General features: G+C 45.5%; 2 long non-coding RNA genes across 2 annotated transcripts; one reads left to right on the plus strand and one right to left on the minus strand.

The window, feature by feature from the left end:
* Window positions 1-66955: 66955 nt before the first annotated feature.
* LOC144827264 (uncharacterized) lies at window positions 66956-430176 on the minus strand. The gene is made up of 3 exons (XR_013610105.1): window positions 429873-430176; window positions 118725-118814; window positions 66956-67715 (listed from the first exon to the last, which is right to left on the minus strand). It is a non-coding gene; the product is annotated as an uncharacterized LOC144827264 (long non-coding RNA).
* On the plus strand, window positions 133659-135300 carry LOC144827263 (uncharacterized). Its single transcript, XR_013610104.1, has 7 exons — window positions 133659-133763; window positions 133842-133969; window positions 134067-134165; window positions 134257-134322; window positions 134405-134471; window positions 134559-134616; window positions 134707-135300. It is a non-coding gene; the product is annotated as an uncharacterized LOC144827263 (long non-coding RNA).
* Window positions 430177-576716: the final 146540 nt, after the last annotated feature.

A 576716-nucleotide genomic window follows, 5' to 3' on the forward strand; every position in this document is an offset into this window, starting at 1 on the left:
TGCTGTACCTGCTCCGTGTGTGATGGAAGCTTGCACTGCTGCCGCCTGTGCTGTACCTGATCTATGTGTGAGGGAAGCTTGCACTGCTGCTGTCGGTGCTGTACCTGTTCCATGTGTAAGGGAAGCTTGCACTGCTGTTGCCTGTGCTGTACCTGCTCCGTGTTTGAGTGAAGCTTGCATTGCCGTTGCCTGTGCTATACCTGCTCTGTGTGTGATGGAAGCTTGCACTGCTGCTGTCGGTGCTGTACCTGTTCCATGTGTAAGGGAAGCTTGCACTGCTGCCGCCTGTGCTGTACCTGATCTATGTGTGAGGGAAGCTTGCACTGCTGCTGCCTGTGCTGTACCTGCTCTGTGTGTGAGGGAAGCTTGCACTGCTGCCGCCTGTGCTGTACCTGATCTATGTGTGAGGGAAGATTGCACTGCTGCTGTCGGTGCTGTACCTGTTCCATGTGTAAGGGAAGCTTGCACTGCTGTTGCCTGTGCTGTACCTGCTCCGTGTTTGAGTGAAGCTTGCATTGCCGTTGCCTGTGCTGTTCCTAGCTCCGTGTGTGATGGAAGATTGCGAGATGTGGCATAACAGAAGGATTGGTAGTGCGTGCACCGCTGCTTGGGGTATCTGCGAGATTTGTGTAAGTAAATGGAGAGGGGGGTGAGAGTTGGAAGAGAGAGTGAAACAGGCAGAAACGTGGAGAGTTAAAAGAAAGAGGGAATGAATCTAAGCTGCGAGATGTGGCATAACAGAAGGATTGGTAGTGCGTGCACCGCTGCTTGGGGTATCTGCGAGATTTGTGTAAGTAAATGGAGAGGGGGGTGAGAGTTGGAAGAGAGAGTGAAACAGGCAGAAACGTGGAGAGTTAAAAGAAAGAGCGAAGGAATCTAAGCAGCGAGATGTGGCATAACAGAAGGATTGGTAGTGCGGGCACAGCTGCTTGGGGTATATGCGAGATTTGTGTAAGTAAATGGAGAGGGGGGAGAGAGTTGGAAGAGAGAGTGAAAGAGGCAGAAACGTTGATAGGAAAAGAAAAGAAAGAGGGAATGAATCTAAGCTGCGAGATGTGGCATAACAGAAGGATTGGTAGTGCGTGCACCGCTGCTTGGGGTATCTGCGAGATTTGTGTAAGTAAATGGAGAGGGGGGTGAGAGTTGGAAGAGAGAGTGAAACAGGCAGAAACGTGGAGAGTTAAAAGAAAGAGGGAAGGAATCTAAGCTGCGAGATGTGGCATAACAGAAGGATTGGTAGTGCGTGCACCGCTGCTTGGGGTATCTGCGAGATTTGTGTAAGTAAATGGAGAGGGGGGTGAGAGTTGGAAGAGAGAGTGAAACAGGCAGAAACGTGGAGAGTTAAAAGAAAGAGCGAAGGAATCTAAGCTGCGAGATGTGGCATAACAGAAGGATTGGTAGTGCGGGCACAGCTGCTTGGGGTATATGCGAGATTTGTGTAAGTAAATGGAGAGGGGGGAGAGAGTTGGAAGAGAGAGTGAAAGAGGCAAAAACGTGGAGAGTAAAAGAAAGAGCGAAGGAATCTAAGCTGCGAGATGTGGCATAACAGAAGGATTGGTAGTGCGGGCACAGCTGCTCGGGGTATCTGCGAGATTTGTGTAAGTAAATGTAGAGGGGGAGAGAGTTGGAAGAGAGAGTGAAAGAGGCAGAAACGTTGATAGGAAAAGAAAAGAAAGAGGGAATGAATCTAAGCTGCGAGATGTGGCATAACAGAAGGATTGGTAGTGCGGGCACAGCTGCTTGGGGTATATGCGAGATTTGTGTAAGTAAATGGAGAGGGAGGGAGAGAGTTGGAAGAGAAAGTGAAAGAGGCAGAAACGTGGAGAGGAATAGAAAGAGAGAAGGAATGTAAGCTGCGAGATGTGGAATAACAGAAGGATTGGTAGTGCGTGCACCGCTGCTTGGGGTACGACAAACAGGAGATGGTGACTAAAGTTTCAACCATGAGGTTGGAAGGCAGTGAAGTGAAATGTGAGGAGGCACCTCTTCAAATTGTAAAACAGACGGAGGGCATTGCTGTGGGGAGGGGGTGTAGGAGAAATGCACATGGCGGGCAGGGGAGGGGGCGGAGCGGGGAGAGCGGCATGTGGGTGTGAAGAAGCCGGGGCCTTTGAAGTGAAGCTAAGCTTCACTTCAAAAGGTGTCGGAGGAATGCGGCTGAGGGAACAGACGGCGATTGCGGCTGAGGGAACTGATGTGCACGCGCTTTTAAGCTCAATGCACATGCACATTGAGCTTAAAAGTCACGGGCACTGCAAGGAATCGCCAGGATTCCTTGCTTCTTAGTTAAAGGTTGTTTAAGCCGCAATAGGCTCGCAAGCTCGATGCGCATGCGCATCGACAGGCGAGACCTAAAAACTGCATGCGATTAAGAATAGGTGAAGTTATTTTTAAATGTTCTCTTCACATTTCTATGTGTGACAATATCTATTTATTTTTGCCCAACACTCATGCAGTCAGGCTACCGCTTCAGAACCCTAACACAAATATAACAAGATCACAACTCTGCAGAATATACCTGGATGTTAAATTGCACTGAGATCCCATGACACACACTCTTTAATGCTTCACATATCAGTGTGCTTGATGTGTTGCTTGAGCACTGATACTAACTTGATGAGCTCCAGATTTAAAGGATGACAGCATAATGTCAATATATTTGTGGTTTTTATTTTGTAGATGTGACTGAATATTTACAAATGCCTGCATTATATTTTGAATTGTGCTCATGCGGTATCAAACAGTCACTTCTTTCCAGTGGGGAAAAAATGACCAGCCTATTTATTATATATAAGCATACATTATCATTGAATTATATCAAGGCATATGTAATATATACAGCAAAGTTTGTATCTTGAATGGGGAATATAATTATTCTTGTGAAAGTAAAATGTATGATATTGTTGTGACGTTACTTCTTCTGACAAAGTGACATCTTTGTGTATTGCCCATGCTAAGCGTATCCTTCCCTCCAATCATTTTAGGACATGTTCTACATTTTCTGGCTTTAAAGGAGGTCCGTTGAGGTGCCTGTAACGAGACAAAAGTAAAAAAAAAAAACTAGTGATGTAGCAGGCTGAGGTTGAGCGGCCTTTGGTCTATGCCCTTGTGCGTCAGGCATATGGGTCAGGGCACCAGCAGGAAGTGCCTCTCACCCCAAAGGAAGCACTCAGAAAACCTGGACTGCACCAATAATTTGTCGAATATGGCTCCATGTCTTCTACTTCATTCACCAATTCACAATTACTCACATATATAAGGAGGCAGATTGAAATAAGGAAGGGTTAGAGAAAAATATTATTTATTTTATTTATTTATTTTGAAAGTTTTATATAGCGCGAACAAGATCTTTGCAGATATCAGAGCGCTTTACAGACGAAAGGTACAACGTGTGAGTAAATAACAATTGGGGTGGGGAAGGTACATGTGGGAGCATAGTCAGCCAGATACATCAATAATGATACAAGTACAAATAAGTGATAGCGTAAACACTCAGGTAGGTCAATAACACGAGTCATACAAAAATGCAAAAAAAGATCAGTAGAACTGAATGGTATAGCGTCTGTAAATATCATCCTCAGCAATAATTCAAGTGTATTTAGCCATGAGGATAGCTTTTACTTCTTTCTTAAAAAGTATGGTAGAGGAGATGAGCCTGATTTCAGGGGGGAGTGAGTTCCAGATCCTGGGTGCCATTCCTGAGAAGGAGCGTTTATACGTTTTTTCCTTGCGGAATCTTTGGGGCTTTAGCAAGAGATTGTTTGTGCCTCTAGTGTTTCTGGAGCCTCCAGAAATCGTCAGCTTCTGGGCGAGGTATCCGGGTGAGCTCAGGTGGACAGCCTTGTGCGTCATGCAGGCGATTTTCAGATGTATTCTGGCTTCAAAAGGCAGCCAGTTCAGGGCTTTCAGGTCAGGGGAAATGTGTGAGTGTTTTTTTGATCCAGTGATGAGTCTCGCTGCGGCATTTAGAGAAGCTCTTATGGGTGCCGTGGTAGTTAGGGGGAGACCGCAGAGGGCGATGCTGCCGTAATCTATTCGAGGGATGACTAGAGCTTGTACCGCAGTTTGGAAATCTTTGGCTGGAAGGAAGGGTTTGAGTTTCCTTAAGGTATTGATCTGGTAGTTCGCACCCTTAGTTGCTTTGTTGATGTGTTCCTGCATGTTGAGGTTGGTGTCAAGTGTTATGCCTAGAGATTTTGCTGAGTCCACGATGGTGGGATGAACATTGAGTGCGGTTAGGTGTTTAGGCCAGATTTGAGTGGTAGTGATCTTCGCAGGAGGTGAGATCAAGAGGAACTCTGTTTTAAGAGCATTGAGTTTGAGATGATTAGCGGCCAGCCATGATTGGGTGCTTCTGATCGTTGAATTCAAGAGCATAATGTCTTTGGGTGATTGTAATTTGAGATAAAGTTGGGTGTCATCGGCGTACATGTGGAAGTGAACATTGGATGCTTGTAACAAGGTGGTGAGAGGTTCCATAACTAGGTTAAACAAAGTTGGGGATAGGGAGGATCCTTGTGGGACGCCTAGCGATACCGGTATTGGAGAAGACATCAAGTTGTTACTCTTGAATTTCTGCGATCTGTTGTGTAGAAAGGACGTGAACCACTTGAGCACAGTTCCAGATATACCCATTCTTGTGTTTAATAGATCGAGTAAGTTCTCATGTTTGACGGTGTCGAATGCAGAAGAGAGATCAAGAAGGATAAGGAGGCAGGTATCGTTTTGATCTAGGATTTGACGGGCGTCGTCAATTATGTGAGTCATAGCAGTTTCTGTACTATGGTCCGCTCTGAAGCCTGATTGATGAGGGTTGAGTAGATCAAACTGATTAATGTGTTTAGTCAATTGAGTTTATGCGCATTTTTCCAACAATTTGGCAAGAGTCGGAATATTGGTAATGGGACGGTAATTATTTAGATCAGAGGGGTCGGCTGTAGGTTTCTTTAGTAGAGGTGTGACTTGTCCAACTTTGAGGGAGTCGGGGATGGTCCCTTGTTGAAGTGAGCTGTTGATAATTTTAGTCCAGAGTGGGAGGAGCGACGGGGTAAGGTCTTTGACAGCGTTGGCAGGAAGGGGGTCCGTGAGGTGATTGGCTGGTTTCACAGTGCTGAGCAGTCTACCAATTTCTTCTTCCGAGTAGGTGACAAAGGATGACCATGTAGCATTGTTTTTTGGTTCAGTGGGTGCTGTGCAGAGGGGTTTGGAGTAGAGACTTACGTCAATGAGGAGATCGTTCTTTATGTTGTCGGTTTTTTGGATAAAGAAAGAGGCGAAGTCTTCACAGGAGGGAGCTTCGCCCAAAGTGCTGAGTGGTTGAGGTTGTTCCTTGGATTGCGTTCTGATTAGCTCAAACAGCTTTCTCGGACGATTTTTGGCTTGGTCGAGCTGACGGCTGAAGAAATCTGATTTTGAGCGTTTTATGCAAAATAAAGTAAACCTATCTGTAGCCTGTATGTAGGCAAGGCCTAAAAACAGGAAAGTAGATCAAATGATAACAAACGTTGACAAAGCCGCTCTCGCCTTTGGAACTATTGACTTGGCCAATGGTTTCTGGCGATGCTGTTCACATGGCTAAAGAGGAAACCGAAAAAGGTGCTATGACGAGGCTGTGTCATTCTGTAGGTGCCCGCACGATGCATACACATGCCTACAAAATGCGGGTTCTTTTTTCCATTTTATTTTCTGATCTAAATTGGATTGGTAAATTAAAAAAAGGCAGTGCACTAGCATTTTTTTTAAGTGGGTTTAGGAAAGCAACAAGATGAGTAGAAAAAGAAACAACATGTAGGGCGCGGGTAGGGGGAGGCATCACTGACGTCAGGTTTGGAAGCAACACGAAACGTAGCGGGAGAAGTACACAACACAGGTAGGAGAGAGCAACATGGAGCGTGGGGGACAGAAGAAGCACACAGGCGAGAGAGATTGCAACATGGCGGGAACAGGGAAGAAGCACACAAGTGAGAAAGCAATGCAGGGAGAGAAGTACTACACACAGGCGGTTCGGGATGAAACACACAGGTGGGTGCGACATGGAGACTGGTATGAGGTGAAGAGATGTACACGAGGAATCTGGAAAACACATGTACTCTCATGCTTAACCAAAAAGAAACAAGCATTAGAAATGCAATCGGGCTCGGATTTATTTGAGTTTGAGCTAATGGCATTGTAAATGCCAATGTATTGTTGCTATGTGTTATGGAGTGTGTTCATGTGGTGTGTACTGCCAGTGATCTCCTTGTGAGTGTGCGAATATTGCACCGTTACTGCCTGTGATGTCCTTCTTGTGAGTGTGAGAAGCTTGCACCTCTGCTGCCTGTGGTCTCCTTGTGAGTGTAAGAAGCTTGCACAGCTGCTGCCTGTGATGTCCTACTCACTACTCTACTCTACTCACTACTCTACTCTACTCACTACTCTACTCTACTCACTACTCTACTCTACTCACTACTCTACTCACTACTCACTACTCTACTCACTACTCTGCACTCACTACTCACTACTCTACTCACTACTCTACTCACTACTCACTACTCTACTCTCTACTCACTACTCTACTCACTACTCACTACTCTACTCACTACTCTGCACTCACTACTCACTACTCTGCACTCACTACTCTACTCACTACTATACTCTGCACTCACTACTCACTACTCTACTCTACTCACTACTCTACTCACTACTCTACTCTACTCTACTCACTACTCTACTCACTACTCTACTCTACTCTACTCACTACTCTACTCACTACTCAACTCACTACTTTCTACTCACTACTCTACTCACTACTCTACTCTACTCTACTCACTACTCTACTCACTACTCAACTCACTACTTTCTACTCACTACTCTACTCACTACTCAACTCACTACTCACTTCTCTACTCACTACTCTGCACTCACTACTCACTACTCTACTCACTACTCACTACTCTGCACTCACTACTCACTACTCTACTCACTACTCTACTCACTACTCAACTCACTACTCAACTCACTACTCACTTCTCTACTCACTACTCTGCACTCACTACTTTAGTCACCTCACTACTCTACTCACCTCACTACTCTACTCACTACTCTACTCACTACTCACTACTCTACTCACTACTCACTACTCTGCACTCACTACTCACTACTCTGCACTCACTACTCACTACTCTGCACTCACTACTCACTACTCTGCACTCACTACTCACTACTCTACTCACTACTCTACTCACTACTCACTACTCTGCACTCACTACTCACTAATCTACTCTACTCACTACTCTACTCACTACTCTGCACTCACTACTCACTACTCTGCACTCACTACTCACTACTCTGCACTCACTACTCACTACTCTGCACTCACTACTCACTACTCACTACTCTACTCACTACTCTGCACTCACTACTCTGTGTGCCTGGTGAAAGCGTGCACTGACGGCTGGTGGTGTGTGTATGCCTGGTGAAAGTGTGCACTGATGGTTAATGGTGTGTGTGTGCGCCTGGTGAAAGCTTGCAGTGACGGCTGGTGGTGTGTGTGAATACTCACATAGTGATTACCCTGCATACTCAAACACTGCTCACCCTGCACAGTCACACACTGCTTAACCTACACACGCACACACTGCTCACCCTACACACTCACACACTGCTCACCCTACACACTCACACACTGTTAACCCTGCATACTGCTCACCCTGCACGCTCACACACTGCTCACCCTGCAAAGTCACACACTGCTCACCCTGCACACTCACACACTGCTGGCGCTGGACACCAACGTACTGCTCACCCTGCATACTCACGCACTGCTGACCCTGCACACTGACACACTGCTGGCCCTGGACACCAACGTACTGCTCACCCTGCATGCTCACACACTGCTGACCCTGCACACACACACACTCCTGGCCCTGGACACCTACATACTGATCACCCTGCATACTTACATACTGATCACCCTGCATACTCACACTCTGCTCACCCTGCATACTCACACTCTGCTCACCCTGCATACTCACACTCTGCTCACCCTGCATACTCACACTCTGCTCACCCTGCATACTCGCACTCTGCTCACCCTGCATACTCGCACTCTGCTCACCCTGCATACTCGCACTCTGCTCACCCTGCATACTCGCACTCTGCTCACCCTGCATACTCGCACTCTGCTCACCCTGCATACTCGCACTCTGCTCACCCTGCATACTCGCACTCTGCTCACCCTGCATACTCGCACTCTGCTCACCCTGCATACTCACACACTGCTGACCCTGCACACTGACACACTGCTGGCCCTGGACACCCGTATACTGATCACCCTGTATACTCGTATACTGATCACCCTGCATACTCAAACACTGCTCACCCTGCATACTCACACACTGCTGACCCTGCACACTGACACACTGCCGGCCCTGGACACCAACGTACTGCTCACCCTGCATGCTCACACACTCCTGGCCCTGGACACCCACATACTGATCACCCTGCATACTTACATACTGATCACCCTGCATACTCACACTCTGCTCACCCTGCATACTCACACTCTGCTCACCCTGCATACTCACACTCTGCTCACCCTGCAAACTCACACTCTGCTCACCCTGCATACTCGCACTCTGCTCACCCTGCATACTCACACTCTGCTCGCCCTGCACACTCACACACTGCTGGCCCTGCATACTCACACTCTGCTCACCCTGCATACTCGCACTCTGCTCACCCTGCACACTCACACTCTGCTCGCCCTGCACACTCACACACTGCTGGCCCTGGACACCCACATACTGATCACCCTGTATACTCGCATACTGATCACCCTGCATACTCACACACTGCTCACCCTGCATACTCACACTCTGCTCACCCTGCATACTCACACTCTGCTCACCCTGCATACTCACACACTGCTGACCCTGCACACTGACACACTGCTAACGCGTGCCTTAACTATGCATATGCCTTAAACACGTGAATGCGTGCCTTAGGTAGTTGGTGTTCTAGCTGTCTGAGCAGATGGGCGGGGAGAGGAACCGGAATGATCGCAGCAGGGAGAAGGACCGGGACACAGCTTGGTAAGTTGGGCCGAACTTTAGGGCTCCGGGCTGGGGCGACTGGGGACGGATCTTTACTACATATGCCATTTACAAGAAAATGTGTTGCAAAGGCATGATTGGTAAAGGCATGCGTGGTAAAGACGCGGTTGCTGTAAAGACTGCGTGGTTTAGGCATGCGTGGTTTTGTTATACAACCTTTGATTGGGGAGAAAATCACCATAGATGTACAGTTATTGCTTTGTTTCTCTTTCATGATGAAACCTATGCCAAATTGAATAAAAAGTGTTCTAAAATAAAGTGACATTTGTCCACAGTGGAAAGCACTTTACAAAAAGGTTAACTGGTCATCTTTCAGCTGCTTAGTTCTATATTTGGTTGTTAAACTGGTACTAATGAGGTGAAAATCTATCCCCAGAATGTATTACCAGGTGTAAAAATTACAAAATCATGATGGTATGCTACCAAAAATGTGCTGCATTATGTCGCATAGTTAACCTTTTCTTGCCACATAATTTAGTTAACCCTGCAGTATAATTTGGTGCTCCCCGCCACATAATTCGAGTGGCCCTGCTGATAGTGTCTCCAAATTGCAAGTAACTAAAAAAGAATCCCCCTTCTCAGCCGAAGACCTGTCTGCGTCTCTCGTAATGAATATTCAATTCCTGTCAGTCTGAGGTTCAGAATTATATTTGGATAGCTGTGGATACTGGGATGTTTTTCGCCAAAGGAGTCTGAGCGGCATGAAATGGACAGGATCGAAGCTGGCATGGTCTACACTGTCACTGGATTCTGTGGATGAAAAAAAAATCACCTTTATTCGCAGTTATCCATCCACAATTTTTTGTCGGAAATCGGTTCCAGGCTGGCCTGGTCTAATATTGTGAGCAGGTGTTTCTAATTCTGGTATTTTAAAGAAAGAAAGAAACGTGGTCTGAAGGAGGAAGGCGCCGTCTCCAGAAGTGAGCATTTTTACCTCACTGCAGTAGAACCCTGCTTTGACTCCCGGGGCCGAGATGTACTTGCAGTGAATAACAGACAGTGCCATTCTCGGCCCGATAGTATCTCTATAAGCGGTGTCATCCACAAACACCTCCCATCAGTCTGAAAACACCTTTACAGCTTGTGCAATGGCCAGAGTTCCCCTCTGTTGACACAGCACTTATAAACCAGGCACTTTCAGTCCCTCTGACAACGTCCAAGCATCGTCAGTTTCCTTCGGTTGGCAAGGTTTTTCGAGCGTTTGTAATGGCAAGAGACCTCCTTTCCCACTAGGGAAATCCATCCCCTCTTGTGACCTGGAGGCAGTTTCCGCCGTGGTTGACAATACCTGCTTCACCGTGCAAACAACGGCCACTTTATGTTAGTCTGACCAGCACTCTCTGCTGAGTGCCGGGCCCTGGCATTGCCTTCCCTTCGTCGAGGCCTGCCACCTCACAGACAGCACTGACCAGTTTGACAATGTCCTTACATCCCCTGGGCGTCCCAGCCAGGAGATGTCGGTCTCACAGTGCGGATGTAGTCCTCGCATCCCTCAGACGGGTCCTGGCACCGAGGAGACATCTCAGATGTCAAGCCTCCATCCATCACAATGCGGATAGTCTTGTTCGTCTGCGCACGCACAAGGCAGACGGAAAGCAGCACACCTGCTACAGAAAGCGTTCATAACAAAAGCCTCGCGGTTCATGGCACCCGAGGGCCTCTTTCGGGGGAGGAAGCAGTGCTTTATTTGCGCCGGTGTGGCGAACCGGCACTCGTTTTAAAACACCAGGACACTTTGTGCTTGCACTTACATTTTAGTGTCGATTGTTAACACTCCAAACTATTTTTTTATTTTTTACTGCAGTATGTAGGGCCTGACGAAGGGGGGCAGGGGGAGTGTTATCTGACACTTTAAGTTTACGTTAACGCACAATACTGCGTTTAAATGGCTGCTCTGATTGCCGCACCGTTGGCCCGCCACATCCGCCTCATTCCAGTGGGTGGATGGTGGAATAGATTCGCAGGCTCAGGATGTCCTTGTACTTACTCCGTGCACAGTGGAGTATTGTTTCCTTTCCGAAAGCCACTGCCTCGGTGCCCTCCTGCACGACCCATTCACCGCCAGAACCAACGTGTGGTATTGATGCTCCCGCTCCCCAAACGAGATGCCTGGGTGAGTGCACGATCTCACAGAAGCGACCCGGCAGAGAACAGTGCTAGTGAGTCGAACATGTTCAGGAACATTACCGGTCCACCAGGCACACAACACTTGCACCAAGAAAAAGTGCAGGATTAATCAAGACGAAATGGTATGCGGTAAGATAGTTATGCATGTGTCACAACCTCTGGAATCTTTAAACAAGCAAAGAGTTGTCAAGAATTTTCAGAAGCTAGTCTTTATTACTAACCCCCCTCCCCCTTTATCTAACCCCAGGGCCAAGCAGTACGCTGGCTCGCGCCAAAGTCAGGGAGTCAAACAGCTGCCTTGATAAACTGCGCACCCGAGGAGGCCTTTCCGTATACACCGAGCACATGATCACTTTTATGATGCTTGAATTGTTATGTAACATTATGTGAGCGCTCCTCCAGTCACGGCATTCCTTCTAGTAAGCTTTGAGACTCGATGCCAAAATAACACTGGCGAGTTAATAACAAGAACTGGAGCCGTAGCCGGGGGCCGGTGACCAGAACCGTCACCGCCGCCGCCGCCACAGCCCACCACAGCCCGCCGGCAAAGGAGAGAGCGGAGTGCAGCAAGCGGTAAGCGGAGATCGTAGCATCACTCGTACCCGCCACAACCACCGCTAACTGTCCGCCGCGGCCGTTCTCCCGCCAAGCAAGCCAAGCGGTGCAACTCGGTGAGCAGTGAACGGCCCCCCACCTGTAGCTACCTGTAGCTGCCGCCAGCATCACAGAAAAGGAAGCTGCGCGCTGAGCGCTGCAGATTTGTGAACGCGCCCGGCCATCTGGATTCACTAACGGAGGCACCCTGACAGCTCCTAATTAGAATTAATGTACTTCTTTGCGCGAGCACGCACGAAATATGCCTCAAAATGGCGGAACAAAACTACATTTACCCTATCACTTCAAGCCTATTAAAAAGAAAACACAAGGAAGACGAATCACTGGCCACATGACATAAAACGCTAAGGAATGTCTGGAATTTCTCTCTCCAAGGCCCTCTTCTTCTTTTTTTTTCTCCTTTAACATTAGTTCTCTAACTCCTCCCCTTTCAGGGGATGGAGTCCGAGCCCTAAAAAGGAGTGTCTGATAAGTAAGCAGTGGAAGGACATAAGAAATGAGGCCATGCGCTAGCGAAGGGACACACAGAGGAGGAAGGAAAGCCCACAAAACCAGTCTTTAAACAGGATTGACTGCGTTGATAGGTTGCTTTACTAAAAGCATGCCACTTAATGCAATGAATACTATGAGGCCTATTAGGATGGCGGTCAGACATTTTCTGGCCGCCACCGTAGCGGTCCCGCCCATGGTGTTATGATGTGACCGCCGCACGCATGGCGGTGATTGGGTCCGTCGGCCATGCTTCCAGCGGTCCCGCCCGTTGAATTATGATGGGGCCACCACCGCAGCGGTCACATTCTGCAGTGTTAATATTGTGGCGGAGGCGGTGCTGTGTTGTGAAAACGAGCATGTTGTACATTTCACAGCACTACGAGGCAGGTTCTGCACTGTGCCTGCCACTTGGTACAGTGAAAAGTAGCCCCCCAGTGCACCCACACCCCTCCAACATGAGGGGGACCCACAACGGAACCCCAAACACAATCCCCGCCAGCCTTTCCATAGAGGAGAGACCCCCGCGGAAAAGCTGGCTTCCGCATGCATCCTAATCCGGACGGCGGAAAAAGCTAGGCACGGGCACCATTTTAGCAGTCCAGCTCCACCTGCCAGACCAGCAGGCAGATTGCTACAGGTGGAAAAGCGGAGGATGGATTTTCACACCGCCGCGGTCACCACCTCATCATAATCTGACTGGCAATTTTCAAGGTTACGATCCTGGTGCGGAGGCCACCGTCGGCCCGGCAGTGGCGATCCGCCCGCCATCGTAATAGGCCCCTATGTTTTTAATACATTTCGACTACTGCTTTATCATTTATCAGTAATTAGTTCAATGGATATTTGTGCGTTAGTGTGATAGTGTTTGAACATTTGTGCAGTTGTTACAATTTCAACTATCTGCAGGTCCGTGTGCTTCTTGCAACAAGTTACCGTGACCAAAGCATATGGTGTGATACAATACAATTCATTTCAAGGTAGCTTTAAATGAAGAGACATTTCTTCTTGTTGTGCAGATATTGTCGACTGCTATCCTGCCCCTGCCTGAAATTACTTTCTTACCTTTTTCCTGTACAACAACAATCCCAGGAGTTTACCTGTAAAGCTTTTCCAGGTTCAAGTTTACAGGAGTACTCCTGGGAAGGTCAGGTGACTTTTCCTGCAAAGGGAGGGGGATAAAATATTTCCCCCATGGAAAAGCCCCTTCCTCTGCACCGCCAGCAAATAAGGGAGTGATCTGTTCCTCCTCACACCCTGGAAAAATGTTACACCTAACCTTTGCCAGAATAATTTATGACCCATTACAGAGTAGAAAAGGGAGGGAGTGCAGTTTTGCAATAACCACCAATGAACATGTTTGTGGTCGTCCCCAAACTTCAAAGACAATTCACACCTTTGAATGCCCACTTCCCAGCCCTTGAGTGGGGATTACGTGGTGGGGATCTCCGACCTCGTAAGTGGGTTTACACCAGCCAGGAATCCCTTTGTGATCTAGTGGTAAAGTGTACAAAAGATACATTTGGTAGTAAACATGTTTATGACCAAATTTGCCTTTAAGCATAGTGCCTATGGGTCTGGGACTTCCATTTCTGGAGGAGTTCCTCTTGGAATATTAGCCACATGTCTTTACCTTTTGGAAATGTCTACCTTAATATAGATCTTGAGCAGCCTCATGCGTACTCACTTTCCACAGACTCACCTTGGACTCTGCTAGTTGCCAGCCATATTATGGATATTCAGTACACCTGCCATAGTCATGTTATGTTTTGTATTTCTTCACTAGCTTTTCTGTACAAACATAAATACTGAATACCTTTATCAACACTACTTTGTTCAGTCCATCCCCCTGCATTTGCGGTATATATCTGGAACAGCAAGCACACATGGAAATTGCATCACACTCCACCTAAATGGACCCCATGCAATCTGGAGGCAAAGGTGTTTCCACCGAATTTTAGATAATGGCCTGAGTTTCCGGTGCCTCACACAACAAAGTTATATATGCAAAAAAATCTGCACTGCTTTGAACGACTAACAAAACAAAGTGCAAGACAAGGTTTGGCAAGAGTCACTAGCTGATGACATTATCTGTTGTGATACTTTATTAGACCAGGTTTTGCCCTTAAACCTATGTACTATTTTATGCCAGACACACATTCTTTCCATAACTTAAGAGGTGGTTGATGGAAAGCTGTTTGGTGCTGCACAAGGGATGCTTAGTGCAAAATAACTTCTGTGCAAAGCAGTTGATTGTCACAGCTGTTTGCATCAGTTTGCACTGTTTTGCCAAGCTTTTAGTTAATCTGGGCCTATGGGCCGAACAGCAATTTTTCATCAATTCAGTTTTTCCCAGCCCAAATTCCTCCAGGGTGTACCTGATTAAATGTGTGCAGGGAAATGGGTGCAATACTGAGTATTGGCCCCAAAATATCAAAAATACTAAATATCAAAGTACCCGTGAATATAAAAATAGTGGTGGTAAGCACATTTTTTCCCTACATTAAAATAAAGTTTGAAATACGATTACTCGCATATGGTGGTATTTAATATCTTTTTTGTATAGTGTTTAATAAAGTCAGATTATTAGTGATCATGTAGAATATATTATTAAAATTTAACTTTTAAGTGTTTATTTTTTCAGGTTGCTGGGTTCTTTTGGGGGTATTGGGTGGGTAGTGTTTTGTGAAATGTTTCTTTACATTTTGATGTTTTAATGTATTATTTTGATTCACAAGCGAGCCCCTGGATTTTGAAGACAGTAGGCTCAGTGAAGATGTAGATGCCTTATGGGGCGTCCCTCATCTAGACCTTCAACCCATAAGGAAATGGTCTGAGGCTGCCCTTCAATTGAAGGGGCTTTGCTTGGAAAGGGGTTTGAGAGCGGTCAATGGGAGGACGCAGTCTGACAGGCAGGGTGCAAAGACATTTGATTATAATAATGGAAGAACCAGTAATCACATAGACTATATTCTTGTTAACGTAGAACTATGGCCCTTAGTTTTAGATATGGAGGTTCAGACTAGGCCGGTAAGTGATCACAACCCCTTGGTCTTGAAAATTAAGGACAGAAGCTTTTGTAGGACACTACAGAGGGAAGGAGACTTAATCCCTGAAATGGTCACTGTTACCAATGACTTAAGAAGGGTACGGTGGGCTCGGATAGCTAATAATGACAGCGAGGCTGCGCAGATTAAGGTCATGGTTCTGAGTTCTTTGTCGACTATCTCTGACTGCGAGTCCCAGGAGGCGTTAATCGCCACCCTACCGGGTGTTCATGACGAACTTTTCAAGGGTCTGAAAACGTTTTTTATCAAGGAAAGTTCCCGTAAAATGATTAGACCCTTGAAGCCAAGTTTGTGGTATAATAGCGCCTGTAGAACGGCTTACATAGCCCTTGTGGAAGCCATTAGGTCAAGAGCACAGGGTAATATCAAACAGTCTAGAGCTAATTATAAAGCCGTACAGAGACAAGCAAAGAGAGCATGGGACGAAGAAAGATGGAAGGATTTGTTACAGGCATGCAATGGGAGAAACATGACCCAGTTTTGGCACCTAGTCAAATGGGGCAATAGCCCGCAGTTACAGACCCCGAGCAATCATGTAGAACCAGAACACTGGATGATGTATTTTGAAGCACAGTTCAAGGCAGCACACAGTAGTGAGGAGTTTGTGCAGCCTATCTCTCCTAATGAACCATTAAATGTTACATCTAAAGAGGTTGAGGCTGTGTTAAAAATAGTCCCTAGTGGCAGGGCTCCAGGGCCCGACTGCATCCCTGCAGACCTGTTTAGACAACATCAAGATCTGTGGGTTCCATATATATTGCTTTTAGCAAAAGCTATAGCAAGCGGTGCCCCGATTCCGGAATCTTGGCAGGTGCTGAGATCATATCGATCTATAAGAACGGGGATCGCTCAGCACCGGCAAATTATAGACCCATCAGTCTTACTGATGCTGTACAAAAGATTGTAGCCAGACTAATACTCGGACGGATACAGGGATGGATTACCGAAACCAAGATATTAACTCCCTTACAGGCAGGGTTTCGGTCTCATACCGGTACTCTTGATCAGGCCTTTCGATTTGTGTTAATATATTGGAAGGAGTTGGTTTTAGGTGAGTGTTTGGTTTTTGCAGTGTTTGTGGATTTAAAATCCGCATTTGACCTTGTTCCTCGGGTGAAATTGTGGAAGGCACTATTGAAAATGGGGATGCCTCAAAGCCTGGTTGCTATTCTGGTCAAACTTCACGAACACACCCATGCGCAGGTACGCTGGGGCAAACCAGGTGAGACCACTGATAGGTTTGAGGTCTGTAAAGGGGTCCGACAGGGGTGTGTGCTGGCCCCCACCTTCTTTTCTTTATTTATAAATGGGGTGGTCCAGTACTTCGCAACACACCCAACTGATGCACCAATGTTAGCTGGCATGAAAGTACCACTGCTCATGTTCGCGGACGACACCTTACTTATATCCAAAATGAGACAGGGGCTGCAGATGGCACTGTCTCATTTTAAGGTGTTTGCCGCGAACATGAGCTAGTGGTCAATGTAGGGAAGACAAAGTTTATGGTGCTCCATAGGACTAAACCAGTTAAAGCATGTGTTTATATGGATGGTGCTTTACTGGAGCAAACAGACGTCTTTACCTACTTGGGTGTCACATTTAATGATAAACTAAGTTGGAAGCCCCAAATCGATATGCTAGTGTTAAAGCATGCCCAGTTGGCCGGTGCCCTGATTAAGGAGCATAGGTTGTCTCAAACCAAACCCATTGCCCCCATTTTAAAGATATACACATCTAAAATCAGCCCAGCTATTCTTTACGGTGCAGAAATTTGGGTTTTTTGTCATTTATACCAACTTTCTCTTGCCCAAAACAAGTTCATGAGAAGTATAGTAGACCTACCCCAATTGTCCCCCCTTTTACCATTGCTGCTTGACCTGGGCTGCTATGGTCTTGAAGACGTAGCACGTTACAGACCTTTGGCATTTTGGAGGCGCCTCTGGATTACTCCGGAACTCTCCTTGTATGCCAAGGCCCTACTGTAAGTGAGGGGGTTGAGCCGATCACATAAGATCCCATGGTTGACTGCAATTAGGTCCTTGTTGACTGAAATGGGGATGAGTAATCTATGGGAACACCCAGAGGCTGCAGAATTTCCATTGAAAAAGTCTTTTAGAGCAGCATACTGGGAGATGGTTAAAATTAAGAGATTCTCTTCCCACACTAATCAGCCGTTGTCGAGGGATTTCCTCGACATTAAGGACGTACCAGTCTTGGAAGATTATTGGGATCTTATCACTAAGCCTCATGATCGGAAGCTCTACCACCAGTTCAGAATAGGCACTCTACCTTTACGATGTTTTACAAGCAAATGGAATCCTGTCAGTAGTGACAAGTGTGTATTCTGTCAAGTTCATACTGAGAATATAGATCACTTCCTATTTGTATGTCCCGCATACCACCAGCCTAGGAGAATCTGGTTTAAACCGGTATGCTTGCCTATGAATTCAAGATCGGCGATGGTTGCAAGGAGAATTTTAAAATCAGACACTTCCAACCTTGTGGTAATTGGTGTAACAAAGTTCTTAAGCTGGGCTTGGGCCATACGCAATAAAAAAGGGGGGTACATAGCAGCTATATAGTGATCAAAGATGGGTCCTTTTAAGAAGGGGTTGAGAGGCATGGTAATACCTTGTTCTGGCTTAGACGATCACTCCCCCTTTGTAAAACTATTGATGTAGAATTAAGTCTTTATGCTGGTCTATATATTTAATCTCTTTTTAACTGTTTTAACATGTATATACCGTAGATAAAGGAGAGATTCCCTTGAACTGGACTAAATAACACTAAAGCTAGAAAGTCAAAAACAATAACAAGATTCACGTGTATAAAAAGAATTCTTACAGTTTATTGGTAATACAAACATTTAAAATAGTGGACAGTTAAGAGACCACTCAACACTGTTTAAAACAAGATAATGACAATAAAAGATACACTTAATATTCAATATTGACCAGCAAAATTGAAACAAAAAGACAGAAAAAAAGTAAGACATTGGATTCGTACAATACTGGGTGTATATTCGTACTCTATTTTTGACACCTAAATTATGTATTCTATAATATAGTATATCAACAAAGATGTCTGAGTTGTGAATTATACTAAATGGTGCGTCGACGCGTTTTGGTGGTTTTCCACAATATTCTCCACCTTTGTCAAGACTACATATAATATCTGTCGTCGTGTAGGGGTCAATAAAATCACCCTTAGGGTTTGCTTTTTGGAAATTGTTGGGTATCAATTGTTATCCAAATCCGAATGTGGTATATGAGAGAGATTTGCTAGCTTCATGCATCCATTTAATATCGTAAAGTCTGGCTAAGAGTAAAATCGTCCTGGTGCTTGGACATTAAGCGTTGAATATGGGCATTCCGAGATACTTAGGCCCCATAAAATAAAATTCAGGTAACCAGAGAAGAAGGCAGTATCTCGCTTCTTATCAGGGAAATATCCCCTTTTCATCGCACAAACATGATGCAAGCACCCCTGGCATTTTAACCAAACGGGCCTTACAAAACCAGAGAAGTAGGCAGTCCTCTGCGCTTGAATTGAGAACCATAAGCTCACACCGCGAGGACATGACACAGGCGCCTCTGGGTTTTAATAGATCAAGAAAAGAAGACTGAACGCTATATACCACATTCGGATTTGGATAACAATTGATACCCAAAAATTTCCAAAAAGCAAACCCTAAGGGTGATTTTATTGACCCCTACACGACGACAGATATTATAGGTGGAGAATATTGTGGAAAACCACCGAAACGCGTCGACGCACCATTTAGTATAATTCACAACTCGGACATCTTTGTTGATATACTATATTATAGAATACATAATTTAGGTGTTAAAAATAGAGTACGAATATACACCCAGTATTGTACGAATCCAATGTCTTACTTTTTTTCTGTCTTTTTGTTTCAATTTTGCTGGTCAATATTGAATATTAAGTGTATCTTTTATTGTCATTATCTTGTTTTAAACAGTGTTGAGTGGTCTCTTAACTGTCCACTATTTTAAATGTTTGTATTACCAATTAGCTGTAAGAATTCTTTTTATACACGTGAATCTTGTTATTGTTTTTGACTTTCTAGCTTTAGTGTTATTTAGTCCAGTTCAAGGGAATCTCTCCTTTATCTACGGTTGGTTAACCCTAATTCCCTTAACTTCCGTTTAAGGGGTACCTCTCATACTCATCCCTTAACATGTATATATACTTATATTTATTATTAATTTATGATGATGTGGTGTAGTATGACGTTTTATATTTTTTATATGATGATGTATTTTAAGTGAAGGAATGTTTTAATCCTGGACATCATGTCTTTGATGATGAATAATCGCAATAAAGACTTATGAAATGAAAAAATGATTCACATTTATTAACATTTCTAAATGTTGTATTAATTAATTTTTTTTTACGGAGTTGTAGGTTTTATTGAGGAATAGGGTGGGTAGAGCTTTAAAATAAACAAATATATTCATAATTCTTTATTTAAATATTTAAATGTTTTCTTAAAAATAATTGATTTCATGGTAAAATAAAGATTGTTTTTAGAAATAAAACTATTTTATATACGCTTTAAAATGATCAAACTATTTTAATTAAATGTTAGTTTTAGGTAATTTTATTTTTTAATTAAATACATTATTTATATTAATAATGTTATTTAAAAATACCTATTTGTAGATCATTCATGATATGTAATGCATTTTTAAATAAATGCGTTATATTTTCGGATTATTTTACATTTCATAAGTGAGGATTTTGAGTTTAGGAATTTGCCCCCCCCCAATTGTAGGCATTAATGACGTTGTTTGTCGGACTAAAGTTAGTATAGTAAATATGCCCCCATCAAATTATATGCAATTGCCTCAGTATTTGTTGGACTGGAGATAGAATAATAAAAGTGCCTCAGTTCCCTTAATTATATGCACTTACATTTGTTGGTTTGGCGTTTGAATGGCAAATATGCACCAACCCAAATAACATATACTTATTTCAATGTTTGTGGGAGTTAAAAGAGTACCCGTAACTACCGAAAGTAAAGCTTCTTTTTGTTAGAAATGTTTTTACAATTTTTGTGCATGATTATGTATTACATGTTGTTCTACATGCAGTTATTCCTTTAATTAATTATTTTGATAAAAAATCAATATCAATTTACCTTTTTGTTAAATTACTGTATTTGTCTATAGACATATCTTGGTTTCTTAAAAATGTAAATATGTTACAAAATATTTGTTTTTTACAAAGGTACAAATTTCTAAAAAGAAGTGATAGATACAAAATGAACTTCTATATGAATATATTAAATTATGTTTCTTTATAGTTAAACGTTTACAAAAGTTATTTGAGGTGTTGAGCTTATAAACCCCTTAAGATGGATAATAGCTCTTCACTCATCTACATAGTGCAGAGTTCTAATGGGCAGAAATAAAGACCTCACCCCTGAAATCATCAACAAATAATGGCTTGAAACAGGTTTGCCTGTTGGCTCCTCTTCTTTTCTCGATTTATTTACATGATTTGCCTGTACAATTTGCAAATACCTAAAACTGTCCACCAAGTATCACATCCTTTGATTTGCACGTACTAATGTATGGAGATTATGTCGTTTTGTTCAACCTAACCGCAATTGGCCTTCATCGCAATTTTGGTGCTTTAAATAGTTATGCAAAGAAGAATTCCTTAATTGTCAGCCTATCTAAAACTAAAGTATTGGCTTTCAATGGAAGAAAACATGGTTGCCCCTTTTCCTTTTCCTGTGAGCTAGGTGTAAACTCCCTACAAGTGGTAAAAACATAGACATATCTAGATAGAGTTTTCTCCCAGAACCTGGATAGTTAACTGCACCTCTCACATCCAGGGAATAATGCTATTACGTATGCCGGTGTTTTAAGTACATTTTGGTAGGAGACATTTTGACTATTTAATAGGAATTTACAACGTTAAAATCCCTCCAATACTCACGTATGCATGCATATCCCATTTAGTGAATGGACACCTTTAAATCTATCCAAAGGGAAGACTCTGTGAAAATTAACAACAGTAAGCCAAGTAATTACAGTTCAGGCATTGCGATTAGAACTTGCACTAATGAACTCTTTTGCTATTACAATGACAAATATAGTAAGTTGATCTTACTGTCTATTTCGTGCAACAGAAGGCACCCATAGAGCTTTATTAAAGCAGGAAATGTTTGCAGCATTCAAGAAAAGCTATGCTTTTATTGGGAATTCACATGTGCATTACAAAAATAAGACTGCAGATTGAATATTTGAAATCATGGACTCCTGGACAAATAAGACACTTCTCTTTATCCCAATACTCAGTTATTTTGAGGACAGTATTCACTGTACGAAACTTAAACTATCTAAATCCTAATTAGATACTATAAAATAGAATTGCCCACAAAAGTATTTATCTTTTACATTATATCATTGAGTTAGGAGGGAAATACAATCAAACGTCACTGGTTCAGTTTGAAAATTAATCTAGTCTATGCAATTTAGATAACGAAGGGTCTCAAGATTTAAAGAATGCATTTTTTGTATGTCCTGCAGTTGCTGTACCACATAGCCGTTATTTATCCCCCTTATATATTAAATTTAGTATAACAAGAGTTGAAAATGTTATCACTTTAATAATGTTTCCTTCTAATTAACATATTTTTATAATGTTTTTACATTGTTTAGTGCATTTCTGAAACTTTTTTAGATACTATTCTTGTCAGTGTATGGAAATGAACGAAGTATCTTTTACTGTTTTATAATTGTTGATCTCTGTAGCGGTCTAAATAAATAAACTTGAATTGAATTGAATTACAAGAGTTATTTTAGTTTTTTTTAAATAATTGTGTATGTTAAATATCTTAATTTTGTTTTTGAAGTCTAATTACATCATTCATTTTAAACATGTAAGATAACATTCTTAGAAATGTTTATTCTATTACTTTTTTTAATTAATTTCAAATAAATATATATTTTTAATTATATTAATGATAATTTGATACATTATATTTTGGATTTTAACCTTTTTTCTTTTTGTGAATTCTAATGTTAACGTGGGCCTCTACTGCTTTTGAAGTTGAAAATTACTGTGTAATTAGCTGTATTGCTATTAAGTCAGAGAAGTCATTCTAGTGGTGGTATAGCAATATTATTGTCTACAAATTTCACTTGGAAGTTTTAGGTGGGTCTTCATCGATCAGTGTATTGTATTTCCAGAGCAGATCTCAAGTTACTGCTCTATTTTTCCTTTTATTTTGGTTAATATTTATATTCTATCTGGTCGAGAAAATAACTACATGTTAAGCACATTTTTTCATTATATCAACAAGATCATGCAGAGAGGGGCTATCTTAAAGGTCCTAATAGTGGGAGATTTTAATGCTTCTAAATCTAACCATTTACTTTCTTTATTTACAAATAAAGAATGTGAGGAGGCTGTTAATATCCCAGCCTTTGTGTTTCCTACCCATTCTCAGGCTAATAAAAGAAGATTGCTTCTTCTTGAGGCAAGCAGGCAACATGATTTAATTATTCTTAATGGGAGATTGTAGGGTGATAATCCAGTGCATCCCACCCATGTTATGGTAATATCCTCTATAATAATTGATTACACTATTAGCTCATATTTGCTCTTTCCCCATCTTTTGGAATTAAAGGTAATACATAATATGTGGAATGACCGTAATATTTTAATCCTTACGATCAATGGGAAAGTTGACGATGTACAACCATGGCAGATCTCTGATAGTGATGATGTGTTATTTAATTCTGTGAATGGGAAGGTTTTATGGATCAAGAAAGATAAGCAGTCGCTTTCAGTAGAATTAAGGAAAATTGTTGAACCCCTTCCTCCTTCAGGCTGGCTACCTATTGATATATATGAGGAGCATGTGGAAAAGCGTGCAAGGTAACTCCATCTTTGGCAGGTAGCCTTTCCAGAAAAACTATAAAGCAGTCTTTTAATTTTATAGATTGTCTGTTTTTAATGTGCTTATTAATCACCTCCAAAGAAGGCAATATATCTTCTACTCCGAAGACCAAAAAAAGTGGATTTCATGGTCTAAAAGAAGAAGGTGGGTGAGAATTCAAAAAAGATCAATTTCGGATAATATCTGGGTAAGAAGCAGTGAAATGTAAAAATCATAAAGCTTCCTGGAAAATTATAGGGAATGACAGTGTTTTTTCCTACCTAAGATCAATAATAATATTACCAGCATGGAATGGCAAAAATATATAACTGCTGTGTGTGCACCAAATAATCAGAAGGGTTATGAGACTGACATGAAGTTTTCAGCTCAAAATTAGATCTAGACCTATGGGCTTCCAATTTAGTGGCACTCTTTTGTTACTGCTACAACACAGGCATGATCCGTAGCTCTTGAAAGGGTAGCGTTCTCCTCCTCTTACATAAACAAGGCCTGTTACATTTTTCTAGCAGCTATAGGCAGATAACCCTGTTGGACACCACAGGAAAGATTTTTTCTAAATGTGTATTAGTTAAGGTCTTAGAATGGGTGGGGGAAATAATATTATAACCTTGGAGCAGACAGGGTTTAGAACAGTCTACCACAAACAAGAACCCTTGACATAGAACTGTCTAAACACTGTTGTAGCGAGACAGAGGAATATCTACACAACTGTTGTAAGTGAAGACCTAGCTACAATGGGAATTCCCTTTAAAGGGACGAACTCCTTCACCTGCCAAAGGTGGCATGCTTCATTATGGGGATTCTTCTCGTACTGTGAAGCCTAGTCATGGTATGGGCTACAACCTCTTCACTGAGAAGGAGTAGCTCAGGGATGTTTTAGTGTAATGGAAAAGTATACTGAATACCACAGTTATGTACTCAGAGTGGTGAACGGCGCAGAGCAAGTGGAAGTGATGATAAAACTAGCTACACGGTATGTGATATCCCTTCATTTCCATGTCCCTGGGTTAGGATTAAAAATGGGACACTCACTGGGAAAGCATTTACCCCCAGTAAGTGTCAATAAGTGGTCGACCTGTTTCACTCATACAGAGGTGTAGCTGCTTTCTTCAGGACCTAATCATAAGTAGGTGTAAAAAGAACATACACAGGCTAGCTTGGCTCTGGAGGGGGAAATAGCTCAATTAGAGGCCAGGGTGGTGATTGAGGGAGGAGCAGTGCTGAAGCATCAGCTGAGTCTGAGGCAACCTGATCTAAGAGTTCTGATGGAACGGGATGCCCGGAAACATGCACTGGCATTGCAGCGCCGGCCGTATGACATTGAGGATAAGATGGGCAGGCTATTAGATTGGTTGGAGAAGCGAGGCAAGGAGCGTTCCTGGGTGCTGGAAGTTTGGGACAAGTCGTGCAGGGCTAGGATCACTAGTACAGACATTGCCAATGCCTTTGCAGAGTACTATGAGGAATTATGTAAATCTACCAGCTTTAGCTCCTTCACCGACTGCGCAGTGTTTTTGCGGAATCTGCCCCAGCCCAGGCTAACTACTGAACATAGAGAATCACTGGAGGCTGAACTCACGATAGAAGAACTAGTGATAAGGGAACTTCAGTCTAGGAAGGCACCTGGACCCAATGGCCTCTCAGTGTAATTGTTTAAGGGGATGGTCAAGATGGCGCCACATATGCTTGCCATGTTTAACTTAAGTTAAGGTGCTGGCAAAGATCTTAGCATCCGGGCTGTGCTTGGTGATCATAGAGTTGATACACCCGACCTGTCAGTTTTATACCCCACAGCAGCACTCAATAGAATCTGCACCATCTATTTGGGGTGTTGCATGTGACCAGAAGCCACTGCACCAATGCACCAGTGGGCATGTTGTTGGATGCCAGGATGGCTTTCGACAGCATTGAATGGAACTATCTGTATGCCATTCTATTGATGTTTGGCTTCGGACCAAAATTGTGTGGCTGGGTCTGACTCCTAAGGCAGGGACCTCTACCGCGGGTATGGGTTAACAGTGGGATTTCACAGATGTTTCCCCTACAGAAGGGCACCAGGCAGGTGTGTCCAATATCACCCATGATTTTTGCTGTATCCCTTGATCCTATTGCAGTTTGGATTAGACAAGAAACATTGACAAGGGGTGTGAGCAGCATGGACGAATGGGAGGAACGCATATCGCTGTATGAGGATTATGTAGTACTGTATTTGACTAATCCAACCTCCTCTATAGGGAGGATACTGCACATATTTGCACTTCTTGTTAGCTATTCTGGAAACAATATTAATTGGTCAAAGTCTGTGATCTTTCCACTTACCGGGGTGAGGTGAGACCCCCCCCAGGGCATGTCAGGTACCAGTATGTGAGGGCAATTTCAAATATATTGGGATCCATATAACTTGAGACCCCCAGGAAATCCTCAATGAACTCTCCGCTGCCACTGGAACGCTGGAAATGGGATGTCAAACACTGGGGTGCTCTTCCATTGTCCCTGATGGGTAACACGCCATTGTACAAAACGATGATGCTACCGCTGTTTATATACAGTATCCAGTTCCCAGGGCTTTCTTCCAACAGATTGAGGGAGAGGTGCACATGTTGCTGTGGTAAGGAGGAGCGCCATGCATAGTGCTTACTAAGCTACAGCGGGGGGGGGGGGGGTCTAAGAAGGCGGTTTGGAAATACCAGACATAACCAAATATTATTGGGTGACTCAATTGTCGATAATAAATGAATGGGTCTTTGCAGATAGATGGACGCCAGCATACAGAATGGACAGACAGGTTATGGAACGTGGGAATCACTAGGCACTCCTCTACTAAAGGAGAGAGGATAGGAGCTACTGTAGCACACACAATTAGTGATCAGGGCATGGAGGGAGGCCACAGGGTATATAGGATGGAGGGGACGCCTCACAAATATGACACCCTCGTGGAATAGTAACCGCTCTCAGAAGTGGGAGGATTGTGGGGCTATACGGGTTGGGAAATACTGGGGGATGTCTGGCGTGATCAGGCCTACATTACATTCAATCTTCTGAGCCAAGAATTTGAGTTGTGTGAAAGGAAAAGGTATAACTATCTCTGGCTGCGGCATGCACTGGCGTTTCATAGACGAGAGGGAGAGCAACTGGCAGAGGCTTCTCCCTTAGAGGATTGTTTGCTTACTGAGCACATTCCAGACAAAGCAATCTCTATGATTTATCGCAAACTGGTTAATGACTCAACGGACCTGTTGGTGGCATTGTGGAAGGCATGGGTGTGTACCTCTGGGGTCTAGAGAATGAAGACGGGCCATTCAGAGCCCACATGAGTAGCGATCCGGGCTAAGTTCCGCCTGGTTCAGCTCGGGGTCCTCCATCGCTCATAGTATTACAGGACCAGGTTAGCTAAAATAGGGCAGTCAGCCACACCTTTATGTTCGAGGAGAGGTGGCAGTGAGGGCACCTTTTTTCATATTCTCTGGGGGTGCCCAGAGATACAATAATAATGGATCGAGGTCACACGAGCAATGGTGGGGGTCCTGAATCTAAGGACCCCCATGGATGCAAATTGTCTTTTATTGATGGTCTCCGGGAAGGAGTTGTATCCTAAATATCCAAAAACCTTGCTCACATTGGCAGCCGAAGTGGCAAAAAAGACTATAGCATGGGCCTGGGGGGAGTTCCATTAACCACCCCCAGACTCCAGGATTGGGAAACTGACCTAGACTTGTGTATGAGAGCAGAAAATAGTATGCCAGAGCTGGGGCTATCCGAAGAAGTGGGAGATTTGGGGAGCACGGCAGGCATACAGGGGGTTCTGATGAGACCTAGTAGGCTTGGGACAGTCCTTCTGAGGGGTGGGAAAGGGGTCAGGTGGTGAGGTAAGATATTACAGATGGACCTTCAAAGCATCTACGCGGATCCAATAGGTTACTGCTTGGAGCTCAGCTCTCTGTCATACAAATGTCATGTATGTGCCGTATGTTTCAATATGCCATGAAGTAAATTCTTCTGTGATTAGTAAGTTTGCAATAAAAAAGAATTTAAAAAAAGAAAAAGAACTTACCCCTACAGGTCTTTAGAGATGCCTTGACGCCTTATCGTGTTCAGATGCTCAAATCTTGAAGTTAAATACAAATAAATCTAAGGTCATGAGGTTTGGGCCAAAGGAGTGTTGGACATAAAGTATAATTTCGGATGCTTAATGATTCCACCTTAGAAGTTGTAAAATCCTAACCGTACCTTGGAAGAATGTCGGCAAACTTGGTGTGATACTGAGTGTTAGACGTGGCACCATTGGCGCGGGTCTCCCTTTCATTTTTTACTGTTGCCTCCTGTGTTTTTGCTGTGTGTTGGACTCCGTTTCACTGGTCTAAATGCTTTGGGCACTTTGCCACTGCTGTTCAGAACCAAAGTGCAAGCGCTCCCTTTGTAAATTGTTGTTATGGATTAGTGATTCCATGATTGGCATATTTGATTTACTTGTCAGACCCAGTATAGTGCACTGTGTGTGCACAGGGCCTGTAAATCAAATGCCGCTAGTGGTCTGCAGCACTGAGTGTGTCACCCACAGAAGCAGCCTGTAAAATGTAATTCAGGCCTGCCATTGCAGAGCCTGTGCGCAGTCTGGGACTGCCATGTCGACGTGGCAAGTGCACACACTTGCCAGTCCCTACACCTTCCCTTTTCTACATATTAGGCAGGCCCAATGTACCCATGTGGGCAGGGTGCATTGTATATGAAAGGTACACCCACCAGGGAGTATAACTCACGTAACCCTCAGCCAAGGCTAGTCTCCTCACATTCTATCAGCCCTGCTTGACTGAGTTAGTGCCGGGACACCTCTGTTTGAGGTAGGTATCATGCTTTATAAAATGTATTATTATTATTATTATTATTATTAGGACATGCCCTGGTGTGTGGGGTATGTCCTGATAGTGAACTACTGCCAATTTCGTTTTTCACTATTGCAAGGCTTCATGTTCCCATAGGACAGAATGGGGTGTTTGTTTATAACATCTTAAAACATAACTGGCCCTGGGAACAAGGTAGAAAGATAAAGTTTAGTATGCCTGAACTCACAATGTTAAAATGCATCTTTTAGTGAGGGTGATTTTTACATTCTGTGTTTGAAAATACAATTTTTAGGGAGTAGGTATTTTCTTGCTTAATTATCCAGTGTGCCTCTGCTAGGTTTATGTATTGCATGTCTGGCTTTTGGATGACAGGGGCTGTGAGGGGCAGGGGCTCCAGAAGTCTGATGAGTCAGGGCTGGGCTGGATAGACCTGGGCTGCATTTAAAGTAGGCGGAGGAGATTTCCTTTCAGCTGAATTGGCCTGGTCTGCCTTCAACAATGCTGTCCCCACCTCCTGCCAGGAAGCTGCACCAGTGAGGACAGAACTGGGTTTGGCTGGGTACAGACACTTTCTGCCTTCAGAGAACAAAGGATTTTGGTGTATAAAAAGAGGGGCCCAGACTCCAGACGTTTAGATCACTTCTGGGAAATCAAGAGGAACCTTTGCCAAGGAGAAGAGCCGGATAAGCTGAGGAGGAATACTGCCCCTGTGCTGTTTGCTGTCTGGGGTTGACCTGCAGTAGGATTGTTGAGTACTTTTTAAGAGGGCTGGCTCCTATCTTACAGTGGTACCATTATTTATTATACGCCAAAAGAAAGTTCTTAAGGAGTATTATGGCTTCAGAATGTTAAGAAACTGGATAATTTTTAACAATACTTTAACTGCCCTACACCACTTTTTTTCTTTTGAACTAAATCAGATATTCAGTATACAAGTTATGTCCCATCTTAAAAATGAATTACAGCATACTATGAAAAATTGTTTCATAGATAAAGATATAGAGTTATGCAGAATGAAACTTTGATTTAAAAAACCTAATTCAATCCTATCAGACAGTAGTCCCTCAAATGTATCTGACTTGGAAGATAAAGTGAGAAGATATATAATGCTATGTAGATTGAATTGTTTGCTGTTACAAACTGTCACAAATGCTTGGCAGAATATAACCTGGGAGGAGAGAATATGCACCTTATGCTATACTGATGTACAGGCTATTGAACATGTTGTATTTGCCTGTCCTGCTTTGAGATATTATTAGCAGAGATTTTTAAAGCCACTTTTAAAAGATGTGAATCTCGACAAACTCCAAATGGTCCCCAAAATACAAGAGTGCAGACTTTGGGCAAGATTTAGAGTTTGGTGAACAGTGTACTCTGTCACAATGGTGACAAGAGTTCCCTGGCTGCTAAACCCTGGGTTTGCCCTAGTACATAGAGCCATTCAATAAATCAGACCTATGCTCATGGGCGTCCTCAGGGGAGGGCAAGGGGGTGCGCTTGCCCCCCTGGATCGCCGGTCCCATTCCTTTTGTTCCGTAATGTTCAAGATTACAGCAGGCTGTTCCCCTGCGAGAAGCCCCAGGAGTTTAAATGTTCTCTCACTTGGGGCCTCTCGCACTTCTCTTTGAACTCTAGAGGCTGCAGCAGCCCCTCCCCGACCTCGAGCAGACTGTGGACAGGCCCATTGTCATTCTCTCTGCTGCTGATCATCACATAAAGAATGACAATGGGCCGTCTGCATTAAACGTGCCTTGAAGGTGAGTTAGGAAGTTAAAATGTTGCCCCCCCACCCCCTGGAAGGCGAGTGATGAAGTTAACATTTTGCCCCCTCCCCGGAAACATTTCTGCGGACGCCCATGCCTGTGCTGTATTTGTTCTCGTAGGAATGCTGCCGACCAAATAAACTGTGGAAGGATAAATAACCTAGGAACAAAGTCTAGTACCATTTTAAAATAGGACCACTCTGCCTGATAGTAAGCGCCCCTGTGTTCAGCTATGGGGCTCTGCACGCAGGTTCCCTCGAACCCTCGCATGACTGCCTCCTACTACATGGTAGAAACATGAAAGGCTGCCCACAGCCTGCCCTTCCCCTGGGTACCTTTTTTTTAATATTACTTCATGACCCAAAAATGCTTGCAAACAAAATACAACAAAATCACAATAATAAAATGAAATGTAAATTGGGAAGAGGAAGAAGACATAACGCACACCGATGGGGCAAATATTAATTGCAAATAGTTGGAAACAGAAAGATTAGGTGATTTTTCTTTTATTATTGTCCCTCTTTTCATAGAGCCTCCTAAAGGTTATTCGTTGGAGCAGCTTTCTTGTAGCTGCTTGGTCTGCTGTGCTGATAGACCTTCCATGTGTCCTGAGGTGACCTTGTGTGCTAATTACAAATGCTGGCTTGCATAGCCCAGCTGAGAAATAGATTGGGATCTGGGCCAGGTTCTCACCCTGCCTAAGCTGATGCAATATGCAGAGCGATGCTCTTTTTTCCCCGCCTTTATTCTTTTCCACTCTGAGTTTGTGACCCTCAGGGATCAGAACTTTAGCCCTCTATATGTATAACTGTTTATCTGCCACTCTCCCATGCCCTGTTCGTCTCTCTTCCCCTCTCTCCTAATCTTTCCATACCCTGCCTCTTGCTCTTTCACACTGTTGCTCTCACACACTCTCTCACTAACCCCTCTTTTTCTGCCTCACACACACACACGCTCTCTCTCTTTCTCTCGCTCTTGCTCTATACCATCTCCTTCTCTCTCACACTCTTCTCAGTCTCTCTCTCCTTCTCCCAGTTCCCCTTGCTGTTCCATAGTCACGTTCTCTACCCCTCCCCCTCTTTTTCACCCTCTCTGCCTCACCTTCTCTCTCTCTACCTCATCTCGCTAGCTCTCTCTCTACAGGTTCATACATAAGTGACGCAGTAATCCTTTGCACACGTGAGTGGGTGGGTTGCTGATGTCACCAGCTGACTGGTACTTCATGCTTTTTTCTGATTTCTCTTCTTCTCCAAGAAGGGCAAAGATCTACCATAATAATAATAATAATAATCCACATTTGTAAAGCGCACAATCACCTGTAAGGGTCTCTAGGCGCTGGGGGGCCATCAGGAAGATTAACCGTGATCCCCAGATTCCGGAGTCAGTCACCCTGGCCGCGGCGCCACACCATTCATCCTTCAGCTGTGTGAAGCTGGTGATCATGTAGGAGATGTTACTATAGAAGAAGTTCAACTTTTCCTTTTATTTGTGGCAGGGCATAAGGAAAGTTATTGATTTTCAAGTCACACCTACCATACAGCACTGCTGTCTGTTTTGCTAAAAACATCTTGGGGACTCTCAGAAAGTTAACCTAGGAATGTCTTTCGCCCGTTGATTACCATTGGCTTTGTGGCTCATAACTTGCATTTTCTGGCAGTCTATTTATTGGTTTTATTTTCTTTAGGTTCTCCAGTTTCATATCATCCCTCCCATTGCCTTTAGCATGTTTACTGTATTCTTCCACAAACTCCCTTTCTGTAAACTGCCTTTTGAATCTTGTTCTTACCTTGTCACATTTGCTGTGCATTCAAAGACCAGGGTCAAGTGTCCGGCGCCGTCTTCCCTGGGTGCTTGTTTACTTTTCTTACTGTGGCTTCAAAGTGAGAGGATTTATGTGACAATCTTGCTGGATACTGGGGGTAGTAAAGAGGCTTTTTCTAGCACACAACAACATTTAAATGAACTGTGAAAGTCTTTCGGAATATATCATAATAAGGAACACAAATGAAGCAAATTGTTGGTATTTCTGAAGTGTGTTGGAAACAAATACAAGTTCAAAGTTCAAAGTTCAAAGTTTTTTATTTTTGTTTCGGTACTCTTTCGAGGACCACAAAATTATATAAAAGAAAATACATACTGCATTTATAAACATATTAATACATTTTCAGTGTTATTTTTAAAAATTTATAAATCTTATTGCAAACATACTCATTAGGAGGCATAACACATACAGAGATGAAGTCCCTTGAATTAGTGGTCCGACAGGACCGCTGTATCGGCTCTAGACATGATAACCTGGCGGTAACAACGACTTTATTCGGGCATATAAAGAGCAAATGCTCCAAGTTCTGTTTACCCCCCAAACACAGGTTGCATTGTGAACTACTCTTTACATTCCAAGAAGAGGTAAAAGATAATAATGGGAGTATGCCTAAACGTAGCATCATGATCATACGCCTTGCACAATGTGTAAGTGTATATTCCAGATAAGGCTGTTTTTGCTTATATTCTAGGGAGTCAGCATGAGATTTATACGTAGTTAATTTTGTGCAGTGTGACTGATCAATCACGAAACTCAATTTTGGTGAAAAGTTTTTTAAAAACAACTTGAGATGTGCGGGTGTCCAAGATAATAACATTTCTGCATTTATTTCTGCTAAACGGAAAGCTTCTTTCAAATTTTTAACAAATATAGAGTCAATGGTTTCCTCACTAAAGCACTCGATTTTTAGCAAATAACGAAGGGTACCCTCTTTGGAATGAAGAAGGTTATAGGCCCACCTAATGAGGCTTGCTATTGATATTGCAAATGCACTTGTAATCGCACATTCCAGTCTTAGTGCCTGTACTGGGGTTGAATTAGAAACTTTCAATAGCTTTTTTAGGATTTTCCCTTCGTTCAAGTCCATATAACTCCATTGTTTTTGGGGAATATGTTCAGAGGCGTAAGATAAAACCGGGGAGATCTTGGCTCTATAAATTTTTATTAAGGCTGAAAAGTGCCTGCTTCCGGTATTCGCATATAAGCGCGATATTGCGCCCGCATGTAACTCACATTTCCTTTTTAAATGGATAATCTGTTTACTATTGCTCATATTGTGTGAGAATATTCTTCCGAGGTAGGTATATTCCTTTGTCTGTTCCAAGGTCTCCTCTCCCAGTTTCCATTTGTACTTCACATTTTTCTTAATCTTTGTAAATGCTACCACTTTAGTTTTACTTACATTAGGGGTTAGAAAGTGATCTTTTGAAAATTTATGTAGTATGACTAGAAGATTCTGAAGACCAAAGGGTGTCAAATCGAACAAGACTATATCGTCCGCATACAGCAAACAGTGTATCCGTTGGGCTGCCATTTTCGGTGGAGTAGATTGCCCTTGTTGTAGATGGAATGGCAGATCACTCAGATATAGGGAGAATAAGAGCGGTGCCAAAAGACACCCTTGTTTTAGGCCATTGGGTGTATGTATTATTTTTGACAGGCCCTTCTCTCCCCCCATTTGGACTCGGCACCAGGTTTCACTATGTAAGTTCACAATTAGCTGTAGCAAAGTTTCTGGGATACCCATTTTTCTTAATTTCAGCCATAGCGTCGGCCTGTCGACCCTATCGAACGCTGTAGAATAATCGATGAAGGCTGCATATATTGGTTGGGATTTGCCTGTTACATATTTGTCTAATAGAAATTGGAAGGTAGCAATATTGTCAGTAACTGAATGGTTCGACCGGAACCCTGCCTGAAACATAGGGATTAATCCCTTTGAAAATGCCCAATGTTTCAGTCGGTCTAGTATTTCCGCCGCAAAGATCTTTCCGCCAGCATCCATTAAAGCAATTTGTCTATAATTGCCGGCTATACTCCTTTTTCCTTTTTTGTATACTGGAATTATTATACTTCCTTTCCACGAATTTGGAATATTTCCAGAGTCGAATATATAGTTGAATAATGGCGCTAGCATCTGACCCCACGCGTTTTTGTCAATCTGATAAACCTTAATCGGGATCTGGTCAGGACCTGATGCGCCCGTACTTCTGGCCTTTTTAATGTTCCGGGCAATTGACGTTGCCGATGCCCTGGAGAAATTTTTATCATTGGTTATCTTTTTTTGTTCGATGTCATTTCTCACTAGGGCATTCGTGTTGGGTTTATACAAGTCATTTAAGAATTTGCCCCAGTCTTCTTCTGAGACAGGAATTGCTTCAAGCTTCTTTTTTGACCCTGTCATCTTGGCTATCAAAGACCAATATTTTCGTTGATTGCATTGTCTTGCTGCAATTTGGATATCAATCCAATTACGGTCCTGCTTCAACCTTTCTTGTGTAGCCCGTTGTCTTCGAATTTGATTCTTCAATTTATTTATTTCAGCTTTATATGTTGACGATTTACTCAGATACTGAGCTCGGATCATCCTATTTAGCATTTTTACAGTTGGCTGATTACAATTTTTATACTTGCTGACACACTTTCTTTGTCTTGATCTGTCCTGTTTTGATTTACTTAGTATAGCATGTTTGAGTTCATTTAATACAAGTTCATAGTTTTTTATTGGATTTTCTGAATAAGAAGAGGTTAACAGTTGGAGTTGTGTGATGTGGTTATTTAAATAGTCTAAATTTTCAACATCCCAAAAGATCCGACGTTGGACATGATTTATCTGAATTTTGGATTTACTAAATATCGGATCATTCTTGAACGTGTTCTGTGGCATCCAGAATGTTGTTAGGCGAAGAAGAGCATGATCACTTTCCTCATTGAACTTGATAGATAGTTGAGAGATTTGTTCTTTTAACTCATTCCCGCATATTATATAATCCAGGATAGAGGGAGCTCCATTTCCTTGCCTAGTAAATGAAGCTGGCTTGTCTCCGTTGGTATTTCCGTTTAATATTGTCCCGTTTATACTTAGAAGGAACGATAATATTAAACGTCCTCTTTTATCGGCCTTAACTCCTTTCGGGAATTGCGGGAGCATTATTTCCAATGATTCCTCGTTAAGTAATGTAGACCACTTCTTTATTTCGCTGTTAGATATTTTGGCGTTTAGGTCACCCATAATAATATACGGTGGATGATGTTGATCTTCGAGGATGTTAGATATGGTCTCTAGGAGATGATCAAACAGAGGGTCATAATTTTTACTTGGTGGTGCGTAGATATTAAAAAGAAGTATTTTATTTAGAGCCGCTGCTGGATGTAGTTTGAGTTGTATTTTGATACATTGCAAGTTGTGCGAGTGGGTATCAATTAATTCTTGTGACCAAGAGTAATCTTCTTTCAGGAGGATTGCCATACCTCCTTTCGCATGACCCCTTTTAGATTTATTTGCTGTGTTTTCGTAAACGTAATAACCTTTTTGCGTGAAGGGAGTGGTACACCAAGTTTCCTGCAATACAAGAATGTCCGGTTTATCTTTTATTGCTTCATTCATTTTATTCATGGTTTTCCCGGCGATATTCCATAAAGTTAGATTCAAGCCATCGCTAAACTTGACGTTGTTGCTCGTTGTCCGTCTTTTTACTATTTAGTACTTCTGGTAACCACGACCAGGACATTATGTTACTCTCCTGTCCTTTAGGATTAGTTGTCCGGGACCAAACCGACCTTTCACCTTGTGTTACTTGAATTTTTAATGTATCGGTTCTCGTGTTGTTTGAGATGTATTCTTTCTTTTCTAAACTGTTTTTATTTTCAGTGTGCAATCGTCTAATTGCTACTGTGTTTTGTAAGTTAGTTTTGATGTCAGGAATAGAGATTACATCATATCCATGTTTTTGCAAAATTTCCTTCTCTCTTAGTATTATTCCGGGGAGAACTGGGGAGAAAAATAACACTTGTGCAAATTTCATGTTTTCTTTTTTTGGAAAACGTACTAGGTCTATTTCTTTACTAGTCAGACTCTTTAAAGAAGGTATTTCTTGAAATAGATTAACAATTCTTCCTCGATTAAGCGGAACAATATCGGTGGGAAACAGTTCCTCAATTGTTAGGTATTTTGATTGATAACCATCCCTTGGCCAAGTTTTATGGTCTTGTAGGTCTTTTGTATTATTAGTATTATACCCTGTTAATTTACTTACTGTTGGCGGGCCGTATTCTTCTGCTATTGGATTCAAAGGCTTTGCCAGCATTGTTGTTTCAATCGATGTAGTATTCACCAAATTAACAGAGGTATGTTTTTGAAATTTGAGTTTACTCCCTTTTTTCTTTTGGATTCTTCTCAGAGGTCGCCCTCGGTTTTTCTTTCCCTTATGTACCTTCACTTCTTTGTTTTTTATAGTTTTTCCCGTCTGTTTTATTTCATTTACCATGTTATTCTTTTCTGGGAGTATTTTATTTTCAGGAAATATCGCACCTTGAATTTTCTCAGTTTCTTTATTTGTAAAGATAGGATAGTGCTTTGTATTAGTTTCAGACGGATAATCCTTTTCTTCTCTGAAGAGTTTCTTCAGGGAGTAGATTATGGGAGTTTTTACCTTTGTTCGTCGTTCCTTAGGGGCAGTCCCGCTTTTTTTCACATCTGATGTTTGCGTACTTGCATTTAGCATCCTTTGGGGTCTCATGCTTTTTTTACAACCATCTACAGACTGGGCTGGGATAGCCATTTCTGGTTTATCAGATAGATCTTTAAATAATGTTTTCTTCTTTTTTTCTTCCACCAGAAATTTGAGAATACCTATTTGAACGTCCAAGGTATCATCTGAGTTGGCTAATATTTGACCTAGATGATTGAGAACTGATTCCAGGATTTCTTGAAGAGAAAATAGTGCTTTTGACAGCAGAGGTGTAGTAGCCGCCTGGGTTAAGTTAGAAAAACAAAGATCAGTAAGTTTAGTTTGGTTAATATACCGTTTAGATGATTTAGATGATTTATCTGGGGAACTGGTGAGTGGTTGGTTATGCCTTAAGGGAGTCTCTGATTTCTGAACTTCGATCTTCACGGGATTACTTACTAAGTCCTCCTTGGCTAATCCATCATCATGCAGTTTAATTGGTGTTGTTTGAGACATCTCTATGGTTGGGTGATGGTACTCTTCCACAGGGAAGATCCTAGATAGGTCAATCTCTGGATTTGATAGTACCTGATTTTGATCAATTGGATCAATTAGTTGTATTGACTGATGTTCACACTTGTTACTTGAGAGATTTTGCTTTTTTCCTTCTTCTAAGAATGACAGAAAAGTGTGGTTTTTCTCCGAGAGAGTAGAAAAATATTTGGTTATTGCCGGTGTATTGCAGATTTGTCCTGGTTTCATTGATTTATCTACACAATTTCTAATAGCTGCATCAGTTCCCATGCGCTTCATATAAATTGTTCTTGAACGCAGTTTTTTTAGAGCCATCATTTAGGAGTTTATAATCCAGGTAATCTGGTAGTCCTAATCTCTTAGATTCAGCGTTAGTGGGGTGGCCCGCCCCGTCCTCGATCGTCCTCGGACGGCCTCAGACGGTCCCGCCCTTGTCCCGGGCTTCTCCCGGCGCACTCCCGCGCGCTCCCGCGTTGCGGTACCTAATGGAGGATTTATAGCTGCGCTGAGGCGGGGGAGGAGCCAGCAGGGAGAGCGGGTCAGCTGTTGGTAATGCCGAGGGTCAGGCGCTCCTGGGACTGGTAGTCCTGCGCCGGCCCTCGCTCGCAGCCCTGCTCTCACCTCCGCCTCAGAAGCTGTATTCCAGATGACAGTAGCAGCTTTTACCTTCACAGCGCGGTGCTCTGACAACTGCGCCTTCAGGTAAAACAGAACGATGCGGGACCCGCGGAGCGGGTTCCGCGAGGAGTGGGCTATTAAGATGACAGGCAAAGCGGGTCCTTCGTGGGCTTTGCAAAGACAAGCAAAGCGGGTCCTTCGTGCTCACGGACCGATTTCCTTTCAGCAGATTAAAATTCAAACACAAGTGAGCAATCCAATTAGCTGACTGAAGTGCAGCCCTTTAGCTGCGCTGAGGCGGGGGAGGAGCCAGCAGGGAGAGCGGGTCAGCTGTTGGTAATGCCGAGGGTCAGGCGCTCCTGGGACTGGTAGTCCTGCGCCGGCCCTCGCTCGCAGCCCTGCTCTCACCTCCGCCTCAGAAGCTGTATTCCAGATGACAGTAGCAGCTTTTACCTTCACAGCGCGGTGCTCTGACAACTGCGCCTTCAGGTAAAACAGAACGATGCGGGACCCGCGGAGCGGGTTCCGCGAGGAGTGGGCTATTAAGATGACAGGCAAAGCGGGTCCTTCGTGGGCTTTGCAAAGACAAGCAAAGCGGGTCCTTCGTGCTCACGGACCGATTTCCTTTCAGCAGATTAAAATTCAAACACAATTGGAAACAAATACTTTAATATGATCAAAAAAAAACTTACAATAGGTTAGGCGATTTAAAAAAAAAATGTTTGTGCACTGTATAGTTTTGTTAGTAAAACTGTATGTCTGTGGAAATGATCATTTCGGGTCAAAATGTGTTGTCTGTAGTGACAGTGCACTACCTACCTACCATACCATGCTAACTCCGCTCTACGCCACTCAACTCTACTCTACACCACACCACTGCACTGTACTCTGCATTAATCCACTTTACACTACTCCACGACAATGCACTCTGCACCACTCCACTCTATGCAGTTGCACTTTATGGCACTTCACGCTACGCTTCTCTACTCTACCCTGTACCACTCTTCTCTATGCCAATGAACTCTTCCTCACTCTAATTTACACCCCCGCACTCTTCGCCACTGCACTCTACACCGCTTTAGTCTAGGCCACACCAATCGAGTCTTCACATCTCCACTCCACTGTACTCTGCCACTCTGAAATACTGCACTCTATGCCAATATATTCTATGCCAAGACACTCTACACCAATGCACTTTACTCTGTAACACTGAACCCTATGCTCCTGCACTCTACTCCAATCCCCTGTACGCCCCTCTAATCTACTCTGTATCACTGCACTTTATGCCACTGTACTGTGCACCAGTTTACTCTGCGCCATTACACTCTATGTCACTGTGTGCAACTCCACTCTATCCTATACCACTCCACTCTATGCCACTTCAATCTACTCTGAAACAATCTACTCTATGCCACTGCACTCTACCCTTAACCACTGCACTCTATGCCAATGCACTGTACCAACCTGCACTATCACCACACTCTACTCCACATCACTGTACTCTATGCCACTGCACGTAGCACTCTGCGACACTGCATTTTCCGCCACTGAACTCTAAACCCCCCATTCTATGCTACTCCACTCTACGCTACTCCACTCTACGCTACTCCACTCTAAGCCACTGCACTGTATGATGCCATACTCTACTCTGAACCACTAAATGCTACTCTACTCTGCACTAGGCCTGAGTTGCCCCAAGCAAACCTTCGCAAAGTGACAAAAAACTCTGCAGCGCTCCGCGGAGTTCTGCAAGCACCAAGCAGCGGAGTGTGGTATGTTTTACACTGCAGCGGCACCACGAGCAGGACAAGAGGAAGCAAATTCTCTCTGCTGCTTGAGTAGAAGTGCGACTCGAGTGGCAGTTTCCTCAAAGCAAACGGCAGGTTTCACAAAGTGAGCGGCGGTGACCCGCCGCAACCGCCTGCATTGAGAAATCTTGTTTGGGGTGATCCAGCGTTGGATTTTCCTCACTTGCACTTGCTGACTTAACATTGGTAAGCTGCAAGAGAAGAAAATCTCTGCTCCGTGCCGCTCCGCAGAGTTTTTCAAAACTTTGCAATCTACGCAGAGCAGAGTGGGAAAACTCTATGCCACTTGACAATACTGTGCCACTGCCATCTGAATCACTCAACTCTGTGCCGCTCTATTCTGCACCAATCTACGCCACTCTATTTTGCGTCACTCTACTTTGCATCACTCTACTCTGCGTCACTCTCACTGCGTCATTCTACACTGCACCACTCTAGACTGGGCAACTCTACTCTGCGCAACTCTACTCTGCCTAACTGTGCACCACTGCACTCTACTATGCATCCTTCTAATCTATGCCTCTGCATTCTACAGCACTGCACTGAATGCAGTGCTACTGCACTCTATGCCACTATATTCTGCAAACTCTCTACTCCAATGCACTCTACACCAGTCTACTCTACACCACTACAGTGTATGCCACTCTACGTGACTCCACACTATGCCACTCAAATACACAACACTCTCTGCCTCCCCACTCTACAGTACTCTACTCCACTCTCACCATTCAACTATACAACCCTCCACACGACTCTCCTCTATGCCACTAACTTTTAGCCACGCTGGTGTACAACATGGCTAAAACAATTAGCAAAATTCACATGAAACATGAGCGACCCATACGTCCTTGAGAACTGGATGTTGCTGATTTGCAAAAACAATGTTCACAAGGAACTCATTTATCTAATAGATGCAGTTTCTGCAAGAGACGGTATGGCTTGCGTGAATAAATCAAAGGCTGAAAGAACATTTAGAATTGGACCTTAACTCAATTTGGTCAAACAATATTCCATGGAATAATACGGATAGAAGCCAACATAATAATTTATCAAACTGTACTCACTTCAGCCGAAATGAGTATAATTTATTTTGCATTCATCATTTATATACAAACAAAACGAGAATTATCAAAAATATTAGATCAATTATTTACACTATGTACATTTGCATTCCAGCGTGATTTGTGAACCCCAGTGAGGTGACCATTGTTGGCTATGGTCACCTCACTGGGGTTCACAAATCAGCTGTGAATTTGGAAATGCAAATCCAATCCATACGCAGTGCACTTCATAAGTCCTCATCTACTGACAACTTGTAGTTGTCTGTTATCGAAAGACTTCTTTTGGACTGCATCAAAACTTAAAATTGACTTAGAATCAGTCCATTGCTTACCATTGGTTGGATTTCTTTGTCACTCTTGAGAGCACACTGGTACATGATTTACAATCTCTCCTCTGATGGATCTTTTTAAGTTGACGGAGACGCTAAGGGAGTTAGCAATAAAAAAAACAATTCAATCAACACGAAGCCCATTTGACCACACAATAGGGCCAGGAATCTGTGTTTAAAGTTAAGGGAGTTTATTTTCAATTAATAGTCAGTCCAATATATGTACATGCCAGGAGGATATTAAAAAGATACAAGATTAAAGCTGACAAGCTAAAATATTGCAATCTGTAGTCTCAGTAGGATAAGAAACAAAAGAATCACAGCCACAGCAATACAAAAACTAAGAATTAGAAATAGATGTTCCTTAAGGAAACTCCTATTCTCTCTCCTAAACATGAATACGTTCTAAAATCATCTAATCAAGGTCCTAAGTTTAGAATAAGGATGGGTTATAGAGTGGAGTCTCAAGGAAATTCATAAATGCAAGAAAGTGACAGCATAGTGAAGACTCCAGTAGAAGTCTTTCAGGTTTGGAATAAGTGTTTAGCATAAAGCTTCACATTTGCAAGAATAAAGGAAACAGAAAGGTCTGTACCCCTCAAAGTGTAAGAATCTGCTCAGATGTCGTACAGCATGAACATTATTTAAAACAAATGGAAGCTTCAGCAACATTCGTATCTCTTCCAACCCCACCAGGAACCAATCATTTCACTCTCGTGTGCAGTGTGAGGCTCTTGCCTCATTTTTTGTTGTAAAATTGGAGAACATTTACTCGTCCTTTACTCACACCATTATGAGTCCTGACCCTGTGCTGGGACCGCCCCCCAACTCACACATTGGCTGCATTCCCGACGGCCTCCTTGGAGGAGATATGGTTGGTATGCGCCAAGATGAAATCCGGCTCCTCTTCTGACCCCTTCAAACCTGACCACTTCATGAGATCTCTACCCGTTCTCTTGTCACCTCTGAGCCAGGTGATTAATAAATATTTTTCCAGTGCGGCTGTTCCCAACACTTGGAAGCAAGCAAGGGAGGTTCCTCTGCTTAAGAAACCTACCCTGGATGCTGCCAAACTGGAAAACTATCGCCCGATTTCTCTTCTCCCATGGATCGCTAAGATCACTGAGACCTACGTTAACTGCATCCTCACCAGATTTTTGGAAGAGAACAACTGCCTGGACATCTCTCAGAATGGCTTCTGCTCAGGCCACAGCATGGAGTCTGCTCTCCTGGCTGCCATCGAGCATCTCAGGCTCGCTCTAGATGAGGGACGTACGCCACCTCTGATTCTTTTAGGCCTCCGTGCTGCATTTGATATTATCTTTTATCATATTTCGTTACGCAGGTTGAAGCAGGCAGGTGTTGTGGGCTCTGCCTTGGCCTGGTTTGTGTCTTGTCTTTCTAACATGACCTTCCAGGTCTTAGCCCCTCTTTTCATCTCTACGTTCCATGCCAACAAACAAGGGGTTCCACAGGGCTCCGCGCTGAGCCCCGCGCTTTTTAATCTTTATGTCCAACCTTGGGCGGTCCTGGCGAAGAGTAGAGGGCTTACCATTGTATCATATGCTGATGATACACAGCTGGTGGTTGCTCTCTCAGATGACACCGGGGGGCAGCATCCAAGTTTCAGGATGATCTTACGGCTGTTGCCGAGTGGATGACTGATAACTGTCTCCAACTGAACTCCAGCAAGACAGAGGTCTTGCTGGTGGGAAAACATCAAGAGCTGTGCGGAGATCAGGGTTGTGCACCTACTCCTAAGCAGGTGGTGAAAGAGCTTGGTGTCTGGGTCGATTCAGAACTCAGCTTCCAGTTTCAAACCAAAAGAGTTAAAGGGACCTGCTCCGGCATACTTCGGGGGCTTAAACCGTTGCTTGGGTTTTTTGACCAATCCGTCAGGCAAATGATTATTCTGGCCTCCATTTATCAAGACTGGATTATGCCAATGCACTGTACTTAGGGGTAAACAAGACCGAAACCCTGAGATTACAGCAAGATCAAAATGCGGTGGCTAGAACCCTGCTGGGTCTCCCAAGAACTTATCCCACTTCCAGGGCAATTCGTCAGTTGCACTGGCTGCCTGTTGCCAACCTAGTGGAATTCAAGGTCCTTTGCACAGCATTCAAAATCTTGAAATCTTCCTCTCCGGCCATCCTTTCCAATTTGTTACCACCCTATTCCCCTACGTGCCAATGTTGTTCAACGGGACAACATCTGGTGACTGTGCCTCTTATGAGGAGGGCACGGTCGGACGGGCACTCTTTCCGTTTACTGGCTGCCAAGCTTTGGATTGCTCTGCCATTTCCCATTCGTGCCATGGATAACTACATGGCCTTTCGCAGGGCTATTAAAACTCATCTTTTCCCCACAGCCTAGTGCCTTCTTATGTTCTGCTTCAGCGCTGGGATGCCTTTTGACTGAGGCAGCTGCGCACTATACAAAACATGCTAACATAACATAACATAACATTTGCGAAATCAACTGAGTTTCCCATCACACAGAACTTGGACAGTTACTGCTACCTTGAGCATCCCCCGTTTATGATACACAAGGAATAGGAGGCTTCATCTACCCATTAGGTCTTCACACTTCTTGCCAATATTTATCTTCTCTGAGCTTGCAATCAATAAACTAACACATACAATACTCCTCCCTTCAGCTAATGAAACCTTGAGAATGCAACTGCTAAAAAAAAAAAAAAAACACGCTGACCAAGCAAAGTACATTTCAAAATCAAGGCCTTTAGTCAGGCTAACGTTAACTAAACATTTAATGTTCATTTCAAATAATAATGATAAAAATAATCTCAGGTAGCTGTTCAGGCCAAGACTCCTCAAATGTCAATGCATTAAGACCCCCCTCAGGGTGAGGATGTGCTGTCATAGGCTTTTGTCGAGTCTCAGTACTCTGTGAAGCCTCTTCTTGTGTCTCTCAGTTGTGGGTTGCTCTTCAGGGAGAGCCACATGGATTCAGTTAGGAAGACCCCCCACACTTAACAGCAGTATTCGTCAATAGGGTAACCTAGTTCGGTCCACGCCGCCTAGGCTCCAGATCTATTTTCCGAACGTGTTTCTTCACCAATACCCAATTGCCTGGACTGAGGTCATGGCACTGCTGCAGACCTGGAGAAGCGGCAACAGCTTCAACTTGGCAAAACACAGAATGGACTACGTCAGCTAGTCCCTTGGAATAGTCAAGAACCATGTCATCTGTAATGTTCACAAGTGCATTTGTTGGTACAGCAAGCAGTCTCATTGCTCTCCCCATGATATCTCATGTGGGGACAATTCTGTTTTTCGATCAGGAACACTACAAAAATTCATCAGTACAAGAGGTGCAATGCGTCTGGCCACTTTAGAGATGAATGCACACACTTCAGCCAATCGGCTTTCAACAGTCCGTTCACCTGCTCCTCAATGCCAGAAGTCTCTGGCCGATATTTAAAATGCAATCTCTGCTCCACTTTCAATGCTGAACACAACATTTTCAGGACCTCATTATTGTAATAAGTCCCTCGGTCTGACTACAGCGAAGTCAGGAAACCAAACCTATGTAGCAATTCGCTCACCAACAGCTTGGCTACTGTGAGACTGTCATTTCTCCTAGTCAGTTAGGGCTCCACCTAATGCGAAAAGATGCACAAAATCACTAAGAAATATTTCAGCCTGTTGCACACAGGCATTTCAATGAGATCCATCTGCATTCTGTTGAATGGCCTCCTGATCTTCCTATATAACTCAGTGTCACTGGAGTTCTTTTCTCTACATTCATTGGATGACATACAACACATCTGTGAGTCCTTCAATTAATTATACTAGCGCACAATAAATATAGACCAGAATCAGTGCTATATTAGTTTGTACATGTCCAGCCGGACATGGTATGATTTAATGAATATGAACAATAAGTTCTAAAATTCAAGACAGAGCGTAATAGAGTGGGACACAATCCTGCATCCTTCAAGGTTACCATTACAATTACCAAAAATATCCTGACTTCTCTCTGGATGGTTGGCGGAATAATTTTAAGAATCACCAAGACTCTTCCCCTCTCCTTTCTCAATGTGATGCCTTAGATACAAGACTTCTTTCTGGCAATACTGCAACTTACTCTGGGTACTTTATGTCCATTCTCAGCTAAGTAGGTCACAATGCAATGGGGTCTCGTTTGCAAGCTTCTTGAGAATTTGACGCCATTACCAGATTGTCAATATTCTAATTTATGACAGAGTTACAGGGCATAATTATAGCGTTAAGGTTCTTTTTGAGGATCTGAGTAAAAATTGAGGGATTCTCTGTATACCCTGTGGGATTCAGCACCATGGCAAAACACAGTTCTAAAACTGGAAGGCAGTTCATGCAAGGGAACAGAGAAAAATACCTGACACCAATTGATGACAGTGAACTACTTAGCCTCACAATGAATTTGAAACAAAATCACAGCTCGTTTTGGTACCATGGTACAACAGGGAACAACAATACTGCTAATCTTTCCCAGGTCCTACACTATATGGTTTTTACCACTAGGCTTCTGCAAACCCATAATGGGTGAATTACATGGACTCCCCATTATCTCGATCCAAATGCCTCATTGTATCTTTGACTCAATCACTGGAGTAATCCCAGCAATTGTTTCAGGGGTCAGATTATATTGTGAGGTTTTTGGGTACTTGACATTGGGATTTATTTTTATGGGAACAGGGCTCATCTACTTTTATGAGACCAATATCTTTTCTTTAAAAGTCGCAGACTTTGTATCCTTATCGTCCAATAGTAAATCCTTAGATGCCATTACGAGAAACAACCCATCCTCCTGCCCTTTACTCATCAGTTTAAAGCCTACATGTTTATCATGGGTCTGGAATTCTACTCCTTTTGGGGTACAATAGATTGTGCAGTATAATTTCCACAATAAATCCTAGTAAGCTCACAGGACTAGACTCACACACCACAAGCTGGTGATTCTCCCTAAAGGGCCCTATTTTAACGAGTACTTCTTCTGTTACGGGGTTTGTCATTTCCTTATTTGAGACTCCTACAACTTGGATTCTTTTTTCCCGCGAGGGGTAGCTTTTCTAACAGTAGAACGGGTAGCACCAGTATCACTCAAGAATGATACGGTTTGGTCATCTTCTGCAAATGGATCACTCTGTAGGATAAGATACAACATAATCACAGCCACATCAATACAATAACTAAGAATTAAAAATGTATGTTGCTTAATTAAACTCTGATTCTCTCTCCTGAACACGAATACGTTCTAAAATCATCTAAGCAAGGTTCCAAGTTTAGAATAAGGATGGTTTATAGAGCTGGGACTCAAGGAAATTTGGAAATGCATGAAGGTGTCAGCATAGTGAAAAATAGTGAAATAGTGAAAAATTGGAATACGTTTTTAGCATGAAGCTTCACACTTGCGAGAAAAAAGGAAGGAGAGAGGTCTGTACTCCTCAAAGTCTGAGAAAATCTTCTCTCACTTTTAAAAGTGAGAACATTAATTTAAACAAAGAGAAACTTCAGCAACATTCGTACCTCTTCCCACCCCACCAGGAACCAATCATTTAACTTCTTATGGTGTGCATTTGCAAAATCTGAGTTTCCCAACTCACAGACCTGGACAGTTACTGCAACTTTGAGGATCCCCTCGTTGCTGATATGCAAGAAATAGAAGACTTCATCTACACATTAGGTTTTCACATTTCTTGCCATGATTTTTCTTCTCAGACCTTACTATCAATAAACTAGTACATACAACAATACTCCTTTCTCTAGCTATTGAAACCAAAGTACGTTTCAAAATCAAGGCCTTTAGTCAGGCTAACATTAACTAAACATTTAATGTGCATTTCAAATACATAATTATACATGCATACATATAACTATCAGAATAAATGCAAATGTGAAATAAAGACAGCAAGTTTACTTATGCAAACATAACTTGAAATACATGACGTGAATAATGAATATACGTAAGCATTTTAAATTAACGTTAGTGAACCCATTATAAAGCTTCAATTTCTCAATAGTTACATTTCATGAATGCATTTAAATGTTCACATATGTTAATATTATTAAGAGACACAATAAATATAATGTCAAAATATAAATGTGAAATTGCACAATGAATAACATGTAAAGGATGGAGTCTAAGTTGCGCTACTCCACTATCCTTTCTTGCTTCTTATTGTATAGCTTCCCATTCTCTTCTTGTGTTTGCCCTCCCCTACAGTATATTTATATATTTTTTTACCATCTAGTTGTTTGGTGACTTGTACCCTTCCACAGCTCGCATTCAGGGAACTACTTTATTTCTTTTTCAACACTCCTTGCAAGTATATTTGTTTTCTTGACCTCACCCTTGTATTTTGCTTCCTCCTCAAATACCATCTACATGTGTGTCCTGTTGCTTCCCTTTCCCTCAATGCCTAGTTCGTCCATTGCTTTCCACATCCATCATTTTTTGTTTTGTACTTATTATTTGTATTCTCCCGCTGCCTCTAGTTCTGCGACTTTTCTGCCGCTAAGTCCCAATTGCTCCCCTTGTTGACTTCTGCCTTACTGGCTTTTCCAGTGCTCCTACTTTGCTCCCCTCACTCAAATTGCTGTCCTTAAATAAGCATTTTATTTTATTTACTTATTTATTTTAGAGTGGCAGCTGCCATTTGCTGCTGAGCCACTCCGCTTTCGAAAAGCTTATTTGTACACATTTAAATTCATGTTTATATAATTTCCTGTTCCAACTGGAATATGCCTTCTTAAAAATGAAAATAAAAAATAGACAAAATATTAGCTGTACCATGTCATCACGCGCATGTGTGCCTGCGCCTATGTCTTTGCGCTAGGCCACCCTAGCTTCATGATTTGGACACACCTATGCACGCATAGATGTCGTAAAATTTAAAAACTATACATATTTATACCTCTGCTCAATCAGGTGTTTGTTAAGAGTGACTACTCACCCGTAAGGCCTCCTGATATGGTCTTTCTGGCATGGGGGACCACGGCATAGGAGATCTGGGCTGATCGTAGGGTCCTTTGGGGTGCTTGGAATTTGAGTCGGCTGTTCAGATATGCTGGTCCGGTGTTGTGGAGGGCTTTGTGTGCATGGGTGAGGATCTTGAAGGTGATTCTAGTCTCGATGGGGAGCCAGTGGAGTGTGCATAGGTACTGGGAGATATGGCAGTGTCTTGGCAGGTTGAGGACCAGTCTTGCGGCGGTGTTCTGGATGTTTTGTAGCTTGTGGGTGAGGTTTTTGTTTATTCCGGCATAGAGTGCGTTGCCGTAGTCAAGTCTGCTGGTGATGATGTTAAATACTAGAGGGATTTGTTAGCATGAGCCGAAAGCCATTTTGTATTTTTGGCAGCCATCTTGTTTGCCATGTGCTGCCACGTGCTCGCCATGTCCTCTGTCTTCCCTCAGTGTTGGCTGCTCTTGTAATCTGCCTAGAAACGAACTATATTTAGCATCTTCCACCTTCGCACATGCTCAGTTGAGTTTGCAGCTATCCTTGCAACTGTTTCTAGTCTGTAAATGTCAGGATGTGTTCACCAGAATTAGCAACTGTTAGCTCCTCCCACTTTGTTGAGCAAGCAGATCTTGCATGCTTACATGAGCCAGGACTGCCCCTTGGTCTTATGCTGACTATGTAACCTAAGCATATATAAGGCCCCAGTTATCTGTACTCCTCAGACTGCCTCATTCAGTTGCTAAGACTTCTGTGTGACGTAGTCTCCCTCATTTGAGGTTAATAAAGATGATCTTTTTATATTTCAGCTTCTGTGCCAATTTCTTCTTTGCTGGTTTAAAAGGATCAAGTATCAGTGGGACCCCTGAGAAGGTTTCTATTTTCTACAATGAGGGGGTGAGTGATGGTCTTTCTCTGCTCACGGGGGATCCATTTGAAGGTCTTGCGTAGGAGGCGGATGGTGTGGAAGCAGGAGGATGCAACGGAGTTGACGGCCCATTTTGAGCTCAGAGTCCAGGATGATTCCAATATTTCGTGCGTGGTCCGTGGGGGTGGGTGGGCTTCCGAGGGTGGGGGGCTACCAAGTGTGTGTCCTTCCAGGCATTGGGGTTTGAACCCATGATGAGTACTTCTGTTTTATCGGTGTTGAGTTGTAGGCAGCTGCTTTTTATCCAATTGGTGACAGTTTCCATGCCTTCTTGAAAGTTGGGTTCATTGGATAGGGAGAGGATGATTTGGGTTTCCTCTGCGTATGAAAGAATGTTGAGTCTGTGGGTTCTGACGATGGGGGCGAGTGGATCAGTGTTGACGTTGAAGGGCGTGGGGCTGAGGAAGAAACCCTGGGGGAATACGCAGGTGGTTGGTGTAGGGTCAGAGAGGAAAGGAGGGAGTCTGACCCGCTGGGTTCTGCGGCAAAAGAAAGAGTGGATCCAGTCGAGGGTCTAGTCCCGAATCCCTGCGTCATGGAGTCTGCGTGTTAGGGTCGGCGGGAGACTTTGTGAAAAGCCACTGAGGGGTCGAGGAGGATGAGGGCTACTGTTTCTCCTTTGTCCAGTAGGGAGCGGATATCATCTGTTGCGGCGAGGAGGGAGGTTTCTGTGCTGTGTTTTTTTCTGAAGCTGGATTGGGAGGAGTCAAGGCTGTTGTGCTCTTCCATGAAGGTGGCGAGTTGGCTGTTGATGGCTTTCTCCACGACTTTCTCTGGGAACGGGAGCAGGGAGATGGGTCTGTAGTTTTTGAAGTCGGTGGGGTCCGCCGAGGGATTCGTCAGGAGGGGGTTGACCTCGGCATGTTTCCAGTTGTCGGGAAAGGACGCAGTCGCCAGGGAGAGCTTGATGGTGTGGCGAAGCATGGGTGCAATGGCGTCGGCGGCTCTGTTGAAATGTGGTGGGGGCATGGGTTAGTGGGGGCCCCAGAGTGGATTGCCTTCATCGTCTTCAGTGTGTCTTTGGTGGTGAGGGCTGTCCAGCTGCCAATCGTTGGTTTCAGGGTGTCGGGGTTGATGGTGAGGGTTCAGTGTGTTGGTCGTCTTCGTCGAAGTTGTCGGAGATGTTCTTGATTTTGTGGTGAAAGAAGGCGCTGAGTTTGTTGCAAAGGTCTTGTGAGGGAGGAATGTAAGTAGACTCGCTGGTGGGTTGGGCGAACTCCTTGATGATGCTGAAGAGTTCTTTGTTGTTGTGTGCGTGTGTGGAGATTCTGTCTTCAATTGCTGTTATTCTTGTATTTCTGAGGAGTTGGTAGTGGGCGTTGGTGGCGGTTCTGAAGTTGTTCTGGGCTTCTGTGCATTTGGGGTTCCTCCAGGCCTTTTTGAGGAGGCGCCATGTGCGTCGGGACTCTCGAAGTTCGGTTGTAAACCATCTGGCTTTCTTGGGGTGTGTGTTGTTGTTCTTCTTGAGTGGGGCTATGGTGTTGGCGCTGTCGGAGATCCATCTGTGCAGAGTTCGAGCTGCGGTGTTAGGTTCATCGTTTTCCGCAGTGGCTGGGGTCGAGTTGCTGAGTGAGGAGGTAAGCTGGTCATGAGTGATTTTGGTCCAGTTTCTTTGTGGAAGCAGGTGCTGGGGTCTGTGGATGGTGGATGTTCTGAAGGTGAAGTGGACGCATCGATGGTCTGTCCACGGGAGTTCGGTGGTGTGGCTGAAAGTGATGGAGTTTCCTAATGTGAAGAGGGGGTCAAGGGTGTGTCCTGCTGAGCGCGTGGGTTTGGTCCCGATCTGGCGGAGTTCAATGTTGTGGAGTTTGTCCAGGAGGGATGCGGTGTTCGGGTCTAGTTGGTTGTCTAGGTGGAAGTTGAGGTCTCCCAGTAGGGTGTAGTTGGTGGATGTGATGGATTGCGGGGAGATGATACACCAGTTCATGATTTACCTAAATGGGGTTTGAGGAAGCAGGAAGACCAGCAGAATTTGAAAAAGCATGAGTTGGATTAGGAAGAGCAATTGTCACATCATAAAACATAGGCACAGAACTGGTAGGTTTAGAACATGTTCTTTTATTACCATGAATGGGGTCTACATACAAAGTATACATTTGCAGAGAAGACTGACCAAACTGTCACCTGGTATTACAGATTTTCATAGACCAACAGCGCTACATAGCTCTATACAATAGCAAACTTAAACAAAAGGCAATGCTATTTTACTATATCAGAAACCCTAAAGTCTAAAATATAAGCAACTGTCATAAACACAGACCTAGCCACAAAGGGATATCCCGATTAAAGGATGAAACCCCTCACTAAATAAAGGTGGCATGCTTCATCACTGGGAATCTCCTCGTACCGTGATGCCTAGTCACAGCACAGGCTGCAACCCTCTCTCTGAGAGGGAGGAGCTCAGGGATTTTTGTTTGTAAGGGATTGTTTGCTAAATACCACAGTGATGAGCTCAAGGTACTGAGGGTAGCAGAGCAAGTGGAAGTGATAATAAAACTAGATCCTGCATTGTAGTTCCTATATTCCCAAGAGGCTCTGTGCATTGGAATAATGTATCCTATAGATTTGACGAAGGACTTATGTCGACTAGGTCTCTATCGAATATATTAGACTTAATTGTGAGTGCCAGCTAGCTCAGAGGTCACTAGAAACTTTCTCGGGTTCCCAAGAAGGGATATAGTTTCTGACAACCGCATAGACATGACAACTTTGTTTCCCCAAGATAAAACTGATCTTCAGAGTCGTGGAAACAATAGATAGATATTTTACTCAGTCATTCATGCATGCTTTGTTTCATCAGAGGTGCAGAGAAATAGAGAGACGGGTGTTTTCAATAAAAGTATTTATTGAACAGTCTTCTTTCTCAAGCAAAAGAAATGAACTGCTACAATCGTAATACTGGTTGCAAAATATAATGCATGCAGTAAAAAGAGTAGAATAATATAATATTGTAAGAGCATTGTGTGGTTCCTAGACCATAGATAAATACATACATAAATAACAAAGGCTAAAAAGTACTTAACTGGTGCTTCTAAAATACGCCTACCCTGATGTACCTAACCTAGGTCGAGTACGAGGGAAGAAGTAAGTGAGGTGTAGCATAAATTTAGTATTCTTTGCCAAGAATCTATCCAAGATTTCTCTAAGGGTCTAATCAGCTCCGTACCTTGGTTTTAGAATGAAGAAGGTCAGGCTCAGGACTCGATTTTCCAACAACCCGCAAGGGTAGCTTGGAAATACTGGAGCTGGATTTTTTCAGCAGGAGAAAAGACAGCGTCTTTCTCAGTGCGTCTGCTGGAGGGTCGGCTTCCTTCGGCACTTGCTGTAGCAGGGTGCGTCGGCCAAGTAGATAGTCGAACTGTTCCAAACCACCGTGTGTTTGCTATGGCAAGTGTGGGCATATTTATACCTTGAAGGTACCAAGATTGACGTAAAGGTGGACATAATAACGTCATCAAAGAGTCTCAGTTCTTTGAAAACTCCATGAGTTCTTGGACAAGTCAGTATTCAAGCAAGGGGAAGTCCCTAGCTGCTGAAGCCAAATTTTCCAAGAAATTGTTGTGGATTTTCGGAACTAGTGGATGTAGCCCTGCCGTATTTGGACTGCATGAGCTATGTCTAAATATGGTTATGATTTCTATGCCTATAGAAGGATATGGTGATTTATACCTATATAAGGGCATGAATCAGGAAAATTACAATAGGGTCCTAAAATGTTATACAACAATCCAAGCTATGCAATAACTCTTTATTCATGCGTCCCTGGGCCAGGATTAAAAACAGCGCAAAAAAGGAGATAGGTCCTTAACGGGGCTGAGGGAGGGCTGGACCCTATATAAATCTAACACACAAAAAATTGCCCCCTTCTCAGTTTACTTGTAATTGGGAACCAAATAAACAATTTCATTAAATCTGGTCCGGTATATTTATTTATACCTTTTAGTCATGTTATTTCATACAAAAAATTATTTGGTTAAGGTGTTGTTTTAGTTGTATAAATATTATGAAGTTATAAGCATTACATTTGGTGTATGAGGTATGGGTTTAGTTCGTGACCATAACAAGGCTCTAACTGTGTGTTTGTAAGTGTATTTCTGTTTTGTTTTTTAAATGTATAACTACAACTATGTTAAGGTCGTATAACCACAGCTAACCACAACTTCACTTTAACCTTTTTTTTGCAGTGCGTTTTGTAATCATCCACACCATGTAACAGTTACCTGTTGCCAACCCACTGCCTAAATCATATGCAGCAGGGGTTTTCTGCACTGTCTGGCATACAGACAGTCTCTGTACCTAATCTACCAAACCCACCGGTGTTGGCCACGCACAGCTGTAGTGCACAGAAATCTCTTTAACATTTTGTAGGATTCGGAAATCCCACAATAAAAATAGTTTTAATATTAATTTTAATGTCTGTGATCCCTTTGGGATCCTCTACATGGACCTGGGTGTCAGGGTAGTTATGCCCTTTTGTTTTCATTTTTCCCAACACTGTATTCAGTGCACAATGTTGGGCAATCACACCCTCAACATAATTTTTTGTGGCAATCAAAACGCAGCAGATGCTCAAATCCATAGTCAGATATGCAAATACTTAATGGGAAATGGGAGATACAGCTTTGTAGTCCAATGATGGTCCTTTATTTTTTTTATTGGATTCACAAATCATCTTTGGATTTGCACATCAATGGATGATGTGGGGATTAATGATACAGATATGTCTATAATTTAACTGCTTCATGTCCATCTCAAAACCCTTTTTAAAAATTAATTTCTCAAAAAATATTGAATGGATGTACACCCTATAGTGCTTAATTTTAGGTGGTGGTTTCCGGTGCGTGGCACCCGCACTTATTTGTCAGCACCGGCACTTATGACAGCTGCCACATGGTGGTGCTGTTTGTGTAATTTAGAGACAAACAGAAAAACATTTGTTTATTCATTCACTATGCATTAAAAACAACTAATACCTGTTGCCCACGCCATTCATTTAGCTTTGGGGGGCTCGAAAAGTCTGCATTGTCACACTTGTAGCAGTGTGATGGTTAGTAGTTGTGAACGGACTGTCATTGGCATCACTGGCAGTGGCAATGGGTGGTGCAAGCTGTGGTGGTCTCCTGACGAGGGCCTTCGTAGTTAGTTTTTACACAAATTAAGCACTGACACCACACCAATCAAAGTCACTTCCTTGAGTAAAGTTCAGCTTTCATGCCATTTGGTATAATTCCTTTTAGCTTTTTTTCTGCAGAGCAAAGAGTCCCAGAGGTAGCTAAAATGGGAAATGCCAAAACGTGCCATGCTGAACCCAAATCATCTGAATTTTTGTTTTGTTTCTTTTCTGTGGAAATCTTTGCGCAGATTACCCAAACGATGCCAAAGACATTAAGAAAATAGAAACCACTTTTCAGTGGAACCTGTGATATAATCAGAACTATACACTGGCTATCACCAGTATGTATTTAAATATATATTTCACTAACCACAACTATGCCTATATCTGTCCCCAGCTTTATGGCAATGCCCAGCTCGCTCTTATCCTTCCACACCAAAATATGTTTGCCCTTTGTCGCAAAAAAGAGTTTTCTCCCTTTAAACATAATATAGCCTTTCGAAACACCCAACATTGTCTCTACTACACTAACCATAAACTATTTATTTTAATATTTGGCCATTTTGTTGCTAACTTTTCTGAAATTACAATAACTGGAGACTCTGAATCTGCCATAACTCCTACCTCCACATCACCTATTAAAAAAGTCCACATAAGAGCACCTTTGATGTCAACAGTCCTACAGTAAGTACTTCAATGCCAACTCCCACTATTAGCTTCCGTAACCAAACTCCCTGGTCTCCAGACCTTTATGAAATTAACCATCCTTTTGCATTTACTGTACTGCCTAAAGACTGCAGGCATGTACTACTATTACAAAATTGGGCTCAAGAACCACACCTTTAGCATGAAATTCTTTACCTCCTTTTTAACTCAAGATTTGCCTCAATGGCATTCACCTGCTCCACAGCATTAACATTCTCACTCCTGAACAGAACCTTTGAAGAAGCCATGATCCACCCACCCCCTGTAACTACAGCAGTGTTTTTTTTGAGAGTGGAATTACGACAAACTAACAAACTTTTTGTGTCTTTTTTTATAGAAATTTACTATGAGTTGGTCCCAATTACACTGTCACAGCAAGAAAGTGTGTGGCTGTCACATATCCTTTTATGTAGTCATGTTTGCCTTACAGACAAGTAAGAAGAAGGTGGGCGATTCCACCATAATGCTAAATCTTTCTTGGGAATGTCTTTCCAACCTATTCTCTAACTTAATGTTTTCATCCCACCACCCAGAGTTTACAACATCAGGCATTAACTTTGGTAGATGGTTCAAATATAGCTTGTCCTTCAAAACACAACTAATTGAGCCAGAGTTGTTTATTGCACTAAGAACCAAATGTATTTCCCTCCATGGCAATCAGGTAATTTTCAAGCGATCTGTACCATTGCTTCAACTAATGTACTTGTTGCACATACTTCTGCAGAAATAAATCTGGAGCCATATTATTTTGCATAACAATAGCATTTCTAATGGTAAATGCTGGTACGTAATGACCAAACAAACGAAATAGTGAGAAGAGGCATAGTTTCTCAAATAAGCCGATGAGCAAAGAGCAACCATTGTGAAATCCCTCACCAAATGCCAGAATAAACCAGGATAAACATTTCTGTGGCACAGTGAAGCATATGTGTGGCACGCCGACCAGCAAACAGTAGGAGAGTACAATATCTCTGATATGCCAACATGCTACACACTCACCATGAAACAAAAGACTACATTTTAGCCCTGATCAGCTGCTTCTACAGCCTTGTTGATGAGGCTGGCTGCCGGTGAATGCTGCTCCTCTTGGCAGCACACCAACATAGCATCTTTGTACTTTAACATGACTATGATATCCGGGTCAGGTTAAGTTACTGGCACACATGCCTTAAAGATTAACCTAATGGCCTCTTACAGTGCACCTGACGAAAATGTGGGTTAAGAGGCTTCCTGATGTTGGTGGAACTGGTGCTGTTTCAAATTACAAGACATAACACTGCACTACATGCACTGTCTAGGTGCCGGGTCTTGGCATAACTGATGGTCGATTTCTTGGCATGCCTGGTCAAACGTCCCTACTGCTGCACCATTACTGATACTTGATTTTGAGGGCCGATGAATACTTCACATAATTCTTGCTAATTGTCCACTCCCTTTACCACCCTTCCTTATCACTACTCCTGGTGCATGAGTTGGTGAGTACTCATGTGTGATCAGTGGGAAGCATTCATACTAGTCGTCTTATAGCACTCGTGGATGAGCCCGCTGAGTCATCCCTTAAGAGCAGATTGTAATCTTAATGTGACAGCCCCGTCAGCTATTTGTACTGCTAGAGTGTGGGTTTCTATATCTCCATCCTTTGGTGTAATCAGTAAAAAAACTGACACTGGTGGTATGGACCTTTGTTTGTTGAAAAGGAGAAATAAAAAGGAGCAAACATTTACATCAATCCTATGAAACGATAAACAAATATTGACTTTTTAGACAGTCAATAAAGAGAATGTGTGTGAGTTAAAGGGTTTAATTTTCAATTATTTTTATGTTTCACATTTTATTCAGCAAGAATTAATCTTTTAAGTATCAGCTTTAAAAGTTAATGTTATCCAAAATAGAGATGAATCCCCAGCCAGTGAAAGTAAAAGAAGCTCAAGGGCAAAAAAAGCTGAAAGGAAAAGTCCTGCTCTAGGAACATACACTAATATAAACACACAATATTCTAGGTAGCAACATGTTTTCTCACGTCTTCTTCATCCTCTAATGGGATTTCACTAAACTCTTGAAAAATAAGCAAATGCCCCATTTTCTCATGTTCGTACAATTGTATATAGGTGTTAGACTTTGAAAAAATACACCCTCCACATTCTGTGGTCCAGACTGTTCTTCCCGTGATTCATCTTTGCTGTTGCCTCTTCTCCTCCCGGTGAGAACCTCACTATCGGTTGTCTATTACAAAACAGATGCCTATTCACTAACTAACAAAAAGGCTTCAGGAAAGTTATAACATCTGCAGCCAAAAAAAAAGAAAACATCTTGTGGAAAATAACAGTTCAATGTGGAAAACAGTCTTTTCAATATTAATACCTTAATTTCAGTTAACCTGGCATAGACAATTTGGACAATTTAAATCAGCACTTTTGTACTTTACTTGCAGACTTATAACATTTATGTATGATTATCTAATACAAATTTGTGTATTTGGATCATGTGCTATTTAAACTTAGGCTCTTGCACATTTATAATAAAAAAGAGTTTTTGTTTGCAAATTAAATTCGCTCTTGCCGTTTACCCACTCTGACGGTTAAAAAACCATCACAATTCTATTTTGGAAATTAATCTTTAAAGTGCACTTTCTCTCTTTGTTGTGTCATCATTCATATTTTTCAGGGTTTCAACTTCTCTCAACTTTTTATATTCTCGATTCCTGCTCTCTTCTATTTCTATTTCTTCTCTCATTTGCCTTTCTCATTCTTTATTATTTTTCCTTGTCAAATAGCATATAAATCCTTCATATAAAGGATATCAAACAAATATCTAAAATTAATACAGGTTTTATTATGATTCTGAAAAGTCCTTCCCCTACTGTTTCAAACTAATTTCTTAGTACAGAAACTCCTTTGCCTAGTGTCGCTAATACACCAGTCGTTTCTAAAGGTTCTAAGGACCATAAATGTTTTTGCAAATTCTTCTGATTTTCTACTCTTGTTGGGTATGTAGGAGCATCAATATTGAGCCTTCAACATCTTACAGACTCTGCTTTTCTCTGCTGACAAAATATCTAAAGCTAATCAAGCTTGCAAAACTATTGGACTAATGGCCATCAATTCGGTGTTAACTGCCACCAAAGCACCAGATGTATGAGTAGGCAGTTTATCTACTATTGTAGATATCTTTCTCAATGTACTGGTGGTATGATGGCCCCAAAATTGTATCCCACTAATTGTGTCCCATCACTAGTACTACAGGTGTGTCTATGGGGTGGTGTCATGGTAAAGATACTTTTCAGGGACTAATAAAGCTAATTGGCAACCACCATCCGAGTCAGCAGGCAACTGGAAATAAGCATCCTGTCTTCAAACAAACTAGACTCTGGGTATAACTGCCTCTTCCCCAGTTAAGATTGGTACAGGCCCTTACAAAAATTCAAATGTATTCTCACAGCTACTTATCCCTAAGTGCCTCTTTCTAAATTGGTTTTGTCTTTTGTAAACACATAATTTGCCTTTGTGTTGTCTATCTAATTTTAAGTTAGACTATATCATTTTCTTCTAGTACTCATCTTCAGCTTTCTTCAAAACATTCATTAAAACATCCTCCTCCTTGTTTGTATGGGTGAGGGGAACTCATTGAGTTTCACTCTGTGGAATTCCGCTGAGTTACCTAAAAACTTCGCAAGAAACGCGAGCGGTGGAATTTGGTATACTGCGCTGCTCGTGCTGAACTTGTCCCGTGCTGTAAAATCAGTGCGAATAGCACAACACGGCATGCAAGAGGGCACTGCTTCTTTCTACCTGTTGAATAGATTTTCTACTTGAGCTGCAGCTTTCTCAACACGAGCTGTAGCAACCTGCGGCGCCCATTCGCATTGAGAAATCTCACCAGGATCTTAACACTGGTGAGTCGCTTGTGAGAAAAAACTCAACCACATGGCAGTTGCCGTAGTTTTTCCTGAACTTCGCGCTCGGAGCTGAGTGGTAAAAACTCAGTGAACTCTAGCGGAGGAGCATAGTTTATCGCCTACCGCTACTTGTTTGTCTTATGACAAATGTGATGTCTCCACTCCTCTAATATTAAAATGAACTTCTTTTCTTGTAGGTCTAATTAAACAGGTTGAATTCTTTTCACATGCCTTGACAGTGTGTATAGCTGTAGGAGAGCTAAAGAAATACCATGCATTTTTTAGGTGGATGTGGATTAGTTCTTTCTGAAGGGGAACTATAGAAAGAATCATATCATAATTGGAAAAATATTATTCAAAACATTCCTGTCTTTAGAATAAAGTACAATACTAAATGAAATTGCATATGAAAGTGGGATGTGATGATAGGTCACATCTGCAGCTGAGGAGGGTAAGTGTGCGCAAACATAACAATCCTTAATACCTAAAGCTTGAGTGTATTCTTGAACTAATTTAGAACAAATATGAGTCGATAAATCTTCCTTTGAAACATCTATAAATGAAGGTTTTAATTTCTACTCCTTGTCTTTGTGTGTAGATGTAGTAGGTACTGGTGTAGATATAAGTATTTATATTTCTAGGGTAAAACTCATTCCAATTAAAATGACTATAAATGCTATCACTACAACTATTAGTGTGACAACAATCACTATTCCACACTTAGCCCTGGTAAGGACACACATTTGTCTACAGTCAGACGTTTAGTAGAATATAGCAGCAGGCAGATTCAATATTTTGTGTTGACTTCTACTTGTCCAAACAATGATTTGCATGCAGTTATTTCATTCAGCCTATGTACAAAAATCTTTGTGAGACATCCCTAGCCCTATTCCATCTTCTTTTAAATGTGTTATCCCTACTCTTCTACTACACCCTTGGCCCTAGGGATTCTCAATAATTCTTTTATTTACCTTTGGTAATTATTTGTTTTCAAATTCATTTATTAGTCTTTTATTTTTCTGCTTTAAACACGGTTCATCATTTGTCATATCAGTTCTTTCAGCTTTGAATTTCCTAAATAGTGCTTGTCAAGTTCTTGGTTGCAATATTTGTTCCAGGAATCTAATTTAATCAATGCTGTTTTAGTATTGGATATCATGGAGGTTCAAATGAGTCTGATCTCAGATCGTTAGGACGTTTTTTATGCACGTTCACTGAGTAATAAGTTCAGTCATATGGAGAATACCTGTGACAAGGTACTCTTGCTCTCTTCGATTTCCTTGGTGTCTGTTGATCTTCTTCTGTCTAGCTTATATCACTAGATTCTGTTTCTTCGATGATGGTTTGTGGTATGCGATCAACTGACACATTATATTTCAATTACCTTCTACCAATTGGTCATTCCAATCTCCATAGTGGTCTTTCTCTTCTCACATTTGTCCCTTCATCTGGATCATTTGGTTGCTTTTGTGATGATTCAACAGTTCCACTCCACAAGATTTCAGTAACTTGTACCAGTGAAAGATTTTGCTGTACTTCACCCCCTTTGGCCCTTCATGACCGACGGACACAGGAAATCTCAGACGTAGCTCAAAGATCACTTCTTCTTCATATGGACACCTCCCTCTTTGGGTGTGTGAAGCATGCACCTAATTAGGCATCCCAACACACTTGACAGCAATGTTGGTAATCAGGATAACCTGGTAGGGGCATTTCTACCTTGATTCCAGACAGGATTGACACACATGCTGTTTCACCAAAACCCAGCCACCAAGGGTAAGGTCATGGCATTGCTGCTATTGTGGACTGGCAGTAGCAGCTCAAACCTGGTGAGACACAGAACACTCCACATCAGCTTTCCTTTGCAGTAATCGAGTAATATGGCATCTGTGATGTTTACAAGCTCATTCTCAGGCACAGCAGTCAGTTGCACAGAATGTCCCATGAGGCTCTCATGTGGAGATAATCCAGTTCTCTTGTCAGTTGTAAAGCATCTGGCAATTTCCGAGAAGTAGATGCACAGACTTCATGATTTCGGAGTGTCTTTCAAAGGTTCAGCTATGCCCAAAGCTAAGCCCGGGCGGAGAACTCCGCACCGCCAGCGGAGTGTGGGGAGATTTGCCTTCTCTGCGTTCAGCAGAGAATGTGGACAAGGTAAATCTCCGCACAATCCGCGGGCGGAGCGGAGTTGGCCAGCTCCCACCTCCACCCCCACTATTACAAGTAAGTAAACATTAAGTAAAAATACATTTAAAACCACTTACCTATGTACTGCGGCATCACCGGGCTGAAGTCCTCATCTTCCTCGCCGTATGGGTAATCCCGGTGAAAACTGCCCATGCGCATTTCTTGCAAGGAGTTGATTTCTTCAGCATTGGAATGTCTACTCCAGAATTTTGATCAAGCGGAACACCTTGACCCCTACCTTCTGGAACACCAACTCCACCCTGTGCAATTTGACCTCCCAACTGAAAATCAACACCTTGCATCCCACTAAAAATTCATCCATGTGACTGATTCTGGAATCTCTTTTAAGCCTGCTTAGTCTGAGCCAACATAAATGTTTCTTTTAGACTTGTTTGTTTCATTTCTTGCTCATCACGGCATTTTGCATAATTGAGAATCTCATCTAGAGGATTCATCTGACAATAAACCATAATATTTTATAAGTGCATGCTGAACTCTGGTCTCAACCCAAGAACAAACTGTGATATAAAACTCCCCATAGCTCCCTTTTCGGGATGTCCTTGTCCGCTATGATGTTATAACAATTGTTCATAATAAGCATGCACTGATTCTTTATTTTTTTAAATTATTTTTTTTAATATATTTTAAGACCTTTATTGATCAACAGGAGTATCACACAGCGTTTCGCTTACAACCCATCTGGGCCAGCCGCATGCACATTGAGTCGTTCCGTAAGTGTTTAGTGAACACAGCCTCAAGGCCGTCAACCCTGAGGTTCGGCGGCGTAAGCGATCGATTCGAACATTATATAATTATACAGTCAGTTGGTGATGTGAAGAGGTGGGTCTGTAGAGTTTTTTCAATTTTTCGTGCGTAGTATGTGTGAACCCGTGGGTATAGGGCCATGCTAGCACTCATTGGTGTCTGCAAGTGAATTGAGGCCGGTTCGATACGCGTGTGGTATGAGGAGGAGTATCAGAGGAGCACGCCTCCTAAGGTGACGTGGGGTAGCATCAGTGAGGGATGAGGCCAGTCAGCAACCTAAGTGTGTCGGCGAGCGAACATCTATACAGTTTATCCACTCTGTTGAGGGTGTTTGGTGCTTGTACTTGTAATCAGAAAGGGTCATTTCAGCCATGGCTCGAAGGCCCCATGGTGTTGCATGTATAATATCCAGCTTGGAAAGGTCTGGTCCGAAGGGGAACGGGACTAGTGTATCAATAAACTGTAGAACAGTAACATGAAAAATATATACTAGAGGGGAAGGGAATGGAGGTAAAGAGTGCCATGGATGTAAGAAGGGAAGTGCGGCGACAATGCGCCGGTAGTGGTCTAGCGGGCGAGTAGGCAAGAGAGTATGGCGGGTGGCTCGCCTGCATGCCAAGTGTTTAAGGGGGGGGTCACTGTCTTGGGGGTGCGGTGGGCATGGTAAGACAGTATTCGTTGTGTGGCAACCGGCGGCAGAACCCCCAGTGAAGGTCGGACGTGTGGGGGCGTGGACGCGGGAGGGGCAACATACTCGCCAGTGCGGGTCAGGCAGGTACGCAGCGTGTGGCGATCAAGGCATGTTGGACATGTGAGCAGGGAGCAGTGCGGTATATGTGAAGATGCAATTGCACGCTGGCGGTGGGAGGAGGAGAAGGAAGATCATATGAGTGGTGGGTCCCGTTGGGTGTGGTAGCGTCTCATGGTGTCCATTGTGAGGAAGGGGGGGGGCAGTATGCGTCTCCTTACGTTATACCCTGTTCCACTAACTTCTGTTGAAAGGACTGGAGGATAGCATGCACTGATTCTTTAGCTTCTTAATAAGTCATATTGAGCTCTAAGCAATCAATGTCCCTTTCCTGAACCTTTCCTCTCAAAAAGGTACTCACCTCGCCATATTTTGTCATCATTACAGGTGAAGGTGCATGAGTATGCACATCTCTGGATGCTCAGTACGTGGCTGTTGCATAGCTATCTTACATTTAGCCCATAGATCACTTAGTACTACAATATCAAAGAAAGTATTCAAGTCTGTCCACAAAAGCTTCGAAATTTCTACAAATCTGTCAACCCGTGTATAACAGGGAGTGGGATTCTCACTTAGTTTAGGAAAGCTGTTTGTGAATGTCGCAAGATCACCCCTACTCCACCATTGCTGGTGCAATATTGTTTGGCGCTCTCCAATGACCTTCTCCATGGTTTTCCTCACTACCACCCTTTAACAGTGCCCCTCAAGTCTCCATAACCATTCTCTCTTATACCAGTGTAAGGTGTCAGAGCACTTTACATCACATACACATCACACTGAGTCAATTAATCATAAGTGTGTAAATCAGTGTGTAGGAAATGTTACATTAGACAGAGGACTACAAGGTGTAGGAGTCACAAGTCATCCCTACTTGTAGGCAGTATACTTATAGAGTGCTTAGTCTGGAGAAACACAAACTCAGAATTTAAAACGTAACACCATGGGTGGGGGATAGCATTGCTAATAAGAATTGATTTTTACCCAAGTGAACCCTTTATGCAACATTAGGATAATTAAAGACTGGGGGGTAATCATAACTCTCTAATCTATACCTTGCAATTTGCCTGCGCTCCTTGATGATAGTTAATAGCTCACTGTTCTATATTAGGATTCAAACTTATAAATTGCAAGCAACAGAATGGTCTCTCTGACAGAAGTGGTAATGCAGTGACCTATTTACTTTGTATACACTCTGTGATCTGCTTGGTCCACATGCTTTGCTGCAGGCATTTTAACCTCCTGGACTACTTTATGATGAGTCAAAACTGCCACTAGATAAAACTCTGATCTCTCTGCATCAGGTCCATCAATCACCAAAGTTATCTTGACATTTTTATAGTTGCCTGAAAATTGCTAAGGGCAAGGAACGCAGTAGCAGGTGCTTTTAAAACCATGTTGTACTTGGAAATGTTGCGCCCCTCCCCCCAAAGTCAGCACCCGGTACGATGGCACCGATCGCACAGCTCTAGAGCAGGCCATGTACTCCACTGTACATGAACAAAGCCTTCTTTGGTATCTCTCCAAAGCGAACATTAAAGCCTCATCTTCATCTGGGGGTACAGGTGGGGGTTTGCCATTCGCTTCTGTAGCATCTTTCCCTGTTTCTTTGATACTTGCTCTCTAACCTATCACAATCGCTCGAATTGTGGATGCACTTCAGCAACTCTGCAATGTGTAATATCTTGTTCCCGAAGACCGCATTGTCAATATACCTTCATCATCTAACTGTGTCCTGAAACTTTTCTGGAAAGCAACACTCTTAGAGAGATTTACCTTACAATTTCCTGTCAACTCAGTAAATTTTTTGTGAGTGACAACTGCTCGTTTAGTGATTTCTTTACTCAAATCTATCTATTCATATTCCTGATATTGATTCAAATGTGAAATGTTGAGACATCCCCATATAATATCTTCCAATCCCACCTTCAAGTTTTGCCCGTGGAGAGTCCTTACCCTTTTCTGGCTAGGCTATTAGATGGTCTCTCGGTTTCTCACATCCTTTTAAATTCCAGTGTTTCTTCAAACTACGGAAGAAAAAATCCCACCATCTATTGGTCCTGTCTCTCCTTGTGCAATAGGTGTACTAAAAACTATTAATCTCCCTTGTCCAAATGGTTGATCATTTTGTGGTGGGGTTCAGACAACATTTTTGTGAGTGTTTCTAATGACGAAATAAAGCCTGCTGCGACTCCTCCTCCAACAGCACCTGGAACAGTAGGGTCCTGAACAATATTTATGGTTGCAGTTCCAACAGGCACTGCCAATGTCTGAGCTGATACAACCTGTGATATTGGTTCAGGAAAAGTACAACAGAAGCAGTAATGCGAGGAGCTACTACCATAGGGGCTGCTTCAACCGGTGCCTGTTGCAATCGGAAGTACTGGAAGCAGTCTTTCAATATGAGGTACATTCTGATCAGCAAGCGCTATAGCCACTCTAACACTAGTGGTGGTAACACCCTCTGTACTTGTTGTTGGAGCCACATATGGCAGTGGACATGAGGATAGCAAGACATCTAAAATGGCATCCCCTGCATCACTAGCAGTGTCAGTTTTACTTGCAGCTTCCTCATTATCATTTCCCTGCTTTCAGTTCTTTTTAGTCTTTTCTGTTGCTATTGTTGGATACATTCTAGCTATCTCAACTATACATTTTCTCTACCTCTGCTGTCCTTCATCCCACTGAGCATCTGCGTAACTTCGCATTGCTCTCTTGGCTTTATTCTGGTACCTTTCTTTCTTTTTGGCATGAGCTTCTCGCTCCCAAGCATTTGATGCTTCATACTGTGTAGGTGTAGGAGGCGACTTCGATTCATAGACTTTTTTCCCTGAAATGTTCAATAATCTTTCATTCAAAAGTACCATATTGTAGAATTCTAAATGGTCATTAATTTTCAGTGATTTTGTACCATTGACGAAGCCACAAACCTGTATGAAGCCCTCTACGTGTCACCATATAATGACCTGGCATACCTTCCAGTGGAGCCCATTCACCCTCCCAAACTGGTACTCGTACAAAACTTCTCATCAAATCTCTAAGAGCTTTAAAACATTTCATGATTGCAAAGATTCATTAATAATTGAGCAGTGACCAATTTGCAAAGTTTCAATGTTTTTGTTCAGTTTATAATTCCGTATTCGTCACTATCTTTCTCCAATCCTGTCACAATTTTCCTTTTATTAACCAATTGCAACTTAGTACTTGTTGACTTGTGAACCAACCCCAGCATAGCACTTCACTAGTTGACCTATACCCAGCGCAGCAGCACACTGACATAATTCTTCACTACTTGAAGCAGTGCACCCTCCTTTACAATTTTCTCGTACACAAAATTCTACAAATTTAAGCAAGCTCAATAAACAAATAACTTTTGTCCGTTCTCCTAAAGGATTCATATAGATCATTCACACAATAAACAATCAGAAGCACATTTCAACACCCTCCAACTTTGTTACACATACACATACAAAAATGAAATCTCGACCATTGGGAAATCTCCCTGACTGATATAATTTTCCATGACGCAATAGGTTCTACTAACACCATTTAATATTAGTAGAATCGGAACCATTGGTTAGAGTCCCTATCTCAACTGTGCAGTTGATGGTACCTCACGCATCTGCACCACAAAACCTTAGCAGATAAATAACACCACAATTTATTATTTCTTAACTATATCCCAGAATCTTGGACTACTCTGAGTTTGATAACAACCTCAACTGCTCAACATCAAATGCTTAAACATGATAAATCTATTATTCCCTACCAAAATACCAAACACATAACTTCAGCATAATGACACACTTTTAATTAAACAATTGTCTTGCATAACCCTATTAATACTTGCACCTCCACCACTACAACCACCTTCGAAACTGCTGACTCCTTTATCCTTCAAGTTTGAGCTTTGGACTTAAGAGACATGGGCAATTCTAAACTTAGGCAAATTATTTCAGCTCCTTTTCTCCTGTGACATAAGCCATCCCCTCACTACCACTTGCTGGAGTGGTTTTTTCCTTGTCTCAATCTTCGGGTTGTAATCATTAATGTACACAGAATGTGAAATTCAGTCCCTAGAGACCTCAGATGCAACCCCTCTTTCTCCTGCTTCAAAAGGGATCTGAAACTCCATCTCCTCAACAAATACTTTACCGACCAATGTCAACTAACCCAGACTCTAATAACCTAGTTGACTCCCCTCTCACTTGACCATCAAGGATAGGTGGTTACTGAACTGTGTCAACTACCTACATTTTTTGTCTCCCTCCCCCTCACTGTTTGCCTAATTATTATGTTTTTGCTTATATCTTTTTTTTGCTTCCTTAGATCCTGCTATGTAATGCAACCTTTATCTCCTTTGTATATGTAAAGTGCTCTGATACCCACGGGTCAAGGTAGCGCTATATTAAACTTTTAAAATAAAAATAAATAAATAACTGTTGGTCATATGGACCTTTTTAATTGAAAAGGAGAAATGAGAAGGAGCAAACATCTACATTAATCCAATGTCCTGATCAGTGGCGTAGCTAGGGCTTTAGATGCCCAGGGCGAGACATCAGTTTGCCGCACTCCAGTGCCGGTAAGAGTGGGTGGGTGCTCGTGAACGACTATGCTAATGGGGGGGGTCGTTTAGTGGTGCCGAACAACGGTGAGGGAGAATAAACAAAAATAAAAACAAAACTTGCCTTCTGCTCGTGGCTTGTGTCCGCCCCCAGAAAAGTGACACCCGGGACGAACCGCCCCTGCATCCTCCCAGCTACGCCACTGGTCATGATAAATCATGAGTAACTTTTAATACAGTCAATAAAGAGAATTTGGATGAGTTAAAAAGTTTTATTTTTGATTCTTTTTAAGATTTCACCTTTTATTCAGCAAGAATGAATCTTTTAAGTATCAGCAATAAAAGTTAATGTAATCCAATAATCGATATTTCAGTATAAGAAAGAATATAATTTTAGTTAGGACAGCAGAAAAGGTTGTAATAATGGAGCAAGCATTTTCCATAAAGGAAGTTCCTTAATCTAAACTAAATTGGAATAAGATAGAATACGTTGTCAGTTCAGATACTCAATAAAGAGTTCTGATGAGAGAATCAATGTATACGCATAAAACCTTTGCATGTCAAGCTGGAAATTATTCAGAGCTATTAATCGGCAGACATCCAAGAATTTGGCTAAGCAACCTCTCATGTAGAGAGATATAAGGAACTCAGAGATGAGTTCCCAGCCAGTGTGAGTGAGAGAAGCTCCAGGAAAAAAACCTTCCTGAGTGAAAAGCTCAAAGGAAAAAGTCCTGCTTTGCTCTTGGAACACACATTAATATAAACACACAATATTGTATGTGGCAACATGTTTTCATTCGTCTTCTTCATCCTCTGAATAGGATTTCAGTAAACTCCTGTGAATGAGCAAACTCCCCATTTTCTCTTGTTCATACAATGGTCTATAGATTTTAGACCTTGAAAAGATACATCATCTACATTCTGCGGTCCAGACTGTTCTCCCCATGAATCATCCATCCTGTTGCCTTCTCTTATCCAGGTGAGAACCTCATCATCAGTTGTCTAATACAAAGCAAATAAGCAAATGCCTATTTACTAACTAACAAAAAGGCTTCTGGATAGTTACAACATCTGCAGCAAAAGAGAAGAAAACATCTTGTTGAAAATAATGGTTCAATGTAGAAAACAAACTGTTCAATGTTAATGCATTAATTTCAGTTAACATGGCATCGACAGGTAGACTAACAAAAATCAGTACTTAGTTACTTTTCTTGCAAGCTTATAACATTTAGGTATGTTTACCTACTCCAAAGTTTTGTATTTAGTATATCTGCCGTTTAAACATAGGCTTTCGCACATTTATAATAAAAATCGTTTTTGTTTACAAATGAAATTTGCTCTTGAAATACTGTTTTATAGGGGGGAAATTAAGTCCACCTTAAAAACAGATATTGACTTGAGGGTTAGTATTGAAGTGTCCCATTGTTACATGCTCTGCATTCCTCTGAGATGATAAGCTTGTCATCTCAAACAGAATAAAGGGAATCTTGCAGTGCTCCCTTGGTTGTCTGTAAGTAAATCACTAATGTTGGCTGTCACTCTGTTAAAGCGTGCATTCGCTGCTATTGGTCCCTTATAGCCCTCACTGTCCCTCACATTTCCTGGCAAGAAACATCACTTGTATTGTTTCAACAACTACTGACATCCGAAATGTAGGGAACATTTTCATTACAGCAGAACAGCAGATAACAACAACAAAAATATATATATATATATTTGCTTTATGTTATTCATTCTGTCATCCTAAGGGTTCCTAAACTGCAGGCAGAATCTGAATGGAGAACTGACTGTCTTCACCTGCAACCACTAACTTAGAACAAAAACCACTAACTTAGTGCCAGCTCATACTGCCACCTCCCCGCCCACTAACAAGCTGTTTGTGCATCCACTAGAGATGCATACTAGAGGAGTTGTCAGGTGTGCAAGGGCACAACACATGGCCGTGGTTACATGACATCTTCCCTCAATTAAACAACTTGCAGGTTTTAGTCCATCATAGTAATGACACTCACCGTGGGTCAAATGTTATGGAGGAGTGGGGATTATTCGCATTCAAATTTGGGAGAATGAGATGGAGATATAAGAAGTGAGGAAGAAGGAGATGGACAAAGCATAATCTGGACAAAGGATAATCGCTTACAGAGCTGTTCTAGAGCCAAACTTGGAGCAACATCCTGACAGTTTATCTACCAATGAACCATTATGTGGGTTGTTTTCCATTATAGGTAAATACATTCATTAAAGGTGACCAAGCCATGTCTGTCCCTCCATAAGCTAAGAATATTCCACTTCAGGTCAATGAATACTTATTGCCAAGGATTAAAAGAGTGATGATCCTTGTGAGACTGGATCACCATGTTGTCTTCTTTGCTAAGTCTTGAGTTTTTCACACTTCTCTTCTCCAGTCTGCCTATTCTTCAATCTTCCATTTGATGTAGTGTTGCATTTTCTCGCATCATGATGATCAGGGCAATGCTCAGGTGCTGTCTGAAATCAGTGTCTTGAACTTCTAATCAAGCAGTAGTTATGTCAGTGACTTCCCAGTTGTGTTGTTTGTGGCTTTGGCAATTTGCATGATTTTCTTCAGTTTGGCCTTAAGTATTCTATGAATAAATGTCCTTCAAGCAACAACAAGGTGATCTTGCAATTACGGGAATCCAGAATTTCTACAGGTTCCTCAGAGGCTTTGCTTTTAAAAGGTGGTCCATTACATTACTTGTGATGTCTAATGTGGAGAAAGTTTTGTTTAAATGACTGTATTACTACTTATGGTGTTGCGGGGATAGCCATAAAGCCTGGGAAATGTCATCCATCACAATCAGGTGATGCTGTCCATTTAAATCAAGAGCCACATCCTCCTGAAATTTTTGGATTGATCAGATTGTTACAGGGGGTTGTGTTTTTTCCAGGCTCTAGCATACATGACTTGTCCAAGGATCTTCTCCACAGGTTTATCAAGCGACAGAACCAAACTTTCTGCATCCGGATCTCCTGCCATTCTGACCTTCATGAGATAAGTCAATGCCTTGCTTTTTAAGTGCCTGAGACATCACTAAACAAGTGACTATAGGCATAAGATCTTCTTGAATCATAAACGTTTACCCTGGACATACAATATTCCCAGAAATCCTAAAGATAGCATAGATGATGCACAGCCTTCATGCTTCTAGATCTCTGCACCATTGTAGTTAAGCTCTGGCCTGTTGTGAAGCCATCACTATGTCTACTTTATCTAGAACCATGCTAGAGACTGCTTGATGAGTTGTCTGATGAGCTCAGCAATCAAGGGTTTGGTTGGTCAGATGAACGCAGGAAAGGGAATTGCCTGGGTTCTGGTCCTAGCAAGGCTTGTGAATGATTTTGAAGTGATAATCATGCAGTCTGAAACTGTTACATTTGAAATAAAACTGACGTTTACACTTGGGGCATGCCTAATATTAGCATTATGGACAAATTGGTGCCTTAAAAAGTAAAAACATCTTCACAATGGTCAGTTCCAGATGTAAAGGTGCTTAGACATATGAATAAGTGAAAAGTTTGAACAACCTCATCATTAACAAGTTATAATTCCCCGCTTCTGAGTAGGTATTCATGTGACTTCTCAAACTACTGCTGGCATAAAATGCCTGGTAAGGATAGTGCAACTGATGGACTTCGAAATACGTGCAGTCATTGTGGCTACTCATTCAGACACTGGAAGACCTGTAATGGATCCGCCAGAAAGCTTGGATGCGCATTGCTTAACTGCAGGTCCCTCAGGAAGCACCGAATGGAAGTGCGGGATTTACTTGAGGATAGTGAACTGGACATCCTGTTCACTACCGAAACTTGGCTAGATGAGGAGTCATCCCCCGAGGTGCTAGATGCACTCCCCCCAGGTTATGGCATTTGTAGGCTAGATAGACCATGTGGGAGGGCGGAGGGATTGCGATTATCCATAAGCACGGGATTGAATGCACTTTGGAGGCCATTTCAATATTAGATAGCGAGGCTGGAACCTTTTCTATATCTGTCTCTAAAAACTATATAATAAAAGGCCTTCTAGTATACAGGCCCCCTGGAGGTAGCAGTCAGTTTGCTGCCAGTCTGATACAGAATATACTATCTCCAGCTTTGCGCTATGAGAAATTTCTGCTGCTGGGTGATCTTAATCTTCATTTTAACGATGCTCTGAGCATCTCGGCCCAAGAGGTCCGTAATGATTTGCTAACTCTGCAATTAGCTCTTCAGTCGGAACTGCCCACACACCGACTAGGGCATACGTTAGACCCTATTTTCTGTAACTGGGACTCCCTCATAGTTGATCCCCCTGAACCTATGGTATGGACGGATCACTTCCTGGTACCATTTCAGATTAATCAATCCCCTGGAATCCTCCAAAGGGAAAGGGATGGTACTCTTAAGTTACAGAGGCGATGGGCTAGGTTCTCCCCCGCAGACTTTAAGACCGGTTTGGAACAAGGAGGACCACCGGAAGGTCTGGGCCTAACAATTGATGGAGCATGTGAAACACTTGATCGACGTATCCATGCTGCGCTGGACGCTACAGCACCATGGTCTAATAGAGGACCTATGAGGCGCACTAAATCCGCGGCTTGGTTCAATGAGGACCTAAAAAGGGCTAAGACCGTATGTAAGCGGTTCGAAAGAACCTGGAGACAGGATTACTCACCAGACCATGAGAGGGAATATAAGCTGAACCTTAAAAAGTACCATGCTCTGATAAGGAAAACAAGGGCAGATTATTACACTGAAAGGATTACTAAGGCCGACTGCTCCGCCAAAGAACTCTTTACAGTGTATAAGGAATTATCCTCTCTGGCCTGCCTGGAAGAAAGAGCAGCTACCTCGGTGCAATCTTGCAATCAGATAGCCGACTACTTTCATAAAAAGGTGCAGGATATATATGCCGCCTTCCCCAACACAGCTAGGGCCGGTTCTTGTGACCAAACCCTGATGGATGAGGGACCTTCAGCCACAGATAAGCTGTGTGCCTTTCTGACCCCTGATATTGCTGAACTAAAAAAGGTGGCTGGAAGTATAAAATCAGGCTCTCCTAGAGACCCGGCACCCGCCACAATTCTGAGAAGCAATATGGAGACCCTAGCGCCGTATGTCAAGCATCTCCTGACACTGTCATTTGACTCTGGCACGGTTCCAACGATATGGAAACAGGCTGTGGTAATTCCACTTAAGAAGAAACCACAGATTAACATCGCTCAAATGAGCAACTTACGGCCTATCTCACTTCTCCCTTACATCGCCAAAATAGCGGAAAAATTGGCGAATCAACAGCTTACGGCTCACATTGAAACCCAACAACTCTACCACCCCACCCAGGCTGGCTTCCGTGCTCTCCATTCCATGGAGTCTGCTCTTCTCTACTCCACGGAGATGCTCAGGAAGTATGCGGATGAAGGTCAAACTGCGGCACTGATTCTCCTAGATCTCAGTGCCGCGTTTGACACCGTGGCCCATCACACTCTGCTTCAGTGCCTGAGAGAGGAGGAGTTGTTGGCAAAGCGTGGCACTGGCTGAAGTCCTTTCTCCATGGTCGCAGCTTTTGTGTGGAGCAGGGGCCCCATAGGTCCAGAGCTATTGCCCTGAGCCAAGGAGTTCCCCAAGGCTCGAGCCTAAGTCCCACTTTATTCAACCTCTATGTTGCCCCAGTGGCATCTATTGCGGAGAAACATGGGGTTGTTGTGGTGACTTACGCGGATGATACTCAGCTGGTTGTAGCTCTCTCTCAGCCAGCTGAGCAGGCAGCCAGTCAGTTCACATCCTGCCTGCAAGACCTGGCTAATTGGATGTCAAACAATTGTCTCAGATTAAATGGAGACAAGACGGAGGTGCTGATCGTAGGCAAGTCTCCGTCTGTTTGGACGTCCGCATGGTGGCCCCAGTCCTTGGGCCCCCTACCTCAACCCAAAGAACAGGTTAAGAATCTGGGTATTTGGATGGACTCAAAACTATCTTTTGAGCATCACACTAGACGTGTAGCTGGTACTTGCTTCGGCATTCTCCGTTGTCTGAGAAAGACACTCGACCTGCTCCCAGTGTCAGAAAGAAGGGCCCTGGTCCATGCCCTGGTGACTTCCAGGCTGGACTACGGGAATGACTTATATCTGGGAGCTAACGTGAGATGTATTCAACACCTGCAAGGTATCCAAAATGCTGCTGCATGCCTAGTGTTATCATTGCCAAAAAGATCTTCCACCAAAAAGGCATTGGGGACGCTCCACTGGCTTCCAATTAAAGAGCGTGTCCAGTTTAAAATCCTGTGTATAGGCCATCGGATTGCCCATGGTAAGGGCCCAAGTTTCCTTAGGAACTTGCTAACATTGTACAACCCAACTAGGCCCCTCCGGTCGGAGGGTACTGGGCTAATGTGTATCCCGAAGACCTGCAGGGCCAGGATGGGCGGCAGATCCTTCCGTCTTCTGGCAGTACGGAGTTGGAACACTCTTCCTCTGAGACTCCGGATGGAGCCGTCCGAAAAAATATTCTGCAAGGAACTTAAAACATACATGTTCCCTAAATATTGAACTGCTTTTTCCTGGCTGTATTAGGGATCTCTTTGACCACTTTAGCGCGGGGACACACTGACTAGTGTAACCAGTCGCTTTACAAGCTCAGTTAATAATAATAATAAACAATTATGCATCAATGTTCTTCAGGATCCTCTCTGTGCCAGTGTGGCATCTGGGCAAACAGGGCATGTATGTACTTCAATTTGTTTATGCAGAACAGGATCAATGTATGCCTTGTCATCCACTTCTGTAATTTGTAGCTTGATTGCTTCAAAAGCGGATTGACAAGTCTCTGACAAGGCTGGCCTTTCTCTGAGGTCTCTCATTTGGCACTGATTGAGGCAATGTCTTGAATGTAGCTCTTGTGGGGGACTTGGCAATTCCCAGGAACAATGTGAGAACTGAAACTTTGTCAGGAATTGTTGCTAAAGGGAGGGATCAGAATGCATGCCCTCTCAAAAGAACATGTCCCCATAGAACTTGAGAATCATCACCCTGGCCTTTTCTTAGCATTGATTTCATCTTACGGAAGTACACTGCCCATCTGTACCAGAGACACATCATGTTCCATCGTGGATACGGATATCATCACTATCAGGTAAACAGTTGGGAATGCCACTGATAATTCCTCAAATCTCTTCCTGAAAACCTTAGCAGCAGACTGCACTCCAAAACGAAGGCAAAGAGCTTACAGCTGAAATGGCCCATGAATGTATTAAACAATGTATACAGCATAATGATTCTTCTAGCTCACCTTATGACAGCATTGTTGGGCTCATGTTTTTCAGAACAATTTAACACTATTCAGTTGGTGACCGATGCCCTGAATGTGCCCAAACAGAATATTATGTGGCCACAGTTTCTAAGTGTTTCCACCAATGATATGCATCAGGGAAGTCTTGACACAAACTGTTCATGTAAATTGTATGAACGCTATTGCTAATTAATGTGGGTGCTATATGTGTCAACAAAATAGAGCCCTCTTGGATTGACCTGTAAACATTGGTGAACAGAAACAGCCTAGCAGCACTTCTACCCTTCTCGTTACAGGCAGTTTTTGACACTGTGGGTCATGAAAAACCAATAGATTACAAGAAAATTTGGATTGAGTAAACCTCATTGTGTGGACATCTTTGTGTGGATCTCTTCCTGATTTATGAACAGACCAACTATTATATCCAGAGCTAAGTTTACCATTGCACCGCTCACCATGAAAGAAGGTGCACAACAAGTACTGAATCATCTCACCAGTCTTTTTAAACCTTCACATCACTCCACTCCCAGAACTCATTAAACCTTTTCACTGCACTTGCTCTATGATGATGATACACACATGACCCTTAATTTGGAAAAACCTAATTCCCTTGAATTTTCCAAACTAGATGATTGACTCAGATCCCTTGAGCAGTGGATAAAAAAAGAGAGACTAGAGCAAATAGGATCATTTGATAATCTAGCCTGAAGAAACCTAATAAATATCATAGACTCACCCCTCTGCATGAAACCTTAAGTTGACCAAGTAATAAAATCCACAGTTCAAACCAAATGGATGTTCCAATGTATTTCCCACATCTGGGATTTCATCAGAAGATGCTGTCAAACATTTCCCTAGTCATCTCTGGACTGGATTATTCCAATGCCTTGTCCGGTGACCTATCATCTTCGGTTATACGACTCCTACAAAGCATCCAGTATGCAGAAGCAGGATAAAGTAAGGGGACAAGACCACATCTCCCCTGTGATGATGGGCCTTCAACTGCCCCCCCCCCCCCAGTAGAACCTCTCATTCAAGAATAGTCTGCTTCACACTATAGGCTGTAAAAACAAAGGTAGCAGTTTTCCTGCATACAAAGTTTAAGAAATACCCTCAGAAATAGACATTGCCTGATTAGTACCGCAATTAATAATACATCCTGTCATGAAAAAAAACACAATTGGAAAGTGTGCAACGCCCATAGAGCTAAATGGGCTTCAGCCCCCCCGACCCCCGTCGTGTGTCCCAGCCTGGACTGCTGTAGCTCGAGATGCTGTGGGCTCGGCTGGGCAGTGTCTGGAGTCTTATCTCTGGCACGCCCAAGTTTTTCCCAGGTCTTTAAAGACTATTTGTATGTTTACATACCTATGTTAACAGGTTACCTTACCGAGGCTTCGTTTTTTTTCTGGTTCCTTTAACCTCTGGGCCCCCACTCTGCCTATTCCTTACATTTGTATTTTATATGTACTGCCATAGTGCGAGAATGTATTTCATGAAAAAGAAATATAAAGTAGGGTTGCCAAATGGAAAATGCCAGCCATGTGTTGTGGAAAGAGCCTGCAAAGATCTCGTCTTGACACTAAATAGGGTTATAAATAAAAGAAAGTATGTGTTCATTTGTAATGTGACTTTTCTGTCTTTGTTCCCTTTAATTATTAGTCATGGATGAATCAGGCAGCCTTACAAAATGAAAAGTGCCTGCTATTTATATTTGCTGTTTGCAGTATACACAGATAAGTGCTGAAAATAGGGTTTTAGGTGACTGCTTATTTTTGTACTGTCTGGGATATGAAAATAATGAGCTGGCAACCCTAATCATGAGACTGGAAGTTTGTTGCAGGATCAGCACATGGTTTATATCCTCCACCATTGATCCCTGATTAATGCCATAATAGCAATAGTTGAACTTATATCTGAAACCCTATGCCCCCGTCAGTAACAAACTGAGTTACTTCAACTGTCTGGGCAGGCACCCTGCATTCAGACAACTCACTCCTCGTTCTAGTCCTTCACTTTCACGCTCACCCTGCACTAGGGTTTTAAGTGGGCCGGGCCTCATCGGTGCTGAGCGCCGGCAGTTTTTCAAAGGGGGCTTCGAAACAGGTCTCTATTGGGCTCTGTTTTGGGCCATGGCAGAGGTGGTCTGGTTTTTTCCAGACTGCAGTGACAACAAACACTTCGATGTGTACGTGCTCACACTGCTCACTTCACACTAGTGGAGGAGTTACTGACGTCATGCCAGGTGAGCGTTGTGGGGGAGGGAAATCCTTTAAAGAGTCATTTTCTGTCTGGATTTCCCTTCTCTTCTTGAAACGCAAGAGCAGCAACATTGTGGTGTCACCAGGGCTTTAAGCGGAAGCTTTTTCAATATTATATGTAAAAAGCCATAGTTGCAAATTATTTATCTTATGCAACTAATAACCATTGACAAAGCCAATAGTCCTGACTTGTTGTAGGTATGATGTTACTTGTTGTATCACATATCTGAATGCAATGACAGAAACAGCAAAATACAAGTCAGGCGGTACACCATGCTAAACACAGATTTTTAGTGTAAGTGTTTTAAAGCCAAGCCCTTTTGAGAGACCCCCGTTTTTTCATCCCACTTAAAGCCCTGCAAATACTCATAATATAACACAGCGCAACAAGGGTTTTTTTTATCCTCACAGAAGGATGTTTTCCACATGGAGAAAAAAGTTAAAAAGTCCAATTAATCTGAAGGCATTTTCACAAGCACGATTTTTCCCTACATATATGTAGACAGAATTGCTTTTGCATGGGCATAATTGGGAATACACCACACTTTTCCACCAGTTCTCTTCAAAAAGTCAGTGAATTCTAAAAAAATAATAAATCTTTACCCGCAGATTAAATCTAGGGGGACCAGATGTATTATTTAAAGAAAAAGAAACAACCATGTTCATGGAAATGGTCCAAAGTCACAGGCGGCACGGATGCAGCAATGGACATCTGGATTTCGCTGGCAGTTTTGTAAAAATCGCGGCATTTTTACAAAAGTGCCGATTTCGCGGGCACTTTTGTAAAAATCGCTGCATTTTTACAAAAGTGCCTATTTCGCGGCAAACCGCGAAATTGCGAAATCCTGGAGGGTCTAACTAGCGGAGAAGTTAAAGGCATGACGTCATGCCAGGTGAGCGTTGTAGGGAAGGGAAATCCTTTAAAGAGAGTCATTTTCTCTCTGGTATTCCCTTCTGTTTTTGAAACTCAGGAGCAGCAACATTGTCGTGGTGTAACCAGGGCTTTAAGTGGAAGCTTTTTCAATATTATATAGCCATAGTTGCTGCTTATTTATCTTATGCAACTAACAACCACTGACAAAGCCAATAGTCCTGACTTATTGTAGGTTGTATCATATATCTGGATGCAATGACATAAACAGCAAAAAACCGGTCAGTCGGCACACTATTCTAACCACAGATTTTTAGTTTATGTGTTTTTAAGCCACACCCTAAATTACACTATCCACGCCCCTTTGAGAGACCCCCCAGTTTTTTCATCCCACTTAAAGCCCTGCCCTGCACTTACAGCGATCCAATGCACTCACAGTGATCATCATGCACTCACACCATTCACCCGCTCACCCTGCACTCACAGTGCTCACAATGCAAGCCCATCACTAATCATGCATTCATTCATCCCACTCAGCACTTATATCCGAACTCAAATTCACATGGTCACATGACTCACCTTGCAGTTACTACTCTTACCCTTCTCCCACGCTGTTGCATCACTCACCGTGCACTCACATGGCACTCCTCCCACCCACACAACGCAGAGTGTTAATGAGCCTGCTACAAAGAACGTGTACCATGCAGATCACAGAACAGAGTGTGAGTAAACTATGAGTAGCTCTGTAAAAAAAATTAAATGTTTGTCAGAAAGGTGCTATAGAGAGATGAGGTGCATTGCTGGTGAGTGGTAGTGAGGGAATTCATGGAGAAGGTGGAAATGGGGAAGGGGCTCGACCAGTGCTAGGGCCAGCCCTGGCTGGGAGTGTTAGCACCCCCCAGCCAACCCCCCCCCCCCCCTCCGACGTTCGGGTCTAATTGCGCCCCTGATTGACGGCATATCCTTTGAAGTATAAGAAGATACATTATGGAACTCACAGCAAGGATATGAGTGATTGGTAATCACCTAGAAATCAGGAGGATGGTGACGATCTGTCTTTTCCTCACCCGAGTGGAAACAATAGACCAGTAATTGCTCTGCTACATCATGACCAAGACAGAAACTACAGAATCCTATTCAGTACAAGGCAAATCCATACCACCCATAGCCGAGGCCAAAGGGCAGCTTCCCAGTATCAAACAGACAAGATGCAAAAGACGACAACACTGTCCATAGTAGAAAAAGTTAAATAACTCTGTTTAGGCAACAGTAGGCACTAGCAGGAAACAAAGGGGTATCCATTTGCGATCCGGAGCCCACTTCTACCTGATTTCACAAAAAATGTCTGACAGCTATTTGAGAAATTGGGAAATATTATTGCATATTTTGCATCCTGCATGACCCCAGCATGTCAGCTGAAAAATGAAGTTTTCTTTGAATATTCTAGTACTATAAAAATATGCGGGGAGTGCGGGGGGCTGGAATTCTTCCTAAATATTGTGTATTTGTGGTCCGACAAGTAAAACGCTATATTACAGCTTTAAATTCCCATACTAAAAGGCATCTTTGAATAATCTGTATCAAACTAATATTTCCAAATTCCATGGCACCAAATGGAAATAAAACGTGACCAACAACTTCCCTTTTACTCGACTAATCCCTTCCTGTGGGCGCAGAGTGAGAGGCATGCTACCTGTCCCCTAACCACTTCAGCGCCGCATAATGGCATTCACTAGGCACTATATAAATGCCCATAACACGCCATACTATGGAACCTTTTGGAATAGGACATCAGTGACCTGCACGTCTGAAAGTGAAACCAATGACGCGGTTGCACGGCGTCACCTGACTGTGGCGCTTCTTTGGAATGTTTCTATCTATCTGGGTTGAAGGTGGAGCACTGGATTTTGGGCAGGCGGGTGGGCGTTCAGGTGACAGACCACAGGGCCGTGGGGCAGGTGGTGCACGCGGCTGGTTGTACTAGGAAGTGCTGCTCTTTGTAGTTTCCAGTAAATGTGGTCTCCTTAAATTGTTTCTGCCTCCCGCTTGTTATATTTATATGCCTTAAAATGCAAAAATAACAGCCCTACGTAAAAACAAATGTTTATTCTTGAAGGGAAAAACGGCAAAAAAATAAATAAATAGCCTAAATCAAAAGCCCACATCACACACAGGAAGAACGTACTCGGTAAAGAAAAAAAAAGTCATGCAAAACAGGCAAGCAGCATGACTTAAAGGCCTAATAATTCGCCCCATTTAGAAACAGCTCGTGAAAGACGCAGTAAATGCTGGACATCTGCACCGCCTTTCATCTCGCGCCTATCTGAAGCAGATGCACGGGTCAGCACACAGTGCACTGTACATACTCCTTTCTTTTGTTTACTGTAGGGGGCCGAGCCTTTCTTGGGGGGAGGGAGAGGGAGATGTAGGGGTGGGGGAGGTTGGGGGCAGGAAGGTAGAGAAGAAAAGCGGCTAACAACTAACTTTTGTTTTCCAGGAGACTTTCAAGGGGGCCCCTGCCTCCTGCTGCCTTTACAATCTCATCTGGGACTATGGACCGATTCAAATGCAAATGCCCGGGGTCAGGGGAGGGAGTCCGGGGGCACAGATAGTGTAGGTCAGCTGAAATGTCAAACGCTCACTCAGCTTTTGGAGCATCACTGCCGGGAATATCAAGGCCTCAGCCAAGCCGGTAAAAAACGGAGGATTGCTTCTCTACAACAAAGGGAAATTAGGCGGCACACTGAAAAAAAAAAACACGCAGAGAGCAGCGTCTTCTCAACAGATTGCCAAAGCTTCCAGAGACGTTTTAAGGCATGGGCAAAGTGGCCTCTGGCCCAGAGCCCCAGCCTTTCAGGGGGCCTCCTGACTGAGCCAGCTCAGTAATACAGATTTTTTTGTTGCCCTGGTGATTTTGAATACATCTTGTACAAATTGTTTTAAATACCGTTTTACTTAAATTTATTTTCAATGTGGGTAATATGTGACAGTCTATTACAGACATTTTGCAGATAAATGTGTTCATGTTTCATGCAACATCCATAAAACAAGCATTTGCAATGCAACAGGTCTCGCATTAGGAAAGTGTGAGCTATTGGTATTGTAAATAACAATTTTTTTAAATATGTGTTGGCTTTGAAAATATATAAATTAGTAGCATTGTTAATCACAAAGCCAATAGCTTATACTTTCCTAATGCGAGTCCTATTGGCTATGGGAATGCTTGTTGGTAGCAAGCAAGGACAGTGCTGTTGTGGTGCTTAGTGATTATGTGGTTGGGCTGAGTGATGTGGTGGTGTATTAGAGTGATGTGGTGGTGTCCCAGAGTGATGTGGTGGTGTCCCAGAGTGATGTGGTGGTGTCCCCGAGTGATGTGGTGGTGTCCCTGAGTGATGTGGTGGTGTCCCCGAGTGATGTGGTGGTGTCCCCGAGTGATGTGGTGGTGTCCCGAGTGATGTGGTGGTGTTCCTGAGTGGTGTGGGGGTGTCCCTGAGTGATGTGGTGGTGTTTCTGAGTGAAATGTAAATGTCATGGTCCTTATAGAGCGCACTGTCACCAGACGGTCACCTTGCGGTGTCGCCTATTCGGCTTCCTGGCGCTGATACTCATACCGCTGTGGAACCCCTCCTGGCTTTCCCTGTGAAGTGTCCACTCCTGGGCACCCCCAGGGTGAAGCCAGGCATCCTTAGCGCTGTTGGGGCCGATGTGAAGGCTAAGCAAGCTATTGCCCAGAGTCGCAGCGTGGGGCCCGTGATTAGAATAGGCACCGAGGCGAGAATTAACAGGTCCGAGGAAATTGAGCCCGAGACCCCGCCGAGGCAGGAATCGAACCCTGGTCCCTGGCCAGAACTCTGCATCAGAGTCTGCCGCTCTAACCATTGAGCCACACTCATGTGGTGGTGTCCCAGAGTGATGTGGTGGTGTCCCAGAGTGATGTGGTGGTGTCCCCGAGTGATGTGGTGGTGTCCCTGAGTGATGTGGTGGTGTCCCCGAGTGATGTGGTGGTGTCCCCGAGCGATGTGGTGGTGTCCCTGAGTGGTGTGGTGGTGTCCCTGAGTGATGTGGTGGTGCCCCTGAGTGAAGTGGTGGGGCCCCTGAGTGATGTGGTGGTGTCCCGGAGTGATGTGGTGGTGTCCCCGAGTGATGTGGTGGTGTCCCCGAGTGATGTGGTGGTGTCCCCGAGTGATGTGGTGGTGTTCCTGAGTGGTGTGGGGGTGTCCCTGAGTGATGTGGTGGTGTTCCTGAGTGAAATGTAAATGTCATGGTACTTATAGAGCGCACTGTCACCAGACGGTCACCTTGCGGTGTCGCCTATTCAGCTTCCTGGCGCTGATACTCATACCGCTGTGGAACCCCTCCTGGCTTTCCCTGTGAAGTGTCCACTCCTGGGCACCCCCAGGGTGAAGCCAGGCATCCTTAGCGCTGTTGGGGCCAATGTGGAGGCTAAGCAAGCTATTGCCCAGAGTCGCAGCGTGGGGCCCGTGATTAGAATAGGCACCGAGGCGAGAATTAACAGGTCCGAGGAAATTGAGCCCGAGACCCCGCCGAGGCAGGAATCGAACCCTGGTCCCTGGCCAGAACTCTGCATCAGGGTCTGCCGCTCTAACCATTGAGCCACACTCATGTGGTGGTGTCCCAGAGTGATGTGGTGGTGTCCCAGAGTGATGTGGTGGTGTCCCCGAGTGATGTGGTGGTGTCCCTGAGTGATGTGGTGGTGTTCCTGAGTGATGCGGTGGTGTCCCTGAGTTGTGTTGGCTTTGAAAATATATAAATTAATAGCATTGTTATTCACAAAGCCAATAGCTTACACGTTCCTAATGCGAGTCCTATTGGGTATGGCAATGCTTGTTGGTAGCAAGCAAGGACAGTGCTGTCCCTGAGTGATGTGGCGGTGTCCCTGAGTGATGTGGTGGCGCCCCTGAGTATTGTGGTGGTGTCCCTGAGTGATGTGGTGGTGTTCTTGAGTGATGTGGCTGTGTTGTGGTGTCCCTGAGTGATGTGGTGGTGTTCCTGAGTAATGTGGTGGTGTTCCTGAGTGATGTGGTGGTGTCCCAGAGTGATGTGTTGGTGTCCCCGAGTGATGTGGTGGTGTCCCCGAGTGATGTGGTGGTGTTCCTGAGTGATGTGGTGGTGTCCCTGAGTGATGTGGTGGTGTCCCTGAGTGATGTGGTGGTGTCCCCGATTGATGTGGTGGTGTCCCTGAGTGATGTGGTGGTGTCACTGAGTGATGTGGTGGTGCTCCTGAGTGGAGTGATGTGGTGGTGTCCCTGAGTGATGTGGTGGTGCCCCTGAGTGATGTGGTGGTGTTCCTGAGTGATGTGGTGGTGTCTCCGAGTGATGTGGTGGTGTCCCCGAATGATGTGGTGGTGTCCCCGAGTGATGTGGTGGTGTCCCTGAGTGATGTGGTGGTGCCCCTGAATAGTGCCCCTGAGTGATGTAGTGGTGTCCCTGAGTGATGTGGTGGTGTTCCTGAGTGATGTGGTGGTGTCCCTGAGTGATGTGGTGGTGTCCCTGAGTGATGTGGTGGTGTCCCTGAGTGACACTAGACAGAAGCCATCAGAGCGGTTAGCGCATTTCACATATCAGGTCCAGCCCTTAACCAGTTGCTGCTTGAATTCATTTGTAAAATCGTGATTACTACATTGTATTAAATTGTTGTTTTAATTATAGCGCACCTTGCACAATTGATTGGAAAATTGTACTCTGCACAGCCTGCCTTAAAAGAAGTGCCTCTCCGTTGCACAATTGATTACAAATTGTATTTGTACCTACCAGATACCCTATCCCTGTTCCGCCGCGGGAAGTCCCGTTTGATGGGGAGGGAAAACCGGGTAATTCAAAACCTTTCAGTCCACATAGACGCCATCTTAGGACCGGTGGGACTGGTGGGGACGCGCTCTAGCAGACTCGACTTCCGGGCTAAGAGCCTACTTAGCCCTATGTTCAGCCGGACGCACAGCGGACGCGCGCAGAGGGCGCGCTGGCGGCGCGCCAAAGGTAAGCCCGTCGGCGCCCGTCCGCGCCGGACCAGTGCCCAGCGCCTTACCCCCTGTCCATTTTCCCAAAATCACCTATTCAAAAGACGAACTGGCAAAGCTAAACCCAAATACATGTTCACATGTGACAATCTCACATGACAAGGGCATACTGAAAACTCGCAGGTGTTCTTCCTGTGGGTTTATGCCACAGGGAATATCACTGCCCTCTCCCTCAAACCTGCAGCATTCGACTATAGTTGCAAGTAAGCCTAACACACAAAGCCTCGGCACGGGCAATCAATGTAATAGCAACATCAGAATTCTAAAGAACATCCTCATAAACGTCAGATCAATGCCCAAACACAAGCACGAAATAGAAGCTCTAGTTACCGATAATTCTGCAGACCTTGTCTTCTTGACAGAAACCTGGGCCTCAGAAGCATCGGGGCCCGACTGGAACACAGCAGTACCTATGGGCTACTCCGTAGCACATGCTGACAGACCAGGCTCGATGGGCGGTGGAATAGCAATTATTCACCGCTCATATCTCAAAATAGGCATCCTACCACAAGCTGGATTGGAGGCTGAAACCATATCCTTCACTGTGAAATTCAGTAACCAAATAATATTCTCAGGTCTTCTGCTCTACAGACCCCGGGGGCCCAGAGCTCCTTTTATCAATGCCCTCCTTACGTATCTGGAATTCACCTTAGATCAAGCCACATTCACAGTTCTAGGAGACTTTAATTTTCACCTAGAGGAAAATAACTCAATCGAAACGTCCACCCTAATAGAGAATTTCCAAAGTTTTGGGATGGACCAACTAGTCTTCAAACCCACCCACACAGCGGGCCATATGCTCGATGCTGTCTTTACGAATAACAAGCATTTAAAGATAACCTCGATCCTGCCTGTCCCTTGGTCTGATCACACAGCCATTCACTTCAACCTTCATACAAATCTCTCAATTACCAGGTGGAGAGATCTGGCTCTCCCAGTAAAAATCCGCCCGTGGAAGAAGCTTGAAGCTGCTAAACTCTCCACTGCTCTATCGAGGGATCCCCCTCACTCGAAACATGTGACAGTAACAATGGAGCTAGCCACTTTAACACATGGCTTAGCCAAGCAGTGAACGAGTTGGCCCCAGAGGAAATCAAAAAGCCCAGAAAATGCTCAGCCACAGCACAGTGGTATACCCTGGATGTGAAATTAATTGAACTTAAATGTCGGCGCTATGAAAGGATATGGCGATCCGACTATAGTTCACACACCAGGAAAGAATACACCACAGTCCTACATGAATACAAGGTAAAGATAGAACAAGCAAAGTCGGCCTTCTATACACAAAAAATTCTAGAGTCCTCAAACTCCTCGAAGGAACTGTTCAAAACCGTTGCGCATCTAGCCAAGAGCCCTCGGGACACTATTTTTGTCCCAGACCAGAATTTTGTGGAAAATATAGGGCAATTTTTCCAACAAAAGGTCCAGGCGGTCTATGATGACCTCCACACTTCACATATCAGAACGTTAAACACTCACAGTACTGACTTGGCACCTAACACCACCAATCTCTCCCAATTTTCACTATTAAGCGAATCTCAGGTTGCCACTCTGCTTATTCAGACCAAATCGGGATCTCCTTTGGACCCATGTCCTCCCTACATACTCCATCAAATCCCTGAAACAATCAGCCCAGTCCTAACCCGGTTGCTTAACAGAGTCATAAGCTCTGGCCTCTTCCCTCGGAGCTGGAAGAAAGCTTGTATCAGGCCTATTCTTAAAAAAGAGACATTGGATCCCATGGAATCCAAGCACTATCGGCCAATATCCTGCCTTCCTTTACCAGCCAAGATCATGGAGAGAGCCATGAACCAGGAGCTTACGAAATACATAGACCACAACCACCTCCTAGACCCTACGCAACACGGATTCAGGGCATGCCATTCCACCGAATCTGCCTTGATCATTGCAACAGAAGACATCCGCAGGACCATGGACGAGGGGGGAAGAGCTGCCTTGATCCTATTGGATCTAACGGTGGCTTTTGACACCGTTAACCATGGGGTCCTGCGGAATAGACTGAGGACGCTGGGCATCACAGATTCGGCCTTAGCTCTTCTCGAGTCCTTCCTGGACGCCCGCATACAGCAAATCCACTGGGGAGGTCTCCAGTCAGAAGAATTCTATCTCCCATGTGGTGTGCCCCAGGGGTCTGCCCTATCACCCACCCTATTTAACCTGTATGTCACTCCCCTCGCGACACTAATAAAATCTCACGGTCTGCATTTAGTGTCGTATGCCGATGACACTCAATTAGTCGTGTCACTCTCCCAGACGGTGGAAGCCACTGCTGCTAGCTTTAGGGAATGTATCTCTGATGTAAAAAATTGGATGAACGACCACTTCTTAAAGCTTAACACCGAAAAGACCGAAGTGATCAGGTTCGGCCAAATACCATCTATTTGGAGTGACCTATGGTGGCCTCCAGAGGTCGGCATATGCCCTGTCCCAGCCAAAAAGGTCAGAAATCTTGGCTTTATGATCGATAAGGACCTTACTTGCACTGCACAAATTAGTTAGGTAACCTCGGCTTGTTTCTACACAATAAAGGTGCTTCGGAAAATTCTTCCCTACATACCATTTACTCTTAGGAAAACAGTGGTGGGAGCTTTAATAATGTCTAGGGTAGACTATTGTAATGCACTATACATAGGAGCAGGGGAAAAACAGCTTGCTAGGCTCCAGTCCATTCAAAATACAGCAGCTAGACTTTTACTCAACCTCCCGAAAAGACACCCCACTTCAAAAGCCATACGGGAACTTCACTGGCACTCAGTCAGGTGCAGAATTCATTTTAAGGCCCTATGTCTGGTCCATAAATCTCTTTACGGGAGCACATCTGAGGAGCTCACCAACCTTTTCCCTCGTTATGTGCCTGCGCGAAGATCTTGCAGTCAAGATCTAATCCAACTACCCAGAATAAACAGAGCCCGATGGGGCGGAAAATCTTTCTCCTACCGAGCATCAAAGCTGTGGAACAGCATGCCCATCGTACTGCGCTCGAAAAAAAATAGAGCTGGCTTCAGGAGAGCGCTAATCACCTCTGCACTCCCTTCCGTTCTACAGCGCCAAGACGCCTCGGCACAAAAGCGCTTAAAAATAATTCAGTCAGTCAGTGATGTGGTGGTGTTCCTGAGAGATGTGGTGTGTGAGGGTGAGGGTTTGTGGGGGTGTGAGGGGTGAGGGTGAGTAAGGGTAAGAGGGTTGTGAGGGTGAGGGGTGTGAGGGTGTGAGGTTGTGAGGGTGAGTGAGGGTGTGTGAGGGTGGGTGAGGGTGTGAGGGTGAGTGATGGTGTGTGAGGGTGTGTGAGGGTGTGTGAGGGGGTGTTAGGGTGAGGGAGGGTGAGGGTCGCGGGGGTGAGGGTGATGGGGTGAGGGTGAGGGTGTGTGAGGGTGAGGAGGTGTGAAGGTGAGGGTCCGAAGTAAATGGTGGCAGGGCAGACATCATAAGACAGAGAGATGAGACTGCGTGATGACTGCGTTGGTCAGTTTCAGAATCAGGAGGGGCAGAGGCAGCACAGTCTGCAAGGGATCAATGGGTCTAAAGACAAAGCATAGCGGATGCAGCATTGCAGCTAGCAAGTCAAGTGTTTTCAAGCTGAGTGTCCCTAGAGAGATGGCAACACATCAACAGCATTTGAGGAGCAAGGCTACTGTAAACAAGCACGGTAGGCTTTCACTTTCGTCCAGAAACAAGCTCTCGGCATTGCTGTGGCGGGGGGGGGCGGAGGAGCGGCAGCCTTTGAAGTCTGATGCCGAGGCACAGACAAATGGTGATGCGCGATGTGCACCCGGGGGGGGCGGGGGAGTGGCAGCCTTTGAAGTCTGATGCCGAGGCACTGACAAATGGTGGTGTGTTATGTGGCTGGCATTATGTGTGCACGCGCATAGATCACATATCACATGAACTGTATGCGATCCACAGCCGTTTTGGTAGACTGTTCTTTTCCGCTTACTATAAACTCGCCGGAGCAATGCGCAAGCGCATTGGCTCAGGCGAGACCTAAAAACTTTCTTTGAGATGAACAGAACCTCACATATGAGAAATGGGAGGGCGTCACTGAGATTATTTGCACTAATATTAGTGAGCTGCTGCTGTGACACAATATTAAAGACACGTCACTATCCCTGAATATTAGATGCAAACACATTTAGAAATTGGACGAGTGTGCATATGCACTGTCAGCTACCTGGCCAAAGAAGGCATGAAAGAGCCGAACTTTGTTCAAAATTTCAAAGCTGTTTGCCCCCCCAAACACATTTGGCCCAGGTCCCCCCATAATCCATTAGATGTCCCTAAAACCCTCCTCTCTGGATACCCAGAAACAGCCGCCTTATATTGAATATATTTTGAGCCGGTGTCATCAGAGTTTACCTTTTGCGGCCATGTTGCACAAAATTACTAGTTGGGTCTGGGTCATATGACCTAATTTTAAATCTAAATTGTGATTAATTACAGGGAGTAAAGGAGAGCAACCGGTGGTGGCTGGTGACATTTCAAAGTAGTAGGGCGTAAAAGATAGGGCTGAGTTTTACATAGAGATTGAACGAAGCGTGCAAACCTGCCATAAGGAGAGCTCGAGGTGGAGTGGCTGTTTAACTTACTGACCTAGTATATCCTTTTCCTATTGCTATTAAAATAAATAACTAAAGAGCAGCTCCTTTTGGCATTTTAGATAGCCTTATGGCCAACTTCACAGCTTTGATGGCACATTGCGGGCCCCTGATCGGCTTTCCGCAGGAATGATTTTGCTTTCCACCATTCAGAAGTCGATAAAGAATCGTATAGACGTCTGTGTTGAGTATTAATCACTAAAGCTCTGAGACATGTTTTAGACTGTGAGCTATGCAAACGGTTGCATGTATCAAATTATTCAGTGTGTTTTGCGTAATATTAACTGAGCTGTTATTTTTTTCCTCCTGTCATATTGCAAGTTTACTATGAATACAACACTGTACAAATGAAACCTTTCAGACTTGAGAGGCACTTTGTTTATTCAAATTGAATATTGTCGCTCATCAAAGAAAAGCCATTACATGTTCCTATTTGGTGTAATGCGACCTGCCTTTTTCGCTTGGGACCAATCCTTCATCCTTCTGACAACTTTAAACCTTTTTTCTGCATTAGTCATGCACTCTGTTCCTCTCACCACCATACAATTCCATGTCATTTGGTAATATTATGACACAGGTGACAGTCAAGGTACTGAGCTGCACTCAGTCTGGAGCACTGCAGAGACAGAAAAACAAATTAAAATTGCCTAGTGAGCACTCGGAAACAATTATCATGCCTCCGCCTCACTGGCGGGATGCCACCCGGCGCCAGGGTTGAAGCCCTAAATGTAAACAAATAAAAACACGCATCTTCTCACTGGATGCCAGGCTATTGTTCCTACTGCCTGGACTAAACTACAAAAATGAGTGCGCCCCTACACTTACAGGCATACATGACTATGGTACAACGTTTTCCAAACACTGGATCGCCCATTCTCGCGATCGCTGTGTCATTATTTAAATATACAGTAAATATTATTTGTTAACAGTCGCGGCTCGCGGAGGGGATCGCGGAGGGGAGAGATCGTGGGGGGGAGATCGCTCGGGGGAGCGGGGAATTAAATAAACAGAAAACTTATCTTACAGCTGGTCTGTGCCACCTCTGCTCCCCTTGCTTGGCACCTTCACGTCGACACTGGAGTGGACTGGCAGCCTCTCTCAGCCAATCCTGGCGCTGCCAGCAGCACCAGGATCGGCTTAGGGCACGGCTACTCTTCGCCCACCGCACGCCCATTAGGAGACCGAGGGGCTCCTAATGGGCATGAGCAAACATGTGAAAACACAAGTGTGCATGACTGGGCACGGGCTAAAAATATGCCCTCCATCCCCACTCATGCTCACTTGTGCTGCTGCCTGTTGTCCCTGGTATGACAATCATGTCAGTCAACATGACGCCAGATCGCCCACCCCCTTCAGTCTCTGAAGGGGGTGGGCGGTCCGACGTCATGCTGACTGACATGATTGTCGTTTTTCCCTCGGCGTCTTTGAACTTAAGTAAACTGATTCAGTTTACTTAAGTTCAAAGACGCCGAGGGAGCTGTGGGCGGGGGGGCTATGCAGCCACGCCCCAATGGACGCACCGCGCCTGAGAGCAACAGATTTATCTATTTGTGAAATGTAAACAACACTATCAAGATTAAAATTAGACAATGCTCTTAGGTTGACATCTGGAATTATTTAATTTATCTATTTATTTGAATAGTTTTATAAAGCATGAACAAGACCCGTACGTGTATCAGCGGCTGTACAAAGGAGAGTAAGAGAAAGTAGGTAGAGGTATGAATGCAACACCATAAAGGACCTTAACAAGCACAAATACAAAAAAACAAGAGCAACAACTCATCCTGCGGGACATGTAAAGTATCAGAAGAGCAATAAATCTTATTGAGCATGTGGAGAGACAAAATTACAATGATGAACACAGGTATCAAAGAGTATCAACATGAAATAAAAGTTAGCTAAGGTGGCTTCGGGATTATTGCTGTAGATGGTCATTCAGGAGTAACCATTTAACTTGTTTTTAGGTCGAGCCTAGCATAGCGTGCATGTGTTGCTCTAGGAGAGGGCCTCTTGGAATCATTACAGACTTCCCAGAGACTTCTCCGTGTGGGTCGGACTCCTCCCACACATTCCATTGGCCTTTGCGTCTGGAATAATGAAAGCACGCAAATGGCCAAAGTCGGGTGCATGACCTGCCTTTCCTCTAAACGTTCACTCCCATGGCCTTTGGGTCTCGGGAGCAAACAGCGGCACGCAGGCTGGCAGCTGGTCGTGGATTAGGTTACTAATTTATAGCGCAGTCGCTTTCACTTTTGCGCCCGAGCTTGTTTTGTGCTTAACCATGATTATTTATGTATTTTACAGTTAAAACTACACGTGGGTGGAGGGGGATAGGGGTGTTTTCTTCCTTACATAACACACTGAATACGTCACTGCAAGCAGGCCTGAGCGCACTCTTCGATACATTCTCCCGAATTATTTATTTAGAATTTCTTAATCGGGCCGGCCTGCCTGACTTCCATCTGCCTGTGCGCTCGTTTGTTAACAACCTCTCGCACCTAGGTGGCATTCCAGGCCTGTCTGCATATTTGCACTTGCAGATTCGGCGGCCTTTGCATCTTTTAATTTCTCCCAGCCCCCTGGCTGTGCTCCGTTTGCCCTTCCATTCATGCTTTTTAAAGGCTGCCTCCCCTCCCCCGCCACCTGAGCTTCAGCTCATTAATGCTTAGGTCTCCCTCAGGTTACACCCCTGCCATCAATCAGCTGTCTGCAGGGATGCTTCCTGTCTGGTGAAGCCTCCGCCGCCCCCGCAAACTGCTGTTGACTTGGGTTTTTTTCTGCTCTGTAAATGTTTGGTGAGTGTTTGCTTAGGTTGGGATTTCCAGTGCTCGCCAGGGGCGTAGCTATTAAGTGAGCAGTATATGCAGCGGCCCTGGGTTTGAAAAAAACTTTAGCAGGGGAGTAAGGCAGGACCCTGCGCACATAAAGGCCCCAACCTTTCCGTTAGGGGCGGGGGACATGCTTTTGACTGATTAAACACCCCTATATTTGCAGGTTGTAAGAGCTAGCCTGGGTGAATTAAGGAGTGCACATCAAAAGAGGTTCGCCAAATCTGCATATTGCACACACCCCGTATTCTCTTTATGAAAGTATCTAACATGGCCCTTAGCTGGATGATGCCCCCTTTCTATTTGATAGTTGAAACTCCCCCCATGCACCTCCCCCAGTTTCATCTCGAATGGTTATGGCAAGTTTCCCTCTTTGCTCCTCTAGACTTTGCCTCTTCAAGATGGCTTCCTCTCCCATACGTCTTTCGTTATGTCATGGGTTGCAGCCTCGGTGTCTCGTTTACTGTGGTTTTTGTCAATCATGGGTGCTGGAAGCAGGGGTGCTGGAATTCAGAAGGTTTATAAGTAATAAATATGTAATTTTAATATTGTGTATATCTTGTCTCGGCTGCGTTCAAATACAAATATTAAATATCAGGCTAAGTCTTGTGATAAATGACTGCTTATTTTGAGACTGGAGTGTAATTTCTCTGACTGCAAAGTAAGAGAATTTTGTAAAAGTGACCTGGGCGACAATCCTGCTGGGATAATGGAATGGTTGTAGCACCTCGTTTTTTTCTAAAGCACAGCAACATTTAAATATTAGGAAATCAACTATACACATATTTTAAATATATCAGCACTCTACTCAATGCAGTATAAATATACTCCACAAAATACCACTCAGTACCACATAATTACACACCACGTAATTACACTCTACTCAATGCAACATAAATACACTCCACATAATACCACTCAGTACCACATAATCACACATCCCAATTACATTCTATTCAATGCTACATCAATACACTATGCATAATACCACTCAGTGCCACATAATTACACACCACATAATTACACTCTACTCAATGCAACATAAATACACTCCACATAATACCACTCAGTACCACATAATTACACGTCACATAATTACACTCTATTCCATGCAACATAAATACACTCCACATGATAACACTCAGTACCACATAATTATACTCTACTCAGTGCAACATGAAATACACTCCACATAATACCACTCAGTGTGACATAGTTACATGTCACATAATTACACTCTACTGAATGCAACATAATACACCCCACATACCACTCAGTACCACATAATTACAAGCCACATAATTACACTCTACTCAATGCAACATAAATACACTCCATATAATACCACTCAGTGCCACATAATTACACACCACTTATTTACACTCTACTCAATGCAACATAAATACACTCAACATAATACCACTCAGTACCACATAATTACATGTCACATTTATTTTTAGAGTTTTATATAGCGCTAGCTAGACCCGGAGGTATCAGAGCGCTTTACATAAGGAAACAGAGTGTTATCAGTTACAGAAATTTCACATTAATTACAGACAAATTGCAAATCCAATACAGTTATTGGCAAGTCGAGTGTCGGATTCAAAAAGAACCCTTGGATCTTGCAGGACAAAGAGGTTCAGTGACAATTGAATGCGGCAGCAGAATTGTATTTTCAGGAAAAGCAGGGGTCCATTACATCCGCCTGCACTCGAAGGGAAGCATTCAAGGCGGTCATACGGGGACAAGCCCAAGCATTAATAGGATGAAGAAGAAGGATGCTAGAGTTGAATGTGAGGTCATAGAGAAAGATATCCTTGTCTTAAGAGTCCAGAGCAGTGGCGGAGGGTGGAGCGGATTTGTACCACTGGTTACTCTGTCAACAAGACCTACAGGCCTACCCATGCATTGACGACATAGCATCGCCTATGTGACGAGGGAGACTAGGCGAACAAACTCCTGGCCTGGCTCGAAATGAGAGCTAGAGCTCGTTCCTGGGTGGTGGTTGTTCTGAACAGGGAGGGAGTCCTTCAGACCACTAGTATTGCAATAGCGGAGACCTTTGCATCTTATTATGAAGATCTATACACCCCCATGAACGCCGAAACTGGTGCCAACTGCAAAGATCTTCTACTGGACCTTCCCCTGCAGAGGATCACAGGTGATGCAAATAGAGGCTTTGGAGGCAGACCTATCAGAGGACAAACTTACCACTGCCATCTGAGACTTGCAATCTGGTAAGGCTGTGAGACCAAACAGCAGGTCCATTTAATTATTTAAGGGAATGAGTTACAAAATAGCCAAACCTATGCTAGATAGGTTTCAGATGGAGCAAGCTACTGGTTGCTTTCCCGAAGACCAGAGTACAGCCACCATCAATCAATCAACCAATCAATCAATCAATCATTTGTAAAGCGCACTACATACCCGCAAGGGTCTCAAGGCGCTGGGGGGGGGCACTACTGATCGAACAGCCAGGTCATGAGTATCCTCCTGAAGGTCAGCATGTCTTGGGTCTGTCATAGTCTCAGTGGGAAGGTGTTCCATGTCTTGGCGGCGAGGTGGGAGAAGGATCTCCCATCGATGGTTATTCTTCGGATGCGCGGGATGGTGGCGAGTGAGAGGTCGGTGGAGCGTAGCTGGCAGTTGGGATGTAGAAGGAGAGCCGTCTGTGGTTTATGTAGTGGTGATACATAAACCAGGTAAGCCTCAAGGTGACTAGCTCCCGTAGGCCTATATCCCCAATAAACGTAGAAGCGAAAGGTCGTGTAGAGGCCTTGGCAAAGTGACTTATTAAATTATTCACTACCGTAATATACATGGATCAGTCCAGTTTCATGCCTCACAGGAGTACCCGCCTCAACTTGAGACGTCCTTATGGAATATTGCACCTAATTGACCTGCCTAGTTCGAACAGTCAGTGTTTATGACTTTGGATGCCAAAAAAATGCCATTTGATAGTATAGAATGGCTATATATCTGTGCTATCTTAATTAGAATGGGTTTTGGACCAACATTTTGTGCAGGAGTAAGACTGTTATACCAAGCCTCCATGGCCATGGTGCGCGTAAATGTGGTTATGTCCCATATATTTGCACTGAGGAAGGGTACTTGTTAGGGATGCCCCCTCTCACACTTGATTTTTGCCTTAGCACTTGAACATTGGCATCTTGGATTTACCAAGACCCTTTGATATGAGGAATTAGAGCAGCTGGAGGTTGGGAGTAACATCTATGTGACCCATGACCAATGACTGTGTACAGAGGAACCTACTTCCCAATTGGAGAGGCTCCGAACTGATGTGGCACATTGGTGTACCCAGCCATTGTCCTTAATAGGCAGGGCTATGTTCTATAAATTGATGACCCTTCCACGACTCCTGTTTGTGCTACAGAACACACCTTATCTCATTCTGATGGAGTTTTTTTTTTACTAAAGTAGAACATGAACTCCGCTTATTCCTTTGTCACATAATTACACTCTATTCAATAGAACATAAATGCACTCCACATAATACCACAGTGCCACATAATTACACGCCACATAATTACACTCTACACACCACATAATTACACTTTACTAAGTGCAACATAAATACACTCCACATACCACTCAGTACGACCTAATTACACGCCACATAATTACATCCTACTCAATGCAACATAAATACATTCCACATAATAGCACTCAATGCAACATAAATACAATCCACATAAATGCACACTATGCCACATACCACCAATCAACATAAATGCACTCGACACCATGACATAATTTCACTAAGCATAATTTCACTCAACACCACAGTTTCAGGCCACACAATTCAACTCCACACATTTCCAATACACCCCACATAATTACCCACCAAACAACATATTTCACTCCACAACTCCACATTCCACAATGTACCTCCAATCCACACCATATAGTGGCACCACCTGAGCGCTAAACATCACTCACCACCACCATTTTGCATCAGCGCACCACCTAAGCATCACCTAAACATCACCTAAGCATCACGTCAGTCTGCCCTCGGAATCTGGCATCTGTTGATTCTCCCCTAGTGTCCGTCCGCTGCTCATGTTCTAATTAAATTACTGTTTTCCAACCTCCACTCCCCCATTATTTATGTCCCGCTCCCCCATAACAAAAAAAATTATAACAAACAAGCATGAGAACAGGCATGGAGAAGTTGCCAGCAGTGAAAGTACAAATAAACTAGAAGACATTTTTTATGTTAAAATCTTTTTTAATCAGGTTGTTCAGTTGTATATAATGTTGTCTTGGTTTGTATAAAGGTAACAAAAATGCTTAACACTTTTTATTATAACTATTCAACATGATGCACAGCAGCCACAATGCTCTACAACATAGCCAAAAGTTCTGGCTAAACACATAAGGTCCCAAGGGCGAGACCTATTGGGTATGCCAATGCTTGTTTGAATGAGCTGGTAGAGGGGTTAGATCTGATCTTGGGAGGAAGTGCATTCCATATTCTTCATGCAAGACCAAAGAAGACACGGTTGTAGGTTCTTTTCTTTTTGATTTTTGGAGGTTTCAACAAGAGGGTATTAGAGCTTCTTAGGGTCCGATTCAAACCAGATAGTTCAAGCTTTTTTGACAGGTAAACAGGGGTGTTGTAGTGAATCGCTTTGTGCGTCAGGCAGGCTATCTTGAAACGAATCCTTGCTTCAATAGACAGCCAGTCGAGTTGAATTAGGGATGGTGTGATGTGGTCATGTTTTCTAGGACCAGTGATGAGTCTGGCCACAGAGTTTAGAGTGGCTCTTAGAGCTTCAGGTAACCCAGCTAGGGTCACCATTCCATACTCTAAGCGTGAGATAACAGGGGTTGGACTACAGTCTGAATGTCCTCAGAAGGCAAGAAAGGCTTGATTTTTCTAAATGTGTTAAGATAAAGATTGACTCCCCTTGAAGTTGCATTGATGTGATTGTGCATGGTATTGAGGCGGATTCTGTGCCGTGACTATTGAAATTGAGAACAAAGGGTCAAAACGCAGGTAAAAATGTACATTTTTATAAACTTATCTGAAAAGGTGAAGTATTAACAGAATTAGTAATAGTAAATAGTCAGCTGACACAAGTATAATGCAAAGTAAGTTTATGTGAGTTAGTTTTTAGGGCTCGCTAGACGAAAGCAAAAGCGAAGCTTTTGCTGTCTATCCGAGACAACTTATGTAGTTACTTTTCGGGGAATGTGGACAGCAAAGTGCCACGCGCATTTTCACGCCGAGATTTGACCTCGTGAGCGCGCACGCCCAGCCCGGCGCCGTGCACATCCCCTGGCACAGATTCCCTTAACACACACATGCACACGCAGGCAGGAAGACACACACACGCGCACCCCCCATACTTCCCCGCACTCACCGGCACCCCCCGCCGCACACACACATGAGCGCACCTACACACACACACATACAGAGGCCCCCCCCCGCCCCCGCCGCATACATCGAAGCGCTCATACACCCCCCCCCACGCCGCCGTATACATAGAATCACTCTGGCCGCGCAGTAACCAAGAGCCTACCTGTTTTCTGCCAGCCACAAGCACTCACTGCTTTAGGGCCCTTGTACCAAGTCACCGCTGCAGCCTCAGCCTTAGGTTTTGCGCCACTATAGCAAGTGGCCGAATCCAGGCCCCTCACGTGACTCTGCCCCCTCAATGGCTGCAGTTCCAAGTCAGGGCAGGAGGAATTGTCACTACACCCGCTGGGGTATGCAGGCCCGTTACAGCCGGACACCGCTCGTCCCAAGGCCCAACTGCGTACTTCAATCGGCTGCAAACTGCTGTCGAACGAGATCCTGGGCACAACCACTCTGCCCCCGGTCAGAGGCACGAACCAGGGGGCCCATTCAGGGCCAGAGGAGCTCACCTCTATGGCCACCCGACCAGGCGACATGCGCAATCTGGCCAGGTCGCTCTCCCGACTTCACCCTTCAATGGCGGAGGGGGGCCGTCCGGGGCGCCCCAGCCACGTCTTTGGTGTCTCAGGCGCTGTCTGCAGGTGTCCCCGCCGCTTCTCCTCCCCACCCAACACTCGGCAGACCCCAGGCGCTGCAGCAGTCTCTCAACCGGAGTTCAACCCCAATTCCGGGCAGCTCACCGGCACTCCGTAAACCGCCCTCGTCACCATTGCTGCTGCCTCCGATACTCGCTTCTTTCCGCAGGCCGCCGCTCCCGACCTGTAGCACCGGCAGCCTCCAATCGTTGCATGGGCACGCCCCTCAACACAGGGGCCCCTACTAGGTATCCAGGAATGTGCAGGTCGGCCTCAGCTGTATGATTACCGAGGATAAATTGCGGGCTGATGCGCAGCTCTTAGCTCACGCGTCCACCATTATCCTCGACCAAGCCACGTTCCTTCCGATTCGGTATCTTGTTACTGAATCAAAAACGGAGGCACTGTCAGATCGGGAATAGCACGCGTCCGGCATATACTCAATTTAAAAAAAAAAACATGTGTGACAGAAATGTATGGTCTACGCGAGCACAGGTCCCTTCAGACGAAGGGGGACGTCATGGCCAGTTCTATATTTTGAGCAATGATGTAGACTCATTTTTCCAGGAATAGCGGTAACAAGCGTTTTAGTGAGTGTTTCAGGTTATCAGGACTTTAGCACTGTGACTCCCCTGTTCCTTTAGAACCTAGTTCCACATTTCCTGGCCGCTACTGCTATGGCAGGAAGTAAATAACATGCAGCGTGTGTGAATGGGAGCAGTCACCCGTTCTGTGAGCGATGTACACATTAGGATGTGTGCTCCGGTACACGCACCAAGCATGCTCCGTCCATAAGCAGTAAAATAATGCACAGCCCTTGTGAATAGGAGCATTTGTGCACAGCTCTGTGAGCGCCGTACCACCGCCATGTGTGCTCTGGTGCACGCACTGAGCCCACCCCGCCCATAAACAGTAAAATTACGTGCAGCCTCTATGAATGGGATAAAAACTGGGAATACCCTGACCTTTTCTTACTTCTCTTTTTCTGTACTGCCTCCTTCCTTTCTGTTTCTTTCAACAACCATATAATTCTCCCCTCACCTGTCTCTCCCCCCCCAACATTCTGTTTTTCGTGAATAGGAGCATTTGTGCACAGCTCTGTGAGCGCCGTACCACCGCCATGTGTGCTCTGGTGCACGCACTGAGCCCACCCCGCCCATAAACAGTAAAATTACGTGCAGCCTCTATGAATGGGATGAAAACTGGGAATACCCTGACCTTTTCTTACTTCTCTTTTTCTGTACTGCCTCCTTCCTTTCTGTTTCTTTCAACAACCATATAATTCTCCCCTCACCTGTCTCTCCCCCCAACATTCTGTTTTTCCTATACCCTTCTCTCCCCATACCCTTCTGTCTCCTCAATGCCCATCGTCACTTTCCTTGCCCGTCTGTTTCTTCTTAGCCTTTCTGTCTTTTTTTTTTTTTTTTTTTTTTTTTTTTTGAAAACCTTTATTGACAAAGAAAGCTCACAAATACTGGCCTACAACCCCACGGGCTGGCCAGAAACAGAATGGTCAAATAACCAGCATACAAAAAGAAGATCTGCACAGGATATAACATCAGGAGCACTGGTGAAACAAGAAGACCATCGAGCGTTCAGCAAGAGCAGGATAATAAAGGTTAAGTTTTCTAGCACGGGGAGGGGACCAAAAGAATAACGGGCCGTATACGAGAATACAAGGGAGGGACCGCGGCAAGCCGCCATTTTATAAACACAACGTAAAAAAGAAGCCATATAATCAAATCGAGCAAAGGACAAAAACAGAATCAGACCATCAAATAGCGACAGTGGCAACAATCAATCGCGCACACTCACCTCCGCCCCCACCCAAACAAAGAAGACGTGGTCAAAAAGCCCCATCACAAAGACTATGCGATACGCACCCCAACGGAAAAAGGGCACCTCCATAAAGGAGGAGGGGAAAGAGGGAAAAAAGACAACAGAAGGAACACCCGCCAGACCATGCATCCTCAGGGGGAAAAACAGGACAATAAAACCGGCATGCGATGTAACAGCAACATAATACCAGAATAGGCAGCAAACCACAATCAGCCACACACCGGAAGAAGGACAGAATACCCCCGGGGGAGATACAAGGTGACAGAGTCCCGAAAAAGTGAATACACAAGAGCCATAGAACAAAAAGGGAAAATAAGGGGGGAAAAAGACCCCCCGACACAAACAGACCCCCCCCACCCACCCCTAAGCCCACCCTGCACCCCTGCAGAAGGCTACGGCCTACCCCCCCCGCAGCGTGCCTGTCGCCCTAAGTTGAACCCGAAATTTAGTGGAACAAGAAAAGTTGGAATTAGAAGACAAAAAAGGGGGGGGGGGAAAGGGAGGGAAGGAAAGAAGGGAATAAAGACATACAAACATACACACGGGGGAGGGCCAAAGACAGGAGTAAATGCACCCATCCACCCGCCCGGGTTAAGGGTCCAAGTCCTCGGGAAGCCAAAGAGTATCAGGCCAAAGTCCAGGAGCACTAACCAGTTACACAGAACCATATCAGGACACAGAGATCATCCAAACCGTTCATGAACCACCGCATATAGGAGCCAGTTTTCATCAGCCCTGACCCTTTTTATCCAAAGCAGTAAGGGTCCGATCCAACGAGGACCCTGCCAGAAAGAACAGAAGGCAGGCAGCAGGAAAGTCCAACGGCAGTCCAAAAAAGTCACAGGAAGAAAAGCATGGAAGATCCAGGAAAGTCACAGAATGTAGCAAACGATGCAGGCACAGTTCCAAGGATATATCCATAAAAGCCGACCCATCCGGGCCGGTACAGGAGACGTCACCGGGCAGTGGTGATTGAGAGGGACCAGGAGAATCATGAAAGTCCGGCAAAACAAAATCCGGCTCCCGGGCCAAGGGCAGAGGAGGCAGCACAGGAGGAGAAGGCGCCATCAGGATGTGCGCCTCCGGGGTGGCAGCCGGGGCCGAGTCCGCCAGGAGAGTACCAGCCACACCCCGCGATATCGATGCCTCATCCGGTCGCGGGGGCCCGGGAGGCCCGTAGTGAGGAACCGTCTCGAGAGCCAGGAGTGGCGCGGCCACCGATAGCCGCCAGGATAGCAGGATGGTCAGGATCCCCTTAAGTGCAGGAAAACATTCACAGTATCCGACACCCGGGCCTTGTGGCGGGCCCCCAGTGCTCGTCTGGGCCCGGCCCAAACAAATGGGGCTGGTCGCCATCTTGAGAGCCCGAACAGGCCGCGCGGCCAACAACCTCCGCCGGGGCGGCATTAAAGCAGATGAAGTCCCGTCGACAGGTAGAAGAACACCCCGGACAGGAAGGGGGGCCACCAGAAGAAGGGGATTCGCCGGCCCTCCAATGTCGCCAGTCCCGTTCTCCGAGTCCGGGCGGCAAAGAACAAAATGGCCGGACCGGAGAACAAAGGGGGAGGAAGCCGAACACACGAGGAACCCCAATAATGAAGGGCAGCGTCACCATCCAAGGCCGCTGCCACACAGGAGTCTCTCAGCCAGGAACCTCCGGCTCACACGAACAGCGGCCCTCCAATCACCTCCAGCGCGCCCCGAAGGGCAAGCCTGCAGGCTGCATCCGGCCCAGGAGCCGGGACGAAGAACCAGGCCAGTCCGCTCTCGAGTCCCGGGAACGATCGGGGACACTGCACCGGACCCACAGCAGCCAGGACAACCGGAACAAGTGGTAAGTGCCTGCAGTGCGTCGTAGTAGTACCACACAGCAAGGAGGGCTTCCCGGGGCAGGATAAATGCAGGATAAATGTGCAAAACACAGGCGGGCGAACGGAGCCGAGCTAAAACGCGGCCATCTCGGTCGCGAGCTCCTTTCTGTCTTTAATAAGGCTCCTATTTCTCCCCTGTCCTTCTTTCACTCCACTTGCCCTTCTGCTTTTCCCCTTGCCCTTCTGTTTCTCCCCCTGCCTTCCTATCTTTACCCATGTTTCAGCTGTACCCCTGTCCTTCTGTTTCTCCCCTTGACCTGCTGTTTCTCCCTTGCCTTCCTGTCTTTCCTGTGCTTCTGTCTCTACCACTGCCACTCTGTTTCTCCCCAGCCTTTGTATCTTTACCCATGCTTCTGTTTCACCCCTGCACCTTTGTCTGTTCCCCTCCTAATCTGTTTCTATCCCTGCCTTAGTCTTTACCCATGCTTCTGTCTCCACCCCTGCTTTTATGTTGCCCCGCCCTTCTTTTGTCATGCCGAATTATCACCCTCCTGACCTCCTGTCCAGGGCACAAGTCCTAGCAAGCATTTGCAATGCAATAGGTCTTGCATTTACGCACGTTTAAGCTATTGGCATTGTAAATCACAATGCCTTTTATTTATGTTTTAAAAACTAAAACAAAAGGCATTGTCGTTTGCAATGTCAATAGCTCAAACTCACGTAAATGCGAGACCTATTGCATTGCAAATGCTTGTTATAGTGCCTAGTACTTTTGGACAGGCACACATACGTAACTGGACCTAATTGAAGACTAAAAAAAGTGAAAATATGCACACTAAGCAAAACTGGCAACCAACATAAGGGACAGTTTTAGGGCCTACTGGTACTTTCTGGTGAGAGCTCGAGCTGGCAAAGAACAGGTGTTCTATTCCTTCAAAAAGTGATTGAGCAATAAAGAGTCTTTAAATTCTGTTCTTATCTTGTCACATTTGCTGTGCATTCAAAGATAGAGGTCAAGACTAAATGATGGGATTTACTTCTCTGTCTATGACTGCAAAGTTAGAGGATTTTCTAAAGAACTGTCTGACAATGGAGTGTGAAATGAAAGGCTACAGGATGTCAGTTTTTTTCTAGCACGCATTTAAATAGCTTGGAAACAAATTGTACAAACATTTCTCAAAATGTCAGTTAGGAAAGCAATTTTGTTTGGTAATACTGAAGTATACATTATAATGCAAACAAAGATTTTAATAGGATCAAAACAATCAAAACACTTTACTTGGTTATGTGCAAATGATATTTGCTGCAACCGGATTTCCACACACTATAGTTTGTATATCATTTTATCAGTAAAAGTGTGTCATTGGGGAAAGTTCATGGCCACTTCAATGGAAAATGTGCTGTGTGTAAATGCCTGCGCCACATCATGTTTGAGCAAGTCGGCTACGGGCTAGGGTGGTCAACCTCAAATTTGGGGAACTGGGTTCAAGTCTCGGCAAGGACACTCAACATTCTGGGCAAATTATTTAATCACCCCGTGCCTAACAAAAAATAATGTGTCCTTTTGTAACGCAACTGGTGCTCATGTAAAGCGCTCCATAAAACTCAGAGGAGAAAAAAAATCTCCTGCATGATTACACTGAATGGTGGTTCCAGCAGCATTGGTCTGTTAATGAATGTGGGTTTTCAGTATATAGTTTTTAGTCCTATTACTGCTAGAGGAAGAGAAATGAAGAGTAAGTGGCTGGAGAAAATTTTAGGAAGATTGTGCAGGTGTGTTTTTGTGCATTTTGCTGATGACAATCCTGCTTCCTCCACCTGCCCAGAAAGAGCTCGAGCTCACATGGTACCTTCAAGATCTTATACTATTAGACATGACGGATCGCAGCATAAACAAGCATTGCCAGAGCCTACAGGATTGACGCTTGTACTTACCTCCAGGAGACATTGATGTTGAGAAAGGTATTGATCGCTCTCCTGAATGCCAGAGGTGAACTCAGTCCTCTAATGGAAACATGTCACAATGTAGTGAATAACAATGAGAAAGAGCAACTCAACCTTTAAGTACGCTTGAGTTGTCAATGAGGAGTATGTTTTCTGGATATCAAATTTGTGGGGGGAGCATACTGTTTTGTCTCTTTTTGTCTCTTTTTCAAGCACAGTTGGGTGTTGGACTACATATTTTTCTAGCACAAAATGAAGGTCTTAAAGGTAGCCGAACATTTTCTAGTGGTCGGCACTCACGGCCCACACTGTAACCACCCACTTCTCACTCTGGGAATGACCATGGCCTTCATGTCCAATTCCAAAAACCAGATTGCAGTAAGCGAACCCTCTCACTTCAAAGTGGATTTGGGGTGTTTTCACACTGCGAACTCGTCATGGAAATGGAGATAAACATTTTATAGGCCTTGTTTCATGTTCTAAGTAATTGCAGCATCTAAAAGGACATTATATTAGGTGCACAATAAATGGTGGTCAGTAAGGATATTTGAAACAACTATTTGTCCTATGACAGTGGCTAGCCTAACAGTATTCTGCAGTATTTATCAATAGCTCTTCCTCACCAAAAAATCTTTATTTTTTATTTTTACTTTACTGATCCAAGTGGGGTCCACCATCTTGGATCGGTAAATAAACAATTTAATAAATGTAAAATTAATTTATAAAGCGCACTAAACCTGTGGGTGTCAAAGCGCTAGGCGATCTCAACAGACAGGGTGGTAATAGAAGACAGAGCTAGGATGGAAAAAGCAGGTTATCAAGTGTTTTTTTAATGCTAAGAAGTAATCTAATTTCAAGATGTGAGTGGGCAAGGTGTTCTACAGTTTGGCAGCGCCAACCAAGATGGAGCTCCCTCCCCATCTAGCCTTCCAAAATCTGGGAAGCAGCAAGACGTCTCTTAGAGGCCTGCTGGGAGTGTACTGATGGAAGAGTGTATTCAGTTAGCAGGGCCTTTCTGGTGCAGGGCCAAGAAGACAATACCAAGAGCTTTGAAAGTAATCCACTTTCTGACAAGAAGTCAATGAAGAGAGTGGATCCCATCGCTAACCAAAAGGCATATGGGGATGTTAAGGATGAGGAGGGCAGCCGCATTCTGAGTAACCTGAAGTTTATTCAGTGAATAGCTATTGATGTTGAAGTATAGTGTGTTCCTGTAATCCAAGCGCAAGGTAGCAAAAGCTATGATGACTGATTGGAACAGTTCCAAAGGAATATATGGAAGGATCTTTTTCAAAGACCTATAATAAGGAAACAGGTGCTGGTGGTGCGACTAACCTGTGACTCAAAACTCAGGGTATTATCAATGATGACGCCAAGATTTTTGGCTGACTTAACTGGAACAGGATGGGATCCGCAAGTGTCCCCCACCAGATGTTGGACCAGATGGAGTCCTGAGTGCCAAAAATAGAACCTCAGTCTTGTCTGTAGTACATTTTAATGAGTTTTCTCTCATCCAGTCACTAATGCTGGAAATGGTGCCTGTGTTGTTCTTGAGGTGAGTGAAGCAACCATCATTGCAGCATTTTTTATTTTTTATTTTGGCAATGCTGCACAGCATTCCAGCTCTGCACAGTACCACCAGAAGCAGTTGACAAATTCAATAGGTTCCCAATACCTATTGGCTTTGCCAGTGCTTGTTTATTTCTGCTATAATGGAGGTTTAGTTGCAGACTGTTACCCTGATTCATTTTTTTTATGATTGAAGTTTTTATAGTGAGTTTTATTTACCTTCAAATCTTATGTTTAATTAACTCGTGTTCTATATATGACCCTGTTATAGAGACAGCCTTTCTAATAATTTTTTCTACATTGAAGTTTGCCTTTGCCTACCACAATGGCATCCAGTCCTAAGTAGAATGATTTCCTTTATAGAGAGCGCAGTACGGTGGGAACTGCTTCTAGGAGATGATTTGATTAGCTGCCACTAAACCTAAACAGAGGTCTGCTCATAAGCTTCTGATTGTTCACTAGGCGTGCACTTGTGGCTAGCCCAAATCACAAATCTTAGTGATAATTATAAAAGGAGGCACTCAGACCATATTATACCTTAGCATTTGTACAAACTCGATCTGTAAGCAACAATATTTTTCCTCCGGCTTGCCTTCCCTATGCGTATAAGATATGTTCTTTCTTTCATCAAGGGGTACAATTTGTTCCTTTGACAAATTTGAGCTGACCCCTAAACACAGATCTTTTTGATGCATGTCTTACAGATAAATGTAAAGCGATAAGGAACAACATCATGTTGCAGCATGACCTGTACTACAACTTCTTTCAGCTTCGTAAAATAAAAAAATAATCAGCTTGTTCAGAAATATGCAGCCAGATTGGTATACCACCAGCCAAGATACTGCAAAACTACACCCTTACTAAAGAAACTGCACTGGCTGCCAAATGTACAAAGAACCTTGCTTAAAATGGGCTGCACTATCTTTAAAATCCAGCAGAGTTAAAGCCCCACTTTTGTCTCTTCCGGATTAGGGAACTAGGGGCCAGATGTAGGTAAAATCAAATTTGCAAATCCTTAATAGCGAATTTTACCGATTCGCTATTAAAGACTCGCAAAGTTGAATGTAGGTTGGGATCGCTAAAATATTAGCGATTCCTTAATATTCCTTAATAACGAATTGCAAATTGAGATTCGCTAATAAGGAATACCTACCCATTCATTCCTATAGGCTAGCAGGCCCATAGGAATGGATGGGAAGATATTCACTATTTGAGATTCGCCATTAAAGAATCACAAATAGCGGGCGCTATTTCAAGGGTGCCAGGGTGTCGACACCCTGTTCCACCCCTGAAATGTGCATGTGTGCACATGTGGCGCACATACATGCGCTTAGGCAGGAGTTCCCAAACTGTGCGCCGCGGCACCCCAATGCGCCATCAGAACTCACCAGGGGCGCTGCGCACTTCTTGGGAACGTGGGAAAGGTTCTGCTCTAGTACTGTAACTTTAACTTGTATTGTTGATGCCGACTGCCTTGCATTTGTTTACCCAGCGAGTCTTTCTTTTCTTAATACGGCTCCGTTATAAAGACATGCACTTACATGTTTGTAATGTGCATTTGGAAGCCCCGAATACCCCATGTGAGAATGTCATGTGGGGGAGTTACAGAAGTCACACCAGTCAGCGTCTGGAATGGTTTGAACCAGCGCGTGACGTAACAATCAGGCCAGTGCTGCCGAGGAGTGTGATTGCTGCCGTCAGGCACTCTTATAATCAGAAAAAACGGGTAAACATGATCTTGTGAAGTGAAGAGGTCAAATTACGACCAGCTGAGAGTATTTCTGGAGTTTTTGGGGGGTGTTTAAGATTTCTGCCGAACTGTGCAATATGCGTTATAATCTTTCCTTCCACTGACAAAGCCATGTTCTCATTTGGCTTGCCTTATTTTCCAATGTTAAGAATCCAAACTGCTTGTGTTCCATTCTTTCAAAATGTGCACCACGCAATGCACACTGTAAAACAAAGCATTGAAATGTAGTGGACATGCATGTTTAAAACACCTACACATCTATTGAAATGGGCTTATCTGAGCACATGGATTTTTCCAAGTCATTTCAGAGTTGTTGAAAACCTATTGAATGTTGGGCTGCCACTAAATAATACTCAAATCTTGTTTATTGTAGCCTGGTGCCACTGTTAAACACATACAAGAAATGTCCTGCCAAAATTACTTCAATCGTTAAACAGGACTAATTTCTTACATAGCACAGGCACAGATTCACGGTGACATATCTACCTTCCAAGAATGAGCCTTTCCATGAAAATAACAAAGCGCAGACTTTGCACACAGTAAAATAGGAAAGTATGTTTGTTCATCATGGGCTATTGATCATGGTAGTAGTCACAGTGGGTTTACCATTTCAGTCCTTTAAGTGTTTAAATAACATGTGTGAAAAATATGCAGGGTGAGAGGGAAAGGGGGTACTCTTTAGCATCAGGTGGCACTACTTTGCTTTTAAAACCTGTATTGACAACATATCCACAAATATTGTGTAGTGCCCTAAAAGGAAATGTCAGGTTTTTTTTAACCAGTAACATTTGTATAGATTCCCTGCTGCCGGTAATGAATCAGGAGCCACAGGTTAAAATAAATAATTTGGCAAATCTGGACACCACATTCCCTTGGTTGGACAGAACGGAGCTGTCTAAACAAAAATAGATTGTCATCATGCTATTAAAAAAAAAAAAAAAAGAGTACTAGTGGTGACAGAGCCTTGAGCTGCGCAGAGACCTCAGCAGTAAAGGAAAGAGTCTCCTAATCTTGACTGGTGCACTGAAAGGTTTCCTGAAGAAAGTTGCTAGTCTCTGTTAATGTCACACAGTTATCTCAGAAAACCTACCGTGAGGTCAGCACTGCAGATGCCACCGGGCCGATTTTCTTTACTTCACTTATCTCTTCTTCCCCTGATTACACATTTGTTTACCTTACAGTTCATGTCAATGGTATGTGTTTGACCACAACGCCAGTAAGCCTCCATACCAAAAGCAGCCATTTGAAATAACATTTTCTCATTCATTACATCTCCTTCTTAATCACTGTACAATCCAGCACCTGTGGTCAGGCTTACATCACCCCTCCCTGAAAAAAATTGACATGATGGGGAGCCGCAGCCAACCACCAATTATGTCAAAGGAGCCGCGGGTCGAAAAAGTTTGGGAACCACTGCCCTAAGGGCATGAATGTGTGCCACATGGCTCTTTAAAAAAAGCAAAAACTGTTTTTTTATAGGAAACCGCTAATTACCACCAAATTGAAGTTGGTGGTAATTAGTGATCCCTTAAGGCTAAAGTGCACATTCTTTAGTGCTACTTACATTGCATTTAAGGAATCGCAATTTACGATTCCTTAAATGCAAGAGCAAAATAAGGAATCACAATTTTGCGATTCCTTATTTTGCTACTAGGTTTAAACTCACCTACATTGCTCACAGCCAAATAGCAATCGCAAACACACAAATTCTGCAAATTTCAGCGTTATCGCTCGCTATTTGGCCACCTACTTCTGGTCCTATATTCCTAGGCACAACCTCAGAACATCACATCTCAATCTCCTAGAGGTTCCCAAATTTTATAGGAAAAGACTGGGGGGGGAACCAGGTTCACTGTGTTGGCTCCGGGTGCTTGGAACTGCCTTATGGATAACCTAAGAGCAGCAACCTCTTAGGTGCAATTCAGATCTCTTCAAAAAACATAATCTGAATATTCACACTGCTGCTAGTGCTCTCAGCTCCATGAAACCTTTCGGTGAACTTGCACTTTCGAAGTTTTTTATAACATAACATTTGTATAGAGGTTACCACCCTACGTGGGACCTTGAAGTGCTTACACACACTGATAGCAAGCTGCAATATGAAGGTTGTTTTTGTTTTGAATCTATGACAGAAGTGATTTCATGTTGTGCATGGTGAGCGCCAAGGTGTAGTTGTTGTGCAATGGAATACTGTTCATTGTAGCATGGTGTGTGAGGGTATATGAATCATGCAAATTATACTTGTAAGAAGGACTGACCGGCCTAACCACTGGTGTAGTGAGATGATGTGTGCCTGTACACCAAAAAAGTAAATCCGAGAGGGCACAGGAATTCATATAGCGACATGCACCAAGCAAAGAAGCCATTGAATGAGTGAAAGGATGCCAAAAAGTGAAAGAATGGGAATTGGTGACATGAGTAGTAGCCATTTGAATCTTTAATGTATTTATCTAAAGCAAATTATACTACCTACTGCTAAATAAATACACTCCTAGAAGGAGGGAGGAAATTGAAGTGCAGTCAGGGCTGAGCAGTACACAAACTGCAAAAAGGTACATATTATACCTTTTTTACTAGGCAAAAGGAAGCCAACATTGTGATCTGGGGTTTCCAACCCTATCCCCACTTAAGCTTCAGCGTGCTCAGACGTGGGAGCCACAGGTGTGATGTTAGCACTCATTTTTATTTAGGGATATATTAAGTTGGCATTACTAGGCCGCAAAATTACATTCATGGGCTTTGGCCAACTTGCACTGACATCCATTTTAAAGCTGCTATAGAAAAACTGTTGCTGTTATTTTCCATACATAAGCTTTCACATTTTTAGCTGGTTTGTTTCCTCTTTTAGAAAATAAAAATGAGTCACGTACCAGGAGATATGCCACACAAGTAATAATTTCAAGGCCTGCTTCCCAGGCCACAACTGAGCTTCATTCATTGCGTAAATGGCCTGTTGTATTTTGTTTGCTTCAATAGTGCAATGTAATTCCATGGTTTGTAAGGTAAATTATAATTTATAATATTGTTTTTTTCTAAAAGTATTCTATTTCATGTAACACTATTTCTCAAATGTTTATTGGTTAATGTTATGTATCCTTGTTAGTACAACCCTTTGACTTTACCTTACACCATGTCGAGTGAGTGGTTATACACTGTGTGAAACCTATAAAATATGCCCTTTCTGGGATGTGTGCCAGACATTTCTTGCCTTTAAAATCAAGCAGACTTTGTCCCACTGTTATCTGACTGTATACTGTTTGTTCTCACTATCAAAGTCACAATCCATGTTCATTTGTCTATTTGATTTATACTTACAGTGTTGGCTCTTTCCCTAGAGGCAGACTTAATGTTAGTCCTGTTACTGATTTATACTTTGATATTTCTTGACACTGGCTATTTACTTGCTTTGGAAGTCAACTTTATGTTCTGATATCTCACAATTTACATTTTTGCTGAATTATTGATACTGAATTGAATCTAACTACTTTTACCTTCTGTAATGATGCTTTAATTAAATGAATACAGCGTTATTGGTTTTGACTTAAAATGTTGTCCTGTCATGTGACACTTATCTTTATTCGCACAAGAAAGTGCCTCCGTCCTTTGAGACTCATGAAGCCCCTATCCTGCGCATCAACCTTTTTAATTTATTAGCTAAAACTGTTGACAGAATTTTGGTGGAAAATGAGGGCATAAATATGTTCATATTTTGGCGCACTTAGTACGTGCACAATTTGGTGAAAAATGTATTTAAAAATGTACACCCCAAAAATTGTCAAAAGTTAGGAAACCCCTACATCGTTTGATTGTCAGAAGTTGAATTATGTAGTGTTGGGAGCTGCGAGCATCAATAGGGTCTTGATTTGTCTTAAACACTTAGAGGAAGATAAGTGTGGCAGTGATTGTACTGTCAGAACGTTGTCTTACAAAGTGTGATTTGGAGTGGTCATTTATTTTGTGCATATCGCATAGGGTGTATGTTAGTGTGTTTGGTTTTGCTTATCCATCAAACTGTTTTGCATTGTAATGTGTTGCACGAATTGCTAAAACTTTTTTAATTGTGCTTTTGATAAAGAAATATTGTGATTTTATGTAATCCATGTGAAAGGATTTTGGGTTTATGTATAAGTTTACCGATTTATCAAAATATAGGATCTCAGGATAATATTATAAAGTGGCCTGCTGAAAAGGCATGCAGCATCAAGTCTGGCTATATGTTAAAGTCCTAATAGGTTAAATTCCTATGAAACCCTTAATAGTCTAGTTGTGTATGAGAACTAATCATGGGGAGTGGTGTATATGCCTATGTTGAAAAGAATACGCAGACCGTAAGGGTAGATTGACGCTGATCGAGGTCCCTTCTTGGTGTCTTGGTGGGACAGAAAGCTCTTAAGGTGCTAACCCCTTGCTGTGGCCAGTTTGATTTTCTGTGTCTGATCCCGGTAGGCAGACAAAAGTTTTTTGTTTTGCTTACTAACATTAAGTATTGCATTTCAGGCAGTCTTGAAATAGTCTAGTGACTAATTGCATTAGTGTTACGTATATTGTGAAGGTAAGTCCCTCACAGGTAGTCTGCAATTCCTACCTGTGAGGCAGAGGTTCTGCCCCCAATTGGTACCCCCACCCATAGAATGCTCTTGGACAATGGATTATATACAACCGTGGTTTACAGAACATGGATTTGAATTATTCTTGATAATACAAAATTGCAATTTTCTGTGAATGGTATGTTAGAAATGAAAAATAATGAGAATTTGAGGCATGCCATGTTTGAGATGAAGCGCCATCCAGACCTGCACAGCTCAAAGCCCAGAATGAGTGGTTCTACACGTTAAATAGGAGAGCACATAGGAAAATGTTGAAAAGACAGATTGGTCAGACTTTTTACCATTGGATGGATGTAAGATTGCTTATAGGAAAGAAGGCATGGAGGCAGGGATTACTAGAAACTATGCATGCTTTCCTTGTGATTACTGACAGTAAAGAACTGGGCTTCTGTTGCAGTTATCCCCCCCACACACACACGTTTTGCCCCCTTTTAAGCTATTAGGTACTGGCTATCCACTCTGACAGTGCACTGAGGCCTGCTTACCAGACCTCAGTGCCTGTGCTCCTTCCCTAAAACAAGGTTTGTCTAATTGTGCTACAATTGGCAAAGGACTATATCACCCCTGCAAGTCCCTAGTAAATGGTACTCCAAGTACCTATGGCAGGGGTACTAAAGAGGGTCCCTAAGGGCTGCAGCATATCTTATGCCACCCTAAGGATCCCACATACAAATTCCACACAGACCGCCATTGCAGGCTGCGTGACATGGTGCAAACCATGAGCAAAAACTTGACATGACATACTCCTCTGCGTCATGCCAAAGTAACTACATCTAATATATGTAAGTCACCCCTACAGCGGGCCTTTGAGCCCTAAGTCAGGGTACATTATATTTTATGTGAGGACATATCTGCATGAGCAGATATGCCCCTGTGATAGGTAGTTCTATTATTAGATATTGCAAATGAGCAGGGAAGCCATCTTAAGCTATGTCCTCGGCACTGGTCAAAACGAATTCCCCAGCTACACAATGGCTTCAATGAAACATATCGCCTTTGGTATCAAACACCGTGTATTAATAAGCACACACTGATATCAATGATGGATTTATTAATACATGCACTCAGAGGACACTTTAGAGGTGCCCCCTGAAAACCTACTAACTGCTAGTGTGCTGACAGATTGGTCTTAGCCAGCCTGCCGCCACAGACGAGTTTCTGACTGCAAGGGGTGACGGCCCTTGCTCTCAGTAAGTCAGAACCAAATCTTGCTCGGTCAGAGGGTGTTTTACAACCCCTCCCACAGGATGACCTGCACATTTGCATTCTAAGGCAAGAGGCTTCTAGTAGCCTACCGCTTTTGGTATGTGAATCTGGCTTCCCTCCCAGGAGGGGTTGCCAAACCCCCTGTCCAGGGCCCATCTGGTGCCAGGACAGGCGGTAAAATTAGCTATACAGGAGGCATGTTGCACTGCCAGGCTCGGCACACCTCTAGGGTGACCAAGTCTGACATGAACCCAAATTTTGAAATTTCACCATATTGGTTGTGGTGGAATTAGGAATTCTAGGGTAGGGTGATGCCCACTCCCCAAAGGAAGTGGTAATCTAGGGGTTGTAGTGACCCCAAGGGTAAGTAGCCTATTGGCTACTATCCCTCACTCCCCTTAAAGCCTGTAAGTTGAGTGTTTAGGGGATTCGCTGATACCAAGACTTCAGATTATGTTGGACACAAAAGAAGGAGTGGAAGAAGAAGACTGCAGACCCGAGCATAGAGGCACACAACTGACTTGGCGCCAACCCTGCCAGCCTGCCTGCTGCACCTGACTCTCAGAGAGCAACTGACTCATCCTGCCTCTGTGCAGACCTCAAGAAACCCGGAGAGCTGACAGTGCATTTCAAATTGCCAATCTAGCTCCCTTGGAGCAGGGAATCTACTACCCTGCAGCTGCAGTCACCCATGACACAAGGTGAGGTCCACCGAGTTGTCGCTCCCCAGCCAGTCCAACACAGCTGCTCTCCAGGAAGAGGACTCTGTGCCCCATAACGGCAGATATGTTCTTCCACTGAGTGAGAAGACACCAGGACCAACCAGAGCCGCAGAGAACTGATACCCGAGGGTACTCGAAACCTTGCAGCAGCCAACTCTTGTTGTGCCCATTCCCGACACCAACACTGAGGATGACTGGCCTGCACATCGAGAACTTCAGGGACAGTGAGACCCTCTTCATAAGTGGCCCAGCTGTCCTGTTTGCCCTTCTTCTGCAAAACAAAGACCAAGACATGAGTCTGTGACCGATGCCTCAAAGCACCTAAGCACCCGCGGTCCAGAGCCCGAGTCCAAGGGAGGTGACAGTGCCAAAGGTGTCCCCAGACCCACGAGATTCATGCCCATGCTTAGGTTTGCCCAGACTGGACTTCCAGTGGCCACCTGCAACCTGCAACCTCTTTCTGCAGGCTTCCTCCAAAGACACCACTACACCGAGCCCCACATCCCGAGGAGAAGTGGACAAAAAGTGTCCACAATTTTGGGTTCCCCCAGAATTGTCCCCCAGTCCCTCCTTGCAACCTTTTTGCAACCGGACCATTCTCCCTTTGAAGTTAATGGGACACCTAATGCTGTGACATACTTCTGCACCCAGATGTTCCAGAGCCTCCTGAGGTGACCCGTTGGTGTGGCCTTGGACCTTGCCCCATACTCACCTTAAGTGCAGAAGAACAGTCCTGTAAGTCGTTGTCAAGTGCCCCAAGGCAATATATGGTTTTCCTCCATAGGATACTATTGCTGATCCAGAAAATGCAGTGTCCATTTTTAAAAACTGTAAAAAGTCATATCTCTAAAAGTACTTACCCAATTATGATGATCTTGATATCCATATTTATATAAACGTATGTGTTATTTTGCATGTGTGATAAATGCTTAGCACCAACCTCTGATATACCTAATTGCTTGCCCACACTACCACAAAAGAGAGCATTTGGGGTGTCACTGTGCCTCTGTAATACCTTTGGGGTTTGTCTGGACTTTCTGCATAGTGTACCACATTTTGGTGCCCTATATAGTGTGCCAGCTTCATCCTGACGAATAAGACAAATATAAAACAAAAGATGACTATCTTAAAAATACTAATCAGATGGAAAAGAATGAGAGTGAATTTGAGAGAGAATTGTTTTATAGACAGATTGTTGACTGAAGTGAGACTACTTCTGTTTAACAAGGCTCATGCGCAGGAGAGAGGAGACATAATCTAAAGTGTCTTCATGAGTGAGACAAATGTGGTGGAGATTAATACTTTATACCCCAAAGGGGATTTGAAAATTATAGCAAAAACAGGAACTCATGATGGTAGCGTCATGAAAATTAACAATGACGGAACTTTTTGGCTCCTGATGAACTCTGTAGTACTATGAATTAATAAATAGAGTGTATTGCAGTAAAGGCTGCTTTAGAATGTTAAGTTTCCAATTACATGCAGAAGAATAAAGACATATATTACTAAGCTCTCTGTGTGGCAAAGTCAGTGGCAGGTACCCCAAATGGGACAATACTACAAATGATGATGAGATAGGTGATAAGTAACCCCAAAAATTGACAGTGCTCTCTCAGAGAGTTTGCTTTGTCCAAGAAAACTGCTTGAATGTGCCACGTGTGCCGTCATCAAAGTATGGAATCAACACATAATTCATGTGGAATCAAAGTGCAGTTTCAGACACTGTTAAGCTGTCAAAAATAAAAGCATTTACAAAGAGTCTATCCATCATTGGTCGTGAACCTGTTGGTCGGGCTGTGTATAAAGCTACAGCACTACTACGCAACATAGAGTGATACCGCTGCAATTACAAGCGGTGAAACTTTTCAGACACTCACCCCCAGTCACAGATCTGGGTTGAATCCATCATCATTGTTTAGCTCACTTCACCACCTCAGTTCAGACCCAGCTATATGCAAATCAGTCTTGACCCTGTGCCTCATGGGAACAGTCCAGACCGAACTGCCAAGCCAGGTCTTCCATGAACCAGAAACAAGCATCCTGGGATCAGTTTCTGGGTAACACCCTTCGTCAGCCAGGCTAGCTTGAACCCAGTGGAAAAGTGAGCCAGGGACCCTTGTCTGGGCATACCCTGCCAACTTAGGGCAAACAAACCAAACACAAGGAGATGATGGACGGAGCGCTGAAACTTTTCGGACACTCACCCCAAGTCACAGTTCTGGGTTGAATCCATCATCATTCTTTAGCTCACTTCAAAGCTACAGCCAAGCGCACTTACACTGTTAATATAAGTGCTGTAAGGCAGAGATCAAACAGGTGTAATCAAGTACATAGAGACATCAGAGGCAAAGCCAACTAGATGCAAAATCAGTTGTCTACTTATAAGAAGTAATTAAAGAGAGTCTTCATGCTGCAGCACTGGGCACAGCAGCCCAAGGAGTCTGGAATAGTGGCAGGTTGTTGTTCTGATGGAGGCCAAGAAGAAAATAATTTTTCCAGTTATTATCAAGTATGATCCAGAGGCCAGTACATCACTGGGTATCAGAGAGAAGGAGCTAGAAGCAGTGGCTGAAAGAGTGCTGCGTCCCACCTCATTAAGTTCCATAAAGATCTAGAACCATGCCGCTTTCTTGAAATCACCTTCATCAATCAATACCTCCAAAAAGCAAAATATTGGTGACCGATGTACTTCAGGGAAAGAAACATTTGAAGATTTCATTTATGCACTTGGAGAAACTGATAACAACAATTTGTATCAAATACCTCAAATACCTTGCTCGTGGTGGCATAAAGGAAGTCATAAAGAAAATGCCACAAAATCGCATTCGGTCACATTACCAAATGTTGACTATGAAAGATATGTTTTCAGTCAAGAATGAGGGAAAGTTGGCAAAACCATCAATCGACAATCTTCTGCATGGAGGCTGAAGGTGCCCAGAATGAATCAGTCATGAGTGTGAAAAGCACGTCAAAGCAAAAGACTGAAGGACACAAGGTGATGTCTACATGTAAAAAGAAGTTATGTTTTAGATGTGGATTTTCATTTCCACACAAAGACAAATGTCTTGCATTAGACAGACTTGTGAAGGCTGTGGAAATGAGAACCAAGTGCGTCACGGTGCGAAGACAAAATGGTTGCCAGAATGTTCCAGAAGCAACATTCAACACGCACTCAGAAGGCCCAGCGGAGGCATTATGTATGGCAAATTGACACTGAACTAAGTCGATTGTCATCTGAATCATCAACAAACAGTTCATCCATATCAGTATCAAGTAAAGGAGATGGATGTGCCATATTGATGTTTTCTTCAGAAAAGCATGTGCATGTCGAACTTACCACATTTGAAGAAAAATGTTAGTCAAAGAACAGTCGACATGCCAATGTACCAAAGTCATCAGGCCCGGACTGGCCGTTGCGGGCACCGGGCAATCCCCCAGTGCGCCGCAAGGGTGGGGGACGGTTTTGGGCCCCTGGAGGCCGTTTTTGTTACAGGGCCGTTTTTGCAGTGTTGCTGCAAAAACGGCCCTGTAACAAAATCGGCCGACAAAATGGCCCTGGCAGAGAGCACGGTCGCACCCCCAACCCCCCCCCCCCTCCGGGGGTTGGGGGGGCCGGCCGAGCACTTTGCTAGAGCCGGTTTTGCTTCCCAGTCCGGCCCTGAAAGTCATTCAAACATTGCCCAAAAATGACACTGAAAGTAAATGGTTATTTGATACTTTTAACATCGACAGTGGTGCATTAATAAACATTAAGCTTGAGAAGAAATGTAATGACCTACATCCCTTACCACAACTTATGCCGTCAAAAGGCAAAGTGTATATATTAGCTGAATCGACACCCTTAAAAAGTCAAAGTTCATTTGTAGTGATGATGAAACACAATAAAACGAAGGTCAAGCACCTATCCATGTGCTTCAAGGGACAGTGTTAAGTGTCTGTCTACTCAGCTTAAGCACAGCTGCTGATGTGGGACTGATTTCTGTGAACTACAACATGAATGCCCACCATGAAATAGTAAGTCAGTTTCCTTTGTTGTTTCATGGGTTGGGAAAACTTAAGACTATCAAAGTAAAGTTGCATATTAATGAAGACGTCTGTCCTGTTGCTCAGAGACATTGGTGAATTGCTTTTCATTTACAAGATGCTGTTGTAAAAGAACTTGAACCATTATTTAAACATGATATCATTGAGCATTCTACTGGTCCAACGCCATGGGTTTCTCCCATTGTGGTAGTGCCCAAAAAGACAGTGAAGGAGCAATACACGCATCCATTCATATGTGTCGGGCAAACAAGGTAATGAAATACGAACGACATCAAGGTCCGCACATTGCTGATATGATATTACAACTAAATGGTGCAAAGGTCTTATCTTACCCTGATTTAAGTAAAGGTCATAATCAGAAATTGAATAAGATTGGAGTTATGTTACAACCTTTTCTACACATGTTGGTCTGTTCCAGTTCTAAAGACTATGTTTTGGTGTGTCATCCACTGTAGACTTCTTTCATGACATCTTTGACGTATCATACAGCCTGTCATGAATGCGTTCAATACAGTGATGACATATTGGTTTTCGGAGCTACACTTAAAAAACATGATAAAGATCTTATACGATTATGTCATTTACTTGCCGAAACAGGTTTGAAGTTGAATGCAGACAAATGTGAGTTCCATAAGACAAAGCTAAAATTCTTTGGCCATATCTTCTGTGATGGGAGTATGACTCCAGATCCTGCTAAAGTACAAACACTGTCAAATGCTGATTCCCCACAAGATGTTTCCATGGTGCGTTCATTTCTTGGCATGACCAGCTACTGTTCTACACATAAATAAGACCTTGCCACAGTTTGTGCTCTATTGAGAGAGTTGGTCACATGAATGTGAGAACAGTTTTAAGAAAATCAAACAAGCTATTGAGAATGCTACTGAAATGGCTTACTTAAATCTGAAACCTCATACAGAGGTTGTTGTTGATGCTAGCCCAGTTGGGTTAGGTGCTATCCTTACACAGCCCAGTGGAAATCTACAAATGTTTGAAGGTATATCGTGGCATATGCAAGTAGGAGTTTGTCCCAACCAGAACATGCCTTCTCACAACCTGAGAAAAAAGGTCTAGCCATAGTGTGGGCATGTGATCACTTTCATGTATTCCTGTACGGAAGCCTTTTATGCTGGTGACGGATCATCAACCTTTACTAACAATAATTGGCAATCCAAAGACCAAGATGCCTCTTTGCTTTGAAGGCTGGGGATTACGGCTACAAAAGTACAATTATAACATTGTGTATCATCCAGTAAAGGATCAGAACCCTTCTGACTACTTTTCCAAAGTGCCTATTCAAGGTCCTGGCACTCTATTAGTCCGCCAGAACTTATATCAACTTCATCGTAAAATCAAACACACCATCTGCCATTTCATTAGCTCAGGTTATCACTGCCACGGTTTTGACATGCTAAAGTTGAAAGATATAATTACCCATCAGTTGTGGAACTAGCACACTCAAACTATCACCAGTGAGAGTGACTATCAGGAATACAGAAATGTCAAAGATGAACTGTATATAACTCTAAAGGGATTTATATTGCGAGGGTTGAGAATTTTAATGCTGGAGAATCTGTGGCCGAACATTATTTAAGTGGTAACTGCAAACACAACAATGATGGACAGAATGTGGATCAATGTCACACATTCACCCCAGTCCAAAGATCTGGGCCCAAATCCATCGTTTTTCCACTCCACACCACCCTGGGTTAGACAATGGCGATATGCAAATCAGCGCAGACCCTGTGCCCCATGGGAACAGTCCAGTCCGAACTACAAAAGCCATGTCCTTCCCAGAACGGAAACAAGCATCCGAGGACCGGCCCGGTTTCGAGGTAACACCTCTCTTCAGCCCGGCTAGCTTGATTCCAGTGGTGTGGAGTGCCTGGGACTCACGTCTGAGCATCCCCAGTACACTTAGAGCGGTAACTGCAAACACAACAATGATGGACAGAATGTGGATCAATGTCACACATTCACCCCAGTCCAAAGATCTGGGCCCAAATCCATCGTTTTTCCACTCCACACCACCCTGGGTTAGACAATGGCGATATGCAAATCAGCGCTGACCCTGTGCCCCATGGGAACAGTCCAGTCCGAACATTATTTAAGTGGCCCACGAGGGACATAGGGTAATTGTTGCCACAAATTGAGCTCTGCGAGACCAATTCTGGTTTCCATATATCGACGAACAGGTTAGGGAGGAATTATAGGCCAGTCATGTATGCAACTGCCTATCTACCAAAGTTACGCAGCACCCCTAAAACATGTCAGCACTCCCAAAGCATGCCTGGGAGAGAATAGCCATTGAATTTTTCAGTCCACTCGACAATTTACATGACCTGATGGTGATTGTGGACGAATACTCATGATTACCATTAATTGAGGCTCTCTCATCCACCACTCAAGAATGAGTCATTGAGAGACTGGATGGCACCTTTGAAACCTGGGGTGTTCCAGTCATACTAAAATCTGACAATGGCCCGCCTTTTAATAGTCAGGAGTTCAAAGTCTTCTTGAAGCATCTCAGTACAAAGCAGCAAAAGAGCACTCCTCTGCGACTGCAGGCCAACGGACTGGTTGAGAGATTTATGCGCACACTAAAGAAAGCAGTGCAGCGTGCTACACTTGGAAAGCTCAATCTACAAATTGTATTAAACTCTACATTGCAAGCTTACCGTTCAACACCTCACTCGACCACCGGTGAAAGTCAGGCAACATTGATGTTCGGGAGAGCAAGGACAACCAAGATACCCCTGTGGACCAATCTGCGAGAAAGAGATGAGAAATGCCATTTGTATGAAGGACTTTGTTCAGAAACAAAACTTTGTAATACCCTGAATCTTCTGTTCAAATCTTTATTGCTTGATTAAATAAAATCATACAATGGAAATTCATCAATTAAGCAGCCATGGTAAAACAGTCCTCAATTGCAAGAACCACATAAAACCAAAAGAAACACATTACCAACTGCGGGGAAAGAAACACATAGTATTACCAAATTAAATTCCCCCATATTACAAGTCAACAACTTATATCTTATTATAAAAAAAGAGGCAAGTTACACTTAATAAAATCATAAGTTATGTGCAATTTATCCTCTGCAAGTTATTTTTTCTTTTTTTTCTATTTAGCCATTTTCTACAACCAAGTTCACTATACTTGAGTCACTGGCTTCTAGATTATTTTTTGTTAAAATAAGAAACTTTGGGCCATATGTATCAAAAAGTCATTTTGCGATTCTCAAATAGCGTTTTTTTGCGAATCGCTATTTGAGAATCGCAAAATGCTATGTATGTAGGATTAGCAAATAATTTTGCAAATCCTTAATATTCCTTAACTGCGAATCGCAAATTACGATTTGCAATTAAGGAATATCTCCCCATTCATTCCTATGGGCCTAGAGGCCCATAGAAATGAATGGGGAGATATTCGAAATTTGCTATTCTCAATTAGAGAATCGCAAATTGCGAATGCAAATTCAAGGGTGCCAGGGTGCCAAAAGGACACCCTGTTGCACCCCTGAAATGTACAAGTGTGCGCATGTGGCACACATACATGCCCTAAGGGCATGTATGTGTGCCACATGGCACTTTGAAAAATGCAAAAAAGTGAATTTTTCAAAGAAATCGCAAATTACCACCAACTTGAAGTTGTTGGTAGTTTGCGATTCCTTATGGCCAAATTGCACATTTTCTGTGCCTCTTACATTGCGTTTAAGGAATCTCAATTTGTGATTTCTTAAATGCAATCGCAAAATAGGGAATCGCTATTTTGTGATTCCTTATTTTGCGAGGCTGTTACATCCCACTTACCTGAATTGCGATCGCAAATGCGATTGCAAGCGAAATTTTGTTTCATACATATGGCCCTTTGTAAAATTTGCATTCATGATTATATCCGTTGGTTTAAAACAGACTACCAGAGCGTGTCTACATGATCTTACTCCTCGCTTATAATACATCTGTCTTTCTTCCTTAATTTCTGTACATATACAAATCAAATGAATAATGTTTCCTTTCCATTGGTTGCATAATCTGCAGGGGGTCGACTTAGATGGTCGCAGCCATGGCATTGCATGCACCAATCCTGTAAAATGGCCAACTCTCGCTTTAATAAATATATTTTTTATTTGTGCAGTCCAAGGTGTTTCTAGATAGGGCTGGACTTAAGGATCTTGTACTCATTCACAATCATCCATGCGTGTGCTCGTTTAGTAAATTGCTCTTTATCTTTCAGGAGTGACATACGTTTTATTATTCTGTTAATCATCTTTTTTAAAAGATGATGGTGTTATAGTCATTTCCCAAATCTCATGTGCTGACAGCTCTTTCAGCGCTGTTTGCAGATGTTTCCAAAATTGTGAGCTTTGGTTTAGCTGTATATCTAGCCAGAGTAAGCAATTCATTGGATTAGAAGTATTAGTTTTGATTTGTTTCCATACTTTAATATATTGACCCATCCTTGCAATTTGCTGATTTCATACTCCAAATTCTAATCTAATTTGTGCAGGTGATGCATTAACAGGTAGAAGAACCAAATACTTGAACATTTTGGTAATAGCATTATTCACGAGTACGGAGTCCTTACCACAAAGTGCTTCGCTACCATAGGTGAGACAGGGCAGCAAATTTGCTTTTATACATTTTAGTAGTGGAAGATAGGTAGGCCCACCTAAAGAATGAGTCAATGATCCAAAAGCCATAAGTAGGGAGTTACTTATTTTTGTCCGTTCTGTTTTATGTTGTAAAGTGAGCCATTGTTATCAAACAGTACTCCTAGGTATTTATAAGTTTTCACTTGTTCCAATTTTTGACTTTGCAAATACCAATTGTATCAGTGCTTTTTTATTAACTTCCATTACTTTTGTTTTTGCTTCATTTATTACCATCTTATTCTCAATTGAGAATTTTGATATTTTATTTATAATACGCTGTAAGCCTATCTTTGATTTACTTAGCAAGACAACGTCATCAGCATATCATAGATTTGAAATACATTTATCTGCCAATTTGGGTGGTTGAGCCAACTCGTTATCTAAAGTTTCCATTAAATCGGATAAAAATTAATTAAATAGGTAGGGTTCTAAAACGCACCCTTGTTTTAATCCTTGGGTTGTTTACATTTTCTTGATAGCTGAGTACCTTTACCTAATCGAACCCTGGTCCAGGTCTCAGTTTATAGTAATTGAATTGCTTTTAAAAGGCCAGGTCCATTGCTATATTTTTCCAATTTCCCCATAAGATTTGTCGATTCACACAATCAAAAGCTGATTTAAAATCTACAAAACATAAGTATAGAGGCTGTTTTCTCAATTTGTATTTTTTTATTAAAATTGCAAGTTTTAAAATGTTAGTTGCCATACCTTGTCCTTGTATAAAACCCGATTGATTTCGGGGGATTAGGTGCATTTCTGTTGCCCACTCTGTTAGTTCTCTCAGAGGGATTACTGCAAAGAGTTTAGCTTCTGTATCTTGCAACGTAATTAATCTATAATTTGTTGGCTGCGCCTACTCTCCACTTTTATAAATAGGAGAAAATATCAAACCTTTCCAAGACTCTGGTATAGTTGAAGTTTGAAGTGCTTGGTTAAAAACCCTTGTTAGATAACCTGCCCAAATTAGTGCATTCTCTTTATAGAGGAAAGCTGGAATTCTGCTCGGACCCGGGGCTCCATCAAGTCTCTGTTTCTTAATAAGCTTACACACTTGGTCTTCAGTTCTAAATAGTTCATTTTCCTCATTACCCTGAATCTCGCAACACTTCTACCTTTGCCAATGCAGAAGCTTTATGATAATTTAGATGAAAGTGATCATGATTGTATTGATGTGACTGAGTTGTGCACCACACCAAGACCGGATAGTCAAGAAGTACAAATCAAATTGGCTAGTTTGATTTAATTTTGAATGATTTTTTGTTGAGAGACCTTTGTGGAACTCTTTGAGCAACACATGCAGTTTGCTCAAAAGCCTGTATTGTGGAAGTATCATACTTCTGTAATGTAACTTCAGCACAAGTAGCAGAACTGATTGCAGAACTCGATATATTGGCCACGCAGCATGATATTGTCATTGCAACCTAAACAGATAGCCAATGGCCATATTCCCTTCCCTTAGTTCTACTGAGTATGACAGCACAGCCAATAAGACACATAACTACAGGATTGTCTCCCCACAAAGTCGTAGGTTAATGATGATTTGATTCTCGATTACTGCAAAGGATTAGTTGATTTGGTACACTTTATCTCCTACCAGGTGAATCTGCTACCTTCCACAAGTGAAGAGCCCTGCCATGACCTAGAGCCTGGTGATTGGAGTGTGGTGAAGCAACATGTTTGTAATACTGGCTGGAGCCTCGAAGGAAAAGACCCTACCAGGTGATCATGGTCATGAATACTGCTGTGAAGTGTGGGGTTTGACACATTAAAGCCACACAGGTCACACAAAAACAGTGAATACTGCAGATGAAAAAGTGGTGACACAACCCCTAATTCACAGGGTCAAGTTTGAGTTTGCTACATGGATACAGATGGGGAGAAAAAAGAGTTCAAGAAGATCAAGCAAACTAGAACAAAGAGTTCAAGAATAAGAAAAACAACAAAATCAAAAACAAGAAAATAAAAGTTCAAAAACGAAAACTCCAAGAATAACTCAAAGTGTTCCAGTTGCAAGTTGAGCAAATCAAGAAGCAGGTGAAGATACAAATGGGGCAAGTGCAACAAATCTGACTGAAGATGGAAGCGTGTTACAAGCTGATCAGTCTGAAGATGTGAGAGAAGGAAACAGAGAGATGCAAACAGTTGACAGTCTGAAGAAAAATGGGGGGAAATTAGGTAAAACATTCACAAATCTGAATGACCGAGATTTTAACATCCTCAAGCCAAAATAGGAACAAGGGTAAATGCCAAATGAAAAGTACACCGCTCCCGAATTAGCAGATTTGGCAACAATTTAGCCAGAGGAAAGAGACATTGATCTGAGAAATTATTTTATGTTTTGGGAGGAACCACAATGAATAGACATGAACTTAGAATGAAGGTGATCTACTTTGAATAATTTCCTTATGGAATAATGGAACTGAATGTTTGAAACTTTGAGAAGGGTTTTGATTTATTGATTTTCTATAGTGTGCCTGCTTAATCTTGATTAGAGTGTCAGTTAAAGATAATTTTGTACTTTAGTTATCCAGCTGAAGTTAGTTTTGTGCCTACATTTTTGAAGATTTTGTTTTAAACTTGGCACCTTATTTAGAGATTTAGGGCCAGATGTGCATGGCTTTGGGCTTGCGATTCCTTAATAGTGAATTTTTGCGATTTATGTTATGTTATGTTATGTTATGACGCTTTTGTATAGCGCACGGCTACTCGAAAAGAGTGTCCCGGCGCTTTCCACCTGCAACTCAAGATAAAAATAACACAACACAGCAAAAAATAAGAAATGATCTAAACAGAAAACGGTGAGAACAGCCTAAAGATTAAAAAGCCAAGTCTTCAGGCTCTTCCTGAACTGGAGCAAATTGGCAGTGCTGCGAAGCGTGAGAGGGAGCGAATTCCACAGCTGAGGAGCTTTGCAGCTAAAGGAGCGCCCTCCCGCGCGAGCCTCCCTCACCCGCGGGACCACCGCTTTGTAAAGGGATTCTGAACGCAATGAGCGGACTGGTCGATAGAAGGCGAGTCTCCGCCGTAGATATTCGGCCCCAGATCCATACAGGGTTTTGTGCATCAGGGTCAGGGACTTGAACTGGATCCGCTTCCGGATGGGCAGCCAGTGTAACGCCTCTAACAGCCCGGAGGCTCGGGCTCGTCTACGCAGGCCAAAAATAGCCCGGGCGGCCGAATTCTGTACCACCTGTAGGCGCTGGACTAGGTAATCAGGGAGGCCAAGAAAAAGGGCATTGGCGTAGTCAAGCCTTGAGCCAACGAGAGCCTGCACAGTAATCCGCCTGTGCTCCTCAGACAGCTCGGGCAGGAATTTGCGGAGCATTTTCAGAATTCCATAGCAGGTGCCAGCCAGACCCAGAATGTGAGTTCTCAGCGACAGCTGGTTGTCTAGCTTGACACCCAGATTTTTTGCTACCAAGGAAGACTGTGCAGGAGGGCTCATGTCAGACGGCCACCAATGCTGCCACTCCGGATCGGCTACGCAATCAAAGAATAGAACCTCAGACTTGCTTGAGTTGGCCCTTAGACTGTTCCGTTGGAACCAGTCAAAGACCAGAGCAAGGCATTCCCGAATTCTCCCTCCATCAAACTCCTGGTCTTTCTCACACGTGAAGAGGAGTTGCGTGTCGTCGGCGTAGGAGACGATCTGGGCCCCATATGCTTCCACCAAGGCCGCCAAAGGGGACATAAAGATGTTGAACAACGTGGGGCTCAACACAGAACCCTGTGGAACCCCAACTCCCAGTGGTGGCATCTCGGCAGAGCTCTGGGAAACCCAGACCGTCTGGCGGCGGCCTTCAAGGAAAGATGTGAACCACCTGAGCGCCGTCCCCCTAAGGCCGATGTCATAAAGCCTCGCTAGGAGCGCCCTATGGGGGACGGTGTCGAAGGCCGCTGATAGGTCTAACATGACCAACATGGCCCTCCCGCCGACATCCAGAGTCTCCCTGATGATCTCAGTAACTTCTAGCAGGGCCGTTTCCGTACTAAAATTAGGGCGGAAACCGGATTGAGATGGGTGGAGCAGATTGTTAGCTTCCAGAAAGCTCGACAGGACCCCGTGGACGTGTTTTTCCGTGATCTTCGCGAGGGCCGGAAGAAGTGAAATTGGCCTATAATTGGCCAGAACCTCGGCGTCGAGACCCGGTTTCTTTAGGAGGGGGATCACCATCGCTCTTTTCCAAGAGCTAGGGACCCTCCCCTCCCTCAAGGAGGCATTGAGGATGGGATTGACTAGCGGGTTCACCACCACCGCCATCCCAGCCAAAAATTTGGCGGGGCAGGGGTCAAGTGGCGAGCCAGATTTCAGATTGGCCAACAGCTGCCTAGACACCTCGCTGGATACAGCAGGGAAATCAGACAGCACCGCCGCAGGTGTATGCGGAAGTCCGCAGCCCGCCCCGGTGACGCCGCTTCCATCCTCCGGTCCTTCCACAAAGGAGGCCTGAATCGCCCTGATCTTATTAGTAAAGAAACCGGCAAGATCACATGCCCACGCATCCGAAGAGACTAACGGGGGCGATTGGGAGCTAGGGGTCGTGAACTCCTTCACAATAGTGAAGATCTCCTTACAGGAGTTCGCAGAAGCCTCGATCCTCCTAGCCAAATAGTCCCTCTTAGCTCCCAGGATGTCCCGATGGTAGGCCTTCACCACCGCCTTATAGGCGAGTTTAGCCTCCCCATCATACAGAAGGCGCCAGGCCCTCTCGGCCACCTTGCATTGGCTACGAGCCACACGAAGCCCCTCTGTAAACCACGGTGCAGATTGCCGTGCCGCCGTGGACCGGAGGGCTCCCTTGGGGGCCAGATCATCCAGCCTATCAATGAGCCATAGCTGTAAAGCCTCGGTGTCGCTTTCCAGATCGCCCGAGAGATGGCAAGGGTGATCCAGAAGCGCCTGTTCCAGCATATCAGGTGGCACTCTGTACAGCGCTCTCGAGGCTGGTCTCAACAAGACAGATGTGCTGTTATCCAGCCGCGCATTCTCCAGCACCGAAAATCTGATCAGCCTGTGATCGGTCCAGAGCACCAGCAGGGTATCAACCTCCATAAGAGGGACAGACGAAAACACCTGATCCAGGGTATGCCCCTTCTCATGTGTTGGCCCTGACACGAACGGTATAAGACCCAGCGGAGATGTAATATCCAACAATTTGGCCGCATCCGGGTCGTCCGCTACGTCAAGGTGGAAGTTGAAATCACCAGCCACGACGCAATGCTGTGAGGTCAGCACCAACTCAGAGACAGATGTCTGCAGATCTTCCAGGAAGGAACCCACAGGGCCTGGTGGTCTATAAACCAGCAGCACCTTCAGAGCCTGGCCCGGGGACAGTCTGAGCGTGAAGGCGAGCGACTCAGTGCTCCCAATGGGGTTCAGGGGAAGCACTGAGCAAGAAACGCTCTTTTTCACCACTGCCGCCACTCCCCCACCTCTTCCCTTCCCTCTATCCTGCCGAAAGATATTGTACGCCGAAGGAATGGCTGAGAAGACATCCGGGTTGGAAGCCTCTCCCAACCAGGTTTCGGTCAGTAGCAGACATAGGGGATTTTCCCTAACAAGAAGGTCGTAAATATGCAGGGTATGGCAACCTACCGACCTCGTATTCAGCAACAAGCAGAGATGCTGTACGCCAGCTGTTGCTGGATGAGGGACAGTGGCACGGGTCCAGGAAGGCGTCCAGCCACAACCCGGGCAACGTCGTTTACCCTTAAATCGCCCCGGAAAAACGGAGCGGCAGGAGCTAGAGTGGCCCCGCATATCCCGCAACATCGCAGAGGAGTAACAAATCATCGCCGCCAGAATGTCGCCGGACCGGCGTCCCCCGCCGCCCCCACGCCTCCGGGACGCTGACGGGCGCAGACGGGCAGGACTCCGGCACGACTCAGGCTAAGCGAGGGCGTCCGCCTGCGCGTCACGCTGCGCGTGAGGGAGCGACTTTAAGTAGGCTCTCCCGTCACCCTACGCGCGCGAGTCCGCTCAAAGATGGCGGCCGCCGCCGGATGAAGTGCCCCAAACCAAAATGGCGCCCGGAATAGATCCCCAGAACCCGGACCCACCAAAGTGGTGGTGCTTGGAGGCACAGAGTGCGCTTTTTTTAAATGCAGTAAGGGGCCAGAGGGCGCGCGCTAGAAGCAGCTAGAAGCAGCAAGTTAAAAGCAAGGGTAAGTGCAAATAAAAATACGAACCCAAATACAGAACTGGGAAGTTATAAAAACACAGCGCTAGTGCAGCGCGAGCTTAGCAAAGTGGTAGGTGGTCAAGATTTACTATTTGGTAATCGCAAACAGCGATGTACAAATGTGTGTGTAACACATTTAGTGATTCCCAGTGGGTCGCAATTAGACCTACCTCATTAATATCGATGAAGTAGGTCTCGGTTTGCAACTTATTGGGAATCGCAACAATCACAGGAATGGTAGCCTGCTGGGGTCAACAGACCAAAATGTCTGCGTTTGCTTTTAAATAAATCAATGTTTTTTTTTAAAAATGTAGCTGTTTACTCTAAAGGAAAACGGGATGCATTGTAAAAAAAAATTACATTTACATTTTTATTTTTTAAGAGTAGGCAGAGGTTTATAGGACTGCTGCCTGCTCTTAAGAATGTTTCAACAACATTCATAACAGGGAAGGGGTCCCCTGGGGACCCCTTCCCATTTGCAAATCGGTTACCACCATTACCACCATCTCAGGAATGGTGGTAAAATGCAAATGTTTTGCAATTACATTTTAGTCACAAAACATTCACACATACCACTGCAAGTCGCTATTAGGAAGGGACACCCAAAACACACCCTTTCTGAAACCAAATGGCAAATCCAATTTGCGACTTGGTAATAGGTCACAGAATAGCAAATTTGGCATTTCTACATAAACAAAAGTTTTTTTTTGCTGTTGCAAACGGTTAGTGACATCAAAAAAGATTCATACATCTGGCCCTTAGATTGTTCCAATATTATTTTAGAAGCAACTTTTAGAGAAGAAAAATAATTTCGCTTGTCGCTAAATAGTATTATGCGTTACATTTTACTCATTTTAATTGGTATATCCGTGAGCCTGCCTTATCTGTTTGGGCATGCTTCAAATACCAAAAATATATCACAACATAATAATATTACAAAAGATAGAAGTTAGATCACAGAGCTCATTCTAATAAATATTTCAGAGAAAATACTTATGCTGGTTTGCTAACGCAGTAGGTCTATTATGAATATTTCTAAGTGTGATATAGGCACATACTTACTATAATTTGTCTCAGTAGGTTTTAGATATACACATGTTCCTCTTTCTGATCTCCTGACATGTATTATGTATGTTCAGTATGTTGGACAGAACTTGAAGAATTGAAAGTGGATTGCAATCTTCCTTTGGATATAATGCCTGAAATAGAAAATGTGGTGTCTACTAATAAACATAATAGATCTATTATGCACTATAGCTTAAATACTAACAGTACCAATGAAAGGAGTGGGTGTAAACTGACTGATGGGGAAAGTAACTTTATTAGGGAATTTAATGTAAAAAGACAGAGAATTAGTAAGAATACAGCTGAAGCAATGTAACTTTAATTACTGGAAGAAACTGACATTGGATCCGAAAATCCTAGCCTTAGGATTGTTCAAGAGAGGAAGGGAGTTATATATATGATGCGAGAGAAACGTGATGAAGGGTGTGTTTCACTTATGGCTGGAATGAGTGAGTTTAGTTAAATAGTTGCCAGAAGTTTTATGTTAGGACCTGATTCTATATTTAGAGATATTTATGACAGCTGTGGTAAAAAAAGCTTAGTTTACGGTTTGTAAAATTGGAAAAGGAACTGAGTGCTGAGTGATTTTGATCTGTGGGTGGGGGTTTACTAAAGAAGGCGGTGAGATCCATAATAATACTTATTCCAAGTGTAATAGGTCTAATTCTAGTATTATCAGGTTTTTTTTAGAAGTTATCTGTTTTAAGGAATTGTGATTGTGGAAAGATGAAGAAGACCAGAAAATGGAAAAGAGAGATGATTGAAATGAACAACCTCAAGTGCAAAGGTGACTGAGCTCAAAACATTGGATAAGATTTTCTGACGAAACAAAGAATGATTCAAGATCTGTGGCAGTGTAGGATAGTTTAGCTGCACTTCACAGTGTGGCCATGTAAACGGAGTCATTATCATGTGACACACAGTGACACCATGCAAATTGATAGGGCAGCTGCACTGCACACAACTGCACTGCTGCCTCCCTTCAATCCCATATGAGTCCCATGAGTTGGATTAGATGAATGAGTCTGATGTGGACGTGGTGACATTGCAACCATCCCTAATATATTTTAGAAGCCAGAATAATGACACAACCAGGTAAAAACACCACAGGAGAGTTGTGATTAGGACTTCAGGACTGCCATCTGTGGGAGAATGGCAAAGAGTACCGGTCCTCATAAACGAGTGTTGATGGAACCAACCAGCAACTTCCTGAGCCTGAACTGGTAGCCGATAAAGTTAATTTTATATGGGTGTAACATGTTCCTTTCCTAGAATCTACAGGAATTTAATTTTGATGCCATAATAGCTTTTCAGCTGGCTTGATGTTGGGATTCCCACTTATATGTTTGTGGTTTAGCTTTACATTCATTTTCTGTGAATTCTGTCTTGCCTTTGCCTTTATCCAAGTTTGGGGCATCCAGGCAGCTTTGTTGATATAACACAGGTCTGGCTCCTGGTCAGCTGTGAGGTGAAACACTACATTTATGTTGTCTGCGTTATTTCTAAAATCTGAAGCATATTGAAGGAAGCAGCTGGCAAAGTGGTGGAAAATATTTATTGCGGCAGCCCTTACCCATAAGCCCTGGGTCACCAGTCACCTCTCCCTTTGAGTTGTAGGAAGGGGATAGTACCCAATGAGATGAAATCAGCCAACAAGGCAAAAATGTCAAGAAGAGCAATTTCTCTCCCCCTTTTCAGAGAGACCCAAGATTTTTATTCACTAAGTATTTTGTAAGCCACTGGAAATTTCTTACTCACCTTTCCATTCTAAAGCTTAAAATGTACATGCAGAACTCCTCTCCACCGTGCAGTACAGATGATCCTCTTGGAAAAAGAGATGTTATCCCCATAGTGGTATGGAGTATTGAAGCTGTCTTAAAAACATAATACATCTCTATAACGAGAGCAAAAGTGAGGCAATTGAGTTCTTCTGACTAGCTATCAGGTACTCTAGGATAGTGAGTGCCTGCACTCCTATATTTCCATTTCAAGCACTGGTTCGGGCAGTTTGTCGAAAGCTCTTCACATTGCTGCACAATGTGAGTCTCTGCACAACTAACCATCGGTCAGATCGTGAGAGTATGTAAGTTATATTTTATATGAGGAAGAGATGAAACTGTACAACGTTCTATATATGGTTATGTGTCAGTTGAGATGCAATTTGGTACACGCAGTACAAAACCGGTCTTAATTAATTGAATTCAGTCTTTAATTAAAACGACATACAATTTGAAGATCAATTTTCATATTTGCTATTACAGCGTTGGCACTTGTCATGTGATCAGTTGCACATAGCTCTGTTGATATATCAAGAAGGTTCAGAAGTCATGTTTGTGTTTGCCAAGGAAGCGAATAGAATTGCAGACACTATACAAGTCGCAGGTCTGGTACTGAAAATGTTGTCAATAACTTGGTAGCTAGTCTCGTAAAAAAGGATTTCTTTAACAGTCTGGCTTACTTCCCAGTCTAGTCTTTTTTCCAATTAAGAGAATCCAGTAACAGGGTAACAATTGTTGAGATCAAATGGTTACCTTAGCAGACACCATCATCTTCCGGATATCAAGGGCGGCTCCTCTGCCAGGGCGGAAGAGAGTCACCACACTGCTCTTAGAGCAGTAAAAAAGGGAAAAATAATATGCTAATAACAATGTTATTATCATTTTATTTTTTGTTGCTGCAGAGCTGGGTAAGGGTGAGGCGAGGCTTATGGCTCAGGGTAGAGGAGTGGTTTATGCACACTAAGTGTGCATGGCTGCTTGGCTGACCGTCGTGGACCAGCCAAACAGTCACACACACTTTGCATGTTCCCCACCAGAATGTAATGCACAACCTGGTGGGGAACATGCACAGGCTCCCTGTCCCCATCTGAGCACCAATCCAAATAGCTCAGCACCAATCACAATGCTGCGTTGCAGCATTGGGATTGGCTTTGGGGAGCCTGTTCGCTTCCTGCTTCTTCCAGACTGGAGTCAGGAAGAGAGGAGAAGCAGAGATGATGATCAGAGACGGCAGAAAAGTTGTGTTTTAAAAAGATATATCTTTAAACCCCATCCCCCTAACCCTGCCACCCACGTTCCCTACCAGCCGCCACAGCCTGATATGCAAGTGTTTCTTGGTCCTGGCAGGACTCATGTGCTAAAGTAATAGTAGTCATCTTCTAATGATGGCCTTGGGCACACTTTTGTCATTTAGCAGAATGTGTGGACAATCGATTCTCCGAGAATGAGCTATGCCGTCAGAGTCTCTCCTACAATTAGAATGAGCTTTACATTAAAAAAAAATTATATTTCTTAGCTTTCTGTTATACCCAGTTGGATTAAGTACTTTTGTATAAGGTGGATTGTAATGGCTTATTGTTGGAGTAGCATCATTTTGGCTCCATCGTTCTACATTTGGTTAGGCCACATAAATATTTACATTTGGCATCATGTACTTGTGTGATGCAATAATACTAATGATATGTGGTGTATCATAGGTATAGAAAGTGTATCTATTGTGTTTTTTGACATGTATGTGTGTGGATAGTAACATTCTACCTCTTCAGAAACATATGGATTGCTGATACTAATCTTCTGTAGGCTTAGATTGTAAAGTGGTGCCCTAAAATACATTTAATGCAGTTCATTCGCAAGGGATTAGTGAGAATGAATTATGTGTATTCAATGTTTTCTTTAAAAATTGTGGCCAGTTGTCGTTCTTGCTTAATAATACACGTATTTGTTTATTGTGCTACATATAAGAGTACAGTACAAAAAGCGATTGATTCCTTTATTATAGATTTCATTTATTGGATTATCTGTAGGTTGTAAGTTAATATGCATTTAAAGAAACCTTAGTCTAACAGGTAAGTTAGTGTGATTTTTAGCCTAAAATTTACAGTTGAGACATTGAATATTAAGGTGAAAGCTGTTTTTCTGCATGTTTCTCCTTTGCAGGTGCAGTACAAGGCATTTGTTACTTAGGGAAAAGCACATTGTATTTCAGTGACAGTGAGGCAAGGAAAAACTGGCAAGGTCAAATAATTGTAATTAAGAAAAAGGGAATGCTACCAGTTGGTACTATCAGTTGAAGGGAGGGACCAAGGATGCTTTGGAAGCGGAGACTAGAATACGTCAGTAGTGCTCAAGGCACCAAGTTCTTTTCTCAGAATTGGAAACATACTGTGATATGTATGGGGGCATATCGCTCGAATCTTCTGTGTGCATTTTAATTAGTGAACCCACCTTGGATTTAGTTACATTCCCTATAGACTAAGAAAGGTGCAGACCTCTCGTGACATCTTTGATTGTGTAGCTTCCTGCTGTACGTGACTCATGACATCTTTGATTGTGTTGAATAGAACTAATGACAAACGTCAATAGGCCCTTTCCGCACTACTTTCAGCAGAAATCCATCTGCTACTTGTTATCAAAATTAAACTGCATATACTTTTGTAATTTTCAACAAGTTTATTGGTTTGAATTATTCCTCAAACAATGTAATAATTGGTTTTTCTTCTTTTGTTACAAATGAAATCTTTGTTGCTTCTTTGTAGTGTGATTTACACAATTAATTGAATTGAAATGACTGACATTCATAATTTAAAAAAGAAAGAAAATTTTCCTGTCCCAATGCATTTCGGGATGCTAATCCCTTCATCTCTCTCAACACTCAATAGGCATGTTACTGTACATTACATTCTACAAATTAATGTTATTTACAACATGCTCAAAAAAATCATATGAAAAAAGGTTCAGTATAGTACTGTGTTTTGATCATTTGTGATATATAGCATCAAATGCCCGTGCGGCAAATTGTATATAGGGAAAACAGAGCGCAAGATTAAAGTAAGAATAACCGAACATAAAAGCCGAATACGCAACAAGACCCTAACTTCGAGCTTGGTATCTCACTGGACAGAAATGAAGCACACAATCCCCCAACTAAGATTTCAAGTCCTGGAGCAGATTCAACAGAAACCGGATAGGAACAATGAGAACCTGTTGTCACGTAGAGAGATATGGTGGATTGATTATTTACAAACTCAAACCCCAAAGGGACTTAACGACAAAATTGATATGTTATGCTTTTTATAAATGCTTTATATATGAACTTCTTTTTCATCCTCTTGCATCACATGGAGAACATGCTTTAGTAATGACACAGGAACGAGTCACATGCGTAATCATTTAAAGGTTGTAGCATTGGCTAATGATCATATTTATTTGAACTGATCACTCAGCTTCTCGAGCCATAAAACTCCTCATGTACACTTAAGATTGGCATCGGTAAGCACACACAGCAAGATCATAATAGTTCCACACATTTTTTACAGTGAGGGATCCTTTGGTTTCCTGTATTTATCCTTGAGGTTTGCCCCTCAACCGAAATTCATTAAACGTTTATCACAGTAACATACAATAAGTTACTTAATAAGGGTTAAAAAACATCAGCTCATTCTTTATCAGGCACTTGATTTTATTTCTCACAGAGAACAGATCACTGCATCTGTCATGCATTAATTACTAACTACTTTCACTTTTTTTAGCATATCCGCGACGCGGCAGAATTTTTTATATTATTTAGTATTATTGTTCAAGTCAACATTTTTCAGATTCTGATCACTTTCCTAGTCTGTTTTCCATTTTTTCCCAACTTTGACCGGATATTTCCGTCTTCGATTTTCATTAAGGATTCTGTTTTAAGTGAACGGACTACTTCCGCAGTCCGTCGTTTATTTTCGCACCGTTCGACATGGAGAGAGCCCGGGAAAACGCCGTTTGAGCAGAGAGCACCGACCGTGAATACAATTCAATATCAGCTTCTCAATACAGGTACTTATTGAAGGCATTTAATCGGCAGCACGCACATGGCTAGCTCGGTATTTATTTCACATTTTCCCCTTTGGGCAGTTTAATTCACAGCAGCATCGATAGAACCCGATACACCAAACATCCGGTTAAGAGAAACACTGGAATACCGCAGCACCAAGATAGAGCCCTGATCATCGAAGGAGTCTACATGCAGCTTTCCTCAACAGGTACCTAGAGACGCTATTAACATGAAACAGCACCGCGGTTCGCGCCAGTGCATTATATATAATATGCAAACTCTGAACTCATTTATTTGCTTTTTAGAAGACGCGTCAGTTTATTGACCACGGCATAGCTTGTCAATGCTTCAATCATGCCAATAGAACCGCCGCGTGAGCGATAATTTTCTCTAACGTCGGCAAGGTAAATTCCTTTGCTTAGGTTTTTGGACACCTTCGGTTATTATTGATATACAAGATACCAATCATCAATTTATATTGTTTATGTCTCACAGCACCACATAACCAAAGCGTTTACCATAGAAATGCCGGCACAGCAAGACACCGTCAGTTGCTATCAGGTACTTCAGACTTAAAACGCATAGCGTTTCATTGCTGCTCAGTTTAGCGTTTAGCTTACATTCTTTTATATCCCTTATGTAGGAACCTCGACAATAATCAGGAGCGATCATCTTTCAATACTTCTTCTGATTCATTCACAGTTTATCAGGTAATACTTATCCAACCTTCTTAACTTTGCTGCAAGTTTTTACTCACAGACTAATTAAAGTCTCATTCCAGTGTGCTCTTTTTGCAGTCTCATCGTCAAGTTTATCCAACAAAGGCTACTTGATTTCACAGTATTTTTCTTCACGGTATGACATACAGCTTCTTAGCCCTTCTTCATTTTGTCACTATACTATTGGAATAGTTCATTAATCATCAGCATGCACCTGTCTTTTCAGGCGTTATCTGGAACACCTTTTTGACCCTCCATTACTGAAAACCTTCCTAAAAATCCATACAATAGTGAGTAACTATGGTGAGTGTGTATTCTATGGTGATCTACATTTTTAATATCCAATCAGCAATCACGCAACAGACGTAAGAGCTCGGGTTTACTTTGTTTTGCATCAACAAATTCACAGCATTGTAAGCATTTTCAAATACCTTGGTCTATTTAAAACTCTATGATACGCATGACCCTGATAACCTGAGGAAGTATTAGCATATGTTTGTGTAGATGTATCAAAACACAGTACTATACTGAACCTTTTTTCATATGATTTTTTTGAGCATGTTGTAAATAACATTAATTTGTAGAATGTAATGTACAGTAACATGCCTATTGAGTGTGCCAATAGCCTAAGGCTAAACTAGTTTTTTCAAATTGTTTTACAGTGCCCCTGATGAAGGGATTAGCATCCCGAAATGCATTGGGACAGGAAAATTTTCTTTCTTTTTTAAATTATGAATGTCAGTCATTTCAATTCAATTAATTGTGTAAATCACACTACAAAGAAGCAACAAAGATTTCATTTGTAACAAAAGAAGAAAAACCAATTATTACATTGTTTGAGGAATAATTCAAACCAATAAACTTGTTGAAAATTACAAAAGTATATGCAGTTTAATTTTGATAACAAGTAGCAGATGGATTTCTGCTGAAAGTAGTGCGGAAAGGGCCTATTGACGTTTGTCATTAGTTCTATTCAATTTATTCGCTGTGGAGACTGGCCGCTCCTCCCCTTCCGGCACACCACGGATAAAACAAATTTACAACTGACAGAAAGCACAAACTAGAGCAAAAAAGGAGTGCATTTCACATCCCCAATTTACTCTACATCTTTGATTGTGTAGCATCCTGCTGTACATGACTGTCTACTTTTAAAACTTCTACAGAGGTTCTGATGCTGACATCTTTCTTGCTTCCTTGATTCAATAGGGTTAACCCTATCCCTAGTTTAGCGTGGAGTTTAGTAGAAGTTGCAAATCTTTTCCATGTATGAAGAGAAGGATCAAAACCATTCGTCTAGTCATCAAATCCTTTTTCTTATATTTTGCATAGCTACAACAGAAATCCTTATATGCACTTTGCTGTTGAGGACCAATATTGTACGCCGCTTTGGCCTTCCTTTGTAATCTTATATTTTTACATTATGTTTTCGGGCTTGATTTATATTAGTCTGGCTCTGAGTTTGTAATAAACCTTTTAACTTCAAGTTACTCACTCTGACTTTTTATTATGTGGCCCTAATGATTAAACAGTACCTTAAGATTTAAATTGTCGTTAACCCCTTTTCCTCTCAGGCTACTAAAAGGTCTATTGACTAGCGTAGAATTGGAAGGAACGGCCCAGAGTGTTCTCAGATGTTAGCAGAGGATGGTTAGTACCTGAAGTAGAGGGGTTAGAAAACTATTAGTTTTGATTAGTCCAGATCCAATCTAAATCCCTAGTGCCCATATTACGACTTGGAGATTCAGGGCAAGTGATGTTCCAGTAGTTCAAGAGAGAGTTGTAACAGTGGAGTAGTGAGTATCAATAGGGTTGTGTGTAAACGGCTGATGCTTAGCTTGCAGTGTTTATGGCAATTGAGTGGTGTCTCGCAGAGATTGTGTGCTAGGATGTGGTAATGTTTTAGATTGTGTGAATGTAGCGCTTATTGTGGAGAAGTTGTGAGATTTTCAAATAAAATATAGATTTTTTTACTGAAAATGACATTTTTTAAAGTTGTATGAGATTTGTTTAGAGGTGATGTTCAGATAGAGGGGAAGAAGCCCCTATTATTGGCTTCCCATGTCAAGAGGTGCAACGCTGTTATTGATTGATGATCCAGAATGAGATTTTCAAATAAAATATAGATTTTTGTGTTGAAACGAATACATTTTAACTGAAAAAGAAATGTTTTGAAGTTGTATGAGATTTGTTTAGAGGAGATGTTAAGATACCTCTTAGAGAGGGCGAAGAAGCCCCGCCCGAAGACACTGCAGGTCATTATATGGTGACAAATGTAGTGTTACACACTTATATTTGGCTTGAACAATGGCAGAAGTTAAATGAGAAAGAAGGTGAACTGGCATCTCCAGGTTATGGTACATTTAATCTGAGAATTATTGAAAATTTGAGGAGAATTCTATATGAGATGAAACCACAACCCAAACCCACACAATTTGAAGTGCTTAACACTTGTGAGCGTGTGGCTCAGACCAGGGGAAAAGCGATATACCAGGATGAGTGAAGATGGCAGAGCGCACTTATGCAGATGTGAGGTGGGATGCAGAGTAGAAAAGACGGAGACATGACATGATAGAAGGAGTGAAAGAAGGATAAAACAAGAGAATCTGGAGAAAAAGACAAACATAGTGATACTAGTAATAATCTTTTAGATGTATTCATGTCTGAGCGACCACCTCCGTATAATGAGATTCGAACAGAGGGAGGTGGACCTAAGGCTGCAGATGGTAATACTGGAATGAGTACTGCACCAGTAAGTACAAGCCCTGGTATGATATGAATTTCCCCTGTGCAAGAGGACCAGAGCATGATGGGAATGTTTGATTCACTATTAAAGTGAATCAAAACATGATAGAAGGAAATTCAGGTACTTGTGTTCCTGGGACATCCATTGGTTGTACAGTCCCAGGTGCACTTGCAGTTCCTGTTACCATTGGAACAGTGGTTTGTATATATAAACCTGGTTCCGGAGGAAATGGGATTGAAAACGCAGCCGACCACTCTACCCTTGGAGCACCAGCATACATTTGTGCTGTATTATTACATGTGCTCTATATTTTTGTAGAGCGCCCGGTCTCTCTGTTCTATTGCCTGGTTGCCAATCTCTTCTCTTACTCACTCACATATTTCAAAGAAAGTGAGGGATCGGTGGAGTCCCTTCAAATCCTCTGGGAGGCCTTTAAAACAGTGCTGCGGGGGGAAGCCGAGGCATTGATAGCGGAGAAAAAAAAGGAAGACTTACTGAAACATCAAACCATTGAACAAGAAATACAGTCGCTGCAGTGAGAAGTGATTGCTGGCGGAAGTACAGAGTGACGGCATAGACTAGTCACACGCCAGCAAGAGCTGCTTGCCCTAGCGGAAAATGCAGTGCAGACGTATGCACTCGCCACGCAGCGCTGACTGTACAATGTAGGGGACATGGTCTCTAGACTATTGGCCTGGCTAGAGAGAAGGAGAGATCATGGGTGGTGGGAGTCAGAGACGAAAGGGGTGTTCTCCAGACAACAACTGTGGGAATTGCTGAGTCTTTTGCCTCCTACTATGACAGTCTCTATGACCCATTCAGCAGAAGAACTAGCAGGGACTGCGAGGAGTTCCTGGTGGATGTCTCACTTCCAACAATCAGTGATGCCTTGGAGGCTGATATTGCAGAGGTGGAACTCTCCTGTGCCTTGGGAGCCTTGAGGTGCAGGAAAGCAGTGGGTCTCTATGGACTTCTGGTCGAGATCTTTAAGGGCCTAGCTTAAAAAATGACACAACCTATGCTTAGAATGATTGAGGTGGCTAAGGAGGGAGGCTTGCTGCCTGGTGATCAGCGCACAGCCACAATAGTGGTAATACATAAGACAGGTAGGCCCTCACAGAGCTGCAGCTCATATAGACCTATCTCACTGCTGAATGTGGAAGCTAAGGTGCTTTCCCAGGCCTTATCAAACAGAATAATGACGGTCCTGGCCACCATTATTCATGTAGACCAGTCTGGCTTCATGCCACATAGAAGCACCCGCCATAATCTGCGGCGGCTATACAGAGTCTTACACTTGACGGAGGCCCTTCGTCCCAACAGACAGCGCTGATGTCTTTAGATGCCTCAATGTCCTTTGATAGTTTAGAGTGGCCCTATTTATTCACCGTGCTCTCCCGATTGGGCTTTGGCACAAAATTCTGTAGCTGGGTAGGATTGCTTTACCGAGATCCATTAGTCAGAGTAAGGGTCAACAAAGCACTATCAAGAATTTTCAAGCTGCACAGAGGCACTAGACATGTCTGCCTCTTGTCGCCTCTGCTATTTGCTCTTTGCTCTGGCGTTGGAGCCATTGGCGCACTGGATCAGAGTAGACCCGATGATTTGGGGCATTGTGGAGCCAGGGGGATAGGGGAACGCATCTGGGAGGAACTCATCTTCCTGCATGCTGATGATATAATCCTATATTTATTGAGACCCTTCTTCTCCACATTTTTTAGCTCTTTGGAAGCTACTCAGGCTACCCCTTAAAGTGGTCCAAGTAAGTAATATTCCCCATGTTGGGTCCTTCCTAGAGACTCCTGGCAAGCTGTGCAGCCCAGTTAGTTATTAAAGGCTTCAAATATCTGGGCATTTATGTAATGCGCAACCAACAAACATTCCTGCAAATAAACCTCCTCCCCCAGCTGAATAGAGTTCATACTGACATAAAACATTGATGCACTCTGCCGCTGACTTTAATGGGCAGAGTGGCATTGTATAAGATGATGACCCTGCCGCACCTCTTATACACTCTGCAAAATACCGCCTACACGATTCCACCCGCCCTTTCCAAACAGATAGCCCAAGAATTATGCACACAAGGCGTGCAAGGAGGCACGCCTTGAATAGCCCTACAGAAATTGCAAAGAGGGGTCCACGGGGAGGTCTGGAGGTCCCAGACATTAAACTCTCCTACTGGGCCTCGCAACTCATGGTAATAAATGACTGGGCCTTTGTAGCTAGAGAGGAACCAGCTTATAGAGTAGATAGAGACGCAAAGCCGGGCGGGAACTATGAGCCTCTCCTATACGCTCAAAAGACAGGTCGAGATTGGACAGCACACACAGCAGTAGTATTCAAATGCTTGAATGAGGCACACAGGTACCTAGAATGGCAAGGCCGACTGATTGGCATGACGCCCTTGTGACAGGGTGACTGGTTGAGGGAGGTGGGCCGTGCTTGAGGGATTCAGGGGATGGCAGACCCTAGGCATTGAGCATCTGGGAGATGTGAGGAGAGATGGGGGGCCTCTCTCCTTCGACGACTTCCCACAAGAATATGCGCTGACCCCCCCAAAGATTTTCATATATAAGATTCATACATGCTCTACAAATCTGCATACAATGAGTCATGACTATCCCTGATCATTCACTGCTAGAAGATAGGCTATTAGCGGACCCTATTTCAGACAAAGCAATGTCCACAATATACCAGAAACTAAAGTATAGTGCCCTGGACCCGCTAACCTCCCTTAGGAGAGCATGGATTGATGACCTGGGTAACATTGATGATGAAGAATAGTCGGAGGCCCTGCAGAGCCCCAGAGATGTAGCGATCCGAGCATGCTTCAGTCTGATGCAGCTTAAAATATTACATCGCACATACTACCCCTGCACATCCTTACAGAGATAGGAGAAGGCTCAGACAGCACTATGTGCAAGAGGCTGTCAACAAGAGGGTTCCTTCTTCCATATACCATGGGACTGCCCAGTCATTAACTCATTCTGGAAGTAAGTAACAGCGTTAATGTCAAGGCTGTTGGAGATGGAGATATCGCTAGATGCCAGGTGGTTACTATTGATGATTAAAGGAGAGGGGGACTGGCCTAGACATAATGGGCTCTGGTTGGCACTTTCGGCAGGAGTGGCAAAACATAATATAGCAAGACGATGGGAAGCGTCCCTCCCCCCATCAGTGACAGAATGGGAGTCCGACTTGGATTGGTGCCAACAAGCGGAAGTAGTATATAAAAGCAGGGGATGCTTGAAGAAGTGGTAAAAGACATGGTCTCCATGGCGAAAATATAGGGAAATGTTACCATCCTTAAACAAAACCACCTATGCCTTCAAGACCCAAATGTAAGCCAGACACAGCCCATTTCATATCTATGGTAGAGCAGCCAAAGACACTACTTGATTGTTTCCAATGTAATTGCAATCTCGTGAATTCATCATGTAATAACGATACTGTCAAACTTAACCCAATGATGTGTGTGTAATCATTATCTATCTAGTGATATTTATGAGCCGGTTTAATAAAATGAATACATTAAAAAAAAAAAATTACACCCATGATTCAGAGAATGGGAGAATTCATTCCTTTGAGTCCTGGAAGGACGGGTTCAACAGATATGGCTCCCATCATCCTCTTCTTCTGCTCAGGTAGTGATCACAGGCGTTCCGCAGGTGGTTGAACGGGTTAAATTCAAATCCATGGTCATGGCCCATCGTGCTCTTCATGGGCTTGGTCCCATCTACTTACAGAAACTCTTCGCCTTCTCCACCCCAGCATGCCATCTGCGTTCTCTGTCCAAGTGCATTGCTCTGGTCCTCCGCTTCCAACTTCAGAGGCTTGGAGGCAGCTCCTTGGCGTGAAAAACTGCTGTTGCCTGGAACGCTCTCCCTCTCACCCTTCGGAATATCCAGGACTCGTTGATCTTCAAGATGAACTTGAAAACCTATCTCTTTCCCTAACTCTCTGAATTTTTATTTCAAATAAGTTTATTGCATTTTTTTTCTTTATATTATACATTCACAACACAACACTGCAAACGTTAGGTTACAGAGAATAAGATGCCTCTGTGTAAATTTGAGTGTTGACACCAAACAGTCAAAACGAACACATATCTGCAGCTCACATGGCAGTGTACATATATAAGATACCATAGGTACAAACTGTGTCCGCAGTCCGTTGTCTCTGCTGACATATCAATATATGCTCCCTGGGTGCATAACATGTATTCAGAAGGCGCCTCTGCATGGGTGCGTTAGGCAGCTGGGAGGCACCCTACAGTGTTTCCCGTACACCCCAAGGTGCAACTCGCATTTACACTTGTATGTTATGTTCGTGTAGAAGTGAATGATAATAGAGATTAGCTTATTGCGATTTTGATAAGTTTGCAAAATGTGAACTTCAACTGAAAACTAAAGAAGAGAAAAAAAAATAAAGAAAGGGGAGAAGAAACAGAGAATGGGGGAAATAACTGGTAAAGATATCGGATGCTAAATGTGACTTAAGATCGTTAGGGTGTTAGCCAAATGAATTGGATAGCTGCTGAGCTGGTTTGTTTATAGCGAGTGCTGGCTGCATTGTCTGTTCCGACCACAGTCATGAGGACGCCAGGGTGACTTATAGCTAAATGTGTACCTGTGGAATGTTACCGAGGTCCGCACGGTTGTGTTCTAGCCCTATAGGTGCAGTGCCATTCGACACTATCGCTGACATGCCGTACCCACCAGCCGAGACTTCAGATGGCGTCACCTTCCTGTTGTGGGGGTGGTGCGTGTGGTAGGGCATGAGGGTGTGTGAAGGCTTTGAAAATGTCGTCCCAGGATTGCGCTATAGGATATTTATGCAACCCTGCCGTTTCTTCCCTGTGGAGGGCAGTACTTTCCGCCTGCGCCCACACCTCTAGTGTCCTCTTCCAGCTGAGTACCTCGGATGGATCCTTATGCTTCCACCATTGTGTGATGAGCCGTTTCGCAGTTATGAGGCCTAAATCGCGAAATCTAGAGTTCACCCTGTTTGCTTTGTTGCGGGCATAAAACCCCAATATACAGACCTCCCATGTTTTGGGTATCTGGGTGTTAGTGCAGGTCGTGAGCGTCTCTATTATAACTCGCCAGTAGGGTAAGAGTAGGGGACAGGACCATAGCATATGCAGTAGGTCCGCATCAAGAAGGCGGCACCTCGAACAGCCAGAGGTTGTGATGTTGAAGTATTTGTTTATTTTGTCCTGTGAGTGGTACGCTCTGTGAAGTGTGTATGTTTGTATAAGCTTGAACCGCGAGTTACGTGGAATGTGTGTGGCGCTGGCTAAGACCCGATCCCACTCTTTGTCAGTCCAGGGTCTGCCTCTGTCCCCTGCCCAATGTGTGCGGAGGCTTTGCGGTGGTTTCAATACGTATACAAGCATGGCCTGTACCAGCCAGTGGACCACATGCGACCCTTCCCCCATGACATGCATGTACTGCATCAGCTGATGGGTTGGCGGTTCAGTTGTCAGATCCCCCCATGCCAGCGCCAGAGTCCGTATAATAGCTGCGTGAAGGAGGAACTGCCCCGCTGATATACCACTATCTGCCACCAGGGCTGCGAAGGGCATAAGAGCGTTTTCTGCATATAGGTCTCCTGTTGTTTCCACCCCAGCCTCATTCCAGGCTGCCAGCGTTACGTCTGTCACTGCGCCTCCGGCTCTGGGTATCCTGACAAGTGGCAGTATCGGGGCATAAGGGATTGTGTCTCTAGTGAGCTGCAGGCTTCTCCGGAAGCATCTGTGAGCCAGCCCAATGTGAATCTGCTTCGGGTGGGGAAGTCTCGCAAGTGGGTGAAACAGACTGTATATTTGGGACTGCGTCCATGGGGGCGACTCGGCCGCCGTGTCCGGCAGATCCCTGCCACTCAACCATCTCGCGGCCCACTGCAGCTGGGCAGCCAGGTAATAGAGCACCAAGTGGGGAAACGCCAGACCCCCTGCTCAGGCGGTGCATATAGTTTCTCTAGTGCTATTCTAGGCCTTCCCGTATTCCAGATCAGTCCGCGAATTGAGCCTTCCAACTCCCGAAACACACGCGCGGGACATACACAGGCAGGTTCGTAAAAAAATAAAACAATCTTGGTAAGACATTTTGACTAAAGTGATGCGGCTCATGACATTTAACGGGAGGGTCCTCTAGAACGGCATCTGTGCCTTCACAGATGAAATGGCGCGTATCAGGTTACCATCCAGCATATCTGCTGGGGACCTGTATATGTAGACTCCCAGATATCTGAACGTGGTCGGATACCGGTGCCATTGATATTTACGTCCGCTTCTGTCACGCCGGCTTAGAAAGAGTAGATGCCCGACTTGGCCCAGTTTACTCTAAGGCCCGATACTGTTTCAAACTCGCGAAACAGCGTGGAGATAGCCGGGGGCACGGCATGCAGATCTTTAATATATAACAGCAGGTCATCCGCATATAGGGATAATACATGGAGTCCATCCCCTAGAGGGATACCCCACTGCGTACCGCGGTCTCGGAGCAATGCCTCCAATGACTCCATGGCGAGGGAGAAGAGCAGCGGGGACAGTGGGCACCCCTGTCTGCTGCCTCTTGGAACTCGTAGTGCATCAGAGACGAGTTTATCCGTGCGAACAGGCACCGTTGGACGTTGATACAACAGTTGCACTAACTGCAAATATCCGTCTCCAAGTTCATATTTGCTCGGGACTGCCGCTAGGTAGGACCACTCCAGTGAGTCAAAGGCCTTTTCCAGGTCCAGTACCAGACAACCTGAACGTGGCCAGCATTCCGGTGCATACCTCTGAAGCCTGAACAGTCTGCGTATGTTAAAAGAAGTACTCCTGGTTGGGACAAACCCGTTTTGATCATGGTGGATTAGGGTCTTTACTAATGGGGCCAATCTCTTAGCCAGGACGGAGGCGAGTATCTTTTAATCCGTGTTTAATAAGGCCAGCGGGTGGTAGGAGCCCAGGAGGTCTGGATCTCTACCCGGTTTCAGAAAGGAGACCAACAGTGCCTTATTCAGCGAGGGTGTGAGTGTCGAGTCTTCTACTGCTTTAGAATAGACCCTCTGCAGTTCAGGTATCAATATATATTAGTACGCCTTATAAAATTCAGCCGGTAGTCCTTCCGGACCCGGAGATTTGCCGTTTGAAAGGGAATAGATACCGTCCTTTATTTCCTTCGATAGTATGGGGGAGCCTAATTCCTCCTGTTGGTTCTGCGCTAGTTGCAGTAATGCTAGTGTGGAGAGAAAATCTTGGATAGCTGCATCCGTAGCATGCAGGTAAGTCTTGTACAGTGCTGAATAGTGTTCAACAAAGGCACTATGTATGTCACGCAGTGCATGCACTGTATCGCCTCGTGTGGTCTTGATGGACGTCCCGGGCGAGGTGGCTGCCTCTTGCCTGATCAGCCATGACAGCAGCTTTCCGGGTTTGTCCCCTATATGGTGAGTGCGTGCAGAGTGCGCAGCATAGTTTAAAAGGCGGAGTCGTTCCATCAATCTAGAGTGGTCCTTGTAGGAGAGTAGGGTCTGCTTCCTATGTTCACCCCCACTTTTTGCTTTGCTTTACTGGTTTTCGACTTAGATGTGGCTGTGGGCCTGCTAATCAGACCCACAGCCCAGATGCACTCTCTCTAAATTTACACCATGTACTCTAGGTACATACACAATTGGGAATTGGTTCACCTTGTCAGCCCCTGTAGAAGTGTACCCTAGGTACTCAGGACATAGGTGTAACCAAGGCCTACCAGGGGCTGCAGCATGTATTATGCGACCCCTGGCTGGCCACTCAAATAGACACAACTGGCTGATCACTCAGCTGGGGCAAGGTCTTGTAATCACCCCTTGCTTAGGTGTAATAGTCCTATACCTACTTATATATAGACACATAGTAACCTATAAGTCACTCCTATGGCAGGCCTTAACAATCCTGGAGGCAGAGTGCTTGGTTATATGTGAGATGGTGCTCTAGCACGAGCTGAGCCTGTCTGCAGCTTTCGGAACCATGTCCTTATAGCTGTTCTATGATATTGCCATACCATATACTCTTAAGTGCATTATGAACCTCGCGGTTAAATGCTAACTTTGGTTTGGCTTTATCCAAACATGTCGTGTAAGGTGTCATACGCTTTGGAATACTACCCCCTCGCAAATTCTGGTGACCGGGGTAGCATTCCACCCTTCTAGAGGGAGAAGACATGTTGTTGCTGACTATCCCGGTTAAAGTTAACCAGAGCCCCAGCGTCACAAAATGGACGCTGCTGCCACCGACACAAGTCTGAGCTCCTGCTGCTGGGAGTCCTTCTAGTCACGGGAGTTTGGACAATAGGTTTCCTGCCTGGAGAGGTGCGAGCACCACCCCAGACAGGACTTTGTGTATTGGGACAGGGAGGGCTGAATAGAATGAGACACTGCCTGGGGCACACTAGGTGCCCCAGGCAAACCGGTTGCTAGGGCACTCCAGCGTCAGCTCTGGCGCGTAACTGGACAAAGGAAAGGGGGTGTAACCACCCCCCTTCCTGGTCCCACCCATAGGAGGGACCTAGAAAGTAATCCAGCCCCTTTTAGTTGTATAAAGGTAGGAGCTGAGTCCTGAGACTTTAGATTAATCCTGAACCGAAACTTGACACGAAACTCTGGACCTTCGACATTCTGCTGAAGCTGAAGACTGAAGAATCTCCCTTGTGGCCAAAGAGTGACCACCCTGGGCAACAGGCACCATCCAGCAAATCAACGGCTTGCTTTGTTGACGTTCCCGCCGGAACCCGAGCACAGAGCCTGACAAGACCCAGACTTCCAGACCTCGCTGAACCTCTCTTCACGACTGCAGCACAGCTGAGATCCGTGGAGGCGACGAGACACGTGGGACCAGACATCTTGGAAAGCTGCAACTTGCTAATTGTGCAGGCATCCTCGAAGCTGTGCACTGGGGACTGAGAAACCCCGAACCTGAGCTCCACCTGCACCGAAGATCAGCCCCCTACACTCCACGAGTTCTGCGTGGGGCCATTCTGCTTGTGTTCTGCTTGACGCGTTGTCCGGTTGCTGGCCCGTTGGCTAGTAGCCTCTGTGACGACAATCCTTTTGAATCACATTGCTGGTCTAGTTGCTCCAGACTGGCCCTTGCCTCCCTGCAAAGGTGAGGCACCTCAGACCTTGCTGGTCTGCACCAGAAGCCTTCTTTGAATCCTGCGTGGGTTGCTTTTGCCAAGGCTTGTTGACTCCAATCCGGAAGTCGACTCCTCCATCTGTGAGATCCTGCATGAGACAGCTCGCCTCCTGCTCCTGGTCATCCTCGATGCCTCCTGGTCCACGTGGCTGAAGAGACAAGCTTCAAGAGAGCACCTGATTGCTCCTCAACGTCGTCTGGTTCCTTCCTGGTTCCACCCGGTCACTGGCTAGTGACCCAGACTCTGTCCCCTCTGCTTTCAGGTCCTCTTCATCTTCGATCCACCCTTGGATCCACCCGGACATCTTCCTCCTGGTCGCCTGCAGCATCTTTCTTCAAAGGCTCCATAGGACTCAACGGCGAAACCCGACACACCTTCACACCTATGCACCCGCCGTCCGTGGGTGAGGTAGCGCGAGTACTTCGGTGCTCCCAAGGGTATTGACTATCCAAGTGTCTAGGTTTTTAGTTGTTTCTTCCTAGTTAAACCGGAAGTGTCCTAAATCCTTCTAAATCTAACTTCAAAGTTCCCATTGACTTTGCATTGACTCACGCGTGTGTGTAAAGACACTGCACGCGCCACCTGTGGGCCTCCTACTTCTAAACTAAGGTTCAGATAGTGTAGCCCCAGCGATTCCCTAGGCCCTAGGCCTTCCCTTTTCTCATGACGTGGTACTTATACCACTTTTTAATATATGGTTTGCTTCGCCCCAAGGGCCTAACCGTAAATTGTGCAACTTAACGTATTTTAACTAAGTGTCTTGTTATGTGCTTTGGCCTCTGATCTCATAAAGAGTTCAGAGGAGTGTGTTAGTAAATATATACATATATATTTTATATATATCCTGTGTGGTGTCCTTTCATTTGATATTCAAGGGGTTACATATGGTAAAACAGCTGGCTTTACACGCCCTCAAGAGTCTTTTAGCCGAAGACTGTTCTGTCCACGCTACCACTAGGATAGCTGGTCTATAAGGTTGACTTACAACCATCACCATAAGGGTTGTTTGGACTGGTGCAAGGTGTTCACTAGAATAGTGAACATCATATACCAGGCCAACTTCTCACATTGGTGTGCAGGAGTTGGGATTAGAGCTTGCTGTTGTTTTACCACTTGTAATCTTGAGATATCTTTTGAAAGATCACATAGGTACCAATAGGTACATATATAAACAAGTCTTAGTATACTTAAGTTCTACTGAACTTAGCTGTTGTAGAGCCTGGGCCTAGCACACCCTGACTACAACTCCTAGAAAGGTTCTGTAGGAAAACAAATAGTGTAGGTAGGTGCAACACCACACCTCACTAGAAACCATGTCTCAGACAGTGAACCCCAGTGGTTCTCTGCCTGCAGAGGTAGATCCCTTGAGGACTGCTTCAAGGTATGAAGCCTTAGCCTTCCAAGAATTGCGACAATTGTGTACTTCTAGAAGGCTAAAACAGGGTTCAAACCCTACCCTCAGATTCCTGGTTGAACTCTTAGAAGAGTATGATGCTCAACAGACACCTAACGCAGGTGCTTCAGGTAGTGCATATGAAGTCCTTCCCTCCACAGATGATACTGTGGAACCAGAAGAAGAAGAGGAGGTAGTGGAGGAAGATTCTGATCTTGAGGTAGACAGCCAGGTCCCAGTCAGAAGACTTAGCCAGGCTAACCTAAGCATACATGGGAGTCAGTATGGGCAGCCCCACACAGACCCCCAAGTGGGCTTAACCAGAGGCAGAGGAGAGGAAGATCCCACTCAAGGGAATCTCTCCAATCTCATGCTTCAAATGGCTCTCATGGCCCTGCTCAGAGAGGGATGACCTCCCCTCAGAGAAGGGAACATGAGGCCAAAATGAGAGAGGCGGCTCTGAAGATTGAGAGGCAAGAACTTGAAGTTGCCTTGGCCAAAGAGAAGCTTGCTCGTGCTAGAGAGCATAGAGAGAGTGGGTTAGAACCCACTGGTGGCAGCAATATCCCTAAGGATAAAGATAGGTCCTATGAGAATAGACACCTAAGCAAGATTGTGCCCCCTACAAAGAAGGGGATGACATCCACAAATGGATAACTGCTTTGGAGAGGGCCTGCAAAGTACAGCAGGTACCCCAAAGTCAGTGGGCAGCAATCTTATGGCTCTCCTTTTCAGAAAAAGGTAGAGATAAGCTCCTCACAGTTAGTGATGGGGATGCTAACAACTACTCTGTCCTGATGAGTGCTCTGATTGATGGGTTTGGCCTAACCACTGAACAATATAGGTTGTTGTTCAAGGATACCCAGAAGACACAGACTCAGGACTGGACTGATTTTGTTGATTGTGCCACTAAGGCTCTGGAAGGCTGGTTATTGGGAAGTCAAGTTAAGGACTGTACAGGATTGTATAATTTGATCATGAGAGAGCAAATCCTTAAAAACTGTCAAACCAGTTATTGCATCAGTACCTGATTGACTCTGATCTGACCTCTCCCCAAGAATTGGGAAAGAAGGCAGGCAAATGGATCAGAACCAGGATTAAGCAGAAAAACCAGAACCAGGGGGGTGATCAGAAAAAGGCAGACCAGAAGGGTAATGAGCAGAAACCAAAAGACCAGAAGTCTTCACCAGGCCCCCAAAAGGTCCGGGGGAGGGTGGCTCCAAAAAGAACAAACAGAAACAAGAAGGCCCAAAGAAGCCCTGATGTGGATACTGTAAATCAGTCTCTCACTGGTTTAGTGAGTGCACCAAGAAGGGCACAGCACCGACCACCATTGCCCCTAAGGCAATTGTTCCCCCTAGTTCAGCTGTTAGTGGTAGTTCTCAGCAAAAGGGTGTAGTAGGGTTAACCCCGGGAACTGAGGTGGACTCTGGCCTATTCAGAGTACCAACTCAAGCTGTTCTTGTTTGTGATGGGGATATAGCAATGTCCTCTACTGTAAGTCCCAGTAATCTGAGCAAGTACAGGCAGACGCCTTTTACTAATGATAAGATGGCTCAGGCATACAGGGACACATGTGCAAGTGTCAACATGGTGACACCTAACTTTGTGGACCCTGAACAGATCATACTAGGTGAGAAGTACCTAGTGACCAACGCTAGCAATGCCACTACCTCCCATAGTATGGCAGTTGTTAACTTCTCCTGGGAAGGGGTAACTGGCCTCAAAAGAGTTGTTGTGAGTTCAGACCTTCCAGTAGAGTGTCTGTTAGGAAATGATCTTGAAACCTCAGTTTGGTCTGAGGTGGAATATAGGACCCATGCAGAAATGCTGGGAATATCAGCACATGTCCTTGCTGTGACCAGGTCACAGGCCAAAAAGTGCTTACCTGAACCAGTGCTGGATCTTGGAACAATAGACCAGACACCACCCAAGAGAAAGAGCAAGAGGGTTAAGTCAGTGTCTTCCCCCCTGCCTCAGGTTGAGGATCAGCCCTCCCAGGAGGATTATTCTGAGATCCAAGAGGGAACTGTCCTAGAAGAGCTTGCGCCTCATCAGGTTGAGTTTCCTGGGACAGGGAGACCCTCAAGGGCAGATCTGAGGCAGGCACAATTAGACTGTTCCTCTCTTGAACCCCTCAGACAGCAGGCTTCTGCTGAGGCTGCTGGGAATGCTCAAGGTACCCATAAAGTGTATTGGGATGATGGGCTCCTTTATTCAGAGGCTAGAAACCCCAAGCCTGGTGCTTCCAGGAGGTTGGTTATACATCTGCAATTTAGGGGCTTCCTTCTTACCTTGGCCCATGATATTCCCTTAGCAGGATACCTGGGCCAGAACAAGACGTGGGACAGGCTTGTCCCTCACTTTCACTGGCCCCACATTTCAGAAGATACCAAGGAGTTTTGTCGCTCCTGTGTTACCTGCCAAGCCAGTGGCAAATCAGGTGGCACCACAAAGGCCCTCCTCATACCACTACCTGTGGTGGGAGTACCCTTTGAGAGAGTGGGGATAGACATTGTAGGACCAATGGACCCCCAAACAGCATCTGGGCGCAGATTTATACTGGTGGTAGTGGATCATGCCACCAGGTATCCAGAAGATATTCCCCTGAGGACCACAACAGCTCCTGTTGTGGCAAGGGCCCTATTTGGAGTTTTCTCCAGAGTGGGGTTTCCAAAGGAGTTTGTCTCTGACAGAGGTGCAAACTTCATGTCTGGATATCTAACTGCAATGTAGAAGGAGTGTGGTGTCACCTATAAGTTCACCACCCCCTATCACCCACAGTGCAATGGGCTTTTGGAGAGATTCAACAAGACCCTCAAAGGGATGATAAAAGGTTTACCAGAAAAGCTGAGGCGAAGATGGGACATCCTTTTACCCTGCCTTCTGTTTGCTTACAGAGAGGTCCCACAAAAGGGGGTTGGCTACAGCCCTTTTGAGCTTTTGTTTGGGCATCCTGTAAGAGGACCCCTGTGTCTTGTGAAGGAAGGATGGGAGTTACCTCTCAAAAAGCACGACATAGTGGACTATGTACTTGGTCTCCGCTCCAGGATGGCTGGCTATATGGAGATGGCTTCTAAAAACCTTGAGGCAAGCCCCAGCAGCACTCCAGGACAAATGGTCTGGGCCCCACACAATAGTTGAACAGAAGGGAGAAGTCACCTACTTGGTGGACCTTGGGACTCCCAGAAGCCCCCACCTGGTGCTTCATGTCAACAGACTCATAGCATTTGTCGACAGGGCAGACATGAGCTTGCTCATGGCTACAGATGAGGGGCAGGAGGAAGAGAGTTACCCTCTCCCACACCTGCTTACTCAGAACCCTGATGATGGTTCAGTAGATGGTGTAGTCTTTGCTGACAGCCTCTCTGAACATCAGCAACAGGACTGCAGACAAGTTCTTCAGTCCTTCAGACATCTGTTTTCCCTGACCCCAAATCAGACAAGCTGGTGCACCCATGAAGTGGACACTGGTGACAGTCTGCCTGTCAAGAGTAAAATCTACAGGCAAACTGACCATGTCAGGGACTGCATTAGGACAGAGGTCCAAAAGATGTTGGAACTGGGAGTTATTGAGCCCTCAGAGAGCCCTTGTCCTAGTCCTGTGGTCCTGGTGCCAAAACCTCACACCCAAGATGGTAAGAGAGAGATGAGGTTTTGTGTGGACTACAGAGGTCTCAATGCTGTCACTAGGACAGATGCCCATCCCATCCCCAGAGCAGATGAGCTCATTGATAGATTGGCTTCTGCCAAGTTCTCGAGCACATTTGACCTGACAGCAGGCTACTGGCAAATCAGATTAGCTGAGGATGCAAAAGCCAAGACAGCATTTTCGACCCAGGAGGACATTATTAATTTGTGGTAATGCCCTTTGGTTTGAAGAATGCACCTGCCACTTTCCAAAGGCTGGTGAATCAAGTTCTCACAGGACTGGATGACTATTGTGCAGCTTATCTAGATGATATTGCTGTCTTTAACTCCACCTGGGAAGATTACCTGGTCCACCTGGGGAATGTTTTGGAGGCCCTGCAGAAGGCAGGCCTCACTATCAAGGCCACTAAGTGCCAGATAGGGCAGAGCAAGGTTGTGTACCTGGGCCACCTGGTAGGTGGTGGTCAGGTTCAACCACTGGAGAGCAAGATCCAGATCATCTGAGACTGGACTCCTCCAATCACCCAGACACATGTCAGAGCTTTCTTGGGCCTGTCTGGGTACTACAGGACGTTTGTTAAAAACTATGGGTCTATTGTGACACCACTGAATGATTTAACTTCCAAAAAGATGCCAAAGAAAGTTCAGTGGACAGTTAGCTGTCAAAAGGCATTTGATGACCTGAAGCAGGCCATGTGTACTGCACCTATTCTGAAAAGTCCAGATTACTCCAAAGAGTTCATAGTCCAAACAGATGCTTCTGAGTTGGGTGTGGGAGCTGTACTTTCACAACTGAATATAGATGGTCAAGATCAGCCCATTGCTTTCATAAGCAGAAGGCTAACCCCTAGAGAGAACCGTTGGTCAGCTATAGAGAGGGAGGTCTTTGATGTGGTTTGGGCCCTGAAGAAGCTGAGGCCATACTTGTTTGACACTCACTTCAAGATTCAGACCGACCACAAGCCCCTCCTATGGCTAAATCAGATGAAGGGTGAAAACCCCAAACTTCTTAGGTGGTCCATTTCCCTACAGGGGATGGACTTTACAGTGGAACATAGACCTGGGACTGACCATGCAAATGCAGATGGACTCTCCAGATATTTCCACTTAGAACATGAAGACTCAACTGGTCAAGGTTAGTTTAATGTCCCTAAGTTTGGGGGGGGGGTTGTGTAGGAGAGTAGGGTCTGCTTCCTATGGTCACTCCCACTTTTTGCTTTGCTTTACTGGTTTTCGACTTAGATGTGGCTGTGGGCCTGCTAATCAGACCCACAGCCCAGATGCACTCTCTCTAAATTTACACCATGTACTTTAAGCACATACACAATTGGGAAGTGGTTCACCTTGTCAGCCCCTGTAGAAGTGTACCCTAGGTACTCAGGGCATAGGTGTAACCAAGGCCTACCAGGGGCTGCAGCATGTATTAAGCCACCCCGGGATGGCCACTCAAATAGACACAACTGGCTGATCACTCAGCTGGGGCAAGGTCGTGTATTCACCCCTTGGTTAGGTGTAGTATTCCTATACCTACTTATATATAGACACATAGTAACCTATAAGTCACTCCTATGGTAGGCCTTAACAATCCTGGAGGCAGAGTGCTTGGTTATATGTGAGATGCTGCTCTAGCACCATGTCCTTATAGCTGTTCTATGATATTGCCATACCATATACTCTTAAGTGCATTATGAACCTCGTGGTTAAATGCTATGTTTGGTTTGGCTTTATCCAAACATGTTGTGTAAGGTGTCATACGCTTTGGAATACTACCCCCTCGCCAATTCTGGCGACAGGGGTAGCATTCCACCCTTCTAGAGGGAGAAGACATGTTGTTGCTGACTATCCCGGTTAAAGTTAACCAGAGCCCCAGCGCCACAAAATGGACGCTGCTGCCACCGACACAAGTCTGACCTCCTGCTGCTGGGAGTCCTTCCAGTCACGGAGGTTTGGACAATAGGTTTCCTGCCTGGAGAGGTGCGAGCACCACCCCAGACAGGACTTTGTGTATTGGGACAGGGAGGCCTGAATAGAATGAGACACTGCCTGGGGCACACTAGGTGCTCCATGCATACCCCAGTTCAAACCGGTTGCTGGGGCACTCCAGCCCCAGCTCTGGCGCGAAACTGGACAAAGGAAAAGGGGTGTAACCACCCCCCTTCCTAGTCCCACCCATAGGAGGGACCTAGAAAGAAATCCAGCCCCTTTTAGTTGTATAAAGGTAGGAGCTGAGTCCTGAGACTTTAGATTAATCCTGAACCGAAACTTGACACGAAACTCTGGACCTTCGACATTCTGCTGAAGACTGAAGAATCTCCCTTGTGGCCAAGGAGTGACCACCCTGGGCAAACAGGCACCATCCAGCAAATCAACGGCTTGCTTTGTCGACGTTCCCGCCGGAACCCGAGCACAGAGCCTGACAAGACCCAGACTTCCAGACCTCTCTAACCCTCTCTTCACGACTGCAGCACAGCTGAGATCCGTGGAGGCGACGAGACACGTGGGACCGGACATCTTGGAAAACCTGCAACTTGCTAACTGTGCAGCTCTTGAGGCATCCTCGAAGCTGTGCACTGGGGACTGAGAAACCCCGAACCCGAGCTCCACCTGCACCGAAGATCAGCCCTCCACACTCCACGAGTTCTGCGTGAGGCCCTTCTGCTTGTGTTCTACTCGACGCGTTGTCTGGTTGCTGGCCCGTTGGCTAGTAGCCTCTGTGACGACAATCCTTTTGAATCACATCGCTGGTCTGTTTGCTCCAGACTGGCCCTTCCCTCCCTGCAAAGGTGAGGCACCTCAGACCTTGCTGGTCATCTGGTTCCTTCCTGGTTCTACCCGGTCACTGGCTAGTGACCCAGACTCTGTCCCCTCTGCTTTCAGGTCCTCTTCATCTTTGATCCACCCGTGGATCCACCCGGACATCTTCCTCCTGGTCGCCTGCAGCATCTTTCTTCAAAGGCTCCATAGGACTCAACGGCGAAACCCGACACATCTTCACACCTGTGCACCCGCTGTCCGTGGGTGAGGTAACACGAGTACTTCGGTGCTCCCAAGGGTATTGACTATCCAAGTGTCTAGGTTTTTAGTTGTTTCCTCCTAGTTAAACCGGAAGAGTCCTAAATCCTTCTAACTCTAACTTCAAAGTTCCCATTGACTTTGCATTGACTCACGCATGTGTGTAAAGACACTGCACGCGCCGCCTGTGGGCCTCCTACTTCTAAACTAAGGTTCAGATAGTGTAGCCCCAGCGATTCCCCAGGCCCTAGGCCTTCTCTTTTCTCGTGACGTGGTACTTATACCACTTTCTTAATATATGGTTTGATTCGCCCCTAGGGCCTAACCGTAAATTGTGCAACTTAACATATTTTAACTAAGTGTCTTGTTATGTGCTTTGGCCTCTGATCTCATAAAGAGTTCAGAGGAGTGTGTTAGTAAATAAATACATATATATTTTATATATATCCTGTGTGGTGTCCTTTCATTTGATATTCAAGGGGTTACATATGGTAAAACAGCTGGCTTTACACGCCCTCAAGATTCTTTTAGCCTAAGACTGTTCTGTCCACGCTATCACTAGGATAGCTGGTCTATAAGGTTGACTTACAACCATCACCATAAGGGTTGTTAGGACTGGTGCAAGGTGTTCCCTAGAATAGTGAACATCATATACCAGGCCAATTTCTCACAGTCCTCCCCATTCTGTGCCAGCGACGTAGCACTGCCCCAGATCGCCTCGCCGTCCCCTCGGAGTAGTCTGTTTTCAAGGTGCGTGAGCTCGCTCTCTAGTTGCTTCCATACACCCGCTTGTCCCGCGAACCACCACCTTGAAAGCATCCCATTCTATCAGTGGCATGGTGGCAGTGTCCAAAACAACAAATTTCCTTTTCCAAACTTTTTAGGCCGGAATCCTTAGGAGTCACTATATAATGTAGGGGCAGGTGGACTAGTGTGTAATGAGTATTTGCGCAGGTTACCAAATTTACAAAACTACTTGGATCTATTCTTATATACAAAGGTTAAGTTACACACAACCCAATGTCAAAATTCAAAATATATTATTTATTATTCACTGTTGAATTGCTGATACATTTCTAGAGTCAATTAATGTGGTTAAAAACACATGGTCACATTATTTATAAAAACATTTTTGCTAAAAATTCAAAAATCACAAAACTTATGTGCACAAATTATTACACTTAAAACACAAAATGTATTATTGAACAAATGGTTGACGCGGCGTTTCGGTGATCTACAATATCTGCACCTTCTTCAGGACATTGATGTTCAATTTAAAAACACATCTAAACAAAAAGGTGTATAATAACAATCAGTTAGACAAGGCACTGGATTGTTTTTTTCACAATTGATCTAATATCACTGTTCTTTAGGTATTTATCATCAACATCCTATTTATTCATTTCATACATTAACCGTTGTTAAATGCTTAAATGTATCCTTATTAATCCCCTATTATTTGGTAACCCGTCAAAAGCCGTTGCTCATATCCCTGCATATGCTAAGACAATTTAGCTTTTGAAACTGTAATAAGAAAATGTCTCATACCTATTGGGTCTTGAAAAGACCTCTAATAATCTGTGTGGATAAAAATCTTAGAGGGTTGCTGGTAAGTCAAGCCCTGCTGGAGGGAAAAGAAAAATCAATTAACTCTGCCCTTTACATTGTGGTTGTTAATGTTATAATCTGTTCTTAGGTTTCTCTTACCTAGGGAGTATTTACTTCCACATGGAGTTATAATGTTCTTGTGGCATATTGTTATCTTTTCTTTTATTCTATTGCTAGAGAGAAACGAATTGCCATTAGGAATTGCTTAGCCCTTCAAGTGACTCTTTCTTACATATATAGCATAGGATAAGGAAGATACCTTTCATTCAACTCTTTATGTATCTTCTTGGTTCTTGTGCCCAAAAAAGCTGTATTTTTCTGTTTAAAAAAGACATTATTTCATTATTCTTTTTTTCCCATTCTTTCTATTTCGTGCATAAGTATACCCTTAGTGTCCCTTCTCCTTACCGCGGATGGCCTTCAAGGGAACGTGGGGAGGACGTGTTTTCTTGTAGAAACCATAGACTTCCTCTTTTAAGTCTGCAAACATAATGATTTATAAGGGAGTCACAAATTCAATATTTTATCTCCCCTTTCCTTCCTGTCTCCCCTTTCCTTGCTGTTTGATTGGGTAATTACAGCCTACTTACCTTTAATTTAATCCACAATTTTATTAATTCTTCTCTGTGGGTCCCTTCATTTAATTGGGGCATTTCATTAGTTTGGAGTTGTATTTATTCCAAGCTGTAAAAGATTAAGAATTGCCAATTAATCCCTGCTCCTACTCTCTATAGCTACCTGCCTAGGTTGGGTATTTCTTCTGCAACTTCCTTGGTGGAAGAAGAATCCTAAACCGTGTCCTCCCTTCTGCCTTTTCGCTCTGCAAGTGAATTTGGAGGGAATCAGGGTTCCTATATATAGTGCTCCTAATTGTCAATTATCAATTAACTAACTCTCATTAGGGCGGTCCATGGTTGTTTGCCTCCTTTTTCCCTATTTTACGGGGGCCATCTTGTAAGGTGTTATCATTATGCCTCTCCCTATTGCAATTTCAATTTCAATTTCAAAAGTGCTTTATTCGAGTATTACTCATAAAAGCAAACAAACAAACACATAATAAAAATACAATTAAATTACAGATCGAATATGGCTTAAGCACAGTACATTTTAAAAAGACAGTTTAAAATTCATTTCATCCAGTATATATAGACCAAAAGTGCAAAGTTCATAATAAAAACAGATTAAAACAGATAAGACACCTTCGCATGGGGAACAGAGAGTAGATAATCTAGCAATCACTGTTCACTAACCAGAGAGTAGTTACTCTACTAGCAATCTCTGCCTAATTACCCACGCCCACCCTAGGAACTTTGCGGTCGCAATTACAATCCAATTTAAGGAGGTAGTTTTTATTATGCGTAGTGCTACCATGCTACTTTTAGTACCCAGATTTCTAGACATTGGAGCCAACCAAACACGTCTGGGAACAGAATATGCATAACAAGAGAACAGAAAATGACCCAACGTTTCCTTTCCTTCCCCACAGACTGGGCATACAGCTGGGCATCCATCTCTCCATTTTGCAGTTAAATTACATAGAGGTAGAGAGCCAGCCCTCATTTGAAAAAACAGTTTCCTGTCCATGGGTTTCGTTATTAGATCCCAATAGATTTCATAAGTGGGAAAAAGCTTTGCTTCTAAATAGATAACAGTCATAGACCCATGGTTGTTACTAAGGAGACTCCTGTTTTCTACCTGTTCCCAGAAAAGATTTTTTATAAATATCTTAGATGGGAAGGACGACCCAGTTGGGTCGGACCACAATTCAGTTAACCCTAATTCATCTAATGCTGCTTTTAAAGATCTAAACCATCTAATTTTATGAAATTGGTCTGCTTTGATGACATCAGCAAACCCTGCGGCATATTGCGACAACTCAGGGGTGGTCCAAATTCTACGCCAATATAATATTGGACGAAGTTTGCACATTACCGATATTTCTTTCCTACCAAGATCATATCTAAGAGGCAGAAGGGGACTACTCTGAGGGGTGCCTGTTAATTTCCGAAGGAAATTATTTTCTGAGACCTGTAGGTCCTGAAGGTTTTCTTGCCCCCATATCTCGGCCCCATACAAAGCTGACCCTATGGCCTTTGCCTCATATATGATCAGTGGTGGTTTGATTGGTTTAGTCAAAGATTTAAAATGCTCCTTGATGATGGTACCAGCCAGTTGTTTGTGTCTTAAGACTGCAATGTTTATATGTTGGTTCCATCTATTGTCATTTGAAATATGAATCCCCAGGTAGGTAAAAGAATTTACTACTTCGAGGCAACGCCCACTCATGGTTATTTTAGATTTAAAATTTCTACAAGGATTAAAAGCCATGAGTTTTGTTTTATCTGCGTTTACCTCCAAGCCATGATCGCTACAAAATTTATCAAAAATTACCAATGCCTTTTGGAGACCGCTGGGGGATTTTGATAAGATTAAGGTGTCGTCTGCAAACATTAAAATAGGAACTTTTGCACCTGCAAGGGAGGGAGCGTCCACAGACTGGGATTGCATGCGGGCAACAACTCCATTGATAAAAAGAGTAAAAAGTGTTGGTGCCATTGAGCAACCCTGTCGAACTCCTCTGGCGACTGGAAAATCAATGGTATCGTTGCCATAGCCACCCCATTGGATTTTAGCGTAAGTGCCCTCATGGAGTCTCATAATCAAAGTTAAAATAGTCATTGGGACCCCTAAAGCTGCGAGCACCTCCCATAGTTTTGCCCTCGGGACCAGGTCGAATGCAGCCCGCAAGTCAACAAACGCTGCGTACAGGCTGCAACCTCCCAGAACCACGGTCCTCCATTGTATCAATTGAAAACGGAAGACCTGGTCCACAGTGCTAGTTGCTCTACGAAACCCAGCCTGAAAAGGAGATAAAACATTCTGCTCCTCAGCCCAATCTAACAAATTGTTAATAATTACACGCCCAACAACTTTTTGAACTGTATCAATTAAGCTAATTGGGCGGTAATTACAAGGTTGGGCACGATCTCCCTTTTTATATACTGGAATAATAACAGCACCACACCATGATACCGGGATTTCAGCGCCCCTGGCAATATGATTCAGTAAAAGGCAGATGTATTTACTCCACCTGTCGGTGTCATTTAGAAATACATCCGCAGGGACTCCATCTATACCCGGGGCTCGGCCAGGATGAACTGATTTCAAGGCAGACAATACTTCACTCTGCACAAAGATGTCCTCATCTGCATACAGGTAAGTTAAGCTTGAGCTGTTAAAAAATTTGTCCCTGGAAGAATATTGCTCACTAAAAAATTTAACCCACGCATCATGGGAGACGTTGTTATTAGGAGCTTCAGGCGGCCTATCATGACCCCATTTGACAATATGCCAGAAGAGTCTAGAATGCTTACGGTCGCTTGCACACTTTAGCTTCTGCCAGTGATCCTCGTCCCATTCTCTTTTAGCCCTTGCAATACAATTTTTGTAGTGCTTCCTAGCAGAACGAATCCCATCCAAATTATTACTTTTAATTGCAGCCCCTAGGTTTAATCTTGCCATCCTACAGGCTGGATTATACCATTTTGCTGATTTGAATGGGCAGACCCTCTTATTATTCACAGGTTTCAAAAAGAAGCCTTTAACTTCCTTAAAGAGAGTCGTATGTGCATTAGTAATGTCCTCATTGCCCTGGGAACACCCGTCTGCATTCTCCAATGCCATAATGGCCTTATCTGCCGCTGCACTTATTTTTACAAGGGTCTGCTGATCTGCCTTGACACCTGCCCACCTTAACCTACGCATGTTGTTGGATGGGAGAATCATTGGGGGGACAAGTTCGTCACAAGGGTTTGAGGCAATTTCATTAAAACACCACCATTTGTGCGAAACACATAAAGGATCATGATCGCTTTCTGGCCTGGCTATTACTACCATGTCATTGACAGATGACCATAATGTCATACTGCAAATGACATAGTCGATGCGACTTTTATTACGCCCGTTATTAAAAGTCATGGCAGGAACACGGTCGGATTTAGTTCGACCATTCAGGGCTCGAAGCCCGTGCTCCAAACACATAGCGTTCAAGCCTAATATATCAGACGTCCAGCGAATTATTGGAGGAGATTCTAATGTCGGGATGTTCCAGAGCTTATCTTCCTCTGCTCCAAGAGGAGAGTCACCAGTGAAAAGGGGTTCGTATGTGCGATTTAAATCGCCTGCAATTAGAATATTTTTACCTGCAGAATGAGTCTCAAGAAAATTAAAAAGACTCAAAAGAACCTCTGATTTACCTTTACTACCACCTCTAACATAGATATTATAAATATCTATGAAGATGGATAAATCACTGGTCAATCTGATAAGCTGAATGTCTTTATGGTTTAGCTCCACGCATTTTACGATGGCTTTTAGAGACTGCCTGATCCATATAGTAAGACCCCCCATCGGCCTCCCTTTAAGGCCCTTAGTAGCAGGAACATGAAAATTTGTGTACCCCAGAGCAAAAATAGGGTCACACGCCCAGGTCTCTTGAAAGATACATAGATCATAATTGTTAATGAATCCAAACCAGTCAGCACAATCCATCCTGGAACATAGTCCAGCCACGTTCCAGGACAAGAGCTTCCCTGAGTTTGATGTCGTAGGAGAACAAGGGTTAGTGGTAATCACATGTCTCTCCCTGCCACCAGAATTCTGAACACAGTTATTTTCATTAGGGGGTACTACTGAATCCTCATCGGAATTCCCCCGGGAGCAATCTTTAGTAACAATGTCAACCCTATCAGTGATACCTCCATCACAAACAGTCAAAAACAAAGAATTACAGCTAGGTGGTTGTCAATCGCAAGCATTCAAATTCGATAAGGCAGAGAAGCGGTTTTCCATCCCCAGCCCCCAGTCCACTGAAGCAACATCCTTCCTCCCCCTCTTTGTCACAATATTCCACTTGGTTCGCAAAATACTAGGATTCGGACCACTTCCCTTTCTTGGATAAAAGAAGTCCAAAGTCAATGGGACAATTGAGGTTGATCTCCTTTGTGGTGGGAAAATGTTGGGCAAGATGTTAGGTAAAACTCCTGGGTCGGAAAAATGTAGGACAACACACTCCCCCTTAAACTTTTTCACTCTGTCCCCAATCCATTGTACCCTTCTTGCTTTAACAAGCTCATCTGAAAGTTGTTGCTTACCCCAGGGAGAAATAACCATATTATTGGTCAACCAAGATAGGGATTTATTAATTAAGGAAGATGTTGTTTCCCTCTCATCTTGGGCCAATGGTGGGACGTTGGCAAGAACAAGTACCAATGGGGAAGCTTCAACTACAAGCTCAAAAGAACCTTTTACACCGGCTTGATCATCAGTATCAGGAGCTGGGTTAAAAATATTAGGAGCATCACCAACCGGAACACTCTTGGGTACTATCTGAGGATTTGAGACAGAGGTAGATATTAAACCACTGCCATCAATTATGTCCGGTTTACTCAGGATGGCCTCAATCCTAGTAGAAACGTTTTCTGGGATTTTATCTATCTCACCCACAGTTTCTTTAAATAAACCTTCTAATCGGCTAACCTCGGATGTTAACTTATCAATTTTGCTGACCAGAGGTTTAACCGCAGCTTTAATTTTGTTATCAATCAGAGCCAGCAATCTGTTGAATTGGGCGTTAGAAAGTGTAAGAGAAGCCTCATTAGTCAAATCAAGCTCCTCTTCCTCAGAGTGTTTCCTAGGGGGGTTTGCTACTCTGTTCTTAGCTGACCTCAGACCCTCTCGTTTGCCCAAAACCAAAGCGGGAGCTGGAGGGGAGATTAAGGGTTCGCTTGTATTAGTTATCTCTGCCAGTGCTTCATCAATGCTGCGGTCTACAATTCCAGCAACAATACCACTGGGCTGAATAATACTGCTATCAGGAGCAGGATCAAGCATTTCACCGTTAGAGCAACTATTAATCTGAAAGCCAAATGGATCTTCTAAATCAATATCAGTGAGAGATGGTTGGGTGGTTAGATCTATTCCCAGGGAAGATCTCCTATCACTGTTGATTCTTTCAACAACCTGTACAAGATAATTCTCAATAGAGTTACTAGGAGTAACTATCTTTTTAGCCGGCATATTTGTATCTACGCACAACTTCTACAATATACACTTATAAGAATCACCAAATTGCAAGATAAATTGACACAGCGTTTAACAGCACCACCAATAAAGGGACCTGGCCCAACCCAACCTTGTCCAACCTCGGACGGCCTCAGACGGCCCGCCCTTTGTCCGGGCTTCGTCCGGGCGTCCCGCTCGCGTCCCGCGAAGCGGGTGTCAGCGGCGCTTTTGTGCGCCTCCTGGCGCCCTCGCGTCACTGTCAAGCGCGCCGCCGTGTAGGCTGCCGGGATTTGAAGTCCCGGAGCGGCGACGCGTGCAAGCTGTTCAGAAAATGACTCTCGGCGGTGGCGGCTACTTTCCAGGTGCCCCTGCGGCCAGAAGAAGAGGTCCGGTCTATGGCAGCGTCTGTGGCAGCGTCTGCAGGTAAGTGAATGCCTCCCCGCTCCGCCGGTGTCAGCGGCGCTTTTGTGCGCCTCCTGGCGCCCTCGCGTCACTGTCAAGCGCGCCGCCGCGTAGGCTGCCGGGATTTGAAGTCCCGGAGCGGCGACGCGTGCAAGCTGTTCAGAAAATGACTCTCGGCGGTGGCGGCTACTTTCCAGGTGCCCCTGCGGCCAGAAGAAGAGGCCCGGTCTATGGCAGCGTCTGTGGCAGCGTCTGCAGGTAAGTGAATGCCTCCCCGCTCCGCCGGTGTCAGCGGCGCTTTTGTGCACCTCCTGGCGCCCTCGCGTCACTGTCAAGCGCGCCGCCGCGTAGGCTGCCGGGATTTGAAGTCCCGGAGCGGCGACGCGTGCAAGCTGTTCAGAAAATGACTCTCGGCGGTGGCGGCTACTTTCCAGGTGCCCCTGCGGCCAGAAGAAGAGGTCCGGTCTATGGCAGCGTCTGTGGCAGCGTCTGCAGGTAAGTGAATGCCTCCCTATTGCTTTATACCATTATATGGCAGTGTCCGTATTGTGTTCAAAATATTGAGTGATAGTAGTGGCCAGTAAGTTGTGAAATGGTGCGTCCAGCAGGACATCCGGCTGCAACCACCAAGTGGGAATTGGTGCCTGTGGGTGTTCCCAGGCCACCTCCAGCACGTGTGGATTGTGATTTGAATGTGTCCTGCCTAAGTAGTAGGTCTCTTAGGCTTGCGGAAGCAGTTCCTCTGAAAGCAAATAGCGGTCCAGCCGCACATGCAGCCCATGAGCGCCCGAGTAATAAGAGTACACTCTGTCAAGGGGGTTTCGATGCCTCCAGACGTCCCGCAGGTGCCACTGCGTTGCCCAGCTAGCCAGTGTCTTCATGGGGTTATGTGTGCTCGTGACGGGAGGGGCGGAAAGGAGCGGTCCAGAGAAACATCCAACACGCAGTTGTAATCTCCTCCCAGAATCATGGGTAGATCATGCCATGGCACCAGGACCCGCGAAAGATCATAAAAAAAACAGCTTGCTCAGTGTTAGGAGCATATAATGATGCTATGACTACCTGCCAGCCCTCCAGCGTGCCTTTGACCACAACATATCTGCCCTCCTTGTCCACCAACAAGTCTGTAACTTTAAACGGCACTCCCGGTCGTACCCATAGAAGTGCACCTCGGGCGGAAACCGAGTATCCCGTAGCGTACAATTGACCACGCCAGCGATGCTGTAAATGTTGAATTTCCGTTTTAGCTAGATGTGTTTCCTGGAGAAGAGCTATTTATATGTGATGTCGCTTGATATAAGAGTATATTTGATACCTGCATGAAGTTGAGTGTAGACCTCTCACAATCCATGTGCTATTAAGATATGTATTTGTGGCGTCCCTGCAGGCATAGTTTGTGTCAGGAAACTGATGATGGTTGACTCTCCCAGCACTCCAAATCATGGCATGATGTGTTACATGATCTAGCATACAATCAGTGATATCTTAAAAAAATGGTGAAATTCCCCCCAACAGCAACAAAATCATAAACAATACCAAAAGGGCGAAAATGCAACTGGCAATCGTCCAAACTCTCATCAGAGACAACAGGCAAACAACCGGGGGGAGGTACGCTGCACACTACTGTGTGATTAACGAAGCGTGTGATCTAGATCACAGAGGCTCCCCACCTCCAGGCTTTGTTAAATGCAATGTCACTCTCCAACTTAACGTCATAAGTGGGAACACAATTATCAGAAGCAGAGCAAAAGAAATGAATAAGTAAGTGGACCTGCCCCCACCACCCAGGTCAAGTTAGCATCACCTGTCCCACATGAGTGTTGGACGTCCCGCCAGATGCTATCATTTGTGTCTGGGCTGCAGACAACATCACCCCCTCCCTACAAATAAACCACAATACCTCAGATCAGAAGACGAGGGTCGACAGAGGTCCGCAACACTTATACTATATTGTCAGCCGTTTGCGGGGTGACATCTGGTTGTCCGCTAGAGTCCTGCGAAGAAAGCAAGCCGTATTCATGGTCGTCATCACTTGTCTGCTCATGGTGGCTGGGATTGGAGGTGTCCTCGTCCCTCTCCGCCACCGCCTGAAGGGCCCTGTGCCGGCCACTGAATATTAGGTCCGAGTGTGGCCCCACAGTTGGTGAAGATGGTGTCTGCTCCCTCACTGCCCTTCTTTCTCTTCGACGTCGCGAAAGGGGAACTTCGGCTTCGGTGGCGTCGCCGTAGCTGTAGGGTTTCGAGGCCCTGCAGCTGTGAAGGTGTCCATGCAATCCTCCGCTTCCTCTGATGTGGCAAAGAAGTGCATTTTGTCATTTGCGACCACGCGCAGGCGCGCTGGGAAGAGCAGCAAGTATTTCAGATCATGTTTTCGAAGATGCCTCTTCACCGCCATGAATGAAAACCTTTGTCTCTGCACCTGTATGGTATAGTCCGGGAAGAACATAACTTTATGGTTGTCGATTTGAATATCTTGCAGCTTCCTGGTTTTGTGCAGGATGGAATCCCAGTCTCTGTAATTGAGGAGTCATATGAGCAGGGGCCTCGGATTCGAGCCTGCGGGAGGGGGTCTCACCGGGACTCTGTGAGCGCGTTCTATGACGAAGTGAGGCGAGAGGGTTCTTCCAGGCAGCAAATCTCTAAGCCAGTTCTCCATGTGGGTAGCCGGCTCCCTTCCCTCCCAGCGCTCCGGCACACCTACGATGCGTATATTATTTCGCCGTGCCCTCCCTCCGGTGTCTTCAGCCCTCTCTTCCAAGAATTCCACTCTGTTTAACAGGTCCTGCACATGTTTATCTGTTTGGGTCACTTGCGGTGTAACGTCTGCGAGAGTGGTTTCCAATGCAGCAGTACGATCCACCAATTTTCGGTGATCTGCATGTAATTGGGTGAGATCGATGGCCACATTGTCAATTTTGGATTCTAGGGAGGTGCATGTCTGGTTAATGGTTTCTTCCATCCGCTCCACCACAGCGAGCACCGCATCCAGCTTTCTCGCGGTTAGGTCCGTGAGCCCCTGTTTTGCCATCTTGTCTTGTTTTGTCTTGGTAGAAGGTAGAGGGGTTTGCGTTCCTCCCGTGCCAGTCCGTGTGCGGGTGCCACCAGACATGAGGCGCAGTATATGTGCACGAATGCTGGATCCCATTCAGGGTGGTCCCAATGCGATAACTCGGGGCTTGCCACATGTCTGTGCCAATCGAATGTGAACAGCGGGTGTTTAGCAGCTTCGGGTGTCTCCGGCACATCACCCAGGTCGCCGGCCATGCCAGAAGAGAAGGTGGGCGGAGTCCAGGTAAGCGACGGCCAAGGGTTGTAGACAGCTATCACATGGCCTGAGCGTACGCCACAATGGGGGTGTCGCGGTCACGTCGCACAAACAACTAGGCGATCCCACCACAGCCGGTAGCAACAGATACAAGGGAGGTATGGTTCCCACAATGCTCCTCAGAAATCAGCCAGGTCCATCCTGGGGGCCTCAATGGGGAAACTAGCCAGAGATGTTGGGTGGGATGCACCAGAGTCGCAGGCGCACCGCACCTGAAAGGTCGCCAGCGGTGGGGTCAATAGTGCAATTCTCGTGTTTTCCCCAGTAGCGGAGGAGCCTTCCAAAAGACAGCCTCAGTCCGAGAGCCTCAGAATCGGGGGGGGCACAAGCACCGCCGGGGGCGATCACTCACCAGCCCTCCACCGCGCCCCGCAGCCCCCACCGCAGTCCCAGCGGTCCCCCAGATGAGGCGGCAGGGCCAGAGATGTCTGACCGTCAGCAGCAGGGCGAGGCGTGTAGCAGGGGCATCTGTCACTCCAGGGGGGAGGTGGGTGGCCAGCCAAAGGCAGCAAGCACCTTCAGTGCAGGGATATGTGCTAATCACAGCCGTTGCAGGGCAGCACTAGCACACCGGCCCGGCCGCGCCCCCAGGGCAGCTCCAGTCATTGTGGTCCATATCTCCCGGCAGCAGTCATACGCGTCCCATTCAGGGGAGTACTGATAGCGGTCTGCGCCCCTGTAGTGAGTTTGGCAACAGTTTGTGGATGTCAGGCGCCCCTGGGGCAAGTGGCGGCTGAAGGGCAGCCGCAATGCGGCTCAGGTAGGCCGCAGCAGCTGCATCTTCATTCCTGGCCCTGTGGGAGGGGCCACGCCGCGGACTCTCGCGGGGCAGGCCTCCAAGGCAGCAGCAGCTTTCCGTGGGGCGTACATAGCCGGGGGGGCGCCCGGCAGCAGTCAGACAGAGGCAGCGTCTGATAATTCGCTCGCGGCAGACCGGGCCCCCCACTTGCCTCTCTGGTCACCGCTAGGGCGGGCGACGGAAGCAGGACCGGCCACCACGCTGCTCAGTCATTCAAAACAGGCCGCCTCGATGTTCACGGCCCCGTGGAAGGAGCTAAGCCACGGCCTCTCATGATCCAGCTCCCAAATGCAGCAGCGACACGCCAAGCAGCAAACAGGAGCGGCGGTCCGAGGTCAGGTGAGGCGAAATTGGCAGCGGAGTGCCAGGCTTCTATCAGGACGATATTACGCTGGGAATAAGTCCCAGTAGATGACTGCAAACGGATAAATGAGCCTGTGTAGGGGAGCCTCTGGTGGAGCTCTACCTGAGCACATCTGCTTCCATGGCAGTCGTAGCCACGCCCCTTCCCTAACTCTCTGATGGTTGCCTCTCTCTACTCTGCGCCAGGACACTTATGAGTATCTGTGCGCGATACAAATTAAAGTAACATAACATAACATAATGCAAGTACGCGTTGTGGTGCAAGTACAACCCATCTCTGCATCAGAGTGGATTTGGACCTTTGAGGTCGGTCCTGGGTTACCAGATATGAGCTCACTTACTTGGGAACCACCTTTAAATATGCATATCAGCACATCTAAAGTAAAGGCAGTATCTAAAGCTCCTAGTTTACACCCTGGTCTTAATTTCCAGGAACTAGAAGACTTCTTGAAAGTCCTTAATGCCACATCGAATGAGAGTGGGAGTACAAAAGTGAGTCAGGGAGCTCTTCAATTCACTTTGAAAGTAAACTTGGTGGATGTGGCAAAATAAAAGTTGGATTTGATGAGATGATCAGTGGTTATCTTGCACTGGATCAAACAGAAACATATCAGCAGAGTGAACTGTTATTCATGAGCACGGATGTTACTAGGTGAGCAAGACAAGCCCAAGATAAACTATCTGAATTAGCTCAGAAATATGAGGCAGATTTGGAGCAGAATAAGGCTTTTCACAACAGCCACCGACCAGCTTTTAGTGATCAGGACTTAGAACATATGAGAATACCAGTGATGAAAATGCAAATTCAGGAATTAATCCACAGCATCTAAATTTGGAGTGAATTAGAGAAATGGGAAGTTAAATGGTAAAAAAAATGACTTTCAAGGAAATGACAGGAGAGCCGGCTCCTCCCGGAGGAGGGGAGACAGGAGCTACAAGCTTCCCTTCATGGGAGGTACCGTGTGGAGGTCACATATATGCACCTTGGAGTAGGAGTGTTCTTACCTTCTTTACAAATAAAGTTCCCAAATAAAGGGAGAAGACTGTAGAGTGGTCTAAGCAAGTTGAGCAGTTTGTGAACATGTAGGTTTTGTGGACTCATTTGAATACCTTGTTTGATATTGTGGTCCCAAGTGATTTGTGAACGGTGTGAAAAATATCTATACAATGGCCTGAGAGACAGCTGACAAGAGATCCTGCGACTAGTGATACATCAGTTATAGTATGATAAAGTAAGATCAGGTGATGATCGGTTGAATTCTAAGATGCCACCCTAAGATATTGATTGGGACAAGATTGATCGGATGACCCAGGAACTAAGAGAGACAATTCATGCATACTATGAGAGATTGTTACAGGCATTCAAACAGTATAGCAGAATAGAAACACTGAAGCCTAAAGATATGGGACATTTTGTCCAGGTTTATGACAGGATTGCTGGTGGTACAAATGAAGGCTGCTCAGAGGGGAATTTAAAATCCACTGTTTGTAGGGAATGCCCCTCCAATACAGGGAGCTCCGGCAATGCAGGCTTGAGGTGGATTTCAGCCACAAGGTAGAGGCTGGGTATCACTATTGATCCGAGTACTGGAATTGATGTAGCTATATTGAAGTAGTCTAATCCATGCCACTACTGCAATAGGCTGTGGCATTGGAAGCGTAAATGTCGTCTTAATCCCTTTAATCATGGTCAAAATCGAGGATTTGTAACATCTCATAACAGTAATTCGATGCAGCAACAGAATGTACTCAGACCTAGATCTCAGGATGTTTATGTGCCACAAGCCCCAGTAATGCAGGTTCCCGAACCTCTGAGGCCACAGCAAGCTGCCAATGTTCACAGATTTTTTTCAGACCAGGTCCTGCATTTGAATTAAAATGCTTTCCAGAATATTCAACCTTACAAGCAATTTCCTATGTTCGAGACAAGTGAAAATTTTGGCATCGATCATTTTTCTTGACAGTACCTGAGGGTGGGGAAAAATTGTGTGCTTGGCGCAGTCTTTAAGGTAGACCAGAGTGGCCCATTTATTGATGCTGATGTAAATGGCTAAGACATATCATTTTTGGTTGATATTGGTGCTCCCCACTCCACTGGAAGAATTATTAAAGTTTTTGGAGTTGCTAACCATCAACTGAAGAACCCCATTACCGAGGATGTCCCTGTAAAGCAGGGGCGTAACACAGGCCCCCGCAGCCCCCGCTGTTTGGGAGGGCCTGAGCTGAAGGGGCCCCCTTCAGCACTGTTCTCAGGCCTGAGAGCTCCAGAATAAATCCAGAGTGAAGGCCCCTCTGTGCACCTTGCAGGGGGGCCCCTTCAACTTTTGTTACGCCACTGCTGTAAAGATAGGACGTTTTGAAGATAATCATCAATTTGCCATGTGATTTGAGTCCTGTGAGTTTGTTAGGAAGCAATTTGTTGTTGTGCAAAGTGAATTGCACTATATATTGTACCCTGAAGGGAATAGAGCTACAAACTCCTTATGAGGACATTGCTTTTAAGTTGGCAAATCAGAATCAAATTATTGGAATGTATCCGGTGATGATGGCGGAAGACTTGCCTTTAGATCTTAAAGATTCGGTGAGACGAGAACTTTGGGATGTTTTAGGAAAGGGCATTGGACTCATTACAGAAGTTGAGCTGGTCTGTATACAGATAATGCCAAATGAGGGACATCCCAGAACACTGCAGTATAATTTTACCCCTGAAATGATTGCTGGAATAATTCTGGTGATCAAGACAATGATTCAACAAGGTATACTGAAGGAGAACATGGGAAGTCCATGTAATTCATCCATTATGGGCTTGCAAAAGCCTAGCAGTAAGTACCCCATAGTGCAGAAGCTGCAAAAGATGCATAATATTATGGTCCATTGTTGTCCCGTTGTTAGAAAATGGATTTTTGGTTGACTAGGGCATGTGCCAAAGTCGGGCAGAAACCACCACTCTAGTCAGGATAAGGGAGTTACACTCCTAAAATAACCCCTGCTCACCCCCTTGGTAGCTTGGCACGAGCAGTCAGGCTTATCTTAAAGGCAGTGTGTAAAGCATTTGCACATAAGCAACAGTAAAGCAGTGTAAACACTACAAAAAGACATCTCACCAGTTTATAAAAATATCCAATATTTTTTATATATTTAAGACAAGACCAAAAACGATAAAAATCCACAATACAGTACTTAAATATCTTCGGTTATCAAAACATGCCTGAAAAACAGTTCATTGATGTCAAAAGCTCCATCCGGGCCTATCACGGCGTTGCGAGCAAACAAATCCAAATTGTTCTGGCTGACCGCGGGGTCGCGGGCCAGCTACCTTGTCAGGAAGACCCGCAAACAGTACCTTTTAGAAATGCAGGGCGTCGGTGACCTCTCGTTGAGCTTCCGAAAGCATGGCGTCTGCAGGCGTCAGTTCTGGAGGTCGGTGCTGGAGTCGTCGGGGCCCTCAAAGTCACACGCGTTGCAGACCGAATATCTCTCTGTTGAAGAGAGTAGAGCTGGCGTCGGCAGGCGTCGGGTGCTTCTGTGCGCAGTACAGCGCCCCTAGGTTGCTGTGCCAGATGCTGCTCTGTGGCGGCATCAGATGGTGTCGTTGGTGAGACCAGGGTCGCGGTGCGAAGTGAATGCGGTGCCCGTCGCGGTGCTGGCATGTGGCGGTGCAAGCAGCAGCGTTGTCGTTGCTGAAGCGCCGTCGTTGGCTGACGTACTGGAGTTGATGGCGCTGGAGTTGGTAGGCCAAAGCTGCGGTGCAGGATGAGGGCAGTGCGTCATGTAACTTTACGAGCAGTGTCCTCGAACCATAGTACAAGCAGCGGCGTAGATTTCGGCGTGAAGCGCCGTCGTCGGGGATATCATGGCGTCGTCCTGGAGCAAGGCGGTGCGGAGTGCAGTGCCCACAAATCGTGGTGCAAGCAGCGGCTCGGTAGCAGCGTCAGCAGGTGTCGTCCGTGTGCCCAGGGTCACGGTACGGCATTGCATCGGTGCCCTCGGCGGTGCCTTCAGGACATGGAGTCGACAGCGGCATCTTTGACATCATCAGGTTGCTTTTCTGTTGCAGCACAAAACACACAGTCCCCAGTGTTGAGGGCAGAAGAGCTTGAAGTCATTGCTGTTCCTGAGACTTCTTGAACAGGGGGCAAGCTCTACCTCAAGCCCTTGGAGACACTCACAAAATTAGACTGCAGAAAGTCCAGTCCAGTCCTTTCACTGCCCAAGACAGAAGCAGCCACTGCAGGCCAACACAGCAAAGTGGTAGTTCCTCCTCATAGCTTCTCCAGCTCTTCTTATTGGCAGTCTTCTTGGTCCAAAAGTATACTGAAGTTCAGGGGTCTGGGCCCCAGTATTTATATCACAAACTCCTTTGATCTCTTAGGCAGAGTGTGTCTGTGCCCAACCAGAACGAGTTCTGCCTTCTCTGGTGTGACTTCCTGGCAGGAGGTGGAGACGACATGGTCAGAGGCAGACATGGCCCTTTGAGGTGCAAGGAAATCTCCTCCCCCTTCCCCAATTGCAGCCCAGGTCTATTCAGCCCTTTCCTGGCCCACCTAGACTATCTGGAGCCACTCCTGATCCCCATCCTTCTGTCATCCAAATCCCAGACAGGCGATCCACATTCTAGCAGAGGCACACGGAATGACTGAGCAAGAAAATACCTACGTTCTAAAAGTGGTATTTTCAAACACAGATTGTAAAAATGACCTTCACTAAAATATGCATCTTTAGATTCTGAGTTCAGGCATACTAAACTTTATTTTCCTACCTAATTCCCTGGTCCAGTTATGTTCATAAGATGTTATAAACAAACTCCCCATTCGGTCCTATGGGGAACAGGTAGCCTTGCAATAGCGAAAAACAAAATTGGCCATACCACATACACCAGGGCATGCCACATACACCAGGGCATGTCCTACCTTTCACATATACTGCACCCGGCCCACAGGGGTACCTTGGGCCTACCTTATGGGTGGCTGACATGTAAGAAAAGGTAAGGTGAGGGACTGGCAAGGGTGTGCACTGGCCAAGTCGACATGGCAGTTACAAACTGCGCGCAGACTCCGCCATGGCGGGTCTGAATTACCATTTACGGGCTGCTCATGTGGGTGGCACAATCCCGTGCTGCAGCCCACCAACGGCATTTGATTCACAGTCCATGGTACACGCAGTGCACTTTACTAGGGACTGACACATAAATCAAACAGGCCAATCATGGAAACACCAATTCATAACACATTTTACCACAGGAGCACTTGCACTTTACCACTGATTAGCAGTGAGGAAAGTGCACAGAAACACCAAGCCAGCACAAACAGAGTCAGAACCGGGAGGTCAGAAAGCAAAAAACTCAGGGGAAACACACCAAAAGATGCCAAGTCTAACACCTGTGGTACCAAATCCTGCTGTGATTTTGTTTCAAATTCCTTGTGCTGATTGGTTTACTGTCATTGATTTGTGCCAGGCATTCTATTCTATCCCCTTGCATGAAGACATTCAGTTCCTCTTTGCATTTAGGCTCAGAAACCGTGTTTTGGCATCGTGCTGAGTTCCACAAGGGTATATAGAACCATTTTAACCTGATTCTCAAGAAGAATTGGGGTACTCTTGACATGCCTTGTAACTCAGTCTTAGTCCAATATATTGATGGCCTGCTTGTTGCGTCAACTACTCATGAAACTCACACAAATGACACTATCGCATTGCTAAACCACTTCTCTGACAATGTACATAAGGTATCCCCTAATAAGTTGCTGTACTGTTAGAGAGAAGTTCTGTACCTTGTCCATCATATTAAGAAAGGCTCGAGAAGGGTGTCACAAGAAAGAATTTCAGCAATCATGCAAATGAATCCACCAACAATACAGAAAGAAGCCCAAATATTTTTGCGGCTATTGTTGTCAGTGGATACCCAATTTTTCCTTAGTGGCAAAGCCTTTACAAAGGCTGACACAAAAGGATGTGTTGGACATTGGTTGTTTGGTTGCCATCCTACAGTAGTGGTAGAGAGATCAGGTTAGTCAAGATGTGGGGGGCACTCAGAAACTGAAATAGCACTTGATCGGTCTGAAGAGGGTTCTGGAGAGATGAATGACAAAACTGGTTAATGAGAGGCTATAATCAATGTGGGCGTAACAGAGATAGACTCAGACCCTGACGAAGGGCCTACTGCTAGAGACCCAAGAGGCGTAGCAGAAAAACATTGTCCGAGAAAGCAGGAGAGAGTGAGACTGGTCCCACAAGGAGAAAGTGATCTCCCTGGTATCCTGGAGGATATAGAGGTTTCAGGCCCTAGTGAAGCAAGAGAAGAGACAACACTCAGGAGGACAAAGTGGGCGAGAATTCCCTGCCGGAGATACTCATCCCCTGGATGGACATACTTTCTTGCAAATGACAGGGAGAATGAGTTCTGAGAATTTTGGGATCACAAAGAAAGTTCAATTGAAACTTTGGGAAGTAGGTCTCCAGTTTGATCTTACCTTTGGGCGTAGATGCATCAAAGTACACACACTAATGAGTTGTAGTATTAGTTATAGTGCTTATAGTGGTTATATTCAGCTAGAGTAGCTCGGCAGAATATAAGTCAACTATTGCCCCTACCACGCCACATTCTTCTGATAGTAACATGCAGTTGTTGGGGGTTAAGGAATTACACACAGATGTATCGAGAGGTGATTATACCTCAAAGGTTTATTTTAGATTGCTAAATGAATATAAAGACACAGTAAATGCTAGAAGTTATTACGTCTGCTTCTGATTTAGAGGGGTTTATCCACCGCCATCTCCTACTGACATATGGTATTTCTTACAGTCTTCTATTAAATATATTTTATGGAGAATGTAGTTTCAAATATAATTTTTCGAATTATGATGTAGTTCTCCCACAAGGTCCCCATATAAAATAGTTAAATGAGAATCCTTATTTTAAAGGTGTGGAGATTGCCGGCAAATATTTAGTGTCTCTTAAGCCACTAGACACTGCATATGCACATAGACATAATTTGACTTGTTTAATGTCAGACGTGGAAAATACATTTTTGAATTTGGTGGAGGATAGCTGGAGAGACCTAAAGTCTCAAACTGAAACTGATAAGGATCTTAAAAATCACAAGTGGAGTAGTGAAGAAAATCAGGAAAAAGGAAATTTACCCACCTTAGTTTTAGACTGGAAGCACAAAGGAAAGTTGTGCATACACGTTGATCAGATTTATAAAAATTTGTTGTTTCAAGGGAAGAGCGAATGTGAACATATTTTTGAAGCAAAAGGGAACAATTCTAATTTACTGGAGGAACAGGATCACTTGATTCCTGTAGTCTATTTTATTTGTGGACAAAATGCATATTTCAAGTTACCACATGGATGGCGTGGTACCTGTAATCTTGGCATAGTTTTCCCAAAAATGTATCATGTGGAACATGTTACTTATCCTGTATGGGAAGAGAAATGCAGAACTAAATGAGGCGTTAGTGCTTCAGTAGTAGGAGATATTTTTGGTAGCATAATCCTGTCTGTGGGAGTAATTCTGAATAATTTGAAAATTAGAAAGCTGTCTCCAATAGTGGTCAAAATGGCTACTAGTACTGCAAATTCCTTATTACTTGTAAATACTGAGATGATTGCAATATGGTCTATGTTCTTGCAGAACCGACTTGCGTTGGACCTTTTGCTTGCAAAAGAGGGCCGAGTGTCGAATTTTGAAAGTCCAGCAACGCTATACTTATATTTCAGATGAAAGTAAGGACCGGGAGAATTATATTAAGAAAATATCCGAGTTGACTAAAGATTTGGAAGAATTAGAAGCAACAGGTGCTTGGGAGGACTTTGGGAATGGGTTTGCTTCGGTAGTTCGATGGTTTGGAAGCTTGGGAGGTGGAATTATGGGTGCCATTTTGAAACTTTTTTTGCTAATCGCCCTTTGTTCAATATTCCTATTCCGGATCTTTAAGGGATATCAGCATGCACAAGTTAGACGGGGAGTACAGGGAGTAAAGAGAAAGAGAACAGATGTGGAGTTTGGAGAAGGTCATAGCAGATATTATGATGATATGAAGAGTCTAGAGGAGTCTAGATGTAAGATGTTCAAGACCACTAGGTTTTTTGATTGGTCTAATCTGATTATGATCTGATTGTAATCTGTGATGGCTTGATCTCCATCAGAGGGGGAATAGAGTAGCATAATTTTGTCTCCATCTTTCTACATTTGCTTAGAACATATATACATTAACATTTAATGCAGTGCATTCACCAGGGATTAGTGAGAATGAATCATATGTGTGTTCAATATTTTCTTTATCAATTGTTACCAGTTGTTGTTCTTGCTTAATAATACCTGTATTAGTTTATTGTGCTAAATATAAGAGTAGAGTAAGAAAAGAGCTAGATTCCTTTACTAAAGATGTCATTTATTGGAATATATGTAGGTTGTAGAGTTAATATGCATTTAAAGAAAACTATTAAGTTGGTGTGATTGTGAGCCTTAAGCTTACACCTAAAACATTGAATATTGACGTGGAAGTTGTTTTTCTGCATGTTTCTCCTCTCCAGGTGCAGACCAAAGGCATTCATTAGTTAGTGAAAAGCACATTGTATTTCAGAGATAGTGAGGCAAGGAAGAACTGGCAAGGTCAAATAATTTCATTGAAGAACAAAGGGAGTGCTACCAGTTGATACTATCAGATGAAGGGTGAAACTAAGGACGCTGTGGAAGTGGAGACTGGAATATGGGAATAGAGTTCAAGGCGCCAAGTTCCTTTCTGGGAACTGGAAACATACTGTGATATGTATGAGGTCATAGTTCTCGAATGTTCTTTGTACATTTTAATTTGTGAACCCACTTTAAGTTTGGTTAGATTCCCTTTAGACTAAGAGAGGTATAGAACTCTCTTGACATCTGATTGCGTGGCTTCATGCAATACATGACTCTTTACTTATAGAACCTCCACAGAAGTTCTGATACTGACACCTTTCTTGCTTCCTTGATTCAATAGGGTTCACCCAATTCCCAGTTTAGTGTAGGGTTTTTTTAGATGTTGCCAATCTTTTCCGTGTTTGGAGAGAGGAATCAATACTATTTGTCTAGTCATCAACTCTTCTTATATTTTGCATATCTGCACCAGAGATCCTTATATTCTCTTAGCTGCTGAGGACCAATATTGTACGCTGCTTCGGTCTTCACCTGATAATCGTATCTTTTTAGGTCGAGCCTGGGCAGCGCATGCGCTGCTCTGTGGCATGCTGTATTGGAGTATGGAATTAAAGCCCCGCCCACTCACCGCCCATATTTGTCATTGGCTTGTGTTATTGCCCTTCGTAAATGCTGGCTTCTTATTCGTTTGTAGGCTTGTTAGTCCCTCCTTAGTACCGCCTTGTCTTCATTTGTAACCTTCCATGAGGACTCGCCCTTATATTTCGGTTGTTATACGGTGAGTCTCTTTTTAGTCTGTAAGAACTATTTTCTTTAATCCATTTCTCCTACTGCAGGCATGACATGCTTTCCTGCAACATTCAGTACACTATGCGCGCTTTAACTTTCTGAGCAGCCCCGGACAATGTCGGCCGCTTCTTTGAATAGATCTTGCATTTACAAGAGTTTGAGCGATTGGCATTGTAAATGACAGTGCCTTTTATGTATGTGTTAATTAGCAAAACAGATAAATAAAAGGCATTGTCATTTACAATTCCAATAGCTTAAACTCTCACAAATGGGAGACCTATTGCATCTCAAATGCTTGTTACAGTATGTCTTTAAGACTGATTTATATGAGTCTGGCTTTGAGTTTGTAATAAACCTTTTAACATCAAGTTACTGACTAAGACTTTTACTGTGTGGTCCTAATGATCACACTGTACCTCAAGATGTATATGTCTTTCGCTCCTTTTCCGCTCATGCTACAGAAAAGGTCCATTGCCCAGAATTGAATGGGAAGGAACAGCCAAGGGTGTTCTCACCATATTACTTCCTTTCCTTTATGTCTCTCCTTGGGCAGGGGCGGATTGGCACTGCGGGCACTAGGTCATGGGCCGAAGGGCCGGTATCTCAGTGCACTCTGTGGCCCGTTTTTTTCCCCCTTTACCAGTCCACAGAGAGCACTGACAGGGAGAGGAAAGACAGCTTTGCTGTGCGGTCGGCCGGTCAGCTGTGATCAGCTGTGGCCTCTCCTTGACGCCCTGATGCTGATGATGGGCTGGGGAGGGGTGATTGTGTGCCACAATCGGCCTCCCAGGGGGCCAGGTGTTGCTCATGCCATTGAGCCATTTTCACCTTGGCCCCCCTGGCGCCCACGCAGCCCAGAAACAGTGCTTGCATTAGTCCTCGCCCACAGCCCTTCTCATTCAGGGCATAGAAGGCGAGGAAGAATGGGTCTCACTATGGGGGCCAGGTGATGTGGAGAACTCGCACCATCTTCACCTCAGCCTCCCCCTCACCCCCATGGAGTGCCCAGAAGCTGTGTTTTTGCTCTCCTGCCAGGCCATTGCCCTGAGGCACTGAAGGGCTGGGGAGGGCTGAGTAATTTACAAATAGCTGGGGCCTCCCTGTTTTCAGGTGCTCCTGCGCTGGAGGGCTGGGGAATATGTTTTTAAGAGAAAGGGGCCTCGCTGTTTTTCAGGTGCTCCTGTGCTGGAGGGCTGGGGAATATTTTTTTAAGAGAAAGGGGCCTCCCTGTTTTTCAGGTGCTCCTGCGCTGGAGGGCTGGGAATAATTTGGTAATAGAAAGGGACCTGGCTGTTTTTCAGGTGCTCAGCTTGTAGGACATTGTCACCTTGGCCCTGTGTCCTTCCCAAGAACAATATCCTCCCACTTACATTCCTTGTGTGTTTCATGAAAGGGCACGCCCGTGAATGTGGGCCACGCCTCGCAAATGTGGGCCACGCCGCAAATGTGGGCCACACCCCGCAAATGTGGGCCACTTTTTTCGTCAGTGCCCGGGCCAAATTGTGATCCCAATCCGACCCTGTCCTTGGTTACTCATAATCTTGTGTGCAATTTCATAGTAGTACGGTGTTTTCGTTAGCATTAAAATGTAGAGGAGTTCTTTAGGGTCTTTAATTAAAAGAGTGGCCGTGACAAGTGCTGCAGAGAAAACAAAATATGAATAAGCCCCCTGCACGGAGGGAGGTGCTCTGCACAAGCTTTTATTTTTTCTGCGATAAAGAAAACTTGCATGCACTCTCTGTAATTGGAATGTTTGCCTGACCTCTGCTAATGAAGTACCTTTCGTGTCCAGTGTTACCCTGTCTACTTGCATTAAGCATGTTCTCTCCGTCTCATTTAAGGTGCTAGGCTCGGTCGGGAAAGAAAGTGAACAGCTCTCACTCTTAATATCCCAGAAACCCCGTGACGAGCGCGGCCCCCTCCCCGCGCGCGCCTTCCGCGGCCTCGGCGAGGCGGGCGGCGCCATGCTGCTTCCCGAGGCATCGCGGCTGCGCCGCTGGAAAGTCAAGTGTGAAGGACAACGGCCTGTCAGAGCGCGCGCAGCAACACCTGGAAGTCGAGCGAGGCAGAGAAGACCGACGACAGAAACCGAACCAGATGCGGGTGGAAAATGTTTAACAAAATGGCTCTGTAATATTAATCTCAGACAGCCTGTTCACAGCGGCAGCCCGTGAATATATGCATATGTGTGCACACTGGGTGGTATCTATTTATATAGTGCTTATTATCGATGTAGATGCTTTAGTTATGTATCGATTTGCATTCCTTACAGTGGATAGATTATTAAAAGCGCTGGAGGGCATGCTATATAAAACGTGTATCTTATTATTGTTTAGTAGTTCTGGTACTGTTTGGTGCCAGTAGTGTTAAAAATATGCTACATACATCTTATATTGAAATTACCTTAATATACTTAATTTGGGTCACACATGTATAGCTTGGGTCAGTCTGGGGGGGGGGGAGAAGCTAAGTAAGGTTTCGTTTGGACGTCCATGCCCTATGTGAAGCTGTTTGGCATGCTAGTGGAGTGAGACTGTTTCTAATGCAAGAGTCTCCCCTCTAGGAAGAAAGAGCCGAGAGATGAAAGGAGGACCCACCCTTTAGGGCTCCCTTCCACCCGGGCCTGAGCCATTGGGACTGACGACGACTGTGAGTGAAGGCTACGCTTAATTTGGAAAAGGATAAGTGCTGGAGCCAATGGCCGGACTGTCAACCAAAACAAGTCCTGGCAAATGTTACCATACCAGCCACTATACTGTTGTGTGTGGGCACAACTTCAAGGAGACTTTAGAAATGCTACATTCCTGAATACATTTATGAACTTTTAGACCTTTGAAAAGACAACACAGCGTTGAAGGTAGGAGCTATGTTTATTTGGCGCAACGTCCTCCAGGACCCGGCAGCAGCTCCACCAGTGGGACACCACATTCTTGAGTGGAACCCCACAAAGCTACACGAGCTCCAGGCACAATCAAAGCAGATCCCAACAGTTTTGATTTATATCTTTTTCCCCACTCATCCATTCTTCTATCTCTAGCCACAACGTCAGCTTTGCCCTCACCTCTTCTTCATTCTGTTCCTTCTTCCCCCTTCTTCTTCCTCCTCCCACTTGCTACTCTCATTTCCTTCTCCATCTTTTACCCTCTCTCATCCTTCTACTCCCCCTTCCAGTTCCTTCAAATACAAATACGAGCCAGGGACCCAGATGTATGTTTAGCAGATGCAACCCAGCGACAGCGGCTTTACCGCTATCACCCCCTCTTACTAGATGTGGTAACTGTCTTTGGTGCTGCAAGTGGTCCAGTGTGAAAGGAGGGAAAAGTCGAGAGCCTGTGTAAAGATAACCTTCTTGGTGTACCGAAGTACACACACAAACTAAAATAATTGTTTAGCATGTGTTAATATATATGCAGTCTCATTACCACATCCAACACTGTCATTAGGAATCAGTGACACACATTATGTATCTATAACACTGCGAGTAGGTCTTAAAGTTATGTAGTTTAATGTATTCACTGCAGCCACTGCTGTGTAACCCAGAACTCAAAGTAGTAACATCCTTCCAGGTCGGTAAAAGGATTACCATAACACCACCAGGTTACAGCATGCGAGGGTGACATATAGCTAGAAATTGCAGTATGTGACTGTATTGATTATTGGAAGTGGCTAAATTTATTAAAATGGGTACCATGCAGGAAAGATGTAATCAAGGGTTTGAACTATGTGTTTTTGGACAAACACATGAAGGGTTACATTTACTCCACACTAGTGGAAGAGTATGCACAATTAGCAGCGCCCAAACCAAGATGCAGGCAGTCAGATAAATAGACAAATGAGATAATACCGGGGGTTTAGCACCTGCTGCTGCCATTTGCTTGTAACCTGCAAGTCTCCGCTATTAATTTCAGAGGGCCCATTCAACATCCACAGTGAACTGTTATTCAGCAAAATTAGCATTTACCATAGTAATTTTCAGAAAAATTTAACATGCATTGTCATTATGAATGCAAAAAACCTGATGCAAACTGGTTTGCATCAGGCTTTTTTTCAAAGAAATATAGCTTTAGCTAATGGAAGCTGCATACCTCACTCTGCCACTGCCATATATAAGAGGTGCCTCATCCATGAATATGCCTGGCACTTTAGCCCGGCACAGAGGCTTTGAAAAGGCACTGTATCTGCTTCCAGCAGCCACCAGCAGGCCTGCTTGCTGGTCAACACAGCAGCAGCTAGTCCGGACTGGCCACGAAGCATTAAAACCATCCCCATGTGCCCAGCCTCCCTGGGAAATGCCTGGTACTACCAGTCCAGCTTTGCTGGGCCCCAAAGTTTTGCTCAAAAGACCATGGCCAATGATTTTAAATGTTGGCATGCCATATACCAAGTCTTCATAGTCTTGAATCCATCTCTTGCATCTGTAATGAACCACTGGACACTCCCTGCCCCTTTACCACACTCTTGCAGATCAGTGCTTTCTCCTTTTTTCACAGTTTTTCCATCTTTCTCTTCACCATTTTTTCCCCCTAGTATGTTATTCACTCTCATGATCTGGGTCAAAGTCTGATGATAAAATATAAGTGCCGGTCCCGCAACAGGCTGTGATTGAGGTCCAAGTCTTCTCGTAAGGCAAAGTCAAAACGGAAGCACAAAATGACCAAGCGGTATTCATCCCGGTCCTGCCACTCTCAACCTGAAAAGCCACATTGTTGCAGCAAATTTGAGACCATTAGACCATGTTGTGAATTAGCTTTGGAGTGGCTGGAGTCATTCCTCCAGAATCGCAGCTTTCAGGTAGCCCAAGGACCATTCTGGTCGAAGAATACTAGGCTGAAACAGGGGGTGCCTCAGGGGTCCAGCTTGAGCCCCACCCTCTTCAATCTCTACGTAACACCAGTAGCAGAGATTACGGAAAGATTTGGGGTGCAAGTGGTATCTTACGCCGACGACACCCAACTTGTTGTGTCTCTTGCTCAATCAGATGAGACAGCAGCAAGTAACTTTTCGACATGCTTACAGGAAGTAGCTGCCTGGATGGCTAATAAAATTAAACAGAAGTAAGACGGAAGTGCTGGTTGTGGGGAAAGCACCGTCAGTGTGGACATCGGCATGGTGGCCGCAGGTGCTGGGGACTCAACCTATTCCCTGCGAACAAGTCAGGAATTTGGGTATCTGGCTAGACAGCAAAATCTCCTTTGAGTATCACACAAGGCGTGTGGCAGGACAGTGTTTTGGCTTTTTGAGGAGTATGCGGAAGACACTTGATCTACTTCCCACGACGGCCAGGAAATCCCTTGTCCAAGCCCTTATTACATCTAGGCTGGACTATGGGAATGCCCTGTACCTGGGAGCTAATATCAGGTGTATCACTCGGCTACAGCGCATACAAAATGCGGCTGCCCGTATGGTTTTGATGTTGCCCAAAAGAGCGTCATCTAAGAAAGCCCTAGAATTATGGCATTGGCTACCTATCAAAGAATGGGTGCTCTTTAAAACCCTGTTGATTAGTCATCGCATTATTCAAGGGAAAGGGCCCTCTTATCTTCTTGATCTGCTGACCCCCTATACTCCATTGCGCCAATTGAGATCCAGTGGGACAGGGCTGATTAAGGTCCCTAAGAGCAGAAGAGCCCGGATGGGTGGGCGCTCTTTCCGTGTTCAGGCAGCTCAACACTGGAATAGACTCCCACCCAGACTGCGACTGGAGACCTCTGAACGTATGTTTCGGAAACAACTGAAAACTCATCTCTTCCCCTCAGGGTAGAGTGGGAGGAGGTTCGTATGTGAGGACATGAAGAGAGGGACATGCTCGATTAACTTGCTAGCCGCACCATAGCGCGGGGACACACTGGCCTTAGTGTAACCAGGCGCTTTAGAAATTGTCTTATTATTATTATTATTTAGCGGGACCTTTCTGTCTCCCTATGGTGTTCATTTGGACCCCAAAGATCCACGGACATCTCCAATCAGGATGCTGCCAGCAGATCTACCCTCAACGCCATCTATGCCTCCAGAACCTACCTTGAATCCCACTGTGATGCTGGAGCTGATTTCCAATCAGGCACCAAGATCCATACCGGTCCATGTGCATTGGTGCCAGCATCAACACCACCAGTTCCAGAGGTCAGTTCAGTACCTATTTTCCTCTCTGACTCTGAGCTAAATCCATATCGGCCTCCACAAAAGTTGCGTCTCGATGCAGTACCAATGCACATGGCTCCAATCCACTTTGAATAAGAAAACCATGCCTTTATCTCGGAGATGCATCACAGCACAGCAACCACTTATTGTTTTAGACTTTGACCAGAGACAATCTACCTTTGCCGATGATAATAGTTATGAGAGGGAGTATTTTCCAGAAAATTATGATTTATATCTGGACTGGATGCCAGTAAGTTGGATACTTCCCTGGGCATGAGCATCTGTCCTCCAATCAGGCTACCGCTTCGGGAGAACCTCCTGTTGGAGCAGCAGGACAGGGTCCTGTACCCAAACCTGCACAATCTGGACCTACTGGACCAGTGACGGAAGAGAGTGCCTGCTCATTACCACATATAATGGCAATGAGGAGTGCGGCAGAGGTCTTTTACTTGCAGTTACCCACTGTGGAGTTTATAAACAATGTTTAATAGAGATTTTACAGCCTGGACGAACTCAATCAGAGCCTTTGCTCCCATTTAATGAGTCTCTCACGGACATCCTTATCAGCATCTAGCCTGGCCTTCCCTCCAGTGCACAGACAAGTTGCCAGATGCTGCATGCCGGTGCCCGTGACCCTGATTTCGAGGCAAGGCACCCTACACCAGAGAGTTTGGTGGTTCAAGCTTCCACCCATAGGATGAAACCTTACACTTTCCCCATGACTTCTGGTGCCAGAGAATCGAAAAGACTTGAGACCTTTGAGAAGCAAATGTTTTTCTTGGCCACCCTAGCCCTTGGGTTGGTTAATTCCGACTGCTTGCTGGTGTGATGTACCCATTCATTTGGGACATGGTTGGGAATATCTTGCCAGCAGTCTCAAGAAATTTGCAATTTGGCTCAAGCCAACCTAGAGGGTCAGAACGCAGCAAAATCCATTATCTGCTCCAGACTGGTCACTACTGACTGCTTGAATAGAGCGATTGGCACTAGTGTGGTGCTTCAGCGACATGCTTGAATATAATCCACAGGCTTCTCTGTAATGGCCATGCTGTTTGATGGGTCTCGCCTGTTAGAAGAGAAGGCCTATTCAGCTTTAAGGAAAGCCGAGCCACAGCATATTTCCTAGTCCTTTTTACCCCCATGAGACAGTATCCTCTCCAGTTTTGTCCACTTTAATGCTACTCAATGATATTAGAATACTGTCCATTCCAAGACAAACCACCCCGCAACAGGCAGCCATTTCTTTGGAATGGGGATAAGGATGGGAATTCATCAGGTAATATCCAGCATCAGGGACAGCTAACTTCCTAGCCTCCGCCCCTTCAGCATCTGCCTCCAAGCCACTTTAGTTTGCCTTTAGCAGCACACAATTATCCTGTGGGAGGCAGGTTCAAATATTTCCTCTAGGGATGTAAAAATATAACGTGCAACAAGTGGGTTCTCCACATCATCTAATGAGGCTTTGCCCTACCATTCCTTTTCGAACCACACCACTGTCCAAACCTGAACATCTGTCAAACAGCACTTGTCCACCCTGCTCCTAAAAGGGTAGGCTCTTTTGGGAAAAGAAGGCATGGAGAGGGTACCGGCCCAGGAAATACGGACTGGTTGTTACTCCTGTTACTTTCTTGTGCTGAAGAAGGATAGAGGCCTTTATCCTAATTTAGATCTACACTCTCTGAATGCCCTCTTGGGGAAGGGCAAATTTAAGATGCTAACACTGGTCCAAGTTTTGTCTATCCTGAATGCCGATGACTGGATGGTGGCGTGGGACCTGCAGGATGCCTACTTTCATGTGCCTGTCCTGCAGTCCAGTAGACAATAATTGCAGTATAAGGTGGGTCAGGAGCATTTGCAGCTTGCTGCCTCCCAGGTTCCCCTCGGGTGTTCACAAAATTAATGGCAGTGATCATTGCACACCTTCAGAGGTTGGGAATGCCAGTTTTCCCCTACCTCGATGGCTGGCTGTTGAAGGTGGGGTTGCCACAGACAGTCCTAGACGACCTGCAGGCAACAGCAAACCTCATGGCTTCTGGGTCACTTGCCATCCTGCATCCTACTAGTAACTTCTGGACATGAGCATCTGTTCTCCAATCAGGCTATCGCTTCGGAAGGACCTCCTATTGCAGCAGCAGGACAGAGTCCTGCACCCAAACCTGCAAAATCTGCAGCTCCATGCGTGAAGATTGGGCAGCAACAGTTGACAGTATTCAATCTTCCCCCGCCAAGTTGTGCATGTCCTCCTGTCTGCCAGACATTCTTCTACTAAATCTGTGTATGCGTGACTCTGGAAAAGTTTGTGTCCTGGTGTGACACCCATAGAACTGATCTATTGCAAGCAAACTGTTGGCTGTCCTATTGTGTCTCTTATCTTTGGCCCAGAATGGTTTTGCACTTGGCACTGGTCACAGTTCAAGGTTATCTGTCGGCCCTCTCGGCCTTTTTACATTTACCCGACTAAGTGTCTCTGTTCAAATCACCCTATGTGATGAGATTTATTGCAAGGTTTGACTTGTTTATTTCTCTCAAACACTTTCTCATGACACAGTGAGAGCTTAATTTGGTTTTCACTTTCCTCATGTGTACACCATTCAGACCCATGCACAGCAGCCCATTACGTCTTGTGACCTTGAATACTGTGATTCTGATCGCAGTGACCTTGGTTCATCATGTAAGTGGATTCCAGGCTCTCTCTATTCAAGCACCCTATACCACCTTCTTTTGAGACAACATGATACTCCGGAGCAGGGTGAGCTACTTGCTTCTTTGTGGCTTTGCACTTTGGACAATCTATCACTCTTCTAGTATTCTTTGCCCTTCAATCCTCAAAGGAAGAGGAGAGATTTCACTTGGTGGATCGTAAAAGAGATTTGAGTTTCTATATTGATCATAGCAAGAGACCATCAAGTAGACAATAAGCCTTTGGAAAGTTCTCTGGGGCAAAGAGGGGCAACAAAGTGTAGAAACGTACTTTGTCAAGGTGGATTGTCCTCTGCATCAAGATCTGCTGTGCACTGGCCAATAAGAAGCCTTCAGTGGAGTTGAGGGCCCATTCCACCAGACCCAAGGTTGTGGCACATGAGCTAGCAAATGAAGTGTCTGTCCTTGGCATATGTCAGTCTGTGACGTGGGAGTCAGTTCACACGTTCATGATGTACTACTGCCTTGGCAGCAAATTCTGAAGGGAAGGGTATTTCTCTCATTCGGTCCACGCAGACCTTTCTGATCTAAGCCATTCCACAGACCCACCACCTTTGGCGGTTATGCTTTAGTATATATGTTCTATGGGTGAGGAATCTGCTTTTAGAAGTATCCTTTAAAAGAACAAGTTAATTAACTTATGTAACCCTCTTTCTGGTGGAAACTCTATGTAACCGCAGATTTCTCACCACCTCCTTCCCTTTATGACGTATGACCTTCTTTCCAATCTTAAAAGGTCCCAATTTAGTAACCTGCACACTGGTATTGCTGATTATTGTTGGACCACGTGTCCGAGGGCACGGATGGAGCCAGGAAAGCAACTGACATGAGCGTGCAGGTTGGAACTTATACGGATCCGTTGGCCACTCCCAGAAAAGAACAAAGTCAGCGCAGAGCCACACTATGCCTTCTACCGGCATGCAGGAGCAATGCAGTAAAATCTTCTAGATCCTGTCTGGCACCTGGGGATGTTTTAAAAGAGGGAAATCTGCAGTTAGATTGCCTATCCACCAAAAAGCACATTACCGAAGGTAAACAACTTGGTCATTACGTGCTTGTTTATGTTGTGTGTGTCATGACATTGGTCTTGTTTGTGGAATGAAAGGATTTGAGTGTGTGAGTTAGTAACTATGCATTTGTCAGGCCCAGTGCAGGCCTCTGGTAATGTGAGCTGCTTCTTACCTTCATTCTTGAGCCAAGCCAACAGGGTTTGTGTGAGCTAAATTTTCAAATATTATTTTTGCACAATTTTTGCTGCTCACATTATGAAAGTGAGAAGTAAATTTTTCCATTCCCTGCTACACAGTGGCTAGACATCTGCAAACCATTTGACTTTGTGAAAACGTTGTGCCCGAGTAAATAAAAGGTACAATACTGTTTTTTCCATGTGCATCCTAAAACAAATTAAGCACTGTGTTGCAGATCTACAAGAAAGTGCCACAGCACGGCACTGCAAGCCCTTTGGCTGCGCCATGCTGCGGCACTTTCAGAGCACAGGAATGCAACATATCTACAATCATATGTCGCATTCCTGTGCTCTCCCCTGCGCTGGCGCAAAAACAGCTGCCATGCGCCAGCACAGGCACCCTTGCACCATGGTGCAAGGATGCCTGCGCCATGGGGAGATTGCTTTTGTGAAGGAAGGGGCCCCTTCCTGCACAAAAGCAATCACTGCAGGCATTTTCCTCTTTTAATGTGTGCTGTAGAATGCAGCACGCATTAAAAGAGGAAAAAACAAGGAGAATGTTGGACAGGCCACATGAAGGGCTCGCTCCCTCCCCGCAGGACAGGGCCCGGGCCACCGTCAACACCATTGCCCGGCCCAGCCGCCATCTTGGACACGGCACCACGCGGCCGCGCGGCCTCAGCCCGACCCCAACCCTGGGCCTGGCCAGGCCCCGACATCCCGGCACCACCCTCCACCCAGGAGGTGAACGGCCCACTTGGCAGGTCAATGGGAGTACGAAGTGTCGATGGCTCTCCCCCGCCAGGTGCCGAGCACCCCCAGCCTCCTTGGGCGCTGGCTCCGCCCCCCTGCTGGGTGTCTGGACTCCCTCATCCCAGACCTCCCGACCTCCAAGAGCGAGGGTCCGGACATCAAAGGGCGCCAGACCTATAACTGAGGCAGCCCCAGGACAGGAAGGCAGTTGTATCCTGGAGTCGAGAGACACCGCGACGAACTCATCCTTGACGGACTGTTGGCGCTGCCACAGCCCTGCCTTGTGAACTCTTGTCCTGCCTGCTGGCGCTGCCGCGGCCCTCTGCAACCTTCATCCTCGTGGGACCTGCTGGCGCTGCCGCGGCCCGTAGTAACCTTCATCCTCGTGGGACCTGCTGGCGCTGCCGCGGCCCGTTGCACCCTGCATTCTCGTGGGACCTGCTGGCGCTGCCGCGGCCCGTTGTAACCTTCATCCTCGTTGGGACCTGCTGGCGCTGCCGCGGCCCGTTGCCACCTACGACCTCTTCGGGACCTGCCGGCGCTGCCGCGGTCTGACCCATCCGAACACCGAGCTCGAGGATTGTGAGCTATCACCGTTACACACCCGTACCCGTGGGTACCAAGACTGTCCCGCTACCCCCTTCCCTTACTAGAGACTAGAATTGAGAGGATCATCGTATCCTGATCGCCTTGTATCGTACCACGCTACTACCAGAAGTGCCTATAAAAGGTGTTACCCTAATCTTTGTGTGGTGTCCATCTGTGGGGGGGGAAGTTACCTGTCTGTGCGATCACTGTGCTCGGCCGACCCTCCAGGTCCCCGTCTAACATTGGTGGCTAGCGGCGCGATCCGAACCAACGCGTACCGTACAGACAGTAACTCACCCTACGACTAAAACCACAATGACGACCAAAGAGAGCGGATCGGCGGAGAAGTTCCAGATGGAAAAGCTGGAAGAATACAACCACCGAGAGCTCAAACAATTTTGCATGGACTTAGGCATTGCTACCACCGGGCTAAGCACAAAAGAAGACTTCAAAAACGCCCTAGAGGCCTGGACAGAGACAAATACCGCAACCCCCCGGGACCCCGCAGCCCCGGAAGTCAACACCACCCGGACGGAGGAACGGAGAACAGGCCCCTCCCATGAAGAGATCCAAGAGCGGGAAAAAAATAGATTACACGAGTTAGACTTGGCACGACTCAGATTAGACGGAGAATTGAAACTGGCGGAACAAAAAATAAACTTAGAACACTTACGGCTCAGAGAAGAGCGAGAGGAAAAACAGAGACAGAGAGACCTCGAAGAAAAAAGACTGGCATACGAGCACGAGTGCAAACTAGCGGAGATAGAAATACGCAAACTGAACAAAAACCTAGGGGTGCCCGAGCAACCGCACTCCCCGGGTCCTACCGAGCAGAAGGTCCACATCCCCAAGGATGTGGTCCGAGAATATCACCGGAACGACGACATACAGCAGTGGTTCAAGGCCTATGAGATTGCCATGACCGCCCACCGGGTCGCTCGAAGTGACTGGGGAGCCGGTCTATGGGGGAGATTCGTCAACGAGGGTCGTGATGCCCTGCTGCAGCTTCCGGACCATCAAATGACGTCCTATGACCACATGAAGGCCGCCCTCCTCAGTCGATATGGACTTACACCCGAAATGTACCGCCAGAGGTTCCGCAACTGCACCCGGATCCCAGGTACGACGTGGTTGGAATATGTGAACTATTTCAGCCGAGCCTTCGAGGGGTGGATCAAGGGTAACAACGTAACCACTTACGAACAACTCTTCAATCTCATTGTGTGGGAGCACCTCTCCAACAACTGCTTTGTCGAGCTCAGGCAGCACCTCCTCGACAGTAAATTGACTGAACCCCGGCAGCTCGCCACCGAGGCTGACCGGTGGGAGAGCACCCGAGTGGCCCGGAGTGGGCCAAATGAGCAGAACAGAACCAACCAAGGTCACCATCGTCCCCGAGGAGGAGGAGGAGGCCCGGGCCGGGGCAGAGACGCCGCCCCGGCCGCACCCACTAACGCCACCCCGGCCCCAGCAGGCCGGGGAAACCCCCCGATGCGCCCGGGGTTCCGAGCTAACGTGACGTGTCATCGATGCCAGCGAGTCGGCCACTATGCCAGTGACCCGACCTGCCCGAAGAACCAGGCCCCCGGGCCCCGCCAGATGGCGGCCGCCGCCCTGGGAGAAGAACAAGTCTCCGAAGACACGGAGACCTATGAGTCGGAGCAGTTCGAGTGGGAACCCGCCGCCATGACCCTGGCATGCCTAGGAGGAAGAGACATGGTCCCGCGGACTCCCCTGCCCGCCAACACTCGGAAGTACAGCCAATGGGTGAGCATCAATGGGCGCAAGGCCGAGGCCCTGCGTGACACCGGGGCCAGTGTGACGGCCGTCCGCTGTCACCTGGTGACCCCAGAACAAATCCTACCAAACGTACTTTGCCCCGTCCGATCGGCAGATAACTCGGAGAGCCTGTGTCGGATGGCCTGCGTCCCCTTCGAATGGGGAGGAGTGTCCGGCATGCTGAAAGTAACTGTCCGTGACGATGCCCCCGTAGACTGCCTCCTGGGGAACGATCTCGAGAGCTCCCCGTGGGCCGCTGTGGAAAGAAGAGAGCATCTGGGGATGTTGGGTCTCCCGGACTGGGCGTGCGTAACCACCCGGTCCATGGCCACCCGCACCATCCCTAGACCAGAAGGACCAGAATGGGCAGCACCTCCGCCCTCGATCACTCCAGAAGAAGACTTCCTCCAGACCGACCCCCCGGACCCCACCCCAGAGGGGTCCACACAGCCCCCCGAGCTTCCCGACCTGGCTCAGTGGCGTCAAGAAGGGGGGCCCACCCAGGAACAATTCCGGCAGGAGCAAAAGACCTGCCCCTCCCTCGAGGGATTGCGACAGCAAGCGCTCGCCCAGGGCCAAGGAGACACCACCGGGGCCCACTGGGTTTATTGGGACAATGATCTCTTGTACAGCGAACAGAAAATCGCAGAACTGGGGGCCGGGCGAGTGCTGGTGGTGCCCCTCCACTTCAGAGACTTCCTGTTGAACCTAGCCCATGATGTCCCCCTGGCCGGGCACCTGGGCCAAGACAAGACCTACCACCGCCTGGTGACTCACTTTTTTTGGCCCAAAATGAGAAATGACGTATCCAACCATTGCCGGTCCTGCCCGACCTGCCAGGCCAGTGGGAAGAGCGGCCGCAAACTCAAGGCACCCCTACAACCATTCCCCGTGGTGACCACCCCGTTCGAAAGGGTGGGAATAGACATTGTGGGGCCCCTGGACCCCCGAACAGCACAGGGACATCGCTTCATCCTGGTCCTGGTGGATCACGCTACCCGCTATCCTGAGGCGGTCCCCCTTCGTACGATAACAGCCCCAGTAGTGGGTCGAGCCTTGATGGGGATCTTCTCTCGAGTGGGCTTCCCCCGGGAAGTCGTCAGCGACAGGGGTACGAACTTTATTTCAAAGTATATGAAATCCCTCTGGCAGCAGTGCGGAGTCACTTACCGATTCACCACCCCCTATCACCCCCAGGGGAACGGACTGGTCGAGCGGTTCAACCGCACCCTCAAGGGGATGATCATGGGGCTGGAAGAACCCCTACGCCGCCAGTGGGACGTGCTACTACCGTGCCTCCTCTTCGCCTACCGAGAAGTCCCCCAGAAGTCCCTCGGCTTCAGCCCCTTCGAACTCCTGTACGGACATCCCGTTCGCGGGCCTCTCAGCCTAGTGAAGGAGGAATGGGAAATGGCCCCCCTAAAGACCCCTCCGGACGTCTACAAATACCTCCTGACCCTCCGTAATCAGACCCGGAAATTCAGGGAGATCGCTAAAGCCAATCTGGAGGCCAGTCAAGAGGACATGAAGAAGTGGTACGACCAACATGTCTCCTCCATCGAGTTTGAACCGGGTCAGCAGGTATGGGTGATGTCCCCCATCGAACCGTGTGCCTTGCAGGACAAATGGACGGGGACCTTCAAGGTGATCGAGCGCAGGAGCCCCGTCACTTATCTCGTCGACCTGGAGTCCCCCCGGAACCCCCTCCGGGTCCTCCACGCCAACCGACTCAAACCCCACTTCGTACGATCAGAGCTCAGCCTGCTGATGGCTACCGACAGTGGCGCAGAAGGAGACTCCGAGCCCCTCCCTGACCTACTGAGGACCCGGGAAAGAGATGGTTTGGTGGACGGGGTCCGACTCTCCGAGGCCCTGACCCCAGAGCAGCGTCAAGATTGCCGGGCCCTCCTGCTGCCGTTCGCAAACCTGTTCTCTCTCGCACCCGGAGTCACCGCCTGGTGCCTGCACGACGTGGACACGGGGGACAGTCCTCCTGTCTGACACCGGCCGTACCGAGTACCGGATCGGGTACGTACATGCATCCAAGAAGAAGTCTCCAAGATGCTCGCCCTCGGAGTCATCGAACCTTCGGACAGTCCCTGGGCCAGCCCGGTCGTCCTGGTCCCCAAGGCCGCGGCCCCGGGCACCACCCCTGAACTCCGGTTCTGCATTGACTATCGGGGTCTGAACGCGGTCACCCGAACCGACGCTCACCCTATCCCCCGAGCAGATGAACTAGTCGACCGCATGGGGGCAGCCCGCTACCTAAGCATCTTCGACCTGACAGCGGGCTACTGGCAGATCGGCCTCACCCCCAGAGCCCAAGAACGTTCCGCTTTCTCCACCCCGGATGGGCACTACCATTTCAGAGTGATGCCCTTCGGCATGAAAAACGCTCCAGCCACTTTTCAAAGACTGGTGAACCAGGTATTGGCGGGCCTCGAAGAATTCAGCGCCGCCTACCTGGACGACATCGCGGTATACAGCCGCCCCTGGGCGGATCACCTCCACCACCTCAGAGAGGTCCTGCAGGCCCTCCAACAGGCCGGCCTCACCATAAAGGCCAGCAAGTGCCAAATCGGCCAGGGGTCCGTGACCTACATCGGACACCAAGTGGGGAGCGGTCTGGTGGCCCCCCTCCAACTCAAGGTAGCTGCCATTCAGTCCTGGCAACCCCCCGAGACACAAACCGAGGTCCGAGCCTTCCTGGGGCTCACCGGATACTACCGGCGGTTTGTAAGGGACTATGGCAGCATTGTGGGGCCCCTCACGGAGCTCACGTCTAAGAACCACCCAAAAAGAGTCAACTGGACTCCCGACTGTCAAGCAGCCTTCGAGACGCTGAAGGCCGCCATGTGCACCGCTCCTGTGCTCCAGGCCCCCGACTACAGCCGCGAGTTCATCGTGCAGACCGATGCCTCCGACCATGGTATTGGGGCCGTCCTCTCCCAACTGAACTCCGAAGGAGTGGACCAACCAGTGGCCTTCATCAGCAGACGCCTACTGCCCCGAGAACAGCGCTGGAGCACCATTGAGCGAGAGGCCTTCGCGGTGGTATGGGCCCTCAAGAAGCTCCGGCCATACCTCTTCGGAACCCATTTCCGGGTACAGACGGACCATCGGCCCCTGCAATGGCTCATGCAGATGCGGGGGGAGAACCCCAAACTATTGCGATGGTCCATCTCCCTGCAGGGGATGGACTTCACTGTGGAACATCGCCCTGGCCAAGACCACGCCAACGCGGATGGCCTGTCCCGCTTTTTCCGCCTCGACGAGGAAAGTCCCCAAGAAGATGGGTGACTCTCCCCGCCTTCAGCTGGGGGGGACGCATGTTGGACAGGCCACATGAAGGGCTCGCTCCCTCCCCGCAGGACAGGGCCCGGGCCACCGTCAACACCATTGCCCGGCCCAGCCGCCATCTTGGACACGGCACCACGCGGCCGCGCGGCCTCAGCCCGACCCCAACCCTGGGCCTGGCCAGGCCCCGACATCCCGGCACCACCCTCCACCCAGGAGGTGAACGGCCCACTTGGCAGGTCAATGGGAGTACGAAGTGTCGATGGCTCTCCCCCGCCAGGTGCCGAGCACCCCCAGCCTCCTTGGGCGCTGGCTCCGCCCCCCTGCTGGGTGTCTGGACTCCCTCATCCCAGACCTCCCGACCTCCAAGAGCGAGGGTCCGGACATCAAAGGGCGCCAGACCTATAACTGAGGCAGCCCCAGGACAGGAAGGCAGTTGTATCCTGGAGTCGAGAGACACCGCGACGAACTCATCCTTGACGGACTGTTGGCGCTGCCACAGCCCTGCCTTGTGAACTCTTGTCCTGCCTGCTGGCGCTGCCGCGGCCCTCTGCAACCTTCATCCTCGTGGGACCTGCTGGCGCTGCCGCGGCCCGTAGTAACCTTCATCCTCGTGGGACCTGCTGGCGCTGCCGCGGCCCGTTGCACCCTGCATTCTTGTGGGACCTGCTGGCGCTGCCGCGGCCCGTTGTAACCTTCATCCTCGTTGGGACCTGCTGGCGCTGCCGCGGCCCGTTGCCACCTACGACCTCTTCGGGACCTGCCGGCGCTGCCGCGGTCTGACCCATCCGAACACCGAGCTCGAGGATTGTGAGCTATCACCGTTACACACCCGTACCCGTGGGTACCAAGACTGTCCCGCTACCCCCTTCCCTTACTAGAGACTAGAATTGAGAGGATCATCGTATCCTGATCGCCTTGTATCGTACCACGCTACTACCAGAAGTGCCTATAAAAGGTGTTACCCTAATCTTTGTGTGGTGTCCATCTGTGGGGGGGGAAGTTACCTGTCTGTGCGATCACTGTGCTCGGCCGACCCTCCAGGTCCCCGTCTAACAGAGAAATGAAAACATTTCTCCTCGTTTCGCTTGGCAACGCCACCCCTATGGTGGCGCAGCAAACTGACGCATTTCCAGGTTTACGATTTCTCGTAAATCTGGAAATGCATCAGTGGACATGGGTGTTGCATGGGAACACCCACAGCAACACCCATGTCCTGCCCCTAACACACAAAGTGTTACGTGAACAGGGGCAACGTGCTGCACCGGCGGCGCATGGGGTTTGTAAATCTTCCCCTGTATTTCTATCTGGTGTAACAAATGTTGGATTTGAGCGCAAGCAGACGTCCCTTGCTTCATAAGCTTTAAAAGGTATGAAATATCCTTCCACAGAACGTTACCTGACTCTCCAAACATAATACCCAACTAATTTGTCAAGTTGTAAGCCAGCTGAATCGAGTATAGCTAAGGAAATATAATACTAGGTTAGGGATGTGTGATTAATAGTGTTTCAGGTGTAGCTTTCACCATCATTTCGTTTTTGATTGCTTGATTTGATATAAGTGTGAGATTGCACTTGTTCAAGTGACTTATACAGAAACAGATATATAATAAATTATAATAAATTATAAAATAGCATTGTTTGTGCCTTCTTGGGGTTGGGTGGAGTTCTGCTTTACTATCTACAGTTATTAAACATTCTCCGACCTGTTTGACTCGTAACACTCTCTTCAGGTACGAGTAAGGCAGTGGAAGTGATGAGCCGTACCTGACACTTTTCCTCGCCGCATAGGTTGCCATTTCCTTTTGAGTTTTAGGAAATCTCGTACGTGTGAATCCAAAAATCAGAAAGCGAGCAACATCTTGATAGGGTGTATGTATGCACTCTGAATAGGGTTTGTTTCCCTGATTTAAAAAGAGGTTGTGGTGTTTTATAATGTGGACCATGTAAATTGCATAAAGGTAGACTTCTAATGCGTTTGCAATATTAATTTAGTTATCTTGAGCCACGTGTGCATAGCCTCACGCGGTGTGCTAAAATCTCCTTTTTCTTCTACGTACAACGAACACTGGGGCATATTACCAAGCTATAGCGATAATTATCGCTAAGCTTGGTTAGCGGCCAAAATAATATCGCCGAGCTTCACATATTTTTATCGCTTAGGAGCCTTGATATTATCAAGGTTTATCTCCTAAGCGATAAAAATCGGCCGAAATGCATGAATATCGCTGAAAAGTCAGCGATATTCATGCATTACCGAGCAAATGCTCTTAGCTATGTTATCCACCTACCATTGGATAACATGGCTAAGAACTGCTCTGGGCAGGCGTTAGCTTCTGGAGATAATCGCGCTTAGCGCGATTATTTCCAAAAGTTGGTAATAGGGGATAGCGATGTTAGCGACTGTTTCCAGTCGCTAACATCTTGACACGCCCACTTTGCATGTCATTAGCGATAATTATCGCTGACATGCAAAGTGGGCCCCTAAATGCCCGCTATCGCCTATTAGCTGTCGCTAGCGACAGCTAGGTAATAGGGCGATAAAATTATCGCCGCTTTAGCGGGAAAAATTCCCGCTAAAGCGGCGATAAGGCCCTTGGTAATATGCCCCACTAGGTCCTTCCACACCAGACTGCATATTGCATGCACTGTATGTTTTTATAGCATTGACAATGATCTTGGTATCTTTGCCGATAGTCATGAGCAAATTCTTTCTCATTGCAGGCTTCCTGCAGGACGAGCCTTCTCACTGCAGGAAGTCTGTAGTTCTGTGCTTCTGCCCAGGAAGAGAGGGAACTTAGGGCCTCGTTTAGATTTTGGCGGACAAGTTTCTCTGTCTCAAACCTGACAGACATCCTGGACGCCTCATTGTAAGTGCCATAGGATATAATGCACCATCAATAAGACAGATGTGACATTTGTGGAGGAGTAACCCGCCTGCCAAACTCAAAATCAGGACCTTAAATCATGCATATTCTAGCTAGCAATCAGAAGTGACTACAATGATGAGAATTATGGGTTAAGCAAGAGCACAAATTAAAATGATGGGGAATAACAGTAGTAAGCTGGCTTCCAATTGCAGCTGTGAAATACAGGCGCCATGTTAAGCTCGCGTTGTCTTTTTCTACGAGCAAAACGGCTATTTTGGAGCATCTGTCGATAGCGACACATATTTCTTGTACACAGAGCCTTTTCAACAGTGTCACTTACATTCAATTACACTAATTATATTCATGTTTCCTATTAGCGATAAAGGATTTCTGTTACTTAACCCCTGTGGTTCCAGACATGGATTGTGTGAAGGGTTTCAACCCCACCTGTACTAAGTGGATTCAGTCATGTCATTGTCTATACACGGTGTATCTGTGCACCGTGTTTCTGTTCCATTACAGCTGGGTACCAGTTCATCCTCTTTTTAAAGGCCTCAGGGCATATTATTGGTGTCTATGACTCTGGGTGTGTTTTTGCTCCTTTGGACGTGTGTTCTTCCAAACATTAAGGTGATTTTATGTGGTGACTTTTTCTATTGAGTTGGGTTTCCAAGGCACACCAGTCCCCTTCTGTAGCTATGCTGCAGTCAATCTCTTTGCATATTTAAGAAGAAGTCTCTGAGCAGTGGCAGGTTTGAGCAGAATTGTTTCCTTTTTGTGTGAGGCTGCTAATGTAAGTACCCATGGCTTGCTGTTTCCTTTATGTTTCTGTGGTGGGGCAAAGTTTAGCAGCAAGTCACTTCCTTTCTCTTGCTTTGGAGGGAGGCAGTGTACTTATGTTTTGAGTAGCCATTGTGAGTTGACAGACCACTACATGAAACTTAGTTGATGGCAAGTCCTCAAATTAGAATGTGTTTCAGTAGTCTGCCAGATATTTGCACCCCTCTTTGGTTGAGGTGCAAGTCATCCTGTGGATATTGACTTCATTGATTTCATAACAGTGTGCAACATACATGCCTGGGATTCTGGCGCAGGTCTATGCAATCTTGGGTTGATGTTGTGTTGGTAGTGAGAGCTTTCCTCTTGCCTTGGCAGCAGGCGGGGGATAACTATCCTTGTGCTTGGAAACCAGCTAATGAGTTTGGTGACAACAGCTGCAGGGGGTTCAGATGTTAAGGGGTTGCTTGTGATTCCATGTTATTTCAGGCACATTCTCTTTGCATAGACTATTTGTAGACATTGCTGCAAATCTGATAACCAGATTTCACATGCCATCAAAGTTCACTAGAACAAGGTGGATTTTCTTGACCTGGTGCCATAGTTTCGAGAAATTCTTTCAGAAGAGAAGCATCACAAAAATGTGTTCCATTATGTCTTAAACCAATAGTTAGGATTGTGCTTTTTATTTGGTTTCCATATACGCTTGGTAACAAGAAACACATTTTCTTAAAATATGAGACGTTTCATTTGACCAAAGTCAAAGAAGGTGTGTGCAACGGTTCCAGCATTAGAGATGTTGTTTTAGGAACTCACAACTTACACACACCCTACGTTTCTAGACTGGAACACACAGTGAGAAAATGAGGGTTTAGGAGTGAAAATTCAGGTCTGTAACGCCTTCTTAAGTCTGTTGTGGCAGTTCATGTCAGAGAAAAGATACACAACAAAGAAAAGATTCTTCCATAGCTATGCAGGCTGCAAAATCACAGAATCTTGAGTTTAATCTGACAGGCAGAATGCACAGTGCGAGAAAGAAATTGGCAGACATGCGTGTTCTGGACAAGGTGACATTCAGCTCCATACACCGGTCAATGGGCCACGCGGAGAGCCTTAAACTGCATCCTCAGCGCGGCAGGCAGCAGTGCCAGGTCACCTGCAGCTCCAGTCCCGCCTGAAATCTGCATACTGCGTAAATAAACCGAGCAGCCGCTGTCTGGATATTCTGAAGGTCACCCATGAGCTATTTGGGCAGGCCTGGGTAAAGCACATTGTGGTAATCAAAGTGGGATCTTACAATAGCTGTCACGGTGGATATGAGACTTGTGGCTGAAAGGAGTGAGTCGGTAGGATCGCCTGTCGGACCTACAGCTGAAATAATCACTAAGGGGCAGTGCATAATTTGAGCCAGTAGTTTCTGGTGCCCAGCATCAGCACTTCATCATCAACACTGCGATTTTCATGAGCACGGGAAAAAGATACATTCATTTATGGTAGGCACGGGAAGAATAATTTGCCCAGAATCACAGGCTGTTAAGACAACTCCGAGACTCAAAACTGGTTCCCCAGCTACAAGGGTGGCAGGTCAGGCCATTATGCCACATCATCTCCCCTCTTTAATGTTCAATAGTTGGTTCTGTTTTAGGCTATGCTAACAGGAGAAATGGGCTGGTGCAAATTGCCTCCTGACGCAAGCCCCAACGCTTATGTTTTTTACAAATTAATCACTGCTAAGGGGAAAAATCAGCTTTCACTTAGAATCGGAATTTGCCAAGCAGAGTGAGGGTAAGTTCCAATTCTATTAAGGACAAGGAGGCGATGATTTGCTTTTCTCTCTTCGCTTTTATTACAATCCAAAAGCCAAGCAGCCAGAAAGATAAACAATACAGTATCAAACAATCAAAAAACGACAACTCCCTACAACCAGGGAGGAATGTAAGTCCATAGTCCTTCCACCATTTCCAGTATTCTCGGTACATAGTCCCATGTTTGTCTCTCCTCCTCCTCTTTCTTCACGCGAGTCACACCAACTCATCACTGGTCCTGTTTTGACCCATCATTTCCTGGAAGAACAAGGATAAAGTCAGGGTATAGAGAATCTCTAAGAACTGCAAAATACCACAAGATCGACAGTATAGAACTGAGGCTGAACACACAACATCTTAGCAAACCACCAAGAAAACCAAGAAGTGATTACTTGCTAAATACGGGTGGGTGCGCACCATCGTGCCCTGGGAGGGATAATCCTCGCATCTGTGTCCTTAATAGAATTGGAACTTACCCTCAATCTGCTTGGCAAATTCTGATTCTATGTCAGGACCGGAGGCTTCAGATTATACTAGTTCAAAGCTTACCTACTACCAATTGAGCCACATCCAGGACCAGTTTAAAATAAAACCTTTTGAACGTAGAGTCTGAAGACCAATCCGCTGCTCGCATTAAAACACAGAACACAGAACATCTTAGCAAACCACCAAGAAAACCAAGAAGTGATTACTTACTACAATACGGGTGGGTTCGCACCATCGTGCCCTGGGCGGGATAATTCTCGTCTCTGTGTCCTTAATAGAATTGGAACTTACCCTCACTCTGCTTGGCAAATTCCGATTCTATGTCAGGACCGGAGACTTCAGATTATACTAGTTCAAAGCTTACCTACTACCAACTGAGCCACATCCAGGACCGGTTTAAAATAAAACCTTTTGAACGTAGAGTCCGAAGACCAATCCGCTGCTCGCATTAAAGCCTCCAGGCGCGCCCCCAGCGCAAAAGCCTTAGGGGCCATAGCTCCTCTAGTTGAATGAGCACCAAACTGCTTTGTGTCAATGCCCGCTTCTTGCATGACCCAACGCACTCATCTAGCTATTGTAGGAGAAGACACAGCCTCGTGTGGTGTCCTGAGTGCTATCAAGAGCTGTTGTTCGCCCAGAGGGCGGAATTCCAGGGTCAAGTCTTCATATACCTGAGACAATCTACCACGCATAATTTTGGGGTATCACGAAAAGCCGGATATGACACTGTCCGGGTATGTGACTTGGTACGACGCCCTATTGTAAAAACTACCCCTTCCGGCGTAAAATGCTTGGACATCAGAAACTCTCCTGCATGAAACCAAACATAGCAGCATAGCCAACTTAGAAGACACTTCCTTTAATGAAAGATATGTATTGGGCTGCCAAGATAAAAAGAGATTCTGAACTAAGTTAATGTCCCAAAGGACCGAATATCGAGGTTCCGGAGGCAAAGACAACCGGATACCGCGCAAGAGCCTGCAGACCAAAGGGTGTTCCCCGACTGGGTTCCCATCTAGCGGGACATGACCAGCGGAAATCGCAGACCGAATCGCATTTTTTGAGCGATACGCCAGCCCGTCAGACACTAAATCTGCTAGAAAATTCAAGATATGAACGACATCCGCAACCACGGGATCCAAATCCCTTCGAAGACACCAACGAACCCATCTTGTGCAAGCGGACCTATAACGTTTCGTGGTACTATCTGCCCAAGCGTTTGACAAGAGGGTTGCAGCTGGCCTCGAAAGGCCTGGCAGCGACCAACATTGCCTGTAAGCCACCATACCATGAGGCGAAGCTGTCCCGTTGTGACTAGATGGTGCGGCATCCCATCCAGATTCCGAAACAGGTGAGGACACGGGGAGTAGGATTGGAAAATCCCAAGAAAGTTCCAGAAGAACTGTAAACCAAACTTGAGACCTCCAACAAGGTGTTACCATGATCACCTCCACCCCTTGACGGCTGATCTGGGCCGCTGTTCTCGTTATCATGGAAAACTCAGTAAATGCATACCCGCTCTCCGTGGTCTAGTCTTGAAGGAAGGCATCCGTGGCCACCGCCATCGGGTCCAGTCTCCAACTGAAGAACCGGGGAACCTGATTGTCTAGATGGGAGGCAAAGAGGTCCACCGAGAACGGACCCATAAAGACTGGACCCACTGGAAGATTTGGGGATCCAACTTCCAGAGACTGGCATCGTAAAGGTTCCTCGAGTGCCAATCCACGACTTGATTGGTCCGGTCCAGAAGGTATTCTGCTGTGACCAAAATGTGATGATCCAGACAGAAACCCCAAAAATCTTGTGCCAAATTTGCCAACACCTGGGAGCGGGAACCTCCCAATCGATTGACTTAAAGGACCGCGGAGACGTTGTCCATTTTCAGAAGAACACAGGAACGCACTCTGTCTTTGGTCGGACTGCAAAGGAGTCCGCTAAAACTTCTAGACAATTGATGTGAAGGTTCTGCTCGTCTGCAGACCACACTACTAAGGTGGAAAAGTCCCCGCACTGCGCGCCCCAGCCTGACCTGCTAGCGTTGGACTCTATGATAAGGTCTGGAACCAAGCCGAAAATCCCTCGCCCGTTCCAGGCTTCCATGTGGGACATCCACCACGTTATCCCTTCTCTGGCTTCCGCCGAGAGGGGAACTATATGGTCGTAAGATTCCCCCCTCCTCAGATAACATGCCTTGAGGTGTTGAGCGCCCGATAGTGTAGGGGCCCGGAAAGATCGCCTGAATCGACGAGGAAAGAAGGCCCACCACCCGGACTAGATGTCGTAAGGAAATGTGAGGTTTGAAAATCGTTTGGCGCAACTCGTGACGAATCTTCGCCATTTTCCGAGACGGGAGACTCGAGTTGCTTGAACGGAGTCTATCACAAACCCAAGAAATGTTACTTTTTGGGAAGGTTGAAGAATCGATTTGGCTTCGTTGATCACGAACCCCAAGCCCTGCAAAAGAGATACCGTCTGCTGGAGCTGGGAGGCCAGGGTCCGAGGGCACTGTGCCATGAGGAGCAGATCGTCCAAGTACACGATCATGCGAATGCCCTGAGCACGGAGGAACTCCACCGCTGGATGGAGCACCTTGGTGAAACACTATGGTGCTGAAGAAAGACCGAATGGAAGGGCGGTGAACTCAAACACCAAACCCTTCCAGCAGAACTGCAGAAACCGACGATGCGGCGGATGGATGGGAACCACCAGATAGGCATCCTTCAAGTCCAGCCGCACCATCCAGTCGGACGGCAGGAGGACGTCTCGGAGCAGATGGATTCCCTCCATCTTGAAATGGCGATAACCTAACCAGCGGTTGAAGTCTCTGAGATTGACAACTGGACGCCGGCCTCCGTCGGCCTTGTCGACCAAAATAATTTTGCTGAGGAAACCGTGGGGATGTAACATTGATCGGCAAATGGCTCCCTTGCAAAGCAGCTTGGAGACCTCTTCGTCGATCAACTGAGCCTCAAGGGCGCTGAAAGAAATCGGCCGAGGAGGAGCCTCCTGCCTAGGGTCCCCGTGAAACTCTATATGAAAACCTTGAATGGTCTGGAGAACCCATGCACCTGAAGTAATGTCTGCACAAGCGCCCCGAAAGGTCGCTAGTCGACCCCCAATGCGAACCTGTGATGCTGGAAGCACACTTACCATTGGAATTACCACCAGCATTGGCTTTGAAGCCCCTGCGTCCTCTGAAGCGTTGTACTCGCGTTGGATAGAAGTTGGTATAGTTTGCGGTGGTGTTCTTTTGTCTGCGACCAGAGCCTTTTCCCCTTGTGGACCCCGAGACTTTTGCCTCTTCCGCCATGTCCAGTATTTTTATCATTGGGCCGATGGCGTCAATCAATTTATCTTGACAGGATCGCCAGGACCTGTCAATGCCCTTCCTGGGATCCTTCATGTACTTCGCCAAAGTGGCCATCTTGGGATCCAGCTCTGGCGTGAAAGCAATTTTATTCTCTAACGAGGGCCTAGGGCACTCCGCTCGAAGACATCCTCGAGCCTCCTTTTCAAGGGGCTTCCGGAGCCTGCCAGCTACAAACCTGGCCACCTTATCGCCGGGGACCTAAGCCGCCGAGCGAGGGTGCATAATTTCGTCGGGATTAAGCATGACGGAATCTTCTTGAACTGTAAAGGTGGAGGTTGAAGGGGCCGCCGACGGAAGCCAAAGACGCGAAGACCCCGCCTCGTCATCGGTATCCCCCTGCGTGTCATCATTGTCTGTCGCAGGGGACGGGGGCTATAGGGGTTCCTGCGGGGTCTCCGCCGGTGGAGGTGGGTGAGCAGAAGGCACCACTGAAGCAAAAAAGCGGACTTAAGGCATGGGAAAGCGTTCACATCCACCCCTTCGGGTCAGTGCTTCTTAGATGGTGGTGGATTCTCCCCAGGCTGCTGGTTGGAATCCACAGAGGGCTCTGCATGTGCTGCCGCTAATTTCGCACACTCCTGAACTATTCTCTCAGAGAGGCGTTGCTCCATAGGACCAACCACCTCATTTACAACTTGGTAGATTGAGGTGTCAACTGCCTCGAAAAAATCATCATCCCAGGGAAGATATCCCTGGACCTCCTCCTCATAATGTTCTGTATGACCTTCCATAGCTAATGGGAATAACAACCCCAATCCAAACACCCAAGTTAGCGTTAGAAATAAGTAACTGTGTGGGGATACAGAACAGGAACCACTTCTGAATTAAAATAGGTGCTGAGCACCAAGATTCAATGTGGGGGGAAAGCCCAACAAATAAAAGGCAGGCTGAAAGGCTGCGCAAGTATGGGTAACCCAAGGGTCACAATAGGAGCAGCACTGACCCCCAAACATGCTACAGCCCTCAAGAAAACTGACCGGGCTTCCTGCCTCCCAGCGCGTATACCGCAGAATGCGTGAGGAATGAGGGGCGCGTTCGCTGTCACCAGAAGCGGGAAGCTGTGCACTACAATGCTCGTTCGAGCGTGTCAACCAAAACGGGTTAAAACCCTGAATATGGCCCCCTGCTGGGGCATAGTAATAATGGAAAATTGCGGGAAATACTACCCGTTAACACGGGCGTCACGGTGAGGCAGGCGGGAACAAGGCTAACAACTCCTCACTCCCGCCGCGCGACTCCTCTGTGAGGTGCGGCACCGCGAAGCAACGAGAGTGCCGAGTCCCTCTATTGGGCTTCAAAGGCACCGCACCAGCAGGGGTCCGGCTGCGTAAGGAGCGGAAAAAATACGCTCCTGCAGCAGAAACAGGAACCTGCAAACAAGGAAATAGAAGCTGCGCAACACATAGCGATACAATCACAATCCAGACAACTACAATTCAACATCAATCTACCATCAGTGGCATAAATTCAGGAGAAGAACAGAAAACTACTTAACTGGCTGCGATGCAGCAAAGAAAGAGGAGGAGGAGAGACCAACATGGGACTATGTACTGAGAATACTGAAATGGTGGAAGAACTATGGACTTACATTCCTCCCTGTTTGTAGGGAGTTGGAGTTTTTTTATTGTTTGATAATGTGTTGTTTATCTTTCTGGCTGCTTGGCTTTTGGATTGTAATAAAAGCGAAGAGAGAAAAGCATAATCTGAAGCCTCCGGTCCTGACATAGAATCCCACATTGTTCATCTCTTGAACACGAAAATAACAACTTTCCATATGTGAGTCATAGAAAAGGGCTCAAAAGTCACTTCCATGTTCAAGCAGGATCTCCATCTTGCCAGTATTTCATTTTGACCAGTGACTTCCCCACCAGGCCATGACCTCCATAACACACCAATTGGCCTATATTAGCAGTCCTCACCACTTCCTCCCAAAGGATTTCAATGTGATCAACACACTTCAACCAAGCACAGCTGCAGTGAATATGTCTGGCTGTAATATGCTAGAGCATTCAAACTTAAGGCAAGCACAAATGCACACAGATTTCTTGCACCATGTCTCTGCCTTCTATGTCCTATTTTAATTTCCCAAGGTTTTTGTGCTGCATGTTCAGCCTCAGTCGTTTGGGTGTCATGTTTGTAATCTCACTGTGAAGCACTCGAACGAAGGGGGTTTATAACGTTAATCAGTTTGCATTTTAGTGATTCCTACCGTGTCTGTGTTAGGGAAACTCCTACACCAGTTTTTTCTATGCTATTGAGATGGAGATGGAGGATTTTGTATCCTGAAGGTAGGAAAAATAGTGAAATGGCGAAGGAGAGGAACTGTGTTTCCATGTATGCAATAGCAGAAAGGTGACAGTTTTTGCTGAGAGCAGTTATTACAGTTGCATTAGAGACCATAGTTCTGCAGGCCAGGAGGGCAGCATTGATGTGATGCATAGGAGAGTGATTACTGGGTTCAAAGGTGATTCTTCTGAGATTTTTAGAGCAGATTGACCTTTCAGATAAAGAGAAGTACCTCTGGAGGTTGAGGTAATAGATTGTTTGTGGCATCTGTGATCATGGAGTATTCAGGGTAGTGGGGTGCCTTAGAAATGATGTGCATGGAGAAATTCCCTAAAGCATTAAGGCTGGTGTGCATGTGGGGCTATTGAGGACTAGAAGTGTTGAGGTAGGTGTGACAAGTGAGCAGGCAAAACGTTGAGAGGAGAATGCTTGTGAGAGAGATAAAGTGTAGTTTGCAGACTGGTGATGCAGCTTCAGCTTGATGTCAAGCAATTAATTGTGCAGAGTCAATAAGAGATTTGAGCGATGCTCAGTATAACGTGACTGTAATGAAGTATGAGATAAGTAATCTCAGGTTTCTTCCACATCATACATATGCGTGGTCGATAACTTCTACGGAAAGTCTGTTTTTTGGTGTAGCTTGGACTAGATCAGAAGTTTGGTTGACAAATGGGGGCTGGTTTGAGGGTTGTTGGTGGTGCCTTCCAGAGCGCTCGGGAGTTGGTACTTAACAGTATTTTTATGTGTGCATGTTTATAGTATTTCTAGAGTGCAACCCCGCCATAGGCAGCGGAGCACTGTTCAGTATCAAAGACCAGCAAAATGTCAACAAGTGATAGGAGAGGTTGCTGATGATGACGCAAATTTCTTAATTTTGCAAACAAAAACACATTTAAATATAAAAGATGTTTTTATCTTCCACTATATGTGCTGTATCTTTCTAGAAGCGTTCTGTTAGTTAGTGAACAGACATTTGTTATGTATTAGACAGCTGATAGTGAGGTTCTCATCTGGAGGAGAGGAGATGGCAGGAAGAACGGTCTGAGACGCAAGATGCGGACAAATTATCTTTTCAAGGACTTGGTTCTGTGGCTTATTGAGAAGACATGAGAAACTAGGGAGTTTACCTTCTGCCAGAGTTTGCTCAAATCCAACTGGATGCCAAGTACGTGGAATGCATCAGATGTAACCAACCATGTTTAAGCACATTTATATTAACGTGAGTTCCAACTGTAGCGTAGCACATTCTGGACTAAATTTCTTCTGCGATTTTTAGAAATACCTCTCTTCTGGAGGTATCTCCTATGAACCCTTCTCTTTTTCAGAGATGTCTGCTGATTTATAGCTGAGAATGCCTTTCAGCTTCGCAAATTTCTTTATTGCTTAAGTGCAAATGCTTCTTACTTATGCATTTTATTCTCTCAACTGAACTATTCCCAAGCTTATTGAAGAAATTGCCATTTCATGCTTAATGTAGATTAGGAAATTCCTTTATGGAACACACTTGCTTTATTATCTCTGTTTTATTTGTAATACTGACTAACTTGGTATTTTAACTTGTTTTGAAATACAGATTAAGGGCTTATCTGAATTTGTAATAATGATGCCTAAATGGTTAATATATATTGAATAAAATAATTTAACCTTATTGGATTGATGATAAAATCAATTAATTTACTCAAATTCTCTTTATTGACTACTGTAAAGCCCTAAATGATCTTCGTTGTTTATGTAGTTTAATGTACATAATTGCTCCTTTCCATTAGTCTTTTCGACAAACAAAGGTCCATATGACCATTGGTGGGGGTTAGTTAATGATTATACGCGAAGACTAAGATAGAAAAATCCCCGCACCCTCAGGTGGTAGCAGAAGATGGCTAGTGTTACAAGAGAGTAAGGAGCTGAAATTAAATTAAATTGCCCAAGTTTAAAATTGCCCATGTTTCTTAAATCAAAAGCCCAAATTTGGAGTTTGCAGTTCCGAAGGCGGTTGTAATGGTGGAGGTGTGAGTATCAATAGGGCCGTGCGCCGCAATTGTCTACGTTGAGCTTACTTTATTGTGTTGAAGTTATGTATTTTGTGTTCTGGTAAAGTTTGTGGATTAGTTGTGCTTATGTGTTTGATGTTGAGCAGTTGAAGTTGTTATCTGACTGAGTAACCCAAGGTCCTAGAGTAGATAAGATAGGCAAATAAGCAATATTGTGGTATTACTTGTCTGTTGAGGTTTTGTGATGTTGATTCATTCTCCTACCTTGCAGCGAAGACCTGGAACTCCCTGCCTCTGCTGCTCAGGCAATCCCCATCACTGCCACAATTTAGGAAGGACCTCAAGACCTGGCTCTTCAACTGAACTGCTTTATAAGATTACTGATTGAATGATTGCTTCATTCATTCATGAGAGGCCATCAACCGCACAGTTCAGATAGAGATTATAACAAATTGTTGGTGTTGTGCTAATAGTGATTGATGTTAGCAGAACTTATTGTGCAAAGGAGAAACTAGAACTGTTAGGGTGATTTCCCACTAGTCAAGATTTTGTGTGTATGTGTATGTGAGGAAGTTGGGAAGTTATTTTCAATTGTTTCTTGTATGAATGAACTACTTTTAATTTTCTAGAGGAGCAGACAAGAGATATTTGTTTATTGGGATTGCTTAAAAGTTGTGGAACTTAGTGTACAAAATACTAAAAAGGAGGGTATAGCACGGCGAGGAAGACAGATTAAGGATTACATAATATGGTACCTTTGATTGAAAGATCATTGAAAATTTAAGGGAAAAGTCAGGAGATGAAGTTGCTTCTTAGACCCACACAGTATGAAGTACTAAATGCTTGGGAACAGCTCATATCAAGGAGAAAGAAAGATATCAGAATAGAGCAAAAAGCAAAATCATAATTAGTCTGATTCTTAATGAGATGAAGAGCAACAAAGATGGAGGAAATTTATAGTTGAGGGAGCTAGGATGTATCCAGCAATAATCACAGAAAATCCTAAAAAGAATTGAAAGCAGGGAAATGAAGATGAGGTGACAGCAAGGAGAACTGACACCGATAATGATTCTAGGGATGACATTTTAGATGCTCTATTGCCCGCACGTCCACCATCGTACGTTGCTCCATCATCAGGTTCAGAAAATGCTACAACCGCTAGGGATAAAGTGGCCACAGCCCCTGTTGACCCGAATATAATTCAGATCGGGGGACCACCTTCAACACTCACGATTACCACTGCACTACTGCAATTGCTCCAAGTGTTACAGAATTTATTATGATTGTTCCTGTACCGGTGTCTTAAGTTGCATCGGCTCAGACATTAGAAATTTCTGTTGCAACTGCACCCATTAATATCGTTCTGAATCCTGTTGCCCCAGGAGCTGTAGGAAAAGTTGCTGCGACAGGGTCAATCCCAATGTTGCAAAACTCACAAATTGTTGCTTGGAACCCGCCACAGAATGTTCACACTTCAAGAGAAGGGAGGTGCATTGTTCTTACACAGGAAATATGGAAAGACCATCCACAAGTCAAGACAGAGCAAGACCCCTAGATGTACCAAAATTGAAGTGGAGTGGAAGAAATTATTAAGGGATGTTTCGATAATTAACTTTTGAGCGAATATCAGAAGATTGAGCTAATATATCTGAGTGAGGAAATTACAAGGCGTGCAGCTGCCACTCATGATAAATTGGCAAGTAAATATGAGCTAGATTTATCTTTGAGTAACCCTTTACAGAAAAGCTTCACGGTGCATTCAGATGATGAAGCCATTTTGACTATATTCAAAAGTAAATGGGAGAAGAAGCAAGGAAAGAAAAAGAAACAATCAGATACTAGAGAGGTAAATAATAAACAGCCCCCAGTGTTCCTAGATGAGAATGAGGCTTTAACATTTCCTATGAGGGAGATACCAAGTGGAGGGTATGTTATTGTACCATGGGTCCGAGGTGATCTTGCAACATTTATAAATAAATAAAGAATCTGATTTGTAAAGCACTGCTAATCACCCAAGAGGGTATCCAGGTATTGTCCATAGGTGTGGGGAGATTAAGTGATTTGCCCAAAATCACAGGATGTTGAGCCGAGACTCCCCAGCTCCAAAGTTGGCAGCTCTGGTTGTTACACCACATTCTCTCCTATGAACAATTTTCCTAAAATTGAAAGAGAAACCTGCCTCGTATTGTTGCAGGGAGTCTGCTCATACACACAACTGTGCACAGAGACCCAGGAACTCAGTGAATTGTGATGGACCAAAAAACTCACCTCAGTACCTAGAACCCCTAACCAACTAGCATCAGTATCACATTAGCTCTTCCTCCTATAGCAAAGATACCAATGATTAGACAACCCAGAACATGCGACTTAGGAATGGTGGGAATCAAGAACACTCTTTTGTCTGTTATTCTCATACCAGTCCACAACATGGGTAAAAAGAGATACGATAAAGTTTAAAATGTTTATTTTAACGACATTCTCTAAGATGCAGTATTTTTGCCAATATAAGCAGACATATGATTAGAAATAATACAAGCATCATTGTTACAATTCCATAAAACACAAAAGGAGAAATCGTATTAAAATGATAGTGGAAACAGGTCCTATAGTGCCTGGTATGCCACCCTCCCTAGCTAGAAACTATGTTTTATGAACTATAGAAGGTCTCTTAGGCTTGAATAGGGGACTCCATACCTCCAAGATCAGCAGAGATGAATCACTTCAGGATCTGCAAAAGCTCTCTAGTAACGAAATTCTTCCAAGTGTCTAAAATCATGCATGCAGTGCCATATTAAAGGTGCCAGAATTTCAGTTAGCTGTAGCTGAGTGTATGTTGTGTCTAAGCGTGAGCTGATCACCCCGAAAAACAGCTAACATTGTTATGATAACCTTGGAGGCTTTAGCACTCACTGTGCAGACTAAGGTCGCAGTGTAAGTCTAGGGATGTTGAAAACAAGCCATTCTCATGTAAAGATATCCTCGCAGTTAAACTTACAACAACAGTTATATGCAGTGTTTTGTGCAAAAGCTGCAAAAGGGCAAAATGGCGTTTAAACTTCTAATAAGCGTATGCTAACTTAACAATGTACGTAAGCAGAGGTCTGCCTTCACTACAGTATACACAAGTTGACAAGTTTGTAAAGATTTCAAAGGTATTGTGGCCAGATTTAAATACCTTTTTTGACATTGTAGAACAAGTGAGTTATGGGCTGAGTATAAGATTGCTGTGCAATGGCCATGTACGGAGCCCCCAAGAGATGCACATACCCATGCACCCTCATCTATGGTGATGACAAAGTTTAATGAGGCGATTACCATTTTGAAGGGAAAGATACCAGCAAGGGACATTAATTGATTGTCAGTATTGAGAGAAGCAAGAGCATAGTAATGAGATATCCTCTTCTAGTGATGGTCCCTCACTTTGTTGAGATTTTGTTCACTCATACTAAAACCCAATTTTTTGACAAACAACAGAAAATATGAAAATTCATTCTCGCTGTAGAGAATTTTGGGGCATATTATCAAGAACGGAGTTAAAATTATCGCTGCTTTAGCTGCAGGAAACTGCCGTTATATCGGCGAAAATGGGCTTGATAATAAGCCCTAGAGAATTCCGATAGAATCCCATGTGCAGACCAGAACATGGGCTTCTATGGGAATTCACAAGGGCATATTATCAAGCCCATTATTGCCGCGTTAGCTGCAGTTTCCTGCCGCTAAAGCGGCGATAATTTTAACACCGTTTCTTGATAATTTGCCCCTAAGTGCTTAAAAGGTGTCAAACTCTCAATCCAGCTATACTGTTACCATTACCTGAAAATGACACTGATGGGGAAAAGGTTGAGCATGACTGTCTCACTGTTACGGATTTATGTGGCAAGACAGGATCTGACATTAACGGTAAACCCCTTGATGTGCCCGGTTATGTAATATTTGTTGGTAACTCATGTTTGAGAGATAATGAGGGGACTGTTAAATCAGCTTATGCTGTTCATACTATTCAGAAAGTGGTAGAAGCCTCCTGGCTTCGGGGTGTTACCTCGGCACAGGTGGCGGAATTGACCTCCCTTACCCAAGCCTGCTGTCTTTCGGCACACTTGTCGGAGACTGTCTTTGCGGATTGTCAACAATGTTCTCTCTAATTTTTCTTTCTTATGTGCAGCAATAGAATTGTGGTGTGCACACTTTTCTTGATTGGGTGTGCAACTGAGTGATAAGATGTGCAACAAGGCAAGTCAATCAGATATCACTTAAAGGTAAATAACAAGCAATGGCACTGAGAAATAAGTCTTGCTTTAATTTAAAGTTACTTCTTAGTCACTGATTGGTTTAAGCACTGAATAAGTCATTAGACATGCACCTTGTCACTCATCTTTGCGCATCCATAAATCACTTATTCATTTTTGCATTCACCAACTTACACTACCACAATACAGCACAAATAAAAGTTCAGCCACACATGCAAGATAAATTGAAAGAATAAAAGTAGAAATAAATAAAACATGCTTTTGCCTAAAAATGGCAGATGTATGCTTGCAGTAACAAATTTAAACAAAGCAGCAAGTCGACGTCTGCTCGTTTCTTGCTGTCTGTTTGTGCCTTCTCGGCTCGTTTCTTGCTCTCTTTTTGCCTTTTCTGCTTGTTTCTTGCCCTCTGTTTCGCTTTTGTCTACTAGTCTCTTGCTGTCATCCTGCCATTTACCTCCTTCCGCAAACCAGCGCCCCTCCCTCCCCCCAGGACATCATCCCTGGCGTATTTCAGAAATAAACCCAAGAAATGGCCTTTCGACAGAGAACTTGCAGCCCGGATATCCTTAGGGGTGAAAGTGCTGGACTCTACAAATGCTGATTGATTGATTGATTCAAATAAAGATACTTTATAGAGGTTATGATTGCTTGAAAAAAGTTTGATTTGCAAAGTTTCTATTGGAATGGATGCATACAGTATTTATTTATCTCTTAATTTTTGTTCTTGACTGGTCTGAGGATATTGTAAAGGAGTGAGTGGGGGTGCAGTCGCCTAGCTGAATGCACTGTGGTGCATCTCCTTTTTTAGAAAGGACTATCTAATTCCACAGTGACCTAGCTGAAATGCCCCAGAGGTTGATGTTGGCACTTCTCTAGAATGTACTGGCAGACAGCACGCTGGGAGCTGGCTTGTTTCCTTTAATTGACTTCAGAATACCAAACATTGCGGTTAAAATACCAAGGTTGATGTGCGAGGATTGGTTCATGCCCTCTTAATTTTCACAAAAGGTATGTCTAGCTCACATTTTTAGGTTTTCCCTGCACAGCACTTGCTAAATATCTTGAAAATTAAAAGAAAATGTAAACAGACTTACAGCCCAGCCTGCCCATTACTTACTATTTGTTAATTTGCTGGTCACTCTCATTTCTTTGCTTTCTATTGGCAATTGCATGCGATTTCTTGTCCCTCTTGCCACCTGTGTTTGTGTTTTCTGTGGAGCATGGACCAAGTACCTCTTCCTCTTGAAGTCTTCATCCGCTGCTGTCCCTCGCCCTCTCCCCCTCTTCCCAGGATGCCCTTTTGTCTTCTCACACTCCTCCCATGTCAGTTGTTTTCCCACCCTCCGTCAGTGTCATGGTTATATTAAAGCTCTTCCTGTGTCATTATTGTTTAATCACCCCCCCCAGTCCCTTGTTTAATCCTTTCTCTGTTTCTCAGAACCCCTGTCCCCCTCCTCCCATCGTCTGCTTCTCACCACCCCTTCTCCTACCATCTGTTTCTACATCATCCCCCTCCCGCCATTCATTTCCCACTTACCCTGACCGGACCTGTGACTCCGGCACCCGCTTCTCACCGCTCCCACCACCATGCTCTTTATTGCACAGCAGCGTGGGTTGATGTACAACATGGCTTTGTGTGAAAAAAAGGTGCTATGACACGGTCAACACTGGCCGGTCTTAGCTCTCTTCACCCCCACTTAAAGTCAAGAGGTGTGGTAGGTAGTTGGCCATGATGACTGTATAAATAATGAGGTTGTTGTACTAAGAGCAGCACACCAGCTTGAATTCCTTCTTGAACCTGCTTTATAGTCCAGTGACATCATGCAGGGTGGTGGGTTGCTCTTGGCAACAATTTACAACAGTCCCAGTCAGGGAAAGGAGTGCATCCATTGGCTGTCCTTGAACTTTTCCCCCTCTTTTGCCAGTGATGGCAAACGAGTATACAAAACAAAAAGTTTAGAAAATATTTTTACAAATGTTTCACTTTAACCCCGTTGTGTGGTAAGTTTTATCGCTTAAGTCCTTTAGCTTATTCCTGAGGGATGTGCTTGTGTTTGGGTGAGATAAGACAGGCCATAATGAAGCATTCCTGAGTATTATCTTACTTTCTTCTCGGATGTGTGCTTGGTGGGCTGCAGAGGCCTGACATTTTTCTGGAAGAGAACATAACTCATGGCCTTGGGCATTGTTTAAATTGTAATGGACTGACAAAAGATGAGGTGCAACAATTTGGCGAGAGATATTCTATTTTCATCACTTATTAAAAAATACTCTCCTTACAAATACCAAGAGTTGTATATATATATATATATATCTCTTTTAAATTTCACCTAGGCTTGGACGGTGAGAGCCAGGCTGAAGATCCTGCCACCCCCTCATGTTGTATGACCCCCTTCTGTGCAACATGGTTTTAAGTACAAATGAAATGCTAAGATGTGATCAACGGTGGCCACAGCATATGGTTTTTGTTTTTTATACTTAAAGCCAAATTGCATAGCAGCTTGTAAAAACCATTTAACAAAGCCAGTAGATCTCACATAGGCGAAGCCTATTGGCTTTGCAATGCTTGTGAATTATGGTAACCTTAAATACATTTTTTTTCATAAGGTACTTTTATGTCATTTGAGGATAAGAAGAAAATTAAGAGATCATATATCAATCCAGAAAGGCTTCTCCTTAGTAAAAACAACAAAAATTGTCACTGGTTAATGTTGATAGGTTGGACCCCAGGGCTTGGTCTTTGTGCAAAGTTTTGATAGGGTAGCATTATTTCATCCAGACTTTCCTGATATAAATTTATTTATTAATTTATTTAAATGTTATGGCAATAATACATCATGCAAAACATATGTAGGTTATTGGTCTTGAGAAGAAGATTCTGTATGGAATAGCGGCAATTAACAGCCATGTGGTATTACGTAATACAGAGTGTAAAAAGTTGTAATAAGGTGCCTGTTAAGTATAAAAGGTGTGCAGCCAAATAAACTCGCATTTGATTGAAAGAACATTAAGGTGCAATTTCACCCATGTTGCTACATCAGTATCAAAATGGAAAATGTGTAGGAGCACAAATCAAGTTTATGTGCAAAATCCCATTTCAGTGCGAAATCAGTTTTAGATGAAAAATTGCTGTTAGCGGATACTAAGCAGAATTGTGGTTTAATTTTTGGGAGTAAAATCTTATTTGGGTGGAAAATTAATTACGCGCCACAATCCTCCTTGGTCCAATTTGAGCAGAAACATGGAAACCCTTTTAGGGGCACAAATTGTATTCAGGAGCAAAAACACATTTCAGGGGAAGTCACTCTTGTTGCAACATCAATAGGAATGTGGGAACACATGTCGGAGAAAAAATCACATTTAGATGCAAAGAAACACATTTCGGTGGAAAATCTCTATGAGGTCTTATATCACCTTTGGTGCAACATAAGTAGAAGTACAGAAACACATTTCAATGACGCAACATATTTAGGTGCAAAAACACTAAGGGCCAGATGTAGGTAATTCCCATTTACCGATTCCTAAATACCGAATTTTACCGATTCGGTATTTAAGAATCGGTAAATGGGATGTAGCTAATTATTCGGTAAATGTTACTGAATCGGTAGGATTCGGTAATTAAGAATTGGTATTTACCGATTCGGTAATTCCCATTCATTTCTATGGGCCTCCAGGCCTGAATGGGACTTACAGAATCGGTAAATACCGATTCGGTAAAATGGGGAACACATTCAAGGGTGGCAGGGTGTCACATTGACACCCTGTTGCACCCCTTAATAGTGCATGGGTGCACATGTGGCACACATACATGCACCAAGGGCATGTATGTCTGCCACATCGTACTGTTGGAAAAGCAAAAAATTGCTTTTTCAAAGGTTTTCATTATTTACCACCAACTTGTAGTTGGTGGTAAATAACGAATCCTTAACTGAGGAATGCATTCACTTGAGTGCTCTCTACATTACGGATTTGGTAATTTACCGAATCGGTATGTTAAGAATTCGGTAATTTACCGATTCGGTAAAATACCGAATCTTACAATCATGCCCCTTACGGTATGCAGACAAAATATCGAAATTTAAATATCGATATACAATAATATCGATGTTTAAATATCGAAGGGACATAATATAGAAGGTAAGTAATATCGATAGATTTTAATATCGATATTAGTAATATCGATGTTAATAATTTCGTTGTTACTAATATCGATTTTTATATTTTTTTGTATTTTATTATGTGTTTATTATGTTTTTAATTTATTTTTATGTAATTTAATTAATTTTTGTATTTTAGTACTGTAGCGGGTTGTGGGTTTATAGGGGAATAGGGTGGGAAGTAATTTAATTATACTAAATTAATTATTAATTATTAGGAAATATAAATTAATTTTAATCAATTGGTAATTAATTGTAATTATTGGTAATTAATTTTAATTAATTGATTAATTGATAATTATGTTCTCTAGCGGGTTGTGGGTTAATAGGGGAATAGGGTGGGAAGTAATTTAATTATACTAAATTAATTATTAATTAGTAGGAATTATAAATAGATTTTAATTAATTGGTAATTAATTTTAATTAATTGGTAATACATTTTTATTAATTGATTAATTGATAAATATATTCTGTAGCAGGTTGTGAGTTTATAGGAGAATAGGGTGGGAAGTAATTTAAATGTAATTAAGTAATAATGTTTTTTAATTAATTATTTTGTTAATGATATAATTGTTAATTAATTATTAATTGGTAATTAAATATTATTAAATGGTACTATTTTATAATATTTTTAGTTAATTATTTATTGCTAATCATGTTTTTAATAATTATGTATTGGTATTTGTAAATGGTTTATATTTATTTAATAGTTACGTTTTTTATTATTTTTTAAAAATGTTTTATTTATAAGTATGTTATTTTTACCTCTACGCTATCCAACACTTTCCATACTGTTGCACTCTTTGGAGTGGGAATAGTAATTTTTACCCCTATGCTATCCAACACTTTCCCTACTGTTGCACTCTCTGGAGTGGGAATAGTAATTTTTACCCCTACGATATCCAACATTTTCCCTACTGTTGCACTCTCTGGAGTTGGGAAAGTAATTTTTACCCCTACCCTATCCAACACTTTCCCTACTGTTGCACTCTCTGGAGTGGGAATAGTAATTGTTATCCCTACGCTATCCAACACTTTCCCTACTGTTGCACTCTTTGGAGTGGGAATAGTAATTTTTACCCATATGCTATCCAACACTTTCCCTACTGTTGCACTCTCTGGAGTGGGAATAGTAATTGTTACCCCTACGCTATCCAACACTTTCTCTACTGTTGCACTCTCTGGAGTTGGAATAGTAATTTTTACCCCTACGCTATCCAACACTTTCCCTACTGTTGCACTCTCTGGAGTTGGAATAGTAATTGTTACCCCTACGCTATCCAACACTTTCCCTACTGTTGCACTCTCTGGAGTTGGAATAGTAATTGGTACCCCTACGCTATCCAACACTTTCCCTACTGTTGCACTCTCTGGAGTTGGAATAGTAATTGTTACCCCTATGCTATCCAACACTTTCCCTACTGATGCACTCTCTGGAGTGGGAATAGTAATTGTTACCCCTACGCTATCCAACACTTTCCCTACTGTTGCACTCTCTGGAGTTGGAATAGTAATTTTTACACCTACGCTATCCAACACTTTCCCTACTGTTGCACTCTCTGGAGTGGGAATAGTAAGTGTTACCCCTACGCTATCCAACACTTTCCCTACTGTTGCACTCTCTGGAGTTGGAATAGTAATTGTTACCCCGACGCTATCCAATACTTTCCGTACTGTTCCACTCTCTGGAGTGGGAATAGTCATTTTTACCCTTACGCTATCCAACACTTTCCCTACTGTTGCACTCTCTTGAGTGGGAATAGTAATTGTTACCCCTACGCTATCCAACAATTTCCCTACTGTTGCACTCTCTGGAGTTGGAATAGTAATTGTTACCCCTACGCTATCCAACGCTTTCCCTACTGTTGCACTCTCTGGAGTGGGAATAGTAATTTTTACCCCTACGCTATCCAACATTTACTTACTTTTTTTAATTTGTTTTACATTTTTATTAAATTGTATTTATATTATTATTTTATGTATATAAATTTATTTGTAATTTATTATATTTTCATTTATCTATAAGTTATTTAAATAATTTTTTAGAGGTATTATATCTTTATTATTATTTGTTTTTGTTACATAATGTATTATTTTTAAATATTATAATATATATTTTAACTATGTTTATTACATTTATAAGTATTATTTTATTAATATTACATATTTTTTTATTTACAAAAACGATTTTTTTATTAAACGATATTTTTGATATCTATATTTCCCCCCGATATTTTTGTACTTACCTTGTTAGGGATAGGATGTCGATATTTTTGTAATCTATATTTTTGTTGCAATATTTTTGCATGTAGATATTATTGTATTCGATATTTTGTCATAGATTCGCCACCTACATTCCAAATGCCAAATACCGGTCGGCAACGGTTGAAATTCGGTAATTTCGTCCGTTACCGACCGGTATTGGGTGACCTACATCTGGCCCTTAGACACAAAATTACATTTAGCTGCAAAATCACCATTGTGCAACAGCAAGAGTCTGGAGAAACTTTTAGGTGCAAAGGTTAAACAAACTGAATCCAGGCTACAAAGAAGTAAAGAGGGCCAAGTCATGCTGAAAGAAAATCAAAATAAGCTCAATTCTCAAAAGATATAATTACAAAACAAGTCTGTTCACTCTTTAAAGAAGTCTATGAACAAAGTCAGCACTCCCTGGAAGGAAGCTCACAACACGTCTGGGTCCTACCTAAAAAAAAAAGGCCAGAATAAATGTGACATCAGCTTAATGCAATTCTCAACAAGTGGCACATTTTCAAGACAGCTAAACAGAAACCTAGCATGGAGAATTCCGCTTTAATTCTACTCTGATTGCACATCCGCGGAGAGAAAGCAGGAGCGAGGACACAGAAAGAAAGACGTACTAAAGCCCACCCTCACAAACTTGTAAAGAGAATTTTAAAAAGTTCAAACACTAAATCATAAACAAGTAAAACAAGTGAAGAAGGAAATACTTACTTGAAGTATTATCTAGATAAACTAAAATACGTATGTTTTATTTCCAACAGCCTTTAGCTGATTATAGTTAAAAAAATCCTGAAGACCATACCAAAAAACAAACAGTGGGCCAAAAGCTCATCCATTGCTTACCATTGGTTGGCTATATTTTCACTCTTATTTGCTTGCTTATTTAATTACTTTTTCTCTTATTAGGTTTGTCCCTCCCTTGGAGCATAGCCTATTTACCATCCTCTTGATTGGCTGAATTGTATCCTTTCTCTGCTTTTTTCCCCCATTTCATTCAGCACTCCATGAGAGTGAATGTGTTTTCTTGTGCTCTCCCTGGTGTGAGTTTTCTAGCCCCCTGCACTATTTTGCTCCCCACCCTTTCTGTAAAAGCACACAAGCAGGAATATTTTTGCGAGGCTATGACTAAAGGGCAGACATCATGGTTAGTTTTTGTTTTAGTGGAGAAGTGTGGCTCACTGGTTAGAGGAGGCAGACCTGGAAGCAGAGGTCAGCCCGGGACCAGGGTTCAATTCCCGGCTCGGCGGGGTCTTGAGTCCTAAAATGTCCATGGAATCGACAATTCTCGCTCCGGTGCCTACTCGATTCACGGGTTCACACTCTGCGACTCTGGGCAATAGCTTGCTTAATCTCCACAACGGCCCCTCGCGGCGGGATGCCTGGCTTTCACCTTGCGGATACCCTGCCGGGGTTATCTCACAGGGGAATACCAGGACGGGTTCCCTAAGCAAGCGCTTAGAAACCGCTCGGTGATTTGCGCTATATAAATTCCTGTACATTTACATTTTATCTCCGGTATTCCACATTTTGCATAAAAGTCCAGGCCTTGCCACACAACAATATTTTTGGCACTGGGAGAGGGGCTGGTCACCGCATTCAGCTGGCGTTATAGGTGGAAGATGTTACAAGCATGACTTAAAAGGAGATGTCTCAACAGCTGGATTACCATAAATCTGCTCCCTGTGCTATTGTAGAGGACAGAAGAACTGGAGAAAGTTTCAGTTCTGAGTTATGTTGACAGTAACTTAGGCTCTGGCAAGCATTTTCTTTTAAAGCACATTAGTCTATTGAAATTTGGTTCTGAGTTTACTGAGTGAAAAGTATTTGAAAAGTAAACCATGCCATTAATAACGATTGATAATATTGATGCAGTGTACAGTTTTGTAATACCTCAAATTATGTGTTTGTTTTTCATCCAGTTTTTTTACCTTTCTTTTTTTTCAAAAAATGCTTTCTAAACACACGTTGGCACTGTCATTATAAAGGTGAGACCTATTAGCATTGCCAGTGCATTTTTTTTTACAATAAAGTTGTTTTTTTGTATTTTTTGTTTAGCATTCTTTTGCACGCAAAAAATTATTTTGTTGAAAAATAACACTTGCTAAACATTCTAGTGAAATTAAATACACACATCAAACGCTAAGTAATTTTTTTAATCTGTCGGAATTTGTTGCTTTTAATTGTGCAAGTCTTCTTTTCAAGCTATTGTCTGTATTCACCAAGCTGTCCATGCCTGGTGCTGTTGCGCTTGAAAACAGTGCTCATCAGGTATTGCAAAGAAGGCACTTTCTAGGCAGAGGAATGATACCGCTAATAGCCAAAACTATGACAGTGAGGGAGAATTATTCCTATGGACTGATCCAAGAATTATGCTGCCTAAATACATTGGCTGATGAGGGCTAGCCCAAAATAACCAAAGGCTCGAGGGAACTGACCAAAGTACACTTTCTGTGTATTTGTTTAAAACAGGAGGTCGTTGCTATGCCAGATCTAAAATGAATATTGTGGGACCAGATAAGCTAAACGATAGACTTGACATAGACGTTGACATTGAGGAGGATGAAGGATGTGGAAGACACTTGGGGAATGCTATGTGTAATGAAACTGAACTCTGAGGTGGAACAATGGAAAGAAATGTAAATAAATATGTCTGTAGGGAAGCAGATGAACCAGGCAAGTGAGGCCAATGTTCTCCAGACAGCCAACTAAAATTTTGTAATCAACAATGTTATGTTTCACCAAACGTTCCAAATGGACCTCTTCAGTGATACTTTCACCATTTTCTGAAAAAGACTTCATCCTGATTGCTAACAACAGTAGACAAATCAATCAGTATTCTGTATTCCATTTTAAGAGTAAAAATTCTAAAAGACAAAACAGTAAAAAACAGAGCAGAAAGATCAGCATCAGTACAAGTTAAAATTAAGCTTACTTTAAAACTCCAGAGAAGTAACGTAAAAGAAAAAAACAAACTGTGGATGTATTTAAAAACTGTCGATACAGTAATGCAGGTCTAACTTGAGTAAACACAAGCTTTAAAAGTGGGTGTATGAACTTCAATTGCAAGTGATTATGACAATGTGTAATGTATCATTTGCTAAAACATTATCACAATTACACAAGCGCATAATCGAACCCTTGAAACAGCCATGATTTGAAGGCAATAGTCGCAGGAATAAATTAAGCCTAATGGATGTCAATAGACAAGTCCATGATTGGCACATAAAAATGAACTCAGCATCAAGGGGCAGATTTATGAAGGCCTTGCGCCGCCGGTGCGTCACTTTTTCCCATGTTAAAAATGACGCACCGGCGGCCAAGGCCTTCATAAATCTGCCCCCAAGTATCTAAGATTCCTTATCGACTGCAGTCTTCATATGAAGACACTTACATCGTCAAGAAGACTCAAGATAGCTTAACACCGTTTCTACTTTCTGTGCAGAGTAGGGAAGTCATACCTCCCTAAAGCCAATTTCAAAACAGTCTTCTAAATATTACTTCTATTCCCCCTTTCGGGAAGCAGTTGCCTGCTCTTCTGGGTACCTGCCTAGTATCCTTGATGTGCTTTTTCTATGCTGCAATATAACTGATCAAGGAACAGAAACATCTTGATTCAATTATTCGTACACTTAAGGTACTTCACAATCTCAACATTCCTGTCTGCATCACATTCAAAATTTGCTGCACAACTAACAAACCACTGTGCTATCTTATGCGGCAGACACATCCCCAATCTCCAGTGGCTAATGCAACACACTTGCTAGGATGTTAAAACAGAGACTAGATTTTCTATCATCAGCTAATACCTGCTGTCTTATTAATCTACTCAGGTTGATGAATCTTTGCCGTTGTTTCAGAGGAGATTAGGAACTGTACATCACATTAAATTATTACAATTTCTATCTATGTCAGGCAATAAAGAGAGTTGTTCTGAGTAAAAGGGTTTTATTATCCAAATATTTTAGTAAGTCATCTTTATTTCAATTCACAAGTTAAATGCCATTAGTTTTAGTTACCAATATTAATAGAAATTGATAATCATATTTAGTAATCAATAAATCATAGTAAAATGCATTAAGTGCATTCCATAAAGGAAGATATCTCTAGGCTCTGGGTGAGAAGGGAAAATGGTGTCAGGCCAGATACCCATAAAGAGTTCTGGAATCGATAGTAATCATAAAGCATAAAGCTTCAACATCAAAGTTAGCTCAATAAATCAAGAATCAAACAAAGCAGAACTCCGCATGAAGAGAGGTTCAAGAAATGCAGTAGATTCTCAAAACAGCATGGACAAAGTGTAAAGTGGTGCGGGTGGATGATGGATGGAGTGTAGTGGTGGTGTCCTAGTCTAGGACCACACACTTTTATACACAGACAAAAATATTGTTTCAATCTTCATGTTGCTTCTTCGTTATTCTGTCGACTGATCAGCTTTGGATGAGCCAGTGGAAACGCCTTCACTCCCCATCTTTCCACAGATTCTTCAGACATCAACTTCTAAACTGCAATTATGTTTTACCGTCTCTAAATTCCCCATGATTTAACCTCCCATTTAAGTCTGCATTCCCATGTGTGAATCTTCATTTCTAACCTTCTAAATAACAAGTTTATTTAAGAGTTAACAATGGTCTTTTTGGATGTTGAAACATCTATATAAACGAAAAGAAATTATTTTTGCACAACAACTATTCATCGTTAATGAAAAAAGCAAGTTGGTTTAAAGGGTAACTGTTATACCCTACTAAGTTGTATTTACATGTACTCCAGCCCTGCTGCCTCTAGCTGCTCAGCCAGAGTGAGAGATGGTAATGAAATGTAGGTGTGCCTGTGATGCGTGGAATGCCTGGGTGTCTGCGTGGATGAGTGAGGCAGTAAGAGATGGGCTGAGCAGCTTGGCAGGCTGCTCCTGGTGGGACTGGTACCAAAGTGAGTGTCATGGATTTACAACGAAAGGGACTACTTATTCTTGGTAAAATGTTCTACTGTGCAGCAGATTGTTTAAAGAAACAATGGACCTGCTTCATGTCTGTCAACCTCTGGATGTTGGTTCTGGAGGAGAGGTGCCGGATTGATGTCTGCATGTGATCCCTAGAGATCCCCACACTGGGTCTTGCTCGGGAACTGGCTAGCACAAGTTCAGCAGTGTTCATCTTTGAGTGTTCATCCACAGTGACTTCAATACTACAGTGACTTCAGGAACCAACGTGAGTGCAGCAGTCACAACACTGCGTGCAGTGCCTGCTCTTGATGTCCCACTTTGTCATGTTTGTACCTGAACCTACGTGGGTGCGCACTGATGCTACACAGGAGCAGTGTGGCTTTGCTGAGAGTAGCGTTTTTCCACCACATGAGAAGCCCTGTTGGAGGTGTTATCATTGGACTTTGCTCTAGTAGCAGCATGAAAGTGCTCTATTTACATGATGCCTGGGAGTACTTGACATGGGACTGTCCTTTTCTACATGTTGTGCGGCCGGATAAAATGCTGTGATTGGAGAACTTATGTGGTGAGCCTTATTTTTTTTGTCGTTCATTTCAGCTATTTTTAATCATCTCTGGCAGCGCTGTACTTTTGTCAGTTCAACCGCTGCTTAGTGGTTTGAAAATCTTGGCGCGCGTCGTTCTCTGTCCACGCGCAGCATTACCTCCTCTATCTGTTCTTTCATGTCTCCATGGATTCTGGGTGACCTCCCTTCTTGTTCGCGCTGTCTTGCTGTCTCCAGAAGCCGGATGCACAGTCGTGCTGAGAGTCATCCGGCAGCACGTCTGCTAATGTGCTGCCATCTTGTGTTTGGCGGCCTTCACTCAGCATTTTTGCCAACCACGCTCCTTCTGGCTGCCATTCACGCTGTTTGGGCCGTTACTAATAAAGTTTTATCATTTGTCAACGGGATTTCATGCACGGAGGTGTGCGTCTATACACAGAGTTGGAGAACCTGAAGAAGCATTCAGTGTGGTACAGTACGTTGTGGCAAGTTTTCAGGATCACATCTTCATTGGAAGCCCACTTCTATGGTTGGTTCTAGCATAGAAGAAAAGTAAAGGTACACTTTTCTGTTTCTTTTTGAGATAACTGTTCTTGGTGGCCTCATTTGTGTCCGTGGATTACAAGGAACTTTTGTGCGGACGTGACATTATACCGTCGTCTGGACATACTCAGAGTGGAATCCTCCGTTTCATGTATGTCGGAGTTGATTTCACATTGCCGTTTTGAATAAATCTATGTGCCTCATGTTTCACTACAAGCCAGGGAGCGCTTTTCTCAAGTCTTTGGTTGTGATTGTTATTATCAAATGTGGTTATAGTTTCATTACTCGTAACTATGCAAATGTTTATGTTGTTGCTGCACGTCTATTCTTATCCATTTTGTGGGGGGGGGGGGGTTTCAGGCACAACTCTGGTGAAAGGACGTTCACCGGCGTGTCCCATGTGGGCATACTACTTTCTTTAGGGGCATGTTTATATGTTTTGCTTAGAGTGTAGTGTATTTAAGCTATAGTGTCCTCATTGCTTAGAGTTTAAGATAATGAGATTATCTTCTACAGCACATTTTTTGTCGCGATGCCACAGATTTTCGCTTTGTTATGGATGTGGCGTCCATAAGTTCTTGTGGGTGGTCATCTAATTGTTCCCATACATGAGGGACGGTTGTGGGCTCAATTCCCCATCACATTTCACGTTTTGTTGCTCCTATATGAGGGTATGTAACCTCTACAAGGGGATTGGGATATGGGTTAGCTCCTATACATACACAGTACCTAGGTAAACCCTTACGCTGGGTTTGGATGTGGGCTTATACCCCTTTTACGGTTGCGCGCAGTACAATCGTACATCCCTTCACGGGCTTTTCTATGGGTGACGATCAATTTACTTTTTGTTTCCCTTACTCTTGGGATTGAGGTTGCAGGGTATTCTACCTTTTGCGCTACTCTAAGTTATGCTTTTTGGCATTTGTGTTGCGGGGTCTTTTACCCTTTGTGTTATAGTACATAACCTTACAGTTTATGATACAAAATATTACAAATTGCATTTCGCTTAATACTACGATTTGCTTACGCTTCAAAATGTTTTATAATTTCCTATGTGGGAGGATGGGGGATATTGTTGCTCTAATGTTTGTATGCTGTATCTTAACCATCCTTTCTTGTTTTAATGGTTCTCTCTCTTGTAATGGTCTGTCTTTATTGCGGCATCCTTGAGCTTCGTACCATTTTTTACTTTTCCTGTTTATAGTTCTTGCCTGTTGTTATATATTTTCATTTTTTGTTTTCTTTTGAAAAAAAAGGGATAATGTTATACCCTACTAAGTTGTATTTACATGTACTCCATCCCTGCCGCCTCTAGCTGCTCAGCTAGAGTGAGAGATGGTAATGGAATGTTTGTGTGCCTGTGATGCGTGGAATGCCTGGGTGTCTGAGTGGATGAGTGTTGGCAGTTAGAGATGGGCTGAACAGCTAGGCAGGCTGCTCCTGGTGGAGCTGGTACCACACCAGTGCTGGCTGGGCTCAAGACTGATGTAACTTGGACTGAAACTGAATAAAGAAGACTTGAATATACATCCTAGTCACCTGGTGTCTACCTTTATAGGACACAACAGTAACGATCCAGTTTGAATGCTGGATTTGCAGTTTTTAGCTCTGTTAACTTTAATAAAGCAATGTTGCAGCATATTAGGCCTAGCACGTTTAAGTATGATTGCCTTATGCAATTTTGCATTAAATTCATGTTTTAAGTTTTATTAGCTTTTCACATTTAACATTATTTTTGGATATTTTTTAAACCCTTCTCCACACTCAAAAATGACATTGCATGTCTTAGTAAAAAGTAGGGTGAAGAGGAGATGATCAGAATGCACCCCAGAATTAGAATCTGCACCTGACACGGACCCCCCAAGCTCCCAAGACTATTACCTTCTTTTCAAGAAGAAACTCTTTGAGGAACATCTCATCCACACAAAAACTGCGGCTAATATGTATGCAAACATCAACAAGACAAACTCAAAGACTCATTCATCACACAGTGAAAGTAGAGCCTATTGTGCAAACTGTCCAGTCAACAAAATACTCTGTATGAGCTTGGAGGATACAAGAAGAGAAATATGAAGACAATCTAACAGTTGGCTGGATCCAGCGATAAATGTATTCAATAGTAAATAACAATTGATTTTGGCAGCAACTTGAAGGCACAAGTCCAAACACAGCACACATATTCCAGGTTATGTGTCTTAAAATGTTTGGAAGGTGTGGATTCATTCCTCTAAAGGAAGAACACCTTTACCCACCCAAGGGTGGCATGCTGTGTCATAGCGCTCATCCTCACACTGATGCCCAGCAGAGTATCAGTGTGTGCTGCAGCCCTTGTGGAGAAAAGTTCTTGAGGTGTAACATATCTGTGAGGAGTACCTATGAGCGATGACGTGATTGTCAAGTTTAAAAAGCTGCAGAGAGGAAGCAAGTGAGCACAAGCTTTAGCGAAGGCAATAGGTTTCGCATATCTGAAATGTATTGCCATTGTTATTGCTTTTTTACATGTTGCACAGCTGTTGAGCTGGCATGCCTTCCTGCACAAAAACAATCGCAAGAGGAGTTTTCCTCTCTCTATATATGGTGCAGAATACAGCACACATAGAAAGAGGAAAAGGCTGGATTTACAACGAAAGGGACTACTTATTCTTGGTAAAATGTTCTACTGTGCAGCAGATTGTTTAAAGAAACAATGGACCTGCTTCATGTCTGTCAAACTCTGGATGTTGGTTCTGGAGGAGAGGTGCCGGATTGGTGTCTGCATGGGAGAAAGTTTACATTGGAAAGACAACACAGGAGGTGTGACAAAGGATTATACAACATCGTTCTCTAATCAACAACAAAAACCTGACAGCCCCATTGGTGTCACATTTTTTACAACACAATCACTCGGTGAATGATCTGAGATGGACCGTGTTGGCAGTGATCAAAAGCGGCAGTGGGGATCCAGAAACACGCCTATCCCAAAAGGAAGCGTATTTAATACTGAAATTTGATACAGCCATCTCTGGGCTGAACGAACTGTCTGAATCAGGCAATCTATGATTAACAACCCCTCTCTTTCAATCCTTTTTTTCAACTGTTGCTATGGACAAGTTAAGGCCTTTTCTCATTCAGCCTCATTTCAGCCGATTTCATCGGCATTGTCTGTGACTTTTTCCTGGCCTGGCCGCGTCAGCTTGCTAAAATGAGCACTACGATTACCATCGTCCTTAGCGTCACGTGGCCCCTTTCGATCTCTAACGCCGTGCCATTCAAACGCGGCCCCTTTAAATCACTCAAGTCGGCTCGCGGCGTGTACACGCCAAACGCCATATGTGCAGACGCGGAGCGGTTCACTAACCGAACGTGTAAGTAAACACGCTCTAGACAGCGCAGATTTCTCTGGTTAGATCGCGCCCGACCCTGAATCTAATGTATATTTTCATACTCTTTTCTAGCCCCAACTGAACTGAGTAATACAATAATAGATTCACCGTACCGACGAACGGCCCACGCATCTACATTTTAGACGACACTCCGCCTGAGGTCCAGGTAGGCTTGTATCCGGCGAGTCCTGCCAGTTCAAAATCGCCAGTTTAAAATCGTAACACGTCACCTGCTGTAGATACAGGATTTTAATCTTGTACATACCTGTTTTTCTGCAGAAATTCCTTCCAATGTGAGGCTTCCCTTTCTATTGAAGTGGTCACAGGTATTTTCATATACCTCTTATAGAGTCTGAGAGCCCACCTTAATGTGATTGCAACCCAATACTGACACCAAATTCCATTATGATTATTTACAGTTACGGCTTCATCCAGTCCGTGTCCTGAGGAGAACCCATAATCTGTTTGTGGTTTGAAACGCGTTGGCCCGAGCCTGTGATAAAGAAGAAGGGTGCAACTAGGGACAAAAATAATACCACGCTTTCCATCCCTAGCAGTGCAACCCCACAATCATCTAATCCCTGGCTCAGTAAGACAGACAGGCAGTATCTATGAACTCTGTTGTCCGCCTGGCTTCTGGTATATAATATGAAGGACTGGTGCCTATTTCAAAAATTGTTCTTAGGCATTGTATTAATGCCTGGGAAAGAAGAGGCTGGGTTTAAAACCACGACCATGACTATCTTTGAGGATACTACCCTAGACGATACACTATCTGATATTTTTTCTAATAGTACCTCACCTAATAGTACAGGTGTAACAGGAGAAAGGGAAGATCCATTAATATGCACCCTGACGACCTTAATCAAATCCTTACTTACTCCTCTAGAAGAAAGGCTTCATGGGATAGAAATCCAACTTAATGAATTGCAGAAAGATATAAAAGCACAGTATATTGGTCAGGCAAAAAGAGTAACACCAGCAATTTTGCCGGCTAATAAACCCCAAACATCTAAAAAAAAGTGCAGAGGGAGGGAAAAAACCAGTACCTAAAACCCCCTTATTAAAATCAATTTCTTCGGAAACAAGTAAAGCTTGTGCAACATCTACCCCGGCAATCGTAGCAACCACAGATAAACCGGCTGATCCTATTGTATCCGCTCATAATCCCGATAAAGCTCAGCAAGACAGGGCCGAAAAACGTAGAAGCATCAATTTACCACCAGAAGCATGCCCCTACGTGGTGGTCCTGACTGGGGTCCCAGAACTGGCTACCCAAACCACAGAACCCTACTGGGCACTTAGAAATAAGGTGTCACATTGGTTAAATTCCAACCACCCTCTACCACCAGCAATAACAAGTAACATCCTAATGGTTCGGAGGGTTCCCTGGGTGGGGTACAATAGAAAAAGATCTCATGGGGACTGTGTGGTTGTAACCTTTGAAGACCCTGATACGGTGGATTATATTTGTTCACGGGAATCGAGAAATTACGAATCAGCAATTGTGGCCAGACCTCTGTCCTATTTCTATATCCCAGTAGAGCAAACAGACAATAGATGGAGCTGGACTAGGGATTCAAACTATCTCAGGGGAGGGAGGGGGCATGAAATGTACAGGAATTCCAACCAAAATAGTTGGGGAGGGGGGGAGACGATGGATGGACCTTAGTACAACGAAGGGCCGGGAGAACCCTTCATTCTGGACAGCAGAATAGTGTAGAATGGATGGGTCCACAGCTTGTTCCACCTTTTATCCCTTGTTACAATCGGTTTAGTAACTTGGAGGCTGTCGACTGACGCCCAGAGTGTGAAATGATCCTCCAACGCATCCCTTCTTTATGTACTCCCCCAAACTCTATTGACAGTAGTTTCCGACAGGATGTGCCCGATATTATTGTAAGAAGTTTAAACCTGGTGAAGGAGACTAATATATGTAAAAAGGGAGCAGGTCGTAAGAGTCAGGGTGGTCAATTCCCTGTACCCACAAAAGCCCATGGTAAAAGTAACTCAGAAGAAAATGGGAAGGAAATGGGACACAATGTCACTGATTTGGCAGCAGTAAATGAGAATAAAGAAACCTGCAGCCTGATTTTTTGGAACGTCGCAGGCCTAAGACAGAAAATGACCAATCCTTCTTGGGAAACTGTTATAGTTAATTATGACGTTGTGGCCCTACAAGAAACTTGGACTGTCGATCCCATACATATGAATGGCTATAAAACTTATTGTACGCCGGCAGTGGGGGGAGCTTATGGGAGACCTAAGGGTGGTTTAATTACGTTCCTCTCAAATCGTTTGTCATATGAGAGGGTACGATTCTATTCTAAATGTAGTTTTTACCACAAAATGGTGATAGACACTAGGAGGGGAGCTAGTGTCATTATCATAAATTTTTATAATAATTTTCCAAGTAGTGCGATTCAGGACATATTGAAAATGTTAAGTAATGATTTACATTGTGAAATAGATAGCAAGGGGAAGGAAGTAATGATATTGTGGGGGGGGGGTTTAATTGTCCACTTTGTAAAAAGGGCAAAAAAGGCATTTGTGGTTTAATGTTAGAGCAAGACATTAATCTCACACATTTTGATCATACTCTAATTGGGGATCTGTTAAATGAGATATTATTTAATTATGATTTGGGATATGCAAATGAAGTGGCCCACCGACCAACACCACTTGCCCCGACTTTTATTGGTAGGGGAGCATCGACCACCATTGATTTTACTATCTGTTCAAATAGTTATGGCCATAAATTAAGTGGATATAAGATTTTGGATTCACCAATGAGCGATCATCTCCCACAAATTCTTGAGATTGATACCCCATTTGTGGTATGGCAAAAAGATCTGCCCCCTACCCATGCAGCTCAGGACATGATGGGTACACACTCAAGTGGAGTAAGGTGGTCCCGGAGGAATTTTTAGCTAAGTTGGTGAATGCCTGCACAGATAGTTTTAGAGTTTGCCTGGATGAAGATTCCATGAGTGAACATATAATAGAACATTTTTACATTATAGCCTCCACTATTAAGGAGAGTCTAAGGGTGGAGTTAAGGAATGGGCACAAGAATAACAGAAGATGGTTTAATACGGAATGTACCAAGGCCCTGACTGAGCTCAAACACGCGATTCATCGGGTGCCCCGGGACCCCTCTTTAATAAGAGACTTAAGAAAATTTTATAATTTGGCATTGACCACTAGGAAAAATGCCATAAAGAAAATGGCTTGGGAAGATTTATGTGCTGCCTCACAATCTAAAGACACATCTGCTTTTTGGAGGGCGGTAAATGCCCCCTTCCTTTTTGATAATACCAAAGCTCGCATGGAAATTGCGATAAATGAAGATGAGTGGGTTGCATATTTTTCCACTCTCTATATGTCTTTAGAGGAAACTCCCGAAATAGGATCGAACAGAGTGTACGAGAAAGGGGATGATGTACAAAATTTGGTGGTAACTCTCCCCGAAGTTTTAAGGAGTATAAAAGCCACAAAGGGTGGAAAGGCGGCGGGTCGAGACGGGATCCCAGCAGATCTGTATAAAGCGAACAGCGATATCTGGGGTCCCATCCTGGTACAGCTTTTCAACGCAGCCTTAGTAAGGGGTTTGAGCCCGTCATGGTATACATCGATCATTGTCCCTATCTACAAGAAGGGAGATAGGCAAAACTGTGCATGTTATAGGCCAATATCCCTACTTGACTCATCAATAAAGATCCTTGGCAGAGTTATTTTAGAAAAATTACAAAACTGGGCAGAGGACAATGGGGTAATAAGTGACCTCCAATTTGGGTTCCAAAAGGGTATAGGAACCATTGAGCAGGGCTTACATTTATTCGTCATTCAGCAGAAATATATAACGATAAAAAGGGAGCGTTTATATTTTACGTTTGGCGACCTTACATCGGCTTTTGATTGTGTATCCCACAATAAACTATGGGAATTGCTGCTAAGGCTGTGGGTGGAAGAACCGTTTATTCGGTTTTTGAGGGAGTTGTATTCAGGGGCAACTGCTACTGTTCGCTACGGAAAAGGGGGGGAATGTAGTAGATCATTTGGAATAGGGAGTGGTGTATGCCAGGGGTGGGCATGGCACCTTTTTTATTCCTGATCTATATAAACGGTCTAGAGGCTCATCTCCTGCAAGAGTGCAGGGATATGCCCAAGGTGGGTAGAAGATCTATCCCTGCGCTCTTGTATGCAGACGATGCTGTTTTAATGGCTCGTACCCCCATGGCCCTGCAAAAACTGTTAACTTCCTTCAATAACTTTATGCTCAGCCTGGATTTAATTATTAACTGCAGCAAAACTTTCTCTATGAATTGTGGACCACGAACAAAGAAACAAATGAAAACGATGTTTATAAATAATGCTCCCTTAGAAAATACGTCCACTTTTCCCTATTTAGGCATCCTGGTTCATGAGACTGGTTCCTGGGCAAGTGCAATAAAAGCGAGAACTCTTTTGTTCTCAAAGACAATAATGGCCTTAAAGAGTTTTATAAAAAAAAATTGGGAAAGAGACCAATAAGAGAGATTTTAACTATTTATAACGCAACGTGTCTATCTGTGGCTCTGGATGGATCAGGATTGTGGGGGTATGCCAACATAAAATCGAATCAGTTAGTGGAAAACAAGTTTATGCTGCATATTTTGTCCATACAATATTTGCCACTTGGAGCTGGGGCAGCCATATATCTCTGATATAATTAGAACACAGCCCATCCTTCTGTGGCATAGGGTATGGACTGTAAATTAGTGTGTTGTAAACCGTGCCATACTTCAGGATGTGTTAAAACTTGAACATGTGAGTGATTTTAAGTGGTTAAATTATGTTAAGACCTTCCTGACAGAAATTGACTGTTCACAATATTATGAGGACCCACTGACAATGGTACACATATCGAGAAAATTATTGAAAAAAATGTGTATGGAATACCTAAGGGAAAAAAGACTGTCAGAAGAAATAAAGAAAAAGACGGTCTGCTCACATCAGCTGATTTTAACTGGAGATAAATTACAGCCATACTTAAGCCTCCCTATGTCGAACCATGATAGATTCCTTTTAACATGTTTTAGACTTAATATACTTTTTAGGTTATTGACTTTCCCAGAAATGAACTCTTGGTCAAATGAATTGTGTATGTGTCCATGTGATGAATTGTCTCTGCAATCGGATATTCATATTTAATTTTTTTGTAAATTTTATACCTTGCCCCGTAGAAAATGTATTGTCCCTGCACTTAAAGATATGAATTTAAATAGATGCCGCCCAGCGTTTCTAGAATTACAAAGAATGGACACTGTTTTTATTGTTGCATCATTATCAGAATTTTTTAAACATGTTTTTAAACTGCGAAAATCGATATGTTTGGATGATTTTTAATTGTTTTTTTAGTAAAAAATTGTGCTTCCTCCGCCTCAGATAAAATTTGCTGTAATATTCACTGTAAATGAATTCTTAACTTGCCGCTTTTATGGTTATTGTTTCTTTTAACTGAATAAAGTACTTTTTGACTTTGACTTAACTACTACCTCCCAAACGACAACAAACTACACTGTAACCACAACCACCCTATCCTATCCATCAATACCCTACTCTAACCACCAACACACTAGTCTAACCACCACCACCCTAACCATCACCTCCCTACCCTAACCACCATGACCTTAACTACCACCACCTTTACCACCCCTGCTACTCTACTACCACCTCTGTACCACCACCGTTACCATCAGTGCCTGCACCACCTCGCTCACCTCCACCATTCTTACCACTAGCCAGCCACCAATACTCTACCACCCCCTGCCACCAATACTATACCACCACCCTCTCCACCACAACCATCCTACCACCATCCTTACACCACCACGATCACTAGCAGTCTATGATGATCAAAAGTGTCAAATGTTGCTGAAAAACCAAGCAAGAGGAGTAGGTAGGGGTAGTGTTAAATAAAAAGATGTCTCGTAGGCAGGTCGTGTAGAAACAAGTAATCGGTTTATTCGCAAGGTAACAGCTTCAGATAAAAGTAACTGGCAGATGGTAAAATCCATGTAATGCTCCACCAGGAGCAGCCTCGCTGCTGCTCAGCCTGCACAATCCAAATAACACTCCAAACCACACCAGGCGCCCATGCATTCTACGACATCATCACACATCCAACATTCCAAACATCACCAGGCACACCAGCACTCATTCTGGCTGAACAGTAGGGAAGAGGTAGTTAAAGAAAGGGAATGGCAAACAGTAGGGTATTGCAGGTAGCCCTCATCTGTTGATGGTATATATCACCAAGAACCTTAAATGCAGCAGTCTTTGTGCTGACCCCAGCTCTGAAATCTGATTGGTAGTCAGCATTGACATATTTGCCAGTATTCAATGGCTTTACCTTCCCAAAGTAAGTTAGTGTCCAGTTTGAAGTTTAAGAGGGAGCTAGTGTGTTGCTTGGTTTGGGAAAGATACAGTAAGAGATGCATTGATCAACAGACGCCAGGATTTTCTCAAAGAGACACAAGTCATATTTAATAATTGCACTGAATGGATGTCTGCCAAATAGCTTGTGAGCCTAAACTAAGTTATGTTTTAAAAATATGTTTCTGATGTGATAGGCATGAAGGTGTTCCAGGTGGCTGGTGTAAATAAATTTCGTTTCATCATTCTAGTTTTATGTTAAAATCTAAAGTAGTTCAGTGCAACTGGTGATTGATGGTGTTGAAGAAAGAAGTCTTAAGAAGTGGACACCTCCTATTGTGGATTTATTTGAGTAGGATAAGAAGTTGATATTCGCTCCTTAATATAGTTAATGCTTTTAAAATAGCATTTTACCATTCCTTTTAGTTTGATTAGGAGTATGGGAGACTTAGAGTTGTGGTATGTTTCAAAATATTGTTATTTTCTCTATACGGGATAAGTACTCTCTGGATGTCTTGAAATGAGCAACGATATTTTAGTTTGAGGGGAGCAATCGAGGCAGGGATGTTAATAATGTTTTCTGTCCTAATCCTTTAGGATTATATCAAGTTACCCAAGAGGGGCTGGGGTGATTTTTATGGTAAGAAGTCAATGAGGGTAGATTTTGTGATTCTTCTTGTCTGCTGTCACTGACTTTTTTCTGATCTTGTCTTGACCATTCGAGGATAGCTGTCTGTCATGATGATAGAAGGTAAAATGAGATACAGCTAGATTCATCAATGTGAAATCGGCTCGCAAAGGGCCGGATTCTGAGAATCTGGCCCTTTGCGAGCGCAATTTTTGCATTTGGGATTCATCATCCCAAATGCAAAAATCGCTATTATAGAATTCGCATTTTTGCGAGGAATTGCATTTAAGGAATCTCTATTTGAGATTCCTTAAATGCAGTTCATCAACCATTTTGAATTTGCGAATTCGCAATTTTTGGCCACTATTTACCACAAATTGTAACTTCGTGGTAAATAGCGAAAACTTAGAAAAATGCACTTCAGTGCATTTTTCTAAGTTGCATGTTACACACACACATGTCCTTTGGACATGTGTGTGCGCAACACATGTGTACATTTTCATTTCAGGGGTGCTACAGGGTGTCCTTTGGACACCCCTGCACCCTTGAAATCGCATCCTTATTTGCGATTAGCAAATTGCTAATCGCAAATAAGGAATAACTCCCCATTCATTCCTATGGGCCTTAGTTATTCCTTATTTGCGATTAGCAATTTGCTAATCGCAAATAAGGAAGATGTAGGAATCTCATTTCTATATGCAATTTCTACATGAATCCCGTTTTGCAAGTCCTTAATAGCGATTCCTTAATAAACGCTATTAAGGACTCGCAAAACGGGACTTTGATGAATCTAGGGGAAAGTCGGAGCTGTCAACATTGAATTGAAAGAAATAATTTACTAATGTTGGTTCTGCAAAGATGGCATTAAGAATTCAACCTTTAATATGGGTTTTCTTGGTACCCAACTCAATGGTACTCATTTTCCTGACCTCAGATGGATGAAAGGCTGAGCGGACCCGCTGGGATGCGAACCTGTGACCATGAGGTCAAACACAGGCCCCTACAGTAGACGCATTGGTCCGCTGAGTCACCAGACCCGGTCTTAAACACTGAGGGCCTGATTACGACCGCTAGACTCGCCAGGGGGCGGTGGTGGCAGTCCAGTCACCTCCACACCAGCATTCCGACTGCCCGATCACAACTTGGGCAAGTGGATCGCCATTGAACCACCGCAACCACGAGGGATCAGAGATTTCTGGCAGCGGCATGGTACTCTTGAGGCCGCAATATGCATGACGGTTCCTACTCCATGAAAACTGTGGTGGAGATTAATCAAAGGGGGCCCTCTTGTGTCTCAGGGTCATGGGGAACATGTGCCCCCCTGTAGGCATGCACCCCAGTACCTGCACGGCATGGACTGCACCAGTCCATGCAGTGCAGGTACTGTCTTTGACATTCCCATTATGGTGCCTATTTCATAGGCACTGCCGTTGGACTGCCAAAGAACTGCCCGCCAGAGACAAAAAAAGTTGCAATCTGGAGGGCGGTACGCAAACAGGTTTTGCAGTGCGGGAGAGGGCCACCGGTGCGGCAGCTCAGCTCCTGTGCCGCCAAACTTATAATCAAGTCCTAAATCACTTGCAGGTTTGGGAAAGCCTAACAGGTTTGCCAGAGAGTGCAGTGGAAATTGGACCCACACAAACACTTGACCTCACAACACATTTTCAGCTTATATCTTCACTTACATGTTAGCTTGTCACTACCAGGGTGTTAGTGGAGTGACCCCTTCAAAATAGAGCAGACTACTGGCAACTTGTCTGGTAGTTTCTGTGGTTCTCCTCTTTGGTTTAGTTCGCACCTGCTTACCTACCCTTGCACTTTTGTTGTTCTCTCCCTTTCCGGTTCTTTGCAGATATGGTTTATTTTTAGTTCCCTTCAAGGTCTATTAGTCACTGTGTTCTGCGCCTTCAGTTTCTCTGCTTGGTTTTTTGATCCTCAGCGTGCAACCTGACTGAGTTTTGGCATCCAAGTTTCCTACACGATATCTTGATATGATGGGGAGCTTGTCACAGTACTTTTCACCAGTATGAGGGTTAAGCCTCATTACATGCACCCACCCAGTCTTTCTAGTCTCCTGAATCTACCATATTTCAGACTACTAACTGTTGTGTTCTACTTACCCCACATCAAGTTCATAACCCCTCAAAGTCCTCAAGGTTATCTGGTAGAAATAGTCAAATTATACCACCAGGTGAGACCAACCCAGCTAAAGTTTGAAAACAGTCCTGTTTTTCTCTTGCCCCTTTTCCCTGTTTTCCTCTGGTTTCCACGATGGTTGTGTAAGCTACAGCTGACAACTACTGGTCAATGAACTTACAATTTAGGTCGAGCCTACCAGATATATTATGGTCTTACCAAGAACTGTCTTTCTTATCTGCTTGCTTTCGTCTCAGTGGCTTTCCTTGTTTCAAGCTGTCCATATTCTGTTTGTCCCTAATATGAAGTATAGCCTCTTTACTATCACTTTGATTGGCTGTCTTCTATGCTTTCAATGCTTGCTTTTAGGGAACTACTTTTATATTTTTGTTTAAGCACTCCATGAGGGTGCATGTGATTTCCATCTGTCTCCCTCTTGTGCTTTTCTCCCACTTACATGTTGCTCTATCTGGCCCATGTGCTTCTCTCCTCCTGCAGTTCATGTTGTTTGTTTCTTCCTCTGCCCCAGGAGCTCTTTGTCATGTTGCTTCTCTTCCTGCCTGCTATGCTGCTACTCCCCCAGGCCATGTTACTTCACCTTCGAACTCTCTCACTTACCCTCTTGTGCAACTTGTTTACCTGGTTTAGTTTCTTTGTTTTGAAAAACACGTTTGCACTAAGTTTTACACTTTATAATTCCTTTATTCCTTTTTTTAAATTTACTAATCCATCTTAATTCAGTAAATAAAAAAATCCTCTTGTAGGCACGTACATGTGTTCAAAATGATGCAACAGTCGCGTCACTGAGCCTTTGATTATTTTTTTTGTTTTTTTAGCCATGATGCTGTTCAGCATGGTTAAAAAAACAGTGACAAAGTCAATAGGATCTCATAGGCGTGATCAATTTGCTTTGCCAGTGTTTGTTAATTTAGTGTGTGCTGAAATTATAAGAATGCATGTGGTATTCGTTGGAAATATTAACTGAGTCATATGACTTACTGACATTCAAACGTTGACAAAGATCTGAAAGGAATTGTTTTACATTTTAGATTGACCTTCAAGTTGATGGTGATCCCCCTCCCCCCCAACATTGGGGACGCCTCTTTGTTTTAGCTGTCTACCTTCACCTAGAACTGTGCATACCTGAGGGACCAGTACGTCTATTATCACCTGGTTCTTTCTTCCTGATATCTTTGTCAGCCATACTACATCATGCAATCCCAACACCCAGCGCGCCTCTTCAATGCTGCACTAAAGATAATGAAACTTTAATATAGCAGTAAACAAACCACTTGCTCAAGTCGATTTGTAATACTTTGATTCTTTAATCCAAAAAACTACTGTTTCAAATCAAAATATTCAAATGAAATTGTCTTGAAAACCCATTTGTAAAAAAAATCCATGTTGGTTCAAATCATTCTTTGTGAAAAACTATTTTGGTATAATTTTTTTCTCAAAATGTTGGTACTCATTTCGTCCTTGTCCGATTCTTCACCTCCCTTTCTGCCACCCATTCTTTTACTATGAAACCATCTCTCTTCTGTTTCTATTTTTCACCTACTACTGGGTGCCACCCTGTAGCACACTGTGACACCTCGCACCCTTCTTTACTTTGTGTGATGTTGCCTATCGCACCCGACTCCCTCTTTTACCAGCCCTTTTTTTCCAACTGTTTTGTTTTCTTTTTCAATTTGGTTTTACCAATGTACCTTTCTAGAATGTCTCTGTCAAATTGTAAATTGAACTATTTGATTGAGCTACCTGTAATTCAATGCTGGATTCTTCTTGCTTATTGTAGTTTTTAACAGCAGAGTATTTTTTCTAAGTTTTTTTAATAGTATGGCATTTTATATGGTTATTTTAGTTATATTGCTTTTGTTTTCTTCTCGTGCATTATTGTGAATGATCTGAAAAAATCTAAGCAATAAACTAATCATTCACCACTTTTAATCCAGACCATATAATGTGAAGCAATCATTCTCACTGAAGTTCCATTGCTCCAATCTCTCTGCCATCCATGACATTACTTTCATATTTCACTATAAAAATTCACCACTAATCCTTATGGGTTCCGGAGTAGCGTGCTACTTGCCAAAAAAATGCTTCAATACCCCATCAGGGGTAACAAGCACTCTAAAAAGGCAAACCTTTTTCCCTTTTCTATTCCTTCTCTATCCTTTTCAATCCAAATAACTAATATTCACCACTCAAATTTCTTTCATATTTCACTGTACTAATTCAACACTAATCCTTTATGGGTTCTGGAGTAGCTTGCTACTCGCTGAAAAAGCGCTTTGACGCTTCGTCAGGGGTAGTAAGCGCTATATAAATGCAATTACAATACAATACAATATGCCAGTTGCTGGAGATCTAGTAGTATTTCAAATGGGTAAGCCAATCCTCCAAACCATTGAAGCATTTCCACTTCCAGGGTGGGGTTTTTCTCTGCCTTAGAACAGATTCAGCATTACAAAGGACCTCCATTTCTTTTGTGGCACATTGATGCATTCCTTGTATTTCGATAAATCCTGTTGAACAATCCTAGTTAAGTGTGATTGTCCAAGTCTGATCCCATGAGATTTCTACTTCTTCATATTAGTGAGAAAGGAGATTTATACTCAGCTTCCTATCAAGCACAGGTCTATTCATTGGAAGTCACTCAGGTTTGTGTCCACTAGGTGTCATTCAATGAGTTATATATGGTCTCTCTAGAGCATGGGTCTCCATCTCCTGCTGTCAACTTGTCAACAATTCTGTTTATTGTGTAGACTTTTAAAAACTCTGACCCATGTTTTTATTTAGTTTGAGTACTATGTTTAGTTTCTGTCTTTACACAGGTGTAGCTCCCTTCATTTGCACAAACATAATATTCTCAGACATATCTCATAGGCTATGTCCTATGAAACTCATTCGTTTTACAGGTTTCTTGGTGCTCATGGCCAGACACGAGTGCCCCCCATGCTGTTCTTCTAGGAATTACAACTTGGCTATAGAGAGCTATCCTATGTTTGGAAAGAAGATCAGAAAGACTGATGCCTCTGGGGAGCTTGTGCAGGCTTCCAACCTTCGGGATAGTTTCTGGGGGAGAATGTGCTTTACTTTTTGAGACATGAAATAGCTGAGGGTAAAGACTTCAGCAGACAAATTAAAGAAAAGACAACGCTTGATACCAAACTAGTGATGGCTGCTCCCAATAACCCCCGCACTCTGCCCCATTCCCACATGTATACCACCTTTTCCCATACTGTATTCCTTATCCGAACAAGAAAAAGCCAACGTACACCTTTGTCACATAGTGGTCATTTGTTGGCCGCAGTTTATTAGGAATACAAATAAACAGGTATATACTTTGCATATTTTGCATGTTATGTCCTGACAAAACTTCCTTGTTATTGTCTCTTGGCCCTTCTGGGTCGTTCTCTTTGGTAGGTTGTTTTTTTGCGCTCACTTTGCGCGGGGAGGGGGTAGCTTCTGTCCCGGAGTTAGGCCCCCTCGCTACCTTGTCCGCTCTTGTTGTGCCCTGCCTTCAGGCGGGGTCTGGGCTGCGAGCGCCGTCTCCGTTTGCTACCCCCCCCCCATCATTGGTAGGCCAACTTCCTTCCCAGCCGTGAGGCATCCCAGAGTGAGTGGTCCTACACACCTGTCCTTAGGCCAACTCACCCAGCCGTGAGGCATCTGAAGGTGAGTGGACCTATTCTGGCACACCGCCCTCCGGTGTGCCTCCGTACCAACCGATATCAGCGTAGTTCTTCGCCACGCTTTGCCTGTTCCTCAGCCCTGCGACATTGCTGTTCCTTAGGTGTGGGTGGGTGGGACAAGAATTTGCGCTTCGCCGCCGGTGCTGCTCCCCCACTCCGATAAGATAGGAGCTTGCCTGGGGGAGCAGTGCTTATATGCCTCCCCCATTCGCCTTTCAGGCCAGGTAGGCCCCCATGCCCATTGGAGAGTTCGTAGCCTGCCTAGGCATCCATTGGCCGAGGGTGTCGGCGCCTCTTCGGCGGCCCCCGCGGGGAGAGGGGCCGGGCATTTCTTTAGCTCCTGGTCGCTTTGCGCGCCCAAAAACCGGTCCCCACTAGTTTGTTTGTGTCCAGGGGCGCAGCGCTGGTTATGGCGCCGGCTCTCGAGCCCCCTACGGGAGCAGCCTCTGCATTAACCCCCGCACTCTGCCCCATTCCCACATGTATACCACCTTTTCCCATACTGTATTCCTTATCCGAACAAGAAAAAGCCAACGTACACCTTTGTCACATAGTGGTCATTTGTTGGCCGCAGTTTATTAGGAATACAAATAAACAGGTATATACTTTGCATATTTTGCATGTTATGTCCTGACAAAACTTCCTTGTTATTGTCTCTTGGCCCTTCTGGGTCGTTCTCTTTGGTAGGTTGGTTTTTTGCGCTCACTTTGCGCGGGGAGGGGGTAGCTTCTGTCCCGGAGTTAGGCCCCCTCGCTACCTTGTCCGCTCTTGTTGTGCCCTGCCTTCAGGCGGGGTCTGGGCTGCGAGCGCCGTCTCCGTTTGCTACCCCCCCCATCATTGGTAGGCCAACTTCCTTCCCAGCCGTGAGGCATCCCAGAGTGAGTGGTCCTACACACCTGTCCTTAGGCCAACTCACCCAGCCGTGAGGCATCTGAAGGTGAGTGGACCTATTCTGGCACACCGCCCTCCGGTGTGCCTCCGTACCAACCGATATCAGCGTAGTTCTTCGCCACGCCGTCTGGGAGGCTTCCATCTCCCCGCGGCTCCCCCCAACTACGTCCTGATCTTCCTTGTTTGTACCCTGCCAAGACCATCGCCCCCCATAGGTTGGCCCAACTTAGGCATCCACCCTCTCTCTTCCTTACAAGGATGTCTTCCGTTTTCTCCCTCGGTGCCCCCCTGTGAGGCTTCCCGGGGGGCCTGCCGGAGCATGGCCTCTACTTTTTCTCAAGCTGGTAGGCCGCCCTGGTCTTCTCTCCTGCCCGTCTGAGCCCGTATAATGAGCGTACTCACCTCTACTGTTGAGACCACCCCAGCTCGCACTCTTACTCTTGTCCCCGGGGGCCAGGACACTGCCAGCAAGCTGTCTGGGCCAGTTCTATTGAGGTGCCGCGATCATTCCCATTCGGTCAATGCTGTATTGGTAAATATTTGCTCAACTTTGTAGCCGCTTGCTCCATTGCACTCTTGTCCAAAGGTTTATTTATTTATTTATGTATTTATTTTACGCTTTTGAATTGCCTTTGCTTATTCTATTGTCCAATCTATGCCCTCAATCACGCCTTGCCTTGTGACCTGTTGACCTTGCCTTCCCTTTGTGGTCTGCGTTGTTCATGGTCCTTGCAGCAGGGGGGAGGGGGGGGGTCGGCAGCCTGGCTCTTAACCAAAATTATACCAAATATCTAATGCCCCGACAGCAGGTCTGCAGTGCCCTGAGGCCACCACGCATAACATCGATCAAAACTGTTAACTGCCCATGCTTTTCATCTGATGAGGCTCCCCCAGATACCTGCTGCAGGATAACAGGCTGGCGCCCTGCCTTGGGCCAGCTGGTTCTTGCCATGCTTGCTCAACTGTGTCTCCCATCATCCTCCTACCCCAGGCTTATGTGTCTGGCTATTTCCGGTCAGGGTCGCGTGCTTCAACCCCTTAGGCCCTCTTGGTGTACAGTAGAAATCCGGACTCTTACCAGAAATGTGTAGCTCCCTACCACTTGCACGCCAATGTGGGCATTCTGTGTATTCCCGTGCTCCCTGGCGACCATTTCTGGCTTTGCCCTGCTAAGGATTGTGGTATATACATCTGTTTTCAAAACATTCGCGGACACCATGAGTAGGTGTTTCGGTCCCCGTTCCACAAGTTAAGGACCACTGTTCTTGAGTGTGAGTGCTGTTTGGCCTCCTCCAACTCTGAGGGTACAGAAAAACCTGATACAGTATGCACACGTACTTTATGCCTTATAATACCAGAACAGCGAGCCAGACACAAATTGCATTGCTGGGGGTTTGGCTAGAGCAAGGAGCAGAGTAACTATATTGTAAATGCATTGTAAAATCAGGGAGTTATGCAGAAAACGAGAACATTATGGTACCATATGAATGATTGTATTCCCGTGCTCCCTGGCGACCATTTCTGGCTTTGCCCTGTTAAGGATTGTGGCCATAGGGAAGCAGCGGTTTGAATGAGACTTGGTCATCATGTAGCAGACTTTCCCACTTCTGTCGATTCTGATTGCTCTAAACAACGTAAACTAATGCCACACTATTCATGGTCCTGGGCACACTGATTTGTGGACGTCCCATTCCGACCTCTGACCCCCAGACGTATTCCTTGCCAGTGGTCGACAGTGGGGTCACGAGGCGTGTTCCCGTCATACCCTGAATTGCTTTCCGCTGGGGGACTGCCTCTATTTAACTTTCGTGGTAGCCAACGACAAGTGGCGAGTATAAGTAAAATACCAGAAACCTTTAGCTTTCTCTAGATTCCCGTCCATAGAAATTGTCTTCCCCAAGCCCTTGTAGACAATAATATTTTTCCAAATATCGTTTCTTAGTGATAGGAACCCGAAGGCCCTGCAGCTTGGTGCTTACTCCATGTTCGAGGACAGTCAATGTTTCCGCACCTGAGCTAATGTGGTGCTTAATTAAATACATACACGGTCCCTAAGGTGAGACCAGTTCCATTAGAGCTGCTTGCTTTTCTCGCCATGGCAAGTCACTGAGTAGAAATGATGTGGATTTCGACATCTACGCCTTACTATGGATCAATTTAATGCTTCGCCTAAAGATTCTCGCTCCAGGGATAGCAACGTCTGAACACTAGCATTTCTTTGCACTTTCAGCAAGCAGACCTTTTTTTTTAATTTTTTTTTTTAAGAGTGCCGAAAATCTGCCGTAGCCTGTTTTAGTTAAAAATGAAAGCATCGCAGGTTAGAGACAACACACATTCGATACTCTATATATGGCACGGGAAGCAAAGTCGCCCCAATGCAATGACTGCTCAGCCTACGCGCCATAAACACGCCATATTTTGCAAAACATTACTCTGAATCAAAAACGCTGCTTCGATGCGCGCAAATGTTTTTTTCAGTTTCAACAGTCACTGACCTGAAGGTATTGGAGTGCTTTACCCGGGCACCTTGTTTGCGTTACGCGTTCTGGCACAGTGGAGGGAAGAGGTTTGTTTGCGGGCGAAACCAGGTACAAAAAGGGGCCTGGTGATGGTGTAGCTTCCCCGGCGAGGGGGGAATTGGCCGTCTTCGGTCGGCCGTAACCCCTTACCGGGCTGCGAATTAGAAGCGGATGCATGGAATCTGCATGTGCTGCTCCCGTATCCTAGCGGTAGCAGTTATAAGCCTATCCGACCTTCGCAACCCTGAATTTACAAAGGGAATGTAACCATTCACTTAGTGCCACAGGAGCTCTTACATACTATACCATTCTCTCCCAATATGTAACAAGGTGTTTTCTATTCCTGTGTCATATGTATCCTCGATTAACAGATATAAAAGATCTGCCTTCAGCAAAAACAGAAAAAAGCCCCCTTAACCGCGGGAGAGCCAGGAAGCTAAGGTTTTTTGTTGTGCCTTCCTCCTATTTCCCCCCTCGACCTCAGCGATGCTATAAACTGATAAGAGACAGCTCAAATGCACCGGAAACTCTTACCAAACAAGAACCATGGGAGGCCATGAAGCCTTGGCTTAACGGTACGAACGCCTTCGAATGCAGACAAAATGTGGTGGCGGCTGAGTAGAACGTGGTTGAAAGGCGTCGTGCAAGGAGAGGCCCAGAAACGGGCCTTCATTCTTGTCTGCCACTTAGCCTGACTCGTCCCTTTGAATGTTAGACTTGAGCTGGCACACACCAGTAAAAACCTTTCCCTGAGGTGCCCACAATGCAGCACGCTCTTTTTGCTGAGAGAACATATGTGCCTGCTGTATCTTATGGCAACCGTCAACCCCTCTGCCTGGCGCCTTTTTGCGTTTCCAATTCTAACAAGAATAAACATAACCAGTACTGACATTTACCTTTAACTAATGATTCCCCACTTTACTCCTTAAAGGTTAGCTTTGAACAACTAATTTTTCTTTATTGTTTGCCTCGTGCACCTCATCAAATTGGTGGATTAGGCGGCTGAACTGGCCGGGTTTGTGTCTAGTGTGCTGCATGCTGACTGACCCATTACTTTGCTTAGCCATGCTACTTGATTAATCACGGTGAACGACCCTGGCCTCACACCTTAGCCAGTCGTATGTGTCTTGTTGTTTTCCTCGTAACTCCCCAAGGCCGTCCCTTTTTTTTATTTATTTTTTTTACATGCTGTGTTTCGGATCGGAGACCCTCAACTCACTCTCTGGTGGACGTTTTTACCTTGAAACCCATGGGGGATGCCCCCCTCGCCCAGTGATCCTCTTGAATGTGACATTTCACTTGACTTATTTAAACCTGGCAACCCTCTCCTTCCGTCCTACACTCGGGCAGATTTGCTAAGCTTTCCGCCGACTCCGTTGTTGAGCACTAGCTGGCCATCACCCTGCCATGCTATAAGGTGCATCTACCTAGCAACAAACTCGGACGATATTGGTGCATTTTTCGCCAGCGCCAGCTTTTCATATTGCAGGCGAATGCAGGCCATGGCAGCTGTAAGTCGCGGCTATGTTGTGCCCGCTCTGCTGAGCTCCCTTTGTTTCAGTGGCGCTGCCGCCCGCCCGGACTGGCCCAATTGTCCTCTCTGAGCCTTTTTATCCTCATACACAACCGGACAAGCAAGTGACTACACTAATCCTCTACTTATCTACTGCAGGTTTCCTTTTTTCGGTACCCCTTTCCTGCACAATCAAGAGAGCTAGCCCCTCGCTTTGACCCGAACAAAATAGTGTATGTAGTAGCCGTTTTAAGCTATGCTGCCCCCGTCTGCTGAGCTTACCTCAGTTACACTGCTTCGGGGGCACCGCCGCCCGCACCGACCTGCATCCTTTCCTGCACACTGCCGTTCATGCTGCCGGTGCTGGAAGTTGTGAATTTCTGCACGTTTCCTAGCGCCTGCCCAAGACGTCCTGCTTCTCCCAGTGGCAGCGGGCGATCCTCACTGCAGTTGCTCGCCTTCGATCCCCCTCTGAGGCATGCCGTACAGCTGCCCTGGATCGCTTCTTTGTGCGCACCGCCGTTCTGGCCTAAGATACATTCGGGTCGCCGTTCTGGCACCCTGCTCCGCCTCGGTCGCCTTCCAACAGCTGGTGGTTGATCACGAACTCCTGGATCCCGGCTCTGTCCTGCGAGTCGGAGGGGGTACCTTCGCTTCTGGCTCTTGCTCGGTCGGTTCTTGCGAGTCCTTTCCCCTTTTGAGGTTGCCTGGCGAGGTGGTGTACTTCGATGCTGTTGGGCCGTGGGGGACTTGAAATCCGTCGGTCCCAGTCCCCCCGCTCCTTGTTGGTCGTCGCACCTGGATGAACCCACCCCCGGGTGCATGGTGCTGAGGGCCTGATTACGACCGCCAGACTCGCCAGGGGGCGGTGGTGGCAGTCCAGCCACCTCCACACCAGCATTCCGACTGCCCTATCACAACTTGGGCAAGTGGATCTCCATTGCACCACCGCATCCACGAGGGATCAGAGATCTCTGGCAGTGGCATGGCACTCTTGAGGCCCCAATATGCATGACGGTTCCTACTCCATGAAAACTGTGGTGGAGATTAAACAAAGGGGGCCCTCTTGTGTCTCAGGGCCATGGGGAACATGCAGGGGGGCACATGTTGTACCCCCTGTGGGCATGCACCCCAGTACCTGCACGGCATGGACTGCACCAGTCCATGCGGTGCAGGTACTGTCTTTGACATTCCCATGTGGTGCGTATTTCATAGGCACCGCCGTTGGACTGCCAAAGAACTGCCCGCCAGAGACAAAAAAAAGTTGCAATCTGAAGGGCGGTGCGCAAACAGGTTTTGCAGTGGGGAAGCAGGCCACAGGTGCGGCGGATCAGGTCCTGTCCCGCCAAACTCATAATCAAGTCCTAAATCACTTACAGGTTTGGGAAAGCCTAACAGGTTTGCCAGAGAGTGCAGTGGAAATTGGACCCACACAAACACTTGACCTCAGAACCCATTTTAAGCTTACATCTTCACTTACATGTTAGCTTGTCACTATCAGGGTGTTAGTGGAGTGACCCCATCAAAATAGAGCAGACTACTGGCAACTTGTCTGGTAGTTTCGGTGGTTCTCCTCTTTGGTTTAGTTCGCACCTAGTTACCCACCCTTGCACTTTTGTTGTTCTCTCCCTTTCCGGTTCCTTGCAGTTATGGTTTACTTTAAGTTCCCTTCACGGTCTATTAGTCACTGTGTTCTGCACCTTCAGTTTCTCTGCTTGCTTTTTTGATCCTCAGCTTGCAACCTGACTGTGTTTTAGCATCCAAGTTTCCTACACGATATCTTGGTATGATGGGGAGCTTGTCACAGTACTTTTCACCAGTATGAGGGGTAAGCCTCATTACATGCACCCACCTAGTCTTTCTAGTCTCCTGAATCTACCATATTTCAGACTCCTAACTGTTGTGTTCTACTTACTCCACATCAGGTTCATAACCCCTCAAAGTCCTCAAGGTTATCTGGTAGAAATAGTCACATTATACCACCAGGTGAGACCAACCCAGCTAAAGTTTGAAAACAGTCCTGTTTTTTTCTCGCCCCTTTTCCCTGTTTTCTCCTGGTTTCCACGATGGGTGTGTAAGCTACAGCTGACATCTACTGGCCAATGAACTTACAATTTAGGTCGAGCCTACCAGATATATTATGGGCTTACCAAGAACTGTCTTTCTTATCTGCTTGCTTTCGTCTAAGTGGCTTTCCTTGCTTCAGGCTGTCCATATTCTGTTTGTCCCTAATATGAAGTATAGCATCTTTATTATCTCTTTGATGGGCTGTCTTCTATGCTTTCTATGCTTGCTTTTAGGGAACTACTTTTATAATTTTGTTTAAGCACTCGATGAGAGTGCATGTGATTTCCATCTGTCTCCCTCTTGTGCTTTACTCCCACTTACATGTTGCTCTATCTGGACCATGTGCTTCTCTCCTCCTGCAGTTCATGTTGTTTGCTTCTTCCTCTGCCCCAGGAGCTCTTTGTCATGTTGCTTCTCTTCCTGCCTGCCATGCTGCTACTCCCCCAGGCCATGTTACTTCACCTTCGAACTCTCTCACTTACCCTCTTGTGCAACGTGTTCACCTGGTTTAATTTCTTTGTTTTGAAAAACGCGTTTGCACTAAGTTTTACACTTTATCATTCCTTTATTCCTTTTTTTACATTTACTAATCCATCTTAGATCAGTAAATAAAAAAATCCTCTTGTAGGCAGGTACATATGTTCAAAATGATGCAACAGTCGCGTCACTGAGCCTTTGTTTATTTTTTTGTTTTTTTTAGCCATGATGCTGTTCAGCATGGTTGACAAAAACAGTGACAAAGCCAATAGGATCTCATAGGCGAGATCAATTTGCTTTGCCAGTGTTTGTTAGTTTAGTGTATGCTGAAATTATAAGAATGCATGTGGTATTGGTTGGAAATATTAACTGAGCCATATGACTTACTGACATTCAAACTTTGACAAAGATCTGAAAGGAATTGTTTTACATTTTAGATTGGCCTTGAAGTTGATGGTGATCCCCCTCCCCCCAACATTGGGGACGCCTCTTTGTTTTAGCTGTCTACCTTCACCTAGAACTGTGCATACCTGACGGACCAGTACGTCTATTATCACCTGGTTCTTTCTTCCTGATATCTTTGTCAGCCATACTACATCATGCAATCCCAACACCCAGCGCGCCTCTTCAATGCTGCAATAAAGATAATGAAACTTCAATATAGCAGTAAACAAACCACTTGCTCAAGTCGATTTGTAATACTTTGAGTCTTTAATCCAAAAAACTACTGTTTCAAATCAAAATATTCAAATGAAATTGTCTTGAAAACCCATTTGTAAAAAAAATCCATGTTGGTTCAAATCATTCTGTGTGAAAAAATATTTTGGTATAATTTTTTTCTCAAAATGTTGGTACTCATTTCGTCCTTGTCCGATTCTTCACCTCCCTTTCTGCCACCCATTCTTTTACTATGAAACCACCTCTCTTCTGTTTCTGTTTTTCACCTACTACTGGGTGCCACCCTGTAGCACACTGTGACACCTCGCATCCTTCTTTACTTTGTGTGATATTGCCTATCGCACCCGACTCCCTCTTTTACCAGCCCTTTTTTTCCAACTGTTTTGTTTTCTTTTTCAATTTGGTTTTACCAATGTACCTTTGTAGAATGTCTCTGTCAAATTGTAAATTGAACTATTTGATTGAGCTACCTGTAATTCAATGCTGGATTCTTCTTGCTTATTGTAGTTTTTAACAGCAGAGTATTTTTTCTAAGTTTTTTTAATAGTATGGCATTTTATATGGTTATTTTAGTTATATTGCTTTTGTTTTCTTCTCGTGCATTATTGTGAATGATTTGAAAAAAATCTAAGCAATAAACTAATCATTCACCACTTTTAATCCAGACCATATAATGTGAAGCAATCATTCTCACTGAAGTTCCATTGCTCCAATCTCTCTGCCATCCATGACATTACTTTCATATTTCACTATAAAAATTCACCACTAATCCTTATGGGTTCCGGAGTAGCGTGCTACTCGCCAAAAAAATGCTTCAATACCCCATCAGGGGTAACAAGCACTCTAAAAAGGCAAACCTTTTTCCCTTTTCTATTCCTTCGCTATCCTTTTCAATCCAAATAACTAATATTCACCACTCAAATTTCTTTCATATTTCACTGTACTAATTCAACACTAATCCTTTATGGGTTCTGGAGTAGCTTGCTACTCGCTGAAAAAGCGCTTTGACGCTTCGTCAGGGGTAGTAAGCGCTATATAAATGCAATTACAATACAATACAATATGCCAGTTGCTGGAGATCTAGTAGTATTTCAAATGGGTAAGCCAATCCTCCAAACCATTGAAGCATTTCCACTTCCAGGGTGGGGTTTTTCTCTGCCTTAGAACAGATTCAGCATTACAAAGGACCTCCATTTCTTTTGTGGCACATTGATGCATTCCTTGTATTTCGATAAATCCTGTTGAACAATCCTAGTTAAGTGTGATTGTCCAAGTCTGATCCCATGAGATTTCTACTTCTTCATATTAGTGAGAAAGGAGATTTATACTCAGCTTCCTATCAAGCACAGGTCTATTCATTGGAAGTCACTCAGGTTTGTGTCCACTAGGTGTCATTCAATGAGTTATATATGGTCTCTCTAGAGCATGGGTCTCCATCTCCTGCTGTCAACTTGTCAACAATTCTGTTTATTGTGTAGACTTTTAAAAACTCTGACCCATGTTTTTATTTAGTTTGAGTACTATGTTTAGTTTCTGTCTTTACACAGGTGTAGCTCCCTTCATTTGCACAAACATAATATTCTCAGACATATCTCATAGGCTATGTCCTATGAAACTCATTCGTTTTACAGGTTTCTTGGTGCTCATGGCCAGACACGAGTGCCCCCCATGCTGTTCTTCTAGGAATTACAACTTGGCTATAGAGAGCTATCCTATGTTTGGAAAGAAGATCAGAAAGACTGATGCCTCTGGGGAGCTTGTGCAGGCTTCCAACCTTCGGGATAGTTTCTGGGGGAGAATGTGCTTTACTTTTTGAGACATGAAATAGCTGAGGGTAAAGACTTCAGCAGACAAATTAAAGAAAAGACAACGCTTGATACCAAACCAGTGATGGCTGCTCCCAATAACCCCAGCACTCTGCCCCATTCCCACATGTATACCACCTTTTCCCATACTGTATTCCTTATCCGAACAAGAAAAAGCCAATGTACACCTTTGTCACATAGTGGTCATTTGTTGGCCGCAGTTTATTAGGAATACAAATAAACAGGTATATACTTTGCATATTTTGCATGTTATGTCCTGACAAAACTTCCTTGTTATTGTCTCTTGGCCCTTCTGGGTCGTTCTCTTTGGTAGGTTGTTTTTTTGCGCTCACTTTGCGCGGGGAGGGGGTAGCTTCTGTCCCGGAGTTAGGCCCCCTCGCTACCTTGTCCGCTCTTGTTGTGCCCTGCCTTCAGGCGGGGTCTGGGCTGCGAGCGCCGTCTCCGTTTGCTACCCCCCCCATCATTGGTAGGCCAACTTCCTTCCCAGCCGTGAGGCATCCCAGAGTGAGTGGTCCTACACACCTGTCCTTAGGCCAACTCACCCAGCCGTGAGGCATCTGAAGGTGAGTGGACCTATTCTGGCACACCGCCCTCCGGTGTGCCTCCGTACCAACCGATATCAGCGTAGTTCTTCGCCACGCCGTCTGGGAGGCTTCCGTCTCCCCGCGGCTCCCCCCAACTACGTCCTGATCTTCCTTGTTTGTACCCTGCCAAGACCATCGCCCCCCATAGGTTGGCCCAACTTAGGCATCCACCCTCTCTCTTCCTTACAAGGATGTCTTCCGTTTTCTCCCTCGGTGCCCCCCTGTGAGGCTTCCCGGGGGGCCTGCCGGAGCATGGCCTCTACTTTTTCTCAAGCTGGTAGGCCGCCCTGGTCTTCTCTCCTGCCCGTCTGAGCCCGTATAATGAGCGTACTCACCTCTACTGTTGAGACCACCCCAGCTCGCACTCTTACTCTTGTCCCCGGGGGCCAGGACACTGCCAGCAAGCTGTCTGGGCCAGTTCTATTGAGGTGCCGCGATCATTCCCATTCGGTCAATGCTGTATTGGTAAATATTTGCTTAACTTTGTAGCCGCTTGCTCCATTGCACTCTTGTCCAAAGGTTTATTTATTTATTTATGTATTTATTTTACGCTTTTGAATTGCCTTTGCTTATTCTATTGTCCAATCTATGCCCTCAATCACGCCTTGCCTTGTGACCTGTTGACCTTGCCTTCCCTTTGTGGTCTGCGTTGTTCATGGTCCTTGCAGCAGGGGGGGGGTCGGCAGCCTGGCTCTTAACCAAAATTATACTAGCCTCGGCGCTGAACGGCTATCTAATGCCCCGACAGCAGGTCTGCAGTGCCCTGAGGCCACCACGCAAAACATCGATTAAAACTGTTAACTGCCCATGCTTTTCATCTGATGAGGCTCCCCCAGATACCTGCTGCAGGATAACAGGCTGGCGCCCTGCCTTGGGCCAGCTGGTTCTTGCCATGCTTGCTCAACTGTGTCTCCCATCATCCTCCTACCCCAGGCTTATGTGTCTGGCTATTTCCGGTCAGGGTCGCGTGCTTCAACCCCTTCGGCCCTCTTGGTGTACAGTAGAAATCCGGACTCTTACCAGAAATGTGGAGCTCCCTACCACTTGCACGCCAATGTGGGCATTCTGTGTATTCCCGTGCTCCCTGGCGACCATTTCTGGCTTTGCCCTGCTAAGGACTGTGGTATATACATCTGTTTTCAAAACATTCGCGGACACCATGAGTAGGTGTTTCGGTCCCCGTTCCACAAGTTAAGGACCACTGTTCTTGAGTGTGAGTGCTGTTTGGCCTCCTCCAACTCTGAGGGTACAGAAAAACCTGATACAGTATGCACACGTACTTTATGCCTTATAATACCAGAACAGCGAGCCAGACACAAATTGCATTGCTGGGGGTTTGGCTAGAGCAAGGAGCAGAGTAACTATATTGTAAATGCATTGTAAAATCAGGGAGTTATGCAGAAAACGAGAACATTATGGTACCACATGAATGATTGTATTCCCGTGCTCCCTGGCGACCATTTCTGGCTTTGCCCTGTTAAGGATTGTGGCCATAGGGAAGCAGCGGTTTGAATGAGACTTGGTCATCATGTAGCAGACTTTCCCACTTCTGTCGATTCTGATTGCTCTAAACAACGTAAACTAATGCCACACTATTCATGGTCCTGGGCACACTGATTTGTGGACGTCCCATTCCGACCTCTGACCCCCAGGCGTATTCCTTGCCAGTGGTCGACAGTGGGGTCACTGAGGCGTGTTCCCGTCATACCCTGAATTGCTTTCCGCTGGGGGACTGCCTCTATTTATTTTTCGTGGTAGCCAACGACAAGTGGCGAGTATAAGTAAAATACCAGAAACCTTTAGCTTTTTCTAGATTCCCGTCCATAGAAATTGTCTTCCCCAAGCCCTTGTAGACAATAATATTTTTCCAAATATCGTTTCTTAGTGATAGGAACCCGAAGGCCCTGCAGCTTGGTGCTTACTCCATGTTCGAGGACAGTCAATGTTTCCGCACCTGAGCTAATGTGGTGCTTAATTAAATACATACACGGTCCCTAAGGTGAGACCAGTTCCATTAGAGCTGCTTGCTTTTCTCGCCATGGCAAGTCACTGAGTAGAAATGATGTGGATTTCGACATCTACGCCTTACTATGGATCAATTTAATGCTTCGCCTAAAGATTCTCGCTCCAGGGATAGCAACGTCTGAACACTAGCATTTCTTTGCACTTTCAGCAAGCAGACCTTTTTTTTTTTTTTTTTTTTAACAGTGCCGAAAATCTGCCGTAGCCTGTTTTAGTTAAAAATGAAAGCATCGCAGGTTAGAGACAACACACATTCGATACTCTACATATGGCACGGGAAGCAAAGTCGCCCCAATGCAATGACTGCTCAGCCTACGCGCCATAAACACGCCATATTTTGCAAAACATTACTCTGAATCAAAAACGCTGCTTCGATGCGCGCAAATGTTTTTTTCAGTTTCAACAGTCACTGACCTGAAGGTATTGGAGTGCTTTACCCGGGCACCTTGTTTGCGTTACGCGTTCTGGCACAGTGGAGGGAAGAGGTTTGTTTGCGGGCGAAACCAGGTACAAAAAGGGGCCTGGTGATGGTGTAGCTCCCCCGGCGAGGGGGGAATTGGCCGTCTTCGGTCGGCCGTAACCCCTTACCGGGCTGCGAATTAGAAGCGGATGCATGGAATCTGCATGTGCTGCTCCCGTATCCTAGCGGTAGCAGTTATAAGCCTATCCGACCTTCGCAACCCTGAATTTACAAAGGGAATGTAACCATTCACTTAGTGCCACAGGAGCTCTTACATACTATACCATTCTCTCCCAATATGTAACAAGGTGTTTTCTATTCCTGTGTCATATGTATCCTCGATTAACAGATATAAAAGATCTGCCTTCAGCAAAAACAGAAAAAAGCCCCCTTAACCGCGGGAGAGCCAGGAAGCTAAGGTTTTTTGTTGTGCCTTCCTCCTATTTCCCCCCTCGACCTCAGCGATGCTATAAACTGATAAGAGACAGCTCAAATGCACCGGAAACTCTTACCAAACAAGAACCATGGGAGGCCATGAAGCCTTGGCTTAACGGTACGAACGCCTTCGAATGCAGACAAAATGTGGTGGCGGCTGAGTAGAACGTGGTTGAAAGGCGTCGTGGAAGGAGAGGCCCAGAAACGGGCCTTCATTCTTGTCTGCCACTTAGCCTGACTCGTCCCTTTGAATGTTAGACTTGAGCTGGCACACACCAGTAAAAACCTTTCCCTGAGGTGCCCAAAATGCAGCACGCTCTTTTTGCTGAGAGAACATATGTGCCTGCTGTATCTTATGGCAACCGTCAACCCCTCTGCCTGGAGCCTTTTTGCGTTTCCAATTCTAACAAGAATAAACATAACCAGTACTGACATTTACCTTTAACTAATGATTCCCCACTTTACTCCTTAAAGGTTAGCTTTGAACAACTAATTTTTCTTTATTGTTTGCCTCGTGCACCTCATCAAATTGGTGGATTAGGCGGCTGAACTGGCCGGGTTTGTGTCTAGTGTGCTGCATGTTGACTGACCCATTACTTTGCTTAGCCATGCTACTTGATTAATCACGGTGAACGACCCTGGCCTCACACCTTAGCCAGTCGTATGTGTCTTGTTGTTTTCCTCGTAACTCCCCAAGGCCGTCCCTTTTTTTAAATTTTTTTTTTTACATGTTGTGTTTCGGATCGGAGACCCTCAACTCACTCTCTGGTGGACGTTTTTACCTTGAAACCCATGGGGGATGCCCCCCTCGCCCAGTGATCCTCTTGAATGTGACATTTCACTTGACTTATTTAAACCTGGCAACCCTCTCCTTCCGTCCTACACTCGGGCAGATTTGCTAAGCTTTCCGCCGACTCCGTTGTTGAGCACTAGCTGGCCATCACCCTGCCATGCTATAAGGTGCATCTACCTAGCAACAAACTCGGACAATATTGGTGCATTTTTCGCCAGCGCCAGCTTTTCATATTGCAGGCGAATGCAGGCCATGGCAGCTGTAAGTCGCGGCTATGTTGTGCCCGCTCTTCTGAGCTCCCTTTGTCTCAGTGGCGCTGCCGCCCGCCCGGACTGGCCCAATTGTCCTCTCTGAGCCTTTTTATCCTCATACACAACCGGACAAGCAAGTGACTACACTAATCCTCTACTTATCTACTGCAGGTTTCCTTTTTTCGGTACCCCTTTCCTGCACAATCAAGAGAGCTAGCCCCTCGCTTTGACCCGAACAAAATAGTGTATGTAGTGGCCGTTTTAAGCTATGCTGCCCCCGTCTGCTGAGCTTACCTCAGTTACACTGCTTCGGGGGCACCGCCGCCCGCACCGACCTGCATCCTTTCCTGCACACTGCCGTTCATGCTGCCGGTGCTGGAAGTTGTGAATTTCTGCGCGTTTCCTAGCGCCTGCCCAAGACGTCCTGCTTCTCCCAGTGGCAGCGGGCGATCCTCACTGCAGTTGCTCGCCTTCGATCCCCCTCTGAGGCATGCCGTACAGCTGCCCTGGATCGCTTCTTTGTGCGCACCGCCGTTCTGGCCTAAGATACATTCGGGTCGCCGTTCTGGCACCCTGCTCCGCCTCGGTCGCCTTCCAACAGCTGGTGGTTGATCACGAACTCCTGGATCCCGGCTCTGTCCTGCGAGTCGGAGGGGGTACCTTCGCTTCTGGCTCTTGCTCGGTCGGTTCTTGCGAGTCCTTTCCCCTTTTGAGGTTGCCTGGCGAGGTGGTGTACTTCGATGCTGTTGGGCCGTGGGGGACTCGAAATCCGTCGGCCCCAGTCCCCCCGCTCCTTGTTGGTCGTCGCACCTGGATGAACCCACCCCCGGGTGCATGGTGCTGCAGAGGCTCCCGCTCACAGCTATCTTCTGGTTCTTGGATGTGTTCTGCAATGACGATCTGAACGACCGTAGTTACCAACTTTAGAGCTGGGAAAACCAAGTTTGAGCCTCGGCGTCGTCCTGCTCCTCGCTCCCGCTGGTGGGGCTGGGTGGGGAGCTCCAGGCCATCTTTCACGCTCTCGCAAATGGAACAGGTGGGACACCCCTTGTTCCTCTTCGGGCAGCAGCGGCCGGTTCGTCTGTCGTAGTGGGGCTTCGCCTTCATCACATGGAATCCTTGGATATAAATGGAACCCTTGACAAGAATTTGCGCTTCGCCGCCAGTGCTGCTCCCCCACTCCGATAAGATAGGAGCTTGCCTGGGGGAGCAGTGCTTATATGCCTCCCCCATTCGCCTTTCAGGCCAGGTAGGCCCCCATGCCCATTGGAGAGTTCGTAGCCTGCCTAGGCATCCATTGGCCGAGGGTGTCGGCGCCTCTTCGGCGGCCCCCGCGGGGAGAGGGGCCGGGCATTTCTTTAGCTCCTGGTCGCTTTGCGCGCCCAAAACCCGGTCCCCACTAGTTTGTTTGTGTCCAGGGGCGCAGCGCTGGTTATGGCGCCGGCTCTCGAGCCCCCTACGGGAGCAGCCTCTGCATGAAGCAGTAGTGAGGCACTGAGTGGGATTTTTTATTATTAAAAATCACTTACTTGGCCACCGCCTCTCTTCCTTCCGTCCACTCCGTCCTCTTCCTGGCTTCTGTACGAACAGGAAGCAGGAAGCACCCAGGTTCCCCAAAGCCAATCACAACACTGAAATGCAGCATTGTGATTGGTCTGAGAACCGTGGTTTGATGCTCAGATGGGGAATGGGAGCCTGGGCATTTCCCCAACTTGAATCAGAAATCATTATCAGGGTTGGGATCTATGCATTCATCCTTGGACTAAAAACATAAATAATTTTCCGTGTTTTGTACATATCACATGTCACGTATGTCACACCTGTATAGCACTATATCACATATCACTATTAGTCACTAAATATAAATTGTATTTAGTTTTTTCGCCGTATATGTTGCATATCGTAGACAGTCATTTCATTCATTTGCCTATATATGAAGGAAAAGTAAAGAAATTAATTGCTTATCTCTGAACAAGTTGTTGTTCTTGGTGTGATGCAAAAACGAATGATTAACACATACTTCCTTCCCTTACGTATTAAATACCACGTGCAAACTAGTTGCATACACCCGACAGAACTACCTTCTTTTTCCAATTGCATCCCTTTGAGGCACTTGACGCAGTGCCTTTTCCTACCACCTTGTGACCGCATACCAGCCAGCAGTTTACCATAACTGCTCATTGTACATGATTCTCAAGGCACATGTGTCCATGCTGTATCTTCTCTAGGTTTCATCTACTGGATTCCCCCGAGTAAGCAATTCTTTACTTTTAAAGCACATTGGGTATTGTTGCTTCCACATTTGTTTTGAGTCCTGAAGGAGATAATTAAGGTGTTTCTATATTTGTTGGTCCTGATGAGACTCAAAACCCTTAACTGGGTCGAAAATGTCGTCGACACTTAAATAACACAAACAAACCAACTTTAAAATCCCCTTAATTGGCATAAGGGCACAAATTTACCATAATTTCCTGTGGCATATTGATACTTACATGGTTGTTTGTTGTTCTAAGAATGTATACATTTATATTGCCTCTTTTCATTATATGTATATATTATTGTTTCATTTGGTTCTTCACATTAGGCTCTATGCACATCCTAATTATTATTCTTTTACAGTATACTTGTATACAGCCATTATAGCTTTGTGTTATTTTAAAATTCAGTCACTTATACGAACCATTGTTTTTCTAAAATACATTGACACAGAGACATCATTTGCTTTGGGCAGGACGAGAACTAGATTCTTTGCATATGGTAGCGATTCCCTGATCCCATTGCAAGGGTCTTCACAACCAGCGTAAAACATGAGGAAAAGATCATATAAGTGAAATTGTTCGTTCCTGCCACAGTTATCCACACTGTTCTCAACTGCAAAACAGCAGAGACGTTCAAACTAATGCCATTTGCCAGTCAGGTGAACCGCAGGGGCATTAAAAACATTGTAAGGGAGTTCCACCAACTGTTCAAAGGATTAATGTGTCTCATACAGCTGGAAGCTGGAAGACCTCGATATGAGTGAAAACGTGAGTGGGAAACATGAACCCATAACAGCACTCCTAACATCAATGACCTACTATAGGATTTGAAAGGACTGAAGGTTCTCGAAGTTTAATCTAAATGTGGGATGCCTCCAAAACCCACTGAGTGATGCAATTAGAAACTTTGCAACGTTCTCCAAGCATACTGACCTAAGGAAATATAAGAGGGTGAGTTTTTGGAGCTCCTCTGCTTCTGAGGTTTTCCTGAATTTGATCAGGGATTCACTGTCTGGACTACCTGCAGTACTCAATGTGAGTGATGAAATGTTGATATATGCCAAGACAGTTCCAGAACGCAACACAACATATGGCTCGGGCAACTGAGTGAAGACAAGCTAAGAGCGGAGGCTTGCTCTCCGCATAAAAAATAGCAGGTCTGGCCCGGACTGGCCATAGCGGGGTCCGGGCAATCCCCGGGTGCGCCGCATGGGTGGGGGCCGGTTTTGGGCCCCTGGGGGCCGTTTTTGTTACTGGGCCGTTTTTGCAGCATAGCTGCAAAATTGGCCCTGTACCAAAATCGGATGAAAACCGGCCCGGCAGAGCTCCGCGGCAACTCCAACCCCCCGAGTGGGGAGGGGGGGCCGGCCGAGCACTTTGCCAGGGCCGGTTGTGGTTCCCAGTCCGGCCCTGAGCAGGTTCCACACTGACAGAGTGCAATTCTATGTCTTCTTAGGTGTAAGCGTAGATCTTCAGAAGGCAAAGGACATTCTAGATTTGAAAGCATAGTCCTCTGTCTTGGAAGTCCGAAGTTTCATAGGAATGGTCACATGCTATGACCAGCTTATTCCCCGACCGGCCACTCTGATGGAGCAGATACAATCTCTCAGATAAACGGGGGTGCTGTGGCAGTGGGGAGGTGCCCAGGAGGCAGCATTCCAGGTGATAAAAGCTGAGTTACTCATTGACACTGCAATGAGATACTTTGATTCTTGGAAGCCCACACGCCTGGTGGTTGATGCTAGCCCGATAGGGCTGGGAGCCGTACTGCTGCAAAAAATGATTGAAGATGATTGGAGCCCTATTGTGTTTGTCAGTCGGGCTTTGGCTGAGGCTGAACAAAGCTATTTGCAAATTGAAAGGGAGGTGCTGGTCATCTGGAGGGGGTGCTAACACTTTCGCTTATATGTATAAGGGCAGAATTTTGAAATAACTGGGGACTATAAACCAATGGGGCCTCGGTTCCTCGGGACGTCTTATCTCGAATCCCCCAGAAAGGAAAAATGGATTTTACAGCTGCACCAATATTAGTATGCACTTAGGTGGCAGTCAGGTGCAACAACCCAGCATATTTGTTTTGAAATGAAATGAAATGAAAAATTGCATTTGTATAGCGCATAACTGCCCTGAGGCCTCGCAGCGCTTGAAGATTAAATGGTTTAGCGCAGGCTCAGGGCAGATCAGCAGGATTTTGCAAACAAATGCGTTTTCAAGGCCTTTCTAAAAGACAAGAGGTTGCTGTTTCCTCGGATGGTGAGGGGAAGGGCGTTCCAGAGTCTGGCCGCCGAGTGGGAAAAAGAGCGGCCACCCCACCGGGCTTTATTGATCTTAGAGGAGGTAGCCAGCTGCAGGGTGCCAGAACGAAGGGAGCGAGCTGGAACATAGGGCGTAACCAAGGGGTGCAGAATCGCTGGGCCTACACGATGGAAGGATTTGTGCAGGATGCACAAAGCCTTGAACTGCACTCTGGCAGCCATTGGGAGCCAATGGAGGTCTTTCAGAGCCTTCCTCGCCGACTGCCGACGGGGCAGATTAAACAGTAGGCGGGCCGCACTATTTTGTGTGACCTGGAGCTTCTGAAGTACCGAGGCCGGTGCTCCCAGATAGAGAGCATTCCCGTAGTCCAGGTGGGAGAGAATCAGGGCCTGGACCATGATCCTCCTCGCCTGGAGAGGGAGCAGAGGGAGCACCCGCCGGAGCATCCTCATTAGTCCAAAGCAAGTGGCAGCGGTCTTAGTGGCCTGGACCGAGAAATCAAGAGCGGTGTCGAGCCAGATCCCGAGGCTCTTTATCTGGGACCTGGGGGCGGGGGGAACGCCAAGACATGGTGGCCAGACGAGTGCAAGAACAGATGGGGAGGAATTTCCGAGGAGAATGATGTCTGTCTTCTCCCCGTTAAGTTTCAGACAGGAGGCTTGCATCCATCTGGCAACAGCCTCTAGACAGGGGCCTAAGGTGTTGGATGATCCGTCTGCGTGGTCTAGCGAGACCACCAGCTGCGTATCATCCGCGTAGGTGACAATACGCACACCAAAGGGATGGACTATCCTGTCCAGAGGTTCCATGTAGGCGTTAAAAAGGGTCGGGCTCAGGGAGGAGCCCTGAGGAACCCCGCACCTGAGAGGATGTTTGGGAGAGACTGTCTCACCCTCAAAGACCTGGAAGAAACGCTCGCTCAGAAAGGAGGCAAGCCAATCCAGGGCCGCGCCCGACACGCCCATGCCAGCCAGTCGATGTAATAGCGTGGCATGGTTCACCGTGTCGAACGCGGCGCTAAGGTCTAACAGGATGATGGCCACCTTTCCTCCCTGATCAAGAATAGCTCTTGCTTCTTCTGTAACCGCTAACATAGCGGTTTCGGTACCATGTTGAGGACGAAATCCTGTCTGGGAGGCACGCAGCAGACAGTTGGACTCCAAATAGTCTGTTAAGATGTTGTTGACGTGCCTCTCCAGCAGTTTACTCAACCAGGGGAGCAACGAAATGGGACGGTAGTTGGACAGGTTGCTCTGATCCAGGGTGGGCTTTTTGAGAAGTGCCCTCACCATGGCACATTTCCAGGAGAGTGGGACCGATTTGGACACAATGGAAGTGTTTAATGTTTCCAAGATGACAGGGCGAATAACGTCCAAGGCCTTGACAAGGATCCGGGGGGTGCCGGGTCATTGGGTGACCCGGAAGTAACTTTGGAGATTAATCTATCCAGACTACAGGCATCGAGAAGCGGAATTGTGTCCAGCTTACAGAGAGCCAGAGAGTCAGCTGGTTTGTGTGGGGCAGAGCGGGCGATGACCATAGAATTGCTAAAGGAGGAGTATATGGTCAAAATTTTCTTTGAAAAGAAGGCAGCCAGCTCATTGCAGCGATCTTGTGCACCTTCGGCAGTGGGACGCTCAGCCGGGGGTGAAATAAGGGACTTAGCTATCCTAAAGATTTCCCATGGGGCATTGGCTGCTGCATTAATTTTCCCTTCATAGAAAAAGGCTTGCGCCTTTTTAATCTCTAATTTGTAGAGCTTCATTGCAGACCTATAATCATCTTCCCTAGACGAAGAATGGTCCTTCCTCCACGCTCTCTCCAGTTTATGGCAGTCAAGTTTTAATGACCTTAGAGCAGGAGTGTACCAAGGTGCGACTTTAGGTCTTCTAATGAGTTTACAATGGCGTTTGGGAAGAACTAGGTCTAGGGTGCTGGAAATCCAGTGATCAAAATCGTTAGAGGCAGAGGCAGGAGTCGTAGCCTTCCTCGGGGGATCTTGGACGAGAGCAGTTGTCCAGTCAGTGAGAGAAAGAGAGGACCATTTCCTGCCCAGATACTTGATAGGAACATCACAAGGGGAAGAGGAGTTGGAAAGCCAGGTAAAAGGTATCAGGAAGTGATCGGTCCAGGGTAGTGGAACTGGGGACTCTACATTAAGGTTGGTGTTGCTGTATATGTGATCAAGAAGATGTCCCTTCTTGTGGGTTGCCTGATGGCCTCTCTGGCAAAGATCTAACGCTTGCATGTTGACCCGTAAGTTATTAGCTGACGTATCATGGGGGTCATCTAAATGGATGTTAAAATCCCCAAGCAAGGTGAAGTTAGATGAGGTCAAAACTGTGTTGGCAGTGAGGTCCGTGATTTGCGTAATGAAATTGTTAAGGGAACCAGGTGGGCGATAGAGTAAGATACCGGAGAAAGTGGTGGTGGGGGAAAAATCAAGCGCAAAGTGTAAGCTCTCGCAGGTCGGCGAGGAATTGGGAATGACACGACACTTAAAACTGTCCCTATATATGATGGCCAGGCCCCCGCCTCTCCCCGACTGGCGGTCGAGGAGCTTGAGGGTATAGCCTTGAGGTGTGGCCCATATTGTAGTCGGGTCATTGTCCATCTGGAGCCAAGTTTCCGTTAAAAATAGAGCGTCAGGATTGAGCTCTTCAATCATCAGATGCAGCTCTGTGAAGTGTTTAGGTAGTGACCGGCAGTTGAGGAGATACAATCTCCAAATCTCTCCCGGGGGGAGAGTGTAGCTGTATGGGCATCACGACCCAGGAGAGGCAACTCCACATAAGCTGTATGTAGCTGTATGGGCATCACGACCCAGGAGAGGCAACTCCACATAAGATGCGGAAGGGTGCATTAATTTTATCACATACTGGAGCTGCCGAAAGCCACTACCCGTCAGGACAAAGCAGCTGCATCATTAGGGGATAAGTGGCTCCAACTGGCACAGGAGCCGGTCATATCACATAAGTGGCCCCTATTCTTTGGCCAGGTGACCAGACATGGCGCAGTCAGCAGACAGGACATTCAATGTTGTGGAGGGCCCGCCATAAACTAGGTGTCAGTAATGGTGGATTAATGCTGAGGGCATGATTCACTGTTGCTCCGAGGATCCTCAGGGGATAAATTAACCAGCTGGTGCATGTTGGACATCGGGACTTTGGAAAAACCATCTCCCGACTGAAGGAGAAGCTCTGGTATACTGATATGGACCACGGATGGAGTAAATGAAAAGAACTATTATCTGACATAATATAGGAACAACAAATATCGTGCTACACAAATATCATGACAAAAATATCATCTACTTATACTTGTAATGGTAAGTACAAAAATATCTTAACAAAAATATTGCTCACACTAATATTGCTAAAAATAATACAAAAATATACATTTTAATAATATATATATATATATTTACTATTCATACAATATACAGATATTATAAAATAGTAAATCCAAACTATTTTTACATATAACATTAAAATAATGCAAAATATATAATGTTAAATAGTAATATATATATATATATATATATATATTATGTATCTTTTTAATTTATTTAAAAAATGTAAGTTATTGTTTTTATCTACTATTATGAAAGGCATAAATATATATATATATATATATAAATATATATATATATTACCTACTGGCGGTCGCCAGTAGGTATATATAGTTAGGATTTTTTCTCTATGGGATTTTTGAAAATTCTATGTCTAATAACTTTGGCGTTTGTGGACGGAATTGGCTGAAATTTTCAGGAAAATGGCACATTTTGTTTCTGAGTAGCCCTTGAAAATTTGGGGGGGGTTCGTCAAGGGGGGGTCGAGAAAAAAGGGGGGTCCCAAAACGTGTTTTTAACATTGAGTTTTCCATAGGGCGGTTGGCCTCACTTTTAGCCCGAACGGCTGAATGGATTTGCACGAAACTTGGCAAAATTGTAGGGACTGGTAGCCCGATGTGCCTTTTGTAGGTCTCAATATATGTGCTACAGTGGATTTTGAGAAATTAACGTTTAAAAAAAGATATATATCTGTAACAGCGGACCGGGCAGCGCTCCAGGACGCGTACTTTTCGCGCAACGGAGCTTTGTGAAGCGAAGCTGATTGGTTCTCCGGCGTCTGTAAACATTCCAAACAGTCCGTAGCGGCCGCCATCTTGTCTCTCGGTAGGATCGAGAGACAAGCGGAGGCCAAACCGAAGGGGCAAATGACCATAAGGGGGCATAGTAGATCCTCCCTGACCGTTTAGGTTTGATGTGGAGGTTTTAAAAGGGCCCCGCGGGGCAAAAAAAAATAAAAATAATAATAATCGAACAGCTGAATGGATTTGCACGAAACTTGGCAAAATTGTAGGGACTGGTAGCCCGATGTGCCTTTGCTAGATCTCAATATATGTGCTCCAGTGGATTTTGAGAAATTAACGTTCAAAAAAAGATATATATCTGTAACAGCGCACCGCTTCGCGTACTTTTCGCGTTACGGAGCTTTGCGAAGCGAAGCTGATTGGCTCTCCGGTGTCTGTAAACATTCCAAACAGTCCGTAGCGGCCGCCATCTTGTCTCTCGGTAGGATCGAACAGCTGAATGGATTTGTACGAAACTTGGCAAAATTGTAGGGACTGGTAGCCCGATGTGCCTTTGCTAGGTCTCAATATATGTGCTTCAGTGCATTTTGAGAAATTAACGTTCAAAAACAAGATATATATCTGTAACAGCGCTCCGCTTCGCGGAGATAAAATTATATGTGTATTACCTAGCTGTTGCTAACACCAGTTAGCGACGGCTAGTAGAAGATAGCGACCATCTTGGGCCCCACTTTGCATGTGAGTGATATTTATCACTAATGACATGCAAAGTGGGCATGCCAAGATGTTAGCGACTGGAAACAGTCGCTAACATCGCTATCTCCTATTATCAACTTTTGGAAATATTCGAGATAAGCGCGAATATCTCCAAAAGCTACCACCTGCCCTGAGCAGTTCTTAGCCATGTTATCCAATGGGAGGTGGATAACATGGCTAAGAGCATTAGCTCGGTAATGCATGAATATCGCTGAGTTTTCAGCGATATTAATGCATTGCGGTCGTTTTTTATCGTATTTGCGATAAACCTTGATAATAGCAAGGTTTATCTGCGATAATTTCTGACGGTAAAAAAATCGTTGCTAAGCATCGTTAGGGATAAATATCGCGTAACTTTGGTAATATGCCCCAACGTCTGTTAACGTTCGATTCGAAGGAAATCAGGAAGTGTTGAAAAACATTGTCTGCGCCATCTTGTCTTTTTTCAAATGCCACACTTTTGTCGTGCACGGCAGCCATTTTAGATGCCTTGACTAGACCCACTCTGTGCACGCTGTCGATCCTTAGCATGGCTCCCCACCCTCGCAAGCATCTCCCCCAGGCAGTGGTCACCCCCGCTCTCTGTCTTATGCATGGGTAATAAACCTCCCCCCATCTGCGCTGCTCTTCCCTGAGAATCACACCCTGTGCCCGCCCGACACCTCCCTTTCGCCCTATTCACTACCGCACCCTCTGACACTCCTTTTCCTCTGTGTCCGATTGTCCAGGCTGGTCCTAGGGTATCAGCTAGTCCTGCAGATGTAGTTTATGGCCACAGCTGTAAAGAATCACCCCTCTTCAAAGGAGTTATAGTAGATCAAGGCCCACACTCGATGAGATCCGTCACAACAGAAGCGTTGCTATTATCTGAAAACCATCCTGTATTGTGATTGGGGAGGGGACCGAGCCTGAAGCGGAAGATTCCAGGGATGACTCTTTGTACATCAAAGTTTTTACAATTATGTGTCACATTAAAAATATATAGCACTCCGACAAAGTAGTAAGATTATAAAACTTTAATAATTTATAAATATATACAAGAAAACAAAAATAGTAATAACATATAAACATTTTTAGGGAAAAACAACGAAGTAGCGGTCGGCTGTGCGAATAGTCCCAACGCAGCACAACGTCCAGATTTCCGGCGTGGGGCGTCGCGGGGGGTGGGTCATCAGTAGCAAACTGTTGTGCGAATAGTTCCAAGGCAGCAGAACGCGCTGAAATCTAGATGACACGAAAGTGATGTCTAGTAAGTTGCCACCCAGCAAATAACGGCATGGGGCGTCGCGGGGGGTGGGTCATCAGTAGCAAACTGTTGCGCGAATAGTTCCAAGGCAGCAGAACGATGGCACCAAGGTGATGTCCAGTAAGTTGCCGCACTGGTTTTGGTATCCTACAATGCTGCTCCGAATAACGGCGTGGGGCGCCCCGGGGGAGGCGGCGTGAACGGGCCTCTCCAGGTGGAGTGTCATCTGTTGTAGTGGGGCGCCCCTTTACCGTTTCAGTTGCCATTCCGTCCGTTTTTGGTCCACTGTGTCAAAAGCCGCAATTCAGCTGAGTTGCGCCCACTCTTGCGGTGCAGCGATAGGCGGCTGTCACAGGACTCTCAAAATGGCGGCAGGCTGTTTCCTTTTTGGGCCTGGTCCACTAAAATGGCCCTGGGACACCTTGGAAATCGGACGCTTGTCTGCTAGGTCTTGGACCCCATTCTCTAAAGCGTCCCCTCCGCCTTGAGAATTCATCAAAAGTTTTGGGGGCTCCGACTCCTGCAGGCTTCTGGTGGGGAGCGGCTGCCATGATTGCTCGCGGAATGACCACGACTGAGCTACGAGATGGTGGTGCTCTCATGCTGACGCCAGCTTCAGTCTGAAACATCCAGAAACAAGGTGGGGCTTTCATCGTTTGGGAAAAAAAAAAGTTTTCATCCAATGAAAAGTGTTGTTTTTAGGTCACATGATCAAGCCTTCCATCATTAGGAAACCAAAAGTAAAATGAACCAATGAAAAGTTTTATAAACAAGTCACATGACCTGTTATGCGGCATAGGGTATAAAATGCGGAGAAAATACGTTGGCACGTGAGGCGGCGTCAGTAGCGGACCGATGTGCGAATAGGCCGAAGGCAATACAACGCGCCAAGATCCGGATGGCACCGAGGTGGTGTCATAGTTGAGAGTTCTGAGCAGCGGTTGTAACACTGTCTGAAGCTTATTTGCAGCTGCTGCAGCTTCACTACGCGCCAAGATCCGGATGGCACCGAGGTGGTGTCTAGTAAGGTGCACTGGTGTGGCCATCCTACAATGCTGAAAGTCGGCGTGGGGCGCCCCGTTGGCCTGTGAGTTTGCGTCAGTAGCGGACCGATGTGCGAATAGGCCGAAGGCAGCACAACGCGCCAAGATCCGGATGGCACCGAGGTGGTGTCTAGTAAGTTGCCGCACTGGTGTGGCCATCCAACAATGCTGAAAGTCGGCGTGGGGCGTCCCGTTGGCCTGTGAGTTTGCGTCAGTAGCGGACCGATGTGCGAATAGGCCGAAGGCAGCACAACGCGCCAAGATCCGGATGGCACCGAGGTGGTGTCTAGAAAGTTGCCGCACTGGTGTGGCCATCCTACAATGCTGAAAGTCGGCGTGGGGCGCCCCGTTGGCCTGTGAGATGGCGTCAGTAGCGGACCGATGTGTGAATGGGGCCGAAGGCAGCGCAACAATATTTTCGGAATAGAAGACACCACTAGGCGCTGAGATGCCAAGATCCGGATGGCACCGAGGTGGTGTGTAGCAAGTTGCCGCACTGGTGTGGCTATCCTACAATGCTGAAAGTCGGCGTGGGGCGCCCCGTTGGCCTGTGAGTTTGCGTCAGTAGCGGACCGATGTGCGAATAGGCCGAAGGCAGCACAACGCGCCAAGATCCGGATGGCACCGAGGTGGTGTCTAGTAAGTTGTCGCACTTCTGTGGCCATCCTACAATGTTGAAAGTCGGCGTGGGGCACCCCGTTGGCCTGTGAGATGGCGTCAGTAGCGGACCGATGTGCGAATGGGGCCAAAGGCAGCGCAACAATATTTTCTGATTTGAAGACACCACAAGGCGCTGAGATGCCAAGATCCGGATGGCACCGAGGTGGTGTCTAGCAAGTTGTGGCACTGGTGTGGCCATCGTACAATGGTAAAAGTCGGCGTGGGGCGCCCTGTTGGCCTGTGAGATGGTGTCAGTAGCGGACTGATGTGTGAATGGGGCCAAAGGCAGCGCAACAATATTTTCTACAATATTTTCGGAGTAGAAGACACCACAAGGCGCTGAGATGCCAAGATCCGGATGGCACCGAGGTGATGTCTAAGTTGCGGACCGATGTGCGAATGGGGCCAAAGGCAGCGCAACAATATTTTCTGAAGAGAATACACCACAAGGCGCTGAGATGCCAAGATCCGGATGGCACCGAGGTGATGTCTAAGTTGCGGACCGATGTGCGAATGGGGCCAAAGGTAGCGTAACAAGATTTTCTGTATGGAAGATACCACTAGGCGTTGAGATGCCAAGATTCGGATGGCACCGAGGTGATGTCCAGCAAGTTGCTGTACTGGTGTGGTCATCCTACAATGCTGAAACTCGGCGTGGGTCGCCCCATTAGCCTGTGAGATGGCGTCAGTAGCGGACCGATGTGCGAATAGGCCGAAGGCAGCACAACGCGCCAAGATCCGGATGTCACCGTGGTGGTTTCATAGTTGAGAGGCACTTCATCTGCAGTGGGGCGCCGAGATCCGGATGGCACCGAGGTGATGTCTAGCAAGTTGCTGTACTGGTATGGTCATCCTACAATGCTGAAATGTAGTGGGGCGCCCCTTTACCGTTTCAGTTGCCATTCAGCTGAGTTTCGGCTGCTCTTGATGCTACAGCGACAGGCGGCTGCAAGAGGACTCTCAAAATGGCGGCCTGTTCTTTGGATTTGGGCCTGGTCCACTAAAATGGCCCTGGGACACCTTACAACTCGGACGCTCGATTTTTTTTTCCTTTCCTGTACATGCAAAAAAAGGTAAATGCCCGGTACGTTACACGCTTCATCTGCCACGATGAACTCTCCAGAGGAACCGAAAAAAAATATAGTTGTGGTAACTATACCATGCATCGTCATATGGAGAGGTGGCACCAATTAATTATAGTGCTGCATAAAAGAGAGATTTGGAGGAGAACCCCTGACCTGCTAGTACATTCATCAAAGAAGTGGCACTGAGAGCTTCAGAGGCAAGGGAAACGGTCCCAAATATTTAGAAGAACTTTGGAAAGATTAAAATGACATGTTTAGATTGTGGTAAATTAATTTCATGTGGACAGATGAGTGTTACTCTAATAAATACAGCATATGAACATCATCATAGTCGATGGTTGGTAGAGACATTTTGACTATATCCTGGACCTGCCCGTCCTCGCCCAAAATGGCGCCGGAATAAATGGGACTCGTAACTCCTTGTTGTGTACTGGTTGCAGAACCTTGAAATCACGAGATACGTATGCAGTTTTGAAGCACATGGCGGGCGGGGACGAGAATTGATTGAATATTTCGACATCCCTATTGATATTAAGTTCTGATGTGTTATTGATTACTGTACTGTTGAAAATTCGAATTAACGTCACCCATGGTACTTGCCCGCAAATGTATATCTAGATAATTTTATTGTAACTGGCCCTGTCGTATTTTAATTATAAAATGTACGTCCACCGATTCCGTAACTGTTAGACACCTTAGTTCTTGCAACCTAATGGCCCGCCCGTTACGTTCCTCTACAGTGTAAATGTCTATTCATCATATACGATTACAGTTTGCTCCGTGGCAGGCCCACGTGGTTATAGGCTGGTATTTGTATAATAAAATTTTCACAATAAAGGTTTTTAAAAGAAAACATGGTAGTAGTATATACATTGGTAAAGTTTTTAATAATAGTCACTGTTTTAGAATCATTAAAAGGCAAGTGAAATAAAGCAGACCAATTACATGAAGGGTAAAAGGTATAATACGAAGGAACGCAGTAAAGATAAATGGTCAAGGGCTGTTGTGTTTTCTATTCCTGCAACATAAAGTGATCGATAAGAATCTCATATTCAGGCGTATCGGCGACTAAGACAGCAGGTCGACCCTCTTTTGCTCAACGGCTCCGTCATGGGACGAAGAAACGCTCTTTTTCTCGAAAAAAGAATATATTTTACTTGCAGGACAGTTGTAAAATTTCCGGGAAAGTACATTAGCCTGGAACATTATAACATATATTTAAGAAAAAATAATGTTCGGAAGTAATTAAAAGCGTAATTTTTAGGTGATATGACCAAGCCTTTCATCATTACAATAAGAAAAGTAAAATGAACCAATGAAAAGTTTTATTAACAAGTCACATGACTTGTTATGCTTACGTTACGCGCTGCGCGCCCCGGATGACTTCCGGATGTGCTAACGCGGCGCGTCATATGACGCATTACGCGACAACGCAGGTCCAGAATATAGTCAAAATGTCTCCACCAACCAGCGGTCGAAACACAACCCCTTTCAGCAGGCTAAATAGTTCTGTTAAATGACAACAGAAGGGACAGGCAACAAGAACCATCAGTCAAAGAGGGGAGGGCTAGTTCTTCTCTACCGGGTTACATTGGGGCGCTACCGGAACTGATCGAATTGGTAGTCTACAGTGTTTCTGGATGTTTCAGACTGAAGCTGGGGTTAGCATGAGAGCAGCACCATTTCGTAGCTCCGTTGTGGCCATTCCGCAACCAATCATGGCAGCCGCTCTTTATCGTTATTTTGGGCGGGGTGGGTGGCGGAGCCGAGCTGTTTTGCAGCCATCATTGTGTGGAGTTCAGTTCATCTCACTAGTTTTGTATTTGTCATGAGGGGTTGTTCCTAATGTTTCTATTTTAGCGAGGTCAAAAAGAGATCCCATTAGTGGCCTACTGATTTTACTCGATTCCTTTTCTTTTTTTTTACACGATTTTTCGTTATCTGCAAAGACTAAACAGAGTATTGCGACTCTGTGTTTGTTTGTAAATAGAGAATGAACCAAAGAGAACTAATTCTAAAACAGTAAATACTTGGATAACAATCAATCAAATGGAGAGAGAAGCAGGCACGACGGATTACAACGGGGGCAAAGGCCTGCGTTAACTACCTTTCACTATCTGCAAAGAGAGAGTACTCCTAATAGAAATGAGGGGGGGGGGCACCATTCAAAGCAGATCAGTGTGCATAAACACGAAAATGTTTTCACTTACCACGTACTTGACATTCGACAGCTTATGATATTTGCTATTAAAAAAACATTGAAATTCACTGAAAAAACCATAGGTTATAGACCATATATAGTTAGGAATTAGCATTTACAAAACCTTGAAAATTCACTGAAAAAACCATAGGTTATAGACCATATATAGTTAGGAATTAGCATTTAAAAAACCTTATTTTACTCACACAAAACCATTGAAATTCCATATATAGTTAGTTGCACTAACTATATATCGCGCACCCGCAATCCACTGCTGATCATGTCACATATTACATCATTCATGACATGGTCAGTGACATCACTGATGACATCACTGATGACATCTCAAATGACATCACTGATGACATCACTGATGACATCTCAAATGACATCACTGATGACATCATTGATGACATCTCAAATGACATCACTGATGACATCACTGATGACATCTCATTTGACATTACTGATCACATCACTGATGACATCATTCATGTGATAATACGATGAACCTCTTCAGACTCTAATATAACCTTAGATACACTCAGTGTAAACAGACACTCACAGACTGTCACTCATCCATGGAGTTACTCACACACCTAGTCAGTCATGCAAAGAATCAATCACACCTCCATTTCCTCAACTATACAGTTATACACACCTTACTTATTCAAACATATACTAACACATATTTACTCTATTATACAATCCCTGATACAAGTTCACAGTGATCCATACAGCCACTCACACATTCACTGGCTCTTATGCACAGTTATTTATATATGTTAACTCTCACATGTACTGTGTTTTACATATGTACTTACTTTGACATGCAGCACTGAGATATCCATTCACTCACCAATACACTCATGCACACAGTCAACCGCCCATACAGCTGTTTCCACATGCACTTTTGAACCCATACATCTAGTGAATCAACTGCTCACACATCTATGCACAGAGTCATACACCTTCCAGCCACCCACACACACACTCAGTCTCCCATACAAATACTTGGGCAACCAATCAATAACCCATATAGTTACTCATATAGCTACTGATCAACACATGCAGCAGTTTACAGAACAACAGACATAATGATGCACAAATTAAGACAGTTTAGTCACTAACCCATGCACTCAGTGAGACACATTTAATCACTCACTCATACAGTCAGGCATGCACCTACTAAATCCTTCATCCAGACACTTATACATCCACTCATTCTTCAATATGTAAGACATATTTTAACTTTACAGAAACATAGTCACTGGATGTTGTCATCAGTGATGTCATCAGTGATGTCATTTGAGATGTCATCAGTGATGTCATTTGAGATGTCATCAGTGATGTCATCAGTGATGTCCCTGACCATGTCATGAATGATGTAATATGTGACATGATCAGCAGTGGATTGCGGGTGCGCGATATATAGTTAGTGCAACTAACTATATATGGAATTTCAATGGTTTTGTGTGAGTAAAATAAGGTTTTTTAAATGCTAATTCCTAACTATATATGGTCTATAACCTATGGTTTTTTCAGTGAATATATATATATATATATATATATATAAATATATATTGAAATTAAACATAACAAAATATTACAACACAAGTACAAATCGTTAAACTAAATTACTGGACTTCGAAGGGGTTCAATTTACTATGCCCACTCCACTCTATGCAATGGTAGGGAAAATATTGGACTTCTGAGACATAAAATTTACTATTCCAACTCCAGTCTGTGCAACAGTAGGGAAAGCGTTGGACTTTGGAATGGTTACATTTACTATTCCCACCCCAGTTTGTGCAACAGTAAGGAAAGTGTTGGACTTCAGAGAGGTAACATTTACCATTCTAACTCCAGTCTGTGCAACAGAAGGGAAATCGTAGGACTTTGCAGGGGTTAAATTAACTATTCCCACTCCAGTCTGTGCAACAGTCGAGAAAGCGTTGGACTTCAGAGAGGTAAAATGTACTAATCCAACTCAAGTCAACACTTTGGAATGGTTTAAGTTACTATTTCCACTCCAGTCTGTGCAACAGTAGGGATAGCGTTGGACTTCCGAGGGGTTAGCTTCCCACCCGATACCCCTACAAATTCAACAACCCTCACTTAAAATATAACTTTACAAATATAATAATTCACAATTTAAATAATTAATAATCAATTAAATAATTAATAATAACTTCATATTAATCTATTATTACTTAATTAACTTCCTACCCTATACTCCTACAAACCCAACAACCCGCACCTGAAACATTACTTAAAAAATATAATAAATACACAATTTACATAATTAATTATCAATTCAATAATTAATACTAAATTAAACATGTATTATTAATTTAATTATACTTTCCTTTATTTCAGTATCTTGGTATATCGCATGACTCACTCCTAAAGGAGTATCTCGTGTTGTGCTAATTAGGACAGGAGACCACAATCTAAAACAGCCAGGTTTTTAGCAACCTCTTAAACATTGTAAAGTCTGGGCAGGTACGAAGATGAGGCAGGAGTTTATTCCAGTGAAACGGTGCCATATATGAGAAAGATCTACCGCCGAATCTTAAAGTTAGGATCCGTGGGTCAACAAAAACACTTGATTAGAGGCTCCTAAATGGCAGCAGTAGTTAAGGCATGATGACAGATAGGCTAAGCGGGCCTTATGAAGAGCTTTATGTGTCAGACGGCAAAGTTGAAAAACAGCCAATTTCTGATGGGCAGCCAGTGTAATTTCCTAAGTGTGGGGGTAGAGGAGGAGCTTGCAGGAAGGTTACAAATCAGCCGGGAGGCTGTATTCTGCACTACTGGCAACACAGTTAAGATGGAGTCAATTATTCCTGCCAGTACAGCGTTCTCATAGTCCAGGCAACTTGTTATGAGGGCTTGGGGAAGGGCTTTTCTAGAGGCATCCGGAAGCCAAGGAAAAGCTTTTTTTAGAAGCCTCATTATAGCGAAACAGGTGCCACATGTGCCAGTGACTTGAACTTTCATGGAGAGTGACTGATCTATTTTCACACCCTGCTTAGGTGTGGGGGCAAGACCAAGTTTCACTAGCCATCAGTCTGTCAACCACAACTCATTGGCTTTGCCAAATAATTTGATCTCCGTCTTCTCACTGCTGAGCTAGAGACAGTTCTTGTTTATCCATAGAGCAATTTCCCTCATTCAGCCTGAGAATGTGTCCTTCACCATGTCTGGATCAGGGCCAAAAGAGTTGAGAAGTTGAGTCTCATCTGCCTACAACATGATCTCCACCATGCATGCTTTCACAATTCGGGCTAAAGGCCCTCCATAGATATTAAACAGAGCTAGACTCAGCCATGATCCCTGGCAGACTGTTTTGTTTAGCTCCATCAGTCCTGAGTTGAAAGGGCCAAGACAGAAGTGTTGTGTGCGGTTATCCAGGAAGTTCCTGATCCAAAGCAGCACCCTGCCATTAAGACCTGCCTCATGCAGGCTGCAAATTAAAATGGAGTGAGAGACCATGTAGAAGGCTGCAGATAAATCCAGTAACACTAACATGACCAGCGTTCCTGCATCTAAAGAGAGCTTGATGTTATCAGTCACAGCCAGAAGAGCAGTCTTGGTACTGTGTAATTCTCTGAAACTCGATTGAGAGGGGTCTAGGATTTTGTGCTCCTCAAGAAAAAAGAGCTGTATGATAACATATCTTTCGAGGGCTTTCACGAGTAGAGGCAACAGGGAAGTCAGTCAGTAGCTGGAGAGGACATCAGGGTCAGGGTTTTGAAAGAGGGGGAGATACTTGGGCACAATTCCATTCCTTGGGTAATTTGGTTGTAGCCTGTGAAAGATTGAACATATCTCTGACTGCAGGTGCCAGAAAGTGCTCTGAGCTGGCTGTTGTCCTAGAAGGACATAAATCCTGAGGGGAACCTGATTTGTCTAGAGTAAGCGTCTTCTGCTCTCGTTGAGCAACAGAGCAGTATTCAAAAAAGCACAGGCTAGCTGTGGCATATGGGTGAGGATGACTTAAATCAGGTTCCCTTTCAGATTGTTCCAGACAGACTAAGAAGTTCTCATAAATTGTGTTAACCGTAGCTTCAAAAAAGTCAGCTAAGTCATCACAAAGGTTTTGGGAAACCACAATGGTGGAGGCACAAGCAAGAGGTTTTATAAAGCTATTAAGTGCTTTATGTAACTCTTTAGTTGAGTTTCCTGCATTTGCAATTGTGGCGGTAAGATGTGCTTTCCGCGCTGCTGGATCATGTTATGATATGTGACTAGCTTAGTCTGATAATCTGCCTTATCCTCTGAGGATTTAGTAGGACGCTATCTGTTTTACAGTCATTTACAAATCGACTTATCTTGACGCAGGCTGTCAGAGTACTAGGGAGCTCAATTTGTGGAGGAGGTTTTTGGAAAGGAGCTATTTGGTCAAGGGTGATCGTAAGGGAGACATGGTAAGCAGACAAAGCCGAATCAGCATCTGCATGGGATGTAAGAGAGGGGGCCTTAAAGTTCTCTTTAAAGGAGTCAGGGGTTACCAGTTTACAGGAGCGCTGAGGTCTAGTGACCAGTTTTCCAGGTTTTTCTAGGGCACTCTTACATGGGGTAATAAACGTAATTAGGTGATGATCTGAGAAAGTAATGAGAAGAGGAGGTGCGCATGTTACTTCCAACACATTGGTAAAACTTAAATCCAGCATGTTCCCAGCCATGTACGAGGGATCTGACACTGTTTGCTTCAGCCCTAGTGTCTCCAGGTCTGCCAAAAGTTGTGTTACTCCTAGATCATTGGTGTTCTCACAGTGATAATTAAAATCACCTAAAAGTAGGAATTTATCAGAGGCTAGTATGTGCGGTGCAATAAAAGCAATTTAAGTCTGACTAAATACTTTCTATCACTGTAAAGACGAAGGGCCCCATGATACTAGTGAGAAGTACACCTAGGCAGGGAAATACATGCTGTAAAATTCCTAGGGCTACTTCATGAACAATCTAGAACATATTTATATGAATGATGGTAGTGACACTGTATATAGAAAACTACAAAATTATTTATTGCAATACAAAATCATTAGAAACTTATTTTGATCATTAACTCACAGAAAAGCCTTACAACATTCTGAATGTAATCAGTCATCCATGCACACATACTTCATCCTAAAGGTTTTTGTACAATGTCAGCATACTGAAATCATTAGATGGCTGACCAAAGACACATACATACATGATGAATAATTAACATATTGAATCTCATGGATTTCTATAACTGAAGGGTGGTTTCCAAGATGTCTCTAAAATCTTTCTATTACCAGGAGATCAGAAAATTAGGGCTTCCCTCCAGACTTCAGTAACAGAAATTATAAGTTTAAAAATACATATCTCCAACCAAACCGAGCTTAGGGGAACAATCATCGCAACCTTAAAAGAACTATGAAAGGTGATAGCAACACCAACCGCATGCATTCTGCCCTGTCTTATTTAACAAGAATATAGTGCTCTGGTATTGCTAGAGGAATGCGTGGGAAAGCTGAGACACTGAGCCAAGTATCTGTAAAGAAACGTTATCACCTTCATTACTTACTTAATTAACTTCCCGCCCTGTATCCCTACAAACTTCACAACCCTCTACAATGCATTTAATTACTATTGACAATTAAATAAAATATTATAAATAACTTAAAATTACAAATAATATTTAAAAATATTGTCAACAATTATACAAACAACATTTAACATATAAAATTAATATATGAACTAAAACACATAAAGATAGTTATAAAATGATATGTTTAACAACTATAATAATGAAAACAATATTAAAAACACAGATATTCTTAAAACGACATCACTTACCTAACAAAATCGATGTTCTATTCAATGAAATTTCTGCATCACAATATTTATGTGTCACGATATTAAAAACTCAATATTTGTATATCTCGATATTTATAATTTGATATTTTGTCCAAATACTGATAAGAACATATCTGTGGTGCCAGAATACTGCAGAATCAGAGCCGTCGGTGGCCACCGAAGAGCACTGCTCAAAACCATAGAAGATTGTGAGTGCAAACATCTGCACATTGCTGGATGGCAACCAACAGCTTGTGATGATGGACACTTACTCAAAATTCCATGATGTTGAAACAGTTGAGTCAACGGCATTTAAGAAAGTTCACACAAATTAGAAAAGGTCATTGCCAGTTTTGGTGGCCCGTAGCAGTTAAAGATGGACAACGGCCCACCTTTTTTAAGGGCTAGGAATTAAGTACATGATCACACTTTGGGTGAAACACTGCAAAATTATGCCCTGGTGGCCGCAGGCCAATGGGGAATTGAATGCTTTATGTGCACCCTGTACAAGATCATGTGAGTTGGGGTGGAGCAACAGTTAAATATAAAGTCTGTAATTCATCAGTGTTTGAGAGTGTATCTCCGGCCCCCCAAAGAACAACCCAGTACACCACAGTTGTCCTAATCTTTGGGTGACAGAAGTGAAACAGGCTGCCCTCAGATTAGTCATGGGTTCCTTACCCCTATGATGTTTCTGAAACTCAGCAGAGAAGGACAGGTAACAATTAGAAGGGCCAAGACTCCAACAGTGAAAGCGGAAGAATTGGTTTTAATCAGAGATAGAAATCTAAGGAGCAAATTCAGTATCCTTTTTGAATGCCATCTCCCTGGAGAGTTGCTATCCTTAAGGGGACGATAGGTACAATGAAGAGAGTTGACAAGCAACACGTCATGGTTCAAGAAGATACCAACGCCTGATTCAACAGGAGGTCTGAAAAGAGAAGCCCAAGGTCAGGGTGAGACAATCATGAACACTATGAACAACAAAGGTTAGCGGGACCATAGCCAATGCCAGCGCCTTCTGATAAAGCAAGGGTTTGAGAGATCGAGAAGAAGATCCAAGACCCCCGAAACTCGGGTGACATGCTGCCCAATAGATCAAGGAAGAGGTCAGTACAATCTCTGTCAGAATTCCCCATCTTAGGGAGATTATGAGACAATGGGCCCCATTAGGATGGCGGGTGGATTGCCCCCGCCGGGCCGGCGATAGTCACCGCCGGCCAGGCGGGGGCGATCTTATCGTCATCCATACAGCAAAGAACCCCCGCCATATTATGATGGTTGGAGGGTCCGCGGCAGACGGAAAAACCGTCCGCCGCTTTTCCGCCCGGTTAACAAGTCGACCGGGCGGAAAAGGGTTCAATATGGTGGCGGTGTCTGCTAGACACCGCCAGCCATATTACAATGGGGGCGGAAACATGCCTTTCCATGGTGGCATTGCCGCCAAGGAAAAGGCATGCAGAGTATTCTTGCGGGGGCCGGTAGCGGGCCCCCAGGGTCTCTGGGGGGTGCACATGGGGAGTACCTATGGTACCCCCCTGCATTTCAATGTACAACATGGCAGGCACCGCGCAGTGCCTGTCACATTGTGCATTGAAAAGCACAACTTGCTTTTGTGGCATTGCGGCGGACGGTGCTGGCACAAATGCGCGATGCACCCGCCAGTGTGGTGGGCACATCCTATTTGTGCGCGCGGAACAGCCGCAAGCATTACGGGCGGTCCCGATTCCGGGGGGTATGGCACGTGGACAATGTCCGCCCGCATACTAATGACCCCTATGTTTGGTGATGGTAGGGGCTAAACTTAGCAGAGATATCCACATTTGTTTGCAAATGTTTGTTTGGGGGGAGGTTGATAAGGAATGCAGAGCTCAAGTCTACAAGGGTGTGGCGTGATAATAACAGGCCTATGTTGACACACACTCTGGAGAATGAGGCGGAGTTGTGAAACCCAATAAATGGAACTGTTCAGGGCACGGACCAGCTGTTGTGACCCAGCACAGGTGTATGGTGTGGCAATTGCATGCCACTGCTCCTAGCCCCAGACTCGGCGCCACTACACCACACTCCTCATCTCTTTATTTACTGATTGAAGGCGACAGATGGAAGGGAGAGGAGAGCAGGGAAATGAGGCAAGCAGTACTGTGGTAGATAATGTGTCTCAAGGAAACCCAAACAACAAACTGTAAAAGGGACTTTTTCTTTCCTTATGGATACACGCGCTTACATCAGAGGACAAAGGATGGTGACAATCTGGACCCAGGTAAAAAAGTCAAAGAGGGTTCTGAGGGCTTCCCCGGAAGCTCTTGGCAAGAAAACACTTGATTCTGAAACAAACTATGGGCCAGATCCTGACTATTCCGTTGTGCAGGTCTCAAATTGCGATTATTATTTAGTCTCGCAATTTGCAACTCATGAAGCTAATATGTCTCAGACACATTTAGCGATTCCCAATAGGGTCGCAAATTACATGCCTCATCAATATTCATGACACAGGTCACAATTTGCAACCCATTGGGAATGGGCAATAACACAGGGGTTGTGGCCTGTTGGGGACAGCAGACCCCCATTTCTGTGTTTACATTTTAATGAAAGCAACTTTTTTTTCCAAATGCAGCCCGTTTTCCTAAAAGGAAAATATGCATTTAAAAGAAAAAATGAAAAGTTTCTATTTAATTTTTAAGGGCAGACAGTGGACCCTGGGGCCTCGTAACATTCTTACTGTGTCATTATGAGACAGAATGTGAAGCTAACATGAAATTCATGGTTGTGTCTATTTTATCTGTGTATTATGTATAAAATGCAACAGCGAAGGATCACTTCTCATTTGAACGTACACCTCTGTGTGTCTATGGTATGATTAAAAAATTGAAAAATACAGTTTCCCAAAAAAATTATGAGTCCAATTACATGCCTGAAGCATTGTAAAAGACAACCATTTCAAAATGTGATGTTGGCACAGTCCGAGAAATGGAAACCAAATGAAGTAAAAAAACATAATTTCCCTAAAGATTAGGCGCCGACACACCCAGTGCTTTACATAAACAGGTTCTGTCCGGTACTTAAACCACTGGGCCACCTTGTAGCTACCTCCCTGGTCCAACAGCAAAAAATAAGTTTCCCATCAACAGTTTTCGTTGTTTTTCACTTCTGCCATGTTTTAAAAATCATAGAAGTGTGAAGTTGTGTGACGAGCAGCATTGTTTAAAAACAACGTTTTGTGAAGACCTAGGCCTTGGAAGTTTTCATAACAGGCTGCTTCAGTGCCTGCGTGGCAATGGAAAGCAACGTCCGCTGTAAGGAGGAATCGCAAAAGCCAGCAGGTGGAAAAGCATCACTTAGCAGGCGAACCCCCTTCAAATCCTCCACCCTTATGCAAATGTTGGGGGCGGGACATCCTGTGGCTGGAACACAGCAGCGAAACCATGCCTGAATGCACACAAAGAGGCTTTCCCTTCGCCTGCCCCTGTTTAAAACCTCATCAGTCCATCTCATATGAAGAGGCCCTCTGAATTAGTTGTCACCATGGCAGTGGTCTGTTAAGAAATGTCCACCAGTGATTCCAGGGGTCCCGGTCACTTCTTATTTTATTCAAGGGTCTCTTTCAATTGCAGAGGCGGCAATTGACCCCCAGTTACTTGAGGCACATACAATGGGGGCATGGACAAGGGGCGAGTCCATCCATTCAGACAGAGCGGGAGAGGGGGGGGGGGACCTTGGCTTTATTGTAATGGGGGAATGAAACAGGAACGACAGGGAAAATATGGAAAGCTGCAAGGACAGCCACATGGTCAGCGACTAGCTGCCGCCCCCCCCCCGATCCGGCACCCAACACCAAGGAACGTGGACACGAGACGTGTTTACTCTTTGGAAGGCGGGCGCTAGTCGCCCGGCCGTATTTATTAAAGTATGAAATTAAAAAGGGTTTTAATTGCATAATCAACAATGAAATACAAAAATCAGCAGGACATTCAGTTATACAATCGTAATCAACAAGTTTGAGAGCCTGACCTTAACAAAACTCTAATACAAGTTTTTCCTAGCTTAACTAAACATCCTATCTTGATTTTTGTACATTTCTGGCCATATGGCAGGGTCACTACCGGTGTCAGGTCCTACAAGCGGCGCCTTCCCCTTAGAAGTGCGCATGCGCAGTGTTACCCCGGGAATTGCCCGGTCTACGCCCCAAACTCCATTTACCCACTAAAGGAGGGCCCTTACTCTGCGCCGATGGCGTCATGAGTCCACGCGCGCGGGGTGGCTACCAGCCTAAGGAAAGCGTGAACTACTCCTACCCGCGCTCCTTTGCATATTACCTTGCCCCTGGAGTACTGGGAGTGGCCCGCAGGCTCCTCCCCCTGGGCGGGAACCTCCATAGGATGATGCCCGCCCCCTCAGACCTCAAATATGTGCTCACCGATAATGACCTTACCGCATGCCCCATACCTAATAAATACGACGACCTATGGAAAAAAGTCTAAAGGACAACTACACTGGCTAATAAATAACAGTATCCACGCATAGCTAAAGGGGAAAAAAAGGCCTAACGATACATGGCATAAAATTACAATTCGGTTCACGCATGTTGCTCATAATCACCATAACTACGTATATCTACAAAGGGAAAAAAGGCCTAAAGACACATATCTTCAAATATAGTTCACTTCACACATCATTTTTCTACAAAGGGAAAAAAGTCCTGACAACAGATCACAAAATACCACAACAACCTACTCTCTCCCGCGGTCTATACCTATGAAACTTACCATTAGACCGGACATACGCTGCTTAAACTTTGTACCAAGGGATGGTGGGTGGGAAACAAAGAGGCCCCGAACGCGGGGCACAACGTTCAGCGAGGGAGCGTCCAGGGACAAGGAAGTCTCCTGGGCGCTCCCTACCTCTTATTCCCGAGGGGCCGGGTGGCCCCTCCTCACGCCCGCCCCCCCCGACCCGGAACCAGTCCATTGATTCCGGGTCAGGAGGGGCGCCGGCCAATCGGCGGTGGGCCGCGCCCCCAGGGCACGCCCCCACCGTCGAAAGACCCGAGGGGAGGGGGGTGAGGCGGTCGCCGCGCCGCCATGCGTGCGGGGGGGCCGAGGGCCCCCCCTTTTCACATGGTCAGCGACTAGCTGCCGCCCCCCCCCCGATCCGGCACCCAACACCAAGGAACGTGGACACGAGACGTGTTTACTCTTTGGAAGGCGGGCGCTAGTCGCCCGGCCGTATTTATTAAAGTATGAAATTAAAAAGGGTTTTAATTGCATAATCAACAATGAAATACAAAAATCAGCAGGACATTCAGTTATACAATCGTAATCAACAAGTTTGAGAGCCTGACCTTAACAAAACTCTAATACAAGTTTTTCCTAGCTTAACTAAACATCCTATCTTGATTTTTGTACATTTCTGGCCATATGGCAGGGTCACTACCGGTGTCAGGTCCTACAAGCGGCGCCTTCCCCTTAGAAGTGCGCATGCGCAGTGTTACCCCGGGAATTGCCCGGTCTACGCCCCAAACTCCATTTACCCACTAAAGGAGGGCCCTTACTCTGCGCCGATGGCGTCATGAGTCCACGCGCGCGGGGTGGCTACCAGCCTAAGGAAAGCGTGAACTACTCCTACCCGCGCTCCTTTGCATATTACCTTGCCCCTGGAGTACTGGGAGTGGCCCGCAGGCTCCTCCCCCTGGGCGGGAACCTCCATAGGATGATGCCCGCCCCCTCAGACCTCAAATATGTGCTCACCGATAATGACCTTACCGCCACAGGCCAGTATTGTTAACCGACGATCTGGCCTCCCCCTGTAGCCCCTATCTAAGGACACATCCTCCTACCCCAGCCCTCCAGCCAAGCCCAGATATTGTCAGCCCATAGGACATTACCCTCTTCTGTCAGATGAACCCCGTCCCTCAAGTAATACTTTTGACCCCAGATGCACCCATGAGGTATTGACTGTAACACGGGGGTTCGGAACAACCTATCCAGACGTGTGTTGATCCTCTTTACCGAGTGATTCAAAGCCCTGACTGAATCGCCCCCCCGCCACTGAAGTCGAGGTATTAGTTGTGACCATACTAGTGTGCACCCGGGGCAGGTCCTAGCTATCCAACCCGCTGTTGAGATAATCTCCTCAATCAAGGTGCGCCTGCCCAGTGTTGCCAAATCGTTCTCCCCAAGGTGAAGTATCACCACTGACGGTGGAGCCCGCTGGCGTGCCAACAGCCCTTGGAAGAATCCCCTAAACTCGTGAAGACACAACCCTCCTCTGCCAAAGAACGTGATATTCAGCCCTAGTTGTGCCGCCCTTTCCTTCTTGTCACCTGACAGGAAAACACATTCCGCTCGCTTAACATATGAATGACCAACAATCCAGACATCGTTCTTCGTTGTTTCCTGGTCGCCGCTCCGTGCCGATGAATATTGGCGGTGCCCGACGACAAATTCCTCCCCTGCGTAACAGGTCTGAGAAACTGTAAGAGAGCGGAAAAGAGACCAAGCGTGAGTGACAGGTAATCATAGCATGTCAATCCGCACATAACGTTTATAGCAGTCTGACGACCACCTCCCAATTGTCTTCACTCTGTCCACTGGGAGGCCCCCCGCCACCGCCTCAGTTGCTGCCCCAATCCTGAAAGAATGAGATCCAAAATCTCTAGGGTCAAGACCCGCTTTTGTAACCCCAATTTCGAACACTCTCCTGAATTGATACCTGGTCAAGGGGCTCCCGTCGGCGTGACAGAGCAACGCCCTACCTACTGAACCGACCAATAATCCCATGAGTGTTTCCACGTGCCTCACCGGGCAGCACGGGTTGGCGGGGGCCCGTTGCAGAACTATGGTGTGACCCCTAGCTTCTTGATCGGTCTTTGATTTCTGGATAATCACCCACATGGTGTCACCCCTTATCGTCACCCCAGCCTTCTGCAAGCCACCTAGTATGTCAGCCTTAGATCCTGCAACAAGTTCACTAATTCTCAGCGCCCCATAAAATGCCAGGGAGAATGCCGCCCTAAAAAGAAGCACTTCCCACTCTGAGTTACAAACAATCTCCAGCGTGCCCAGTAAGGCTGTTAGCCGGGCCAACCCCATGGGCTTCCTTTTGTCCTTCTGGTGTCCTTGAATACGGCGCCATCCCCTTAAAGCCTTGCGTATCATAAAGGTATTGGTGGGATCCCGAAAGCCCCTAGCTTGAGCGAAGAATGACACTGCTGCCCTATGTCTGGTTGCCGCTGCTACTGAGCGCCCCTCTTTGTGCATCCATTCTAAATAGGCTGCAAACCCATCCTCCTTTGCCCAAAGCACTTCCCACTGTGGCCCCAAAAAGGAACAATAAGACAGAAACGCCCCTTCGTAAGCCGTCTTGGTCCTGGGGGCTAGGCTAGCGACCACGAGGTCTTGTAATCTGGGGCACCAATCTGCCAAAGTACTGCTGGGAAGTGTGCTGGCGAGGGGTCTGCTGTGGGGAGATGTTCCCTGAAAACCTGCATTTTGAAGCGAGAAAGGGCGTCAGCAGCATTGTTTAAAACACCAGGGACATGTTTGGCTCTAAAATTAGCATTCAGTTTAAGGCAACGCAGAACAATTTCTTTGATCAAACGAAGTATGAAAGGACACCGCGCCCCCTGCTGATTGATACAGTCCACCACTGTCATGTTATCTGACCAAAACACCACTGATCGGTTACATAGGTGTTCTGGCCAAACCATCAGTGCCACCCATATTGGAAAAAGCTCCAGGAAGCCAATGTTGCCGAGCAAACCCCATGTGTTCCATTCTCCTGGCCATTGTTGAGCGACCCACCTATTCCCTAGGATGGCACCAAAGCCCACACTACCGGCCGCGTCGGTCCATAGTCCTAACTCCGCTGATGTAGTGAGCGGGCCGGGCCAGACCACCCTACCGTTAAAATCCTCCAGGAATGCCATCCAAATAAGCATATCCTGGCGAATTTCAGCCGATAGGCGCGTGCGGTGGTGCTTTTCCCTCAGCCCCTGCATCGCGTGCGCGATGGAGCGAGAGAAGGGGCGAGCCATTGGGATGATTCTTAGTGCGAAATTCAGTTGCCCTACCACCTCCTGTAATTGCTGCAAAGTGACCTTCTCCTTCCGGAGGCATAACTGTAGCGACGTCTTGAATTTGCGCACCTTGTCCTTAGGTAGTCTAAAACATTTCTCCATTGAGTTTATCTCGATGCCCAGAAATTCCAAGCAGGTGGTCGGGCCCACCGTCTTCCCAGGCGCAAGCGGGACCCCAAAAGCCTGCATGAGCCCGCAAAACTCCTGCAATGCCAGTGCGCACTCCTGAGAACCCGCTGTACCGAGGAAGAGGAAATCATCTAAGTAATGCATGACTCTTTGATGGCCTGTCACCTGTCTCATGGCCCATTCCAGAAATGAACTAAACATCTCAAAGTAGGCGCAAGAAATAGAACAACCCATAGGCATGCATTTGTCCATGTAGAACCTATCCCTAAAGGTGAAACCTAAAAGATGTTGGTCCGCCGGGTGGACTGGGAGGAGGCGGAAGGCGGACTCTATGTCTGATTTCGCCATCAGCGCCCCGGGTCCCGTGGCCTGCAATAAGGTCACAGCCTGATCAAAAGAGGCGTACTTAACACTACAGATCCCTTCGTCAATGGCATCATTCAGTGAGGCCCCCTTTGGCGCTGATAGGTTATGAATCAATCTGAATTGCCCCTTCTCTTTCTTGGGGACAACTCCCAGTGGGGAACACACAAAATTGTGTACTGGCACTGCAGAAAAAGGGCCAGATATCCTGCCTAAGGAAAGCTCCTTGTCAATTTTGGCGGCCACAACAGCCGGATTGTGTGTGACTGATAATTGATTCCTACAGTGCGCACTGCCTGTGTATCCCCCGGCCGGGATCCTAAAACCTTTGGAAAAACCTTCCTGGAGTAGGGTGGCTGCTTTGTGGTCAGGGTATCTGTTCAAGAATGGAATCATTGCCACCACGTCCACAGGAGTGGGGGGGCGTGACGTGTCTGACTTATAGTGGCCTTCCCCTACCCCTCTGCCCCGTGTTACCTTGCTTGGACCTACAGGTAGATTCTGGGTGAGAGGGGTGCCCACAGGAGGCACATGCATGCCTAAACTTACACGCGGCCCTTGTGCAGGTACGCTTATTAAAATCCCAGCACACCCCTTTCTTTTCTGGCCCACCTGCCCTAAATTTCCCAGGCACTTCACTCGTTTGGGGGGGCCGAAAGGGCTGCTGCGGTCTAGTGAACACCCTGCCCGCACCGAACTGGGGGGGAGGTGCAGTGTCAGAGAACTGTTTGTGCCAGGCCATGGAGTCTACCGTGTCCCATGGTAATGCTCTATTGAATTCCAACGCCTTCCTAAAATTTACATCATAACCCTTCCATGCTTCCCCAGAATACTGTTGACTCCACCCCACAATCCTGCTCGAGTAGCAAGCCAATGCAGCCTGCAGATCTGGAGGACGCTCAGCCTTAACTGCAGTGAAAACGGCCCATGCTTGCATCCAATTATTGAGATTTTCCTCAACCCTGAATCTAGTACACTGCGCCCTCCATTCACTTGGGAGCATCCACTCTTTCAGTGCTTTTGCCTGCTCCATTTCCCTATTATCCAATAATAAAGAATAAATGTACACGTATTTATCAGCCCAAATCATTTCTTTAACCGCTAAAGACACATGTTGTGCTAGATTTTCGCTCCTAGAAGGTACTACACCGTCCCCCAAGAGTGGCAATGCCACTTCCTTACCAAGTGCGGGCACCATGAGCGGCTGCCCTTGTACTCCGTCCAGCTGGGGAACACTTGGACCTGCAAGGGGAGAAGAAATTGGCACTGCAACACTGTCGGCTCTCGGTGCCGATCTGATTTTTTCCACGAACCTTGCCGCCTCTGCCGCATGGTCTGCAGAATTCGGGAAGGCTCCCCCTTTTTGGAGCCATGGCATCATGGCCGTTAACTGAGCTACCAATTCGGGCGGCATTGAGTCTACGTTACCCCCCGGGACAACAGGTACCACTGGGGTTATGCCCAATGGTCCTGGCACAGCTGGCGGGGCGGGCGCCGGGTGTGGCCCGCCTGCACCCGGGATTGTGGGCACCGGTGCAGGAGCAGACCCAGCGTCTACTGGTTGACCTGTCGGCACCGGCACCACAGGGGCAATGGGTGTAGGCACATGCGGGGGTGGGACCGCCGCGGGCGGTGCGGCGGGTAACGGATCCACTGGGCCTGGGGTGGGGACCGCCTCCTTGGGCCGTTTGGACCTAGGTTTCCCTTGCGGGGTGACAAATTCCCCTCTCGGCACTGGTGCCACCCTCTTGCGGATCGGTCTCCCGGACGGGCCCGGTGCCTCGCCCTCTCTATCCTCCAACCGAGCTTCCCGCTCCTTAATTTGTCCTAGCTGTTGCTTAATGTCGCTCATCTCCCGCATCATAGCCCGCATCATAGCCTCCATGTTGGACCCCCTTTTTCCACCCCTTGGACCTGGCATGACGCTAAACCCAAAAACACCCGCTGCCTACTTAGTTCCCAACAGGTCAGCTGTGTGTACCTTTCAGATGGAGGGTCACCAGGGGGCTTTCAGCACCATGCAACGGCGACCGCAACACTAGCGGCTTGTCCGCTTATGTAAGGGGGTGAGTAAACCTAATGTAGACCCACCCGGCGGCCACCAGGAGCGATGAATGCTAGCCCCCCGTACCCCTCTTACCGACCAGTCACTCGTCCTCGCCTGCGATAATGATCTGCGGCCCCTGCTCACACCACTTTGCGTGCTGGATGCTCTTCCGTCCTGTCCGCTAGTCCAATTTCCTGGAATTAAAACTTGTGTTATTACCGTGTATAAGCGACCTTTAAATTAACACTCCGTCCAAGGCCAGGACAAATCTGGACCCGTATCTGCACTTACTCCCCAGAAATGTAAGGATATGACAATAAATCACTTATTAATCGAAATTACAATAATACATTAGTGAAAACCTTTCAAAATTGTCACCTCGTTTTCAAGAAAATTGCACCCTCTGTGACACCTCCAGTCCCCTGAATTACAAATAAACACTGCAGTGTAGCGTGAAAATAATTACATAGATGTACTGTGCAATGACATTAATAATCAATCACTTAATAACTAACAATAACCTTGTTAGCAATGGTCCCTTGTTTCACCATGCAATTGTACACCTTGTGTCACCGGATGAACAACAAATTAGCTTAATCATCAATGTAATGCAGCCGTGGAAAACAGTTTCTTCCTACAATTATAAACTTTCACCGGGGGTCTCCCATCCAGGTGCTGCCCTGGTCGACCCTGCTTAGCTGCAAGCGAGACGCTTGTGTTCCGCTGGAACAACCTCTCCGCTCCGACTCGCCGAGGCGGGAAAACCCTTGTGTGTACCGCGTTACCTATGCGGTTTAAATTTGAGTCCCGGAGCACACCTTCGAAATACAAAATTAGCAGGGCGGCCCCTCGTGAGCTGGCCCGCTGCTTAATTGGTTACAGAATGCCCACCCCGGCTTCTTTCGCCGTTCTTCTGGGAGCGCGCCAAAATTCCTTGCTAAAACAATGGGGGCGCCTTGATAACGTATTCCTGGCCGCCCTTCGGCACGCACTCAGCCCGTCCCCCTCCGACCTGGCCAGCGAGCTACCACTGCCCCTACCCGATACCTCAATGAAACACGCTTCCTCCACCGCACGAGCGCGCCGCAGTACCGGCCCTGCGTGACGACCTCGCAGGATCCAAAAGCCCCGAGTCTCCGCAGACCACGATCGGTGAGGCGACGCACTGTGTCTCTCTCCGCGGCCTGAAGCAGTCCGTTCTATCCACAAGCGATCGGCTTTTGAACCTGAAAAAGAAACGGGGAGAAAATTATAAAACAAAGAGGCCCCGAACGCGGGGCACAACGTTCAGCGAGGGAGCGTCCAGGGACAAGGAAGTCTCCTGGGCGCTCCCTACCTGTGCCTAAAGATCGTGGGTGTTTCTGGTGAGAGCCACTTGACACTAATGTACCATGACAGCCGACTATCCTTATCCGTGGAACAAGATCACACATGGGGAGAGGTCGGGTCGGGCCGGGCGGGGTCCAGAACCACTTGAATATAAACTTCCGGTAAACTGCTCACGTCTCGATCACCCAGTGTAACCAGAGACAGGCTAAAATGATGCCAGTGTTATGTGACTAAGCATGGAAAATCATTTCTTATCAGTCACGTGTTGTCCTGCAGAACAACTAGAAAACATGTTTCCAAAGCGATGTCAGTGTTGTGTGACTTGGCATTGGGAAAGGTCTCGCTGGAGACACTCACCTGCTAAAAGCAAAACTGTGAGCAAAATAATCCATGGAGGAGAAAGGTGCTAAGAACGCAGCACATCCATTTCAGGGAAGTGTGTGATCATTTGCTATTATTAGAAAGTTAGGGACAGTCACTGATTTTAGAATGTCTGCTACCATAGAGTTTATCGTCTAAAATCGGTGTAAAAACGGGTAGTGTCAGTGCATAACTTGACACTTTTTATTAATGTTAACCAGAGACGATGAAAGGTTGAGTCAGGAGCCAACACTATATAATATTTACACCTAACTAGGCAATGTATACATTAATCATTTGAGTTACCTTATTGATTACAGTGGTGCTTCTGTGCTCAGATCCCTGAAACACCCAGAACTTTGAAGATTGTTGTTTTGGGCGATTCAACTCATTATTATTGAATGTGACGGGCAAGTGCACACATTTCTATTTCTGAAGAATAGTATAGGTGACTCTAGAAAACGACAGAGGTCTCTTTCCTCATGCTACCAAGTGTTATGTGACTAAGATGAAGGAGCATAATGTCCCAAATTTGTATATGTGATCACACAATGTAAAGAGATGTTTTGCTAGGTATTCTAGGCAGAACCCTACATAACAGCTTCATCTGTGAGATTTACAGCCTAGGGGCAATGACTGTAGCTCCTCATTAGGGATGGATGATCATGGCCTATGGATGTTTCCCCAACAGAGTAGACTGTGAGTTCAAAGGTCAGGTCATGCAAATTAAGTTTCAGACTGATGCTTTCCGCCCTCACCTCCCACAAAGCTTCATATTTACAAATAGGGGCGTGCGAGTAGGGGGGCTTGCAGGCCCTCAGGGACTTACTTTGACTTCCAGGCGATTGTACATGTGTGGGGTGGCCTGCTTAAATACATCTTAAAGGCCAGCAGCAGGTTTTGCAAGCGAGTGGCATTGTTTTTTGTCACTCCACTGTTCACAAAGCTGCGGACAGGTCGAATTGGGGATCATTTATTTAGGGTGACACCAACAATTTCATGGCATTTCTCACAGCATAGATTCACATTCACCAATTAACATCACCAATTATTTCTATTTTAACCATAAATCTACACTTACTCGCCACTCCTTTCCCGCCATGCCTTCCCTCTCTCTTCCTTTGTTTTACTTCTCCTATTCTGACTGACTCACTCTTTCATATCTACTTCCTACCTTTAACCTTTCATGTGAACTGCTCCTCTTTTATTATTTTTTCTCATTTTTTGCACTTTTTATCTCTTGAATTTTCAGTTTTGTGATTAAAATCTCCCCACTTACTTGCATCAAGCAGCAGTGGACGGGCACCCTTTCTCCCATGCTGGGCCATGTGATCAGTAGCACGTCATGCCTTCACTTGTAACATGGACTAGGATATGCCGAACAAACCCTCGTACATTTATGATTTAAGGCTCATGCACGTGAGGCAGGGAAGTGTGAGAAAACATACGTACTGCGCTGTACGACTTGCGGCACACGTCTGCTCTGTCATTGCCCACCACTATGAAGGAGCATTATAAGGGACTGGGGCTGCATAGCGACCGTGTAATAGACATGTTCGTAAAGTGTTGCCCTACCTAGCATTCAGGGTCGGACTGACTGTAGCAGGCACCAGGCGTTTCCCCGGTGGGACCCCAGGCTGGGGGCTGGTTTTAGACCCCTGGGGAGACGTTTTTGTTACCTGGGGCAGTTACGTAAAATGGCCTCCAGCAACAAATGCAGCAGAAAGCTTTAATTCCGCAAGCACCATATTCACCCCCTGGGGCCAGCTGAGCTCTTTGCCAGGGCCGGTTTCGTTTCCAAGTCCAGCCCTGGTAGCATTGCAGAAATCTGGTTGATTTCCTGTACGTTGTAGGCAGCCCTTTAAATGGAAGTGCAGGTACTTACTATTTAGAGTACCTGTTTGCTTATTAGAAGTGCCGGTACTCTCCCATTCAATGTATTAAACAAATGCTGAGATGTGCATATACTCTCAATCTCAAATTAAAGAAGTGCAGGTATGCGGTACCGGACATTACCTGCCAATTTAAAGAACTGGTTCTAAGTTGGCAAGGAAGGCGAGAAAGCAAAACCTGGGAGGGTAGCACAGACAATTCTTACTTATCTATATTGCACTATTACCCAGTGGCTACTTCCCTGTATTCTCTGTACTTCCCTAATATTATCCAGTGGCTAATTCCCTGTGGTTGTGTGTACAATAGCTGTGTATGAGACCTAGAAATAAATTGAGCTGCAGTAACATTTGCCAAAGTGCCTAAAGTCACATGTACTCCTAAGCGTGCCTGCTAAGGCATTGCGCAGCGGTGCCCCTTGGTGATGCAGTGAATGAACACATTCTTCCTGATGAAAGGAAGCTTAGTAAGAGCTGATTGAAGAGTTCTTGGTGGAAAGTACTGCTTGGGTGGTGACAGGAGTCACAGTGACATCATTCACATTTGCACATATGCATATTCCAGTTCTTAAATGGGCAGGGTGTATTGCAGTATTTTGTTCATCAGGTCTTTCCTTACCTTGAACTGTGTTTGGGAATTCAATGACTTCATGGAAGCGAGTGTTCTAGGATAGGCAAGTGGCGGCGGTTGGAGGAAGTGGAATAAAGAAGCAACATCTTTCACTCCTTGTGTGCATTCCTGTTTTAACGACTTTACAATGGCACAAGCAAAAATACAATTAATTTATCTCAGCACCCAAGGAGACTCTCAGTGCCATGCACTGGGGGAAAATTTGTGAGACCGGGAGCAGGTTACGTACGGAGTAGTGATACAGCGCAACACACAGTAGCACCATTAGCACATTGGAACGCAATGCATATGACACACAAGACAACGTCACTACACCAAACCGGTGGGCGTCAACATGCTTGTGTTCGAATTGAAAGAGGAAGTGAATTAAATGCTGCACTCTGCACACAAATTATTGAAAGGCATGAATACGGGTAACGCACAAGTACAAGTAATTGTCCAGATGCACCTTATTGTTTTGGCAGTTCAACGCAATCTAGGATAAGTGGGTAGCAGAAGGTTTGCTGCACAACGTTTCTACAAGGTTGGTTGGTAGTTAACTATACTCCTAATATTTACTACTTATTGAAAGGTTGAATGCTCCATTATGATGCTCTGAAATTTAAGAAGTCCGTTGCACTTATCTGAAAACAGTGGTGATCAATTGTGTTACACGTGTGCTAATAACTTAGAGTAAGAGTGACAAAATGGATGTTAGAGTTCTGGAGTAATGCTTCATATAATCTCTTGGAGTATCTCATGTACATCCAAACAAGAGTATTAGAAGTGTACTTAACTTTTCTTGAGGAAAAAGCACACTAAAAGGCACTGGTCTAAAGTGTTGCTTCATTGAGGTAGTTGTGAGGGTGGTTTCACAGGTCAGTCTACATTTTTTCCATAATTATCTTGATTATGTAGTCTGGAAATGATCATGCACAGTGTGGCCTCTCCATAATCTTTGCTGTTGGATCAAGGTGAACCATTATTGCAATAGGGTAAATGGAGAAAAAAGTATTTTTGACTCACTCACAGGTTTGTGCATCCAATGTTAGCACAGTAAGGAATCTAGCTCTTCTCAAGCATTGTCTTAGAGCAGAGGTGCAAGATGTGTTGGAAAATTGACCTGAACTTGAACTAGCAGAAGCCCATCGTTTGAATGAGTTTGCGATCGTTTTGAAGGCACTTGACATTTATTATCTTCGGAGAATTAGTATGATTTAGAAAAACACTGTTTCGACTGGAAAGTACAGAAATGAATACAAGGATTGATTTGCTCAAGGTATAATTTATGTTACAGAGTTGGGGGTATGTCTCGGCCCACTGAGAATCACCAAATATGAGTAAATCACGTAGTGAATAGATGTGATAATTTAGCAGGAATACATCCCAAAGGATTTAGTTCAGAATGGAGATGTTTAAAAAATATATACTCAGCAAATGAAGTTAGAAGAGGATGCTGCACTGGTAATTGCAAGGGTGACAAGGATGCCAATACGTGTCAAGAAGCAGAGAAAAGTAAATTGAACACATTTTGTGAACAAAGCATAATAGACCCGGTGGAAGCTACTGAGGGGTTGGCTCCTGTGGTTACTGAGTGGTTGGCTCCTGTGGTCATAGCCCACAAACCAAATGGAGACATCAGGTTATGCATCAAACTTAGGTGTCTCAAAAACGAAGTTGTGGCAGAAGATATACCATACCCAATTTTAAAAAAATGTTGTCTACTGTGTCAGATGCTATGTTTTTCTCAATATTAGACTTGACTTGTCCCTATCACCAGATCAAATTGCATAAATCCACCCAAGATTAAACTGCTTTCATTATCTCTGTGTATCCTTTTCTGTTTTTGAGGATGCCTTTTTGTCTGGTATCAGATTTCAGTATTCCAGAAGGTGATGCATTGCATGATGGGGGACCTTGCAGGGGACAGACGTTTCCAAGATGACATTCTAAATTATTGAAGCATATGGGAAGAACGTGTTAGATTATATTAAGTTTTACAACATCTAGAAAGTTCAGACATGACATAAAAGTAGACAAATGTAAATTTGGAAGAGAAGAAATTTCTTACTTGGGACATACCATGTTAGGAAATAGTGGAAAAAAACCTGAGAGAGAGTTGATAGATGTCATATTTAATTTGGAAATACCTGTTAGTAAAGATGAATCATTCTTTTTTGTGAATGGTTGAATCTTATAGTCGATTTATTCCCAACATTACCAGCAAGTTATGTGCCTCAAGGGGCTCATGCAAAAAAGAGATAAGAGTTTGTGTGAAGTGATCAATGCAAGAATGAACTCAATTCATTTTAAAAAGAGTTCCCTGTAGCCTAGGACCTCTAAGTGTTTATTCCTGGGAGAGAAGCTGTTGTAGCTATGGATACTAGCTGTAAGGGTTTTGGATCTATTTTGTGATAAAGAGATAGTAACAAGGAATTGTTTCTTGTGTGTCACAAAAGTTCTGGGGTGCCAAATCAAACTACTCTTATAGACCATAGCAGTCAGCTGGGCAATCAAACTTCAGAAGTATTTTTGTGGGGAGCTGCTTTTGTTGTGAAATCAGATTACAAAGCATTCAAAGAAATTTTGTCTAAGAAAAGTCTTGATTTCTTGTCAGCTCACAATTGCAAATGGGTAGCTGAATGCCGGGGAAATACCTTCAAATCAGAGTAAATGCCAGGTGTGGTCAACTGTGCAGCGGATTTTTTGTCCAGATTGATGAACAAATCAGTTGTTAATTATATTGATAAGTATGAGAATAATTATATTTGTCAGGAAGAAAGTGTATGTGTAATAACTCTTGGTGCCGTTTAGGAGGTTGAATGGCAAGAGGAAGTAAAACTAGATGTATGTCTAAAAGAACATAGTGATTTGTTAAAAGAAAATGGCTGGCCTGATGATAAAATCCTTGTTGAGAGATTGACATCCTTTTTTGAAGTCTCAGAGGAATTAGTTGAGAGAGATATTATATTTTGGGGGGTACCAGCTTAGTAGTGCCCAAGAATGTAAGGAATAGAGGGGTAGATTTAGCCGATGAAAGCCATTCGCACATTGTGAAGCACAATGAATGAGTAAGGGAAATTTTGGGTGGCCAGGGACAAATCTAGAATTAGATAAAGTTGTTTGTCTTTGTTGCGTGTGCAATGGGTGTGATACATTTTATATAAAATGTGTCCCTCCCATGGTTTGTGGAAATGTACCCAAGGTCCTTGGGAAGAGATTTCTGTTGACATCATAGGCCCACTGAAATAGGAAGGATCTACCCAATATCTGTTTGTAGTCATAGATGTATTCTCGAGACGGCCAGAACTTTCTTGTTTATTTCTTCGTGAGAGTTTTCCCAGCTCCCTCCTTGATAGCAATGGTGTTTAGCTATGCTCTAAAGAAGTGGAAGTATTTCTTGAAGAATGTGGTGCTGAACATAAGAAATGCTCTCTGTTCCATCCAAAGAGTAAGGAGTCAGGGCATCTTGATGTGCTTTAACAAAACCATCAAAAACTGTATCCAACTAGCTAGAGTCAATAGGCTTCTTTGGAAAAAAGCACTGGAATAGCGCCCATTTCCATAGAGATTATCTCTGCACTGTAGATGTGGGAAAACACCATTTAATTTTTTTCCAGGGCCAAAAACCTCACACAAAGTTGATCCCTGGATGGATGGATGGATGAATGGATGGATAGATGGATTGGAAAAAGAGATGGGGCAGTGTATCTGTGAAGGATCAATGTAGACCAGATGAGCAGAGAAATTTGTTTGCCAGGAAACAATATTATGATATTATAAAAAGGATCAAGCAGACAACAGCAAGTGCATGTGAAAGTCAAGATATAAGCTCCTGTAAGAGCCAGGAATTTTGCCATGTACTTCAAAGCAATTATTTATCCATTGTTTTTCATGTTTCACTAATGAGGAGCAGACCAAAGTCACAAGAGATGCTGCATGTTCGTCGTTCAGTAATCTCTTTGAAGCACAAGGCATACCAAAAACTTCTGTAGGAAAAATAACTAATAGAAGAATTATCCAAATGCTTATTAAGCTCTGAAGAACTTCTAGTTTGAACTGAAACATGTTGGCTACATGCATGTTCTACCATAAAGTGAATGACCAATGCAGGAACATTCACAAAATAACGTTGGACCATCATGCACTTTTGTTCTCCTCAAACACTGGAAAGAATTGCGTAAGATATGTGCAATTTGCAGTTACCATTTTGTGCATGAGAGTGGCTGAGAAGGGTGCTGAGTTAATCTGTGAAATTCATTGATATTAGCACTTGTTTAAAAAACAGCAAGTACATGTTTTCCTTTTGTCTGGTTTCACATTTAAGGACATTTTTGTTGCATACTGCGCCCAGACTTCTCTAATACATAAAACCGTATCAAATAGTTTCATCCAGGAATTGACTGGTGCCCAGACCTTGGATGTTGGTTTACAAAACCTAGAATACTAAAGATATTTCAAGTGTCCAGCTCTACTAAATGTTATAGTTGGCTGTGTGTTCAATTGTTGCTTTGCTTGTTATAAACTGATCCCTGGCCATTCTCACTTTTGGTTTGTTGTGGAACATCGGGGTATTACTTTTTGATTTCTTTTATTTCAAGCCCCATAGGTCACAGCGATTTTGTAATATGCTGAGGCTCTGTTGTACCATAAAACACAAGGTAAAGCAAGTTCTTTTTAGATTGACATCGTGCTTTTTTAATGTATGCTTGAATCCCTTCATATCATTATCGTCTTCTGGCCTATCTTCATCCATAACATTGATTTCTTCGAATGGGCTTCTACCAAAATATTCAGCTCTTAATAGCATAGTAGGGATCTTAAATCGATTTCTTTATAATGGAGTGGAGTGAAATTGTGTAGAGTAATCAGCAAGATAAAAAATTTCAAAGAGGCGGATGGTTGTAGGATATCATTATCCTCCCATCCTATAAACAGTCAACATGTTTCAGCCCATAGGGGTCAACAAGCCTTTGTCAGAACTGAGGATACCCCTATTAACTCCTTCGACGCTGATGACGGAACCGCTCCGTCATCAGCCGCGGTGGCGCTGTGCTGATGACGGAGCGGTTCCGTCATGGCCCGCCCGACGCTCCTGCGCGGCGCTGATTTCGCGCCTGCGCGGCGCGTTCTATTGAACAGGAGGGGCCATGACGGAACCGCTCCGTCATCAGCACAGCTCACCCGAGGCTGGTGACGGAGCGGTTCCGTCACCAGCGTGTGAGCGCCGCGCGGCCCCCCCGCCCACTTAGCGCTGCGGCAGAATAGCCGCCGCAGCGAAGAGGTTAAGTCCTACCTTACTATTAGGGTAATCACAAAGGTACATACATGTGCAGGTGGACAAACAAACAGAAAAAATGCAGAAGATACTCACTCATATTATTGCGGGCACAGGAATTTGCTATATAGGTAGGCATTTAACACATATAAAACTATTATATTCAACTGTAGATTTTTATGTTGGTATACCATGTAATTTGGTGATATGCTACAACTCATGAAAAAAGCACTGCATCCTGGTAAGAAGGTGGGAAGCATATACTCTCAGATACACATATATATGAACTTACCCTATACTACGATGACATGCCATTTGAGAGCAAGAGAGGGAACAGTTCTCTGTTGTCATACACTATATTGGGGAAAATTCGATCTGGCATTATTTTTGCTGTCCACAGAAAAACTCTTAATCTATGAAGGTTTCCTTGTGGACCATTTTTGATATCGGAGCAGATCAGCTGAATACAGCAGGTATCTAAACTTTGGATTTCCTAATCTATCGGCATGTGATTCACCGAAAGTGTCTTGGTTTGTACAGGTTAAATGGAGTTAGGGATCGGGCATCAACATTGTCTGACTCCTTGTACATGTTATGCTGTATATTGATTCCTTTGATTGTATCATACACATTTCTTCCACACTACTATGAATGAGTTTTAGGAGGAATTGTGTGTTTGTTTGAGTCTCCAGTTATATCTCTTATTCACTTTCCCTGTCTTTGAGATCCCTTGGTGGCCTCGATTCAGGGTTTCCACCAAAAGGTGCACTTTCCAAAGTGATCCCTAAGTGGAATGCTGAGGTCCCAACTGTGCAATACAAAAGGGGATGATGGACGGAGCGCTTGAGCAAATCAAACACTCACCCCCAGTCAACTGATCTGGGTTTAATCCACCACCATTCTTTAGCCCACTCAGCCACCCCATTTCAGACATGGCTATATGCAAATCAGTCTGACCCTGTGCCTCATGGGAACAGTCCTGCCCGAACTGCCAAGCCATGTCTTCCATGGACCGGAAACAAGCATCCTGGGACCGGTTTCGGATTCATAATCCTCATCAGCCAGGCTATCTTGAATCCAGTGGCCAAGTGAGCAAGGGGCTCACGTCTGAGCATACCCTGCCACACTTAGGGCGAACAAAGCAATACAAAAGGGGATGATGGACGGAGCGCTTGAGCAAATCAAACACTCATCCCCAGTCAACTGATCTGGGTTTAATCCACCACCATTCTTTAGCCCACTCAGCCACCCCATTTCAGACATGGCTATATGCAAATCAGTTCGACCCTGTGCCTCATGGGAACAGTCCAGCCCGAACTGCCAAGCCATGTCTTCCATGGACCGGAAACAAGCATCCTGGGACTGGTTTCGGATTCATAATCCTCATCAGCCAGGCTATCTTGAATCCAGTGGCCAAGTGAGCAAGGGACTCACGTCTGAGCATACCCTGCCACACTTAGGGCGAACAAAGCAATACAAAAGGGGATGATGGACGGAGCGCTTGAGCAAATCAAACACTCACCCCCAGTCAACTGATCTGGGTTTAATCCACCACCATTCTTTAGCCCACTCAGCCACCCCATTTCAGACATGGCTATATGCAAATCAGTCTGACCCTGTACCTCATGGGAACAGTCCAGCCCGAACTGCCAAGCCATGTCTTCCATGGACCAGAAACAAGCATCCTGGGACCGGTTTCGGATTCATAATCCTCATCAGCCAGGCTATCTTGAATCCAGTGGACAAGTGAGCAAGGGACTCACGTCTGAGCATACCCTGCCACACTTAGGGTGAACGAAGCAATACAAAAGGGGATGATGGACGGAGCGCTTGAGCAAATCAAACACTCACCCCCAGTCAACTGATCTGGGTTTAATCCACAACCATTCTTTAGCCCACTCAGCCACCCCATTTCAGACATGGCTATATGCAAATCATTCTGACCCTGTGCCTCATGGGAACAGTCCAGCCCGAACTGCCAAGCCATGTCTTCCATGGACCGGAAACAAGCATCCTGGGACCGGTTTCGGATTCATACTCCTCATCAGCCAGGCTATCTTGAATCCAGTGGCCAAGTGAGCAAGGGACTCACGTCTGAGCATACACTGCCACACTTAGGGCGAACAAAGCAATACAAAAGGGGATGATGGACGGAGCGCTTGAGCAAATCAAACACTCACCCCCAGTCAACTGATCTGGGTTTAATCCACCACCATTCTTTAGCCCACTCAGCCACCCCATTTCAGACATGGCTATATGCAAATCAGTCTGACCCTGTGCCTCATGGGATCAGTCCAGCCCGAACTGCCAAGTCATGTCTTCCATGGACCGGAAACAAGCATCCTGGGACCGGTTTCGGATTCATAATCCTCATCAGCCAGGCTATCTTGAATCCAGTGGCCAAGTGAGCAAGGGACTCACGTCTGAGCAAACCCTGCCACACTTAGGGCGAACAAAGCAATACAAAAGGGGATGATGGACAGAGCGCTTGAGCAAATCAAACACTCACCCCCAGTCAACTGACCTGGGTTTAATCCACCACCATTCTTTAGCCCACTCAGCCACCCCATTTCAGACAAGGCTATATGCAAATCAGTCTGACCCTGTGCCTCATGGGAACAGTCCAGCCCGAACTGCCAAGCCATGTCTTCCATGGACCAGAAGCAAGCATCCTGGGACCAGTTTTGGATTCATAATCCTCATCAGCCAGGCTGTCTTGAATCCAGTGGCCAAGTGAGCAAGGGACTCACGTCAGAGCATACCCTGCCACACTTAGGGCGAACAAAGCAATACAAAAGGGGATGATGGACGGAGCGCTTGAGCAAATCAAACACTCACCCCAAATCAACTGATCTGGGTTTAATCCACCACCATTCTTTAGCCCACACAGCCACCCCATTTCAGACATGGCTATATGCAACTCAGTCTGACCCTGTGCCTCATGAGAACAGTCCAGCCCGAACTGCCAAGCCATGTCTTCCATGGACCGGAAACAAGCATCCTGGGACCGGTTTCGGATTCATAATCCTCATCAGCCAGGCTATCTTGAATCCAGTGGCCAAGTGAGCAAGGGACTCAAGTCTGAGCATACCCTGCCACACTTAGGGCGAACAAAGCAATACAAAAGGGGATGATGGACGGAGCGCTTGAGCCGGTCCCAGGATGCTTGTTTCCGGTCCATGGAAGACATGGCTTGGCAGTTCGGGCTGGACTGTTCCCATGAGGCACAGGGTCAGACTGATTTGCATATAGCCATGTCTGAAATGGGGTGGCTGAGTGGGCTAAATAATGGTGATGGATTAAACCCAGATCAGTTGACTGGGGGTGAGTGTTTGATTTGCTCAAACGCTCCGTCCATCATCCCCTTTTGTATCGCTTTGTTCGCCCTAAGTGTGGCAGGGTATGCTCAGACGTGAGTCCCTTGCTCACTTGGCCACTGGATTCAAGATAGCCTGGCTGATGAGGATTATGAATCCGAAACCGGTCCCAGGATGCTTGTTTCCGGTCCATGGAAGACATGGCTTGGCAGTTCGGGCTGGACTGTTCCCATGAGGCACCGGGTCAGACTGATTTGCATATAGCCATGTCTGAAATGGGGTGGCTGAGTGGGCAAAAGAATGGTGATGGATTAAACCCAGATCAGTTGACTGGGGGTGAGTGTTTGATTTGCTCAAACGCTCCGTCCATCATCCCCTTTTGTATCGCTTTGTTCGCCCTAAGTGTGGCAGGGTATGCTCAGGCGTGAGTCCCTTGCTCACTTGGCCACTGGATTCAAGATAGCCTGGCTGATGAGGATTATGAATCCGAAACCGGTCCCAGGATGCTTGTTTCCGGTCCATGGAAGACATGGCTTGGCAGTTCGGGCTGGACTGTTCCCATGAGGCTCAGGGTGAGACTGATTTGCATATGCCATGTCTGAAATGGGTGGCTGAGTGGGCTAAAGAATGGTGATGGATTAAACCCAGATCAGTTGACTGGGGTTGAGTGTTTGATTTGCTCAAACGCTCCGTCCATCATCCCCGTTTGTATCGCTTTGTTCGCCCTAAGTGTGGCAGGGTATGCTCAGGCGTGAGTCCCTTGCGCACTTGGCCACTGGATTCAAGATAGCCTGGCTGATGAGATTTATGAATCCGAAACCGGTCCCAGGATGCTTGTTTCCGGTCCATGGAAGACATGGCTTGGCAGTTCGGGCTGGACTGTTCCCATGAGGCACAGGGTCAGACTGATTTGCATATAGCCATGTCTGAAATGGGATTGCTGAGTGGGCTAAAGAATGGTGATGGATTAAACCCAGATCAGTTGACTGGGGGTGAGTGTTTGATTTGCTCAAACGCTCCGTCCATCATCCCCTTTTGTATCGCGAGGTCCCAACTGTAGCCAATTTGAGAATACGAGAAATATAAACAAAAAATGTATTTTAGTGTGCCTGATGAATCACTGCTGAATTGGCTTTTCTCACCAACTTTAAAAAACAGTATCCTATAAAAAGGAGATTCAAGCATTTAATGTTGTAGATATATTATCTCATATTTGTGATGGTTCACGAGCTACATAATACATTCAGACAAGCATATTTGGATTTTACTGGGGTGTTTCTTGCACAAGTTACAAAACCTTCAAGATACAGTGTTCTGTTACAGAGCAGGGATGATACTAAGCATGTTTCAACCTCTCCAGCACAAATGCCTGGGGCTTTCTCAAGGTTACAGTCATGCTTGTTAAGTCCAGAGGTCCAGCTACGATCTAAAGAAGGAGTGTGAGAATCGTTTCTGTGTAGTTGTGATGCGGAGTCTGATTCTTGCTCTACTATCACTCCGGTCCGCAGGTGTTCTGGCTGTATCCAACTCTAGCGTGACTGTAGGCAAATGATTCAGCACCCACTATTATAAATACTTTTAAAAAATGAGGCCCACATTCTTAGTATTCAGCAGATGAAAACATTTTCAGATGACACTTTAATTACAAGTGAAGCCTGACGTCATTTGTCTTTGGAACAAACAAGTCAGTGTTGTTCAGATGCTGGTCCGGAATACATGGCATTTCGGTATGTCTAGAACCTTACCATGGCTGTTCCACTGCACAGAGCACACACAAGAAATATTTGGTATTTGTAGAACTGTCAAAGCTGAAGGAAATTGAACTGGATACACTATGGTGGAGAATGTTAATTTACACCACGAGAGCAAAAACCTAGTGCAAAGTTTTCAATGATAATATCTTTTTTTAATGTTATTTTCCAAATACCCAAAGGAGCATGTGTTCTTTGCCCCTCAGATATTTAGGGTCTGATGCAACAATGAATGTGTAAATTCATGAGTTACAAGCTTACTAGACCTACAATTTTCTAAAAGTTACTTATTTTTAAGGTTTCACAAAAACCCTTTCTGCGCCTGAGATTCTACAAAAATCACAGGCTATCTTTTTGAATGCAAATGTAACCTCTGCTTTCACAAACTGTAACTGCCCTATATCTGGTCGCTATTACTGCATATGCCTTTCCCGCACTTTTTTCACCATGCTTGCCAACTAGATACCTAGGCCCTCATTAAGAGTGGCTCGGTGTTTGGATAGCTATTTATTGTTGATAAATACTGTGATACTATGGAGTACAGTCTTTATTAGATGCGATAACTAGCCAGGACCAGATTTAATAACAAAATAAGCAACAAAGCGCACCAAGTAAAACTGCTGTGCCGCATTGGGTGAACAGGAGAGAGTAGAACAGCACCATTTCTACTCAAATGTGGCACTGTACAGCACTCTCCCTGTGCTTCTGCACTTTTGACTCCCATGTACGAGCGCAGACACCATCATGCCATAGTGTCTGCTTTGTGGTAAGCATAGATGTTGTACAGGAAGGGGTCACTTCCAGTACACAAACTATGCCAAAAGGTGCTTCCCCCATCATATTTGTGTTTTGGAATGCAGTACACATGCAAAGAGGGAAAAGGGAGGAGAAATTAAAATATTTCTCTGTGTTATGCCTGCCTCAAGGGAGCACATGATTTTGACATAAATCTCTGTACAATATTTTGTAGATAAAGATTTGCACCAAAACCCATGGGTGGATGCCTAAAAACTCCAGGGCCGGACTGGCTACAGGGCATTTTGGCATTCTGCAGAGCTGGGGGCTGATATCACTGCGGTGGGGGCTAATTTCGTAGATGGAGACCTGCGTGTGCTTCGAAATCAACAATGCAAAACGAATTTCGTTTGGCACACGCAGGTCCCCATCAACGAAATCAGCCCCTAGCTTGGCAGCATGACAAAACGCCCGGTAGCCAGTCCGGCCCTGAAAAACTCCCATGCACCGCCCAGGCAAAGCCCCCTTGATGCAAATTAATGCAAGCAGTGCATTCACTAGCTGTGAGTTACTTGTGACTGCAATCCAACGCAAATCGCAATTTGCATGGGTTTTAAATCTCACCACTGCACTTTGTAAAGATATTGCACTAAAAAAGTAATGCAAACCCGACACAACCTGTTTGTAAATCTGAGACTCCTTTTTATGAATTTTCCCTCCCAAATGAGACAGAACATGCGGAATTTGATGTATAGCACATCAAAAGGTGCATGTTCCTATCTTTTCAAAGACTTTTTCTCCCCTTAAATTCTGGCGTGTTTGACCTGCCAACATTGTAAAAGGGGTTAAATTCTTATTGTTTTTAGTGTGTTAAGGTTGCAATAAAGACTGCAAACCTCATAGTTCCAATGTGTGCTGTACACAAGTTACCACACATATCGGAAAGTATCAGGCCACCCGTAATGAGGGCTTAAGTGTACAAAATCATGGCATATAAAGACGTTTCATCGAAGTCACAGGTGGTGGGGAGGCGTGGGGGTGATTTGTGGGAGAGGTGGAATGGAGCCCAGGCCCAACATTCTTTCCATTGGGCAGTTCCAAGGTGGAGGACGGCTTTTAGGGCAGGGGCCGCTGCTGGAGCCTCGTTTACCTTCTCCAGTTTCCCCAGGTATTTACAGCAGGCGCAGGGGGGCTTCAGACGAGAGAGTGAGTTGGAGGGGAGCAGGGCTGGTGTGAGCATGTTTGCCAGCGCTGCTTCCGGTTCTCAGTCCGGCCGAACATAGCCTACCCCCTCCTCCGGAGCTGCCCTTGGTCTTTGCCCTTCTCTGGGAACGAGCAGGACTGGCGCGAGGTACCCGCCAGTCTGGGAGGCTGTCGTCAAGACGCTGTCCTAACTCCTCCTAGGATTCCTTCTTACCTGCAATCGTTAATCACCATGAAATGATAAATTGCTCTCATCAGTGCTCCACGCAGCAAGTCCTTTTCACGTTCCTGCTTTTTCTAAGACAAAGAATGATTTATCGCGCTCCTTTCTGAAGCAGGATTTTGTAGAAGCAGCATCAGTACCATTTTTGCAGCTTCATATTTTTAAATTTCCTTAAAGAAATGCGTGCAGGTTTGTTCTCGTGCGGCCGCGCGCCATGTTATCCGTCCCCGTCCTCGGTAAACACAATTGATGGCGGTTTCATCTTACCTGGCCGTGCGGGCGCCATATTGACAAGCCCTCTGTAGATACCGTCTCGAAGATCAGAGCCGGTCCCTGGAGTGTCTGAGGAGCTGGGACTGTCTCTGCAGACCCCTGCACTGATACGAAAGTGCCCGGGGAGAGTATCATTGCTCCGAAAGGCAGTTTCTTGGACTCCGGACCGGAGCCTGCAGATCTGCCCGCATTGTCTTGCTCATTCTCAGCATCATATCTAACAGTGAAACCGCATCATTATGAAACCTAAAGGGCCATCTAAGTGCATCTCTTTCCAGAACTAATTTAGTTATACGAGCTGAAACCTCAAAGCGGGAGGGAGGAAGCAATAGTATGTCTCTCCTACAGACAGCTTTAGCTCAAGTATTCTAAAGTAGTACAGCTTTGGGTCAGCCCCTTGCTCATAACTGGATGACTTTATTTTCGTCCATTCTTGTTTTTGCCCTCCCCTAGTGCCTTTCTTCTTCACCACTGTTTTGAATGGGTGGGCTGTATCCTGCCACTGTTGACATCAGGACCGGCTCCAGGAATTTGTATTTGGGTGGGTCACTGCGGGCTCGCTTTGTCGCATATATGTCTAGGCAGACCTGCTTCGGGCCCTCCTTTATTTCTTCTTAGTCTTACAAGGCCCAGTAAAACGCACTCTTTTCCAAATCTCTTTCTAAATATTATCACCCTCAAAAAGTGTTTTTCCATGTAATGTTCCTTTGATAGGAAGAGGAGGTTTCTGAGATGGGAGTATCAGGCAAGTGACACTTCTCGGGCTCCCTCAGTGTGAGCCTTCAGGGAGAATCCCTCTTCATTACTACCTCCACCTGACCCCGGACTCTGCAACGCACTCCCTTACAGGCTTGTTTATCCACTACTCCTCTCCAGTGCACCTTATCGCACAGCTGACCTTGGGCCCCAGCCCCATATCAGGCACCATCGGCCTCCACTTTCATTTTTCCCGGTAAAAACATTAGTAAAATCACCTTCAAACATAAAACATTGAATATAGCAGTAAATATAATTAGCACACACTTTAAAGTATGTTCCACAGTAGCCCTTATGACCCAACTGCTAATTAAATAAACAAAAACAGAAAGGCCATGACAGGACCTGCTCACCACTGATCCGAAAGTCTTTTCTGGCGCAGCACCAATAACCTCTTTTTTCCGTAAATACCTTTACTACCACCTTCCAACAGTGCCCCTCATCCCTCTATGGCCCCCCCATTGACCTCCTCCTCAGATTCCCTCACTGCCACATGCCACAAGTGCCCATCATCTCCCCATAGCCCCTCCCCCTCAGGATCTCATCCTCGGATTCTCTCTCTGTCACCCTCCACCAGTGCCCCTCATCTCTCTCTAGCCCACCCCCCTCATAACCTCCTCCTCAGACTCCCTCACTACCGCCCTCTACCAGTGCACCTTATCTCTCCCTAGCACCCTCCTCCACCCCTCCACCACATGACGTCTTCCTCGGATTCCCTTACTGCCACTCTCCAACAGTGCCCCTCATCGCTCCATAGTCCCTCCCACTAACTCCTCCTCGGATTCCCTCACTGCCACCCTCCAACAGTGCCCCTCATCTTTACGTAGCCCCTCTCTCATATGTATTTCATTTGTTGTATAGCGCTACTCATATCAGTGTAGTGTGTGTCAGTACTTTACACCATGCACACATTATACAGAGACAATCAATCATACAAGTATGGAAATCAGTCTACAGGGAACACAACCTTAGGATTTAAAGAGTACTCCAGTGCTTGGGGGTTGGCTTTACTAATAAAAATGTATATCTGCTCAAACAAACTCATTATAGCAACATTAGAATAATGAAAGACTGGGGAAGTTCTAACTATATCACAAAACAAAAAAAACAAAGTTCTAACTATACCATTCATGTTTGCATGTAGCTCTTTGATGACAGTTCATTGGTCACTGTCCTATGTTAGGATTGTAACTTCTGAACTGCAAGTAACACAAGGATCTCTGTGACAAAGACTATAACCCACTGAGTTTCCACATAAAATACAGTTCATCTGCATTTAAAAACTACTAACAGACAAATGATTTCTCTCCAGCAGGATCATTAATCACCAGCATTATCTGGGCATTTTGTATTGTCTTATTGTTGTCCTGCATCAGCTATGATAATGATAAAAACTGTTTAAATGAAGCACTCACGAAGTATGTGTCCTGCTGGGCCTGTGCAGATTTTAAAAAGAAAAACAAATAGTAACACATTCTCTTACCTACTACATTAGTCAAACTTTGTGTCCCTCTTTCTATGTGTGCTGCATAATGCAGCACACATAGAAAGATGTTTCTGCAACACACATAGAAAGAGGAAAAAACAAGGAGAAATAAAGATATTTTTCCTCGTTCCACATCTCCTGTGGAAACGTACCTTTTCGGCACATTCCCAAGTTTACCTGTTCTTGTAAATCTGGGAATACGTCAAAATGCATGGATATTGTGTGGGAACACCCACGCTGGAATTGCCTCCCTGGTGAAGAGTAATGCAATGCAGCAATTTGCACTGCGTTACGTTACTCGAGTGGCTTCATAAATCTCATTTTACATTTGTGTCACTCTTGCACCACATTGAGTGGTTCAGGAGTGACGCAAGTGGGCTCTTAAATATGCCCCTTAATGTTGAGGTGTTTCCACTTGACAAAGATGGAATATTGATATTGGTAATTGTAATGATCAGGAAAGGTTCTGCTGATGATTTTGTTTCCATTTCTTTCATTGTTTTCTAAATGAATAATTCATATGATTGATGAGAATAAAAAGGAGAAAGTAGTCACATTAGGAAATAGAGACAGTTATTGTCCAGGCAGTGGCAGGTCCTCCGCTAAGGTGGAGGATTGTCGTCCCATTCCTTCAACTGCTAATTCAATACAAAAAATAAAATGAAAAAAACCTTTCTGTTATTATAATTTTATTTTTTATTATCGACCTCGCATTTGAGGACAGGTTGTATGGGCAGGGCTGGACTCCCCGCGTTACAGGGAGGAGTGGTGGCTGCACCTTAAGTGCTCATGACGGATTGGCCGGCCATCTCGGTCAAACTGTCATGCGCATTTGCATGTTCTCCACAGGCTGTATTGGAGAACATGCCCAGCCTCCCAGCCCCTGTCTGAGTGCCGAACCACAACACTCAGACCAATCACAATGCTACTGTAAGGCAGCATCATGATTGGCTAGGGGATTCTGGGAGGCTGTGTGCTTCTTTCTGTGAAGAAGGACAGAGAGAGGCATTGGCCGGTGGTATTTCCGCCCCACCCCCTCTGATCCCCACCACCCTACCACCCCCGTTCGGTAGCAGCCGCTACTGTGTCCAGAGCTAACTACTTGAAGTGGTCATCATGGATGTAATATATTAACTTTGTGCATGAAAATATGTGATACAGAATTAGGCCCCATTCATGACACTGTTTGACACCTCAATCACTTATTATGAATAAAGCATTTCAGTGCTGACGGATTTGGATTTGAAAGACACAGTTTTAATATTGAAAAGCAAGTGTTATCTAACAATACAATAACATTTGGAAATTAGAAAGCATTTGCATAAAAATGGAGATGGTGAAACTCGCTCAACACTAATGGTGTCTCAAAATGCATATTAGGGATAATTAGATCATGACTTGCCGGGAAAAGAAGAAATCTTGTTCCCCAGAATGAATGATGCAGCGAAACAATTCAATGGTTTTTGTTAAGATCTATCCCGAATTATCCAGCTTGTAATGGTAATTTATTAGATCTTCAGTCAGTCTTACCAAACAACTGCTTGCTATCTCCCCCCAAAACCTTTAACATATTTTATTAGGAAGGAGTCTGATGTGAACCCCACCTTTCCCCAATACAAGAGCAGAGGTCGCAAGGACAAATACAACAAAGCAGGAGCATTATATGCCGCTGGATTGTCTTAAGGGAGTGTTTGAAAGCGAGTTCTACTGCTTGACCATTTCAATACAGCCTGTCTTTTTACAGGAACTCGCTTGTGGCAAACTAGTGTTACTGACTAGTGCTTTTGCTGTTCAAGTGTCTCCTTGATTGGACAGGAGTGGAACTACACCAGCACATGAATAAAAACATGCTGGTTGGCTTGAGCTCATTGGTCATCTAATACAACGAAGGAAAAGAGACACACGTAAACTATAGAGACATTTGATGCTTCTTCTCTGGACACTTTTCTATCAAGAAATGTCTCTCTAATAGCAGAGACTGTGTATTAAGTGTTTTTATTTGTGCAATTCTGGACAAACTATTTATGCATAGCTAAATTATTGTTATTAAACAGTGGGCATTATTACACTATTGTTAGCCTCAAGAAAAGAAATATTTGTAGTGTGCCCTGTGAGAAAGCGGTTTGAAAGACATCACTGATGCCTTTGTCCCAAGGGTGCAGCTGGAGTTAGTTCTGCCTATCCCCATAGGCACGAGAGGTGTGACTCCAACATTTCAGTATGGGCTTGTTGGCCATTATTATCTCTGGCCAGATTTCTATGTCATGGGCAAGTTTTAAAACAGTTACCACCATCCTGTTCATGGAAGATTATTTTCGCATATTCAGGTTCCCTCAGGGCACTTGGCCGGTGATGGGGTACAACTGAGCGCATTGAAGTTTTTTAACAACGTGCAAAATAATGTTACTTACAAAATATCGAGACCCATAAAATAATGCAACTTCTAAAATAATGTAGTCACCCATTAAATGTTATGTTATAGTATAAAAAGTGATATTCCCAATTATTCTGGGACACCTGTGGAGGGACCCTTGTTGTATTCTAGGGTACACAAATAACTGTATGTTTAAATTTCACATACTTTCGCGAGATTTCATTTGCCTACTTATTTTCGCAGTAATATCGATTTGGAGGGCCAGGTTTTTTTTTCTTCTTTCAGGTGTGCTGCCATGGCCCACGTCTATATTTTTTACTCATTCAGTGATGCATTGCTATGTCCCATGCTTGGTTATTAATGATGTGCTCATTCATTCATTCAGCATCGTTTCATGAGTTGTTATATTATTCTTGAATACAAATTCATAAACATAGCAGCTGCAGTGTTTTATTTTCTATGTTTGTGTAGTTTATTATTAGCATTGAATAATGTTTGTAACATCATATTCAACAGAGTGCCTCACAATCCATGTTTTAAACAAATCAAAGGATACACAGGATGCATTACTTTATTCCCACAGTAAATAAAGCTGTTAACAACCAACTAAACTGTCCATCTAGCAATGTTTTATGTATGTTCTAGTTTAATTATATTTTAAATCTCTTAATTTTTTTACAGCAGTACTTAATTCCAAAGTTCTTGTGAAGGGTTGGAGAGCTCAGTTATGGAAGTGTGTTTGGTAAGGTGAAAGAGGTGAGGGAGGGTTAAAAGGATGGGTGGAGGGGATGAGCGTTAGCTACATGCAGGGGTGCAGGGTGGGGGAATGGGGGTTCAGAATTGTGATTTGCTTTGTGTTTCAGTTTTTCTTTTGTTTACGCTTTTTTTCTTTGCATCAAGTGACAGTATTGTATTTTGATGCTAGTGGTGTGGGGTGAATGTCTCATACTAGTCAGGGATCAGGGATGAAAGTGTTGAGCTGGAATGTTAATGGGCTGGGCGACAAGATAAAAAGAGGGATGGTGAATCAGCTAATCAGAAGGCACTCCCCGGAGGTTGCTTTGTTACAGGAGACACATCTTGTTGGGAATCGGTGTATGGCTCTCCATAGAGGGGGATATAAATTAGTCGCACATGCTGGATTCACATCCGGGTCTAGAGATGTTGGTATCCTTCTTAAAAGCTCCTTCCCGTTCGATCTACAGCATGGGTACTCACAAACTTTCTCTCGGGGGCCTAATTTACAGTGTGGTTTGTGGCCGAGGGCCGCTCCGGTGGGGGTGGGGTCAGAGGCGGAGAGGGCGGGGCTAAAACAAAAAGAAAACTTGTGACCATGAGGTTGCACACAGATCCCTGCAGCAGATGCCTTCATCCTCTGAGCCACCAGACCCAGCATACACACATCTCTCTCTCCCTCCTGCCCTCCCTCTCCACCTCTCTCCCTCCTGCCCTCCCTCTCCCTCCTGCCCTCCCTCCGGCCCTCTCTCTCCCTCCTGCCCTCCCTCTCCCTCCTGCCCTCCCTTTCCCTCCCTCTCCCTCCTGCCCTCCTTCCTGCCCTCTCTCTCCCTCTCCCTCCTGCCCTCCCTCTCCCTCCCTCTTCATCCTGCCCTCCCTCTCCCTCCCTCTCCCTCCTGCCCTCCCTCTCCCTCCCTCCTGCCCTCTCTCTCCCTCCTGCCCTCCCCTCTCTCTCCCTCCTGCCCTCCCCTCTCTCTCCCTCCTGCCCTCCCTCCTGCCCTCCCTCCTGCCCTCTCCCTCCTGCCCTCCCTCTCCCTCCTGCCCTCTCTCTCCCTCCTGCCCTCCCTCCTGCCCACTCTCTCCCTCCCTCTCTCTCCTGCCCTCCCTCTCCCTCCCTCTCCCTCCTGCACTCCCTCTCCCTCCCTCTCTCTCCTGCCCTCCCTCTCTCTCTCCCTCCTGCCCTCCCTCTCCCTCCTGCCCTCCCTCTCCCTCCCCCTCTGTCATCTCACTGTGTGTGTGTCTGCGTCAGCCTTCAGCCCGGGCTGAGACAGCTTCCTCAGTGCGCACACACAGAAAGATCCCTATCTGGCAAGAAGTTTCTCATGACTAAAATTCAGTTTGCGCGAGCCCTTCTGATAGTTACAGGAGTGTCCACGACACCGCATCAGGTTCATTAAAGGGGGGGACAGAGTGACAGCCGTCCATCACTCGCACCAAAGCACTTAGCAGGTCTTTAAAAGACATTTACATATTATTGAGGCTTTGTTGTAGCGCCCCTGCATCTCCACTCTGACAATCACCGCTCGCCCGGCCCCACAGAGCAGAGGTTTTGTCGTATTTCACCTCTTGGCGCCCCTGCATCTCCACTCTGCTCTGTGGGGGCCGGGGGAGAAGTGATTGTCAGAGTGGAGATGCAGGGGCGCTAAGAGGTGAACTACAACAAAGCCTCCGCTCTGAGGGGGCCGGGGAGCAGTGATTATCAAAGTCTCCAAGTCAAGCACTGCTGCGGCGGTGTTTGCCAACACTAATAAATTATTTTTTTAAGCACAGGTACGATTGTCTCGAAGGTCCGCGGGCCGCCAAGGAAGGCTTGCCGGGCCGCTGGCGGCCCGCGGGCCGTACTATGAGTACCTCTGATTTACAGGCTACATGGTCGGACCATAGAGCCAGATATGTTGGTATTTCGGGGCAGTTAGGGGGTAGGACGGTCACCTTTTTATCCATATATGTGCCGCCTGGCCTTCAGTCCAACACCTTTAAAGATCTGAGTGCTATCTTTCTAACCCTGCCCCTGGGTCTTCTGGTACTGGAGGGAGATTTCAATAGCGTACTAGATGGTGGGGTGGATAGACTCCCGCCGCGTGGAGTGGTAGATAGTGGAGAGTACGTAACCCGACTCAGAGATGCTTCACTCATGTATCCGCCCCACACAATAGTATTTCTAGATTAGACTACATACTGGTTCCAGCAGCAATGGCACACACAATTAGAGAGGCAAGATACCTGGGGAAGGGTGTTTCAGACCATTCCCCGATGTGGTTGCAAGTCGATATTGGGCAGTCAGCAGTTGGTAGAATCGCCCCGATCAATGCATGGCACTTGAAAGACCCGGCCACAAAGAAAGAGGTATGCCAAATCTCGGAACATTATTTTCTGGAGAATTTGGGCACAGTCAATTCTGCACAGACCCAGTGGGAGGCATAAGAAAGTGGTACTAAGAGGTGCGGTCCACTCCTTGATTGCAGGTAAAAAGAAGGCACACCAGGCAGCTGTGGTCAGAGTAGAGGCGGAAGTCGTCGACTTGGATAAGAGAGTGGCCGATATGGCAGCTCAGGGAGACGCGCATTTGTTGAAACTGAAGCAAGACGAATACAAAGGCCTCTCTAGGGAAAGGGCAATCTCACATAATAACGACGTGCAGAGCCGGGAGTATGAACATGGGGATAAGGCCGGTAAGCTGATTGCTTAGTTGGAACGTGGAGAGCGTGCCTCTCGTCTGGTGCCTGAGCTAGAGGGGTCGGGGCCCGATAACATCACGGACCCGCAGGCGGTGGCAGACGCCTTCTCCGAGTATTATAAAGATGTATATACCTTGGCGAATAGTTTCACAGAGATCGAAAATAGTGAAATGATAAGAGATATTGCCAGAAAATAGGGAATACTTAGATTCATCTATTACAGATGATAAAATCGCGCAGGTAATTAGAAGCATAAAGTCCGGGAAGGCGACGGGTCCTAATGGATTGCCTATAGAATTATATAAACTAAATGCCCATAAAATCGCTCCACATATCCGTGCCATGTTTCTGGGTAGCAGAAACTCGGGGCAACTCCCGTATGATCAACAGGTGGCAAATATAGTAGTCATTCATAAAGCGGGCAGAGCTAAGACGTCCCCCTCCTCATACCGACCCATCTCACTTCTCAATGCGGAGCCCAAGATATTGGCGAAGTTGCTCGCCACTAGGTTGGTCAAAGTCATCACAACCCATATACACCCTAACCAATCTGGCTTCATGCCACGTCGTAATACAGCCCTGAACCTGCGGAGACTTCATGGGATTTTGGGTGGCTCCCCTAAGATACTGGAACCGGCGGTCTTGGTGTCCCTGGATGCCACCATGGCATTTGATCCGGTTGAATGGGCTTATCTATTTGCGGTCCTGACCAAAATGAGCTTTGGCTCAGAATTTATCGGATGGGTCAGATTGTTGTATGCCGCTCCCTTGGCTAGAGTGATTGTAAATAATTGTAAATCAGTTGACTTCGCCCTTGGGAGGGGCACGAGACAGGGATGTCCGCTGTCCCCACTTCTTTTCGCACTGGCACTGGAGCCGCTGGCGGCGTGGGTCCGATCTGATTGCGGTGGACATAGGAATGGAAGGATACAATTTTGCTTTATGCTGACGATATCCTGTTATATCTCACTAACCCTAGAACATCCCTGAGCAACTTCTTAGATGTAATGACAATATTTACTAGATACACTGGGTTTGCAATAAATTGGACGAAGTCGATATTGTTTGTTATATCAGGTGATCCGCCTGTGGTCCCACAGGCATGCCCTATAAAGATCGAACTGGTGGGATGTAAATATCTTGGCATATACATAACACTGGATCCCAAAGCGAGATATGCTAATAATTTGGAGCCCCCCTTGAACTGGCTTAGAAGAGATGTGGAGCGTTGGAGGGCCTTCCCTCTGTCGTTGCTTGGAAGAGCGGTGTTGTTCAAGATGATAGCCTTGCCTCGGTTCCTATACGTACTGCAAAATACTATGGACCCAGTGCCTGTTACCTATTTCAGGGAAATTGAGACACTCCAAAGGCAGCTTCTTTGGGACGGTAGGGCCCGCATAGCCTTTGTCAAGCTGACTCTTCCTTGGTATGATGGGGAAATTGGCCTCCCAGATTTGAAGAAATATTACTGGGCTGCTCATCTTGCGTCAGTGAATCATGTAATTTATGGCCCCCCGGGAGACCCTGGCTTTGCCATGGACCGTGGGCAGGCTCCGGGTGGAGATATTGTTAGAGCATTGTATGCCAAACCGGGAAGATTCACACTGTCGGGTCCAACGGCACATGCGGTACACATCTGGCATGCGGCTACCAGAGGTTTGAGATGGGAAGGGAAGCTGACGATGACAACCCCCCTGTTTAATTTGGAGAAGCTTGGGAGCCTGTGGAGGACTAATGGGTTTGACAAATGGGACCTTATTGGAATTCGCCAGATCATGGATGTATGGGGGAAGGGCTGCGTGCAGACTTTCGAGTCTCTTCAAAAACAATACAGGCTACATGATAATGAACACTTCCGCTACCGACAGATTAGACATGCCCTCCTAGCTCACATACCGCTAGGCACAGAACTACCAGAGGCCTCCCCCCTCGAGGACCGAGTGCTTGACGGTCATCTCCCAGAAAAAAACATTTCCATGATCTATAAGAAACTAATTAATAATATGGAAGATCCACTTGGGAGCATTAGGAAAGCGTGGGGAGCGGATGGATTGGAGCTGGATGATGAAAACTGTTTGGAGGCGGTCTCCGCCCCCAAGGTAGTTGCAATTCAGATGAGGCTTAGATTGGTGCAACTTAAAATCTTACATAGATCATATGTCACGGGACCTAGACTGGTACACATGGGGAGAGCGACAAGCGTAGACTGTAGGAGGGGGTGTGGTGAATTGGGCACTTTCACGCATATCCTATGGCACTGTGAGGAGATACAAACCTATTGGATGAAAATACATGATGTGATTAAAGATGTGCTGGGGGAGGTGATGCGACCGGAGTCCCGCAGATGTATATTGAACATATGGGAACCCACGGATTTGAATGGATATCAGAAACAGTGGGTGACTCTGGCGTGTATGGTGGCGAAGCGTAACATTGCTCAATTATGGGGAGCCAGCCAGTCACCCCAGCCCACCAAGTGGTCCCAGGATCTAGACTGGTTTATGTTTAGAGAGAGGGCGGTATATGTAGCTAGGGGTTGTGCGGAGAAGTGGGGGAAGATCTGGGGGGCTTGGAATACTTACAGTGGCGATTTGTGTACACCCCCGATGAGACATCTAGAAGTTGAAGTGCTGGAGTCCCCGTTATCCCGAAAATCTTTTATACTGTATTTGCGATTTTGTACGAATGACAGTTCTAACCTTGCAATGTTGTCATGATTTGCTCACCTGAGGCCTTTATATATTGATTTGTTTGTTTTATTTAATAAAAAGCTATTTTTAAAAAAAAGGATGGGTGGAGAAAATTATGTGGTCAAGTATTGTGGGATTTAGGGTGTCATTTTGGAAATTGTGGAATGCGAATGTGGGAGCGGGATCAGCCTGGATTGTCATAAACAGAAACATTATGGTCTTACAGAGTCTAAGAGCTGTCCCGAGGTGGTATGCTACATTTACACCAGAAGCACTACCTTGAGGGATGTTGGATTGTGGGTAAGTGCATCTGGAGGGTCGTTACCTCACATGTAAGTACATCAAGAGTATTTGCCTTGCATACATGGTTATTTGTTTAAACTTTAGATGCCTTTACTGTGCTGGTAAGTGCATGTACATATTACACGGTGGGAGGAAAAATTTGAAATAAAAAGTTCTTCCAACCCACTTTGGCTCCTTTATCCAAAGTTTCACTCTGATATGTCATGAGAAGGGTCCCAAAAGTGTTAATCCCCAAAGGAATATTTTTTCTCTGATACAAAAATAAAATGCTGAGCAGAATTACACTAAATTTGCCCCAAAAAATGTTTTCACTTAGAAAGTGTGCTTTTTAGGGCTCGGACTCCTCCCCCTGGGGGAGGAGTTAGAGAACTAATGTTAAAGGAGAAAAAAAAGAAGAAGAGGGCCTTGGAGAGAGAAATTCCAGACATTCCTTAGTGTTTTCTGGCATCTGGTCAGTGATTCGTCTTCCCTGTGCTGTGTATGTAGTAGCCTTGAAGTGATAGGCTGTAAGTAATGTACGCGTGCCCGATGTGGCATTTTGTGTGCGAGAGCGAGCATGGCAGAGTGATTAATCTTAATTACGAGCAGTCAGAGTGCCCGTGTAATGCAAGCCAGATGATGCGAACGCGTTCACAGCGGTGAGCGCGTTCAATGTTAAATGACGAGAGGCAGCAGGCGACGCTCACAGAAGATGACTCATACATGCTCGTCCACACTGTAGTTCTTGTTTTAAGTTGCTACGGGGTGTCTTTTTTCTGCCTCTGCGTGACAGTCTGTAAGAATAATGAGCGATGGTGTGCTGACTGTTTATTTTTAGGGTCTGGGAAGGGGAGTGTGTCCGTCCGTTGTTTGAATGTGTGTAGGTTTCAGTTCAATGATCTAGAACACGGAGGAGAGAGACGTTGTCTACGTAATCAGATTTTTAAAAACTTCACTGCCCCACAGTTTCTAGAACAGGCTGTTGACTGCAAGACTGATGCACATTCCCAGACTTCCGTAATTTCTAATGAACTTTAGGCATTTTGAACTTTCTGAACCCTGTCTGATGCAGCCACTTCACTAATACATAACAGAACAGGCACAGTTTCCCTCGCTGCTGTATAACCGCCAAATGGTTCCAAGCCCATACAGTCCATGGCCTCTCTGGAAAGGTTTCCAGGTGGATGCTAGTTCGCTGAGGGAAAAAGTTGGAAGCGCCTATTAACTGAAAGACCGGCAAGGCAACAAGGAACGGCAATGGCCGTGAGTGTGACAGTGGAGGAGGGTGAGCGGCGGACATGGTATGGGCACACAAAGTGAACTAGACGGCTAGAGTGAAGTCACCTCACATGCGTGCATAGAATATATTCTTTGAGATTTAGGAACGCGTGCTGCTTGGCGAGTTGTGCTGGTGGAAGCTGTGCACAGCGCGAACAGGGCTACCCGCCCAAGGATGTGCATAGTGTAACTCGTTTCTGCACCCGTGGCAGTGCTTGCATCCAGGGTCATAGGGTCACTTTCTATGGGTCCGTCACCTGAGCAGCCCCAGATCGTTTTCAGTCCCGCTTCTTATAGCCCCTTTAACGTGATTCCCCCCTTGCTGACATATGTTTATATTTCTTACCAGGTCTAGTTTTATTATTTATTTTAATCCCAAAGCACGTGTTTGAGGCTGCACTGTTTATGGTGGTCTTGAAAAGCCTGGCAGACTCCGAGATAAAAGGGAGTGGGGGGCTGCTTCTGCAGATGGAAACAGTGATAACTCACTGAAAGAGGCCAGGGTGGGATTTGCAAAGCAGGCGCCCTGTAATAGAATTCTCCATAATCTATTATCTCAACAGGACACCCAGAGACCTATTTCAAGAGATGCTGCCTCCTTCTGCGGCCCTTTCAGTTACCCTAATGCGTTATTAACCGAGAGGAAAGTCCAAATGCACAATTGCAATTTTACACTTCTGGGGGCCACGTATTTCCATTTTTTTGTCGCAAGCACGTGCTGCTATTTACGTTCTATTTCACCTTAAAGAAAGTACTTTGTGGGGCGGCGACAGAGTATACCCCAGCGGTGGGAATGAGAGGGAATTTGGGATCGACCCCAGCACCTCATTGCCATTCCCGCACATACTTAAAACTATAGTTCCTCGAATTGATTGTTAGCAGCACTTGAAGTGTTCCCTCTGACTCAATGTTGGTCGACTTTTGAAACTGTTTAAAGAGAACAACAGAAGCTTAAAGAGAACAGCAATGGATAGGGAGGAGCTATTGTAGTAAACACAGTGGGCAGTGCAAGAGGGGCAAGGAAGCACTATTTGACTGGGTCATCTCGTTGTAGGGGGGGGGCTGCTTTAAACCGAGCACGGGGCAGGAGAATGGGACGGGGGCACACCTTAATGCCTTTGCAGGGCCATTGTAGGATCACAGCGTGCCCTCTGCCGACACGTGTTGGGCGGTGCCCTTCTCTGGGGCGTCGCATATAATCGACTGTGCAGGTACTTTGGGAGGGGGGGGCTCTCTGGTGTTAAAAGAAACGTGTTATTCTGTAAACACACCACACACGGACACCCCAGAAAAAGAACGATTCGTGTATTTCCTTCCTTTAGTGACTGCAGAGTGAGAACCATGCACTTTAATCCCCAACTGGAAAATGGTTAAAACAATTGTCGACCTATTTATATTTTGGCATTGTATCGGGCACAAACACCACCAGCCGTCAGTGCAGGCTTCCACCAGGTACACACCACCAGACGTCAGTGCACACTTTCAACAAACACACACACACACACCACCAGCCGTCAGTGCACGCTTTCACCAAGCACACACACCATCAGCCATCTGTGCACACTTTTACCAGGCACACACACACCACCAGCCGTCACAGTGCATGCTTCCACCAGGCACACACACCTCCAGCCAGCAGTGCATGCTTCCACCAGGCACACACACCACCAGCCATCAGTGCACAATTTCTACGAACACACGCACCACCAGCCATCAGTGCACACATCAATTGTTAACGCATCCACAATTAAGTATTGTAGCAGGGTGTCCAGGGCCAGCAGTGTGTGTGTGCAGGGTGAGCAGAGTGTGAGTATGCAGAGTGAGCAGAGTGTGAGTATGCAGAGTGTGAGTATGCAGAGTGAGCAGAGTGCGAGTATGCAGGGTGAGCAGAGTGTGAGTATGCAGGGTGAGCAGAGTGTGAGTATGCAGGGTGAGCAGAGTGTGAGTATGCAGGGTGATCAGTATGCGAGTATACAGGGTGATCAGTATGTGGGTGTCCAGGGCCAGGAGTGTGTGAGTGTGCAGGGTCAGGAGTGTGTGAGTGTGCAGGGTCAGCAGTGTGTGAGCATGCAGGGTGAGCAGTACGTTGGTGTCCAGGGCCAGCAGTGTGTCAGTGTGCAGGGTCAGCAGTGTGTGAGTATGCAGGGTGAGCAGAGTGTGAGTATGCAGGGTGAGCAGAGTGTGAGTATGCAGGGTGAGCAGTGTGTGAGTATGCAGGGTGATCAGTATGCGAGTATACAGGGTGATCAGTATGTGGGTGTCCAGGGCCAGCAGTGTGTGAGTGTGCAGGGCGAGCAGAGTGTGAGTGTGCAGGGTGAGCAGAGTGCGAGTATGCAGGGTGAGCAGAGTGCGAGTATGCAGGGTGAGCAGAGTGCGAGTATGCAGGGTGAGCAGAGTGCGAGTATGCAGGGTGAGCAGAGTGCGAGTATGCAGGGTGAGCAGAGTGCGAGTATGCAGGGTGAGCAGAGTGCGAGTATGCAGGGTGAGCAGAGTGCGAGTATGCAGGGTGAGCAGAGTGCGAGTATGCAGGGTGAGCAGAGTGCGAGTATGCAGGGTGAGCAGAGTGCGAATATGCAGGGTGAGCAGAGTGCGAGTATGCAGGGTGAGCAGAGTGTGAGTATGCAGGGTGAGCAGAGTGTGAGTATGCAGGGTGAGCAGAGTGTGAGTATGCAGGGTGAGCAGAGTGTGAGTATGCAGGGTGATCAGTACGTAAGTATGCAGGGTGATCAGTATGTGGGTGTCCAGGGCCAGGAGTGTGTGAGTGTGCAGGGTCAGCAGTGTGTGAGCATGCAGGGTGAGCAGTACGTTGGTGTCCAGGGCCGGCAGTGTGTCAGTGTGCAGGGTCAGCAGTGTGTGAGTATGCAGGGTGAGCAGTGTTTGAGTATGCAGGGTGATCAGTATACGAGTATACAGGGTGATCAGTATACGGGTGTCCAGGGCCAGCAGTGTGTCAGTGTGCAGGGTCAGCAGTGTGTGAGTATGCAGGGTGAGCAGAGTGCGAGTATGCAGGGTGAGCAGAGTGCGAGTATGCAGGGTGAGCAGAGTGCGAGTATGCAGGGTGAGCAGAGTGCGAGTATGCAGGGTGAGCAGAGTGCGAGTATGCAGGGTGAGCAGAGTGCGAGTATGCAGGGTGAGCAGAGTGCGAGTATGCAGGGTGAGCAGAGTGCGAGTATGCAGGGTGAGCAGAGTGCGAGTATGCAGGGTGAGCAGAGTGTGAGTATGCAGGGTGAGCAGAGTGTGAGTATGCAGGGTGAGCAGAGTGTGAGTATGCAGGGTGAGCAGAGTGTGAGTATGCAGGGTGATCAGTATGTAAGTATGCAGGGTGATCAGTATGTGGGTGTCCAGGGCCAGGAGTGTGTGTGTGTGCAGGGTCAGCAGTGTGTGAGCATGCAGGGTGAGCAGTACGTTGGTGTCCAGGGCCAGCAGTGTGTCAGTGTGCAGGGTCAGCAGTGTGTGAGTATGCAGGGTGAGCAGTACGTTGGTGTCCAGCGCCAGCAGTGTGTGAGTGTGCAGGGTGAGCAGTGTGTGACTTTGCAGGGTGAGCAGTGTGTGAGCGTGCAGGGTGAGCAGTATGCAGGGTTAACAGTGTGTGAGTGTGTAGGGTGAGCAGTGTGTGAGTGTGTAGGGTGAGCAGTGTGTGCGTGTGTAGGTTAAGCAGTGTGTGACTGTGCAGGGTGAGCAGTGTTTGAGTATGCAGGGTAATCACTATGTGAGTATGCAGGGTAATCAGCTTTTCACCAAGCTCACACACACCACCAGCCGTCACTGCAAGCTTTCACCAGGCGCACACACACACCATTAACCATCAGTGCACACTTTCACCAGGCATACACACACCACCAGCCGTCAGTGCACGCTTTCACCAGGCACACAGAGTAGTGAGTGCAGAGTAGTGAGTAGAGTAGTGAGTAGTGAGTAGTGAGTGCAGAGTAGTGAGTAGTGAGTGCAGAGTAGTGAGTAGTGAGTGCAGAGTAGTGAGTAGTGAGTGCAGAGTAGTGAGTAGTGAGTGCAGAGTAGTGAGTAGAGTAGTGAGTAGAGTAGATTAGTGAGTAGTGAGTGCAGAGTAGTGAGTAGTGAGTAGAGTAGTGAGTAGAGTAGTGAGTAGTGAGTGCAGAGTAGTGAGTAGTGAGTGCAGAGTAGTGAGTAGTGAGTGCAGAGTAGTGAGTAGTGAGTAGAGTAGTGAGTAGTGAGTAGAGTAGTGAGTAGAGTAGTGAGGTGAGTAGAGTAGTGAGGTGACTAAAGTAGTGAGTGCAGAGTAGTGAGTAGAGAAGTGAGTAGTGAGTTGAGTAGTGAGTTGAGTAGTGAGTAGAGTAGTGAGTAGAGTAGTGAGTAGTGAGTGCAGAGTAGTGAGTAGTGAGTAGAGTAGTGAGTAGTGAGTGCAGAGTAGTGAGTAGAGAAGTGAGTAGTGAGTTGAGTAGTGAGTAGAGTAGTGAGTAGAAAGTAGTGAGTTGAGTAGTGAGTAGAGTAGTGAGTAGAGTAGAGTAGTGAGTAGAGTAGTGAGTAGAGTAGAGTAGTGAGTAGTGAGTGCAGAGTATAGTAGTGAGTAGAGTAGTGAGTGCAGAGTAGTGAGTAGTGAGTGCAGAGTAGTGAGTAGAGTAGTGAGTAGTGAGTAGAGTAGTGAGTAGAGAGTAGAGTAGTGAGTAGTGAGTAGAGTAGTGAGTAGAGTAGTGAGTAGTGAGTGCAGAGTAGTGAGTAGAGTAGTGAGTAGTGAGTAGAGTAGTGAGTAGAGTAGAGTAGTGAGTAGAGTAGAGTAGTGAGTAGAGTAGAGTAGTGAGTAGAGTAGAGTAGTGAGTAGGACATCACAGGCAGCAGCTGTGCAAGCTTCTTACACTCACAAGGAGACCACAGGCAGCAGAGGTGCAAGCTTCTCACACTCACAAGAAGGACATCACAGGCAGTAACGGTGCAATATTCGCACACTCACAAGGAGATCACTGGCAGTACACACCACATGAACACACTCCATAACACATAGCAACAATACATTGGCATTTACAATGCCATTAGCTCAAACTCAAATAAATCCGAGCCCGATTGCATTTCTAATGCTTGTTGTTATGTGCTGTAAATCCGTACAGCCATTTTTGAGAACTTAGGGGCATATTTACAAGAACTGGCACATCTGTATCAATGTGTCAAATTTCTAGCACCTGCCGCAAATACCCTACCAACGCCATGGATGCGCTGTATTTACAATACAGGATTCACAGATCCATCAGAAATTCTGATGCAACTTTTAGTGCTAAAGTGACGCATTTCTGGAGTTGGTCGTAAGACTGAAGCAACTCCCGCAATGCGCCAGAACACCCAGGCGAGTCTCATGTTAAAAGCCCTACATCAATCTTTATGCCTGTTTGAGAAGGCGTAGGGATTTTGACACAGTTAGATCATAAAGTGCAGCAGTGGAAAGGTGTAATTTCACGGAGTCAGTTCTACGTGGCTTTTAATGTGGGAAACCCTACCCTGCATACATTATATCTGGCGCGGATATAATGTGACGCAGGCATCTACAAACTAACGCATTGTCCCCAATGCGTCAGCTTGTAAATATGGAGCAGTGTGGAGTGCTGATTGCATCGCCACTGTGCCCAAAAAAATTCACCCTGCGGCGGCGCTTGCTCCTTGTAAATAAGCCCCTAAGCGTTTAAAAAGGTGACCCAGGGTAGGCATGTTGGAGTTAATGCTAGTAAAAAGTTAGAGATCTCTGAACCATTGGTGTCAAAATGCTGCTCTAATTGCCCAACTCAAAGTGGGCGAATTGGGGGATCCTGACTGGCTGCCCACAACATGAAGAATATGTTGTGCTAGTATTATAGTACTCTGGGACTTGGTCCCTGACTCCTGAAAAATAAGATCAAAGGTACATAATGGGGCATTGGTGGGCACACTCTGACCCCGAGGGCCATGTGGGGGCTGCCCCAAAGGGCACCCCCTTTAAAGTCAAAATAAAAAAATATATATTTTGGGTCACAGGTACCCTCTGTTGTACCACACTACCAATGCCTGGACAATGGTGCTGCAGTACTGAAAAAAAAATTGAAAACAGCAAAGCCACTGTGCCGTCCCAAGGCTGTTCTCATTGGGGATTGGCCACCTGCAGTGGGTTGAGCACACAGTAAATGTTGCTTAGGGTCCCAGGATGAGTTCTATACAGGGGTTATAAGAGGTTTCCAGGGCTCAGGGATGGGTTGTGTATAGGCGTAGCAATTAGTGTTTTAGGGTTTAGTGGTGGGTTGTGTATAGGGGTAGTAAGGAAATGTAAATGTATAGGTAGGGATATTTTAAAATTAATATAAATTAAGTGATGGAAAATTGGGCATTTTATAATGTAAACATTAACTAATTTAATTTAAAAGTAAAAATCAAAATTATATTTAATAGCATACAAGTAATTTTAAAAATAAAAATGTTAGTGCTGAATTTATTTGTATATGTATATAAGTACATTTATACACATTTAAAATGATATAGTATGCCTATATAAATGTGACTAAATTATTACATTATAATATTGTGATAAAAAAATATTTTGTAAGGGTTTAAAAATATTACGTACTGGCCTGCACAGTAAAGGACTAATGATGTAAAGACATGCAATTCATTATTCTATCCCTGCACTATCCTTTTCAATCAAAGAAACAGACTAACATATTCACTTCTCAAATTCCATATCCCACTATACTAACTCACAACTAATCCTTTATGGGTGTCAGAGTACCGTGCTACTCGCCAATAAAGCGTTTCAACACCCCATCAGGGTTACAAGCGCTGTATAAATGCAAACCTTTTTTCCCTTTTCTATACCTCCCCAACCCTTCTCAATCCAAATAACTGACTAACATATCCACCTCTCAAATTAATTTCATGTTTCACAATACTAATTCAACACTAATCCTTATGGGTTCCAGAGTAGCTTACTTCTCGCCATAAAAGTGCTTCAAAACCCCATCAGGTGTAGCAAGTGCTATATAAATGCAACAGGGGTGCAACAGGGTGTTGTGCAACAGGGTGTCAATGTGACACCCTGCCACCCTTGAATATGCTCCCGCTATTACCGATTCGGTATTTACCGAATGGGTAATAGTGAATGGCTTCCCATTCATTGCTATGGGCCTCCAGGCCCATAGGAATGCATGGGAAGGTATTCCTCATTACCGAATCGGTAAATACCGATTCGGTAATAAGGGATATTACCGAATCGGTAAATTTTAATGATTTATTGCCTACATCACATTTACGGATTCTTAAATACCGAATCGGTAAAATTCGGTATTTTAGAATCGGTAAATTGTGATTACCTACATCTAGCCCTTGTTGCTAAAAAGCCCTAGTTTTTAGAAAAAACAAAGGCGAAAACCATAGGTTGGAATGCTGAAGAAAATAAAGGTAGTACAAGAAAAAAGATTTGTGCATGCCTTTTCACAATCTGATACATTAGACCGTAACCGTCAAGTGATACACACTATTGCACCGCTGGTAAAAGACAAGCATATTAGGACACCGGTGAAAGTATTTTAGACATTTTAAACTGAAAATAATGCTTCCAAACGTGATTTACTAGAATGTATCTTTGAGAATGATTGCACTTCTTTACATTTGATTGGCTTGCCAGACAGAGGATTTTTCTCCCAGAAATGGTGATGGATAACACCATCAGACGATGGCTTTAGAGGGGGTCATAACAGGGGCATTTATTGACACCCGAAGTCACTTTATCAGGCAACCGATGATTTCAGTAAAGAACATGCTTTTCTGGACTAGAGCGTTCGTTCGACTTTCTCGTTTAAATATTAAAAATACGAACCCTTTGTCTCTCTGTAGAGGTTAAGCTTCTGACTGCAATATTTGTTACAATGGATGATTTCAACAGACTTGACAGCAAGATGCAAATGTGGTTGCTTGTGCACAATTTCCGTTATACCAAGAGAAGCATTAGCACAATTTACAGATTGTCTAAGCATGAAGGTTAAGAGTTATGAGGAACAGCTGCTGTGCACAGATTCTCTTCCAGTGAGTCCCCCTAGGCTGCAGCAGAGGCAAGGTGACTTCTGGCGGAAGCGGTGGTTTGAACTTCCCAGCCCTGCATCTCTGTTAGAAGTGGAAAGACTGAAGCCTTCCAAGATATCAGTGTACCTTCAATTTAAATCCTCAATAGAAACATAGATCGGAGACAGAATCGTAAAGCAGTGATAATATATGGTTATTCACCACCAGAATAAGAGTAAAGTATGTGTCATTCTCCCCCATTAGTGTTCCTTGATTTACTAATGGTCTCGTGGGACTCCCCCACAGCGTTGAACAGCTATGCTCTGCCGCCACAGGCCTGTTTTTTTAATTGTATGTAAATCAATGCAATGCTTTGTGTTCACTTTACCTCATAGGTGCACCTGTGCAAGTTGTTAGCACATGGCCCCTGCATGCCAGTGATCACCTACGGGTTGTCTTCCAAATTAAAATCACACTGCACATGGCAAACATTTTGCACAGTATCAAAATGGGTCAGTGTTTGTCTTGGTAACTGTAGGTGACCCAGCCCAAGTTAGTGGGCAGCCACTATTAGTCACTTGGCCACATCATTTGTTCAAAGAAAGGAGAATGTCCTAGCTACACCCAATGTATGCTTTCGCTTGCCCTTAATGTACAGATTGCCACCTGACCTTAATGTAGACTGTACCACCCATCCTAAATACACTATAAACTGTCCAAAATACAGACTCTACCAACTGTTCTTAATGCAGGTTTTGTCACTTGTTCCAATAATGATTGAACCACTATCACTTCTCCTAAATACAGACTTTGTCATCTAGTCTTAGCAAAGAGTGTACCACCTACGTTCGTCCTTGATGGGCCAGTGCTCTTTAGCTGTCACGCTGAAATACTTACCATTAACTGGGGTCCAGCAGGTGGGTGACCCAGGCTGCACCAGGCCCATGCAAAGACCTCTTTATTTTGAAACCAGGCCTGAAACTTTACACAATCTGGACAAATTGTGGCGTCTAAGCTCCTCTTTGAGCCCGCCCATTTACGTGAAGGCCATGAGATAGGACTATTTGATTGAGTGGTGCACAGAATCATCTTCCACATGTATAAGCCTGAGCATGTCAGATCACAGTCTTCCAAACCCTGTGCTTGGAGCAATGTGAGAATCCGTTTATCACACAGAAGGGGCACTACATCTCAAGGTTCTCGGTGTTGCCTCCACGTGAACATGTGTTATCATACATGCTACATCTGCTCATTGTTTCTGTCGCTCTCTGCACGTTCTAGGGAGTTGCACCAGCAATTCTCAACTTGGCTTGATTCACATTCCTGCTCCAGTCCACACTATCTCATCTTTCTTTCACCTCTCTGGTCTGTGTTTTGTGTCCAACTTAAAATGACTTAAAATCGTATTCTTCTTACTTTGTGTTTGTGTTTTTTTTCTGCAGCACATCAAATTCCCTGAAACGGGATGTTCCACGTGCCTCAATTTTGCTTCTGCTTTAATGTTAATGAACAAACTCGACAATCAATAACTATCAGAATCATACTTAGATTATCATGATAGTTTATTCAATATGGTGTAAGGTGGTCATTGACAAATTCTAGATTGCATTATGAGGTATTTTGGGGGCTGTAACCCCTCTAGACAATCTGGGCAAGGACTAAATCACTCCATGAGATGTACAATTCCATCCAAAAGCACCTAAAGAAGGTTAACCGTACTAATTACCAGGCAGGCTGCTATGTAAAGACAGTGGGAAAATGGGCCACATAGTGGTGCCTATTCAAAAACTGTGCGTTGTATTGCGTTTAGTAGAGCTACAGTAGTACTCCTCACATACTACAAAATGCTATTCACAAAGTTCTGTGCCGGTTGTGGAGGTATCCGCACAGGTAGGTATACATTTTATTTGTAGATGTGTGAAGAACTAGGAGAATGGCTGAAAAATGGGGCATAGTTACTACTAAGAGCCTGATTCTGATGCGGTTTGGAAAGCATTCCCAGCTAGGGCCTGATTCTGATGCGGTTAGGAAGGCCTCCTAATGGCATTTGCTCCTTCCAAATCGGATCGGGCATGTGTCTTCCCGACCCAGGGCCCAAGTATGATGCAGTTAAGAACATATGCTCTCATTGAAGTCAATGGGAGTCCAACCAAATCGTATCTGGAAACATCCGGATGCATCGTACTCCGTCAGTCAGACTCTCCCGATTCGAGGGGGTTGGAAACCATTTCCACACCAATTCAGTCGGGAAGCTTTCCAACCCACATCAGAATCAAGCCCTTAGTGGGAGGGCATCAGGGAGGGGTGAGGAAGGACTTAGGGAGGAGTACAGAGGGGTTTAGGGAAGACCTGCAGTTGCAAACACCCATGCACGAAACAGTCTGTTATTCACAAACTGCACTTCTAAAGTTACTACAGCTACACAGCATTCAAAGCAGTCATAAGTGTATGCCAGCAAAGCCTTGGAGTAAATTCAGCACCATCTACGGTAAACCAAAGGTACCGCTACACAGTCTCATAGAAAATAATGGAGGCAACGGACATAAAATAACACCTTATATGTTTCCATCTATGCCTGTACTTATAATCGCCAAGAAACCGCATGGTGTACGCTGCGCTATATAAATACTTTAAATTCAAATTCATAAGAGACTGAGGTTCTGTAATTCTCGAGCCTGACTCCTTTTTGTGTTGCCCTCACGTAGGCCTGTGAAAGAGGTCCGGCGAACAAGTGGCCTGGCCTTCTGAGTTCATGTATACATTAACTAGGTTTCTTTCGACTCTGAATGAACTGCAGAGAAACTGACCTCTTCACCTGAAACTGACCTCACAAAGCCAATTTCCCTTGGTTTGATCCTTGTCTAAGATTGCCACTTAATGTTCAGGACCTCGTTAACCTTTAGTTTCCTTGCACATGTTTTATCTTGTTCAGCATCTATTACTGTTTCCTTTATGTTCTGACATTACATGGGTTGTGCTTTTCAATTATAAATTTGTCCGGCTTGCAAAGATTGAATTTGGGACATTCCTAATAATTAACTTTTGGGTTGTGTTACTGTAAATTGGGTTTTTGTTAATGTGATACTCAGTTAGAAAATGTGCCCTATTGGTTAGAATTTTGCGCAGTGGGTTATAATGAGAATATGGTGTATAAAAGGAGATGTCTTGCCTTAGTAATTTGAACAGTCTCCTAGGAATATACATTGTGATGTATTGTTGGGCTTTCTGTTACTAGCTGCAGCTAATAAACTTGGTCTCTGACGCCACTCAGAAGTATTCCGTGTCTCTGTATACCAAGACAGGTGGAACTCGAAGATTTCAGGTGTGTCCCTGGCACCGCTGGGTTCTGACCCGGTTCTTCAACTGGCGCCCAATGTGGGGCGACTTTAGTGGTACCGGTCCAAGCCTGAAGATTGTGAGGAACCCCATTAGGAAACTCTGGAGGAGGGCCCCCACTCCATCGACCCGTGCATGTCGAAAAGTGGACCGAAGTTCTTTTTTGCGAGGCTTCCCCTTTCCGACGGCTACGTAGGACTGCTGCCCTGACTGTCGCCCTGTCTTGGACCCTCGTGTGACGATTTGTAAGGCGAGACGTTAGACGGTCTTCTGGTGGCGTGACAGACATTTTGGTTAAGTATAAGTGGGTCGCTCCCACGACTTTGTTTTGTTTCTTGGGTCTTGATTAGGCCATTGCAATAGTCGAAGTCGAGGGGTTCGTATATTTACGAGTGTATCATTTTTTGATACCCTTTGAAGTTTGAAACCAGACTAGTGAGCAAGATGCCTGGTCTTGGTAAACTTGGTAAATAGTTTGTTTGTGGTCTTAATAGGGATTCCCGATTGGAGGATTCGTGTCCGATACCTCCGGTTGGAACTCCAACTTATGAGCTTTATTCGAAACATGGCGTGGGTCCCATTACCTTTAATGAGGTTTTGGTCCGCTACACTAGGAAGGACGGTGTTTTACGATGGCCCCCACATGGTAGTTTTGAAACAGAGATTTTAGATAACTTAGAAGTTGCGCTATTTAGGAAGAAAGCCCGGCCGGCGATGTTTGACTCTTTCCGCCTTTGGCGTAAGGAAGCCAAACAGCAAGAAATTAAGCAAGCGAAAAGAGATAGGAAAGAAAGGAATATGTCAGTAATGCAAGCCGCTACGCAGTTTAAGGACGATGAAGAAGACTGTGCGATTGAAGTGTCAGATAGACAGCATTGCATGGCCATTGACAAATGTTATCCGGCTTTGCCACCTCCCCTTTCAACTGTGACTGAAGACCCTGAAAAGGATCCTTTGATGTCGCATCTACTGAGATTACCACCCCCTTATGCGCAGAGTGCTACAGCACCTCCGTTACTTTCAGTTGTTGCACCCCCTGTTGTTGTTCAACCCCCTGCTGTTGTTCAGTCATTTGTTGCTCCACAAGTTGTTCTTCCTCCTGCGGTGCAGCCCCCTCTAGGGCCGCCAGCTTTGTTACCAGCCTTGCCTCAAACTCCTTTGACTTACACTGCCTTACCTTCATCTTTTCTTACTTCTGTCCCTATGACTCCTATTCCTCAGACTACTTTGTCTCTTGTCCTTATGTCAGCTTCTTCTCCTTCTGCTTGACAAAGAATGACTGAAACTCTCACTAGTCTTTTGTCTCCTCTCTTTGGGTCACTGAATAGGACCCCTGTTTCTGAACGTAAGCAGAGACGTAGTCAGCTTCCTGGTCCCGAAGAGCGGGCAGTGTTAGATCTCCTTGCTCGTAGATGGGTTTCGAATGCTTCCAGGTACGATTTACAAGCGGTTATGGATGTTTTTCTACAGTGGGAAGCACCAAAGCAAAGGTATGTTTTTGATGTCATGTGTACCTTTCTTCGTCAGGAGTGGGAAGATAATGAGTTGGGTCCAATTCCGTTGGACTTGATTAATGTTCAGTCTGAATTTGCTAAGGGAACGATAGTGGGTTCAGATGTTGAGGTAGCGGTAGAGACAATACTTACTTTCAGGTCTAGACTTCCACCTCAGTCATTGTTCGAACCTGATCCTTCTGTTAGGAGAAAAGTGAAGCAGTATCCTATGCGAGAGGTTCCTCCAGTATGGAGAGAGGCAGTTGAGGCTGACGTTCCTAATGGTGGTTTGGCTGCACCAGCACATTTTCAGCGACTGTGGGTACATGTCCCTTGGAAGAGAGCAGAGGTTTTGGCACTTAAGCAGTCATTGCCTGACCCCCGTAAAAATCCTGCTGGTTATTACAAGGAGTTGTCTCAGACAGTTGATGCGTGTGTTATGAGTTTAGCTGACATCGATATGTTGATGGGTAATGTAGTTCCTCAACCTTTGTGGGCGAAGATCCGTCACGAGGATCATGTGCAAGAGTTAGGAGAAACATGGGTTAATATTACTGCTGCAGATGGTAGACAGGTATGAGGTGCTAAACCTGAGCCTTTAGTTGCAGAACTACCTGGTAGGATTGTTAATTGAATGAAAACTTTGATGCCTCCTTTGCGAATGAATTGGGACAAGTTAGCAGCATGCAAACAAAAGAAAGATGAGAGTGTGTCCGATTTCTTCACTAGGTTTGAAGAAACATTCATTGATCATAGTGGTCAGGACATGAGTACAGAAGGTGGTCAGAGGTTGTTCGTAGATAAATTTGTTTTTAATTTACTCCCCGAACTTTGTAATAAGTTAAAGGACTCTGAGAGTTCGTGGGCAGTTTCTTCTTCGGCCCAGATATTGGCTACTGCACAATACTATGAGAATAGAGACAAATATGAGAAGGATAAAGTAGAGAAGAAGACTAAAGAATTAAAAACGAAAGTTCTTTTGCAACAGGCTTATCCGCCTCGCCCTAATCAGCGTCAGTTTCAGCAACCCCCACAGTTTCAGAAACCATTGCAGACGCCTGAGTCTTTTGTTCCGCGATTTCCGCTAGGCCCTAATCAGTGCGCTTATTGTAAAGAGGAAGGTAATTTCAAGAGTAGTTGTCCGGTCTTGCTACAACGTGTGAATGGTATGTCTGGTCTGAGAGATCGTGGTGGTTATCAACAAGTAACTAGGGGTAGGGGACGTGGTACGTTTCCTCAGAATGAACGTTCCTTTCCCCCCCAGAATTCTGCTAATTATTTTGACCGACAGAATGTTCCGAACGTCCAGTCTGCTCAGTACTACGTTGATGATTATTATGTTGGAAGCGAGAGTGCTGGTTTTAATGATTGCTAGGACAGCCATGGACAAAGAGAGGAAGTAGTGTCCGTTCCAGTAGACCAAAGTGGGTCTTATGTTGAAGTGATTACATCAGGTGTGGCCGAACCTTTTCTTTTGGATACTGTTGCAACAAAGAGTTCTATCATGCACTCTAAACTCCCTGGCGCACCTTTGTCTGGCTTGACGAATGTTTCGGTAGGATTTTCTGGCGCCCCAGTTAGCAACCCGGTTTCTAGTCCTTTGCCCCTTTCTATTGGTCCTTGTGAATTGAAGGATCCCCTTATTCTAACGACTGGTTGTGGTGAGAATTTGTTGGGTTTGAACTTGTTGAAAAGATTGCATGCGACATTATATTGTTCTCCGTTGGGAGTACATCTTACCTTGGGTAAGAAAGTGATCTCCCCGATGTATTTGTCTAAGGATTGCCTGCCGCTGGAATTGCGTTCTCTCCCTGATACACTTTGGGCTACGGGTCCTAATGATGTTGGTCTTTTGCAGATTCCACCCTACGTTGTTACGCTTAAATCAAATGCTAAATTGCCACGCATTCCTCAGTACAAAATTTCCATTGATGGTGAAAGAGCTCTTTTAGCGATTATTTATGATTTGGTTGAGAAAGGTGTGGTTGAAGAAACGAGAGGTAATGTGTGTAACAGTCCTGTTCTGCCTATTCTTAAGCGTACTGACTCTTCTCAGCCACCTGTGTATCGATTTGTGATCGACCTTCGAGAGGTCAATAAGATTGTTGTGCCACAGTTTCCTGTTGTTCCGGACATTACTGCTTTATTGACTATGGTCCCTGCCTCAGCTGCTTGGTTTTCTGTGATTGATCTGAAGAATGCTTTCTTCAGTATTTCGATCGCTGAGGAAAGTAGGGATATTTTCGGCTTCTCTTTAGGAGGCCGCAGCTTCCGGTTTAAGCGAGCTCCTCAAGGTTATTGTGAGAGTCCCTCCATTTATAGTCAGGCTTTGAAAACTCAACTCGATACTCTTGTGTTGCCTTCTGGTGCTACTCTTATCCAGTACGTTGATGATCTGCTAGTGGCTGCTGATAATGAGGAGATTTGTAAAGAGGTTACTCTTTCTTTGCTACGACATTTGTCTGACCTTCATCATAAAGTTTCCCCTTCCAAGTTGCAGTATTGTCGACAAGAAGTGACCTACTTAGGTCATCTCTTATCGAAGGAGGGAAGACGATTGACCCCAGAGCGTATTCAAGCGATTGCCCAAATGACTGTACCATCTACACAGAGAGAAGTGCGTGCTTTCTTGGGTATCACCTCGTATTGTCGGCAGTGGATCCCGAACTTTTCTTTGCTAGCGAAACCTTTATTGGCACTTACTCTCAAAGATACACCACACCCTCTTCCTTGGTCTGATGAATGTCAGAAGAGTTTTCCTGAATTGCGTGATGAATTGTGTTCTGCTCCGGTGTTGAGTACCCCTGACTATAGTAAACCTTTTACACTTTATGTGCACGAGAGAGAAGGTTGTGCGTTGTCAGTGTTGACACAACAGTTTGGAGACAAGCAGCGCCCATATGCATATTTTTTGGCTACTTTAGATCCGGTAGCTAGGGCGTTCCCTGGTTGCCTAAGAGCTACGGCAGCAGCAGCTGTTTCTATCCGACAGTCTGCTGGTTTGGTATTGGATAATACATTGATTGTGATGATCCCACATGCAGTGGATACCTCCTTAAACAGGACGAAGACTCAGCACCTTACTAGTGCACGTCTGTCAGGTTACGAGTTGACGCTTTTGGCTAGTCATGTGCACATTAAGAGGTGCAACAAAGTGAATCCAGCTACATTGTTGCCAATTTGTGTAGAGACAGATGATCAAGAACAGAATGATTGTGTTCTTAGGACAGAGGAGGAAACAAAGGGTAGAATTGATTTGAAAGATACTCCTCTTTCAAACCCTGATGGTACCCTATGGGTAGATGGTTCATGCTTTAGGCTTCCGAATGGAGAGACGACTGCAGCATATGCTGTCACAACTTTGCACACGATTGTTGAAACAGCACGTATTGCACAAAATTCAGCTCAGGCAGCTGAATTGATACCCTTGACTAGAGCATGTGTGTTGTCAAAAGGAAAGAGGGTGAATGTTTTTACTGATATCCAGTATGCGTTTGGCGTTGCTCATAGCTTTGGACGATTGTGGAAAGAAAGAGGATTTCTTACTTCTCATGGTACGAAAATCCAGCATGGCCAATTAGTGAGTGAGCTTCTTGAATCGCTTACTTTGCCAACACAAATCACCATTGTAAAGTGCAGTGCGCATAAAAAGGTTACAGATGATGTGGGTCGAGGGAATGCGTTTGCGGATGAAGTAGCGAGAGAAACAGCGAGAGATTTGACGAGTCGAATGTATGTTGCAGGTCCTGCAAGATGGGTTGTGGAAAGAGGAATGTGTGAAGATACAATAGAAAGTGTGAAGATGATTCAGGCAGAAGCTACTGAGAAAGGATTGAGTACGTGGAGAGAGAGTACGGGAATGTTGGATTCGACAGGCTGTTGGGTTGAGTTGTCAGAGCATCGGCGATGGTTGTTGCCAGATGCGTATGTGCTTCCAGGGGTTACTATGGCTCATGGGATGGCTCACATCAGCTCAAAAGGGATATGCAAGTTGTTGGCTCCGGTATGGCAGAATAGTGGAATTCCCAAATGTGCTGAGAATTTGGTTAAACACTGCATGATTTGCTTGATGCATAATCCTGGCAAGGGAACCCCAACTCCAGCTGGTCATTTTGCTCCTCCAACGTATCCGTTCGAGGTGTTGCAGATAGACTATATTCATTTGGAAAGATGCAATAATCTGAAGTATGTCCTTGTGGTTTTTGTGCCTTTTCCAGATGGATAGAGGCCTACCCCCTGAAGGATAATACTGCCTTGTCTACAGCCAAGGTTTTGCTCAAAGAGTTTTTACCGAGGTATGGATTGCCGAGGATGGTCTGGAGTGATAACGGAAGTGAATTTGTGGGTCAGATTATGCAGAAAGTGTGTGCGGGTTTGGGAATTAGACAGAAGTTCCATGCAGCGAATCACCCCCAGTCAGCAGGCCTGGTCGAGTGCTATAACGGCACGTTAAAGCTGAAGTTGGCCAAGGTGCAAGCGAGCTCTGGTCTCACATGGCCCGATGCTCTACCATTGGCACTTTTGTCCACAAGAACGACAATACATTCTCGCCTGGGACTTAGCCCATACGAGATTGTTTTTGGACGCCCAGCGAATGTTTGGGGTGTGCCGGGGCCAAGAGAATACAGCGATATTGAGTACCCTATGCTGGTTGACTATTTACATGATTTGACTGCTAAATTGCGTGTTCTTCACCAACAGGTTCATGATACCTTACCTTCAGCTTCTGTTGACGCGGGACATGCGATCCAACCCGGCGACTGGATTCTGATCTGGACCTTTCAGAGGTCCAAGAACCTACAGCCGAGGTGGACTGGTCCTTATCAAGTGCTGCTAGCAACGAGGACCGCTGTGAAAGTCTTCGGGAAAAAGAGTTGGGTGCATGCCACCCACACGAAAAAGATACCTCTGCCCTTACCATATGATCAGTGGGTCCGGGAAGCTGTCGCCGATTCTGAGACTGAAAATGTCCCGAGATTTGTGCCTTTTAGTGATGCTCGTTTGAAATGGACTCAGTCGGAACGTGCGGGTGATGAAATTTTGCAAGAAGCTGTGCCGCCGCATTTGAGATTGGACACTATGCATCCGGAGATTCTTTTTCAGGATCAAACTGTGCCGAATAAAGAACATTATAGTTTAAGGCCGAGGTCTAAAAAAGGACAAATAAAGTAATATTTTTTTGTGTATTGTGCTCTCTCAGACAAGAGACTATTTTTCTTTTTGCTTTTTCGAACCACCATCCGGGTTCAGCTGCAGGGTCGTGGTATAAGACTTAAGGGGTGACCCGCGAATTGACGAAAGGACTGTGGTTCTAGGTTGTCTAGGACGCCTGGACGCACACTTGAGTGAAGAAGGAAAATTGCCGCGAGCAGCACGTTAGAGGATGGAGTCTTTTGTACCTGAGAGAGATGTGTAGAAAATAGACCTTGAAATGAAATTCTGTACATTGATACGTAGCAAATGTTTTATAATATCATGTTTTTAAGTATTACAATAGCTTATGTGGGATGGATTGTCTATGCTACACAACAGACGTTTGCACCCACTTCCCAACCTATGCTTTCTTACACTACTGTTTCTTTGCATCAGTTCTATACGTTGCCTGAACATGAACAGACAAGGAGGTCAGAATTTGTCAACAACTCGTTCATACAGTTGTTGCATCAGCATCAGTTAGTAGTGAATATCACTAACTGTTGGGTTTGTGGTCTTATGCCGCATACGACCGATAAGGGTATGCCATATTTGGTTTTGCCTTTTTCTTTTAATGGGTCTGTGTGGGCTTTACAGACTATGTTTATCTATGCAAATGAGATACGCCCTTCACGTTCCCTTAAGGATAACTCCAGCAATAGTGCCTTGATAAAGGGAATAGTAGATATGATCCGAGATATCGATGCATATAATGCTATCCCCAAGGATGAGATGCAGGCTTATGTTGGTTGGAATTTGACCAGATATAGTACCAGCTTGACTGAGAAGGAGAGACGAAAAAGGTCTCCCCGGATTTTGAGTGTGCCCCATCAAGGTTATGTTTGTTTGCAAGGCAATAGCTGTTGTACAAAACAATAATGTTGATAATTCTTGTCCTGATGATGATGTCACAAATGTAAAAAGGCATTGAAACGTCGTCGACTAAAAAACCCTATATGCAATATGATAATGCTATATTATTTGATGCAATGGTATGGTTATGTTTAAGAGATTGAGTCTGTAGCACTGACCACAAGTATACAGACAGATTTTCGCTTTGCCCTTTTGGCCATTTCTTTGTTGTTTTGTCTTGATTGTTGTGGGTCACGGCTGTGCCCACTTGTTATCTTTTTTGGTTCTTAAAATTCACTTTATCAACCAGAACATTTAAAATAAATTCTCTTGTCCGGCTGGACAAAAGACATACTACTTATCAGGTGTATGATTATTGCTTTTTGTATGTTATCTTGTCCACATGTAGGGACCACTGTTTTTTGTAAACTTAGTAATGTTACAGCTGAGCTTCAAGCAGACCGCCTTATGACGTTGCAGAATCGTATGGTTTTAGACGTCATACTTGCAGATCGAGGTGGAGTATGCAAATTGATCGGATCTAGTTGTTGCATTTACGTACCAGATAATGCTCCTACAGTGTACCAAGCCATCTCTAGGTTACATAAGATCTCTGAGTCTATCCATGTAGATGACGGGATGGTTTTGGGAATTGCTGTCTAAATGGGGATGGAAGATTCTGACATTCCTTGGTATGGTTTTGACCATCCTTTTCTCTTGTTGTCTTTGCATCCAGTGTGGTCCCGCCATTTGTAGTCTTTGTGCTACTATGTGCGTTAGGAGACCTGTCCCAAGAGAAGTAGAGAATAATAGGATGATGCTACAGCAACACTTAGATGACCTAATGAAGATTGATATGGACCTAGATACCGATTAACATGAGTTTAGGTTATTGCCTAAGTAATGGCAAAAGGAGGGTCTGAGGTTCTGTAATACTCGAGCCTGACTCCTTTTTGTGTTGCCCTCACGTAGGCCTGTGAAAGAGGCCCGGCGAACAAGTGGCCTTGTCTTCTGAGTTCATGTATACATTAACTAGGTTTCTTTCGACTCTGAATGAACTGCAGAGAAACTGACCTCTTCACCTGAAACTGACCTCGCAAAGCCAATTTCCCTTGGTTTGAGCCTTGTCTAAGATTGCCAATTAATGTTCAGGACCTCGTTAACCTTTAGTTTCCTTGCACATGTTTTATCTTGTTCAGCATCTATTACTGTTTCCTTTATGTTCTGACATTACATGGGTTATGCTTTTCAATTATAAATCTGTCCGGCTTGCAAAGATTGAATTTGGGACATTCCTAATAATTAACTTTTGGGTTGGGTTACTGTAAATTGGGTTTTTGTTAATGTGATACTCAGTTAGAAAATGTGCCCCATTGTTTAGAATTTTGCGCAGTGGGTGTACATTTATAATGAGAATATGGTGTATAAAAGGAGATGTCTTGCCTTAGTAATTTGAATAGTCTCCTAGGAATATGCATTGTGATGTGTTGTTGGGATTTCTTTACTAGCTGCAGCTAATAAACTTGGTCTCTGACGCCACCCAGAAGTATTCCGTGTCTCTGTATACCAAGACAGGTGGAACTCGAAGATTTCAGGTGTGTCCCTGGCACCGCTGGATTCTGACCCGGTTCTTCAAGACTATGTTGAATCAAATTAATTTGTTTGCATTTTAACCCCTTGCATGCTGATGACGGCCCCCAGCCGCCATGCACTACAGTGCTCATGTGCTGATGACGGCTGGGGGCCGTCATGACCGCACCCGCGATCGGAATGTGCCGCACAGGCGCAGAATCGCGGCAGCATGCAAGGGGTTAAATTACTAATATGTATATGTGTGTTTATGTACAAATATATATTTTTGAATTGTCATAAGTTATATTACATTAAAATAAATTAAATAAATGAATAGTTCAATGTTTGTTTAAAAATAATTAAATTAAACTTTTAATAAAAAGATGTAAGTTTAATACCTTTAATAACATTTACTAAGTAATAAGTATAAACATGATAATGAGGTTGGGATCTTTAAATTATTTTAAATGCTACATTTTACTTATTTATGTATTAATTCATTGCTAATTGTTACAATTATTGTGCTGTAACAATTGTTTTAGCTTTATGTTAATAATTATTATTTTAAGTTAATTCACATTTTTATTTTACATTAAACTTTTTATTACTATACTTTACCCTAGGTAGATCACCAGCAGAGACCTTGACTACGAGTCAAATGTTACTAATATTAACTGCACACTTGTTTATCTTGTTTTAGAAGACCCCAACCCTGTTTTGAGGGGCTGGAGAAATGTAAGTCTGCGCCAAGTGTAATATACTTAGAAATGGCGAATAGCAAAAAATGTAACATTACCACTAAGTGCAATAGTAACATTACACATGAGTAACTACAAGTGTAAATTTACCTTTGTGAATTGGACTGATTGCCTATAACCACCTGAAGCTCTATTTCGGGAGAATGCTAAACATCATGTTACCCGTTTCTTTCTTGAATATATCACAGGAAGCCAACTGATACACAGTAATTAGGAAGGGTTGCCTTTGTCTAGGATGTCCTTTCCACCCGCTGTTCACGTCGCTGTTGAGACGCTGCTTCCATCGCACCACGCGCACCTGATTTTCTTGTATTTGCTCCCCATTTGGAACTACTTTTGCATGGAGAGGCTCACACTACACACCAGGCAGTGGAGCATCGTCACCCTTGGATTAGGTATGCCTCCATGTGGCTCCCTGTTTCCTCCTCCTCCAGTTTTAGATCATTATCCTCAGGTATCACTCCTTAGGGACTATTAATTTCTGCATTACCCCAAGAGTCTTTTGCAAAGACCATTTTAATCATGGGTCTCAGACTCGGTTTTATCTAGAATCCTGATGATGACTATGTCATCTCCTTAGGGATCTAAACATCGACTGAAATTGCGGAACCTTATCTATATTGTTAATTAACCAAGAACTGGTTGTGCTATTCATGTTTTTAGAATTATTAACGAATAATAAAAATAAAAACCCTGATCTCCCTGATATTCCCCCTTTTGCACACATTGCAAAGACCAGGATCTGTGAGTAAGGGGGCATAAAAGCATGTATCCCTTGATATTCTGGTTGTGCAGCCAGTTACACTGACGTCAAAGGTTATTGTCTCTTGGTCTTTCTCTCCTATTGCATGACTGCACAGGGTTGCGGATGGCCTTTCTTGTCACACTGCTGTGCAAATGCACTTTTGGTTCTTGGTATCTTTCCCGAGCCACTCTAGCAGCAGATTCAGGCCTTAACATATATTTTTCCTTCTACCGTGCTTGGCATCTGCTGGTGGTGGGCTTGTTGTATTTCATGTCAGTTATATTTGACAAGAGCCTCAAAATGGTACATATTTGTCATAAAAGTGTCTCTTATGGCGGTATGAAAATTCTCACGATCTGAGAAATCATGTAAAGGGAAGAGGTTATTAAGGTGGTACCACTGTACAGCTGATAAAATGTTTGATCCTTCTTTTTTAGGTCGAGCAGACATAGTCTGCACGAGACCTATTGCTGCCCGTATTTGGGAATGTAGACACGAGAGGGGCACGAGCGCAGATTTCACCTCGTGGGCGCCCACGGTGCCGTGCCCCTCTCGTGCCTCATATTCCCATGCGCAAAGACACTCACACAGCCACACTCACGCATGCGCACATACACAGCCACACGCATACACAGGCACACACACACTGCATACACACACGCACCCCCCCTTAAACAGCCCCCCGCGCACACAGACAGACACACGCACAGACACACTCGAACACACACAGACACGCGCGTACACCCCCCCTCCACTCACGGGCTCTCGCGCACACATACACACGCACACAGACACACACACATATCCCCCTCCACTCACCGTGCTCTTTTGTCACGTCGCCTCGCTGTGCTCTCCAGGCTCCGCACTCCTCTGGTGTTTTCTTTGGTGCATCACCATACGCAGGGCTTCCCTCACGCTTGTTTCTTCTTCTGATCTACTACAGCGCTGACATCAGTACGCCCAGGGCGCGTGCACAGGCGCGGCCTAGGTGTTTCCTGGGGCTGACGTTGAGGTGGAAGCAGACTTGGGAGGTTGAGCTCCTAAAGAGAGCGAACACCGGCGAATCCAAAGTTGGGTCGGTGTGACGGGCAGAGAGCCCGGGCTTCATCAGGTCAAGGTGGCCTCAGGCTGGAGAGGGTTTTTGCTTTTGCAGGCTTTGCGATCTGCGTGTTTTGTGCGCGATGTTTCCCAGGTCTTCGCAGCACTTTATTCTTTCATAATGTGTTTACTTTCCGAGTTTGGAGAGAAAGGGATAAAGGTCGTGCAGATTGGAGGGTACATGCTGATGAGACGTGGGGGTTGGCGAAAGAAAGAGGGGCATGTTGGTGAGAGAGGCAGCACATACCGATGAGACAGGGAGGTAGCGTGCATTCGAGGGGTGGCGGTCGGGGGCAGTCCAGGCTCCTGTAACTTCTGCTGCCCCGTATCACTGCATTACCCAAGCCCAGCCTCGCCTCCTCCGCCAGCTTCATGACCGGCCGGTCGCAGCGCTTCACAGCACTTTATTATTTGCCAATGTTTTTACTTTCCGGGCACGGCCGGTCGCGGGGATTCACAGCACTTTATTATTTGATAATGTTTTTACGAAATGCTGTGCATCGGCAGCCTGCTGTGCCACTTCTTTTCAATCTCCTAGTACTTGGGCCGGCTCCTCAGGCGTTGCATGCTCCGGGCCCCAGCTGCACGAAAAACCTCTTGTGTGCCTGCGCAAGTAGCTGCTCTTCCTCACACTTTTCAGGTTACTGCTGCTGCACTTTAACTCCAGGGAGCACGTCAGCCCACACTGCCGGGGTCTTTAATGGTGCACCCGTGTATGCCCCCGACCGAGGCTAACCAGGGCACCTTGGCCACACCACTGCAGCGGTTCGTATTCCTCGAGGTAAATTGCAAACGTGAAGCACTCTTCAAAATTTCACCACGCAGCACGCTGTTTATTTGCAGTCTGCACCCATTATTGTGTTCCACTGTGCTTGTGCAAATTATCAAAGCAGTGCTTTCTTTTAGCTACATTCCGATTTTGAAACACAACGGGCACTTTATTTTCATGCCACATTTACGGGTGCTTTTTGTTGTACATGTTTTGTGTTTAGCGAACTATTCATTTATTTATAGCCTGTAAGATTTATTGCTCAATGTTTCTTATTTTTGTACTAGAATGAGGGGGAAATGACTTAATTGGCGTTAGTTCAACCCCGATGCGCAGCGGCAGGGCTGTTAGACCTGCCTCCCTACTGCTGCTCATTCTTCCTCATCTGTGCTTTTATGGCTGTCTCGCCAGTGTGCATCTCTGCTCCATGCACTTTCCCCACGTAACGGACCTGACATGCTGTCCTGCTCCTCTGTATTCTTTCTGCCGTGCCACACTTTTCACACACGACAGCTATTTTCTCACATGAGCACCTGCCGAGCGGTGCTTCTTTACTGTGTTAGGTTGCTTCTTTCCATAAATGAGCTCCCTGCCGAGATTCATTGCTGCCTCTGCTACTCCACCCTCCTTCAGTGGGCCATTAAACTTCACATGTAACGTTACCAGGGCCGTGTCATTAACCCAGCACACTAGCAGATCAACACTTTGTATTTAGATTACTGTGCACTTTGTATGTCTGGGTTCTAATCCTATTTCAAGAAACCTAGTTTGCATTTTTAAACATTTGAAATGTTGCTGAATATTTATTCATTAAACCTGCATGCGCCACCTAAATTATGTTTAAAAAGTTATTTCTTTTCAAAGTCATGGGCAGGGGATGGTTTAAAGTGCTGCATTCAAATTGTAATATCACCTGAAACCCTTCATTTAAGTACTCTGGCTGACAGCATCTCCAGGATCTTTGTTTATTTTTGGGAAATGTGGCGGTTTCTGTCAGGTAACTTTGCATCCAACAACTTACTAAGGCTAAAACAGGCTCTGCAAACACATATAATATTGACAGTCCTCCTGCAGCTGTTTTTACTGTTATTCATAACAGATAATAAAATACATTCAATATAGCCTTTGCACATACGTGCACATTCATGTTTGCCACCTAATTACACTCTACTAAATACCAGATAAATACATCCCACATACAACTACTATGCCACATAGCAACCATCCATACAAATACACTCTACGCCATGCCACATAATTCCCATCAGCATAATTTAACTCAAAATACCACACAGTTCCACGCCACACAATTCAGCTCCACACATTTCCATTCTGCACCATATAATTCAACAACAAACCACATCATTCAAATCAACACACTTACACAACAAATGCATCCAATCCACACCTCAAAATTCAACGTCACACAATTCAACAGCTCACCACATAATTAAATTCCACTACATACCATGGCACAAGACAACATACCAATATACATATTTACACTCCATTTCACTCAGCACCACCACATTATCACTCAGCACCACCACATTATCACTCAGCACCACCACATCACCACTCAGCACCACCACACCACCACTCAGCACCACCACAGCACCACTCAGCGCCACCACAGGACCACTCAGCACCAACACAGAACCACTCAGCGCTACCCCAGCATCACTCAGCACCACCACAGCACCACTCAGCACTACCACAGCATCACTCAGCACCACCCCAGCATCACTCAGCACCACCACAGCACCACTCAGCACCACCCCAGCATCACTCAGCGCCACCCCAGCATCACTCAGCACCACCACATTATCACTCAGCACCACCACATTATCACTCAGCACCACCACAGCACCACCACAGCACCACTCAGCACCACCACATTATCACTCAGCACCACCACATTATCACTCAGCACCACCACAGCACCACTCAGCACCACCACAGCACCACTCAGCACCACCACAGCACCACTCAGCACCACCACAGCATCACTCAGCACCACCACAGAACCACTCGGCACCACCACAGCACCACTCAGCACCACCACATCACTACTAAGCATTTCCACAGCATCACTCAGCACCACCACAGCACCACTCAGCACCACCACAGCATCACTCAGCGCAACCCCAGGTTATAGGTGTCACATTTGCGAAAGTTATAACTATTGGCATTGTAAATAACAAAGCTATTAATTGAGCTATTTTCAAAACCAACACATCAATAAAAGAATTGTCATTTACAAGACCAATAGCTCAAACTTTCCTAATGCGAGACCTATTGCATTGCAAATGCTTGTTTCTGGTAGTGACCACACTACGTGTCTTACAAAAATCATGAAGTCTTTATAGAGAAGAGAAACTAAGCTCAGGCAACCTCCCTCATTGATTGTTGTGTCAGTTATTACATTCATCAGCCATCCGTTGATTGCAATCATCGTTCACGATGTACATACTTTTGCCATTCATTGGGCCATTTAATTTATTCAGTAGTCAGTTTAGTCCACATAAGAAGAAAAGTTCCCCCCATATGAGACAACTATGATAAGGAATGGCACATGGATGTCACCCGAAATGCGCTTATGAGGTCACTAATCCTTTTTTAGGTCGAGCCATGTTGTATATCATTTGTAGGCTTACAGCACAGCCATCACTTTTAATTTGTTAATTTGAGTGTCCTTTAACAATCCTTGCTTCCAAGTGTTTAATCTTTTCAATTTGTCCCTCTTTTTCGTCAGTTGTTCACTCTCACAGAGCAGTGGCCCAATACTTGTAGACTTCCACTTGTCCCATTCTAGCATCTATTTAGCAACTACTGTCCCCTGTCTCCAAGAGCATTTCACACGAGCGCTCAATTTGTTCAGTGGCTCAGAGCTCTGAGTTCTGTAAACACGACTGTAATTCTTGTTCTCATCTGCTCACATAGAATATCAGATGCTGTTTTGAGGGGCCTCTTTAATATACTTTCACAGACTTCAAAGTGAGAGGATTTCCTCTGTCCCACAACCCCCTCCAGCTTCACTGCTTCACCCGTCACCCCCCCACTCTCCCTTTCCGTATGCGTTCATTTTTAGTCCTACAATTATGTCTATCGCCTGCAACAATTTTGTGAAAACATCTCCTAACACGGCAATGGGTGTTTCTCGACTCTTTATTTTAAATGCAATTCATACAAGATTTGAGTTGCTCCGGGTCTTAAAATGGCCTTGGTACAGCTGCTGTTTAATATAATTCCTGTTTCGGAAGCGGGCGTACTTTCATTGTCTCACTGTTCCTGCAATATGGCCGCTTTTCCACTTAGAACGATGTTATACTCTCTTAAGTGTTGCAGTGTCTACTTGTAATGCTGTTTTTGCTGGCTGTTTCTGAGGTTGTGCCGCATTTTACCTTCCTGACTACACAATTGGGTTTTCTTGGAGGACAGACAAAGGACATAGAGCGAACGAGTCTGTGCCCAAAGCTCCCCGTATCTGCCTGTTGCACTGGATACAGAAGATGCTGTCAGTCCTCGCCCAAGTGCTGTAGGGTTTAGCCCAACACCCTGAAAGAGTCTGTTTATACGCAAGGCAAGAGTTGAAAAACAAAAAATTGTATTAAAAGCTTTCACAGGACAGTCTTCCTGTGAAAGCTTTTAATACTAATTTACATCACACTAGAATGTGTGATGTTTGACATTTTTACTTTGTTTTATCTCTGACAACTATAGTGGAGTTGGCCAGTTCATATTTCTTCCTACATATGCAACAGTTTTAGCACTCTAATGTTAATTTGTTGGAGAAATATTACAGCAGCGGTATACTTTTATATTGCATGTTTACATAGCGCACAATACTTCCATTTAAGTAGCATGTCGAGAGCCTTCTTCAGATTTTTGGGTTTGGTTTCTGTATAGTAGAACACCTGCTAACATTTGCTGTGGGTGGGATCAGACGCAGTTATCCCTAGTACCAGTGTCAGTATTTAGTGTGTGTTATGCAGTTGTCATTGCTTGTTCTACTCTGTGAGGAGTTGCTTGGCACGAAGGTTAGCTGCTACACAATATCTTTTGGTGAGTGTGTTTTATTGAGCATTTGTAAATGTTCTCTATCAAACTGTATATTCACAGCAAACTATTAAAATACTCCTCATTGAACACATTTTGAACCACCACACCTTTGGCAAATGCAGCAGTAATAGGCAGTGGGGAGTTGTAATCAATCTTGATCGGCCACACATGCATCTGGAGGCCATGGCAACATGTCAGTAGAGGAATGTAATTCACTCAGGCCCACGAGATTCAGCCCAGGAATAGGAACTGGGATTCATGGCACCTGCTGCTTCATGTTAGTTCTAAATATCTGCTTTTTGCACAACTGGTACTGTGCATTATAATCTGCTCTTTAAGTTCAACACCAACTAGTTAGTTTGAAACAGTATCTCGGGTGCAGCTCCCTCTTGAATATGATGTTTTAGAGGATTATTTTATTACCAAACGTGGTGAGAATCTCTGTATCCTACAGGGATTCAAACCTGTGGTGTGTAAGTCATAGTTGGCACTTGAGCACATTGAGTTACTGTAGCAGGATAGAAAGTCAAGAATCCGACAGGAACCAAATTTGGGCTAATAGTTTTACATGGTGTAATTTAGTAGATCTGAGAAGACAGATATATATATATATACTGAACTATCTTAATGGGTGTATTTTTCATTTCTGTCTGTGTATTGTTTGGCTTTTCCCTGCATTATGGATACATCTAGTACAATAAAGCTGGTTATTTTAAGTTATGTGTAAAGTATAACACAAAGGAAATTATCATTTGGCAATGTTGGCAATGTTGTCTTTGTGCGCACATCTGCCTGTGGTGTTGTGTCGGTGATTATATGTGCCTGTCTGCATATATCTATAATGTTGGTATTTGTGCTTGCATAAGTGTTCCGTGGGTGTGCCCTGTAACAAAGTCTGACATGTAAAAATAAAATATCACCTTCAAAGTAGCCATCAAGTTATGGTCTCCGACATACAAAGCTCCACTCTAAGGCCTGGCATTGTAGATGAGAATATTTTTAATACTTTGCTCTGTGCTGAATGTTCATATTTTTTAATCAGTGTATCGTCTTTGTTTGGGTTACAACACGTGATTTCCATTGAAGTACTATGAGGCATATTTACATGAAAATGGCACAGCACGGTGCCACAAGCAATTTTGCTGAGCCGCGCTATGTCATTTTCAAAATGCAGGGATGCGCCGTATTAAAAAGAATAGGGCGCATCCCTGTCCTCGCCCCTGCGCCGGTGCTAAAAAAGCTTCCTAGTGGCAATGCAGGCACCCTTGCACCATGCAGGGATAATTGTGCTTGTGCAGGATAGGACACCTTCCTGCACAAAAACAATCATTAATGGAGTATTGCTCCTTCTATATGTGCTGCAGATTGCAGCACATATAGAAAGAGCAAAAAAACGAGGAGAAATAAAAGTATTTCTCCCGGTTGTGCCAAATTAGACTGCTCCTTTTGAAAGGTATTCGTTTTTGGCGTTGCCTCCGATTTACAGATCCTTGTAAATCTGAAGCAGTGTCGAAACGCCATGGGTGTTGCTGGGAACACCCACAGCAACACCCATTGCACGTCCCTTAACGCAGAAAACTGAGCTGTAGAGGGTCATATTTACAAGACTGTGTTAAGCCATGCAAAGTGCGGTAGTGCTATGGGTTTGTAAACATGCCCCTCTGTGTGAAAACATATACATTTGTGTCTTGTCCCAGCTTTGCTAGTTGATATGCTCATGGGCTAACAACATTTTTTGCAACAAACAAAGCATGCACCAATTTGGGTGAAACCTATAATGGGGACGGGAGGGAGTTCTGTATTTAAAAAATGATCTCCTTGTGACTGTTACCTTAACAGACAGACAGACAGACAGACAGACAGACAGACAGACAGACAGAAAGATAGCATGAGACCGGTGTTTTAAATGGTCTGGTACTGTCCACTACCAGTACTTCTCAAGAATGACGTAATACTTTTAATGGGGGAGTACCAGCACTTCTCAGAAACAAGCAGGTACTCTGGGACAGGGTACCTGCACTTCTATTTCTCCATTGCAAGCACTGCCTGGGACACATGGTACTACGTGCTTTATCAACTTTAAAAAAGTAAATAAAAGCCCATCCAATCAGCCTGGCAGTGACTGTTTTTGGAGGAGCAGAACACCATGTTGAATGGGCAGGTCAGGGTAAAAGTTTGATGCATAAGTTACATAATTTTAACATTGTAGACTATTCTGGTAGTTAGAGAAGTGCACTATGAAGCCAGGGGCCATGGGATGAACATTTAATTTGTTTTTTTATATTTCAGACTTGGACAAGTAGTCACTCTTTCTTGTCCGCCTCACAACTGACTCCAGTGTACTAAATGGAGTCACACAAGTTTAGCACAACAACTGTCACAAACCATGCAACATTCACCAATAAACATCCTGTGAGGGTTGGCATCTTTCTCCTGGTGTGCAGGTTCAGAACATCTAAGCAAACATCCGTCGGAGGCTTCAAAGTCAATTATAACTGTTACCTTCTGTTTTATCATTGTTTGCAAGCTGGATGTATTGTGATAAACACACAGAACGGATTTATTGAACACTTTGCAAACATGAATCCTCCCATCGCACCTTGCATAGTGTTTATATTCTGCTAAAAACAATCAATACCTCGTATAAGAAACAGACTTCCGAAATAACTGATTATTACGTTGCATCGCTCTAGTACATTGGCATTGGCAGCACTAAAAATTGCAGAGTATGGATGGCATTAGAACATATGGACAGAGACAAGTCACCAACATACCAACCCTGCTTCAAAGCAATGGAGATATTGCAGCGCTCAAAGAGTAATCGTGAACATCAAGTGCTTCACTTGATAAACATTGCATTGATTTCCAAACAATTGCTTGATTTAGAAACATGGATGATTGATCAACATTAAGTTTAATACATTAGCTTAGTATAAATTACAGTATAAATACAAATATTCGTATAACAAACCTTGATTGAAATGCTAACTGGCATTATCTACTGCAAAAAGTCACAATTATAGAAGTACGAACGGAATATAACACCGTTTCGCTAATAATCAAATAAAATAAAGGTTTGCTTTCACGACAAATCGTGAAGAAATGGTAAAACCCAAGTATAAAATATTTTGGACAACAGCTTAGCAACACTTCCAATATATTTTAATAATCGTAAGCTTTCATTTTTTTAGGTCGCTATCGAACGAGAAATGTTAAAAGGCTTAACTTGTGTGTCTAATGTTAGTTGCCATGTCTTGTTTACTTCTCACCTTCACACCCCTTCATTAACTGCGCATCGCGATAGAAACAGCCGCCCTAATAAATTGTGCATCTTTTTAACACTACAAACTAATGGCACAGGCTGAGAGGTGCAGTTTGAAGATGACATAGCCTGTGCAGTGACTCCACCACTGCAGACAAACATTTACGAACCCGTTCATTGCTGGGTTACGCCTCTTCCGCACCCGGCTCCTTCACTCTTCATCTGATGGGAGAAGTTAAAAACATAACTTTTATTTGAAGGTGTGTCAACTCAAATAAAAGCACTACAGATATTTCTTACATTCTCACGTTTTATAATTAGGAAAAGGGTTGGTTATGATAGTTATGGGCAGGTGTTGGTGGAGGCAGGATGTGGCGATCCGGCCAGAGCTGCTGACTGTGTAACTTGTGAATGAATGAATGAATGAAAACAAATGTATAAAGCACTACTAAGCCCAATGGGCGTCAAGGCGCCTAACCAAAAAGAAACTAGCTAAAGCAAATATGCTCTCATTGTGGGTAGGCCTTGAGAAAGCACCAAGTTTTGAGCGCTTTTTTAAAAACGGACAAAGATGGTTGGGCCTTAATCTCCAGAGGGAGAGAGTTCCACAGCCTAGGTGCAACGATGGAAAATGCTCTACTGCCCCAACGGACCTTCCTAGCACGGGGAACCACAAGCAGATTCATCTCCGATGATCTGAGGGTTCTACTAGGCATGTAGCGAGTTAACAGGGCACCTAGAGGGTCCAAAGGACCATCTGCAAGAGCTCTATAGGCCAAGCACAAGATCTTAAAAGAGATTCTCAGTTGTATAGGGAGCCAGTGTAGGCTCTTTCTGGCCATTGTGGCAGAGGATGCATGAGGAAGAGCCAAAACAAATCGAGCAGCCGCGTTCTGTACGACCTGAAGGCGTTGAATGAGTCCCTTGTTGGAGTCTGCATAAAGTGCATTACAGTAATCCAACCTGGAGCCCACTAATGCAACCACCGTCTGCCTACGTGCTAGAGGAGAAAGATAGTGAAAGATTCTTTTTAGGATTTTAATGACCCCCCAGCAAGTGGCCACTGTTCGATTGACCTGTAGAGTCATGGACAGTGAAGTGTCAAATATTACGCCGAGGTTTCTGGCTGATTGGGAAGGAGATGGACAAGTTCCCAAAGATGAAGGCCACCACTCACTAGACCAGACATCCTGGTCCTTGCCAAAGACCAGAATCTCTGTTTTATCGCCATTCAACTTTAGGGAGTTCTGGATCATCCAGTCTGAGAATGTCTGCATACAAGTCCTAAAGTTGACGGCGGAGGTGGTAACAGAGTGGGCCAGAGACACCATGATTTGAGTGTCGTCGGCGTATGACACAACCTCCATTCCCTGCGATTTTACTAACCTAGCAAGGGGGGCCACATAGATGTTAAATAGGGTCGGACTCAAGGGTTCAAGTCTCAGCTTCGGCTAAACATCTTGCGATTCTGGTCAAATCACTAAGGGGCAGATTTACAAGCCCCTTGCGCCAATTTTGCGTCATTTTTAACATGGGAAAAGTGAGGCAAAGGTGGCTCAAGGGGCATGTCAATATGGGCCCAAATCTCTCTGCGCCTACAAAAACTGAGCGTGTCCCTGTGTAATGTGACTGGTGCTCATGTAAAGTGCTTTCAATATCGTTGGGTCGAGTAAGTGCTACACAAAAATGCATTAGAAAAATAGCATTAAGAATCTGATATTTTTGTTGGCACATTCTCTGTGCCACAAACAGCTATCAGGCGCTGGCCAGAGAGCCGACGTGGCTCCCTTAGGTAATGAACAAACACACATTTCTGACACGTGATAATGATCCCAATCATGCAGCTAGCTGTGCGTCAGGAGAGGACCCGTGGATGATGCATGGCGGTAAATAACATAAACAGAATTAGTTCTCTTGTCCACTTTTGCCTTGCATGTGCCAGGTGTCGGAAACATTAAGTGAAAGCTAACTTTTCAAAATTAGCCTCAATGCTCACTGTGTGTTTCCAACTTCCACAGAGATTCCAGAGATTCTATAGAATTCACGGGGCAAACCTTGGAGGGAGGGAGAGGGGGCGAGAGCAAGCAGCACAGGGCAGAAGAGCAAGCAATGATGAGGGGGAACTGACGACTAGGGAAAACAAGGGAAATAAGCCTTGGCATAGCCAATAGGTCTCGCTTTTGTGACCTTAAAAGTGTTTAGCTATTTATTTATTTTATTTATTTTATAATTTATAAAGCGCATGAATCGCCCCACATGGGGTATCTCCGCGCTAAGGGCTATGGAGGTAAAAGATCTTCTTGCTTAGAACAGGAATGTCTTCAGTTTCTTCCTGAAACTGTAGTAGTTGTGGGTTAGGCGAAGTGTCTAAGGTAGCTGGTTCCACATTTTGGCGCAAGATGGGAAAACAACTTCCCTCCCCATTTGGTTTTCTTGAAGCGGGGGATAACTAGAAGGCCTTTGCCATCTGAGCGAAGCTTGCGCGAAGGGTTGGAGGGGAAGCTATGCACTTCCCCTCCAACCATCAAAGACCCTGAGCATCACTACGTCTAGAAATAATAATTAATTCCTCTACCTGCTACATCTGAATTATATTGACCATCTATCTATTCCACCCTCTTGCATATCACTATGTATGCCTACATACTTGTGTATTCCTTGTAAATGATGTCTATCTAGGCTAGCTTTGTAAAGCGCTCTGGTACCCTCGGGTCAAGTTTGCACTATATCAAATTTGAAAAATAAATACAAATGGATAACTTCTTATAACAAACATCCTGGATGCTACAGGGTGCAAGAGGAGGAAGGTTGGGTTTAAGGTTTTTAACATAGACAAAACAGAAGTAACTTTCATTTTGAGAAAACAGCTCCATAGGTCATGGAAAGAAGCCAATGAAGCTCTCTTGCCTCAGGTGACCACCAGGGTGAATATAGCATTTTTTTTATTTCAGTAAAGGCAGTGGTCACAATCTTTAGCAGGGTTTAACATTTTTGCAGGCCCGGGGCTAACATGCCCAAATTGGTTTGATCCCGCGGGGTTAACAACATGCTTCCTTCCATATTGCACTAAGACTTGTTTTGGGGTGTTATTTGTGTGAAGGGTGAGAAAGTTGAGTACAAGGGCAACCTAGGAAAAAAAGACACACCACACAGGCCAATTACAAAACTACACAAGTGATGTGGGGGTAAAGTGTATGTTTCCCAGGGTGCAATGAAAATTAATGAGTGGATGCATTCATACCTATTGAATGCAGTGAGTCCCAGGTACTGAATAAAATAAAGCACGGAGTGCCCTGAAGGAGAAGAGTGCGAGCGAACACAGACTAAATTTTAGGTTATTTAAGACAGAAAAAACATATACACATGGGTGGGGGGAGGGGGTTGACCTAAGTAATTAAAATGAATACAGCATTTTTAATTAAGCTAAAAAATGACCGTTTTTTCACGGAGAAGGAATGCGCCATGACTCGTACGGTTTCCCAATTAAGGGAAACAGAGTGCGGGCGCGGGCATGGCCATTTAACCAGAAAACAGATGATATACATACATCCCCTCCACCTTTTATTGGTAATTTTGTCGCACAAGCATGTTTACGGCGTGCCTACTGCATATGACGTTGCCTGCCACACAGAAAGCTGCACCAGTTCCTCTCACGCACAACAGCGAAAGGGGGGGGCGAAAGTGTAGCAATTATGTACACTACACAAAATTGCACTCTTCACTAAATGGAGGTTAACGCACTCACCGAAAATGATTACAGTGCTAGTGAGGTACCTTTAATGAAGGCTCTTAGAAGCAGTCAACATATGCCACTGTAGCCTGGTTTTAGTCCCCCTGAAACAGCCAACTGAAAAGCGCTGAACACCGCCACCAAAGTCCCGGCAAAACAAGATTGATTGCGTTTGCGCATAATAGACATAGAGCTCTTAACTTGTCACGTGGGATCTGGGTGAGGTATTTATTTTTTATATCAAGTATGCAGGGATGACATTTTTTCCTACCGGTTCACCGCATGGCTCTAAAAATAAGGTAAGTCGCTGAGGTAAGAAAAAGATATTAACAAGCCAGCTGCCATAAGGTAAATTTGAAACACGCATCCACTTTAGTTAGAACAAGCTTTATAGTGCAAAAGTTGTAGCTAATCATTAGGATTGGGGAGAAAAGGACAGAAGGCTGCGGGGCGGGAGGAGGGAGGCATGTTCGGTGGGGAGTGAAAAAAAACAAGCGTGGCTGCCTTGTGGTGTTGGCTGTAACGAAGGAAAGGAGTTTTTAAAAATGCCTGCATGGTGGTTCTGAATTTTAAATGGGCAGGATGCCGTCTCAGTCATCCCTCCAGTACAATCGGTAAGTCTTCGATCCCCAGCCCATGTTCCCTTTCCTCCACTTCCCGAGGTTTAGAGAACTACAGGTGCTTCTGGGATTGTGAATGCTTAATGATCACGATTGATGGACCTGGACGAAATTTATAATGCGCTGAAACTGACTTCTACTAGGAATGCCTCAGCCATGGATGCTGGAGCCAGCTAACCATGCCAATTCGAAGATGATCGATGAGAAAAGCCTTACAGAGATGTGGTTCGGAACGGCCCGAAAGTGAGAGCAGGGTAAGTGAATGGTATACTATTTAGAAATCACGGCAACGGGGATGTGAACAAGGGGCTGGAGCGCAGAATGCACTCCCACACATGAAGAGCAGACTGTACTCCCGCACATAAAGAGCACCATCCAGGACACAGCGAGGGAAGCCCTCAGACACCAACGCCTGGAGGGGTCGCAGGACTCAGGACCGCAGAGATCGGGGTCCTGGAACCCATTCAATACACAAGTCCCTCCAGCACGAGTGTCTCAACGGCTGATGCCGCCACCCATCACTGTGACTGGAAGGGGTTCTTCCAGCTTCACAATAGACTCCAAGTGCAAGAACATGAACCCGTCAGACACCTCAGGCTAGGCCCGAAAGAAGGCTGACGTTCAAGACGTTTTAGCACGCATTTGCATCCCAAGAACCGTTGTGCTATGCTTACACCCAAACAGGCTTTACCGCATATTCTGGCAATGCCACCGCAGCGGCTTATCCCCTCGTGCGGCACTATGCCAAAATATACAAAGAGGATGACCGGCTGCAGAGCACAACTAAATACTATCCTCATGGCCAGGCCAACTAGTTCACCGACCACAAACAAAGAACCAAATAAAATGTCTCACGCAAGGTAAACAAAAACAAGCACGCCAGCGCGGCAGCGAAAGCTTTGTAATATGACCCACAACAGATGGCATCGCGCCACTGCTCACTCCCAACAGCTGTAGGCCGTGGGAGGAAACATTTACTGGGAAAGGTGGGACATGCACCCGCATTTGGCCAATTGCGTACTTTCATTTTTGAAAGCCACACGCAATGGGCAATACAATGTGTGCCAAAAAAAAGTCACACACACAAGTTTGCTGAGAAGCTAGAGTGATTCCAAGAGGACATCTTCTACTGCAGCGCATGCGCGCTGAGCTAGGCGAGACCTAAAACGCATACAGTGAGAGCAGCAGGCAACGGCAGAGGGAGGGGGAAGAAATAGTACCTCAATTACGTAGGGAGCAGCGGACGGGTACTGATTAAGTTAAATCAATCTGTGCTTGGTCTGTGCTCCACAGCAGGCATCTGTAGTGACATTTCGACTGGACTAGCCAATTAGGGACTCTGCAAAGACAAAGAAGAGTGACGTTGCAGCGCACAAATAGTAAGGAATGGGCAGGCGCCGAGCCCTTTTTGTACACAATAGGCTCGCAAGCAAGACGCATGTGGTCGTGCATGCTCCTATAGGCTCAACCTAGCAAGCACTTACAATGCAATAGGTCTCATATTTATGAGACTTTAAGCTATTGGCATTGTAAATGTAAATGTCAATAGCTTAAATTCTCACAAATGTAAGACCCATTAAATTGCACATATTTTTTGTTTCCAAGCGCCCATGCCACGCTTGCTCATGAATAGAGGCCAAACCCCGTTATTTAGACAAGCCATGTCTAAAGAAAGGACTGCTGCCTCCATTAACTAAAAGCACGGTATGGGGCGTTTTTACCAAAAATTATTTGTTTGAAAAATAAATGCTTTTTTATAAGAGCGCCTCAAAGAGTGCTTTCATTTTTATGGCAGCGGCCCTTTCTTTAGACACAGCTCGTCTAAAGAAAGGGGCGTGGTGTATATCAAGGGCAAGCGCGGCATGGGGTGCTTGGAAACAACCCAATAAAAAATATTTGCAAAGCAAAACGTCTCGCATTTGCTAGAGTTTAAGCTATTGCTATTTAGAATGCCAATAGCTCACACTCTCCTAAATTCAAAAACAATTGCATTGCAGAGAAGCGTCTGCCATTGTCCCGGCTGCTTGGAAAGTGAAAGTGCGCATGGCGTGCTGAATGTTGCTGCAAAGCACGTTGTGACTACAGTAGGAACAAAACTCACTGAGGAAATAGTGCTTACAGACTAAATAACACAGACCGTGTAACAACTTAAGTGAAAGGGCCAGTCCTGATGAGAGGTTACAAATGATGACAAGGCGGTACTAAAGAGGGACTAACAAGTTGATTACTGAATCAGAAGCCAGACTAACAAAGGACAAAGACACAAGCCAATGAAAAATATGGGTTGAGAGTGGTTGGAGCTTCAAGTCCATACTCCAATGCATCATGCCTCGCAGAGCAGCACATGCGCTGCCCAGGCTGGACGTAAAAAGGGGTATGGAGACAGAGAGAAAGAAAGCCAGAAGAGGAGATTGAGAAAGAAAAGTTGGTGTTACCAAATGAATAGACCGAAATATAGAGTTCGAAAATCAGACCAATAGTTGCACTTGGTGATAGTAGAGGGGAAAGAGGAGAAGAGAAAAGGTGAGAGAAGAGAAGGGGTGTGTATGTGCTTCTGTAAGGGCAATGGGGCAGATATAAAAGAGATGAATTGATATGGTGCATTTGGAGTGAATTCCTGTAGCATTTCCAGATTCAAATCATGTCTCTCCCACAGTACAAAAGACATAAAGTACCAAACTGGATGTAATCCCCAAAGGCATCACTTGCAGAGAGGCTTCGGAGTGACAACTAAAAGAGAAAGTCTTGCAAAACTCTGATGTGTACCACTGTGGATGCCTGCTCCAAATTCCTATGGAGTTTGGCAGGAACCTAAGTAGGACAGCAGCTACAAAGTGTCCGAAGGTGACCAAAAGAATTAGTGGTTTAAGGGTGAGCAGGAACGTCAGGGGCATGATAGTGAAGTAATCTGAGGTTTATCGTAATTCTCCGGTGCCTCAAGTGAGCATGAGCTTCAGGGATGTATGTCCTGAGCAGTGGTCTCTGAGAGACCGGAGGGTGGCCGAGAAAACTAAGGTGAATAGGAAACGTGGGTACCTGAAGGTTACCATTAGTCCAAAGGAACTAAGAGTGAACAGAGGCCTGGGAAAAAGCAAGAATATCAGAGACATGCGATTGAACAATTGTTTCAGGAAAATAAAGGTAAACTGGTGCCTTTGGGGATCTAAACTGAGCAATATCCTTAAAGCTCCTGCTCAACCAATTGTCTTCGGTCGTATATGGGAGGGAACAGGAGCCTCAGGCTCTTAGGATGAGCAAAGCACCTGATGATTTGACCTTAGGGTAAACATAGGAATCAGAGCATCTCAGGTGAACATGGTTCTCTGTAACATTATCACAGATTTCTCCGAAAATGACTACCATGATACTAAGCCACGTTTCATGAAAAGTCGTTATTCACAAATATAGTCTACTTTTTTTCATGGAGTGCCAGGGCCTAATTTTGATCCTAGTCCGACCCTGTAGGCCACCCCTCTGCATGACCCTAAATTTGCTTCGGATACTGCATCGAAAGCAAACTGGAACTACGTGTACATGAAATAGAGATTGCCAGCAACCCAACCCCTCAGAACTTGAAGTGACCTTTTCTCCATAATACGGAAACAGCAAAGGTCTTAAGGGCCAGGTTCAGATTCTCCTTGTCCCTACATCATGGTAGAAGCTGTCCCTCGCAAGCAAAACCTGCAGTGACACCAGTAGACTTTCTCTGGTTTCCCTGACTTGAGAAGGGTTTAAAAGGGTACAACAATCAGTAGGTCCTGGTGTCGCAGAAGCTGCAGCCCACCAGAAAAGGTTTGGAGCGAAGTGTAGAAAGAGGGCAGTGTCAGTAGACCAATATAGTGATCTCCTCATATCTTGTGTGGGACCGTATGTCATGAGTTGTTCTGTGGCCAAATGGAAAAATTTGTGAAACTAGGACAGAGGCAGTGTTGCTTTATATGCTCACATAATTCTGAGGGACCTGTAGAACCCCTTTGTGTAAATTATTAATTTTAGTACATTTTCAGCCTTCACACACCGACCCCCTTTTGGTGTCATGCTTCCTATTGTAAAAAACACAATCTTTACTCACCCTTCTCGGCACTCTAAAGGAACCAGGAGTCGCCACTCATTGACCCATAGGATTGGAAAAGACTTACATAGGAGCTAAAGAGTATGTGACAGTCCAACTGGCCAAAAGTCAAAGAATGTATGGATCCCATATATAAGGCCTACAGAGAACCACAACTAGTTACTGCTTACATTTGGCAGCAAACCCAGTCTAGCAGTGTTTAATTTGTAAAATATGAAGTACAGGTGCTCAAATGTTTGTCGGAGGCCACAGCCACTTTTTCCAGCTCCACCCACTTCCTTCACTGGCTCCACCCACTTACTCTATTAGCTCCACCCACATCGGCAACTGGCACTGCTGAAAGGTAGATGTAATACCCGATCTGAATTTCAGCAAGGGGACCTTCCTCCAAGTAAGGTTTTGATAGGAGGTTCCCCTGCCCCATGATAACTTTGAAAAAGATTAAATCAAAAGCGCATTTACAGCACGATTTTAGAATAAATGAGCTAAAATGACTAATGCATTGAAAAGGGTCACGTACTGGGGTATGTCATTTTTAACTGAGTCTAATTCTGTGGACTGGGACAATTGTGGGCAAATATACACTGCGGGTTCCCAGGGTGCCCTAAGCAATATGTATCTGCTTTAGGGTTTAGAATAGTCAGCAATTCTGTAGTAGTAGATTCCCTTTAAGGGTCTAATCTTATCAGGAGCATCACACACCACAGAATGCAGTCACAAATAAGCCTTTGTTTTTTCTGATCTCTTCGAGTGTTCAGTTGTGTCTAATGTTACAGTGAAAGTTGTGATGGGTAAGTAAGGCACAGGGCCCTGATTAGGAGAGGGAAAACACCATTCATATCATTTGCAAATGCAGGACACTATTGCAGGCTTGGTACACTGCAATAAGTTGACTGGCATTGCTTATCAATGAGAATCATGGCTCATGGAAAAGAAGTAAAACCCAGACTTCAAAATATCACATGCCTAATGGTGAGGGGTTTCCTGAGGCACATTGCTCCTCATTAGTTCTCTGAAAGGATGTTGGTATTGGGGATGACTTTTCCTCTTTTGGGATTCCTGTATTGGTTTGTAGGATACCGGTTGTGTAATTGGTATAGGGGTAGAGCCAGTGACACAGTGACATATCGTGCTAACTTCTGTCCCTTCATTACCAGGCTTTCAGTGTTATCAGGTGGTTGGCAGTGATGAATATGAGTCAGGAAAGGTGCCATGATATACAATGAGTGATAGGAAATGACAAATGAAACTCTAAGAGGAGGTTGAGAATACAGAGTGATCAAAGATGAACAGTTATGGGAGTACATAGCAGTGATAGGAGAGGTGGGCAGTGATGGGAGAAGGTGACTTTGAGAGGAGAAGGATACAGAAGAGGAGAAGCGGACAGTGACGGAGGGGATGTGAATAATAGTGTAAGAGAGGTTGACTTTATTGAGAGATTAGGGTCAGTGACATGAAGAGGTGTTCAGTCACAGTAAGAGCTGCAAATAGTCACTGGAAAGGTAGATAGTGTTGGGAGAGGGACAGGTTTGGTAGATTTGGGGATGACATGGAGTGTAGCGGTTATATGCATTTATTGGTAAACCATTATCAGGAAAAACAGTCCCTTAGGCAGTTGTTGAATCTCCCCAATCAATCTCTTCATGATCTTTGCACAAGGAGACAGGCCTCAAGATTTTTTAACACTTTACTATACTAGCCCTGTTGTTGCTGTGGATATCTCTCTGTAACGCAAACCCACAGCAATGTTAAACTGACAACCTCTGTCTAAGTATCCTTATATGTATCCTTATATGACTAGTAGTAACAGAATTTAGTTAATTGTAAAAGGTATGAATGCTCTGGTATAGGATCTGTTCTTACAGCTCCCAGGGATATTTTGAAAAATGAGGAACAGTTGGCAAAACAGGAATATGCAATATTAATTAGGAACCAATATAATCCTCTGAAGACAAGTGCAGGGGTTGATCCTTATTTAAGATAAGTAAAACGCCTTAATAATGTCACGTTTTAATAAGACTAAGATTGTGTGTCATCCATCATATGGAATCGTTTCCCAATGGGTGGCAATTGCTGTCCTATTAGAAGGTTACAATGCAAACTTACATGCACTGTCTTCTTTTTAAATGTTACTTGCCCATGGATAAGTACGATAGTGTTCCTCTGTCAAGAAGTGTGAAATTTAGAAGCTGTAGTAGACATGAATTATGGTATCATTTCTAGCTCAGATGTCTACTGTTTATCTGTGGATATATGTTTGGTATCAGCAGTGACATATAGGAACTCTTCCAGACGCAGTTACATAATGTGTTTTGAGTAAATGTGGAGCATAGTGGAATATGTAGATGAGGCAATTGTGTGCAGAACAAATTAAATTTGAAAGTGAAATATGAGTTTTTCCGTTTTCCTGCAAAATTATGTTTATTTTTGCAGCAAGCTAAAATAAAAATATCAGTTGATGTTTCTGTGACTTTTTTTCATTGTGTTCACTGATATTTTCTATTGCCAACAAATAAATAGTTTTTGCAATCACTTATGAAAAAAATCATTGTGATACACTGTAATAAAGATATCATTAATATCACAATTGGTAGTTTTGTAGTTGTGCCAGCAGTGACAGTGTGATTTATTTGTATTCTGCACTTATTTTATAGATCTTATACATCAAATGTTTTCATAAGTACAAAACAGGACACAACATATTTTTTTATCTAATGTGACATCCAACATGGGTGGAAGAGCTGGAATTCCTTCTGAAATATTGGTTTGGGTTTGCTTTGTGGTTAAAAGTACTGAACATAGAAATGAATGCACTTTTACTTGCAGGATGTGATAATCTTATAAATTGGCTTGATAACATAGTGCATTACAATACTGTTTCATAGATCTTGCACTAATATTGGGTATTAGAACCCCTACTATGTGCTGGAAGTCGAGTAAACCTCCACAGGTGTCGAGCTGGCACACGGAAATGGTGCGCTGGAGCTGTGCAGAGGGTGCAGCGTTGCGCAGAGAAGAGATCAGGGGACTGCGTAAGACACCAATAGCACTAGAATGAGAGACTATGTTGGAAGAGAAGAAATCCACTGATATAGATATAGATGTTTCATTGTGTTGTACGTAAAATGGCAACATATGGTGCCCATGCCTTGACACACAGTGTAATACAGATATACAGTATGTTTCACCACATGCAATCCGGAAAATCCGGAAAACTGTTATGGTACACATGGTTCGGAAATGTGGAAATTAAAGGAAATGTGATCAGAGTTGTTCGGGTGGGGGGGTTTGAGGGGTGTTATATGGGGTTTTTCCTTTTCTTTAAGACAAATACATATTCCATGTACGACCTAACTGTGAATATATCGGCTGAACATGTAACGAGTTGACAATGCTGGAGACCTTTGAACGTTTTGTTATAGGAATGTACATGAAAGATGTTATATGGTTGTAGTGGACCAAGGCTCACTGGGATAGACATACTTCATGAAAACTGTAATGTATAGATATATGATGCAACAAAAAATAAATAAAATATGTTTAAAAAAAACACTTCTTAATGATCTTCCCATCTGCCCACTTTAACTTGCTTCTTGCCTCGCCCATCAGCTTCTAAACCTTTTAAATTGCTGAATTTATGTTTGGGCACTAACTGCTGCTATTGCTCGAATCAATATTAAATGCTGCTATTGTCTTTAAAAATTGCAGATTTTAAACAGGGAATTTTCGAGCTCTCTTACCCGCACGTCTCCAGCACGCACTTCCGGACTCCTGGGGGTGACATACTAGACCGCCATCTTGTGCACAGTGCGTTCTAGCTGTCAGGGGCTCTGGGCTACATAACATGCGTGAGGGGCGGACGTGCAGCACCTCAGGGGTGAGTGGCAGCGTTTGTTTGCTGCTCCTCAGGCTGTTCTAAATGCTTCTAAACCTTTTAAATTGCTGAATTTATTTTTGGACACTAACTGCTGCTATTGCTCGAATCAATATTAAATGCTGCTATTGTCTTTAAAAATTGCCGATTTTAAACAGGGAATTTTCGAGCTCTCTTACCCGCACATCTCCAGCACGCACTTCCGGACTCCTGGGGGTGACATACTAGACCGCCATCTTGTGCACAGCGCGTTCTAGCTGTCAGGGGCTCTGGGCTACATAACATGCGCAAGGGGCGGACGCGCGCAGTGGGCACGCCGCTGGCGCACCAAAGGCACGCGTAAGGCAAGTCCGAGCTGCCCGGTGCCAATTAGATCTGCCTAAGGCCCGGTTGGGGCTGAGTTGCACTGAAATCCTGGCACTAAGAGAACGTATGGGCAGGTGTGGCCATGACTGGTGTGTCCTGGATTGTATAACAAGAATGTGCCAGGTTTGCAATTTTTATTTTAAACTCACTCTGGGTGATACCTCCCTTCCTAAACAGGTTTTGGGTGCAAACTCAAACTCCCGGCGGATTCAGGCCGCCTTAATCAATGCTCGGTCCCTAGTAAAGCATACACAGGATATCTTTGAGCTCTTGGTAGATAGCCAGTTAGATCTGCTTTTTATAACAGAAACATGGCTCAATGACTATGCTGCTCCTGCTATTACACTAGCCATTCCCGCAGGCTATAAAATTGCTAGAATGGACCGGATAGCAGGCAGGGGGGAGGGGGGGTGTTAGTGTACAGGGATAATTGAATCTTCACGCAGGAAGAATCTTATGCCATCAAGGATGTGGAAGCATTGGACTTTGCCCTTACCATCTCACCACATTTTCTTCTTGGGGCCACTTTAATATATAGGCCTCCCGGTCCTGCGATCTCCTTTCTTAAATCTTTGGATGATGCCATTGTACCTACAGCCTTGCACTACTCTAAGTTTTTTGTTACTTGGCGATCTTAACATCCACTGGGATTGTAAAGAGATGGTCAATACGAGCGAATTGAAGGACACCTTAGATTTTGCCCATCTGACCCAATGGGTCAATTCTCCGTCCCATAGTGAGGGCCATACTCTTGATGTGATATGTTCTAATTTCTCCTTAACAGTTCAAGATCCCCTGCCGGTCACTTGGTCTGATCATTTCTTAATCCATTTTTCTTGGTTAATTACATATTCAGATCCGCCCTCGAGGCTAACTGAAAGTAGACCTCCCCCTCGCCTAAAGCCGATAGCTTTTGGCAGTGTTCTGTCAGAGTCACGTCCATTGGCTGGGGAGGGACTGTCTGAGGCAGTAGGAAGTTTTCATAAATGGATTGCAAGAGCAGTGGATCAACTGGCTATACCTCAGGATCACAAGAGAGTTAGAATGACTCCATCCAAGCCCTGGTTCTCCAAGGAACTTAAATGAAAAAAAGTGTGTAAAAAATTAGAAGGCAGCTGGCGACAAGCGTACTGCCCGCCAGCCAAATTAGCTCTTAGGAAATGTCAGAACTGTTACTATGACGCAGTTAAGAGCACCAAAGGTCAGTTTTATGCGGAGCGTATTGCTCAATCCAGGAACAACTCAAAGGAAATATTCTCGATTGTCCAGAGCTTTTTGAAGCCAGTTGCAGAAAGTAAGGCTGCCCCCACCTCCAATTCCTGGTGCGAACAACTCTCTTTATCAACAAAATACAAGCAATTCAGGCCAGTTTGGGGCCAGCTAGCTTGGGCCTGACTGAATATCCGGCCCATTCCGGTAGCGAGCCGGATCGCACACATATGACCTTGACAAGATTCACGCCCATTCCGCTGGCCGATACTTTGGCCATTCTTAAAGCACTCAAATCAGGATCCCCAGCAGACCCCTGCCTTGCCAGGCAGCTGGCAACAGTGGCAACGGTAGTTCATCCCAAAGTTAATAACATCATTAACTTGTCCCTGCAGTCTGCCACGGTGCCTGAGGAATGGAAACAGGCCAAGCTATTACCCCTGCTAAAAAAAACCTCATTGAACCCAGACACCCTGGCTAGCTATCGACCAATCTCTCTCCTTCCAACTGTGGCGAAGGTTTGCGAGAAGGCAGTCTTCAAACAGTTGTCTGCGTTTATCGAAACTTCTGTTGCTCTTCACCCGGCTCAGTCCGGCTTCAGAGCCTCATACAGCACCGAGACTGCTTTGGTCGAGATAACAGAGGCTATTAGGGACTGTTGTGATTCTTGTGGCAGAGCGGCCCTGGTTTTATTGACCTCTCTGCCGCATTTGATACGGTTCCACACCGTCAGCTGTTAGCTCGCCTGTCTAATATTGGAATTTCAGGCCAGGTGTGGGACTGGATTGAATACTTTCTGGCCAACAGATCGTAACAAGTGTGGGTCCTGCCTTTCTCATCCACACCTAGAAGCATTACTACAGGCGTCCCTCAGGGCTCTACATTGAGCCCTTTGCTTTTTAATGCATATGTGACCCCATTGATATATTTGGTAGAAGGATTGGGTGCCAAAATTATAGCTTACGCCGATGACACCCAGCTGCTTTTCACATGGAAGAAAGATGAGGCTTCTGTGGAATCAGCGAGAAACTGCCTAACTGAAGTTTTTAATTGGCTGTTCCCAGGCCCAACTTAAATGTAACGAGGAAAAATCAGAGGTCCTTCCGCCAAATTTTCAGGATGACCTGTGGCCAGCGGGCTTCCCCAAACCAAAAACCCAGGGTAATCCAGCAAATAAAACCTGGGAGTTTGGTTTAGCGAGGATCTTAGATTTCAAACTCAGATCAATAAGCTGGCAGGAGTGTGCTTTGGCACATTGAAACTTCTTGGGAAATTCCTGCCGCTCCTGCCAAAAGCGGCCAAAGAAATGGTGACTCGCACCCTTATCCTGTCGCGGCTCGATTATGCCAATTCCCTTTATATTGGCCTTCCTTGCTACCAGATAAAAAAGCTTCAGATAATTCAGAACGCGGCTGCTCGAATGCTTCTAGGCATTCCGCGTAGCCTTAGAATCAAGCAGTCTCTTCGTGACTTGCATTGGCTTCCTGTTGACCAGCGCATTTTGTTTAAGGCACTAACTATCACTCACAGTGCCCTCTACAAATCTGGACCCTGCTAACTCAGGAGGCGTTTTAACTTCTATACGCCATCCAGGCTTCTCTGGTCAACAGGTCAATGCCTTGTTGCCATCCCACACTACCACCTTGCCAGAACAGGAGGGAGTTCCCTCTCCATAAGGGCGGCTAGGGCCTGGAATAACCTGCCCTTTGAGATCAGGAATAATTATGATCTGAGGACATTTAAGAAGTAATTGAAAACCTTACTTTTTAATTAGATGGCTTAGCTCCTACTTTTACTTCCGCTAACCCCCGCATTGGTCTATCGTGCCGGGACAATCCGGGTTGCTGCGCGTGTTATAAATGTGTGGTAACATAACATAACTTCCTTTACAGAAGAGGTCTGCTCCTGCACATTGCAGCACCACATGCTGGATGTGCCTTCTTCATCAGGGCATCCAGCATGGCCCTGGATGCCATGCTGAACTGTAGGGCGGTGACTCGTGCAGTACGTGAATGGCATGGAATTTTGAAAAGCATTACGCACGCTGCCGCAGCCCCTACCCAAAAGAACTAAATCCAGCCCAATCATTTGCCCCCCCACCGGAAAGAATGAACTAATGGCAAACTGGCATGCATTTATGATCAGCTCAGCAGCAGCACTCATCACCGGGGACTCGGGAGACAGAGTGCGAAGTTTAAACAACAATACTGTTGATTATACTTACTGTGACACCCGAGATGCAATCAAATCATTAATGTGAGTTGGCAGTGGCACTTAGGTGTAGACCCGGCCCTGATAAATAAGTGCCGGTGCTAAGCACGGGGAAGAACCGGCACAAATTAAGCACTGCAGTCTAGCATACATTAAGCGACGTACACCACTGTGCGTTTCAGCATCAGTAATGCTAGAAAGGCCCTCTCAGTAATATCAGTTATACTCTTCATTCAGAAGCTGTGCTCGTGAGATCTCAAGGTCTTGCAAGATGTCTAGCCACCATCTGTCCTGGGATACTATATAAACTACTCCTGACAAGGGAACATTACATGGCTTATTGATGTTCTGACAAGAAGACTGCAGCACCGGGGTGCTCCAGTCCTTCTATCAGAGAACTTTACTCAAGTAGAGCCTCTTTCCAGAAGAAAAGAGGGCATCTTACAGCAAGGGTTGGCCGATCTACAGTAACTTTCTTTAAAAGGTCTTCAAATCTTCCTTCTTGAACACTGGAAGCACCAGAAAAAAAGGTCATGAAGAGACACTGGAGAGCCGCAGATTGCTTTTTAGACACTTGGTAAACAGGGGTAGAGGGGCTAGCTGCGTTGCTTGTGCCATGCAGGGCTTTCGAAGGATAAATGAAGACCTCCATGAAGCTGTGGTTTACTGCTAAAGTACTCAAAGGTATACGAAAGGGAGAAATTGACACAGACTTCTATAAGACCTTCTTATAGAGAACCTTTTTTATAAGTCAATGAAAGACAGACCTAATTTCAATAGGAGCATAAACACAAATATTTACCAGAGAAATTACTGTGCGGTGTAGAGCTACCTTACAATTTTCACATCTAACAACACATTGCAGCTGCAGGTGTAGCAGGTGTGGTAGACGGGTACTAATGGTTTCTCTGCCTCCCTCCTGCAAACCACAGAAGCCACCTAGACATATCCCCAACTGCATCCTCCCTAGGGCTGCTCAGCTCTTCCAGTAACTGAGGGGAGACTCTTGGGAGAGTTGTGGGTCTGCCTTCAGTTCATTCCACGCTGTTGCCATGGAAGTACCTGCAGTGCCTGACAGCCATTTTACATCCTGGTTAGCTATTTCTCTCCCACACAGTTTAAAAAGCTGGAAATTACTCATGCCCTAAGATGTGCGTGGGTAAATAATTCTGCATGTGCACAGCGTGCACTGTGCCCCACCTGTGAAGCATGCACAATTTGTGTTTTTAATGTCGAGGTATTTGGCAGGCCCATTGCATACGTGCGCACACCCCATAATCACAAAGGGATGCATTTACAGATGTGTACACTCGAGCCTTGTCCTTTAGTATACCGGGTGAAACCTGATCCAACAAAAAAGAGGCACTTTCTGACTTCTGTCAGATTTATTGCAGGTCCGTACATCAACAGTCGTGAAGAGGTGTTGCTTTTACTACACGTTTATTGGGTTGGAAATGCAAACACAGGATTCCAGAAGTAGAACTCTTTAAGGAATGTCCTGAGAAATCCGCCCAAGCACACACACGACTAGACAGCTGTGGGCATGATGACGTCAGCCCCCTGACTCCGCCCACCTGAATGTGGAGAATCCAGGAATAACTATTGGCCTCATGAACCCAAGGCCTCCTACAACACGCATTCCCTCTGTGTGAAAACAGGGGCCAGCATGGTGTGAGGGCAGGCCACCCACTGCTGTGCGCCGGCCCCGTCCAGCGTGTAACCCTCGCATTTCCTGAATTCGTCGCGACTGTTGGGAAAATAGAGCAGAGTCCGGAATTTGTGGCAGGCAAAATTGAAAACAAATGTTAGAAATACCTTTGGTACGTTTTAGCTTCTGTCTGCATATGAAGCAAGATATGATTCTGAACGGTTGCTTCAGGGCACTCTTGATATAATAAAAAAAGAGGCCCTCAAACAGCCCACCAATCATGTCAAACACAGACATACATAATTCACATTCTCACAGTGAGTCACTTTTTGCATTTGTAATACCAGGGGTTGCCGCAGTGCTTCTGCGAGTAACAGGGCTCGGAGAAAGGGAGCAGAGAGAAAATTAGGAGATACTTATCAATTAATAGGTAAACTGACTATAATAACTGCAAAATATGAAAATGGAAACAATTTAAAAAAAAACAGGCAGGCGTTTCATTTAGTGTTTCAGTAGTAGTTGTCATTGCTATGTTCTAAGGAAGAGGCATTTAACTCGTGGTAACATTTCTGACAGCAATTAGTATTGCATAATGCGATTGGTTACTTGCGCACTTTATCCCATCCATATATCATTAGTGGGAGTTTTTAATTTAGCAATAAATGCTCGTAAATTGTTTTTATACTACAGGCGCAGTTTAAATTGTTAAAATAATCTATCTAGTCATGGTGATAGGGTGATTGTTTTCCCTAAACATTCAATTTAAGGCCCCCCTTCTCCTCCCTCTATGAGAAGGAAACCCTGTACGAATTACGACCTCAGCGGGGTAAATGAGCATGGTGCACATGCCAATTGCCCCGCCACACTCAGGCGTGCAATGCCCATTGGGCTCAAAGGGCTTTAGCGCACCCCCACACCCCGTCATGTGTGTATCCCTGTCGTGTGGGGCTGAGACAGCTCCGCGAGCTGGCGACCGTCTTATTGCAGCCGCACCGAGTACTTTGCAGTTCTTTAAAAGACCATTTACTTGTTAGCGAGGCTTTGTTGTGTTTTCACCCCTTCTTAGAGCCCCTGCATATCCACTCTGCCTATTGCGACCTCCAACCGAAATTTTTACTAACTCCCCCCATATGTGGCTATAGTTGCGCCTCTGGCCACACCCCGCATCATTTCTTGGTGGCAGGAGCTGGGAGAAGGACGTGCGCACCAACGCCTGCATGGCCTGACTCCCACAGACAACAGCAGCATCTTTCAGACTCACGAGCAGGGACAAGCTAGCGTGAGTCGTCATGTGACCAGCACAACTCCTCTTGAACAGAACCAGGATGCGTATGACAGGGTCTTCCCAGCAACCCACCTTCTGCAAGTATCACTGGCAGCAAAGGCCACCACCACCCTCCGCGCCTGGACCCCGATCAGCACCGAAGACACCGTCCACACGATGAACTCCATCCACTCCGGATCTCCGACAGACCCCTGCCCTCACCACGTCTTCAACAAAGCCGACGCTGTCATCGCACCCCACCTGCGGGACATCATCAACACCTCCTTCGACACCGCGACCTTCCCGGAGAGCTGGAAGCATGCCGAACTCAGCGCTCTACTTAAGAAACCATCAGCCGACCCCACCGACCTCAAGAACTACCGCCCCATCTCGCTGCTCCCGTTTCTGGCAAAAGTCATCGAGAAGACCGTCAACAAGCAACTGGCCGCCTTCCTCGAGACGAACAGTTCCCTCGACCTCTCGCAGTCTGGCTTCCGGGCCAACCACAGCACCGAGACCACCCTGATCGCAGCTACCGATGACATCCGAGCCCTGCTCGACAACGGAGAAACAGCGGCCCTCATCCTCCTGGACCTCTCCGCGGCCTTCGACACTGTCTGCCACCGTACCCTAGTACAGCGCCTCAGCAACGTCGGAATCCAGGAGAAGGCACTGGAGTGGATCACCTCCTTCCTCGCCGGAAGAACACAGAGAGTCCGCCTCCCCCCGTTCAGATCGGAGGCCACCGAAGTCATCTGCGGCGTTCCTCAAGGCTCCTCGCTCAGTCCAACACTCTTCAACGTCTACATGAGCCCCCTCGCAGCCATCGCACGCCAGCACAACCTCAACATCATCTCCTACGCCGACGACACCCAGCTGATCCTCTCCCTCACCAACGACCCCGCCACAGCCAGAGCCAACCTGCACGAAGGGATGACAGACGTAGCCAAATGGATGTCGAACAGCCGCCTGAAACTGAACTCGGACAAGACGGAAGTCCTCATCCTGGGATCATCACCCTCCACCTGGGACGACTCCTGGTGGCCCCCCGCCCTGGGCAGCGCACCCAAACCCACAGACCACGCACGCAACCTGGGCTTCATCCTGGACTCCTCCCTGTCCATGACCAGACAGGTCAACGCCGTCTCCTCGTCGTGCTTCAACATCCTGCGCATGCTACATAAGATCTTCCGGTGGATCCCCACCGAGACCAGAAAGACGGTCACCCAGGCCCTCGTCACCAGCTGTCTGGACTACGGCAACTCCCTCTACGCCGGAACCACCGCCAAACTCCAGAAGAAACTCCAGCGGATCCAGAACACCTCAGCACGACTCATCGTGGACATCCCCCGCCGCAGCCACATCTCCGGACACCTGAGAGACCTGCACTGGCTCCCGGTCAACAAAAGAATCACCTTCCGGCTCCTCACCCACGCACACAAAGCCCTACACAACCAAGGCCCAGGATACCTCAACAGCCGCCTCAACTTCTACGCTCCCAAACGCCAACTTCGATCGACCAGCCACGCCCTCGCCGCCGTCCCCCGCATCCGAAGAGCCACCACAGGAGGAAGGTCCTTCTCTTACCTAGCCGCCAAGACTTGGAACTCCCTTCCGACCCACCTCCGCCTGACCCAGGACCACCTCGCCTTCAGGAAGCAGCTCAAGACCTGGCTGTTCGAGCAGTAGCGTACCCTCTCCCCCCCCAGCGCCTTGAGACCCTCCGGGTGAGTAGTGCGCTATATAAATGCTTTGATTGATTGATTGATTGATTGATTGATTGACCCATCAGCTTGAACTGACTCAAGGCCTGCAGGCAGGCCATAACAAACAGAATGGCGGCCAGCCATTCTGAGAAGTGTTGGTACTCTTCAATTAAAAGTATTACATCACGCTTGAGAAGTGCAGGTATTCTCGCTCTCAAAATAAAAAAGCATCTGCAATGCAAAAGGTCTCGCATTTACGCAAGTTTGAGCTATTGGCATTGTAAATGACAATTGCTTTTATTTATGTTATGATTTTTAAAACATAAATAAAAGGCATTGTTATTTACAATTCCAAGCGCTTAAACTCTCGCAAATGTGAGACCTATCGCATTCCAAATGCTTAACACTCCTGCAGTAAGAAACCCATTAAAGAAAATAGTGCCTACAGACTAAAGAAGACATATTGTGTAACTACCGAAGTAAAAGGGTCAGTCCTCATGGGAGGTTACAAAGGAAGACAAGGCAGGACTAAGGAGGGACTCACAAGGCAAATAACGAATCAGAAGCCAGTATTTACAAAGGACAATGACACAAGCCAATGACAAATGTGGGCGGAGAGTGGGCGGGGCTTCAGGTACATACTCCATTACTGCATGCCTTGAGCAGCGCATGCGCTGCCCAGGCTCGAACCTAAAATGTGCTGGTACTCAGCAACCATTAAAAGCACTGATGGCGGGGGCCTTCTTACCACATTTTCTCTACAATGTGCAGTTGGTAATACATTATGAATGTATAATACAAAGGTACACAAACACACATAGATGTGCCAACACATCACATAGTTTTTGCCAAATAGCGCTTAAAGCTACAGATGTTCCATTTTTGTAGCATGTTAGGTGTTACTCTTGTCCTCTTCAGCAGCAGCTGCCATAAACAAATGGTGGTGAGGTGGGTGGAGTCACACAGGAGGCCTCACTGGGGGGATTACAATATTTTAAAAAGCTTTATCTTTTGCTGCTGCAGCCGGTCGTCTCCAGCGTCGCATTTGCCGCCTCTCCACTTCTTGGGTCCCAGCAGCCACTGGGACCCACACTCCCATCCAATCCCCGTGCTGCAGAGCAGAGAGGGAGTGTGTCTGTGAGTCAGTGAGTGCTCATACCAGTCATTTGTAACATTTATTCTGACGTGTGACAGAGTAGGCAGGATTGTGTTTGATTTCAAGGAAAAAACATTCTTAGAATATGAATTCAGGAAACCATTTCACCTAAACATTTTAATTAACATTTTCAAGATGACTGCAATTTACCATTTGATAAAAACAAATAGATTTTTTTTAATTGCCTTTTATGGGCTTTCATAAAGGAGCAAATGCCTTTAACCTTGAAAGTGGACTCTCCGTATTGTTCTCTCTACACGGTTTGCCTTGATCTTTTCTTTGTTTCCATTTCCTTCTGTCCCCCTGTCCTGAGTCTGAGCGGGGACCTCTTTTTTTTTTGTACTCCCTCCCCGTCTTTTTAAGAGGATGGAGTGCAACCACTTTCTCATTCACCTATTTTCAATATTACTTTTATTTACTGTGCATCCTTCTGTTCTTTTTTGTCTTGGGACCACCATCCATACCCTTATTTCTCCTCTCACCCTAATCCCAACCATACCTTGCCTTTCCTCTCTTTATCAGCATTGACATTAAAATTATGATCCTTAACTGGGATTCACTAAAGGGCCCACTATTTATTTTTCTTTAAAAAAATGTTTTAACTAAATTCGTAATTTTTTTATAACCTTTCTTGGGCTTTTACTATATTATTTCAATCAAACTATAGTTCTGTTTACTTGTTTTTATGCTAAATTAGTTTTGGGATTATTTAGATACTCCGGGTTCAACACAGGAAAGTTGGATATGCCTCTTTTCAAGAGTATTGACGTGTTGTGGCATTTGCACATCCATACAGGCTGAAAACATACCCAGTGCCAAGCTGGACCCTTGAAAAAAAAAGTCAACATTATAGACTGCGGATTTAGAACCAGATGATTGCATGACAGAGAAGGAAGCAGAGAAGGAGAGAGGTAGGTTTTATGGAAGGCTGTTAAACTCAGCGGTGACTCCTCCGTTAAGGCGGAAGAGCATCGCCCCACTGCTCTCTCAGCAGTGGAAAATAAAATGATAATAAAACAGCTTATAATCATTTTAGTTTCCTTGCTGAGCCAAGTCTTGCGCGGGGAGGGCAGTGCGAAGGAGTGGTGGGCACTGTTGCAAGTGAACATGCCAGTTTGGCCAACTGTTTTAGGACGGCCAAACCGACATGCGCACTTAGATCTCCCCACCCGAGCTGTGCAGCACAGCCGGGTGGAGAACAGACATAGGCATCCCAGGCCTTGACTGGGCGTAAAACCAGACCAGTCAGACCAATCCTGGCACTTCTCTCATGCTGAGTATTACCATCATGAAAGCAGCATCTGGATTGGTGTAGGGAGTCTGGGAGCCTGTGCATGGAGTGCCGGGAGTCGAGAGGAGGAGAGGAGCAGAAGAGCATCAAAGTGGCAGCCGCCAGGTAAGTGCTATATTCTTTTTTTCTTCTTTTTTCTCCCCCACTGCCCTCCACTTTTTTCACAACAGCCACCACTGGTCAAACTACCTGATGTAATGGAAATGTTATTTTATTTATTTATTTTAATTTTTTATTTTAAAAGTTTCATATAGCGCTGGCTAGACCCAGAGGTATCAGAGCGCTTTACATGAGAAGATAACACAAAGCAAACATGGCAAAGAAGTAGATAAAAAGATAATAAAACAACATGTGAAATATACAAATCAAAATAGATAAACAGGCTCAAGAGCTATACACTTCAAGTAATTAGGTAGATGATATTCGGGAAATGGACAAATATAGTATGGTGATTGGAGATCTGGTGCAGGTCACATGTTAGGACCCCCAATAATAATTGGGCCAAACATGGTATACAAGTAGATATAAGATAATGAAAACAACATGTGAAATATACAAATCAAATAGATAAACAGGGGCAAGAGCTATACATATCAAGTAATTAGGTAGATGATGTTCAGGAAATTGACAAATATTACTGGACTAATATAACATGGTGAATTGGAGATCAAGTGCAGGTCGCAGGTTAGTATCCCCAATAATAATTGAGAAGGTGGATTTTGAGGTCTTTTTTGAAGCTGAAATAGGAGGGTTTACAGCACAGGTTTTTTAGGAGGGCATTCCAGTTGATAGGGGCATTACCAGAGAAGGAGCGTGATTTGGTGGATTTCTTTTTATGAAGTGATGGGATTAGGAGGAGGGTGTTGGTGCTTCTCAGAGGTCGTGTGGTGCCCGCAATGAGGAGTTTCTTGGAGAGATACTGCGGAGTGTTTTGGTGGAGGACTTTATGAGTATTGCAGGCAGTTTTGTAGGCAGATCTGCCTTCAAAAGGGAGCCATTTAAGAAATTTGAGAGCCGGGGAGATATGATCGAAGCATTTGCAGTCTGTGATGAGCCTGGCTGCAAGGTTGAGCACAGCTTTGATTGGAGCAAGGTGGACCTTGGGGATTCCGTTGAGGATGGCGTTACCATAATCAATACGTGAAAGAACTAGTAACTGAACAAGTTTAAAGTCATCGGTAGGTATAAAGGGTTTGATTTTCTTGAGGTGGCCGAAAGTGAAGAGGGCTCCATTAGCAAAGTTTTTGATGTGGGTGTTTAGGGTTAGGGTGTTGTTGATAGAAATACCAAGAGATTTGACGGACTTGGCAGGGAGAGTGAGCAGTTGAGTGCGCTAAGGTCAGAGATCCAGGATTGAACGGGGGGAGGGTTCTTTTTAGGATAGAAGAGAATGATTTTGGTTTTATTAAGGTTACGTTTGAGATGATTGGAATGGAACCAGGGTTGGATCTTGGTGAGGGTGTTGCTCAGGTGTAAGATGTCAGCATGAGTTTTAATCTTGTAATAGATTTGGGTGTCATTGGCATAGAGGTGGTAATTGATGCCTGCTTGTTTAAGAATGAGGGTGAGGGGTTCCATAAAGAGGTTAAAGAGGGAGAGAGAGAGAATAGGTCCTTGGGGGACCCCAAGAGAGACAGGAGTGGGGTTAGAAAGACAGTTTTGAATATTTGCTGAGATCGGTGTTGTAGGTAGGAGACAAACCATTTGTAGACAGTACCATTAAGGCCGAAAGCACATTAAGTAGGGCTGAATGGTTGACTGTATTGAACGCTGCCGAAAGATCAAGGAGGATAAGAAGGCAGGTCACATCATTATCAAGTGAGTGGTGGATGTCATCAACGACATTGAGCATTGCCGGTTTGGTGCTGCAGCCTTTCCTGAAGCCTAATTGAAAGGGGTCGAGTAGGTTGAAGTTTTCAATGTGTTTGTCTAGTTGTAGTAGGACACATGTTTCAAGGACCTTTGAGAGAAGGGGGAGGTTAGTGATGGGGCGGAGATTGTTTGGGTTATTGGGGTCAGCATTGGGGTTCCTGATTATGAGAGAGATTTGTCCAAGATGAAGGGAGGTGGGGACACAGCCAGTGGAGAGAAAGGTGTTGATGATTGTGGTCCAGTATGGGGTAATAATGTGCTTAAGTGCAGGGACAATGTTAGAGGGTAAGGGGTCCTTTGTGTGGGAGGACGGTTTAAGATTACCAATTATTTTAAGGATTTCTACCTCAGTCACAGGGAGGAAGTTAAGCAAGGAACCATTGTTCTTTAAATGTGAGTTAGGGGAGGTGGTTTCTGGAGATGTGGTAGGGGATAGGTGTGAGGAATGATTGGGGGGCTAAGGAAGTAGGTAGGTGAGGAGAGTCACTGGAGAGCGGTAGAATAGTGGGCGGAAGAGAGAAGGGGTCAACTAGTCAAGGGGATGTGGAGTAGGCATTAGAAGTGAAGACAGGTTTGCATTGGGAGTAGGAGGGGAGCTGTGTGGAAAGGAAGAATTGATCAATTTTGGCTATTTTTTCCGAGAAGAAGTGGGAAATTTCTTCACCTGTGGCAGAGGAGGCAATCAGATTTGGAGGTGCGGGGGAAGTTTGGTTTCGAATGATTTTGAAGAGTTCCCTAGGTCTGTTTTTGGCACGGTCAAGTTGGGTGCGGAAGAAGTATGCCTTTTCCTTGAAGATGTGTTTTTTGTACGTGGATCTAGCACGTCTGAGAAGTGCAAGATGGGAGGGAGAGGGATGGTGTCTCCAGGTTCTTTCCGACAGTCTGAGTGACCGTCTTTCGTTATTAAGCTCGGTATTAAACCAAGAGTTGGAAGGGGTGTTTCTTTGGTTTTTGAGTTTAGGCGGGGCCAATTGGTCAAGGATACCAGTGACAGTATTGTTACAGTGTTCAGTGAGCTCATTAGCATTTTGTGAGGGGGAATGAGAAGATGTTGAGCTTGGAGTTTAAACTCAAGAACACCCGGAGCGATACGTTTTAGATTTCTGGTCAATTTCTTAGGTCTGTTAATTTTAGAGGTGGGGAGATTTGCAGTGGTAGTAGTGGGGAACAGTATAAGGTGATGTTCAGACCATCCAATGGGGATGATATTGGTCACGGAGGTCAGATCTTCATTGGAAAGAATGGTGTCAAGGATGGCTCCTCTGGTGTGTGTCGGGGACAGGCATAGTTGTTTGAGTTCATTGATCTCAAGTAGATTAGTGAGGAGGGAGATAGTGGGATCATCTGTATCGTTCCAATGGAGGTTAAGATCTCCAAGAAAGAGATTTTTTGAGTTGGAGAATGAGGATTGTGTTAGGAGCTCAGATAAGTCCTCGATGAAGAGCTGGGGGGCTCCAGGGGGGGGTGATAGATGTTGTGTAGACGAATTGGGTGGGATTTTTGAGTTGTCAGTTCAGCTTCTTGGCATTCGCAGGAGGAGTAGCCAGAATTATGGACAAGGGATAGCTGAAGTTAATTTTTAAAGATAAATGCTAGACCATTCCCAACTCTGTCAGATCTATCTTTTCTAAGAATAGAGTAGGTCAAGTATGCTCGTTGAGTTTTCATTGAGCCAGGTTTCTGTGAGAAATGCAATGTCAATGCATTCACTCAGGATAGTTTCCGAAATTTCCGTGGCATGTTGGACTGCGGAGCGATAGTTAGCAAGCATACATGTAAGTGGTGTGGGGTTGCATATGGTGGGTGGGCAAGAGTGGATCGACGTGAGTTGGGGCGGTAGTGTGGGGGAAGCGGGGGAGGAGGGGATTCTATTAGTCCCTAGGATAACAGGGATGTGGGAGTAGGGGAGTGGAGGATTGGTGGTTTTTAAACTAGGAAGGTAAGAGTTGCATAGGTCAGAGAGGTCAGAAGGGAGAGAAGGTTCGAGGTGCGGCGAGGTCTATGTATACGGCAGCGGAGAGGAGTCGATCTGCAATGATTGTGTTTGGTGTTAGGGATTTTGGGGGGTGGGTGGGGATTTTATGGTGAGGGAGGGTTCTGGAGCTAAGGAAGATAAAAGCTTTCCTGAATTGAGAAAGTTCAGTAATCAAACTAGATAGGTCAAGTTCAATGTTGTGTAGGCTCTGGGCAATTATGGTGAAGGGAGGTACCGAGGGGGCGTGGTCTGGGTTAGTCGCATAGGGTAGACTGATGTGTGCGGGGGGTGATACGGTAGTGGGTGTGGAGTGAGGGTTGACGGAGCTGTTAGGTGTGAGGGGTTCGGTAATCAAATTGGATAGGTCAAGTTCAGTGTTGTGTAGGCTCGTGGCAATTGGGATGAAAGGGGTACATAAGGGGCGTGGGCGGGGGGTAGGGAATGGTCTGGGTTAGTTGCAGAGGACGGACTGATGTGTGAGGTGGGAGATAGGATAGTGGGAGTGGAGTAGGGGTGACAGGGTAAAATGTCCCCTGCATGGTAAACATCATGCACCCATTTAATGAATCACTCAAGTAATATGTTATTGTTACTTTTTGTGGCCCAGATTAGACGCTGATCCAGGATGCACATTGAGGCCTCGGCTTGTCCTATGACTCTGTGGCCCACAGCTTGGCTCTGAGACCGAGAGGGGTGAAACAAGTGTGCCCTCTAGCTGATGTGTGACTACTCTCCAAGTCATAGGCTCTTGACATTAAGTGGCGGTGGCATCCTACTATTTTTTCTGTATCAGAAGGAGTGTAGTGCCTATTGCTCCATTTGTGTAAAGTTCCGCTTATATAAGACAACCATAGCTTTGCACACCCATCCCGTGTACATATTACGTGTGCCTGCCACCAGGCCTCCCTGTGGATGGAAGAGTCAGATTGTAGAGACCAGCAGCATCCATTTTGGATTGCCGTTGGTTTTACATGATACAAGATGGAGATTGTGCACCTCATCCTAAGATGGTGGTGGAGTATTGGCTGCATTCCTGACCTGAAGGGAGTAACTCTGATGTGTGAGAGAATGGGGGCAGGGCTGCCTTTAGAATTTGCATGCTAATCCTTATTGTATGCTAACCCTTTTAGCAGGGAATTGCTGATTTGTCCCTTCTGAGCACTGCCATTTACATAAAGTGTAGGGGAATGAAGGTTAGTCAGCAGATCCTATTGTAGATGAAGGATACTTCTAGGCATCATCTGTCCCTTTTGTCTCTCCATGTGTTTCCCTGAGTGCTGCTTCAGAGAGGCTGATGAGGGATAGATGCAGAGGTTTCACAAGTCATTGTGCTCATGTTCTTTGTACTCTTGCCTGGAGCCAGTTTTATCACTACCTGCTGTGAGCCATAGCCTTTCATAAAAGCTGTGTCTGGGCTGCAGATAGAACATGAAACATGAAAAGGAACCACCTTAAACCAGTTCCTGCACATTGACAGTCGGATTAACATCCTCTTTCTGGGAAGCTTGTATACAAGTTTGGCCCAAACTGCACAACTTAGTTTCAATTTCTAGTTCTTCAAGACCAAGGAAAGGAGTTCTCCACAGAGCACTTGAAGAACTGCTGGAGTCCAGGGCTGATGTCAGGGGGACAGGCAGTCTCTCAGAGGTGAGGAGACATCACCTGAAGTCTGAGCGTTTTGCTGAAATATCTGTGGGTCTGCCTGTGACCTGGCTGACCTATTGAGAAGGGGAAGAAGCATGCCTAGCCCCTGCAGTCGGTGACTGCTCAAGGAAGGAAAATCCTGTTACAAAGAGTCTGTCCAGAAGAACAGACTCTTTACAGAAGAGTAAACAAATTGAACCTGAGTTTGCCTGAAGGCCCCGGTCTTACTGAGTTTTTCTTTGTTTAAACAAAGTGAGCTGAACCAGCTCCTGCCCCTCACCCCTACTCTGCCCGCTCCAGTGACTACCATTAAGAACGACAATGGACTTATGCTGACCCCCTACCTTCCGAGCACCAAGATGAGTTAATGCCCCACAGACCAGAGGACTCAAGCCACTTTGGGGGTGTTGAGACCTGCTCAGTTGGAGCTGACTAATGCAGGGCCGTTGAACATGCACCCAGCCCTCCGCGAAGACAAGAAGAAGAGTTGTTGTGAACTTATCTTCTCTTCTGTGGCCTGCACACTCATACTTAAGGCTAACCAGCCCCTAACTTATCAGGTAAAACCCTTTACTGAACTGAAAATTGGATTTGACACTTTCTACAGATTCATGTGGGATTCATGCTTTAACAGTAACCCTGCTCAAAGAGAAAGGTCCAGTAAAGGACATTTGGACTGACCAATGGGTAAGAGAAACCAGTGAAGAGGCTCATCTGCAACCATAATAAATTTGTACCTCCGCTTTATTCTTGTCTATAGATTTTTGAGTAGATAGCCCTCTAGCAAACTTAGTATGCAACCTTGCTGTGATTAACATTTTTTGTCTGTGATATCTAATTTTGGCATGATTAAAGTACTTCTCTTTTTACTAAAATAAAAGCACTGGGCTGGACAACGAATTATTGTGCCTTTAGTTTGACTGTTCTTAGTCACTGCCACCCCACACTATCTTCCCAAGAAGCCTGTGACTGCTCGCCTTCACTGCCCGGGGAGGGAAGTGTGGAAAGGGTGCACTTGGACCAGTTTGCAGAACCATAGTAGGACGGACCCCAGGGCACAACAGGCACACGGACCCAACCACGACGGTTCTGGCCCAGTTACACTGGTTGCCCTGTGGTTTCCCCTTTCCTTCTCTCCCTATTACCCCTTCACCCTCCCAAATGGGGTCTGACACCACTATACAATAAATTTATGAAACTAAGCGAAGACGGGATCATGGGTGGACCCTGCAGAAATGTTGTAGAAAACATACATTTCTCGGTTCTCCACGTATTTCTTAGCTCTAAAGATTTGGAACACTTTACACATTATCGGCTAATTTTCTACCTTCTGGAATTACCTACAGATTTTCTGTTTGTAACTAAATTACCAGCAGAGAGAAAGTGCACAGTAACATCAGAAAGGTAGAATGAATGACTGGGGCCATGGAGATAGAGTCATAGTCAGAGTGATTACCATAGACTAGAAACATGGCAGGCACTGCCTGAGGTACTGATTTATTTGAATTAGCGCTCAACTGAGTTGCAGGCTGGGCTGAGCAGTGAACACTTCCACAGTAAGGCTTTGAAGGCCATTGGCCCTGCCACTCTTTTAGTCAAAACTGCATGTATAAGCACATGTAAATATGAGGGACGGGTGTGGGTAGCATCAGAACACAAACACTTCTGAGAGATGGGTACGAGGGTTGTGATGTTGGCATCAAGATTCACAGATTGTAGTTGAAATGACAGGTGCTGGTGGGACAAAATCACTATATATTTTCCAATTTGTGTTGTCTAACATTTGTGAATGTAGAAAATAAATACATGGAGTTTCATATACTTGTCTAATTTTGGGGATGGGTCAAAGAAACATTAGTATGATTTCTCACTAACATGTCCGCAGATTTGACCTCCTCCTCTGAAAAGTTAAAAAATATCTGTAGCTTTTCACATTTTTCCCACAGTTTATGTAATGTGACAGCTTGTTATAGCTAGATTATTATTTTTCTAAGGAGTACCTCCAGGTTCATTTTCATGGGGCTTCATGAAATGGGCAGTGCAGGCGGCCCATAACCATGAAAAAACACATAGTATTATCTTGACGCTACACTGTGGTATGGTTGGCAGCGTTGACATGCCATCTTTATCGGTGATCAGATACAGTTCTTTTATTTGAGGCAATACTCAGCTATGGGTGATGCCGTTTGTGTGCACAAATATCCTGCTGGCGGTCTCCTCGTCACTTGCTTGAAGTGTAGCTTATTTATTTATTTCTTGCTGCAGGCTTGGCTTTGATGCTCTGCATCTGAAGACACATCTGACTGATGTAATGATTGCCTGTTTTGCTTTCACCTCAGGGACTCTCCATCCATTGACTGAAGTACGATGTATTTATACGGGCAGAGACATCTTAAGAGAATTGTTTTGGCATGTAAATAGGATTCTTGTATTTGTGTTTGAATGCAACTGTTGTAAAATGCATAATGGATTCACATGCCATGTGCTGAAGAAGATACAATATAGGTTTCTACAGATGGAAATCCTCACACCGGGCTCATATTTGAATAATCTTGCTGATGTTCTGTTTTTTCCAGTTGACCCTCAATATAGCTGATTTCTCTAGCCTCCTTGAGGTGCTCCACGTGCTTTTGTCTACTCCTCAACCAAACACAAGGCTCTGTTTAAGGAGCATAGACATCATTAAGGCAACAGATGCAATGACATCTGTTCAAGGGGTGTAAGGGACCCACTGCACCCAAATTACAGCTCTTATTTACTCATCATCTAGGTTGGAGGGAGCCATTTTTCCTTGTTTGCATTATGATTAGGGCTCCCAGTTTTATGGTATTTTTTTAACATTTCCATCTGTATTGATCCATATTTATTTTTATTTTATTCCTATTGGTATTTATCCATATTTATTTTGTGTTTTGCGAATATTAGGAGTCACAAATAGGTATAATTCCACACTTATTTAACTTATAAACATACACTTTGCTGCCTGTCGCATTTTAGCACATTAAGGGCCATATGTATGACTACAATTTCCCATAAACACAGAATGGGTAAAACTATTTGATACATCTGGCCCTAAGCAGCCTAATATAGCAAAACACTACACCTTCAGGTAGATATGAGAGTTATTATACAAATATATGTTACCATACACCTGCATTTATGGAAATATTTTAACTTCCCATACTGCCAAGCTGCTCAGCTGTTGACTTAGAAATCACGAACAACAGCATGGAGAGCAACCCACAAGAAGCACACTTTTTTGCATTTTTCCGCTTTTAAAAATAAATAAATACAGGAAACACTTTGTTTTCTGTCTGTAATTTTCTGTAAAAATGGAAAACCGGGAGCCTTAATTATGATCCATGGCTCCCTTGCTCCATTATTGGTCTCTTTTACTGGTGGTGCACCCAAAGTGCGCCCTCTCCCATTGAGAAGGGTACATACTGCTCTCCCACGAGGGTATGTGAGACTAAAGACCTGATTTGGATTTTGGCGGACAGGTTAATCCGTCACTACGGTGACGGAAATCCCCTCCACTGAAATATAAATTCCACAGGATATTATGGGATTTATATTTCAGAGAATGGGATATCCATCATTGTTGTGACTGAGTAACCTGTCTACCGTAATCTAAATTTGACCCTAATTTTGTTTTGCACTCAGTCTCATCTATCTGAATATGAGGGCCACAGGCCTTTTTTTTATTTAACCCACCAGTCTGCTTTTAACTGTCCAATTGCAAAAGACCTCTTGTGGACTATATACGGGACAACAGGAATTATGTAGCAGGTGAAGACCACATTATGAGGCAGGGGATGGCCAAATTGTACAGCAAGAGCAGGCAAATTATGTGAGAAAATGCAGAACATTTTTTTTATAGTATTACTTCAATATTGTGTAATTTCTACACAGGCTAACATAGTCTGGGCAAAGGGTTCACCTCAGAATTACCAGCATAAAACACAAAAACAGCAATAAGCAACAGAAATGGGGGCAATCAACCTTTCCAAAGTACCTTCTACTGCACAGCAAGACGTCTCATCATTATTTTAGTGACTTTTGTTTCGTAGAAACAATTTTGATTGTTAAAGAGTACTCAGTCATTGACAGATTATGTGCCAACTCCATATTTATGTTGAAACCCCACAGCAGCAAAATTGCGTTATTCCGGTGGCCCTGACCATGCCAAAATGTAGTTCACTTTTAGTCTACCATTACCACCACTGGTTGGCTTTATTGTCACTTTCTTTTTACTTCTTACTTGATATATTTTCTTCCTTTTCTTGTGTTTGTCCTTCCCCTGGAACATATCCTCTTTACCATACTTTTGATTAGCTGACTTGTATCCTTCCACTTCTACTCTTTTCTTTCAGCACACCACAAGAGTGTACGTTTTCTAGCTCTCACTCCGTCGAGTGATGCTTTCTCCCTCAAATACCATTCCCTTCGTTGCTGCTATACCCCTCACTGCTAATTAAACAACGTTTTTTGGTGGTTTTTTGGAGGGTGTTGTAGCTGGTATTTGCTGCCGGGCTGTCCGCATTCCAGAAAATCGGGTTTGCATGCCTCTGTGGCTCCCTCATACACATGCACTCCCTATTGCTTCTTCCCACCCGCACCCCCGTTGGTACCCTACCCCTTGCGGTCCTGATATTGCAATGCTTTAAACAATATTTGGTAGGGACCAGCAGCTGCTATTTCCTGCCAGACTACTACGCACCCTAAAAAGCTTTTGCACACATAAACTTCTTTTGCCTCTGCCAATAGAATTAAAGGAAAATGGTGCTGGTGTCATTCTGCTGGTGCGGAGACGCATGCCAGGCAGTGGAATGGCACGGCCGCCGGTAGCAGCCATGCCAACATGCCTTTTTTTCTTCTTCTTTTTTTTCCAATTTATTTTTATTTATAATGCTGCACGGCATCAGCAAAGCCAATAGTTCAACAAGGGGAGATTTAATGGCTTTGCCAATGCATGCTAATTGTGAGCATGGTTCAGGGGTACAAACTCATCGTGGATAATCGATTCAGATCTAACTTGACTGGCGCCCTTCTCTACCACCCATGTGAGAGGCTCGGGCCCTGCCCAGCCAGTCCTTTTGAATATCTTGCCATGCTAAATTCCCCGACATCAGGCAGGCCAGGGAGGTACATTTAAATTAACTATCCAGCTCAAGTTCCTTCACCTCGAATAAGTAAAGCATAAGGATAAACATCAAGATCTCCTCTATGCTGGAAAACAAACATCACCAAAGCAGCAAACCTTTACTTTCAACTGAGCATGATCTAGCTTTCTTTTCTTTGCCTTGTTTAGTTCCCACTTTTTCTGCACAGGTCCAGGGTTGTCTGCTGAAAGATAGGTGCCTGAGCACTCCTCCTAATATGTCATCTCTTCTTTCGCCCTTTTATGTCTAATATTTCCCTCCATTTCCCAGCAGGACGTTGCAGCTCTCCATCTCTAACTGTAACATGTTTCATTAAATCCGCCCTTGCATCTGCTTTTGAAAAAGGAGTAAGAAAACTGCCCCTTATGGTCACCTAACAAAACCAGAGGGTAAGATGGAGATCTGAATATGGAAAGATGTTAATACTGCCACAGTGAACAGTGAAATTAACAAATGGGGTGAACTTAATTAAGGCAGCTTGGTAAATCTCTTTTTCTTAATTGTGTATTCTTCTACTCAACACAAACGTTTTTTCCCAATAAGTTTCACTATGTACTTTCTAAAATATTTCTCATCCTCACCTTTTTTTCACTCTGTACTACTCGATTTGTCAAAAATCCTTATGGTCTTTCCATCCTCCCCTTCAGTTTTCCGCTTAGTGCTTCGAAGTGATCCATGGCCGGCATGCGCACTATTTAAAATAAAAATATGACAGTGATCCTACTGGAACTGACAATGATACAGGTGAACTAATACTGACAAAGGGACACAAGCAGTGGAACAGTGACACAGGAACGCTGACACTAACATACTGACACAGGAACAAATACAGAAGGGGAAAATCACTGGCACTAGGGAACTGACACAGAGGCAAGGACACTGAATGGAGGCATTGAGACTAGCACAGCAACATGGACTCTGACAAAAGCACACCGACACAGAGCCACAAACAATACGAATTGACACATAAACAGTAACATCTGACACACTTGCACCCAGGTACTCAGGAGGGGGCACTAATACTGAGATTGGTACAGCAAGGTAGGACACCTACAGTGGCCTAGGGAACACTGACATAAGGCCATTGGCATTGTGACACTGACATGGGGACACTTGGATACTCAATTCAATTCAATACGTCTTTATTCGTTAGATAAAATCACCATACAAGAATACAAATCCATGAAGATAAAATATATTTCATGAAATGACAATAAAAACAAGCAATACAATTAATTAGAAAACAGGGAACACATAAAATAGTGAATCAGATCTCGATTCCCTCGATTCCCTCGACGTCCAGACAGCTCGTAAAAAGGATAAAACAGTAGGAATCACCTGGGCCGTGGGTAACATCTGTAAGTACATCAATGCAGGCCTAGCTTGTTTAAAATGCAATGTTTTCAGTAACGAGATAAAAAAAATGATTCCTTGGACATCTAAAATAAGATGAACATTTTGTAAAAAGAAGCAAATTCTGTGGAGACACATTGTCGCAGCCACACGGTGCCCTTTCCTCAGGTCGTACCCACCCAAGCGGGGAAGCCAAAACATGATGCAATTGATTGTATCTAAACCTTCCCAATAAGAACCTATCATGTTGTGAGCTAACCAAGCTCATGTATGGATCCAACCCCTGTGTAGTATTTAAAAGTATATAGCCCCTAAATACTGGCTTCTGAAGTGCTAAGCTTTCTCTCTCCAAGCAGGAGCGTTCCAGAAACAATCTTTTAACACACCCCAGCTCATAGATGGAGAGATCAGTTGGATTTAAAAAATAATCAAGCCTGCCTAAGGAAAGAAAAGATGCCTTGACATGGGCAAACCATGGAATACACAGTACCAGATCTAGAAACAAACAGTCCTCAATAATCAGATGACTTAGCTTCAGTTCCTCCCTACTCCAAATCTTTATCCAGTAAAGTAAAGGACTTAGGGCGTTTAAGTCCGAGACATAATTGAGGCCTAATTCAGCAGGCACAGAAAATGCAGGGGTGGACTAGGGGACCTGGACCAGCTTGCTTAGAAATTATTCACCATAGTCTGAATTCGATCCACCTTAGTGTACCACCAAACCATGCTGTCATATTGCAACTGTGCCAGGCACTTAGCTTGATAGATTTTTAGAAGGTCCCTTGCTACCCTAAACCCAGTCCTATGCAAAACTAAAAACCGCCCCCATAGTTTTTATCAGCAAAAGACACACAGTTGATGAATGGAATGCAGAACAAATCAAAACATTCACCCCAGTCAAGAGATCTTGGTTAAATCCATCATTCTTTTGCTCACCATACCACCCCAGTTTAGACCTGGCCATATGCAAATCAGTCTTGACCCTGTCCATCAATTGTTTGTCTTTTGCTTTCTCGCCCTAAGTGCGCCTGGTATGCCCAGACGTCGGTCCCGGGCTCACTGTGCCACTGGAATCAAGATATCCTGGCTGAAGAGGGGTGAAACCCCGAAACCGGTCCTAGGATGCTTGTTTCCGGTCCAGGGAGGACCTGGCTTGGCAGTTCGGGCTGGACTGTTCCCATGAGGCACAGGGTCAAGTCTGATTTGCATATGGCCAGGTGTAAACTGGGGTGGCATGGTGAGAAAAAGAATGATGGATTTAACCCAGATCTCTTGACTGGGGGTGAATGTTTTGATTTGTTCTCCAATCCGTACATCAATTGTTTGTCTTTTGCTCCCATAGTTGGCCTCTACCAGAGTTTTCCAGCAATTTTTGGCATCAAATAAAACTCCCAGATGAGGGAAGGCATTGACTTTGGACAGAGTAAAATTAGATAGCTTAAAGCTCTTATTGAGGATAGATTTGTGGCCCACTACCATTACATAAGGCTTTCGAAAAATTGACCGAGAGGTCCAGAAGTCCCATAAAAGACACATACTGGGCCAACAATAAATCAAGCCCTTGTGCAGTCCGAGCCATCAGCACCGCATCGTCCATGTAGAGCAGAACGGGGAGAAATCTGTTCATAATTTTAGGGCAGTCGGCCGTCACCGATACGAGTGTGGACTCTAACCCGTTCACATACACAGGGAACAAAAAAGGTGGTGTACACATCTGGCGGACTCCACATTCTGTGGAAAATGAACGAGTTCATGCTGCTCTCTGAGAGATGCGCACCGAAGATGAGGTCGTTGAGTGCAAATCAGATAATAATGCCACAGTACTAGAAATCACCCCCAACTCGTTAAGTAGTGCCCACAGTTTAGCTCTGTTAACCTTGTCAAAAGCAGACGTCAAATCCATGAATGCAAGATGTAGGGATTCAGGCCGAGCCACCATATATTTATTGATAATTAGATGGAGGTTGAGGCATTGGTCTGCAGTCGACCTCCCCGCCCTGAATCCATATGAGACTTCGCTCAAGATGTTATTCTTTTCTGCCCAGTCAGACAGCCCATTTAGAACCGCCCTCCCCAGGACCTTAACCGCAGCATCCAATAATGAGATTGGGCGATAGCATTAAGGGTTCTCTTTGTCCCCCTTCTTAAATATGGGGACAATCACAGCGGTAGACCAGGAGGGTAGCAATCGCTCCCATCCAGCCGCTTTTAAGACCTGGGTTAAAATCGGGGCCCAAACATCAATATTAGCTTTGAACAGATCTGGAGGTATATTATCTGGGCCCGGGACCTTATTTCTAGACAAGGCAAGAATTTCTTGATGGATTTCATCTAGTGTAAACACCACTCGGTCAACGGTTTTAACAGATGCCCCAGGCATTGTATTTTCCATCCCCTCCCCATGATTATAATACTCTCAAAATGAGCCACCCACTGTTGCTCCAGGATATGATGACATAGAGCAAGCCATAACCTTCTGAGAAACAAGGCCTGTTTACAACACTCCAGAAAAGGCAACTAATACCAGTTTCACAGGCTTGACATAGCTCCTCCCAGGCTAACACATATCTACACTCCTTTTGAGCCAACTTGTAAGCCCGCCTGCAATTTCTAATCACTTGCCCATCCTTTAGGGACTGCTTCAGGGTTGCCTTCAAATGACTCGGAGTTTTTGAGCAATCCCTAGCAATTCATTTTGGGATTTGTGTCTCCCAAGTGCTAGTTGTTGTGGCCGTCAAGAGTTTACAAACCCCCGAGCTATGCCTTCATATGCTTCCAAAACCTCCCCCATGTCACTATCCAAACAGATATCAAATTAAAGCAAACTGGAAGTGAAAAGAGACATTTGTAGACTCTGAGAGTCCATCTGAGCCCAATTCAGCCATTTCGCTTTGTCCACAGCGAACAAACTCATAAGGGCACCACTTGACTGTGGTTTTTCACCCACTGCTATATCCAGGGTAAGGATAATGGGCTGAAAGGACTGAAAAAGATTTAAAATGAGAAATTAGGAGATATAGTGGTGCTGTAACAAATATGAAATCATGAGCGAACCACTTCCTCTCCCTTTAAATGATAGACAAATTGGGGAATTCAGGGAGGACGCCACTTTCCGCATTGTGAAGATCAGATTGTAAGTGTCTAAAAGCTCATTTAACTCCCGCCCATCCTGTGAGTTAAAAAAATGTAAGCCTTTATTCAACCAGCAGCTACCATTGGTGGCACCACCCTCTGGAGAAAAATTGCATAGATGACAATTAAAATCGCCAAAAAGGACGATTAATGGTTGACCATCGCCCGTCACTAAGATAGAACTCAAGGCGCAGTCCAGACCGGGTTACGGGGGGCTCAGATCATCTACCATTATTATTGTAACAATTAATTAAGACCATTGGGGAGTGACCAGGCAATGTAAGTCGTACCCCCTGCAGTGTATGAACTTGTCACTTAAGATCCGAGGTAAACCCGCTCAACTCAATTTTAACAAACATAATTAAACATAATTAAGCCCCCCTTGACCCTACCAGCCATTGAAGGCACTGCAGGTACAAATGAAGTAGTAAATACCTCCAGGCAAAAACTATTGTTAGTTGCCCAAGTTTCTTGACAACAAATCATGTGGAAGGGTTGGACATAAGAGACCCACCTAGGGTTGCTAAACTTGGAAACAAGACCTGCAATATTCCAGGACAACACTATGAGTGCCTCAGGTTGCTGGGGTAGGACTATCTGGGGGGGGGTTTCCAATATTCTATGTGACTGGGAAGGTCCAGTTGGATCCAGTCAATTATCGGACTCCAATCTATTCAGAGGAAGACATCTACTGACTTTAGTTATTGGAGGGGAAGCTTGGATACTAATAAATGGACAATGGAACTAAGACATTGATATAGGGGAAGAGGTATGACACTGAAGCAGCAACACTGACATGGGGCACTGCCAAGAGGCACCAAGACCAACCTGGGGATACTGACATAGGGAACAAGACATAGTTGACACTAACATAGAAATGCTGATGCTAGGATAGTGTAAGAACCAGGTTATTGTTTGCAAGGGGCGGAAGCACCACTCAGCCAATCACCACAATCTTTGTCGGCAAGAACCTCAAATGTCACTAAACTAACCTGTGCTTGACCGTCTGGTAGGTTTGCACAAAAGCAGTCAGGATTAAATTAGAGGCAATGTGTAAAGTATGTATGCAGCACACAAACAGTAATAAAGTGAAAACACAACACAATAAACATGCCAAACCAATTTAGTAAAACAATAGTACATTTTAATGAATAAAATGATACCAGAAGGAGAAAAATCAGTAGAACCGGAGATATGCAATTTCAAAGACGTAATTAAATATAGCAGGGGGGGTCAAGAGGGGCAAAATTTGATTATTATTACTTCTGTTAAAATCCAATAGCTCTAGATGAGAATTTTCTCAGAGCCACAGTTATTGCCTACTCCAAGGTCACCCTGCAAAATGTGGCTTAACATGTAGATTGTGGGACTTACTGCACCAAAATCCACATGCTCCAGTATTTTCGGGCTATTTTTCCTATGCTATATTTTGGCAAATTTGAACTCCCAAAATGCAACTTTAGTGGGTTGGTAAAGTCTGACAAACATATAATTGTGCCCCTGCACAAACAGGTGTTTGAAGAATGACTGCAATTTACTGGGCATTTAACAGTGAGGACCATCAATTCTGGCAGGTCTAACCTGGTGAAAATTATGGAGAAGAAAAAGTTACAAAACAAAATCTAAATACTCGAAACTTAGTGTGATTTCACGTGTTATACCTCATCTAAACATGGAATAGGAGGCATTTACTGTACCGGCAAATATCTCACCTGGGGGGGTGGGGGTAATAGTATTTACAGGCTGCTGTTCATAGAACACCCTACTCCCAACCTCTTGTAATCAGAGCTTGAGAATGTAGATCATTTTTATAAAGCTTGAGTGGTTTACTCAAAGTGACCTAATACAATGATGCAGCCATATTGCACAGGGATATATTGATACAGTTGTATTCATTTATTCCTGGGAGCAGTTTGATCATGTCGCTATGAGTTCAAGAAATTGTAACAGTGTAAGTTTTGCTTCGTTCTAAACCTCAAAGTTTACAATTTTGTAGTTCTTCCTAGCAAATTGTTTTCCTGTATTTACCCCACTAAATTTGTATGGGAAATATGGCCTGCTCTGTGAGGTAATGTTTCACAAGTTGCAATCCTGATATTCGTACAAATTTCCATTAGCATCTGATGCTGACTCCATTTGCGCCTGAATCGGGATAACTACCACAAACAAAATAAAGGCCCTGATTACAATGTTGTGCGGAATAGGGTTGGGCATTTGCCATACCTGATAAATGCCATGACCCTAGTGTGATGTATTTACTCGGTGAGGAATTTTCTACTGGGAAATGAAGCATGACATGCAGAATCGGCATCTTATGCAATGAAATCCAAATGTTTTGTCTTTTTTTCTGGGCATTTTATCCTGTTAAATTTCAATAGGTATGATCTGCTGGAATATATATACCTAGGAAAAACTGTGAGGAGGTGATACTTAGTATACACCTTGTAATTCTGATCTCCCTGCAAACTCCCGTTTGGAGCCCTGAATTTGTGCAGGGCTCCATATGAGTTACCCAGAGTTAGGTGAAGGCATATCCTTGCACGTAAATCCAAGGATTACAAGCGTTGTCTCTTGGCATGCAAAGTAACATATGGACCTGGGAAACCTGGTTCCAAATAATGGACCCAAATCAGCTCCCATTTCCCACCTGCTTGGTGCAGGTGGTAAATGGGGGCAGAGGTTCAGTGGAGGCCTGTTTTGTGAATGGCTCATTCAGGGGAGGGCAGAGCAGATTTGAGGAGAACTGGGGGAACGTTCCTGCCCCTTTCCTGCTGGAGAAGTGGCACAGCACACACACACAGGGATCATGGAACCGAATGATCAGATTCGGTATTTTCAAATAAGTTTAAGAAGAAGTTTATCCTTTATTGTTTGAGTAATTAAAATCTTACAATAAAACAAATTCATGCAATAATCCATTATATACAGTTTAAATAGCAACAATTCTTTTAAAATGCAATACATCTTATATGAATGAGTATTTTTGATAAAATCCTTTACAATAAGATAAGGATAAAGCAATCAATAAAAATTGTAAAGGGCAGAATATAAAGCAATTATTAATTTTATGTTTCCTGGAGTTTTAGTTTTTTCCACACTTTCGTTAAAAATGTTGCCAGAGCGGAATTCAAAGGTAAATCGTCCGGGGCAAGACATAGGATCAGTGCCTGTCTATAAGTTCTCACCCCTCTCTCATTAAATAGACTCTTTAATACAGTTACTCTTTCATTTCTCAGTTCAGAACAGAGACACAGGAGATGAATACTGTTCTCCTCACCAGATTTGCACAGCCTACATACAGTATCCTTTGCGTGCTTTTTCCAAGGGAGTAGATGGCATAGACCCGGCAGTATGTTCAAACAAGATACTTCTAGATCTAGAGATGCTGGGCAAGTTTGATTGGCACAGAGAGGTATCCCCTGGGGTACTGCTTTGGGCCACTGGTAAGAGGATATTTTTCACCTCCACTAAAATGTATTTTAAGTTTTAGTAAGGAAACAAAATGTTAAACATTGAACCTAAAGAGAATACCAAGTGACTGACAGCATCTTTATTTCCCTATGCTGCCTTTAATGCATCTCAAGGGAGGAAATAGGTGGTCTGAGGATGGACATGGCAGAAGAGGTGCTAAGAGTGAAGCAGGAGGTCAGTAACCAGCGGTGTGCTTTGGATGAAAGCATGGAGGGGCCTCCTGTGTGAGTCACTGTAGTAAATAACAGACCCTCAAGGTACCCATAAAGTAATCGTAAAGGGTGACATATACCTTACCAGAGGCGAAGAGGCCTTGAACATGGATACCTCGTTCGCCCAGAATTTCTTGGTGAGTTTGAATATATACAGGATCATCCTTTCAAAGCTCGAAAAGGTACCACAGTGAGTCGTGTTTAAGTGTGAGGATCTCACCTTCTCTGTGAAAGAGGACAGATCACTAGGATACGTCCTGCAGGTGCACTAAGCAAGGTTAGTAAACGTTCTTAGTCAGGAAGTTTGCATTGCATTGTGTGCTGCTAATGGAAGTACTTTATGCTCTGGGGGTCGCCGGATGAAAGGCTGAGAGAAAACATAATTTTAAACAGCTGGATTTAAAACATACATCGCCACCAGAAAGTATTTAGGCCCAAGTCTGTCTTCAAGCACCTTCAGTAACCCTTGCTCTAGCTCATTTGGAATACATCATTGTTTTTCTTATTAGGACGTCAACTGATGTGATAAAGATGGATAAGAGGCTAAATAAATTCTCTGTTTTAAGCCGTTTCTTTTTCTTTAGCACAAATACTATGTTTTCGCTGTTTCGTTCTGAGAAGGGAGAGGAAGGAAGTCGCACACAGGAAGCAAGCCAGCATGCCGGTGCAATCCTAAACCTGATTGGTAGGAAAACATCATAAATTATGGATCCCCTGCAGCCGCCTGCAGTCTGTCATGCGGACGGCCTGTCTCCATTGTGCGGCTATCCGGAGTGGGCGAGACTATTGTGCATTAACGCGGGGTGAGCGCCATTCGCTTAAGATCGCTGCCCGCTGCTTGAACAGGGCCCTGCCTCCCTGTACAAACACTCCATGGGAAACCAAATGTTGTGTGTAATTGATAGTGGCCGCGATAGACAGCCGAGTCCTTGTGGAAGGGGATGAAGGAGAAATGGATTTCGGCTGACCCTGCTCACTGAAGCTTGGTCCTGGCAGCAGCTCGCGCCGCTGTGACAGCAGCAGACACAGCCACTGAGCACAGGCCTGCTTTTGTTCCCTCGCGCGCTGGCTGAGGAGACAAAGGGGCAGAATGGCCTCCCTTTGAGCAGCATAGTCTGCACGCCGGTCCAGCCTCCCCGTGATATTTATTGCCAAATGCAAAGCAGCAAAAAAAAAGACAAAATCTCCGAAGGTCATTGTCTTGCCTGGAAAGTAGATAAACTGCGACCTCCGTCATTACTCTCGTGTCTGCACGTAACGCACTGGTGTGCGCATGCCAGGCCATTTTTAGTTATCAAAAGTTCATTATCACAGCTCTTGTGACGCATGGTACCGTGAGGTTGTGAAGCGGCAAGATCTCTCATCGTTAATTTGTGGGTGTTTGTGCTACTGCCAATTGATCCGAATGAGTTTATTTCTGTGTAAACTGGTAAGTTGCATAATCAGAAGCTTTTAAATAAAAAATGTCATACTATTCTGCCAAGGCAGTGGATGGTAGTTTAGGAGTGTTCATCAGGTAAGCAGACAAGTTTGACGTGCATACTGCTAAAATCACGAAAGCCATCGCTGTCCCTTCCAAGTTACTCATTTTCCTTGGCCTCTGGCAAGTGATGGCAAGTGGCAAGATGGAGGTTCTGGGACTGGACGACGAGCTACTCCTTTCTAAATGTGAAAGCTTGAATAAAACCTATCCAGTGGCTGTGTTGGCTGGCACCCAGCTCGAGACAAGGGTACAGAAGAAATGGTTCACATGTATGGCGTGGAAGAGAAATTCCCAGTCGATGGGCTCTGTTTCATTCGCTTAGCTGCTGGAGTAGTTGGAGAGTTGTTCAGCTGGATCACTGGAATGGAGATCACGTTTGTTCTTAATTGGAGGTACCTTTCCCACATAAATCCCAAGGGACTAACCCAGCAAATGATAGTCCCAAAGGAATCCCAGGCCAAAACCAGCAAGTAAACAAACGGCAACATGGGGATTATTACAGATAGGACGTGCTTTCTCTGGCCTTCCCTACAATTCCCCTGCCACTGCCTTTGCTACTCCTGGTCTCGGGTCTAATATCCATGTCAGTTTGGTATCAGTGTCCATGTCTGCAAAACTTTAGTTAACACATTGCAACTGTGTCATTAGGTCAGTTCCCATGTATGAAACTGGAGGCGGGGGCACAAGTACAAATGGGAGACACCCCAACAGAGAAGATGCCCTTAATAGTAAGTAAACATAATATTATTTAAACAGGTACTTACAGCACACAGAAATGCACTCACTCATGCATGCAGAGCAGATTTGGGGAGATGCCCCTCAATAAAATAGAAAAGTGAGCCATAAAAGTTGCAGGCCCATCCCACTGAAAGTGACATAAAAAACTATCACTCCTAAGCTCACAATACCTTGCAAGATAAAGCTAACACTAAAGAAAAAAGAATGATGAAAACCCTTTCCCTTATTTCATTTTTATTTATTTGTGTGTTTTATAGAGCGTGAACTTGACCCGTGAGGGTATCAGAGCGCTTTACACAGTATACAGTGGTGAACAAACAAAAAGTTTAAAGTTCAGAGATATACAAAATCAAACAATCAAAAGGATGGCGAGGGACCGGGGTGCTGAGAACATAGGGAAAAAAGGGGATACAGGTGTAGGGTTACAATCAAAGTTAGAGTCAGTAAAAGAAAACAAAGGTCTCATAAATTCTCGGCGGGGAAAATTGGTGATCAGGGGAAGGAGAGATAGTCTTAGATTCATCTGGCACAGTGTGGTGGTTGTGGGCAGGCATTAGACGAGGAATTTAGCCATGAGGAAGGTGTTGTCCTCCTTCTTGAAACGTGCTAGAGAAGGGATTCTTCAGATGGCAGGTGGGAAAGAGTTCTTGGTGCTGCTCCGGTGAACGCCCTATTGTAGGTTCTTTTTTTCTGAAAAAAGGTGGGTTGGAGTAAGAGGTTTCTAGCGGACCTGGAGTTCCTGCTTCCTCCCGATACCACTAGTTTCTGTGCCAGATAAGCAGGGGAGTTTGTGTATAGAGCCTTGTGTGTAATGCAGGCCAGTTTCAACTGAATTCTGGCCTCAAGAGGGAGCCAGTTTAGGGCTTTCATATGTGGGGAGATGTGGTTGAATTTCCTGGTGCCTGTGAGTAGTCTGGCGGCCGCGTTGAGGCAGGCTTTTAGAGGTGCTAAGGAGATCTTGGGTAGTCCTGTGAGGGGGGAACAACCATATTCCAGTCTAGAGATGACTAGTGCTTGCACTGCCATTTTTAGGTCAGGAGCCTTGATGAAAGGTTTTAGCTTCCATAGGTAGCTCGGGTGGAATCTGGCTGCTTTAGCCATTGAGTTAATGTGGTCTTGCATGTTCAGGTTACAGTCAAGGATTATGCCCAGGGATTTGGCTGACTCCACAATGTTCGGCGGGCAGTTCAGGGCTGTGATGGCCTTAACCACTTGGATGCTAAGGCACTGGAAGGGATTACATGCAATTTCCATTGAAATCAATGGAAACTCCATGACGAGCTGGGCTCGTCATGAGCGTCGAAGGGGTTAATCCACACCTGAATCTACGGGTTGGCTTTTGAAGGTGAGATTAGGAGAAATTCAGTTTTCTTTGCGTTAAGTTTGAGTTGATTATCGGCTAGCCATTGGACCGTCAGTTTCAGGGTTTCATTCAGGGAGAGGATCTCCTTGAGCGAAGAGATATTGACATATATTTGGGTATCGTCCGCATACATATGGTAGGAGATGTTAGCGGTACGAAGAACTTCGGTGAGTGGCTCTAAGTAAAGATTAAAGAGGGTGGGGGACAGGGTTGAACCATGGGGGACTCCGACCATGACTGGGGTAGGAGCTGATAGGTTGCCATTGATGAGGAATCTCTGAGAGCGGTTGTGGAGGAAGGATCTGAACCATTCTAGGACCACGCCATCCAGACCCATCTTGAATTTGAGGCGTTCAAGTAGTTTTTCATGGTTGACCGTATCGAAGGCGGGGGATAGATCAAGGAGGATTAGAAGGCAAGTTTTGCCTTGATCTAAGGGCTTGGAGGGCATCATCCACGATGTGGGGCATAGTAGTTCCAGTGCTGTGCCCTGGCCTGAATCCGGATTGGAAGTCATCAAGTAGTTGGAAGTTGTTGATGTGCTGACTTAGTTGCTGTTGTACACACTTCTCTAATACTTTGGCTAATAGTGGGATATTGGAGATAGGTCTGAAATTGTCAGGGGAGGCTGGATCCAGTGATGGTTTTTTTCAAAATAGGGAGGACTTGGCCGGCTTTCAAAGGGTCCGGAATCGAGCCCTGCTGAAGAGAGGAGTTGATTATTGCAGTCCAGCAAGGCACAATGGATTGGGAGGCAGCAGCTTGGCAGTTGGCGGGAAGCGGGTCATTAAAGTGGTTATTTGGGTTTAAGGTAGAGAGGATTTTGGAGATAGAGCCTTCGTTATAGTAATCAAAGTCAGTTCACGGGCTTAGTTTTTAGATGAGGCCGGGGGGGTGGTGCGGAGAGGGGGGTAGGTCAGGAAGGGGTTGAGAGTAGGTGGCGGTACTGAGTTCAGTTCCTAATGCCGTGATTTCATCAGCAAAGAAGGAGGAGAATTCCTCTGATGATATTAGAGATTTGGATGATTCTTTCGGTGTTTTAGCCAATTTATTAGATTGGTGTTTGACCAGTTCAAAGAGCTTGCGGGGTCTATTCTTGGCGTTCCCCAGTTCCGATCTGAAGTATTCTTTTTTGGAATTGAGGATGTGCTTGTTGTAGGCGTTTCTCGCCTGGCGGAGAAGTTTTAGATGCGTAGCAGAGGGGTTGTCTCCAGATTCTTTCAGATTGCCGTAAGGATCGCCTCTCCATGTTGAGGGAACCAGTGAACCAGGGGGTTCTGTCTTTGATTTGTGTTCTTTTTAGTTTTAGAGGGGCAAGGTCATCTAGAATGTTTGAAAAGGACGAAGAGTAATGTTCATTGAGGTCGCTGACCGTGGTTATGTGCGAGGGGGGGGTCAGATTGGCAGCGAGCCTCCAGTTTCATAAGGTCGAGGTTCTTAGTGTCTCTAGTCCAGCGTTTGGGAATCACGGGTTGCGGTGTCTTTGTTTTGTGGACCCGGGTAAAATGAAGGAGATGGAGTGGTGGTCAGACCAATCACATGGGTCTATGGAGATAAGTTTGACTGAGGATTCCTTGGAAATGATCCAGTCAAGGATGACCCCTTTTGAGTGGGTTGGCAGAGAGCAGGCTTGAGTCAGGGCTTGGCCAGTTAGGAGGTCTTTGATGGCCTTGACGTAGGGATCTTTATTGTCATTCCAGTGTAAGTTGAAATCACACAGGAAAATCTCTGAGGCATTGGAGGAAATCTTAGTTGTGATGATTTCCAAGAGGTGATCAGTGAAAAAATCGTTGGAACCTGAAGGGTGGTAAAAAATGTGCAAGTTGCAAAGGTGTAATGAGTTGCTGCAAATAGAGAGTGCGAGGTATTTGCATGAGTCGGGAGTCCACCAAGAGTTTTGTGACAAGAAGGGAGGATCGGTAGATGCAGGCAATGCCTCCTCCTTTCCTGTTGGAATGTCTATTCAGTCTGGCGATGTTGTAATTGGGAGGGACTAATGAGTCCAGGCAAGGGGAAGAGTATTCATTGAGCCAAGATTCTGTAAGTATAGCTCGGTGTAGGTTTTTATTCAGGATGAGGTCAGCAATATCAGTGACATGCTTGACTGCTGAATGGCAGTTGATTAAAAATCGGGATGGGGGGGATCTGGGGGAGTGTCAGGAGTCTGGACGGACAGAAACACAGGGGCGATGTTGCTTTTTACCACACTTCTGTTATGGAGGGCAGCTAGCATGTTGGGGTTGATGGTGACCGTGCTGATGGGGTGTTCAAGACTAGTATCTAGTGGATGGGGAAGGCTTGGGCAGAGTTATGGTCTTGGAGGATGGCAAGGATTTAATTTCCCGTGAGGTCTAGAGGATTAGATGTAGCGGTGGTAGCGTTGTAAGAGAGTGCAAGAGCTCGGGATTCCTCCTCTGAGAGGTGACAAGGTAGTTTGCGTGGGCGAAGATGTCCCAGAGGTAGCGGGAGTGGGTGCTTGGGAGGCTCGGTGTTCAGTGGGGGGGGGTATGAGGTGGCTTGAGGTTAGCAAGGGAGAGCTCGACAAGGTGAAGGAGATTCATAAGTTCCAGAATGGAGCTATGGATTCTCTGGGTGAGTTTAGCCGCCCTGGAGTGCAGAGTTTCAAGATCAATATAAGCTGGGGATGCTAGAAGGCAGGGGGACAGAGGTTCAATAGCAGTCCTGAGGGCATGTAAAGGTAGAAGGGGAGATAGATTGGTTAGAGCAGGATCCAGGGTCTTTGGAGGAGTACCTTGCCCGCGATATTGGTGGATGGCTGGCGGGGGGGAGAGGTCGGAGGTCTAGGGGCAGCCCTGTTAGAGGTGTCGGAGGACGAGGTATAACGGTCAGGGTGATCAGCAGTGGGAGCCATTGGAGGACCGGGGGTCATTGGGAGCGTACCCATCTCCCAGTTGGTGGGGAGAGTTGGGAGGGGGGTATAAGGGTATAGGGAGAACTACAGTGGGAGCCCTAGGAGGGGGCAATGCGGGTGTCACCAAGAGAGGCAAAATCCACTGGGTAGCCCAGATAAAGGCACAGAATAAGATGAAATGTTACTTACTGCTGGACTGTACTATTGGAAAGCAGTCTCAAATTTGTAATAGCAATAAAAACATGAAATAAACAAATGCTGACCAAATATCGTTCAGCAACAACAGTTTGGAAATAAAGAGCACTTAACATGGACAGACCTGGAAGTTGGAGTTAGGTAGGTTCTGTAAGCATTGCTACATGGAATTTTTCAAAGATGTAACCCACTCCTCATAGACTGCAGAAAATATGGAGATAAAAAGGAAGCACAGTCATTGACATTTTTCCTCCGCACACTACAGCATACACCATGGGGCTTTGGATCAACCCATTTCAGTCACTGGATAACTTCACTGTGAGTGATGGAATTCTGCTCTTTCACAATAGCACATCAATACACTAAGTAGTTCCCTTCAGTGTCACAGACCACTATAACTGTAACAATGTGTGCTTTCTGATACCCCAAAAATGGTTTGGCTTAAAGCCTATATTTTTTTACATTAGCTTGGAATGCAGAGATCCACAACATTAAAGTTTTACAAAAACCATGACAAAGCAAAAAAAAAAAAAAAACACGCACTGAGAAAAACCAGAAGGGTGGTAGCAAATACCAGACAAATTGGCTGCCCAATACTTGTTTAAAAGTGAGTGATGAAAAGATGGAATGCTCCAAAATAAAAAATGAAACAGCAGAAGAGAGCAGCAGAATGTCTGACAGCATTTAACAGAAAAAAATATTCAAATAGATACCAGCATTGGCAAAGGCAATAGGACTTGCCTATGCAAGAGCTATTGCCTTTGCCAATGTGTTTAAACCATGTTGTGCACTAGCTTGGCTGCTGTTCAGCTTGACTTGAAGTTGGTGCTGTAGAGGAGAGTGGAGTGTCGTCGAGTGGAATGGCGAAGTGTGGAGGAGAGTGTTGTGGTGCAGCGTGTTGTGGCATAGTGTTATGCATTGGAGTAGCTTAGAGTGTAGTCACATAGAGTGGCATACAGTGAAGTGGCATAAAGTAGAGTGGACTGATGTAGAGTGCATTGGCATAGAGTGGTGCAGAGTATATTGGCATAGAGTGGAGTGGCGTCGAATTTAGCAGCGTACAATGCAGCATTGTAGAATGTAGCGGCGTAGATTAGACTGTTGCATAGTAGAGTGCAGTGGTGTAGTGTATAGTGTTGCAGGGTGGAATTGTGCAGAGTAGAGTGGCATAGAGTAGAGTGGCATAGAGTGCAGTGTGGCAAAGTAGAGTGTCACAGATTGCAGTGGCGTGGAGTGGTGCACATTAGAGTGGTGCAGTGTAGAATATAGTGCCATATAGTGATGCAGACTGCAGTGGCACAGAATGGGGTGATGCAGAGTCGAGTGGCTTAGCATAGCATACAGTAGTGCAAAGTAGAGTGGCATAGAGTGCAGTTTTGCAGAGTAGAGTGTTGTAGAGTGGTGTAAAGTACAATGGCATAGAGTGCAGTAGTGCTGAGTTGAGTGATGTACAGTTCAGTGGGGGAGAGTGCAGTGTTGCAAAATAGTGTGTCACAGAGTGCAGTAATATAGAGTGCATTGGCCTGGAGTACAGTGGCGTAGAGTAGAGTGGCATAGAGAACGGTGGTGCAGAGTAGAGTACAGTGGCATTAGTGCAGTTGTGTAGAGTGCAGTAGTTTAAAGTAGAGTGGCATGGAGTGCAGTGGCACAGAGTGGAGGTCTTCAAAGTTTTGATGCAGAGACCCCGCTGTCAAACCTTTTTAGGCCTCTTCATTGACAATTATCAACTACCATAAACGCCCCCAATTCCCACAGCAAATCATTTTTATAGTGGGGAAATAATTTTAAACAGTGTTTAGCAAATCAAAGGTCAGTGAGCATAGGGGCATAGTCAAAGGTGTGGCTAAAAACAAAGGGTGTCATTTATGAGGAATTGGCGTAGGGCAGCGCCGCAATTCTTCTTGCTGTGCTGCCCTGCCCCAATGTGAAAGGCCAGGAATGCACATTATTTTTGAAATATGGTGCATTCCTGTCCTTCCCCCCTGCGTTGGTGCACAAATTGCTGCCTAGCACCAACGTAGGCAGGATTATTTATGTGCAGGAAGTGGCACCTTCCTGCACTAAAACAATCCAGAGAGGGGGTTTCCTCTTTCTATGTGTGCTGCAGAATACAACACACATGGAAAGAGGAAATAACGTGGAGAATTGAAAACATTTCTCCCCGTTACGCCTACTGTGGGGAGGGGTAAGGTTCTGCCGCAGGTTTACATGTTTTTATAAATCTGGGGCAGTGTCAAAATCTGTGGTTGCTGCATGGGAAACCCACCACAATGTCCATTGAACGCCTACTTGATATAGAGTAAGGAAACACTGTGACTTGCGCTGCTATGTCTTACTCCATATCTATGAGGCCATGCAAAGCCATGCAGGGTGACTTTGCATCGCCTCATAGATATGATTGAGACGCTTCAAAAAACGCAACGCTCGAGCGGCGCAAGAATCTCATAAATCAGCCCTAAAATATTTTGTTAGTTCTTTAGGTCTTTCACCATCAGATAGCTAAATATAAAATAATGGGTAGCTTAAATGAAAACTAATTTTAAAAAGTGGTTACTCAGTGGGAAATGCACTTTAGTACATTATGAACCCTCTATTAGTTATTGCACTGCAGAGGTCTGTGTGTAGCCAGAGAGACACAGAATTAAATCTTTTGTGGTGCAGGGGAGACTAGTGATGTGTATTTTTAGTGCTATGAGGTCACAGCCTGTGACAGAATGCAATGTGAATGTGTAAGTCTTTAATGTATGCTTGCATTACACACATTATAAGATAGACCGCTACAAACTGCAAATAGTTTTAGAATAAAATGGAGCTACCACAATTTAGATTTTAATAATACATGACCATAAGTAATACAATGAATTTTTATATTTGTTTTTGCATGACTGTCCCTTCAACACCTCCTCAGGGGTACTAAGCACTGTGTAAATACAATTATGATTAAAAGCATGCACTTCACATCCCGGTTGTTAACTCTTCTTACTGCCACTCAAAAGAACAAATCTTTGCCATCACACTGCTTGGAGTGATTAGACCAATTAAAGCCAGAACTGCTCCCAAGCACCCTTTACATTTGAAGATTAACTCATAGCGCACATTTGCATTTCATTCAGGAAAGCAGGTACCCTAGCAGAAGAACTGTTTTACCTGTCTGTCCGGCCTCTTTTACAGCACAGAACCCTCAATTAACTTCAGCTGAAGCATGTTAAGGATCAGTATGAAGTATCCCAGACGGTTGTCATTTTCCAAAAGGAAGAGCACATGTTTTGCATTCCAGGCAGAAATGAGGCCTAGAAATGTGCAACCCCCTTCCCAAGACTCCACGGCCCCCCTGGGGGTCGCACCCCACAGATTGAAGACATCTGGTGTAGAGTAAAGTGGTGTAGAGTGCAGTGGCAAAGAGTGCAGTGGTGCACAGTAGATCAGAGTGGCGTACAGTGCAGTGGCATAGAGTGCAGTGTTGCAGAGTGGCATAAAGTGGAGTTGTGTAGAGTACATTGAAGTGGTGTAGAGTGCAGTGGTGAAGAGTGCAGTGGTGTAGAGTAGAGTGGCGTAGAGTAGAGTGCATTGGCATAGAGTAGAGTGGTGCAGAGTAAAGTAGTGAGGCGTAGAGTGAAGTGGCGTAGAGTGGAGTGGTGCAGAGTGGAGTAGAGTGCATTGACGTGGAGTGATGTAAAGTGGAGTGGTGCAGAGTAGAATGTAGTGCCATGCAGTGGAGTATGCATAGTGTGGTAGCACAATGTCACTATAGACAACACATTTTCAATTATTGAAATTACCATTACATTTACACAGAAATACAGTTTTACTAATAAAACTATACAGCGCATAAACAATATTGTGTGGAAATGGCACCACCTAGTATTGATTTGTTTTGATCATATTAAAGTATTTGTTTCCAACACACTTCAGAATTAACAAATAATTTGCTTTATTTGTGCATTCTAATTCTGATCTATTCTGAAATAATTGCACAGTTCATATAAATGTTGTTGTGTACTAGAAAAAACCCTTTCCTACCCCCAGTATCTGGCAAGATTGTCATATAAATCCTCTCACTTTGAAGTCAGAGAAGGAAAAGTAAATACAAAGCTCCCTCGGAAGACAGAGCCTGACATTTGGCTTCTGCCTTTGAATGCACAGAAAATTTGACACAATAAGAACAAGATTTACAGGCCTGGTTACAGAAAGGAGCACTCATGGAAGGATACAAGGGAAGTTGCTGTGAAAGAGCTTTGCTCCTTAGGAGGGATGTACTCACCCTGGACACCCTAAAACAAATAAAGCCAGAAAATGTGAGTTACAAACCACAAAGCCAATAGTAAGCAACATGCAGAATGAATTCCTAGAATGTTTTCTAAATGTCTACAAGATCTCATTAGCAAACCAGCCAACTATGCTGTCTGTTAGGCTTCGACCTAAAAAGGGAATATATGACCAACTGCTTCCTAAATCCAGCATAGTAATCTAGTATAAAGCTCCATATAAAACTGATAACACCGAACCACATACTACCCTGATATATGGAGAGTACAATGTACAACCAAACTTTGGCAATAATATTTGAGTCATGCATAATAAAGCATAACTTTATACTGCCTTGCCCATGATTCCTTCCGGGTCACCGGAGAGGAATGTGGTCTGGGTGTCTACTAATTCAATTTGTCACTGAGCAGCTCAGGAAAGTCAGGGAACGGACAAGCAACACAGAGAGATTAGCAACTCAATAGTGATAGGTCTGAAAGCCACGGAGACCAGGAAGGAGTAGTAGCCAGGCATAAAAAGATTAGGCGGGAGACAAGGATGCAGGACAGAGGTTGCTGTGGTAGCAGAGACTAGTTTATTATTCGCAGTCTTGCTGTTATAACCAATGTATTATCTCCAGGAGCAATGCTAATGGAAAAGAAGGGATCTGTGTAGTTTCACTCAAACAAAAAATTCCCAAGAACGTGGTGCTGAAGTAGCATCTCAATCTTCAGCTACTACTATTCGTCAACAAGCAAAGCACCACTAAGGAAAAACCTCATTAACTGAGGTAAGTGTACCACTTGCAAGGAAGTAACTCATGCCAAATGCTGAGGCGAAAATAAATACATGTTGAAAATAAATAAATGTGGACCAATATACTATTACTTAAAGCAAAAGTATTAAAGACATTCACAAATACATTATTACTGTTCAAAGGTCACAATTCAGTTTAAGTACTGCAATATTCCTTGTAAATATGGGACAGAGAAATGCGCTGCCGGTGCGTCACAAAAAGTGACATACTGGCAGCACAAGGGGCTTGTAAATCTGCCCGAAGTCTTTTAAATGTGACTTTACCTTACTGCACACTTTTAACCTCTTGCAGCCTGCTTTTGGGTTGAAATCTATTTTTAAAACAAATACACATGGAAATAAGCCATATCTGCAACAGGGAAATAAGCCATATATGCAGATGTGCAATCAAACATTACATTTATTGCCATTACTTGGGGATGGAAATAGCATCATATGGTGCTTAAGGCTTCACCTCTCATGAGCCATGGTCCCCCTTACACTCAAAAATGTATTTATTATTTTTACTGTGCAATAAGTGCCAGGGGTCCAGCTACTAGGGGCAGCTTACAATTAGCAAGTAACTAAAGATATAACAATCAAAGGAGGCACATTTGGCATACCGGTGAGGTGAACATACTATACTATGAGAACATAGCAATAGGACATGTGAAACCAGGGGCGGCTCCTCAGCTATGGTGGAGAAGCGGCACCCAACTGCTTTCTCGTGCTGCGAGAAGCAGAAACATAAAATGGAAATAACTCTAAGTTATTACCATTTTATGTTTGTGTTGCAGGCGGGCGGGTGGGCGGGGTTGCTCTGCTCTCCGAACAGGGCAGGGAAGGAGTGGTGTGCCCACTCCTGAATACACAAAGACTGTTTGGTCGGCCCTCTCGGGCCACCTAAACCAGTCATGTGCACTCTGTTTTGGAGAGGTTGTTGGTAAGTTTGAGGTCCTTGGGGAGGATGTGACATCGTTTTTCTCCTACTACTTTCAGTGATCCGATTTGAAATGTGGACCTGAGTCATTCGGAATGATCAGTTTGCAGTCAGCAACAGAGCAAACAGGAGTAGTAGTTTTGTAGAGCTAGGAAAGGCTGTATAGATAGGAGCCTTTTCTGTTGCTTTCAAATTTGGACAGAAGGTTTTAAATGGTATCTGGCTGATATGGCTAACCAGGCAAGTTGGGATCTAAAGGTTGGTACGCAGTTGTTCTCTCTCAGTCTAAAGTTTATGTGGATGGCTCTATTTCAAACCTGCTGGAGTTTCTGTATCTCTTTGCTTGGCAGGTTTAAGTTAACAGGCATGCGGTATTGCAGTCAGCCGATTGCAGGGGCTTGGGCTAACATTTTACAGTGTTGGACTATAAGTACAGGACAGATTTATGATAGGACATATAGATCAAACCTAGTTGATTTTATAGAGGACTGAATCAGTGTGGTAAAAGATAACTGCAAGTTAAAGATGACTCATAGATTTCGAGCCATTTCTGCAGGGGCTGGTAGTTGGTCTGATTCTGGAGGTCAGTAGTCATTTAAAGGCATTTTATGGTCATTATTTGTTAAAAAAATCGCAGTTTGATTGGTATTTAGGCAGAGGTTACTGATGTCTGTATACTGATTGATTGCCATTGGGCAATCCTTTAGTGCTGTTTTGCTGGAGTTTTTACTTAATTCAGCTAGGAACTGGGAGGCATTTACATACATTTGGCAATGAAATCAATTTAGGTTTATCAGATCAGTTAGAGGCAACCATATAGCAGTAGGGGGCAATGATGACCCTGGTGGAACCCCACAGTTTAGTGTAGTGATTTTTGCCCTTGGATTCAGGTAGGAGGAACTCTTTTCACAGTAATTGGCACTGAAATATATATTTGCATGTTTCACAGAATCAGATGTTTTACTGATAATTAATTATTTTTACCCAGGCCTATTTCTGGTAACTATCTTCAGAGAAGTGTAACTGGAACTCTATTAATTTTTGTTTTCTTATATGTTAGTAAAGGGTCTTTAGCGAAAGGGACAGTAAACGCTAAGAAAGTTATGAAAATATACCATACTGCATTTAATTACATACGATTGTACAATAAGACGCTGGTTAGGAGAGCACAGAAAATAAATGGGAAGTATAATAAGAGGGCTTCGCCATGCTACAAAATACATAGTAATCTGCATGCATGTAGAGCTCTGTGACATCAACAAATAGTTGTGCATTAAAGGGATGGCATGCTGAGAGTGTAGGGGATCTCCACAATGTAAGTACCAGATTCAGTAGAGCAAAAGGGAGATATCAAGATAGCCCGGACCGAGGAACCCCCAATGCACAAAAAATGCACTTACTGACACAGGTACGAATTCCAAAGAGGGTGATCCCAATTGTCCCATACTTAGGGTGACAGATTCTCAAAACAAAACAAAAAACCGGGACAGTTCATAGACTTAGAAGTAGGACTATAGTGTTCATTAACCGCCAACATAAAAGTAGGACTAGTTGACAGCTGTCATAGAAAAAGGACTACAATGACAGCTATATATATATATATATATATATATATATATATATATATATCTATATATTTTGAACTCGGACATTTGGCAGATGGGGTGAGGGGACCTGAAGCAGCACCATGAATTGCGGGGTTACAGCACGCTATGCAGAAAGCCAAACCCTTAGCTATTTTCTCGGACTTTACCGAGAACGACCCGGAGCACCACTCACCTGGGAGCCACTGCTGCATCCTGGGAAACTGAGTCCTGAGATCTTCTGTGACCAGCTGAACTGAGTAAATTAGTGCAGAGGGGCGGAGCCGATATTTGGTTGGGCTTTTTAAGGACTGCAGAAACGTGAGTTTCATTTATATCCACCGCAGGCGCTGACGAAGGCCAAACCGGCCGAAATGCATTCGCCATTTATCTGTGAACAATAAACGGAGCTGCTTTTAATCCCCGCTGAGGCTTCTCCTTCTGTCACTTGAGAGGAGTTCTTGTTTTTCATTAATTTCACGCGCATTCCAGATGCGCGTTCAGCAGCCCCCTCATCGCAAGTGGCCTGGAGACTCTGGTTTATGCTACGGCATTTTGTTTTTTTCATGCTATGGAAATTCTTCAGGCTCGCCAGCATTTCCGACGAGATTTGGAGCGGTTCACCGAGGCATTGCCACGACTTGGGCGGGTTGCACTGTCTCCCTGCCTCCGCTGATTTTGAACTCGGACATTTGGCAGATGGGGTGAGGGGACCTGAAGCAGCACCATGAATTGCGGGGTTACAGCACGCTATGCAGAAAGCCAAACCCTTAGCTATTTTCTCGGACTTTACCGAGAACGACCCGGAGCACCACTCACCTGGGAGCCACTGCTGCATCCTGGGAAACTGAGTCCTGAGATCTTCTGTGACCAGCTGAACTGAGTAAATTAGTGCCGAGGGGCGGAGCCGATATTTGGTTGGGCTTTTTAAGGACTGCAGAAACGTGAGTTTCATTTATATCCACCGCAGGCGCTGACGAAGGCCAAACCGGCCGAAATGCATTCGCCATTTATCTGTGAACAATAAACGGAGCTGCTTTTAATCCCCGCTGAGGCTTCTGCTTCTGTCACTTGAGAGGAGTTCTTGTTTTTCATCAATTTCACGCGCATTCCAGATGCGCGTTCAGCAGCCCCCTCATCGCAAGTGGCCTGGAGACTCTGGTTTATGCTACGGCATTTTGTTTTTTTCATGCTATGGAAATTCTTCAGGCTCGCCAGCATTTCCGACGAGATTTGGAGCGGTTCACTGAGGCATTGCCACGACTTGGGCGGGTTGCACTGTCTCCCTGCCTCTGCTGATTTTGAACTCGGACATTTGGCAGATGGGGTGAGGGGACCTGAAGCAGCACCATGAATTGCGGGGTTACAGCACGCTATGCAGAAAGCCAAACCCTTAGCTATTTTCTCGGACTTTACCGAGAACGACCCGGAGCACCACTCACCTGGGAGCCACTGCTGCATCCTGGGAAACTGAGTCCTGAGATCTTCTGTGACCAGCTGAACTGAGTAAATTAGTGCCGAGGGGCGGAGCCGATATTTGGTTGGGCTTTTTAAGGACTGCAGAAACGTGAGTTTCATTTATATCCACCGCAGGCGCTGACGAAGGCCAAACCGGCCGAAATGCATTCGCCATTTATCTGTGAACAATAAACGGAGCTGCTTTTAATCCCCGCTGAGGCTTCTACTTCTGTCACTTGAGAGGAGTTCTTGTTTTTCATATATATATATATATATATAGATATATATATATTACCTACTGGCAGTCGCCAGTAGGTAGCTATAGTTAGGACCTACTTTCCATAGGAAATCCACAATATTCTATTTGGAATAACTTTGGCGCTGGTGGACGAATCTTCGCGAATTTCTCCAAGAAAATGGCCTGCTCCGCTAAGCTCCTTCCCTGAAAGTTTGGGGGTGATTCATCAAGTGGGGGCCAAGAAAAAAGGGGGGTCCCAAAACGTGTTTTCCCCATGCAATTTTCCATAGGGACCTTTAGCCAGGGCTACAGCCCGAACGGCTGAACGGAATTACACCAAATTTGGCAGAGAGGTAGAGTTCGGTTCGCAGATTGTGCTTTTTGTTAAATGGTGTAAATCCGTTCAGTAGTTCCTGAGAAAATCAAAAGTAAAATCATAGTGATATCTAGAGACGAAGTACGGCACGCGTACCGAAATCCGTACAATTACGAGCACGAGCTGCATGCTGATTGGATGTCAACTGTCTGTCAACACTCCAAACCTGGAAGTGTTGGCAGCCATCTTGTGCCTCGGTAGCACCGAGTCATAAGAAAACAGTAAAAGAAAGTTGAAAAATAAGGAAAGGGGGCAGGGTAGAAACATGTTGACCCTCTAGGCCCACTCAGGGGGTCCCACATGGATCTTTAGGTGCAAGTTTTTTTAAATAAAAAAAAGCGGGGCACGCGTATGGTACTCGTACGCGGTGGTAAGGAAAAAAAACTAGAAGTTCGTTTTATTCGTAATTAGCTCCCAGGGGGGGCCAAATTCTGGGGGCAATTTTTTTCTATAATGGGGGCTTGGAAGTGTCCAACAGGAACAAAAGAATGAAAAAAAAACTAATGTCGAGGACAGCGATGCTCCTGCGTCCTGTGTTTTATCAGGTCAATAGACTGTTTCCCATAACACAAAAGTTTATTGCAATAAATGCATAGAATTTTAACTTTAGCAAAATCAGGATCAATTTGTGGGTGTGGACTGCTTGTTGAAAATGCTGGTGCATCAGTTGATGTGCTTGGTGCAGCAGCATGTGGGTTGTCCTTCAACCTCTGTGTTGCAGCTTGAGCAAAGTTGTTGGGGTGTAAGTGCTTCACGTGTCGCTCCATATTTGCTGTGCCAAAGGATCCCCCCTTGAAAGAGTTTGGAAAATTTGACAGGTTACTTTTGGAGCATTAACCTTTTTTTGCCATTCTGGAAAAGTAAAAAACTGCCAAATTAGAGCTTCTTTCCTCTTCTTTGGAGGTTCTTCAGGAATGAAATATTCCTCTGAAGAATGGCTGGAAGATGAGTCCATTGCTGTTATTATGGTAAACTTCGTTCTATTTGACAAGATTCTCAGAAGAGATGCTTCTTCTTAGAAAGTCAAAGTAGAATTATTAAAATGGGACGGAAGTTTCAACAGTTGTAATAGGAAGTGTTATGAACCAATCAAATCTCTTCTTTTAAAGTCACATGGCTTTGCTTACGCTGTGATTACGGTACTCTTACGATGCGAGTACGCATGACGTTCCACCGCGATTTGTGTAATTGCTTTTAAAAGTAATATAGGATTATTGGAACTTAAAAAAATATGTTTTCATAATTATCCTAGATAATGTCTTCTGTTAGTATGTTCATTAAATACATAAATATATATTTTTAAACAATTAAAAACATTCGCGTCTTTGCGTACGGGGCGCCGTACATGACGTCACACGGTAGCTTTGATGCAACGTGTAACGTGAAAGTGTATTCGTAGCATATGCTGAGAATGATTAGCAGTACAAACTATGGTGCAATCACACCCTCACTGTCAAATCAGAGCACTGGGCGCGCTATGAGAATGGTTAGAAGTGGTCACTCATTGGAGATCCGATTCAGCTGTGTGGCTTATCCACGGTATCATAACGTTACTTTTTAGCCTGTTTAAGTTTTAGGTTTGCATGAAATACTATGCTATAGGCAGATATGGATTTATAGGCAGCGCTTATCTCCATGAAGCTTGGTTCTTATCATTTACATATAGGTGCCTGAGGGAGGGAAAAGAAGTCTATCGGAATGGCGAGGAATGCACAATAGCACCAGATCACTCCTTATGTAAACACATACAATTGCATGGCTCTTGTAATCAAGATGCGCCTAATTTGGCCTGAGTTTTGAAAGGCACTCCAACACCTGCTATCATACCAACGTTCAGTTTACTGGAAACGTGAGTTATTTAATTTGAAATAATGCAGATTGTTGTGCAATGTTAGCAGGCATCGCTTACATGATTACGGTAACTGAGCGTGTGGTTTGCTATAAAAAGTTGTGTTTACTCCTCTGCATGGGAAGCTGGATGTTTCCATCTGGCCGTCAATTCCGACCTTGAAAGAAGAGTCAACCAAATGAGCCGTATAAGAGCGCTATTGTCTCAAAAAGAGGTCGCTCTTACATCTGCTAGAGAAACATTTGTCCTTCATGTAGCAAACAGCCGCACAGAAGTGCATGATTTATTAAATACAGACGTGCCCCTGCATTTTGGGGAGTTAATTCAGAGTATCTTTAATGCGTCCTTGACTACGGGGTTACCTAATTTTGTTAAAGTTAGAAGCAGTGGCCTTGTGACTTCTTTTCAAACTATATTTAGTGTCTTCTCTGCATTTTTTCATTTCTATGTTTTCCAGCATCTTTGGTGGATTCCCCTTAATACTCGCATTAGTTGCCGGTGTACTTCTATTAATTTGTTTACTTAAATATGGATGCACATCCTGCAGCACACGAGAATATGTCCCGGCCTTTTGCTGCTCCGCAACCGAATGCTTAGTTATTACGGAGCGCTGCCTCTGAAATTTCCCCGTTACAGTTAGTTCAGCTAACTATAACTTGCTCGCCCGCAATCCACTGCTGATGACGTCACATATTACATCACTCATGACATGGTCAGTGACATCACTCATGACATCTCAAATGACATCACTGATGACAGCACTGATGACATCATCCTTGTGAAAGAGTGGCAGACCTCCTCTCACCCTAATATAACCTTTGATAAACTGATTGAAAAATAAAAAATAAAATGTTCAAAACAATGGAGATACCTATACCAGTTAGAAGAACCTATTCAGTAATTCCAAAATCTACATTCATATCTACTCATTCACCAACAGTTCTATATAGTCACTCATAATGTGTCGGTGTGTAACAGGATGTATAGGTATATGAGTACATATGATGAGTGAGTACATGTATGAGTGACTGTATAGGACTGTTGGTGAATGAGTGGATGTGTGTGTGTAGATCTTGGAATTACTGAATAGATTGTTGTGACTAGTATTGGTATGTCCATTGTTTTGAAAATGTTAATTTCTATTTTTGTGTGTGTGTATCAAATGTTATATTAGGGCGAGAGGAGGGCTGCCACTCTATCACAAGGATGATGCCATCAGTGATGTCATTTGAGATGCCAACAGTGAGTCATGAGTGATGTCACTGACCATGTCATGAGTGATGTAATATGTTACGTCATCAGCAGTGCAGTGCGGGCGCGCGAGTTATAGTTGGGGGAATTTCTATGGTTTTGTACGAGTGAAATGTCCAACTAACTATAACGTCCCTGAAACCTATGTTTTTTCAGTGAATTTCTCTGGTTTTTAAATGCTAATTTCTAACTATAACGTGCCTGAAACCTATGGTTTTTTCAGTGAATTTCAAAGGTTTTTTAAATGCTAATTTCTAACTATAAGGTGCCTGAAACCTATGTTTTTTCAGTGAATTTAAAAGGATTTTTAAATGCTAATTTCGAACTATAACGTGCCTGAAACCTATGTTTTTTTAAGTGGATTTGTAAGGTTTTTTAAATGCTAGTTTCTAACTATGCCTGCAGAGGTAGGACATGTGTAGAAAGAAGAAAAAACGCACAGGAAGAAACAAAAGAAATGCAGAAAGAAGCAACAGAAGTCCACAAAGATGAAGAAAAGTACAGGAAGAAGCAAGACCTGCAGAAAGAACAAACAGAGGAGTAGAAAGAGGACTTTTTGCAAAATCTTCCTGTGCCCCCAACTTTTTCAGACGGGTACTGGTGGTAACTGACTCTGACTAACCAGGCCTAGAGCCAGTGCTATGCTAAAAGACTCTGTAAGGCCCTAGTACATAATAGGGCAGGGGGATTAAAACTACCTCTAAGTCAGAGGTGCACCAAGGCCCCGTCGCCTCCCTTCACCACTGTGCAAACGTGCCCCGTGGCGTGTTTTAAATTGGGGGATTAAGTCCCCTTGAATCCTGAGGATCCCTGTGGTCCAACTAGCCCATCAGGTACCTCCAGTAAGCGCTACAGAGCTACGTTGCGGAGAGGTGTAAAAAGCAACGTAGCCTGGACCACCTCTCAGCAACGCAGGTCTCTGGCACTTACTGGAGGTACCTGAAATGAAATGAAATTAAAATTTATAAAGCGCGATAGCTGCCCTGAGGCATCCTAGCGCTAAGATGAGTGGTGCTTTCAGGTAAAACTGCTAACAAGAGATTTTATTCAGATTTCTTAAAAAGGAAGGTTTTTAGGTGTTTGCGGAATAGGAGTAGGTTGACTTAATCCCAGGGGCCCTCAAGATTAAAGGGGACTTAATTCCCCAATTTAAAACACGCCACAGGACGTGTTTACACATATTTTTTCACCTCAGGCCCGCCCCCTCCCTTCACCACTGTGCAAATGCGCCCCGTGGCGTGTTTTAAGTTGGGGGATTAAGTCCCCTTGAATCCTGAGGATCCCTGGGGTCCAACTAGCCCACCAGGTACCTCCAGTAAGCGCTACAGAGCTGTGTTGCGGAGAGGTGTTAAAAGCAACGTGGCCTGGACCACCTCTCAGTAACGCAGGTCTCTGGCACTTACTGGAGGTACCTGGTGGGCTAGTTGGCCCCGAGGGACCCCGAGTATTGAAAGGGAATGTATTCCCCATTGTAAAACGTGCCACAGGGCTCGTTTGCAGACTGTTGCTGTGAGGGGCGGGGCCTCCGCACGATCCCGGGGTTTTTTTTGTTCTTTTTTTTTTTTTAGAATGGGGGCTGTGTGGCCCCCTTCTTTTTACTTTTTTGGGCCCTGGGGACCCCATCCCCCAGGGCCTTACCCATATTTTTTTTTTTAAATGGACTGGATAGGGGGTCGAGTGGGCCCGCCTCCCGTGGCTAATTCCAGCCCCGTGGACCCCATACCCCGGGGCATGGCCACCTAAATGTATTTTTTTTCTTATGGAGGAGGGCTGCGTGGCCCCCCTCCTGAGGCCTCTATTGTCCCTGGGGACCCCATCCACCACTTTTTTATTTTATTTATTTTATAGCACTTTAGCACTACTTATCCCAAGGCAGGGTGTCAGAGTGCTTTACATCAGACAAACAGATTATACATTGACAATAAGTGTGTGTACATCAATATAAACGATACCTTAAATAGGACAGTGAGAGTTACAAGGTGTAGGAGCCGAAAGTCCCTCAAACCTCACTGTGTTATGTTAGAAGGATTACAAATTATGAACTGCAAGTAACAAAAGGATCTCTGTCTTAAAAGCAGTAACCCTCCTGCCCGTTTACATAAAATAAACACTTTTCATCTGAGTGTTACATGATGTGCTTTGCAGCAGACATATTGACCCTCTATGCTACTTTGATTCAAAACTAGGACTAGGTAAAACACAGATCTCTCCAGCAAATACGTTATCCTCCAGAGTTCTCTTATAATTGTTATTATTCCCTGCGATTTAGCTGCCGCACAAAGATCTCTGCAGCAGATGCCTGAACCCCATAAGATATTTTAAAATACAAACATTGCAACCAATTAAGCAGAACAGATTTACTTCTACATTTCGCCTTGTTGCCAATTTATTTGTGGCAGGCTTTACAAAAAAAACGAAGGGGCATATGTACAAGGACTGGAGAAAACTACCGCTAACGCTAGTTGACGGCAGTTTCCTTACCGCTGTGTCCCGCTGAAAACTATTGCCTTGTTAGCAACGTATGTACAAGTCGTCGCTACATGTCGATAGCTTCAAGGATGAGCGGTGAAAACTGCCGCTAACATTAGCTTGATGGCGGTAGGAATTCCGGCGTTAGCGGGTGAAAACCAACAAAAGGCCCATTAGCGGCAAAGAAACGCATGTTAGACAGCCCAATGTGAGTTTTTTTTGCCTCTATTGAAAAAAATAGCCTATCAGCCTCCAATAGAAAATAGGCAAAAAAAACAATGATATGCAGAATGGAGCAGCCAGGGCCAAGTGCAGAACAACAACCCCCTCAATCCACCCAACATCCAGGATGACCAGGTTGAGAGCCTGGATGCCTCGCAGGACCTGCGTCTGGCGCCTGGATGCCTCGTTGGACCTGCGTCTGGAGCCTGGATGCCTCGCTGGACCTGTGTCTGGAGCCTGGGTTCCTCACTGGACCTGCCCCTGGAGGCTGCATGCCTCACTGGCCTTGCGTCTGGAGCCTGAATGCCTCACTGGACCTGCGCATGGACCCTAGATGCCTCACTGGACCTGTGTCTGGAGCCTGGATGCCTCGCTGTACCTGGGTCTGGAGCCTGGATGCCTCAGTGGACCTGCACCTGGAGCCTGGATGCCTCGCTGGACCTACGTCTGAAGCCTTGATGCGTCGCTGGACCTGCATCTGGAGCCTGGATGCCTCACTGGATCTGCGTTTGAAGCCTGGAGTGGGATGTGGAGGAGCTGTGGAGTTGATGAGCCATGGCGGGAGACATTGAAGTGCAGCGATCCCCCGTATCTGGTGGTGAAGTGTGGCAGGTCGCATTGAGACACGTTGCTGACCTGTGTGAGAAGACCTCCTTGAGCCCCTTGGAGCTGTGAATGGTAGAGGCGCTTCTGCGCACCAACGTAGGGAGGTCTGCCTCACATACTACGGTCCACCATTACACCAGGGTGCACGGAGGGGATTACCAACGGTGGGCGGCACCTCTCTGCATCACTGGCCGGATGTTGTTGCGCTGGCTGGATGCTGTGAAGGTTAAGGCCCCTGAACTGCGCCAAGCATGGCGAGAGCTCTGCAACTTCATGCCTAAGAGGGTCCTTTTGCATCAACTGCATCTGGAGGTTCATCAGCAGAGTTGTCGGCGACTGCTGCCCCCAGGCTTGTGAAATCCCACCTGGCTGAGGCTCCTGCTGGCTGATTCACAGATTTGGAGAAAGTGCAGCAGATTGCGCAACGGTGTCAATAACCAGGTAAGGAGAAGGTGGGACGCATAGCGGAGGAGGCCCAAGGGTCGAGCCGCACAAGCCTAGCACCTGTAGGTGACACACTCCCAGTGGTGGCTCATCATCAACGGTGGAAGAGTGTCGACCCACTGCTTTCAAGCAGTGCAAGAAGAGGAGAAATCATCACATGATGATAACTTCAGGATGTAATCGTGCTATGTTTCCTTTGCGGGCAGGAGGGTGGGAAGGGTTGCTCCACTCACGGAGCAGGGCAGAGGCGGAGTGGCATGCCCACTCAAGTGCGCAATGACTGTTTGATTGACCCACTCAGGCCACCCAAAGCAGTCATGCGCACTGTCCTGTTCGCAAGGCAGGATGCATTACAGCCTGCATGAAGAACATGCCCTCCAAAGCCAATGAACAACCCCAATGTTGCATAGCAGCATTGTGATTGGCTTAGGGGAGGGAGCCAGGATGCCTACTTCTTGTTCCTGGAAGCAGACTCAGGAGAGCAGGAGCAACAAAGACATGGGACCCGGTCTCGAAGTAAGATTTCTCTCATTTAAATATTTACAACACCCTCTCACACACACACACACACACCGCATCCATGCCCCATCCAGTGCCCTTTCCGGCATTTCCCACCTCTCAGCTGTCCAGTCCCCCCGCAGCAGCTCAATGGCTGCCGCTGTGCGGCCATGCATAGCAGGCGTACCACTGGTGTGCAAAAGGTATATATAAAGTTATGCCGCAAACTATTACATTACATTCTGTCATACCTTGATTCCTTGTGATGCATCTTCTCCCTCGTTACCCATTCCCAGCTGCTCAGCCAGCATAAATGTGATGTGTATGTGGAATGTTGGAATGCCAGATGAGAAAGCGGAACGTTGGTGTGCCTGGTGGACTTGACAGAGTGACAGTCGGAAAGAGTGGGCGAGCAGCTCCTGGTGGGGTTCCTTTATTACCTAACTACCCACCCTTACATCCTGTAACTACTATGCTGCAACTATCCTGTAACCAGATAATAAACCTTCTACTTATGTTATACCTCATAGCTACTTCTGGACTTCTTATGATACAACCATGTATCATTGTCGACGATCTGGAGAAAAAAACCTGCATATTCATAAGGATACCTGAGGTGAAGATACTTCAACTATAAAGCTGGAAACTACTGAGAAAATTTGTGGTAAAACCTGAAGGAAAAGAACGCCCCGGCTAGCCCCACCAGTGTCCTTCATCATCTGGACAGCCTGCCAGGGCATTTCCCGTTCCTTACATGTATGGATGTTTTCATCAAAAAAAGAAAAGCGATACACAGTGTGCTTCAACGTTTGACACATACAATTGCATGGCTCTTGTAATCAAGATGCGCCTAATTTGGCCTGAGTTTTGAAAGGCACTCCAACACCTGCTATCATACCAACGTTCAGTTTACTGGAAACGTGAGTTATTTAATTTGAAATAATGCAGATTGTTGTGCAATGTTAGCAGGCATCGCTTACATGATTACGGTAACTGAGCGTGTGGTTTGCTATAAAAAGTTGTGTTTACTCCTCTGCATGGGAAGCTGGATGTTTCCATCTGGCCGTCAATTCCGACCTTGAAAGAAGAGTCAACCAAATGAGCCGTATAAGAGCGCTATTGTCTCAAAAAGAGGTCGCTCTTACATCTGCTAGAGAAACATTTGTCCTTCATGTAGCAAACAGCCGCACAGAAGTGCATGATTTATTAAATACAGACGTGCCCCTGCATTTTGGGGAGCTAATTCAGAGTATCTTTAATGCGTCCTTGACTACGGGGTTACCTTATTTTGTTAAAGTTAGAAGCAGTGGCCTTGTGACTTCTTTTCAAACTATATTTAGTGTCTTCTCTGCATTTTTTCATTTCTATGTTTTCCAGCATCTTTGGTGGATTCCCCTTAATACTCGCATTAGTTGCTGGTGTGCTTCTATTAAATTGTTTACTTAAATATGGATGCACATCCTGCAGCACACGAGAATATGTCCCGGCCTTTTGCTGCTCCGCAACCGAATGCTTAGTTATTACGGAGCGCTGCCTCTGAAATTCCCCTGTTACAGTTAGTTCAGCTAACTATAACTTGCTCGCCCGCAATCCACTGCTGATGACGTCACATATTACATCACTCATGACATGGTCAGTGACATCACTCATGACATCTCAAATGACATCACTGATGACAGCACTGATGACATCATCCTTGTGAAAGAGTGGCAGACCTCCTCTCACCCTAATATAACCTTTGATAAACTGATTGAAAAATAAAAAATAAAATGTTCAAAACAATGGAGATACCTATATCAGTTAGAAGAACCTATTCAGTAATTCCAAAATCTACATTCATATCTACTCATTCACCAACAGTTCTATATAGTCACTCATAATGTGTCGGTGTGTAACAGGATGTATAGGTATATGAGTACATATGATGAGTGAGTACATGTATGAGTGACTGTATAGGACTGTTGGTGAATGAGTGGATGTGTGTGTGTAGATCTTGGAATTACTGAATAGATTGTTGTGACTAGTATTGGTATGTCCATTGTTTTGAAAATGTTAATTTCTATTTTTGTGTGTGTGTATCAAATGTTATATTAGGGTGAGAGGAGGGCTGCCACTCTATCACAAGGATGATGCCATCAGTGATGTCATTTGAGATGCCATCAGTGAGTCATGAGTGATGTCACTGACCATGTCATGAGTGATGTAATATGTTACGTCATCAGCAGTGCAGTGCGGGGGCGCGAGTTATAGTTAGCTGAACTATCTATATTGGGGGAATTTCTATGGTTTTGTACGAGTGAAATGTCCAACTAACTATAACGTCCCTGAAACCTATGTTTTTTCAGTGAATTTCTCTGGTTTTTAAATGCTAATTTCTAACTATAACGTGCCTGAAACCTATGGTTTTTTCAGTGCATTTCAAAGGTTTTTTAAATGCTAATTTCTAACTATAAGATGCCTGAAACCTATGTTTTTTCAGTGAATTTCAAAGGTTTTTTAAATGCTAATTTCGAACTATAACGTGCCTGAAACCTATGTTTTTTTTAAGTGGATTTGTAACGTTTTTTTAAATGCTAGTTTCTAACTATGCCTGCAGAGGTAGGACATGTGTAGAAAGAAGAAAAAACGCACAGGAAGAAACAAAAGAAATGCAGAAAGAAGCAACAGAAGTCCACAAAGATGAAGAAAAGTACAGGAAGAAGCAAGACCTGCAGAAAGAACAAACAGAGGAGTAGAAAGAGGACTTGTTGCAAAATCATCCTGTGCCCCCAACTTTTTCAGACGGTGTAGGAAGGGGGAGTCTCTAGTTGGCGCAGTGCAGCACTGGCGACAAGCAGGGACTCTCTCTTCCCCGTCAGGGCTGAGGGTTACCTTCAAGACAACCTCTGCTTACCCTCTAGGTAGTGTGGCTTAAGCAGTCTTAGGCTAATCTCTGGGGCATATAGGGTTAAACATTTGCAACATTACACCATCACCACCAACCCACCACACAATGACACCAAACTGTATTTTGTAAAAATATATGTTCTTTATATAAATTTCAAGCAGGCTTGTAAATACAGTGGTCAAACTTTCAATAGCGGTTCCAGGTTACTTAGTTGGGTTGCCACAGTTCTTTCTAGCAATAGGTAATCTTAGCGTTTTCAAAACAGTTCTTTTCTTCCCCCAGTTCGATATGATCTGGGGCGGTCTTGGTTAATGTCCTCAGGAAGGCGGGGTACCTGCTGAAGCCTCAGAGCGCCTTCGGGGATCAGACTGGGCTCGACCGGCCCGGGCTCACGCTTCTAGCGGGAGCGGCGGCAGGTCAGGTCAGTTCCGCCTCTCTCTGCGAGCTGCACGGCTGTGTGCGGCTGGCGGGGGAGAGAGCGGGGGCCCTGGGAGCGCTCCACAAGCGGCTCCGAGAGCTGAGCGAGGCGGAGGGCGGTGCGAGCGAGGCTGGCAAGGGCTCGCACCGCGGGGCAGTTCAACAGTACCTTTTCTTGCTGAGCTAGTCCAGGCGCAGGTCGGCTCGGTGGTCCACGTCGCGGTGTCTTCCTCCCGGGGTTGGAGCGAGCGGCGGCTCGGCTCTGGCTCGGAGGTTGGCGTTGCGGCGCGGGCCGGGCCACAGGGACGAAGCGCCTCGAGATTTCCACAGAGGGGCACCCGCAGGGGGCGGCAATCCACAGAGCACACCACCAACAATCCAGGCGGCGTTCTTGTACCCCACGCAGCAGCTGTTTCTCGGACAGCGACGGCGCGTTCAGGGGCACAAGTCACGGAGGGGTGCAAGCAGGCACCGGGCACGACCTTTCTTTACGTTGCGAGCTGCGGCTCGGGGTCAGTCACGGTGCTCAGATCAGCTGGGCTAATCTTTGCGATGCTTCTGGGCCTGGCAAGCAGCAGTCACGGTGTTCAGAGCGGGGGCACACCCAGAGCGTTGCTGAAGAGTGCGATGGTCACAGCGCGCTCCGCTTTTCCTGGATAGGCGTGCAGAGGGAAAGCAGCGGTCCACAGTGGTTCCTCTGTCAGGGGGTAGCGCTCACTGTTCCTGGAGCGCTGATCAGGGGGCAAGTTCAACAGCAAGCCCTTGGAGATCTTTCAGCAGAGTTTGGCACAAAGTTCAAAATAAAAGTACAAAGTCTCTTGTAATCTTTTCTCTTCCTCTCCTTTGGCAGCAAGGCACCAGACACAGGCCAGAGTCAGCACACCTCCTTGTAGTCCTTCCAGGTCCTTCTCTTCGGGCAGAGTTTCTTCTGTAGCACAAACAGGATCTAATTTACAAGGAGCAGGGCTCCTTCTTTTATACCCAGTTTCTTTTGTTCTAGCAAGCCAGGGGGCCCTCTGCATAACTGCTCCAGTCTCTGAGTACTTGTTGTGGGTACTTCTGGCTTCTGCATTCAGTGTGAGGGCAGGCACATCAGCCGCTCCCCAGGGGGGCGGAGCCGGCATTGTGAAGGCAGGGGCAGCTTGAGCACCTTGTTGACAGGCTTCGGTCCTTCCTGGGCCAGGTGCAGGCTGAGTCATCAGTCGCTCCCCAGGAGGGCGGAGCCAGCATTGTGGAGGCAGGGGCACAGCCTGATGCATCATTCAGGGGAAACTCCCACCACCCACTAAGGGGTCATCCTGCTAATCACTACCTGTCAACTCCCAGCCCTGTCACTCACACACACCAGACAGTCAGGTCCACATCCAAGCAGAGGCGGGCTGAAATGGTTAGGCCAGCAAATGCTAACTTTCTAAAAGTAGCATTTGCAAACACAGGATATTAAAATAAACTTTACTAAAAGAAGTATTTTATCATTCTGAGTTCAGGCATACTAAACATTAATTTCTACCATGTTCCCTGAGCCTGCTGGGATTATAGAGTGTAATAATTCCAGCAGCCCAACTGGCCTAAAGGGAACTGGTAGCCTTACAATAGTGAAAAACGAATTTGGTAGTAATTCACTATTAGGACATGCCACACACATCAGGGCATGTCCTACCTTACACTTACAATGCACCCTGCCCTCAGGCCTACCATAGGGGTGACTAATATGAAGTTAAGGGAAGGTTTTAGGGGCTGGCAAGTGTGTGCACTTGCCCAGCCAGCGTGACAGTACCAGACTGCACGTAGGTTCTGCAATGGCAGACCCTAGACACATTTTAAGGCTGCTTCTGTGGGTGGCGCAACCAGCGCTGCAGGCCCACTAGCAGGGTTGGCCTTCACAAGCCCTTGCACTCCTGGTGCACTTTACTAGGGACTAACAGTAAATCCAATAAACCAATCATGGACATCAATCACAGGTACACTTTACAGTAGGGAGCACTTGCACTGCGGCACGGGTTGGCCGTGGCGCAGTGCCCTGAGTAGCAGACACCAGCAAAACATTTGAGGCACAACAGCAAAAAGTGGAAGGGAAACTCACGCCAAGGTGCCAGGTCTAACACGTGTCCCCTCCAGCTGAAATGTGGGGGGAACTACCCTTCCCCAGGGAGTTCCTCATCACTAAGGCAGAAAAATCTGGACAGACCATCAGCGTTGGCGTGATCTGTGCCAGGGCGGTGTTCCACCGTGAAGTCCATACCCTGTAGGGAGATGGACCACCTCAACAGTTTTGGGTTCTCACCCCTCATTTGCATCAACCATCTGAGGGGCCTGTGGTCTGTCTGAACCCGGAAGTGAGACCCAAACAAGTAGGGTCTTAGCTTCTTCAGTGCCCAGACCACAGCAAATGCTTCTCGCTCTATTGCACTCCACCTACTTTCCCGTGGAAGTAACCTCCTACTGATGAAGGCTACGGGTTGGTCCCAGCCCTCCTCAGTCATCTGTGAGAGAACAGCCCCTACACCATGCTCTGAAGCGTCTGTTTGCACTATGAATTCCTTGGAGAAATCAGGAGCCAGGAGCACGGGCGCCGTGCACATGGCAGTCTTCAGGGTGTCAAAAGCCTTCTGACAGGTGTCAGTCCAAATCACATTCCTGGGCTGCTTCTTAGAAGTCAGCTCTGTCAAGGGGGTCACAATAGTGCCATAGCCCTTGACAAACCTCCTGTAATACCCAGTGAGCCCCAGGAAGGCTCTCACTGCAGTCTGGGTCTTGGGGGGTTCCCAAGCCAGGATGGTCTCAATTTTGGGTTGCAAGGGTGCCACCTTGCCACTCCCCACTTGGTGTCCCAAGTACACCACTGAACCCTGCCCAATCTGGCACTTGCTTGCCTTGATTGTGAGGCCTGCCTTGCGCAGCGCCATCAACACTTCCCAGAGGTGTCGCAGGTGTTCTGGCCAGGTGCCACTGAACACGGCGATGTCATCCAGGTAGGCGGCACTGAACTCATCCAGCCCAACCAACACCTGGTTGACCAACCTCTGGAAGGTGGCAGGGGCATTCTTCATCCCAAATGGCATAACCCGGAACTGGAAATGCCCATCTGGTGTGGAGAATGCTGACCTCTCCTTTGCCCCATCGGTCAAGGCGATCTGCCAGTACCCAGACGTTAAATCAAACGTGCTGAGGAACCGGGCAGCCCCTAGCCGATCAATGAGCTCATCAGCTCTGGGGATAGGGTGCGCGTCAGTCTTGGTGACTGAATTGAGTCCTCTGTAGTCCACACAGAACCGGAGTTCAGGTGTGGCTCCCGGCGCAGCAGCCTTTGGGACCAAGACCACGGGGCTGGACCAAGGACTGCTGGAAGACTCAACCACCCTAAGAGCAAGCATCTTGGAGACCTCCTCCTTGATGCAGGCCCTGACCCTGTCAGTTACCCTGTAAGCCTTATGCTTCACAGGTAAGCTGTCTCCTGTGTCCACATCATGGACGCACCAATCTGTGACACTAGGAACCAGGGAGAACAGATCTGGAAACTGCCCCAGCAATTGGCGGCAGTCTTCCTGTTGCTCAGGGGTCAGGGTGGGTGAGAGGTTAACTCCATCCACTGACCCATCTTTCTCACAGGCCACTAAGAGGTCAGGAAGAGGCTCAGACTCCTCTTCCATTCCATCATCAGTGGCCAACAGCATGCCCACTTCGGACCTTTTCAAGTGGGGCTTGAGGCGGTTGACATGTAAGACCCTTAAAGGATTCCTGGGCGTCTTCATGTCCACCAAGTATGTCACTGAGCTCTTGCGCTCCACAACCTCAAATGGGCCTGTCCACTTATCCTGAAGTGCACAGGGTTCCACTGGGGCCAAGACATACACCTCTTGACCAGGCTGAAGCTCTACCAGAGTGGCATTCTGGTCGTACCACCGCTTCATCTCCTCCTGGCTAGCTTCCAGATTTGCCTCAGCAAGTTGTCTGAAGCGCCTGGTTTGGTTTCTGAAGGCCAGCATGTAGCTATATACATTCTGGGGAGGTTTCCTGGGAGATTGCTCCCAGCCTTCCTTTACCAAACTCAGTGGCCCTCTCACGGGGTGACCATACAGCAGCTCAAAGGGGCTGAACCCTAGAGACTTCTGTGGCACCTCGCGGTATGCAAAGAGCAGGCATGGTAAGAGGACGTCCCACTTACGCCTCATTGGACTTTCCAGGCCCATGATCATGCCCTTCAGGGTTCGGTTGAATCTTTCAACCAACCCATTTCCTTGGGGATGGTAAGGTGTGGTGAACTTGTAGGTTACACCACACTCTTGCCAAAGGGACTTCATATACTTGGATATAAAGTTGGTCCCCCTGTCGCTCACCACCTCTAGAGGGAATCCCACTCTGGAGAAAATTCCCATCAGTGCACGCCCCACCACGGGGGCCGTCACTGTCCTCAGAGGGATGGCTTCAGGGTACCGGGTGGCATGATCCACCAAGACCAGGATGAACCTGTTGCCCATGGCTGTCTTGGGGTCCAGAGGCCCAACAATGTCAATACCCACTCGTTGGAATGGCGTACTGACCACAGGGAAGGGTTGGAGGGGAGCCTTGTTCTTCCCTCCGCTCTTCCCACTTGCCTGGCAAGTTGGACAGGTCCTACAATGAGCATCTGAGCTCTTGTGCATTTGGGGCCAGTAGAAGTGGGTGACAAGCCTGTCATAGGTCTTGTCCATCCCCAAATGTCCTGCTAAAGGCACATCATGAGCCAGTCCCAGTAGGAAGGCTCTGAACTTCTGGGGTACCACCAGCACACTGGCTGACCCAGGTTCAGCAGCCTTAGGCTCTGAGTACAGGAGGTCATTCTCCCAGTACACATAATGTGTTTTGGCCTGAACACCATTGGCCTGGTCTGCAGCCTGCTGCCGCATACCCACGAGAGAAGGGCATTCTTTCTGCTCCCTGCAGAATTCCTCCCTGGAGGGGCCTCCTTCTTGCTGCCAATGGGTCAGCTCAGGCAGGTCCCCCAGTTCGGCAATCTGTTCCCCAGTAGGCTCCAGGGCATCCCCCTCAAGGTCTGCTTCCTCCTGGACCGTGGGAACTTCAGGGGCCAGTTTCCCGCGCACCCTGCGCCTTCTCCCTAAGGCCGGTTCCTGGGCCTCTCTCTCAGGCCCCAGGACCTCTTGATCACCCCTACTGGCTGCCATTGACCGGGTGGTCACGCACGCCCAGTCAGGTAGACCCACCATCTTCAGGTGAGTCGTTTTCTCCACCTTTTCCCAAGGGGAGTCCTCCAAGTCATTCCCTAGCAAACAGTCAACAGGCATGGCTTTCCTCACACAGACCTGCAGAGTACCAGAGACCCCCCCCCCACTCGAAGGGAACTTGAGCCATCGGACACTGACTCTCTGAATTGTCAGCGTTGACAACCCTACAGTAGGCATGGGGTACAACCTGCTCTTGAGACACCAGGTGATGCCTCACTGCAGTCACACTGGCTCCTGTGTCTCTAAGAGCCTCAGCTTTCTTACCATTGATGGTAACCACCTGCCCATATTTTTTAGTGTTAGAGGGCAGGTAGCTTGTAGGGACCATCTCACTGTCTCCTAGTGAGACTAGGGTCATCTGAACAGGATCTCCACCCCCCGGGACCATCACTTCTTCTCCTAAGTGAACACTGGTCACTTGTCGGGGCGGAGCACCAGTGGGTGCTGGTTTTCCAAACAGGCGACACTTGGGGTCACTGGCTATGTGCCCCGGGTCACCACATTTGTAACAATTGAAGGGCCCCTTTGGAACAGGTCTACCTGTCGGGGCCCCATTCTGCTTTGGGGGTGGGGGAGGCTGAGAACCTTTCTGTTGGTCCCCTTGGGGATTACTTTGGGGGCCTTTTTGGAACCCTTTCTGTTTTCCCTTGTCCCCCCCACTCTTCTGCTGGGGACCCTGCCCACCCTTGGCGGAGTCTCCCACTGGACCCTTGTGGACCCTGGTGCTGAGCCAGCGGTCCGCCTCCTCAGCAAGCTTCCTCGGGTTGGACAACTTGCTATCAATCAGGTGCTGGCGTAACTCAGGAAAACATTGTTCAGACAAGTGCTCCCATGCAATTAAATCAAAGAGACCCTGAAAATCATTCACTTTGTTACCCTTCACCCAACCATCCAGTGCTCTGCAAAAAAAAGTCACAAACTCCACATACGTATTCCCAGGCCGCTTATTACACCCCCTAAACTTCTGCCTATACATTTCAGAGGTAAGCCCATACCTGGTCATTAAAGCTTCTTTCATATGGGGATAGGATCTCTGGTCTTCAGTGGGCAAATCTAGCAGGGTGTCCCGCCCTTCGCTAAGGAACCTTCCCCATAACCCCGCTCCCCAATCCCTCTCAGGGACCCGGTGGGAAAGCATGGCTACCTCATATGCCCTAAACCACTGTCCTATGTCATCCCCCTTAAAGAACTCTTTAACTACATCTTTGGGGATGTGCACTCTTGACTCTACCTGCACCGGCATTGCGCTGCCACCAGAGGGAGGATGATCCAAGGTTTTCTCTTTTAGACTCATCTCCCTCATCTTCACATCATACTCCAACTGGAGTTTTCGCTCTTCCAGAGCCATCCTTTTGCTTTCAAGCTCCATTTGGCCCTTTAAATTCAATTCTGCCAGCTTTATCTCATGATCCCTGGTTGCCTGTCTGTCTGCCAGCTCCTCTGGCGACAGGCCTCTGCCAAAGCTAATGACGCTGTCTGGTTTTTCCAGACCCACAGGATCCACAGGTGCACCCTGATCCTCAGGTGCCTTCCTAGATTCCATCCAGGCCTTCAGGGCTTTGTAGAACTCAGGTTTGTTTTTGCACCCTGCGTGTGGAACTTTGAGTTTCCTGCAAAAAAAACTCAGTTGCTTCTTTGTGTAGTCATCCAGCTTTGATGCATCCCATTCTAGCTCCTGCGCACCAGAGGCTATGGACTCTCCTCCATCAATGCTGTTTGTGCCAGGCATGCTTGCAACACTTAGGGATCTTCTTCTTTAGCAGAATTTAAAAATCAAAAAGTCTGTGGCTAAGATACTGGACTGTAATCACTATGCAATGGTCAGTAGCTAAGGTAAAACACTGCAAATGTAAATTCGCGAATCCTCACCGCTGCGTCCAATGTAGGAAGGGGGAGTCTCTAGTTGGCGCAGTGCAGCACTGGCGACAAGCAGGGACTCTCTCTTCCCCGTCAGGGCTGAGGGTTACCTTCAAGACAACCTCTGCTTACCCTCTAGGTAGTGTGGCTTAAGCAGTCTTAGGCTAATCTCTGGGGCATATAGGGTTAAACATTTGCAACATTACACCATCACCACCAACCCACCACACAATGACACCAAACTGTATTTTGTAAAAATATATGTTCTTTATATAAATTTCAAGCAGGCTTGTAAATACAGTGGTCAAACTTTCAATAGCGGTTCCAGGTTACTTAGTTGGGTTGCCACAGTTCTTTCTAGCAATAGGTAATCTTAGCGTTTTCAAAACAGTTCTTTTCTTCCCCCAGTTCGATATGATCTGGGGCGGTCTTGGTTAATGTCCTCAGGAAGGCGGGGTACCTGCTGAAGCCTCAGAGCGCCTTCGGGGATCAGACTGGGCTCGACCGGCCCGGGCTCACGCTTCTAGCGGGAGCGGCGGCAGGTCAGGTCAGTTCCGCCTCTCTCTGCGAGCTGCACGGCTGTGTGCGGCTGGCGGGGGAGAGAGCGGGGGCCCTGGGAGCGCTCCACAAGTGGCTCCGAGAGCTGAGCGAGGCGGAGGGCGGTGCGAGCGAGGCTGGCAAGGGCTCGCACCGCGGGGCAGTTCAACAGTACCTTTTCTTGCTGAGCTAGTCCAGGCGCAGGTCGGCTCGGTGGTCCACGTCGCGGTGTCTTCCTCCCGGGGTTGGAGCGAGCGGCGGCTCGGCTCTGGCTCGGAGGTTGGCGTTGCGGCGCGGGCCGGGCCACAGGGACGAAGCGCCTCGAGATTTCCACAGAGGGGCACCCGCAGGGGGCGGCAATCCACAGAGCACACCACCAACAATCCAGGCGGCGTTCTTGTACCCCACGCAGCAGCTGTTTCTCGGACAGCGACGGCGCGTTCAGGGGCACAAGTCACGGAGGGGTGCAAGCAGGCACCGGGCACGACCTTTCTTTACGTTGCGAGCTGCGGCTCGGGGTCAGTCACGGTGCTCAGATCAGCTGGGCTAATCTTTGCGATGCTTCTGGGCCTGGCAAGCAGCAGTCACGGTGTTCAGAGCGGGGGCACACCCAGAGCGTTGCTGAAGAGCGCGATGGTCACAGCGCGCTCCGCTTTTCCTGGATAGGCGTGCAGAGGGAAAGCAGCGGTCCACAGTGGTTCCTCTGTCAGGGGGTAGCGCTCACTGTTCCTGGAGCGCTGGTCAGGGGGCAAGTTCAACAGCAAGCCCTTGGAGATCTTTCAGCAGAGTTTGGCACAAAGTTCAAAATAAAAGTACAAAGTCTCTTGTAATCTTTTCTCTTCCTCTCCTTTGGCAGCAAGGCACCAGACACAGGCCAGAGTCAGCACTCCTCCTTGTAGTCCTTCCAGGTCCTTCTCTTCGGGCAGAGTTTCTTCTGTAGCACAAACAGGATCTAATTTACAAGGAGCAGGGCTCCTTCTTTTATACCCAGTTTCTTTTGTTCTAGCAAGCCAGGGGGGCCTCTGCATAACTGCTCCAGTCTCTGAGTACTTGTTGTGGGTACTTCTGGCTTCTGCATTCAGTGTGAGGGCAGGCACATCAGCCGCTCCCCAGGGGGGCGGAGCCGGCATTGTGAAGGCAGGGGCAGCTTGAGCACCTTGTTGACAGGCTTCGGTCCTTCCTGGGCCAGGTGCAGGCTGAGTCATCAGTCGCTCCCCAGGAGGGCGGAGCCAGCATTGTGGAGGCAGGGGCACAGCCTGATGCATCATTCAGGGGAAACTCCCACCACCCACTAAGGGGTCATCCTGCTAATCACTACCTGTCAACTCCCAGCCCTGTCACTCACACACACCAGACAGTCAGGTCCACATCCAAGCAGAGGCGGGCTGAAATGGTTAGGCCAGCAAATGCTAACTTTCTAAAAGTAGCATTTGCAAACACAGGATATTAAAATAAACTTTACTAAAAGAAGTATTTTATCATTCTGAGTTCAGGCATACTAAACATTAATTTCTACCATGTTCCCTGAGCCTGCTGGGATTATAGAGTGTAATAATTCCAGCAGCCCAACTGGCCTAAAGGGAACTGGTAGCCTTACAATAGTGAAAAACGAATTTGGTAGTAATTCACTATTAGGACATGCCACACACATCAGGGCATGTCCTACCTTACACTTACAATGCACCCTGCCCTCAGGCCTACCATAGGGGTGACTAATATGAAGTTAAGGGAAGGTTTTAGGGGCTGGCAAGTGTGTGCACTTGCCCAGCCAGCGTGACAGTACCAGACTGCACGTAGGTTCTGCAATGGCAGACCCTAGACACATTTTAAGGCTGCTTCTGTGGGTGGCGCAACCAGCGCTGCAGGCCCACTAGCAGGGTTGGCCTTCACAAGCCCTTGCACTCCTGGTGCACTTTACTAGGGACTAACAGTAAATCCAATAAACCAATCATGGACATCAATCACAGGTACACTTTACAGTAGGGAGCACTTGCACTGCGGCACGGGTTGGCCGTGGCGCAGTGCCCTGAGTAGCAGACACCAGCAAAACATTTGAGGCACAACAGCAAAAAGTGGAAGGGAAACTCACGCCAAGGTGCCAGGTCTAACAGACGGGTACTGGTGGTAACTGACTCTGACTAACCAGGCCTAGAGCCAGTGCTATGCTAAAAGACTCTGTAAGGCCCTAGTACATAATAGGGCAGGAGGATTAAAACTACCTCTAAGTCAGAGGTGCACAAAGGCCCCGTCGCCTCCCTTCACCACTGTGCAAACGTGCCCCGTGGCATGTTTTAAGTTGGGGGATTAAGTCCCCTTGAATCCTGAGGATCCCTGGGGTCCAACTAGCCCATCAGGTACCTCCAGTAAGCGCTACAGAGCTACGTTGCGGAGAGGTGTAAAAAGCAACGTGGCCTGGACCACCTCTCAGCAACGCAGGTCTCTGGCACTTACTGGAGGTACCTGAAATGAAATTAAAATTTATAAAGCGCGATAGCTGCCCTGAGGCGTCCTAGCGCTAAGATGAGTGGTGCTTTCAGGTAAAACTGCTAAAAAGAGATTTTATTCAGATTTCTTTAAAAAGGAAGGTTTTTAGGTGTTTGCGGAATAGGAGTAGTTTGACTTAATCCTGGTGGGCTAGTTGGCCCCCAGGGGCCCTCAAGATTAAAGCGGACTTAATTCCCTAACTTAAAACACGCCACAGGACGTGTTTACACATATTTTTTCACCTCAGGCCCGCCCCCTCCCTTCACCACTGTACAAACGCGCCCCGTGGCGTGTTTTAAGTTGGGGGATTAAGTCCCCTTGAATCCTGAGGATCCCTGGGGTCCAACTAGCCCACCAGGTACCTCCAGTAAGCGCTACAGAGCTGCGGTGCGGAGAGGAGTTAAAAGCAACGTGGCCTGGACCACCTCTCAGCAACGCAGTTCTCTGGCACTTACTGGAGGTACCTGGTGGCCTAGTTGGCCCCGAGGGACCCCGAGTATTGAAAGGGAATGTATTCCCCATTGTAAAACGTGCCACAGGGCTCGTTTGCAGACTGTTGCTGTGAGGGGCGCGGCCTCCGCACGATCCCAGGGTTTTTTTTGTTCTTTTTTGTTTTTTTAGAAGGGGGGCTGTGTGGCCCCCTTCTTTTTACTTTTTTGGGCCCTGGGGAACCCATCCCCCAGGGCCTTACCCATATTTTTTTTTAAATGGACTGGATAGGGGGCCGGGTGGGCCCGCCTCGCGTGGCTAATTCCATCCCCGGGGACCCCATACCCCGGGGCATGGCCACCTAAATGTATTTTTTTTCTTATGGAGGAGGGCTGCGTGGCCCCCCTCCTGAAGCCTCTATTGTCCCTGGAGACCCCATCCACCACTTTTTTTATTTCATTTATTTTATAGCACTTTAGCACTACTTATCCCAAGGCAGGGTGTCAGAGTGCTTTACATCAGACAAACAGATTATACATTGACAATAAGTGTGTGTACATCAATATAAACGATACCTTACATAGGACAGTGAGAGTTACAAGGTGTAGGAACCGAAAGTCCCTCAAACCTCACTGTGTTATGTTAGAAGGATTACAAATTATGTACTGCAAGTAACAAAAGGATCTCTGTCTTAAAAGCAGTAACCCTCTTGCCCGTTTACATAAAATAAAAACTTTTCATCTGAGTGTTACATAATGTGCTTTGCAGCAGACATATTGACCCTCTATGCTACTTTGATTCAAAACTAGGACTAGGTAAAACACAGATCTCTCCAGCAAATACGTTATCCTCCAGAGTTATTATTGTTATTATTCCCTGCGATTTAGCTGCCGCACAAAGATCTCTGCAGCAGATGCCTGAACCCCATAAGATATTTTAAAATACAAACATTGCAACCAATTAAGCAGAACAGATTTACTTCTACATTTCGCCTTGTTGCCAATTTATTTGTGGCAGGCTTTACAAAAAAAAAAACGAAGGGGCATATGTACAAGGACTGGAGAAAACTACCGCTAACGCTAGTTGACGGCAGTTTCCTTACCGCTGTGTACCGCTGAAAACTATTGCCTTGTCAGCAACGTATGTACAAGTCGTCGCTACATGTCGATAGCTTCAAGAATGAGCGGTGAAAACTGCCGCTTACATTAGCTTGATGGCGGTAGGAATTCCGGCGTTAGCGGGTGAAAACCAACAAAAGGCCCATTAGCGGCAAAAAAACGCATGTTAGACAGCCCAACGTGAGTTTTTTTGCCTCTATTGAAAAAAATAGCCTATCTGCCTCCAATAGAAAATAGGCAAAAAAAACAATGATATGCAGAATGGAGCAGCCAGGGCCAAGTGCAGAACAACAACCCCCTCAATCCACCCAACATCCAGGATGACCAGGTTGAGAGCCTGGATGCCTCGCAGGACCTGTGTCTGGCGCCTGGATGCCTCGCTGGACCTGCGTCTGGAGCCTGGATGCCTCGCTGGACCTGTGTCTGGAGCCTGGATGCCTCGCTGGACCTGTGTCTGGAGCCTGGGTTCCTCACTGGACCTGCCCCTGGAGGCTGCATGCCTCACTGGCCTTGCGTCTGGAGCCTGAATGCCTCACTGGACCTGCGCATGGACCCTAGATGCCTCGCTGGACCTGTGTCTGGAGCCTGGATGCCTCGCTGTACCTGGGTCTGGAGCCTGGATGCCTCACTGGACCTGCACCTGGAGCCTGGATGCCTCGCTGGACCTACGTCTGGAGCCTTGATGCGTCACTGGACCTGCATCAGGAGCCTGGATGCCTCACTGGACCTGCGTTTGAAGCCTGGAGTGGGATGTGGAGGAGCTGTGGAGTCGATGAGCCATGGCGGTAGACATTGAAGTGCAGCGATCCCCCGTATCTGGTGGTGAAGTGTGGCAGGTCGCATTGAGACACGTTGCTGACGTGTGTGAGAAGACCTCCTTGAGCCCCTTGGAGCTGTGAATGGTAGAGGTGCTCCTGCGCACCAACGTAGGGAGGTCTGCCTCACATACTACGGTTCACCATTACACCAGGGTGCACGGAGGGGATTACCAACGGTGGGCGGCACCTCTCTGCATCACTGGCCGGATGTTGTTGCGGTGGCTGGATGCTGTGAAGGTTAAGGCCCCTGAACTGCGCCGAGCATGGCGGGAGCTCTGCAACTTCATGCCTAAGAGGGTCCTTTTGCATCAACTGCATCTGGAGGTTCATCAGCAGACTTGTCGGCGACTGCTGCCCCCAGGCTTATGAAATCCCACCTGGCTGAGGCTCCTGCTGGCTGATTCACAAATTTGGAGAAAGTGCAGCAGATTGCGCAACGGTGTCAATAACCAGGTAAGGAGAAGGTGGGACGCATAGCGGAGGAGGCCCAAGGGTCGAGCCGCACAAGCCTAGCACCCGTAGGTGACACACTCCCAGTGGTGGCTCATCATCAACGGTGGAAGAGCGTCGACCCACTGCTTTCAAGCAGTGCCAGAAGAGGAGAAATCATCACATGATGATAACTTCAGGATGTAATCGTGCTATGTTTCCTTTGCGGGCAGGAGGGTGGGAAGGGCTGCTCCACTCACGGAGCAGGGCAGAGGCGGAGTGGCATGCCCACTCAAGTGCGCAATGACTGTTTGGTTGACCCACTCAGGCCACCCAAAGCAGTCATGCACACTGTCCTGTTCGCAAGGCAGGATGCATTACAGCCTGCAAGAAGAACATGCCCTCCAAAGCCAATGAACAACCCCATTGTTGCATAGCAGCATTGTGATTGGCTTAGGGGAGGGAGCCAGGATGCCTACTTCTTGTTCCTGGAAGCAGACTCAGGAGAGCAGGAGCAACGAAGACATGGGACCCGGCCTCGAAGTAAGATTTCTCTCATTTAAATATTTACAACACCCTCTCACACACACACACACACCCGCATCCATGCCCCATCCAGTGCCCTTTCTGGCATTTCCCACCTCTCAGCTGTCCAGTCCCCCCCCGCAGCAGCTCAATGGCTGCCGCTGTGCGGCCATGCATAGCAGGCGTACCAGTGGTGTGCAAAAGATATATATAAAGTTATGCCGCATACTATTACATTACATTCTGTTATACCTTGATTCCTTGTGATGCATCTTGTCCCTCGTTACCCATTCCCAGCTGCTCAGCCAGCATAAATGTGATGTGTATGTGGAATGTTGGAATGCCAGATGAGAAAGCGGAACGTTGGTGTGCCTGGTGGACTTGACAGAGTGACAGTCAGAGAGAGTGGGCGAGCAGCTCCTGGTGGGGTTCCTTTATTACCTAACTACCCACCCTTACATCCTGTAACTACTATGCTGCAACTATCCTGTAACCAGATAATAAACCTTCTACTTATGTTATACCTCATAGCTACTTCTGGACTTCTTATGATACAACCATGTATCATTGTCGACGATCTGGAGAAAAAAACCTGCATATTCATAAGGATACCTGAGGTGAAGATACTTCAACTATAAAGCTGGAAACTACTGAGAAAATTTGTGGTAAAATCTGAAGGAAAAGAACGCCCCTGCTAGCCCCACCAGTGTCCTTCCCCATCTGGACAGCCTGCCAGGGCATTTCACGTTCCTTACATGTATGGATGTTTTCATCAAAAAAAGAAAACCGCTACACAGTGTGCTTCAACGTTTGACAGCCTTCAGAAATATGATCCAGTGGTCTGATGTCAATCTACAAACTATCCCCTCTGAAACCTGCTGCCATCCAACTGTCTTTGGGAGATATCTTTCACCTTTATTCAAGCAGTGACATGCAGCGACTGTCATGACTGGCTTTAACCCATCATTTATATTTCATTTCAAGATGTACGCACAATGACTGGTTGGGCTTGGATGTTTGCTGCTTCAACCCACCACCACCCCAGAGTCATAAAAAAATCAACACTCGTAAACTGGTACTATTATTTAATTGAGGAGCCAGTGGTGTTGTTCACGTTTGCTATGAGTACTTTCTCAATTTGTAGTATGCCTGTGTGTGTGTCTTTCCCCTGGCAGTTTAACCGCTTCCACATATTCAAAAGATGCCTCGAGCACCCACAGAGCCGTGCACACTTACCTTTCTCCTGCTGCGTTACGAGACCTTCCTCCACTCCACTGTGACATCTGGGAAATCTTCTTGGTGCTGTTAGGCGTATTTTGTGCACTGTGATGCCAGGAGCCTTCCGGCGTGGTGTCACCAGTGCCTGTTGCCATCTTGTGTTTTACGCGCTCCATCGAGTCAGATGCACCTTCCAGCATAGTACACTCCACGCCATCCACCTTTCTTTATCGTTGCATTTCTTGAACGCTGTGCTCATCTATCATCTAGACATGCTTCAGTTTCTCCGTCAAGCTTTACGGCGTTTTCTTCTAGGCCTGCATACCCCTGTGCCCTTGCGCTGTGCCCTTGTGGTGGCATTCTGGTATTGGACTGCGCTTTGCTATCAGCGTGAATTCCTGGCACTGGACGTGTGGAAGCAAGACAGCGCAGCCCTATCAACGGACCTACTGAAATGGCGCAACAATTTGTTGGGCAATCTCACAACTATTTCAATGATTGGACCATGTGGCTGTCAATTGCATATGGGTATTGGAGTGAATCATTCATTTGTTTCTGATCCAGGACTGAGAAACCGTGTAATGTTACTTTCCATCCTTGGTGATGCTTATGTTTTATTTAAATGTCCCATGTTACATCTTTCAATAAGATACTCAGTGGAATGTGTTTTACCCAAGAAGTGTGCAAAAAGTTGTGTTTTACTCAGAGTGTGCAAAGGGTCGTTGTCATGATGAATATGCATATTGCTAGTTCGTTGCTATGTTCAATAACCACTGTTGATAGTATCCTGTTGTTTGGAAGAGTGTTTTACAGAATAGTTCTTACTTACTTCTTGATGATGCACATCGTGTTTTGTGTGCAGAGGGTCGTGTACCCTATATTTTTGTTGGAAGTGTGCAAAGGGTTGTGTACCCTATACTATTGTTTGAAATGTGTGAAGGGTCATGTACCCTATATTTAGTTTGAAGTGTGCGAAGGGTCGTGTACCCTATATATGAGTTTGTAATGTGCGAAGGGCCGCCTACCCTATACTATTGTTTGAAGTGTAGTACTTCCTATACAATTGATGTGTGTGAGGGGTTGTGTACCCTATACTTTTGTCTCACCTAGGAATTTGTTCAGGGGTTGTGCACCTACTTAACCTATGGTTGAGCTTATTCATTGCTGTGTGTGCACATTGAGGTTCTGTAATTCACGAGCCTGACTCCATTTTGTGTTGCCCTCATGTAGGCCTGTGAAAGAGGTCCGGCGAACAAGTGGCCTGGCCTTCTGAGTTCATGTATACATTAACTCGGTTTCTTTCGACTCTGAAAGAACTGCAGAGAAACTGACCTCTTCACCTGAAACTGACCTCGCAAAGCCAATTTCCCTTGGTTTGATCCTTGTCTAAGATTGAAACTTAATGTTCAGGACCTCATTAACCTTTAGTTTCCTTGCGCATGTTTTATCTTGTTCAGCATCTATTACTGTTTCCTTTATGTTCTGACATTACATGGGTTGTGCTTTTCAATTATAAATTTGTCCGGCTTGCAAAGATTAAATTTGGGACATTCCTAATAATTAACTTTTGGGTTCGGTTACTGTAAATTGGGTTTTTGTTAATGTGATACTCAGTTAGAACATGTGCCCTATTGGTTAGAATTTTGTGCAGTGGGTGTACATTTATAATGAGAATATGGTGTATAAAAGGAGATGTCTTGCCTTAGTAATTTGAACAGTCTCCTAGGAATATACATTGTGATGTATTGTTGGGATTTCTGTTACTAGCTGCAGCTAATAAACTTGGTCTCTGACGCCACCCAGAAGTATTCAGTGTCTCTGTATACCAAGGCAGGTGGAACTCGAAGATTTCAGGTGTGTCCCTGGCACCGCTGGGTTCTGACCCAGTTCTTCAACATGAAATTTCTTTTCTCAGGTAAGTGTGGTGTGTAAAAGGGGGTGAGTGTGAGGGATTTACACCGCCTTGGTGTCCTCCATTCTCCCAGCCCTGCACAATATTACCATGATATTTTTCCTTGTGAAAGTGTGGTGTACAGAAGGGGGTGAGTGGTGAGGAACTGACATCTTTTTGAAGTCCTCCATTCTCCCAGTCCTGCACAGCATTACCATGTAATGTGTGTAGAAGGGGGTGAGTGGTGAGGGATTTATATCTCTTTGATAACCTCCATTCTCCCTGAACCCTAAAATTCATCTTTGAGCCCCAAAACACACCCTAAAAATCATATTTGACACAAATGCAATCCCCAATTTTCATTTTTTACCCAAATGCTCACCCGCATTTTCATGATTGACCCCAAAACACACCCCAAATTTCAAATTTTACCCCACGAGACATCCCAAATGTAATCTCTGACACCCAAAACACATGCCCAACATACAACTTACAAATACCCCATCACTGACCTCACAATGCGCTGTATTGGAATGCAATGTAATGGCACCTGCATTGTTGGAGGTGCATTGTAAAGGCATTACGATTGAATGCCTGCGGTGTATTTGACGTCTCCAGTGCCAAAGGCAAGCCTGTCTGTGTTTGTCTGCCCCTGGACCAAGCTCAGCACCAAGGAGCCTTCCTCTCAGACCCTCCACCACTATGGTGCCAGCACCCTCCTCGCCATCAACCCTGGACGCCACATCACCTGCAAGGACCAACATCTGCTCCGGACTGGACATCACCATCACTGATGTCTACTAAACCACCAGCAAGAACCACCCCAACCACCCAGGAGGAGGCATTGCCATCACCTACAGAAGCACACTTCAACTGACCACGGACTCTAATGACCCAACGGTGACCATCGAGCACCTCAACTTCCAGATTCGGACCAACCCCAACACCATCCTCTGTGGAACCCTCATCTGCAGGGCCCTGGGCCATGGACACCCATTCTCCGACACCATTGTAGACCTCATTGCACACCAGGCTATCCTATCAGCCGACTACATCCTACTTGGTGAACTCAAATTCCACCTGGACAACCCCAGTGACCAGAAAACCAACCCCTTATGGGGAAGCTCCCCAACATCCGACTCAAGCATCTAGTCACCGCAGCAAGCCACATAGCAGGACACACGGTGGAGCATGTCGCCTCCGCCAGCGGAAACTTCAAATACAGCCACACCACCGGACTCTCCTGGACCGACCATCATTGTATACATCACGACTTCACCATGCCCACCGTACCCCATCCCCATCAATGCCCCCCTCGCAGCTGGATCAAGGCCACCGAAGAACGTCTTGTCAACTCCCTCAGCACCACCACTCCGCCAACCCTTATAGACGATGAAACCACAGCGCGCAACCACCAACGATGGATATCGAACTGCGCCGACACCCTGGTATCCCTCATGAATGGACCAGGCAAAACTAGCACCATGTTGCATCGTATTTGCAAAGTGATGCATGTAGGCATATGCGTGGCCTTGTGAAGCTCTGTGCCACATCATACCTGCATCAAGTATGATGTACCCAGGGTGTGCTTTCCCACGCGACAAGGCCTCATAGGAGCGGCACAGTGAAATACCTTGGATATCACTGCAACAATTGTAGGACGGCACTGCGTCAGTACCTGACGTCTGCCTGTTGGCAAGCGTAAGGGTGACGCAGTGCCACAGGTATAGGCTGGCCCCATGTATTGCTGGAGGTGCATCATGCTTGTGACACGACTGCAGCAATGAGTGACTTTAGCGCAGGCAGATACGTCAGGATTTCAGACGTATCTGTCATTACTTGCGCCATGGAGCGCTGTCCAGTGAATACTGCACATCCGTTGTGTCGCAAGAAGGGCGTAGTGAAAAGTGTTCTAACGCTGCCTTGTCGCAGCACTGCAACACTTTTCATGACTGAGGCTCAGGAATGCGCACTTATTGATGGTGCGCATTCCTACCCTGTAGTTTTGTCGCAGGGCAGCGTTGCAACATTGCTTGCAGCGCTGTCCAGCACCAAAACCTGCTGGAAAGAGGCCCCAAGTGTTATCTTCATTTTTAAGCCCAGCTATTTTCTGGTATTAAAAAATTGCCTCTAACTGCAGTTAGAGGCAGTTTTTTTGGTTCCCCAAAGTTCAGAAATCCCCTTATAAATATCGCGGAGTGGGGTTAGTGGCGTTTTTGCACAGGAACGCCTCCCTTGCATGTCATTATCGCAAACAGAAGTGGTGATCTTTAGAATGGACATTTTTTCTGGAAAACTGCAGCTAAAAGAGGTTAGCGACAGCTTGTATATATGGCGATAACAATATCGCCGCAAAACCATCATAAAAGTGCGGCTAAGGCAGCGTTCGTCCCTTGTACATATGCCCCTAAATGTATAATAGTTAAGGCCCAGATTTTGCATCAGGTTACATCAATATTTTGGCACTACCCCAATGCAAAATGTTATTTGTTACATATTGTAATGCTCTCAAATGTACTCATGATAGACCTGCTAAACATATGTGAGATCTTAAGCTCTGATGTCACTTCCTGGGAGTTCATGGGTTGTGATGCCACTTCCTGTTATGCCACATGCAATGTTGCACACCGTGATGTCCATTCCCATGAGATGTCACTTCCTGTGATGTCACACACAGTGATGCCACTTCCTATGATGTCACGTGCAGTGATGCCACACGTGATGATGTCACGCCTGTTCTGCCTTACTCAGTGAGTCCCCCCACTTCTTTTTTTAGGATTTGAGCCCTGGCTAGAGGTGTAGAAAGAACTACAAGATTTTGCTATTACATCTCTCATATCCTCTCAGTGGTGAGTGAAGCAAAGCATATTACAAACTGGTGTAACTTGTTTATCACTTAATAGCTTCTTCAGGACCAGGTGAGTGAATTAGTGAGTGACAAAGGTGAAGTATGCCACTTGAAACCTGTGCCTTTGGTCTCAGTGAGTGTCCTGATTCAAACCTGATTCAGTCCCCCGTAGTCCCGGCTCGTGACTATGGGGGACTGAATCAGATTTAAATCGGGACACTCACCGAGATCAAATTGGGACTTCAGAAGAGCACCCCCGAGCCTCGATAATCTGCCTAATTACCCTAAACATTGTTATTTTTCGAGTGTCAGTAAGTACTCCGACACTTACACCGCATACCTTAGCGCGTGTGTAGGTACCACACAGGTTTCATGTGGCATCCAACAACTGCTTGAAAAAACAGTTAGACCACCATTGAAGAGGGAGGTATTCGTAATCAAACACTCCACATCAAGCAGATACATTAAAAACAGTATTTTGACACGATGGGAAGTTATCGAACAAGAAAATGATTTCAAAGAAGTGTTTTTTGATAAACCTATGTTTGCACACACAAGGTCGAAAAACATTAAGGAGATATTAAAACAATCTCAGACAAAAAGGACTGATGTCCGGCACAGAGGTATGGTAAAGTGCCACAACTGTGGACATTGTGGAAATGTAATGGTAGGGGATATCTTTACACATCCTCAGACAGGCAAACACATACAATTGAGGCACACGTCGGATTGCAATACAAGCATGGTAGTCTATGCTATCAAATGCCCTTGCGGGTTGGTTTATGTAGGGAAGACCACCAGAAAGGTTAAGGTTCGTGTAACAGAGCATAAGAGCTTGATAAGAACCAGCAACCCTAAATCCAATCTAGCCATGCATTGGAAAGATAGACACCATACAATCCCACAATTACGGTTTACAGTGCTAGAAAGCATTAATCAAGAGGTACATGCTGACACCAACCGCCAATTAGCACAAAGGGAGACATACTGGATTCGCCATTTGAATACGCTTGAACCCTATGGGCTTAATGACAAAATTGAATTAATTTGTTTCCTGTAAATATCGATTTGTATTGAAATCATCATCTGTTAATGTTGTGGATGTTTTTTATTCTGGCAATATTGTTAGCAACTTTGTCACAACCAGCACTTACTTAGTTTATAGGGATAGGATTTTTTAGAATATAGGAGGTTTTCGTTTTTGATTTTTCACTTTTTTAGGTTTTTTGGTTTTAGAGGAGTTTGCATACTAGACTAAATGACTAGTCTACAATGGCGCCCGCAGAGATACAGAGTTGTTTAGTCCGTTTTCGCTGTTCACGCGAACAAGTCAGGATTCATTTAATGCAGGCGGAAGGGCAGCGGCATGTAAACGCAAGACGACGAGCATAGGAGAGGAGTTCCTTATGAACAGGTACGCGGTAGAGATAGCGTTAGACACAAGGCGGGGAGGTGTTAGGTTTCAGCAGGAATTTAAACAGCGGAGGATTCATGGAGATTCTTGTGTTTCCCGCAGATATTAATAAAGCGGAGCGGGGCTACATTGCATTTCCCGAGAGAACACGCAGTGACGAAGGTAGGCGTCGGAGGGTCCCCATGTGTTGTGTTAGATTTTTTTGACTATGGTTTGGACAGGCAGTCATTTTTTTCTGTACTTGATTCATTCAGGACCATCATCTTTTTGAGAGGACAAGTCGTGCAGTGCGCAGAATGAGGTACACGTGTACAGATGATCATACTGTGCATGACCACACAACGTTTGCAGTGTTGGCATGTTTTTGTTTTGCACGTAGGTGAGGGTTGAGCTAAGCTGGTACTAGTTTTGACAAACTTGCACTACAGTTAAAATGTACACAGGGTGGAGTTTGGGGGTTCCCTAATTTCCAAGTTTGATTATCGTTATTGTATTCATTTCAATTGCAGTATTCCCCTGATGAAGGTATAGACATACCGAAATGCATTGGGAGTAAATGAACCAGAGGATGGGATGTACATGAAGAAATGTATTATCTGACTGAAGAATATAAAGGAAAATGAGAACATAAGAAAATCTCAATTAAACATTCAATGTTTCTTATTTGATTTGTCGTTACTCTTCTGTTGTATCATTTCATGGTGAATGAACCTGATATAAAGTTGTATTGAGATATGTTTTCAAACCTTTGAGTAAATATGCATCACTATGGCATATAGAGCACCCCGCGGGGGCATGTGAATAGTGCGTCGCTTTCAAACAGTATCTGTTTGTGTTCATCCTTCACCTTTGCCACTCACTAATTCACTCACCTGGTCCTGAAGAAAGCCCTTTCACTTTTTAGGTCTCGCCTTTACCATTCCGAAGGAATGGGAAATGGCGAGAATTCAAGTGCTCGAACTGATTGTGAAACCACCGCTTTTTTTCGTGCCGTTTTCTTCGAGTGCACGTGGCCACAGGCACGTGCTTTTGGCCCATACACTTTCATGGCCATCTGTTCCTCAATGTCCCTCCCACCCTTCGTTTGATCTTGCCGCGAGTTCAGGCTAATGGCCCTCCCCCCTCCCCCAGCACAGAGCGCGCATCGCGGCCGCACAGCACATCAAAGGGCTTCTCCCAGCATGTGCTGTGCGGCTTCTCCTCCCCTAATTATGTGGCCGGCCGTACTTGTGTTTCCCGGCCGCTTCCCGGCCACTCTTGTATTTAATTAGCAGCAGCAGCATTTCTCCTGCGCCAGGCCACATCAAAGGCTCTGTGCCACTTTCACCCACACAGCAACACTTACAGAAACGCAACGCCACTCACACCCACGCAAGCCCACTATCATCCACGCAACACCACACTCACCCACGCAACGCCACTCACCCAAGCAACACCACTCACACACGCAACCCCACTCATCCACGCAACCCCACTCATCCACGCAACCCCACTCATCCACGCAACCCCACTCATCCACGCAACGCCACTCATCCACGCAACGCCACTCATCCACGCAACGCCACTCACCCAAGCAACACCACTCACACACGCAACGCCACTCACACACGCAACGCCACTCACACACGCAACGCCACTCACACACCTAACGCCATTAACACACGCAACGCCACTCACACATGCAACGCCACTCACACACGCAACGCCACTCACACACGCAACGCCACTCACACACGCAACGCCACTCACACATGCAACGCCACTCACACACGCAACGCCACTCACACACGCAACGCCACTCACACACGCAACACCACTCACACACGCAACACCACTCACACACGCAACGCCACTCACACACGCAACGCCACTCACACATGCAACGCCACTCACACATGCAATGCCACTCACACATGCAACGCCACTCACACATGCAACGCCACTCACACATGCAACGCCACTCACACATGCAATGCCACTCACACACGCAACACCACTCACACACGCAACGCCACTCACACACGCAACGCCACTCACACACGCAACGCCACTCATCCACGCAACGCCACTCACACACGCAACGCCACTCACACATTGTGGGTGCAGATTGTGGGTGCAGATTGTGGGTGCAGATTGTGGGTGCAGATTCAGAGTGCAGATTCAGAGTGCAGATTCAGAGTGCAGATTCAGAGTGCAGATTCAGAGTGCAGATTGTGGGTGCAGATTGTGGGTGCAGATTGTGGGTGCAGATTGTGGGTGCAGATTGTGGGTGCAGATTCAGAGTGCAGATTCAGAGTGCAGATTCAGGGTGCAGATTCAGGGTGCAGATTCAGGGTGCAGATTCAGGGTGCAGATTGTGGGTGCAGATTGTGGGTGCAGATTCAGGGTGCAGATTGTGGGTGCAGATTGTGGGTGCAGATTGTGAGTGCAGATTGTGGGTGCAGATTGTGGGTGCAGATTCAGGGTGCAGATTCAGGGTGCAGATTCAGGGTGCAGATTGTGGGTGCAGATTGTGGGTGCAGATTGTGGGTGCAGATTGTGGGTGCAGATTCAGAGTGCAGATTCAGAGTGCAGATTCAGAGTGCAGATTCAGAGTGCAGATTCAGAGTGCAGATTCAGGGTGCAGATTGTGGGTGCAGATTGTGGGTGCAGATTGTGGGTGCAGATTCAGAGTGCAGATTCAGAGTGCAGATTCAGGGTGCAGATTCAGGGTGCAGATTCAGGGTGCAGATTCAGGGTGCAGATTGTGGGTGCAGATTGTGGGTGCAGATTCAGGGTGCAGATTGTGGGTGCAGATTGTGGGTGCAGATTGTGGGTGCAGATTCAGAGTGCAGATTCAGAGTGCAGATTGTGAGTGCAGATTCAGAGTGCAGATTCAGAGTGCAGATTCAGAGAAAACTCAGCAGCACCACCACCATTGCAATGCAATAGGTCTCGTTTTAACGCAAATTTAAGCTATAGGCCTTGTAAATGACAAAGCCTTTTATTTATGTTCCAAAAACCAGAACGCAAAAATAAAGGGCATTATCATTTACAATGCTAATAGTTCAGACTCGCGTTATTGCGAGACCTATTGCATTTCCAATGCTTGTTTATAATGGGCTGAAACAGAAACATGTAGACCGCCACACATAGTCAACTAATGGTAATAATCCCTAAATAGTTGCACTACACATATTACTTTTAACCATATCCTGAGCCACCAATATTAAAATTTAAGGCAAGGACTCTGAGAGATATTTTTAATTTTAGTAATTCACCTCACATCACATACCTGCACAACACCAGCTCCGCTGTAATCAGGCTTCGTAGCACAACCGGGGGGCACTCGGCCGCCCGGTTGGGACCCCAATGATGAAGCATGACACAACCAGGTTGGTGTGTGTGAGGGGTCTTTTAAGAACACCTAATGGGTCCATGTTCATACTACACATAGTGATTGTAGTGCATACACATAGTGGGTCCGTCCACATTGTTTAAGTCTAGCATCATTTTGGGGACAGGTACGAACCCCCTGTCCTATCCCTCACTCTCCCCTTGGTTTTTTCACTAGTCTATTGTTACCACAGACAAGCAGGGGCCAGAGCAGAGAGGTAGAAAATTGCCAACACATCTGGGAGTGGAAACCTCCCGAACATTCTCCCACTTCAAAGTGCGCACCATATGTAAATATTGGACTCTCAGACCTAACTCTTCAGTTCACCTCTGGACCTGTGGAAGACTCAGAAGGACTGCTGAGCTGCACTGACAGAAGGACTTCTACTTTCTGTGCTGCTGTCTAAGTTAGAATGACTTGACCTGCACTTTGCTACCAGGACCATCAGAGTAGCTCCAAGGGCTAGTTGGCTGGCCTCTTGATCAGAAGCCTCATGGACAGAAAAGGCTCTAACCAACCTGAACCCAGCACCATGACTCTGTCTGATATGAGTTTTGCTCCTAAGTGGTGCCACCCCAGTCCTGCAGCATTGGGAGTGGGTCTGAAGGCGTACTGCCATCCCAGCTATGGACTTGTGGGCAGAACCAATGCAGAGTGACACATCCCCTTGCAGCTCCTCTAAAGAACTGCCTCTGCGCTATGCATCCCCGATGGAGAACTTCACACCATAGCCTGCAGAAGCCGTGGTCGGTCCATGGGGGCTGAGGGGCAAAACCCCCCCAACCCTTTGCCCCTCAGGAACAGTATCTCTCAGGATGAACAGAGGCCAGCCTGACAGACACTGTTCATTTTCAGGTCAGGCATCAGAGATTGTAATTGTGGCTTGAGTAGTGCTTCAACCCCCTCAACCAGTGACCCAATTTCCAACACCCTCTATTTAATGAATTTCAATATAGTGAAGAAAGGGTTCAAGCGCACTCTCCCAGCATCCTTAGTACTTGTTAGTTTTCTGTTGAGTGAAAACAAGCCATGGGTTCTCTTTTAATTCCATTTCACTAAGTAACACACACTGTACATTACAAATTTACTCTCCCTGCAGAAAAAAATGGTTTGCATGCCCTCTTCCATCTAGCACAATGCATATTCATGTTATGTCATTTCTTGGTTAGTGATGAAATGCAATGCTGTACATTAAGTATATTTGCATAGCTCATTACTACCATCTGTGAAACCCTGGAGCACTTTCCGAATATCAGTACCTTTCATGATTTTGGAATTGTTGTTGACCACAGCCATAGGTGTCTGTTGGTATTGTATTTGGTTCTGCTTCTTACTGTTTTATTATGAGTCCTACTGGATAGTGGCATGCAGCTTTAAGTAGAATAATATACTAATTAGAAATTGATTATATAGTCTACTGCCCATCTAAATTCTGTTGGAGATCTTTGGTGAGCACTGTGTGCATGGATACATGTACGAAAGGACACTCTCTTTCATTTCATTCTACATGGGTATATATGGTTGTTGATTGCTCACCTTCGGGTGGTTGGAAAGTTTCTTGGCAACTTTTCCCATTATGAGGCTGTAATGCCATTCTGTGTGTTTGGGTATAGTAGGTTTATGTAGCTAGAGGGGGAAGGCAATGGCTGTCCTAGGAACGAAAGCCTGGAATACCTTGCCCTCCCAGTTGAGACTTGCACAATCTGAACCTATGTTAAAAAAACTGCTAAAAACCTGGATCTTTGCTGCACCAAACCACACTGTGCTATCTCTCATCTGACACATATTTCAGGTGTCAGCCTAATCTCTCCCTACCACAGATCCCATAGGTTTGTTCTGCTAGCACCAATATGCTCCTTGGAGTGAAAGCAAATATACCCATTCATTCATTCATTCATGTTAACTTCTTCAAAATGGTTGAGCTGTAGATTGATGAGAGGGTATAGATTTGTCAGTGTACCTTGAATGGAGGTACCATTCAGGGGCCAAATGCTTAGCGGACTAGATGGCCTCGAGCCATGTTGTGTACACGATGGTGCTAGGTGTTTTGTCTAATGAGTACTGACCATTCTAATGAGTACTATTATTGTAGGCCAATGTGTGAGTATAGCTTTGCCTGCATTTGCGACTAACATCCCAAATGCATAGGCAACTATATGGGTTTGAGAGATGTGCCTGTGATACCAGGAACTCAGTCAATGTGTCCTCTTGATTTAAGACAAAGCATGAGTATAAATTGATATGGCTGTACCACAGAGCTGGCCACCACTTAACCAACTATATGGCTTGGACCATGTTCTGTAGGTGATGGTATCAGAAACTGACTAATGAGTACTGTGAAGTATGAGTAAAATACGATATTGATGTGCTGCTATTGTGGCAAACGCTTTGCCAACTGTATGACTTGGAACCATGTTGCCTGCATGAGTGACTCAGGTGTTGTGTTCACTGACTACTGTAACAGAGACATTCTGCCCTTAGGATCTGTAAGATGCAGGGCAGCTTCAGTGGAGAGAAGCACCAGAAGAGACAGTGCTACTCCTATGGTCCTTGGGTTACACATATCTCATAGCAGTCATCTGGATCGGCTTAGGGCACCAATCAGCACTCAAGTAGTAAACCTCACTCATTACCCTCCTTCTCTTCTTATCAAAGTCTGACCCAACCATCTGCCTTCTGCTCAATTTTCTCTGCCTAGTCCGAGTGCATGGAAATTGATGCCATTTAGAGATTACCAGCACTGGCTAAGCAAGTACAATACCATGAAAAGTAATGAACTGCGTTTCCAATGACGGGTTGAGAGAACTGGTTTAACATGTTCAGAGCGTGTAAATCACACAAGTAGACTTACATTTGGAGATTGAATGCTCAACACTTCCATCAGTTTCTGTCTCCCTTAGGATTCCTTTAGGCATCCACATCAATAAGCTGATGACTCACAACTATACTTCAAAATGTTGTCTACTAAAAGCATCCGTAAACTTAGATGCTGCCAGGATTTCATTCAGACCTGAATATCACAGTGTATTTCCAAGTAAACCAAAAAAAAAAGATTGAGTTTGCATTCATAAGCGAAGGAGCCTTCAAGACCCTTATGAACAATGTTTCAGAAATATGAATTATATCTATCATCTGCTTAATCCTTGGGGTTTCTCATTCAGCCCTCTCTACCCTTTAAAGATCTTTTGAAAAGGAAGCATTAACACCATACTTTCAGATTACATCACGGTATACAATCAAGCACTCCCTCCCTCCTACGAGTATAGGGTCCACAATACAGGTCCTATTGTCTTGCCACACATCAGGCGAGACAACACAGTTCTCTCTACATGGTCTACTAGAGTCCTCATTGACACCAATCCAAGTTGGGTATCATGCAGCGGCTATATTAATCAGCAACCAAAGAAAGGTCAAGTATTTTTCCCCGACCCCTCAATGCCAGAATCAACCTCAGAATCCGCTGCATGATTGATAAGGTATGTCAATGAGGATTGGCAGTGGGGGCAGAACTCCTGGTGCATCTTGTGACTATGTGACGGCGAGAGCACAGCCCCACACAGTCCCGGGTTCAGAAAAATTGTTATGAACTCGTGAATTGGTTCCCTCACAGAAATTCTGGAGAGTTCCAAGGGTATGAGACATTACCTACAGACAAATAAACAAAGGTAATAAACACCCAACTAGAGTAAGGATTGAAAGTGGGGACCAACACCCTGATAAAAGCCAGCGCCACCCATGTGGGGGCCCAATATTGGCAGAAACATGTTGGTAATTCCAGTGGGGCTATAGGGATCGTTACCTTCTCTATATACCCCGATTCATAATTGTTTTACCCTTCCAGGAGTCCAAAGACAGAATAAAAATATCTATGTTGACTCCTAGGTTGTTTTAATATTCTAGTACTGCACTGTTTTGGTCCCATTTTAGAAGGGATTAGACCTCCCTTCTCTTTTCCTTTCTTTTGTTACGTCGCGTTATTGTACGTGTTATATGTGTACTATCACATTTTTTCTTTCTCTCTCTACCCTCACCACTGTTCTTCGTCTAAAAAAACTGCGCTCCATCCAGTGTGTTGGTCTGCACCTGGATGTATGATGCGGCCCAATGATGAAGCATGACACTGCAAAGTGTGTGAGGGCAGTATTAAGACATGTGTTGTCTTCCCGTCTGTTGTCCTAGGTTCAAGTAGATATGTTATTTACTGTTCCTGTATAGATGATTACATGATCTTTAGTCCTAGTCTGTTGTCTGACATTTTTACAGATGAGAGCGTATTTTGTAGCACTTCTCTGTTGTGTGAGTTTAATGCCAATGAATCAACCTTTTTCTAAACTCGGCCCAATTCACAAAGGTAAACTTAGACGTTTGGTCTAAACTTAGACCTAAGCATCTAATTTTACAATTTTGGGAATTCACAAAGGGCATTTACGTATACTATCTTTATCTCGGCACTCGGGGAATATCTCCGTCCCAATCGCGACATAAAGATAATACGCATAAATACCCTTAATGTATTCCCAAAGTTGTAAACTTAGACGTTTGGTCTAAGTTCAGTCTAAACGTATAAGCTTGTGAATCTGGCCCAATATGTCTACTATTATGAATACATTCTTATGTATATATGTGTATATATATATATGTATATATGTAAGTAAACCTCTCATACTCAGATTTGTTTTTATTATCTGTGTAAACATTTTAGTAGTTATTACATTTTTTGTTCTAATTTTGCATTTTTTGTTCCATAGTGGGATGTGGGTTTATAGGGGAATAGGGTGGGAAGTTATTTAATTGCCTCAAATTGTAAAGCGCTCTGATATCCTTCGGGATCAAGTTCGCGCTATATAAAACTTTATTAAAAAAAATAGATAGGCTGGAAAACCAAAATACTCACAAAAAAGCATGTGCCAATGCTAACAGGCTTTTTTTGCAAGCCGACCGAGACTCAGCACCATTTGCACCACAGATCTGATCCTTTGTTTCTGTAATTTAGGAAAGGTCTTAAAAACCTTCTCTTATCAACGTCCCAACATCCACGGCCAGTGGTGCTGGAATTATTTTCAGGGTGGGGGGTGCTGCCATCAGTGTTACATCACAGAAGTCCTAGGGATTGTGAAAAAATCAAAGCATTCCACAAAGAACAGGTGTAGCAAATGCGAGAGGGAAGGCTGTAGTTTGTGTCTGGTGGTGCATAGTGTCACAAATATTTCACTAAACCATGGTGTGGCAGCGCACTGTCATTTACAGACAACATATTTTCCATTGAGTTGGCCATTAAATGTGCATGGACATGCAGTTTAGTGATAAAACGATATGCACATCTGATATTGTGTGGACAACTAGTTCATTCGCGCATAAGGTAGTGTCTTGGTTTGTTTTGACCTTATTAAAATCATTGTTTCAACCACACTGCAGGATTAAAAATGCGCCTCATTTGTGCTTTCCTTGCTACTGTTACATCTTGAAATATGTGTGTTAGAAACAAAATGGCATCCTACAGCCTTTCCTTTCATGCTCACTGCACCCAAACAAGATTGTCACATATTTCCCTTTCAAAGTCCTCTTACTTAGCAGCCAAAGAAAGAAAAGTATACACCAATATCCAACTTAAAAGAATAGGCTGCAATTTGTCAAAAGACATAGCCTGATATTTGATCCCTTTCTTTGAACGCATTCCAAATTCAACAAGATATGAACCAACATTAAAGGCACCTCTATTGCTCATTCACCTTCTGAACTACGGCATAGTTATTTTAGGGGTGGTGCAGCACCTCCCGCACACGACTTCCAGCTTAAATGTCCAAGACTGTATTCCTCACCCTCACCTTACTCAAGTGTGACACTGTGTTTTGAATTCTTCTATACTTGTATACTTCTATACTTGTGCATACTTTGTATCTCCCTCCTCTGACATTTCCCTAAAGGCTCGCGACTAAGGGTGGGCGTAGTATGCGTAGTGGGGCTACGCGAAGCTACGCAAAGTGGGTGAGAAACTAAGCCCACCTACGCACTTCGCGTAGCCCCACTACGCGCCGCCTGCCCCCCTCCCCTACATACCTAATTTGTGTAAATACTAAAAGAAAAGTAAATAAAAAACACTTACCTTGTCCGCTGCGTCCCGGGGCTCCCTCTTTTCGTTCGCGCCGCCGTCTTGGATACCAATGCGCATGCACGGCCGCCCGCGCAGGCGCATTTCCCGCGAGAGTGGGCGTAGTGTTGCCTGCTATGCCTACTTTGCAAAGGGTGAAGTAGGCAACACTACGCCCACTCCGTGGGCGTAGCGAAGTCCTTCGCCCAGGGTTACTCCCGACACTCTTCGAATTGAACCTCTTTCATGTGTTTGTGCCACACACACCTAATGTGTCGATGCCTCTCCACAGTGCACATGAACTTGACACCTTTTTATTGCCCATGCAAGTTTATTTGGAAGACATAGACTCTAATTTCTTTTCAAGGGTCCTTAGACATAGAGAGTCACTACATAATGTACACAATTGTAGATGAATGTCTTCTCATGTCTAGAATAATATGAGGTAATAGGGTGTATGTCATAGGACAGCAATCAATCGGGAAATTGTCCTCCTCAGGTTATCTGGGTCACTACTTCAGTAAGTGTGGCAGGTGAGGTCCATGGTCAGTAACAACAAAGAAGGGTGGAGTAAGGGTCCCAAGGAATCAGGTTTGTAGACCTGCGAGGAGAAATTTCCCCTTAGCCATAATTAACAACACACTGTCCCCTGTGGTCTAGAAAACGTACTATACGGCCTATAAAGGGCAGAAAAGGGTGATGTATGTCTAAACTCTCTCACTAAACATGATTTTCAGTATAGCTTAAAGGAAGAAAAAATGGGGGAATTTTTCCCTTAAAGACTAGAACCCTCACTCACCTGTAGGTGACATGCTTCATCATATGGGTTCCTCCTTACCAGTAAGAAAACCTAGTCCTACTGGGAGCTACAACTTCTTCACTGTGAGGAAGGAGCTCAGAGATGTTTTTATTAGTGTATAACTATGGGGATAGGATGCTAAAATCCCATATGTGAGGCTCAAGGTGTAGCGAGGGTGCAGCGCAAAGGGAGGGAAGTGATGACAAAGTATATATATAGTGAATGGTAAAACTGCCTAGATTGATGCACAAAACTGATTTTATTAACGTGCTGCCCCTGGCAGGATTACAAAGCAGTGCAAAAAAGTAGTATGGATTTATAACTACTATTGAGAAAAGTAGAGAGGGAAAGACGGTAGTGGTGTATCCAAAAGGAAAAGACCGCACATTCACTAATGACAATTAAATGTATAATAAGTACTGGAAAGGTAACAAATCTTCAGTTACGAAGACGGAGTGCTGCACAGACCGCTATCGCCCACTACCAAGAGAGATGCAATGACAATCAGTGATTGGCAAAGTACAAATGAAGCAAGAGGGTCAAATCTAGCACGTTCCTAACATACATGTATACAAAGGCAGACTAATAGGTCTCCTGGTTGTTTCTCAATAAACAGAGGTTTTCCAATAACAGTGGTGGTTGGACATCACAAATAAACGCGAAAGTTCAGTTTCTCATGTTCTTTATTCAAAAATCCATAGGAGTAAGCTGGACAAAAAGACAGCCAACACGTGTTTCGTCAGTACTGAGGGTAAGTACTTAAGACTTTTTCAAGGCTAGGCAGGACGAAATATAACGTCGTGTGTCACATAGGGGCTTGTCCAGACATGTAGATTTAAAATATGGAACCATATACAAAAGGAATCCGGAAAATCAAGTCATGATCCAAGTAATGAAGGATATGGAATCAGAGCATCCTGGTCTAGGTGTTGTGATAAAAGCACCCGGGAAATTCTGCATACACCAAGCGCAGGGCTCCCCCACACGGAAGTCGTGACCAAGTAAGCTCAATTACGATGAAGGAGTCATGATCGATGTCTTAATAAAAGTATCCGTGTAGTAGCGGAGTCAGTGAAACCACCTTTCGCTGACTCCGCTACTACACGGATTCGACCTTTCATGTTTTTTGCTTCAGTGGGGCTTGGCTGCAGTATATTGGAACACACTTCCAGGGACGTTCATCACTTAAGCTCACATACTAACAAGTGAGCACTGGACTGTACCCCGAATAATCTCTTTATTTACAACTGGGATACTTTTATTAAGACATCGATCATGACTCCTTCATCGTAATTGAGCTTACTTGGTCACGACTTCCGTGTGGGGGAGCCCTGCGCTTGGTGTATGCAGAATTTCCCGGGTGCTTTTATCACAACACCTAGACCAGGATGCTCTGATTCCATATCCTTCAATACTTGGATCATGACTTGATTTTCCGGATTCCTTTTGTATATGGTTCCATATTTTAAATCTACATGTCTGGACAAGCCCCTATGAGACACACGACGTTATATTTCGTCCTGCCTAGCCTTGAAAAAGTCTTAAGTACTTACCCTCAGTACTGACGAAACAAGTGTCGGCTGTCTTTTTGTCAAGCTTACTCCTATGGATTTTTGAATAAAGAACATGAGAAACTGAACTTTCGCGTTTATTTGTGATGTCCAACCACCACTGTTATTGGAAAACCTCTGTTTATTGAGAAACAACCAGGAGACCTATTAGTCTGCCCTTGTATACATGTATGTTAGGAACGTGCTAGATTTGACCCTCTTGCTTCACTATTGAGAAAAGGTTGACATGTTTCAGCCATATGATCAGAATTCTGTATCGGTGGCTTTCTTCAGGACCAAAAAGTGATAGAATATTGCAATTGCTGCTGCTGATATATATAGTGTAAAAAAGGGAAAGATACAAAACCAGTATTCCTGTGACGTGATATCAGGTACTACTTGGAATATCTGAAAGGTAAATGAGAGAGAAGAGAACGAACACTCAAATCAGTTAAAGTGCTCTGCTACTGACATAATCATTATCATAAAATTGCCAATAGCCATAGATATCTACAGTAGATATAGCTTCACTTACCCTCAACAGTAGGATAATGTGCCTCACCTCAACCTGGCAGGCAGCTCAGGGAAGGAGGCCCCGCTCTGTGGGAGAATAAAACTGTAGGTCACACCTAACAATATTCTTTTTTTTTTAGGGTGATATTGCTATTTGTGCTCCTGTGTACTCACAATGCTTAGTTACCCCATTTCAAAGACAAGATTAAATATAGGGATATAGTTAACTCAAGTCTACCACAAGATCATATGAATAGTACTCCAACCTGATGTAAACAATTGTTTGCTGTGCTCAGAGATCCTATATTGATATACAGTTCAAACTAACTTCAATAGGTGTGGAGTGCAAATAAACGATGGATTTAGGCCCAGATCCTTGTACTGAGGTGCATGTATGACATTGTTCTACATTCTGTCCATCAACTGTGTTTTTTGCAATTTTCTCCCCGAGTGTGCTGGGGATGCTCAGACGTGAGTCCCAGGCTCTCCACACCACTGGAGTCAAGCTATCCAGGCTGATGAAGGCTGATAGCCAGAAACCGGTCCTTGGATGCTTGATTCCGGTCTGGGAAAGACATGGCTTGGTAGTTCGGACTGGACTGTTCCCATGAGGCACAGGGACAGAGTTGATTTGCATATAGCCAGTGTCTAACCCAGGGTGGTGTGGAGTGCAAAAAAAGCTGGATTTAGGCCCAGATCCCTGTACTGGGGTGAATGTATGACATTGTTCTACATTCTGTCCATCAACTGTGTTTTTTGCAATTTTCACCCCGAGTGTGCTGGGGATGCTCAGACGTGAGTCCCAGGCTCTCCACACCACTGGAGTCAAGCTATCCAGGCTGATGAAGGCTGATAGCCAGAAACCGGTCCTTGGATGCTTGATTCCGGTCTGGGAAAGACATGGCTTGGTAGTTCGACTGGACTGTTCCCATGAGGCACAGGGTCAGAGCTGATTTGCATATAGCCAGTGTCTAACCCAGGGTGGTGTGGAGTGCAAATAAACGATGGATTTAGGCCCAGATCCTTGTACTGGGGTGAATGTATGACATTGTTCTACATTCTGTCCATCAACTGTGTTTTTTTGCAATTTTCACCCCGAGTGTGCTGGGGATGCTCAGACGTGAGTCCCAGGCTCTCCACACCACTGGAGTCAAGCTATCCAGGCTGATGAAGGCTGATAGCCAGAAACCGGTCCTTGGATGCTTGATTCCGGTCTGGGAAAGACATGGCTTGGTAGTTCGGACTGGACTGTTCCCATGAGGCACAGGGTCAGAGCTGATTTGCATATAGCCAGTGTCTAACCCAGGGTGGTGTGGAGTGCAAAAAAACGATGGATTTAGGCCCAGATCCTTGTACTGGGGTGAATGTATGACATTGTTCTACATTCTGTCCATCAACTGTGTTTTTTGCAATTTTCACCCCGAGTGTGCTTGGGATGCTCAGACGTGAGTCCCAGGCTCTCCACACCACTGGAGTCAAGCTATCCAGGCTGATGAAGGCTGATAGCCAGAAACCGGTCCTTGGATGCTTGATTCCGGTCTGGGAAAGACATGGCTTGGTAGTTCGGACTGGACTGTTCCCATGAGGCACAGGGTCAGAGCTGATTTGCATATAGCCAGTGTCTAACCCAGGGTGGTGTGGAGTGCAAAAAACGATGGATTTAGGCCCAGATCCTTGTACTGGGGTGAATGTATGACATTGTTCTACATTCTGTCCATCAACTGTGTTTTTTGCATGTAGAGTGGACAACACAAAATTATTCTGTTCATTCAAATGAAGTGTTAGTTGCTTAAGTCCCAGTCCCTTTTGTAATTGCTGTTACTGTGCAATTGCCTTCGACCTGCTTATTTTCTCAATATGAAAAATATCTTCATTTAATGATTGTGCTATATTCTGATGGACACCCCAATTAGCAGTTATATCCCTCTATTATGCCTTTGCTCTTTCGCTTTAAACACCTGTATAGCAGCCCAGGTGCTCCAAGGTGGAAAGCTGGATAAATGAGGTCTGCAGGTGTACAGGGAGGGCACACATACCCCCACAGAGAAGGTAATTAACAGGGACTAGGGAGGATGATTTGTAGCTGTTATTGTTCCTCTAAATCTATAAACCACATCAACTGCTGATGCGTGCTTATGCGAAGCATTTGGGGTTTTGGAATAACAATTGTTTTCCTTGGCTGCCTACTTAACCTTTGGCAGACATACATATTACAGTTGTTAGGACATCTTAAGGTTAAGCATAATGTTATTCTTTTGAATGAATTCCAGCTTATTGTGTCACCAGTGAATGATGAGGCGCTTAAGGATTGTTTTTTACTTAACTGATGGGGAGTTCCCATTTTCATTATTATTATTATTTTGGAGGGATTATTTCAGATCAAATTCAGAAAAACATGGATCCTAGTAAAATTACAGCAACATCATATCGATTCCTTACTGGTCTGGAGGGTGCCTGATATTTTGTTCAGCTCATAGAAATTACAGCTCACAGCCTTGTGCTTCAAGACTGCATTTCCAGTGAAATCACTTTGCATTGCATTTAGGGACTGTATTGGCAGTGTTTCGCATTTTGGGTCTGCGTAGTATTTTTGGTCCCAAAAACGTTAATAACTTTAGATAGTAGTGACTCTCTTTTATTCTGAGGGCACATATTCTTATCACAAGTTGCCTCCTGACCTTTTTTACTGCTTCTCATAGTATTTGTGGGAAACACTACTCTGGTGTCACTGCTCACAATATAGGAGTGCACTGTCTTTTTTGGACTGAAACTGCATTGCCTTGAATCCACATATACTTGTGTTTCACAGTCATCCTACTGTAACACAGTATATTAGATTGAATAGTGAACAGAAATGAGAATTAGAGATCCCAAAAGTTCTGCATTTAAAGTGTAGGTGTCTGGGAATTATCTATTCGTGAAAATAGTAATAACTGAAACCTATAACCCCTTTCCTTTGGATGCAGTAGGTTCCAAGTGCCTTCTATGCCATGTTTGTATATCAAGAAACTGAAGGTTCATCAGTCTAGTGTTTGTCTTAGGTATAATCACCCTCATATTTTTACTCTTGTGCCAGGCACCTAATTCCAGCTTTTTGCAATGTATGCCTTCTTTAAGAGCCCTATCATTGTCTGATTCCGTTATTTAAAATATCTGGGGTCATCTTGATTGGGGGCATGCACAAATATCAAGCTGACGTCTTCTCAGAACAGTCTGCCCACCACTTATCACTACTTTGAAAAGCTTTCACAGCCTCTGCTGTGAAGGAGACATTTCAATGAACCAGGTTTGACACCATTGACTATTTTCTGACTGTTGGTCTCTATAAGCTTCCACTCCTTCTCTAGCTCACTTTGTTGCCTACTTTTCCTGGGAGGTTAGTTTTGCAGAAAGGAAATGTATGCATTGTTTGAGGGACTTGAGTATTTGTAGGACATTTGCCTTTTTTATGTGGTCATCCTAGATTTTACACATTCTGCTGTACCCTATATTTTTGTCTGCTTTGCAGCTCTGTACGTGTATCCAGAAGTAAAGTGTCTGTGCTCCCTCTTAAACCATGGTTTAATTGGATTATTCCTGATTGACACATTTAACTTGCCTGTAAGTCCCTAATATATATTATAAAAAGTGCACCTAGGGCCTGAAAGTTAAATGCCACCTGTGAACTGCAGCACCTATTATGACATTCATTACAGTGGCAATGCAAACATAACTTCAAGCTTACCATTTGTACCTGACTGTAACAATGGAAACAATTCACCGCAGCTCTTCACAAAACCCTTTTAACAGTTAAAAACCTCCTTTTTAAATATCATTAAGTCACCCCTATGTAAGCCCTGAGGCTCACAGGTCCCTACAATGACAATGCTTTTAAAGGTATTTTGACTTTGACAGGCCTAGCTGTCCTATGTAGAAAACCACAGTACAGATTAGAATACTAAAATCAGGGTTTGAACCAGCTGGAAAAATAACTGAACACCTATCTTTAATGGTTATTAAAAAATCCAATTCAATGGTGAAGATGGATTTTTAATAAATATTAAGGAATTGCAGCTTTCAGAAAGTTACCATTTCCCTGCCTGAACTGTGAGCAAGCTAATTGGCATATGCCTCTGCTAGCTGTCAGCCTGTACTCTGGCTTGAACAGGTGTGAAAAAGGTGAGAAATGTCTCCCAGGAGCAAACAATAGGCTGACTTGAATAGGCAGAGATGACTCATCTGAACTCAACAGAATATGTCTGGCAGGGCTATGGGTATCCTTCTTGACAATACAGTGTTAACTCCTGCTTGTCAGGTCTGTTAAGCTACATGTGATACTTGAGGCAAACTTGAAAGGGGAGACTAGGATGTCAAGGAAATTCTTGTGCATCCACGGTGTAGTTGCTGGAGGATCCTGCTTTTGCCCTACCAGATTTCTGTCTCTGGGTTTGTTGTGAGGACAGTGCCTGTCTCAATACAGTATTTTATCCCTTTTTCCCTACTACCGTTCTTGTTTACTTTCCATGTATTTTAAAAGGGTTTATTACAGTGCCTCTGTTATTTCTTAATATGCTGTAGTTACATCAACATTAGGCTTTAGGCAGCAGAGTTATCTTTTTAGGCTCTCCTGCCTGTGGGCCAAGTTCAGACTTTGACCTGGCTGGAATGAACAAATGAGGATTTGTGTGAGCTCCCACTTGATTCATCTCTCTCTCTCTCTCTCTCTCTCTCTCTCTCTCTCTCTCTCTCTCACACTCTCTCTCTCTCACTCTATAGTGTGGAATTCACTACTTGTAATAATTCCTTTGGTTTGATCTTGTCATACTGTTTCTAGCTCCAGAGATTTCACTTTGAACCTTCACAAATATCTCTCTTTGTGCTCCTGCAATTTTTATCTTGCCTCAAGGAGCATTTTGTGCTTATATAAAACCCTGTGCTAGCTCTTGAAAAAAGCCTTCTTCCAGCGGCGGCTCCTCTTTTATGGCGGAGTGTCGCCCAACTGCCTCAGCAACATAAAATCTTGTAAAATAAAATGATAATAAAGCAGTTTTATTATCATTTTATTTTTCATGACAGGAGCCGGAGGCAAACTGAGTCAAAGAGGTGGGGCTAAGGCAAGCATGGAGGGCAATTGCAGTGGTTGGCACTGCAAGTGCGCATGATGAATTGTCCGGCTTTCTTAGTATAGCCAAACCATCATGCGCACTTTGATGTCTCTAGACTGGTGCATGGAGTGAAGATGGCACAAAATCCCAGCCCCTCTTGGAACGTAAAATCAGCCCACTTTGTCCAATTACGACACTGCTCTCATGCTGGGTAATAGTATTACCAGCATGAGAGCAGCATCTGGATTGACGCTGGGAGTCTGTGATCAGGAGAAGAGCTGCAAGCAACAAGGCTGTGATGCGGCAGGTATGTTTTAATTTACATGTATTTATTATTGCTTCACCACTTTTCCCTCCTGGCAACCAATACTGTATTCTTCGTGTCATATTTCCATCATTCACCCTTGCTAATTGTTTGATCTTCTCTTTAATGCTTTACAAAAGCAGCAGTATTATGAAGAGACTTGGCTTTATACCAGGCGTAATTGACGTTCTGTTTCTGCAAAGTCAGTTCTGTGTTTCTACAAGGTGCTTATCATACATTGTATCATAACCCATTATCTCTACTTTGCTGGGAATGCTGAATACCATAACATTATTTCTCCTCTCGATTAATAGTCATCCAATCTCTCTATTAACATATCAGGACTGTTCGGTAGTCTCATTGGGCCAGATTTGGGTTTTGGTCATGTCCACTCAAAGTTATAAGGCCCATCTCCAGTCTTAGGGCCTGACTTAAAGTATGGCAGATAGAGTACTCTATCAAAAATGCTACGCAGTACCCTGTCCGTCAGACCATCAGTCCGCCCACCTCATTCATAGGTCGACGGGATGCCAGGTTTGCAATGACGGAGTCCCTGTTGGCTCCATTGGCAGAAACCTTCCACCGATGCCCGACAGAGTAGGAGTCATTGGAGGAAGGACATAAAGTCTGCTCTATTTAGGGTTGACTGTGTAATTGGAATGTCTTTTTCCCTGTCTCTCACTGCCCAGTTAAAAATTTAAAAAAAAACTGGCAGTGAGGATCAGGAACAAAAAAGCAATAATGACACTGATAGAAAAATCCCAGGGTGTCTAGGGTTATTATTGTTTTGTTTTTCAATCGCAAACTCCCAGATCGCAAGTTTCTATCTCATTTATGCAGCACTCTTTCTACAGTGTCTTTTGCAACCCCAACCAATTTCCCACAAGGTCGCAAGACTTCTGGTAGTGCCATTTATAATGCACCTATTTATTTATATGTTTCATTTTGTTAATTACATTTATTTATTGATTGTATTAAAGCAACCAATGGAAGCTCCAGAGAACTAGCAAGGAAGGCAAATGATGAGATAACAGTGACGTGAGTCATTCAAGACTAAGTGGGTCATTTAGAGTTTGGTGGGTGGCATATCTGCTATAAACTGGCAGATGCAAGATTACTCAAGTGCATGCTTTCCCCATTACATTCTGAGGTGGGAACGCCTGGGTTTTTTAGGGTGGAGGTTCAGCCTGCACCATTGGCAGACAGTCTTAATTTGGAAGTCCATCTACCACAGAACAGCTGAGTCATATTTGCAATCAAACAAACACCAAAAGTGGACGGGGGACCAATTAGCCTACTATAGGCACCAAACTCAGAGAGTATACCAAATATTGTTAGCAGAAAAACAATATTGTGTGCAAACTTCAAAAGTTCCCTATGTCCCAAGGTACCACCCTTATCCCTCAGGGTCGATTGAATATGTAACTTGTATCGAAATTGCACCACATTCCAATTCGTATACAGTCAACTTAAATCATAACCAGTCCATTTTCATGAGAGGGTTCAGATGTCTTCTTTATTGTTTTTATTTTCTCTCTTTTTTAGAAAAGCAACAGCTAACGCATTTCGTTCTCTAAACAGAACTTCTTCAGGGCATTTGTGAATTCCAAGATGTCTTTTAGATGGTTTTAATATCACTCCTAGGTTTATCTTTTTAGTAATGTACTCCTTGCATATTAGCCTTATTAGTTTGAAATGTCAGTCAAAGTTGATTGTAGGTTGCGATGGTGTGATATAATATTCACTCAAAGTGCTCTAGGGCACATGTGTATCAAGCCCAATGTCTTGCGTACCTTGCTAACGTGGTCCACCCGGAACTCCTCGGCATTTCACGGTTCCCACCCATCCCGATCTGGCCACAGCAGGTGGAGAAGCGGGTCCTGAGAAAGCACCAAAGTGCAACCCCTACCCGGACCCCCTCCAGGGACTCGTGGAGTTTGCTTTCCAGAATCAGAAAGTACAAACTTAGAGGAAATCCTCCTCTTACAATTAATGCACCTTAGCGAGTGCTTCACTTAGGACCACATGTACTATATATAGCTCCTTTTTAATTCACTTCTCACACACACGCCCTGAAGAAAGCCAGATTTAACACGAGGCCTGGCTGAAACTAGTTGACCACACTGGATGTGGGAGACCATAAGTCTCTCCGATCACGTCCACTAGCCTTGCTTTTAATACTGCCAAGGGCCCATGAATAAATTATCCATTGGACACTGGGACCCTTAGGACAGTTTTTATACTTCACTCTTAACACCATCACTGTACACTCACTTAACACTATCCGCTCCGCTGTAAACAGATGTCGCAGCACACCTGAGGCACACTTGGTGCCTTGGGTGGGGCGCAATGATGAAACTAGGTTGGTGGGTGAGGGCCTTCATAAAAACTAATATGTTTTTCTGACACACACTACATGAGCATCATTAGTATAGCTAGCTCTTTTTGCTTGTAAACTCTGCCATGCAGTGTAAGCGGAGTTTTTGCCAAACTCCACCCTCGAAGCTGAGTGCAGAGTGACAAAAACTCAGTGATCCCCGCTGGCATACTGGTGTTACCGCCACCCCTACTAAACAATTGCTGCAGGGATGATATAAGGAGGCTCTAATGTGCTTGATTCCTACTGATTTCAAAATTCCCCCGTCTCCCTAGACACAAATTGGGTTCCATTGTCAGTTACCAGCTGCTCTGGGTAGCCTTCTCGAACAAATACCTCTTGTAAAAACTCAATGACTGTTGTAGTATTCACTGTTTCCACAAACATCAGCTCAGGCCATTTTGGCATATGATCTATTGGGCTCAATACATACTTAGGAGTAGCACAATGAATGGCCAGTGGCCCAGCGATGTAAAATGCTAACTTGCTCCATGATATATTGCCGCTTTGCATTGGTTTGACAGGACCAGGCACAATTAATTGTGTTTTGTCTTTCAGAACACATGCATAACACTTCCCCACATGATATTCAATATCCATGTCTACACCCGGCCACCACACTCTTCACTTCTTGGCACGTATGCCTAAATGGCCTTCATAGGCAAGATGTAATGTCTTACCATGAAGACTGCAGGGTATAAATGAAAGCTGACATCTGTGCATTACTCCATTCCTTATAGACGATTCTTCGGCAACTCTCCAAAAGGGAATTAGGGCTTCATGCATTTTGTTAGTACAGGGCCATGTGCCAGACAAATACTGCCCAACTTCTTGTGTCATCTCATCATCCAAGCATGCTTTCTTCCACTCTGAAAGTGCACTATTCAATACTTCATCGACTGCACATACAAATACCATATCCTCTGAGTCCTGATTAATTTTGTGGAATTGATCTTCCAAGAGCAAACTGGATAAACAGTCAGTGGCAAAGTTTCTTACCCCACAAATATATTGCAACTTTAATTGGAACTTCTGTAATGAATATTGCCATTTGGCAATGCATGGATTTGTCCTCCCATGACATTTGATTTTGAACAAATCCTCAATTGCTTCCAGGATCTCAATTTTAAGCTAAAATCTCTCACTAAATATCTGGTGTCCCAAATTGTCTATATCTGGCTGACTAAATGTATTATGCCTGTTTACTGTAAGCCCACTTTTTCTGCAATACATAATTTAGACTTAAATCGTGTTCCTTCTAGTTTTTACCATACACCAATATGTCATCTTGGAAATACGCTACACCAAGCATACCCCTAAATAAATTCCCCATCAACCTCTGAAATACAGCTGAGGCAGAAGCTAAATTGAATGGCATGCGCACATGACGGTAAACTTCTTCAGACAATACCGAAAGATGTTAAATGTCTTGATTCCTTCCATAATTCTATTCAGTTGTAGCCTGCCGACATATCTAGGATGTAAAAACATCGACCCCTTCAAGAGTGTTTAACATTTATATTTGGAAGAAATTGCCGATCCACCCAAATATTTTTATTCAAATCACACAAATCTATGCATAGCCTCACAGACTTGTCAACCTTGCACTCTAGAACTATGGGGGAAAGCCACTTAGATGCCTCAATTGGTGCAATTTTATCTAATGTACATAGGGGCATATGTACAAGCCCCCATCGCCACCACAACGTCACTTATAATGATGTTTTGGAGGCGATAGGGGCTTAGCCTTATTTACAAGGCAGCGTTAAGCCACATAACGTGGCTTAACGCTGCCTTGTAAATAGGGCTCCCGGTTTTATGGTATTTATTTTTTTGACATTTCCATCTGCATTTATCCATATTTCTTTTTTTGCTAATTGTATCTGTATTTATCCATATTTATTTTGGGGTGTGGAAAAATGAAGCTGAAATTAGTATATTTCTTCATGTATTTAATGGTATATATGCACTCATGCTTGAATGGCTACTAGGTTTCAATGCTATAAACATCCGCAGAAGATAAATAAATGCACTTATAAGAAGATATGCACATTTCAGTATCAACATTGTCTAAATCTACTGCTGCTAAAACCTCTTCACCAAAATTATTTTCGTTTTTTAGCCCCCTTGCCAATCAATTCACACAGCTATTGGCCTGGCAGTCATGGCAGAGGATATTTTGAATTACGCAAAAAGCAACCCAACTTCCATTTTTATCCACATTTTATAATAAATATAGACAAGAAAATAAATGTTTTCTGTCTGTATTTATCTGTAAAAATCAGTAAAAATGGAAAACAGGGAGCCTTACTTGTAAATAAGGCCCCCTTTCACGCTATTCATAGCGTGAAAGGGGTAGGCAGTGGGTGTTGCAGTGGGAGTTCCACTGCAACACCCATTGATTTTGACACTGGCAACTATGTACAAGGGCAGCGTATATAGGAGGCAGCGCCAAAATTAAGACCAGGTACAACCTGGTCTTAAGTTGGCAAAACTAGGAGAAATGCATTATTTCTCCTCATTTTTGCTTTTTCCATGTGTGCTGCCTTGTGCAGCACACATGGGAAAAGAAAAATGCCTAGGATTATTTATGTACAGGAACATCCCCCTTCCTATACATAAACAATCTAAAAGAAAATGCAATTTTGTGAATTTCATGTGTGCTGCATTAAGCAGCACATATAGAAGTGACAAAATGGCATTGAAAGATTGTTTATGTACAGGAAGGGGGACCTTCCTGTACATACCAAATCGTTCCCCTGCATGCAGACACCCTTGCACTATGGTGCAAGGGTGCTCACTTTGGCGCTACACTGCTAAATGTAGCATCAGCACAGGGGGAAACGCAAAGCTGCACCATATCCTTGTTAATATGGTGCAGCCTTGCGTTTCTGAAGTGGCGGAGTGAGGGGTTAAGCCATGAGGGCTAACACCTCACTCTGCCACTTCCTCGTACATATGCCCCATAATCTCTCCAACTCTTCTTTCAATTCCTGCCTCAGAGGCACCTTATGCACTTTGTGCAATACCGGACAAGTATTCTTTTTCAGAACAATTCGATGTTGAAATCCCATCAACTTTCCTAAATCATTTGTGAACAGAATGGGATACTGATCAACTCACTCGCAACCATCAACCAATGACACACTTTGGCACTTATTTATCTCTTTTTCTTGCCTGTCCCTTAAAATAACTTGTTCGGGATGATTGATGTTAAGTAAAATATTGAGTTCCCCTTGGTCATCCCACCCTAAAAGATTTGCTCTATTTTTCATCACATATATTGTGCACTGTGTGGAGTTGTGCCCAAATTCAATATTAGCCCTGAATATAAGTAAAACGTCCACTATTTTTCCCCCATAGGCAAAAAAAAAAATCTTTGAGATATCTCAAACAGGAATAGTCTGAAATCCATTAAAGTCATCCATACATGCTAAACTATGAAGGGAACCGAGTTGATCATTATTTTAATTTTCTTACCATTCACCAATATGTCGCCTTCAGATGTTTTTTTCTTTCTCATTTACTGAGGTGTTTTTTTCTTTCTCATTTCTACAAGTGTACCTTCCGCATCTTCAGGAGTAGATAACGTCAATATGAAGTTGGGCCCATAATGTGGTGGGGAGGGGCAGCACATACCACAGACCAGCTTGTTGGTGTGTAAAAGGCCGCTTTATTGGAAACAGGTGCACCTTACAAATACATGCCCTTGGCCTGTGCTGAACAAAACTAAGCCTCACTAAATATATACCTCTTAACATACCCCGCTCCCCCACCCCTAAAATTGGATCCCCACTGCAACAATTATAAACACCAACTTGCAATTTCAAACTTTCCTACCTACCTAACTATATAACTTCTTATATCTACCCAACTGTAAACCCAGACCTCATAAACACCCCACTGCACTTTTAGGAAAAAACGCCAACACAAAGAACTACCAAAACACACCAGCACCTGCTCCAGCGACGAAAACCTCATACAATAAAAAAAAACCGATGCACCTGTTCCCAACAAGACCACCTCGCAAAAACACAATCCTGCACAATCCTACCACCCAGTACCAACCCCCCCCCCCCTTCCCAGGAAACCAAAGGGAGGGCAGGCGGAAAAACAAAGAAACCCCCCAGGACAACTACAACCAGCTGCTGGGTCATTAACACAAAAATGGTGGGTAGATCCCCAAAAAGTCTGGTTAAATATGCCACTAGCACAAATATAGCCCAAGACCAGCCCAACCAGCCCAAAAAGAGCCCACAAAGCCCAACCAGCCCAACTGAAGTGCTGGCTGCCCTCCCCCCACTCCCCCCTCCCTCCCGGGCCTAAATCCTCTGTTCCCAACAAGACCACCTCGCAAAAACACAATCCTGCACAATCCTACCACCCAGTACCAACCTCCCCCTTCCCAGGAAACCAAAGGGAGGGCAGGCGGAAAAACAAAGAAACCCCCCAGGACACCTACAACCAGCTGCTGGGTCATTAACACAAAAATGGTGGGTAGATCCCCAAAAAGTCTGGTTAAATATGCCACTAGCACAAATATAGCCCAAGACCAGCCCAACCAGCCCAAAAAGAGCCCACAAAGCCCAACCAGCCCAACTGAAGTGCTGGCTGCCCTCCCCCCGCTCCCCCCCCCCTCCCGGGCCTAAATCCCCCGGGAGGGCCAGGCCACCCGCTGGTCTGCCTCCCCTCCCAAAGCCCTATTGGGCCCATAATGGGGTGGGGAGGTGCAGCACATACCACAGACCAGCTTGTTGGTGTGTAAAAGGCCGCTTTGTTGGACACAGGTCTTATATCTACCCAACTGTAAGCCCAGACCTCATAAACTCCCCCCTGCACTTTTAGGAAAAAACGCCACTCGAAAGTCGTCCCGCTGGTCGGCCGCCCCTCCCACAGCCCTATTCTTATCAGATTCAATCTCCACATCATCCACTTCATTCACCGTTCAATTCCTTTGATTCATCCCTGACTTACATACCCAAGCATAATTGCCTTTCTTTTAAAACATGACCCCCTACGGCTGGACAATTCTTGCTGTGCCTAAACGATTCTTGCTCCCACATCAAAAGTTTGCTCGCTCCTTCCCTGAAGAAATTCATCATGCTCACCAATACTTTGGGGTGACCGATTGTCATCATTTTCTTTCTATTGTGGCTTTTCGTTCTCTCGTGGCTTTTCAGTTTGTTTCACCAATAACTTCTCTTGACGCATACTAGCATTTACACGCTTCTCTTTGACACAGTATTCAGAATGCTCATTGCTTCTGACAATTGTAAGGGTGTTCTCTAAATCTTAATCATCAGTAGATAACGATTTCTCTTGGATTTTCCTATTGTTAGTTTTCACAATAAGTTGATCACGTATAATTTCATCTTTAAACTCTCTGTAATTACCCGCTGCTGCAAGTGATCGCAATGATGCCACAAAGTTGTTGATTGGTTCACCCATAGGTTTAAATCATTGTAAAAACGTGTGCCTTTCTAAAATCATGTTTTTCTTTGGGTTAAACCTTTTTCCATGGTTTTGAGAACAGAAAGGTTTTCATCGACAACCTCATTAGCAGCCTCACCCCTGTCCCCAGCCTCTGTATGTACTCTCACAGCTTCAAAAGGGAGAGTTTTTATCACACTTTTGCCTTCAGACCCTAGGTTTTACAGTAATAAAGCCTTCTTTTTCTTTGAAGCAAAAGTGTCACCATAAATGGCCTCTAAATATGCCCTGAACACCTCCTTCCATTGTTCCCAACACAATGGAGGGGTACCTGGCACTGCTAGAAATGGTTGGGGTGCAATAATTTTGTCCATGGTTAACACAATATAACTATAGAAACCAACATGGGTGAGTTGCTTCCGCCAAGAAATTTGGTGTGCCTATTACCATTTAAGCAGGCACAAATGTAAAGTAAGAATAAGGATGCCTGTCAATGGACACATTATTTGCAAGAATGATGGTGTGCCTATCATAGTTAATGCAGGCACAACTGTAAAATAGGAATAGAAATAGCGGGCTCATATATTTTATCATATGGTAATTCATTTTCCTTAATAGATGACACTTCTTTTCTTGCTTGGAGTGCCCAATCAAAAATGGCTGACAAGTTTTTTTTCCAATTTAAAGATGACCACCCAAAATGTGATCTGTAAAGCCCAAACTAAAATGTTTGCAACAAAAATCAGGATCATTTCCAATGTTTAAATATGGCTCTTGAGTGTGACGTCTGCTGCCTAACTTTGCACATGAGTTTCTGATGCTCTAAAATTGCCGCCGAGCATGACATTTACTGCTTATTGTGTGCACGCTAGGCCTCTAAATTGGCTGCTGAGCATTCATCCTGTCACCTGTATAAATCCTGACTCTTGGTAGGCACTGAAGCTCGCCATAACCTGCCTGAATAACCTCTGGCACACTGGCACCTACACTGCATTGAGGCACCAATCTGACCCGACGTCAATGCCTGGCTGAACTGCACGGCTCAGCTTCATCTGGAATCACAATTTCGGAGGCGTCTGACCTCAGGAAGCTGTATACGACCACCAAGAAGTCCAAATATGCTGAACACTTTGTTGCTGCCGTTCGTCACCACATGAAGAGGAAGACAACTAGTAAGGTGCTGAGTACCCTTATTTAATTACCAACGACACCAGGCTTCAGACAGTAGCCATCTTGGAACCCAACACCCTATATTTAAATCCTCAATATTCCACCCACAACATCACAACTCCCAAACCCCACGGCAATAGATGAACCTAACAAAATACAATTCCAATTTCAAGTAGGATCATACACTTATTTCATTGCTTGGTGTATATACAATTGTATTTAGAAGAGCATTCCGCTAAAATATTGTATTTATTTAGAGCTCTACCATTTAATTTCCCAAATATCTTTTCTACATGCCTTAACTCTGTTGTATCTACAGTCAGCTGAACAGGAACTCCATAAAATACGGTGTGCTATGCAATATTTATGTTTAGCATATAACCAATGTGGGTGGGCTTTACCAAATCTCATTTTATATTTCTGGCTTGCAGTGGGAAGACAACTCACCAAGTTATTAATATTAAAAGCTCTTCACTTCACACTATTCTTCACTTCTTACCAGTCATATTTCTTAATGCAAAACTTTAGCATCCGGTTTCTGCCTCAAGAATGACAGATGCCTAACAACTGCAGCGCTCAGTGCAGTTGGCTGGATATCGCTAGAAAATGTAACCCCATCAAAGAACACAGTGGTTCTCTACTAACAGGTAATAATGTCTTCTCTTCAACATTGGATCTGGAGTCATGTAGGAATTGGAGAAAGACCTCACTACTGTTTGTCTTCCGGATTTACGAGTACAAGTAAATTAAGAGTTTTCCTGACTTGCAGCGCCAATACAAATTTCAGATTATCTGGGATGGTTCGGCCAAAGCTTGGAAGCAGAAAATATCACTATAATTCTTAGACATAAGAATTTGGGTTGTTCTCAGTATGATAATTGCAAAACTATTTGTTTTGTTTTGGTGTAGAATGATGCTGCCATTATTTTCTGAACAGCTTAGCAAATGTGTTACTTTGGCAGTTGGATACAAGTAGTTGGTAGCCAGTGTAACATCAACAAGGTGTGCAGAGAATTCTAGTAACTTTATGCCTACATGAAAGAACTGAAGAAGGTGATCTTACATATCATCCATAATGTAATCACAGTCCACGGACAACCAGAATGCAGTCATTGCTAGTAAATCGGTTTGTGAGACTTCTGGAGTAGTCCTGATGCAGGTGCAGCGTGTTTAACTATTGATCTTGCATTAATGACTGCTACGTTTACAGAAAGATGTGATTATTTTGGGAGTAACAGAAGCCTTTGGCAATTCATAAAGAACAAACCAACTCATTGGCTTTAGGGAACATTTCTGTACCAACGCAGGCTAGATCTCACTCCTAAAATAGCGCTTCCTCGATTGATTTACAGAGCACTGGATGGTAAAGTGTGAGTAGCACTTCATTTTCAGGGAGGCTCTGAGCTCTCACTTTCAGTTTCCATTGAAGAACTTTGCTGAGCCACTAACACGGCCATGGACGGCACAGATACAATGTAATGTGCTTAGAATAACAATTTGTTACATTATAGTCCACATTTATGACTTTTGTTGAGCGACAGATACACTGTATTTTATTTTGTATATAATACAATACAGTGTATCTGTCATTCAACGACAGTCCTAATTTGTGATTACGGTGTAACAAATTGTTATTCTGAGTACATTACATTGTATCTGTGTCGTCCCTGGCAGTGATAGTTCCTCAGCAAATGTCTTCAATGTCAACTGAAAGTGAAACCTCAGAGCAGGCCCTATGTTACCATTTAGTATACTGGTCAATCGAGGAATTAATAATCAAGAAATAATAGAGGTATAAGTTACAACCTACTATTGCCTATTATTGTAAATCACGAAAGCCCACATGGATTATGCCTACATTGAAATAATCAATTTGAATATATAAACACATATAAGAAATACAACAATACAGTGTGTCTGTTATTCAACAATAGTCCTGCTTTGTTGTTACTGTTGTGGCGTGATTTGTGTGGGCACTTGTGACCAGAGTTGGCCTAAGGCCTTGCGCGGAGGCTGGACGCGCAGCAGCAAAGCACTCACGCCGACACTGGGTCTCTGCTCGGAAGTGACGTGCTCGAGCGCAACGTCCTCCTTTTATTGACGCCGCAGGCCACGCCTGGCCTGCGGATGTGTGGATGCGTGTGCGTGTGTAAGCTAGACTGCTTACAGTCATTACATCCCTATCCAACTTAGCAAATTTGTTTTCTTTTAAATCAATGAAATTAAAGTCAGTCTTATAATACTTCACATCAAAATGCCTGGGTACTTGCGTGTCCCTTGTTGACCGATTCAGGGTCTCAGCATGCAGGCATAGTCTCTTAATTTCTGGCTCGGTGGTGGGTTGGGTCTCAAGTTGTATCTTCGGGCGCTTCCCCTGCCGCCCTCATCATTTTGATGAGTGTCTCTGTTTGCAGCCGCCGATGTTTGGGATGATGCTGCGGGTTCCTGATCGTCCACTTGGCATTCTGGGGGGTTTGTATCTTCTCGTCCTGAAGTCGCCGCCCCACTTGACTGGCTTTCTTCTTCTGCTATCTCCGATCGTTGTCTACACTCCGGCTGGAGGGCTTTGAACCACGAGGTGTTTCGTGATACCTCTTCTCCTCCCTTTTGGGCTGTGACCATGGTGCCTTTTGTTGCCGTCACGGTCCACGTGCCCGGCTCGTAGCGGGTTTGGAACTTCCCCCCCGGACGTCTGTTCCTGATGATCACTCGAGTCCCCTGGCTTAGGTCTCTTGGAGTGGCCCTCCTCTGCATGCTGATGCGCTGATTCCCTTGCCGCCTCCGTGTCTGGGCTTCTTCTGTGTCAGCCAGGGGTGGTGTCCACCCCGGGGCTGTGGGGAGGAGGTCTCTCCGGGGTCCTTGGAACATGAGGGTCCATGGGCTCCTTTGGGTTATGCAGTGGGGAGTGCCCCGATATTCTCGCAGGAACTCGTGCAATCGTTGTTCGGGATCGGCATGTTCCACTAAGGCGATTCGGAATACTTTGTTGAGGGTCCGCATAAACCTCTCCACGTCCCCGTTTGCCTGGGGCCACTGAGGTGTGATGCGGCAATGCTGAATTCCTCTTGTTGTGAGGAATGTGGCGAATTCAGCCCCCTGGAACGGTGGCCCGTTGTCGCTCCGTATTTCCACTGGGTAGCCGAACATGGAGAAAATCCTTTCCAGCGCCGGTCCTACGTGTGTGAAAGCAGTGGAGGCTACTCTCTCCACTATCGGGTACTTGGAGTATGAGTCGATGACTACTAGCGTGTGTCCTTCCCCGGGGAAGCTTCCAAAGTCTATGCTCACTTTGGTCCAGGGAGATGTACAGGCGTCTTCCGTGATTATTGGCACAGGTCTCTCCGGGTCGCTCGTCAGCTGGCAACTCATGCAGTTCCTCACGTATTCTTCTACCCTGGTTTCCAGATCCGGGAACCATACCTTCTCCCTCATGCGTGCCTTCATCCTGGTCGTACCTTTGTGCCCTCCATGGGCTAGCTGTACCGCCCGGTGTCTTAGGCTTTGTGGTATGACCAGCCGTGTTCCTCTTAGCAACACTCCGTCGTCCGTGGCACTCAGCTCGTACCGTATTCGCCAGAATTTCGTGAGCGATTCTTTATCTTCCGCAGCCCAGGAAGTGGGTGGACGCAGGTAGTCAGCCCATGAACCATCTTGGACGGCCTGAAGCGACCTCCGGTACGTATTGTCGGTGGCTGCTGCTTCCTTGATATCTTCGATGGTCATGCTGTTCGGGCATGATGTGATGGCCACCCACCGAGCATACTCCTCACAGTCGTCGTCCGCTGGTTCAGGATCTTGTTGTGAGGGATGGCGTGACAAGTAGTCTGCAGGATTTTTGGCCCCTGGGCGGTAGGTGACCTCCATCTCGTATGATTGTAATTGGATCACCCACCGTTCGATGCGAGGTGGCGGATGAGGGGCGGTTCCCTTGAAGAGGGGTACTAGTGGTTGATGGTCAGGGACCATTATGAACGGGTGACCTTGTAGGTATAAATGAAAGTGGCTGCAGGCCCACTTGATAGCGAGGGCTTCCCGCTCAATCTGGGCGTATCTCGTCTCAGTCGGGGTTAAGGCCTTACTGGCAAACGCTAATGCCGTCCACTGGCCAGGTTCATGTTCTTGGGTCAGGACCGCACTGAGCCCCACCGGGCTGGCATCGACGATCACCTCCGTGCGTTTCGTGGGGTCGAAGTATGAGAGTGTGGCTTTCTCCAGGAGTGCATCCTTGATCCCTTGGAATGCTTCGTCTTCTCGCGAGCCCCACTGCCATGGGGCGTCGGTCTTAGTCAGTGCTCGTAGCGGCTCACTCCTGGTGGCCAGGCCCGTCATGAATCGGCCACAATAAGTGGCCATACCGAGGAAGCTTCTCACTTCTGTCGGGGACTTCGGCGCTAAAGCGTCCGTGATGGCCTTCGATTTCCTCGGGTCAATTTGGATGCCCTCCTGGTTGAAGACATAACCAAAGAATTCTATCGAGGGCTGAAAGAACTGACATTTCTCTTTATGGGGGGTTGCTCCGTGGGTGCTCAGTCTCTTCAGAACATCCCTCAGGTGCTTGTAGTGTTCCGAGGCAGTGGCAGAGTGTATCAGGATGTCGTCGCTGACATTTATGACTCCCGGCAATCCCGAGAGAAGTTCTCGGATGGTGTTTTGGAACACCTCCGCCGCCGAGGAGATGCCGAAGTTCAGCAGTTTGTAGCATCGGAGCCCCATGTGGGTGCTAAAGGTGGTGATGAAGCGACTTTCCTCCGCTAGGGGCAGCTGATGGTATCCCGCATTTAGGTCTATCTTTGAAAACCACTTCGACCCGTTTACGTCAGCGACGATGTCATCCATGGTAGGAGTCAAATGTCTCTCCCTTCGGATCGTGGCATTTGGAAGCCGCATGTCGATGCATAATCTTATTGCGCCCGGCTGCTTGGGTTTCTCCACAATGACCATGGGTGACACCCATGGGGTGGGCCCTGTGACTTTCTCAATGACGCCCAGTGATTCTAATTTCTCCAGTTCCTTCTCCACCAACGGGCGTAGGTGGAAGGGTATAGGGCGGTGGCGCAATGCAGTGGGGGTGACCGATCTGTCAATGTGCAGTTTGACGGGTTCACATTTGATGCAGCCCAAGCCTTTGAATAGTTCGGGGAAGCGTGCCAATAGCTCGTCTACTTGATGTGCTCGTATGCGGTTTGCAAAAGCTATAAGTTTCAAGTCCTCTGCTGTGTGGCTGCTTATCAATGTGTCGGCCTCCCGGTTGATGATGTGGATCGTTGCCATCACTTGTGACTCATCGGCCTGGATGGGTATCGTGATTTTGCCTTTGAGGGGTAGCGGTGTGTCCGCTCCATAGGCGAAGATTCTCATCTTGGATGATATTACCTCAGGCCGTGGGCGTAGTTTGTTGAATTGTTGCAGGCCCATCACATTTACCGTGGCACCCGTATCGATTATGGCCTTGACCTCGTTTCCCGCCATCTGTACGATGCATGTGGGCTGTGGCCGTCGTCGTTGTTTAAGCTCTCGTGCAAATGAGACGATGTATGCCTCCTCATCCTCCGACTCCGAGTCGTCATACACGGTGGGTAGGAGTTTCTCTGCCCTTGCTGGTGGTGGGTCGTTTAGTGACAGTTGGCGGACAGCTTTTGTGGGCATCCGTGACTTTCTGAATGTTTTTGGCGTGTTTCTCCTGCGACACACTGATGCAAAGTGGTTCGGTATTCCACAATTTGCGCATGTTTTCCCTTGGGCCGGGCAGCCCTTGGCCGCGTGGGGTTCATGCCCACAGTATCCACATCGTGTTCGAGTTGGGTCCCTTCGGTATTCCTTTTGCGGTGGTCCACGTGGTTGGGACCGTACTGCATCCGCCCGCTCCACTTTGATATTTTCTATCTTGGTTGGTAGCTTATGTAGTGCCTGTTCCATGGCGGTGGCTCTGACGCTTGAGAGTTCGTGGGATCGAGCGAGGATTAGGATATCTTCCAGTGATATGCCCGGTTTCCGTAGAATCGCCCCTCTCAGTGTCTTGTCTCGACATCCCTGAATTATCTGCCTTCTAATGGCTTTCGGTTGGTCTTCGTCAGTAGAGCTGGCCAGCTCCCTGACACGGGCATGGAATTGGTCCATCGTCTCGCCTTCCCTTTGACGTGCTTGCCCCAACTTGAAGACCTCGAAGTCCACATTCAGTTGGGGGTCAAAATGGCCATTCAGAGCGGCGACTGCTGCGTCATAGTCGGTCGGAGGCCCCGTATTGGGCAGGTGCTTGAACAGTCTAAATATTTCATCGCCTGCGTAGTGCAGCAAGAGTGACCGCTTCACTGCATTGTCTGTCTCTCTAGTCACCACAAAGTAGTTCTATAACCTTTCAAGCCATATCTTCCATCTTGGGGAGGCTGTAGGTGGGTTGGTCGCTTCACTGAATGGCGGTGGCACCCCTGTGGCCGCATGCTGAAATGGGATGTTGATGATTGGCGCAGGCGCATCTTCGTCCCCCATGGTGGCGGCGTGTCGGGGTGGTGTCCATGGGTCCCTCCTGGCTCTGTTCCCCTCCTGCGCTGGCTCTGCGATGCTGCGTGGTCGCTATGCGGCTCACCTCTGTATCCTCGCGAGGATCGTAGACCTCAGGGACGCCACGTGGTGTTCACGCCGTAGGCCGTGTTCCCCTCTCGGCGACGTCGGTCTTCAAGCAGCGTGTGGACGCCGCGCGCTGGTCCGGAGGCTGCCCCACCCCTTGATGCAGGCAGAGGGTGCTCTGGGGTGCAGTAGGTACACCCCCCAGCGAGTTCCACAGCTCACCCACAATGCAGGAGCCTCCAGCAGGGTGAATTCCTATCTCACGCGCAATGCGTGAGCAATGGCAGGGTGCAGCGTCGTTCCGCGTCTCACGCGAGATGCGTGGGAAATGGCATGGTGTCGCCGAAGGCAGGCCGGCTTCGCGCGCTCCGGCGCCGCTGCCTCCTCAGAGCCTCGAGGGTACTGTCGTGTCCCTGGATTGAGGGCGGAGGACAGGCATGCAGGGCCCACGGTTGCAGGAAGGGCCGAACAGGATATACGCGGTAGGCACCGTGGGGTGGAGCCGGGCGCTCCGACGAGGCACAGGTGTGCAAGCGAGGGTTGGGCCCCCTCGTCGCCAATGTTGTGGCGTGATTTGTGTGGGCACTTGTGACCAGAGTTGGCCTAAGGCCTTGCGCGGAGGCTGGACGTGCAGCAGCAAAGCACTCACGCCGACACTGGGTCTCTGCTCGGAAGTGACGTGCTCGAGCGCAACGTCCTCCTTTTATTGACGCCGCAGGCCACGCCTGGCCTGCGGATGTGTGGATGCGTGTGCGTGTGTAAGCTAGACTGCTTACAGTCATTACAGTTACTATAGTGTAACAAATTGTCATTCAAAGTACATTACATTACAAGTACTTGCCACAAAAAGAAAAAAGAAGAAACAAAGAAAACATGCCAACACCTAATCACGTGCATGCTCCCTAGGACGCCGGTGAACATTGAATAGGTATAGAAACCTTTTTTTTATTTTAATGCACATTGAAGCAATATAATTCCTACTGGTGCAAAGAAAACATACTATTGGTCTTGAATATACTGTAACCTTAAAACATAATTTAAAACATAAATAAATAGGATAAAGAAAGGAAATAAAACCATTAGAAAAATAAAGTATTGGCCCACCAGCCCTAGCCTTCAAGTGCACTTCTTTTTCAGCAGTTGTGCACATGTGACACTGCAAAATGGCATAATTCACAGTGCAAGAGAGCCAATGGCTGAAATGAGCACACCATTGTCCCATGGTGTATGGTGTGGTGAAGGTAAGCTAACGTTTATTAACAGTTGGCCAAACCAATGGATGAAGAAGGCTTACTCAAATCCCCTTTTTGTACGTATGTTTTGTTTGCCTGTATTTTTTCATTTATGATTTCTTAATACTGGAAGCTGACAAGGCAGCTGAAGCTGAGTATAGGCAATACATTTCAAAATTTACTTTTTCTTCAGGACATTGGCAGACAGTAAGCCAGTTGTGTATGTGGGATTAAATTAACATTTGTGTATATTTGGGGAATATATCTGTGCAAGGTCTTAAAATATATTTTCCCTTAGACTCCCCTCTGTCTATCTTTCGTTTATACTTAATTAAATTAACATTGTCACATGTTACACATACTATTTAGGAATGTGTTTGCCTGGCTGTATATATGTGCAGGCGCTGGAAAATATAAATACAATTACAATCGCAAGCAACAAGTTTTTCTGTTACAGGACTGCCACCACCTACTACACGGCAACTGTTATTTTTAGTACTGCAGACTTTAAAAAGTTTTTTTTGCAAGTGCTCACCCTGCACCAGCCTGCCCAGAGGTGCTGTTCAAATGACTTCTGCAAAAAGGAAAAATACAAGACTGTAATGCCTTGTACCATTACTTCTCTTTGATGTTCAATCCTTTTCCCAGGCCACCTTTTGAATGTAATCTTTTCTGCATTTTTCTTTGTTTAGTGGACTAATTCTGCACTGGAAATCAGGCTTTTAAATTACAAGTACATTTGTCTCCCCACAAATTAGTGTTTTTCTCTTCCTTAACATAAATAATGATGATTTTGAAACGATTTTCACTCCCTCCATATTAAATTCAAAATGACCACTCCCATTTTTGTTAAGGTGCCCATGGAGATGCACGGAAATTCTAGTTCTCAAACTGGATTCTTTTGTTAACAGCTACACAATAAATGTTTATCCACCATACTATTCTGCTTCAAAAATATGAGTTTTCCCTCTCATTTTTTAGTTATTGATAATGTATACACCTTTAAGGGTCCAGTCCTGAGGAATACCACAGTTCAAACTTTATAGAGGTGTTGATACGATGATGGTCTTTCAGAACTGTATAGTAATTGTAGATTATACATGCATTCCGAGACTACAGTTTTCATTTTGCGACACACTCCTCTTGATATTGCACATAATCGGTGCTTAATTTGAACTGAGCAGTCATTTTTTGCTCAACAGCCTTTAATCCAGAGCAAGAGAGAGAAAAACACAGAAGGGGAAAAGACAGAGGAAGAGAAAGATGAAAAAGCATTGACAAAGGTAGAAAACAAGAATGAAAAAGAACCTTCAATGGTGGGATAAAGGGGAAATAGAGTATCTGGAAGTGAATCTAAGAAGCATGAGGTGGAATCAAGACTACACAGCCTTGGTATTCAGTGCCCCAATCCTCAATTGCACTGGACGTGGGCTTCTTCCCAAAACTTTGGGCAGTGTTACTTATTGATTTATGATTTAAACACTGCATTTTCTGCACTGTTTAACCTTTCTGTGGCCTAAATCCCTAATGGAATAACTGTAAAACATCACAGGGATTCATGTAGTAAAATACTTGTAAGCAATGCGAAGGTGGCGAGAATCATTTGTTTGATAACTAAGCACTTTGGACTGCCAAAAAAGAAAAAGACTCACTGTGAAGAACAAGAGAAATATGTTCCTGCTTTACTGCCCACAGACCCCATTGTTACATTTATTTTAAAATATTTAGATGACGGGTATCTCACTTCTCAATCAATGGAGTGATCCCACTTCTCAGTCATTTTGAATCCTTGGCATAGATAGCATCTTGGGATTGAGTATGCCTGCCCAGGGTCGGGCTGGCCTAGAGGGCAATCTGGGTGTGCCTGAAGTGCTGGTCCTACAGATCAATGTATGGGCTGTTCTTTTGGCAGTTTGTGGGCCTGTTTTATGGTCTGATGGGCCACATTTTACAGTTGATTTGTCTGCTGTTATCAAAACATGAAGTTTGTGATAATATCAGATAAATCAACAATAAATTCCAGCCCACCAGACTTCCAGCTAGCACTAATGCATGCAGTCACTCTTGGATTGTCTTTGCACGTTTAATATTGTCCTCAATTACAAACGTAGGCCACTGTATTAGCTATCTGATTCGCTAATGGAGTTCACTTTAATTTGGTGCCCAGACATATTTAATATCCGAGTCTGACCCTGCACCCGCTCGAGTTTATAAAAAGCGAAATAAGTATGCATAAATAATTGATACACTCAACATACATGTAGTTGATAACACCGGTCATAGCTTATGTGTTTGAGCATCTGGGAGATATGTTTTAACATTCTCCACCTTGTGCGATCCTGCATAAATCTCCTGCCTACCTTCTCCTTGCTTCCCATCACTGCCTGCTTGTGAACACTCAGTACAATGCGCCATTTGAAACAAAATATGATATTTCTGTTTGGAAGATCTGTGAAGCATATCAGAGTGCAATGTTGTTCAATAAAGTCTTCTTGTACACCCTGATGAAAACTATGTGAAAACACAATGTAAAACGTGGGCCTCATTTGCACAAAAAATGACGCAGCAAGCCAGTTGCTGTGCCGAGTTGCAACATTTTAAAAGTACAGGGATGCATCGTATTAACAAAAATACGACGCATCCATGTGCATTACCCTGTGCTGGTGAACAACTGACTGCCATGCAGCAGTGCAGGCACCCTTGCATCATGTTGCAAGGATGCATGCGTTGCAGGGATGATTTTTTTTTGTGCAGGAAGAAACACCTTCCTGCACAAAAACAATAATTGTTGCCATTTTCATCTTTCCATGTGTACTGCAGAAAGCAGCACTAAGAGAAAGAGGAGAAAACGAGGAGAAATAAAAGTATCTCTCCTTGTTGTGCCATTCCTACACCTTCCTGGGAGGCGTAGCATTCTGAAGCATTACCTCCTCGTCCTGTCTTCCTCGCCACAGTAGTATACATATGAGCCTCCGGCTCCACACAGAACTCCAAGTAAATTAAAAGAGCAGCGCTCTAGTCTCCCCTCCCTCCTCCAATAGGGCCCCAGAGGCTTCATCCAATCCTATAAAAGGATACAGAACAACCAGCCCAGCCTGTTCTTTTTTTCTGCACTTCTCCGAGTGCTTTGACTTCCCTGCTGGTCAGGTGAGTGGGGCTGGGTTCCTGCTTTAGCGGTTACCCTTGTCCTATGGTATCTAGTTGGGGGATGTTAGTTTGCTGTGTGATATGCATTATGTTAGTTTTTACATAGTCGCCTTCGTTTTGTTATGTTTTGTTTCCCCCTTCTATTGCCTAGCTGCCTCGTGTCCTGCTTCAGCGGACTTGCGTGGTTTAGTTTGCCGGCTGGTTTGATCTGTTTTGGGATCATCTCTTCATGAGCGGGACGCTTGTGTTCTTGAGGCCGTTTTCGTTTTTTCTATTCCTTTCCCGGCCGCGCGTCCTGCTGAGCGGACGTTGCACGGCCGGGTGCGGGATCTCAGGGAGCCGGGGGCGTCCGTGGTGATATTTGCGGTCTGCGGCCTTACCTGATGCCGGTCTCCGCGCCGGCGGGCGTTTTTTCTGCCTCTTCGTTTCCTGCTGAGCGGGAGGCGCATTTGGGGATGATTGGGCTTGGCGCGCTGCGGTCTGGGCCTCTTCCTACTGCGGCGCGCGGCTCTTCCGGATGCTTTATTGCCTTCGGCTTCGGTCCGGGTGGAGTTTGTTCCGTTGCCTAGCAACCTGGGGTCCTACTTTACCTGGCTGTTCTTCGTGATGCCTGTGTTTGTTTGCTTTCACTTGGCTGTCGGTCATGGATTCTTCTAACGTGGATGATCCTGATACTTTGGACGTGCCTTCCGGTTCGGGGGTGCATGTTCCCTCTATGGAAATTTTGCAGCAGATGATTAATACTGCTGTTTCTGCTGTTTGCAGGGTCATGTTCCTGTCCCTCCTCCTAAAAAGGCGAGGGTTGATGGCGCTACTGCTGATGCTGATTCTGATAATGAGGAGGAGGTTGATGTCAGGGGTCGCTTTGTGCAAGGTGCCGACCTGAAGGAGGTACTGGGCCACATTCGCGAAAACTTGGTGTTCCCTGCTTCTGTGATGCCTCTGGAAGACGATCTGTTCTCGCAATATCGTCGTCCCGAGCCTGATTCTTTGCCTCTCCATTCCTCTGTCTTGAAGGTCCTGGAGAATGAATGGAAGGATGTCGACAAAGGTTCCTTTCCTCGTTTCTTGAGTAAGAGGTACCCTCTTCAGGATTTTGCGGTGAAATACCCTGCCTCCGTGAAGGTTGACTCCTTGTTGGCGAGCATGTCTTCACATGGGTCCGTTGTCTCGGAGGACTCTACTCCTGCTGACCCGGTTGACCGTAAGGTGGATGGTGCTGTGAAACGCACTTTTGCGGCTGCCAATTTTTCTATCAGGGCTGCGGCCTATTCGTCTTACACTATCCAGTCCTTGCTCAAGGATTTTCAGTCTCTGTCGGAGTTGTTGGACCAGGGGGAGGATGTTTCTTCTACCCTGGCGATGATGGAGCAGCAGGTTCGTCTGCTGTCTGATGTCTCCTTTGATTCGCTGGGGGCTGCTGCTTCTGCGGCTGGATCCTCTGTGGCTGCGAGGCGTCAGTTGTGGCTCCGTTCCTGGAAGGCTGATGCTGCACAGAAAAACTTGCTCATGAAAATTCCTTTTTCTGGGGTTAAGCTTTTTGGTTCTTCTCTTGACGACATGGTGAAGAAGACGGCGGAGGACCGTAAACTGCTTGCTCCTGACCGTCCTGGCAGGTTCCGTGCCTTTGGTTCTCAGCGGTCTTTTGGTGCCAAGAAGAGGGGTCGGGCAGGTCAGCCCTTTCGTGGACGGGGGCGTGGCCGGGGTGCTCCCTCCTTTGATAAGTCCCGGTTCTCCGGAGCTTCTGCCTCCTCCGCTCCCGCTTCCAAATCATGACTGGATCGCTCCTGGTGTGGGTCCGGTTGGGGGTCGGCTCACTTGCTTCCTGGACTCTTGGCGGACGACTGTGTCGGACCAATGGGTGCTTCAGGTGATCTCGGAGGGTTTGCGCATTGGATTTGCCCGGACACCCCCAGACTGTTTCAGGGCCACCCCTTGCCCGAGAGATCCTGTGAAACGATTGGCGCTTTTGGACGGCATTGCGTCCCTGTTGGTCAAGAAGGCGATCGTTCCTGTGCCCTGCGATCAGTTGGGGCAAGGGGTGTATTCGATACTTTTCCTAGTGTCCAAGCGCACCGGGGATCTTCGGCCGGTGATGGACCTGAAGTGGGTGAATACTTTCATCCCTCACCAACGGTTCAAGATGGTTTCCCTTCCCTTGATCCTTCCTCTGATCTCTCAAGGGGATTTCCTTGCATCGCTGGACCTGAAGGATGCCTACCTTCATGTTCCTCTTCATCCAGACTTTCGGAGGTTTTTCCGGTTTTGTGTACAGGGTCTTCATTACCAATTCCAGGTATTGCCTTTTGGGCTCTGCTCTGCTCCCCGGATCTTTACTAAGGTTCTGGCTCCTCTTATTGGACATTTGCATGGGGAGGGAGTTAGTGTTTTTCCTTATCTGGACGACATTCTAATGTCTGCTTCTTCTCTTCCTAAGGCGGAGTTGCATGTCCAGATGGTGTGCCATGTCCTGGAGCATCATGGGTTCCTCGTGAATGTGCCGAAGTCCTCCCTGGTTCCAGCTCAAGAATTGACTTTCATTGGGGCTCTGTTCAAGACTCAGTTGGGGATGGTGTTCCTGCCCCCTCCCCGTGTTTTGTCCCTGATGTCTGCTGTTCGTTCCCTGTTGGTGGGGGTTTCTCATCCTGTGAGCCTGTGGTTACGAGTTCAGGGTCTGATGTCGGCTTCATTGTTGACGGTGCCGTGGGCTCGCCTCCATTTGTACCCGGTGGTGTCCCACATTTTATCGCATTGGGACCCCTGTTCCCTCGATATGGATGTTCTGGTTCCTATGTCGGAGGAGGTTCGGGTGGTCCTGGGTTGGTGGTTGGACGTGGGTCATCTGTCCAAGGGCCGCCCTTTTCTGATTGTTCCCACCCGAGTGGTCACTACCGATGCCAGCCTGCTGGGCTGGGGTGCTACTCTGGGGGTTTCGGCGACTCAAGGGATTTGGCCTCAGTCGGTTTTGTCGTGTTCCTCCAACTACAAGGAACTGAAGGCCGTCCTTCTGGGTCTGTTGGACTTCTCGGATCTTGTTCGGGGTCACCACGTGCAGATCCGGACGGACAATCAGGTTGTGATGTCTTATGTGAACCATCAAGGGGGGTGCAGGGTTCGCTCCCTCAGTTGCCTGGCTCGTCGGATTGGTTCTTGGGCGGAGGTGCATCTGGAGTCCCTGTCTGCCATCTACCTACCTGGTGCGGAGAACACTGTGGCGGATTGTCTGAGCCGGGTGTTTCCTTCCATGGGGTCCTTGTCTCTCACGAGGTGGATGTTCAGGAGGTTGCGGGTGATGTTTGGTTGTCCGATTGTGGACCTGTTTGCCTCCCGGGACAATGCCCAGACCCGTTGTTTTTGCACGATTATGCCTTGCCAGGATGCCTGGAGGGTGGACGCCCTTTCGTTCCCTTGGCCGGAGGGTCTGCTGTATGCGTTTCCCCCTGTTCCCCTGCTTCCTGCTGTGTTACAGAAGATCAAGAGGGAGGGGTCGTTGGTGCTTCTGATTGCTCCTTGTTGGCGGCGGCGCCCTTGGTTTCCCCTTCTGAGGGAATTGGCTGTGTCTCCGGGGTGGCCCTTGCCGTTCGTGCCGTACCCTCTGATGGGTCCTATTCTTCCTCTGCCTGTGTTCCGTTCCCTGGGTCTGCGGGCCTGGCTCTTGAGAGGGAGTCTCTGATACGTGAGGGTTGTTCGGTGGCTGTGGCTGGTGTCATTCAACAGTCCCGGAGGCCTTCTACGCTTAAGTCTTACGCCAAGCATTGGGATCATTTTGCTTCTTGGTGTGTTGTTCATGGGCTGACGTTGGATTCTTTGGATCCGGCTCGCGTTCTGGACTTTCTGAACGATGGGTTTGTGTTGGGTTTGGCCATTTCGACCCTTCGGGCTCAGTGGGCCGCCATTCGGGCATTTCATGTCCTGCCTTTGGTTTCCGTTTCTCCGTTGGTTGCTCGACTTTTTAAGTCTCTTTCTTTCCAGCGACCACGTCCTATCATGTGTCCTCCTCCTTGGGACCTTCCTTTAGTTTTGCGATCCTTGCAGTTGGCTCCTTTCGAGCCTTTGGAGTCTGTGGACCTGAAGTTTTTGACTCTCAAGGTGGTGTTTCTGGTGGCGATTGCCTCTGCCAGGCGTATGGGGGAGTTGGGTGCTTTCCTTCGTTCTGCCCCGTTTTTGTTGGTTTTGGCAGACCGTGTGGTCTTGCGCCCTCATCCCACTTTTGTTCCTAAAGTGGATTCTTTTTTTCACCGGTCTGCCGAGGTGGTTCTTCCGGTTCTGTGTCCTGATCCCTCCTCGGCTGAGGAGTCCCTTTTGCACCTCTTGGATGTTCGGCGTGCCTTGCTGATTTACATATCTCGCACTTCTCCCTTTTGTAAGGTTGACTGCTTGTTTGTTAATTATGGTTTGTCGCGTCAGGGTATGGAGCCCTCCCTGTCCACGATCAGTCGGTGGATTAAGGAAGCCATTCTTTTGGCTTATGCTTCGGTCTCTGTGGTTCCGTCTCTTCCTGTTCAGGGTCGTTCCACCAGGTCGGTTGCTGTATCCTGGGCTTCTTTCAAAGGGGTGTCTATGGAGGATGTTTGCAGGGCTGCTACGTGGTCTTCTCCGCATACCTTCATGTCCCATTACCGCCTCCAGATTGGGGGTGGGGGTTCTGTTTCGTTTGCCTCTTCTGTTTTGACTGCTGGGGTGCCTTGAGAGGTTGTCCATTTTTGGGTTGTTGTGCCTCTGTATATTAAAAATATGTTTCGCTGCACTGATGGTGTGGTCTGTTTTCCTTACATGAAGCTGATTGCTTTGGTATCGGCTCATATGTATACTACTGTGGCGAGGAAGACAGGACGAGGAGGTAATGCCCCGGTTACTTACCGGTAATCTTCATTACTCCGAGTCCATGTCTTCCTCGCCACAGTATAGTTTCCCTTCCCTCCCGGCCCTGGTGGTGGCTTCATGTCTGCGGCTTGGTTTTTCAGGCTGGGCTGGTTGTTCTGTATCCTTTTATAGGATTGGATGAAGCCTCTGGGGCTCTATTGGAGGAGGGAGGGGAGACTAGAGCGCTGCTCTTTTAATTTACTTGGAGTTCTGTGTGGAGCCGGAGGCTCATATGTATACTACTGTGGCGAGGAAGACATGGACTCGGAGTAATGAAGATTACCGGTAAGTAACCGGGGCATTCCCAGCTTTACAAAAAAAACGTTGTAAATCTGGGAATATGTCAGGTTCCATGGATGTTGCATGGGAACCAGGGCCGGACTGAGAACCAAAACCGGCCCTGGCAAAGTGCTCGGCCGGCCCCCTGGAGGTGCGACCGAGCTCTTTGGCGGGGCCGGTTTTCGGCCGATTTTGTTACAGGGCCGCTTTTGCAGCTATGCTGTAAAAACGGCCCTGTAACAAAACCGGCCCCCACCCTTGCGGCGCACCGGGGTATTGCCCGGTGCCGGCAACGGCCAGTCCGGGCCTGATGGGAACACCCATGAAATGCCCCTTCCAAGCAAAGTAATGCGTGACAGGGGCCCACATTTACATGGTAATGAAAAATCATGCAGGATGACTTTAAGTGGCCTTGTAAATATGGGCAGGCACACTGCGCCGGAGCATTGGCCTTGTAAATGAGGCCCCTTGTGTGCAAACTGGAGGTCACGTGTCTGAATTCCAGCAAGACTGACTCTGGCCATTATCTATCTAAAGACCAATAAAAATGCCAATATGAAGTTATTTATAAACACACAAAGATCAATCTTTTTGTAACGTAGTGTAAAATCGATAGTTGATAAACGTGAAATGGTTCTTATATTTTTGAATAACGTTTTAAAAGTAATGTCTGTCATATGACCCCGGCCCCTCAGTCCAGGGCACCTCGTTATTGTTCTCCTTGTGTTCTGGTGTTATTCTCTGGCCATGGCTGTGATGTGGTCCGGTGTGGGGGTCGGACATCTGGAGCAGTAGTTTAAGGCCCTGCCGGCACTAAAACCCATCGCCTCCAGAAGGGCAGGCGCGCACGAAGGCGCCAGGAAGTCAGTAAGGCCTCTTTGTTTCCTTCTGCTAGAGACACAATGAGCACAACACAGTCACACTGTTCAGCCCAGCGAACAGCTGCTACCTTAGCGCAGCCCAAAGTATACTGTGGGATATCAGTAACATCGTCATTTGGCAGTCCTTCTGAAAAGGTAATTGCTACTTAGGAGAGCGTGGTGGGACAGAATCCAAACCACAAATCTCTGCGCCTCACAAGCTGTATCCCCCTCCATGACAGATTACAGGCGCAGCGCTGACGGCTTCCTCCCGGCCACGGGCCGTTGTCATGGCAATCAGAGCGCGCGGAGAGCACCGGCTGCACAGAAGCCCGCGCCCTGCCGCAGTGTGACCTGGGAAGGGCAGGCCACGCCAGGGCGGAATGACACCCGAGATAGGATAACAGCGAGAGCGGCCTTTTCTTTAGAAATCCAAGAGGAATAAAACCCCTCACCCCCACCCCGCCCAACTCCTACACTTGCTATTGAAGCTAGAAACCAGGGGAACACATCAAAGCAGACCCCCGCTCCCGAGCCCCCGCAGCAGGAGAAGAAAGGCATCAAAGGCGTGCGTGCCTACGGAAGGAGCAGGCTGCAGGTCTGCGGCGGGAGCGCCAACTCGCGCACCTGCCCTCAGGAGGGTGCGTGCCCCACAAAGCCAGGCCAAACCGGAGCACAGGTGCCAACCTGTGGAGGAGCTGGGTGCACCGGAAAACATTCAGCAGCCGCCGCCTGTCTCACCAGACACGGACGCGCAACACCATTTAATCCGTCTGTTTATTTATTTGTGGGTCATTTGAAAGGCACCGCGTGCAGCCGAAAGGTCAGCCCATCAATTACGTTCGCAGGTGCACGTCCGCGCCTTATTACCACAAAGCCACTGTGCAGAACATTGAAGAGGGGGAGTAGAAATGATTATGCACCTGTACACTCAGTGCATCTGCATGATCTGTGCGCATGAACTTCATCACCTGCCCTAAATTTTGCAAGCACAGAACTACAACCATGTATCCAACTTCGACACGGGAAAGAATGCATTCAAGGAACCAACATCAATTGTACTGGAAAGAAGAAACAAGTGCAATTCCTGATTGTGAAATGCTGGGTCCAAGTTCTGTATTTAAAGATGCATTATGGAATGCTGTGGCATTGAGAATTTGAAATATGATAAGAAAAACATAGGAAAGTACTGAATGTTATTCTATTTCATTATATCATGCTAGTTGGCTTCACTTATGAAATTATGTTTTAGTGGGGAAAGAGTATATTAGCCCCGAAAAAATAGGTATGCCGTCCTCAGATGACATATGATGTGAATCTGTTGGACTTTCTTGGACCATCGAAAATAAAATATTTAGAGACTTCCTTGCCTCTCCGAATTATCTATTGCAATATTAAATTCTGTATTTATTGTACTTTTTTCTTGAAACAGAAAACAACACAAGACCTCATTTTCCATTGAGCATCTAGCTGATCACAAGTGACAGCTCCAGAGTGCGGATAGAAGAGGTTGTGCAGTTCTGATATATGTACTGTAGTCTATTAAGCGGTGTTGTTCAAGGAGCTCCGCATGCTGAATTCTGGCTTCCTGTAACTGTGCCTGCCAAGAGGAGTCAGTGATGGCCTCATTTTCTAGTTTATTCAATGAATCTTCCACCGAAATAAGGTTCTTGTGCAGTTCCCAATGAGCCCCAACAGTAGCCCCTATAGCTCTCCCCCTGATCACCGATTTAAACGCATCCCACTCAATTAAGCATGAGGATGCCAAACCAGCATTCTCTGTGAAGTAATTAGTACGGAATACCCCATCCTCAAGTGTGAGTGGCCACAATCTCCAGGTCGGGACCGGGGCAGGAGCCCTTCCCCATTCAAGTAGCACTTTGAGTGGATTGTGGTTGGATAATGTTTTTCTGAGGTACGTGGATTCTACTACTTGGGGTGACAAGAACTTTGTTCAAAAGATTCTGTCTATCTGTGTGTGTAGCTGATGTGGAGGGGAGTAGAATGAGTATTCCAGACTATCAGGATGATGTATTTGCCACACATCGCAGACCTTCCATCCCAAGTGTGTAAGAAATCTGCAGTATTGGTAGTCACTGCACCCTGGACCGGGGGGTGAGAGCAGTTCAGATGTACATCCAAGACAGAATAAAAGTCCCCGCCAATAACCAGGGATGCACTACCCAATCCATTAAAACCATGTTAAGGCTAGCGAGATAAGTATTCCGTTCATAGTTTGGGGCATACACACTACCAAGGACAATTGGAACACCGTCAAGTTCACCCCGCAGGAGGACATATCGCCCCGCCGTGCCTATCCTCTGTTCCAACAACACAAAGGGTACCCCGTTCCGGATCCAGATGAGTGACTCTCGTGCAAAGGCATAATAGGATGAATTATAGAGTTGCCCTTTCCCCTTTCTCTGCAGTTTGGCGACCTCCGAATCCGTCATATGTGTTTCTTGAAGAAGAGCTGTATGGACTTTACGCCTGTTCAGCTGGGCTTGGATTCAATGTCGCTTATGAACTGCTGATCCCATACTCCTCACGTTCCATGTTAATATTTTATATTTAGCTAAAACAGCCATGTGTCAACACCGATGAAGAGAAGGGAGCCCTAGGAAGATGCCGTGAATACAGTACAGTAAAAAGTGTAATGTGGACCATGAACCAAAAACTTTACCAAAAAATACAATCTCCAGTACTAGGGCCAGCAATCAAACTATGCTGGTCCATACATATGCTAACAGTCACTAATTCCAAACAGTTACACCATGCAGTAACTGCAGGGTGGGCGGGCCCAACACCAGGCATCTTCGTATAGCTACACACACAGCTATCCTCCCGCCAGGACTATGTAGAATTATGAATTATGCTGAACCTGGGAAGGAAAAACAAAACAAGAAATCACATTTTATACAGATATTGGCAATGCCTTACTGTCCCTCAGCAATGCAGATCAGGGCCGTAATTACGGAGAGCCACAGTGATCAGGTCACAATGTCAGCCAAATAAGTCTTTGACTATCTGCGGGGTGATCGAGGGGAACATGTCGTTACTTCCAGAGTTCAGATTGTTCCGGCGAGGAGACCTGTTTAGGGTCCCGCATGGCGGCAGCCGCCACCAACGCCGATTCCTTCTCCAGCACGGCCTGTTCCAGTGTTGGTTTCTTTTTAGTAGACAGTGGTTGCAGAGTTCTATTGAGACGGGGTCTGAGGATATTGGACTGCATCTGCATACCCCGCACCCTTTGATGGATATTGTCCAGGGACTCGGAGGGTAGAGTGTTTTCGAGCCAATCATTCGCCGCTTAAGGGCAGTCAAAAAAGTGGGGTTTCTGGTTATTAATGATTTTTAAGCGTGCAGGGAACAACAAAGCGTATTTCGAATTGAGGACTTGGAGCTTCCTCTTAAGTGGCTGGTAAGAGGCTCTCTGGCACTACACCTGCACTGTATAGTCCTGATACAAGGAGATTCTGGTGTTTTCAAACTGTATTGGGGCATTTTCCCGTGCTCTCTGTATCAGAAGATCATGAGCTCTGTAATTGAGAATACGGGCTATAAGTGGCCTGGGGGGCCTACCTGCGACTGGCCTACCCCTAGGGATACGATGTGCATGCTCTAAACAGAAGAAGGCGGAAAGTCCCTTTGGGGCCATCCGTTCAGAGCCACTGTTCAACAAATTATGTTGCATTAGTACCTTCGGATCGTTCCGGCATGCCAATAATGCGGACATTATTATGTTGTGCCCTCTCTTCCGCATCTTCCGCTCTGTCCAGCAGGGTAGTCAATTGCTCATTTAGGTGTGCCAACTGCTCAGAATGATCTTTGTGCTGAGGTACAAGATCAGTTAGAGTTCAAGTGTAGTCTTTGACAGTGTCTGAGAGTTTACCATGATTTGCAAGCAGAAGTCTGAGGCGAGTAGTAAGTGTGCCAATTTGGTGTTTTCTATCGCCAGACATGAGTCTCTGATCTCCTGCAGAATCACGTCCAGTTTGTCGGGGGAGGGGGGCAACAGGGCCGTCGGCAGAACGCAACTGATTGAAGAAGCCTGGGAGACCGTGTCAGCGTCTCTCCGAGGTGGATCATTGAAGGACGGCCCTTCAGGTTGTTTCCCCCTCGGGCGCCCCATTGTAGCGTGTGCGACGTCGAGGAAGCAATGAGGCCCCCAGGTGTCTACAGCAGCCGCTATGTCCAGTACGGAGTAGATTCCAGGCTCCGCCAGGCAAGAGGGCAGCCCGTGTGCGACAAGCCCGCAGGTCGCAAATCAGAGCTGGAACAGGAGAGGCGCTCCGGTTAGGAATAAAGGCAGGTGTTAGGGGGCACAGGCAGTACGCACATTGTCTACTTCCAGCCAGTAACGTTATGGGAAGTCCTCAATGCAGCGTTCCAAAGAAACAGGCGCAGGGCCCAAGCCTCCCGAAGGCGGCTGCTTGCGCCCAAATGGCGGCCTGGTTACATACACACGCAAATCACTGCCAGGTCACAGGGCCCAATCACCTCTCTGCCAGCCCGCACTCGTCCGACGGGGTCCCCCTGCAGCCCTAGGACGATGGGGTAACCAGCACAGCAAAGATAGTGGCACCAACCACGCAGATGCAGAAGTCCCAGTGCCGATCACAGGGCGAGTGCCTCTGCCACCTTGCCAGGCCCAGAGACGCATTTAGCGCGGTGGTGTAGTGGTGTCACACCAGGACGACCGCCAGCCCGGCTCTGGGACACGACAATCCCGGGCAGGTAGCAATCAAGAAATCCGCACCAGAGAGGTTCCGTACGTTGTTCAGAGTCGGCAGAAGCGGCCCCCATTCAAGGTTAACGTTGCGTAGCATCCCAGGAGGCCTCGTTGCATGGGCCGGGACCCCCAACTTCATAGACCCTCGTCTCAGCGCCAATCCATGCCACCTGTATCACCAGCTTGGATCCAGACGTGCACCAGGTCCGTGCCGCCCTCGGCAGGGAGCGATGGCGAGCGCCCCCCGGATGCTGTCTCCCGGTGGGCCTTCCCCCGCTGTGTCGCTGGGCCGGGGAGTACCGATAGCATTCAGGCCGGGATATTCCAGGCGCCTCAGGGTCTTGCGGCATCGTGGTTGCTGGTGATTGACCCCAGTAGGTTCACAGGCAGATGGTGATGAGTATGGGGCAGGGCAGTGCCCAGGTTCAGCAGGAAAAAAAGGACAATATGAGTCCCGGCCGGGAGTTCTGCTACAGCGTGGCCGCCATGTAAGGCGCTTAGCCACGCCCCCCACGATTTTACTGGCTGCTTATGGCACAAAGAGTTGGTTACAAAGTACTGTACCTAAAAAAATGTTTTTTCTATATACTCCCACGAAAGATCTAATGATTATCCTTAAACATAGAACTTAGTTGCTGCATTAAGGGCTAACTTGTTTAACAAGCCTCTTTTTATAGGTAAGAGCAGAGGACAATTTGCTGAAAATGCATAGTTTGCTGAAAATACACTTATTCCAATGATATGGTGTTTTTTGGCATTACACTAGGGGACTCATTTACCTATTTTTGGTGTGGGGCAGCGCCACAAGCCTTTCTTGCTGTTCGGCCCTACATCACAAGAAAAGGGCAGGAATGTTTTGTCTATGAGATACAGTGTATTCCTGTTCTCTATTACGGCGCTGGAGCACAAATGGTTGCCTAGCGCCAGCGCAGGCACCCTTGCACCATGGTGCACGGGTGCCTGCATTGAAATCAGGTTGTTGTCAAGCAGTAAGGGACACCTTCCTTCACACAAACAACTGTTACGCACCCCTAGGGAAGAGTAGGATTTTGACGCATTCCTGAGTTTACAGCATGTTGTAATTCTGGGAATGTGTCAAATGCCATGGGTGTTACATGGGAACATCCACCTTAATGCCCATGGCACGCCTCCCATCGCAGTGTGAGGCAACACAGCAACTTGCACTGCCTTGCCTCACTCCATATCGACAAGGCCATGAAAAGCTATGCAGGGTGACTTTACGTGGCCTTGTGGTTATGGCTCTGCAGTGTGTGCCCCCGAAGCATCATTAAAAGTGATGTTCTGGCGGCGCATGTAAATGAGCACCTAGATTTGTTAGCTGGGCAAATGCTGTGTACCTTAGGGTTGTGACAATTTGCACAGAGAAAATAAACATTAGTACGCACCTCAGGATTTTCAGGACGATTTGCTCATTGATCATGTTGGTAGACCATCAACATGATCTGCATCTGATTCTTTCAACAGGAAGCTCTAGATCCCTGCCCCAGTGTGTCCATGCTGACAAGTAAGAAACATTATTTCAAGTTAAGTATCTTCCATTTTATTACAAGAAGGCTGCTGCGCGGCCTTACCTGCACTCTACAAATGTTGGCATATTCTAAGTAAACAATGGACAAGAATGTTCCAGGCCCCCTGGAAATTGGACATGGTGGGGCGTCTTTCTGAGCATCACCTACCTCTTTCATAACTTACCCTGCTTCCACTGTGCCCATTATTGTGTTTTAAGGGCTGCCCACGCTGATGAGGGGTTCTTTTGAGGTGGTGTCTGTATGTGGTCCAGCTAGTATGGAGGTCAGCCTACACAGGTGTGGCAGCAATGGTGTAAGTTAGTTTTCTTCCATGGGCAAGTTATATTAGACTGTGGGGTGTATATACTTCATGGAGGTCTCTGGTAGGGTTTTGGATCTTAGAGAGCTTACTGCAGCAGGGTGGGGAAGAGCAGTAGATGCTGGCCAGTGAATCTATAACATGTTGTGCATGGCCCCAGAATACAACTAAAGGCACTATTGGCTGTGAAGGCAGGCAAACTGAAATTGTCAGGGTACACTGTTACAGCCAAAGTAACAGCATGTGTTAACCCCCACAGGACAGATCTGGAAGTATGGACCAGTGCATGTGCCATGGGACAGAAGCTTCCAGTACATGGAGATCTTGAATGGGATGGTGTGGTTTGGAGATTTGCTCAATGGGGCACTCCTGGTGACAGGTGGTCGAGACAAGGTGGGCCAGGAGGTACTGCAGTTCTCAGACGTTTGCTGGTATTTTATGAGAACATAGAGCCTAAAGAAGCATGGGTTATTGTGTTAAAGCATAGTTTCAATATTTTCACTGAAAAAGACGCATGAATTCGTTAGCACGATACAGTTCCTCACTTGGACAATTATCCCTACAATAGTACAAATACATTTTAGTGGCATGGAGAAATGGCTGCAATGCAGGTGTAAGGAGATTTAGAATGGCGCCACACCGTTGCTAAAGGTGATAGTGTGGCAGTGAGATCTGCTCAGCAGGGAGTGCCTGGTGATATCACTGCAGAGGCTACAGTGCTGGACAGGTGGTACCACTGAGCGTCTCAGTGGTACCACCTGTCTGGAGAGCAGGCTCAGAAATGACCATAAAGGGACATCAGTGAGTTAGGTGGGGGGAAGAAAAGGCCATGGGATGCAATTGACTTGATTTTTAAAGAGCAGTCCAGAAGTGATCCGGCAGGTGAATGCTCGGGATCAATTTCATTAGTGGGTCCCACAAATGTGGCGGGGAAGCATGCAAAAGGAAGTTGCTGGATGAATAGATGTGATTTACAGGACAGTGAGGCAAGGGATGTCAAGGAGAGTGGAAGGCCATTGAGTAGGTGAGGCTGGAAGGGATACAGTGCCACACTGGTGGGGTAAGTGCCGAGCTGGGACCTGGAGATGGAGGGAGAGTGCTGAGAATTCTGGAAACTGAGGTGTACAAAATGAACCTGCTTGCAGGGCCGGCCTAAGGCATGTGCAAGCTGTGCACCTGCACAGGGCCGCCAAACCCCAGGGCCCGCCACGCCAATATATATCCTTAGATACATATTTGCGTGGCGGCCCCTGGCAGGGATTTGACTGCCTCGGGCCCCCTACCTACACTCCCTGCTCAGGGCCTCCGTGAGCCTAGAGCCGGCCCTGCTGCTTGCTGACATTGAGGAAAAGGACCAGTGTGGGTAAGCAGAGTACAAGGAATGTGGTCTAGAAAGAGAAACGGTAGTGATGGTGGAGGATGAGTCATAGGTCACAGGCTATAGGGTCAGTGGAGTCTCAAAACAACATTCATGAGTAAAGAATCATCAGGTGTGCAGAGACATATTCAGCCTTATTCTATTCGGGGAGATGGGCACCCCTCCCCAGAAATGACTAAAGGATACATTGCAATACAAACTTCCCCATGCCAAAACAAAGAGAGTTTGGGTCACAGAGCGACATCCCTGACATGAATGAATGAAAGAGCTGCTGAGCGGGTGAAGTGCATAATGTATGATGGAGGATGGATGTCAAGCTCACAGTGGTGTAGGGTTGAAACATGCAGTGCTAATGCTAGTGTACAGTTTTCCCATGTTTCAAACCAGTAACTAGATGGAACTAACGAGAGTGCTAGTGATGGGACACCATTGCATATGGAATAGTATCTACTTAAGGCTCCAAAAGAAGTTAACTGATTATTTCCAAAGATTGCAAAATGAAACAGATTGTACCTCAACTTGCACAAACTAAAACAACAGGCCGAAACTGAAAGTGCTTCACTGACTCCAAGTGGAAGCACGGATCAAGCTTAATGTTATCTGCATTGCCCTCAAAGCCTATTGGGGCAAAGATCCAAAATAGCTACATACACTAGGCCCCATTATTCACCAACCAGGAAACTCTGCTTGTCTAACCTCACCGCACCGCAATTCTACAAATGGTTTAAACATGGAGTTCCATTCCTGGGAGGCCTAGGCTTAGGAAAACCTCTAACATTAATCTGAGAACTAAACTTAACTATATGCAGTTCAGCAATTTGCAGAAAACTCATCAAGAAGCCTTTCATTCATTCAGGGACCATAAATGAAGAACTTCCAACACATTTCTACCTCACAGAGTGGTATTTAATGCCCATAAGAATTGACAACATTTGACTAATACTTCCAAGACCGTGAAGTAACAGAAAGTAGACAGAGAGCTTTTAACACTCCCAAAAAGGTAATTAGATAAATAGAAGTATAGAACAGGCAGCGGAGAGGACCACTATGTTTGACGAGAGTGGTAAGGGGAATGTTTTTGAGAGGTTTGAATATGAGTAAAGGTAGAGCATGGTTAAAAGGCAGGACATTAATGAGAGGCAGGTCTTCAAGGAAAGCAAGAGAAATACTATAAGTGGTGCAAATGTGTGAGCAATGCATAGACATTAAATGCTGATGGAGAAAAGAAAAGAGCTTAAGAGGTATAGAAATTACTCTGTTGGTAGAGGAAAACAAATGATGTAGGTAGTCATGGAACTTAATTTAATGAGTTTGTTGTGCCATGTTACAAGAGCCATGGGAGGAGCAGGCATTTTGAAATTCACCAAAGAGAACACCTGGGGCAGATTTGTATTTGAATGATGGAGAGGACATGGTGATGTAGTTGGTGACCTTCACAGGTAGAGGTCTCTCACCAGTAACTAGTGTGAAAAATAAGTTGGATAACTCCTTTTATGGGAAGTGGTATTGGGATGAAGTGCCATTGACAGAGGAGATGTGGATGAGGAGTCCAGAAGGGAATGCAATGTGGGTATTGGTAGATATTGACATGCTCATTGAAGGTTTCGAGTTTGGTGTTTGATGTAGTCAGCAGAAGGGAGCAAAGGGGCTGGGTTTTGATTTCGGGCAAAGAGAGGCTGCAATGACTGAGGTTTTTAAAAAGCATTTGAAGTCAATAGGAAGATGGAGTTCAGAATGCGACACAAGTTAAGTGCATTTTCAATTGATTGTTTAGGAGGCATAATGTACCTTTTTATTGCTTCCTTCCTCCTGTGAAAATGCAGATTCAGGAGATCCAGCAAAGGACCATGCAATTTGGTTCTCTGTCTTGGATATTATTAAATGGGTGTAGAAGGCTTACTCAGTATATGGTGTACACCTATTGTTGATACACCCTGCACCAAGTCCAGGATACACTTAGTGATAGTGTAAGTGGTCCCTGATAGCCAAAGTTCTCAAGGGGTTGCTGTGGAGAGCAGCCAAGGCTTAATGGGGATGCAACTGCCACATAAGTCAGGCAGTGATGTCTAAGAACCACACCAGTGTTAGAAAAAGTGTCATATATATCACAACATCAACCACTAGACTACTTTGGTATATCACCTATCTGGAGATATAAATACACATCAGATATACTGGAGTAACAGGTAAGTAAGCACATAAAACACATGGTTCCCTAGCCATATACTAAGAAAATGGAATGTGGAAAGGGTGTCTAGTCTAAACTACCACTCAAAGATCTATAAGCCAGGTGAAGCCCGGAACCAGGGAAGTTTGATATCACCCTTACCCATGGATAACCAGAGAACATGGATTCCTACACCAGGGGGGCTGAGTGCATAAATGCAAAGTGGTTTCAGAACTCTCAGCTGGAGTCAGTGGGGGACCTCGGCTGTCCAGTGAGCCGTGGAACCTAAGCATGGATTCTGGACGAGGAGGACCTAAGGAGAGAGGAGACAGAGTCCAAGTCACACGGAGTCATACAGGAGGTGCAGGGGCACAATGCCTGCCCTTCTCAGGGGTATTTCACTGTAGGACGGAGGCCTTGAAGATGCAGCTGTGGAGTCTAGGTGATGTTGCAGGATCTCAGGAGCCATCCACAAGCAGGGACATGCCATTCGATGAATGGAAGATGGGTCAGTGGCCAGCAGGACCACCAACAAGCCATTGGCAAGCACAACAGACATGTTGCAAGATAAAATGCGGAAATGGAGACCAGCACTGTCCTTGGAACTCACCCACTACAGATAAGTTAGGGCCAGGCCTCAGCAAGCATGGGAGCCAGCAGGAATCAAAGACGTCCCTGGAGGGACCCCTAGCAGCAGGCACAGGGATTCTCAGGGTGGCCGCAGCAGCACACTGAAGATGGAGGGACATATCACTGGAGATGCAGGGAGGGTTTTGCTTTTGTAGCCATGTGATTCTTGAGGCTGGGGCTTCTTGGAACTTGAAGACCTCTGGACTGAAGAGTCAACAAGCCTGGGCAATGGCAACCAGATGCGGTGCTCAGGGTCTTAGTTCCAGCAGCTCCAACAAGGGTTTTATTTCTTCCAACTTACAGAAAAGACAAGTCTGACCACTGGAGAGCCACAGAACCACGACCTGTGTTTCAGAACCCCGGAGTGACTGTGGTACAGCAGGATCCGAAGCAAGTCCTCATAGTCGAGGGGCCGCAGATGCAGGAGATTAACTCCTTCACTCCAAGGGAGGTTCCTTCTTACTGTCCTGAATGCACACAGAGTCCTTGAGACTATGAGGAATGCATGGCCCTGGAAGTTGCAGGATCTTGGTAGAGTACGGGGACAAAGTTGCAGTAGGATCCCTCTCACAAGATGCAGTATAGTCTTGGGTCCTGGCCAGTCTAGCAGCAGTGTCCAGTGTCCAGCAGCAGAAGAGACTTGTGGAAAAGTCTTGCTGATGAATCTTAGTCCAGAAAAATCTAGGGTCCCACCCTCATGGGCGCCCTTAAGTAAACCAGGAAGGGAGATGGACAGCTTCTGCAGTGACCCAGCTATCGGGGGGGGGGGGTCAGAGATGCTACTCTGGGGGACTGACCAGTCAGATGCTCCCAGGGGCCTTTATTTATCTTATATTCAAGATGGCAGAATCAAGTAGCCACCTGGTAGAGTTCTGGGCACCTCCCTAGGGAAGGAGCTGGACCTGTCTTATTTGTGCTTGTGAGCTAGAGCAAGAGTCGAGGGCTCTTGCACTGGAGCAAACTGGTTTATGCAAGCAGGGCACCAAATGGGCCCTTCGAAGCAGTCTAGAGGGGCTCGGAAGCACCACCACCCTATCCCAGAGACACCTATTTCTAAAGGAGAGGGGACAACGCCTCTCCCCCTACAGGAAATCCTTTGTTTTGCCTTTCCCTGCCTGAGTTAGGGTCAACATCAGGAGGGCAGAACAGTGTCTGGGGTTGGCAGCAGCACTGGCTTGCATGTAGACCTTGCAAGGCTACACAAGTAGATAATGGGAGGTCCTCTAAGGAGCCCCCAAGTACACAGTATCATGCAACTAACACTGAAATTGGTCTTGGTGAATGATTCCAACATGTTTTGATACCAAACATGACTAGGTTCAGACATCTCGTGTTGACCAGTGTCCACTACATACCTTAAAATGGCTTCCCTGCACATACAAAGGCCAGCGAATGGAACCCAGAGTTTGTAGGAATGCCTCTACTCATGCACTCTCCCACTTAGGGCCATGCACCTTGTCCTTGAGCTGAAGGGCCTACCTTAGGGGTGACTTAAAGGTCAGATTGAAGTGACCAGAATATAAGGTAAACCTTATACCTGCAGTGAAAGGTGCATAGACCATATCACACAGGCTGCAATGGAAGGCCTATAGTCACAGTTTGCATGGGATCCCATGGGTGGTATAATACATGCTGCAGCCCACGAGATACCACTGGTGTACCAATGCCCTGTGTACCTTAGTAGCATCTAGCACGGACTTACAGGTGGTACACCAGTATGCCAATTGTGGGGTGTACAAAATACTTACTGTGAAGGTGAGCGGACCACAGGCTGGAAAAGCAGGCAAGGAGGCCGGATATAGTGGGCTATGCCGGTTTTTATTAATGTTAATGACAACGATATATGAGCGGGAACGTAAGAATAATGTCTTTGTTCGGGGGTCAGGGTTCTGCGTCGGATGTGGCTCCGGTTCCTGGCTGCCGGGTCTTCTGACAGGTCCGACGTCGGGGAGGAACCTCGGAGGTAAGTGAGAGAGACAAGAGACCGGTTAGTCCCACCGGGGTTCTTAGGAGAACCCTGCCACCGTCACCCGGGACGTGCGGGAGAGAAAGGAGTGACTGTGAGGAGGGGAGGAATCGGATGGGGAGGGCAAGGGGAGAGCGTGTCGGGTTAGGGGTGAAGGGGGGGAGGATACTTACAAAAGTGAGGGTGCTTTACAAATTTACAGTGCTCTTACAACTATATACGTGCCTAGAAGGGAGATATTTACACGGGATCTATCAAGAGTACCTAGCGAGCTCTGAGGGGATTACGGTTACTCACAGGGTCCGCCGTGACTCTCCGCTGAGTCACGGCCGCTCTCCAGCCACCTCCTCGGGTCTCCACCAGTCCTCTGTCCACACGTCTTCTTCAGTCTCCGCTTCTCCTTCCACGACTCCAGTTCGAGTGTCCTGCCACGATACTCCAACGACGTTCTGGTCCCAGGTCTCGGCTTTTCCCTGTTCTGACGCTGCCACGGGGGTGGTACTTCCGGGGTCAAAGGGTTGTCCTTCCTCTGGTCGCAGGTCTCTGATTGGCTCCTGCAAGAGAGAGGAGGGCGGGATTCCGTTGGTCACGGTGGTGACGCCTTCTCCAGTTGCTGACATTGGGAAGCGTCCGCGGGGATGCAGTCCCGGCGAAAAGGAAGGGGAGACAGGTGGGTGAGGGCGTTCTCTGGGCAGGGGGGTCCGGGTCGCCGCCTCACATCCCCTTCCCCTAGCTGTCTTACTTGTACGGGTTAAAGGGGTCGGAGTAAGGGGGTAGCGGGAAAGGTAATCGGCATTGCCTTGGTCCGACCCTTTTCGATGCAGTGTCTGGAAGTGGAAGGGTTGCAGGGATAGGAACCAGCGGAGGACACGGTCGTTCTGCCCTTTGTTCCGTGCCATCCACTCCAAGGGGGCGTGATCAGTATAGAGGACAAAGTCTCTGCCTTCCAGGTAGTAACGTAGGCTTTCTACAGCCCACTTTATGGCCAAGGCTTCTTTTTCCACTACAGCATAGTTCTTTTCTCTGGAGAATAGTTTGCGACTCAAATAGAGCACCGGTTTCTCGTTCCCTAGGACATCTTTCTGTGACAGCACTGCCCCCAACCCTTGGTCGGAAGCATCCGTCTGTAAAATGAAGGGTAGTGAGTAATCAGGGCTCACCAGGACCGGGCTGGAGGTCAGGGCGTGTTTTAGATCTGTGAATGCGTGCCAAAAAACGGGAGTGGGGTTTTTCAGGATCTCCTCAGCTTTGACCGTTTTCTTCAGTATGTCGGTGAGGGGTGCTGCTCTCTGTGAAAAGTTGGGCACGAATCGACGATAATACCCCAGGAGTCCTAGAAAGGCTCGAAGGTCTTTCTTAGTGTGTGGGAAGGGTAGGGATCGGATGGCCATTGTTTTACTTTCTTGTGGTCTTATCTGGCCATCCCCTAGGAGATACCCTAGGTATTGCACCGTTTTTGCTGCTAGGGTGGTTTTTGCGGGGTTGATAGCAAAGCCAAAGGACCCAAGGGTAGAGACAACGTTATAGAGATGGACCAAGTGTTGTGCCCAACTGTCACTGAAAATGACGATGTCGTCTAAATAGGCCCCGGCATACTTGGAGTGGGGCCGCAGGACATGGTTCATGGCACGCTGAAAGGTAGCCGGGGCTCCATGAAGTCCAAAGGGCATGACTTTAAATTGGTACAACCCCTCAGGAGTGGAAAAGGCGGTTTTCTTCTTGTCCTCCTCTCTGAGGGGTATCTGTCAATACCCTTTGCAGAGATCAAGGGTGGAGATGTATTTCGCTTTTCCGATCCTCTCGATCATCTCATCGACCCTGGGCAAGGGTTAGGCGTCAAAGTGGGATACTTTATTGACCTCCCGGAAGTCGATACAGAACCTGACCGACCCGTCAGGTTTCGGGACGAGGACGATAGGAGAGTTCCAGTCACTGACTGAGGGCTCGATGATCCCCATTCTTTGCATCTCCTCTATTTCCTGTTTTATGACAATCCTTCGAGCCTCAGGGACCCTATAGGGCCGTAACCGGACCACTTTCCCTGGTTCGGTTTGTATCACATGCTCAGTGACGGATGTTCTGCCCGGAGTGGAAGAGAAGACCCTTTGTACAGGTGTTAGGGCTTCTCGGAGTTCGAATGTGTGTGCGTTGTCCAGATCAGGATCAAGACAGGGGTCAAAAGGAAAAGAAGGGGGAAGACCTGTCCCTGTTAACACCGGCCGGGGTCCTTCCCACTTCTTTAAGAGGTTGACATGATAAATCTGGGACGTGCCCCGAGTGGGGTCCATCTCTACCTCGTAGGTAACCGGCGTCACCTGCTGACGGATGGTGTAGGGGCCTTGCCATTGACCTAGGAGCTTCTGGTCTGAGGAGGGCATCATGAGGAGAACCAAATCGCCTACAGCGAAGACACGGTTTTTGGTGCCCTTGTCGTACTGCCTCTTCTGGGAGGATTGGGCGCTCTCTAGGTTCTGCCGCACTATATCCCGGATCACCGACAGGTGGGTTTTCAGGTTTTCTAGGTATTCGGGGAGAGGACGGGTGTGATCTGGTTCCATTTCCCAGGCTTCCTGGGCCATGTCGAGCAAGGTACGAGGGGGTCGGCCATACAGCAATTCGTATGGGGAATACCCCAGGCTACTCTGGGTCTTACACCGAATGGCAAAAAGGGCCAGTGGTAGCATGTCTTCCCATCGCTTGGCTTCTAAACCCAAAAGTTTCTTTAACGTTTGCTTGATAGTGGCATTATACCGCTCTACCAAACCGTCGGTTTGAGGATGGTAGGCGGAAGTTCTGATTTGTTTGATCCCCAGTTGGGAACAAACGTTCTTCATGAGAGCAGAAACAAAAGGAGTGCCCTGATCGGTCAGGATTTCCCGGGGAAATCCCACCCTGACGAATATAGAAATAAGGGCTTTGGCGATGTTTTGGGTTGTGGGTTGGCGTAAAGGGACAGCTTCGGGGAAGCGAGTGGCATAATCGACTAGGACCAGCGCATAGCGGCAACCGCTTCGTGAGGGCAAGAGGGGTCCTATGATGTCCATTCCTATTCTGCTAAACGGGACGTCAATGATGGGAAGGGGTTGTAAGGGCACCCTAGGGGGGCGATAACGGCTATTCTTTTGGCAGACCGGGCATTCACGACAGTAGGTTTTAATCCTTTGATACACGCCCGGCCAATAAAACTTCTCGAGGACTGTCTGGCTAGTCTTCTCATCGCCGAAATGGCCGCCTAACAGGTGACTATGGGCCAAGAAGAGGACCTTATCCTGAAAAGGGGCGGGGACTATCAGCTGTGGGTTCTGTTGGGCCCCCCCTTTTCGGTATAGTAACCCGTTCCTCTTGAAGAAGTAGGGACCTACTTGTAAGGGATCCTCGTTCTCTAGGGCCCTTCCCCAGGCTTCTTGTAGGAGGGGGTCCTCTTGTTGGGCTGCCCTGAATTCCCGGTAAGTCTGCCAGGGGTGTTCTTCCGGGAGAACAGGATAAGCAGTCGTATACTCTTTCTTTTCTCTTCTCTTCTGGTTCTTGGACTTAGGAGGTTTCGGATCAGTATCCAGGACTGTCTCACCCTTCGCATAAGGGGCTTCTTTCCACCACTGGGTCAGGGAATCAGTGGTCTCCTGGAGGAGAGAAGGCAGCCCCGGGTAGTCACTCCCCAATATGGCTTGCTCAGAAAGAGTCGGCACAAGACCCACTGTGAGGCAGGTTCCGGGATCCTTCGGATGATGGACTCGCACCTGGGTGGTGGGGTATCGTTTGGTGTCCCCATGGACACATTGTATGGCTACGATACCCGTAGGCGTACCAAGTGGGCGGTCTAGGTCCTGAGGTCGGAGCACGCTCTGTCGGCATCCTGTATCAGCAAGTGCCATGACTCGTTGTCCCTCAATGGACACAGGGCAGTGTAAAGGGGGAGGTGAGGTCCCCGGAGTGGCACACACATAGTTCCTCGCGAAGCCGATCTCCATCGGCTCTTCCTTCTGGGGACACACGCGGGCTATGTGTCCGAAACCCCCACAGGAATAACACTGGGGTCCTGGGTTGGGGGGTCGAAACAGGACCGGTGCTGGAAAAACAGGAGGTGGTTCTGTTCTTCGGGGCAACGGAGGTCTTGGAGGACGAGGAGCCATTGCGGTGTGGGGTCGGTGTTGTTGTTCCTCCTTGCCCCTTTGATGCTCTTGGGCTTTGCTGAAGGCACAGGCGATTTCTATGGCTGTCTCCAGGGTGAGGTGGGAATGTTGCCTTACCCACCGTTGGGTTGCCGGGTATAGGGAATTCAAAAAATGTTCGAGATATATTTTCTCGAGGATGTCTTCTTTGGTAGCGGCCTCTGGTTTGAGCCATCTATTCGCAAGATCTTTGATTCGAAAGGAGAGAGCCCTGGGGTTCTCCTGGGGTCTCTCTCGTGCTTGCCTCAGTTTTACCCTATAGGTGTCATCATCGATACCAAGACGTTCCAGGATGCACTTCTTTATGTCCGCATATGGGGTGTTTCCCTGCACGTTGGCCTGTTGATAGGCGGCCTGCAGGTCGCCAGTGAGAAGAGGTCCGAGGTATTGGCCCCAACGGTCCACAGGCCAGTTGGCGGCCAGGGCCAACCTCTCGAAGTTGGTGAAGAAGTAGTCTGCATCCTCTCCAGGAACGTACTTCTGTAGGACTACTGAAGGGAGCGTGGTCACGGGCCTTTGTTGTCCCAGGGCGTCGGTCAGTTTCCCCATAGCTTGTTCATGGGCGACCCCCTGGCCTTTCAGGACGTCGTGAAGCTGTCCCCTGTCATCTTCCGCGGTCTTCAAATACTGCTCCATCAGTTTCCCAAACTGTTCTTGAGATTCCGCCATTTTTCTCACCACGGCCTCCATGCTTCCGGCTGATCCCACTTCTGACACCAGCTGTGAGGGTGAGCGGACCGCAGGCCGGAAAAGCAGGCAAGGAGGCCGGATATAGTGGGCTATGCCGGTTTTTATTAATGTTAATGACAACGATATATGAGCGGGAACGTAAGAATAATGTCTTTGTTCGGGGGTCAGGGTTCTGCGTCGGATGTGGCTCCGGTTCCTGGCTGCCGGGTCTTCTGACAGGTCCGACGTCGGGGAGGAACCTCGGAGGTAAGTGAGAGAGACAAGAGACCGGTTAGTCCCACCGGGGTTCTTAGGAGAACCCTGCCACCGTCACCCGGGACGTGCGGGAGAGAAAGGAGTGACTGTGAGGAGGGGAGGAATCGGATGGGGGAGGGCAAGGGGAGAGCGTGTCGGGTTAGGGGTGAAGGGGGGGGGAGGATACTTACAAAAGTGAGGGTGCTTTACAAATTTACAGTGCTCTTACAACTATATACGTGCCTAGAAGGGAGATATTTACACGGGATCTATCAAGGGCACCTAGCGAGCTCTGAGGGGGATTACGGTTACTCACAGGGTCCGCCGTGACTCTCCGCTGAGTCACGGCCGCTCTCCAGCCACCTCCTCGGGTCTCCACCAGTCCTCTGTCCACACGTCTTCTTCGGTCTCCGCTTCTCCTTCCACGACTCCAGTTCGAGTGTCCTGCCACGATACTCCAACGACGTTCTGGTCCCAGGTCTCGGCTTTTCCCTGTTCTGACGCTGCCACGGGGGTGGTACTTCCGGGGTCAAAGGGTTGTCCTTCCTCTGGTCGCAGGTCTCTGATTGGCTCCTGCAAGAGAGAGGAGGGCGGGATTCCGTTGGTCACGGTGGTGACGCCTTCTCCAGTTGCTGACATTGGGAAGCGTCCGCGGGGATGCAGTCCCGGCGGAAAGGAAGGGGAGACAGGTGGGTGAGGGCGTTCTCTGGGCAGGGGGGTCCGGGTCGCCGCCTCACACTTACCAATCAATTTAGAGGAGGGAGCACCAACACTGGGGTCCCCGTTAGCAGGATCCCAGTGTAATACAGTCTAAACACACTGACACCAGGCAAAAAGTGGGGACAACCATGTCAGAACGATACTGCTTCCCTACAATGGGATTGAAAGGAAGTTTAGAAGAAGGAATTTGGAAGCCTGCTTAGAAGAGGTTTTACTGATAGACCAGTGTACTGTGCAGGGGAAGAGGCATTTCCTGGGGTCAGCGTGTACCAACCTTATTTTTAGATGAAGAAAGAAAAATGGCCTACTTGTTACTACATATGTGGACGAGATTGGCATGGTGCAGAGTCCACAGACATCTGATCTGATGCATATTAAACAAGACTCACAATAAATAAAACCAAGGTGTCCACAGTCATATATTGTATGGCCAGAGCGGATAACAGAGAAAGCACGGAGTGGAGAGGTGCATGTAAGCCATTAACAAACCCTATTACTCTGAGAATTGTCAGCAGAGGAATGAGGGAAACGTGGAAACAGGGAGAGAATAATAAAGATGAAGATATCTGGTTGAGGCATTTGTTTAGAAAGTATGGGATATATTTATCATTTCAGATTGTGCTAAACAGGTTTTTGAGAGCTAGGCGAATAATAAGGGGGCAGAATAATCAAGGAGATGGACCATAACACCAGTCTGCCCAGAAAAGGTAAGATCAGATTGATAGGTGCAGGATCTAAGGGTGAGATATTCAAGCTTGTCATCTCGATAATGGGGTATGATCAGTAGATCCAAAGGTGGTAGTGACATTAGGCCTTAGTGGGTGATGAATTTAGGGGATGAGTGAAGATGGGATTCTTTAGGGATTTGTGTTAAGGGTTGCTCTGTCGTCATGGCTAATTGTAGCATTGTTCACAAGGGCAAGCCTGATGCAGTAAAACAGCTTTTTACATACTATATGTTGGTCGTGATTACACCCTCTTAGCTAAGGACCATCCAGGGAGGCAGACTCGACTCCCTACGGGATATTTGAGGGAGTTGGTGTAGTCTGTAACTAAGAAAATGAGGAACTGAAGGTTGGATGTTGGCGTTTTGAGTTTCAGGCCTTTTGCTAACTGAAGCATTACTGATTAGATCCAGTGAGGGAAACACAGAGATTGAATAATGTGGAGGGAAAGACAGAGTCCTGGAAGAGAGGCCAGAGTCCTTTTATAAAGAGGGGCCAATGGTAATAGCGATTGCATTACATGGATATTGCCAACTTGCTTATTTAAAGTAGACATCAATTATTTTTACCTGTCTTGTTTCACCCCGCTCCACTTGCTAAGAAAAATCCTTACATTATTACCCCATAGACACCATTCTGAGATTGACACAGCCTGTGCGATCTTCCCTATCTACTGTTGCAGTAGTCTTTTCTGAGTTATGCCTGAATCTTCACTTCGAAAACTGCAGCCGAATCAAATCTTTTTTGTTAGGGAGGAACAAAACAAAATGTTTGGTCATGTATCTATAGCATGGGGAAAACATCATTGGCACCTTGTGTATTTCTGAGTAAGTAAGGAGACACAGCCAGTTACTGTAAGTGAGTGACGGTGTTTAATTAGCATAGCACACCGCCACAACATGAAGGGCTTAACATGCCAGGCCAAAATGAAATGCAGAGTACAACGGCGAAATGGGTTACATCACCCATTTCGCAATACCATGTGATGGCTGACATTACTTCCTGCGCCCACGCGCAGCACTGTTGCATTCCCTGTTCACACTGTCCTCACTGGCAGTCTGTCCTGTGGCGGCGCTGTGCCGTTCGATGCGCCTCCTGGACTCTGTTATAGGGGGCTTGATGCTACTGTGGCTAGTTGCCTCTTCACTATTCCCCCCATCACCTGCACCTGTAGTGGCTACCTGGTTTGTCTGTAGCACTTCCAGTGCACTGGTCACTGTGACCAGCCCCCTTGCTACGTCACAGCTGCAGTGGGCCATCTCATCCAGCATGGCCACCGAGCACCTGCAGAGCAGAGAGGTGGCAGTGGACAGGTGGTTCACCGCCTTAGTGTAGTTGTCCAGTTTCTGCCTCTCCCTGCACCTCGCCAAACGGTCCTCATCCATTTTGCTGCACAACAGCCTCACTGCCTCGGACATGCCCTCAGCCACAGTATTGTTCATGCTAGAGATGCCCTTCTCGATTTACAGCATGTGCCCATTCATTTGTACAATCTGCCGCTGGACTGACCCTATTGCTTTGCCTTGCAGGCGCTGCACCTTGAGCATGTTCCCCTCAAGACCGGCAAATACACTCTGATCCTCGCCCTGTGAAGCTGGACTGGCTGCCCTTGCCCTGCAGCGTCTGGCACCTGTGTGGGCACGCTCGGTGGGGGACTGTGTACCTGCACCATTGGCATCCTCTGCCACCGTGGACTGTTGACCTCCCATGCTGTCCTCCTCGGACACCTCCATCTGCTGGAGGCTAGCCACTGCTTGCATCCTGGCTCTCGGTGCTGGTGGCAGTGATGGTGGTGTTGGTGATGCTGGTGATGGTGGTGATGGTGGTGGTGGTGGTGGTGTGGTGTGATCTGCAAGCAACAGGACCTCCTCCTCCTGTGTTCTCTCTCTCCTGGGTGCCTTTCCTGTGCTCCCCTCTGCAGCCCTGCGTGATGGCTCGCCTGTGGAGACAGTATGTACATTTGCTCACTTGTCTGGCAGCATTTGCGTAATAATACATTTCTTGACTGCCAATCAAACGTACTGTCCTCTGCTTTCTAATTGCTGATGTGTGTCACATGCCTTGGGGTTCAGTGGACTGACTGTTATGATATGTGTTACTTCTTACTACATCTCCCATAATGCATTGCTGGTTTTTAGTGAAACATGTACTGGAGTGGGATTCATAATGCCTCATTGGGGACTAGGGATTGGGGTTAGGGAGTGGGGGGCACAGCATGCAGTGCATGCATCTTACCTTGTCTTTTGCCAGCTCTGGCTGAGCTGTCTGCATCCCCAATCCCACTCACACTCTCCGACTGGAGGATGGACTCCACCAGGAGATCCAGGGCAGTTGATGCAGGTGCTGTGTTTCTCCCTCCACCTGTCAGGTTGGCTTGCTGTGTTCTCTCTGCCAGCCTCTCCTTTGCATGCTTCCTGAGGTCATACCAGCGTTTTTTGAGTTCCTCAATGGAACGCTGGGTTACTCCAATGGCATTAATCCTTTCCTGGATGACCAGCCATATCTGCCTCTTCTGGTATTCAGGCACGTGCCTAGAATGTTTCCCAAAAAGTTTGTCATGGTCCTTTGTGACCTCCTCAATAAGGACCTCTAGCTCCCTCTCACTGAATTTATGTTTCCTCTTGCGTTCAACTGCTTCCTTATCCCTCTCCTGGTTGTCCATACCTGCTCTTTGTTCTCAGTAAAAACTTGGAAGAGTTGCTCCTGGGTTGTTTGCTGTGCTCCCTGCCTCTCAAACAGCTTCAGGATCAGTGCAGCTGCATGGGTGTAGCCACTTCCTGGTTGTGAGGTTATGAGGAAGCACAGGATTGGCTGATTCGACAATTATCTATTTCTTGGAATGCCGAATCGCTAATTACCGAATCTGTATTAAGGAATCGGTGATACCGATTCGGTAATGGGGAGTCTGTAATTATTTTTAGCGATTAGTTCCGAATCGCTAATTATTACCGATTATTACCGATTCGGTAATTTTTACCAAATTTTTACCTACATCAGAAATACCGAGTTCTTGATAGCGAATCGGTAATATTCGCTATTAAGGACTCGGTCTTTCTGAGTTACCTACATCTGGCCCTAAATGTCTAAATTGGTAATGGAGGTGGAAACAGTGCATCAGGTTATGTCAGTTTTTCAGGCATGAATGGATGTAATCAGCAAGATGCTGGATGAGGTGCCTTTTAACTCCATATCGGGGAGCGATACATTGAGTACCTTCGATACAAGGTCACTGATATAAATGACAAGGCAAAACAATTTCTGCATTTGCTGGGTGTACCGGATGCTGCTTAAGGGGAAGACAAGATGCCCATTCTAATGGACATGATCCCACAGCTCCTTCAATTATGACTTAAGCAGCCCCTGGAAATTTAGAGAGCTTATTGAATCAGAACATGTGTGAAGACTCAAGGATAGAATCCACGTCTAATTATAGTACATGTTTTGTGCCATCAGCATGTGAGAGTCATCCTCTTAGTAGTTAAACGCCCCTTGCAAAAATGCCATGGTGGAAGCAGGAGCTACTGGTCCCACTCTTGGTGACTGATGCGGTTTACTCCTGATGTCCAGTGGCTCGACTTACTAAACAACTAGGCAAAGTACCCCTTCAGCCCTGGATTCTCAGTAGTAGCATGGGTCAAGCAGCCCTATGTGTAGTTCCTATATTCCCAATAGGCTCTTAAGCATTGGAATAATATATCCTATAGGTTTGACGTAGGACTTAGGTCGACTAGGTCTCTATCGAATATATTAGACTTAATTGTGAGTGCCAGCTAGCTCAAAGGTCACTAGAAACTTTCTCGAATTCACAAGAAGGGATTCGTTTCTGACAACCGCATAAACATGACAACTTTGCTTCCCCAAGAATAAAACTGATCTTCAGAGTCGTGGAAACAATAGATAGATATTTTACTCAGTCAATCGTGCATGCTTCGTTTCATCAGAGGTGCAGAGAAATAGAGAGACGGGCGTTTTCAATAAACAGGGTTTATTGAACAGTCTTCTTTCTCAAAAAAGTAAAGTGAACTGCTACAATCGTAATACTGGTTGCAAAGTATAATGCGTACAGTAAGAAGAGTATTATAACATAATACTGTAAAAGCATTGTATGGTTCCTAGACCATAGATAAATACATACATAAATACCAAAGCTAAAAAGTACTCAACTGTTGCTTCTAAAATACGCCTACCCCAAATGTACCTAACCTAAGTCTAGTATGAGGGAAGAAGTAAGTGAGGTGTAGCATAGGTTTAGTCTGTTTTTGCCAAGAATCTAACCAAGATTTCTCTTAGGGTCTAATCAGCTCCGTACCTTGGTTTTAGAATGAAGGAGGTCTGGTATCTCTGTCTCGGGACTCGATTTCCCAACACCCCGCGAGGGGAGCTTGGAAACACTGGAGCGGGATTCTCAGCAAGAGAAAGGACAGCTTCTCTGTCAGTGCGTCAGCTGGAGGGTCGGCTTCCTTCAGCACTTGCTGTAGAGAGCTGCGTCGGGGAAGTAGATAGTCGAGCTGCTCCGAAGCACAGTGTGTTTGCTAGGGCAAGTGTAGGCATATTTATACCTTGAAGGTGCCTTGTTTGACGTAAAGTCGGACATAATAACGTCACCAAAGAACCCCAAGGGAATGTTAGTTCTTTGAAAACGCCATGATTTCTAGGACAAATCAATGTTTAAAGTAAGGGGATGTCCCTGACTGCTGAAGCTGAGTTTTCCAAGAAATCGTTGTGGCTTTTTGGAACTAGTGGAAGTAGCCATGCCTGTATTTGGACTGGATGGGTTATGTCTAAATATGGGTATGATTTCTATGCCTATATAAGGGCAATGTGAATTATAGCTATATAAGAGCATGAATCAGTAAATTACGCTTGGATCCTAAAATGCTCCTCAACAATGCTTCTCGTGGGGAGGTAGATGGATGGGGGTGAATACAGGCTCTCAAATCAAAATACATTCAAAAGCAGCAATAAATGATTCTCCATTCAAATACTTGCTGTTATGAGAAAAAGAGAATTTATTTACAAACGCGAAGTAAAATATGGCATACACAAACAGTACACAGTGTAATGAGGTTAGGGCTCTAGTATTTGATTTGATAGAGCAAAAGAACAATGGATTAAACCCAGATCTTTGTGACCGGGGGAGAATGTTTGCATTGTTCAGCATTCCGTCCATCATTTGTTCCTTTTGCTCTTTTATTTGATAGGCAGGTCTCTGATCCCTCTCCCCACTCACTAATGGAAGTGGTTAATCTCCATTCACTATAGGTGAAATTCAGGTAAAGCCCCAGTAGTAGTCCATGTCTATGGCATCCCACTATGATTCCTCCAAAGTTAAAAGAGTTCCAGCACCCGAAGTGCTATGTATTATAACAAGATCTCCATGGCCTTCTAACTGTGCAATTAGTCTTACCCGCTCATGCAGGAGTTGCGTTACTGGAGCAGTTCACTCTCTGACAATGTGGAGGGCTGCAATGTTTGCTGACAGTGAATAGCACTTGCGGCTCTGCAGGGGCAGCAGATGGGCATCCATGGCGCTTCCTCCAGTTAGACTGTAAGTTCCTCTGATCCTTTCGAAGGTGGGGGGGGGGGGCAATTGCTCAAGATCCAATCCTTAGTCGGGCTTAGGCATGCACAAGTCAAAACAGCATCCTCCCCTCTCAACGATGGCAGAACCATGCACCACTCCTTGTTTTTCACAGTGGTCCCTCTGACTTTTAGAGTCACCAACATTACTGCGCACATGGGTGATGGCCCGATGGGCATGTCAGTAACTTCATCATCACAGCAGCCCCGTCTGGTGCACAGGGTCACTGACCTCTCTCCACATACAGGTTGCGGCCCAATCAGTATGGCAGCAATGCAATCTTCACAGCTGTCCCCTCTGGCATACCAGCTGACTGACTTCACTCCGCACACTGGCTACAGCCCAAAAGGCACGGCAGTCATGCAATTCTTAAAGTGGCCCCCTCTGGCATATGGGATTGACAATTTTACTCCGCACATGGGTGATGGTCTGATTGGTGCAACCACGGCTAACTTCACGACAGGTCCTCTGGCATACAGGGACAGCTACTTGAATCAGCACATGGTCGATAACCTGATCAGTGTAGCAGCTGTCTCCTCAAACCTCGCTACGGGGATTCACTCGTTAGCATCCACCAGCTGGACCTTGCTCCCTCCAAGCACTCTCCTCTTCCTCACAGGGCAAACTGGTCTTGGCAAACAGGCAGACACTGTTGCTTCAGGCTCCAGGTGGTCTTGGATTTCCCTGGGTGATATCCCCTTACCCAGCTGGAAGACTGGCAGACCTTAGCCCCCAGTCCGGGTCAGAGGCAGAAGTCTTGCAGAGCTTCGCCTCCTTGTAATATAGCCTAACAGGCTGCTTGTCGGTTGACAATTTTGAGGGATTTGAGCTCCCTTTTTACTGTCCATTTCCAGGCACCAAATGTCGTTTAGAGTAGGAGTCTTTTCAGTTGGTGTAAGTAGGCAGACTGCTTCCTTTTGAAGTGCCTACTGCCCTGTCCTCAGTGGTATCCTCCCGCAATGATAGACTTAAGAAAGCTATTTTTTAACTCCTTTAAGATCATCTACCCACTTAATCTCAAGAAATGCGACCACGTACCACAAGCGCAGACTACTAAAAGAATTCTGAGACACTCACCTCTCCGAAGTCTACTGCTGCGTAAAAAATAGATGCCTGAAAAATGATCAAATCGTCTTTAGTGCAGAACCTCCAAAAGGAAAGATCTGTTTTCAAGTCCCCTCTATGTGCCTAACACAACTACAATTCCTTATGGATACAAGCTCGCTCTCTCACCTTCATCCAGTTTTCAGAGCTGAAGTTTTGATATCCAAATGCTGAAATGGCAACATCCGAATCTAAGCCTTGGACAACAACCCAAAAATATTTGATCACCATTTCTTTATACTAATGAAGCTCATAATCTCAAAGTAGATCAGGCCCGACGCTCCCCAGTCTGTTGCCCACCTCTCTACCAAATCCCTGTCAACTACCATCCACAAAGCTCCACCCTCCTCCCCCGGACTACTTGTGTTTTTTAGTCACTGTTAAATCCTATCTCCGCTGCACAACTCCCCCAGGTTTGCACCCACAATCCTCTCTTCCCTCTCTGTCTTCTCCCCCTCCACACCCAGCTGACCTACCACCCCGGCCCAGGTCACTATGCCCAAATACACACACCTCCTCTATCTTGGATCACATTATTCCCCCAATCCCTTTGCCATTCACCCTACATGTTAGCTACTAGATTTCATTTCCCAAGTATAAACTACAATCACCTGAGTCCCACTTCACCAAAGTTTCTTTTAGAGAAGTCTTTGCTAGTCTACGTCACCCTACCCAGCACTCAAACATCTGATAGTTCTTACTCTCTCTCTCTCATCAAACAGTATCCCTCCAACCAAGAGCCACCCATTGACACTCACAGAGTCCTAAACTCCACTCACTCCCATTTTCCACAAATGCCCACAGGCCTCCAAATTCCAGCTTCAAATTACTCCTCCTCAGCCAGATATCTTTACCCACAAACACACCTCAGTGGCACACTAGGAACTACTCACTCCCTTTTCTCTTACTCCTCTCAACTTCTCCCTCTCTTCCTAAACATGAAGAGCACACTAAACAACATATCGAGGAAGTGAAAACTATTTTAGCCGACTTAATATCCAACAGCCTCTCCACTGCGAAAATAGTTAAGATCCTGCACTTTATCAAAAACTAGGTAAGTGTCTGCACTCTATCATTACCACTAGCCTAAGAAATACAACTTCTTGCCACCCTTGGCCCTCCATTTCCTTTAACAACAATGCCCAATGACAAAAGAGAACTCTCAACTTTCGATCATAGAAAAACATGTTTACTTTTACAATCCTATTATTTGATAATCTCAACTTACAAACACTTGAGCTTCAACATTATCCCATGAGCCGAAAAGCATATACCATGCCTACACGAGGCAAGGCCAAAAATAAAAACAACCTCATCATTGCCTCTGTAAATCTGGAATGAGCTACATTTGCTACCAAATCCAGCACAAAATGCATGCTGGACCACTGCAGATGCGGCAGTTAATTATATCACATAGCTCATATCACATGATATAAAAATCATATTCCTAACTGAAACCTGTCTGAACAGCCTCTCCACCCCATTGATCGACCTTTTTGTTCCTCCAAATGTTTCCATCAAGCACATAAACAGAAAGGGGTGCTCCAGTGGTGGTATTGCTGCTATCTATAGACTCCCTAGAATTTAAAGACCTCAAAGTTAAAAAAAAATACTCCTCCTTTGAATTTTTAGGGGTTAGGGGTGTTTGGGGGTGAATTCACAACTGCAAAATCGAAGCTGACCAAGTTCCACATTATTTACCACTTTCAGGCAAAAATAACTCTTCATCGAACGAGTGATGGATCATCCAGGCTGCCTACTAATAACATCAACTTCTACTGGAATTACTTCAGACCCTCACAGATAGCTCAACTGGGCGATTGTTTTAGCAGCAATGACTCACTCAAATCTGTGCAGGTCTGACCTGCATGAAAGACTCTACACTTAACCTCTTGATAGCAAAAGAGGGTTCCCTTTCTAAGGATTTCACGCAATTGGTGGACTGATCTGACCACCACATCATCGTTTCCTACCTCGCCCCCAAAAGGTTGGTAACAAAAGGTCACACCCTCAGGCCTAAACAATGAATAAGAGACAATAAATAAATTAACACCAGCAAGCCATCTGCAAAAATCACGTTGCACCTCCAAAGACTCGAATGATCTATGCCTGGGGATAAAAACAAGATTTCCTGCTTATAATACGATGAGGATTTTAATGAAGAGAGGGGTTGGCTCTGATTGTTTGACGGAAGCTGGAGACAAGCATTGAATCTGACTCAACTTCGGATAGAAGCTATTAGAAGAATGACATTTTCTAAGCAAAAACTTGTGAAGAAATAGGGAGCCAACACTGAAGACCTGAACATTTTCCATCCAATGACCAACATCCCTTTTGTGGAGAAACTACTAGGAAGATGCTTCCTGACTGAACTCAGGCAATTTATTGATCACTGCAACTTCCTAAACAAATTCAACGCATGCTTCAGGCCTGGCACAGAAACCGCTATCCTTCAGATCATGAATAATGCATTTTGGGCAAAGATGACCCTGCCTTCTCATACTCCATGACCTTTCTACAACAATCGACGCAGTCAATCATGACATCCTTCTCACCCACTCAAAGAATGAATGGGGATATATGGCATGGTTCTAGGCTGGTTCTCCTCTTCCCTTAACAACCGATCCCATAAGTGAAACTATATGGAACCCTTTTGAATCCGGGCTCGATATTAGCCCCTACTGTATTTAATCTCTACATGCAGCCCCTGGCTTCATTCTTGCATTACTAAAATCTTGCATACCACACCCTAATTGCAGCAGCCGAACCTGTCTCAAAAGCAAGGCGTTTTGACCATATTTCTCCTTCACTCTTCCCTCTCAAATTACTCCAGATCAAAGCCAGGTGTATCCTAAAGATTGCCTTTATTACTCAGAAAGATCTGCACTATCGCACCCCAAAATACCTGGCTCAGAAACTTATCCAATCTGGAGGAAGCTTCTCTCTGCCCAGTGCCGACTCCAGTTCTGGAACTGCCTACGCTAAAGCAAGAAAAAACTACTCCTGGTCCTTCTCTGGAAACTGTCCCAGAATATGGAAGTCATTACCGTCGGAGGTACGCACCAACCACTCCTCTGTTGCATTCAAAACAAAAGTTACAATTATTCTTATTGTAGGATACCTAATGATCTGATCCACCCTATAGTTTGTGCATTAAAAATAGATCCTGTTTTCGGATTTACAGACGGTGAGCTGCTTCCTCCCCAGTGATAACTTTGTATATAAGATCTACATGATAAATTGAAGATAGGACTGTTTCTGTTAGAATTCTTTCTCTGATTCTTAGTGTGTGGTGCAATGCGTGAGCACATAGTCCCGCTCATGCAGGTCACCTGCCCCCTTGCAGAGTACTTTGTATATAGCCTATGAATGTTCACTCTACTCTAACGTGGGTTGTTTTCTTTGTAATCTGTTGTTTTACATGTATTGTACAGTGCTTTGATATCCCTGGCTTTTGTAAACATTTTATAAAACCTCTAATGAATAAATAAACAAACAAACAAATAAAAAAAATACCATGGGGTAGAACATGTGCATGATGATCTTTCATATGCACATGCTCTTGTAAATTATTCAACCTCTGTTTTGCATGCTCAAAATGGAAGAGCATAAACAATAGATGTAGTAGAAGTGTTGAAAATGTGTGCTGTATTTGTGAAATAGCCACAGTAGGAAGTTGTGATGCGTATGCCACTGGGTGATGACAGGATTCTATGAGCTCTTAGCATCTGAGAGTTATTGGCATACTCTTGTGATGGAGCAGAGTCAGCCGTGCACAAATAGTTTGTGTCTCAACTGTGAGTATCTCAGTACCTGGTGCAAGGGATTGGTTTGTATAATAACATGGACTGATTATGTTGACCCTATCTGCTGTTGATTGTGCTCAGCTGCTACCCGATTCTTGTGGCCTATCTAATTCAAATGTTGTTTTGGCCAAATAATCAGGATGAGTGGCCCAACCTTGGATGTCGATAGATCCTGTAGTCTACTGTGGATGCACATGCTTCATTGATATTAACAAGATGGTTGATTTCAGCTGTGGGAGTGGCTACCCCTGCATGAGTGCCATTTTCGCATTCTCAAAGTGCAAATGTGCAAGACACAGTGTGTGCACAGTCATAGACAGGCAATGTGCTACATTAATGCAATATACTTTGTGTGATTTCAGAGTGGGATTGGGCTCCATGAAAAAGGTACTCTTGCCATCAGTGAATCAATAATGATGGGTTGGCTTGGTTTTGTCAGTGGAGTAAGATGTGGTTGGGCATAACTCAGCCCTTCTGTGATTGTTGCTCAACATTTTGATTGCTACCTTCATTATGTCTGATGAACAGTGCAAGAATATAAATATGTGAATGTGTGCACACTAACTTATATAAAACACCAAAAGGAACGCTACTTCAGCGTTGCCATTCAAAAATTACCCTGACTCTCATTTTAAAAACAATTAGGTAATTAACAACAAAATAAACTCGCTTGTAATCTAATTCACTCACACAGTCTGTGACTAAAGGTCTAAAATGTATGCTAAAATATTGTAATTGCATTTATAGAGTGCGTACTACCACTGAGAAGGTGCTGAAACACTTTACGGAGAGTACACGCTACTGCAGAACCCAAGGTTTGTCGTTAATGCAGTGGTTATTGTTGGTTACTGGGATTGGTCATGTGCTCTCAAGTAAAAAGATTTTCCATGCAGTCAGTGCAGTTTCTTTGCAATAGATTAAAATTAATACCAGTTAGGTTTGATCATTAGTGGAGGGCTATATGATTTCCGGCAAATGGTTGGTGCGAAAGATAAACAGGATGGAAGAGATTAGGTAGGGTTATGTTGCAGGAATAGGATTTTAAAGAAAGAGAGGTTGTGATCTATGAAATGAGGTGTAAGCTATTTACATTTACAGTAGGAGAGATTAAGGCAGACAGGCATGAGACTGAGAGGAGGCAATACCCGGAAATAGAAGGCTTGTAGAAGATGGAAGATAAGGAGAGCATCGCTCCAAAGAAAGGAAGGACAGGAATCAATCAGAAGTAACTCAGGATCAATTTTTCATGCAGGTTTTTAGGAGTATAGAGGGTTAAAGAATTCTGCGCTAGCAAGCAATTTGAAGATAAAAGTTGTAGAAAAAATAACTTTATATATAGTACCTCATGTCCTGGGAAGACAGCTTAAACATGCCAGTCCAAGTGTACAAATCATTTAAACATCATGAGCCAGAATATGCAGTGTGCCAAGCCGAAAGCAGCCCTTATAAACATAGTGTGGAGTATACCAAGCTTGGTACAGGGTCTATACACTGTACAAATGGTGTTGAATCAGGCATCTTCTTTAGTAAAAGTCTTGTTTAATGGACACCACAAGCATAATATATGCAAATCTCAGATCAGGTGTCATAAGTGACCATCTAAAACACGTTATTGTCTTTCCACTCCTCACAAAAACCACACTAAGACTCAACATCCCGGCTAATTACAGACCTATATTTAACTTTATCTGCCTCGGTAAGATCAAGGAAAACGAGGTGATGAGGCAGCTTCAAGAGTATGCGGAACTAAACCATTCCAAGAACCACAAGTCTAGGTTTAGACCCATGAGATGCACCCAAAAAAGTGAAAAAACAGCCCACTACCCAAAGGCTGAAGATAAGAAATCAGCTGTCAGACTCCATGGCCTAACAGGGAAATATGACATTGTTGACCACAGAAAAGTGATGGACAGGCTTGAAAGATTGAAAAAGTCCCAATTTTCTCTCTCCAACTACAGTTTTAAAAAATAGGAGGACCGTCATAGCTGCATTTTGCACACAACAAATATAACTGACAACTATCTTACATCAATGTACTCTCCCTGGTATAGAAGAATATCAAACAGTAACTCTCCCTGGCATACAGTATCAAACAGTAACTCTCCCTCGCATGGAATATCAAACAGTATTGTTGTAAAGTGACCCCATGTTGAGAGGTTAAACTCAGTTTTTCATTTTTTTCGGCACTCACCTGCTGTAAATCTTGAACTCTAATGCTGGGACACAGTTATCCAGTGCCCAGCGTATGTGCTCTGACCCTTAAAACATGTTAAAATCTGCTTAAAGCCTAAGGGCACATTTACTTTTTCTATATTGCCATAATATATAATGCAAATGCACACCCATGGCATGGAAAGTTAAATTCACCTGTGGACTGCAGCACTTATTGTGCCAACCACTACAAATATTCAAACCTTTTAATTATTTTTTCCTCCCCCCCCCCCCCCCCAAAACGAGAAAAGTATCTGTTCATTATGTTCCAAGACAGTAAATCCTTGTTGCTGGTTATATGGAAGGCTGGTCTCATAACATTTATGCCCATAACAAAAATAAAATGAAACAAGGTTTTCAAGACCCATCAAATCATAGTTCAGTGTCAAGAATTATCTTATTCCAAACTCTGTAACATGTCCAGACTGTGCCACTCTTTACAGTACTATGGACTCATGTTTAAATCTAGGGACATTGTAATTAATTTCGTATCTTGTGATGATGATGCTGGCTCACCTGTGGTATGTTGCTGACAAACAGAAGATAGATAATAACTAGTATGTTGTTTTGTTGCAGGTAATTAGCACTTGCAATGCACACAATCTACAATTAGTAAGGCATTGCAACGTCTTTGAGTTATGACTTTACAAACGTTTCCATCAGACCAGAGGTGCATTCTGTTTTGTGAGTGTGTACAATCACTAGAGTGAGTGTGTCAGTTTTAATGAGTTTTGGCAGAGGAAATTGGAATACCTTTCCAGATTTCTTACTTGGTTGCTCTGTTGGAACATTTACTCATTGCCCAGCAAATGTGTATGTTTGGTAAGTAGGTGGCATTATCAAGGGTTTCTGGATGCCTTTAAAATAATTATTTTGCATATTTGGGCGGTGTTCGGTTATGGTACATTTCTACCTTAATGTGTACTGCTTTAAGGTGGTGTGCGGTACTGTTGTGAGTACATTGTCATCCAACGATATGGTATGTCTTCTTGGTTGTTGGTACATAGTTCGGTCTAAACTATTCTGTATGATGTTGTGTTATTTTGTAGTGCTCTTGGTGCCCCATGGCGGCCATTTAAAACATATCTGAGCTGTGGCGAGTGTGTGTGATATGTTCTGTTCTAAATGTGCCCTTAGACTAGCCTGTGGAGAGTCCAAAGGAAAGATAGCCTTCAGTTGAATCCACTATGCACTGTTGCATGTGTTTGAAATGCTGGGCACAATTCACAATGTAAATATACATGTGTATATTTACTTGTGTGTAGATCTACTCCTACGCCTAAGTTGAACACTACATTTTTGTCTAAACCATTTCCGAGCAGAGATTTACACCTAGGTGTACACTTACTTGTATCCACTCAGCAAAGGAGGGGTTGGAGTCTCCTACAATAGAAATTATTAGCATAAAGTTACTACTAGTAATTTTTCACCTGTCAGTGTGAATCTCCACAGCAGTGGTTGAGCTCTCTCTATGGGAAAGTATAGGAAAATTTAATTAACTTTTTTTAATTTTTTTTTTTAATAAACTTATTTTATTTATAATTTCAATGTACACTAGTGTCACATAAATAACATTAACCTGGAACTTCTAGAATAACATTTTACAGAACAGTAACTCCTCAAATTAAAGGTGTATTGAATATAAAGAAAATGTAAATATATATTTATATATTACTTTAATTTACTTCCATTTATAAATATGAACAATTTCTAAAATTACCCACCTTCACAAAAAAATGTGTTAAGCATTTAGTAAACTTGGTTAAAAGCTATGTTTTTAATACATTTACATCTATTCTTTTTATAAGTCTATTTTTTATTTTTTTTATTTTTTTATTATTATTACAGTGAAAAAACAATAGTTATGTATAATTTCTGCATAAAGGTTAAACTAATTTAATTAAGTTAACATTAATTCCCTTGGAGTGTTATTATAATTCCCTGCATCCACTGTTTTGTATGGGACTGTGTTGCAATACCAGTGGTTAGCAGTGTGTAGTGGTAGACTTACTTTATTGGAGTACATTTAAATCTGTTTTGAAACCTTTTGGCAGTAATAACTTTAGAAGTTTATATTGTGAATTGGACTGATTTTACTTTTTTTGTGGATGTGTGTTTTTGCATTAACATGTGCCTCCCTAACTTCTCCTTAATTTTCCCTTAATACCACCCTTTTATGAGTAATTATTTGCCATTTTCCCACCACCCCCTCTAACATTTACTATAAAGTAATATACTTACGTTGTGTAGATCTCCGATACCGTGGTGAGATCTCCACACAGACACAATAGGAAAGGCGGAAGCGGTGGTCTTTAGCTGTAGGTTTATGCATTACATTTTGTGAGACAAGACAGGGCCACTGGAGTTGATTGACAGAGAAGGACCAAACTATGCTGCTGGGAAGGACAAAACTATTCGGCCAGACATGGCAAATATGTGGCGTAATGAGCACATTTTGTGATAGTATTGCTTTATTCATGCTGTGCACAACCCAATAAAACTGGTACTTGAAAAAGTCTGAAGATTTTGCAGCAGATGATGAATTAAGAGGCAAATGCAGCAAAATTATAAATCTGTGAAAAACACTGCAGAATTGCATAACCAGTGGCCGTGGCATGAGGATAAAAACTCTATTTTATGCAATACAAAATGCAGTCGTGCACCAGTCCCAAAATGTCTAACATGTATTGTTGGCGTGGGTATGTGTATGATTTTATAACTCTAATCACAAAGGGTATGCAGTCCCTCAAGGTGGACAAAGTGATAAAGAGGTGGGAGGAGGGGGATCCTCCTTGTCGGAACTAGGTTTTCAGCGAGACGTGGTAGGTGTATCAACATACATCCCAACGAGGATAGGACATCGTGATACTGGTGTCTAGAGCTGAACACCGAATGGAGTGACACTCTCCCTACAGTTAGGTCATCACTTGGATTGGCGGAACACTGTGCTTGCAATCGTGATGCTTGGTAGGTAGGAACTCTTTTACCAACCACTGCGTGTAGATAGTGCACACACTAGGTCCTGATGAAATGCCACGGATCACACCTGACCACTGTGCATGAATGTCGACCATGAGAGTTGAGCCTAGCTCCACTGGACCATGAAGTCAGAGAGCGGCCACTCTAATTGATTTTAAGAAGGTGGATAGCCAGCCTGAATAAAAGTTTATTTGGACTATCCAACCTTTTTAAATATCACTCACATTCACCACATCTACACTATCTAGACTCCTCACACCCACAGCACCGTACGGCAAGGAACAAAAGATCTCCACCAAAGAGCCCCTTTAAGGGTGCCCGTCAGGTATTGCAGCACCGACCCGACGAGGAACAAGTCCAAATGATTAAGCATGACACCCAGCTTGCTGGGTATGTGAGGACTCTAGTTCCGACAAGGAGGATCCCCCTCCTCCCACATCTTTATCACTTTGTCCGCCTTGAGGAACTGCATACCCTTTGTGATTAGAGTTTGACTGGGCATGTATGCTGGACTTCGTACATAAGCCCTAACAGTCCCCTCTTTTGCTTATAATTGTATGATTTTATAACAACATAACATGTAATTGTAGTGAACATTCTCCCATAGACATCTTGGTGCTGAATAACAGATGTTTATTGTTACCTAACTTAATGGTACTCATTTTATCAACCTCAGATGGATTAAACGCTGAGTGGACCCTCAAGGGTCTGAACCTGTGACCATGAAGGTCAAACACAGGCCCCTACAGTGGACGCATTAGTCCACTGAGTCACCAGACCCGGCTCTCATGGTGGCAAGTAGTTGGATTTCTCCTGTTGAGTTAATCTACAAAGCAAAAACGTTCTGGTTGTTGGCTTACCTATTTTTATCTGCTGAACTGTTTTGCCATTTTATCAACGCGGAGGGATAGCTTCCCCTTTGGGAAACTGGCAAGGGAGGCTCTCTAGAAGACAGAATCCCTTTGGGAACCTGACTGGCCCCCTTGATGTATTCCGCCAAAAATATTTAAAGCAGAATCTTACCCTTTAAGGAACGGTGGGATGTCTGTTGTCCCTTGCAGGCCTCCATCCCTACTTTTGAAGCCATTCACAGGTAGTCAAACACTGTGATCTACCTAATTAATATTAATTAGGCAACTTGTTTTGCAACCCACTCTGAATAGACAATTTGCAGTGCAACTTATTAATACAAAGGTTGCAGCAGAATTATACACCCATTTGCAAACCAGTCAGTGTTCCAAATTAATTGTACATCCATGTTTGCAAATACATCTCTGCACCCCTGTCTTTACCACTCTCAGCAGTGCCTAGATACACAGTCCCTTATGTTCCAAATGCCGGAGTTCATACAAGGTTGTAGAGAGACATGCTTCTCTTAACTTTGGTCAGTGGTTTTTGGAACCTTCTATCAGGAGTGTAGATGCATTTTCCCTTGGTGCGAACTAACTCGACTGAAACATGTGCTGTGTGTTGTTCATCTCTTGGCTGATCAGTAGACTGGACTGGTATATTTCAGTGCAGGTGCCGGGGGTGGCTGCAAGCTTGAGGGTGTCTTACATATTCTTCGCTCTTCTACTCTGGGGGACTCGCTGGAGGTTTTTGCGCAGCACACACCGTATGGATTATAGCAATTTACAAACTATAACTTCATATATTGCCTTAAATGCAAATTTATGCCACACCTATTACACGTGTAAGTATTTTGTATTTAATTTCCTTTCTTTGGGGCCGATTATGATTGCGGTGAATCTGCATGCTCCGGGCTGGCGGAAGCCACCGCCGGCCCGGAGGATGCGGATTCACCGCTGCGGTGTTTGTAAAGACCCCCCGCCAGATTAGAATGGCTGGGGGGTCATCGGCGGACGGGTTCCGCCGCGGTCGCCTTCAGACCGCGGCGGAAAAGCTCTAATATGGTGCCGGTGTCTATCAGACACCGCCAGCCATATTAGGATTAGCCTTGGGACATGCCTTTCCGCGGCGGCAATGCCGCCACGAAAAGGCATACGGTCTTTTCTTTGGGGGCCCGTTGCGGGCACCCAGGGTGAAGGGGGGTGGGGGGTGCACATGGGGGTTACCTATGGTACCCCCCTGCCTTTGCATGCACAAAGCGGCAGGCACCGCTTGGTGCCTGCCGATTTGTGCATTCAAAGGGAATACTTGCATATTTAACCTTGCGGCAGGTGCTGCTTCAAGCAGCACCCGCCGCAATGTTAAGTATATGGGATGTGACCGCCTGGGTGGCGGTCACATTCTAATTCCGAGGGAGGGAACGCCGCAGCCCCTGTGGACGGTCCCTCCACCTCGGGGGTGGCGGACGGACGCAGGTCCGTCCGCCATCCTAATTGGCCCCTTTGTTAGGGCATATTTAATACAACACCAAAAACATTTATTGTAATTTAACAATTAAATAGAATGGTTGTCAATCTTGTAGGAGAGGATGTGGCACTACGGCCAGAGCTGCCGACCAGGTTGGAGTCTCGGCGTCGGCTCAACATATTGTGATTCCGGAAAAATCTCTTAATTTCCCTGTGCCTAAAAAAATATTGTGACCTTTTGCAATGAAACTGGTGCTCATGTAAAACGTATCAACATATTCTGGCCAAGGGCGCTCTCTATAAAACTGCAAACATAAATATGAGGATGATATATTTTACTAGCGGGATCATACTTTTAAGAATGTAACAAAATGCAAATGAAAGGATTTATGAAAATAGGCAAATCGTTCTTTCCTTCGTAGATAGTGCGTTGTATTCATTTTCATGTCAAAGCGTGCGCACGCTGAATAATACCACAGAGCTCTCAGCACACTCTTAAAAGAGGATGCTGTCGCCGGTACCTCACGGGCGTTCGTTCCACGGCGAGGAAGGCGCGCCCGTCTCGAGCGTCAGCGCACGTGGGCAGCGCGCGCTCTTGTAACAGGAGCTGAACACAGTCCAATCAAAGGCAGAAACAACTCTATCGGCACTCAGCTTTTTCTGTTTACCATTCCCCGAACAGTTTATGGTTTTCTATTTCCACTTTAAATTAAGTGTTTCTAATAAGCCCTAAAGTGGCATTTAACAAGTGAGTTATTGCAAGGTAATTGCGTAACAGCGCCTTGATTAACACCATATCATCGTTCTTGCGTGCTCTGCCTCGAATCGTTGTCATGCTCGTTCTTGCCGCTGTATTTCCTGCTGCGGATTACACGGATTTGTTCAGCTTTGGCGGGTTCTCTAATTTTTGTATACATCAGCATGGCGTCAGAGGGAGCCTGTACACATGGCTTCCTGTCCGCGTGTTTTTCAGACTGCAGTGTACCACACTGATAAATTACTGTGTGAGATCCAAGCAGCTATTGACGAGATTTACCATGTTTTTCTGCTGGTGCTTAAGAAACGCAAGGAAGTGCTACATGATGCAAGGCGGTGCAAAATCAACTTTCCCGTACAAAATTTATTTAGCCTAACAGTTTATGCAGGCGTCACGTCACATTGTGCTATTCCGCGCCACGCTGCTTTGCATCATGTTGTACCGAAGGCGTATCTAAGGGCCATATGTATCAAGCTAATTAGCATTCGCAAAGGCCGAAATTCTGCGAATTTCGGCCTTTGCGAATGCTAATTAGACAAATGGTATGTATCAAACATGTTTGATGCAAAATAAGGAATAGCAAAATTTGCTAATCCTTATTTTGCGATTGCACTTAAGGAATCGCAAATTTTGCGATTCCTTAAATGCAATGTATCAAACAAAAAATATGCAAAAAATGCCATTAAGGATTCGCAAATTACCACCAACTTCTAGTTGGTGGTAATTTGCGAATTCTTTTCAAAAAGCTTTTTTCCAAAAAACAAAAGGTGCCATATGACGCCCATACATGCCCTTAGGGCATGTATGTGCGCCATATGCCCCCAAATGTCTTTTTCAGGGGTGCAGCAGGGTGTTCCTGAGACACCCCTGCACCCTTGGAAAAATTCCTAATTTGCGATTAGCAAATTGCTAATCGCAAATTGCACTTTCATTCCTATGGGCCTCCTGGCCCATGGAAATTAATGGGTAATTTGCGATTAGCAATTTGCTAATCGCAAATTAGGAATGCTAAGGATTCGCTATTGAAAAGGGATTTTGTACATACATACCGTTTTGCATTTCCTAAATAGCGATTCCTTAAAATTCGCTATTTAGGAAATGCAAAGTAGTTTGATGATACATATGGCCCTTAGTCAGTGAGATTCGGAAGCTGAGAATCTCAAATTTCCCAACTTCAAGGCGATGGATGAGCAAGGTTCCTGATGGCCAAGGCTTGAATCGAGATGGCCTGCAACAGGGTCAGTACTGATTTGCATTAGGTAGACTGCTGTCTAAAGTGGCATAGTTGGTAAAAGAAATAATGGTTTGGAATGAGAAGTGTCCAAAATTCCAGTAATTTGCTTTTGCATAATTATGAGAAATAACAGCGAAATTACACGTAATTACACCAAATGCATATTTATCGTTTTGTACTATATTTTAACGTAACATGCATGCTCACGTAAATTTTGGGTGCCACAATGCATTTAAAGAAGAGCACCGCGAACAACAGCCATTGCGCTCCGTTGTTTCGGTGGCACATTTTTGCTGGAAATTGCACCATTGGCTGGAACTTTTACTGCGAATGGGGCATAATCACGCAAAGTAGAGTAATAGCATCATTTTGGGGATTTCGTGTAACAAATGTAACACAAAATTCCCAAAATTACGCAGGTGTCATTAAATTCTCACCCTGGCCTACTTGGAATACTACCCGAAGCAATTTACAGTTGTTAGTCAATTTCCAAGCATTTGTCCCATCATCTTTTGGGCATCTGATTGTCAGTAGCATGCCTAGAAACCTGAGAACGGTGCACCTTTGCATGTGTACTACTGCAAACGTTTGTAAGTTCCATAAAGTAGTAAATTTGCATCCATTCAATGAATACTTCTATATTTGCAGATGTACTACTTTTTTGGTAAACCACTCATAATAAATATTTAACTTCCCAATCCATAAAATAAGGAAATGAAAACCACCCATTAAAATTAGAACAAGAAAAACTAACATACACATAGCAGGCCCTACTCCAGGCCCCCAGACCTAACAACCAAGTCAAGAATACAATTATTTGGGGGGGGGGTCACACCCCAAACACCCCATCTGAAATTACGCCCCTGCGTAGCACCATTCCTCTGATAATGAATGGAAATGGGGGGTAACAGGTTGGGAACAGTGCAAATATCTGTAGTATATGAGGCACACACAGTTCGACTAAAGAAGAATGACCTGGATTTGCATGGCATTAAAGTGTCAAATGAAACCTGCCGCAACCAATGGGCAGGTGCAATATTGCCTAACATTCCCAAGCCTATCATGTAATTTCGTGAAAATGTTACACAGCTGATCCTTGGACATTTGTGACTGCAGAGAAATTTGTACTGAAATGTGTACCGCTACTACAAATGTCACATAAGAGATCTCTTTTTCGCCTTTGCACTGTGGCGCAACCCTTAGCATTGGGGTAATTGGGGCCGATGACACGAACATGCAACTTGCTTCAAGTATGAATCTGCTCATTTTTTCTGCATTGAAGCAATACAGCACTACAGATTTTCATGCAATGTTACTCAATTTCTAAAACCAGGCCAATGTATTCCTCAGACACTGAAAATAGCATTTATACAGAAAGCAGTTTTTGCTGTTATTGTCAACTTGGAACTCAAATCAGTGGCTAACCAGTTACAAAGGCTAAAAAATGAAAAGGTTGGCGCACAGTCGGTTATAAAGCAGTCCTACAGTCTATGATAGGCATAAAGTTCAGGACACAAATTCCGATTTATTTTCCTTCATCACTGGTGGCCACAGGTGCAGTTGTTAAGGATGAGCAGCTAGATACATGGGGCAGCCGACACGTGTTTCATCCTTTCTGACTTTATTAATACTGGTAGAATGAATATCAAGGTAATGACCAGTAGCTAATTATTCATGTAATCTAAGGTGAAGCCCAAAGATCACTGAGACATGACACGTTTTGAGACAGTGAAAGTATGTCTGGCCTATCCAATTCTGAAAGTATAAATCCAGTAGATTACAGGAATTCAGTATAAAGCCAGGCCACGATAAGCCATCCAGAAATGAAATACTGGTGGTTCAGAAGCACACCATTTTTGTGTGTGGTCTTTATATTGGATAGCATGAATAATTAGCCATCCATGGTTACAACTTTACTTGATATTCATTCTATCAGTTCTCCTCAACCTTGATAAAGTCCAAAAGGAAGAAACACGTGTCAGCTGCCCTGACTGACCTATGTACCAACCCGTAATGAAAGAAAATAAATAGAAATTTATGGGCTGAATTTTATGCCTATCATAAAGTGTATGACTCATTTGTCACAGACCCTAATGTGCTCCAACCTTTCTTTTTTCATGCTTAGTCAGCCCCCAATTCTTGTGGAACCCACGCATGACAACTTGGGTCGCCTGGTGTTTTGGTTTGTTCAGAGCACTGCGTTGTTATCTCAGATCGACGTGTTGTTGCTATGATACCCGCCTTTCATTAAACAATGACGCGTACTTGAAAAGGGTGTGCAACTGGTATTGACACTGCTACCAGTGCAATTGCGACGACTGTATAAAGCTCTCCTACGTAAGTTCAGAAGGCAGCAGCAGATCTTCAAAGCTGTTGCACACTATTGTGGTATCACTCCAGCAGACACTGAAAACTGTGCAAAGCTGTCATTTTCAGGGCAATGGAAAACGATTTTCCACTGCTGCATCTTCTAATTGGATTTAACTTATTTTTTTCCTAAGAACATTTTTATTGATTTCCAATACAACAATTATGCCTTTCACAAAAAAAGGACATTGTAAACAGAATATCATACTAATGCCCACCTTCCCGTTCAATATCACATGTATGAAATGCACAGCGTCATCCACAACCCAGATCTGCCGGTCCCCTCCAAACCGTAAAAAAACCATCACTTGCCCCAGACCTTGCCATACTTGCGGGGACATAAGTGTGCAGTATATATAGTCTCCTCCAGTTTTGCACACTAATCCATTCCTCTCTTCCAGGCCATAATGGACGGAGCTCTGAAGGAGTTCCAATGTTAGGATGCATCCCTCTTAGCCAGAAACATGGCCAGTCCCAACAGCGTCCTGTCCCCACAAGCCCCCCATGTTTTCCAAAATACCTAACAGAGCAGTTCCAGGCCTGACCTCCACATGGGATGCGACCACTTTGGAGAGTTTTGAGAGTATACATGACCAGTACTGCAGTATAACAGGGCAGGCCCAAAGTGAGTGGAAAAAAGTTCCCCTCTCCGCATTAGGCAACGAAGGCATGCAGGCTATGGAAACACCTGGGCACTCCAGGTAAGGTGTAAGGTATGCTTGGTGAAAAAATATGAACCGGAAGAGCCTGAGCTGCACGGAGATCATCAATACACAGGGCACCACACAGGCAACACAACAGTGTTTCTCGTCTAGAGGGCCCTCCCATTCTTCCCATCAAGTTCTAAAGCGACCCATCAGTTCTGGGGAGTGTACAACCAAGGCTTTGTACATTTGTGACATCTCCCCTTTTTGCAGGGGAACCATAAGTAGTCATACCTCCAATGGGCTGTGTTACGGGACCTCCCCAAGGTCATCACGATAGTTGGAGAGAGCTAGGATGACTTTGGGGCCCCTGTTACGACGCATGGCATCTGTCATTGTGGCCAGCGGGAAGTCCTTATTGATGCAAGTAGGCCTCCGCCCTTCGGTCCCCCCTCCATGTTGCAGGCCTCCAGCTCACAGAGCAGGTGGTGGTTGTGGATGCAACCCACTTGCCCCAGAAACATAACTCTGGGGGCAGCAAGAGCAGTCAGATCCCAGTGGATGTGGCCCTGGTGTCCCCACAGGCACGCTGACCCAGGGCCTCCTTTTGTCACTCCTAGGCTGTGTATCAAAGCCCCTGGGTCTTCACCCCAGCACCCAGGGGGCCCTCACCAGCGTGTCCTCTGCACATTGTGAGGGACTCACTAGGTCTTCCAAGAGCCCCACTCTGGCCGCCAAGACCAAGCCCCAGGTGTTCCCACCAATGAGGGGTCACTGCCCCACCTAGGGGTCCCATCTTGACCCCCACAGACAAGTCCCAAACCGAGTCCCTGCAAGTTGGGGACCACACACCGTGAAAAATCTTGGAGGACCCCAGCACTGGGCCTCCTTGACTGAGAGAGTGCATCTGCCTGCTCAGCCACCCCAAGCGCCGAACTACGGCTCCATCTCTTTCCCCGTGATGGGGACCTCCGGGCAGACTACCTCTCTCACCAAACCCTCTGGCCAGCAAAACTACAGTTGGGGACTGCCACGGCCCCCACCACAGCTGCCAGGCCAGCCCAGGCAGGAACTTCACCTCCAACCTGCCATCTTGCCAAGGGTGCGGTCCGTCACTATGGCTGTGCTGGAACTGCACAGTGCCCAGGCAAACATGTTTTGAAAACTTTCACAAATTGCAATTCCAAAAACGTAATTTACTGTATTGTATGCCCGTGCAACCTGCGCTACATTGGACAAACAACACAACAGGTCAAGGCCCGAATCTCGCAACACAAAAGCAGGATCAGATGCAAAGTCCTCACAGCACCACTTGTGGAACATTTCTTGGCGCTGGGTCATTCAAAAAACGACTTCACCTGGCAGGTGATAGACAGCCTCCTACCCAACAACAGAGGAGGCAACCAACAAATCACTCTAAACCGTTTGGAGTGCAAATGGATTTTCAATTGTAGGACCATTGAAAACGGACTGAACTCCTTTGATGAGTGGAATTCATACATTTGGAAGGCTGCGGTCTAGCACTGGACCAAAAAAACCCAGTTTTTTGTAATTTCAACGTCTATTTCAACGGCACTGAAATGTGGTTTATGATATGTATTGAGTTTCGGAATGGTGCACCCCGCCATAGGACCCATCAGCACAACCCCAACAACTTTTCTTCTCCAACCCCCTTTCCAACCTACCCCTCATTTCTCTTCCTCTCCATTTCTCCCACCTTCGACCACGAATCACCATTCGGATTGTAAGGGTTACATGACTACTCCCCATACTTATACTACCATTGATGCAAGCTCTCATGGATTCTCGCCTCTCAACTAAAGGCACTAGCCAAAATCTACCAATGTACTCCGCCTTTCAACTGAAGGCACAAGCCAAACTTTACCCAGTACAACTCACTGTCCTACACTCCTCCTTGTGGGGCACTTTATTCATACACAGCGCGCAATTAATTTGACACACACCGAGCATTGCCGACACTGTCACATACAGGGACAAAGTGGTACAAAAGGGGGTGGTGATGGACCACCCCCTTTTGTACCACATACAGGGACAAGGCGCCCTCTTATGGAATAGGGCTAACTACGCGTTTCCACGCATGCCCGTAGCTGCACCACTATGTGATGGGCAGCTTATGGTTTCAGTATTTAAGCCCCACCCACCGTACTTCCGCTTCCGCCTCCATTGCAGCGACCGTGAAGAGATCAGAGCGCTCTGGATGCCCTAAATTAGTAAGTGCAACCCTCTGACCCATGCTCCTTCAAATTCATCAGGCACATTACAGCATGGCGCCTAACCTAGCCATATTTACTTCATTACAGACTTCGGAACCAGAGACCGCCAAAGAATCTGTAAGTAGAAAAATGCCCCGCCTTTAGCGCTGTTTATATACTACCTGACTCTTAAACTACATTTCGTTAAATTCACAGCACAGATCATGCATCAGTGCAATTGACTCGCCTTGCTTTTACGGCTCGCGCCGGGACTCCCACCGGCTTGTGAGTATTATGTATACAACTGCATAGTAATGTCACTCGCTCTCTCCCATTTACATTGACTTACGATTGGGGGTTGAACTAAATATTTCCTTTCCCTTCCACTTTGTGACCACTAGAGGCTCCTGTGACCTTGCAAGAATAAACCGCGCCGGTCACACACCCGAGCAAGACTAACAGTGGTATGAGGAAAAACCTCAGCTAGCTTTACTTCCGTATTCACCCACGGTCACCAACAAGCCTTGACCTACTAATATACTGCCTCTCTATCCCCCTTTAGAACCATGCTCCTCAAGGCTACAAGAATTTTATTTGTCCTTCCAGAAGTGTTCAGCTTAGACGTGAGTGGCCCTTGTCAGCCTATCTGGGTTGGTTCAAATACACCCCAAGTTATCATACATTGCAACTATGCTTCCTTGCCCACAGGTCTTTAATTGGCAGTGCAACACAGGCAACCTTCATAGACTGCCTTTCTTAAGAGGTTCTGCACTTGTTCTGGCCACGACTATTCACCACAACGCCCTGATCCGGGTCGCCCGTATTGGCCCAGGTCTGTCCTGCTGCAAAAGTTCCACCTGTGCTTTGCACCTCATACGGCTAAACATGACACTAACCTTGTTTTTCTTAAACATAAGGACTAGCTCCCATTAACTTCACCGGGGGCCTCAAACAAGACTGTCCAGACGATCCAGTTCTCAAATGTAAGAACCACTTCGTTGCCATACCCATTTTATTCCTCCTATGTGTTAACTATGCCTCTCCACCAATAAACTACTATACCGTTCACCCACAGCTAAGCGACATACAGTTGCTAATCGCGAGTGGGTTCCCTTGCACCCAGCCCCCACCACCAAGCCACCAGCTGCCCGGATACTGGCTCCAGGCGTCTCCAGTAAGACAATTACTGTTTCCCCTTAAAATTGAAGACTACGGGCGCCAGACACTATCTTGACTTTTTTAATTTCCCAACAAGCATTCAATCAGATGGCTTCCGTTTGATACCAAATTATTACCAATAATCCCCTTCCATTGGAAGTAAGTGTTGTATACCATGTTTTTAAAGGTTAAAATTACACTCGAGCGACTTGCGCTCTCCCCATCCCTTCCTTCACATCAACCCCCCCTGCCGTTATCCCCCCCCTCTAAATTGCAAATTACACTGACATAATTAGTTTCGTCATCTGAATCGTAAACTATGGGGAGCATTACTATATTCTCCTTGATTCTATCTGTAGCGACCGGATAACTAATTCTACTTACCTAATTCAGTTTCAGATTGCTCACCCCCTTGTCCTGAAGATGATCTTTACTCAGTAAAAGATCGAAATGCCGTCGACCGCCTCACAACAGGAACCCCTCCTCATTGTACATACTTATGAGGGATTCCTTTTTCTGTTGTAATTGGGATGTTTTGTTTCTTAATTCACCTTCACTTTGTCACAACACACACCTTGTCACTTATGTGAGCACCTGATAATATCTGTAGAATTCTATGTGTATTGTTTGCAAATAAATTGCATATGTCTCCCTACACTTTCGCTCCCCTTTCTTGATTACATTGTCCAGCTTAAATCGATCTTACACTGCCCCTTCCCCGGGGTTGCTATTCGGGACCTAGTAAGGCCCACCCTGAACCATTGTTTTCCTAAAACATATCATACCCCAGGTTCACTTATTGGGGTACCCTTGTTTTCCTACACTAAGCAAGGCCAATGAACTTTATCTCCCACCTGCCATCTTGTCAAGGGTGCGGTCCGTCACTATGGCCGTGCTGGAACTGCACAGTGCCCAGGCCACAAGGGAAATATTGTCCCCTTCCACTTCTGGGTCCAATGCGGACCCGGGCCACACCACCATCTCCAACTAGGCATACCAGTACCCAGCAGATCGCTGCCTCAACTGAGCCGGGCGGGAGCTCAGAAGAGCGCCTCCACCTTCTTGGCTTTTCAGGCCCTGCCCCTTGGATTTGAGTTCCTACTGCCTTTGTGACCTGGACATCACCTTTTCTGCCACCCTAATTTCTCTGAGACCCAGAAATGAACACTTGGCAAATCACCACCTGCTTAATGGCAGTAAATTCAACCATGGTACTATTGTGTACATTTCAGTCTCTTTCCCTTTTTCCATCAGTGAGACTGTGGTGTAGGCCACTTATTTTATGTTTTGTGATGAGTGAAGTAAGTGAGGGTGGCAGGGGACATTAGGGGGCTTATTTATGAGCCCCTTGCGCTGTCGGTGCATCACGTTGTGTGACGCACCGGCAGCGCAACCTCCTGCGTGAAATTTTCAAGCACACGTAAGGCCACGTGTCGAGAAGGCCGGCATCCAGGGCCTGGCGCTGACGTGGGTCAAATCCTTCTTGTCCGGGAGGTCTCAGACTCTTAGCCTGGGTACTTTCAGGTCTTCTAGGGAGTGTTCACTCTGCGGGGTCCCCCAGGGCTCTTCCTTATCCCCTCTTCTTTTCAATCTATATCTTCAACCTCTTCTCTTTTCTCTGAGGCAGTGGGACGTCACCGTATTTAATTACGCTGACGACCTGCAACTCATCTTTCCTCTTGACTCTTCTTCTGCTGTTTCTAACTTCCAGGCGGCCATGACCCATATCCTCCAGTGGATGAGCCAGAACCAGCTCAAACTCAATCCCGGGAAGACGGAACTCCTTCTTCCCGGCAAGAGCTCTATTCACTGGGGCCCGCATTTCTGGCCGGGAGATCTTGGTGCTCCTCCCTCCCCCGTGGCTTCAGTAAAGAGTCTCGGGGTCATCATTGACTCCGAGTTATCTCTCAAACCCCAAATAGGGTCGTTGGTCTCCTCCTGCATGTACCAGCTGCGCAGGATCAGAAAGGTGGCGTACCTTCTGACGCCTGATGCCTTGATTTTAGTCATCATGGCCCTTGTTCTCTCCCGCTTGGATTTCTCCAACTCCCTTTATCATGGGCTGCCTAAAGGCCTTCTCTCTAGACTCCAGATCGTCCAGAACCAAGCGGCGAGACTAGCCTGCGGGATTCCGAAATGGCAATCAGCCAAACCCTTTCTCACTAAACTTCACTGGCTTCCTATCTCCTCTAGGGCAGCCTTTAAAATCGGCTGCCTCACCTTCAAATCTCTCACTGGCACTTGCCCCGCCTTTCTGAAATCCCTCATCAGTCCCTACTGCCCCTCACGTAATCTCAGATCTTCTACCCTTCGCCTCTTGGTCGTTCCCTCCTTTAAACTCTGCAGAATGGGTGGCCGGAGATTTGCTCTCCTTGCCCCCACATTCTGGAATTCTCTCCCCTCCTCACTCAAATTCTCTAATTCACTAACCCAATTTCGTAAATCCCTAAAAACCTGGCTTTTCCCACATTCTGGTTAACTCCTTCTCCCTTTCAGTGTCAGACTAGCGCCAGGAAACCCATGGTGACAGAGCGCTTTAAAAATGCCCCTTAACATAACATAACATAACACCCTGCGTGGCTTTACGTGTGCTCGTACATATCGCCCCATTTCACGCAACACCTTGCGTGTTAGGGGCACGACATGGCTGTTGCTGTGGGTGTTCCTATGCAATACCCATGTCCACTGATGCATTTCTAGATTTACGAGCAATCGGAAACCTGGAAATGCGTCAGAATGCTACGTCACCCTCAGGGGTGGCGTAGAGAGGGGCAACGAGGAGAGATGTTTTAATTTCTCCTAATTTTTTTCTTTCAATCCGTGCTGCATTCTACAGCACGCATTGGAAGAAGAAATCCACTCAAGTGATTGTTCTAGTGCAGGAAGGTACTCCTTCCTGCACATAAACATTCTCTCCATGACACAGGCATCCTTGCACCATGGTGCAAGGGTGCCTGTGCTGATGCCTGGCCTTAGTTTGCACGCCAGTGCAAGGAAAAGCACAGAGATGCAACATGGTGCTGTAAATACGTTGCATCCCAGTGCCTCGAAACTAACGCAGCGTGGCGCAGCAAATTAACTTGCGGCACCGGGCTACGTTTGCTTCTCATAAATAAGCCCCTAGGTTTTTCGTTTTGGCATAGTGGCACTTTAACATAGAAGGGTAAACGAGCCTTGAGGCATGGGGCCTAAAACAACATTAGCTTTAACATTTTCGCCTCAGCAAAAGAGTGTGTTCATTGATGTAAATCATGCTGTTGTGCATTTTGGTATAGATACAGAAACAGGAACCTGTTTTATGCAATGAAACGCGTAACAAAAAATCAAAATCTTTCACCTTGTGTTTTATAGAATACATAATCATTGTGGACTGGTCAAATTTCTCACCTTTCTCACGCTATCCAAGCATGCAAAAGTGTACACATGAACTCTGTGTGAGAATACAAAATTATGAAGCACACCAATGAAAGTAAGCTCTTCTTCCATATGGAGCCATCCAGAAGTTCCTTCTTCTCTCAGCATCATTCATCCAGCTTGGGCTGTAGTGAGAAGAGATATATTTTTGGTCTAATGGTATGAAATTCAGTCTCTTAAATATTTCCCAGTGTTCCTGTTCTTCACTTTTCTGTTGTTGTGTAGACTCATTATTGTAACTGTGTACAGTGGACCTAAATATGTGTATGTATTTTCTGATTGATGCACGAGTGGCCCAGAACTAGCACTAGTGAGTTTTTGTGTACATGGCAGACTATGTATAAGATGTGATCATTAACAGTGAAGACGTTTATATATTTTTATTTCAAATGGAACAAAAATATTCTATACAGAAAACTGAAAGCGATATTGTTTACCGCAATAAGGGTTTTCATTTCAAAATACCTATACACAGAAACTGAGCAATGTGTCTAGCACAGCATCTGTTCCTATGAAGAGTGATGAAGGGTTTCATTCATAAATCATGCATCAGCTCAATCCCTGGTGAATCAATCCTCACAATTATTTGTTGAAATATATGTTTTCGTTTTTTCAACATAGAACAATATAGTCTATCAATTTTGATTAGGTCAACACAGTATAGTCAAATTACTGTCCACACTGATCCCCTGGCACCTTGAAACACGGCAGAGTTCCCCTCCAGGGCTCAGTACCCACAAACACTGAATTCCAGCACATCCATACTAGACAATAGTTTGCGCAGTTTCATGCTTATTCCTTATACTGCCCCTCTGTTTGGAGCTGTCCCCAATTAATCTTTCGGCCCATGGTTTATTTCATCTCTCCTTCTACCCCATATCTTATCAAATTTTTTTGGGCATTCCCTTCCCTCATACACCACTCGCTCCACTCCCATGCATATGTCCATGTCTAATAGCCACCACTGTTAGGTGGGAATATGTTTGTTACCCCATTCCCTTGTGATATTTCTCTTAGCTATTATGAACCTCAACATACACAACATCAGGTTGGCTCTGGGGAGATAAGCACTGTTAGGGCTACCCAGTATAATAAAATGGGGGCTGCATGGTAAACCCTCGCCTAGGATTGTGTCGTATTAAAAAAATAATCTATGGAGCTATACCTACCAATAGCCCCCATTTATCATCTTACCAAATAATCAGTCAGTTGGCCGTGAGGGAAAGTCAATCATTTATTAAGCAAAATACTCTATAGAGGAGCGTCTCCGACGACCACCCAGACAGTGCGTGGAACAGACTGACGATTCACACTCAATTTATGGCATATATACTTTCATTGCGTTACATGAGATCATCGTACATGGAAAAATACCAGTAGGCACAGTAGCTTAAAGGAAAGACCATATATGGCACACAAAGCTCGTTTAGAAGTCTGCTTCTGCTATTATTGGGGAGGGTCAGGAGGGGTGACTCCCTTTCGTCTCGGTGCCTGGGAGCACGGGTACGGCGCCTCCAGGAATGCGCTTATCACCTCTGAAACCAGATGCGACCTTGGGTCTCAGAACAGGAAAGAATAGTATGAATTCAGCTGTCTGTATAACTCAACTAACAGGGCTTACTCGGCTGCTGGAGGGTGGCACGTGACCACCATCCGAGTCTAATACATGTACAGACAAAATGGAGTCTGTTTAGTTCTTAATCTGCGTGCAAAGAAATATAATGCAAGAGCGGAAAGGAGTTCCTGTATTGACATAACTAATTAGTCTACACTATGATATACATTTATATATATATATATAGATACATCATGCTAACACCAAAGATTACAATAAATGTAGAAAATCGATTTTATCCCTCAGAACCACCCTTTTAGCATGATGTAGCTAATCAAAAGAATCAGTCCTCAAAAATACCCTCATCAATCTGCATAATTTCTCGTGTTTCTTGTGCTGTTCCATGAGCCAAAATTACCACAGCATTAACAAATGCATTGGGAAGCATCCACCTTTGTTTCTCACTTAAGTCAATCCAACAACCATTATCATCCAACCTCCCCACCTCATTTTCCCAACGGGACAGTTCAGCAGGGGTAGCTTCTTTCTGCATTTCTCGGACGCTTTCTATGGTGTTATCAAACATTTCAGACTCCTCAACCCATCTAGCCGAACTTACATACATGGGAGACACTTTAGATCTAGCAGTTTCCTTCGCTATTTGATCAGCAAAAGCATTCCCTTCTCCCACAGTATCCACTATTGCCTTGTGTGCACTACATTTCACAATTGCTACCTTTAGGGGCAGTGTCAAAGCAGTTAACAACCTTAAGATCAAAGGGCCATGTTGTATTCGTTGGCCATGTGAAGTGAGAAACCCCCTTTCTGCCCACAATTTTCCGAAACTATGAGCCAATCCAAAGGCGTACTGGCTATCGGTGTAAATTTTTACCCTCAATCCTTCACTTAACTCACAGGCTCGCAACAGCACTATTAACTCAGCTGTTTGCGTGGAATGATAGAGAACTCGAAAAGCCTCAACTACGGTGCGAAGGGTGGTGATTGCATACGCAGCTGTCGTTGTGCCATCTGGTAAGTTGAAACAGGAGCCATCCACATACAACTCCCCTTTGGGGTCATATAGGGGCATGTCTGTGAGGTCCCCCGTCCCTTTGTTTCTTCCTCAGTCCGAAATATACAATTTTGTATGTCATTGTTTGGCTCGTCCGAAGGGAGGGGTAGTAACGTGGCTGGATTCAGAGTGGCACACCTTTTGATAGTGATATGGGGAGCGAATAAAGTCAATTCATATCCAGTAAGACGTGAACTCGTAAGGTGCTGAGTCTTAGTTTTATTCAAGAGTGTATCCACAGCATCCGGTACCATCACTGTGAGGTCAGGATTTAAAACGAGTCCTTATGACTGTCGGATGGCCACCGCCACCGCAGCAGTAGCCCTCAAACAGCTGGTAAGTGCTCTGGCAACATAATCCAATACTGCCGAAAAATAAGCACAAGGCCTTTGCTTACCACCAAATCCTTGTGTTAACACAGAAAGCGAACAACCGTCCACCTCGTGTACATAAAGCACAAAAGGCTTTCAGTAGTCTGGAGTTCCTAGGACAGGTGCAGAACAAAGAGCAGTTTTCAAAGAATCAAAAGCCTTCTGACATTCATCAGTCCAGGGTAGAGGTTCATGCACATCCTTAGTGGTTAGGTACAAGAGAGGTTTAGTAAGAAGAGAAAAGTTAGGAATCCACTGGCGACAGTAAGAGATTATGCCAAGAAATGCACGAACATCATGTTGAGTACGAGGAACAGGCATGTTAAAAATAGTAGACACACGTTCAGGAGTTAGTTTTCTCCCCTCTTTCGACAGTAGAGTACCGAGATAGGTCACCTCCTGTCGACAATATTGAAACTTAGAAAGAGACACTTTATTACCGTTGGCTGCTAAATGCGATAATAATTTAACCGTAGCTTCCTTACAGCCTTCCCCAGTGTCTGATGCCACTAATAAATCGTCCACATATTGCAAGAGGACGTTCCCTGAGGGCAAAGTCAATTCGTCCAAGAGCACTTTCAAAGCTTGACTGTAAATACTAGGACTCTCAGTTTAGCCCTGAGGAGCGCGGCAAAATCTAAAGCTGCGCCCAGATAACGAGAAGCCGAAAATATGACGGCTATTAGGGTGTATTGGAATGCTAAAGAAAGCATTCTTCAAGTTTATAACGGAGAAAAACTTAGCTGTTGGGGAAATCATACTAAGAATTGTTGTGATGTCTGAAACCACTGGATATTGAGGTACTACTACTTTATTAATTTCGCGCAGGTCAATTACAAAACGATAAGTGTCAGCATAATCAGGGCCACTCCCTGTAGGGGCCTTTTTCAAAATTGGTAAAATAGGGCTATTACAGGTATTAGAAACCGTTTCTTCTGCTACGCCTTTGTCAATTAAATCCTGTATAATTATCAATAATGCCTTCTCACCAGCCGGTGACATTTTGTACTGCGGAATACGGAGTAGACGAGCATTTGGTTTTAAAGTGATAGAGACTGGCAGAAAATTTAAAAGGCCAACGTCCGTATCACCAGTCGCCCATAATGTAGATGGAATGACAGCAATCTCAGGAGGGAGGGGTTCATTTTTCGCAAAACTCTGCCGAGTGTGCTGACCAGGCGATTGAATAGTTAAATACACTCCATCAGGAGAACAATAAATCTTTGCATGCAATTTCTTCAGCAGGTCCACTCCCAATAAATATTCCCCAGAATGTGACGTCAACAAAAATGGGGAATCCACCGTGACTGGACCTATGGTAAGCGGGAGAGGCTTAGAAATGGGGCTTACTACCGGGATTCCAGAAAACCCGACTGAAACATTATTTTGCCCGGACAGAGCAGCCCCTGGGACCATTGAACGAGCAATCAAACTATTCATTGCACCTGTGTCTACTAGAAAATCCTCGACAGTCCCCATTAATTGCCCTTTAACATAAGGCCCTCTCTGATCGAAGGGTACTGCCACTTGGCCCCTACTCTATCCGTGGCTGCCCTACCCATAGCAATACCCATCTGGCCCGTCAGTTCCATAATCTTCATTATAGTACTGCCTCCCTTTTGAATTATCAAAATAATTTCCCCCTGCCTCACCTCGTATCACCTCTTCTCTTCTCATGTCACTCCGATCAACTCCTCCTTGTCCTCTTCCTCTGCCTCTCACAGCTCCATTTTGCGCTAAGAGGAAAGGACACTGAGCTCGCCAATGCCCTTCCTGTTTACAGTATGCACATTGGTTTGCTCCCAAAGTAACAGCTGGACCCCCTCCTCGTCCTGTTCCCACCCCTCTTGGAACAAACCCTCTTCCCACTCCGTCTCTACCCCGTCCTCTAGCTACTTGCTGTAATAACACTTGAGTCTTAAGATCCTTCGTCTTCTTGTCAGACTTATCTTTGCTCTCGTTTTCCCTATGTTCATAATATTGGGCCATACTCAAAACAACAGAAGGAGTAGAGGTGGTCCAAGTGCTTTCTGCTGCCTGGAGCCGAGCAGATATTTCGGGCAACAGATTAGTCACAAAATGATTAACGAATAATCTTATCCCACCTTCCACCGACAAATCTTGCCCACTAAAATCAATGAATACTCCCTCAAATCGAGTAAAGAAATCAGACACACTCTCATCCTTCTTCTGTTTGCAGGTGGTTAATTTATCCCAATCCACCTTCCAGGGTGGGATTAAAGAATGCATATATGTAATGATCCGACCCTGCAAAGCTAACATTTCCGGTTTAGGTTTATCTCCGGGTTTCCGATCCTTGTCCCAATCTTTAATTTGATCCCAAGTTCCTCCTAACTCATTAACGTGAGGATGATCATGCACCTGTCGCCATACATCGACAGGGACCAGTAACCCAAAAAATAATCCTATATCAGCTAAGGTCATCACGGCCGATGAAGCGGCCTCAGTGAGTTCCTTCTAATAAGCATTGAGATTTTTTGACGGTCAGGTAGCTGGGACTTCAGGGAAAGAACCTCACTTCTTTTCCAAGGGGTATACACCCATTGCTCTTGGAACCGGACTTCAACGCGAGCTTGAATGATTGGATTACTATTGTCCCTGACCTCAGGGATTTGGGGATGTTAATAGGATGAACTACCCGCATGGGATTCTGAGAGTCCCAATTCGGGCATTTAGTGAACATCCTTTCCCGATACTTCATTATAGTCACAAGATTCCCATATACATCTTCTAATCCTAATTCAAATTTATGTGCCCGGTCCACAATGTCATATAAGACCTGTGGGGCTCTCCCACCTGTGAAACATTGTTCCCATAGGGAAATTAAACGATTGGTCTTGGTTTTTAAAGCATATTGCTGCATAAATGGTTAATAATCCTTCATGGTTCCCCAGATATCTGTAATTGTATAGATGACGTTCCGTACCCATTGGGATGCTTGATCTATTACCATCTGTTTCTACCTGTAGCCTACTGTAGCACGGGCATACAACCGTCGGGCGCCCAGAGTCCCGGAGGCATGGGAGGGGGTTGAATCAATAATTGCGGGCGTCGACGTGGCTGACAAAGAAGGCCAAGCCGAAGCCGGTGAAGCTAATGTCACAGAGGACATAGAGGCAGGTGACAGGCCGCCAGTCAATATTGTAGCCGTGGCTGGTACTGGGGAAACGGGAGTGAAAGTTGGCCCCGTAAGGGTTGAGGCTGTAGTAACAGCCGGGGCCATGGCTTGTGGGGCGGACGAGGCGGGGGCCATTACAAGTGGTATCGCGGAGTATACTCGTTGCGGGGCATAAGGAGGCGGAGGACGCACATCCAATAGGTCCTCAATTTCATCTTCCGGCTCGGTTCAAACTGTGTAATTTTTATCCGCCTGTAACCTAAACTGTCTGTCTATACAGTCAACGTTTTTCTTAGTTTGTACTCTAACATATGCTACAGCCTTCTGACTTATGGTCTGACCATTTTTAACTTTGAGCAGTTTTTCTTCCCTTATGCAATGGTGTTTTGCCTCTTTCTGCCAAGTCAAGTCAAGTCAAGTCATAGGATTTATATAGCGCACTACATACCCAGAGGGTTTCAAGGCGCTTAGGAAGGGGAGGAGGATTATTTGTCAAATATCCACGTTTTAAGCTGCTTTCTGAACGCTAGGTGATTCTGGGTGAGGCGAAGGTAAGCGGGGAGTGAGTTCCATGTTTTGGCAGCCAGGTAAGAGAAGGATCTGCCTCCCATGGTGGTCTTGTTGATGCGAGGTACAGTGGCGAAGGCTTGGTTGGAGGAGCGAAGTTGGCGGGAGGGGGAGTAGAAGGACAGTCGAGAGTTGAGGCAATCTGGTCCGATGTCGTAGAGTGATTTGTGTGCGTGGGTGAGCAGTCGGAAAGTAATCCTCTTATTGACGGGTAGCCAGTGGAGATCTTTAAGGTGACCAGAGATGTGTTCGTTGCGTGGGATGTCTAATATGAGCCTGGCTGAGGCGTTTTGGATTCGTTGTAGTTTCTTCTGGAGTTTAGCGGTGGTACCTGCGTAGAGGGTGTTTCCGTAGTCCAGTCGGCTCGTGACCAGAGCGTGGGTGACTATTTTCCTTGTTTCGGTGGGGATCCAGCGAAATGTTTTTCTGAGCATGCGAAGAATGTTAAAGCAGGAAGAGGATACGGCGTTGACTTGTCTGTTCATTGATAGTGAGGAATCCAGGATGACACCAAGGTTCCGTGCGTGGTCTGTCGGGATGGGTGCATTTCCGAGGGCTTCCGGCCACCAGGAGTTGTCCCAAGCAGAGGGGGATTTACCTAAGATGAGGATTTCTGTTTTGTCTGAATTCAGTTTCAGTCGGCTTTGTTTCATCCATTCGGCGACTTCTTTCATTCCTTCGTGAAGGTTAGTTTTGGCGGTGCTGGGGTCCTTGGTGAGAGATAGGATCAGTTGAGTGTCATCCGCGTAAGAGATGATGTTGAGGTTGTGTTGGCGGGCGATGGCCGCGAGGGGGCTCATGTATACGTTGAAGAGGGTGGGACTGAGTGAGGATCCTTGCGGTACGCCGCAGATGATTTCAGAGGCCTCGGACTTGAATGGTGGGAGGCGGACTCTCTGGGTTCTTCCGGTGAGGAACGAGGTTATCCATTCCAGTGCCTTTCCTTGGATTCCGATGTTTCTGAGGCGTTGTAAAAGGGTGCTGTGGCAGACTGTGTCGAAGGCTGCAGAGAGGTCGAGGAGGATGAGGGCGACTGTGTCTCCATTGTCCAATAGAGTTCGAATGTCGTCTGTTGCTGCGATGAGGGCGGTCTCAGTACTGTGTTTGGCTCGGAAGCCAGATTGTGAAGGGTCGAGTGAATTGTTGGCTTCGAGGAAGGCGGCGAGCTGGTTGTTGACAGCTTTTTCGATGACTTTGGCCGGGAATGGAAGAAGCGAGATGGGGCGGTAGTTTTTGAGTTCGGTGGGGTCTGCTGTTGGTTTTTTCAGAAGGGCGGTGAGTTCAGCGTGTTTCCAATCTTCTGGGAAGGTAGCGGAGTTGAAGGAACAGTTGATGACGTCTCGGAGGTGAGGAGCTATGACGGAGTCTGCTTTGTTGAAGATGTGGTGAGGGCATGGGTCTGTGGGGGATCCAGAGTGGATGGAATTCATCAGGCGGATGGTGTCCTCAGTGGAGATGGGGTTCCAGGCGTTAAGGGTGTTAACGGGGGGCAGATGGTCAGCTGATGGTAGGGTGGGCTGGCTTCCAGGTTGGTTGTCGAAGCTGTTGTGGATGTCAGCAATCTTGTTGTGGAAAAAAGAGGCTAGGGAGTCGCAGAGGGCTTGAGAGGGGGTGATGTCGTTGGAGTTGGCCGAGGGGTTGGAAAATTCCTTGACGATGTTGAAAAGTTCCTTGCTGTTGTGGGCGTTGTTGTCCAGTCGATCTTTGAATGCTGTTTTCTTGGCTATTCGGATCAGTTGGTGGTGAGTACGGATGGCGCTTTTGAAGGCGTCCTTGTTACTGGTGGATGGGTCTTTTTTCCAGGCCTTTTCACGGGAGCGGCACAGTTTCTTGGACTTCTTGAGGTCATCGTTGAACCATGAGGCCTTCTTGATGCCGAGTTTGTGTTGGCGTTTTTTCAGTGGTGCTAAGGTGTCGGCGGTGTTGGATAACCAAAGGGTGAGGTTAGATGCGGCTTCGTTGGCGTTAGAAGAGAGGGCTGGGGAGGTTTGAAGGAGCGATGTGGAGATCTGCTCCGTGGTGATTTTGTTCCAGTTTCTTTGAAGAGTTGGTTGGAGGTGGACGATGGGTTTCGGTTTGTTGTAGGTGAAGTGAACGCAGCTGTGGTCAGTCCAGAGGAGATCCGTAGTGTGGTTGAAGGAGACATGGTTGCTGGAGGTGAAGATGGGGTCGAGTGTGTGACCTGCGATGTGGGTGGGGGAAGTGATCAGTTGTTTAAGTCCGAGGTTGGCGAGGTTGTCTAAGAGGGTGGCGGTGTTGCGGTCGTTGATCTTTTCCAGGTGGAAGTTGAGGTCTCCCAGAAGGATGTAGTCTTTGGAGGGGAGCGCGTGTGGGGTGATGAAGTCCGTGATGTCTTCACTGAATTTTGCGCGGGGTCCTGGTGGTCTGTAGAGGAGGGTGCCTCTGAGTGTGGTCTTGGGGTCGATGTGGATCTGGAAGTGAAGGTGTTCGGAGTTAGCGAGGTTGGCGTCAGAGTTGGTTGAGATGCGGATTGATTTCTTATGGACGATAGCGATTCCACCTCCTGTATGGTCGGTGCGGTCCTTGCGTGTGATCTTATAGTCATCAGGTATGGCAATGGCGATGTCAGGGGCGGAGGAAGCGTTCATCCATGTTTCCGTTAGGAAGGCGACGTCAGGAGAGATGGTGTCTAGTAGGTTCCAAAGGTCGATGGCGTGCCTGTGGACCGAGCGGGTGTTGAGAAGGATGCATTCTAGGTGGTTGGGGTCGGGAATCTGTGGTGTGGTCGTAGCGGAGATGTTGGCGGTGCCGATGAATTTGCAGGAGGGGCAGGAGAACGGTCCATGGGTGCGTCCAGGAGCGGCTTGGACGCAGTTGGGGGCGCGACCGGGGTTAAGGGCTAGGAGGGTGGCAGCATCGTAGGTAATGCGGTGGGGCTGGGCAGCGCGAGGGGCAGGGGGTATGGCGCTGGGCGCGGTCCAGGCGCGGACGGGCGTAGACGGGCTTACCTTTGGCGCACCTTCGGCGCGGGTTGGGCGCGGACGCTGCGCGTGAACGCTGCGCGCGGGAAGAACTGTCATATATGGATAGTGGAGGGGGAGGGGCGAGGGCGTATCAGCTGGGAGGCGGGGCGGGTGCACGAGGACGACGAGGAAAACAGACAAGATGGAGGCGGAGGGGAGAGGCACAGCGTAGCGCTACAGGAGAATGCGCTGAGAGCGTAGGTGAAGCAGTAGTTATGTAACAGAGCGCAAATGAGGCACAAAGCAAGCACAATGTTAAAAAGCGGCACAATTTTACAAGCCACAGAGCGCCAATGTAAAATACACTTTGAGCAGCTAAACAGCGCAGAACAGGCAAAGCGCTACTTAGCTATGCAGCAGGAGATGAACAGAGTCAATAATTATGGCAAAGCAGCGCGGAGAAACCAGCTGTCTGCAGGGACAGTGGGAGCGACTCCTCAACTCGTGGGGAAGGAGCGAGTCACGGCGCTACCAGGGGCAGGGAGCTATTTGAGGACAGTGGGAGGGCGTATCAGCTGGGAGGCGGGGCGGGTGCACGAGGACGACGAGGAAAACAAACAAAATGGAGGCGGAGGGGAGAGGCACAGCGTAGCGCTACAGGAGAATGCGCTGAGAGCGTAGGTGAAGCAGTAGTTATGTAACAGAGCGCAAATGAGGCACAAAGCAAGCACAATGTTAAAAAGCGGCACAATTTTACAAGCCACAGAGCGCCAATGTAAAATACACTTTGAGCAGCTAAACAGCGCAGAACAGGCAAAGCGCTACTTAGCTATGCAGCAGGAGATGAACAGAGTCAATAATTATGGCAAAGCAGCGCGGAGAAACCAGCTGTCTGCAGGGACAGTGGGAGCGACTCCTCAACTCGTGGGGAAGGAGCGAGTCACGGCGCTACCAGGGGCAGGGAGCTATTTGAGGACAGTGGGAGGGCGTATCAGCTGGGAGGCGGGGCGGGTGCACGAGGACGACGAGGAAAACAAACAAGATGGAGGCGGAGGGGAGAGGCACAGCGTAGCGCTACAGGAGAATGCGCTGAGAGCGTAGGTGAAGCAGTAGTTATGTAACAGAGCGCAAATGAGGCACAATGTTAAAAAGCGGCACAATTTTACAAGCCACAGAGCGCCAATGTAAAATACACTTTGAGCAGCTAAACAGCGCAGAACAGGCAAAGCGCTACTTAGCTATGCAGCAGGAGATGAACAGAGTCAATAATTATGGCAAATCAGCGCGGAGAAACCAGCTGTCTGCAGGGACAGTGGGAGCGACTCCTCAACTCGTGGGGAAGGAGCGAGTCACGGCGCTACCAGGGGCAGGGAGCTATTTGAGGACAGTGGGAGGGCGTATCAGCTGGGAGGCGGGGCGGGTGCACGAGGACGACGAGGAAAACAAACAAGATGGAGGCGGAGGGGAGAGGCACAGCGTAGCGCTACAGGAGAATGCGCTGAGAGCGTAGGTGAAGCAGTAGTTATGTAACAGAGCGCAAATGAGGCACAAAGCAAGCACAATGTTAAAAAGCGGCACAATTTTACAAGCCACAGAGCGCCAATGTAAAATACACTTTGAGCAGCTAAACAGCGCAGAACAGGCAAAGCGCTACTTAGCTATGCAGCAGGAGATGAACAGAGTCAATAATTATGGCAAAGCAGCGCGGAGAAACCAGCTGTCTGCAGGGACAGTGGGAGCGACTCCTCAACTCGTGGGGAAGGAGCGAGCCACAGCTTTAAAGAATCGAACATTGCCTGCCGACTTCTTTTGGCGAACAATCGATCCTGTAAATACTGTATCTTTTTCTCATCAAACGATCCAGTTAAGGGCCATTGCAATTCTACATTATCCTTCGTATATTTGTGCCATAAATTATTAAACAAAATAGGCGTAAGGCCATGTTTTACATACATATCGAAATTTGGGCTGCCCTCTGGTGGAGCAGGCTGGCTTTCATCCAATTGTCCGCTCTTACGGCGGCAACAACATCCAAAACATATTTTACTAAAACACAACATTTTGTTTATCAACAATACACCCGCTCACAAGCTCTCAGACATGGCCATGTTCACTCATGCTCAATCTCTCCTCAAACAGGGTCTGAGGCATAAAAAGGACGAACAAAACATACAGTATTTTACATTGGCATGTCTTTTTCCAGAACCAAACAACCACAGAACGGAGCCCGTCGACTCCCGTTCGTGGAGAACTCGCAGATTTCCAACCACCAGACCAACAGATACCAGAAGCAGGCAGTTCGGAGACTACCAAGAGGCCATCATACAGGAATTAACCACAGACCGGCCTACAGACCATCCCGTAGTCTTCCTGTTTCACCTTCAGGACTATTCTGACTGAGTCCGCTGCCTTAGTGCCGCTTCAGTTGTGTCCAAAAGGCTACCCAGGTGCAACCACGGGCCTTTCCGAGAACAGTCCGGCCGGGTGAGCACCACACGTGCCTCACCAAGGCGTCCGATCGAAAACCTCTATTATTCACCAAATAAGTCCGTGGAGCATCTGCCTGTGCAGCCTCAATGCCACCCCGTCAGACCTCCAAAGTTCTCCGTGGTACACCGACCACCAACCAAATACAGTTAACTGTTTCCAAGACGCCGCTCAACAGCGTAATCCAAAGACACCAAACCAATACACTCACCTGGTGCACTCAGGTATGATTGCGTGATCTCCACTGCCCACTCCTGAAGACCAACACGGTCAGCTCCTGGGTTACGCCCGCAGGACTCCGGCGAGGGGTCACTAGCAGCTGGGGCTCTTTGATCTCGAGAGCGGAGTTCAGCCAGAGTCAGTCCACCCCCTCGACCAGAGCTCCCCTTTCCTTGTCCTTCTTGCCCCGTCTAGGGAGGACGACCCCAAACGTGGAGTCCCACCAGAGTCGCCAACTGTCGTATTACAAAAATAATCTATCGAGCTATACCTACCAATAGCCCCCAATTATCGTCTTACCAAATAATCAGTCAGTTGGCAGTGAGGGAAAGTCAATCATTTATTAAGCAAAATACTCTATAGAGGAGCCTCTCCGACGTCACCCAGCCAGTGCTTGGAGCAGACTGACGATTCACACTCAATTTATGGCATATATACTTTCATTGCGTTACATGAGATCATCGTACATGGAAAAATACCAGTAGGCACAGTAGCTTAAAGGAAAGACCATATATGGCACACAAAGCTCGTTTAGAAGTCTGCTTCTGCTATTATTGGGGAGGATCAGGAGGGGTGACTCCCTTTCGTCTCGGTGCCTGGGAGCACGGGTACGGAGCCTCCAGGAATGCGCTTATCACCTTTGAAACCAGATGCGACCTTGGGTCTCAGAACAGGAACGAATAGTATGAATTCAGCTGTCTGTATAACTCAACTAACAGGGCTTACTCGACTGCTGGAGGGTGGCACGTGACCGCCATCCGAGTCTAATACATGTACAGACAAAATGGAGTCTGTTTTGTTCTTAGTCTGCGTGCGAAGAAATATAATACAAGAGCGGAAAGGAGTTCCTGTATTGACATAACTAATTAGTCTACACTATGATATACATTTATATATATATATATATATATATATCTATATATAGATACATCATGCTAACACCAAAGATTACGATAAATGTAGAAAATCGATTTTATCCCTCAATTGCACCGAACGTTATTTATTGCCAGAATATATGTGTTTTTGGACATCCCCTGATTGTCTGTAAAACATACCATCTTCTTTGTTGCATCTCCTACATGTGGGAATCTGTACTTTTCTCACTTTATAGAGTTTACCTCTATTATAGTAAGCCTTGTGCAGACTTCGTAGTTGCATTAATCTCAGTATTGCCTTTGTAGTTATCTCCCTCAAAGCATGAGTGCAGCTTCCCAATCAATTTCTTCTTTTGGGTCCCTGTCCCTCTCCCCGAGGACATGTCTATTTTCCAGGGGGCTACTATCAGGTAGATCCTTCTAGTTCACCAGTTCCGCCTCTAGGACACGTCTGAGCTAGTTAGATTTATAAATGTGAGTATCTGGCAGTTTATATTCCTCTTGCAGTGTATCAAACTCTTTCAGTACTTCTCCATCACATCTCCTACTTTAGATATCCCTATGAGATCCCAATGCCGAAAGCCCATCAGCTTGTTTACTTCTTTCAGTGTTTCTCCATTCCACAGTGAGGTTTCTCTCATTATCCTTCCCAGTAATCCCAAGTTTCTTGTGGCTTTATCTCCCGGTATTAAGAGCCACTTGATTAAGCCCCAGAAGATCCTTCCTTTTCCAGTCTTCACAATCATTAGCAATGTGTGAATTAGTGCATAGTGTAATGTCATACTACTTCTAACAGGTGAGTAAGGGAAGTAGTACTGCATGGTTCTCTTAACTCCTGCATTTCATGTCTGCATGTCTAAACAGTCAGTCTGCTTATGTCTCTTGGTAAATCCTTCTGTAATTGCTGTCCCACTTTTTCTTATCTCTCAGACTCCCACCCTCTCACCTGTTAACCTCTTCTTTCTTTTAATTTTCACCCTGCCTTCTACTTTTCTCTACCACCTACGCCTACCACTTGGTTCTCTTTCACCATCCTGTTGCACTATCTTGCATTCTCACTAGCTTCCTCTTATCTCTTTTTGTCATAGCTACCAAATCATCCCCTTTCACCCCCCCTTAACCCCTTCTTGTTTGGTAGTCCCCACTTTCTTCGGGAAACAGCCATTGCAACGCGGCTGTTTCCCCGCAATGCCATTACATCGCAAGCGTAACAACGCATGCGATGTAACAACGCGTAACCATTACTACGCGTCTTTTTACATCGTATGCACTGTTACATCGCATGCGATGTAATGCCGATCTACCTCGTTGTGAGGAAACAGAGGCTCTTCCATTTCCTCACAACGACGTGCACCGCCCCTCAACGGGAAGCAGGAAGCAGGAACCGGGCGCAGAGACGGCGGCGCTGGAGAGGAACCACGAGGAAAGAGAGGTAAGGGTGATTGTGGTTGGGGTGGGAGTAGTGTGGGTAGTGGTTTAGGGTAGGGTTGTAGTGTCATAGTGTGTTAGGGTTTTAGGGTAGTGTAGGAGTGGGAGTAGTGTGGGTAGTGGTATAGGGTAGGGTCGTAGTGTTTTAGGGTTTAGGGTAGTGTAGTGGTGTTTGGGTAGTGTAGGGGTCATGCTAGGGGTAGTGTTTTAGGGTTAGGGGTAGTGTAGGGGTGGGAGTAGTGTGAGTAGTGGTTTAGGGTAGTGTTGTAGTGTTTTAGGGTTTAGGGTAGTGTAGTGGTGTTTGGGTAGTGTAGGGGGTCGTGCTAGGGGTAGTGTTTTAGGGATTAGGGTAGTGCAGTGGTATTTGGGTAGTGTAGGGGGTCGTGCTGGGTGTAATGTTTTAGGGTAGTGCAGTGGTGTTTGTGTAGTGTAGAGGGTCGTGCTGGGTGTAATGTTTTAGGGTAGTGCAGTGGTGTTTGTGTAGGGTAGGGGTCGTGCTGGGGGTAGTGTTTTAGGGTTTAGGGTAGTGCAGTGGTGTTTGAGTAGTGTAGGGGGTTGTGCTGGGGGTAATGTTTTAGGGTTTAGGGTAGTGCAGTGGTGTTTGTGTAGTGTAGGGGGTCGTGCTGGGGTAGTGTTAGGGTAGTACAATGGTGTTTGAGTAGTGTAGGGGGTCGTGCTGGGGGTAATGTTTTAGGGTTTATGGTAGTGCAGTGTTGTTTGGGTTGTGTAGGGGGTCGTGCGGGGGTAGTGTTTTAGGGTTTAGGGTAGTGTAGTGGTGTTTGGGTAGTGTAGGGGGTCGTGTTGGGGGTAGTGTTTTAGGGTTTAGGGTAGTACAGTGGTGTGTGGGTAGTGTAGGGTTTCATGCTGGGGGTAGTGTAGGGGGTCGTAAGGGGGGTAGTGTAAATGTAGGGAGAGGACTGGGGGTAGTGTAGGGGGTTGTGCTGGGGTAGTGTAAATGTAGAGAGGACTGGGGGTTGGGGTTGGGTCGTGCAGGGGTACTACATTAGGGTTTAGTGTAGGGCAGGGTAATGTCACTTACCTTACAAACTTTTACCATGACTATACCTTTACCACGCATGCCTTTGTGTTGTAATGGCATGCGTGGTAAAGGCATAGTCGTGGTAAAAGTTTGCGATGTAATGGCATGTCGTTGTCATTGACATTGCGTAGTAATACTCGCGTTGTAATGGCACGCTTGGTATTGGTACGCGATGTAACAACATACATCCCTTTCTTCTTATTTGTTTCTCTCTATCTATAAAACCGTGTGTTTTGGCGGTCTCTCTTAATCTTTCTCACTCCTCCCTCTTGATCACTATTTAAATTAATTAGTATGTTTCACTCTTTTGCTCTTTCTTTCCCACCTTTCTTCTCTCTAACTTTGCTCTGTCTTACTCTCCAATTGTTCTTCTTTTTTCATGTCATCTCTACTGCTCTTCCATCTCCATCTCTCCTGGTGGCTAGCTCCCGTCTAGTATTAGCACTGGACTGCTGGTGCTACGAGCCACAGCTATGGCAGGGGCCAGGAATGAGATGAGTGTTCATTACAGCGCCCTGTTACAGTTGCCTCCTACAGGCATGAATCTTATAAGACTGATTTAGTTAAATGATAATCATCTAAGCCTGTCAGCTACTTTCCTACTTTAAAAGTTCAACTGGTCAAGGTAGCTTGAAACTGCTACTTTTGTGCAGAAGAGGGAAGTAAAAGTTTTGAACAAGGGGAAAAACGAGTCTAATAGGGGCAGAAGGGCAGAAAAATAAGGGAAACAAGCTAGCTGATGCAGGGGTTGCGCTGAGTGATGCAGGGGTTGCGCTGAGTGATGCAGGGGTTGCGCTGAGTGATGCAGAGGTTGCGCTGAGTGATGCAGGGGCTGCGCTGAGTGATGCAGGGGTTGCGCTGAGTGATGCATGGGTTGCTCTGAGTGATGCAGGGGTTGCGCTGAGTGATGCAGGGGTTGCGCTGAGTGATGCTGGGGTTGCGCTGAGTGATGCTGGGGTTGCGCTGAGTGATGCAGGGGTTGCGCTGAGTGATGCAGGGGTTGCGCTGAGTGATGCAGGGGTTGCGCTGAGTGATGCAGGGGTTGCGCTGAGTGATGCAGGGGTTGCGCTGAGTGATGCAGGGGTTGCGCTGAGTGATGCAGGGGTTGCGCTGAGTGATGCTGGGGTTGCACTGAGTGATGCAGGGGTTGCGCTGAGTGATGCAGGGGTTGCGCTGAGTGATGCAGGGGTTGCGCTGAGTGATGCAGGGGTTGCGCTGAGTGATGCTGGGGTTGCGCTGAGTGATGCTGGGGTTGCAATGGGAAAAAACGAGTCTAACAGAGGGCAGAAGGGCACAAAAATCGAGTCTAACAGAGGGCAGAAGGGCAGAAAAAGAAGGGAAAAACGAGTCTAAGAGAGGGTAGAAGGGCACAAAAAACGAGTCTAACAAAGGGCAGAAGGGCAGAAAAACAAGGGAAAAACGAGTCTAACAGAGGGCAGAAGGGCACAAAAAACGAGTCTAACAGAGGGCAGATGGGCACAAAAATCGAGTCTAACAGGGGCAGAAGGGCACAAAAAAACAAGTCTAATAGGGGCAGAAGGGCAGAAAAACAAGGGGAAAAACGAGTCTAATAGGGGCAGAAGGGCAGAAAAACAAGGGAAACAAGCTAGCTTTTGGCGAGATGTTCGCATGAAGGCAGAAGGATCTCCTGAACTAATGCTGCCAGTCCGTCATGTCTGGAGGCAACACAACAGCGCCAATGAGGTTACGTAGGGAAAGTGGCGGAAATGTTAGAGGCCGCAGAACTGCTGACAATAGGCTCTCACTTGTTAAAGTGAGAGCACAGTATTTTGCCGCTGTTGAAGAAAACAAAATGGATTTTTAAAAGTTGATTTACGGCGAGCCTGTGATAAATCTTTAGTGTGGTGTGGAGCATAAAAAAATGTGCATGCACGGCCTCGCGGCCGTGAAGTGAAGCAGGGGGTGGGGGAGCGGATCCCTTTGAAGTAGCTCACGGCCTCGTGGCGCCGGGCAGTGACAGGACTCACACCGCCTGAGTGGGCCGAAAAAGAGGGAAACTGCCCCGGCTACCCTGATACTTAGACCTGGTTCTACTGAGTTTTAGTTTAGTAGCATTTACATGACACTGAGTTGGATATGCATCGGAATAAACCGAAGAAGGGTGGCTTTGAAGCCTGGCCTTCGGTCTGAGTGCCTCGGCCAAAGCGGTAGTCGGGTGTGGAGCCAAGGCCTTTTGCGCTTATGATAGAACCTTGGCGATAGTTCCTAATTGTCCAATTTAATACAATTTAAAGAAGGAAAAAATGGTGATAATGGTGACTTTATTCGCTCAAAAGTGTGTGGTGCAAGCTAGCTTTCGGCGAGATGTTCCCATGAAGGCAGAGGATCACCTGAACTATTGCTGCCAGTCCGTCATGTCTGGAGGCAACACAACAGCGCCAATGAGGTTACGTAGGGAAAGTGGTGGAAATGTTAGAGGCCGCAGAACTGCTGACAATGGGCTCTCACTTGTTAAAGTGAGAGCACAGTATTTTGCGGCTGTTGAACAAAACAAAATGGATTTTTAAAAGTTGATTTTCGGCGAGCCTGTGATAAATCTTTAGTGTGGTGCGGCGCATAAAAAAAATGTGCATGCACGGCCTCGCGGCCGTGAAGTGAAGCAGGGGGCGGGGGAGCGAATCCCTTTGAAGTAGCTCACGGCCTCGCGGCCGTGAAAGTGAAAGCAATTAGGCTTTGATGTGGACGCGCTTTCCGCACTAGTAATCAACACGCACTGTCCAAAATCCGCGATGGTTTCAGACCTTGGATTGCCTACTATAATTCTCGACAACAATCATTGCTAAAAGCAATGCTTTAAGTCGAGACCTAAAAAGGAGGGGGGAGAGAGGGTTTCACCCGTAGACTATAAGTACTTAAGGTGCAAAGTGGTGCAACAATTATGATAACAGGCAACAGTTCCAACGGGTAGGAGGAAGAAGGTCTCCTGTATCTTTGATTTTTACTGTTGCAGACCTATTTGAAAGGTCTTTGAGAGGTCTACACAGGGAGAGTAAGTCTTCATCGGCCTACATGGCACCCCTTAAGATCTGGAAGATGGGAAGTAGGAGAGAAACAAAGGCAGCGTCCTATATTACACCCGTAACAAACGCAGTTGGTACTGAAAGACCAATTCCAATTGTGAAATAAAGTCTACCAAAACAATTCTGGGTCTCACACCCTCTTAGATAGCAGGCATTGCAATACTTTACATGCAACACATTAGGTTGGTAAGCTCCAAAATACAAAGGGATCAAGATGGTGTTACATGATAGTTTAGTAGCTATAGCTCAGTCTTTCTTTTTTTTATATATATTTTTTTATTTTAACAGTAAGACAAGAGTAGGCATTACAGTTATCAGGTGTCAAACAATAAAATGCAGATCAGGGACACGCGGGGGGACTATACATACAATTACCATCGTAAGGAACACATGGCCTATCGCGATTATGCATATAAGAAAAAGAGAAATAAACAGTCTTATTAAGCGATCAAAAACAATCCCACCCGCGCGACCCCGTCCTCAATGATATAGGATAATTAGGGCCAGTGTAGACACCCGGGCAATAAAGGATCCGTGGAGAAGAAACAGCCCACCTCTCGTAAAAGGAAAAAGGAAAGACAAAAGGGGCCATAGAACAAAACAAAGGCAAAATTTAAAAAAAACTCCCCGAACCCCCACCCTGCACCCCTGCAATGGCTACGGCCTAACCCCACTAGCAGCGTGCCTGTCGCCCCAGACCTACCCTAAAAGAAGAGAAAAAGAGAGAAAGTGGAGGAGGAAAAGCAAACACACTACCGTTCTCCCGTACCCCCCGCCAGTAGCGACCACCCCGAGACGTAGTAAAATTAATATCCAGCAAAATATACAAACCAGTCGGGGGAGTATAGTCAATAACCACCCAACTCCCGTCACATTATAGGCACAAAGTTATTGTATCAGATCCAAGCGATCAAGCTCAGCCCTGGCCAGTACGGTCTTTCATAAGAGTCTTCTTCACTCGAGCCGCCATCTTAATGGAAAAGGCAGAGCGTTCATAAAAGTTCATGTCAGTGCAGGAGGATCGGAGACAGGATAAAAGTTCACGAAGTCCACCAATCGAACGAGGAAAGGTGTCCAGGAACAACGGACATCTCCAATAGTCACTGAGGAACTTATTATCACACAGAAAACCGTCTAGAGATGTATTAGGCGGCTACAGATTCCCGCAGGAGAAGCTGGCGATAAGCACGGGCTGGCTTGTTGTTATTTGGGGACCGCCAAGGCTCATTAAATCCGGGATCTGCACGGGGACCTCGATCTCAGATGTGCAGTGCAATGCTGGTACCACGGCTTGCTGGAAAATTAACGGAGAGTCGTCCTCCGGTCCCAGGATACCGTCCAATTTTACAGTCAGTGTCCGGAACACAGCGATGGTGTGTGAATGAAGCGCCCCAATGGCGGCCATGATGGCCTGCAGCGATGGCGTGCCTTCCGTCCGCTCTATCCCCTCTCAATAGGCGATAGAGCAGGACTTGAACCCCGGAGGCCGGCTACTCCGGGGTAACAGGCCACGCAAATCCGATGTCAAACAGTGGGTGCTCCTTGTCTGGCAGAACACACCGTCGCCGCTAGCGAGGGCCGCAGCCCGTCGACCCAGAGAGGGTAGCAATGTCTCCGGGCACCAGACCCCCATCCACGGCAGCCGGCGTGGCACGCTGGTATGTCCTCGGTGTAGACTATTCACAGGATCGTCACCAAAAATCAACAATTCACGGCACACTTCGGGAGACCGGGCTCAGTCCAGGTCTCACGGCCGATGTTGTTCACTTCCGATCCGGATAGGCTAGAAATCGAGGCCCCGGCTTCCACACGTTGTTAGGCCGAGAATAGAAACACGGCGTATCTTCGTCTGCGGTTGAGGTAGAAAACTCGGGATTGCACCTTTGGAAGCAGAAAAACTTCACGTACACGGAAATCTGGTGTGATTCCAGGATTAAAGGCAGGATATTCGAGCTGCTGGCGGAGGTCGGCGGAGCCGGGAGCTTACGCGGCCATCTTGGTTGCTAGCGTAGCTCCTCCTCCAGCTCAGTCTTTCTTAACGCTGATAAATGCGCCAAACCCAGCTCAGATGACCTTCTTAAAGCTGTAGGTGACAGGTTAGTAGTTGATTTAAAGCGAAAGTGATCTTGGGAGGAGACTTGAGTCTAGCTTTGGACTCAGAGTTGGACAGGACCACCCCATGGTGTAGCGAAGACTGACTAATATCACAAGGGGCTTTTTAATGAGCAGCAAGCTAGCACCTGGCAATAGTGTAATGAGCTTTTCCATACACTTGTTTGTACACCACTTCTGCAACACAAACCCATTCCGAATCACCCTTCAAACCACATGGCTGGAACCAACAAGCATTAGAAATGCAATAGGTCTCGCAGCATTAGAGTTAGTGCTTTTAGAATTGTTAATGGTTTTTTTTGTAAATCTTTAGCATGAGGTTGAGGGTGAGTGAGGGTGAGTGAGGGTGAGGGTGAGGGGTTGAGGGTGAGTGAGGGTGAGGCTGAGGGTGAGGGTGAGTGAGGGTGGGTGAGGGGTTGAGGGTGAGGGGTTGAGGGTGAGGGGTTGAGGGTGGGTGAGGGAGTGAGGGTGAGGGGTTGTTCCTGTTGGGCCAGCCCTGCTGCTGGCTGGGGGAGGGCTGGTGAGACTGGTGGAGGGAGTTGATGGAGAAGGGGTCGAGGTGTGAGTAGGGGTCTGCCGACTGGGAATACGACAGGGGCTGGTAGGGGGGCGGGAAGTACGGAGGCTGAAAGTCAGACGAGCCAGAATGAGAGAGAGGAGGGGCCGGGCTGTACAGGTGCTGGCTCATGGCCGAAAGGTGAGGTAACCTCGGGTTCCCGTTGCTGCTGCCATCATGTCGGTCCAGAGGAGAGAGGAAAAACACAAGATGTAGGTAATTGAGAAAGAAAAAGGACTCAAAATCCGCGCGCATGCTTCGTATATTCAGTTTTGCGCTTTTCACTTCAATTATCGAGTTTTAAAAAAAAGAAATTATATAGCTATATTTAACAGATTAATCGTAAGTCAAAATCGCTGGGAAAAAATATGCATCAATAAAATCAATTATCCATCTAAAAATGCACTATGGAATGGACTCCTTGCGTTTTTTTAGCGCCGGATACTTCCTATCCAATACCTGCGCACTATTGGAAGTTCGTAGAATAAAGACAGAAACACGATTTGCCCAGGATCACACAATTTTTATGGCGCTGGAAAACATTGTAAAACTCTGGACTCAGGATTGCGTAAACTACAATGTAGCCTTGATCACATGTATGACAGCTCGTTCCATGTGCATTAATGCTCAAACAGTGCTTCTCCAACACAAATGACATCCCCAGCTCACGGTAATCACCACAGGCACGCCACATCAGTCAAACAGAGCACGTACCCGAGATTTTAAAGGCATTTGAGCACCAGTTTCCGGGTGAAAAGAATCAATTAATGACAGCGAGATATGTATGAGGAAAAACACATTTGGCAAGCAATGCAATTCAGCGGTGTGCTTTGTATATTAGAAGAAGTACGGGGAAAGCTGCAAAGTGTGTTTTTTTTGTTTTGTTTTTTAGGGGTGAGGGGTCCCACTGCGGAAAAATACATAGATGTTTTTGCAAACGATTGCTGAATTTTAAAACATAGACGGGTTGCCTAAAGCAAAACGTGAGTCACCAGTGGCACAGCCTGTCATCCGAGGGCAAGGCGCTTCCAGTGCGAAGAAAAACAGATTAACATATTTTCTCACAGAAAGAAACTGTGCCGTGATTTTACCGCTCCATGCTTGCTGGAATTACACAAATACTTAATTAAAGATAGTCGCACACATACTGCCGTTACGACGCTTGAAAACGACCGTTTCTAAATTCGTTTTACGCAAGCACCAACCAGCTGACTAACAGCTCCGCGACGAAGAAATCGCAGTTTTGTGCACCCACTGGCGTCCCCGCGTTACACTGTTCATGTGGTTCAAAAGCAGCTGACATAAGCAAAGTTCTGCGTTTAGATTCCACCCTGACAAGCACATTTATCAAGTTAATGCAAATTGTTATAGTGCGTGCCAGTTTTTAAGTGCGGCTGCGAGTGAAGTGGGCTTTATGTTAATAAATAAAAGTATTTGCGGCCGTGCACATTCTAGGTATTGCGTGGCTGTGAATATTATAGGTATTGCAAGGCTCTTAATAAAGCGGGCGCCATGTTAATAAATAAAAGTTTTCAGCAGCCATGCATATTATAGGTATTGCAGGGCTGTGAATAAAGCGGGCATCATGTTAATAAAATAAAAGTATTCGGCGACCGTGCACACTGTAGGTATTGCGTGGCTGAGAACATTATAGGTATTCACTCAGCATGGTGCCCTTGTTCACATTGCCCTGAAACTGCGCTTTAGATCTTGTTTAATTTTACATACACAGGCTGATCAAAATTATTTGAATAAACAACTTACCTCTGGTTAACTGTGCAGTTGTGCATTTATTTCATGTAACACAGTTTTAACCAGTCTTTTTTAAAAGCAAATAAACCATTGAAACAGGGCTGTCTACGGGATAACATGATTAGTCTACATCATACAGTGTGTTTGAAATATGCGTTACAGCAGTTTATCTAAGTACTGCCTTGTGAAAAACTAACTACAGAACCACTGAGAGCTTTATATTGTCCAGCATTTAAATCCGGCCGTCATCCATAATGCTTGGTAGCAGGCTCTGCACTCTGATTACAGAACGCCGGTGTCATTAAGTGAGCAAATTAAAGACGTGAATAATTCACTGGTGCGGCTGATTGTTGTGCTGTTTGCACGCAAGATATAAAAGAAGAGAGGGAAGTTGGGCGCGCCAGAGCTGGATGGGGCTAGGAACTTGTTCACTTCACAGGCGAGCATGTACGTCGGGCACAAACTGTGCAACTTCTATTGCCCGGCGGGTGTCTGTATGTTCCAGGCTTACCGGTACTTTTATTGCGTGGTGGAGCGGTGAGGCGCCCGCGAGCGGAGGGAGGAAGTTGGGCAGAGCAGCAAATGCTGCAGAGGGAAGTGTGTATTAAAGAAGCGTTGCAACCTTAAGGGAAAGATTGCATGTGTGCCAAGCGTGGGGGAAGAGAGGGGATTCAATGCGAAGGGCAGGGGAGCTTGAAGGAGCACGCCGCGGCGTATAAAACAAAAGAAAGGAGGCGCCTGCTTCATGCCGGGTGAAACTGCCACGCATTAATGCACACTGCCCGGGCGAAACTGCCACGCATTAATGCACACTGCCTGGGTGATACTGCCACGCATTAATGCACACTGTGAGAGCCATCTCCCTCCCTGGCTTCATTCCCATATGAAGAGAAGCACAGGGGAAGAGCAAATTAAGTTGTGCGAGCCGGCCTAAAAGACAAGACGGAGGGAAGAGAGGGGAGGGGGGAGGAGAAATGCGACACGGCGGGAAGGGGCAGGCAGGATGACTCAGGGGAGGGGGCGGAGCGGGGCAGAGCGGCATGTGGGTGTGAAGAAGCCGGGCCTTTGAAGTGAAGCTAAGCTTCACTTCAAAGGTGTCGGAGGAATGCGGGCGGCTGTGCACGCGCTTTTAAGCTCAATGCACATGCGCATTGAGCTTAAAAGTCACGGGCACTGCAAGGAATCGCCACGATTCCTTGCAAGTTAGATAAAGAGTCGATGAGCCCCTATAGTCTCGCTTGCTCGATGCGCATGCGCATCGACAGGCGAGACCTAAAAATGTAGTTTGAGTCAGGCAGTTTTATTTGCTGGCCTGCATTCTGTGGCATTTGCCCTAACATTGTTCTACACAGGCTGTTGATTTCAAAGAAGGGATGGCATTGATTGCACATGAGGTGTTCACAGCTTCTTCTTATGAGCGCTGACAGCAAATTCCTGACCCTGTCTGATTAACAGATCCCTGTCGTTGGCTTTGATGCACAAACTAATTGCCAGGGTGACAATTGTTCCGCTTAGTCCTAAACAGGCCATCAATTGTAAGGCCGAAACGCATCAACCCATATCTCCTAGGTTCTACGCCAAGCAAGAAGAAACAACAGATAATCTACATTTGTGTAGACCAGCATTTGAGTTATAGCTATGCGCAATTGATTTGTGCACTATTTGAGCAGGTCTATTATTATTTGGTGTATTTCCCTAGAGACAGCAAAAAATGTTGTCACCTGCTAATAATGGTATTTTGTCTGTCAACACGGTCCTAATGTTCACCTGCGTTCAAACACGTTCTTTGGCATTTCCTGCCCTTGACGTATAGCAGTAATACATTTTGAAAGTTTTTGTAAAGTATGCAAGTTATATTGAACAAGTAAATATGCTTATGTGAACGCGAGTTTGGTGTGTTTGCCTCTCTTGTTTGTAGCACAACAATGCCTCTCATAATGATTACATTTTGCAATTGAACATATGAGATTCATTCTTAAAAGGTGATTTCAGCCATAGTGAGGCTACAAATAACAGGTCTGCCTCATTTTGATAGGTAATATATCTATCCTGCTAGAGTATTTATTATTTTTTCCGTTGCTTAGTGGTGTAGCCCAGGCTCAAGAGGGTTATAAGGTCTCCACCCCCCACCCCCTCTTTTTGTTTCACAGTATCACAAGGACTGCAGAGGAGGCCTAGAGGGCAGGGATTGGCAGATGGTTGGTGTTTCTGCAGCCTAAAATGAAGGATTACACTTCCTAATCACACATGCCTAGAGCATACTCAAGTATCAACTCTATCTTTATGACGCAAGGGTTGTTGCATTCACTTCATAAAACTGGCTTTGCCGATATATGTGTCTCTGGCCATGTTCATGTTGAGATTGAAAGGGAAACACACTAATGGCATTGGGGTTACCTAAGTGGTTACTGCAGGATAAATGGGAAAATATTTAGGGACTCGGTGCACAGGAATGCAATGACGCGTGAAATAGAGCAATTCTTTTGGGTCAGTTTTGATTTGGCCACTTCCCTTCCAGTTAACTGGGCTACATTTAAAGGCATAATATGGATGTAGCCTTAGCAATTTCACCTAAGACAGCGAGAAAAGAAACTGAGATAAAATTAATGACTGACCTGAAAGAACTTGACAGGTCAAATAATCAAAGGAATACTCAGGTAATTGATCATAAGATCTCAATAATCAAAGGGCAGGTATACATTTTGTGACCAAACAGAGCTGAACGAACCCTGCTAAATCTAGGGGAGAGAGTGTACGAGAAAGGAGAAAAAGTGGATACATTGCTGGGGAGGAGTTTAAGATTATGCAGAGCTAAAGTGCAATTTGTACGCGTAAGACTGCCTTTTGCTGTGGGCTAAGACATCAATCGAGCATTTGGGCATATAGTTGACTGGGTACACTGAACAGGAGGTACAGAGTAAACTGGTTGAAACGTCAAAAGCAAAAACAAGATCATCTAGGGAGATGGCGTTTGTTGCATGTTTCATGGCCAAGCTATGTAAACGTCAATAACATGACTATTCTCACCAGACATCTATATCTCTTCCACGTACTTCTTCTAACACTCCTGGAAGCAGAGCTGTAGTTTCTACAAGGCGAACTGGTAGCCTTCATATGGGGAGGCGGAAGGGCACAGGTTGACAAAAAACTACTTGTGACCCTGACACAGAGGGGGCGAGTATTGGTGTGCCTTGATATAGTGACGTCCTATCATGCAACTCCGTTTCGGCTTGTATTAGAGTTGATTGTGAATGAGTAGTAAATTACATTTCTCCCAGCGGAACATGCGGTGGTGAGCCAACCACTGTAGGATCTAGAGTGGTTAGCAAAACCTCAGCAACCCCAAAATACGTATTTAGCTACCTCTGTCAAAACAGCAATGGAGGTGTAGGATTGGGCAACAAGTTAGGGTAAATGAACAATTTCCAAATGCATAATTGTATCCCAATATTAATTTCACACCAGCCCTCAAGGAGACAATTTTAGATCCTGCATATAAGGGCAACGTAGGACCCTCTCAGATATGTTCAAGCAAGGGTGGGTGAAAACACTTTAGAAATGTAAGTTGGAGTTTAGGGTGAAAAAATCTGATAGGCTACAATACATGCAGCTTCAGCACTAGGTGCTTCATCCATTGAATGAAAAGGCCCCCACAATAGAATTGACACCATAGAAAAGTTTTACCACGAAACAAATGGGTAATAGAGGGTTTGTATCCGGCATTGATTGAATCCTATGTGAAAGCACATGCCGTGAAAAATGAGGCTACCAAGCGGAGTGGACTAAACCCCTGATTAAGGAAAGTACAGACAGATGATGAATGAGAGCTACTGTGGTGTGACATTCCTAAAACATACAGAAGCCGGTGGCGGCCGCCAATATCAAAGGGGGGCGGTGTGGGAAAGTGGGGGGAGAGCGAGCATGGCGGGGGGGTGACAGGTTAATAATAATTTTAAAAACGTACCTGGGGCCGCCGCCCACCTCTCACGTCGCTACTGCTGGCCTCTTCCTGGGTCCCAGTAGCCCCTGGGATAGACTCCCAGCCAATCCCTGTGCTGGAGAGCAGCACAGGGATTGGCCCGAGCAGGCAGGAAAGATGCTCCGCTCAGGTAATTGAGTCTGTGGGGTTTCTCCAGCCCATTCTGGACATTCATGATGCTTTTTGAAAATTACCTTCTTTAGTAAGTTAATTTAATTCCCTAGTGGTAATTTTCCACTCGGTCATGGTAATTTTGTCCCATACTATTGTCGCAGTTTGTCTGACTGTCATTTCTGGTTTTTATGTAGAAGCTGGATTAATTGCGACAGCCATCAAAATTTGTGATTGGCCAGTCCTGTATAAAGGTGATTTTTTATATATTGCCTTGTCGGGCAATGGATCCACGATAGGTGTGGTGGCAGTCCTATTTTTCCTTTTCCAACTCTTTCTATGACTTGACACTGGGTGCTCTATCCCTCAGTCTTTTCCTTTGAAGAAGCCTACTCGTTGAATGTAATTATTTATGATTTTTGCAATCTTTTCATTGTACAGCAATATATCGCTCAAGCAAATCTCATGTCCTGATGATGACCGCATAGTAACCCAGCGGTTGAAACGCTGTCGACGCTTTTTGTGCCATAATTTTTAAAGGACACATTACTTTGTCTTTGTTGTTCTTTTGCACATGTAATGTCTGTTTGCAAGCCATATGTTTTGTTTGTGAGTTGTTTGTTTTCTGTTTACCAACATTCTGTTTTGAGCGCAATTGTTCTTTTTTGAACTTTTAACATATATAATAAATTACAACTGTTTTCTGAATTTTTTTTTTAATTGTTTCTGAATAAGCAGGCTTCTTCTTTTGCTTTTCTGTTTCCATTGTATGCATGAAGTTAGAATATCTATTTTTGACTTCTCTACCTGAACCTTTTGTTAGGTGTTATAATCGACTGTCCCTAGTTCAGGGTTGTTGGACAGCCCCTGTAGCTTGTCAATGTACTGGTGGGGTTAGCAGACATGGCCTTGGATTATATGTGTGCTATTGATAGGTCACAGCTAAGTCAGATGAGAGGGGTGCAATGATGCTCACTGTCCAGCACTGGAAAAAAGGGCCCCCGAGCATTGTGCAGTGGTTGTATAAACTGTGTCAGGTAGTGTCAAATGCGAAAGCTACTCGCAACTTGACGCATATCAGAAGAAAGTTCTCCAAGTTGTGGGGACCTTGGAATCCATACGTCTTAAATTCTAGATTAAGAGCATTACTCCTATTTGATAGAGATGTGGTACGCATGGGGAGGTTGTCTTTGTTTTCTGTCTGATATTAATGATAGGGGAGAAGGATTGTGGCATATTTGTTAAGTCCTTGCTTAACAGATATATGTGACCTGCATCAGGATGAGATGAGGGAGAGAGAGATGGGGATTGTTAGAAGTGATTATGTCTTGAATATGTCTTGAACAACTATATTTTGTGATGCTCTGCAAAAGTTAATAAAAAAGTTACAAAAAAATGATCCAGGTTTACGCAAAAAACGCTTCCTTAATAAATATTCATCTAACTATGCATTTTCATGGAATGCTTGAAGAGGACCAGTATTTCATTTAGAAGTGACCAGCACAACCTTAAGAGGTAGAGAGGTATATCCTGGCTGTAAGGTGTCTATACCCCAAGTAAGCTGTCTGCAACATCGCAACAGTTTACTATATTAAAACAGCTATCTGTGCCAGCACCTCTTTATTTGTGTCATAGGTATGGGGAGAACACGTCTGCAGAGCAGCAGCTGCCCCTCTTTTAAGGTAGAGGTGCTTCGCCCACCTGCTGCCAGCACAGCAAAAGTGAAACAAGAAATGGTAATAACTTGAACTTATTCCAATTTTATTTTTCCCTTTACCCAGTCCGAGACGGTGTTTTGGGTATGGGGCCACTGCTGCTGACTGGCTGCAGGGGAGTGGTGCTCACTCCAACAATTTACACTGAGCATGTTTCTGTCCTGACTCCCTGATGGAGACGTCGCATCCACAGAGCCTTAATACCCCTAGGGGTGTCAGTGCTGCGATATACAAATGCTCATTGATTGATTTACCACGCGTGATTGCACCCACCCACCACCCATTTGCCTGCCCCACCACTCTTCAGGTTTACCAGTCGCCGCTGCCACACAGAGAGGGAAAGCAGAAAATGATAAGTAATTGTTCTGGCTCGCTACAGAAATGGTAATTGTTGCTTCCATTCCTGACCTCTGCATCACAGCTGATTTTGACCCTGTCAATGCTCTGATTTTGTTATGTCTTTCAGTTTCATTTGACACATTCGATTTCAATATTGTTCAGTCCAATCTCAGAAAATGGGGAATTGCAGGCTCTGTGCGCGATTGATTCTCTTTCGTTATGGATAAACACTTGCTGACAGTGATACTAGGTTCTTTTCATTCTGCATCTTCGACATCTAGATGTGGAGTCCCTCAGGGATCCGCACTCTCTACCTATCCGACCTTTCTTTTCTATCTTCATGTCAAGCCAATGTCTTCCCTCATCCACTCAAATGGCTTCCTACGTTACACGTTTGCAGACCACACTCGAATTTTGTTTCACTTGTATGGTTAGCCTAACAAAGGCCACGCTCTGCGTACCTGTATAAGAGATGTCAAGAGACGGACGGACAAGCACTAGCTGATATTAAACTCCAACAAGGCAGAGGTGCTTGTCCGTGGTGGGAGGGTCTGTGGTACTCTGTAGTTTGGCCCTTTTAAATGGATCTAAGTTCTGCACCCCTCTACATGTGTAAAGAGCCGAAAAATCAATATTGATGCCAATCTCTAGCTAACAAATTGGGTCCCATCAGTTGTTTGTTCGGGCTCTTCCCCTTTCCAAGCATTTGTTGCATTTTCCTCTAAGTGGCCTTTCAAGGTCATTGCACAGATATCACTGCCTTAATAAGATCTAGACTTGACTACTTTAACCCCATTTTCCTTAGCATTAAATCCACTCTTCTTCGTTGGCTGTAAATAATCCAGAATCGTGCAGCCTTAACCCAGTGCTTTCAATCTGCTCCCCACATATGCCAGAGTATCTTTTAAAGTCCTTTGTCTAGTCTAGAGATCCATCTACGGATCTGTGCCATGATTCCTTTCCCAATGACTGAGAACATATCGCCCCTCTCGCATGCTTCGATCTCCTAATCATTTTTTACTTAACATCCCCTGCTTAAGACTCTCCAGGACAGCTGGACACTCTATTCCAGTTCTTGTACCCTTTGCTCTGGAATGCTCTGTACTGGAGCTTGTATTACTACAACTATCTTCTTTTCAGGAAAGGCCACGTTTTCAACTTACACCTGATAAAGCCATGTGCTTTCTGTGCCAAGAGGCAGCCAGATGTTAGTGCATTATACAAATGCATCATAACAAATCACATCCTGACTGTGCAGTCTCTGCAGTCTTTTGGTAGCATATTTCTGTGTTTTAATGGCAATCATAGAGTTTCCAGAACCTTTCTTCCCTACTAGGCCTGCTGTGCATCTAGACTCTCCCAGTGGCGGCTCCTCTGCTATGGCAGAGGAGCGTCACCCCACTAAACAGAAGGAAAACTACAATGATAATAACTGGCGTTATTATCATTTTTGTTTTTCTTCGCAATCAGTGGCTCTCGGGCGGGGCTGGGCACAGCAGGGGGGAGGAGTGATTTGCACTCCTTAAGTGTGCATGACTGCTTGAACAGCCCTTTCGGGCCGGCCAAACAGTCATGCGCACTTTGCATCTTCCCCAACCAGGCTGCATTACGCGCCTGCTGAGGAACATGGAAAGCCTCCCATTCCCCATCTGAGCGCCGATCCATGGTGCTCATCCTCAGACTCATCAAAACGCTGCATTGAAGCCTTGTGATTTGCTCAGGGGAACCTGGGAGCTGGGTACTTCTTCCTGCTGGTCGGGACAGGAAGAAGGAAGAGGACGGAAAACAGAGCAGAGGCAGCTACCGGACATTTCAGGTAAGTGGTTTATTTTTCATTTTTTATTCTTCGTCCTCGTCCCTCATCTTCCTCTTTCCCCAACTCACCACCCGAATCCGCGTCACTAGGGGGGTGCGGGGGGTGCGGGCCGCGCCGGGTGACACGTCACCTAGGGTGACACCAATTACGTGCAGTTATTAGTTTACTGCACTGTGCAAGTACACCTGCAGCTTACAACAACAAATACTGCAGTGCATGCCACGCACGCACCACCACCTACTAGCATAGTGGTGATGGTGCGCTGCGTGGCGGCGGCGTACCCAGTTTGTGGGTCCCAGGGCCGTCAATCTTATAGTGCTACTAATGACGGCCCTGGGCCAGCCCCCGCGCTGTGCTTCGCTGACGTGCGCAACCACCAGGCGCCGAGACTGCGAGTGGAGAGTCTGGAGGCAGGGGAGTGCTGCTTGGCGATTTGCTGAACCCCCACGGAAGGGGCCCAGCCACCACCACAGTGGAGTGTAAAAAAAGGTAAAATATGTATCATCACTGTAAAAGAATTTCATCACATGTAAAAATACTTTTGCTTCAAGTTCAGTCGGGATTAAGGAGTGAAAAAAAACAGTGTATCAGGGGAGGGTTCTCGTACAGGTCCAATCGTAGAAACTGAAGCGCTGCGCAGATATCTCTCAAGCAATCTATCTATACACGTCTTTATTGCTGTCCGCCGTTTAAAAGGAAAATCCATTCAATGCCTTCACTTTTTTACCGCCGCCTCGGAGGCTCGTGTGGATTAATTGTTTCATCCACCTGCATATTCCGGCGGAGGTTATCTGCCTCCAACAAAGCCCCACGAGCCACGAGGCTTCAGCTACCCCCTAACAACCATTTTTAACCAATGATTGATCTCTCTCGTCTTCGGGGCCAGTTCACCTGCTTTACTGTGCAGTTTTTTTTTTCGTTTTAGTCCTCGTGAATGAGTAAGCATTGCGAGATGATAGACGTCCTGACATTCTCTCCACACCTTATTACTGGACCTATTTGGGACAGAATACCCGCCGAGGTAGATCAGTGTGCTTTGACAACCAGTGCGAAACTGTGCACCCTGGGCATTCCTCAGGCTCTCCCTGCTCATTCCCAAGCACAGTCTGAAAAGACTCACTCTACTGCCATAATCATGCTTCACTGCATAGTTTAAGCTCGACACGAGCGTGAATTGGATGGGCACAACCGGTTTAATAATCAAATAAGTAAATTTTTTAAATAAGAACATAAGAACAGGTCAATTATGCAAATATTAGTACAAGACAACATAGCTGAACGTGGATTATTCAAAGTTAAGAAGGCTGTATCTTGTGTCAGGGGTGGGAGGCATTACACCAATGGTCCAAAAGGTAACCTACAAATGTGAGTGATTTAAATGTGTAATTTATTCTTACACTTTTAAGTAACTTTACTTATTTTACCTATTGATAAATTCAGAGAGAAAAGTTAATCAAAAGTGTAGACTTACATTGAGTGGAGCCAAATTTATGTAAGTTGCTATTTATATTTATTTATTTAGAGTTTTATATAGCGCTAGCAGGGCCCGTGGGTATCAAAGCGCTTTACAACATCTACACAGGCATAAGAAAAACAGACAGACAAAACAAAATGGACAGCTGTTCGGAAGGCAGGTAATAGAGTTGAGAACTACCCACGCTAATGATGGGACGCCATTTGCAGCATCATTTGAACATTTTTGTTTCAGTCTGTGAGATAGGGCGCCACTGTATGCGTCTTTCTTTCTGTCTCCGTTCCACCATAGTGACAGTTTACATGTATTGAGTGTAACTAGAGATGATTTTCATTTTTGTTTGTCTTTCTAAAACTCTAACTGAAAGTTACTTTTCTGGCCCCAATTCCAAATGCTGCGCTACTAAGATAGGGCAATAGCAGGAGTTACCTGCTCCAATGGAAATACCCGACCGCGGTATCACTGTGGGCCCGGCAGGTCTCGTGCACATCCAGCAGCCGCTGAAAAAAACGTTGGCCAGGCAGGTTGGAAGTACAGTGCAGCAGAGGTGAGGCCGTATCAGGAGAGACCTCAGTGGTAGTTCTACAGGAGTAGTACTCTTTAATATACTCCTACATGCCTTTGTTAGCCAGTCCAGAAATGTTCAACTCCCAAATAGTAAACACACCGTCCTTTCTGTTTGTGCTAATTGTGTTAAATACTCCCATAGTGTTCCCAATTATTCCACTTTTGGATGTTTTGAGGACAATTCACAAACTCGTGTCATAGTGCCTAAAGAAATTCAACAGGAGCACTACTTAATGCACTCCAAATGCATTTTGTGAATAGGTCTTGTTGAATTCAATTTTTCTTCTATGGCCTTTGTAAATATAGAACCTACATTTACAAAAGTTACTAAGGATTCTGTATGGTCCCGTTATTTGCCAACTGTGTCCACTGGCGGACTCGGAGCAGAGGAAGTCCATGCGGTAAGTCGTGAGGGGGTGACGCCATGAGTTACTCGCACCGGGTGACACCAACCCTAGTGACGCCACTGGAGCCGCTACTGCTCTGTCCCTCATCTTACTGCTGAGAAGTCCCCAACATTGCATAATAGAAGCAGCCACCACTACATAAAGCAATACAACACAATATCACATACCACAACGTACCATTACAAACTTCTATCCCAGCACAAAATAAGAAAATACTATTATACAACATATATTACAAGATTAGATGTGGCAGGAGAGCTCATTCACTGCTGACATCTGCAGTGAGCTGCAGGCCACGAGTCTGAATTCTGGAATGGGTGGCTGAGCCTTATATAGTTCTGAGATTAATGCTTTTATTACCATTAAATAGTGTAATAATAAAATCTGCTATTTGCAGCGCTTAGAAATGGCAGCAAAGGTACAAAGAGTTATATAAAAAAACATGTAATTTAAATTTATAGACAACACCTTGTAACACAAACAACATGAGTTTTAAAAGCACCAATAGTGCTAAACATTGAGCTCCTGGTGTCAATGATTAATCAAGGTTACCGTTTTTGTATAGATCACACTGCACAGGAAACGCTTCCTTCTAGCCACCCTTCTCGCTGGAACTGAGGGCCTGATGTACCAAACACTTTGCTTTTGCAAAGTCAGTGTAAACGACTAAACAAATGCTAAATATTATCTTGCAATGTGCAAAGGAGTACAAATTCAGAAAAGGAACCATAATGCAAAGTTAACAAATATTTGAAGTGTATCTCCTTTTTGGAAAAAGTGGCTTGGCCACTCTGAATAGATAATGAAACGTACAAAAAATATAAAATGAGAAAAAAGTGCTAAACACAGCGAACATTGGACCAGGACAACTTGAGTGCAACCAAACTGCACACTATAAACTTTACAGTTTGCATATCACAAAAAGGCGGGCCACAGTGCAATGTTTGCATCTCTCTGCGACCAGACTCATTCTTTGCAGCATGAGGGATGTTCAATAATGGCATGATCTTTTTTTGATAACTGTATGTATTCTTCCCTGAACAATCATGGAGCTCCAATGATTACAGGGGCAGGTTACGCTGTAGTGGGCACGCCGGTGAGAGGGGGGGGGGAGGGCTACGGGGTGGGGGAAAATAGTTGCATTAATATTGTATAACTTTTTAGCACATGTAATTATAGGATGCAATTGGCTGCATTGTTAGACACAGGAGGATGTTGGGGCCGCCCAAATGTTCTTGGACAGTTGTTCATAACTATCCTGTCCCCACGCATTGATTATATTATTGAATGCCATGTGCCTTTCTTACTATTTCGATTGAGACAGTAGTGCTTGTTTGCTAATACTAAACTATGACTGTGTTGATGATGGTTGAAAATTAATAAACAGATTAAAAAAGAAAAAAAAATGAGGGATGATCAAATGTTCGCAGAAGTCACAAACTATGCTCATGGAGCAGGTATTGGCTTGCAGCTTATTGCAAAAGGTTGTAAACAGGGTCGAATTGGTAACGCGGGCACTCTGGAAATGGCCGAGGGGCCAGTAGCCGAGTTCTAGCTGTGGGCTGCTTTTTTGGCAGCCTGGGGGCTGTCTATGCTGTTAGGATGCCGCCAGCGGCCCAGTGGGCGCCCGAGTGTCCTTTCTAGAGGCAGATGGGCGAAGTTATCACTCACTTTCTCTCGCTGGGCTGGCCCATTAATGGATGCTGATTGAGCGTGGGGGCAGGGGGCCTGAGCAGTAGTGGTCTCACTTGCATTAATGTGTGGCTCAGCAGTGTGAACTAATCTGTGCATTTTTTTTATCTAAGTGAAGTTAATAAAACATGCCCCCAACCCCCTTACTTTTCATAAAACTTCGCTGAAGCAGTGTTTTGCGGAAAAGCAGTAGGTAAATGTGGGCAACTTTTTTGGGGTGTCTGGGCCGAGTTTTGATCCCAATCCGACCCTGGTTGTAAATGCTTGGATGGTGGCTTGCATGGGACAGCAGGCCTCAGTATCCACATTTGTAAGACTCTCACCCAATGAACTTTAATGAGGTGGGCAGATTGTGACTTCTTGAGCGCAGTCCTTTTGCATTAGGAGGTGCCCGGTCAGTCCAGTGGAAAACACTGCACTGCAAATAGTCTACCTTGATCATCAGTCCTAATTGATAGAGTGCTTCATACAGCATTGGTGTAATTTCTAAGCGCTTTAGACAACTTTTTACTTTAACTCAATTTAATGGTGCTGAATTAACTGACTTCGGAAGGATGGAAGCCTGAGTTGACCTTGCCAAGAGGCAAGCTCAGGACCTGCAGATCATGTTTTACAGTGGCAACCCTTTAGCTTACGGACTGTATCTTATGGCTATGTTGGAGAACATTATAAACGCACTGTGAACTAAATCTTGCATCTATAAAGATCTACACTAATTTAAAAGTGGGCAGCCAATGGCTTTCTAACCCATGAGAAATACATGGTCAATGTAGAAACTATTCGTTAAAACAAAATCCATTAATTCCTTTGAAGAAATGACAATCTTAGCTTTCCGATCCTTCATCTAACTTGATAGATAAGATATTTATGAATTCTGGTCTACCCTTGTTTTGGCCATTGTAACTTCTCTAAAGGAAAATATCCAATGCAATTTCTCTCGAAAGGACACATTCAACATAACTGTATTTGGTGACAATTTAGATAGATGGGTGTCAGTTTTTTCAACATATTTGTTCCAACCATTATCACAAAACTCTCAGCCACGCTTAACATACAAGTTTTAAAAAATGTATTTTTCTGGTAAACAGCACTATTCTACCGATAAATCAGTCAGTACTAGCTGAAGAAACAGAGCTGCTTAAAAAACTGCAATAAAGGTACATCCATAGTGTGAAAGGCTGGCCTGGTATATGATGCCCACTAATGTAAATGTGTAACTGCACCAAATGATGGACGGAATGCTGAATGTTTCAAACATTTTCCCCCAGTCCAGTACCTGTACTATTGGTACAGGCCACATGCTTTTACGCCACATGTCGCGGTGGAGGAGGGGGATGCGGCTCCGGTTCCGTTGCACAGCGTTGTCACTCACAGTTCGCGAGGCACCCCTAAATCAGAGATTAACTCCATTGATGCCACGGTCTCACCATGGCAGCGTATAGGGCGGTTGGCGCAGAAGTTACCACTGTATGCGCCGGACCTGCGGTTGGAATGGCATGGGCGGTTGTCGGTTACAAGCGAAGGCCTGTCTATGAGAGTACTCAGAGAGGCGGGAATCACTCATCTTCGAGATGTCTGCCCAAACGGCGCCTTCCTAGAGCAGGGAGACCATGGCCACATAGTGAATCAATCGCTCTTGTTCCGCTTTGCCACATAGTGAATCAATCGCTCTTGTTCCGCTTTGCGGTTCATCGCCTGAGAGGTGCGGCTAGGGACCACTACGTCACCTTTCCAGACGAGCCTCCGGTCCTAAGGTCGCTGCAGGCGGTTCTTACGGTGCCTAATAACAAACGCCTACTGTCAAAATTGTATAAGCTAATTAAAGATGAATCAGTGGTAGGTGACGGCAAAAGCTGGGCCAAGTGGAATGCATGTTTGGACACTGACATCTCGGAAGACAATTGCAGGCACGTGTGTGGACTGACTGGGTTGTTAAGTATGAATGGTAACCTTAGAATTATCCATTTCAAGTATTTACTTCAAGTATATCATACTCCGGCACGTCTGTATAAATATGGCCTGCGAGACACGGCGAGATGTGACAGGTGTGGTCAGGACGATGCGGATTTTATGCATCTGGCATGGAACTGCCGACCGGTGGCTGACTTCTGGGGGGCAGTAGTGAGTAGTTTGGGTGAAATGGTTGCTGCGGATATCCCCTGTACGCCACTGGTGTCTCCTATGTTGTGTACCCCACATTAAGGGGGTGAATGGCAGGCTGGTGCATCTGGCGCTGCTTATGGCTGCACGGAGGGTGGCGATGGCGTGGGGAAGGGGTAGGCGCCCGGGTTTGAAGGACTGGCTGGCTGACTTGGTGCACTGTAGAGACAGCCTAAGTGTGTATGCGGAGGAACTACCCCTGTGGTCCAGACCGAGACATCTGGGAGCCGCTGCGCCTATATCTGCTTGCACACTCTGAGGGGAGCACAGATTGAACTTGATTAAGGAGGGATGGCCGCTGGAGGGGAGATGTCGGGGGCGGGGCCTTCTCAGTCATAATGGTGCAGTTCCTGAGTTAGGTTCAGACACTTGAATAGTATTTGGATTGATCTGTCTATTATTTCCGCACCAGGATTGGAACAGGGTTTGTTTTATGTTTTTCTTTTCTTTTTCTTGTTCAATGGGGGGTTTGTTTTCATTGCCTCAGGTTTTGGTCCACATATGCCAGGTCCTTTATAGTAGTAGTGACGCACCTTTCTTGCATTATCTAGCCTGTGATCATTCTTGGTTTAACTGATTGTAACTGTGTGTTTTCACGTGCGACTTGCACCATGTGTTCTATTATACTGCAAATGTGGATGTGTAACGTTTCTGTCACTATGTATGGCAATTTATAATAAAAGCTTAATAAAAAAAAAACATTCTCCCCCAGTCAAGAGATCTGGGTTAAATCCATCGCCCACTACGTCACCCCAGTTTGGACCCAGCCATATGCAAATCAGTCTTGACCCTTTGCCTCGTGGGAACAGTCCAAACCGAACTGTCAAGCCAGTTCCTCGCTGGACCAGAAACAAGCATCCTGGAACAGGTTTCGGAGTAGGTCACCCTTCATCAGCCAGGCTAGCTTTAATCCAGTGGCACAGTGAGCAAGGGACTCACATCTGACTTTGTCACCCTGGGTGGGACGGGTATGCCCAGACGTGGGTCCCGGGCTCTCCATGCCACTGAGGTCAAGCTATCCTGGCTGATGAGGGGTGAAACCCCTAAACCGGTCCTAGGATGCTTGTTTCCAGTCCAGGGAGAACCTGACCTAGCAGTTCAGGCTGGACTGTTGCCATTAGGTTCAGGGTCAAGACTAATTTGCAAATGGCTGGGTTCAAACTGGAACGGCATGGGGAGCAAAAAACACAATGGATTTAGGCCCAGATCGCCATAATAGGGAGAATGTATGACAATCAATTTAGGTGTTTGTTAAGCGCGACTACTCACCTGTACGGGTCTCAAGGTGCTGGGGGGTGGGTTGCAGGTTCCAGTCCATCAATGAGGGGGTCTGTCGAAGAGCCAGGTTTTAAGGTTTCTTGCGAAGATGGGGATCGATGTTGTCTGTCTGAGGTGGAGCGGAAGGTCGTTCCAGGCACTGGCAGCGAGGAAGGAGAAGGAGCGGCCTCCCAATCTGGTCTTTCTGGCATGGGGGACCGCAGCATAGGAGAGCTGAGCTGATCGTAGGGTCCTTTGAGGTGCGTGGAATTTGAGTCGTCTGTTCAGGTATGCTGGTCCGGTGTCGTGGAGGGACTTGTGAGCGTGGGTTAGCATCTTGAAGGTGACTCTAGCTTCGATGGGGAGCCAGTGGAGTGTGCACAGGTGCTGGGAGATGTGGCAGTGTCGTGGAAGGTTGAGTACCAGTCTTGCAGCGGCGTTTTGGATGTTCTGTAGCTTGCAGGTGATGTTTTTGTTTATTCTGGTGTAGAGTGCGTTGCCTTAATCGAGTCTGCTGCTGACCAGGGCGTGAGTGATGGTCTTTCTGTGTTTGAGGGGGATCCATTTGAAGGTCTTACGTAGGAGGCGGAGGGTGTGGAAGCAGGAGGATGAGATAGAGTTGATCTGGTGGTCGATTTTCAGCTCTGAATCCAGGATGATTCCCAGGTTGCGTGCGTGGTCAATGGGGGTGGCTGGGCTTCAAAGGGCAGGGGGCCACCAGGTGTCCTTCCAGGCGTCAGGGTTTGGGCCCATGATGAGTACTTCTGTTTTGTTAGTGTTTAGTTGTAGGCAGCTGTTTCTCATCCATTTGGAGACGGCTTCCATGCCTTCTTGAAAGTTGTGTCTGGCGGTGTTGGGTTCGTTGGATCAGGAGAGGATGAGCTGGGTGTTGTCTGCGTATGACACAATGTTGAGTCCGTAGATTCTGACGATGGGGGCGACCGAAGCGTGTAGACTTTGAAGAGAGTAGGTCTGAGGGAGGACTCCTGGGGGACTCCGCAGGTGGTAGGTGTAGGGTCCAAGATGAAAGGGGGGAGTCTGACCCGCTGCGTTCTACCAGAGAGGAAGGAGCGGATCCAGTCGAGGGCCTTGTTTTGGATCCCCGCGTCGTGGAGTGTGTGTATTAGGGCGCAGTGAGAGACTGTGTCGAATGCCGCAGAGAGGTCGAGGAAGATGAGGGCTGCTGTTTCTCCTTAGTTCAGTAGGGTGCGGATGTAGTCTGTTGCGGAGAGGAGGGTGGTTTCCTTACTGTGTTTTTTTTTCTGAAGCCGGATTGGGAGGAGTCGAGGATGTTGTGCTCTTCGATGAATGTGGCGAGTTGGCTGTTGATGGCTTTCCCGATGACTTTCGCTGGGAACGGGAGCAGGGAGATTGGTATGTAGTTTTTGAGGTCGTGGGGTCTGCCGATGGCTTCTTCAGGAGGGGGTTGATCTCAGCGTGTTTCCAGTCGTCGGGGAACAAGGCGGTTGCCAGGGAGCGGTTGATGGTGTGGCAGAGCATGGGTGCAATGGTGCCGGCGGCTCTGTTGAAAATGTGGTGGGGGTAGGGGCACCAGAGTGGATTGACTTCATTGTCTTCAGAGTGTTTTCGGTGGTGAGGGCTGTCCAGTAGTCAATCGTTGGTTTCAGGGTGTCAGGGGTGGTTGGTGAGGGTTCAGTGTGTGGGTTGTCTTCGTCGAAGTTGTCGTAGATGCCCTTGATTTTGTGGTGGAAAAAGGTGTTGAGTTTGTCGCAGACGTCTTGTGATCTCAGCGTGTTTCCAGTCGTCGGGGAATGAGGCGGTTGCCAGGGAGCGGTTGATGGTGTGGGAGAGTATGGGTGCGATGGTGCCGGCGGCTCTGTTGAAAATGTTGTGGGGGTAGGGGCCCCAGAGTGGATTGACTTCATCGTCTTCAGAGTGTTTTCGGTGGTGAGGGCTGTCCAGCAGTCAATCGTTGGTTTCAGGGTGTCAGGGGTGGTTGGTGAGGGTTCAGTGTGTTGGTTGTCTTCGTGAAGTTGTCGTAGATGCCCTTGATTTTGTGATGGAAAAAGGTGTTGAGTTTGTCGCAGACGTCTTGTGAGGGAGGGATGTCGGTGGACTCGCTGGTGGGTTGGCCGAACTCCTTGATGATTTTGAAGAGTTCTTTGATGTTGTGTGCATGAGTCGAGATTCTGTCTTCAATCGCTTTTTTTCTCGTTTCTCTGATGAATTGGTGGTGGGCGTTGGTGGCGGCTCTGAAGTTGTTGTGGGCTTCTGTGATTTGATGTTCCTCCAGGACTTTTCAAGGCGGCGGCAAGTGCATCTGGACTCTCGAAGTTCGGTGGTAAACCATCTAGTTTTCTTGGCGTGGGTGTTGTTGTTTTTCTTGAGGGGGGCTATAGCATTGGTGCTGTCAGAAATCCATCTGTGCAGGGTACGGGCTGCGGTGTTGGGGTCGTATTTTTCTGCGATGGTTGGGGTGGAGTTGCTGAGTGATGAGGTTAGCTGGTCGTCGGTGATTCTGGTCCAGTTTCTTCGTGGGATCAGGTACTGGTGTCTGTAGATAGTGGGTGCTCTGAAGGTGAAGTGGACGCATCAATGGTCAGTCCATGGGAGCTCAGTGGTGTAGCTGAAGATGATAGTTTCCTGTTGTGAAGAGGGGGTCAAGGGTGTGTCCTGCTGAGTGCGTGGGTTTGGTCACAATCTGGCAGAGTCCAATGTTGTGGAGGTTGTCCAGGAGGGGTGCAGTGCTGGGGTGCAGGTGTTCTGCATTCTGTCCATCAATTGTTGTTTTTGCACTAATGTAGATGGGCACCATGCACCAGTCCAGACAACCCTTGTGGTGATTTAAGAGGTCTTAGACAACCTTAGAACGCTCTCCAAGTGGTAGCTGTGAAGAGCAGCCTTCAGGCTTAGTCCAGAAGGAGTGAAAAACCGCTTGTTTTACCAGAATGCAATCTTATATGTATAGATTAAAGTTCAAAAGAACAACACAAGGTATTTATAAAAATATGTATTTATTATATAATACTCTCTAACACATTCAAATATCTCCTACCTGCAGACATGCACAATGCAAAGACAATACTTTGCACAAAAATTACGTAAATAGCACAAAATACACAGTGGACCCCAGGGGGGACCAAACCATAAACTAAGGAAGTGGTATAAGAACCACGACCCGAGTCAAGACAGTGTTGAGAGGACGGAGAAGTGCTCGGGACCCTAGGAACCACCCAAGGTAAGTAGATAGTGACCCCACAAAGAGGTTGTGCAGTGTGGGAACACGACTGTGTTCTTCGTACAAATCAATGTGTAAGTCACGGTTGATAATTAAAGATTAAAGACCCTTCCCAGTGGACCATGAAGAAACCCCGTGGAAGACAGAAGGTTGGAGAGCCACCCCACCTGTGGATACCCTGGTACCCACATTACCTACACCAGGAAAGCCGGGTGCATTGGTGAGAAGTGGTATTGGAAACAGCTATCAAACCCAATGGAGGACTTCAGGAAAGTGCCACTGCTGACGAAGGAGAAAGTGTCCAGTGGAATCCGAAGGTGGATTCAGGATGAGAAGTATATGCAAGCAGAGGGGGCAGAGTCTATGTCACTCAGGAGTGACCACTAGATCTGCAAGACGAATGCCCACCAATGTCTGGTGTTGCAGCAGAGTTGACTCTGCTGCAACACCAGACTCTGCAGCTATGAGGACCAGGCAATGCTAAAGAAGACCAGGAGTCATGCACAAGCAGTCCCACGTCAGATGTCGCGAGTTGAAGGGTCAGTGTCCGGCAGGAGCACCAACAAGTCTTGGTAACTGCAAACAGCGTAGAAGTAAAAGAAGGTGCAATATCGGAACCAGCAAGGTCCAGGGGACTCACCACAAGCAGGGGAGTCAGGGCGGGCCCCGAGAAATCAGGGGAGCCCAAAAGAAGCAAAGGTGACCCTCAATAGGACCCACAGGCCGGAGGCACTGGAGTCGAAAGAGGGACTTGAGAAGATCACCAAAAGATGCAAGCCACTGTGCAAACGATGCAATGTGGACATAGACTTTGGTCACTGGAGATGCTTGAAGTTGGGGCTACTTGGAGCCTGAAGATCTTGGTGGAAGAAAGTCAGCAAGCCTTTGAAACTGCAAGTCAACGTGGTGCTCAGGGGTTCGGTTCCTGCAGCTCCCACAAGGGATACTGGCCTCAGACTTGGTGAGAGGCCAGGGCAGGCCTCGACAGCTGTGCTGCAGAACCTTTTGGAGTCCGTAGGACCTCAGGAGCAGCAGACCAGTCAGCTTAGTTTTTGGTGCCTGCGAATGCAGGGAAGTGACTCCTACACTTCAAGGAGATTTCTTGAGGAGTCTTGGATGCTCACAGGCCTTGGAAGGTTCCTCTGTGGTACACAGGCACAGACAATGCCGCAGACTGAAAGGGGGACTAAGTCGAGCCCAAACAAAGTCCAGCGAAATCCAGAGTGCCCAGACGGTAGAATTAGAAGTGGTGTCTGAATTGAATTGTGTACCACGACGAATCTAGGGACCTACACCCAGGTAAGCCCTTAAGTACCCTAAGGAAAGGGTTGAGACGATTCAGGGGACCCTCCCAGGGGAGGGTTGGACAGGGGGGAGGTTACTCCCATGTCCCTTGTCCAGTTTGGCGCCAGAGTGGGCGCCAACTGCTCCCAGAGCTGGGTTAAACTGGACTATGCACGGCGACACCAAATGTGCCCCTCATGCAAACTGAATGGGACTGGAAAGCACACCCACACGGCCCAATACACTAAATCCTGTCTGTGACAGGATACCTATTGTTCTGCCTTCCCCTGCTCAAGCTTGGCTCAGCAGCAGCAATGTAATGTAATGTAAATTGATACTTGTATAGCGCACTACTCACCCGCAAGGGTCTCCAGGCGCTTGTACGAATACCGCTGTGGAACCCATCCTGACTTTCCATGTAAGGTGTCCACTCCTGGGCACCCCCAAGGTGGAGGCCAGGCATCCTTAGCGTTATGGGGGCCGTTGTGGAGATTAAGCAAGCTATTGCCCAGAGTTGCTGAGTGGGACTCCATGATTGGAATAGGCACCGAGGCGAGAATTATCAGGTCCGTGGAATTTTGAGCCCAAGACCCGCCGAGGCGGGGAATTGAACCCTGGTCCCGGGCTAGACCTCTGCATCAGGGTCTGCCGCTCTAACCATTGAGCCACACTTCTCCACTTGCAGGAGGGCAGAATCATGTCTCTGGTCGGCAGCAGCCATGTTCTGCTGTTCGGGTCTAGAAGACTAGTACCAGGAGCACAGAGAGCCTAACGGAGGGCTCATCCAGTGCCTGGAATCATACCTCCCACATCGTTTAAGGTGTGGAGGTATGATTCCAGCATGTTTGATACCAAACATGATAGGATTCGTTTCAGCCAATTTCGAGATGTTCGTCGCAAGATTATTCAGTGTTCCTCTATATAGTACATGGCTGTTTCACTCAAACCTGAGAGAATGGACTCCGTAGGCTGTAGGGATGTCCTGTTCATGCAGGGGCTCCCTCACACATAGAACCAAGCACCCTGCCTTTAGGATTGATAAGGCCTGCTATAGGGGTGACTTATAGGTTTCAAGTGTGTTGACCCTAGATATAGGAAACCTATATCTTTCGTAAGTGGGCTAATACCAGCTTACACAGGCAACAATGGCAGGTCTGTAGTTACAGTTTGAAAGGTCGCCCATGGGTGGCATAATACATGCTGCAGCCCATGGAAGACCTCTGGGTACCTATGCCATGGGTACCTAAGTACCATATACTAGGGACTGATACGGGTACCTCAGTATCCAATCTGGGTTGTACCTAAGTACTGAACATACCAATTTAAGGGAGAAAGCAGATAGACTGGGGTCCTGATTAGCAGGATCCCATTCAGACTAGTCAATAACAGCTCCGCCCCAGGCAATAAGTGGGGGTAACCATAAAAGCAGATCCGTCTTTCCTACACATAGCAGGTTCAAAAATGCATTTTTTTTCCTCAAGGCAATTTGAAATTGAATATTGAAAATAGAAATCTTGAACCGTCCAAAACTTTAATTCCAAAATAGATTTTATCTATATTAATCATTTTTATTTCTATAAAATAAGCGTACAAACCATTATAATCCAGTTATTTCATAAGAACACAAACAACTTGGATAAAAATAAGTGCAACATGTTTGTGGAAAAGCAGATTAAGTTGTGGTTGAATTGAGTTGTTACAGGTCATCATGACAACTGTTCTAACATGGTTGTCTGAGGTGGTTCAAAAGATTTCGTTGCATGTATATCGGACCAAGCCCACTGATGGCCTTGCTCTCATGTGACAACTTCGTATTGTCTCGGATGATAGCCACATGGCCTTTGAAAATGAGGCATCCTCGAGTTTACAGCTGATGTGAAGTGTTGGGAGAACAGCGTGTTCCAGCCTTGTTATAAGGCATTAAGAACATCTGGGATTTTCCAACTTAATGAGGGGTCATCTTGTATTACTAGAACAGGCTAGTCAAAGACAAAAGAAATGTATGGAAATGTTATGTTATGTTATGTTATCTGTTTTGTAAAGCGCAAACAGCTGCCCCAGCAACGGGGCGTCCCGGCGCTAGAACCATAACACAGCCATCTGAAACGAGAGACGAGACCTACAAAGAGGGAAAGAGATGGGTTTTGGTCGCTCTGCGGAAGGCTAATATATTGTCGATGCATCGAATGTGGAAGGGAAGGGAGTTCCATAACTTGGCCCCCAGTAGTTTGAAGGAACGCCCTCCGATGCGGCAGAACTTTATGTGGGGTACCATGGCTAGGTGTTGCCCCTTGGACCGGAGATTCCGTTTGGGAATATAGGGGGTCAACAGTGAACGGAGGAGCTCTGGACCTTCGTTCTTCAGGATTTTAAAGGCGAATATGAGGGCCTTGAATTGGATGCGGGCTTCGATGGGTAGCCAATGAAGTCTGTGAATGGTCGCTCTCGCTGAGCACCTTCTAGGAAGACCTACTATAGCCCTTGCAGCCGAATTCTGGATCCGTTGGAATCTCTTTATTTCAGCTTTGTTAGCTCCTAACAGTAGGACACTTGCGTAGTCCAGCCTGGACAAGATGGTAGATTGTACGATAAGTTGTCGCGTTTTGGAGTCAAAGTAGCCTAAGATGGGGTTAAGACTTCTCAGTAAACCAATGCAAGTTGCGGCAACTTTTTTGGTGTGCGACTGGAAGCTAAGAGTAGAGTCCAGCCACACTCCTAGATTTTTTACTAGAGTTTTCGGGAGGGGTGCTGGGCCCAATGATTGGGGCCACCAGAGGTCATTCCAGTTGTCACTGTTTTTCCCCATTATCAGCACCTCGGTTTTGCCACCGTTAAGTTGGAGGCAGTTTGCTGTCATCCATTTAGCGACGGCAGTCAGTCCATCCCTGAAACTAGTGGCCTCGGGAGATGGGGCCTCATTGAGGCTGATGACCAACTGAGTGTCGTCGGCGTACGACACCATTGTGAGGCCCCATGTCTTGGCAACCTCCGCCAAAGGTTGCATATATAGGTTAAACAAGGAGGGGCTGAGGGCAGATCCCTGTGGGACTCCTTGTCCTATGTCTTGAGGTTGGGAGATAAACGGAGGGGCAGATACCCTGAATGATCTGTTGGTTAGAAATGATCGGAACCATTGAAGCGCCGAATCTACGATCCCGATGTTTTCAAGGCGTTTTAGTAGGATGGCATGGGAGACCGTATCAAAGGCCGCGCTGAGATCGAGCAGTATCAGCGCGGCGCTTTTACCGGTGTCCATCATTTCCCGTAAATTTTCCGTAGAGGTGAGGAGTGCGGATTCCGTGCTATGGCCCGGCCTGAACCCGTGTTGGGAGGGGTCCAGGATGTTGTTTTTTGCCATGTGATCACTGAGAATTTTGTTCACGTGGGCTTCCGCTAGTTTTGCGACCCATGGGAGCAGTGAAACGGGCCGGTAATTCTCCGGTTTAGAGGGGTCTAGGGAAGGTTTTTTTATAATTGGCGTAACCCAGGCCTGTTTCCAGCAAGTGGGTACCGTGGCAGTGGAAAATGAGAGATTAAGGAGTGAGGTCAGAGATGGGAGGAAGAATTCCAAAGCTCCCAGGAAGTGAATTGGCCTCATCGGGTCTGTGGGGGCACCAGATTTCACCTTCCTACAGAGTTTGGTAAGTTCTTCACCGGAGATAGCGGGTAGGCAGGTGAGCCTGGAGTCTCCAAAGGTGGCGTTGGGGGGGCTGGTGTCCTCAGGACTATCCTGGGTGAAAGCGTTGTAAATTTTCTTCACTTTTTCCGTGAAGAAGATGGCTAGGTCTTCACATTGCTGCTTGGAGGTGATGTGAGAAGCCGGCTTGTCTCCATTTTGCAATTTTTGCACGATTTGGAAGATAGTTTTCGTGGGGTTGGGGCTAGCTTTTATCTCAGTAGTGTAGAAGGCAGCACGGGCTACCCGGATTGCCTTGTGGTATGTTCTGAGAGTGGCCAAGTATGCATTTTTGTCCTCCTGCTTGTATTCCTTCCTCCATTGCCGTTCCGCTTTTTTACAAGTCTTCCTCATTATTTTGAGGTTCTCATCGTACCAGGGATTGGAAGGGTTGTTTCGCCCTTTAGTCCACTTGGCTGGTATAGTGGCGTCTAGTCCCTTGGTGATCCAGTCCTGGAAGGACGCATATGAAGTTTCAATGTCGTTTGTATCCTCTAAGTTAGGTTCCCCTAGGTTGACTGCTAAATCACATTGTTGGAGTTTGTGCCAAGGTCGTTTTAGGCACGAGGTGGGTGATTTTTTTACGGGAGGGGAGTTGTTCGGGATTGAGAGGATTACTAACGAGTGGTCCGTCCAGGCCATGGGTTTGGGGTCATTAGCTTTGGCCTCTGGTATGTTAGTAAATACCGGGTCAAGCAAATGGCCCGCGACATGTGTGGGGGTTCGGACGAGCTGAATTAGCTGCAGGGCAGCTAGGTCTGCAATGAAGTTGCTGATTTTAGCATCCGACAAATCGTCTAGGTGGAGATTGAGATCTCCTAAGATCGTGAAGTTGGCCGAGCCAGTGATCATAGCGTGTGCTGTCTCAGTAAGCTCTTCAGTGAATTTCGTAGAAGGCCCCGGGGGTCTGTAAATGAAAAGGCCAGAAAGAGTGTAATGGGGACTTGTGGAGATTTTGAAGCGAGCGCATTCGCTGTCCGCAATACGTTCCTTTTAAAAGGAACAGGTAAAGGAGGATCTATGGATGGCGGCAATGCTACCTCCTCTTGAATCTCTATTGATGCAAGTCATAGAGAACCCATCCGGTATTGCTAAATTGGGGATGCTAGTTAGGTCGTCTTTAAGCCAGGTTTCACACAGAAACATTATATCTGGGTTCTCGTCCATTAAAAGAGTTCTTACCTCCGCATGGTGTTTGGCCAGAGATCTGACATTCAG

This window comes from Lissotriton helveticus, chromosome 4_1, assembly GCF_964261635.1.
Source record: "Lissotriton helveticus chromosome 4_1, aLisHel1.1, whole genome shotgun sequence".
NCBI lineage: Eukaryota > Metazoa > Chordata > Amphibia > Caudata > Salamandridae > Lissotriton > Lissotriton helveticus.